The following is a 572,920-nucleotide window of genomic DNA, read 5'->3' as shown; positions in this document are numbered from 1 at the left end:
CATAGTAAAAATCAGCAGACTGCCAGCCACCATGAGAGCCTAACAGGGTTGGTGTTCCTTCAAAGCTTCATTTCCAGAAAACTGTCATCCTATGACAAGTCTAACAGTTGTCTGGAAGCCCTCACTTTAAAGAACTGTCTTTATTTGACCTGACTCAAGGGTCACACAGAACAAAAAGCTTTTTCCCTTGGGGTGTTTGTTAAAAACAATTGGAGGCAATTGATTACATTTGTAGCTTCCAAAGGCAGTTAGATAATTGGGGTAAACAATAGGTTAAACAAAAAGCTTAAAAGAAAAAGCTGAGGCATGAGATGTTCATAGGGGCTTTAAAAAGTTTTCACATGTTCCTGGCACTGTAGAAGGCCACACACATGCAAAGGTCTATACACATGCCTGGGGCTGTGTACAGACTGAGGAAAAACCTGAGAAGGTGCTAAGCTCCCACCTTGGGTTGACCTTGAGATCTTGCACAAATAAAAAGTGAAGGGTTAGACAGAGTTGCTAACAGCCTGGCTGAGTTTGGAAATCATGCATCAACACACACACACACACACACACACACACACACACACACACACACACTACAGTCCTTTGACAAAGAGAGGGAGATTTACTGATTACAAGAGTTTTAAGGAAATCTCTATCCAATCATTTGCTCATCACTAAGGTAAGAGACTTAGATGGCTAAACACAACTAGTAACACAGACTCTACAGAGTTAGTTCAGAAAAGTTACTGAAGAAATGAACAAAAGCAACAAAGAGTAACAACAAATCCTGGAGAATCTGATTTCCAGAGTTGCCAAATTTATAATTTCCAATTTTCCACAAATTATTAAGAGATATTTAAAGAAACAAGAAAGTATTTTATTTGCAAGGGGACTTAAGAAAATTAATCAATTAATAATAAGAAAGTATGACTCATTTACAGGAAAAAGATCAATCAATAGAAACTGTTTCTGAGGAACACCATACACTGGTCTTACTAGACAGAGACTTCATTTTTCTCATTTATTTATTTATTCTTCTTTTGTGTGTGAGACAGGGTCTCACTCTGTTGTGCTGGCTGGAGTGCAGTGGCACAAACATGACTCACTGCAGCCTTAACCTCCCAGACCCAAACAATCCTTCTGCTTCAATCTCCTGAGTAACTAGAACCACAAGCGCAAACCACTATGCCTGGCTAGTTTTTGGTTGGTTTTTTGTTTGTTTTTGTTTTTCATAGAGACAGGATCTTGCCATGTTGCCCAGGCTGGTCTCAAACTCCTTAGGCTCAAGCAATCCTCCTGCCGTGGGCTCCAATAGACAAAGACTTTAAATCATTTATTTAAATTATGTTCAATGAGCTAAGGAAACCATCTCCAAAGAAGACAGCATGAGAATGATGGCTCACCAAATAGAGACTATCAATAAAAATGTAGAAAATTATAAAAAGGAACCAATTAGATATTCTGGAATAGAAAAATACAATAACTGAAATAAAAATTTTACTTCCAGATATGGCTTTAATGCAATATTTTAGCAGGCAGAACAAACATATATCCATGCAAAAATTTGTACACAATTTTCATAGCAGCTTTCACAATATCCCAAAAGTAGAAACAACCCAAATGCCCATCAATTAATTGATGAATGGTTAAATAACATGTGTTTGTCCATACAAAGGAATATTATTCAGCCCTAAAGAGGATGAAGTAACTGATTCATTCTATAAGATGAAACATTATGCTAGGTGAATTATAAGATGAAACATTATATTAGGTGAAAAGCCCAGAGACAAAAGGCCACATATCATATGATTCTACTTATATAAAATGTTCAGAATAGGCAAATCTGTAGAGATTAAAGGTAGATAAGTGGTTTCCAGGGGTAAAATAAAGTGGGAAATAGGAAGTGACTACTAATGAATATGAGGTTTCTTTGGGGGAGGTGATGAAAGTGTTTTTAATTAAGTAGTGGTAATAGTTGCACAATCTTGTGAGTTTATTTAAAATCAGTTAATTATATTCTTTAAAGGGGTGAATTTTATGGTTTGTGATTTATATCTCAACAACAATAAAAAAACACATACGAAATAAACTAATCCTAAGTCAACAAAATTAATAATTGGATGTATTAATTGCAATCAAAATTGATAAAATGAGCCAGTCTGGAAAAGACTTTACAAGTGTTCAAGGTAAACAGTGCTGCAATGAACATTCGTGTGCATGTGTCTTTATAGTAGAATGATTTATAATCCTTTGGATATATACCCAGTAATGGGATTGCTGGGTCAAATGGAATTTCTATTTCTAGGTCCTTGAGGAATCGCCACACTGTCTTCCACAATGGTTGAACTAATTTACACTCCCACCAACAGTGTAAAAGTGTTCCTATTTCTCCACATCCTCTCCAGCATCTGTTGTCTCCTGATTTTTTAATGATTGCCATTCTAACTGGCGTGAGATGGTATCTCAATGTAGTTTGATTTGCATTTATAGACTGGACAGGGAAAATGTGGCACATATACACCATGGACTATTATGCAGCCATCAAAAATGATAAGTTCATGTCCTTTGCAGGGACATGGATGAACTTGAAACCATCATTCTCAGCAAACTGACACAAGACCAGAAAATCAAACACCTCATGTTCTCACTCATAGGTGGGTGTTGAACAATGAGAACACATGGACACAGGGAGGGGAGCATTACACACTGAGGTCTGCCAGGGGGAAATAGGGGGGTGGGGAGTTGGGGAGAGATAGCATGGGGAGAAATGCCAGATATAGGTGATGGGGAGGAAGGCAGCAAATCACACTGCCATGTGTGTACCTATGCAACAATCTTGCATGTTCTTCACATGTACCCTAAAACCTAAAATGCAATTTAAAAAAAAGAATGTTTATGGTTCTCAATGAGATAATGAAAGCTGTCGTCTGTCAAAAAAGAACAAGAATTTATGAAACAAATACTGACATAAATAAAACAAGAGCAGGTGAATATAAAAAAGAACCAAGTATAAATCTTAGAAATAAAAATCTTACCATTTTAATTATAAACACTGGACATGGTGGCTCACACCTGTAATCCCAATGCCTTCAGAGGCCACAGTGGGAGGATCACTCAAGCCTGTAAGTTTGAGACCAGTCTATGTAATATAATGAGACCCTGTCTCTACAAAAAGGCAAAAAAAAGACTAGCTGGGCATGCTGGCATGTACCGGCAGTCCCAGCTACTTGGGGAGCTAAAGTGGGAGGATCACTTGAGCCTGGGAAGTCAACACCGCAATGAGCCATAATCATACTATTGCGCACCAGTCTGGGCAACAGAGCAAAACTCTGTCTCAAAAATAAAATAAGAGTAAATATAAATTATAATCACAATGAAGAAAATAAATTCTACAGTGATACAGTAGGAGAAAGAATTAATAAATGGAAGACAGTATTGAGGAATTCATCTAGAATAAAGCACAAGGTAGATACATATATATATACACATATACACACATGTGCACACACACATATATGTATACACACACACACACACACACACACACACAGAAGAATGAAGAGTTAAGGGAGAAAGGATAGTTTAGGAAATTCAACACACTTTTTTTTTTTTTTTTTTTTTGAGACAGAGTCTTGCTCTGTCACCCTGGCTGAAGTGCAGTGGCATGATCTTGACTCACTACAACCTCTGCCTCCTGGGTTCAAGCAATTCTTGTGCCTCAGCCTCCCAAATAGCTGGGACTACAAGCATGTACCACCATACCTGGCTAATTTTTGTATTCTTAGTAGAGATGGGGTTTTTCCATTTTGCCCAAACTGGTCTCCAACTCCTGGCCTCAAACAATTCATCCACCTCAGTCTCCCAAAGTGCTAGGATTACAAGCATGAGCCACTGTGCCTGGCCTAGAGGATTCAGCATACTTCTAAGAGAATAGCCAAAATAGGAAAAAAGAAAGAATAGTGAAGAAACAATATTTAGTGAGAAAATGACTGAGAAGTTTCACTATTAAAGAAAGATATAAGTCCTAACCTTGAAAGTATATAATACTGGACAGGAGAAATAAATCCACACCTAGATGCATTTTAAAGAAATGTCAGTAAATGAAGGATATAGAGAAAACCTTAAAAGCTGCCAGAAAACAAATGATGCTAAAAGCCAGCCCTCACTGGCCAAATTAAAAGCTAAAAGAAAATTAAAGAATTAACTTGAAAGTGCAAAGGAAAAGTGCTACCAACCTAGACTTTCATATTTTACCTAAATATAAAAGTCAACTATCATTCCAGAGGTAAAATAAAGATTCCCTCACCCCGCCAGATAGACCATTTATTACTCAATGGCTTTTCATCAAGAAGAAGTTTGAAATCAAAGAGGACAGAATACAAAGAAAATGATGGTTAAGGTCTGAATTTTTGTGTGCCTGCTGTCCCCTACCAAGTTCACATATTGTAATTCTAAACCCCATGGTGACGGTATCAGGAGGCGGAGCCTTGGGATGTAATTGGATCATGAAGGTAGAGCCCTCATGATTGAAATTAGTGCCCTAGAGAGTAAGCTAGCCCCTGCCACCATGAAAGGACACAGCTAGAAAGTGCCATCTGTGAAACTAGAAATGGGCTCAAATCTGTTGGTGTCTTGATCTCGAATTTACCCTTATCCAGAGCAATGAGAAATTTCTGTTGTTTGTAAGCTACTAAGTCTATAGTATTTTGTTACAGCAGCCTGAATGAACTAAGAAAAATGGAAGTTGATGAAATTGATAAAATTTAATTAACTGTTGACTACATGTAATAATCACACCATCTTTTATAATTTAAACAGAAATAATACTAAATACCTAGACTGCAGGAACAAGGATGATTGATTATGAAATGCGAAAAAAGTATGTCAAGTTGCACAAAAGATGACTGGAAATATTGAATAACTTTAGACTGTATTTGAGAAACTAATCAGTAAATATACATATATGTTAAAATTTTAATTGTAACCACTAAAGAAATATAAATAAAATCTAAGCTTCCTAATAAGGAGGAACAAAAAGGGGGAATATATATAGAAAACTTTATTAATGCAACAGAAGGCAGGAAAGTAAATAAAAGGATAATTTAATTTGAAAATAAGTCCAAACATCAGGGATCAAACAAATGTAAATAGATTAAACTGGCATTAGCAGTAGGGACTATCAGATTTAATTGAAAGAAAATAACAATGGTTCTGACCAATTAAAGTTTTTCATATTTCTTCCTTTAACTTTAAAGGGGTCTTAACCACCAATTTCACTTGTTGGAAGAAACATTTATCTGAAGTTTCATTCCATTTTTATTTTTTGGTTGCTAAATTTAAATGTAACTAAATCTAATAATTTCAATTTTAAACTAGGAAGGATAGGCTGTTCTTATAAAATGTTTTATTTCTATCTTTTCTCCCTTTCTTCCTCTATTTTTTGGTATATTCACATGCAGATGCTGAAATAGGAAGCTGCAACCAAAGCCTTGATTTCTGCACTGGGCCGATTTTGGAGTAGGACCTAAAAGTGCTTCAGGTTCATCATTAAGAATCCCACTTATGGCCAGGCGTGTTGACTCACACCTGCAATCCCAGCACTTTGGGAGGCCAAGGTGGGCAGATTTCTTGAGCCCAGGAGTTCCAGACCAGGCTGGGCAACATAGCAAAACCCCATAGTAAATATACAAAAATTAGCTGGGCATTGGGGCATGCAACTATTGTTTCAGCTACTTGGGAGGCTGAGGTGGGAGGATCATTTGAGCCCAGGAGGAGGTCAAAGCTGTAGTGAGTTGTGATTGCACCGCTGCACTCCAGCCTGGCAGACAGAGCAAGATCCTGTCTCACAAAAAAAAAAAAAAAAAAAAAAAAAAAGGAGAGAGAGAGATTTAGTATTTCTAACAAACTTTTCAATGATGCCCAAGATACTAAGGACAATCAATTGTAAAGCTTCCTTCTGTCCTGATCCTTGCTTTTTTTTTTTTTCTTTTCTTTTTTTTTTAATAAGAAACTAGGTCTCACTATGTTGCCCAGGCTGGTTTCAAACTTCTGGGCTGAAGTGATCCACCCACCTCAGCCACCCAAAGTGCTGGAATTATGGGCTTGAGCCACCATGACTAGCAAAACACTAAATCTTAAAGAAAGGATTTTTAGCAAACAAGCTCACAAGTTATTAAATTATTCCAAAGTAGATTAAAAAGGAACAATTACACACAAAAGGATAAAAACAATCCTATAATAAAAAGATGGTACCCATGTTTAAAATAACTCTCAGAAATATAAAACCAGGCCCAGGCACGGTGGCTCACACCTGTAATCCCAGCACTTTGGGAGGCTCAGGCAGGCGAATCACCTGAGGTAGAAAGTTCAAGACCAGCCAGACCAACATGGAAAAAGCCCGTCTCTACTAAAAATACAAAATTAGCCAGGTGTGGTGGCACAAGCCTGTAATTCCAGCTACTCGGGAGGCTAAAGCAGTAGAATCTCCTGAACCCAGGAGGCAGAGGTTGTGATAAGTCAAGATCATGCCATTGCACTCCAGCCTGGGCAATAAGAGTGAAACTCCATCTCAAAAAAAAAAAGGAAATATAAAATCAGAAGTACCCTTAGACAATTTATTAAAAACACTTAACATGTCAAAAGATGGCAAAATGAAAAAAAGAATATGATAACTGAATAGACACAAAAACACCTATAGGCAGAGTGGTAAATTTTTAGAGAATTGGTTATTAGATGGATTGATAATTAGCAAAGTGATTTTTCAGGGATTTGGTCTGTTACCATTTCAACCTTGTTGGAATCTGAGTATTCATTTTATCTTCTATATCCTTTTCATTTCACATTATAACTTAACTATTTTCTTCTTCATCACATACTTTGTATAAATTTAATTGCTACTTCAATGATGGTAGTTTTTTCTGGTTATAAAAGTCATATGTGTTCATCATAGAACATTTGAAATATACATAAAAGCCTAAAGAAAACAAAAATTAACCATAATTCCATCATCTAGAAATAACCATTGTTTTGTTTTAATGAGAATTAAAACGAAAAGCAACCTAGTCTTGTTGGTGTTAAGAGAGAAGTAATATATATATATGGCAATTACTATTTTTAATGTCAATTTATTATTCTGTCACAAGTTTTTCTATAATTCTATCATCTATTTTCAATTCATGGGATATTTTTGTTGCTTCTGCTTTTTTTGTCTTTATAGATAACTTTGCATTGAACAGTTTTAAACATATAACTTCCTGCTTTTGTTGATTTTTTTCCTTTGGGAACATTTTCTAAGCATGGAATTGCAGGATCAAAAGTTTTTACATAAAATGCAACCCCTAGGCTGTTCAAAAGAGAAAATTGAGGCTTAGAGGAGAAAAGAGACATCTAGCCTTTGAGTAGCCTAGGACCCAGGTCTCCCAACTCCCAGCTACCACCATAGTCTTGTACCATCCAGCCTATTTAGGACAGCAAGACATTCCAGATATGGGGAGTCCATTGTTGTTGGAAGCCCTTCAATTTGTTGTCCTTCCCTGATTAAATTAAAGAGACTATAAAAGTTTTCTAATAACCAAATCCTTCAAAATGAACTGTTGGAAGGTTCTAAAGTCTTACCCTAGAGCAAGATATTTACTAGGCTAAAATAAATCTCTGCAATGCCTTTATAGGACCCTTAAAACCCAATTTCACAACAAAATGCTTGTTTTTACTATAAATTGAGTTTTTATTATCAGCATGGACGCAAACAGTGCTGCTGAGACATGGTAAACACAAAGCATGTGTGAAGTCATAAATATTCACATACCTTTGGCAGAAGTAATTGCGACCTAGAGCAACAGTTCTAGCCAGATTCTGATGGGCAATCCCAGTGAAATGGAGGATTTAAAATGTGAGACAATTCTCATCCCCTTCAGAAAAGGACAGAGATGAGCAAGATCACAGTGGCCCTGCCTCTGAAGGCCCAGGTGGCTGGTCTTTGGAAATCATGAGAGGCAGGGACAGAGGGGTATCTGTCTATATACAACACATGTGCCACTGCAAAGCAGGATGGGAAGACTGGAATAATTGAACAGCACAGGCTGATCCACTTTTTGTTTGTTTATTTTAAGACAGGGTCTATCTCTGTCAGGCAGGCTGAGTACAATGATGCAACCTTGGCTCACCACAGCCTCTGCCTCCCAGGCCCAAGCAATCCTCCCACCTCAGCCTCCCAAGTAGCTGGGACTACAGGCATGCACTACCACACCTGGCTAATTTTTGTATTTTTTGTAGAAATGGGGTTTTGGCATGTAGCCCAGGCTGGTCTTGAACTCTTGGACTCAGGCAATCTGCCCTCCTCAGCCTCCCAAAGTGCTGGGATTGCAGATGTGAGCCACCGAGTCTGACATTTTTTGTTTTTATTGGGGTAAAACTCATGTAACATAAAATTCAGCATTTCAAAGTGTACAGTTCAGTTGCAGTAATACATTAACAATTTTGCACAGCCATCAGCTCTATCTAGTTCAAAAATATTTTCTTCACCCCAAAGGGAAACCCTGAACCCATTAAGCAGTCACTCCCAATCCTCCCTCTCCCAATCTGTTTTCTGACACTTTGGGCTCACCTGTTCTGGATAGTTTATATAAAGGAAATCATACAATATGTGACCTTTTGTGTCTGGCTTGGTTCACTTAGGACAATGTTTTCATGGTTCATGAAAGTCATAGCATGTATCAGAACTTCATTCCATTCAATGGCTGAATAATATTTCACTGTGGGGATAGACTACATGTTGCTTATCTATTCATTCAGTGATGGACATTTGAGTTGTTTCCACCTTTTGGCAATTGTGGCTAGTGCTGCTATCAACATATGTACAAGTTTTTGTTTAAATTTTTCAATTCTTTTGGGTGTATGTCTAGGAGTGGAATTGCTGGGTCATATGGTAATTTTGTGTTTCACTTTTTAAAAAACAGCCAAACATTTCCACAGAGGCTGCATGATTTTACACTTCAATAAGCAATGTACAAGGATTCCAATCTGTTTACATCTTTCCCAATGCTTGTTATTTCCCATTAATTATTATTATTATTACAGCCATCCTAGTGGGTGTATAGTGGTATCTCATTGTTTTGATTTGCATGCTCTGATGACTATGATACTGAAAATCTTTTCAAATCCCTTGCCCATTTTTAAATTGGATTGTCTTCTTGTTAAGTTTTAGGAGTTCTTTACATATTCTGGATAGAATTTCCTTGTCAGATATACAACTTGTAAATATTTTCTCCCATTATGTATGTTGTCTTTTCATTTTTTTGAAATTGTCCTTTGGTATACAAAAGTTTTTAATTTTGATGAAGTCCAATTCATCTATTTTTTTCCTGGCTTCTGCTTTTAATGTTATATCTAAGAATTTATTACCAAATCCAAGCTCATGAAGATGTACTCCTGTTTTCTTCTAACAGTTATAGTTTTAGCTCTTTTAGGTCTTTGACCCACTGTGAGTTAATTTTCATATATAATGTGAGAAAGCGTTATCTTTTTTTTTTTATCCTTATGGGAAATTGATAGTAATATGGATTTCTTTGTCGCCTCTCAATTATTCTATTGATCCACATATCTATCTTTCTGTTGGTAATACACTATTTGGGTTACTGTAGGTTTGTAGTAAGTTTTCAAATTAGGAATCATGAGTTCTCCAATTTTGTTCCTCTTTCACAAAATTGTTTTGGGTATCCAGGATCCTGTGCAATTTCATATGAATCTGGGGATCAGCTTTTCCATTTATGCAAAAAGGCCATTGGGATTTTGATAGAAATTGCATTGAATCTGTAGATTGCTTTGCAGAGTACTGACATCTTACCAAGATTAAATCTTCTGATCCATGAACATGGGATGTCTTTCCTTGATTTCGATTTTAATTATTTTCAGTAATATTTTGTAGTTTTCAGTGTATAAATCTTGTACCTCTTTGGTTAAATTTGTTCTTATGTATTTTATTCTTTTTGATAGTATTTTAAATGGAATTATTGCCTTCATTTCCTTTTTGGATTATTCATTGCTAGTATATAGAAATGTAACTGATTTTTGTAGGTTTATCTTTTATCCCATAACTTTTATCCCATAAATGTCTTAGCTTGAATGTCTTTTTTGATTCTTTAGGATTTCCTATCTATCAGGCTATGTCAACTTTGAATACAAACAATTTTACTTCTTCCTTTCCAATTTGGATGCCTTTAATTTCATTTAAGAAATTGTCCAAAATTAGTCAGGTATGGTGGTGCATGACTGTAGTCCCAGCTACTCAGCAGGCTGAGATGGGAATATTGCTTGAGCCCAGGAGTTCACAGTTACAATGAGCCATGATGGTGCCATGGCAACTCCATCCTGGGCAACAGAAAGAAACCTTGTTCCTACAAAATTAGTTAACTAATTTAAAAAATAAAATAAAATAAATTACCCTTTCAAAAGATCTATCACACAACACGGTGACTATAGTTAATAACAATGTATTTTATGCTTGCAAATTGCTAAGAGTAGATTTTAAGTGCTCTCACCACAAATAAATGTGAGGTGACACATATGGTAATTTGATTTAGCCATTCCACAATGTATACTTCTTTCAAAACATGTTGTATAAGTGTATAATTTTTGTCAATTTAAGAAATAAAAAAAATCAATCCTTTTCATACTGACAAAAAAAAAATTATCCTGATTGCCCTAGAAAGAATTCCCAGTACAATGTGTTTTATTTTGTTCTGTTTTGTTTGAGATGGAGTCTCACTCTGTTGCCCAGGCTGCAGTGCAGTGGTGTGATCTCAACTCACTGTAACCTCGATCTCCAGAGTTCAAGTGATTCTTGTGCCTCAGTCCCCTGAGTAGCTGTGATTACAGGTGTGCACCACCATGCCTAATTTTTGTATTTTTAGTAGAGACAGGTTTCACCATGTTGGCCAGGCTGGTCTCAAACTCTTGACCTCAGGTGATCCACTCACTTCAGCCTCCCAACGTGCTGGGATTACAGGTGTGAGCCACTATGCCCGGCTCCCAGAAAAATGCTGAATAGAAGTGGCAAGAGTAAGCATTCTTGTCCTGCTCCTGATCTTAGGGGGGAAGCTTTCAGTTATTTAGCACTGAGCATGATTGAGTATGGGTTTTTAACAAATGTCCTTTATCATGTTGAGGAAGTTCTCTGCTGTTCCCAGTGCATCGTTTTTGTCATGTACACCCTACTTCTCATCCAGTCATTCCACAACATCTGCTGAGGTTTCTGCTGCATGCCACATCCTGTGCTATGTGCTAAGAATAGGACAGCCAGGTCCCTTCTCTTTTCTAGCTCACACTGAAGTCAGGGAGGGGGCACCTAGGCAGATAAATAGTACACAGAATTGTACATGGCTTAAGGAGGGATAATAGAAGGGCACCTACTCCTGTTTAGATGAGAGAAGAGGTATCTTGATTTGCAAAGCAAAGCCTGAGACAAGGACATGTGAGCAGGGCGTTTATTTGGGCAGTGATCTCCAGACACAGAGCTGAGGAATGCAGAGCAGAAGGGAAAGGGAGAGCAAATGCAGGTGTGGAACTGAGCTGGGTATACTTAGGGCTACCCAGGGCTCAATTCAAGGAGACTGAAGAATTGTTCAGAATATGCCTGGAATTGGCACTCCAAAGGAAGGAAGGGTGGAGCCAAAAGCTTGAGTGGGCACTTGGGGTAGAAGCCTGGTGATAGGAACAGGTGATGTGCATGAGAACCGCCTGTTCCAGCTCCAGCTGCAGGGGGAGGTGGGAGTGCCAGGAGGTGGCACAGACACGAATAGCATCTCCTAGAAGAGGTCAGGGAAGCTTTCCAGGAAGAACAGCTCTGTGATAGCCTCAAAATGGGGAGAAATGAGCTGGATAGAGTAGGCAGGGGATAGACCCTGCAGGGTGTATTAGTTGGCTCAGCCACACTAACAAAATGTCTCAAATTGGGAAGTTTAAACACCAGAAATGCATTTTCTCACAGTTCTGGAGACTGGGAAGTCTAGGATCAAGGTTCCAATCAATTCCGTTTTTAGTGAGGACTCTCTTCCTGGCTCACACATGGCTGCCTTCTCACTGTGTCCTCACATGGCAGAGAGTGAGCTCTCTGGTGTCTCCTCCTCCTCTTCTAAGGACACTGATCCCATCAGATCAGGACTCCATCCTTGTAAGCTCATTAAACCCTTATTACCTCTTAACGACCCTATCTCCAAATAGTCACATTGGGGTTTTGGCTTCAGCATATGAATTTTGGGGATAGACACAATTCAGTCCATAGTACAGGACTTTGGACACTGTCCTTGAGGCAATAGGGGAAACAGGGAAGGATTTTAAACCCAGAAGCACCACTATGAAACCTGCTTTCAGTCGATGTCTCTGGTCATGGTGCAGAGAATGTTCAGGAGGGAGGTGAGAGTGAAAGCACCTCTCCTAGAAATTCCACAGAGGTCCAGGCCAGAGCTGATGGGCCCACAGTTGAGTCAGCGGAGTGGAGAAGAACAGTCAGATTTGAGAGCCATCAGAGGGCAGCTCAATGGGAGGGGTCAATGACTGAATGTGGGCTGAGAAGGAAAGAGAAATCAGAGATATTGCCCAGTTTTCTAGCTTGAGCAGTTGGGTTTCTGATGGAGACAGGGAATCTAAAAGAAAGAGGAGATGAACAACATGAGGTCGGTTTTGGACACGTGGACTCATGGTATCTGGGGAACAGAGGTCCTGCAAGATAGCTCTAACATTATCTTGCCACCCCTTGGAGCCAAGCTGACATGCTTTCATTCCTGTAAAATTGCCTGGCCTCAGTAGGTACTCAGTAAGTGTTTGTTGATTGAATAAATGACTGACTGTTGGCCCACATAGATCCATTGCTCACTTTGCTCTCTGTTTTTATTTCTTCTCTTTATCAATTTAAATCTTGCCCTTCCCATGAAGAGCCTCCTTCTCTAGGAGCCACCAACTCTACGGCCAGTCTGTAGACCCCGGGACAGGGACCATGAGAAGCCTTGGGGAGGGGCTCAGGGTAACACACATTTGGCTGTATCATCTGGATACAGCCCCCAGGGTCCAGAACAGTTGTATCCTCCCTCTGTCCTGACATAGATACAGGGACATTGGAGGGCCTCCAGGGCAGGGCCCAGACTCAGAAGAAACCTTCATAGTGGAACAGGCCAGACACACTTGGTCAGTTGAGGAGCACAGAGCTCTCTGGCCCAGATTGTTACCTGTCTGCTCACCCAAGTGAACAACTCAGTGAAAGCAGCCATGGAGCACAAAGGCACTGCCAAGGAGCCTAGAATGGAGCTTGCAATTGCTTGTGATAGGGGTCAGTGTGGCAGATGCCAGTGCCTGGGAAGGAGCTGAGGAGGACAAAACATTCCTCCTCTCTTCCAAGGCTAAGGAACCAGCAGTGACGGACATGCTGGGAAGGGCAGCTCGGGTGCTTTTCCAAGTGCTTGGGTGCTTTGCCAGGTGCTTGGGACAGTCACGTGCCTTCTGCACCCACTGGCTGGTTTTTCTCATTGTACCCAATGCACTGCATATTTAAGCCTCACCTCCCTGCCTTTGCTTCTGCAGTATGATCATCCATAACACTCTCTCCAGTTCTCCCTGCCCATCATATCCTAGCCAACATAGAGCCTAAATCAAGCAGATGCTCAATCCTTCTTAATGGTTACTTTCTTTAAGTGACACTTCTTCGATTAAGTGACACTTTCCCCAGGAAAACTTCCCTGTGTCTTCCAGCCCCTTCCAATCTCTCCCCACTGAGTATCTATAATCCTTCATCTGAGGCAGCCAGTAGAGTTCACAGGTTCAACACCCAGAATCTGAATCCAGCTGGTCTAGATTCAAAGTCTGGTTCTACCACTTAAGAGCAGTAAGAGTCTGGGCAAATTATGTAATCTCTCTATGCTGCAGTTTTCTCACCTGTCAACTAGAGTCAATAATAGTTTCTACCCCACAGAGCCCTTGGTGGGACTAAGTGAAACAATAGCTGTGAAGTATTAGCTGTGTGTGTCCCTCAACCCAGATGTCAAACATGGCACCCCCTGTCCAAACAGTGAAAAGAACAGAAATCCACAGTCCACCACATGGGAATCTTTGTTACAGGTAAACCCAAAACAAAGATCCAAATCTTGGAGCTGAGTTACTGAACAGTTTAAACTAATTTGGAGCCCATCAGGCTTAGATGTGAATCCTGGTTCTGCCAGCCTTGTGAGCTTTTCCAAGTTATTCCATTGGTCTTAGCCTCAGTTTCTTCATCTGTAAAATGGGGATAATCATGCCCAATATATAGGAGGGATAAAATGAGATGATGTTTGCATAGCGGAACTGCAGTGCACCAACGATTGCCCTCCTTCACGTTGGAGGCGCTCGTGCTCCAGCGTACCGTGAGAATGGGTGACTGATGGCTCTCAAGCCAGACTGTCTGTCTTCATCCATCTGTGCTGCTATAACAAACTACCTTAGACTGGATAATCTATAAAGAACAGGGATTTATTTCTCACAATTCTGGAGACTGGGAAGTCCAAAATCAAGATGCCAGTGGATTCAATGTCTGGTGAGGACTGCTCTCTGCTTCCAAGACAGTGCTTTGTAACTGTCCTCACATGGCAGAATAGAAGTAAATGAACCCAATCCCTCAAGCCCTTTTATAAGGGCCCTAATCCCATTTATGAGGTGATTAGTGATAGTGTGTTATATCAAAACTTAATCACCAATGTGATAGCATTAAGAGGTGGAGCCTTTAGGCAGTGATTAAGTCCTGGTGACTTAATCTAGTGATTGGTCTATGCAAGGAGATAATGGCCCAGCCTCCCTGCCTTGCTTCAACTGGAGCAAGAACCAACCCAGCTTCCAAGCTCCCAGTGGAACCAGCTGAGCCCTCTGCTGCAACTGCAGTGCAGCCTGACTTTTCTCTGTGCCCTGGCCTGTTTCCCTACTCCTCTAAGATGCTGTTTCCCAGAACACTGGCCTGTACACCATCTGCATGCACCTGTCCAGCTCACAGTGGCAGTTCATTTTATATGTCAGTTTGGCCACATTACCCAGATATTTGGTCAAACTCCAATCTGAATGTTGCTATGAAAGTATTTGTCAGATGAAATTAACACTTAAGGCCAGGCATGGTGGTTCACGCTTGTACTCCCAGCACTTCGGGAGGCTGACATGGGCAGATCACAAGCGCTGGAGTTGGAGACCAGCCTGGCCAACATGGTGAAACCCCATCTCTATGAAAAATACAAAAATTAGCTGGGCGTGGTGGCATGCGTCTGTAATCCCAGCTACTAGGGAGTCTGAGGCAGTAGAATTACTTGGACCCAGGAGGCGGAGGTTGCAGTGAGCCGAGACCATGCCATTGCACTCCAGTCTGGGCAACAGAGCAAGACTCCATCTCAAAAAAAAAAAAAAGAAAGAAAGAAATTAACATTTAAATCAATAGACTTTTAGTAAAGCAGATTACCCTCTATAATAGGGGTGGGCCTTATTCAGTTAGTTGAAGGCCTTAAGGAAAAACAGACTGAGGGTCCCTGAGGAAGAAGGAATTCTGCCTTCACCCTGTCTTCAAACTAAGGTGCAACGTCATGACTTCCCTGGATCTCCAGTTTCCAGTCTAACCTGTAGGATTTGTACTTGCCAACTTCCATAATCATGTGAGCCGATTCCTTTAAAATATTTTTCTTTCACATACACACACACGCACGCATACCCCATTGGTTCTGTTTCTCTGGAGAACCCAGACTAATAAACCCACCACTCAACCTAAGACCTGCAAAGTCTCTGTGGGTCGGCGGTTTGTATTAATGCATTGAGAAGTTGAGTGGGTGTCTGTCTTCTGATCTATACATCACACATGTATCTTCAGAGTCTCTATCAGCTCCCACACCCTGTGGATCCATGCAGGTGCCCCTGGTTAGGTGGAAATGTGAGATTGGAAATAATACACAAGATTCTTAACTCAGATACTTTGGAATTAAAGGAGCTTTGGGGGAGGAGGTTAAACCTGACATCCTATGTTTCCCCTTTGATTTCCTTTCTGGTACTGTATGTTGAAATTAGTCTTTGTTAGTAAAAATGGTTTATGACATATTATTCTTTCTCTTCCAACAAGTACAGTGTGGTAGGCAGTAGTCTCCATACTTAGGTAACATCTGATCACCATCACTGGGTTTTGGTGTCTAGAATAGTTTCCTGTAAATAGACATTTTAAAAGACCTTCTAATGGCAACAAAAGCCAAAATAGACAAATGGGACCTAATCAAACTCCACAACTTCTGCATGGCAAAAGAAACAGTCAGTAGAGTGAATTGGCAACCAACAGAATGAGAAAAAATTTTTGCAGTCTACCCATCTGACAAGGGGCTGATATCCAGAATTTACAAAGAACTAAAACAGATCTACAAGAAAAAAACAAGCCCATTCAAAAATGGGCGAAGGATATGAACAGATACTTAACAAAAGAAGACATACAGGAGGCCAACAAACATATGAAAAAATGCTCATCATCACTGGTCATTAGAGAAATGCAAATCAAAACCACATTGAGATACCATCTCACACCAGTTAGAATGGCGATCATTAAAAAATCTGGAAACAACAGATGCTGGAGAGGATGTGGAGAAACAGGAACACTTTTACACTGTTGGTGGGAATGTAAATTAATTCAACCACTGTGGAAGACAGTGTGGCGATTCCTCAATGACCTAAAAATAGAAATCCCATTTGAACCAGCAATCCCATTACTGGGTATATATCCAAAGGATTATAAATCATTCTATTATAAGGACACATGCACACGAATGTTCATTGCAGCACTGTTTACAATAGCAAAGACCTGGAACCAACCCAAATGCCCAACGATGATAGACTGGATAGGGAAAATGTGGTACATATATATCATGGAATATTACGCAGCCATCAAAAACGATGAGTTCATGTCCTTTGTAGGGACATGGATGAACCTGGAAACCATCATTCTCAGCAAACTGACACAAGAGCAGAAAATCAAACACCGCATGTTCTCACTCATAGGCGGGTGTTGAACAATGAGAACACATGGACACAGGGAGGGGAGCAGAACACACTGGGGTCCGTTGGGGAAAAATGGGGGAGGGGCGGGGGGGTGGGGAGGTGGGAAGAGATAGCATGGGGAGAAATGACAGATACAGGCGAGGGGACAGAAGGCAGAAAACCACACTGCCATGTGTGTACCTATGCAACAATCTTACATGTACCCCAAAACCTAAAATGCAATAAAAAAAGACCTTATTTAAGACTTACTCTGCAGTTATGATTATTAACATCTGTTCATGTTTACAGAGAGATTAAGTTAGAAAATCAAAGAATGTACAAGGAAGCACCCACAGCTTTCAGGTTTCACTTTTATCCACAAACATGACAAGGTACTCAGGGCTCAGATTCATGGCCATCAAAGCATGAAGCCCACATATCCAAGGAGCCCATTCTACCAGGATCCTCAAGGCAGGATCCATGAGATGCAGGTGCGGTTTTAAAGGCTGGCACTTGACCAGAAGTTTGATGTTCCCGCACACACAAGCTTCACCTCAAAGCACACTCCAAGGTGTGAGGCCTCACCAAGCAAAAGAGGCCACGCATGACCTAAGAGGCCCCACAGAAATGGTTCAGTCGGTCTGTGGCTTGGAAGAAAATCACAGGTTTTGTCCAATGATGTCATCTCGCCCAGCAGCCCTGACGTGCCTTAAGAACAATTGGAAGCCAATCTTGACGTGGATCCGCTGGCAGAGGTTTCCCTTGCTATTTATTTCATTCATTTTTATTTTGTCATGAAGAAGGAAGGCTGACTCTCAGAATACTTTGATAGGAAGGACATCCTTCTGCCCGGGGTCCCTTGGTGGCTGACTTTTGTCATACAAAGAATTGTATATTTTGAGGCCTGTGGTAGTTTATAGATTCATTGAAAATTACCCATTTAGATTGAGGTGTTTCTGATGTATACCATGAAACTGTGCATTGGTGTGTCCTTATCTGAGTTAATCTCTTTCGTATTGGTAGTTAGGCCCCGATTCTCATTCATGAGTTCTTTTCTCCCCTGTGGTTGGATTTGCCAGAAGTTTGTATATTTCATTAGTCCTTTAAAGAGCTAGCTCTTGGTTTCATTTATAAATGCCTCTGAGTTCTTTTGTTTTCGTTGTCCTCTAATTTCTTTGCTTCAGCTTTTATCTTTATTATTACAGTATTCTTACCATTTTCCTTCGCCTTTGTTCCTTTCCTAGTACATAAAGTTGTTTGGCTCCTCTTTTTGAGGATAACATTGCATAAAGTTGTGACTTTCCTTGTAAGTACTGCTATGTCTGCATCCTGCAAAAATCACTCTATTATTTTGATTGCTCTATACATGTTTTTTATGGACAAATTAGAGGTTTCAGAGAAAAATTAAACAAAAACAAAAGCAAAAATAAAATCACCAGAAATTCGACTTCCCAGTTATATTGATATTTTAATATATATCTTCTAGATTTTCTTTCTTTGCAAATTTGTATGTATTTTTACATATTTTGTACAAAATGAGGTCACACTTTACACTATTTTGTAATGTGCTTTATTTATCTAAAGAATAAAATTAGAACATATTTTCTTGTTATTAAGACTGACTCTACATTGTCAAATTTAGTGGTTGTTGGGGATTTATTCTGTTGTGCGGATCGCCTATAATGTACCAATACTTAATATTAAACATTTAGGTTGTTTTCAATTTATTTTGTTACTTAAAAAAAGAAAAAAAAAAAAAAAGATTCAGGCTGGATACAGTGGCTCACGCCTGTAATCCCAGCACTTTGGGAGGCCAAGGTGGGCAGATCACAAAGTCAGGAGTTCGAGACTGGCCTAACCAACATGGTGAATTCTCGCCTCTACTAAAAATACAAAAATTAGCCAGGCATGGTGGCATGCGCCTGTAATCCCAGCTACTCAGGAGGCTGAGGCAGGAGAATCACTTGAACCTCGGAGGCAGAGGTTGCAGTAAGTGGAGATTGTGCCACTGCACTCCCGCCTGGGCGACAGAGCAAGACTTCATCTCAAACGAACAAACACACAAAAACACTGCAATGTATATTCTGGTTGCTAAATAGTTGCATACGTCCATGATTACTTTCTCAGGATAAAATTGTAGAATTGCCAGCAGAAGGAGGTGTCGTTTTAAGACTTTTGATACATCATATTTTTATTTTTTTTGTTTTGTTTTGTTGTTTTTTTCCTGAAACAGAGTCTTGCTCTGTTGTTCAGCCTGGAGTGCAGTGGCATGATCTTGGCTCACAGCAACTTCTGCCTCCCAAGTTCAAGTCATTCTCCTGCCTCAGCCTCCTGGGTAGCTGGAATTACAGATGTGCACCACCATGCCTGGCTAATTTTGGTATCTTTAGTAGAGATGGGGGTTTTTCTATGTTGTCCAGGCTGTTCTCAAACTCCTGGCCTCATGTGATCCACCTGCCTTAACCTCCCAAAGTGCTAGGGTTACTGGCATGAGCCACTGTTCCCGGCCACGTTGTTTTACTTACCCACAGAGTAGTTGTACCAGTGATTTTCCCTTAGCCTAAAAGCTCCCATTTCTATCTATGCTCACCAATACGGAGTATTTCCAGTGTTGGACTATTGGTGAGTGCTATGGTTTGAATGCATCTCCAAGTTAGTGTGTTGGAAGGCTAATCCCAATGCAACTATCGATGCAACAGTGTTGGGAGGGGGTTAGGCCACGAGGGCTCTGTCCTCATAAATGGATTGGTGCTGTTATTCTGGGAGTAGGAATGGATTTGTGATGGTGGGAGCGACTTTCTTAGAAAAGCATGAGTTTGGCCCCCTTTTCTCTCTTAGGAGCATTCTCTTGTCCTTTTGCCATAGATGAAGCTGGCACCTTGATACTACACTTTCCAGCCTCCAGAACCATGAGAAATACATTTCTGTTCTTTATAACTTAGTCTGTGGCGTTTTGTTAAAGCAGTACCAAACAGACTGTCAGTGAGAGAAGAAATGATTCTTCCAACTCTAACTTACTTTATCATTGGCAAAGGTGAATACTTTTATACATTTATTAGTCACATATTTTGGGGCTGCCTTTTCATATCCCTTACCCTTTCATCTTTATTCTTGTTACTTTGCAAGAGCTCTTGGCCCTTTGCCATCGATGTTCCAAATATTTTGACAGTTGTATTACGAGACTTTCAAATTTGTGTAAGTATTCTTGCCTTATGGAATTTTCAAACCTTTATTCAGTTAAATACATCAATCTTTTTTCTTCCATGGTTTTTGTCTTTATGCATATGTTTAGAATGCTCTTACAGAGTGAAGATCAAATATTTTGGGGGGGGGCGGGTAGAGGTGTCCGTCACCCAGGCTGGAGTGCACTGGTGCCATCTCGGCTCTTCAAGTGATTCTCATGCCTCAGCCTCCCGAGTAGCTGGGAATACAGGCACACGTCACCACGCCTGATTAACTTTTCATATTTTTAGTAGAGATGGGTTTTCACCATGTTGCCAGGTTGATCTTGAACTCCTGGGCTCAAGCAATTTGTCCGCCTTGGCCTTCCACAGTGCTCGGATTACAGGCGTGAGCCACTGCGTCCAGCCAAAGATTAAATTATTCTACATTTATTATTATCTGTTTATATATAAATCTTATAAGTATGTGGGATTTATTTTGGCATGTGATATAAACTGATCTGATTTTTCCAGTAGCCTGCCGATTTCAGCAATATCCCATCCTTTGAAATGGTAGTTATTATATACAAATTGTATATAGATATCTATAAAATCATACCTTCACACCTGTTTCTGGCTTTCTGTTATTATCACATTGACTATCTAATCATGCACAGACCTGGCTCAACTTAACTGTAGTGGCTGAGAGGGCCAGCTCTGATGTCACTCTGGCAACACATGAACCTGCTCTCTCTACTGACCTCCCTAGAGAACAGGAGAGATGGTTAACCAGAAGCACATTCCCAGAGCCTCTCCTAAGCCTGGTGCCCTCCCCATCCATGCACATCCTTACAGTAAATCTTCCTTTCTCAAGATGGCACAGGGGACATCCAGTCTTTGCAACTGAGATTCCAATGCACCTCCATTTTATAGATGGGGGGATGCAAGCTCTGGGAGGCTTCAGAACAGGGTCACACATTTCAAAAGTGGCAGAACTGGCGGGGCACGGTAACTCACAGCTATAATCCCAGCACTTTGGGAGGCTGAGGCAGGTGGGTCACAAGGTCAGGAGTTCAAGAACAGCCTGGCCAATATGGTGAAACACCATCTCTACTAAAAATACAAAAATTAGCCAGGTGTGGTAGCCCACGCCTGTAGTCCTAGCTATACTACTTGGGAGGCTGAGGCAGGAGAATCACTTGAACCCAGGAGGCAGCGGCGCAGTGAGCCAAGATCACAAGACTGCACTCCAGCCTAGATGACAGAGCAAGACTCTGTCTCAAAAAAAAAAAAAAAAAAAAAAAAAAAAAAAAAAAAGTGGCAGAAAGGAGACACAATTCCAAACCAGAACTCTGATTCCAGAAGGACTGATCTTTCCAGAGCTCAACACACAGGGTTTATCAGCTACCCAAACGTGCCACTGCCAACCGGGAGACAGCAGCTCCTCCTCTCGTGTGTCACCTAGTCTCCCGGACCAGGCCACCATCCTTAGCTAGCCTTCATGGAGTAAAACCCGCACGTATTCAGGCCTTTACCTACTGCACAGATCTTACCTTCACAACCCTTTAAGGTACATATTACTCCAATTTTACAAGTGAACAAACCAGAGTTCAGAGAAGTGGAGTCACTCGTCCATAGTCACAGAACAAGAAGCGATGGCACCAGGACTTGAAAGCCACCAGAGTCTCTGCTCTTAACTCCTATGGTCCATTTCAGCAGTAGAGGCAGGGTAGCACTGCTGCTCCTCCTCCAGAGCAGCCAGGCCAGTCTCCTTGCTGCTCCTTGTGCACATGATGTGCTGTCAACACATTTTCTCACGCTCTTCTGTTTTCCTGTGAACATTCTACCCACCCCTACAACTACATCTCCTCCAGGAAGTCCTCCCCGATTCCCCTGTTGACAGTTCTCTCTCCCTCCACCATTCCACAGCTGTCACTCTACCTTGAGTGGCGGGTCATCTCATTATTTAGTTAGCTCCCTAGCAACGAGAGGCCAGGATCTCTGGTGTGTTCACCTCTGCGTATCTGGCACCTAGTACTTCAGAGTTTACAAAGTGTCCTTAAGTCCATTCTCTTTCTATCTACCTCTAACATTGACCAAGAGTCAGAGGGACAGAGACAATGATTTCACTTCAAAAATGAGGAAAGTGATTTCCTCTGGCCTGATCAAAAAGTTTTGTTCTCTGAACTTGGCTTTGTGACACAGATTTCACAGAAAAGACTGGGCAGTGGTGACTCCAAATGCATATTTACGGGTTTGTCAAGTGTTGCAAGAGCCTGCAGATCCCTAGCTTCTGCATAAAGAGGCCTCATGAAAGTCAATGAAGTCACACCCCCACACCCAGAGCTCTGCCTGCTGGCACAGTGCCGTCCCTCTCTGGGTGAGATCCCACTGAATACATTCACATCACCTGAGGGCCGGCAGCAGGCTGGGGACACCTGCGCATGCTCCTAGGAAACAGCCAGTGGACCCCCACGTGGCCATTGGGGAAGCTGAGGAAGAGGGGCCAGAATGTTCCCGGGTCTTGAAGCAAGTTCGTGGCAGAGCCTTTCTCTCTAACGGGGGAGAATGGAATTGAGATATGAGCAGGTGGCAACTGCAGGCCCTCCAGACATCTTTCCCTCACTCTGTACTTTGGTCACAATGATGTGGCTGATTCAGGAACAAATAATCCCCAGATCTCTGTGCCTTACCACTAGAAAATTAATTTCTTTCTCATGAAAATCCACAGTGGTCCCAGGAAGTGACTCATGATACAGGCTGCTTTGATTCTGCGGCTCCCATCTCCACAACCACTGTGGCAGGGGAAGAGAGAAACTGTAGGACACTGGAATGCCACTGCCGTGGCCTGAGAGCAGAGTACCACCTCGCATTTCTGATTTTTTTTTTTGGAGATGAAGTCTCACTCTGTCACCCAGACTGGAGTGCAGTGGTGCGATCTTGGCTCACTGCAACCTCCGCCTCCCAGGTTCAAGCAATTCTGTCTCAGCCTCCTGAGTAGCTGGGACTACAGGTACACACCGCTATGCCCGGCTAATTTTGGTATTTTAGTAGAGAGGGGTTTCACCATGTTGGCCAGGATGGTCTTGATCTCCTGACCTCATGATCTGCCCTTCTCGGCCTCCCAAAGTGCTGGGATTACAGGCATGAGCCACCACTCCTGGCCTCGGAGCATATTTCACAAGCCAGAAATATGTATGTGGCCCTAACTAACTTGAAGAGGGCTGTGAAGTTTCCCATATGCTGAGGGAAAAAGGAGACCTGGGGATCAGTAATGTCTATTGCGTGCTTTCCAGAGACTCAAACATCATAGTTTTCTCCATGTCCCTCCTGAGCTGTGTTAAAAGATACCCTTTTAGGGAAGCGTATTGGTCAGCAATTGCTGCACCAAGGCTGTGTAACAAACCACTCCAACACTCAGTGGCTTCCAATGATAGGCATTTATTTTTCCTCCTCGTGAGTCTGTAGATTGAGTGGCTTGGCTGTGTTCCAGGCTGCAGGTTGGCCTGGGTTGACTGTAGGCTTTGACATAGACTGAGTCTGCTCCTAAGACCAACAACTGTTCTGGGCACATGTTTTCATGGCAGATCAGAGGGCACAAAAGGCCAAGTCAAACCATGCCACACATTTAAGACCTCCCTCTGCACACATCACATGTGCTCACATTCCTTTAGTCAAAGCAAGTCACACAGCCAAGCCCAAAGTCAAAGGATGGGGAGGTAACCTCTGCCCACCATGAAGCCACAGCAAGTGTGAGGATGCACCATTCTACTAAGGGAGGAGGTAAAGATTTGGGGGCAACAAGCCGATCAGCCATGAGTGGTTGTGTTAGTCTGTTTTCACGCTGCTGATAAAGACATACCCAAGACTGGGTAAATTATAAAGAAAAAGAGGATTAATGGACTCACAGTTTCCCATGGCTGGGAGGCCTCATAACCGTGGTAGAAGGTGAAAGGCATGTCTCATATGGCGGCAGACAAGAGAGTAAGAGCCAAGCCAAAGGGATTTCCCCTTATAAAACTATCAAAACTCATCAGACTTGATCACTACCATGAGAATAGTATGGGGGAACCACCTCAATGATTCAATTATCTCCCACTGGGTCCCTCCCACAACACAAGGGAATTATGGGAGCTACAATTCAAGATGAGATTTGGATGGGGACACAACCAAACCATATCAGAGGTCTTCAGGAAAGGCATGAGATTTGGAATCCCACAGATAAGTGGTTTGAATCCCAGCTCCACCACTTATGAGCTGTGTACCCCTGGGTAACCTCTCTACCTCTCTGAGCTTCAACAACCACTTCTATAAAATGAGACTAATACCTTTCCCTTGGGATTCCTGTGCTACTCAAAAATCACAAATAACAGTTACTGAGTTCCCACCACATGTTAAGAACCAGGAGAATGTTTTACAGCATCATTAATTAGCTCTTCCTCCCCTAAAGTTACTTGTTCTCTCATTATACCCACATTAGTGTGGATTCGCAGATTTGGGAGTTAGGAGCCAAAAGTCCCACCAGGGCAAAGGAAAGGATACTGAAGGGAAAGCAAAAACAAAGAAAGGCCCAATGTTAATGTCACCAAAATCACAGTGCCTGGCACTAGGAAGCATCCTCCAGAGAAAGAGACCCAAAAGAATATATATATGCATATAGACATGCATGTATATGTATAAACACATTATATATAAACACATTGTGTGTGTGTGTGTGTGTGTGTGTGTGTATAGATTATTATAAAGAATTGGCTCACAAAATTATGGAGGTTGACAAGTACTAAGATCTGCAGCCAGCAAGCTGGGGACCCAGGAGAGCTAATGGTGTAGCTCCAGTCCGGGTCCAAAGGCCTGAAAGTCAGGAAGCCAGTGGTATAAGTTCCTGTCTGAAGGCTGGCAGGGTTGAGAACCTTTCAGTTCAAGTCTAAAGGCAGGAAAAGACTGAAGCCCCAGCTCAAGGCAGTCAGGCAGGAAGAGTGTCCTGTTACCAGTGGGAGGGTCAGCCTTTTTTTGTTGTTGTTCTTTTTGGGCCTATCAACTATTGAGTGAGGCTCACCCACATTGGGTAGGGCCATTGGCTTTACTCTGTCTACCATTCAGATCTGAATGGCAAAGGCCAGCTTGGAAGCCAGGCAGCCTGATCCCCAGGGTGTATGCTCTCACACCAACCTGGCATCTCGCTTGGTTTCATCCAATCAGAATGTCAATATTTGTTTCTAAACAGCCTGCCAGTTAACCTGTATCCTCCAGAGGATTCATTTTTGCAGGACCTTCTGAAACCAATTGAGTAAATTATGTAACAATCTAAATCATTCAGCCATCCCTTCCCTTATGTGGTCAGCCCAGTGCTAAACACACAAACACGTGACAGAGGTCTCTGCCTTCAAGGACTCCCCAGATTCCTGAAATTCCACCCTTCCAGGATTTTTCCTTTGGCTGAATGGTTCCTTCCTGTGAAAAGTCCGCTTTAAATGGAAGGTGTTCATTTGCCTAACTAGCTACAGGAAGATGACCCCAAATCAGAGGCTTAGCCACTGCTCCATTTTGCATCTGAGCACCTACTGCAGTTTTACTGCAACAAAAATGGGCCCAAGGTCATCTTGGTTGCAGGTAAACCAATATTTGCTCTTGATTTTGATAAAGGGAGGGGATTAAATCAGCCTGTCCCAGCCACGCCTGGCAGAGCTTATGAGAAGGTGACTTTTCCATTAAAAGCCCAGCTTATGTTTTATGTATTTCTAAAGTGCCACAATTTGAACTTAATTCCTCCTTTAAGACAAGAGCCCCAAAGTTAGTATTTAAAATGTCACACACACAGCCAGAGGCTTCCAGTGGGTCATGGAGGGCGGGACAATGTATACTGAGAAGTAATAAAATTGACACCGAATGACTTCAAGACTCAGAGAGTTGCCCTAGGAGTTCAAGAATAGAACATTTGAAGCCAAACCATGAATAAATCTTAGGAAAGTTGATAGCAGAGCTTTAAAAAAAAAAAAAAGAAACTGGTAAATAAGCTGAGCTTAAGCTTTGAATTCGCATGATGAGGGTTAAAGAAAGTGACCTCCTAGGGTGGCAGTAAACTGTGGAGAGTTGTGTGCAGGGAGCGGGCACCTCGCCAAGGTCACCTCCTTTCAACAGTCTCCTTATTCACCAAGGGACACTCCGAGAAGTGGGGGAGTGTCCTCCCTGGAGACCCAGAGCTAGTAAGTGGCAAAACCGGGATCCGAACCCAAGTCTGCCTGGATTCACATATGTGAAGGACTCAGAAACAGTGCCGGGCACACAGAAAGCACCATATCTCCATTGATCGTTATTGTTATTGTATTTCGAAGCCTAAAGACAAGTCCAGGTTTTTTTTAGACAGTCTCGCCCTGTCACCCAGGCTGGAATGCAGTGGTGCAATCTCGGCTCACTGCAGCCTTGACCTTCGGGGCTGAAGGGATCCTCCCACCTCAGTTTACCAAGTAGCTGGGACTACAGGCACAGGCCACCACACCTAGCTAATTTTTTTTTTTCTTTTTCTTTTTAGTAGAGATGGGGTTTCACCATGTTGGTCAGGCTGGTCTTGAACTCTTGACCACAAGTGATCCACTCACCTCGACCTCCCAAAGTGCTGGGATTATAAGCGTGAGCTACAGTATCCATCCAGCAAGTTCAGCTTTCTTCATCACAAGTCTCATAGTGTAATCCCTTCAAAGACCCTTTATGGTGTCAGCTAAAAGTTACCTCAGTTGTTCTGGAAACTCAAATGTGTTGCCAAACCTGGATCATGTCAGAAACTGTTAGCCATGATGACTAAACCCTGCCCACTGCTGCCCCAAAACACTATGTGTAGTGACAGCTTTTATCATCCACCCTATCTTGCAATTTGCTTTCTTCGTTATACTAACGGATGTGCACGTCTCTCCACCTGGGTACACAGAGCTGCCACACTGTTTGCAATGGTTGTTTAGCCATCCATAACACGGCTGTACGACCTTTCATGTAACCATTCCCTCCTACTAGTGGGTCGCTTTGGTTCTTTTCAGTTTTTCACAATTAAAACAATACTGTGCTGAGCACCTGGTATAGTAATCTTGTGTATTCATGTTAGTATCTCTGCAGAACAGATTCCTATAGGTAGAATTACTAGGTCAAGGATGGGTGCATTTACAATTTTGATAATTAACGCACAGTGGCCCTCCCCAAAAGTCCTATTTACGCTTTCCCTAACAACACTGAAGATTTCTCATTTCCCCCCACCCCCACAATAGAGATCATATCACTGTTTTTAACCAGATGGGTAAAAATAGCTGTATTCGTCCATTTTCATGTTATAAGGAACTGCCTGAGACTGGGTAATTTATAAAGGAAAGAGAATTAATTGACTCACAGTTCAGCGTGACTGGGGAGGCCTCAAGAAGCTTACAAGCATAGCAGAAGGCCAAAAGGATGGAAGGCACCTTCTTCTCAAGGCAGCAGAAAGGAGGAGTGAGAGAAGGGGAAAGAGCCCCTTATGAAACCATCAGATCTCGTGAGAACTCACTCCCCATCACAAGAGCAGCCTGGGAGAAATGGCCCCCATGATTCAATTACCTCCACCTGGTCTCTCCCTTAACAAGCGGGGAGTACAGAGATTACAATTCAAGATGAGATTCAGGTGCGGACACAAAGCCTAACCATATTAATAGCTATATCTAATTTATATTTATATGATTATTAATGAAGTTGAACATCTTTTATATATTTACTGTCATATAAACCTATATTTTTCTGTATGATTTTTTCTTCTGATAATTACCTCTTTTGTCATTTGCCCACTTGTAATAGGTTATTGTCTTTGTCTTATTAATTTGTAAGCACAGTTAATACCTTCTGGACACTAACCCTTGGTTTGTTATATAGGTTGCAGATATTTGCTCCTAGCATATCACACATCTTTTTGTTTATTGCTTATTTTACAAAATAGAGTTTTAAATCTGGGGGGCAGCCAGTTTGTCAATCTTTTCCTTGTGGCTTCTGCAATTTATGTTTTGAAAGGACTTCCTCACTCCAAAATTATGAAAATATTTCTCTACAAGGAATTTTATTCTTTGAATATATATTTTTAATCTATATGGAATTTATTATTGTTTGCAACATGAAGAAAGATCTAGTTGAATTTATTAGATGCATAGTCAGTTGACCCAGCCTCATTACTGAAAATTTACCTTTTCTCTCCAGTCCTAAAATTTCAGTTTTATCACATACTAAATTCCCACATACACCTGAGTCTGTTTCTAAATTCCCTAATCCAGTGGTTCTCAAAGTCTGTTGCACATTGGACTCACCTGGGAAGTTTTTTTAAATTCCCCATACCTGGTTCATACCCCCAACTAATTAAATCTCCCCGACTAATTAATCTCTGGGAGTGCAACCAAGATGACAATGTTTTTTAACTCCTCAAGTTTGAGAATACTATAATGCACTAGTTCTTCAACTTTGGTTAACATACAGAGGCTCAGGTTCTGAGGTTCTGTTCTTTTTTTTTTTTTTTTTTTTTTTTTTTTTTTTTTTTTTTGAGACAGGGTCTCTCTCTGTCCCCCAGGCTGGAGTACAGTAGTACATGGCTGGTGCAAACACGGCTCGCTACAGCCTTGAACCCCTGGACTCAAGCAATCCTCCAACCTCAGCCTCTTTTGTAGCTGGTACCACAGGTACACACTTTATTTTTTGTAGAGACAAGGGTCTTGCCGTGTTGCTCAGGCTGGTCTCCAACTCCTGGGCTTGAGCAATCCTCTTGCCTCAACCTTCCATAGTGCTGGGATTACAGGTATGAGCTGCACCTGGCCTTGTTCTCTTTCAGCAAGCCCTTGTCTTAACTCATTGCGTTCCAGGTGATTGTGACACACCAGTGTCTGATAGCCACAGCCTCCTCCTCGGAGGCTTCTAGAGAAGCACAATTCAACAAAGAATCCCACTGCTCCACCAGCAACCAAAGGCATCTGAATCGTGAATTCCAAATCCCAGGTGTTGGGTGTGAGAGGGTGCGGGATGTTGAGATCTGTTCTCAGAGCTCCCCCTGGGGTTTGAAGGTACAGCCTGGCTTGAAGGCTTAAGAACCACTGGGCTTGGTCACACAGTGCACAGCCTGCATAGGACCTTCCTTCCCTGAAAACCCAGGGGAAGTCTCTGGGGTCACCAATTGTTGCACCTGCTTCATGAGGAAGCCCAGATAGGTCCAGCAGCCTATGGCTGGCTGGCTCAGGTTGGGCATTCCAGCAAAGCTCAGGAGTAGGAAAGGCTGTGTTCCTGTGCAGAGAGGGATTTTGCATGGCATAGCAGTTCTCCCTGTAACCAAATCTAATTATTACCATCCCTCAAATGACACTGAGCAACCTGGCCTCGAGAGCTGAGCATTTCTGTGAACTGACTCCATGAGCACACCAGGGCTCAGAAGGCAGGGCCACCGCTTTTTGTTTTGTTCTGTTTTGTTTTGCTTAGTTTAAGCATGTACACCCCCAAAGCAATTCTTTTTCATGTTTTTCCATACAAATCGTCCACTTCACCCCTGCTTTGCCTCACGCTGCTCCCGAGCACAGCCCACTTGTCTCTCCAGCCTTCCACTGCCAGAGGATCCTGGTCCCCCATCAAGCCCTGGCTCTCCACCTTAGCTGCGCATTTGAACCACCTAGGGGGCTTTTTAAAAAATCCTGAAGCCCAAGCCCTGCCCCAGGCCAATTAAAACAGCACCTCTGGGCGGAACCCAGGCATCGGGACTTCTAAAGCTCTGCAGGTGATTCCAGAGTATGGCCAGGGGTGGGAACCACCGAATTCTAAGCAAAGCCCAAATGCTGCTGTTCTGTGAAGCAGCCTCTAATTTCTCCACTTCCAGCCTGACCTACACACATACCACAATTATTTTCTTGTAAATAAGAACATTACCTTTATTTGTTCATTTTGGAACAGGGAATAGATTCAAAACAGAAGGTACAAAAGAATGCAGAGAAATCTTCCACTATTTCCTGCTTAGACGCCCTCTCCAGAGCAAGGGGCTCAGCAGAATCAAAAGCTCCACTGCCCTGTGACAGTACCATGACTGAGGGAACTGGCAAAGTCTTGGGGTCACACAGGCCTGAGTTTGATTTTTTTTTTTCAATAGAGACAGGCCTTGCCATGTTGCCCAGGCTGGTCTCGAACTCGTGGGCTCAGGTGAGCCTTCTGCCTTGGGCTCCCAAAGTGCTGGGATTACAGGCATGAGCCACCGCACCCAGCCAGAGGCTTGGGTTTCAATCCACTTCAGCCATCAACTTCCCATAGGATGCTGAACTAGCCGTGTCACCTATCCAATCCTGTTTCCTTATCTGTAGAGATAACAGCACCTGCCTCTCAAGGTTATGCAGGAGAATTAAAGAGGTGTTTTGGTTCTCTATTGGAGCCTAGCAAACTGCCCCAACACTTATTGGCTTATAAAAATAACTATGTGCTTATAATTCTGTGAGTTTGGGATTCAGGCCTCGGTGATTCTGGTAGTCAAGGTGTCTCCTGGGGTCACTCTCCTGGCTGGTAGATGGTCCAACCAAGACAGCTTCACTCACAAAACTGATGTATTAGGGCTCTACTACATGGCCTCTGGCCTCATGATAGCTTGGGCTTCCTCACAGCATGGTCGCTGTTAGTCAGCCATAGATGACCCTCAAGAGAGAGTACTTACAGCAAGAAAGTAGACATGCTATCAATCTCTTAAGACCCAGTCTTAGAATTACACAATCAATCCAGATTTAAGGGGAGGAGAAATATACACCAACTCTTGATGGGAAAGTGGTATGGTCACATGGCAAAAGAGCATATAGGATGCGAGAGTATTGCAGGCACCTTTGGAAACACAATCCACCACAAGAGAAACGAATGTAAAGTGTCCAGCACACAGTATGTGTCCAACAAATGTTAGCTCCCATCTTTCTCCCTGGCACACAGTTCTTTTGCCTTTTATTGTAGTTCAATGTTTATAATGCCATTGATGTTCCTTCCTAGTGCCTGGCCAAGAGCCTGGCACAGAATAGATGACCAGTGAATGTTTATATAAAATCTCAGAGGTGGCCATGAAGCCAGCATTCACTGAGTCCTGTGCTGAATTGTGTCCAATGTGCTGAATTCCTAAAATGACAAGCCATGTGATGCTCCCTCCCTGATCTCCACCCTCACTATCCCCTCTTGCATGCTGTTACTCTGGCCTGCTATGTCCATAACCTGAAATACCCTCCTTCTCCCTTGTTATCACCTGGCTCCCACCTGGTTGGCCACAAAGTGAGTGAGAAGGGGAGGTTTGGCAACCAGATTAAGCAAGATCTCAAATGCTCTATAATGAGCACAAGGGAGCCACTGCAGGCACTTTTAGGGAAGGTGAGACATAATTAGACACACAGGCAGTTGTGCAGGCATAAGATGCACAGAGAGCGAAGAAATGACATTTCCTCATGTACCATCTTAGTACTCAAGAGTTCTGAAACCTGGACAGTCTGAGCAAGGCTATCCACTGCAAATTCCTCTCCCTATTGAAGGCAGAAAGACTGAGGTCTGGCGGAGGAAGGGGATTACCCATGGTGCGAGCCATGGGCCTTTGGCCATGCAGCTGGATTCCAGAGACTATGTCTGCGAAGCATGTGTCTGCCATTGAGCAATGTCTCAGCAGCATAGGGAGTAATGATTGATGGGTCTGATGAATGCAACCCCATTATTACTGAAATTTATACACGTACCACTGATGGAAGAATCTCAGTGCATGTGCCTCATTTAATATTCACAGCTGTTGTTTTTCAACTAGGAACCCGAGAGTCAGGCCCTAGGATTGACAAAGATGAAATCTGGGGGCACTTTCCAGAAAGCCAATTCTGGACACAAAGCCCTCAGGTGGAAACTACCCTTTGCCACTCACTTGCTTGTGACCTGGGCAAGGTGTCTACTGACACAGAGCCATGCTCTGGGCGGATGCGCCAGGTCACTCAGATCCTCTCAAGCTGGAAGCCTCCAGTCCCCTTTGAGTATTCACTTGGCCATTCTCCTGCAGCTTACTGTCATGTGGCGTAGACAGACTAGAAAGCAAAAAAATTAAAAAGCAGACTAAAAGCCTATACAGTTTGTGAGAAGGGCCATGCCTTCAGACAAACAAGGTGCTGTGACAGGCACCTGGCAGGAAGTGATTTGGTTAGGTGCCGTCACCTGACGAAAGCTCCTGAGCCCTAAGACATGTTGGCCACCAGACTAGGCCCTTATGGTCCATTAGATAGAGTTGGTCCAAAATCACAAAGGGAGAAGTGACCCACGGAACCAGGCATGGCATGCAGGCAGGCATCAGCATCAGCCACTCTGCACACACCGGGGTCTTGTCTTCATAAACTCAGATGTTGCCTCTGCCATGTTTCAACTCCATTCATTTCCTTTTTCTTTCTTTCTTTCTTTTGTTTCTTTTGTTGAAGACAGAATCTTTGTCTGTCACCCAGGCTGGAGTGCAGTGGCATGATCTCGGCTCACTGCAACCTCCATCTTCCAGGTTCAAGCGATCCTCCTGCCTCAGCCTCCCACGTAGCTGGGACTACAGGTACATACCACCACACCCAGCTATTTTGTGTGTGTGTGTATTTTTACTAGAGACAGGGTTTCACCATGTTGGCCAGGCTGGTCTCGAGCTCTTGAGCTCAGGTGATCTGCCCACCTCAGCCTCCCAAAGTGCTGGGATGACAGGCATGAGCCACCATGCCCAGCCCAACTCCATTACTTTCTGTCAGACCTAAGACAAGGTGCTTAGCCCTTCTATGCCTCAGTTTCCTTATCTGTACCATCACAGACTCTCTGAGGAAGGTCCATCTAATCTACGAGGCTTGGGTGATTTAGTACATGTGAAATGCTTAGAATGTGTCTGGTGCTGAGTCTTCACTAGTATTATGCCCCATATCCTCAGATAAGGTTCCCATGGAAGTTGGGTTTGAGAGTTTGTTATGCAAAGCTGGCTAAGAGAAAAGGTTCCAGGAGGGACCTGTCTTGGTTTGAGTTCCCCCAGAAGCTCCCCCTGAGGCAAAGATTTGCAGGCGAGTTATTTATTTTGGGAGGCGAAGAGACACCTTAAGAAGTGAGGAAGCGAGAGAGAGAAGAGTGTGTTCCTAAGCCCACTAGTGCCTGGAGCTTCATCTCAGTATTAGTCCATTCTCACACTGCTATAAAGAACTACCTGATACTGGGTAATTATAAAGAAAAGAGGTTTAATTCACTCACAGTTCCACAGGCTTCGCAGGAAGCATGGCTAGGAGGCCTCAGGAAACTTACGATCATAGTGGAAGGCAAAGGGGAAAGCAGACAGCTTACTTACAAGGCTGCAGGAGGGAGCATGTGTGAGAATGAGGAAGTGCCACACTTTAAAACCATCAGCTCTCACAAGAATTCACACACTATCTCGAGAACAGCATGGGGGAAACCGCCCCCCATGATCCAATCACCTCCCACCTGGTCCCTCCCCTGACACATGGGGATTACAATCTGAGATGAGATTTGGGTGGGGACACAGAGCCAAACCATATCAATCTCCCTGGAGAACTCTGGAGCCAGTGTGGTGCACAGCATCAGATTTATCTCATGAAAGGGCGAACGAACTAGGGTATTTACCACCAACTCTCCTCAGTTATTAATTGAGGGTTATGGTGGTGGTAGAGAGGCATGCTCATTTTCTCAAGCCTGGCAGGCAACAGGGGCCCTGGCAACCTCAGAAAGCCCTCAGGCCAGCAGCACAGGCTCCAGGAGGCAGCGCACTGCAGGGGTCCAGGTGAGTAAAATGGGCTCAGCAGGACTGGGAACAGCCCCAGGGTGAGCAGAGAGCAGTGAGGCAAGTAGGGCAGCAGGTCTTTAACCTCCAGGGACTGAGGAGGATCAGGAGGAGACTGCTGTCATGCTGATCCCAGGTTAGAAGGGCCTGGAAAGCTAAGGGACTAGGACTTTATTCTGTGGGTGGTAGGCAGCTGCCAGAGGTGTCTGAGGAGGGGGAGGATGCAGAAAAGAAACAATTACCTCAGTAAGGTGTGGACTTACCTCAACACCAAGCATCTAGCTCTGTTCCCGCTAATACCACTCCACAGCCTGAACCTGATTAACAGGCAGGCCAGCCAGGAAGTTTCCTAAAGACACAAACTCTAAGGGAAGTATGTTAGTCTGTTCTCTCATTACTATAAAGAATTACCTGAGACTGGGTAATTTATCATGAAAAAAGGTTTAAAGGCTGGGCACAGTGGCTCACACCTGTAATCCCAGCACTTTGGGAGACCAAGGTGGGTGGACCACTTGAGGCCAGGAGTTTGAGGCCAGCCTGGCTAACATTCATGTAGAAACCCATCTATACAAAAAATATAAAAATTAGCCAGGCACGGTAACACATGCCTGTAATCCCAGCGACTCAGGAGGCCGAGGCATGAGAATCATTTGAACTTGAGAGGCAAAGACTGCAGTGAGGTAAAGAATGATACCCCAGGGATCTTCTCAAATAACAGCTTGGTCTTTCACCACCTCCCTAGATTGGTAATGGCTAACAAAGAGTCAGATATGCAAGTCTGGGGCAGAGCTGAATTACTCAGCATGGTAGTCCAAGGGCTTCTAGTAGAGCATCTTCTCCATCCCTCACCCCAATGCCTTCTCTGAACAAATGTCAAAGAAACATTAAAGACTGTCATTTGCAAGGAGAGCCATACTGCTAGCATTCACATGGTGTGTATGTGTCTCAGTCCTGTCTTAGCATCCAAAGCAGGGACAGATGGGGGAAGAGAACTACAGTCCCTTTGAGCGACTGCAGGCACTATACTTACATGCTCACTGTACCAGATCCTGTCTAATTCTCTCAATGACCCTCTCCATCATCCAGAGGTGAAAACTCAGACTACGAGAGGTTAGACATTTGAGTGTTTCCTCTCCATCATCCAGAGGTGAAAACTCAGACTACGAGAGGTTAGACATTTGTCCCAATAGCAGAGCTGGGATTATAACTGGAAGACTCTGAATACTTCAGATTAGGGAGTTCAGACTTACCAAAGGCTTGTGGTCAAATGTCAAGATGATTCCATCAGAGCTGGGAACCCCCGAAGAAGGAGGTGCTGCCATCAGATGGGTCTTGAGGTGAAAGAAGGAAAGGAAATAAGCCCAGAAATTAAACAACACCTGAGTATTTGTGTCACCACAATTTATAGATAAGACACCAAATTGGGAGAAAAGAAGCAAGAAACAAACCACATTAGAAGAAAATGTAATGCACATGAATCAGCCGCCAGTTTGCAGTAATAACCAGAAGAAAATGCAGAATGCCAGTGCTATCATTCAAAGCAATATTGTGCTGACATGAGTAAATCAGAGCTGGGAAAGAGTGACAGAAGGAAAGCCAGTGGATAAGGAGTGGGCTTGTTACTCTGGAAGCTGCAGGTTCCCAGGCATCCTTGCAGAGCTCCCAGAGGCAGAGAAAGGGAGCCTGTACTATATTCTGGAGGTCTGCGTATGTGCATGAGTGTGTCTGCCTGCACGTGTGTGCATGTGGATGCCTGTGTGTCTGTGCATGTACATGTGTGCATGTGAAAGCATGGTGCTTATGTGCATTTACATGTCCATGTGTACGTGTGCACACATGCATATGAATTTGTGCATGCATTTGTGCTTATATTTCATGAATTGTGCATTATGCATGCATGAGTGCATCTGTGCAATTGTTTGCATGTCTGTGGGTGCTCATTGTGTGTATGTTAGTGAGCACATGCTCATATGCATGCATGTACATGCGTGTGTACGTGTGTGTATGTGTATGTTTGGGAAGTCTTGCTGTCACATTGGTTATCCCTGCCCCTGCCAATGTCAGTGGCAAATCAGGTTCCAGGAGCAGGACACCACTTGAAATTTGGGCCACTTACATCACTTAGGTTAATACTTAACTAGTCAAGCCTACCGAACTTGGGTTCTTGCCCAGGTACTCACTGTCTGATTCCCCTCAAAAAGGAAGAGTTTAGGACAAGGGATTGAAAGTGGGGTTCCATTTTTCACCAGTAGAACAGGAATTTCTTTCCTTTCTTTGTTTGTCTTCCCTGCCCATGATTCTTCTCCCTCCTCATTCCCAACTCCGTTACTTCATTCCAGCCACACTGCCCTTCCTTCAGCTCCGAGAGTCATTTGCCCTCCATCGGACCTTTGCCCAGGCATTCTTCCATGATGGAGCACTCGCTTTCCAAACCTCTTCCTATGTGCCTCCTACAATCAAATCATCACCTCACTCTGCTCACACCATGGGTCTCTGCTTAGACATCATCTGCTGGAAACCTTCCCTGATCACTCAGAGCTTTTAATTGTTAACAGCTTTATTGAGATATAATTCACATATGATACAATTTGCCCACTTAAAATATACAATTCAATGATTTTCACATGGTTGTGCTACCATCACCACAATCTAATTTTAGAATATTTTCACTCTCCATAAAGAAACCCCATAATCATTAACAGTCATTCCCTTTTCCTCCCTCCTTCAGCCACTCATCTATTTTCTGTCTCCACAGATTTGCCTATTCTATTCTATGGAATTATATAGGAGGTGCTCTTTTGCAATTGGCTTCTTTCATTTAGAATAACTTTTTCAAAGTTCATGCATCTTGTAGCATACATCAGTACTCTACTTCTTTTTATTGTTAAATCACATTCCATTGAATCAATATACTGCATTTGATTTCTCCATTCATCACCTGGTGGCCATTGGGGCTGTTTGCACCAAATTTTTTGGCTGTTATGAAAAAGGCTGCTATAAACATTTGTTTACAGGTTCTACTGTGGAGATATGTTTTTCTTTCTTGTGGGTTTGGACCTAGGCATGGAATTTCTGGGTCATATGTGACTGTTTAACCCTTTGAGGAATGGTCAAACTGTTTTCCAAAGTGGTTGTACCACTTTACACTCCCATCAGCAAATTATCGAGTTCCAATTTCTCTACGTTCTTGGTTCTTTTACTAAAATCATCCTAATGGGTGTGAAGTAGTGATTTAGATTTGCAGTTCTCCAACGACACATGCTTATGTGTATCTCTTTAGAGAAACATTTATTCAAATATTTGCCAATTTTTTATAATTCCCTTTTTGTTGTTGAGTTTCAGGAATTCTTTTTCTATTTCTGGGTACTAGACCTGTACAAGACATATGATGTGAAACTATTTTCTCCTATAACTTGTCTTTTCATTTTCTTGGCAGTGGTCTTTGAAGCTTAAAATTTTTAATTGGATAAAGTTCAATTTATCTATTTTTTCTTTTGTCATTTGTGCTTTTGGTGTCATATTTAAGAAATCATTACCTAACTCAAATTCACAAAAATGTATTTCTATTGTTTCTTCTAAAACCTTTATAGCTGTAGCCCTTATATTAGGTCTATGATCCATTTTGAGCCATTCAACAACTATTTATTGGGCAGTTACCGTGCTGGTCATCAATTTAGGAGTGGGTATACATACTTCAATACACCAGTAAGCAAAATGAACAACCTTGAAGAGCTAACATTTCAGTGAAAGAAACAGATAATAACCAAAAAAACAAACACACAGGATAAGGACAGTTTGAGCTGGTGTTGGTGCCCTGGGGAATGAAACCACGTGGAACATTCAGGAAATGGGGTAGTTTCTGTACTGTACTGGAGCTCTGGAGCAAGTGTTAGGGGTGGCAGTGAGAGACAGGTCACAGGAGCTGGCTAAAGGAGACTTCTAAATCTACCCAGTTTATTTACTGCAATTTATTATTATAAAATTTAATTTAATGTTTAATTATTGTAATTTTGATCTTTTGTCATTTCTCTTATTACTTATATCATCAGTACTATTTATCTCATTTTACTGTGGGATGCTCCCCCTTCCCACTCCTGGAACCCTGACTGACATGAATAATCAATCCAGGGTTCTCGTCCACTAAGCCTCTTGGTGTTCCGGGCTAGCAACTTTCCTAACAGCAATACAGTCTTATTAAATTAAATGGAAAGGCTCAAGGAAGAAGCACTGAAACAAAGCATCTGGGTTACCAGACTTCAACTTCTCCTACCCCTCCCCTGAGGTTGGCAGCCAGGCTATTGCTGGAGGGATGCCATACATTTTCTGCACAATTAGGTTTGTGACCGGTAGGAAGCAGCAGAAAGTGCTCTGACAGTACCTGAGCACTGCCTCGTGTTACATACTACAACCCTCTTAGATTAGATAATCCCCATGATTTTTATGGGCAGTCCCCTCACTGTCTTGGTGAATGGCTCTGCTCTTAGATAGCTATTTCTGCCTTCTGCTCTTAGATAGCTGTTTCTGTTTGGATAAGATAACATCTCAGTTAATCCATTTCTCTGTTTGCCTTTGCTAAAACTTCTCCCTTAATCTTCATTATCTCCTATCATGTGCTTTTGTTGGGACTTTACTGAACCAGATTCACCCCAAGGGCCTCCACACTCTGAGAAGAGGAGATAAAATTCAGAGCATCTTGGAGCTTTGCTGGCTTGGGAACTAGGTTGGCTGTCACTTACCTGAAGTTTTATCAACTGGACTCTCAGGTTCCCAGGTCATAGGAAATCCCTCAGCCTGACACATCTTCCCTTTGGGGGGTCTCTGACTACTTTGTGGGATTCTCCTGGCAATAGAAAAGGACAAAAATCCAACTTTCAGCTCCCATAAGGGGTCCTGTGTCAGGAATCAGCATTTCCGAATTTTAGCAGTGATGAGAGCCATCTTCACCTGAGATAGCACATGGGGTTTATCTTGCAGGTTATCACCGACTCTGTCCCTGAGAAGGAGGAGAAGCCATTCGCCTACCTTGGCTAAGGATGGAAGAGGGGCCTCTCTGCTGGTGAAGACAGCACTCCACCAGGAATCAGGAAACCTGGGTCATGTACCACTGGGCAAGTCTCTGGGTCTCAGTTTCTTCCAGGTAAAAAATGGCAGATTTGGCTTGAACAGTCTCTAAGCCTCCTGGAGAACTAAGCTGGCTTCCGAACACATGCACATGAGCCACCGTGCTGGGTGACAACATGTTCACTTTGGTAGGGGTGAAGAAGAGGTTCACTTTCTAAAGAGACCACTGCTGTAGGTTTAGCTCTGCTAAGCCCACCCGTGGCCACTTGCCGCGTGTACCTATTGAAATTTCAGTTGGTTTAAACTAAATACAATGTAAAAGACAGTACTTCAATGCATTAGCCACGTTTCAGGTGTTCAAACAGCCACATGTGGCTAGTAGCAACTCTATTGGACAGTGCAGATAGAAAACATTTTCATCCTCCAAGAAAGTTCTGACGGCGCTGATATAGACAGCGTTTTCTTATCACTCTCTTATAACTTTGTGTTATAATTCAGGTTGATGAGGGGAAGGGGGCTAAGACTAAGAGATTTCATTCCTACTCTGCTTTCTCGGGATTGCTTTCACATACCCGTCGAGCACAATCCACTCAACATCTTGTCCAAGAAAACATCATTATTTCCTTTTCCTAGGTAGAAATATTGTGACCGGTGAAGCACAGGAATTCGCCCAGAGTTACTCGGCTGGTAACTAACCCCTCTGTGTGGCACAGCCACAGCAGAGCAGGCCCAGGCATTTGATTTTTGCAAATGAGGAGACGGAGGCTCAGGAAGTCACGTGGCTCCAGCCAGGCATCCCTGCCCTGCAGTGGCTCAGCAAGGCCTCTCACCACTCCAGGCAGCAGGGACCCATGAAATAGAGGCTTTCAGGGGCTTCCTGCAGCTGGCCTTGTCCTCCAGGAGGAACATTTTTCTGTCTGGAAAGTGACAAATTAACAGAAAATTCATTATTTTGCAGTGATGAAAATGTCTAATTTGCTAGTCAAAAGCATCTCCCTGTTTAGAGATAAGAGTAAATTTGAGTCTTTGTTATCAGTGATGAATACGGCACCCTGTAGAGCTTCCTGAGGCTCTCTGGCTCCATTCTGTGGTCCGGGAATGGTGTACCTGGCGTGGTGTACCTGGCGGTCGCAACGGGCCAGTCCCCAAATTTAGGCTTGCCTGATCTCGTTGCCAACACTGCTGGGTAATTTTTTCTTTTTTGAAGGAAAGTCTGCCATGGAGGAAGGATTTATGTGCATTTGTGTGCATGTTTCACAGTGTCTGGAACTATCTCATTAGGTCAGAGAAATGGGAGGACCTTTGAAGGAAGGAGCCTTCTAAGTGATATTTGCATGCAGAGCACGGGATTGGGTGGGTTATCAGGAAATCCAGGCCCTGAGCCTAGCTTGCCTCTTCGTCCTTGAGTCTTTCAAGTTAATTTAATAAGAATTTATTGCCTTTAGGATAGTTGTTAGCCAGGGAAGCAAAACGGGTCTCAGCTCTCATGACAACTTCAATTGATTGGTGGTGACTACCTAGAGTGTTTGCTGGAGAAGCATTCTGAAGACCTGAAGAAACAAAAACTTCTGATTGATTGCTCATGTCTCGGGGGAGGGCCAGGAATAGGAAGTGGCAGCATCCCATAGTAAAATGAGATAAATAGTAATGATATAAATAATAATAACAGTAATTAGAATAAGGCTTTCCTGGTCAAGTTGTATGGGGGTGGGGGGCGGGAGCAGACACTTTCAGTTTCCCTGATACGATATCCCCAGGTCCTTGGCCTCTCTTGCCCCAGGAATGGGGGAAGAGGCCCTGGAGGCACGGTGAGCTTACTGTTCGAATAAATATCATAGACCCAAAGACTTTAGCAGAGAGCGATTTATTAGGCAGAGAGAGAGAGAGAGAGAGAGAGGAAAGAGAGAGAAAGAGGAGAGAGAGAGCTCCCATGCTGCCGACGAAGGGGAATGCGGAGGGAATATCCCTCTAGGTAAGGAGCAGTGGGTTTTTAACCTTGGAGTTATTCCCGCCCCATTCATGTTCTTGTCCAATGAGAGGAGTTCTTTTAAAGTTCCGCTGGAGTGATTGATCTTTAACTTCAATACTAGATTGGCTGCTAGGTCCGCAACAGAGGCCCTTCCTCCCAGAGCTTTTCTTGGGCTCTTTGAACAGAGAAGCACACCTGGAATTTCTACCTAGCTGGAGTACAGGAAAGTCAGCAAAGAACTTTACATTCCCAGGTGGGGGTGTAGGTGGAGGCGTGGCGCTGGGGAGCTCCTGCCTCTGAAACCACGCCTCTCCTGGACCCACACAGTCCCTTAAAGTCATTGGTCAACTCATCAAGTAAAATCATGGATGTGAAGGTGCTTTGGGAACTAGGTATATAGACTCATGATGTCTAGACTCAATTATTAAGTGCTTTGGTTGTGAATCATGAGCTCCTTGTTCATGCTACTTGAACCTTTTCCCCGGAGTATTGCCCAGCCTTGTCATGAGCCCGGAGGCAGCAGCGACTTGGAAGAAGACTCGTGGGTGGATGCACATTCACGCATTCATTCCTGCACTCGCCCTTCACATCTCTGTTCATGTATTCAAGACACATGTCAAAGGGTCTTTAAAGGTCCAGGTAACTGGCACCAAGACAGGCCTTCCTGACCCCTCCCTCCTCAGAGCTCCTGGAATAGGAGCAAGTTTGGGCAAGTTTTGATCAGTTGCAGCACTTGAAAGTTCATTGGCTTAGCCATTTTATTACCAGGATGGGGAAAATGAGAGACGGGAAGAGACATGTGCAGGTTCACACAGCAAGTTCCTAGCAATGGTACTCTGACCCAGTGACCACTACCTGGGAGTGACTTTGCATAATTATCTCTAAGCCTTGCCATCACCCCACCAGGCAGAGGTTACTGTTCCATTTTATGGTTTGAAAAAACTGGGCTCTGGGAGGCGAGGCATTGACCCAAAAGCATAAACAGCAGAGGCAGATTTCAAATTAGATCTGCCTGACTCCATAACCTCGGGTCTTTTCACTGTTGTACAGAGCCAGCAGGAGCTTCCAGCAAAGGCTGGGAGGCTCAGAGCCTGGGGTTCTACCCAATGCCTCCCACGGTCAAGGCAGGGTCAAGGCCCTCAACCTGGCAGACTGTTTTAAACTCCTTCAAGAGCTCAGAGCTAGTCCACTGCTGGGTATCTCTGTACTAAGGGTGACACCTCATCCTCACAGGAACAGCCTTAAAAGGAGATGGGAGAGAGCTGGGAGCCAATACCCTTCAGAGAGGTCAATGGGGACATCCCCTCTTCATGACACCATGAAGGAGCTGTGGAGGGAGCCTGCAAACCTGGACTTTCCTGCTTATCAGTTGTGCACCCTAAAGAAAAGCACCCAGAGCCCAGAGCCTCAGTATCCCCACCTGCAACATGGGGCAATTATAACAACAGCCAGCACTTACTGCAGAACACATTGAATTCTCAAACTAACCATGGAAACTAATACCATCCCTACTTATAAAAGTAAGAATGATCTACTTTTCAAAAATTCTATTTGTAAAGTAGAATTTTTGAGGCCGCAAAAGAAGCAGCACTCGAATATAAATGTCATCAGCAAGGCAACTTACTTCTATAGAAGGATGCGGCTCACAGATGGAACAATGGCGAGTGCACACCTGGACAAGGAGGGGAGGGGTACTTATGCCTGACTGAGGTCGCCCCTACTGCTGTGTCGTTCCCCTATTGGCTACAGTTACCAAGCACAGTCTAGTCTAATTCCGATTGGCTGTCTCAAAGGCAGCAGAGGTAGAGCCGGAGTGGCGGGGTGGGTAGTCTGGCGGGAAGGACAGTTACGGGCAGGTCAGAGCAGGTAAGCAGGGATCAAAGCAGGTGATGGAAGCAGGTGACCGGGATGAGTCAGGACGGGGCAGGGGACCAGGGGAACAGATGTGAACTACTGATGAGAACTGGTGGAAAAGGTTGTTCACTGAAACTACAAGTAAGTTACACTTTAAAATAGAGAATTAAAGAATAAGAGAATTGAACATACTGACATACTGACTCTTTGAAGAGAAACTTGGGGTTCACTAAGTCTAACACAACTGAGGCACAGAAATGCTGCATGACTCTCTCAAGGTCATTCAGCACCGAGGTTAGAACCTGGGCAGCTGGATTCCAAAGCCTCACCCTTCCAGCACCTGGAAAGCCTATGTGATGAGCCTCCCCCACCCACACAGCAAGCACACAACCCTTGCTTACAAAGCGGTTTTGACAAACATGCATGTATTCTCTGGGGCAGTATGCATCTCCGCGGTGTTCTAATGAGGAAACAGATCCGAGAGGGTCCAAAGTCAAGGCAGCACCAAAGCTGGGTGCAAACTCCCCTGCGGCTGGGGGGAGGACAGTAAGTAGTGTTTGGACTCCACGATGGGGTCAGTAGGCCTTAGCATGTGGGCTGCAGGGTGGGATTCCCGCTCCTTCCCCTGACCCCCAGCCCCACCCACTCGGTCCTCAGGGGCCCCTCTCGGAGCTCAGCAGAAGAGCTGACTCTGCAGTTTCCAACGCTCCATACCCTGCAGCGCAGCCTGGAAACGTCCCCAGTGACTCTTGCCTAAGGCAGCGACGCCAGGCACCTCTGGGAGCATTTATGGAGAGCCCCGGGCAGGAGAGATTGCAGCGGAGGGGAGGAAGGGGGAAGAGGGCCGAAGACAGGGCACAGAATTACTAGAAACTTAGACGGTGACAATGATCCACCTTGTGTGGGTGGCTGCTGAACAGAGCAGCTGACTCCCAAACCACCCTCTGCCTACCCAGCCCTCAGCACACACGGAGTGAGAAATTCCGCAGATGGGAAGGGGGTAGGCAGAAAGCCACTAGAAAGGGCACCTAGACACCTCCTGCTCAGAAGGAGAAACTAAGGCCCCAGGAATAAGAGATCCAGGAGTCCTCATTCCCTGCCGAGGGTGGATTCCTTCCTTTCAAAGGTGATGCAAGGTCGATATCCCCATACCCTCTTCCTTCCACCCCACTTCCTCCTCCACCCTCCTCCCTTCTCTCTGCCTCCCTCCTCCCTCCTTTCCCCACCTTCCTCTCTTCCCCACCATCCTCTCTACTCCCTTCTTCTTTCCTCCCTCTTTCCTTCTCCCTCCCTTCTCCACCCTCCTCCCTCCTCTCTGCCTCCCTCTTCCCTCCTCTCTGCCTCCCTCCCTGTTCCCTCCTCTCTGCCTCCCTCCCTCCTCCCTCCTCTCTGCCTCCCTCCCTCCTCCCTCCTCTCTGCCTCCCTCCCTCCTCCCTCCTCTCTGCCTTCCTCCCTCCTCCCTCCTCTCTGCCTTCCTCCCTCCTCCCTCCTCTCTGCCTTCCTCCCTGTTCCCTCCTCTCTGCCTTCCTCCCTCCTCCCTCCTCTCTGCCTTCCTCCCTCCTCCCTCCTCTCTGCCTTCCTCCCTCCTCCCTCCTCTCTGCCTTCCTCCCTCCTCCCTCCTCTCTGCCTTCCTCCCTGTTCCCTCCTCTCTGCCTTCCTCCCTCCTCCCTCCTCTCTGCCTTCCTCCCTCCTCCCTCCTCTCTGCCTTCCTCCCTGTTCCCTCCTCTCTGCCTTCCTCCCTCCTCCCTCCTCTCTGCCTTCCTCCCTCCTCCCTCCTCTCTGCCTCCCTCCCTCTTCCCTCCTCTCTGCCTCCCTCCTCCCTCCTCTCTGCCTCCCTCCCTCTTCCCTCCTCTCTGCCTCCCTCCCTCCTCCCTCCTCTCTGCCTTCCTCCCTCCTCCCTCCTCTCTGCCTCCCTCCTCCCTCCTCTCTGCCTCCCTCCCTCTTCCCTCCTCTCTGCCTTCCTCCCTCCTCCCTCCTCTCTGCCTCCCTCCTCCCTCCTCTCTGCCTCCCTCCCTCTTCCCTCCTCTCTGCCTTCCTCCCTCCTCCCTCCTCTCTGCCTCCCTCCCTCCTCCCTCCTCTCTGCCTTCCTCCCTCCTCCCTCCTCTCTGCCTTCCTCCCTCCTCCCTCCTCTCTGCCTTCCTCCCTCCTCCCTCCTCTCTGCCTTCCTCCCTGTTCCCTCCTCTCTGCCTTCCTCCCTCCTCCCTCCTCTCTGCCTTCCTCCCTCCTCCCTCCTCTCTACCTTCCTCCCTCCTCCCTCCTCTCTGCCTTCCTCCCTGTTCCCTCCTCTCTGCCTTCCTCCCTCCTCCCTCCTCTCTGCCTTCCTCCCTCCTCCCTCCTCTCTGCCTCCCTCCCTCTTCCCTCCTCTCTGCCTCCCTCCTCCCTCCTCTCTGCCTCCCTCCCTCTTCCCTCCTCTCTGCCTCCCTCCCTCCTCCCTCCTCTCTGCCTTCCTCCCTCCTCCCTCCTCTCTGCCTTCCTCCCTCCTCCCTCCTCTCTGCCTCCCTCCTCCCTCCTCTCTGCCTCCCACCCTCTTCCCTCCTCTCTGCCTTCCTCCCTCCTCCCTCCTCTCTGCCTCCCTCCCTCCTCCCTCCTCTCTGCCTTCCTCCCTCCTCCCTCCTCTCTGCCTCCCTCCCTCCTTCCTCCTCTCTGCCTCCCTCCCTCCTTCCTCCTCTCTGCCTCCCTCCTCTCCCTCCTCCCTCCTCTCTGCCTTCCTCCTCTCCCTCCTCCCTCCTCTCTGCCTTCCTCCCTCCTCTCTGCCTCCCACCTCTCCCTCCTCCCTCCTCTCTGCCTCCCTCCCTCCTCCCTCCTCTCTGCCTCCCTCCCTGTTCCCTCCTCTCTGCCTTCCTCCCTCCTCCCTCCTCTCTGCCTCCCTCCCTCCTTCCTCCTCTCTGCCTCCCTCCCTCCTTCCTCCTCTCTGCCTCCCTCCTCTCCCTCCTCCCTCCTCTCTGCCTTCCTCCCTCCTCTCTGCCTCCCACCTCTCCCTCCTCCCTCCTCTCTGCCTCCCTCCCTGTTCCCTCCTCTCTGCCTCCCTCCCTCCTCCCTCCTCTCTGCCTCCCTCCCTCCTCCCTCCTCTCTGCCTCCCTCCTCTCCCTCCTCCCTCCTCTCTGCCTCCCGCCTCCCTCCTCTCTGCCTCCCTCCTCTCTCCCTCCTCCCTCCTCTCTGCCTGCCTCCTTCCTCCCTTCCCCACCCTTTTCCCTCCTCTCTGCCTCCCCTCTTCCTCCTCCCTCCCTCCTGCCTTCCTCCTCCCTCCCCCTCCCTCCTCTCTGCTTTCCTCTTCCTTCTTCTTCCCTCTTCTCCCCACCCTCCTCCTCCCTCCTTTCCCTACCCTTCTCTCTGCCTTCCTCCTCTCTTCCTTCTCCACCCCACTCCCTCCTGTCTTCCTCCTCCTTCTTCCCTCCTCCCTCCTCTCTTCCTTCCTCTTCCCTCCTCCCTACTTTCCCCTTCTCCTCTGCAGCATTTGCAGAGGCTCCAAGAGGAATTATTCCAGTGTCTGCCTTTGAAGCAGTCCCAGTTTTCCCAACAGCCTTGAGAACTGCTCCTGTGTCAAATCCTGGCCTCGTCCTTTGCAGAGAGGGGTGGCCCTGTGGCTTCACACGGCTTGAAGGGAGCAGGACAGAAGGGAAAGAGCCTGAGCAGGGTCTACACTGGGCCCCCCTTCCCTCAGAGCCTGTGCCTCCCCAGCCCACTGGGAGACCTGGTTTCCAGCTCCAGCCCTACAAGGCAAGTCACTGCGACACAGGACGCTTCGTCCCCTCCTCCGTATAGGGGAAAAACAATAACAACCACCCCCACTTCTCGAAGGGAGTCGGGGGTCCCCAGAAGAGCCTGCGGGATCTAGCTCCTGTCTCCCTCAGTGCACGTGTCCTGCCCCTCATAGCCATCACTCCCACCAACACCCCTTCTCTGTAGGTACCGTCATCCCCACGCTGTCTACTGACTGCCGGCACCACACCTGCTCGCGCCCTCCTCCTGGAGCGTCCTCAGTGCAATTACAAATTGAAGAAAAGACGTTCAAGGACCCCTCCTGGTTGAGGGCAGAGTGGGGACTTGTCCAAGTCTGGTCATTTACCATGGGGCCCTTCAAACCAGGCCCCAGAATTCTGTGCAGCAGGAGAGCTCCGTGGAGTCAGGGTGGCCTTTTTTTCTCCTGAACAACCCAGTTCCAGGCCCATATGGATGGAACTTTGGGCTCCTTTGCAAGAATGGGGAGGGAAAGAGGAAAGAGACAGGAAAATAAATAATCCATATTTAATCTAGAAGGAGGAAACAGGAAAAGAACAAAAGCGAGAGAAAAACATCGCCCTCCACCCTCAGCACCCAGAGATAAAGAACCTTAGGTTGTGAGTGGAGCCTTCCAGAGTGTTTTATGCATATATATGCATATGGCCGGTTTATTAGTCCATTCTAAAGCTGCTAATAAAGACATACCCAAGACTGGGTAATTTATAAAGGAAAGATAGAGGTTTAATTGACTCACAGTTCAGCCTGGCTGTGGGGGCCTCAGGAAACGTACAATCGTGGCAGAAGGTGAAGCAAACACATCCTCCTTCACATGGCAGCAGGAAGGAGAAAAATGAGTGCCCAGTGAAGGGGAAAGCTCCTCATAAAGCCATCAGATCTCATAGGAGCTAACTTATTATCAGTAGAACAGGATGGGGGAAATGCCCCCATGATTCAATTCTCTCCACCTGGTCCCTCCCTCAACATGTGGGGATTATGGAAACAACAAGATGAGATTTGGGTGGGGACACAGCCAAACCATATCAGTGGGTGTGACCTTTACTCCAGAAACTCCAGATACAAGAAATATCACTGCATGACTATTTTTCTAGAATCGAAACAAAAGATGACTCCAGCCGGTCCCACTTGGAGCTGGGCACCCATGAGATCTGCAGACCCAGGCTCCCACCTTTGTCTTGGGGAATCTGTCTGCCCTCACTCTGGTTTGTTGCTCAAAATGTCAATCAAATTTTGAGTTCCTAATCTTTTCTCCAAAATCCCGAGTCTTCCTTTTCTCAGTAAATGGTTTCCCAACTGCTCAGTTGCTCAAGCAAGAAATAGAGGACTCACTCTCTACCCCTCCCTGCTCCCTCTTTTCTCCTTATCCTCCTGACAGCCAAACCATCACCAAATCCTGTTTGTGAACCCCCAAGCCTATCTCTAGGCTGTCGCCTTCTCTCTATTGCAATAGTCATCTCCAATCCAGTCTCCACCCAGCAACCAGAGGGATCTGAGACGCAGGAAATTGGTGCAGAATGCTCCTGTTCGACCCCTGTGAGATGCTTCCACTGCTGAGAAGGAATCTGAGCCTTCTGTGCCCACGTGGAACAGCCTCAGCCTCCTTTGCAGGTCACAACGCTCACCCCCACTACTACAGCCTCCCTTCAAACACCAGTGCTAGCAGTCTGCTACATGGGGCACATGCCTGTAATACCTTGAGACCAGGAGTTCGAGTTCAGCCTGGGCAACATGGCAAGAACCACCATCTCTGAAAAATAATGCTTTTAAGAAAAAGAAATTAGCCAGGCACAGTGGTGCATGCCTGTAGTCCCAGCTACTCAGGAGGGTGAAGTGGGAGGATTGCTTTAACCCAGGAGTTCCAGGTTACAGTGAACCCTGATGGTGCCACGGCACGCCAGCCTGAGTGACAGAGTGGGACCCTGTCTCTAGAAAAAAAAAAAATAACAGAAAATAACAAAAACACCCATGCCTTCTATGGTCATCACAACACCTCCATGAACACCCTTTCCCTTTCTCCCACCCATCATTCAGATCTCAGGGGGGCTGAGGAGCTGTCAGTTCCTCAGGGAAGCCTCCCTGCCCACCAACCCCACCCTAGCAGCTTTGAGATCCTGAATCTTTACCCTCCCTCACCCCAGTGTGCCACTTCATTCCTGCCATGTCTGGTGCTCTGTATGTGGCATCTGAGGGCAGGGGCCACGCTGACTGTTGCTCACTGATCTATCCCCAGTGGTTCACACAGGGCCTGGCATGCAGCAGGCTTCAGTCTTTGCTGAATAAGTGAATGAATGAATGAATGAATGAATGAATGAATCAGTGCATTTCCAGATGACTGTGACTCACAGCTATAGCACACTCACACCTTGACCAAATGTCCCTTCATTTGTGTTTCCCACCTCCATGAATCCCATGGACTTTAACTCCAAAATGTGTACCAAATTCATCCTCCCCACTTCTACCATGCCCACTCCAACTGGTCTCCCAGCTTCCTCTTTTGTCTTCCCCCATACAGATTATTCACACGGATGTAAAGGGCAGCCCCAATCTCTTTTGAAAGAGGCAAAATCAGATTCTGTCATGACCCTGCTTCATGCCCTCTGACGGGTGTCCCACTGTATTCCAGTTACATCCAGATGCTTTCTGGTGGCTTCCAAAGCCCTCCAAGGTCTTTGTCCACCCCTTCCCTGACCCCTCTCCCACCTCACTAACCATATACTCTGCTTCAGTCACAGTGGCCTCTGGAGCTTCTCAAAACATGATTAAGCCATTCCTACCCCAGGGCCTTGGCACCTGCCCTTCCTCCTGCCGAAGACTCCATCTTCACGGCCAGCAGAGGCTGTGCTTCCCGACGCAGTGAGGGACTCCTGCGTTCAGCAGGCTGGGGCATAGCAGGTGCTCCATCCAGATTTGCCAAATAAGTGAAAGGACCTCTGCATGCCTTTGCATCTTGTACATCTGTTTGGAGCCGAAGTATAGACCCAGATGTGTTATTTTCCCTTGTTAATTACTGCACAGTAATTATAATAAGAAGTGTAAGTACAGCAAGCATTAATGGGGAAAAGAACAGCTTTCACACACTAGCTCGCAGAACATGTGAACCAGAGATGGGCCTCCCCGCAGCCTGCGAGAATTCTGGAGGAGGTAATTTGGCCCTGAGTCACAGCCTGTGCCCCAGCCCACCTCAGTTTTTCATGGCTTCTGTGGAAAATCACCTCCAAGCAGGTCTCCTCCTCAGTAAAAGCTGTATTGAGGCTGGGGGAGCCTGGGCCTTTCTGGGGTTAAAAATCTGGATTCTGTGTGTTTCTAAAAAGCTGGGTAGCATCGGGCAGATGACTGGACGTCTCTGAGCCTCCGTTTTCCCACCTGTAAAATGAGGAGAGTTGACATTTCCCTCCCACGTTGTTGTGGGCCCTAAAAGTGACAACAGGTGCAAAGTGCCCATTGTGGATTTCAGCCAAGGTGCCTCCCTTCCCTCCCTTCCCAGTGTGGTAGAGAAAAGACGTGCTCCCTACCTGCCCACTGCAGGCCCTCCTGTGACTCTTCCCAGGAGAAATGGTTCAAGGATTGATGTGCTTCCTCTGTTTTGAAAAACCAGATTGATTTCAACAAGATTGGTGAAAAATGTCTTCCATATGATTGCTTCAGGCCAAGAGTTTCAAAAAGGAGTTGCTATTGGCAAAGAGGGGGTGCCCCATCTTGACGAGAGGACTATACAGCTTTCGCCGGGCTGTTGGCCTCTCTGCCCTCTCTGGCCACACCCACACATGGACAAACACTAAATGCCAGTTGCACCCCACTAGGCAGAGAGAACCACAAACATCTCCAGGGCTGGAAACCACTGGGAGAACTGGCCTTGTCAGGTGCAAATAACGTGGGGGAGGAGAGTCTAATGTAAACTATAAAGTGCTGGAGAGGCGGGGTCATTGCTGATATTCCAGAACCTACTCATTGGTCATTGCCAGCTGCTGGGAAGCAGATCTTCTTGGACTTGAGTTTCGCCTTCCGGATGACCCTGAGACGCCCTCTTGTGGGCGTCCGTGGTAGTGAGTGGCACGTTTTCCGTCTTGCTCTCTCATTTGCCCGTGGAACCTTGCTTTTCTTTTCGTCTTTTCTTTTCCTTTATTTTCTTTATGTTTCTTTTCTCTTCCAGTACTCATTTATTCAGTGCCACAATTCTTATGCAGATGATATCCCCAAATACCACTTTTCTGTTCTCCAAAGTGAAGAAAGATGAAGACCCAATCTCATAGGGAGCCCACCTTTAAAAAAGTAATGTGGTTTTTTGTTTTGTTTTGTTTTTGTTTTGTTTTGTTTTTTTTTGAGACGGAGTTTCGCTCTTGTTAGCCAGGCTGGAGTGCAATGGCGTGATCTTGGCTCACTGCAACCTCCGCCTCCTGGGTTCAGGCAATTCTCCTGCCTCAGCCTCCTGAGTAGCTGGGATTACAGGCACGTGCCACCATGCCCAGCTAATTTTTTGTATTTTTAGTAGAGACGGGGTTTCACCATGTTGACCAGGATGGTCTCGATCTCTTGACCTAGTGATCCACCTGCCTCGGCCTCCCAAAGTGCTGGGATTACAAGACGTGAGCCACCACGCCCGGCAAAAAAGTAATGTATTTTTGCCTTTTGAAAATCATTAGACAAAATTTTGAAAATGCCAGAAAGCACAAGCAAGCCAGGAAATCTCAAGAGTAAGCGTTCTAACTCAACCGTGCAGGCAGCAGGAGAAAGGAAGGCGGGTGCAGTCTTCCTCGTTCACCAAGTGTTGATAGGAGCATTTCTGCAAAGCATGTTGCCGATTTGAGTTCAATTCTGAGCTCATAAAGGAGGGTGGGTATCTGGGCTCAGGAACTGAATGAGACAAAGCTCTTAGTCATGTAACTGAGGATTCTTTCTGAGTCTCTCTCCTCACATCCCTCTTTTTCTTCCTGCAGAGACTGTCCTGAGCAGTTAGTGCAGGGGATGGAATGAGCTCTGGAATGTTCTGTTCATTCATCCATTCATTCATGCGTTCATTCAACAATGCTCAATGATCATCTCTTGTGGGCCAGACCCTGTGCTGGCACCTGGAGACACAAAGCCTAAAACACGGTCCTTGCTACTCGGAACTCGTGGTCTAGACTGGACGCAATTAGATAAACAGGTGATTACCGAGCCTGCTTTGATGGGGGAAGCACAGGGTACTATGGGAAGTGGAGGCTAATCCTGGCTCCACCTCTCCTCAGGTATGTGGACAAGCCACATCCCCCCTCTGAACTTCAGTTTACCCATCTGTAAAATGGGGATAATGGGACCAGCCTCATCAAATTATGGCAGCAATTGAAGGAACATGAAGTACATCATGAAACATGTAGCCCACGATGCAGGCACCTACTAAATACCCCTCTCCATCCATACTAAATTCACTTTCTTCAGACTCTGAAGGTCAAATCTGAACAGGATCACCTATGAAAGTCTGGATCCCTTTGGACTTTTAGGAACATCACAAAATTTTGTATGTAGTCAGTGCCAGAAAGGGAATCCAAGAATCACCAGCCAAATCTCCTTATTTTAGAGGAGAGAAAACAGGGCCCAGAGAGGAGAGGAGGTTGAGCCAAGGACACACAGAAGATCTGGAGAGCCTCTAGGCTGGGTCGTTAAGGCCCCAATCTCTGCAGAGAGATGGCAGACCCGCTGCACTTGAATCCAAGGCTCCATGACTTACTAGGTTGGGCAAGTTAGTTAACTAACTCTCCATGTCTTGGCCCTCCATCTGTAAAATGGGCCTGAGAACCACCTCCTTAGGGTGTGTGGGAGGGTTACGTCAACCAACTCCCACCTAGAATTTATGCAGCTCAGAGTTTTAGGAAAGCAATTCTTGATTCTGAATCTGTACATTTTGTATCCAGAATCCATGGGTCGGGACTTGGCTCAGGTTCGTCCCTAAATGTAAAGGCCTCTTGGTAGAAGCCTTGGGCAAGAGGAAACATGTTTCTATTCCAAGCAGCAGAGGAGTAAATTATGATCAAAGAGTTAAGATCAAAGCAGGGCCACCACCTCTCCCTCAGATTAACCTTGCTCTACATCAATGCAGTGAACATGGCTGGGTCATATTTTAAGAAAACAGGCTGCTTCTTGGTCACTAATAGTCAGTTGCCTCTCTTGGCATGCCCAAGATGAATTATAATGGTTTAAGGTCAAAAACAAAATACGAACAATTGCATCAAAACATCAGATTAAATAAAAATAAAAATAAGCAAGCATCAGAATCGGTTAGCATCTGGGTGAACTCTTGCTAATGCTGGCCACCCCTCAGCCTTTTCCTCTTTTCCTTCAAAAATAGCTATACGCTCAGAAGCATTTCAGGGGTCACCCAAATAGAAAAGCAATCCCTTGAGATTGGTTGCAAACTCCAGTTTATCCATTTCCCTTTCAATATCACAATGGAAAATCACCAAGGCCACATGGAGATCTGTAATGATTTTCTGTACACTCGTGTAAACAAAAGAACATACAATTTCCCTTCTCTCCCCAGTGGACTGTTTTATTTTTTATTTTTTCAGTTTAGGGGAAATGTTAAGATCATTTAGGGGGTTGCTGAAATGTCGAAAAATCAGATACAATAGGAAAGAAAGAAGCCAGTTGAAGGGGTTGTGTTTGTGGTGGAGCTGCTTGTTTTATTTCACTATAAAGTTTCTACATTTTCAGGAAGCAAGAGCAAGGGGGAAGGGAAAAGTGGAAAATTCCAGGAGGTGATGGATGTCAGGCTCTCATAGAGGTTGGGAGCACCCATTTCAGGCTGATAAGGCAGTCCATATGCTCAAATGACCCACTTACAGACTATTTTATTTTCTTTTCTTTTCTTTTTGAGAGGCAGTTGCACACTCTGTCACTCAGGCTGGAGCGCAGTGGCACCATCTCGGCTCACTGCAACCTCCGCCTCCCAGGTTCAAGCGATTTTCCTGCCTCAGCCTCCCGAGTAGCTGGGACTACAGGTGTGTTCCACCATGCCCAGCTAATGTTTGTATTTTTAGTAGAAATGGGGTTTCACAATATTAGACAGGCTGTTCTTGAACTCCTGACCTCGTGATCTGCCTGCCTTGGACTCCCAAAGTGCTGGGATTACATGCATGAGCCACAGTGCCTGGCCTATTTTTTTTTTTTTTTTTTTTTTTTTTTTTTTTTTTTTTTTTTTGAGAAGAGTTTCACTCTGTCTTGTCCAGGCTGGAGTGCAGTGGCGCGATCTTGGCTCACTGAAGCCTCCACCTCCTGGGTTCAAGCAATTCTCCTATCTTGGCCTCCCAAGTAGCTGGGACTTCAGGCGTGTGCCACCAAACCCATTAATTTTTGTTTGTATTTTTAGTAGAGATGGGATTTCACCATGTTGGCCAGGCTGGTCTTGGAACTCCTGACCTCAGGTAATCCACCCACCTCCACCTCCGCTTCCCAAAGCGCTGGGACTACAGGTATGGACCACCGTGCCCGGCCTGACTTACAGACTCTTTTCAAGAACAGCAGTTGCTCACAACTTGACTGTCCTGTGCTGCATGGTAGGCCGCGTGGGGCAGTAGAAAGAACGCAGCTCTTAGCCCAGACCAAGGAGGTCTCACTCTGACCCTAGCCAGAGTCCTTTGCCAGGTGAGTGGTTTCACCTCCCGGAGCCTCAGTTTCCTTATCAGCAAAACATAAGGTTTGAAAAGCACCCAGAATCGAACCCTCGGCTTTACTGCCGACACTGTCTCTCCTCATCGCACTGTCACAAACAGTATTTTATTTCATACCCCGCCCCCCCGCAAAACCTTCTGAGGTTCTTGGAACTGGAATTTTTGTTCTTACTTCAATGATCAAGAGTTTCTAGCCCCCTAAAGACAATTCACTTCCTAGTGAAGAACACAGGTGTTTTGGGGGGGACAGTGAGACCTGGGTTTCAAGTCCCAGCTCCACCAAGTGATGTCACCAACTGAGGACACGGTGCAGGTGATTTCCCTCCTTACACTCCAGTCCCCTGCTGTGTGTTGACACCTCTCCCGCTGGTCTGGTTACCGCATGAGCAACACCCCTGGAGACCGCAAGCTCTTTGCAGATTCCAGACACCAAACACAGTCCCCACACTGTGAACTGAGGATGAACTGAGGGCCATCAGAGCGCTCAAGGCTGTCCACAGAGGGGACAAGCCCCTTCGTATGTCTAATCAAGAAAGCAGACAACTTCCCCAAGCACCGAGACGTCGGCTGGACTTCCCTAAACACGCTTTCCCCTCATGGTCTCACTTTGCTTCGCATGTTCCAGTCTGCCTCCTTTCTCAAGGGATGAGCCTGGCCGTTCATGCCCGCAGTGAGGGGCCTGGGGAGAGGTCACGAGACATGGTTCATGTGGTCAGAGGTGTAGTGCCTCAGCAGGATGCCAGCTGGGGGGCCCATGGCCAGGATGGGGCTCCCAGCCATTGATCTCAGGTGTCAGGTTCATTACAGCGTCCCATAGTTTAAAGGCAGGGAAAGAAATGAGAAAAGAGAAAGAAGAGAGAGAGAGGAGGGAAAGAGCGGGAAGAGAGAGACAGAGAAAGAAAGAGAGAGAAAGGAAGGAAGGACAGAAGGAGAGAGAAGGAGGGAAAGGGGGAAGAGAGAGGAAGGAAGGATGGATAGAAGGAAGGAAGAAAAAAGAAAGGAAGAAAGAAAGAGAAAAGGAAGGAAGGAGAGACAGACGGAAAGAGGGGGGAGAGAGAGAAGGAAAAGGAAGGAAGGAAGGGGAGAGAAAGAGGGAAAGGGGAAGAGAGAGAGAAAGAGAGAAAGAAAGAAAGAGAGGGAGGGAGGGAGGGAGGGAAGGGAAGGGAAGGGAAGGGGGAGGAGGAGGAGGAGGAGGGTGGGAGGAGGAGGAGGGGGAGGAGGAGGGGGAGGAGGAGGGGGAGGAGGAGGAGGAGGAGGAGGAGGTGGCGGCGACGGAAGGGAAAAATGAAGGGAAAGGATGTGGGAGAGCCTCGTGCAGGGAGTCAGGAGACCTTGACTCCAGCGCCAGTCCTGCCCAATGACTTTGACTCTGGTCTTCATTTCCCCATCTGTACAACAGGAGGTTGGATGATGTTCGTGTTTCTCAAAATTTATTTCATAGAACAACAATTCTATAAATGCACCCTCAGAACAAGAGTTTCTGGAGTCCAACAACTCTAGGAAACACAGCCGTCTTACCCCCTTTTGGTGATGCCCATTTGTATATTAAAGGCTCTGAGAAGTCCTGCAGAAGAGAAAACTCTTCAACCTTCTTACTAGACTATAAATCCCAAGCAAAGACTTCTATTCATTCCCTTGCATGCTCACAGCCCTTGGTGAACTGGAGTATAATAAATAATTGTCATCTGTTGGATGAATTAATAAGTGAACTTTCTTCAACCCAATATCCCCCAAACTTCTATCACAGAACCTTTTTCTATTTATCGGAGCAGCCCTAGGCATCCCTGAAACGTGACCCTCTGGGGAACTCGCCAACTGGAACTCTTGGCTCTGTATGACCTTCTGTACCAGGGGCCTGTCTGTGGCCCTTCGAGCCCACGCAGCAGGTCTGGAGTCTGGACACGCTCACAGGGCACACAGCTGCACTGCAGTGGAAATGGTGTCCGTCCTCTCTTGGGGCACTCACGGTTTTCGACACCCACCTTTAAGTGCTTTTGTGGTTCTGAAGATGGAGGGGTAGATGCCTCAAACAAGGGGCACCAGGCCCTCCAGGAGAGCTCTCCAGCCCCTCCCCAGGATGCAGGATTCCAGCCACCACCCTGCTCACATCAGAGCACGTGGGACATTGTGCAACACCAACCAGCCCCCAGGTGCCAGCTTTCACTCCTCCCTCTCTCCCAAGGCTTCTCTTCAAAAGCACCACTCCCAGCCGCCCGTCTACTCAACCCCCATGCAGGCTAAGGATCGTGGGCTTTGTGAGCCCAGCATTCTTCTTTCTCACTTGTTCTGGTCCCTTCAGGCTACTCCAGCTGTCTCTCTGGCCTAGACAGAGGTCTATCAACATCCCCACTTCCACCTGCCCCCACCCCTGGGAGCCAGAGGGGACAGAGGATGGCCCAGGCTGGACATTAGGGCACCCGTTGCCCTTGACACCACAGATGTTTTTAGGGACAGGGTGCCTGACCAAGCAAAAGCAGTCAGAGGTTTCCCTGGAATCAATGGTGGGAAATAGGGAAAAAGAAATTCTCTTTCCTCCGGATTTATGGCGCCAGGAGGAGGTAGGTCTGGGGCTGCCAGTGGCTCACTCAGCTAACGCTTTAGCTTCACAGAGCTGAGCAGAGCCAAGTGATAGAGGGAGACACCCAAGTGGCCCTGTTTGAGCCTCTGCTGTCGGCTAGTTCCACCTGTCTCCCAGGTCGGTGACTATGCCAGGCTGGTGACCAGCTGGCCCAGCCTCTTTTCTGATCCCCTCTCCTCTGACTTCTCTTAGAGACAGAAACTGCTCACAGCTCGGTCTGCCTAGCCTTGATGAACCTAAGGGTGCCCCTGGGAACCAGCACTGTGTCACATGGCCGCCACACTCCACTCACACCTATCCACACCACCCAGTGCCTGGCACCTTTGTGGCTCCTCCCAGTAAGAGGTAGAGTCTATTTCTCCACCTGTTTTGTTGTTGTTGTTATTGTTGTTGTTGTTGTTGTTGTTGTTGTTGTTTCTGAGACAGAGTCTCACTCTGTTGCCCAGGCTGGAGTGCAGTGGCATGATCTTGACCCACTGCAACCTCTGCTTCCGGGGTTCAAGCAATTCTCCTGCCTAAGTCTCCCGAGTAGCTGGGATTACAGGCACATACCACCCAGCCCAGCTAATTTTTATATCTTTAGTAGAGACAGAGTTTCACCCTGTTGGCAAGGCTGGTCTCAACTCCTGACCTCAAATGATCTGCCCACCTCTGCCTCCCAAATTGCTGCCATTACAGGCGTGAGCCACCGCACCCAGCCTCTTTGATTTCTCCACCTTTAATCTCAGCTGAACTCACAACTTTGGGGCAATAGAAGGTGGGAGGAGTGACACTGTTCCAGGCCTGAACCGAGGTCTCAAGAGTTTTGGGTAACTCTCCTCCCTCTGTTGAACGCCAGCCCAGTCACCATGTGAGCAATCGCAGGCTAGCCTGCTGGAGGAAGGAAGACATCCCAGCAGCTGACAACCCGCCAAGCCAGTCACGTGAGAGGGCCATCCTAGATCAGCCGTTCCCAATGGCCCACCAGCCTTTCATAGACACATGACTGAGCCCAGCTGAGATCATCCAAGCCAGCCTCAAAACAGCAAAACTTCCAAGTCGACCCACAGACTCATCAGCGACAATGTGTGGTGGTGGTTTTCAACAGTTAGGTTTCGGGATGATTAGTCACACAGAAACAGATCACTGATACAGAAACATCATCAGAACTGCCGGTGGTACCTCCTTGCATTTTGCTATTTTTGTTTTTTCCTTCCTCTGGGTAAGGGCTAGGAATTTGCAGCCGCCTCACGACCAGAAGACAGCAGGCTGGGGATGACGTGCCAGAGAGGACAGGTTGCTGAGTGCTCTCTCCTGCCCTGGACTGCCTGCCTCTGAACTTCTTTTTTTTTTTTTCTTTGAGATGGAGTCTTACTCTGCAGCCCAGGCTAGAGTGTGGTGGCACAACCTAGGCTCACCATAGTCTCTGCCTCCTGGGTTCAAATGATTATCCAGCCTCATTATTAATCCCCCTCCTGAGTAGCGGGGATTACAGGGACACCATGCCTGCTGATATTTCTATTTTTAGTAGAGATGGGGTTTCACCATATTGGTCAGGCTGGTCTCGAACCCCTGACCTCAAGTGATCCACCCACCTTAGCCACCCAAAGTGCTGGGATTACAGGTGTGAGCCACCATGCCTGGCTGTGCCACTGAACATTATGTGAGATAAAGAAAACCTTTATTTATGCCCACCGTAGTCAAGAGTTTTTATTTGTAGCCAAACACATTTCTGATACAATTGATAAATTACCTTGTTTGCTTAAGCTAGTTATGAGTTGGATTTATGATCCTAACCAAAACATCCCCTCTGTGTGCTCCTGTTCATCAGTTCATTTTCGGGGGGTGGGGGGAGTAGCTCTATAACATGTAGTTTTTATAAAACAGCAGGTTTATAATATGTCATTTTTCATGGCTCTTCTGATTTCTCTTTAGGCCACAGATGAGGGACCACATTGGTTTGGAGTCACAGAGAGAAAACTCAGAATCAGTCCTATGGTGTTTGCAGTATGAGGGCTAGACATGCTGGAATATTCCCAGGTGAGAAAGTGACAGGCATTCTCATAGAGGCCTCCAAGGGGTCAGGAGACGACCCCAGGGACCCTATTTCTCAGGTCTTTGGTTGTGCCTCATGCTGAGGAAGCAGTGCCTGGCCATGCCCCCAAGAGTGAGTAATTAAGATACTCACCAGAACGATGTCGCTTTGTGAATACCCCACTATATCTTCCAAAAGTCCAGGTGACATTATTTATTTTATGTTATGTTATGTTATCTTTGAGACAAGAGTTTTCACTCTTGTCGTCCAGGCTGGAGTGTAATGGCACAATCTTGGCTCACTGCTACCTCTGCTTCCCGGGTTCAAGCGATTCTCCTGCCTCAGCCTCCCAAGTAGCTGGGATTACAGGTGCCCACCACTATATCCAGATAAATTTTTTTGTATTTTTAGTAAAGATAGGTTACACCATGTTGGCCAGGCTCACTTCAAACTCCCGGCCTCAGGTGATCAACCCACCTCAGCCTTCCAAAGAGCTGGATTACAGGCGTGAACCACCGCACCTAGCCTGAGAGTTTTATTTTAATCATCTACTCCATAGTTTATCTCTGCGAAACTTTCTCTGGTCCACAGTAGGAAGGAGCGCAGAAAATGTCTGTCCGGTGAGGGAAGGAACAGAGTTGAGTTGAAACGGGTAATATTTCTCTCTCTTTCTCCGCTGTTTTCTGACACATGCTCTCTCTCCACTCTCATTTTCTCCTTCTCTCTCGGGAGCACTGAGAAGCAGATGATCTCCCCATGCTCCTGGGAGCTAAAAAATGACTCACTCACCACACAAAGATTGCAAGCTAAACGCGGGAGGATGCGCAGACTCTGCCTTAGGGAATCCCACAGCCTGCGGGAGCACAGGTGTGGAGACATGATTGCAAGGCAGCTCTGAGTTCCTCAGAGAAAAACACACAAGCGTGAGTCCAGAGGAGCAGCCCCAAGCTGAGCCCACGGCAGGGTGGGGGCAGGGATGCGCTCCAAGAATAAGCAATGCCTATTGAGTCTTGGAAGTTAAGTAAGACTTCGTGAGAAAGAGGCACTGGTAGGAGAAAGAAACACTGTATGCAAAAATGAGTGCCCAGGAAGCAGCTCAGTGATTCTGGAGGCCCCACATGATCCAGAATAGCGGGAAGAGGATCGAGGACAGGAGCAACCTTGCAGGGGCTGGCTGCGGGGCTGAGGGTGGCAGGCTGACATCAGTCCCCTCACAGCCTTTAAAGACAGACTATCTTCTCTCTACAGCAAACATCCCAGGGAAGGGTTCTGATGGGTCCATTTTGGTTTTCAGGCCCATTTCTGGGCCAGGGGAAGAAACAGCAGTTTTCAAAACTTGGCTACACTTTATTTATTTATTTATTTATTTAGAGATGGATTCTCACTCTGTCACCCAGGCTGGAGTGCAGTGGCACAATCTTGGCTCACTGTAACCTCCACCTCCCAGGTTCCAGTGATTCTCATGCCACAGCCTCCCAAGTAGCTGAGACTACAGGCACCTGCCACCACGGCCAGCTAATTTCTGTATTTTAGTAGAGACCATGCCGGCTCAAAACTCCTGACCTCATGTGATCTGCCTGCCTCAGCCTCCCAAAGTGCTGAAATTACAGGCATGAGCCACTGCATCAGGCCAAAAATTGGCAACATTTTAGAATCACCTGGGAATTATTAAAAATCTTGATGCTCAAATCATATCCCAGGCCGATTAGATCAGAATGTCTGGGGCTGCCCCCATCTGAACTGCTTGAAGTGAGGAAGCGGTAGTCCCCTTAGGAAGAGTTAAGAGGCCAAGCACGGTGGCTCATGCCTGTAATCCCAACACTTTGGAAGGCCAAGGCAGGTGGATCATGGGGTCAGGAGTTCCTGACCAGCCTGGCCAAGATGGTGAAACCCCTTCTATACTAAAAATACAAAAATTAGCCGAACACAGTGGCAGGCACCTGTAACCCCAGCTACTCAGGAGGCTGAGGCAGGAAAATGGCTTGAACCTAGGAGGCAGAGGTTGCAGTGAGCCAAGATTGCGCCACTCCCCTCTAGCCCAGGTGACAGAGCAGGACTCTGTCTCCAAAAAAAAGAAAAGAAAAGAAAAGAAAAGAGTTAAGGGCTGCTCTAATCAGGGGAAGGAAGGCTGGGCAAATGGAAACCAGCAACAACAGAAGACCTTCTTCACCTGGAGCTTGTGCTGGCACCGGCCAGTTGAGGGCACTGCGGGCATGGAGCCAAGAAGACCGATAGGACGACAAGGGGTCTGGCCTAGGTTTCTGATTCCTGGCTCTAGATTGAGTTCCTGACAGGAGGGTCTTTGCAAAGCTCTGAACTTAGATCACTCAAGAGGGGGCCTCTTCCTGCCCAAAGGGATAGCTGGGGTGCTGTGTGGAGCACTGGAGCAGGAGGAAGCCACTGTAAGCCCAAACCCAGCTCCGCCTGTGCTGCTCCTCTCCTGGCCTCAGTCCTCCTGCCCATAAATAAAGCTCTTCCAGCAGCAACAGCCTCCGACTTTTACGAGGTCTAGCCCGGCCCAGCCCCATCCATCCACCCGGGTCAGATCCATAGCCAGCCCTGGGAAGAAGTGGAGCACACCTCACTCCCACTCTGCTGGGGAGTGGCCTGGATGAAATCTCAGGTGAGGGCAAAGGGACGATTTGGAAAGACAAGAGAGTGAAGTAACCAAATGAATGTTTTGAGCAAAAATTCAAAATCTGTGGAGCTGGAAGGCAATATTTATACCAACCATGAACACAACAGCAAGGATAAGTGAAGGAGCCCAGGCTTCCTTAATAGGGGTCAAAAACGACACAGCTGACAAACTGGCAGGCCTTACAGTTTGGCCACAAGGGTCTGGCAGTGCAGCTGTCACAAACCTAAGTCTCAGCATCACCATGAAGGCCCAGTCCCTACTGTGCGGGGCATTGGTGTGTGTTCTGGGGTCCTGGGGTCTCCTGGCCTGGGCTTTTATGATCTTGCTGGGCCTAGAGAACAGACTCTCCTGCTGATGGCACTGGCGCTCAGGCTGGGGCCAGCCATTGGCAGATGGCCAAGCTGACATTATTTGTTATTTAAATTAATCATCAAGCCTCTCGTTTTAATCCACCTGAAGGGACCTTGCCTTGCAAGTTGTAATTAGCCAGAGAGAGCGAGGGCACAAGAGCCCAGTACAATCTTCCATCTATCTAACAAGACCTAACAAGGTCATCCGCCTGTGGGGACCCAGAGATGCCAGTGGCTGCTTGGAGGGAACTTACGGAGAAAACAATTGCCTTGGAGATTAGTTTGTGTGTCCAAGAGGGTGTGCGTTGCAGGAGGAGATCTCCACTCCTGGCCTGTCCACACTGTGAATGCTCAACACGCCTTCCTGCCTGGGCCTTTGACTTTCCTTTTGTGTATTAATAAGTCTCGGGTTCAAAGGGAGATCCAGAAGTCAGTGGCCCACACTGGTGACCAGCATGGGATGTCTCTCTGTGGGCGCTGAGCCTTGGCTTTGCAGATTCGCTCTGGGAAGTCCCAGACCTGATGCTCTCCCCCGTGGAGACCTAGTACATCCATCCAAGGGTGGCCGTTTTGTTCCTTTGAGAGGCACTATGCCTGCCAAGAAATCCGTATGTCCCCACAGATGACACAGGATAGGACCCTCCCCCAGGAATGAAACCCACTTGTTCCCTCGGTATTTGGCTATTTATTGATGTCCCTGTTCAACAACTACAGTCAAGTGCCACGCGACATTTCAGTCAATGACAGAATGCATGTATGATGATGCTCCCATAAGATGCTAATACTGTATTTTTACTGTCCTTTTTTTATGTTTAGATATACAAATACTTACCACTGTGCTACAGTCACCAGTACCACAAGCACAGGTTAGTAGCCTAGGACCCATAGGCTGGACCATGTAGCCTAAGTGTGTAGTAGGCTCCATCATCTACAGTTGTGTAAGTATACCGTTTTTTTGGTGGTTTTTTTTTTTTTTTTTTTTTTTTTTGAGACAGAGTCTCGCACAGCCACCCAGGCTGCAGTGCAATGGCATGATCTCGGCTCACTGCAACCTCTGCCTCCTGGGTTGACCAGATTCTCCCGCCTCAGCCTCCTGAGTAGCTGGGACTACAGGTACACACCATCAAACCTGGCTAATTTTTTTGAATTTTTAGTAGAGACAGGGTTTCACTTTGTTGGCCAGACTGGTCTCGAACTCCTGACCTTGTGATCTGCCCGCCTTGGCCTCCCAAAGTGCTGGGATTACAGGCGTGAGCCACTGTGCCCAGCCTGTGTGAATACACTTTTATGACGATTGCACAAAATTGCCTAACACCACACTTCTCAGAATGCAATGGGGCATTGTTAAGCGACACATGACTGTACTGGTGAGCACTGATAACAAGCCAGCGCCTGGGCTGGGTGTGGGGATTCAGCGAGAAGCAAGATTGACTTGGTCCTGCCTTCAGGACACTGACAGTTCAGGGACAAGTAATTACAACTGCAATGAATGTTGTGAGTGACAAGCACATCAGTGGGGCAAGAACATGGACCACAGTGAGTGATCGGGGGCCCAGACCCCCTAAAGAAAAGTGACTTGTAAGCCACATCCCCAAGATGAGAAGGAGTGGATGGAAGAGACTCCCTGGCTCAGGTAGCAGTGCACACAGCATTACCCTGAAGACCCAGTCCTTAGGGGTATTGGACACTGGGATTGGCGTGTTATAGGAACTGCTTTTCGAAGCTGAACCATGGACTCAATGGGGAAAAGGAAGTAGAAGAAACAGACAGAGCCAGTCTTGGTAGGGCCTTGTAGGCATGAGCTTTGGCTTCATCCTGAGGATTACGGGAGACCATGAACGTATTTTGGAGGAACTGCCTTTTCCTTTTGTTTCTAGAGAGATCCTTTTGGTTCCATGATAGCGGATGGATTGTAGACAGTGGATGCAGGGGGAACTCCAGCATGGAGATGGGATCTTTTTGGATACTCAATTGCTATTTCAGATTATTCAGCTACTTTTGAGTAGAATAAAAGAAGTGGGTCACAAAATATCAGTTGTAAAAAGTGGAGAAGATTACACAAATTAAAGAATTCTTAGGTGAAATCTGGCTTGGCCAAAGGGAAACAGATTAATCAGGAGGGCACCTGGTGTAACAACCAACCTCAAAATTTTCAAAGGCAAAACACGGTAAGTTTCGTTTTTTCATACAACCATCCCCCGTGGGTGTTTCTGGTTATAAAGCTCTCTTGGATGGCTCTCCTCCAGAGGGTGACTCAGGGATCCAAGTTCCTTCTAGCATGTGGTACTATGGGATTCTCTGCATCTGGTCAGCAGATGATGTAAGAATGTGGAGATTCACACGAGGAGGTTTTCACAGATCAGGCCGAAAGCAGAGTATATCATTTCCATCCACATTCTATTGACCAGAACTCGATGACAGGGCAGCACCTCACTGCAAGGAGGCAAAGCAGGCTACTTGTGAGCGCAAGAGGAAAAGGGAAATGGTTTGGGGAAAACCAGCCTATCTCTGCCACAGAGGAGCTGCCACTGGGAAACTCAGACCCAGACAGGAAAAGTCACTTGCCTGTGGGGTTACCCTTTAGGTTGATGACAGCAAAGAGACCAGAATCTTACAATCTTGATTCTCAGATCCATCACTTTCCCCTTTTCTGTAGTGGGCAATGTGTGGTGAAGTCATGCTGCTATGAAGTGTGAGGAGATAGAAAATCAGTTCAGCAAGCTTTTATGAGGGCCTGCTATTGCAATTGGTAGAAAGACAACAAATATATGATTTTCTGCCTTCAAGTAGCTCGCTGTTTCCCAGGCAAAGGGGAACATGTGCCAGGGGCATTCAGAGTAGAAAAGAAATGGTCTCCTTTCCCCTTAGGGGAAAGCTGTGAGCTGAGCCTCAAAGGGCAGGCAGGATTTTTGTGTTTGTTTCCATTTTGTTGTCTTTCTGGCTTTTGTTGTTGTTGTTGTTGTTGTTGTTGTTGTTGTTGTTGTTCTTTTGGGATTTTTTGTGCTTTTTCTAGTTTTCATGGAGATGCCATTTGGGCTACAGGGCCCTGGCACAGTTAAGGACATTAAACATTTATCCAGGACCCAATGTGATCTCTCCTGGATGTCTATCTCAGAAACATCTCCTCTTGCACCCTGCAACTTGCATCTCATGGGACAAAAAGAAGCCCCCACCACCACCCCTGGAGGCTACTCCAGCAGTGTAGTTTGGAGGTTCAGGGACTTTGAGACCACCAGGGTGTCCATTGCTGAAGAAATGCATGAGAAGAATGTGCCGAATTCTCACCATGCAAAAACATTGTGCATGGCTATAAGCAACTATCACAGACCACTGAATACACCTTGGTGCTATAAGAGAAAAGAAAACAAAAAACAGACAGAGCTACAGCACAGAATTAGTCATGTTAGTTAAAAGCATATATACACAGAATAGCACAACATTTTTTATAAGGATTCATGCATATTTAAGTACATATATCCAATACATTACTGAAATTGCCCATGGGGGAAAGAGAATGGTAGTGGGAATCAGGGATAAAGGAGAAAAAGTTAAAAAAAAAAAAAAAAAAAAAAGGCCAAACCCACAAAAAAGGCTGTGTGCAGTTCAACAGTGAGAACTTTTGCTCTCTATAACTGAGTCTGATAAAAACAGAAAGACGGCCAGGTACGGTGACTCACACCTGTAATTGGGAAACTGAGGCAGATGGATCCCCTGAAGTCAAGAGTTCAAGACCAGCCTGGCCAACATGGCGAAACTCCTTCTCTACTAAAAATACAAAAATTAGCCGGTGCAGTGGTGTGTACCTGTAATCCCAGCTACTTGGGAGGCTGAGGCAGGAGAGTAGCTTGGACTCGAGAGGTGGAGGTTGCAGTGAGCTGAGATCATGCCACTACACTCCAAACTGGGCAACGCAGCGAGACTTCTGTCTCAAAAAAAAAAAAAAAAAAAAAAGTGGTGGTTTTTATGTGTTGTTTAAGTTTGCATATCTTGGATTTCAGCTGCACCTGCATGTCTTCAAGTACTTGTCTCCATTTTATCTTCTCCCTCTGCGAAATCCCTAGTGATATTCTTTGACCACTTGTATTGAATCTCCTGGGGTTGTATTGAATCTCCTGGAACTCCTATTGATTTGAAGGAGTTCTTTGTCTATTATAGACAATAAGCTTTTTCTGATTTAGATATTAAAAGTCTTCTCCCAGCTTGACATCTGTTTGCCTACTTGTCTCTGCTTTCCTCTGAACAGAAATCCTACATTTTGACATAGTTGAATCTAATCATTTTTCACCTTATTGTTTGTGCCTTTTCAGTCTTAGGAAGTCTTTTCCAACTCCCCAACTCAAAAACCTGTTATTCACAATCTTCCTTCATTCTCTTTAGAGTTTTAACTTTTTAAAAAGCTTTTTATTCATTAATTAATGTTTTTTTGAGACAGAGTTTTACTCTTGTTGCCCAGGCTGGCGTGCAATGGCGCTATCTTGGCTCATTGCAACCTCCGCCTTCTGGGTTCAATTAATTCTCCCGCCTCAGCCTCCTAAGTGGCTGGGATTACAGGCATGCACCACCAAGCCCGGCAACTTTTTATATTTTTAGTAGAGACGGGGTTTCTCCATGATGGTCAGGCTGGTCTCAAACTCCCAGCCTCAGGTGATCTACCCGCCTCAGCCTCCCAAAGTGCTGGGATTACAGGTGTGAACCATGGTGCCAGGCAGAGTTTTAACTTTATCTCTTTAATCTGTCTGGATTATGGGATGTAAGGCAGGCTTTAGTTGCATTTTTTTCCTACTTCAGGCTGGTTTTCCAGACACTAAGAGATCTCTCCTTTCCTCACTGTCCTGTGGCAGCCCCTTTTCCATAGGCTGTTAGCAAGCTCCCAAGCATGTGGGAGCCTCACTCCGGGTGCTGTGCTCCATACTACTGTCTGTTGGCTTTTTCCTTGCCCTTTACCACAATGTTTTTCTCTGTGGCTCTGCAGTGTGTCTTAATATGACACACCTATGCTTTAAAAAATCTAAACAGGGGGCTGGGGAGGTTGGCTCACACCTGTAATCCTAAGCACTTTGGGAGGCTGAGGCAGGTGGATCACCTGAGGTTGGAAGTTTGAGACCGGGCTGACCAATATGGAGAAACCCCATCTCTACTAAAAATACAAAATTAACTGGGCATGGTGGCACATGCCTGTAATCCCAGCTACTTGAGGGGCTGAGGCAGGAGAATCGCCTGAATCTGGGAAGTGGAGGTCACCGTGAGCAGAGGTCTTGCCATTGCACTCCAGCCTGGGCAACAAGCATGAAACTCTGTCTTAAAAACAGAAAAAAAAAAAACTCTGAACAGGGAAAGGGCAACCCAGGTAGAAGAGTACCGCACATATGCCAGACCTGGAAGCTTCTGCCCCCAGCTCTTCACTTAACCAGCTCCTTCTTACCTTCAGTACTTGAGCTGAATGTCCCCTCCCAAGAGAAGCTGGACCTGCTTGCCTTATATAAGATGCCCTCATCAGATCACAAGGTCAGGAATTTGAGACCAGCCTGGCCAGCTAACATGGTGCAACCCGTCTCTACTAAAAACACAAAAATTAGCTGGGCGTGGTGGTGGGCGCCTATAATCCCAGCTACTAGGGAGGCTGAGGCAGGAGAAGCATTTGAACCCGGGAGGCAGAGGTTGCAATGAGCCAATATTGCGCCATTGCAGTCCATCCTGGGAGACAGGGTGAGACTCCATCTCAAAAAACAATTTTTGTAATTGAAAAAATAAAATGCCCTCATCACTCCCTATCATCGTCCTGTACTCTCTTGCATATGCAACACACACAGTTTGTAATTTAAAATGCGGCTGCTAATTTACAGTCCGTTTTCCTCACCAATCAGCAAACTCTCCAAAGGCAGAAACTCATTTTGTCTTACCAGCACAACGCCAGGACCATACCTAGAGTCAGTTTAGGCTTATTAATGCCCTAACCAGCTCTATGAGATGGGTCCTATTATTCTCTCCATTTTATAAGATGGGGAAACTGAGGCACAGAGAAGTTTAGCAAATTGCCTAACACCACACAGCTGGAAAGTAGATGAGCTAGGATTTGACCCCCAAACAGCCTGGCTGTGGAGTTCATGTTCATATCCGCTTGCTATACCACCTCTCCAGGCCACATGCTCAGGGTGTACAGTGACTGAATGAAAGGATGCATAAATGCAGGTGAGAAAGGGAAGGTGGATTTGATGATTACAACCAGCTTTAACAAACACACGGGCACAGCTTCCTTTTCTAAGTTGTTATGTTCTAATAAGAGTTATGTTTCCTCTAAGATGATGATTTTAATAAATTATAGAAAATGCTTTTTATGTTATGGCCTGGGGTGGAGCACAGAAGAGTGATGAATGACTTTTTAATTTCTTCACATTGGGTTAAAGAACTCTCCAAGACAAGACCGCATGTAGAATCTATAATTAATTATTATTCACACTTAATACAGTTAGATAATGTGAACACATACTTTCCATTAATTTATGTGGCTGATTCTTCATCATTTTCCCATAGGTACAGTTCACTGATTTCTCAAGTTATTAAAAATTAAAATTCATATTAGGGACTTGGAGAAGCCTAGTGTCCCTATACCTATATTTAGTCTAAAGTCACAAACTGGGTGGGAGCCGAATGCCACTGCTTCCTTTGGACAATTCTCTTGTTGTTGTTGTTGTTGTTGAGATGGGGTCTTACTATGTTGCCCAGGCTGGTCTCAAAGTCCTGGATTCAAGCAATTCCCCTGCCTTGGCTTCCCAAAGCCCTGGGATTACAGGTGCCAAACACCATGCCTGGCCTTTTTTTTTTTTTTTTTTTTTGGACAACTCTGAATTAAAATGGGTGGGTGCATTTGTCTTTTATTTATTAATTCCTTAAAGATTGACCAGTGACAGCTGATTGGTGACAATCCTGGGCCCACATGCTTGGGGGTCTACAAGGAAGACCAGCAGGTGTCTGTCACCAGTGAGCCCACCACCTGGTGGGGAAGGTGGACGAGTGCTACCCAGGAGGCTGGGGACAAAGGGTGCCTGGCCTAGCCTGAGGAGGGGGCAGGAGAAGCCAATATCCAAGCTGACCCTTGGAAGGAGAGTGGCAATTAGACAGATGAAGAGAGGGAAACGCATTCCGGGAGCAGAAACGGTATGTGCAAAGCATAGGAGGCAAGAAAGGCATGGAAGCATCCAGAAGGCCAAATACTTCATGGGGGAAGCACACACATGGGGCAGCAGTAGTGAATGCTGGAGACAGGGAGGGGGGCATCATAAGAAAGCACTGAAGAAAAAGAGAGAGGACGGTACTTTCCAGAAACCTCCATACAGGAATCTAAACACATAGGGTGATCACAAATCCTTGAAGCTCATAGAGACCAACTCACCCATTACAAAGGTGAGAAAACTGAGGCCCACTTGTTTTAAAAACAAAAACCAAAAACCTTCAGCTCAGATGAATTCATCCCTGCCAAGGTATGTGGGCCAATACTTTCCATATGGCAGGGGCATTTACATTTTGGTTCCTGGGCACTACTCAGAAGGGACTTGCAAGAGGCATGACACTGCAGACAGAAGCCCAACACTCCCCATTGCCCGTGCCACCAGAAAGCTCTGAAGGTGGCATTTTTCAGATCAGAGAATCACAGGTGCCCTCCTGGTTACAACACAACCAGAGCCACTCCTGATCTGCATATTCTGCATAACTTTGCATAAAGCATTGACAAGTCTCAGAGCCTCTAAAAATAAAACTAATTGGCCAGGCTTGGTGGCTCACGCCTATAATCCCAGCACTTTGGGAGGCCAAGGCGGGCAGATCATGAGGTCAGGAGATCAAGACCATCCTGGCTAACATGGTGAAACTCTGTCTTTACTAAAAATCCAAAAAATTAGCCATGCATGGTGGCACATGCCTGTAGTCCCAGCTACTTGGGAGGCTGAGGCAGGAGAATCACTTGAACCTGGGAGGTGGAGGTTGCAGTGAGCCGAGATCACACCACTGCACTCCAGCTTGGGCAACAGAACAAGATTCTTGTCTCAAAAAATAAATATGAATAACTAAATAAAATAAAATGAATTAGAGTAGTATCTTGCCCTGTTTTCCAGACTTTGCATCTAAGAGGAGGGGAAGGGTCATCTTTGTCCTCTCTACTGCCCACTTGAGTACAGCTATTGGGGCTAGTCAGGGAGAGAAAGAGCCAACGACAGTACTGACTTGGAGTCAGGCTGGGTTCTAATCGCAGCTCTTCTGCTTCCTATCTGTGCAAACTTGAGCAAACCATGTCACTCATGAAACGCAGTAAGGGGCCACCAACCCTATATACACAAAGGAGTAGAGTCATACACGCTAGTATGTCCAGTATGCCTGCCACAATGTTCAACACTCAGCAAATATTTAGCTATGTGGATCTGATCCAGGTGCAGCAAAATTTCCCACCTAATAATCAATGTCGGAAAATTTTGATCTCATTTCTGAACGAATTTATTGCCTACGCCTCCCAGAAAGGAAATGACCAACATCCCTAAAACAGAAGGGAAATCCCAGGTCCCCAGAAAATCACCTTTGAGGAATTCATGAAATCAGAATATAAAATCCAACCTAATGAGAAAACTGAAGCCCAGAACAGGGAAGTAAAAATCAAGGGCTGGAACCCAGGTTTCTCAACTTCCTGCTGGAGTTCCCACAACTGCCCGCTGTAGACCTAGATTGAGGACATTTTTTTCCTGTTTTGGTAGTCCTTGGGATTCCAACCCTGCACGGATAAATCTAGCTAGAGATTCCAAAGATCAATGCTGCTTTCGATACTCTCTCCCTGCGGCAAGCTCACGACATATTTTTTCACAAGTAATAATTAGCGACAGAAATATCTGACCTACTTACAACTCCACAAATACACACACTTGGCTGCCTGCACATCAGCTCCAAGGCCGTCAGAAGGAGCCTGTTTGGGAACAGCTTTTTTTAACCTGGCTGGATGATACTTCTGCAGTGGACAGTTTGGGATGGTAATTTCTGCCCACCTTACCTTTCAAGACTGGCATGCCCCTCTGTGCCCTGCCTCCTCCCCATTGAGACGGCTTTTCAAGCCCTGAAGCTGGTGATTATTTTTATATTCAGTTCCCACAAGCAGAGGGGGGACTGAGTCGTTGTTGGAAAGATAGATTATGCATAGATCTTTTCAGATTCCTCAAAGCAACTTAGACAACATTGTGTGTGTGTGTGTGTGTGTGTGTGTGTGTGTGTTTAATGGTAAACAAAAAAGGGATAGTTTGGTGAATGTCCAGTTGTATAGTGTTAGTTCTGCCCTTGCATTCCGTAAGCCCAGCCCTTCAAGGTTCGGTCAGTTTCCTAGTCATCTCCCCTGCGCACCTGTACCTTGTCTCGGGAGAACACCCCTCCCTTTCCCTTGCCCTCAAAGGCTTTCCTAGATTTGAAGATGTCCTTAACAAAATTAAACTATGCAGGATATGTGGTCCTGGGACAGGGCAGGGACGGGCCAGAGCTGACAGACCTGGATCAAATGGCCAGAGCATTCTGGAGCTTCCCTGTGGGAGGCTGTGGTCCCTTCCAACAGCCTCTCCCAGAACCCCAGCAGCACCAACTGCTGGGACTCAGCTTTCAAGTGACAGCTGCTGTACCGCTACCTGCTAGTGAATGCGGTGCAAGTCGGTGACGGTAGTGAGGGCACCTCTGTTGAATTCCGTGTTTATGGGGTACCTGCTACTGAGCCTGGAGACGCAATGAACAAGACATGTCCTGTCCAGTGCAGTTTAAGGCTTTGGGCTGCCTTAAGCTGCCAGTGAAAGAAACCCAAGCCACCAGGGCTTTAAACGACCCTGAAACTAAATAGGATTTAGGAAATGTGTAGTGAATGGCCAGATGGAAGAATGTGGCATAGGATGGGAGATGGGAGGGGACGTTCTCCAGCCAGAGGACATCAGAGAAGGGTTCATGGGAGACACACACCTGCGCCTTATCTTATTAGTGTTTTCCAGGTGGGGATGAGGTGGGAGGGAAAGGCCACTGCAGGCCAAGGAAGCAGCTTGTGTACAGGCAGACAGGTCAGTGGAGAACGCAGAGCATTTGGGAAGTTGCATAAAGGTCAAAGGTAGTGTGGAAACTGAGGCTGGAGAGGGAGGTATGATAAGATTACTCATTACCCACAGTACCTAGCAAAGCCATCCACTTGTTCTAGGGCAGGCACGAGCCTCGGGGATGACTACGTGTTTCCCAGGAACCCTGTGGCTTGGGGCTGGGAGCTTAGCCGGGACAAGAACAGGGAAAGGCTTTAGCCACTGACTAGTGCTATCTGAGAAGTGGCCACAAGGTGGTAGCAGAGGATTGGTGGCGTCACCAGGCTACAACCCCGGAGCTCTGGTGAGCTGGCTGTGGCCGTGGACATTGATAATTGAGCCAGTCCCTGTGCCAGATCCTGGAGCCACGTGGTCACCACCCTGATGAATGGAGAGAGTTAAAGTGTCAGAAACGCATGCGTGTGCATGTATGTGGGCACATGTGTATGCATATGTATGTACATGCATGTGTGGTGTATGCATGTGCACACCTGTATATGTATTGTGTGTGCATGTGCAATGTGTGCATCTGCATGCATACATGTGTGGGCATGATATACACATGTATATTTGCTGACATGGGTATACTCACACGTGCACATCTATATACATACATGCATGCATGTGTGCACACGTGTTGTGCATGTGTGAGCATTTGTGTATGTGTTGTGCATAGGCATGTGTGCATGGATTTGTGTATGTGTGTGCATATGATCATGTCCATGTGTAGGGGTGTGGGTGTGTGCGTGCACAACACAGGTGCATGTGTGTATCTGCATTGCTGGCTCTTGGGCCTCCCCATCCCATCTTCCAAGGGTCTATCTCAGGGATGAGATGACTGAGCTTCCAAGGAAGCCAGGATGACAGACACTGGAGCTGCAACTGAAGATTGTTCAGGACTCAGCCAAGCAGCTGGCCGCAGCCGAAAACTGTGCCTGGCAGGCCTGCCAAGCACCAAGCCACCTGTGCGCTGAGCCGAGTGCAGGGAAAGGTACAGCATGCAGAAGGTGATGTAACCACCGGCAGGTACTGCTGATGGTCAGGGAAGACCTCCGTGTGAAGTGACCTTTGAGCATAGCCAGGAAGGAAGTCTGGGTTCAAGGCAGGTGGATGTGGAAGGGGAGGGTCCAGACACTCCTGGGGGCGGGCTGTGTTTGGGGCTATCAAGAAGCAGCAAGGGGTGGGTGGGTGAGGGGGTAGTTAGGGGTGGGGGCATGTGATTCTGAAGCCCACCTGGGCCCCTGCCACCTTTGGCTCCTTCTCCGCCCCCTTTCTGCCCCCGCTCCCACCACTCACCTAGATGCCTGCAACAGCTCCCCAGCCTGGGAAAGAAGCTCTGAAGCTTCAGGTCCTGATGCAGCTTCATTTTCCCTCCTTCTGAGGCTTGGCACTCACCTCCCTGCCCCTGCCACTGCCATTCCCTTGGCTTCTGCTCCCCCCACTGAATTGTACATCTGAATCCCACTCAATCTTCCAGGCCCACCTCACCCCTCACCTCCTCCAAGAAGCCTTTCCTGCCTTCTGAGCCTCCCACCTCACAGACCAGCATGGGTTAGTTTTGTCCCCATGGCCAGCCCATCAGGATTCCTGAGGCTAGGGGCCCTCCACAGCATCTTCTTCTCCCCATCCTTACCAGCTCATGGGACAGGAGGCTACACAGCCATCTTGGATGGTCTGAGGATGGGGGACTGTCCAGGATGGTCTACTTGGGTGGGCTGGGAGGAAAGTAGCACAATGGGTTTGTGGCCACCATCCCCAAGTCCCCAGATGTCGAAACTTTTAAATTTTGTCTTACAATGTTAAAGGGCAGGCTCTGGAACCACATTGCCTGGATTGAGTCCTTGCTCCACCACTGAGCAGCTGAGTGACCTTGGGCAAGTTATGTAGACTCTCTGTGCTCCCCATGTGCAAAACGGGGATAATAGTAGGGCTGCTGTGGCATCTATGTGAAAAGCACTGTGCTCAGCAGCACGTGGCATAGCTAGGGCTAACAGTTATTAGTTACGATTGCTACTACCAGGTTCAAATCTAGCTGCATCTCTGTGATCTTGGACAAGTCAGTTAACATCTGGACCACCAAAGCCCAGCCCCTATCCCCTGGCATCTTGAGTGTTCTTGTGCACAGGCATGCACGCGCGGGCGCGCGCGCACACACACACACACACACACACACAGGCAAAATGGATTGTTCTGCTTTTGTTTTTTTGAGACAGGGTCTCGCTCTGTCACCCAGGCTGAAGTGTAGTGGTGCCATCTTGGCTCACTGCAACCTCCACCTCCTGGGTTCACATGATTCTCATAACTCAACCTCCCAAGTAGCTGGGATTACAGGCATGCGCCACCATACCTGGCTAATTTTTGTGCTTTTAGTAGAGATGGGGTGTCGCCATGTTGGCCAGGCTGGTCTCAGACTCCTGACCTCAAGTGATCCGCCCACCTCGGCCTCCCAAAGTGCTGGGATTACAGGCATGAAGCACCACACCCGGCCCATAGAAAATGTTTGTTCACTTGTTTACTGTCTTCCTTCCCTATTGCAGACCTGAACATAAGCTCCATGGAGCAGAACATTGGTTCTGTTCACCAGGGAAGCACCAGCTCCCAACAAACTGTCTGGCAAATAATAGGTGCTCAATTATTACTTGACAAACAAATGAACAAACGAGGACTTTCATTATTTGTTAAACAGGGGATGATCATTCCTGTCTCACAAGGCTACTGTTGGAAATAAGCGAGACCACAACACACGGAAGCCCCCCAGTTTTCCTCCACCGAGTGGGAGGAGCGTCTCGGGACTGCTATCTTGGAGGTGGACGCAAGGAGGCAGCAAAGGGCCAAGTCACTCAGGACATGCTTATTCATGCCAAGCGTTTCCAATCTGCCAGCAAGCAGGCAGGGGGAGCAGAAAGAGAAGAGGGGCCCCTCTTGCAGCTCTTGCCAGGTGCCAGGGAGCTGTAGGCTCTCGCGGAGCGTATTGATGCACCTCACTCATTCCTTCACCAAGCCTTAATTGGGTCACAGAGAGGGAGACACAGATTCCCACTCTTGCGGAGCTCTGAGCTTAGCAGGGAGAATCTCTGGACACAGTCAAAGGAAGGTGTCTGTGCTAAAGGCATTTCATGAACACAATGACTCTGTATTTTAGGCTGAGATGTGGTGGCGGAGCCAGAGTTAACCAGGTGAAGAGGAAGGGAGACAGGCAGAGGGAGGAGACTGTGCAAAGACCCCAAGACAGGAAAAGACAAATCCATTTCATCTTTGGCATAGGTACAAAAAGGGACTCTCCAAAATCACACAGTGAGAAGCGGAGCCCAGCTTTCTGGCTCCCTGTCCAGGCTCCGACCCTCATCCCTAGTCTCCCTTCCAACAAGCTCCATCTCTGCTGTAGCAGCAGCTGGGCCGGAGGCAGAGGAATTTTGGCCCTGACACAGACTGACCCAACTTCCCCAGAATATGAGCTCATAAGAGATTTTAATTTTGATGTCTAGTCTAAGACAATGACCAAATGTCCTGCAGTGAGTGAGGCTGATAAGAGCTTGTATTTGGGGAAACAAGACAGCCCTCTCTGTTATAATGCTTCAGTGGCCCCTGGCCAGGACAAAGGGGCTGCGGAGGCTGGCAGAGCTGAGCACAGAGGTTTCTAACAGAGTGAAGCCATTGGCTGGGACTCAGAGATACTCGGAAAGTTGCAGTTAAGACTGACCCTCATCTAGATGAGCATTCCAGGGAAACTTAGCTTGGGACAGGGTAACCGTGTTTTATCAGTGGGAATAGATAAGGTTATAGTAGAAACAAAACAACTGCTAAATCTAAGAGGCTTCAAATCATAAAGATGTATTTCCAACTCATGCAGAGTCAACTCCATGCTGACCAGGTGTGGCCCCTGGGTATCAGCCTAGGAGGCGAGCAAGAGAGAAACTGGGGCATCTGCAATTGAATGCTTCCACCCAGCGGCCACAGCCAGCTGTGTCCATGCCCAAGGTCAAGGTAGTGGCCTGGTGCTGTCATCTGTGTCCTGGAGGGCGAAGAGGCCCAGGAACACAAAGCAGGCAGCACTGGCGTCCATCTCCCCACTGAGGCACAAACAGAGATGCCTGGGGAGCCACAATGGGGGCCAAATCTCATGTAGTCAGGTGTCCCGAAAAGACGAGGCCTGGGGCTGGGCAACCTACCTTGGACAGTTGTGTCATTCATGAGCAATTACCCTCTGCCCTGTGCTCTGGGGTTGTTAGGACATTTAATCCTTCCAATGACACTGTTATGTAGGTACTGATGTTCTCCCCCATTTTACAGATGCGAAAACTGAGGCATAGAAAGGTTAGATAATCTGGCTGAGTCTACCCAGCATGTAAATGCCAGAGTGAGACATCATACCAGGTGTCCCATCTGTGAACCTGCATCCCTAGCCACCAAACCGGTGTTGAAAAAGATTGGGATACCCCACAGAGAAAGGCCTGGGGGCCAAGGCAGGGGTAGGATGCAGAGGGCTGCTGACACAAGTACTTGCAGCTTTGCAGAGAGGGAGAGAGAAAGAGAGAGAGAGAGAGAAAAGAGGGGTTTTATGAGGAGCAGCTTCTGTAGTAAGTGAAGCTTTGAGTGGAGGTTGGGGTAAGAGGATTGTTAGGACATTTTGTTGCCACAGGATACAAGTCCTGCCTTTGTATCGTAGATTTCAGCAAAGATTTATGGCTTTTATCTTTTTCTTTTACAATTATTTACTTTTTCTTTCTGAGACAGAGTCTTGCTCTGTCACCCATGCTGGGGTGCAATGGTGCAATCTCAACTCACAGCAACCTCCGCCTCCAAGGTTCAAGCAGTTCTCCTGCCTCAGCCTCCTGAGTAGCTGGGATTACAGCCATGCACCACCATGCCCAGCTAATTTTTTTTTCTTTTTTTTAGTTTTGTATTTTTAGTACAGATGGGGTTTCTCCATGTTGGCCAGGCTGGTCTCAAACTCCTGACTTCATGATCCACCAATCACGGCCTCCCAAAGTGCTGGGATTACAGACATGAGTCACCACGCCCAGCCTATTTGCTTTTTTTTTTTTTTTTTTTTTTTTTCTAATTTGGAAGTTTTTTAACACATAGAATAGTTGAAAGAATACTCCTCTCTGAGACCCACCATTAACATCTCATCCCCTCCACCGAACTCTATTTCTCTTCCTCCTCCCCTTCTTTTGCCAAACCATCCAGTATTAAGCTGCAGACATCATGATACTTCACCCCCCAGTATGTCTACACCTCTCAGGACCAAGGTCGTTCTCCTACGCAATCTCACACCGGTGCCACACCAGGGATAATCAGCATTAGGCAACATCACCCAACACAAAGTCCACGCTCGCATTCCACCAGCTGCTCCAAAACATGCTGCTGTTGATTTTTCCAATCCAGGATCCTGTCAAGTGTCACGTGTGGCGTTTGGCAGTTGTCTGGTATATACCCCCACTCTGCTCCTCCTGACACTAAATCTTTTCAACAATCCAGGCCACACGTCCTGCAGAATGTCTCATGATCCCAGGTGAGCTTCAGGCCAAACTTTTCCAGCAAGGATAGCACATCCTGTCAGCTCACATTGCATGGACAAGGCCCAGCCTGACTGCTCTGGGGAGGTGCTGGCTGCCGCGCCCTGCCATCCTCAAAGCACACCCCCTACCCCTGCAGTGAATACAAAATCTCTGGAATGACACTTCAAAATTGTGAATATCCTGTTCCCCAACCACTTGCATCCCATGGTCTCTTCACATGCACTGATTCTCACCTGAATCACTTATCACATCGGAGGTTATAAAATGTTGATTTTACATGCACCAATGATTCTCACCAGAATCACTTATTACATCAGAGGTTACAAAATGTTGATTTTCTAATTTTTTTAAGACAGTGCCTGGCTCTGTTGTCCAGGCTGGAGTGCAGTGGCACAATCGTAAGCTCACTGCAGCCTCTAATTCCTAGGCTCAAGTCACCCTCTCCTGCCTCAGCCTCCTGAGCAGCTGGGACTACAGGTGTAAGCCATCACACCCAGCTAGTTTTCAAAATGTTTTGTAGAGATGGGGTCTTGCTATATATTGCCCAGGCTAGTCTCCAACTCCTGGCCTCCAGTGATCCTCCCACCTTGGCCTCCCAATAATTCTTTAGACAGATAGTGAGGGGAGGCCTGGTTCTTTTGATGCAGAGCTATCTGAGACTTGTCCCTGGCCCCTCAGTGCCTTCCAGGTCACCCTGATGGCAGATGGTAGGAGGGTAGGCAGGCTATCATGGCAGAGGAGGCTGGCACCAGGCCCGGCTCCAACACCACTGCCTGTGGGGCCCAAGGGTGGTCTCAGAAGCAGCAGCACTGACTCAGCTGAGACATGGCTGGAAACCCAGGGCTCTGAGTGGGAATCTGCATTCCAACGACTCCAGGGGATATATGTGCAAGTGAATAGAATCTGGCAAGAGATGGCCCGAGGAACCCCATGAGCCTCTCTGAGCTTGAGCTTTTCAAGGCTAAGACCATGAGTCAAACAGGTTCAGGCCCGTGTTTTTCAGAAAAGCAGATTCTAATGCCCGCCTATGCGAGGAGGTGATGAAGGTTATGATGACAACAGCAACAACAACTGCCATTTCTAAGGAAGGAAAATGAGCTTGGACATTTCACCAAGGTTTCCGAATAGTATGTTTGTAATCAATAAGAAGGGTGGAATTTGTAGAAGAGGGGGCCTGGGAGTCATGAATCAGGAACGTGATGGATTGGGTTGACCTGTTCCATCACAGGGCCACACAGACAGTCTTCCTAAAGTTTCTGTGATGCAAAAAGAGAATAGCCCACACCAGGAGGTGGGTGGGTGGAAGCAGAGAGGATGAAGGGGGCAGGAGGCAGGGTTGGGGGCAGAGCCTAGTGAGGCAAAAGCCTGCCAATGCCTTGAGTCTCCTCAGCCTCATGTGTTAGCTTCCAAATTCATGTCAAATTCTCCTTCTGTTTCATGATAATAACAAATCTGGCCGGCCGCAGTGGCTCATGCCTATAATCCCAGCTCTTTGGGGGTCCGTGGCAGGTAGATCACAAGGTCAAGAGATTGAAACCACCCTGGCCAACATGGTGAAACCCCATCTCTACTAAAAATACAAAAAATTAGCTGGGCATGGTGGCATGTGCCTGTAGTCCCAGCTACTTGGGAGGCTGAGGCAGGAGAATTGCTTGAATCCTGGAGGCAGAGGTTGCAGTGAGCCAAAATGGCGCCACTGCATTCCAGCCTGAAGACAGAGCAAGACTCTGTCTCAAAAAATAAAAATAAATCCATGTTTGTTTTAAACTGCTATCAGGAGAGCATCAATTTCCTACCTTATTCATCCCACGGCTTTGTCCCTTCCTGAAGCAGCCCCTGGATGCAGGAATCTGTGAAGTTTCTAGCAGAGAGGGACCCTGGCAGAGAAGGACCTGTTCACAGCTGCAGGAGGCCTTTGCCAGTAGACAGGAGTTCACGGCTACAGAGAGACAGGGAGGCTCAGATTTGTCCAGTATCTCAACTAGGTGAGATGTTTCTGCTCCACACAATTCTCACCTGTGTCCAGTGCTTTTGTCCAAAAGGCTTTCACTCCAACCTCCCCTCCCATCAGGTTTTATGCCAGCCTCATGGGCCCTGCTGGCCAGGCATCATGACCATCCAATTCTACAGATGAAAGCTGCTGAGGCCCAGAGCAACACAGCAGCTCATCTGAGAGTGTACGTCAAGTGGCTCAGGTGTTCTGACTTCTGGACCAGCAAGTCTTCGTGCTGGCCTGGCCCGGAAGTCTCAACCCTTCTCCCATGCAGAGGGAGGCATCTTCCCCAGTAGGATGAGCAGTGTTGCCAGGGGTGAAGGAGAAAGGTTCCGCCTGCATACTCCAGGGTAATCAGAGCCTCAAGAAACAAGGCTGTTCCGCATTAGGAGTCAGGTGAGAGGAAGGGGTGACTGGAATACCTGTAAGTACTCAAATCCAGGCAGCCCCAGGCTCACCTACTTTCAGGGTCTGTGGGCCACCACGGGCTGGGGAGCAGAATGTGCACAGTTTGTGAGTCGGGGAACAGGAGTGACCTTGAAGAGAAGTCAGGTCTCAGCCCGGGCTGAGGATGCTTTCTCCCAGTCACTGCCAACCTGGGATGAGACAGGCTGCCTGAGAAAGTAGTAAGCTTCCCATCCAAGAGCTGTGCAAGCAGAGGCTGCTGACCTCACCCTCCAACTGGCATGCTGCAGGCAACTGGCAGGCCACATGCCATGTCGATCCTCAGGACCCCATTCCAATAGGTGAAGCAAGTCTCAATGCTTTGGCCCTTGCCCTCATTTTCGGCTTTGCCATGAGGGGTGGTGGAGGACCCCACTGAAGGCCATGTCTTCTGTCCCCATGTGGTCTGGCAGAGGACATCAGGTCTCCTGGGGAGGAGATGACCACAGAACTAGGAATCAGGAAACCCCCTTCCAAACCCACAGCATCGATCCACGGATGCTGCGTGTCTTTGAGCAAGTCACTTCACCTCTCTGAGTTGTCCATTGCCTTCCAAGCAGTGAGAATATTGCTCCTCCTACCTCAAATGGCTAATTTTGGACATTCTCAAGAAATGGATGAGGGACGAGATTTTCAAAATGTACTCTTGCTATCCCAGAAGATGTTAAGATACTATTATCCCCATTTTGCAGATGGAAAAACGGAAGCCCAGAGAGGAAAAGCAGCTTGCTGAATGTCGCAAAGCATGTCAGAGGTAGATTCCAGACTTGAACTCAGGGCTCCCAATCTCAGTTCAGAGCTGTCTCTCTCGAGACCCCCACGAGCAGGATCACTAGAGAGAGGCAGGGTCCCCTCTCCCCTGAAGACGTCAGTTTTGACAGTGACTGGTGAAGGAGCCCCTTGGCTCTGTGGTGGGACTTAGCCTGACTGAACAGGGGGACCCTGGCTATCTCTCCCCTTCCTGGAGTGCCAGGGGATTCCCTTCCAGAAAACCTCATGGCTCTGCAACCTACACTCAGGCTAGACAGGAAAGAGACCCACGAGTTCCTTGCCCTAGGAAGGCTGGGGGTCCCACCCAAGTCTGCCCCCATCATCACTCTAATTGGTATAGCATGTCCAAGTTCACAAAATGCTAGGTGACATTATACAAGTCCTTTCCCTTCCCTGGGCCTCAGTTTCCCCATCCATAAGCTGTATCAGAGGTTGGGTGTCAATCTCTCACCACCATTGCCTCAGCTCTGGCATATGCAACAAAAATGGAGGCTTTGTTTCTTTCTTAACCCAAACAGATTAAAATATTCTGGTCCAAGGCAGCCTCATTAGAGTCCAGTTCCCATGCGGCTCTCACAATCAGAGCATCCTCCCCAAGCCCGAGGGCTCCAGATGGAGAGGCTCCTCTGGGCAGCAAGCCAGAGGCAGCCCAGGCACATCTGCTTCCACTCCACACCCTCAGCTGGCCGCTCTGCCAAGGCCTTGGCCCACAGCCTCGCAGGCTCTTGGGGGCCTGGAGAGAGCACCAGGTCCCATTATGGGGAGACAAAGTCCCCTGGCAGTACAGCACTTGTAGCTTGCACATGCTTTCCCGGCCCTGTACCAGCAGCCAGTCCTGCTCCCGGCCCAGACAGCAGAAGGCCAGCCAGGGCAGACATGCAGTGACTCCAGGGGAACAAAGAGAGGCCGTGAGTGGTTTACACAGATGCAGGTCTTACAGGGCTGAGTGGCAGGGACGGAAGGGCAGCCATCCGGAGGTGTGGCTGCTGGAGGGGAGGCTGAGGGGCAGCCTGGGCCTGGGGGTGGAGGAAGGTGTTGGCTTTAGCGTCAGACCTGAGTTCGAATCCTCAAGGCACACCCTTTGCCCTGTCTGGTTTCTCATCTAAAATGGGCTGGTGATGTTACCAAGTCTCACAATCACCGTGAGAACTGCATAAGCCCAGGCAAGCAACATGTCTTCCATGTAGTGACACCAAGCCGATAGTGGTTGCTATTATAATTATTATTACTTCCATAGACATTAGTGTTGGGTAGAATGAAGGAGGTCCCTCCCAGTTTGATATCCTGTGCCCAATACATTGCCCCAAACAGCAAGCAGACAGGTTTCTAGATGCCACTACAGCCACAACACAGAGGGACAGAGAAGTCTTATGGGGACTGGGTAGGTGGAAACAGAACTGAAAGGCAGAGGCCAGGCCCCAAGGCCTGTCCATACCTCACTGTGTAGCCCCCACCTACCTAGACCCCACAGGGGTTCAGGACCTGCAGGTTCTGACCTGAGTTCTGAGACTAGAGGTCTTCACTCAGTATCATGGCCATAGAATCTATTTTGAGAGTGAAGGACCAATGGAGCAAGCCCTGTGGGTCTCTTGGGGCAGAATGGCCTGACCCTCTCTCCGAGGCAGTGTGATTTCCCAGCAAGGGCATGGCCACTAGGTCAACAAGCTTTCAGCCAGTCTCGGGAACCTCATTTCTAATGGCAAGGGCAGCCTCAGGGTCTAGGGTGCCTCCAGGGACAGGGGACAGGCTGATGTGGTAGCTACTTTCTATAAGGCCCCACTTCTGGGATGTGGAGACTTAAGGAGAGGGGACTGCCTATGCACAGGCAGTGTCGTTCTTTCTCCAGGAATTCAGCCATGATGGTTTATTAGTTGATGCACAGATATTTGCCAATACTTTGCTTCCTGGGATAAAGGTGGTACAAGGAAGCAAAGCAGAACTGTGGTTAAGAAAAACCAGGGAACCGTTACCCTCAGAATGGTCAGGGAAGGCTCCTCCAAGGAGGTGTCAGTGCATGAGAAGGCTGCAGGTAGAAAGGAGGGGGCAGAGATAAATATACCCCAATTTTTCCCCTTTCTCTGTGTCCAGACCTTTAGCCCAGTGATCATATAGCTGGTTCTTATCTCTAAAGAGGCAGAACCTAGCTCCAGGTGCAGTGGCTCATGCCTGAAATCCCAGTAATTTGGGAGGCTGAGACAGGAGAATCACTTGAGCCCAGGAGTTCAAGACCAGCCTGGGCAATATACAGAGATTCCTCCATCTCTATACAAAATTTAAAAATTAGTCAGGCATGGTGGCAAATGCCTGTAGTCCCAGCTACCCAGGAGGCGGAGAGAGGAGGATCGCTTGAGCCCAGGAGGGCAAGGATGCAGTAAGCCGTGATTGCACCACTGCACTCCAGCCTGGGTGACAGACCAAGACCCTGTCTCAGAAAAAAAGAGGCAGAGTCTATTTCCCCACCCTTGACTCTGGCCTTGGCCGTGTGGTTTGCTTTGGTAATAGGATGTTAGGAAACTTGACCCACACAGAGGTGAAAACATACTTCAGGATTCTGCCTTTTCCCTTGGACTCCTGCCTTCACCTCAGCAGACCTGCTAGGGAGAAGGAAAGACACATGGAAGAAAAGCCTGGTTGTCTAAGCCACGCCAGCCAAGGCCAACCCAGATCAACTAACTGTCCATCAACCACCAACACATGAGGGAGCGCAGCAGAGCTCAAGATCCGTGGAACCACCTGCTTCACTCACAGCTGCCTGCAGAAGCTTGAGTGCACCAACCAAGACCAACCAGCACCACCAAATCTGTGGAGCTGCCCAGTTCACCCACTGCCTCCCAAGGAACCATGAATGATCATGGTTTCACATCACTAGGTTTGGGATGTTTTGTTATCCAGCAATTAACTGAGACTGATAACTGATACAGGTTAACTGGTACAGGGGGAGGGCATTCCAGGCCGTGGGAACAGCAATTACTCAGAGATAAGAAAGAGGGGTGAGCTGAGAGACACTGAAAAGGCGGCCAGCATAGCTGGAATGCAGTGAAGGACAAGGAGGGAGAGAGAAAATGAGATCCCAGAGGTGGATCGGAGCCAGATCACGCAGGGCCTTGCAGGCCATTGAAAGGGTGTGGACATTTTTTAAGTACAGTGAAAGCCAGCACTAGGTTTTAAGAACATAATGGAGCTGGGCAGCAGGAGGCGGGGGCCGGGCAGGGAAACCAGTGCAGGCATCTGATGCAATTCACTTTAAACCTCCCTCTGGCCACCCTGGAGGGATGGATTAGAAGGACCAGGAGTGGAAATGGAAAGACCATCTTTGGGGCTCTCCCCTTTGCAAAACAGGTCTCAGGCACTGTTCACATCAACCCTGCAAAGCGGACATATAGGGAAACTGAGGCTGGGGGAAAAGGGAGCAAATTGTCCATGGTCATACAGTGAATCCCATGGCAAGGGTAAGACTGGGATCCTGGGATCCTGATTTCAAGTCCAGAATTTTCTCTCCTGTTCCCCTTGGCTTTACCAAGGGGCCAGAGGAAAGAGATTCACCCCACCCACACCCCCCAATGCTGCCTGCCATCTCTCCATCCAGCCGCCTCTCTGCCCATTTATAACACTGAATGAAATTTCTTTTTCCCCACACTATCCTCAGTCTCCCAGACTTTCATGTCTGGTGCTCAGGAGTGACGGGTTTAACTGTGATTCCTTCTGTGTTGAACAGCTTCCTAACTAACCATTCACTGTACACCAACCTCCACCTAGCTGCCAGGGAGATTCTTCTGGCTCTACTCTAAACTTCTCCATGCCTGCCATTGCCTTCAGAATAAAGTCCAATCTCCCTTGTCCAGCATTCAAGTAACTCCATGACTGGGCCACCTCTCCAGCTGGAAGAGCATGAGCTCTGTAGTTGAGTGTCTGGGATTCAAACTCCATTTTAATTGTGGAACAGGAAGCAATCTCCTAGACTCTCTGAGCCTCCACTTCCTTGAAGCTAAAATGGGTACAGCAATAGGACTCATCTTGCCCAATTGCAGTAAGAACTGACTCACCTGCAGTACCTGGCTTGTAACAGGGCTCAGTGAATGGCTGCCCTCCCTGGCAGGGTGAGTTCTCATGAAACTGCACTCTGTGGAGGGTCCCTTCCATTCCCAGCATTTATGTTACGTTTCCATTTCCACCATCGTGAAAGTGAGGGTCAGGAACTTTGGTCCTATAGAACAGCAGTCCCCAATTTTTTGGCACCAGGGACCAGTTTTATGGAAGACAATTTTTCCACAGACAGGAGATGGGAATGGGGAGGGATGGTTTCAGGATGAAACTGTTCCACCTCAGATCACCAGGCATTCATTAGATTCCCATAAGGAGCATGAAGCCTAGATCCCTCACATGCACAGTTCACAACAGGGTTCGCAATCCTATGAGAATCTAACATCTCTGCTGATCTGACAGGAGGTGGGGCTCCGGCATAATGCTCACTCACCCGCAGCTCACTTCCTGCTATGCTGCTGGGCTCCTAACAGGCCAAGGACTGGTGCCAGGGGCTGGGGACCCCAGCTACAGAGAACAAGAAGTTCAGATTCCCGGGTATGTGAGTCTCAGAGTTTGTGAATTTATCTGTGCACACACATGGTAACCTCCTTGAGAACCAGACCCACATCTAGTGAGGATGTGACCTGTTCACTCACCCAAACATGGTCCTCAAATCCAGGCCTGCCTCCAAGCCCTCCCAGCTCACCTGTGTAGGCCACCTTCTCCTTAAGATCATTCCATGGATCTCATGGCCCTTTCCTTCCCTGGGGCCTCAGATGGAACCACTTTATCCACCCTGCAAATGAAGCAGATCCTGTATTTAATTGAGAAATCCTTTGGGTGACCTTAATCAGGCAGAGTACTACACTATCTTCTAAAGGCTTTTTACACAAATCGTTCTCCCTGCTCTGTACCTACTCAGTTTGCAAGAGATCTAAGGGAGTCGCTGTCTACACGGGAACCCCAAAGATTGAAGCCCTCTGGCTCTACCTTCCAATTAACAGCCTGATTAAGAGGCCATTCAAAGTATTCTCAGCTAACTAAGGGATCTGCTTCAAGATGATTTTATGATCCTGCTTCTCTTGATTAAAAAAAAAAACCCTAATGAATCTCTGCCTTCTCAAGTACCCTATTACTTCTGAATCATCGGATTTTTCTTGTAATATACACAATCCCATTTGTGTAAGAGGAACATATCATAAAATCATAAAAGTAATTTAAACAATCAGTAATGATATCATCAACGTTATCAACCAACTAAACTTAACTGACATTTAATTAACGCTCCACGCAACTACAGCAGAATACACATTATCCAAGCACACATGGAGCATTCACTAAGACAGGTCATATGCTCGGCCATAAAAAAAGTCTCAACACATTTTAAAAGACTGAAATCTTGCCAAGTATGACCTCTGGTCACAATAGAATTAAACCGAAAATCAGTAACAGAAAGATATTTTGAAAATTTCTAAATATTTGGAAATTAAAGTTATTATAAATAACACACGGGTCCAAGAAGAAATTACAAGGCGAATGAGAAACATCTGGAACCAAACAGAAATGAAAGCACGGCATATTAAAATGAGTGGGATGTAGCTAAAGAGTGCCTAAACGGAAGTTTATAAATGCTTTAAATATTAATATTAGAGAAAAGATAGGGTTAAAATCAATAATGTAAGCTTCCACCTGAAGAAGTCTAAAAAAGAAGAGTAAATAAACCCAAAAGAAGGAGAAGGGGCGATTTATTAGTGAATAGGAATCAATTAACTAAAAGAGAGAAAACAAATGGAGTGAATCAATAAAAGCAAAACATGGAAAAAAATAAATCTCTAACCAGACTGATCAAGGAAAAAGAAATGTAGACACATTTACCAATATCGGGAAGGCACAGGTGCATCAACATAGATCCTAGCAGGATAATAAGGGGATTTTATAAACAGCTTTTTCCCCAAAAATTTGACAACTCAGGTAAAAAGAAAAAATTTCTTAAAAGATAGAAATTACCAAAACTTAACTTGAAACGAAATAGAAAATCTGAATACCTCTATATCTATTAAGGAATTGAATTTGTAATTAAAAGTTGCAAACAAACGCCGGGCGCGGTGGCTCAAGCCTGTAATCCCAGCACTTTGGGAGGCCGAGGCGGGTGGATCCCGAGGTCAGGAGATCGAGACCATCCTGGTCAACATGGTGAAACCCCGTCTCTACCAAAAATACAAAATATTAGCTGGGCATGGTGGTGCGTGCCTGTAATCCCAGCTACTCAGGAGGCTGAGGCAGGAGAATTGCCTGACCCCAGGAGGCAGAGGTTGCGGTGAGCCGAGATCGCGCCATTGCACTCCAGCCTGGGTAACAAGGGCGAAACTCCGTCTCAAAAAAAAAAAAAAAAAAAAGTTGCAAACAAAACAAATTCCAGAATTTAATGATAAATTCTATCCGACATTTAAGGAAAAATAACACAAATATTACACAAACTCTTTGAAACAATACAGGAGAATTTTCCGACTCATTCTGTGAGGCCAGCATTCCCATGACACCAAAACTAGACAAAGACAATGCAAGAGAAAGAAGGAAAGAAGGGAGGGGGAGAAGTGGGAACTACAAAACAATGTTCCTCATAACCAGAGAGGCAAAAATCTTCGTATTTTAGCAAACTGAATCCAGCAATGTATAAAATGACTGACTACATTTATCCCAGGAACACAAAATTAGTTTAACATTTGAAAATTAATTAATATTTATCACAATATTGGATAGGATGAGAAAAAGCCATGTAATTATTTCACTAAATTAGGGGGGTAAATGACAGAATTCAACCATCATGTATGATTAAAAACCCCAGCAAGCTTGAAATAGAAGAAAATTCTTCAATTTGACAAAAAATATCTATTAAAAACCCCAGGGTAAAATTATATTTAATGGTGAAGATTTCTTTCTCACTAAAACTGGGAACAAGTTAAAATATCCATTCTCACCACTTAGATTCTGCACTGTACAGGAGACACTAACCAATGCAATAAAGCATGAAACAGAAATAAAATACAAAATCCTAATAAAATACATACATATGGGAAGAGATGGAGTAAAACAGTATTTTAAAATGAAAACACAGGCCCCATAATTATACACATAGAAAATCCCAAGGAATCTAATAAAAAGCAACTAGAACTAATAAATGAGTTTAGCATAGTCACAAGATATAAAGTCAATGTTTAAAAATGAATTGTATTTCTATGTACTAACAATGAACACTTAAATATTGAATTTACAAAAATACCATTTACAGATGTGTCCAAAAAACATGACACATATAATGATATATTTAACAAAATATATGTAATACCTCTAGGAGAAAAAGTATAAAACATTACTGAGTGATATTAAGGAACTCCCAAAGAAATGGAGAGATAATATATTCTTTGACTGAAAGCCTCAATATTGCTAAAATTGATTTATATATTCTCCCCCATATTAATCTACAGATTCTATGCAATCCTAATTAACACCTAGCAGGCTTTTTTTTTTTTTGGTAGAAATTGGCCAGATGATTATAAAATGTATATGGAAAACCAAAAGACCTAGAATAAAATAAATTGAAGAACTAATTTAAAGGACTTAAACTACCTGATTTCAAGTCAATTATAAATCTATAGTACTTAATGCAGTGTGCTACTGGCAAAAGGATTGACATGAAGATCGATGAAACAGAATAGAGAGCCCCAAAATAGAAATAGACCCAAGCATATACAGTCAATTGATTTTGACAAAAGTGCCAAGATAATTCAGTGGGAGAAAGATTATGAACTTGAGGTAGGAAAGGATTTCTTATAAAGCACTAAGCATAAAGGAAAAATTTGATACATTTATTACATTAAATCTGTATATGTCTGATCACCAAAAGGTGCAATTAAGAAAGTGAAAAGGCAGTTGGGCATGGTGGCTCACATCTATAATACCAGCGCTTTGGGAGGCCGAAGCAGGCAGGTCACAAGGTTAGGAGATGGAGACCATCTTACTAACACAGTGAAACCTATCTCTACTAAAAATACAAAAAATTAGCCAGGCATGGTGGCATGTGCCTTTAGTCCCAGATACTCGAGAGGCTGAGGCAGGAGAATTATTTGAACTCAGGCGGCAGAGGTAGCAGTAAGCCAAGATCATGCCACTACACTCCAGACTGGGTGACAGAGCGAGACTCTATCTTAAAAAAAAAAATAAAGTGAAAAGGTATTATCGGGTGCAGTGGCTCACACCTGTAATCCCAATATACTTTGGGAGGCCAAGGTGGAAGGATCGCTTGAGCCCAGGAGTTTGAGACCAACCCAGGCAACATAGGGCAACCCCATCTCTACAAATAATAAGAAAACGTATCTGGTATGGTGGCATGTGCTATAATCCCAGCTACTTGGGAGGCTGATGGAGGGGGATCACTTGAACCTGGGAGTCTGAGTCCACCAGTCTGGGCAACATAGCAAGATCCCATCTCTAAAAAATGTAATACAAATATACTCGGGGTGGTGGCAGCGGGCAGGGCAACACTGTCAGCTGCTTCCAGAAGCAGATGGCTTGTCTCTTGGAGTTGTCCTTTCCAGGTGCCACCTCCCTCTGTATTTACTATAAGTAAATAAAAAGGATTTTTTTAGTAGGTAACATTAAACTCTGTGGTTTAGGAATGCCTATGTAGATGTAAACCTATAAAATAAAGCAAAAAATGATCAAAAATCACAATCATAACTAACTAATAGAGAGAAAGGTGCCCTGGGGGTTCTAGTTGCTGTTAAGGTTCTATATCTTGACCTGGGTGTGTGTTAGGTGGATGTTTGCCTTAAAATTATTTGTTAAACTACACATATATGTTTATACCCTTTTCTCTCTATATGAAGTATTTCAAAATAAAAATATCATAAAATATAACAAGAAAGAAAATGCTGGGAGATGTGCAGTTGAGAGAGAAACTAAATGTGCCTGAGGAAATCAAGGAAGACTTCACAGAAGAGGGAGTTGCTTCCTGTATCCTGAGAGTCCTCCACATGCCATACCCTGGAATGACAAAAGTAACCAAACACATGCTCCCTACCCCAATGGAATTTACATTCCAGGAAGGGAGACGGGCAGGAATCAAATAAACATGCTGTAAATGCTTAAATTGCAGATGGAAATAATGGCTGTGTCTGTCTGTTCTTACACTGCTATAAAGAAATACCTGAGACTGGGTAATTTATTAAGAAAAGAGGTTTAACCAGCTCACCATTCCACAGACTGTGTAGGAAGCATAATAGTATCTGCTTCAGGGGAGGCCTCAGGAAACTTACAATCATGGCGGAAGGCGAAGGGGAGCCAGCACTTCACAGGGCCAGGGCAGGAGGAAGAGGGAGGGGGAGGTGCCTCACACTTTTAAATGACCATATCTCAGAGAACTCACTCACTATTCACACAAACAGCACCAGCGGGGAATTCTGCCTTCATGAGCCAATTACCTCCCACCAGCCCTACCTCCAACATTGGGGATTATAATTCAACACGAGATATGGGTTGGAGACACAGACCTAAACCATATCAACGACCCTGCAGGTAAAGTCCATGGGCCCTCTGTATATGTTGGAGATGCCGTCTGAGCTGAGATTTGAGGGGTGGGCATGGGTTGCTTGGAATGGTGAGTGGGAGGGGGCAGCACCCAGTGGAGGTCCTCAGGAGGGCAGAGGCTTGACTGTGTCCCATCAACCCACAACTGCTGAAAGGTCACTGGCCATGTGCAGAGAACCAGTGAGGGAGTAGCATGAGATAAGCAGCATGGAGAGGTGGGAGAGGATATTTCAACTGGGTTTTGAAGGGTGGAGAGGAGTTCACCAGATAGAAATTATGAAATCCTTGAGGGCTTCGAATTCTGTGTCTTGCTCACCTACATCTCCTACATAGTTGTGCTCAGTAAATATTGTTTCTCCTGCAAAGTAAAAAGCCAGAGAATAGAAAAATGTAGAGGTTATAAAACTGAGGCCACTGGTCTTGACCTCAGGGAAATGGAGTGCAACTGGGGGAGAGAGCTTCCTTAGCGCCCTGGGCTCTGTCTCATCTGTCAGCAGCTTTAGTGGTCCAGTGAAGTCACCAACAGACGGAGGTGGCAGCTGGAAAAGACAACTCCAAGAGACAAGCCATCTGCTTCTGGAAGCAGCTGACAGTGTTGCCCTGCCCGCTGCACCACCAGGAGCCTGGATTGCACCATCTCTGTCACACCCCCAACCCAAACCCCAGGGTCTCATGAGGGTGACAGCAGCAGGGCTGGGGATGCTGGAGCCAGATGCAATCAGAGTGGGCAGCCGCGGCTGCGGTGGCTTTGGAATCTGGTTGTTAGTGGGCGGCTGAGGGAGCCGTGCTGTCTCCCCTGTGTTTACTTGGCTCCACTGAGGGACTGGAAATTCGATCTCCGTGGGGACCGGGACTGGGTTAGCCCCTGCCTGGAGTCCAGTGGAGCCTTAGCCTCTCAGGGCTGCTCAGAGGCCATCCTGTTATCTGGGGAAACTGAGGCCAGGGATCAAGTGGAGAAGGGACTCTCCCAATCATAAACTGAATAATAACAGCCACTGTTTAGGGGGTGCTTCTGATGTGCCAAATGCTTTCTATATAACATCCCTGTAAGGAAAGTATTCTTCTTCTTGTTTAACAGTCGGGGAAACTGATGCTCAGAGAGAGCAAGTAATTTGCTCAAAGTCATGCTGAGTGGGAGTCAGGTTGGCATTCAGAGCTGCCCAATTGCCCGTGTCTCTCAGCAGCCTGCAATCCTGCCTGCAAGGGTAGTGCTCAGCATGTGGCTGGGGCACCTCAAAGAGCTCCATCCACGGTAAACCAGCCCTCTGTGGCTAATCCTGGAGTTGCAGATGTCTGCTGTCACCTGGCCTGTTCACCTTCTCACAAGGAGCCTTCACACCTAGCACCTCCCTGAGCCTACCTTTCTTGAGTCTCTGCAGCTCTGCCCGGCGCTCCCACTGTCTTTCTTTTTTTTAAAGCATGGATTCAAACTCATGTTTCCAGAGCAGACTGCATCCACTGCCTTTATGTTCCTGGAATGAGTCTGGGACTTTGAGCTCCCAATGGCAGGAATTCCTTCTCTAAACTGGCCATAGAAAGTATATAACTATGGCCGGGCGCGGTGGCTCACACCTGTAATCCCAGCACTTTGGGAGGCTAAGGCAGGTGGATCATGAAGTCAAGAGATCAAGATCATCCTGACCAACATGGTAAAACCCCGTCTCTACTAAAAATACAAAAAATTAGCTGGGCATGGTGGCGCATGCCTGTAATCCCAGCTACTCAGGAGGCTGAGGCAGGAGAATTGCCTGGACCCAGGAGGCGGAGATTGCGGTGAGCCGAGATCATGCCATTACACTCCAGCCTGGGTAACAAGAGCAAAACTCTGTCTCAAAAAAAAAAAAAAGAAAGAAAGTATATAACTATGAGGCTAGGTGCAGTGGCTCACTCTTGTATTCCCAGCACTTTGGGAGGCCGAGGCAGGCGGATCACCTGAGGTCAGGAGTTTGAAACCAGCCTGGCTATTAAGGTGAAACCCCATCTCTACTAAAAATATAAAAATTAGCTGGGTATGGTGGCATGCACTTGTAATTCCAGCTGTTTGGGAAGCTGAGGCAGGAGAATCTCTTGAACCGGGAGGCAGAGGTTGCAGTGAACCGAGATTGCACCACTGGACTCCAGCCTGGGCTACAGAGTAAGACTCTGTCTCAAAAAAAAATTATATAACTATGAGAATGGGGTCTGTCCTGTTCCACAGCCCCCCACCAGCACCACACAACACAGCTCCTGACACAGAGAAGGAATGAGAAAGGCCCCCAGCTTGGGCACCTGGCATGGGTGTCTGTGGCACAGCAGGGAAAGCTAGATCTGCTGCTAATGGCTGTGTGACCCTGGGCAAGGGAGGCAAACTCTCTGAGCCCATAGTCTCTCTGCTGATACTGACTTTTCACCATGCCCTCCACGATCTCATGCAGGAAAAGGACTTGGCACTCAGCACGTGCTCAAGGTTAGTTTCCTGGATTTGGACTTTGCCTTTTTTTCCCTTTGTTTTGGATTTATACTCTCTAGTTTTCAGATTCTTCCAGCAATGTACTACAAATTTCTGGAAAAAAAGAATCATGTGCCCCTGCCAAGATGCCCAGTGCAGTACCAGGAATAGCCAAATGCCACCACATAGAGTTCCTTTGTTGATCTGAAACCTCCACTTTTCCTTACTTCTCCATTTTCGTTAAGAGTCTGTAGACTTCTCTAAGCCTTGTTAAACCTGTTTAAAACTTCAGGCCAAATCCCTCTCAGAGCAAAGGGATCCAAGTGACTCCTTTATCTGGTTGAACTAAGTGTCTAACCGTAATCCCTCTGTCATTACAGCCCACTTTCTCACATTCAGTCAGAGGTATGGGAACAGCTGTTCTTCCTCCTCTGGAATCTGTGTCCTAATCAGGAAGAAAGCACCCACGCCCAGCAACCCAGGAACCTCCCTCGTACCTTTCCTACAGGAAATTTCTGCACTGTGTTGCTTTCCTCTCTTTGATGCAGCAGTGCCTCTTTGGGCCAGTCCCTCACCCACCAGGCCTTTTAGGGAAATGCTCTGAGCTTTCCCAGGTTGGGGAATTCCAAGGAACTCAAATCAGACTTCCACGACCATCCCCACTGCACAGGAAGGGGCCTAGCCAAGGCCCCTTCTTGGATAGATGGGGAGCTAGAAGGTCACCCAGTGCGTTGGTGGCACAGCAGGTTTCTGACTCACTGTCTGCTGCTTCCAGACAGCTGGGTCCACCTGCAGGGCCCTCACTCCCCCCGTCTCCTAAGGCAGGGTCCCCTCTAGCCAGTCTGAGAGAACAGAGGGTCAGGCTTTCTTGCATAAAGTCAGTCAGGGTTCCAGGGGTCTCCAAGCTTCCAGCCCTCCTGTTACTGACCTCCTGGAAGTTCGTGCCTATGTCCTGTGTCAATATTTGTGACCTCGAGTGCAGACTGTTCCTCATGGGGTGGTAAAGGAAAGAAAGCAGTGTTGACCCAGCACATCTAAACACACCTATGGATGTGTGCAGACACACACACACACGCGCGTGCACACACACACCCCTCCACATATGTTGGACGGCAGCAAGAGGGCCTCATGAATCTGCCAGATTTCTTAGCAATGCCTGGTTTCAAACTCTGTGACCTAGTCCTGGAAGCTCACCAGTAATCCCCACAACCCTTCCCAAAGGCCAAAACTGCATCACAGAGCTGAACCCTAGAGCTAGGGACCATCCATGCTCCTGCCCAGAGCAGAGTCCTCTTCTAGTCATCCTAGTGACAGAGACCTCATTACCTCCCAAGGTATCTTACTCCACTGTTGGATGACTCAGGAGGCTGGCTGGAGGAGCAGAAGTAGGGCTATGCAGTCAGAGAGACCTGAGTTCAAGCCCTGGCTCCAGTGCTTCGTAGCTGTGTGACCTCAGGCAAGCCATTTTCCCTCTCTGAACTTCTGATTCTTTATCTGTGCTATGAGGATTCAATATGTGCCTTGTGGACCTGGTGTGAGCATTAGATGAGAGAGCATACATGAAACCCAAATGTCAGCTGCTGCCTCCCTGCCCCCCTGAGACAATGGAGCATAGGAACCATTCTCTATGATCAATATCAACTAAAATCAATGGAGAAGCGTGTCAGAGGCTGGGCTCAGTGCTCTTCATGGGTCCTGCTATTTCATCTTCACAATGACATCTAAGGAAGCACTAATGTTACCCCCATTTCACAGATGAGGAAACTGACACTTAGAGAAATGTGTGTGACTCGCCAAGGTCACACGGGTAGAAAGGGAAGGACCTGGATTTGGGCCTGGGTACCCGGAACTGGCAGCTTGCTTGTTTAACCACTGTACCTCACTCCAGGCCCGTGGCAGCTGAAAGCCCTCCCTGAGATTTTGTTGTGGGGACTCTTGCCTCCTCATGGTCTCTCTGCTCCTCCCCGCTGCCTCCCCGAGTCAGACCAGCTGTGGTTCATCTCAGTGGCCCCTTGATCTCCAACTCAGCTCCTCAGTGTGTCTCCTAAGATAAACCATTCGGCCCCTTCCTCAGTTACCAGGAAAATCCCATATTCCCAAGATCTGTGTTGGCGGGTGTAGACTGAACTGATGATGGAATGTGAAGGCATGTTTACACTGCAGAACATTACTTTGCACTGAACAACTGACAGCCCTGGTTTCAATATCCTTTTCTGCCCAACTCCACACCTCCAAGAACCTTCCTCTGCTCATTTTGCCTCTTAGGGCCCCCACCTTCCAGGGACCCAGTGTTCTACCCAGCCCCTCTCCTCCCATGCCTCCTCCCCCTTCACCCATTCAGGCTTGCTCTCTCCATCTGTTAAGGCTAGGAATTCCGATCCCTCCACCCCTTAATCCTAAACCTTCCCACAGTCACACCCATCAAGGGGACTTCCAGTGAGCCAGATCCACCCTCTTACAGGGCAGTCTTTGAGGGGCTTCTTCCTTCCTTGGCACTGTCCCTGCTGACTCAAGTGGCAATAGTTACATTAGCATAGAAAAATTCCTCCTCAGACTAAGTAGCAATGAGATCTTTTCCAATAACAATCTTAAAATATCAAAAGCCACAGACCTCGGAAATGATCCTACCCAGAATTTCTCAATGAGGCACAAGTGGCCTTCATGATGTGAGACTATCCTATGCATCGCAGGACACTTAGAATCCCTGGCTTCTCGGCACTAAATGCCGTCCACACCCTGCCTTCATCCTTGTGACAACCAAAAATGCCTCATTTCCAAATTCCCCCATCTCTCACACAAGCACACTCAGGCACAGCCCATGAACACACACACACACACAGACACACAATGGATTAAGAATCAAGCATCTCTTTGTACATGCAGGTTCATGAGACCTAGAGAGGCAAAGGTCTCTGCCTAAGATCATACAGCAGGTGAGGAAGGAACACAGGACTGACAGACTGGGGAAGAGCCTCTCTCCCAATACCCAGGCTGAGGCTGCCCTGCCACTACGCTGGGAACCAGGGGACAAGGGCCTTGTCTTGCACCCCACTCCAGATTTCTGCAAACCCAATTCCCTCGATCCCTTGGTAAGGACCAGCAGGATGCCAGACAGACACCAGCAGAGAAAACCTCAGCCTCTCATATTTTGAGGACTCGGCAGATTCTGCCTGGTTCCCAGTAAACCAGAAACATTGTCGCAAAGTGAGGTTAACGCGGAGCGCTGCCCAAGAAGGCTGAGCCAGCCAGACCTCTCTGGGGAGGCAGAAATTCTTCCCAGAGCCTGGGACCCCTCCAGCCTGGCTGTGGGGAGTCAGCTGCTGTCAGCTGCCCAGAGATGGAGGTCAGGGGACAGGAAAGGGGATTTCCAAAACCCAAAAGCCAAGTGTCAGCAAGCCCATGCCTTCCAGATGTGAGGACCTACCAGGCCAAACACAGCTCCAGCCTCATTCAGAGAGACAGCGCCAGGAGACAGGGCGGCAGGCTCAGGGAGGAGGGTGTGCTCCTTGACTGCACCCACTAGAGAGCACAGAGCACCCCCATTCGCCTCTGTGAATCCTTATAGTGACCCTGCAAGGTAACCAACTACAGCATCCGCATTTCACAGATGAGGAGACAGAAGCTCAGGAAGGCAGAATTGCCACCTACTAGCTGTGTGACCAAGGACATGTAATGTAACTACCCTGGGCTTCAGTTTCTCCTTCTGGATCATCTGGAGGGTATGGCCTGCCTCTGGGATGTTTTTTGAAGCTAAATGAGGCAAACCTTTTTTGTAGGAGCTGAATGCCTGGCTAGCAACAGGTACAGAAATGACGCTATTGGAACCAGCAGGTTCAACAAGCCAGACTGGTAATGTAATCAAAAGCACAACTTGATTTTTGTGTTCCATTATCTCTTTAAAATATAGTCAGTGGGACAACTCCAGGAAGGTGGTAGGGGGGACTTTTTTGCTGTCTTAGTAATAGCAATTCTTTTAAATTGCAAACACAATCCAAGGCAATCATGAGAATGCCCAGACCTGTGTGGAATTTTCTGATCCAGAAATAGAATGTCAGCTTCTTCTCATCTCCAAGCCCATTCTCCAGGCTGTAGTTTCAACCCCACCAAGGGTTGAGTAGTAAGGAAGAAAGAGGGTTAAAGCGAGTGCACAGAAGAGTCCTTTCTCACGTCATTTCAAAATTAAGACAAACAAGACATTTCTTACATGTCTGAGTTTGTGGTTGCATCTCTATCTGCTATGCATGCACACATACATACACACACACATTCTAATACTGTTACTTTTTAGGAATTCTAGTATGTATGAGTATGACAGATATTGCAGCTAAGTTATGTACCTTGTGCTTTCCCTTTAATAAACCATGACCACTGTCTTCTCTCATTGCACATACTTATAATTTATTTTTTGAGATTTAATTCACATAATATAAAACTCACTACTTTAAAGTGTACAATTTGGGCCAGGTGCAGTGGCTCATGCCTGTAATCCCAGCACTTTGGGAGGCCAAGGCAGGTAAATCACCTGAGGTCAGGAGTTCAAGAACAGCCTGGCCAACATGGTGAAATCCCATCTCTACTAAAAATACAAAAAGAGCCATTAGCCAGGCACGGTGGCAGGCACCTCTAATCCCAGCTATTTGGGAAGCTGAGGCAGGCGAATCACTTAAACCCAGGAGGCAGAGGTTGCAGTGAGCCAAAATAGTGCCACTGCACTCCAGTCTGGGCAATAGAGTGAGACTCTGTCTGAAAAAATAAATAAGTAAATAGCCAGGCATGGTGGCTCATGTCTGTAATCGCAGCACTTTGCAGGTCTGAGGCAGGCAGATCATGAGGTCTACAGATCGAGACCATCCTGGCCAATATGGTGAAACCTCGTCTCCACTAAAAATACAAAAATTAGCTGGGCATGGTGACACATGCCCGTAGTCCTAGCTACACAGAAGGCTGAGGCAGGATAATCACTTAAACCCGGGAGGCAGAGTTTGCAGTGAACCGAGATTGTGTCACTGCACTCTAGCCTGGGCAACAGAGTGAGACTCTGTCTAAAAAAAATAATAAAAATAAATAAAAATAAAGAAATTGTACAATTCAGTGGCTTATAGTATATTCACCATATTGTACAACTATCACCACTACCTAATTCTAGAACATTTCTATCATCCCCAAAAGAAACCTTATATCTATTATTAGGTTGGTGCACAAGTAATTGCAGTTTTTGACATTTTTATTTGAAGTGGCATAAACCACGATTACTTCTGCACTGACCTAATACTAACTAGCCAGTCACAACATCCCTTCCCCTCATCTCCTGGCAACTAATCTGCTTTCTATCTGTCTGGATTTGGCACCTGGATAGGTTATATAATTGGAATTCTACAACGTGACTATTTGTAACTGGCTTCTTTCATTTGGCATAATATTTTCAAGGTTAAACATTTCAAGCTGTAGCATAAATCAGTACTTCATTCTTTTTCATGGCTAATACTCCATTGTTTAGATAGGTCACATTTTGTGTATCTCTTTATCAACTGGTCAACATTTGAGTTTTTTCTACTCTTTGGAAAGTATTAACCATGTGCTATGAGCATTCATTTACAGGTTTTTACGTGAACATATTTCCACTTCTCTTGGATCTATACCTAGGAGTGAAACTGCCGAGTCCTATGGTAAATCTGTTTCGTTTTTTAAGCAACTGCTAGACTGTTTGTCACAGTGGTCGCACCATTTTATATTCCCACCTGCAATGTATAAGGATTCCAATTTCTCCACATCCTCACTAACAACAGTTTTTTTCCCTTTTTTTAAAGCTATAGTGACTATAAAGTGGCAATTCATCATGGTTTTTATTTGCATTTCCCTAACGACTAATGCTGTTAGTCATGAATATGGAAAAATATTCCATGCTCATGGATAAGAAGAATCATTATCATGAAAATGGCCATACTGCCCAAAGTAATTTATAAATTCAATGCTATATCCATCAAGCTACCATTGACTTTCTTCACAGAATTAGAAAAAACTACTTCAAATTTCATATGGATCCAAAAAAGAGCCCATATAGCCAAGACAATCCTAAGCAAAAAGAACAAGGCTGGAGGCATCACCCTACCAGACTTCAAACTGTACTACAAGTCAACAGTAATCAAAACAGCATGGAACTGATACCAAAACAGATATATAGACCAATGGAACAGAACAGAGGCCTCAGAAATAACGCCACACATCTACAACCATCTGATCTTTGACAAGCCTGACAAAAACAAGCAATGAAGAAAGGATTCCCTATTTAATAAATCATGTTGGGAAAACTAGCTAGCCACATGCAGAAAACTGACACTGGACCCCTTTCTTACACCTTATGCAAAAATTAACTCAAGATGAACTAAAGACTTAAACATAAGACCTAAAACCATAAAAACCCTAGAAGAAAACCTAGGTGATGCCATTCAGGACATAGGCATAGGCAAAGATTTCATGACTAAAACACCAAAAGCAATGGCAACAAAAGCCAAAATTGACAAATGGGATCTAATTAAACTAAAGAGCTTCTGCACGGCAAAAGAAACTATCGTCAGAGTAAACAGGCAACCTACAGAGTGGGAGAAAAATTTTGCAATCTATCCATCTGACAAAAGGCTAATATCCAGAATCTACAAGGAACTGAAACAAATTGATAAGAAAAAAAAAAACATCAAAAAGTGGGGCAAAGGATATGCACAGACACTTCTCAAAAGAAAGCATTTATGTAGCCAACAAACACATGAAAAAAAGCTTATCATCACTGGTCATTAGAGAAATGCACATCAAAACCACAACGAGATACCATCTCATGACAGTCAGAATGGCGATCACTAAAATGTCAGGAAACAACAGATGCTGGAGATGATGTGGAGAAATAGGAACGCTTTTACACTATTGGGAGTGTGTAAATTAGTTCAACCATTGTGGAAGACAGTGTGGCAATTCTTCAGGGATCTAGAACCAGAAATACCATTTGACCCAGCAATCCCATTACTGTGTACATAACCAAAGGATTATAAATCATTCTACTATAAAAACACATGCACACGTATGTTTATTACAGCACTATTCACAATAGCAAAGACTTGGAACCAACTCAAATGACCATCAGTGATAGATTGGATAAAGAAAACATGGCATATATACACCATGGAATACCATGCACCCATAAAAAAGGATGAGTTCATGTCCTTTGCAGGGGCGTGAAAGAAGCTGGAAACCATCACTCTCAGCAAACTAACACAAGAACAGAAAACCAAACACTGCATGTTCTCATTTGTAAGTGGGAGTTGAACAATGAGAACACATGGACATAGGGAGGGGAACATCACATACCGGGGACTGTCGGGGGGGTGGGGGTCTAGGGGAGGGATAGCATTAGGAGAAATGCCTAATGTAGATGATGGGTTGATAGGTGCAGCAAACCACCATGGTGCATGTATACCTTTGTAACAAACCTGCACGTTCTGCATACGTATCCCAGAACTTAAAGATAATTTTAAAAAAAAGAATATGCCTTTAAATTACAATTTTAATGTCCATGCAGATTGCATTGTAGATTACTATATTTTTAATTGGCTATTATTCAAGTTGTTTCTATTTTTTCAAATTCACACATATATATAAGCCTTGTGTCTCATAATCATCTCTGATTCAACAACATTCATCCATTCACGCATTTATTCAATAGCCATCTACCAAGCCAGGCCTGTTCTAGGTTCTGTTGTGCAATGCTGAACAAGGCAAAACAGATTCAACCTCTGCCCACCTAGAGCATACAGTTCAGTGATTTATTAAACAGTTGTGCAAATAAGTCTATCATTAGGCTGATGAGTATCAGTAAGGAAACACACAGAGCGCAGATGTAAGAGGAGCGAGTCATTCAGAGTGGGTGGCCAGGAAAAGCCAGCCAGGGGTGGGAGATGGGGAAGAGCATTTCAAACAGAGGGAACAGCATGTGCAAAGCCCTTGAGAAACTAACAGAGACCTGAGTGCCTGGGGGGTCTTGGCAAAGAAGGGATGAAGAGAAGCAAGAAGTGGGGAAGAGGGGATTTCTGAAGACTGAACACTTAAAGGAATGGGGTCCTGCCCTGTCTGTGCCTACACTGTCCAAGTTGAGCATCTATCTGTCAGTTGTTCAGCCCATCAGTCACCTGCCAGCATCCACACCCAATCTCAACAGCTTACACCACACATGATACTAAGTGATCTCTACCCCTGGTTAAGTGGGTATTCTGACCTAAGAGCAGCCAATCTTGAAGTTGGTCAGTGGGGTGAGAAGTGGTCTGGTACGGTATAAAATATAAATATTTGGTCTTGGTCTCTAATTCCTGGCACAGAGCTCCTAAAACCCTTGAATGTATTGTCTTTCGTATGCTAATGAGATTACTTATGGAGGAGCCCCAGAGATCTTCTTGATGAGGGCTGCCTACCCCCACACCCCCAGCCTCCATGGGGACAAGATGGGCTGGAGATTGAATTCAATTGCCAATGGCCAGTGATTTAATCAACCATAATGAAACTGCAATGAAAACGCCTAAACGACAGGGTCTGGGAGCCTCTGGGCTGGTGAACACATGGACTTGCTGGAGGACTTGGAAGCTTCGTGCAAATCCCCCATGTTTTGTCCCCTGCATCTCTTCTGTGAGTCTGTTCTTGAGTAGCACCCTTCTCATCCACTGGTAATAGTCAGTAAAGCACTTTCCTGAGTTTTGTGAGTTGTTCTAGTGAATTATCTAACGAGAAGAGGAGGTTATAGGAACCCTGAAATTCAGAGTCAGATGGTCCCTGGACTTGTGATTTGTAGCTGAAGGGCAGCAGCCCTGTCGGCCTGAGCCCTAAACCTTGGGGGTCTCCACTAACTCCCGGAGTAAGTGTCAGAATTGAACTGAATAATTCAACACCTAGCTGGAGCTAGGGAATCAGAGGCCTTGTATAAGAACTTGCTTAATCCACGGCCTGTCCTGGTGGGGGTCTTCCAAACTAGTCAAGTCCTCCCTCTGGAGGCACTGAGTGTAAGTTAAGAAGTTGGGAGTGACAGCCAAAGCGGGAAAGATTCATAGAGGGAAGCAAAGAGAAACTGGGGCTGCAGAAGCCCTGAGCTCACCAGAACTGGACAGCAAGAGAAACCCACAAGGAGGCAGAGGCTGCAGGAAGCGGAAGGCATGTGACAGAAAGGGGAGAAGATGCAGAAGCCTACAGGGGCAGTAGAGGAAGAGGTGAGCTGAGCACCAGAGAAGGGCTGGAGCTGACAACTTAGCCTGGATCTGAACAACTCTCCATTTCTCCAAAGAGCATTCTAGGTTCTGAGAGCCCTGGCTAGGTGACAGCAGAGGTTCTGTTTTCCGCGTTTCCTCATGGAGGCTGCGGCAAGTGACCTGGCAGCATCTCTGCTCCTTACGCTGTCTCTGGTTCCAGGCATGTGGGCCTGGGCTTGGCTCAGGAATCCCCAGCCTCGCTTTGCAGAAAAGGGATCTAGGAGAAGGAGAAAGCTCTGTAGAAAGGTATAGGAAAGCCTCAGGGCGGGGCTGCCAGGGAGGACAAGGGAGTGGGGGTGGGAATAGGGGCCTAGGGGTGCAGCTCAGAGATCCAGGAGTCAAGAAGCACAGATCTGACTCTGAGTCACTAGAGGCCCCCTGAGAAAAGGCTGTGCCCCCTCTGGGTCTCAGTTTCCCCATCTCTGAAAGTAGATGCCTTCTGCATCCCATTCTAGCATGACTATTTGTTGAAGCTGGCATGAGAGAAAAAATCATTTACAAAAGAAAAAGCCAGAAACTTAGAAACCCAGTAGGCTGACAGATGTTTGAGAAACACAGCATCAAACATTTAAGATAACCAACACAATTTTTTATTTCCAAAATCTGAAGTTTGAAACTTTTAAAGTTGAGATATTTTCAATACTGGGCTCTGAAGGCTGCTGGGAGGAGAGGGGTCAGGTCTGCTGTTGAATTTTCTCCTCTACACCGAGAGGACACCATCCACTCTAAACCCAACAAAGCCCCAAAATGAAATCCCTCAAATTCCACAACATCAAAAGAGTTCAAGATTGTTAAAGTTCTCCAGGTTTAAAGATTCTCCAGATTCTAAAATGTCCAAGATTTCAAAGATCCTGAAAGCTGTGAAGTTTCCCGGGTTCTCAAACTTTCATAGGCCTCAACTTTCCAAATTCCAAAAGTCCCAAATACACACTGTGAGCCTAGCAGGGATACGGCTTGAGAAGCTTGAAAGTATAGGGCCACCATCTTTACCATTTGCTTTGTCTCCGGCTGGGGCCCTCCCTTTGGGCATAGCTGTCCCCGAGAGTGAGGGAAGGGGCAGTGTTTTCTGTGATCAGGGTGGTTCCCAAGTAGATTAAGTTGGGCCTTAATTTTTCTCCATGCCTCTAGGGGCCCTAACCCTTCTCTCAGTAAGGACAGCTGCTTTTGGGGTCCTAGGCCCCAAGACTCACCTTGTATTTAATTCCCAATGGCTCTGTCCTCGAGAGCTTACAGTCTAGTGGAGGCCATAAACAAGCAAGCAGAAAAGAACCCTGGAAAGGGTGTTCATAGGTTAGTGGTCCAGCCAGGTGTGACTCCCTCTGGGGGGCCTGAGCTCCTGCCCTGCATGGCATCCCCACCTGACAGCTGCACCCAGGTTACATCCCAAGGATGCCAGTCATCAGCTCTAGCCTCAGGAGGAAGCATCTTAGAGGCCTCAGTCCATGGCAGGTCAGAGGACATCTCCCAGACTACTGCCTGCCTTGGCTTCTGCTGTTGTGGACCTGCTGGTCTGACTGCCCACACCAGGCCTAGGCCTCCACCTTGTGACCCTTCCGGGTAACTCCAGCTCAGCCTCCGCTCTGGTTCTGCTGCTCCCTAAACTGGGCCCCTACTTTCCGGCTCTAATCCTCCATGGGATGACTGTGCCTCAAGTCTCAGGAGAGATGAAAGATGCCTGAGGTCAGCTACCACCCCGCAAGTAAGGACCTCCCCGCCAAAGGGCTGTTGGGTGGCATCAGGTGGAGGAAGAAGAGACTTTGGAGGGGGCACTGGCCCAGAACCCAAACTTAACTATATACCCCTAGGCTGCAAGCTCTGGAAACGTCCACCGTAAAGGGGGATTTTAATTCCTACCCCACTCAGTAGTAGGGGAATTGGGTGACCAGCTGCCTCCCTACTTGTTAAAGAACCCATCAAGTGTGCTCCCCCTTCCTTTCCATTCCCAACCCTCCAACCCTGAATGAGTCTCCCCGGAATCAGCAGCACTGAAGGGGTGGTGCTAAGGCTCACCCGGGTTGGAGAGTCAGAGAATGGGTTTTAACACAAACACTAATTGTGGATCCCAGAATGGCCTCCTTGGCTCCATTCATGAAACTAGTATTTTTAGCCCAGGATCGGCTGCCTGTGGCCCCAGTGGGGACGGCCAGGCCATGTGTCATGTCTGAGTGATGATGGACTCACTCTGCCCAGGAAACAAGCCCACAGGGGCCTGCTGCCAGATCCTAGGGCTACCATTGCATCCGGGAAGAGCCAGATGTTCAGTTAAACCTTCTCAACTCCAAGGGGTACATCACAGGGTGTCAGGAATGATAGTAATAATACGCATTAAGCATTTCCTATGTAGCAGGCACTGTCCTGGCTTTACAGGCATTAACTTATTTAATCATTACCATGAGGTAGATTTATTATTATCCCCATTTTATAGATGAGAAAACTGAACCTGGAGCAGTTAATTCACCTACTTGAGTTAAGCCAGGCAGTCAAACTCCAAACTCCATGCTTTTTTTTTTTTTTTTTTTTTTTTTTTTTTCGCTTTTTTGAGATGGAGTCTCACTCTTGTTGCCCAAGCTGGAGTGCATGGCACAATCTCTACTCACTGCAACCTCCGCCTCCCAAGTTCAAGCAATTCTCCTGCCTCAGCCTTCCCAGTAGCTGGGATTACAGGCACACACCACCCCATCTGGCTAATTTTTATATTTTAAGTAGAGACAGGGTTTTGTCATATTGGCCAGGCTGGTCTCAAACTCCTGACCTCAGGTGATCCACCCACCTCGGCCTCCCAAAGTTCTGGGATTACAGGTGTGAGCCACTGTGCCCAACCAGTTCATGCTCTTTCTGCCTGGTCACTTGGAATCTGGACCAGGGTGGACAGTCTCCAACGGCCAGTAGGTCCTCCTGGCTCAGCCCATTGATTGCAGAGGACCATCCAGTCCTACCCTCCTTCAGAGGTGAGGAAATTGAGGCCCACCATGATGTCCAAGGTTAAGGAGCCCTTTGGTCCTAATTCCCAAGCCACAACTTTTCCCACTGAATGGCTCCATGGGCAAGTTGATCTTGTTACCTGCTCACCTCCTCAGCCTATCCCCAGCTCCCAGGTCAGATGAGCTGGCTTTAGAGAAAAGAGTCTAGACTCTGGATGCAGATGTGAGCCCCACTCCTGACTTGCAATGTGACCTTGGGGGCATGTCAGCTCACCTCTCAGAACTTCAGTTTTCCCCTCTGTAAAATGGGTGTGATTGAGCTATCTCCATTAAGACTGTGTGGTGGGTATAAATGGCCTGGAGATTCATTAAACATGAGTTTCTTTATCTTGGGCTCCTTGAACTATTAATTAATCCCCACTCTCAACAAGACACGTGGTATACACCTGCCCAGGGCTACTCTTGGAGATGGAAGGTCTGCTGGTAGAATTGTAGGCGCTGTGATCAGCTGTTGGGGAGATATTTGGAGCAAATCATGCCATGAGCCATGACGCATCTACCCAGTCTTCAGATTCCCAACAGAAAAGAATTTAGCAGAAAGAGAGAGAAGAGAGACAAGGCCTGTCCATGCTCCAAGCCAGCTGTCGGGGTAGGAAACAAGAGCATGCATGGCAGAGCTCAGGACCAGTTTAACCATGTCCCCGCCAGATGCTTATGGGTCAGTCTCTCCTTCCCCCAGGGCCTGAATCTCCCAAATGCAGAGAGAGGGGAACAGGACTCTTTCATCCTCTCCCTGCCCTGATTTCTGTGACTTGATTAGAAGCCCCCCCGTCATGGGCTTGGGACCCTGTGTCCTCACCCATCCTCCAGCACATGTACACACACACACAGACACACACACACACACACACACACACACACACACACGGACTCTGCTCAGGGAGCCCCCACAGGCTGGCTTCCACAATCACTCTAGGCCACATTCACCCCAGGGCTCATAGGGCCTCGGCCTCTGAATCACATGGTCTGCAAGCGCAGCTCCCCTTAGAGCAAGTGACTCTTTCCAGCTCTGAATCCCAATTGCAAATTTCCTGACCGGAAAATGTGACTGGCTCAGGTGGCATCAGGGGGCCAGTGAGCTGGGTTATGCGTCATGGCCTAGGAGTGGAGCAGCTTCTCTAAGAACAGGCTGCAGATGAGGAGGAAATGAAGGCACCTCTAAGTCAGAAGCAAAACGAGTTCACCCAGAATGTAAATTAGTTACATGGAAAAATCTATCTACACTCATTTCTCATTTATCTAGAAAGCTCTCAGAAAGCAGCTGTTATTGGGCTGAAAATTAGAAAAAAAAAATCTACCCCTTATTCTCAGCTGCCAAAATAAACGTCAAAAATCCATGCCCCTAATTCATCAAAGAATTGTCTCATTCATTGTTTATGAACTCTTATACTACATACATTTCTGATACACATGGGTTGTTGGTTTTTCATTTGAAGGAGTCATGGTAACATGGTGAAAAGTAACTGCTGATATTTCATGAGGAAGAAATCTTTACAAATATAGAAGCAGTCTGGGTGCGGTGGTTCACGCCTGTAATCCCAACACTTTGGGAGGCCAACGTGGGCAGATCACCTGAGGTCTGGAGTTCGAGACCAGCCTGACCAACATGGAGAAACTCTGTCTCTACTGAAAATACAAAATTAGCTGGGCCCACGTGGTGGCACATGCCTGTAATCCCAGCTACTCGGGAGGCTGAGGCAGGAAAATCGCTTGAACCTGGGAGATGGAGGTTGTGATGAGCCAAGATCACACCATTGCACTCCAGCCTGGGCAACAAGAACGAAACTCCATCTCAAAAAAAAAAAATTATACATACATATATATGCAAAGCAGAACTTTTAAAAGGAGACACAAAGATTAAGCTGCTTGGGGAACATTTGTAGTTTAAGCATGGTGACTTTGGGAGTCCCTAAAATTTACATTGATGCATATGGTAGTTAAAACTCACAATGACAACCCCGGAGCATTGAGAATGAGTAAAATTACATTTCCTGACCTTCATTTAAGGTGGTAAAAATAGGTAACACATGGTAAAAGACTTCCATTTAAAAAAAGAGAACAGTTTTAAGTTTTTAACAGAAAAAATAAATCTCATCTGGAAAATGCATTCTTGTGGAATAATGCACTATAAATGATGTATGACTATACAAGGGTTTATAAACCAATCCAACAAAAATAATAAATGGCACAATTTTGAAACCAAACTCTGTAACTAGCAGCTCAGATTTCATCACTGGAGGAATAAAGTTCTTTAACAGTGATTTCAGTTGGACTGAGGACCCCAGAGACCCTGCCAAAAGCTTGAAAGCAGATAATTGTTAGGAGCAATGCACAGTTTCAGCCCACTCCATAATTTTACCCTCTAGTTTTATTACCCTATGCTTAGTTATGAGGGGGGAAAGAAGAGTATGTTCAGACTTGAGATTGGGTGGAAAATTCAAAGTCCTTGGTGTCATGGGTTCCAAAACTTATATACATCAAAATCACTTAGAAGTGCAAAAAAAACTTTAGGAGGTCTGGAAGAGGAATCAGAAATACCAGGAATATGCATAAACATATTCCCTAAATAGTTCTCATGCAGGTGGTCCATGGACCCCTTGTTGAACATGGCTCCCCTCATTCTGCAGATGGAGAAATCAGGGCCCAGAGAGGAACAGAAAAGTAGCTAAAAGTCACACAGCAAGTCAGAAGCTGGGCTGGCCTCTGGCCCATCCAGGGCTTCCTGCCACCAAATTCCGCCTGCACATGGACTACCCCCTGGTGCTAACATTCCAAAGAGCCATGTAACGGGAAAGGAAATGTCAGCCGTGCCTGCTCCGATGTTCGAAGGTCCCATTGTAACTGCAGGTTCCACCAGAAACAGCCCTCAGAGCTCAGGCAGCCAAGATTCATGAGCTTGCTTTTTCCAGATGGGATCTGGGATGGGATTACAACAGCCAGCATTTATTTTTATTTCCCCAGGAAAATAAATCGGCAGTTTTGCTCCGAGAAAAGTGATCAGAGGAAGCAGTGTTCCTGACCAGAAGGAGGGCCTGGACCACTTCCAGCCCCTCACATCCCCCTCCAGGCCTGCCTCCCATCCTGATGGTGCCTGACATGAAGTCAGAGCCTCAGACAAAGCACCCTTTGGGCTTTGGATTCAAGAACCCTCTCCTGCCTACAGCAATGGATAAAGGTCTTAGGAGCTGGAGGGTTACTTTCTCCCACCCCAACTTAGGTGAAAGACCCTGGCAATGTCTGGATTTGAGAACTGGAGAGAGGTACTACTGGTCTCTAGGAGGTCGAGGCCGGGGATGCTGCCAAACATCCCACCATGCAAAGGACAGCCCCCACAACAAAACTCCTTGGCCCAAAATGTCAACAGTGTTGAGGGTGAAAAACCCCCAACCATGGGCAAGTGGCTACAGATGTTAGGAGTAAGAGTGTGGGTCCAAGTTTTTCCTGTAGATGCTGTGTGAGCTTGGGCAAGGCTCTGCCCTTTCTGGGCCTCAGATTCCCAACTGCATGAGGAGGAGGCAGGAGAGGCTTGTCTCTGGGGCCCCTGCCATTTTGACCATTCCAGGCTCCGGAGTCCAGGAAGCCTGAGACAGTGCCTTGCCTTACAACTCAGATATGGTTGTCAGATGGGAGGGGTCCACCCGGCCCCCCTTGCCTGAGGGGTACACGATCAGCTCTCTTGAGCCTCTCCCCCAAAGCACTGTATCTGGAACTCCTGCTCCACCAGGAACGGAAAAACTATTATCTGCAGATGACATCACTTTGCAAAAATGTAGACGGGTGGTTGCCAAACAGAACTCCAGGGAAACGGGAGGAAGGAAGGGCTCAGAGCATGCCAGTCACTGGCGCACCAGTATCCAGCACCTTCACAAATCTCAGCACAACCCTGGACAAGTTACTACACTTCTCTGGACTTCAGTCTTCTCATCCATACACGAAGAGAATGCATCTGGGTTTTGCTAGGAGCCCTTCCATTGGAACAGTCCGAGATCCTGCGACTCTCTCAGGTCAAGCCTTGGAGGGCTTCTGGGCTGCAGGAGCACAAAGGGAGACCCTCCAAGTACAACAGTACAGAGTCAGGGCTAAGAGGAGGGTAAATTGGCTGCCCTGCTTGACTGATCACACAGAGGCTGCTGATGCCACCAAACTATTGAGAACAGCTCTCCTCCCGGAGTGCTGGTCATGTGTCCTGTACACCGACCCGATCTTTTTGTCTAGCATTTGGAGCACATTGTGAACCAGCAGAGCACTGGCTAATCAGTAGCCAGGGAACCTGTTTCACTGGGGAAACCACAATGATTTGCAATGCCCATCTTTCCACCTGTGGGCTCCCAGAATACGAAGGGTGGTAAAAATCAGCTCTGATGAGCAGAGCAGGCTCAGGTCACACTGCGTGGAGCCCTGAGGCCTGGGTTCTAGCCACAGACATAAATCTGGGCCTCAGTTTCTCCTTTTGGACAGTTAGTAGTTTGATCCAGAGTCTACGGGGTCTCTTTCCACTGTAGCAGGTGGTGGCTCCAGGATCAGATAAGACCAAGTTAAACATAGGGGCAGAGCTTGGAAGAGCTGCATGTCTTTAGCAGGGTGACAATTCCCTCTCCTGCCTGTGCCCTCATCAAAAACACAATTGCCTTTCAGACACGTTGCTTTCTAAATAGAAGAGGAAGGAAGGAGAAGGCAGATGAGCCACGGCCAAACTCAAGGGAGGGATGGCATCTGGCTGGAAGGGCACCACTGCCTCCACCACCCTTCCTCACTGGGTGCTGCCCACTGCCAGGAGGCAGTGTAGCTTATGGGTTAGAATAATCGGGCTGGCATCACCTGGACCAGAGGCCACATCTTGCTCCAATTCCCTCTAAACTGTCAAACATGACTCTCAGTTTCCTCAACTGTAAATGAAGTCAGAAACATATACCTCTTTTTTGGGTGACTCTATTTGCCCCCTGCCCCCACCATCATCAGATTCTCACCCCTCCTTGCCCTGCTCTGATCCCCAGGAGGTTGACCTCACCCAGGCAGGATACTGGAAGGCAGCAAGAAGACAGGGAGGTTGAGGATTCTTCCCACTCCCTCTGCTGTGGCTGCATCCCTCTCCCAGAGCACCCCCCATCCCATTGGGCAGCCCCTTCTGCAGCTCCTGCTCTGCGATTCTGGTACCCAATGCCCTCCTCTGGTCCTCAGGCCTAGAGGTGGTTACAACATGCTGCTTTCTCTAGTCTCTGGTGCATCCCCTACCAGGTCCTTTAACCCTGGCACACCACAGTAAAAAGTCCCTTAATTACCTCTCCAAAGATGATTTACAAACAGCCAACAAGCACATGAAAAGATGCTTAGCACCATTCATCATTAGAGAAATGCAAATCAAATTCATAATGAGCTAGTACTTCACACCCAGGAAGATGGTTACTCTCCAAGAAACAAAATAACAAGTGTTGGAGAGGATGTGGGGAAATTGGAACCCCATCACACTGTTGGTATGATTATAAAATGGTGTGGCTGATATGGAAAACAATAGGGTGGTTTCTCAAAAAACTAAAAAAAGAATTACCATACAATCCAGCAATCCCAATTCTGGACTTATACATCCAAAACAATGGAAAGCAGGGTCTCAAAGAGACGTCTGCAACCTCATTTTCACAGCAGCGTTATTCACCATAGAGGTCACCTAAATGCTCACGGACAGATGAACAGATAAAGAAAATGTGGTACATACATACAGCAGAATATTATTCAGCCTTAAGGGAGGAAATCCTGCCATATGTGACAAGGATGAACCTTGAGGACCTTATGCTAGTGAAATCAGTCAGTCACAAAAAGACACTCTGTGTAATTCCACTTCCTTTTTTTGTTGTTGTTTTTTGAGACAGTGTGTGGCTCTATCACCGAGGCTGGAGTGCAGTGGCATGATCTTGGCTCACTGCAACCTCCGCCTCCTAGGATCATGCAATTCTATGCCCCAGCCACCCGAGTAACTGGGATTATAGGTGTGTGCCACCATGCCCAGCTATTATTATTATTATTATTATTATTGGTCTTTTTAGTAGAGATGGGGTTTCGCCATGTTGGCCAGGCTGGTCTCGAACTCCTAAACTCAGGTGATCCACCTACCTCAGCCTCCCCAAAGTGCTGGGATTACAGCACTTTGGTCACTGTGCCCGGCCTGTGTGATTCCTCTTACATTAGGTACCTAGAGTCATCAGAGACAGAAAGTAGAATGGAGGTTGCCAGGGCCTGGGGGAGGGGAAGCGAGGAGTTGTTTGAAGAGGACAGTCCCCTTGCACAATATGAACATACTTACATACTTCAACATACACTGCTGAACGATACACTTAAAATGGTTCAGGTGGTTTTTAAAAACGTATCAAATTGTATGTTTGGAATAGGTGCGGCTTATTGCGTGTCGATTATACCTCAATAAAACTTTTTTTAATTAAAAAAAAATTTTTTACACATTTTATTTTTAAAGACGGGGTTTCACCATGTTGGTCAGGCTGATCTTGAACTCCCGACCTCAGGTGATCTGCCCGCCTTGGCCTCCAAAGTGCTTGGATTAGAGGCGTGAACCACTATGCCCGGCCAATAAAACGTTTTTAAAGTCCCTTCATTAAACTCTGTTCAGGAACACTGGTGGTTCCCAAACCTGTATGTATATTAGGATGTTCTGGGATCTTTTAAAAATTCCCAATCCCATGCCACTCCCCAGAGCCATTAAACCACAACCCCTGGGAGTGAGATACAGGCAGCAGGAGTATTTGATACGCCCCAGGTAATTCCAGCACACAATCACACCCACAGAATTGCGTCCTTCAACTGAGCCATGTGTTTTTTGTCAGCAATCCGTCTAATTAGCTACTTCTTAGGCTTATCGTGAGGATTAAAGGGGATAGCGGGTGCAAAGCATTTCACACAGCTGCTGGCACCGACGGTGCTTAATACAACGTACTGAAAACATCATTGGGGGTGTTGCTATCGTTATTAGTCTTATTTCTCCACCATCCCACGTTGTTGTGGGTCTCAAGATACTACAGAGGAAGGTAGAGGGCTATCAGGACCAAAGGCAAGGTGTGACGGGAAAGCAAGCAGGGCAGGAAGGCGGGGTGCACTCAGAGGCAGAGAAAGAGGGAAATTCCGTGCTGGCTGGAGACCCCGGGTTGCAAAACTATGAAGAGCCTAGGGCGAGAGGGCGGCAGCTCTGCCACCATGCCAGGAAGTGCCTCCCTCCATGGGCTGCTGCCAGGCACTGCTGCAGCGGGCACCACTCAGAGGCTTCAGAAACACTGGGTGGCACCCAGGGTCATGGAAGAGTTGGTCCAGGAAGCAGCAGGCCTGCAATGTCCATGTGCTTACCGCTTAAGGACTTTTAGCTGGTCTGCCCTTGTGGGGCCCCTTCTAATTTTCAGAGGTTCCCAACAACCCTTGGCCGCGGCAGGCCCTCTCTCAGCCTCTCCTCTGGGCTCCCTGGTCTGAGGCAACTATGGACGGCCACCTCTGTTCACCTCCAAGTGTCTGCCCCGGGGCCCTTCACCTTGCTGGGCTGGCCGTCGCAGATCCAAGTCTCCATTATCAGTTCGAACCCCGACAGCGCGCCAACAAGCAACAGGAGGCGGCGTGAAGCAACGCGCTAGTCTAACGAGCGCCTGACAGCAGAGGAGATACGGCCTAAAAGGGCGTCAGTCCCACGTGAGGGCGAGGCAGGGATTTATAGTCTCCCGGAAACCGGAAGTGTCCCACTCCGACGTAACCGTTACGTGATACCCGGATGGCCTCTCTCTTGATCTTCAGGGGGTGCTTGTGTTCCGGCCTCCCCTCTTCCGGCTTCTGCTTTCAAACCTCTGGGGTCCTGTTTGCCACCACTTGAGTTCCTCTCCCAGGAGGGGAGAGCAGGCGCCTCCACCGGGGTTCCAATACAGGCTGCTTCTTGCAAGGCTGATGGGCGAGGCAGCTCTCTGGGGTCAGAGCTGTAACCAGAAGCCAGCCCCTGGGGCTCCAAGAACCACAAATCCACAGCAGGAAACCCTCCTCTAGAGCCTGGAGCCTGGGTGCCCATGGCCCCGTCCTGCTGGCTGCTGATAGCGCTGGGTGAATGTGGGCAGTCCCTTTCCCAGTCTGGAGTCCACTTTCTCCCTCTGTCCAGCAGAGCTCAGGCTGGACACCAGTGAACCCTCCAACACTGACATTCCGGAAGAAGGGAAAGCCTTCGTGATTCCTTCTTGCAGGTGGCAAGTTAGAGGCCTAGGAAGGACAGTCTGCTCAAGGGCACACAAGTTCATACAGCAGTCAGAAGTAGAAGCCAGATCTCCTGACTCCAAACCCATAGCACCTGCCCACACTAGTGCCTCTCCAAAGGCTTGTGCCACAGTATGAGCCAGGGTACTGGGAATCCCAGTTAGAAGGTGTGGCTCCCTCTCTAAGGGACTCCTCGACAAAGCTCTCAGCTCCAATGAGGTAACCAGCCTCCCGCTCCAGATACCCTCCAAGATCTAGATAAGCCACCTCTTTGTTCAAGAACCTTCCACAGCTCTCAATCACCCAATGAACATCTCACCCAGCATCCGGGGTCCCAGCCTTCCTCCCCGGCAGCTCCCACTGGGCCCCCCACCATTCCCTTCCATCATGGTCACCGCACAGTAATGACTATCCCCGTCTCCTGGCCTTTCTGACTCTGGTTCCCCCATCCTAGAACACCCTTTCCTGCTCCTTACTTTAAGGCCTTCTGGGTTGGGCGTGGTGGCTTACGCCTGTAATCCCAGAACTTTTGGAGGCCGAGGCAGGTGGATTACCCGAGGCCAGAAGTTTGAGACCAGCCTGAACGACATGGAGAAACCTCGTCTTTACTAAAAATACAAAAAAATTAGAAGGGCATGGTGGTGCATTGCCTGTAATCCCAGCTACTTGGGAGGCTGAGGCAGGAGAATCACTTGAACCTGTGAGGCAAAGGTTACAGTGAGCCAAGATCGCGCCATTGCACTCCAGCCTGGGCAACAAGAGCGAAACTCCATCTCAAAAAATAATAATAATAAGGCCATCTGAAGGTCACCTGCTCCAGGAAGCCTTCCTGCTCCTCAGATTAAGCATGGCCTCTCCTTCCTCTAGAAGGAAGGCTGCCAGAGGAGGGAGCCTCAGGCTGTATCTAGGTACCTCGTGTGCCCATCTGTCTTCCCCCCACCAGACGGGGAAGTACCTGGGCACAGATTCCAAGAAACGCCCCCTTCTTGACATCTTCTCATCCTCTGCACCAAGAATTGAAAGTGGAAGAGCTAAGTGTCTCGGCCTTGGGCCCATATCACGACGAACAAATAGGGACTGTTTGGTGCCTATTTGGGACGCAATTCCAGGGCAGAGGTAGCTGGAGGCTGGGCCTGGCGCCTAAGCATAGGCGTTGATCCTGCCTCCAACAGCTGGTTTTTGTTTTCCTTTTCCCTGGGCAGAGGCTGCGGGGGCGGGGCGTTCTGGGCCACAGCTGGTTTCTATTGCATCAAGGCTCAAAAAAGCCCTGAGCATATTTTTAGAGAGAAGGGGGAAAAAAGAATCTTTTCTTCCCTGACCCAAGATGAGGGCTTGCTCCAATTTTCCATCTGCTCCCTCTTCTGGGTGGAGCTGGGCGGGAAGTTTCTCTGCAGGGGAGTCCTTTAGGACAGCGTGGTTTGTGAGCTCATAGTTAGGGTAGAGTGAGAGGCTGCCGGCACGATGCCCACCTCCCTCCCCGACACACATACAAACACAAATGTGCGCACACACACAGCCTCGGGCATGTGATATGGAGGGGGAGCCATATGCCTGAGTGAGAATAGTGGAGGAGCAAGAGGGACTTGGAGCCACTAGTGGCTCCAGCCCAGTCTCGCACTAGAGGCAAGTAACTGAATGATGGCCCTAACCAGGGCTTGCCACACTTGCACCCAGAAGCGTGGGATGTGCGGCATTTCCACTGAGGTGCCTGGATCCAGAAGACCTGGGCACATCTGGGACTGGAATACGAAATGTGTTCGACGCATCTTCGAATGGCTGGTTTTCAATTGTCTGCAGATGCTGTTGGGATGAAGGAAAGACCAAATCATTTAAGCCTCTCTGAACTCTCAGAGCTTTTGTTGAAATGCATTTTCTCAATCAAAAGATGCCAAATGCACCAGCACTCTGCTGATATGTGTGTGTTTGGTGTGTGTGTATGTGCTGTGGCATGTGTGTAAATCTGTGTGTGATGTGTGTGTATGTCCTCTTTGTATAACATATGGTGTATGTGTTGTGTTAGGTGGTTGTGTGTTGTGTTTCTATGTGTACTGTGTGTATTTGTAGTATAATTTGTGTTGTGTATGTGTGTGGTACATGTGTTTGACGTATGTCTCACATAAGATGGGGTGTATATGTGTGTCATATGTGTTTTATATGTGCTGTGTGTGTGTTGTGTCTGTATGATGCATGCTGTGTGTTTGTTACATGCTGTGTGTGTGCTTGATACGTGCTGTGCCTATGTGTGTTGTGTCAATTTATGCTGTGTGTTGTGTTTAGTGTATGCAGTATGTATAAGTATGTGTTGTGTCTGATGCGTGTTGTGTATCATGTGTGGCGTGTGTGCTGTGTGTCTCTAATGTGTGTTGTGTGTCTGATGTGGGTGTACGTGGATGCTGTAATAAGAGGCCATTCTTGGTATCAGCCAGAGGCACGTCTGGAACTAGGGTTGGGAAGAGTATCCCTGCCTCCCCCAAGCACACTCTCCAAAGTGACACCTTTTAGAGATTTTCCAGGTCAATCTGTTGAGTAAAGCACCATGGGGAGGGAAGGTAGTTGGAGGGAAAGGGCCCTTTTCTTTTTCTTTCTTTCTTTTTTTTTTTTTTTTGGAGACGGTTCTGTTGCCCAAGCTGGAGTGCAATGGCACCATCTCAGCTCACAGCAACCTCCGTCTCCCGGGTTCAGGCGAGTCTCCTGCCTCAGCCTCCAAGTAGCTGGGATTACTGGCATGTGCCACCATGCTTGGCTACTACCATTTAAGGAACTTGCTGCCCACCAGCCTCTGCCCTGATGTCAGACCAGTCTTTGCCTCTGGTGGCACCCAGTTTTAAAATCCTCCAGCCCAAACAGCTGCAGGCCACGAAGCCAAAGCACAAAGAAGCACATGGCCCAGGATTACCGACAGGACAGGAGTCAGAGCCCAGACCTTCCTCCTCCTCATGGTGCCCCTGGCCTTGAAGACCCTTCAGTGCCAATGACCAGCCAGCAGGGAAGTGGAGGCTGCGACAACAAAACCACAGCCCGCCCAGAGACATCATTACAGCGCAGCAACTGCACCTGGAGCTGGCTCTCGGGACCTAAGCTCTCTGCAAACACAGCCTATTTCCCTCCTGCACTCACCCATCAGGGGAGTATCAAAGGAAACAGGCTCAGAGGGGAAGCCGTCCCTAATGCCCACCTCTCCAGGCCAGTATAGGTACCTTATTCCCAGGCGGAGCTGCTGGGTACTCCCACATCCTCCTGTCACTGCTGTCCTATCAGGATGAGATAGCGCTAGTCCCCATCCACCATCCTGGTGTGTCCTCTCCCTATAAACTTGGGTGTCCCTCTGCCAGTCCTCCTTGCTCTCAGCACCTGCAGCTGTCCTCTGCCCCAGCAGCCTGCTGGGCTCCATTCTGGAGACACCCCAACCCCCGCCTTATCCCAAGGGCCTTGCGATGCTGAGTTAACTTGGATGCCAGCAGTTCCCATGCTGGCCACAAAACAACTTGACCTTCAGGGTCAGACATGGTGCTTCTTAGGAATTTGTCAACCATCCTTCCCCCCGGAGAATCTCTTACCAGCTGGGAGTCAGGGTACCTGACCTCTCAGAGTGTTCTGGAAACTGCTTCTCCCCTCTTGGGTCCCCTCACCCTTCTCATTTATAATGCCAGTGCTATTCAGGACTTCCACTCCTTGGGCATCCCAGGAGGGGCCTCACCTGACAGGGTTTACTATCTGCCAGTGTGCAAAAGTGGCTGCTGTCAGTCATTTTAAATCGCCATTGTTATGGAACGAAATGTGTCTCCCCAAATTTCCAGTGTCGAAGTCCTAATTCCCAGTCCTAGAGAATGTCACTGTATTTAGAGACAGGGTCTTCACAGAGGTGATTAAGTTACAGTGAGGTCATTAGAGTGGGAATGACTGTCTTTCTAAGCTGGTGTGACTGATGTCCTTACAAGAAGAGACAAGGACAGAAGGGTGCAAAGGGAAGACCCATGAAGTCGTAGGGAGAAGATGGCTGTGAAGTGCAGGGAGAGAAGAAGGCCCATGAAGTCGTAGGGAGAAGATGGCCAACTACAAGCCAGAGAGAACAGCCTCAGAAGAAGCCAACCCTGCCACACGTGGATCCTGGACTTCCAGCCTCCAGAACTGTGAGAAAACAAGTTTCTGTTGCTTAAGGCACCAGCAGGATGTGGGACTGTGTCTGGACCTCGAGCAGACTAATGGAGATGTTTCTCATGCATCTCGTTCGTGGGGCTGTCCTCACCGTCAGTGAGCCTGTCTCCTCTCTCCTCTTCCAGACAGGAGTTCCTGAATTCCCCAAAGGTACTGGGTAGATCAGACCTGTCCCTCCCTTGGAGCCTAGAAGCCACCACACCCAGAATGGAATTCCTGGGTGAAGACCTTCAGCAATGAACAGAACTGTGCTTCGTGGGCGACATGGGAAAGTGGAGGCCAGACAATGCTGGTCCCTTCCCCATCTGTGAAGCACAGTCCCGTACTGCCCTGAATGAAAGGGTCCCCCCCCATTATACCGATGAGTAAACCAAGGCCAAGGAAGACAAGTGACTTGCCTGAGGTCATTCCTGGAGCCCCGTGAGTGGGAGGGCCCTGAGCAGGGGGCAGACAGGAGTTGGGTGACTCTGCAGCGTCCACATTCTGGACGGAGACAGAGAGGGCCTGGGTTTGAATCCCGACTCCTCCTCGTATTTGCTGTGTGTGAGCAGGTTCCTGGTCTCTTTGAACTGGGCCTCAGTTTCCTCATGTGAACAATGAGGCTGATAAGTACGAGAGGACACTCAGTTCTCATCGCTGTGTCTGGCCCATGGAACGGGCTCAAGAAATGTTGGAAACGCTGCTGCTGGCGCTAACAAACACAGCCTTCCCAAAATACTTGCTGGCTCCGCACCTGGCCCCACAGGAAGTCTAACAAAGAGCTTGGGTAGAAGCTTTTCCTGCCGGTCGGCATGGGGGAGGCAGCCAGGCAACCTCTGTCCACCTCTGAGTACTGCCCCCACCCGCTCTATCATTTACCCTTCTCCTGGCCTTCCAGGGCACAGGGCCTCCGTAAGGTTCAATGGCTCATTGTTCTCCATCCAGGCCCAAACCAGGCCAAGCCTGCCAGGAACCAGCAACTAAAAATAGCCTCACCGGGTGTTTGGGTCCAGCTGCTTCTCTCAGTCTGGGGGTCAAGAGGTGCCCACGCTCTTCCTGGTCACTATTTTGGATGAACGCCAGCTTGGCCAACTGCCAGATCACCCTGACTGGAGAGCACACACTCATACCCACAAAATATTTAGTGGAAAATTCAAGAGCTTCTACGATTCCCCGAGGGACAGAGCCTTGGTGCAGACTTTCAGAGCTGTGGAATTCAGAGTTCAGAGGTGGGGCGGGGCTCAGCCTGCCAAGGATTGGGAGGAAGGGCCTGGACGAACAGTCCAGAATTGGCTGAGGCAAAGAGACCCAGGGAAGGCATCCCAGGTGGCAGGGACAGCAGAAGCAAGAGATGAGGGGGAGGCTAGGTGTGACAGTGAGAGGCTACAGGAGGGCTATCGGGGAGAGCAGGAGGGGCGTCTTCTAGGGGAGGCCCAGGCTCACTGCAGAAGGGCCCTGAATGCCTGGCAAGACTTAAAAAAAAAAAAAAAAAAAGAATAAAATGGGAAGACTCACTCTACCTGAATTGTTTATTATTTATTTTATTTTATTCATTTGTCTATTATTGAGACAAAGTCTCACTCTGTTGCCCAGGCTGCAGGGTAGTGGCGTGATCTCAGCCTTCGCCTTCTGGGTTTAAGTGATTCTCCTGCCTCAACCTCAAGTGACCCACCCGCCTCAGCCTCCCAAAGTGTAGGGATTACAAGCATGAGCCACCACGCCCAGCCCACTCTACCTGATTTTAAGACATCATATAGTACAGTAACCAAGACTGTGTAGCACTGGCAGAGAGATAGAAATAGACCATCAGAACAGAGAACCTAGGTATAGACCCACAGGGTGTGACCAGATGATTCTTGGCAAAGGTGCAAAAGCAATTCAATGATACCACTTCACACCCACTGGGATAATTGTAATAAAAAAGACATCATATGTCCGGGTGCTGTGGCTCACACCTGTAATCCCAGCACTTTGGGAGGCCGAGGTGGGCTGTTTGCTTGATCTCAGGAGTTCGAGACCAGCCTGGCCAACATGGTGAAACCCTGTCTCTACGAAATATACAAAAATTAGCGAGTGCAGTGGGTGGCATCTGTAATCCCTGCTACTCGGGAGGCTGAGGCAGGAGAATCACTTGAGCCAGGGAGGCAGAGGCTGCAGTGAGCGAAAATCACACCATTTGCACTCCAGCGTGGGCGACAGGAAACTCTGTCTCAAAAAAGATTAAAAATCCTAACAAATGTTGGTGAAGATGTGTAGAAATTGGATTCCTCACACACTGCTGGTAGAAATGTAAATGACAAAGTTTGGCATTTCCTCAAAAGGTTACACATAGAGCCTGTTTATGACTCAGCAATTGTACATCTATGTAAATATCCAAGAGAACTGGAAACAAAGAACTTTGTACATACCTATTCATAGCCGCATTATTCATAATCGACAAAAAGTAGAAACAACCCAAATGTCCATCAACTGACGAATGGATAAATAAAATGTGGTCTATTCTGCGGTATAGAAAATGTAATATACACAATGGAGTATTATTAGGTAATAAAAAGAAACTTAAGTACCGATACATGCCACAACATGGTGAACCTTGAAAACATTACGCTAAGTGAAAGAAGCCAGTTGCAAAGGACCATGGTTGCATTTACATGAAATGTCTATAGTAGGCAAATCTGTAGAGGCAGGAAGTAGATTAGTGGTTGTCCAGGGCTGGGAGGGTGAGGTATATGGGAGGGAGTGACTGCTAATGGGTATCAAGTTGTTTCAGGGGCTGACGAAAATGTTCTAAAATTGATTGTGATGATGTACAACTGATTGTACAACTCTGCAAAATCACACCATTTGCACTCCAGCGTGGGCAACAGAAAACTCTGTCTCAAAAAAAATAAAAAATTCTAACAAATGTTGGTGAAGATGTGTAGAAATTGGACTCCTCACACGCTGCTGGTAGAAATGTAAATTTCAATCTGTAAAATTGATTGTGCAACTCTGTGAATATGCTAAAAAAACCGCTGTAACTTTGTAACCTTGAAATAGGTGAATTGTACCATATGTGGTTATACCTCAGTAAAGCTGTTCTTTAACAAAAGCAATTCAGAAGGATAGTCTTTTCGGCAAATAGTGCTAGAGCAATTAGCTATCTTTTTGTATTTATTTATTTATTTTTGAGACGGAGTTTCACTCCTGTTGTCCAGGCTGGAGTGCAATGGCACAATCTCAGCTCACTGCAACCTCTGCCTCCTGGGTTCAAGCTGTTCTCCTGCCTCATCCTCCCAAGTAGCTGGGATTAAAGGCACCCACCATCATGCCCAGCTAATTTTGGTATTTTTAGTAGAAACAGGGTTTCACCATATTGGCCAGGCTGGTCTCGAACTCCTGATGTCATGTGATCCACCTGCCTCGGCCTCCTAAAGTGCTGGAATTACAGACATATGCTACCGTGCCTGGCACATGTCTGTAATTGACTATCCTTATGCAAAATAAATAAATAAATAACCTCAACCTAAACTTCACATCATACAAGAATTAGCTTAAACTAGATCACAGATTTAAATGTAAAACAATACAACTTTCAGAAGAAAACGTAGGAGAAAATCTTTAAGATTTCCTGTACAACCCAGCAATTGCACTCCTGGTTATTTATCCCAGAGAAATGAAAAGTTTCATCCCATAAAACCTACTCTACAATAGTTCATAGAGGCTTTCTATGTTATGGCCCCACTGCCTGTATGTACCGCTCCTACGGTTTAGTGAAAAGCTCTTAGACGACAGCAAAAGCATGATCCATTTTTTAAAAAGTACTTCATCTACAGTAAAAACTTTTGCTTTGCAAAAGATACTGTTAGAAGGATGAGAAGACAAGCTACAGACTGAGAACATTATTCACAAATCATATATCTGACAAGGATTCATACATAGACTATATAAACTCTCAAAACTCACCAGTAAAAAAAGCAAACAATCTAATTAGAAAATAAGCAAAAGACACGGAAAGACATTTCACCAATGAGGATATACAGATGGCAAATAGTACATGAAAAGTTGTTCAATATAACCAGCCATTAGAGAAATGCAAATTAAGACCTGGATGAAAAGCACCACGTATCCATTAGAAGAGCTAAAATAAAACATTGGGACAACATTCAATGCTGGCAAGGATGCAGAGACATTGGATCTCCCGTGGTACAGCTACTCTGGAAGATAGTTGGCAGTTTCTTAAAAACTAAACCTATACTTACTGTACAACCCAGCAATTGCACTCCTGGTCATTTATCCCAGAAAAATGAGAAGTTACATTCACACAAAACTCTCCCCACAACAGTTCATAGCAACTTTATATGTAATAGCCCCAAACTGGAAATGAACAGAATGTCCCTCAATAGGCAAATGGCTAAACAAACTGTTGTACATCCATCCCACAGAATGTTACTCAGCAATAAATAGGACTGAACGCAACATAAATAGGATACCCACAACATCTTGGACGAAGCTCAAGGACATTATACTGAGTAAAAAAGACAATCTTAAAAGGTCACATAGTGTACAATTCCATTTATATAACATTCTTGAAATGACAAAATTATATAGATAGAGTACAGATTAGTGGTTGCGAGAGGTTAGGAATGGGGAATGGGTGGGGCTATAGGAGGGTATCGAGGGAGATCTTTGTGGTGATGGAATAGTTCCATATCTTGATTGCGGTGGTGTTTATACAAATCTGCATGTGATAAAATGACATAGAACTGTACATAAGTATTGTACCAATGTCAATTTAAAGTTTTGATATTGCACTATAATTATATAAGATGTGCTCATTGGGGCACACTAGGTGAAGGGTACATGAGACCTCTCTGTACTGTCTTTGCAATTTCCTGTGAATATATAATTATTTCAAAATTTAAAAGTTTGAAAAATACACACACATACTTTCACTGCAGTGAGAACTTTCCCCAGGTAGACACTGACCCTTCTGCCTGGGAGAAGAGTTACAGCAAGCAGATCTGAGCCCAGCCCACAGGGAGGGGCCAAGTCCAGCCCAGCTCTTCTTAGATCAGTTAACTCCAAAAGCATAAGAAAGAATAAGTGATTGTTATTTGAGGCCATTGTGCTTTGGAGTGGGATTGATTGATTGATTGATTGATTCTGAGATGAAGTCTCGCTCTGTCACCCAGGCTGGAGTGCAGCGGCACAATCTTGGCTCACTGCAACCTCCACCTCCCAGGTTCAAGCGATTCTCCTGCCTCAGCCTCCCAAGTAGCTGGGATTACAGGTGTGTGCCACCACACCTGGCTAATTTTTTGTTTTTGGTAGAGATGAGGTTTCACCCTGTTGGCCAAGCTGGTCTCAAACTCCTGATCTCAAGTGATCTGCCCACCGAGGCCTCCCGAAGTGCTGAGATTATAGGCGTGAGCCACCACGCCCAGCCTGGGGTGTGGTTTGTTATGCAGCACTATTTATCAATAGCTAACTGACACGTCCACTTGCCCCACTTCCTCTCCATAGCCCTATGAGGATGGATGTCTGTCACTGATGACAGTAGCAGAGACAGATAGTTGTCCCCAACATCTGCTCTGCCTTTGTGTTACCCCAGAATAACAGAACCTCTGAATTTTATCTGGTCACGTGGCTATCTAGGTTAGCACTACATTTCCCAGCCTTCCTTTTTCTCATTTATTTACTTATTTATTTTCAAAGACAGGGTCTCACTATGTCATCCAGGCTTGAGTGCAGTGGCACCATCACAGCTCACTGCAGTCTTGAAATCCTGGACTCAAGGGTTTCTCCCATCTCAACCTCCTGAATAGCTGGGACTACAGACATTCATCACCATTCCTGGCTATTTTTTTTTATTTATTGTAGAGACAGGGTATCATTACGTTATCCATAGTGAGGCTCGTAGTAAGGCTGGTCTCAAACTCCTGGCCTCAGGTGATCCTCCCACCTTGGCCTCCCCAAGTATTGGGATTACAGGTGTGAGCCACTGTTCCCAGCCTCCTTCTAAACAGGTGTGGCCATGCGCTCAGTTCTGGCCAAGGAGTGTAAGGGAAAGTGTCCTATGACAGTTTCTGAGCATGGTCTCTAAGACAACTGATGTTTGCCTTTCACCCCCTCTTTCTTGGCCCTTTTAGCTTTGTGTGATGGCTGGAGCTCAAGCAGCCGTCTTGGACGGGAAGTGGAAGCTATATTTTGAGCGCAGCAAAGCAACAGAAGAGATGAAATCAGGGTTCCTGATGATCACGAAAAGGCCACGTCAGCACTTGGCTGCTTCTACTGGACTTCCTTTCTGGAGGAGATAGAAATTTCTACCTTGTGTTATTGTCACTCACAACAGAACTCAATCTTTACTCATACAGTGGCTTCTTATCCAGACTTTGTGTTCGGGGTTTCACCATGTTGGCCAAGCTGGTCTCAAACTCCCGACCTCAAGTGGGCTTGTCCTGTACAACCCACCATGCTAAGCAATATATGGCCTTTTAGCCAATCAAGAAGCATTTATTAAGCACCTACCATGCACCAGGCACTGTGATAAGGCTGGGGAGACAGTGAGAAGTAAGACAGACAGGGTTCCTGCCCCGAGGGGCTTATGATTGAGAGGAAGATAGCAATGAGTGAACACATGCCTGTGTGTAATTACAACCTGTGACAAACGCCAGAAAACAGGAGCACAGGGCTTTGGGGGCAGTTAGCAGGGCCCTCTTAGAGTCAAAATTATGGGAAAGGCTTCCCTGAGACAGTGACATCTAACTAAGCTCCGGAGAAGAGGGGAGGGGATACATCCTAGTACTCAAGAGCACAGGCTTCAGAGCCAGCCCAGCCCGAGTTCAAATCCCATTTTCTCTTGCTGCTATGGAACCTTGGACAAGGCGCAGTCTCTCTGCATCTTGGTTGTTTTACCTGAGAAATAGAGATTTAGTTAATAAAACATTGATACCGCATTTACAATGTGCCAGGCCTGGTTCTAAGCACTTTACAGGTGGTAACTCTGGAGTCTTATTATAGCTACCTTCTGGTACAGGCACTATTCCCATCTTCCATGTACAGATGGGTAAACTGAGGCACAGAACGTGAAGTAAGTTCCCGGAGTTTACGCAGCTAAGTGGAAGAGCTGGGAGTTCCCCTAAGCAATCTGTCCCCAGGCCTGGCCTCGGGGCACTATGCTGTAGTGATTAATAATAACAGCTCTTCCCTCCCAGGATGTTTATGAGCCTGAAGAAAGAAAACGTCGGTCAAGTACTTAGCACAGTGCCTGGAAAATATTAAATGTTAGCTATCATCTTCATCATCATCATCACCATTATTAAATAAGGGAGCAGGGAAAAGCGTGTTCCAGGAGGGAGAACTGCACTTGCGAAGTCCCAGATGGAAGGCAGCATGGCGCATTTGAGGACCAGAAGGCAGACCACAGAAGGCAGACCAGCGGGGCTGAAGGCAGACAGCTCACCCCTGCTTTTGTTTGATCACAACTATACTAGGTAAGAACTGTTATTACCCCCTCTTTATAAATGTGGAAACAGTGGCCTAGAGAAGTTAAGTGACTTGCCCAAGGTCACGCAGTAAAGAATCATCTGAACCTGGACTCAAGCCCAGGTCTGTCCACCTCCAAAGCCCATGCCCCCAGTCACCACCCTCCTTTGCCTTGAAATGGACAGAACTCGAGAGCAAGCCAGTTCCTGCTACAATAGCACCTCAGAAGGAAAAGCTATACAGCCTGAGGCGTCAGAGTTGGAGGGCTGCTGGAGAGCGCTTTGACTATGCCCCGCCCGTTTTAATCACTTTAAACACACCCCACCCATTTTTAAATCACTTTGAACATGCTTCACCCATTTTTAAGATGCGGAAAGTGAGGTCCAGCAAGGAAAGGGACTTGCCACAGACAGAAGGGCAGCAGAACGGGCCTAAAGACTATATTCCCCTCCAGTTCAGGGGCCAGCAGCTTTGCCTTTGTTCAGGCCCTTCTTTTTTATCTCCCCGGGGATGGCAAACTGCACTGACACCCCTGAGGGGCAGCTCTGGCCCCTGGGTGCTGTTTGTGTGCAGTGGGGGTAACGTGGGGATGGACTCTGTCTCAAGAGCAGGAACTTGTCAAAAAAAAGAAAGCAGATCAGAGCCCCATCCTGGCTGGAGGACACAGAGGGCAGTGTCCTCAGGGCTGTGAACCCTGCAGACTCTGGGGCTCGTTGGTAAACAGACTGCTCCATCCAAGTAGGCCTTCCAGTCCCCTGGGGAAGCAGCTAAACAGAGCCCTAGCAACTCGCATACACAGCTTGCATACACACGCACGTGCACACCCTCGAACAGAGGCAGTGTGGCCTGGATCCCAGCCTCCCACACCCCACAGAGCACCATCTGCCCCTTCCAAAGGTCCTCACACAGGAGGGAAACCTGGATTCTCCTTGTGTGTCAAGAGAAGAAGCTAAGGACCGGAGCAGAGAGGGGCCTCATCCAAAGTGGCACAGAGGTTTGGGACAGATCTGAGCGCAGAGACCAGAACTCCCGAGTGTCAGGCGGGCTACCTGATGGGGCAGATGCTATTTGGTTGCCCTTGAAACAGCAGGTTTGCAAATCCTCGCTGAGCCCATGTGGAACCTAGCGCCCAACCCCAACCTCTTGGGGCCCTGCCTGTGTCATTGTGTCACAGGCCTGTGTCATTGAGTCACAGCAAGGCTCGGCCTGACTGCGCCTCCTCCTGTACCAGCCTCCCTCCCTCTGCCCCACAGGGCCTGCTCCCTCTGTGCCTGGCCCGGTGCTGAGGGTTCGCACATATTCATGAACCTGCCGAGACCACGCAAGTCCCAGGAGGTGGAATTATTATTCCCATTTCATAGCTGAAACAACTAAGGTTTAGAGACGTAAAGCAACTTGTCACACATTTTTACCAGGAACTGAGACTCCTTGCAGGACCCGTTATCTGCACACTCATAAGCTCACCTATTCCTCGGACTTCATTAGAAAAATTCTGCCCACAAGCCAAGGAGGACCAGCATCAAAAGCCCCCACCTGCAACTCCAGCTGAGCCACTAAGTCTTGCAGACTGGCTAGGGGTGTAGATTCTTTTGCAAAGGTCTGGCTGAGGCTACCTGGAAGTCAGAGAAAGAGGTTCCAGTCCCTGTTCAGCCATCATGGGCTGTCCACTTTCTCTGAACCCTCATTTTCTCATTTGTAAACTGGAAATAATACTCAGCCCTTCTTCCCAGAGCTTTGTGGGTGGGACTCGATGGCGATGAGGCACGGAACCCCTGTCATGTGCCTCTGCTTGGTCCTGGCTCCTATTTCTACCTGCCGCCTGGCATCATCCTCCCCACCCCCAGCCAAGCCTCCACTCTCTTCTGTACCCAGCAGATGGGATCAGTCCCACAGCTGTTCCTCAATCCCCCACTGCCTTCTCCCATCCAAGGAAGGGGCTGCCACTGCAGCAGGGGGCCCAGGGTACCCCTTTCCATCTGCCTTCCCCAGCTAGGGAGAGGAGAGGCAAAGCCAGATGTTCCACAAATGTGGCCAGTTGTTCGCAAAACAACAAACAAGCAGTTTTTTTGAGACCCCTGTCAGGTCCATTGCTTGAGGGCCTGAGAGCTCTGAGGGAGAGGTGGGGCTGTGGGGGAGTCGCCAGGAGCCTGAGGTCCGGCAGGAAGGGAGGTGAAGCAGAGAGGCCTTCTGGAGTGTGACGTCAGTGGGAGGAGTACGGGCAGGGGACGGTAGGCTAAGGGATGGGGGGTGCAGAGGCAGGGAGAGGGCGGGGAGCTGAGAGTTTGGTGCAAGCCAGAGGAGCAGGGAGGAGTGAAGCGGAAGATCTGGTGGGTCCAGAGCTGGCTGCCTGGGCAGGAGGCCTCTGCAGGGGAGCACTAACCTGCCCCTCCTTCCCAACCATGCCTTCCCCACCCTGCCCCAGGACCTAACTTCAGATGGAGAGACCTTTGGAACCCCCAAGGGGCTCCCAGGCCCTCCTTAGCTCCATCATGGAAGGAATGCCGAAGAAACACAAGGTCCTAAGCGCTGGGCAGCAGTTTGGACTCAGTGGTCTCCTCCAGGCTGGAGAGTCTAGGAGGTCATAGCTGGCCCAAGCCAGGCCAAGAGAGCACATCACTCACATGGCAGAGGCTGAGAGCATGAGGGACTTGACTCTCCCACAAGGAGCGTGGCTACACTTGGCACCTCTGCAGCTATCATCCAATGGAGCGGCACCCCCTCCCGCTGGCATCCAACTGAGTGGCACTGCTCTGCCCTCTTGCCTCTCCACCCACCAAAACCTATTTGCCAGCTGACCCCAACTGCTCCCATCAGGGCCAAGACTGGGCAGCAGTAGGAGAGCAGGCTGTTTCTGACTTATTTCCTGGAACTGGCTGGCTCTGCCCTCCAGCAAAACTGTTCCTGGAAGGACAAGGATCCTGGGTCTGAAACAAAAGCCCCCTCCCCGCATCTTCTGTGGCCTGGGGAAGTGGAGAATGACTTTTGCCACTCACCCTGTAACCCTGAATAATGAGATCGTGAACAGCAGCTCACGTTTCTGAAGCACATACCCCATGCCATGCGCTGAACTAGACTTGCCTCGTACACGGCCTGACTTAAGTCATTGCAACTCTGGGGTAAATGCCAATGCGCACAATATATAGATAAGAAAACTAAGGGGAAAAGAGGCGGTTGCATGACTTCTTCAAAGATTCGCAGCTAGTAGTAAATAGTGGAGCCAGAGACCGCACCCCAGAGCCTGCCTCCAAGGCCCTTCACCTCTACACGGCTGCTGCCCTTCCCTCCCCTCAGTCTTCCCATCTGTGGGTTGGGGAGGAGCTGGACGTCATGACCTCACAGCTCTGTGATCACTCGTCGACCAGCCTGGAATTGCCGAGACTAGCAAGCACTGGTCCTTCCTCTCATGTGAAAGAAAAGGGCAATCAGCCCAAAGACACTGTACAGATGAGGCAACTGAGGCCTGAGCAGGGGATGCACCCAAGGTCCTCCGGGGAGCCCAGGCGGGGCCCAGGGCAGGGGGACCAGGCACCTTTCCAGTCTGCCCTCCAGCTGCTCTGCACAGCCAAAGCCGCTGCGAGGCCAAGGGAACCAGGGTGTGAGTAATGGAAACCAGGCAGTGGGGCCTTCCGAAATGGGAATTCCATCTGCCTGACTTTGTTCCCCGGGACTTTGGTTTCCATGGCAACTCTGGGAACCAGGAGGTGGGGAAGGTGGAAGAAGGTGGAAGGCCTGGCCCCAAACTGAATCCCTAGAATCTAAAGGACAGGAAAGGTGGGTCTCCTTGTGGACCCAGGGGCTCCTCCCGGCAGAAGATGTGAGTGACGCGAGGTCAGGCAGGGGAATCCTGGGCTCTGACCCAGGGCTGCCTCTAACATTTTGGGGGAGTAGGGAGTAGTATTATAGTCCTCCCTGGGCCCCAGTTTTTCCAGCTGTCAGATCCCCAAATCCCAGGCCTGGAAAAAAACCTGGTAGGTGCCTTTGTTCAGAATTAGGAGCATGACTCTGTTCCCAGGCCATTCCAGCCTCACTGAGGCCCCAGAGCTCTGTGTGGGAAAGCTCCTCACAGTTTACGATGCCCAGTGGCACTCATTGCCAGGTCCTGGAGAAAGACCCAGCACCATTCCTGCAGGGGCTCACACTCTGGTGCCAGCAGGTATCAAGCACCTAGGTATGCCTGGCCCCAGGTTAGAACCTTTCTACAGACTGGCTTACTGGCTCTGGATCTCAGCACTGAAACAATATCATCATCCCCACTTTTGCAGGCTTAGAGATGGGCAGGGACTCACTAAGGTTACAGAGCAAGTCAGTAGCAAAGTCAAAACTCAAACCCAGGACCGCCTGATTCTAAAGCCTGGCAGCCTTTGGAGACAGAAAAACCCACAGTAAGCCAAACAGCATGGTACTGGTATACCTGACTCAGTACGTGTGGTAAGGGCTAGTCAAGGAGGGGCCATGGCTGCCGGGGAGCAGAAGGAAGAGGGTTCTCCACTGACCCGGGCTACTGTTGTTGCACAGGAGATTCTTCTGAAACAGGCTTTCAGGGTGAACAGGCATGAGGGGTCCCATTTGCAACAGGGGCAGGAAAAGTCAGGCTCGGTCACAGCGGCAGACAGCCCACCTTTCCCTCCCGATAAGCCCCTACCCAGCATCTGCTCCACACCCAGGCCCCAGCCGGAGTCCTAACCCTGAGGAGGGCTCAGCCCAACTCCCTGAAGGCCTCCAGAGACCAACAGTTCTGATCGTGTCACTGTGCAGAGGGGCAGACAGGGCTGGCCTTGCCCAGAGAGGTAAGTGAGGGGAGGCAGGGAGGAGGGAGCATGCCCCATGTCCTCTGCAGCTCCTCAGGACCCCAGGCAGGGAACAATATTCAAGGAGATGGGGCCCAGCTCCTCCTGCATCAACTCCATCCAGCTTCATCTAAGACAGCCCTGCTGAGCCAGACTCCACCCCGGGCCATGCTCTGGCCCCTGGGAGGTTGTATGTGTAGGGTCAGCTTTGGCATCAGCTTGGCCTGGGCTCTGGGCCTCTTCTGTCCACTACTAGGCAAGCGGCCCAGCTCCTCCCTTGAAGGATGCCCTGGGCCCTTCCTAAATTTGCATCTTCTGTTAGGTAGGAGGGAAAACAAGGGCACAGTGCGGAAAGTCTTGCCCAGGGCCACAGAGAGACTCTGAGTCCTACCTCCTGTCACTTCCGCAGCTGTTCCTTCTGTCCAGAGGCCTTCGTAAGCCCACCACTGCCCTTCCTGAGATTCTGGCCCCATCCACCTTTACCAGCCATCCCTGCACCACATGAAAGTTCCATTCAAACCCCAGGGGATGGCAAGGCAGAGAAGTGAAGGAACTTGCTGAACCACGTGGTCAGCTGGTGGCAAGCAAGGACTCCATCCTGTAGCTGGCAGAGCGCAGACTTTGCAGCCAGTCAGACTTGGGCTGAACTCCAGCCACCTGCTGGCTACGTGACCTTGGACCAGTCACCTTCCCAGTCTGGGCTTCAATCTCCTCATCTGTAAAATGGGGATAAGCCCTACCTCCCAGGCTTGGGGAGAAGATGCATTGGCCGCTAGAATGAGTGTGGCATGGCGCCTGGCACAGAGGAAGGATGGGAGAGCAGCCCTCACTGGTGTATCTGCTCCAGGATGGGGGCAGGTGATGGCAAGAGAGGGGAAGTGGCTGAATCAACAGCACAAAGAGCAACACTCCCGGCCCTAGCCACCCTGGGAAGGCTTGAGACCAGGAACACACAGAAACGGTCAAGAACGAGAAATAACACAGGCCTTTTATTTGCTCCAGAACTCGGCTACTGTGTGGTCTGAGGGTGCCATGCTTTCCCAAAGCTCCTGAGGGACACCCCACCCAGGGGGTGCCAGATCTCTGTGTGCAGCCAGACTGCATCAGTCCAGAAGGCCAGCTGGCCATGACTGGTGCCCGGGACCAGCACATCCCCTGAAGCTGGAAAATGGTGTCCACCTTTGCATGGCGGCTTCTCACAAGGCATTGGCTAAAATATTGCACTTGTAAATCAGGAAAACTGATGAGGCAAGGGTTTCCTATGACAGGACAACGTGCCAAGCATCCGACTACTATTTAAATAAATAAAACTCCAGGTTGGGGTCTGAGCTGCAAGCCCCAGTGGCCCTCCAGGAGGGCCTGAGAGCCCAGGCCTGGACCTTCTGCCCCGTCAGCCAGTTCTTTAAGGAACTTGGTCAATGCAAAGCCTTTGCAGTCTCCGCAGCAGGGAGCAGCAGCTCCAGATCTGGCTCAGCTGGGGCCCCTGACCTGCCAGAGTCCTTGGGCCCCCTCGTACCAGGGCAGTGGGGACCTTACGGGGCCCGTCCTTCAACTCCTCCAGTATCCTGGGCCTCTCTTGGTCCAGGCCTCGCTTCCGTATGTCCATCCGTCTGTCCAGAGACACAGCCTCTGGGGGCTTGCTGGCCCCCTCCGTCACAGGGGGGAGGGAGGCAGGTGGGCAGGGGGCCCAGCCTGCCTGGTGTGAATCCTGAGCTCGACTCCAGTGGCCCCTAAAGCGGGGGACTCATCTTCTTCTGGTTAATAAGGTCCAGATAGAGGTCAGAACGCAGAAAGCGAGGGTACGAGTCCTTTTCCATGAGCCCAAAGATGCGCTTCTGCGCCAGGTCGAAGCAGCCCCGCGTGACGCTCTGCAGGTTGTCCTTGGTGTGCTCCCGTGTGTAGGAGTCCAGGTTGACCTGCGGAGGCAGAGGGTGACGTGGTCAGGGCTGCCTGCTGGGGGCCGACCCTAGCGCCCATGCGTCTGGAAGGGACCAGTCCAGCCTCTCACCTCCAAGCCCCTCTGCCTCACATGTTAAGGTTCATCCAGAGAGGAGACCCTCAGACCTGAGGATTCAAGTCCTAGCTCAGTCATTTCCTGTAGGGCTGACAGCATTTATAAGGCCTGAAAATACCTCCCCTAGGGTGAAGCTTCCTGGGTTCAAATCCTAGCAGTGCCACATGTGGGGTGTGACTTGAAGCAAATCACTTAACTGTGCTGAGCCTTCAGTTGTCTTATCTACCGGCTAGGAATAATAGAACATTCCTGAAAGCATAAAAACCAAGCAAGATCATCCAAATAATGCACTTTGCACACAGTGGCTGGCACAGTAGACACTCAGTAGATGTGAGCAATTATGATTTGTCCCTCTGAGGCTGCCTCCTCTTTTCCTTTTTTCAAGATAGGATCTTGCTCTGTTGCTCAGGCTGGAGTGCAATGGTGCCATCACGGCTCACTGTAAACTCTGCCTCCCGGGCTCAAGTGATTCTCCTGCCTCAGACTCATGAGTAGCTCCGACCACAGGTGCCCATCAGCACGCCTGGCTAATTTTGTAATTTTGGTAGAGACGGGGTTTCACCATGCTGACCAGGCTGGTCTTGAACTCCTGGCCTCAAGTGATCCGCCCACCTTGGCCTCCCAAAGTGCTGGGATTACAGGCATGAACCACTGTGCCCAGCCTGTCTTCTCATTTTTAAAATGAAGATAATAAAACCTGTTTCAGGCCGGGCGCGGTGGCTCAAGCCTGTAATTCCAGCACTTTGGGAGGCCGAGGCGGGTGGATCACGAGATCAAGAGATCGAGACCATCCTGGTCAACATGGTGAAACCCCATCTCTACTAAAAATACAAAACATTAGCTGGGCATGGTGGTGTGTGCCTGTAATCCCAGCTACTCAGGAGGCTGAGGCAGGAGAACTGCCTGAACCCAGGAAGCAGAGGTTGCGGTGAGCCGAGATCGCACCATTGCACTCCAGCCTGGGTAACAAGAGCGAAATTCCGTCTCAAAAAAAAAAAAAACAAAAACAAAAACCTGTTTCACAGGTTGTCATGAGGATTAAACATGAGAACACACACATAAAGGGCTTAGCGGTGCCTGGCAGGCGACAGTGCCTTGGCGGCGGCCACTGTTATTACTGACTGGGATTCTGTTCTTCTCTTGGCCCTAGCCTGCATCTTCCCCCCTGGGTACCTGGGCTCACGGAGCCACTCTGGCCTCTCCCCTTCCTGCACTGCCGGCTGCCACCTTGCAGCTGAAGGGCCACTGGGCCTTGGGGATCGCAGGGGCTGAAGGTCTGGCCTGAGATCCTACCTCCTTGCATGCCTGGATCGCGATGTATTCAGCAAAGATCTTCTTGGCCTTGGCTGCCATCTTGGACTGTGACTTGACCTTCTTGAAGTCCTCACAAGCCAACCAGAACTCCAGATTCTCCTCGCTGAACTCAGTGCGAAGGAAGGCTTGGAATACTGCTAACCCGTCTGTGAGGAGAAGCCACACCCACGGTAAGAGGTAGAGTCAACCTCTCCTGCCCTTAAGACCCCCAGCTTACTCCTACAGGACTTTGAAGATGGGTGTGCTGGGAGCTGAGTACAATCCCCAGCCCCTAGAGCCAGGCGCCCTGCCATTCTTCTTTCAGGATCTCAGCCAGGTCTCTCCCTCCCTATGCCTCAGTGTCTTTATCTGTGAAATAGGGACTATCAATTCTGTCTCCTGGAACCCTGGGAGGAGCCGATGGGACCCTGCCCATGAGATGGCAGATACATTTGGCCCCGTGAAAGCCCTCAGTGCGTGGAAATGTTTATTCTTGTTCTGGGAATATGTATCTGAACACACAAGTCCCACGAGCCTCTGGCAGGCAGTGCCAGCTCCCATGGACAGGGAGTGGCCAACAGAAGCCAGCTCCAAGGCCAGACCAAGGGCCTCGGCTAGGGCTCAGCCTCTCCCCAACAGCAAGGACATCCTGACGGCTCAGGAAAGGGAAGGCAGCCTCTCCAGCACCAGCCACACAGGGTCTGGATGGGGAGGAAAGGGAGAGGGAGGGAGAGCCCAGGAAGGGGGCAGGTGGGCCCAACTTACATTTGTGAAGCAGCAGCTTCTCCAAAGACTCACCCCACTTGAGGGCTTCCTCCGAGGTGGGCCTGAGGGGCGAGGGAGGAAACACAGTGATGGATCTGTGGGCTTGGGGACCTGGGGGGAGGCTGGGCCCGGCGGCCTTTGTTGAGTGCCCTGGGCCCAGACTGCAGCTGAGCACAGCTGGGGTGCCCAGAAAGCAGGCCCACCCTCTTTCTCAGGGCCAGGGTCCCTTCCAGTCCCCACCTCCACCCTACCTGGCCTTCCCCCCAGGGCAGCCACTACAGTGAGGTACCCGGCTCCCTCTGAGAGCATCCGTCTCCCCAGAGCTGGATCAAGCCGGCAACCCCCTTCCCCTCCACCCCATCACTCAGCCCTACTCCCCAGGGGGGCCAGTGAGTCCCCAAAGGGTCCCAGGGTGCCAGGGAGGACCTACTTGAATGACTTCATCATTTTGTCTGCCTTGCCCGCGGGAGGGGCTCCAGGGGACTCATTCCGCCGTCTGAAGAGCCCCAGCTTATTCTTCATATCCTTGGCTCTGGGGACAGAAGCAGAAAAGAGGGTTGCTCAGCCTGACTCGCCCGGCCCCTGCAAATCCCGGCCCCTGCAAATCCGGAGTTGGGAGAGCTGGGGCGAGGGGACCTACTCCTTCATCGTGTGCCGCCTCTGCAGGTTCCCGTTGCGAGTGAGGTACATGCCTCGGAGCATCTCTGTAGGGCCCCCCACCTTGGCGCCGTAGGATGGTCTGCTGAAAGCACCCCTCCGGCTCCTGCCCCCCACCTTGTGTCCCAGGTAGCAGGCAGCGACTGTACAAGCTGCAGCCACACGCGCTCGCTGGAATGCCAGCCTGATGACTGGACTCCCAGGCACAAGCCGGGGCTGGAACTCAGACAGGAGGAGCCAGGAAATGGGAGGGACCAGGAGGGGGAGCGGAAAAAAGAATTCCTCTCGGCCAACCATGAGAGGGAGCCGTGAAAGGGGCATGTGTCTGCAAGGGACAGCCTCTGGGGCCACCCCGGCAGGAAGCCAGCCCTAGCTATTTGTGACAGGCCTCCTCGTTACCACGGCAGCAGGGAGACAGCGGTGGGGGGTGGGGGACAAGTCAACAAATTGCTGAGAGGGAGGGAGGGGGCAGGGGAGGCTCTGCCCACCAGGGTGGCAGGACTGGCTATTTTTAGCCAAGAACCATTTTTAGCCTTGCTGGTCCCCCAGGAGGCAGCAGAAATCAGCACTGGGTGAAACTGCTGGCAAGAAAGGGGTTAAATGCCTCTTGTTCACATTCACCTCCCTTTTCCCTAGACCCCCAGCACGAGGCACCTCCCAGAGAACGGCTCCTGCCAGCCAGCCTAGTGGCCTCAGCCATCCGCCTCGGCGGCATCCAGTCACAAATATATAGCAGGTCCCCAACGTCTTAGTAGTTTGAAGCCTGAATAACTTCAGAAGGACAAGTCCTACAAACTCACAAAAACACCATTTTAAAGTTTCATTATTTAATATTGTATGCATAGCTTTTTTGTGATTTTTGAATAATCAATTTCTCATTTTAAGTTTCCGTCTCCACCCTCCCAAAGATGGAAAATACTGACTGAAACCAAAAGTGAAAATGAAAAACTGATTATTCAAAAATCACAGCGCTGAAGATGTGCAAAAGAAATTTAAATAATTAAACTTTCAAGGGGGTTTGGTAAGTTTGAAGCATTTATACTTCTGAAGCTATTCAAGCTTAAAACGGCATTAAGACCTAGGGGACACCCTATCTAATGACGAAAAGTCCTACGGGGGAGGCTGAACCCAGGCTGTGGAGCCAGACAGTCTTGGGTTCGAATCCCAGCTCCAGCAGTTACCAGCTGTGCAGCCTCCGACAAGCTTCCTGACCTCTCAAGTTTCCTATCCAGCTTTTTTCTCTGTCAAGCTGTTCCTGTCAAACGGAAGCCAGCAGGCCAGGGCTCCAGGTCCCAATTCCACCACTTTCTTGTCATGTAACTTAACGTCTTTGCACACTAGTTTATTTATTTGTAAAATAAGGGTAAGCTCAGTAAGAAAGAAAGGAATGCAAATTAAAGGTAGTGGTAAAGATTAAATTAGATCACATATGAAATATGCACAGGAGAGTGCCTGGCACAATAAACATTAATGATTATTTTTATGATTACTCTAGATGTTCTAAACTCTTCATCTAAGCTTTTAAAAGCATAAGCTTCAGAGGCCAGGCATGGTGGCTCATGCCTGTAATCCCAGCACTTTGGGAGGCTGAGGCGGGCAGATCACTTGAGGCCGGGAGTTTGAGACCAGCCTGACCAATATGGCAAACCCCTGTCTCTCCTAAAAATGCAAAAATTTTTGCTGGGTGTGATGGCACACACCTTTAATCCCAGCTACTTGGGAGGCTGAGGCATGAGAACTGCTTGAACCCGGGAGGCAGAGGTTACAGCAAGCTGAGATTGCACTCCAGCCTGGGTAACAGAAGGAGACTGTCTCAAAAAAAAAAAAAAATTGTGGGCTTCAGGCAATTCAAAAGGCAGCACCTACACTGAAAGGAGGCTAGATAGGGCAGCTCCAGCACCTGGGGTGCCTGCCTTCTGCTGCCACACACAACCCCGCATCTCCTGCTTCCAGCGCCACGTTTAACAGCCCTGGCACCGCCCACACCCTCTCATCCCAAAAACGGTTAAGTGAAGATGATTGGTGCAAAGGACTTTTTTGTTTGTGCATTTCACCTTGCCAAGAAGGTAAATTGGCTGTGGAGTGAGAGAAGCCGACAGTTGCTGCAGAAAACTGAAGCGGTCAGGGCAGCTGAGGTGACAAAGGCTTTCTAGGGCAGTGGTCCCCACCCAAGGTCAAGACCAGGGAAGAGGGTTGTAGGAGGCTCCTCCCCACAGCCCAAATCCTTCCTATTAGTGGGTGCTACAGGACCTGGAGGGGAGGGGCTTCCTCTGGGGGGATCACGGTGCATGTAGCCCATTGCCTCCTCTCTATACCTCCCCCCAGTCTCCAGAGCCTTAGGTGTGGGGGTACAAGGACACCTGAGATGAACCCACATACATATCTTTTTCATTGGTACCTCTAACAAACCCCAAAATGTACAAGAAGGCCTAAGTGAGGTCAGAAAAGGCTTGGGGAGTGTGGGATTCGACAGCTGGGCCAGCAGCGCCCCCTCCTGGCAATGCTGGAAACTGTCAGCATTCAGGAGCTCAGAAGGAGGAAGAGGAGCCCCATGACTGTCAGTTTCACCCTTTCTCAGGTCACTCGTGGGCCCAGAGGTTGCAAAGGATTTGTTGAAGCCGTTTGGCCCCTGCCTGGCTCAGAAGCTGGGCCAGAGCCAGAGCAACCGGCTGGATGCCTCTGGTTCACTGTGGCTTCCAGGTACTGAATCAGCACCTTGCCTCACTTGCAGAGAATGCTCCAAGATCCTGTTTTTCCTTGGTGTCTGTCTGGGGTTATAGGCAAGACCAAGTGCAGCCCTTCTCCCCACCTGGACCCCTAGAGGAGAGACAAGCCCTGGAGCAGGGGAGGAAGAGGAGCAAGGGCGCCAGGGACCTTCCCAACATACAGGTTTTTGCTCTTTCTCTTCCGAGAGGCTTCGTCATCATCCCCAGCGGTGTCGGCCCCACTTATCTGCGGAGAAAAGACAGACACAGTGCAGTCTGGGCACCCAGGAGCTCCTGCCTCAGCAAAGAGAGGCTCAGAGACCCAACAGTCCCTGCCATCAGCCCCTTCCACCTCCAAAGCCCAAACAACCCTCACCCCCGATACAGCAGGTGAGGGAGTGAAACCCCACTGCTGGGAACAGCCTGGCCATGAAGTGAGATCGCCTTGGCAGAGCCTCGGGCCACAGGGATCTCCTCCTGGGGCATTCAGGTCCCCAGCTCACTGGGGAGGAGCCAGACAGTTGGCACTCACGACAGAGGCTGCATTGCAGGCAGTGAGCTGGTGAGAGAGCAGGGGTTCTGCTGTGTCACCAGACCAATCCCTGCCCCTCTCTGAGCCTCTGTTCTTTAATTTCTAAAATCAGGTTCATAACGATTGACTCAAAGTTCGAAGGAGACCTGAGATGGTCAGCAGTGTATAAAATGAATCATTACACAGGCCTGAGCACACCTCTCTTGCCTTATACTTTTCCACGGCTCCCTAGTGCCCTCAGGATAACATCCAAACTCCATAACATGACTGGATCTACCATCTTAGGATTGGGGCAGGAAGTTCCATTTTATTAGCAACAATCACGCCTCAGATAAACCTCATTGACTACGATACTGCTACTGCGCAAAGCTGAAAGTTCCATTTTAACACCAGTTACAACTCCTTCAGTGCTGTCTCCAGCCTGGCCCCTATGTCAGCAACCTCCTCAACTCTTCCTTCCAACCAATCAGAAGGTCTTCATCTCCATGTGCAATTCCTTCCCCAAGGGATGCTTTTATGAGTCTCCTACCTCCATTCTCTCCTAAGACCCAGCTTCAGGTAAGACGAAAACCTCAAGTGAGCCCCTGAAATGCCTCCTCCCCTGGGAAGCCCCCTCCGACACCTGGAACAAGGTTGTGCCACCTTCACCTCTTTCAAAGTCCCCACCACACCCAAAATGACTTGTTCAAAATCTATCTCCTCTGCTCCGTTATGAGATCCCAAGAGCGAGGCTTCTGTCTGCCTGGACCACCTTCCCAGGGCCTGGCATGCATTAGGAGCTCAGCAGGTCAAATCTGTGGAATTAGTGAATGAATCTGAGCGGAGAAGCGGGCTGGGGAGGGTAAGTCTGGAGGCCCTCCCCGCCTGATCCAGGGCCTGCTGTTCATCCCCCACCCACCCCATTTCCTTGCCTTTGCCTGTGCAGTACCCACTTCCTGGAATGCCCTCTGTCTCCTCCTGTCCTCCAAACCACTCCAGATACCCACCATCTCTATTAGGGCCACCCTCTGTCTCCCCTGCGCTGGCTGGGTTTGCATGTCCCCCTCCGGGGGGACCAGGGCCCCAACAGTGCTAGCCCAGAGCAGGAGCCCAGGTAATGCTCAGAGACAGCAGAAAAGTCAAAGTTCAGAGTTGGATAGGCATGAACCTATGTCCGAAGACAGGACAGAGGGCCACCAGGGTGGATCTCGGCTCTGATTCCTCCTGAGGCCCGCCTTAGTTTGCTCATTTGTAAAATAAAGAAGATGGGCTAAGCCTTAAAATGCTGTGTTCTTACTTCTGGAAAGAAAAAACAGTGGCTCATGCCTGTAATCCCAGAATTTTGGGAGGCCGAGATGGGTGGATCACTTGAGTATAGGTGTTTAAGACCAGCCTGGGCAACAGGGTGAAACCCTATCTCTACAAAAAAATCCAAAAATTAGCCAGGCATGGTGGCATGCACCTGTGGTCCCAGGTACTCAGGAGGCTGAGGTGGGAGATCACCTGAGTCATGATCATACCACTGCACTCCATCCTGGACAACAAAGTGAGACTCTGTTGAAAAGAAAGAAAAGAATTAAAAAAAGAAAAGAAAAGAAAAGACGGGAGGGGAGGGGAGGGAAGGAAAGGAGAGGAGAGAAGAGGAGGGGAGGGGAGGGGAGAGGAAGAGAGGGGAGGGGAAGGGAAGGGAAGGAGGGGAGGGAGAGGAAGAGGAAGGGAAGAAGGCAACAAAAAGAGGAGAGGAGGGGAGGGGGGGAGAGGAGGGGAGGGGGGGAGGGGAGGGGAGGGGAGGACAGAAGAATGCACTTATTTCAGATAGAGCCGGCAAGAGAAGCCGCTGGCCTCAGTGGAGCACCCACCCAAGAATGGACGGATGGATGGATGAGTGGGTGCGTGGGCGGGTGGGGAGGTGGGTGGATGAGTGGGTGGGCGGGTGGGGGGTGGATGGATGGGTGGGTGGATAAATGCATGGGTTGGTGGATGGATGGATGGATGGATGGATGAATGGATGAATGTATCGGTGGGTGGATGAGTGGATGGATGGAAGAGTAGATGAGTGGATGGATGGATGAATTACACTTTCATTAGCTCGCACTATAGGCCAGACCCTGGATGGGGCATAATTCAGATACAGTCTCATTAAACCTCACAGTAAATCTATAAACAGTAAACAGAGGATGAGAGAATTTAAGTCACTTGCCCAAGGAGACCCAGCATTTAAGTGACAGAGCTGGAATCTACCTCAATTCAAAGCCCGGGTTTCTCCACCAGAGGATGCTGCTACTCAAAAATGCAAGGTCAGAACACATTTTAACGTTTCCAGTGAAAGACTCGGGAAGTGCTGCCTCCTTCCTGAGAATGCTGCTCCACCAGAGTTGTAAACACCCATGTGTGTACGTGCACACAGAGGCACACACCATATGGTGTGATTTCAGAGCAAGGGTTTGGAGCCAGACCTGGATATTAATCCTGCTTTCACCAACTTTGGATCAGTTTCCTAGCCTCTGATTCCGCTTTTTTAGCTACAGCTTAGGCATAGTGACATCCCCCTCACAGGGCTGCTAAAAGGTTCACCAGGATAAAGTCTGGGCCCCAAGGCCCAGTCCTGGCACTCATGCCACCCTCAGTAACCAGGGTTCATTGCTCAGTGAGTGTTACCACTGTCACCCCAGAGCACACACAGGCTGCAGTCACGATGGCCTGGCGAGGCCGTGCCGGAGGCCCCCACCCGTGGGAAAGAGCCCTGGGGCCCTGGGCTTCCTCCCATTCTAACCTCAGCTTCCGTACTTTATCGGCCCCACACAATGGGCCTGGGACCACTCCCACCCAGCCACCACCCCCAGCCTCTGCGCTGCTGGGAAATGGGCTATTCCTTCCACTGCGGGAGGAGAGCGTCTTCGGCAGGGACTGATCCAATCCAAGGCACCTGACAGAGGGGCTGGGTGGCTCTGGCCCTGGAAGTCAGCCCCCTGGGCTGCTGGGGAAACCCCAGCACCAAGAGCAGCCTGTGAGCCAAGGAGACACTGCGGTGGAAAACTGGGTTCTGGTTCCCAGCCCTAGGGACTCCCCATAGCTGCAGGGAGGCTTTGGGCTCTGGCCTTGGAAGGGGCCAGGGTGGCCCCCCAGGGTGCTGCCTCCCACAGCTGCAGCAAGGCCTGCCCAGGACCCAGCCTGTAAAAGCTCTGCGAAGGGATTCTCCTTTCCATCTTCACACTCACTCTGCCAGGCTGTCAGGCTGAAAAGCAAATGGAGGAGAGTCCAGGAGCACGCAGCCCTTCCCTCGCTCCGTGCAGAATCCCTGGGGCCTGCCCAGCCTCCTCTAGCCTCCTCCAGGGACTAGAAGCTTACCATCTCTTGGGACAATAATTATAAATCTTACTGTAATTATAACTGTCATTATAGTAATGCTTAAAAGTGTAGATTTTTAACTGCTTGGATTTGAACCTTAGCTCAATCATTTATTAGCTAATTGACCTTAGCTCAGTTACATTCCTTCTCTGTGCCTCAGTTTCCTTATTTGTAAAATGCAGGTAATAAGTTAATAAGTGGACCTCCCTCAAAGGGCTGTGGTGAGGATTATAGAACTTAACACAGCGGACATGCCCAGCACAGCGCCCGGCACACAGCAGTGAGCAAGTACTCTTAGCTAGTGTGGGTTGTGCCATTATTTACGGAGCGTTCACTACATGCCAGGCGCCGGGCCAACGTGCTTTAACATATTTTATCTCATTTAATCTTGGCAAGGATTCTAAGAGCCAGTTGCTGATACTCCCACTCAGTATGCAGCTGAGGAAACCAATGCCCACGGCAGTTTGGTAACTGGCATGGGCTCTCTGAACTGGCAAGTAGCAGAGAATTGTGGTCTGGGTCCAGAACCCACCGGTAACTAAGGACTCTTCCGTGAGCAGAGCTCAGCTGGTTTTCTCTATTGGTCCTGGTCAGACTTCTGGGGCTCCCTGGCCATCCATGGCTGCCCTCTCTGATCCAGCCCAGCCTGGCAGGTCCCATGAAACCATGTGGAAACAGTTGGATCTAAACTCTATACTTGTTTACACATTGGAAGTAATTCTTCAGCCTTTTTAAAAATAGAAGGCTTGAAGGTATTATCTTGTCTTGGAGCTGGAAGATATTTTTGAAGTCCCCTTGTCTGATCTCTGGCCTAGGTGGGAGCTTAACGAAACAGGGCCGGAACCCTCTGTGGACTTCCTCTGCCAGGCTAGTCCCCTGCAGGGGAGAAAGGAAGCAGGGCCAGGGAAGGGCTGCAGCCCGTGGTCTGTGGTCTCCTCACATGGGCTATTAAAGAATAGCCCATGACCCCTGTGCTGAGCCAGACAGGCTGGAATCGAATTCAATGGCAGCATCCTGGACCCAAACACAATGACTCTTCGGGCATCCTTGACTCCCCAGGAAAAAGGCCTGTGGGTCTGCTCTGCAGGCCCTTCAGGGAGCAGCCAGGAAGGCAGGGGTCTGGCGGCAGGGGGCACCATGAGACCACTCAACTCAGCACAGGGCGCCAGACCCAGTGGATGGCCAGCTGGAGAACAGTCGGGGGTGGGGTGGCGGGGGGGCTCTCCCTTTCTGGACTCAGCCTGCTTATCTGTGAGATCACCATGGCCCAGCAGACCATCTCTGACGTCTGTCTGTTCTGACATTCCTACTAGCAGTAGAAATTGCTCAGCACACAAGAGGACAGGATAACAGGGACATGGAGAGGGGACAATGTCGAGACTGAGTGGCAGGCACCCTGTGGCAGGCAGCCTGCGCTCTGGGCAGCCTCAGCTTATCCACACAGCAGCACAAATGACCAGCCTGAGGCTGCCGCACAGAGCTTTCTATGTACTGCTCTCCCTGGAACCCTTAGGACAACTCCAGGGGGACTCCGTGTTCCATTTATAAGAGAAAACTGAAGCTCAGAGAAAATAACAACTGGCCAAGGTCTCAGAGCCAGAGAGGAAGAGGCAGAGCTGAGACTTGAACCTGGGTCTGTCTGACTCCACAGCCTGAACACTTCTTCCCTCCCCTCTTCACCTCTTGCCTGGCATTGCCTGGGAATAGTGGCCCATCAGCATCAGGGGACACTCCCAGAAGAGCCAGGCCAAAGCCAGGAAGATAGAAGCCATGGGGGAACCTGCTGCTGTCCCTCTGCCAGCCCCTAACCCCTGGCCCCTCATCAGCATGAGTTGGCAGAACCTGGGCTAGAGCCACAGAGGACTGGACAAGGGTGAGGCCTTGCCCAGCGCCATCATTATTTGCTGTGTGGCTGGGGACAAAACATCTCTTGCTAGCCTGAGCCTCCCACTGTAAGACCACTGCTTGTCCACCTTGCAGTGATGTCAGGAAGGTGAGAAAAGGGGTCTGTTTGTACTTTGAATGGCGGCACAGCCGGTACTAGTCTGGTTAGTGCTCTTTTCCCCTCCCCCTCCTCGTCACGTGATTACTGTTTATGGAGCACCCACCAGTTACTGAACACCAGTTACTGCCCTAAATGCTTTACCCGTGTGTTAAGTTAGTTAATCTTCCCAGCAACCCTAGGAAGGAGGCATTATGACCACACCCATGTAACCAATGAGGAAACTGTGGCTCACAGAGGGGCGGGGCTTGCCCAAGGCCCAGTACCAGTAATATATGGCACTAGACCAGGGTGTTTGTCCCATCTGGGCTCCATCGCCTCTTGACAAGGGTGGCTTTCATACGGAAGCTGACTGACAGAAGGGGGCAGGATGTGAGGGGCAAAGGACTGAAGGACTGCTGTGTGGAAGCCACACAGAAGGGTGGCCACCACCAGGTGGGGGTAACCTCTGATGTCTCTGCCAGCTCAGCCACTCAAACCCAAGAAAGGAAAAGACCAGCTAAAAGTGGCTGGGACAAGGGAGGGTGCCAGTGAGAACCTTGGGTACCCAAAGGGGGAAGCTGAGACCGGAGAGAGCTAGTCCGGGCCTGCCGGACTCCCAGGCAGAAGTATCTGTCCCAAAATAGGAGCTGAGGCCAACTGAGCTGGGGAATTAGATAGATGCATACACATGAATATGTGCGAATTTATCTGTATATAAGTAAATTTACTGGAGCAAGTATGGTGGGAGGGAAGAGAACTGGGAAGGGTGTAGTGGGGGAATCAGGATTGGGATGCCCAAGGCAGGTAGGCCTCAGCTGCCCTCCAAAGAGGAGTGGCCAGGCCTGATCTGAGTGAGCCTGAGGCCTTGCCTTGGAAGGACAGCGTTCCAGACTCTCTCATCTAGAAACTGTCAAGAAATGAACTTTGGCAAGATCATGATCCCTCAGGGGCATGCACCACCCCTAGAGATTGATTCAAGTTCTGGGTATGGGGACTAGGAATTATATATTAATAACCTCCCCCGGGTGACTTCAGAGCACACCACAGTGTGAGAACCACACATACTTACAGATGAGGAAACGGAGACTCAGTTCCCAGGCCAAAGTTCAAGGCCCTTCCTGGACAGCCCCAGCCTGCCCTTTGAGAATGACTACTCTTCAGCAAAGGCATCTCCCTAAATACCAAGCCTGCCTTCTTGCTAGTGTCTAAGAAGCTAAGCAGGCTTCTGAGGACATGTCCCAACTTGGTGAGGAAGTATGCTGGAATCTATTAGTGATGTCTGCCACGGGTTGGAGGGAAGAATAGCAGCATGTGTGCCAGGCAGCTGCCCTTCAGGAATGCTCTGCTCTAGCCAGAGAATGCCTGCCTCTTTCTCTCTGTTTATTCTAATCCTGCTCAGCCTTCCAGGCCAAGCTGAGAGGTATCTTCCTCCAGAAGCTTTCCTGGATGGCCTTAGAGCCTGGGGTCTCTCCTCCTGAAGTTCTAGATCTCTGAGTCAGTTGTGCTCCGTGGGCACTGACCACCCCTACTCACCTGGCCTCATAATACTTGTCACACCAACACCTTGCACTAGCTGTTGCATTTCAAGAGAAGGCATGGGGCCCAGCATTCCCTGAGGGCCTCCGCTAACCATTCTGGGATATGAGTGCTATTAACCCCTACTATTCAGAGAAGAAAACAGGCTCCGAGGAGTTGAGTGACTCAACCAAAGTCACACAGTGAGAAACGGAGCCCAGACTCAGACTACTTGGTGGGCTTCAAGATCACGGTGCATCTGTTCACGGTTAAGGCTCACACAGATAACTGACTTCTCTCAGGCTGAGACCAGCCTCACATACTTCTGTGGTTCCTCTTATGCCGCAGAGCACAGGGCCTGGTACACAGCAGGAAATTGATAAATACTTATTTATCTATATATAAATATTCACGAGAGGCAAAGAGCGTGGTGGTTTGTTAAGAGCACTAGCCTTGGGCTGGGCGCGGTGGCTCACGTCTGTAATCCCGGGACTTAGGGAGGCCGAGGTGGGTGGATCACAAGTTCATGAGTTCAAGACCAGCCTGGCCAAGATGGTGAAACCCCGTCTCTAATGAAAATACAAAAATTAGCCAGGAGTGGTGGCAGGTGCCTGTCATCCCAGCTACTCAGGAGGCTGAGGCAAGAGAATCACTTGAATGCCAGAGGCAGAGGTTGCAATGAACAGAGATGGCACCACTGCACACCAGCCTGGGGGCCAGAGTGAGACTCTAACTCAAAAAATAAAAAAAAAAAAAGCACTAGTCCTGGAACCAGATTCTAATTCTGGTTCAGACATTGATACACTGTCACCTAGAGCATGTTAGATAACCTTTCTTTTTTTTTTTTTTTTTTTTTTTTTTGAGACGGAGTTTCGCTCTTGTTACCCAGGCTGGAGTGCAATGGCACGATCTCGGCTCACCGCAACCTCCGCCTCCTGGGTTCAGGCAATTCTCCTGCCTCAGCCTCCTGAGTAGCTGGGATTACAGGCACGCGCCACCATGCCCAGCTAATTTTTTGTATTTTTAGTAGAGACGGGGTTTCACCAGGTTGACCAGGTTGGTCTCGATCTCTCGACCTTGTGATCCACCCGCCTCGGCCTCCCAAAGTGCTGGGATTACAGGCTTGAGCCACCGCGCCCAGCCTAGATAACCTTTCTTTGCCTCAGTTTCCTCTGCTGTAAAATGGTCACAAAAATACTATCTACTTCATAGGGCTGTTGTGTGAGAATTAATGAGTTCACGTAAACTGCTTAGGATAATGCTGAACATGGAATCAATATGTGTTGTCACTGTGGCTGCCTGATGGATTTCTGGTCCGGCTAAGCTGTAACTCTATTTCTACAGCTACTGTCTCAGATCTTTTAAATCCAAACACACAACGGTCTGGGCTAAGCTACACCTGCTCTGTTTTCTGTGGGGACCATGCAGTGGTAAGAACGCAGCATCTGGAGTCCTAAAGTCAAGGGTTTCAGTCCAGGCTCTGCCTTCCAGGTCCCAATGGGCCTCAGTTTTATCTTCTGTCCAATGGGTGGAAGGTTCGCTGAGAGGCTTCCGGGACAGCAGGGGTGGAACGCGGTGACTGCTCACTCCCTGCAGCCCCTGGGCCAGCCCTCCCCGCATTGCATGTATCCTCCCTCCCCCTGTAGCTTTCTCACCTTCCTGTGTCCTGTGAAGAAGAGGGAAAGGTGGTGCATGGAGCCACCATTGCGGCCCAGCTCTTTCTTGAGGGTACTGGGCGAAGGCATGGCCCAGGTGGAGGCGGCGCCCTCACCGTCTGAGCAGTGCAAGGTGGTGTCGGAGGCGAAGCAGGTCCCCCGGGGCTCCTGCAGCAGGCTGCCCTCGCTGTGCGTCCGGCGCCGCAGCGAGTTCTGCACACGCAGTGAGAGGCCACCCTCAGCCCCCTGGCCCGTCTCGATCATGCTGCTGCGCTTCACCTCACTGCGCTCTCCATAGTTGTCATCGCTGGTGTCCTCATCCTCATCCTCCTCCCCTTCCTCCCCTTCCTCCCCCTCCTCTTCTGCATTCTCATCTCCTGAGCTGCCCTGCTCTGCCCCTGCCTCCTGGCTGTAGGTGCTATCCAGGCGGACCTCAGGGATCACGAAGGCTGGCCTGGAGGCCGCAGGCGATTCCCCGGTGGCTGCTAGCAGGTCCCCAGAGCTCGTGGTCTCCTCAATAAGGGCCTTGGCTGGCAGGGAGACCTGGCTAGGAGGCAGATCTTGGCAGGGTGGAAGGTCCTGGGTGGGGGGTTCCTGGGCGGCAGGGAGGTCTTTGGTGAGTAGAGGGTCCTGATGAGGCAGGGGTTCTTGACCAGCAGGCAGGTCCTGGCAAGGTGAGAGGTCTTGGGCTGGAGGGGGGTCCTGGCATGGTGGGGCATCCTTGCTTGGCAGGGCATCTGGGCCTGGAGGGGAGTCTTCACAGGTAGCTGAGTTGTTGCTGGACAGTGGTTCTTGGGCAGGAGTGGGTTCCTGCCCAGAAGAAGAGTCCTTTTTGGGTGGAAGGTCTTGTTCTGGAGGAAGCTCCTTCCCAGGAGAGGGCTCCTTGCTGGGTGGGGAAGCCTCAGCACCAGGCCCCTTCCCTTCCTCCAAGGACATCTCCCTCTTCTCATCTGCCTCTGTCTCAAACATCTGGGAAACAAAAAGAACACAAGAACGGTTCAGAAGAAGAGGCTCCGAGATGCCAGCATCAAAGGCTGACATGAAACCAGGAAGTGACCTGAACCCCGGCACCCCAGCCTGAAAGCTGAGGTGCCAGATGGAACCCTGAAAGCCCCTTTGACTTGGCTGTGTAACGATTCTCACCCTGTCTTCTGTCTTGAACTTTCTGCTCCATCAAAAACACAGCTGGTCACTTACAGGAGAAGAGGGAGTGGTAACCACTGTCTATCCAGCTCCTGCCGTGTCGGGACCAGGCCAGCTTGTCCCCACTCTCTTATATGGCCTTCCCAACAACCCTATAAAAGAAGACCACTGTCCCCATTTTACAGAAAAGGAAACAGGGTTGAAGTCGCCTCTGGGAATAAAGGAGAACCAGGCAGTCTCTGCTCATGGACCAGAACCAAGCCAAGCCCCAAAGCCAGGGCGGTCACTGAACCTAGCCCGGGATGTCTTCTACCTGAATTAAAGTTTAAAAAATCTGAATGAGTCATTCAAACAAGAATGTGCTCTGAACGTTTAAGTATCTTTTCGAAACTAGTGAACTGGAATGAAACTGGAACTGGAAAATACTGCCCACATCTGGACTCGCCAGATGTCACAGACATATGGAACCTCCCTGTGGGATCACTTACTCCGGGATTTCTAAACTGCTGGGAGGAACCTCAGGGATTCTTTAAAAACACAGCATCTCCTGCTCACACACAACCCTCAGGATCCTAGGGGGTTTTGTTGAGTTTTGACACATTTCATGCGCAAAGAGAAAAACAATTCTGTTGATCAAAGTCTGAAAAGCAGCTACGTCACCAGAAGACTGAGGCCCTGTGAAAGTCAGGAGTGTCCATGGTGCCACAGCCACACAGGGCAGCAGTTTTCAAGCCTGGGCTGGGCCCCTCACACTCAAGGACCAAGAATGCTGGAGCTGGAACTGTTTGTTTAGAGCCCAGCTTCTGTCCTTCAAAAAGCCATAGCTGCTGAGAACTAATGAAAGAGAAAGACCCCACTCATACTCGGGAACTGTATGGATGCTTGCGAATGTGTGCACATGCGGGCACACACACTGGCAGAAAACTTCACGGGTAAGTACTCCCAGAACATGGGGTAAGAGCTCTCATTGTAGAAATCATTCATGTCCATTTGATGGATGAGAAAACTGAACCCAAAGGCCAGTGGCTTACCCACTATTGCACAGCCGCCCTGACACCAAAAGGCCATGCCCAAAGCCGAGAAGTCTCTGAAGCCCCAGGGAGTCTGTAATGGCGGAGCCCCACAGCTGGGAGCCAGTGATCAGCCATGGCTTGGGGCAGCTGCAGGCGGCTGCACACACATGTCAGGGGTCACGCTGGCATCTGGGAGCACAGATGTGAGCGGATGTGAAAGCGCGGCGCAGGTAACAGCCTCAGCCTGGGAGCATGAAAGTGAAAGTGGAGCCTTGCAGAACAGAAAAGGTGGCTGGGCAAGGGAGGGGAAGCCTCGGAGGACTCCAGCAGGAGCTGGCCAGGGTCGGGCACACCTTAGGCTGTGGCTCACAGGCCAGAGACAGGTGCCTGCTGATGCTGTGGCCTTCTTGCCCTGGAAATCCTCCCTGTAGCTCAGAGGTGACTCCACCCAAGGGCCCTCTCAGACCTCATAGCCTCAGACTCTGAAACAACAGCAATCCGAAATCCCCACTGCATAGACAGGAAGGCTGAGGCCCACACGGGGGTGTCAGGTAGCGCCAGTCACCAACCTTTGTGCCTCAAGATGTCCACCTATGAAATGGGATAAGCAGCATGCCTGAGCAACATATCAGGAGGGTATGCTGCAGAAAGTGGAAAGCTCCTTAAAGGAGGTGGTGTTGGCAGTGGTAGTGATTTAAAAGGCATTGATCTAGAGGGAGACTCTGAAGTTAAAGACCTCAACCAGTGACATATGTTTCCCATGCACCCCACACTCTGCCAAACACCAGAGTCAATGTTGGCGATTGTAATGTCAGGGCCTCCAGTCCAGAATTCTCATCTGGAAACTAAGGGCTGTGCTTCGGTCCCTTCAGGCTGTTCCCAGGTGGACAGAAAGACCCTCCAGTGAGTGGACAGGAAGGCTGAGGGCCCAGTCTGGACAGTGACTTAGTGACTTGCTCAAAGCCACCCTGCACAATTCAGGGGCTAGGCTGGGGCCAGAACCCAGGCCCTCTGTCCCTGTTCTCCTCAAGCCCACTTCTGATCTCCATCTCCATGAGCAACCAAGTCCCCAGCCCATCGCCCCACCCACTGGGGAACATTCTCCATCAGGAGAACTGCCCCACAGCCAGCTTCTACCACCCTCCCACATGGCCCACCCCAACACCGGTCCCCCGGCCCAGCCACCTGCCTCTGAAAGTCCTTGGGGAAAGACAGAAGGAAGCAGCAACCGGGTGCCCTCAGGGCCTGGCATGGAGTGGCACTGAGAGGGGAGCAGGTCACATTTCCCCTTTCCTGAGTGGTGGGGGTGGGGACCAGGTCTCTCCCAGTGGTGACTGTCAGCCAGAGCCCGCCCACCCATTGGGGAAAGTGCAGCAACAAACGCAAAACCAGAAATGCAAGTCAGCCTGCCTCTGCCAACCCTATTCTAAACCGAGGCCAACCCAAACAAAGGCAGGAGGGGAAGTGCCGCTCAGGCAGGGGTGCTGTCCCCAGAGGGCCTCTACCCGGAGGGATCGGGGAGAAACTAACCAAGGCGGAAGGGTTCTCAGAGGGCCCAGTGGTTATGTGCTTGGATCCCCAAGTCAGACTGATTTTTATCCCAATGGGGCCACTTTTTAACTGTGTAACTCTGGCCAAGCCTCGCAATGCCTCAGACCCTCTGTTTTCTCATCGGGAATGGAGCCTGATGATATCACACTGGACTCACGGGACTATGTGAATCTCCTCATAGTGCCTGGCCCTGGAAAAGCTTTTGATCCAATGGGAGCTATCAGTAGTCTTATTCTAGAAATAAGAAACCTAGGGAGCCAGAGGGAAAGGGAATTACCTGAGAATGAGAGACTGATGCAGAATTAGAACTCACATCTTCTGCCCAGGGTCTCTCCCTGTTTCCTTGGAGCCTTACACACAAGTGTTTGGGGCCCTCAGAGGGCTACATAGGGAGCAGGAGCAGCCTGGAGTGCTGCCTAAGACCCCTCACCTGGGCGCATCCCACATGAGCAGATGCTGGCGAACAGGGCCCAGAGCGCATGGTTCTTTCTGTGCTCCCAGGCAGGCTTGTGTGAACAGGGACTGCGCGCAGGTTTGGTGAGGCCTGTGTTCTTGGAAGAGCTGGGGTGGGAAGTGGTTTGATGGAGTCTCTGGAGCAATTACAGGAAACCCAAGAACCCCAGGGGTAGGGGGTGGCCAGTGTAGCAGAAAATTAGGGCAGGAGAGGAAGCAAAGATGAGGCCAGGTTGCAGAATACACGGTGGGCATGGGATTGCCCTGTGAGCAACGAAACAACGCAGGCAGAGCTGCGCTGTGTCAAAGCTGCTCTGGGGAGCGTGGGCCGGATGTGTGGGTGGCAGGGAGGACTAAGGCATGCATGCATTCATGCATTCATTCATTCTCCACGCACTGAGGTAGGTACTGGGGGAACAGCAGGGAACAAGTCAGATACAATCTCCGCCCTCAGTTAAGCAGAAAAAACAGAGGTTGGACAACTACTTTCAAGGAGCATGGGGAGTGCTCTGACAGCGGAAGTACAGGCAGTTGGGGACCCAGTGAGGCAGCTGTTGCAACCAGCTGGGGTAACAAGAATCCAGCCAGCACGTCCCAGAGAGACCAGCCTGCTCACCCAGGGCCTTGGGTCCAGAGTGCTGGCAGCCACTGCCCTGCCCTCCCAAGGTGGGGGTCTGTGTCTTTCCCATCCATCATTTCTCTGGTTAATTCTGCCCATGTCTCGTCTGCTGTAAGCACACAGGAAATGAACCAGGCCCTCTACATGGAGCCACTGTTTAGGACCTAATCAAATCCTCTCCCAAATCCAATCCAGAGCTCGGAACAGGCCGGGGAGGGATGGCAGCTATGACGCCCAGAGTTCACACTCATACCAGCTATGGCTCCTAGGCCCCAGATGCCCACTGGCTGTTGGGTTGAGGGTAGTGGTGAGCTGCTGGAAGTGACTTGTCCAACATCACACAGCTACTCACCGAGCAGCCAGGTCTGCTGACCCAGGGGCAACCTGCAGCTCTCACTCCGATGATTCATCACAGCCGCCACAGATGCCGCGCTCCGCATCTGCCCTCAAAAACCACTTCCTGCACTGGGGAGTGCAAACTGGGGTTTGCCTCTGCCTCAGGGTGGCCCTTAACAGTCACGACTTGATAGACAGAGCACCGGACACAAAGCCAGAAGGCCTGGGCTGGAATCCTCACTCCATCATTTTCTAGCTGTGTAATCCCCAGCGACCCCCCTCCAAGCTGGGTCTCTCTGCCATGAAAGGGGGAGCGGATGCCCTGCTGCTTCCTATGCCAGAGACCCAAGGGGACCAAGTCTGAGAAAGGGCAGGAGGGTGCTCTGTGAACTGTAAAGCTGCTTGAGAAGGAGAGAGGCTGTTAGAATTCCTGCCCCACATTGGACCTCCAGGCTTTCAAGATGGGCTGTTCCTTCAGGCTTTGCATGCTCTGGCTCCCCAGCTTCAGGTCCCTGGCTCAACGCTAGCTTCCAGGAACCTTGACGGCTCAGCTGACACTTAGCTCTCCCAGCTCAGTGTCACCCCAGCTCCTCCAGGCCTGGCCTTCTAACCACCCAGAGGCTGGCACCCCCCATGCGTCCTCCACCACCAACTCAGAGACCCTCCACACTGTTCTCTCCCTTCGACCTCCACTCCCTCCAACACAGCAGGTTTGGCAAAATTCAGGAGGATGGAGGCGATACTTATATTAGGGAGAGTTCCAGATACTAACTTCACACTTATTTGCTGGGTGACCTTGGGGTTAACCTTTCTGTGCCTCAGTTTCCTTAGGAATACATAGGATTTCTAGAACCTTCTCACGATGTTGTTAGAGGAATAAATGAGCTAATGTGTATCCAGGGCTCAGCACCATGAGGGCACACATGAGCCCCCAATAAACAATAGCCTTGGTCACCCCAGCACAGTGTGGCTTTGACATCTCCCTCCCTGAATTTCCGCTGACCCCTTCTCCACCCTGTCATGGGCCTGTCTGCCTGTCCTTCAGGACCTGCTGCAGGGTCCCTCTCATCATCGGCCTGTCTGCTCCCTTGTGAACCCATCCACTCCCCCCGCTACAATCACTGTCTGCACCATCTGGCCGCTGGCGACTCGCTGTCCACACTGCCGGCTCAAACCCATCTCCTGAGTCGAGATGCCACAGGCAAGTATTCACCAAATCCTCATAGAATAGTTGTGCATCCAGACACTGTGCTAGGCTCTGTGCATAAAGGGCATAAAGGAAGGAATAAGAAACACTTGATCCCTGTCCTTGCGGAGCTTGCAGACAAGAGAGGAAGGAGGCGCATTGACCAAGTCGTCACTCACAGAAACAGGATAAATGGAAACCATGATCTGCGATGTGAAGGAAAACCCTCAGATACTGTGAGAGAGTACAGGGGAGTGTCAGGGAGGCCACCCTGCTGAACGGCTGGAGACTGAAATCTGCTTAAGGGACAGGGCAGGGCTCATTAGGGGAGGGAGCAGCATAGGCCAAGGCCTCGGGCCAGGAGGAGCCTTAGCATGCTGCTGAGACAGAGAGGACACCTGTGTGGCTGCAGCCCAGGGACAGGGATGGAGACCTCCTTCTGCATCACCCATCGGTGCTGCCAATTCAACAAGCCCTACTCTGAGTGCATGGTCACCCCCAAAGTCCATCATTCCTCCTCTCATGGTCCCTATATCAATGAAGCCACCACCAGTTGCCCAAACCAGGGACCTGGCTATCATTTTGTACTCATTTTCCTTCACAACACCCCCATGGTCAATCCTCAAATCCTCCTGATCATCACTTACACAGTTTCAAGGATCCTTCTCCTAGAGAGGCTAGCGATAAGGAGGACAGAGCATATGAGAGCTGTCTGTACTTCGTGCTAATTCCTAAAGCTACTCTAAAAAATAAAAGTTGAGGCCAGACGCCATGGCTCACGCCTGTAATCCAGCACTTTGGGAGGCCAAGGTGGGCAGATCACCTGAGGTCAGGAGTTCAAGCCAGTCTGGCCAATGTAGTGAAACCCTGTCTCTACTAAAAACACAAACATTAGCCAGGCGACATGGCATGTACCTGTAATCCCAGCTACTCAGGAGGCTGAGGTAGGAGAATCGCTTAAACCCAGGAAGCAGAGGTTACAGTGAGCCGAGATCGTGCCACTGCACTCCAGCCTGGGCCATAGAGTGAGACTCTGTCTCAAAAAATAAAAAATTGAAAAGTTGATTAATCTTTTTTAAAAAGAAAGTTTCTACTCTCTGCGTGTCTGCTGCCACCACTTCCCTCTAGACCACCACCATCTCCCATCAGGATGATGTGGTCATTGCACTGGCAATGCAGATCCCGCTGGCCATCCTCTGTGCTACATCAGCGGAGCCGCCTAAATGCAAACCTCAGCTTGTCACTCCTCTGCTTAAAACTTTGCTGTGGCTGGTGTTCCAACACCTCTCAGATAAAGTTCAAATTCTGTAGCCCTGGAAGACCCTGGGCTCTGTCTCCCTGTAGCCTCATGTCTGACCACTCCCCAGCTGCAATGTTTGATGCATGAATAAATGAGTGAAAGAACAACCCAATGAACTTCACAGGACCATCTAGACTCTTAGCCTCAAAGTGCAACCCATGAGCCAGCAGCAGCAGCACCCAGGAGTTTATATAAAATACACACTCCTAAACCTCAATCCATGCCCCCACCTCCCCACCCTCCCCTCCATCCACCTCCTCCCCTCCCCCCCCCCGCTTCAGAATCTTCGTTTTAACAGGATCCCAGGAGATTCATTTGCATATTAAAGTTTGAAAACCACAGACCTAAACTATTGGTTCTCAATGGAGAAGTACACTTTAGAATTACCTGTGGAGCATTTTAAAGATGCCTCTGTCTGAACCCGATCTAAGACCGACTGCATCACCTTCCCTACAAGTAAGACCCAGGCCTTTTTACTTCTTTCTGATGCCCGAGATGATCCTGGAGAGTGGCGTCAGGTAACAGACAAGGTGACTGTCTGTTGCGTGAGGCCCAGGCAAAAGAAGTGATAAGCCCAAGGTCATACAACAGAATCAGGACTAAAATCCAGCCCAGAACCTCACCTGGGACCAGTTCAAACACACAGCGCCCTCTCTATAAGGGGGAGCCCGTACAGAAGAGGCATGACCTCAGAGCAGGATGGGGGGCTGGCAAGTTCCCTGGAGGCAGCTGCCCATTCATGTTCCCTAAACAGAGGCCCAACGGCAGGAGGAGAGAGGGGCAAAGGAGGAATTCGACCACAGACTGAAGCTCCTCTGTCGGAGGCTCAGGAGGGTGGCACGCCACAGCAGGGAGCGCACCCACTCTACAGACCGCAATACTGAGGCACAGAAGAGGGGTAGCTCACCCCCTCGCAGAGACTCTCAGGACAAAGCCAACACTCATGGAAGGGGAATCCCTGAGGAAAGAGAAGACAGGAGGGCCCCCTCAGAAACCCTCCCTACTCTTGGCACTTTCACCTGACCAAGCCAGAAGGACACGCTATTTGCAACCTTCTGGAGACCCACCACTACCTGCCTGGATGCCCAGCTTCTCCCTGGGCAGGGAGGCAGCTCCCGGGGTTTCAGCACCGTTCTCCCGCCTTCGTTTCTGATACCACTGCTTCAACGCAGGGGGGACTTGCAGTCTCTGTCCCCACCTACCACCCCAAGGACCCCTTCTACTCCTCCAGCTCTCTTCTCTGAAAGGCAGGGAGTTGAGAGTTGAGAGCAGGGGGCTTCCCAGCTTCTTCCTAAGCTTGCGGTGACTGACGCCTCATGAGAAGGGGAACTCCAGGCCTCCTGGCCTCTCCTGCCCCAACCCTGGGGCTCTGCTCAGGAACCAGTTCACCTGTGGGCTCTATCCTCACTCCCCTTCCCAGCTGGCACCCTGCTCTTCTGCCTGCTCTGTGTGTGTGTGTGTGTGTGTGTGTGTGTGTGTGTGTGTGTGTGTGTGCTTGGGCAGTCTCCTTTCCCTAAGCTCTCTACCCCTCAAGTCCACTTCCTGCCCATCCCTGTGAGTGCTGGATCAATCGCCTCAGATGTTCTGGCTGGAAGGCTCTCTGCTCCCCTGCCAAGACCCAGCCTGCCCTGCTGTCATAGCCCTGGGCAAGTCCTATTTGGCTCATCAGGATCATGTCTGGCTTATTCACACCATTTCCCCCAAGACTTACTCAGCAAATACCTACAGAGCTGCAGCCATGTGCCAGGGCCTGTGCTGGCTGTTGCAGCCAAACAGCAGCAAGCCATGTTCTCTGCCTTGGAGGTGCTGGGTCAATCTCTCACCCACCTGCTACCACAATAGGAGGCTGTGGAAGCAGAGGCAGCAAGAACAACTAGGACTGCTCTGGGAGGAGGTAATGGGGGGAAAAGATGGGACAGGATATTCCAGGCTGAGCCAGAGCCAGCAGGGAACATTCAAGGAGGTGGAGGTGTTTGGATGGGGCAGGAGCATGGATATGTTAAGGAATTCCGACTTTACCCAGAAAGCAGTGTTTACTTAGTGCTGTAGAGGTAAGGAAGGTGAAGCTAGAGGTGTTCAAAACGGATAATGTTGACAAAGATAGGGGAGAGACAGCGATCATTAACTGAGCGTCTACTGTGCGCCATGCACTGTGACCGTTTATACTTTAGGCTCTAACTATGTTTTATACTTTGGGCTGTAACTTCCAACAACACTTTGAGATCAGTATCATTTGTAAATAACAAAATGAGGACTTAGAGACATTAAGTAAATTACACAAGATCAAACAGCAAGTCAGTGGAAGAGTCAGAGTTGAAACCGTGGTCTGCCTGACTCCAAAGCCCTGCTCATTCTACTCCTCTGATCTCTTTTCCTGCCCTCTTCACTTTCCCCTTCCCTTCCTTCCAAGGATGCTCCCTGAGGACCCACCTGGGCCGGGCTCTGTGCTAGGGAGTGGTGAGCAATATCAGATGCAGGGGCCCTGCTCAGACTCCACATGGTTGGAGATTGAGGGGCAGGAGACTGATACCTGGTGTTGGGAGGGGCGGTGCAGAATCCTGCACACCTAGTGACCCTCCCAAATCCTCTCCCTCCCAAGGGCCCCTTCCAGGTGGGGAAAGCTAGACGCCTGGGGCTTCTCTGTGATGTTTTACACTAGGTTAATCAAAGAAGCTCTGCCGTGCCAGGAAGACCTCAGGGAAGGAAACAAATAGCGCTGCAGTCATGAGGTCAGCATGTGGAAGCAGGAGGGCCTGAGGGTGAATCCCACTTCCTACCCATGTGCCACTTCCCTCACAGCCAGTGTGCTGCTTCCTCGCAGCGCTGCAATGGGCCATACAGAGGTAGTACCTGGCACACAGTAGCCCACAGTGGTGCCCTTCTGCTCCTTTACCTACCTCTCTACAGCTTGACTCTCTCATGAATGGGCATTAGGGACCAACCTAAAAACTAAGGCCACAGATCTGAGAATAGGGAGGACTGAGAGCCAGGGATGGTAGGAGGGAAGCCTGTTGCTGATGAAGAACTGGGACTTGGAGACAGGCAAATCTAGCTTGAAAGCCTGGCGCTGCCACCTCCTGGGTCCGTGAACCTGCACAGTCTGCTTAAAGTATTTACGCTCAACTTCCTCATCTGTAAAACGGCAATGTGAATACGGAGAACCTACATCACAGCTGAGGGGAGGGCTTAGCATAGGGCCTGGCACCCAGTAGGTGCTCAATAAGCATCTGCAATTTCTGTAATCATAATTGTTACTCTCAGCATGATCATCGACATCAGCTCCCTCTCCTGCATCTAATTCCAGGACAGGACACGAGACACATTTTGACCCTTACAGCCGCCTAGGACAGGATCCTATTAGCTGCAGGTTTCAGAGGAGGAAGTTGGGAAGCTGAGAAGGCAGACGAGTCTGTGCTCAGCCCACCCATAGGCTGGGTCAGTCTGGCTCACTGCGTGGCCTGGGCCAAATCACTCTCCTCTCTGGGTCTTGCTCTCTCCAGCGTGTCTGTCCAATTCTGAATCTCACCTAGAAAGGTCAGAGTTCAAGGCAAGGCATGGCCAGGTCTCCTTGTGGGGGCATCACGGGCAGGAGGAACAGAAAGATCCCCCTTTCCAGATACACCCCCTGCCTTATCTGTCTGCCCCAGCCTGTCCCACTACCCCTCGTCCTTCAGCGCCTGCAGCACTAGAGCCCCAACCCAGTGAAAGAGAGGCTCTTTCACTCGAGGACATGAGTGGACATGTAGACGTGTGACTCACCCACAACCCTGTGGCCGAAGGTTACCCTCCCAATCTTCAGGCACCCTCAGCCTCACCGCTGCCTCTTGAGGCAGGCGCACGCTATCTCTGCAGGGGGAAGAAGCGGGTGATGTCGGGGCTGGGTTTGGCTGGATTTACAGTCTTCTCCAAACCCACCCTCCTGTCTCTCTGCCATGAGACTTTCTTATCTCCCTTGGTCCTGCGCCAACTTGCCGGTATTGTTCTGCTCAAAATGTCTCCATCCCTCTAGGATAAAGTTCCATCCCCTGACCCCGTGTGTTCTGCCCCAGCCAGCTTCTCCACCACACTGTTTCTCCTCCTTTCCCTCCAGCCAGTCTGAACTATAGGTCGTTTCCCAAATACATTCTACTCTCAGGCCCCTCTAAACCTATGCTCATACTGTACAGCCTGCCTAGAGCATCCTCCCCTCCCCATCCACCTGCTGAAGCTCTTCTCACCCTTCAAAATTCAAGCACCCCATACACGTACTGCCCCTTAATTTCTGACAAAGGTGATACTGCCATATAGTGAGAAAGGATAGACTTTGAATACATTGAATATTTATCCAGAGAAAATGAATCTTAATGTCTACTTCATATAGTGCATAAAAATCTATTTCAAGTGGATTTTAGATCTAAATATGAAACCTAAAACATCTAAAAGAATACATAAGAGTATATGTCCATAACCTTGTCATTAGCCAAGAAACAGGACTCAACCAGCACTCTCCACAAAAGAAAAAAGATTAACAAATTGGACTGCATTAAAATTAAGAACTTGTGTTCTTTAAATATACCCTTAAGAGAGTGAAAGGGCAAATCCCAGAGTGGGATTTGGAATGTGCATGTCCAACAATAAACACATATCTACAACACTGTTTGAGTTCCTACAAATTAATCAGAAAAAAATAATCCAATAGTAAAATGGGGGAAAGACCAGTACAGGCACTTTTCAAAAGAGGTCATCCAAATGGCTAATCAACACATGAAAAAGGGACGCGACCTCGCCAGACATCAAGGAATTTCCCATTAAAGCCACAATGAGATATCACAATACCTAATACCAATAATGTTGGTAAGGACACGAAATAATAGGCTCTTCCATGTACAGCTTGAAGGGAGTGTATTCCTGTCACACTTTGGAAAACACTAAGATGGTATTTACTAAGGCTAACTATGTACAACTCTATGACTCAGCAATTGCAAAACTTAGGTATTTACGTCGCAGAAGCATACATAGTACATCAAAAGATATGTACAAGAATATTAATAGCAGCACTATTCATTATAGCCTCAAACTGGAAACAACACAAATGCTCATTCACAGAAGATAAACTGTGGCGGTATATTCACACAAGGAAATAGCATAGGGCAACAAGAATAAACAAAATAAAACTTGATGCAATATTATTGACGAATATTACCGTCAAAATGCTGACCAAAAGAAATCAGCATAAAAGAATATGTACTCAATGATTCCATTTACACAAAGTTCAAGGAGAGGCAACACTCATCGATAAGACAAAGCCAGACAAGTCGAGACAAGGGCCGGGTGTCGTGGCTCACACCTGTAAAATCCCAGCGCTTTGAGAGACCAAGGTGGGTGGATCACCTGAGGTCAGGAGTTCAGGACCAGCCTGGCCAACATGGCAAAATCGCATCTCTACTAAAAATACAAAAATTAGCCGGGCATGGTGGCACACACCTGTAATCCCAGCTACTTGGGGGCTGAGGCAGGAGAATCGCTTGAACCTGGGAGAAGGAGGTTGCAGTGTACTGCACTCCAGCCTGGGCAACAGAGCAAGACTCTGCCTCACAAACACACACAAATAAAAAAAGAAAGAAAGAAAAAGAAGAATTCAGGACAGTGGTTACCTTTGAGGCCACAGAAACTAAAAGAGGATTATTTGTGGGGATTCCTAGGGTACTGGAATGTTCTATTTCTTAACCTGAATAGGGGCTACACTTTATGAAAATTCATTGGCTGTATTCTTCTAATTTTTCTGTAAGTATGCTGCACTTCAATTTAAAAAGTTTATTTTAAAAACAAATAAAACCCCTCATCGCAGTGTCTCCTCGTCGGCTCCCTGGGCTGAGGCTGTGGCGCTTTCCTCAGTGAGCTCCTTGCTTTGTACACATCTCTGATTGCACATTCCAACTGTTTCCCTCTAGCAAAAAGCTGCCATGCTGCCTCCTGAATGCCTCCTGAGTGCCTGCTCAGTGCCACATCCACACCAAGCACCTCACCTACATCACTGCATTTAATAACAGCCCCCCATGAGATAAAGCGATAGTGGCACTCCCACTGCTAGCAGGACGCAGAGTCCATTCACATGAAACATGTCTAAGTGCTTTACAGCTATTATCTCATTTAACCTGATGAGGCTGGACCACCACTCGAGGACATGAAGGCAAGAGAAACTCCATTCTTGCCCAAGAGCACACAACTGTAAGGTAGGAGAGAGCCTTCCCTCAAGTCCAGAGCCCATATTCCTAGACAACCTCCCTAGATAAGGAGGAGCATGTGGCTGGACACACAAAAGCAATTTCCACGGCCAGGAAGGAATCACGTCTACACCTCAGAGGGGTGGATAGACTGGGATGGAGACGCTCTTCAATGGACAAGCATCTTTACAATCACATTCCGCTTCACCTCTTGTAGGAAGCTTTGCTGAGGCGCCCAGGCTGAACTGAGTGCTTCCCCAGGGGTTCCCACAGCCCCCATGCCTCTCCATTAAAGCTGTGTTGTTACTGTCCATTACCTGACCACACTGGCACGAGATTAAAGATGGCGCCTTTTAGATCTATGACTCCAGTAATTTGCAAGTGCATGGCACACAGTAGGTACTTAACACACATGGAAGGAAGCAAGGAAGCAAGCAAGGAAGGAAGGAGGCAGGAAAGGAGGAAGGGAGGAAGGGAAGGAGGGAGGGAGAGAGAGAGAGAGGGAGGGTACAAAGGAGGGAAGGAGGGAAGGAGGAAAAGAGGGAAAGAGGGAAGGAGGGAGAGAGGACAATACAGAGCTGCTGCTATTTGAAGCAACTGGGAAATCCAGGAAGTGAGGTCTGAGAAGTGAAGGTTTCATGTCCTGGCTGGACATTGCTTACAGCCCTTGACTTGAGGGGTGGCACAGCCATGCCACTCCCTTGTCCTGGCTGCCTCCAGCCTGCTGTCAAGGTTCCTGCCAGCCATTTGGTCCCCAGAGGCGCTGCCAAGGCCCTTCTCTGCCTCTCCCCTTGTTCCTTTACCTTCTGTCACCCTGCCCCCAGTGCCTGAGCTCTGCTATTTGCCCAGAGCTAACCCCAGTAAGAGGTAACTGAGGACACCACAGAGAACCCTGGCTATGTGGTAAAAAGCATGCCCAGTTCCAAATAACTTCCTGCACACCCCCCTTTCTAAGTTGGGAGCCGCTGACAGTTCTCCGGCAGCAGCCTGAGCCACAGTGCCAGGTGTGAGCTGGCTGGTCCATGGAGGGCAGGGAGAGGGGAGAAGCCCTGGGCCATCTGGAGCACAGGGCATACCTGGCAGCTATCCACACATCTTGAGTGATGATTTAGGCCCATTGCCAGAAGGAAGAGGCTATCCAGGGACCCCTCTTCCCTCTCATCTGTGCCTGGAAGCTCTGATATCCCAAGGGGCTTATGGCTTCAGCACCCCTCCTGCCATCCTGCCCCTATCCCCAAGCCAATCCTGGAAGCCAGGATACAGCTGGTTGTACAGGGGCAGGAGGCACTCCCTGGGGCTGAGCCTGGCTGGTCTGCTGTGAGTGGCTCCAGCTTCTCCGGGCTTAGGGGGCTGAGCCAAAAGCAGCCTTGTTTATTCCTGGGAGGAATGATGGTTTTCCCTAAGCAATGACATCTTGGCTCCACAAACAACAGCAAACCTCACAGCTTCGGCTTGGGCTGCAGCTTGCTTGAGAAGGCGCCTGCCCAGAGGTGCCTGGTGAACAGGCTGAAGGCTGCTTCCTTCTGTGCCAAGCCCTGGCCCTGACCATTGATTCTTGGAACCCAGGAAGAAGAGATGGGCTGCAGAGAATCAGAGACCTGGATATTTGGAAGGCACCTGGCAATACTTGATCCAGTCCCTGTTGCTACAAAGGGGAAACTGAGGTGGGAAACAAGGCATATTTACTGAGATCATTGGTAAGCAGGGACTAGACAGTGCCGCAGTATCCAGCCCACTGACCGAGGGCTCTCTGCTGCACATGCTGCTTTTCTCAGAGGATAGCAGGGCTCTAATCAGTAAGCCGAAGATCCAAAAGGGACATGTCACTGGTGAGTCCAGAAAAAGAGAGAGCCTCAAGATGAAACCTGAATACTCTGAGACATCCAGTTGGTGCAGTACAGACAGGCCTGGGCTGGGGAGCCTGCGTTCTTGTCCCTGCTTTCCTTCTGAGTCACATGTCACCTCAGGCAGGTCCTTCCTCTCCTGCCTCAGTTCTCTGTCTATCTATCTATCTATCTATCTATCTATCTATCTATCTATCTAATCAGGTTGGTGCAAAAGTAATTGCGGTTTTACATTACTCTTAATGCCAAAAACCACAATTGCTTTTGCACCAACCTAACAGAAGGCAAAGAGACTGCCATCTCCAGGCCTTAGGAGGCCAAATGGGAAGCAGATCTCAGAGCCCCTAGGGACGAAGCTGGGGATAGGCACTCTCTCCTCAGCTGTGCCTCTTCTGAGGGAGCCATGCAGACTGCTGGCTTGAGGGTCAATCTCCCCAGGTCTACTCTGGTTGGCACCATCCCAAGAGGGTCCAGGGAGCTGTGCTCCAAGCCCCTGCAGTCTGTGCAAAGGACTCTGAGCATTGCATTTCCACCCAGCCCAGCATGACCCCTGAGTGGGTTCTCCCTATGGCCCCTGCCAGGATGAAGCCAAAATTCTCCCTGCCTCACCACCTATCAAACCCAGCCCCCAACACTTGGCCCTATGGATGCAACTTTGACATGCAGAGACTAGGTCTCTCCTAAAGGGGCTCCCTACCAGGCCCTGTATGCCAGGCACAGCGCCAGGAGATGGGCAGACCCAGCTGCCTTGTATGTCAGCGTTTGTCCTCAAAGAAAACCTGCCTGGCTGGGCACAGTGGCTCACGTCTATAATCCTGGCACTCTGGGAGGCCAAAGTGGGCTGATCATCTGAGGTCAGGAGTTCGAGACCAGCCTTACCAACATGGAAAAACCCCGTCTCTACTAAAAATACAAAATTAGCTAGGCCTGGTGGCACATGCCTGTAATCCCATTACTCAGGAGACTGAGGCAGGAGAGTCGCTTGAACCCAGGAGGTTGCAGTGAGCCAAGATTGTGCCATTGCACTCCAGCCTGGGCAACAAGAGCAAAACTCCGTCAAAAAATAAATAAATAAATAAATAAAACCTTGAAACTAAGGGATAAATAAGGCCCAGATTCCACATAAATAGGACATAAAGCAATATCCGTGGGTGCCACCACCAATGGATAGACTTACTCCAGTTGGAGTATTTGCTCTAGCCGTGTCTAGAATAAAACATGGAGAGGAAAGCATAAGGAGGGGAGGGGAGGGCTTTCCAGTCAGCTGGAACATCATGTGCAAAGGCAAGGAAGCCTGGAAGTGCAATGATTTCATTGATACCACATACTTATAATCAGAAGCACCATCAACAATTTCTGGCTCAAAGCCCTGGAGACTTCTCACAAGGAGTGGTCACTTGCCTCAACTGCCTCATCCTCACCATCTGCCTGCTTCTCAGATGCCAGTCTGGGCTTGCAATGAGCCCTGTTGTGGAACTCGGCTCCCTGAAGGGCCTGCCCTAGACTAAACCACACCACGTGCTAGAGCTGGGGAAGAGGGGAGGTGCCCCTTGGCTGGATGCAGAGGACTCAAGGGGCCCTGTGGAAACTTTGACTCTGCCCGCAGTGCCCTGGCTGGGATCCCACAGGCACCAGGAGGGCAGCCTCTGCAGCTCCTTCCCTCCAGGAGATGTACCCACTCCGGCACTGGAAGAGGGAGCCAGATAGCCACCCAGCCAGAAGGCCCGAGGGCAGCAGGATGTGGAAAGTTTTCAAGCATCGCCAAGGGGCCTGGCAAACCAAGCTTCTCAGGTCAGGGGTGTGATTTGAAGCTGAATTATAATACTTAGCTCAGGCCAGCGAAATGGTTTCCCGCATGTCATGTTCTTGCTGTTCCAGGAGGCAGAAGTCCTCCATCCTGGTCCCTGCTCAGCCACAGACCTGCTGCTCAAACTTGGACAAGGCTCCTCCCCTTTCTGGGTCTGGGTTTATCCTCCTGCCCTGGGTCCTAGGATTCAAGGGTTCTTCCTTGGTCACCTTGGAACAAGAACAGAGATGTGGACCCTCCAGGCTGGGAAAAGAATTAGCCTCTCTGCTCACAGTGGCCAGCTCTGTGGGGTGAGCCTGTCTCTACCATCTACCCCGTCTGATGGGTCTCAGCTGGAGCCAAGGGAGCAGGTGCAGGCCCTCTCCCACAGGGCTGGAGCTCGGAGGCAGAGCATCCTTGCTGGGCTTCCCATGGACATTTCAGCAGAGGCCAAGTCTCTGGGATTAAAAGCTACCCCTGAGACTAGTCCCAGAGACCACCTCTTTCCCCCGCCAGTGGAACTAGACACGAGCTTCCATCCCTGGTGCCTGATGTGCAGCCAGCATCCCTGACACAATAGTCAACCCTACTGGCTGAGCACTCCCCTCCCATGCAGTGTCCCGACTTTTCGGCCACCAAACATTTCTTGTTTCTCCCAGAAAGAAAAGCTAGCTGGCCAGCCTATAAGTGGGGAGCAGCCAACAGAGGAAGCATGCCCCACAACCCTGCAGGGCTCCCAGCCCCCAAGACAGACAAATGGACGGACCCACACACACACACACACACACACACACACAGAGCTATCTCAGAACAGAGCACAAACGGTTTGGTTGCAACATGCCTGTCAATGGCTGCCCTGGGGAAGAAGCAATAGAAACAGGGGTACAGGGTGGCTTGGACATGAGCCGCCCGCCCACCACACACACAGCGCTGTCCCCAGGCACCTACCCAGCACACTCCGGCAGGGACCCAGGCGACTCCTGGCTGCCGCTCCTGCCAGCTCGCCCGCCCGGGTCTCCACCGGGCTCCTCCCGCAGGCGGGCGGCCGTGGCTGTGGCAGCTCCTGGCGGCCGTGTCAAGCGGCCGCCTTCCCCAGACAGAGCTCCTTTGTGTCAGCAGAGCTATTTATGGACTTACCCAAGTTCCCCAGGGGAGCGATACCTGCTAGGAAAAGCAGAACCAAATGACCAGGTTCCACCTCCCACATCTAGGTAGCGCTTTCAAAACCCTTGCATCACCCGTCTCTCCTCCTCTTCCTCCTCCTCCTACTTGTCCTCCTCCTCTTCCTCCTCCTCCTCCAGCGCCCTTCCCAAACACACACCCTGTCCAGCCGGCCACTGCCACTCCGGAGAGAGGCTGGATTTCTTTCTTCCATTAAACAGAAAACTCTGTGGTTTCCCAAAGCACTTTCATCTGAGAAGGAGTCTGGGATGTCTCAAGGAAGAGAGTCCTGGGCCAGCCCGTCCTTCTGCCCACTCCGTGAGGGGCCCAGCGGGCTCCTGGGTTACATGCTCACACGAGTGGGCTGTGGGTCCCCTGTGGCTGGTCCCCAGGGCCCAAGCGGTCCCCAAAGTGCTGCTCCAGGGGGAGAGGCATCCATCCCTCACGACGGCACCCCCAGCACCCCCGTGGCACTGGGATCCGTAGCAGGCTCCACCCCACACACATTCTGAGGGCTCCCAGGCTGGGGCAGCGCAAAGCTGCCTCCAGCCGGCCTGCCAGCAGCCGCTCCCTACAAGACCAAGCCAATCACCGAGGCTTCTCTGTCACACCCCCACCCCCACGCTGCTCCAGTCCCAATGGGAGACTGCAGCTGAACCCAGGGTCCTGCATACAGCACTCGCTGGCTTCCAGAATGTGACTGCCCCAGGGTGGGGGAGTGGCAGCTTCTGCCCCTTCCCAGCATCACCATCTCACACAGCTGGAACTTTGAGCACCAAGCTCTGGGGAATCCGAGGTGTAAAGAGAACTTGGGGCTTCCTCTCCCTGAGACAGCAGGCTGAGAGGGCAATTTCGACAGCCTGAGAGTTACAGCCGTGAATGACAGAGACGTCCCCAAGGAGGAACTGCAGGGGCAGTGGAACGAGCCCTGGACTGGGAGGAAAGGGTGCCCAGCTCCAACACTGGTTGATTGGGTGTCACTGAGCAAGTCCCTGCCCCTCTCTGAGCCTTGGTTTCTTCATCTGTTAAATGGGGCTGATAACCTTGACCTACCCACCTGTGGGATGAATAGAGGATTCTCTGAGCTGGCTCTTCACTACTCTTTCTTAAGCATGAACTTCGTGCCAAGCCCAGTTTCCAGAGCTCTGCCTGCATTAATTCACTGAACCCTCACCAGCAGCTTGTGAGAAGGTGAGGCCTGTGATTACCCCAGTTACCCACGAAGAGTCCAAGGTACAGAATGGCAAAGGAAGTTGCCCACAGTCACACAGCCAGTTGGTTGTGTAGCCAGGATTGAAAACTAGTTGCTTCTACTCGCCACGCCCACTCTTCACCACCACACAGCCAGACCACTGCAAGACGTGGCTGTGCCAGCACAGAGCTGTTCTCTGGCGCTGCAGCTTGTCATGATGTCAACAAATGCACCCTGGCCTGTCCCTGGGGTCGAAGTTGGGAGTGCTTAACTCATGGCTGGCTCCCACCAGAGCAGCAGGCATACTGGGATGATGGCACAGAAAAAATGGACGGAAGAAGCCTCTATTTTCCCATGCTCACCCCACCCCACCTTGGCCATCTAGGCTGAAGCACGGTCTCTCTGCCTTTTTATCTCCCTATGGTAGAGATCCCCTAGGGTCTCAGGATGTTTCTTTCTGTATCCCTGCCCCTGTTTATCTCTGTTTATCTCTGACTGTCTATTCCTGACTCTCTGACACATACACATACACATGCACGCTGCTACACAAGAACATTCTTTATCAGGTCAACTCAGAATGGCCCTTCTCTGAGTTGGCCACTTACAAATTCTAACCATCACTTCATCTTGTCCCTGGGGGCAGAGCCAAGGCAGTCCTTGCAGGGCCCAGGAACCTTCTAGATTGGAAGGCTGTCATGCTGCAGCGTCCTGGAAAGCAGGATTCACCCTGGGCCTGGGAAGCTAAGGAGATGAGTCCCAAGAGATGGCCAGTTCCAGTGGAGCTGACCAATTACCTATGAGGCTGGCTGGTTTCCAGGATGGAAGTTCTGCTGCATGGGATAAGATTTCTTAGGGTGGAGAGCCTGAATATAGGGTTCCTTCGCATCAGAGATGCCCTTGAGCTTCAGCTGAGTCGTCACCTTCTTTCAATCAACAGTTACAGAGCACAGACTGTGTGCCAGACTCTGTGCTGTGTCCCAGGGATACGGTGGAGAACAGATAGGCCGGGCCCTGCACTCACAAAGCCAACAGCCCAGTGAGGAAAGCAGACGTTAGCCACGGAGTGAGACTAATAACTCCAAAATTATACACTGTGCTGTGATGGGCAAAGCAGCTCTGCCAACCCAGGGCTCTGGGTCCAGAACAAGTCCAGAATATATTCATCAATGCTCTGGACCATAGCATGGTGAGGAGAGGGCAGAGCAGCTCAGTGCCCCAGGCCCAGAGCCTGCCAGGCCAGGATAGGAGAGCACCCTATGGTGGGAGGAGCCCGGGGCAGCCACTGCCCTCTGCCTCCCATAGCTCCGGACACAAATCAGCAGGGCTCGGGGGCAGGATGGATGAGTCACTGGCAGCCAGGCTATCTAACACAAAGGAGATCTTTCACTGTTGTTTCCCATTTATGGCCAGTGAAACTGAGGTCCAGAGAAGGAAAGTAACTTTCCCAAGGAAACGCAGCAACTGAGTGGCAGGGCTGGGATTGCTAACTCTCAGTTCAGTGCTCCTTCCACCACATCCCAACAACTGACGGTGCTGTTCAGTATGGGAGAGATTGGAATCCAGACAGTGGTAAGAGCTAGGTGGCCCACAGACCCAGGGCACTCAGGACCTGGGCCCCAGTCACTGATCCACATTTTTCATACCGCAAACACTTATTTGACACAGGATGGCACTGTGCTAAGCACTTTCTGACTACTGATTGATTGATCAAATCCTCATAACCCTATCAAATATTATTTCTTTGTTGTTGTTGTTTTGAGATAGAGTCTTACTCTGTCGCCCAGGCTGGGGTTCAGTGGCACGATCTGGGCTCACTGCAACCTCCGCCTCCTGGATTCAAGCAAGTCTCTTGCCTCAGCCTCCCGAGTAGCTGGAATTACAGGGACCACGTCTGGCTGATTTTTGCATTTTTGGTAGAGATGGGGTTTCGCCATGTTGGCCAGGCTAATCTCAAACTCCTGGCCTCAAGCAATCCATCTGTCTCAGCCTCCCAAACTGCGGGATTGCAGGTGTGAGCCACGGTGCCTGGCCTCAGTTTTACACTGGCTCATGCCTGTAATCTGAGCACTTTGGGAGGTACAAGCAGGTGGATCACGTGAGGCAGGAACAAGCTGGCCAACATAGTGAAACCCCATATTTACTAAAAATACAAAAATGTAGCTGGGCATGGTGACACATGCCGGTAATCCCAGCTACTTGGGAGGCTGAGGCACAAGAATTACTTGAACCTGGGAGGTGAAGGTTGCAGTGAGCTGAAATCACATCACTGCACTCAAGCCTGGCAACAGAGTGAGACTCCATTTCAAAAAGAAAGAAAGAGAAAGAGAGAGAGAGAAAGAGAGTAGCCAGGGAAAGGTGTGGTCCCAGGAATCCCAGAGCACTTCAGAGTAAGACAAGCCCCTTGCCCCTGCCAGCAGCTGCTTAGCTTTCATCACCCCCAGATGCTCCTCGACTGGGCTGGGGATACACTGACTTCACCTTCTGCAGAGCCATGGCACTGTCCCAACTCACTGTATAAGAAAGTGAACACCCCAAGGCTGCTCTTTGACATTCTGTGGAAGTGTCTGTATATGACTACCCCAGTCCAAGCTTTGAATCTGCTAACTCACTTAGAAAGTTCTGAGCTTTTACTCTCTGGGGCTCACAGCCCTGGTTTGGGGGTCTACAGACTCTAAGCAAAAAGGCCCTTCCCCCTGCAGAGTGGGCCAAGAAACGTTAATTCGTTCTTTCAATAACCGCTGAATCCCTGCTCTGTGCTGGAGGCTGTGCTAGGAACTAAGGATGCAGAGCTGGCCGGAGCAGCCTGGCCATGGGATGGAACCTGGGGGGTGGGCAGCATGGCAGATGAAGGCACTGATGCTGCGGGCAGAGACTGCCTTGCCATGTTTTGGCCTCTAGGACCCTAGCACCCAGGCAGAGGACACATTCTCCTATTGCTTGTTTGGTGTAGGTCTTGCACTTCCTAGTGGCATGGACCTTGTTCTGGGTCACCTGCCAAAAGTGGGGTGGGGTAAGACAGAGCAGGTAACCTCAGGTTCAAGTTCACAGGGAGCTGTGGTTTGTGGCCTGTGGAACCCATGGTAAGTCCCTTCCCATTCGTGACCTCAGTCCTCCATCTCTAAAATAAGACCAGGAAGTGGGTGTCCAGGGGCCCCAGCCCCACTTCTCCTCTCCTATGGCTATAGTCTCACGTCCCTCCAGGCCCCCTCACTAAAGGAATCAGCTAGTCAGTGGAATTTAGAAGCGCAGTCTTTGGACTCTGAAAAATCTGAGTGTGAACTATCCTGGGCAAGTCCCTTTAATATCTTTGAGTCTTGGTTTCCTCATCTGTAAAATAGGCCTCACTGTACCCTGAAAGGACTAGAGGATGTGGTGTATGTGGAATGCCTGGCATACAGTAAGTGCTCAATAAATAAGAGCCATCATTGGTATTGCTATGATGGCATTGTGGCAATCATCTGTGAGAAGACAGAATTCACCTTGAGCGGGTTCATGTAAATGGTCAAGTTAAATGTGATAATACCTGTTGAAGGGTTGACAGGTGAGGGCCCGGCGTGTACTAATAGCTGAGAATCACTATCACTTGTGGAGCAACAAGTTGTTCTCATCATGCCCAGCTTACAGATCAGGACACTGGGGTATAGAAAGATTACAAAGCGGAAGCCCAGCAGGCAGCATGGCTCCCAGGCCCATGCTCTTAACTCTATATTCTGCCCCAATCTCTTATTCCCCAGATGTCTCTCCCCTTGCTATCTGTCTCTTCCTCAGCAATTTGAGGCAGCCATGAACAATTCCCAAGCTGCTAATGGAAACCGTGGCTCCCAATCCAGCAAGGAGAAGTCCACATGTAGCAAAAGCTAGGAGACCAAATGTCCCCCTATAGAGCTGGCCCCGGGGCCTGCCGCTGGCTGGCTTCTGCCTCCATCCTGGGGCACGCTTTGCAGTCACCTCAGCAGTATCGGCCTGACCTTGGGCAGCTGCAGCAGCTCAGGATGGCTGGGAGCCATGACTGTCTCCCTTCCTGGCTCTGGTCCAACCAGCCACATGCTGGCCGGAGGTTTCGGACTTTTGGGAGCAATCCTCGACCCACTGTGCTTGTGCCAGCTCCAAGGCCAGGCTGTGTCCTGTCAAGCCTGTGTTCCTGGGAAGTGTTCAGCACAGAGCCACTGACTCAGCCACGGGGAGGCCAGACTTGTGACCTTGGCTGCTGGAAACAGTTCTCCACACACTCCCCTGGGTCCACCCAACGCTTGAGCCCAAGCCATCAAAACAAAGGGTCAGTGGGGGAAAGACTGAAATGCTAAGTTTGCTGCTGCCTTCTGCAAATCCTGGCGCAAGGCCAATCCCCACCACCACCTCCAAGCTTCAGTTTCCCTGTGTCTAAAATGTACTGGGGTTGAACTAGATTGGTCCACTCAAAATGTGGTCTGCAGCACCATATGGGTTCACAGACCGCTTGCTGACAGTCTGTAGTGAGATAGGTAGCAAGACTGAGTGTGTTTAAAGACCTTCAACTTGACATTGCCATATCCAAGCATGAGATCAGTGGACTGGTCTCTGAATAGGGCACAGGCTGGCTCAGGTGTTCTCAAACTGGCATAATAAATCACATGCAGTATAATGCTACAAAATTTCAGAGTCCTTCACCACAGGTAGCTTAAGGAGCCCTGATTTAAATGGCTTTGTTTCATGAGGACTCACTCACTGGGATCCTATCATGAACTTACACATACAGTGGGACTCGATCCTGGCACCCAAACCACTCTTCCTCCACTGCTCCCAGCTCAGAGACTGGTGCCATCTGTTTGCCTGAGCTAGACTTTTTTTTCTTTTTGAGATGGAGTTTTACTCCTGTTGCTCAGGCTGGAATGCAATGGTGTAATCTCGGCTCACTGCAACCTCTGCCTCCTGGGTTCAAGCAATTTTCTTGCCTCAGCCTCCTGAGTAGCTGGGATTACCGGTGCCTGTCATTATGCCTGGCTAATTTTTTTGTATTCTTAGTAGAGATGGGGTTTCACCATGTTGGCCAGGCTGGCCTCGAACTCCTTACTTCAAGTGATCCACCCACAGGTTGTATTCCCAGCACTTTGGGAGGCCTAGGTGGTAGACCTAGACTTCTGAGCACCATTCTTCTCCCAAACACTCCCTGTGCAATTAATCTGGAATTTCGCAGACCCCTCCTGCTATACATCATGTGGATCTCTTGCCTCTCTTAATTCCTGATACCTCAGCCCTACTCCAAGCCAACATCAGCTCTCCCTGGCCGAGAACAATAGCTCCACACTGCTCCCCTGCCTCTTACCTCGGCTTCCTCCTCATCATTCTCCTCCATGAGGCCAGTGTCAGCTTTCTACCACACTCATCAACCCCTGCACCCAGGATAAAGTCACACTCCTTCCCACAGCTTCTCAAGACCAGCGCTGTCTGGTCCTGAACACACCTCCTGCCTCATCTCATGCTCTGTTCCCCTTCCTTGTCTTCCCACCCACACGGGCCTGCCTTAGGGTCCTCACCTAGAACAATCCTTCTATCTCAAGCCCCTCCCCTGCCTCAGAAACTTTCCCCAGGTCCCCCCAGTAGGCGCTCTCATTAGGCCCTTTGTCACAGGTGTCATCGGTTTATTATACGCCGTTCATGATTGGCGTCCCTGCCCACACTAGACTGTCAGCTCTGTGCGGTGAGGACCACACTGGTTGATGAGTGGAGAAGTAGAGCACATCTGAGATCTGCCTGACTAGACTCCGTTCACCCTTCTTTACCATCTGAGGAATTAACCTTCCCTCTCTCATCCTCAAGGCAGGTGATTCACAAGGAACAGACCCATCTCCCTCTCCAGCAGGCCTCTGTCAATTAGTTTCACCCATCCAACTGTCCTCAGTGGCTGGGATGGACATGTGATCCTACTTGGGCCAATGAGACTTAGCCCAGGGACTACTGTTGAAATGATGGAGGGAGTCTAACCCCACGGCCATGGCCATAACCCTGGCCCTTCTGGCAGTAGCACTTAGTGATAGCACTGCTGCCACCAAGAGAGAGGGCCAACACCTAAGTAGATAGAACCAAGAGATGAAGAGGGTGAGGCCAGTTCTCAGTGACATTGCTCAAGGTGCTCAATCCAACCATGCCTGAAGGCGACCCTCCCTACTCCAGTAAATTCCATTTACTTCTGGAAGCTACCTATTGACACTCAACATTGTCATAGGAGAGTATTAAGGGGAAAGGGCAGGGTGCGCTCTGGGGTTGGGACCCGACAGGCAGGGAGTATAGTGTAGCAGCTAAGGACACGGGCTCTGGAGCTTGGGATTGAAACCTGACCTGCACCTCCTGGCTGTGAGGCCTTGTATAATCTGCTCAACCTCTTTTCCTTTGTTTTCTCATCTATAAAATGGGGATAATAATAATGCTGGGAAGATTACATATTATAGCAGAAAGAAAGCATGCTTTAATGGTAGGTGCCATTATTATTATTAATTTGTAGTAGGAAGTCCAGAAAAAGGAGACTGAACACAGAACAGAAACCATTCCTAAATGAATAGAATTTCCCTGAACTAAAGGAAGACTTGGGTCTTCAGACTGACACCTTACCCACTTAGGACCAGGAAAAATTACCAAAAGAGAACAAACAACTAGAAATAATCCAGGGAAGTGTCTGAATTCCAAAGATCAGAAAGAGGAATCCTGCTTGTTTCCATAAATAAATTTTAGAGAAACAAGGAAAAACCGCTCTTAAAACACTAAATACTGGGCAAACCATAGAACACTGCTCTCAGGCTTCTGGGAGAGAAGGACAATTTGCTTAGAATTTTCTATTCAAGTAAACTATGACTCAAACGTGAGGGCAAATATTTTCAGTCTTCCAAGGATAAGAAAGGATACCGCCCACAGACCCTTTCTGGAAAAATTACTCAAGAAAGCTCTACAGACGAGAGTGAATTAAAATCGAGAGGTCAAGAATGAGATGATGTGCTGTGTGAGAGAGACGCAAGCCATGGAGACAGAAACACTGAGAGCCTTTACTGACAACTAAAACTTAAGTGCAATTTTAAGTAAATGATTCTTAAAACAGAATAGCACTAGTGTTTAAAAATAGTCACAATCGGCCGGGCGTGGTGGCTCATGCCTGTAATCTCAACACTTTGGGAGGCCAAGGCAGGCAGATCATGAGGTCAGGAGTTCGAGACCAGCCTGACCAACATGGTGAAACCTCGTCTCTACTAAAGATACAAAAATTAACCGTGCGTGGTGGGACGTGCCTGTAATTCCAGCTACTTGGGAGGCTGAGGCAGGAGAATTGCTTTGAACGCAGGAGGCAGAGGTTGCAGTGAGCTGAGATCACGTCACTGCACTCCCGCTTGGAAACTGGCAACAGAGCAAGACTGTCTAAAAAAAAAAAATTAGTCATAACCGGAAACTGAAATTCCAGATGATTACTACAATACCTAGGAGGTATGGAGGAAAGCAGAGAAGTATAGGCCAGCCGACAGGATCATTAGGGGTTAGAGGCCATGAGGACAGGCTACCATGGATCTGGTGCCATTCCTGAGGGTAAAATATGTTTGTGGCAAAGGTAAAGGTAAAGCCACTAGCAGACTAGAATTAGGGTGTGTAACTCCAAAGGAAATTTTGCAGAAAAATAATAGGGGTTGGCCCTGGAATGTTTACTACTGCTAAAATATAGTATGAAGCTAAGGCCATTAAGCCTAACCTGATGTAGGAATAGACAGATCAACGAGGAACACAAGAGAACGTAAAAACAAAACCACCATATGTGGAAGTTTGGTCTATACGTGAAGAAAGGAAGGACCATTGAAAAAAACAGGGTTGAAAAAACTGGTCAACCATTTGGGAGAAAAAATAAGAGTTCCATCTGACACCAGGCACTAAATTAATTACAGGTGAATTTAAAATATAAATATAAAAAATAAAAGAATAAAAGTACCTGAATAAAATTTAGTCAGATGAATGTTTCTCATAATCTTGGGGTAGGAAAGACCTTAGAAAATACAGGTGCTCCCGACCCCAAAAAAAGACTTGATTACAAAAAAAGTTAACTTGTAAATGATAAAAGATGCTCTAAAGTTAGAAGGCAAATGACAAACTAGAAAAAATAGTTATAACCCATATAATAACAAAATGGTTAATATTCGAATCACATAAAGCGCTCTTACAATTTGCCCAGTCAAAAACTGGGCAAATGACATGAACTGAAAAGCCAAAGCAGCAATATAGATAACTGATAAACATAAAAAGGAGCCGGGTGTGGTGGCTCACGCCTGTAATCCCAGCACTCTGGGAGGCCGAGGTGGGTGGATCACTTGAGGTCAGGAGTTTGAGACCAGCCTGGCCAACATGGTGAAACCCCATCTCTACTAAAAATACAAAAAGGTAGCAGAGCATGGTGGCGTGCACCTGTAATGCCAGTTACTCAGGAGGCTGAGGCAGGAGAATCCCTTGAACCCAGAAGAGGGAGGTTGCAGTGAGCCAAGATGGCACCACTGCACTCCAGCCTGTGTAACAGAGCAAGACTCCATCTCAAAAAATAAAAATAAGATAATAAAATAAATCTCAACCTCACTAATAACGAAATAAATGTAAATGAAGATTAAATATAATTTTTTACTTTTTGTACCAACAAAGAATTAAAAGGAATAACATTTAATCTGATGTAGGGTGTAGGGAAGCAGGCACTCTCATTCACTGTGAGTAGGAATGCAAATTGTACATGTACTTAACCTCTGTTCCTTTGGTTTCTCAACTGTAAAATGGGATAAGAACAATACTGTTGGAGAGATGACGTGTACACAGAAGGAAAGCATTTTTAGAGCACTTTAGTAGTGTGTGCCACACTCTTTCCTTACAGAAAAGTGCAGCAAGATGTTTATTGCAGCACTGCTCAGAATATCAAAACATTAGAAACCATCTAATCATGCATCAATCAATTAAATACATTATGGTCCACTGGCTACTAAAAATAGAGAGGGAGAACTTTAGGTGCTGATGGAAAATCAACCTTTCTTTCTTTCTTTCTTTTTCTTTCCTTTCCTTTTTTTTTTTTTTTTTTTTTTTTTTTTTTTTTTTTTGAGATGGAGTTTCACACTTGTCACCCAGGCTGGAGTGCAATGGCGCAATCTCAGCTCACTGCAACCTCTGCCTCCCAGGTTCAAGTGACTCTCCTGCCTCAGCCTCCCCAGTAGCTGGGATTACAGGGGCCTGCTACCACACCTGGCTAATATTTGTATTTTTTAGTAGAGATTGGGTTTCGCCATGTTGACCAGGCTGGTCTTGAACTCCTGACCTCCGATGATCTGCCCACCTTGGCCTCCCAAAGTGCTGGGATTACAGGAGAGTCACGACGCCCAGCCCCAAAAATATTTCTATAAATTATTTTATATATATATATATATTTTATATATATATATATATATTATATATATATATATATATATTTTTTTTTTTTTTTAACATAGGGTCTCCCTCTGTTGCCCAGGCTGGAGCATAGTGGTATGATCACAGCTCACTGCAGCCTTGACCTTTCAGGCTCAAGCGATCCTTCCATCTTAGCCTCCCTACAGGCACATGCCACCATGTCTGGATAATTTTTTTTATCTTTTGTAGAGATGGAGTCTCACTATGTTGCCTAGGCTGGTCTTCAACTCCTGGGCTCAAGTGATTATCCTACCTCAGCCCCCCAAAGTGCTGGGATTACAGCTGTGAGCCACCATTCCTGGCCTATAATATATCTTATGGATGAGTTACAAAAATTTATGTGTAATATGATATTACTAGCGAAATAAAACATAGTATATGTTTACATATGTGCATGGGGGAAAATTAGGAGGAACCACATCAAACATGTATTAGTAATTATTGATGGGAAATGGGCTTGGGGAATGGGGGTTTGATTTATTTTATTCAGTTTAGTCATGTTTAGAACTTTTTGGTACAGGTTTGATGCCTTTATATTACCAGTTAAAAAACCATATATAATGCCAAATAAATAAGTATTTTCATCTGTAACATAAATTAAAACTTTAAATTCCCTCAAATAAATTTAACAAAAAATATGCAAGACCTATATAAAATTTTTTTCTAAACCTTTGGGAAATCTTAAAAGAAAATTTACATAAATGAAGAGACACAATCCTGTTCTCAGAGGAGAAGACTGTATTGTATAGATTTGAATACTCCCCTTTTAAATGTATAGTTTGAAATATAATTACAATAAAAGTCTCAATGATATTTTTGGGAGGGGTAGGGAGAAGGTAAGGACTGAATCATAAAGCTATAATTAAAAAGTAAACTGAATTTCATTTAAAAGAATGAGAAGGGGGAAAATAATTTTTAAAGAAAAGCAGTAGGAGGGTACTTGTCCTAATATAATGCATAAGAATTGGAGTGAATAACTATTTGGAAAAAATGAAAAGTATTCTGCCTCATACTATATGCCAAAGTGAATTCCCCATTGATTAAAATATTAAGAGTTAAAAAATAAAACCATAAAATTCAAGGGGGAAAAAGTGACTATTATATAATCCTAGAGTGAATATCATAATGTCAAAGGCAAATAATATTTTTCAAGATTTATAGATATATTGGTCATCAAGAAAATGCAATAAAAACTGCAATGAGATACTACTTCACACCCAGTAGAATGGCTATTATTTTTTTTAATGAAAAAATCGTGTTAGTGAGGATTTAGAGAAAGTGGAACCCTCATATGTTGACAATACGAAAGTAGAATGGTACAGCCCCTTTGTTTATTTATCTATTTATTTATTAATTTATTTTTATTTTTTGAGATGGAGTTTTGCTCTTGTTACCCAGGCTGGAGTGCAATGGCACAATCTCGGCTCACCGCAACCTCTGCCTCCTGGGTTCAGGCAATTCTCCTGCCTCAGCTTCCTGAGTAGCTGGGATTACAGGCACGCGCCACCATGCCCAGCTAATTTTTTGTATTTTTTGTAGAGACGGGGTTTCACCATGTCGACCAGGATGGTCTCGATCTCTTGACCTCATGATCCACCTGCCTCGGCCTCCCAAAGTGCTGGGATTACAGGCTTGGCCACCGCGCCTGGCTATTTATTTTATTTTTGAGACAGAGTCTCACTCTGTTGCTCAGGCTAGAATGCTGTGGTGCAATCTCAGCTCCCTGCAACCTCCACCTCCTGGGCTTAAGCGATTCTCCTATTTTGGCCTCCTGAGTAACTGGGAGGATAGGTGCCCTTCACTACACCCAGTTAACTTTTTTTTTTTTTTTCAGTAGAGATGGAGTTTCACCATGTTGCCCAGGCTAGTCTTGAACTCTGGACTCAAGCGATAGGCCCGCCCTGGCCTCCCAAAGTGCTGGGATTACAGACATGAGCCACTGTGCCCTGAAGTATAGCCATTTTGAAAAACAGTCTGGTAGTTTCCCAAAAAGTTAAATGTAAGTTACCATTTGACCCAGCAATTCCACTCCTAGTTATACACCCAAGAGAAATAAAAATACATGTCCATACAAAAAATCTTGCACACAGATCTGTATAGCAGCATTATACCTAATAACCAAAAGGTGTAAACAACCCAAATGTCCATTAACTGATGAATGGTTAAACAAAATGTGATATTCCATACAATACAATATTATTCAGCCATAAAAACAAATTAGGTACTGATACATGCTACAACATGCATGATCCTGAAAATACTACACTAAATAAAAGAAGCCAATCACAAAAGTCCAAATATTATATACTTCCCTTTATATGAAATGTCCAATATCGGCAAATCTACAGAGATGAAAAGTATGGACTAGTGGTTGCTTAGGGTTAGAGGAGATGGGGGAATTAATGGATGATACCTAAGTAGTATAATTTCTTTTTGAGATAATGAAAATGTTCTAAAATTGATTGTGGTGAATGATTGTAGTCTATAAATACACTAAAAATTATTGAATTGTGTACTATAAATAGGTGAATTATGTGGTATTTGAATTAAATCTCAACAAAACTACTCTAAAGCAAATTATAGATACAACTAAGTCAGAAACATCAATAGTTTAAAGAAATAATAAAAATAAAAGGCTAACATACATTTATGTAATAAGTATCCTTACTATAGAAAGAGCTCTTTCTGAATTAATAATTAAACTATAAAAAGACCAATAGAAAAATGAGCAAAACACTTGAACAGGCTATTCCCAAAAGGGGCAACACAAGTGACTAGAAGGCATATAAATAAATGTTCAACATCTCTAATAATGAAAGAAATGAACCTATTAAAAAATGTAACACTGTAATAATATATAGTGTTGGTAATGATGTGAGGAAATAAACATTTTCTTATCCAGACTACCTCAGTTTGCTTGATTGACAGACTGGTTTCCTTGAAAGCAAGATTGTCAGTGCTACAAAGGGAAAATCTCAGGCAAAGCAGGATGAGCTGGTCAATCTAAGACGGAATTACAAATCAGTACAACCATTCTGCAGGGTAATTTGGCAATAGGATAAATAATCCATTTTATAAATATATAACCTTTGGCCCAGAAACTCTACTAACAGGCATTCATTCTAACAAAACGTTCATTCATTCAACAAATTTTTGTTTATTTCTTTTTTCAGATGAAGTCTCACTCCTGTCCAGGCTGGAGTGCACTGGCACAATCTTAGCTCACTGCAACCTCCACATCCCAGGTTCAAGCAATTCTCCACCTCAGCCTCCCTGGTAGCTAGGACTACAGGCATGTGCCACCATGCCTGGCTAATTTTTATATTTTTGGTAGAGACAGGGTTTCACTATGTTAGCCAGGCTGGTCTTAAACTCCTAACCTCAGTGATCTACCCACCCTGGCTATCCAAAGTGCTGGGATTACAGGCATGACCTACCACACCTGGCTGAACAAATATTTGTTTAGAGTCAAATGTTTACTAGGTGTTGAACTGGATGCTGGGGATGCCAAGTTACACTTAAAAGGATGCTTTTTTTTTCATTCAGAGACAGGGTCTCACTGCTGGAGTGCAGTGGCGCAATCACAGCTCACTGTAACCTTGAACTCAGGCTTAAGCCATCCTCCCACCTCAGCCTCCTGTACAAGGCCTTTTATCTGAAGTTTTTGTAACAAAGAAAAATTGCAAGCTACCTGAATGTTAAACAACTGAAGATTACTGAAATAAAGCATGTTTCATCTACACAATGAAATACTCCACAGGCACTAAAAACAGTGTTGTAGAAGAATATTTATTGAAATGGAAACATGGATACACTACGCTGTTAAATGGGGGAGAAAAAGCAGGTTAGAAATTGTACCAGTAACCCCAATTTGCAAATAAGATATATGTGTGTAAAAACAAATGCTTGACAGGACACATCCCAAAATGTTAACGGTGGTTTATCTCTGAGTGCTGGGATTAAGGATGAACTTCATTTCCTTCTCCTGGTTCATCTGTATTAAATGTTTTCCTCATAATAAACATTAATCACATGGATTACTTTTGCAACAACACAACAAAAAAGTCAACTGCATTTAAAACAAAAACAAAAACAAACAAACAAACAAAAAAACACCTTCCCATGCCCCATGAGTGGAAACCCCAAGGAAGATGGCTATAGAAAGTCAGATACATGTTCACTGCTTGATTTTGCAATTAGAGCTACCATTACCAAGTACCTACTGCATGCCAGGCATTACAACAGATCCCCTTTGAGCTTCACAAGACCCCAGTGAAATTGGCATTCTTGTCTCATTCTACAGATGCTCTGTGACCAACCAGTAATCCCATGACTAGTGAGAGGAAGAGCTAGGATTTAAACCCTGACCTGTCTGTCTCTAAATCTGCAGGAGCCTGCTACTACCTAGGCTGCCTCTGTTTGCGGGAAGGGAAAGGTCCTGAGCCACTAAGCCCTCTGTCCTGCAGGCCAGATCTAGGCTGGCCCTTGTCCTTCCTCCCTGCAGACAGTCCAAAGAAAAGAGGACGAGTCAGCAAGGGAGGGGACACCAGCAAGAGGAGGCGAGGCCCTAGACAGCCAGCTGGCTGAGGACAGGGCTCAGGGTGGACCAGCCGGGGACTCCTCGCCTGCCGGGCGACTCTCAGGAAGCCTGACCACATCCGGTCCCAGTAGTTCCCAGGCTCTGTGTGTCCAAAGGCAGTGACAGCAAACCTCACAAAGCCTGCAGCCACTGTGATCAAACAGCCAAGGAAAAATGGGCTGCCATCTGGGCCCTTCTTCCTTGGCTTGCTCACCACCAGCCAGTGCTTTCTGCCCTCTGGGCCTCCAGGACCTCCTCACCTGGATGAGGAGGAGGTGTGAGGGCTGATGGCTCCAGGAGCCTCCCAGCTGGAATCCTGTGACTCCATGGGACTTCCTCACATGGGGCCTGGCAGGAAGAGGAAGGGGGTGAGGTCTCCCCACCCAGCTCCAGAAGGAGCCCACTCCTCTTCCCCTCAGCTCCATTCCCACTGCTATTTTTAGAACAGACCGCAGGGAGCGTCTCCACCAGCCCCACCATGCTCCTCACCGCAGGTAAAACACAGCAGCCCCATTCATTCTGCTCCAGCAAGCATACGCCAGGAATTTACAGACAAGCCGGAGGACTAGACAACCTCTCCCCATGCCATTAGCTGAGCTGCTTTCTCACTATTTCCGTTACAGCCCAACACGGTGACTTAATTTCCTAAGGCCAACACAGTGAGTTGCAGAGTAAGACAACTCCAAGACCATCTGTGTACCCTCCCCCACCCCCAGCCCAACAGAACCGTCAAAAGTCACCAATTACTTGCCCTTGGCCAAGTTTTTGCCTCTTTCGGTGTTGGTTTCACAACCTAGCTTGTTAATTAATTGATCTCAGTGGGGAGGGAAGAGGCTTTCCAGCTTCACATTCAAAGTTTCTATGGTTCTACCAATATTCTAGTCACTCATAAAATAAATACTATGTTTCCAAAGTCCACCTGAGTATTGATTACAAGTCCCTGAATGCATTTTCCCACTCAAAAGTATGTTACGGTGGTCAGCTCCTAGGCTAGCCTACTTAACCCTTAATACAGTCTTCTATCAAGTAGAAATGGTAGAAAACTATATTGCAATAATAGACTGAAACCAAAACAGAAACCCACTAACACTTAGGACAATTTTTTGAAAATTTATCTTGGGTAGTGTAAACTGAGCAAAAGGGAATAGGTATCAAAGGTGACAAAAAAGTCAATGGCAGCTTTCGGGGAAGAGTCTAAAGGAGACTTCTGACCACACCAAAAACTAAAGGACCGTATACCAGTGACCACAAATTCCACTTGGAAATTGTCCTGGTGCCTTGGACTGGTTGTTGGAAAGGTTAAAGAACGTACTTAGGTTGACGCAAAAGTAATTGTGGCTTTCGTCATTACTTTTCATGGCAAAAACCACAATTACTTTTGTACCAATCTATACATTGGTGAAGTTCAAACAAGAGTCCAGTGTGCGTTCAGCCACCCGAACACAAAGGAAGGAGGGACGGGGAAGATATTGGGTTGGAGAGCCTGTCTTGTGCTGGCCTCCCACGGGGGAGGCTGGAAGAGGCACTTCTTGGGGTGAGGAGGCAACAATGTGCTCATAATTTGGGTGTCTGTGATGAGGATCCCTTCCTGTCTAAATATACCTATGTGTGATGAGTACATGATGAATATTCACCAGGAACAACATTTGCATGGAGCCATACACATATACTCTGTTTCAGTGTGAAAACTAAAATGTCTGTTCCCTTTCTTCTTTTTGTCTGCTATTAGAGGACCACAGCTTTGCAGTCTGCCCATTCTCCCCTTTGAAATCCCCCATGGAACTGTTTCAATGGAACACTATGCATCTCGAGACCATGACTGTGATGAAGAACCTAACCAATTCTCACCCTAGACGAGGGTTTCTACCTTTTCTGAGGGGAGTAACTACTTTATCCTCATCTTTATTGTTATATCCTGATATTCTGGAAAAAAATGACTCCTGGAGACCATCTGAATTCAACTCCCTCACTTTTCTTGGTAAAAGAACAGAGGATCAGAGATGTGAGGCGTTTTGTTCAAGGTCACACAGTGAGTACCAGCAAAATCAGGACTCGAGGTAAGATTTTCAGAATCCCTCTCTGGTCTTCTCTGCGAGCAAGGGGCTCGGTGAGAAGTAAGCCCCGCAATCCACAGCAGCAGCTCCAACAGGGCTCCCTTTCCCTCTGGGGATTCCCCAGTGTCAGCATGGGAACATGGCGGCATCCATGACTCTGAAGTGAACCTTCATTGACCAAGTGCAGAACCATGCTCTGGTCTCCACAAAGCTGAAGTACAACAGAAAAAGTTCTGAATCCAAAGAATCAGGAGCCCTGAGTTCTGGTCCTGGCTCTGACACTAACCCTGGCCAGGTCACCTCTCTTTTTGCACCTATTTCCTCATCTAGATTCTAGAATATAGAAGAGTTTAACTGGACAGCCTAATTCAATCCTACAACTTCTACTGAGGACCTACTATGGACCAGACAACAATAGAATCAAAGACAAATAAAATAAGATATAACATCCAATTGCACCCAAGAAGCTCACAGTCGTCCAAGTGCTAAGGATGAATTGTGCTCAGGGTGAAAAAAATACTCTGGGAACCATGAAGGTGGAAGTCAGAACTTCTGATGCATGCCTGAGAAAGGTATTCTCAGAGGAGCTACTAAGCCTTGAAGGTTGAGGATTGCATCCGGCAGGGACAGCCAAGGAGGGTAGGCAACGTCAGTCAGACGAAACAGCCTACCAGTGAATGTGCAAGGTGAGTTTAGAGAGGGGGAAATAGGGTGGTGTGGCCGGGCTCCAGGACAAAGCAGGAGTGTAGTGCTACTGAGGAGAGCCTGGAAAGCCAAGCTTTATTCTGAAGACAGTGGCCTCCCGCAATGGTCTTTAAGTAGGAGTGTGGGAGCTCAGCCTCCCTGGCCCTCCCAGCTTGGATAGTCTGCAGTTACAGGAAAGCTATACAGCAAAATAATCAAAAGCAGGTGCCCTGCAGCTGGGTTTCAATCCTAGCCATCCAATAGCTGTGTGACCTTGGGCACGTTTCTTAACTTCTCTGGCACTCAGCATCTTTATCTCTAAATTGGGCATAATGAGAGTAAATGTATAACAGGAATAACACACCTCATAAGTCTGCATGAGGATTAGATGAGACAGAGTAGCTGAAAAGCTTGGCTCTGTGCCTGGCTTATCTTGTAAATGCCCATGAGATTACCTTCTGTTATCATTCTACCTTTAAAACCGAGGACCTGGGAACAGTTTGGAGGATAGATGGCCCTATTCAGAGAAAGTCTTCAGGGAAGAGAAGGTGAAGACGGGGTAGAGGGTAAGGTTGCACTGTCTTCATCAGGAGCTAAAAAAAGAATAGCAAGACAGCGGGGAGGACAGCTGGAGGCTGCCTGGAAACAGCTAACCTTTTTAGGGAGAAGAGTCTACACCTCCGGGTGGGGGAGATGGCTAAAGTCAGATCCATTTGATTCCCACTTACTCAGGGCTGAGATTCTAAATCAGTCGATTAGCAAAATCTGGGCACAAAACCTGGCAGGTTCAGCATGGGCAGGCTCTCTCTGTGCCCTCAACTGGTCTCAGGTCAAAGGCCTCCTTCCAGTACTTACGCTGGGCACGAGCAGGCCTGAGCCTGAAGCTATCCCTCTCTGCCTTTGGCCAACATTCCATCACTGCCAAGCACTTCATGACTGTGTCTGTTGATCCTCTTGATGCCAAATTCGAAAGGGGAAGGGGTGTAACCTAACCATTCCAGAGCCCACTGAGAGCCTGTCTTAAGAAGCTTGATCTGATCTCTCATTTTAGACTTTTTTCAAATCTTGTGGGAAGCTATTGATTTTTTTCAGCCTATGCCACCCTCAGGAAAATGAATTCTGGAAGGTTATTCTCCACTGGGTGGAAAATAAGGCATCTCATTTTATTTATCCTAAAACACCCCCTCTACAGCTTGATGGGCCATGGCTTCTGACATGCTGGATTATCACTCTCTTGCCTCTTCCTGGAGATGATTGATTTCTCTTACTTCTATTCCTAAAAGGCAAACTTTTTTTTTTTAATCTGAAATGAGCGGTAGATTAGGTTCAAAGGCCTTGGCTTGAGAGCAAGCTTGGCCCTTACCATTGCATGACCTAGGATAAAACATTTAACTTCTCAGAGCCTTGGTTTCTTTCATCCATAAAACAAGGCTGCTGGGAGGCTGAGAGGGGATCGTGCCTGGGCACCCCAGTTGCCATCTCCAAAGCTCAGGCTCTCACCGTGGGGTGTTTGCTGCGGAGAGCCCTTCCATATTGCAAAATTGCCTGCATCTCCACTTTGCGAAACCCTCTTGGTGCCTTGGTGCCATGTGTGACAAATGAGGGCTTAGGCAGTATAATTTTTTGGGGAAAAAATGAAGAATAAAAATACAAGACATATATAAATAAATGTCATTATTTCCAAAAGGTCTGCAATGTCCCAACTCCCAAATGGCCAAAGACTCAGGCCAACAGAGATCCAGGCCTGACAGCTTACAGAATAGACCAAGAATTTTAAAAGACCCAAAGCCTGAGACATTAAAAAAGAAAGAAAGAAAGAAAGAAAGAGAGAGAGAAAGAAAGAAAGAAAGAAAGAAAATGGGATCAGAGGATCAGAGGGTGTGTGGGGAACTAAAAGGATCACTTTGTATTCCAGTTGAACAGATGGTCTTTCCAACAATACGTGGTTGTGCTCCCATCCTCCCAGCTCTTGGGCCTGAGACACCAAACCAAGACAATTGGCCCATCAGGAAAGAGGCCATTGTGTGCTTCTTAGCATGATTTATGTGGCAGGGAGGGGCTCGGCAATGCTTCCCGTGTTTATATCTCTCAAGTGTAATTTCGATAGCTTGTTCATCATCCTGAACAGCTAGGATGGACTGGGATGCTGGACAGCAGTGGCCATCAGGTCATATTTCATCTTTTCAAGCCTGTGGAGCCAAATTAATTGTTCTATCGATTTGAGAGGCAGAGTAGCAATGGTGCTGTGGCTCACCACAGTCAATGCCCAAGGCCCACCAGGATCTGATGTCTGCTTCCCTAACAGCCGGGCCTGGGACCCTGATGTGAGCATCTGCTTGACTCAGCAGCTTGTCAGGACAGGCTGGGTGAAAAGTCCTGTCTCCGGGGCTGCATGCTGCATTCAGATTGTCCGTTTCTTTGTGGCCAGAGCTCTTGTCCTCTGCACCTGTCTGGTAGGCAGAGGTAGGTCACCAGGTCCAGGATAGATGAGCTTGCTGCCTTCCCAGACAGGCGAGTCTCCTGTGCCTCACATTCCCCTTAATGTCATTTTGTGAGGGAATCAAATGAAATCAAAGTGCAGCTTGCTGTCTGTGCAGACCCAGCTGCTCATCCTCTCACAATTCCCCCCAAGGGCTGAGCCCTGGCAGACAGAGATGCTGTGTATCACCGGTCCCAGTCCAGGCAGCATCTACTCCTCTGCTGGGTGGGGGCACTGGTCTGGTCACAGGCAGATCCAGCCCATCCCCTGTTAGACTGTTGAGTCAATGTGTCTGATCTTTCCTACGTTGAGAGGAGGGTAAGTGGGAGGTAAGGGGCGTATTCTCTTCTAAGCCACTATTTTTGGGATTCAAGTGGCCACAGCAACTGAGCAAGCTCACAGGGCACAAGAACCTTTCTCTAAAGATCCTGAGGTCTTACACAGCACAAAGAATTTCCAATGTCAAGGAACCTCTCTTGCCTGAGCCAGCACTCAGCCTCTCTGACCCTCTTTTCCTATGCAAGTGACTCTAATCCTCCTGATACCCTTTTACCTATGAGCTGTGTCCCTCAGACCTGTGGCCTTAGGCTTCCTTCCCTCTGGGTCTGGCAATTAGAAAAGAATATAAGGGCTGCCCAACCTTGGGCTCCAGCTGGAGGTGCAGCAGGCAGTGAGTGGGCTGGGCTCGAACCACTGTTCTCTTGGTCGGTCTTCCCTCAGCCATGTGGCAGGACAGTCTCCACTAGAGCTGCTAGGCCACCCCCAGCCCAGTCCCTGGCCCTTGGGAGCCTCACAGAAAGCAAACCAAACCAGTCTCCAGAGCAGTGTGTGCCAGCTTCCCATCAGAATGCTCAACATGGGATAGAAAGACAGCACAACAGCCCTTGCTAAGGCCTGAGCAGCCGTGAACTCTCCCACCTTGGCCAGGCTGAGCACTCACTGCTCCCAGCTTCCAGGAACACTCCTAGAACTCAGCACTGCTTCCCCACCCCGCACAGGCCTGGCCAGAAGGGGGCTCTGTGAGAAAGGTCCTAATCCTCATCCACATCCACTGATCGAGCAGGACACTGAGAAGGTAGGCAGGCAGGGGGATGGAGCAGGGAGTCATCTCTTCTCCTCCAGAGCCTGGCATTCACAAATCCACCTCCCCAGCCACCATCCAGGACAAGCCACCAGGACAGTCCTCACCTGGAGGACTGAAGGGGCTCCTAACTGATCTCACATCTACTTGTACCCCTCATATATGAAAACTGATCTTGTAGAAATGTACCTGTGACTCCCTTCCTCAAAAGCCTTCAATGGCTCCCCACTGTATCTGGAATGAAATCAATAAGACATCAACCATCAAACCCTGCACAGTCTGGCCCTTACCCACTGTGTCTTGCCCCTCACTAAACTCCAGCCACACTGGCCTGCTCGCCAGTCAGCTTGCCGAGTTCCTTCCTGTCTCAAGGACTCTCCGCGTCCTATTCCATCTACTGGGAACACTCTTCTCCAAGTCCTAGACTGGCTCCTGCCTCTCCAGCCCATGGGTCTCTGTTTAAAAGTTACGTCCTTCCCCAGCCCCCCCGACACACACAGCAACCTAAGTACAATTCCCTCTTAAAGAAATCTGTTTTTTTTTCCTTCATAGATGATCAGAGCTTGCCATCATATGTATGCATGTGTGTATGTTGGTGATTTATTTAATGCTCACTCCCAGTCACACTGAAATCCTGATGAGAGCAAGACCATGTCTGTCTTTTTCTCCACAGTATCCCCAGCTCCTAGCACAGAGCCTGGCATAAAGTAGATGTGCCTGAAATATCCATCGAATGAATGAGCCAATGTGTACAGGTGAAAAATGAGTGAATGGGCGGAGATGTCCTCTGGCAGCAGCAGATCATGGCATTGTTCTCCATCAGGATGACCTCTCCCGACCTCTCCTGCTGCCCCCAAGGCAGGTGCAGGAGCCACCACTGGAAGCCCAGTTGCAGAGTGTCCTCCTCTTCCACCTCCTCCTTCTCCTCCTCCTTGGAAGGAAGAAGCCTCTGAGTCCTCTCCTCTTGGGGCTTTCTGCTGCCAGTCTGTGCATGCCCACAAGGCCTCTCACACCACTGTGGTCCTTCTGTTGACATCCACACGCACCCTTAGGACCACTCCCTTCAGATGACCCTAGGCCCACCATCTTGGTCCTCCGTTTCAGGTCCAGTTGAGGTGAGGTTACTGTGTGGTAGGGGATGCCCAAGAAAGGGTTAAGTTGCCAGAAGCAGAGTCCCGCCCTTGGGTTTGCTCAGCCAATCAGAGTCTGTCCTGATGAGGTAAAGCTTCTATCCTGGGTGGCATTGGTTGAGTTGACCGGCCCCATCTCCTGCTGGAGAGAGCCGAAAGGGTGGAGTTTCTGTGGAACCAGACAGAACTGGAATTAGCTCGCTGTCTACTCAGGCCGGGGGGGCTGCCTGACTGCAGGACCTGCCTCTGCTCCTTTCTAAGGCACTCACACACCCCGGCATCTCCAGGGCTGTCTTTAGTGGCCCCAGTGGAGATGACAAGGTGGCATGCACCTCAGTGTCAAATCTGGGAGAAGTCTTAGAGCCAGAGCAGACAAGGAAGCCTCAGTTTCCCTGCCTGGGCCCCTAGAATATGGCAGGTGTCTACCAGGAAGTGACATGGAGCAGTTGTCACATATGCTCCGAGCACCAGCAGCAGCTTCAATGAACAAGGCCCCCGATGAATCTTCCCATATGGACAGCACTTTAAAGCCATGGCAGTAAGAAGGATAGCAGCTAGTTCAGAGTTCGTCTTGAATGCCACTTTGCCAAGCACATCCTGAGTTTAATCCTCACAAGAAGCCTCTTAATCCATCCACTTTACTGGTGCAAAAACTGAGTCTCAGAGAGGCTAAGTGGCTCACCTGAGGTCACATCGCTTCCTGTATTATTTTGAACTACCTCTCATGTCTGTCTCTGCCAGCAGACTGTGAACTCCCGAGGAAAGGGGCTGACGGATTGCTCTGTGCGCCCCCTCCATGGAGCACAGGACCTGCCCTGAGGATGGGGCCAAGCCCCACTGCATTGTGTCTGCCCTTCTCATCCTAAGGGCTCGGTTTCCATGCTTCTCAGAAGGCTTCCCAGAGCCCAGCCCAGCATCAGGCACATGAAGGGTACCGAGCAGAAGCTCACGGCATGGATGATGCTTGGATAGCCAGGACCCCACTGGATCCTTTTTAGGACCCACAAGCATGGCCTTCATGCTTAGATCACCACCCCAGTGCCCTCCTCACCCCTCTCCTATTAGAAGGAGAATTCCATAAGGACAGGGACCAGGTCTCATTCATCTCTGCAACCCCAAAGGATCTAAACCAGTGTCTGGCACTGAGAAAGCACTGATTATGTGTATTTGGTTGAATAATCAAAAAAATATATAACTGCCTTTCCCTTTTAGCTTAGAACCTGAACAGCCACAGGTGGGACCAGCTCTGAGTTATTCTAGATTAGAAGCCTCACAGCAGTCCCCATGCAGAGGGTTTAGTACAAGGATTCCCGGGCAGAAGAAGAAAGGTAGGTGCCCTCCAGCTACAGATAATAAACAGAGGGGCAGGGCTCCGAAGAGGAAGGAGGAGGGTGATGAGCAGCAGTAGAAAGTTGAGACAAAGGAGAAAGTAGTTCATTTATTTCTACAAGAAATGGAGACTAGATGGCCCCAGGCCCTCAGCTTTCATGAAATTCACAAAGCCTGAAGAAACAGAAAGAGCCCTGGGCCCAGTGCCGAGATTGGACCACAGAGGCCACAGCAAGGGTATGATCTCCCAATTGTTCTTTAAGTCCATCTTCCTCTGACTCCCTCCACCTTCCCAACAAGCATATTATTTCATCTTCAAGGCAAATTGCACTTACTATGTTTTGTGAATTCAGGAAGAACTTTACATTCCTTAAGATATTTAAAGAATCCCCCATATCTGGGTGTCAGCAGACACTGCTGAAAGGAGCATGGGGGTTTGGGGAGTTGCCTTCCAAACCTCCTTTTCCCAGAGAGGCATTTTCCCAGAGAGGTGGGGGTGGGGAGCGGGTCTAGGCAGTGTTTTCCTTTGTTCAGCAGAAGGTAACAGCATCCACAGAAAGAACACAGAAAAGGCACTCAAAGATGTGCTACTCTTGAGGTCAGGAGTTCAAGACCAGCCTGGCTAACACGGTGAAGCCCCGCCTCTACTAAAAATACAAAAATCAGCTGGGCATGATGGCATGTGCCTGTGGTCCCAGCTACTCAGGAGGCTGAAGCACGAGAATCACTTGAACCCAGGAGGCAGAGGCTGCAGTGAGTGGAGATCGTGCCACTGCACTTCAGCTTGAGCGACAGAGCTACACCTCATCTCGGAGCAAATTGGTCCAGCAGGACGCTTATATCTGAAAAGCAAGCAGCCAGCTTCCGAGCTCTGTTTGGCCCTTCCTCTTCTGCCCTGGAGACGGCAATCTTAGTGGCCAGCCCTTGGGAAAGAGGTTCCTGGTCACTCGAGGCTGCCAGGACCTGACGGAACTTAGTGTAAGTGGACAATGCTGTGGAGCAGCTAGACAGCCAGCTGGGCCCTGTCAGGTTACTAAAGCATTCCTGGAACTCTTAGGGCTGGAGAGAATTGTATTTACTGGAATTCCTCTCAAGAAGCATTCTGTTAGTGTCTAGAAGGAGTAAGTCGCTAGGACTCTGCATGTGCATGGTGGCGGTAAGGGATGGGGAAGGTTGAGCAGTGAGACCTCTAGGGCCTGCCTGACAATAGACGGTTACATCATGGCCGTCTCAGGAGGGTGGCCCAAGTCGGGTGTGCTGGTGTGGCTCTAGCCCCAGTTCTTAGGCCCAGGAGGCTGTCCCAGCACTTGGGCCCCCTCCTTCATCCTTCTCCTATCCAGCACACAGCTTCTCCATGGAACACATATTTGAAGAGTTTGGGTTTGAAGAGTGCCCAAACTATTCTGCCCTGGATTCCCATACATCCTAGTGTGGCCCTGAAGCCAGGCCTCAAACCCTCAGGCCCCTCCAGGTTCAGCCAGCTAAGCCCAAAGCCTGCAGGAACCAGAGCCTGGCTCAGAAACAGCTTGCCTTCAGTCACCCTCTGTCCTGCTGAACCTGAACACAGAGAGATTCTCCAAGGTATAGAGAAGGCTGCTGCTAACACACTCCAGAGTCAGCAAACTTTCTGATGGTGACACACAAAGAGTTCTTTCCCCTAGAACAGAAGACACAAGCCCAAAGGAAAAAAAAAACTGGGGAGCATGGGTTCAGCCATTCGACATCCCAGGGGGCCACCCCAATGAAGAGGAAGTGACCTGCATTCTGACTGTGACTAACCCAGGATCATTAAGGCAGGGCACCCTATAGGCATGGTGACAGGTCTGCTCAGTAGAAGAACCTGACAGTGGCAGCCAGCCAGTGTTGCAACATACTACCTGGGGCTGGGCAGGGGCAATGCAGTCCCCATTGCTATGGCTGAGCAAGCGCCTACTGCATACCAGGCATCGTGCTATAGCCCGTATGTGCACCCTCTCATCTAATTCTCATGACAACCCTTTAGGGAAAGGACTACTGTCCCAGGTCACTGATGGGGACATCAAAGCACAGAGCAGCCAAGGGACTTGTCCAAGGTCCCACTACCAGTTAGTGGTAGAATGTAGCTCAGAAGTCCATGCTCTTCCCACTGTCTTCCCTCATCCCCGTTATTCTTGCCACTAGCTAGTGTAAAACAAGAGAACGTTCACAGCTAAGATGATGTAATTCTCAGATCCTCGCTCCTTTTCGGAATAGCTGGGGAGCTGCTGTCTACCACTGGCCCTCAGAAGAGGCTGCCAACCACCTCTTCCCACCTCCTGCCTCAGCAGACCTGCCCTCCACTGCCCCCTGCATAGGCCTGCTGCCCATGGCATGGGGGCCTGAACGCACCAGGGAGAAACACAAAGGCCAGTGAGTTCATAGGCTGCAGCCCTCTTTCATCTCTCCTCTTCCCCTACATCCAGCAGAGCAACCACCTCAGCCACTTTTGCAGCCAACCAGATCCAATTCCCAAATGGCCAGCCCTTGTAACAAGAGAAGGGACCCAAATGACTCACAAATGAAGAAATATAACTGTGCGTTGTAGCTGGCATCGGAGTGTCAAGGGGAAGGCTATGTGGTCCGGCTCCTATCCCATCCCCTCTTCCCAGGCACTGGATGGGCTGAGCAGTGCCCAACCCAGATCAGCCTCCCTTGGGAGTCTATAATCTTCCCTGAGGCTCCTGCCAGCCAGGCCCCAGCCCCCAGCAGTCCACACTCGGCTCGACTTGGCTCTGGCCCGCATGGAACTATATAGCATACAACAGCTTCTGCTGCAAACATCCCCTCCATCGCATCCGCCTGGAGCCAATGTTAAACACCAGTGTGCTGCCCCTGGCCACAGCCTACCCAATGGCAGAGATGAACGCATGCCAGGCAGCATCAGGGAGGCCAGCCCAAATTAAACCTTGCCATAGGCAAACCGAGGAACAGAGTGCAGAATGGACAGGCCACGCTCAGTTTGGCTGTGTCGCTCTACACGAGCACTGTTAGACCCACTCAGCAGACCCAGTGACACGCCAAGGAGAGAGACATTCGAGCACAGGCCCCCGCTTGCCAAGAGCTCGTTGCCCAGAGCCAAGTTGGAAGCTTAGGCTGGCCCCCAGCTCAATGCAGAGGCTCGAGGGTCCAGGCTGGCTGAGGGGAAATGAGGCAGCCAGCCCACAACCACGGTCAAGGCCCTTACCTTGCTGTCCGGGGGCGATGCTGCCAGCTGTTGCTGCTTGGCGATGTTCTCCGACAGGCACCAGCACACTCTCTTCTTCTGCTCATGCGAGTGCGCTTCCAAAGTGAATAAGCACTCTGCCTTCTGACGTCAGGGAAAATAGAGAAAGGGATGGTCAGGGCTGCTCCCTGGTTCAGGGGGCTCCCAGGCCCAAGCCCATCCCTGGGCTCCAGAGGGCAAGGCTGCAGCCGGGAGGGGAGTATCCGCCAAAAGCCGCAAATGCACACTAATCCCCAGTGACATTGAGGCAGCCAGAGGCGCAGGAAAGTGGGTTCAGGGGCCAGCTGCTGGCGAGCTGTGGACCCACAGGTTGGGGGAGGGGAGGGAGGCAGTGGCTCGCAACACAGCAGAGGCCTGTGGAGAGCTGGAGGACAGAGCCAATGAGGTCACCCCCAGGGGCAGGCAGCACAAAGCAGCAGCTGGAGGAGCACGTGGAGAACCCAGAGGGCCAGGCCTTGCCTAATGCTCTGTGGAGCCAGGAACCCTCCCACCTCTCCAGGCTCACAGAACCCATCTCCCTCACAGCATTCTCTGATCCCAAGGCCAAGGCTAAATGGGTGGCTGGATGGGCATCCCAACAGAACCGAAACAGCAATTCAGGGCCCTTTGGAAAGGCTTTGACAGGCAGTCATACGGCCCTCTGCAGCCCCGCTGCCCGGCCCATGATCTGGGTCTAACCAGTGACTGTTCAGCTCAGTCGAGGGCAGCAACATCCCAGGCACTCCTGACATTTAGGTCCTGCTTTGCTATTTAACCTTGTTAAGTACTACAGTCTCCTCTCCCCAACTAAACTAGAAACTCCTTCTAAAAAGGCTTTTCCATCTGGGCCTCGTATAGTGCTTAGCAAGCAATGGCTTTGGTAAGCTCTGGTTGCCAGGAGGGACTTCTGGGATGAGGTCAAATCCAGGTCAGCTTTGGCACAAGCACCAGGGAGCTTCGGGTCCGAGATAGCTGCCCCTAAAGCAGTCAGAATGTGCTAGGGGTGGGGCGGGGACTGTGGCACATGCCCAGGATTGCCATCCACAACTGGGTGCTCTCATCAGGGGATTACAAGCTCTGTCTGCCTCCGCTGGAATTTGATTATAACCCCAAAGGGCTGCGATTAGATGAATGCAGCCAGGGAGCTAAGAGCATCAGCTGATCCTTTGGAACAGAGAAAAAAAAAAAAAGACAGTGTTTCTATCCAGCCCTTTCTCATTTTGCAGTTGGACAGGCCTGGTTTGAAGTCCAGCTTTGCCATCCCAGCTGCCAACCTCAGGAAAGTCACAAGCTACCTGTGAATGGGGATGTAATGGCATCGCCTGGCTCTCAGAGCGACTAGGAGGGCAAGCAAGGAGGACAGCAATCAGGCCTCAACAAACAGTCACTAGTGTTACTATTCAGTAATTCATCTGTTTAATAACGATTTATTGACTGGACACCGTGGATCATGCCTGTAATCCCAGCACTTTGGGAGGCCGAGGTGGGCAGATCAGGAGCTCAAGAACAGCTGGCCGATATGGTGAAACCCCATCTCTAGTCAAAATACAAAAATTAGCCAGGTGTGGCAGCACCAGCCTGTAATCCCAGCTACTTGGGAAGCTCAGGAAGGAGAAGTGCTTGAACCGGGGAGACTCGGTTGCAGTGAGCCGAGATTGCACCATTGCACTCTAGCCTGGGTAACAGAGCAGGATTCAGCCTTGAAAGATAAAATAAAATAAAATAACTTTATTGACAGACTAAGCTCATGCTCTCAGATTAGGGGTAAAGGCAACAAACAAACCATTAAATAAATAATATACAGCCCTCCCTGTCTATGGGTTCTACATCCATGGATTCAACTAACAGAGGATGGAAAATACTTGGAAAAATCTGTTAGGCTGGTCACAGTGGCTCACATCTCTAATCCAGCATTTTGGGAGGCCAAGGCAGGAGGATTACTTGAGCCCAGGAGTTTCATACCAGCCTGGGCAATACTGTGAGACCCAGTCCCTACAAAAAGTTAAAAAAAAATTAGTTGGGTGTGGTGGTGTGGGCTTGTAGTCCCAGCAACTTGGGAGGCTAAGGTAGGAGGATTGCTCAAGCCCAGGAGATTGAGGCCAAGGTGAGCTATGACTGTACTCCAGCCTGGGTGACAGAGCAGACCCTGTTTCAAAAAAGAAAATTCATCTGTACTAAATATGTACAGATTTCTTTTCTTGCCATTATTCCCTAAACAATACAGTTTGACAACTATTTATATAGCACTTACATTGTATTAGGTATTATAAGTAATCTAAAGGTGATAACATGGAGGATATATGCAGGTTATATGCAAATACTACCCCATTTATATCAAAGACTTGAGCATCTTTGGACTTTGGTATATGTGGGATCCTTGAACAAATCCCTGGTAGAAACCAAGGGATGACTTTAATTACATCTCGTGAAAATGTCACCAAGGTCATAAAGGGAGAGGCCATATTTGAGGTGTTCAGAAAAGCCCCCTTAGAAAGGGCAACACACAAGTTAAAGTCTGAACGGTAAGAAGAGGCCAGCAAAAACAGTTTGGGAGAAGCTGTTCCAGAAACAGCGAATGCAGGCCCTGAGCTGGGGAGGACTATCGCATCAGCTGATAGCATCCAGGGACTTCTACCCTGCATCCAATCCAAACCTCAGGAATGCCACCCTTCAGAGCGGGGAACACATCCCATGCTGAGTGTCCCCATGGCACCAGCCATTCCTCTTGGGCCCAAAAGTGCTCAGAAGTTGCTCTTCCTAAAAGCATCTGGGGAGAGGGGGAAGAAAGCCCTGCCTGCTGGTTTCAGGGAATTGGGTGGGGTGCTGAGCACTCCTGGAGCTTCCAATTCACAGCAGGTTCCCTCCGCTTCCCGGAACCCTCTAGCCCATGGCAGGGGAAGGATATGGCCAGCCAAAGACCCCAAGACTTCCCAGGGAGAAGCTAGGTGGGGCAGATGCTAACCAGAAGGCCCTCTGCTCCCTTTCCCCAGTGTTCCCATACCAAGGTGGGGGATGAGGAGGAACTGTGGTCCCTTCCAGCTTAGAAAGGTCATCCTTCCAGGAAGCTTCCCTGGCTCGAGCCTCCCAGCCCTGCTTCTACCCAGCCAGGTGGGCTTCAGCAGATTCCTTCATCTCCCTGAGCCTCCATGTCCTCTTCTCTTTCTGTTCTGAAGCAGGAATTCTGCCTTACTAATAATTCCTTTTGTTTAATTACCAATTTTAAAAAGAACTTTCTAGCCGGGCACTGTGGCTCACCCCTATAATCCCAGTACTCTAGGAGTCCAAGGTGGGTGGATCAACTGAAGTTATGAGTTCGAGACCAGCCTGGCCAATACGGTGAAACCCCATCTCTACTAAAAATACAAAAATTAGCTGGGCATGGTGGCGTGCACTTGAAATCCCAGCTACTCAAGAGGCTGGGACAGGAGAATCTCTTGAACCTGGGAGGTGGAGGTTGCAGTGAGCCAAGATCCCACCATTGAACTCCAGCCTGGGTGACAGAGTAAGACTCTGTCTCAAAAAAAAAGAACTTTCCCACCCATGATCTCATGTTGATCTTGGCAATGCAATGAAGAGGCAGGGAAGGCATGAATTGTCTCCATTTTATGGAAAGGAATGGCCAAGGTTCAGAGCAGCTAAGGACCTCCCTGAGTCTCATCGCCAAGGGGCAGCAGAGCTCCAGCTCAAAGCCTTGGAGAACCACATGCTGAGATCTCATCTCCAGCACCTGGGGAGGTCTCATCACCTGGTAAGGCTGCCACACCTGTGACTGGCAGGAATGCTCCCCCTGCAAAGCCTCCAGGAAAAACTCTGTAGGTAGCTGGGTCTCAGAGCAGCTGCAGAGTTCACTGGCAGCTTTTTGTTCAACTGTTCACTGCTCTAAGCTCCAGGATGGTGTCCCCCTCCCTAAAAAAGTGTGAAAAAGCTCCCCCCATGCTGGGAGGACCTCTCACAGTGAAAGAGCCACCTACCCCCAATATTGAGGCAGCCCCTCAAATTCCATGCCCTGCACAGTGCTAAGCCCCTTACCAGTGATACCCTGGCATTTCTTTCAACAATGTTGCAAGGTAAAAGCCATGATTATGCCCATTTTACTGACACCACAAGAACCACCCTCCACTGCCCTGTCCTGCCCCATGGGAATCTCCTTTGGAAAGCCATATTTCTTCACCTGAGATGGTGACAATATTGCCTGTCTCAATAGCAGAGTGTAGGGCTGGGTCTCTGACTCTCAGAGCTTAAAGGTGTAACACCCAGAAGGATTCCAAAAGCGGGGGCAGAGCTGGCTGGTTTAGACAGGCAAATGTTTTTGGGAGACCTGAGCTCTGGAAACTGGGCAGGCCAAGACAGAGCACTAAGCCAGCTTTCTTTAGGGAGGCTGAATTCCCATCTGCCTAAATCTGTCTAAACGGGACACTCATTACCTTCCTGGCTGCCCCCAAAGGTAAACCATCTCTTTTAAATCCACGTTGTGATCCAACTGGTAGGTCTCAACACCGATGCCCACTATGCCCTCAATACCAGGCTCTGGGGTCAAGGCCATAAGCCGCCCTAAAAGCTTCCTCACGTAACACACTCAGGCGGTGTCTCCTGACTACGGGGTGGTCAGCCAAGCACCGACCTTTCAGATGCACCAGCCCTGACCCAGAGGCACTGGGCACAGACCTCTGCAATTAAACACGGACATCCTGAAATCCAACCAGACACCCAGCCCCTCTTGGCCTCTTTAAAATCCCCCCCTTCCCTTACCTCCTTGTGCCTGGATTAACTGTATCTTTGTAAAAACCAAAACTTCTTCAGCCATAAATTAAGTTGACTTATTCGCTTTGACAAAAATTCTGTCATTTAATTCAGCTCTCCTAATGACCCTGACATAGGTAGGAAGGAAGGCAGCTGTTACCATTTTTCAGATAAGAAAACTAAGGCTCAGGGAGGTTATGTCATTGGCCCCAGGAAGTCTCGGGAGAGGAGAGAGTCACCATTTGTCTTCCACCTCCTCCAGAGCCTGTGATCTTGCCATATTTGTATAACTTTATACGCACATTACAAAGAATACGAGCTATTCCTCTTAGCTTTCTTTTTGAAAGACCAATAAATCATTTGCGATTTCTCTAATGGAGAGTAAATGAATATGAAAAGCCCTTCCCCTTGTTCTTTAACTGACAATAACAATAGCTACCATTTATTGAGCACTCACTGTGTGCCAGGCTCTGTGCTAAGTGCTTTGGATGCAAGTCTTACTGAATCTCAATTAATCATTACCATAACTCTGCAGGGTAGGCCTCATCAGCCCTATTTCAGAGATTAGTTTGTAACTTGCCCCAGATCACTCAGAAAATGGCAGAGCCAAGATTCAAATCTAGGTCTACCTAACTCCAAGACTCTTAAATTAATGGAGCCAACATCAGATTCTAGGTTAGAGACTCATCCCCGACCAAGGTGCCCATTGACCCAGTTGACTTCAGAGACCCCTGTACTCTAAAGCCAAGGTGGGCTGCATCTGTCCAGCAGATTTGCAGAAACTGGGAAACACACCTGTCTAGGGCAATAGACACCCAGAGCCCAGGATTACTTTAGGACACCACCACCCAAGACCTTGCAGCTGGGGAACAATCAGAGTTGCCACCACCCAGACAATTGGGCCTTTCTCCAAACAACGTCTCCAAACCCTGACTCTCTTCCCCCTGCTTTCTTCTCTGGGTGCCACCTGCATGTCAGGCAATACACAGAAACCACGTGTCAGAAGTTCCAACTAAGATGTTGAGTTTCAGGCTCTTGACAGGACCCCAAACCACCCATTTTAAGAGTGGCCCAGGCTACGGAGCAAGAAGGCATCTTGTCTTCCCTGAAGTACAAATGTACTTCTCATAAATGGCAACCCATTAAGAGAAGAAAGAGGCTTCTAGCTGCCTGTGAGCTCGATCCCACAGCCCCTGGGGATCAGATCACCTGGCACTTTACTGAAACAAAAAGCCCCAAATCAATATCCCTTCACAATCTCTGGAAGCTGGGAGGTCACAGATCCCGGGGAACCAATGGGGCGGAAGTACTTTTCTCTGGGAGTAACTAACCCCACCTGGCAGGAAGCTCTATTGGCATTAAAGATCCTGGAGCCTCCCTTCAGGGACTGCCCCAGAGAATCAGAACCCAGTGTGCTGAGGCCAGAGGACGAGCCCAGCCTGGCCATGGCTTCTCCTCTCTGCTTGCTTGCCTCTGTGGAACTAAACACCCTCCAGCACTGAAGCGATTCCATCTGCCACTTCCTGTGCCCCAGGGGGAATGTGGCTGACACAGGGGAGGACATCTAATGCCCTCTTGGCCCTCAGGCCGGCATTTCAGGCAGCCCAGTTCCCCAGCTGAGCCCCGGCCATGTCCACTGCCTCTTCAGAACTCTCTGCCCTCTCCTAAAGCTAACTTCTCATCAACTGTCTTCTCCCCTTGGGAGCTGCTCAAAGACTATCTCTAGACCTTGTACTTCTTAGCCAGAAACTAAAGGAATGATTTTCAGTCACAAACTGTGTACAAATTCCTTCTCGAAGGGTTGTGTTCCTCTTGGCCAGCCAATACAGACTATGTCCCATCTCCCAAAAAACAGGTTCCCTGGACTGTTGTATGAGACAAGCTTAAATGGAGGCAGAGGGCAGGATGTGTCTAATGAATCCTTGCTTGGATTAGACACCGCCCTGCTCACATTAACAGAGTCACAAGGGTGGGAATAGAAAATTCACTGAAAATTGAAAAGCATTTGTATAGCTCAGTGGCTCTCAATTTCTTCGTCTTCAAGGATCTCTTGGGTTAACCCCCGGGTTTAATGATATTTTATCTACCAAACCATATTAAGTATTAAGTTACTTGCCAGATGTTGCTCAGTGAAAGGCACAGCATTGCCCATCTAAGCTTCTGATCAGACTGAGATAACCAGGAATCTCAACCACACTGAGTGGGTATCATTCCAGCCTGAAGCCCAGACACATGATGTTTGCTTTAGCCTATATTATCTGGCCCAGGTAAAGGTACAAATACTTTCAGGCCTTTTGAAACACTGACAAGACCCTGTAGGAGGGGTCCTGGGTGGTACTTCCAGGAAAACGTGGAAGCAAGAGGCAGGCACAGGAATCAGGGCGATCTCTAGAGGAAGGGCTATTAACCAGTAAACAGGTGACGCACAGCTGCCCGGCCACACCCCAACTGAGATTTCCACAGGAGTTCAGGAGGTCCTGCACGGAAGGTCGCAAGGGTCTGTTCTAAGCACTTGCCCATCCACTGATCTTTCACACGGAAGTGAGAGAGGCAGGGACAGGCACTGCCAGTACCATTCTACCTAGCAAAAAAAGCTGCCACTCTGGCTTTGCCCAGGACTTCGGCATGACTGAGTGTGGAGACTGGCATCAGAACCCTGGTCTAGATCCCATCCCAGCATCTCTCCTCAAGCACCAAGTCAAAGATCTCTCTCCTCAAATCCAGAGGAAAGGACTCACCTCTGCTAGATAGAGCACACAGAATTTCAGGTCTTCTGACGAACCTTTGAGGGAACAAAAAGTGAGATTTGCGTTAGAACTACCACAGTCAGCACAGTCAGCACCCAGCCCAGAAAGCTGTGTGTGGCACCTCCTGGGAAAAGAGAGAGGCAGGCATGGGAGGCAAGAAGTCTCTGGAGGAAAACTCGCTAAGGAACTATCAGGGTAATGTACAGCTGTAACGCATTTGCCTGCAGCTCAACCTGTCCCAAGGAATGCTGAAACCTCATCCCCAGGAGAGGTAGCCAGGAGCACCCTCTGAGCATCAGGTACAGGGAGGGAGCCCACATCCATCCCAGAGGACTCCTCCCTTCCATGATTTCTGCAGTGAGAGATCCGGAGGCAGCACACATTTGGATTTTCCTTTAAATGCTCCAACTGCCCTTGCCATTTTGAAATTCAATAGGGAACCTTGTTTCCCACCAAGGAATGGTGGGCTGTGCAGGTGGCTCCCCAGTCACAAACGGGCTAGGGTGCAGAGATGGCTTCCAGGCCCAGGCTTCACCTCTCTGTGTGTTTTCCTAGAGCCCCCTAACCCCTGGCTCAGTATCCCCATCACAACCATTCACTAAATCCTCTCCACCTGGGAGGCAGCTGGGAGGGATTCGGTTGTCAGCAGCTCCCTCCTCTAGCAGAGGAGCTAAGGTCCAGTGTCAACCCTGAGGGCAGGTGATTGCTCAGAGAGCTTCAGAAGCAGGAGGACCAAGAGATGACACCAGCTTCCGGGAAAAGCTTCCTGAAGGAGGGCCCTGTTGAGTTTGAACTCAAGGTGGGAAGAAAAGACATTCCAAGAGGAGACGCACAAGCTGTGCTCAAGGGAGAGCAAGTGCAGAGATGCCGCCCTGCCCCTTCCTCCAGGACAACCGTCCTGACCGCTGCAGCCACTCCTCAGGACCTGGCGGAACCCCCACTTAGGGCACTTGTCTGGGCACAGGCCCGGGATGGTTACTCCTTGTGACCATGCAATGGGCCTCACTAGGCAAGCTGTCATTGTTGACGGAAGCAACCACACAGCACATAAAGTAATAAATGCTTAAAGGGCCATGGGATCTTAGAGTGCCACCACACTCCGTGCCAACCACTGCTCCCATTGTTTCCCATGGAAACACTCCAACCTCACAACAACTCCTGGAAGGCAGGGCTCTTTTCATCTAAGACTCATGAGAAACTGAGGCACATATGAATTGAGTAACTTGCCCAGGAGTAAGGAAGAGAATCAAGACTTAGACCCAGGTGGCCTGGCTCCAGAGCCCACACTCCCATACTACACACCCCACCTCTCCAATGCCCACCACATAGGCCCTACCCAGCACCTCTGCCATCTCAAGGCACCAGGCCAGTGCTGGGCTCAAAGCAGAACCCCTAACACACACTTGAAGTAAAGAAATTGTCAAAGAAACCAAAATTAGTTGCAAAGAGAGGACAGCAAGATAAAAATGGAGATTGTGGGTCAAGCCAATTCCTACAAAAAGCAGTGAATGAGGGCCCTGGTATAGGTGAAGTCCAGGCCCCCTTGAAGCAAGGTATCTGGGCAGTTCTGAATCAAATCTGTCCCTAAGGCCAAGGGCTGCCAGCCAGAGCCAGATAAAAAATCTCCCATAAGTAAATGAGGGTTCACTTCCCACCTAGGGAGAATAAATCTTTCTACTTCTTCCCATCTAGTGATGGGCTGGGGAGGGAAGGAGGCCTGCCTAAGAAGTCCATCACGTTTAAGAAAACTGTAATTTCAATGCTTCTGCTGGTTCCTTGTGTTGCTGAGGGTGGAGACAAGAGGAGGTGGCTTCTTTTGTTTAAGAGAACACACTGGGACATTTCTTTGGCTTTCCAGAAGCAGACCCTAGTGCCAAGTGAGAGTCAAAAAGATCTATATAAAAAAATAACAGAAACTTGGGGGTTAGAAGCTGGCAGCAAGAAAACAGAAGGTTCTAGAAGGGAGAGGAAAGCCCCGGAGATGAAAGCCTCAGGGAAACAGGAGGCCGAGGCTGGGGAAATACACCCTAAGCCATATTCCCTACAGCAGGGAGTGGTGGATGGATTGCCTTGACAACTTTTCTGTGCTGTGACACCCCTGCCTCCTGCCCCAACCTCCCTGCATTACTGCAAACTTTCCCTGAAATCTGCTCCACGTCACCGCCTTGTGCCGGCAGCACTTTGAGAGGAGGATGGAATGGGGGCAGCGCTCAGCATGGTTCAGAGCCTCATAAAAGAACAACAAACTGAGGAAGCCAAGGGTGGCGGAGAGGAGCTGCAGCCGAGGAAAAGCAGGCTGCAAGGGGCTGATCTGGAAGAGAAACTTCTGCCCCTTCTAGAACATTAGAACCAGGGGCTAGGAGGGAGGAGAAGGGCAGGACACATCGGGGTTTTTCTTTAAACATTCCAACTACCTTGGTCATTTTGAAATTCAACAAGGAGCCACTGGGTTCCAGAGTGGGCCTTGCTTCCTACAAGGAATGCATGGACCATGCAGGGGGGATCCCTGACCATGGGCTGGGTGGAGCCCAGAGATTGCTTCGTGGCCATATCTGACCCCTCCATCATTTTCCCAGGGCCCTCCTTCATCTGGTCTGAGATTCAAAACTCAATCATTAAGCAAACCCCCTTCACTCTCTGAGGCAAGCAGGAGGGGTTGTTATCCCCATTCTCCAGACATAGAGACTGAGGCCCAGGGAGGGAGAACAACATGAATAGGGCATACAGGAAGTAAGTGGCAAAGCCGAGCGTTGAACCAAGGACCACCTGCCTCCAGAGCCCATGCTCTGATCACCATGTCACACTTCTACCCCTCCACCAGTTACTTGTCTGCATTCCACCAGGCTTTAAGCCCCAGAGGTGACAATGTGTCCCTTCCACTGCTACCACCCCACTGCTATCACTGATGTGGGCTCCAAGGACGTGCTCAGAAAATGCGGACTAACCAAGAGTTAACTCCAAACATTCCAGCAGCGGGAAGACTGCAACTGACTTTCTGCAACTGCGTACCTGGCTCCAAGGGGAATGGAGAGCCCAAGAATCAGCGGGACATTTTCAGGCCACTTCTGAGACACCAAAGCAGGCCAGAAAGACACACTGTGGGCGTGACACTGGCTGCCTGGGAGGCAGCAACACAAAGAGTAGCAACGCCAGCGGGCGGTAGAGGCAGGAAGAGACCACAATGGGCCCCGGCTGACCGGAGATGTACCAATTGTTAGCACCAGCTCTCCGCCTGTTCCCATTATACTGCCATTCGGCCCTGCCGAAGCCTGGGGGAAGCTGCCAGGACAGGGACAGACAGGATTCAAGTGACTACCAGCCAGGAGCCCTGCGGGAGAGGTGCACCCCTAGCTCCCGAACTGAGGCAACACTTCTGCTCTCCTTTTAGTCATTTATTCACCCAACAAACATTGATTGTGCACCCGCAGTGTTCCACGCCCCAGGCTGGGGCCTAGGAATGTGCTTGGCCAATGGAGCTAAGGACTCTTCAAGGTTAAACAGGGAGACCTTGGTCTGGGGCTGATTCTCCCCTGCCAGGGAGCAGTCCTTGTCAGCCCCAGCCAGCCAGAAAGGTTGGGTGTATTCCTTGTTTGCCATCTTCTTTGCCCTAAATTGAATTCTGCATACACAGTGATTTGAAAGAGACAAATAAGAAACCTAGGAGTCATGAGCAATATTAATCAGAGACCATTTTGCCAACAGAGGCTCCAGCTGAGGTCCCAAATGCATCCCTTAAAAGCCTCAGGCCCTGGCTGCTACAGTGGGTCTCCTGGGGCACAGGGGAGGCAGGCAGGAAATCGGGCGCCAGGACTCAGAACATTGGGTCCTGCAGCTCCAATGTGGACTGCAGGAGAAGGGGTCACTACACTTCCGTGAACCTCTGGACCCACAAGCCTGTCTCAGGGGAGTGGGGGCAGCTGGGGGAAGGCAAGGTCTCCATCGGTTCCTGGAAAGAAATCTAAGCGTTGGATTGTGCACCTAGAGATGGAGCCATTTCCATCCCTCCTAGCAGCTCTCAGGCTCCCTGGAGGTGAGCCCCAAACCATTTGTCCAAAACTTCCAGGGCAGGCAAAGGCAGATACACACACACACACACACACACACACACACACACACACACACGCCCCTTTCCCACGCCAACCCAAGGGGCTCTTCCGGCCACAGCGGTCTCTCCTGAGAAGTGCTGCCTTGGCCATCCTCAGCCCTTGTGCAGCGTGCCCTCCATCTACAGGAAGAGGAAGCCACGGTGCCAGGCTTGCGCAAGGCTGTGGCTCAAATGCAGCTCAGTACCTGGAGAGCCTCTCTGTGACACCTCAAGGCCCCACACCACCCACCTTGACCATCACCCCAGTGGAGGAGCATACCCCACCTCTAGCTTCAAGTCTTGGGCCTGGGGGCTCCAGAAGGGGATATTCCAACCAATTCCCCATCCAGGCCCCCAGAGGGGTAGAGGCAGGATAGTATAGGCATAGTCCAGCTGCTCACAGCAAGCTCTGGGGTTCTGTGGGGTGGGGGTGGGGGCGGTGTCAGAGCTGCGAAGGACATAAAGGGCTGGTCCCACCCTTACTTAGTTCCCAAAGAAACTGAAGCCCGGCAAAGGGTAAGGGCCAGCTAAAGCCACACAGCACAGCACACAGTGCCACGCCCAGACCCCAGACTCCCACTGCCCTCGGCTCCTCCACTGCCTTCTCCCCACAACCTCCACCTCCACCCAAATGGTGGCCAGTTTGAGCCCTGCTTCTTTTCCCTCCCTCCTTCTCACAGGAAGCTGAGCAATCCAGGGTCCTGGGTTATGGCCCCAGCCTCGTAACATGCACAACAGAGCGAGGGTTCCATTCTTCCACCAACGAGGGCCTATTACCAAGCCCTGACCCATCCAGTGCTCCTCAAATGTGACTGGGTCCTAGACTGTCTGGGCTGGGGGCAGGGAGTGGGGAGCAGAGAAGAAGGGACTCGGTGTGAGTGCATGTGTGAATATGCACACTGCAGCCAGGTGGGAGGGACAGGGAGAACGGGCATACGGGAGACTGAGTGTGAGGGAGCTAGGGAGGCCTGGGAGGTATGGAGAGGAGGAAGGGAAGCCCAGGACGGAGGCCACTGGAGCTCCCACCTGCTGCCCTCCAGCAGGCACGGGGAGCTCTGGGAACGCCAGTGCTGGACTGGAGTTGCTCAGGCTGGCTCCTTCCTGCTGCTGCCCTGTGGTCAGGCTGAGCCCGCCTGGAGGGAGGGGCTGACCCAGTGAGGTGACTCGCTTTTCCCTTCCACGGGTAGGAGAAAGGCCAGAGCCTGAGAAGGAGAAGTTGTCAGTGGCTTCCTGTGAGGAAGGGAGAGTGGAGGTTCTCACACTGAATGGGTTTCCAAGGAGGAACAGTCAGGCCCTGAGCACGCAGGGCGGTTTGCACACAGCCAGGAAGCTTTCCCAGAGCAAAACCCGCCAACACAGAACTCTTTCGCTGGATAATATTTTCCTCCCTGCCCGTCACCCATCCTTGAACAGGTCTGTTGTTGTTTTTACGATCTGGGAGAGGAAACTGAGCCCCTCTCAGTGGAGACCTCAGGTGCCAAAGCAAACCCGACGATACTCCCAGCTGGCTTCCCATCCCACGAGTGGAGGAGGGCATGGTGGAAAGTTTGGGTTAGAAATTCCCTCCACGCTCCCACACGTGCCTGAGCCCCGGCAGCTTGGGCTCTGCAGGGCTATGCGGCTGGGTAGAGCAGAGTTTCGGTCTCTGTCCCCAGATCTGTGGGGTGAGTGTGGTGGCAACAAGCACTTACTGAGCACCTGGTATGGTCCAGGCACTTTGCATTTATGACCTAGCTTAATCTTCACAGCAATCCTCTGAGATACTATTTTTATTCCTATTTACACAGGAGAACACAGGCTCAGAGAGGCTGAGTAAAGTGCCCACAGTCATCCCAGCACAGAGGGACAGGGTCAAGATTTGAACACAAGTCTATCTGAATCCAAAGCTCAGGTGTATCAGAAGGCTTACCAGCCTAGAAGGAATGCCAGTGTCTGAGACCCACGGGTCCATGGACAGAGCCCAGCAGCACACACTCCAATGACCTATGGACGGCTGGCCAGAGCCCAGAGGGCTGCCCAGAGCAGTGGGACTGGGGCCAGCTGAGAAGGGCTCTGGGGGCCTGGAGCATCTGCTTACCTTCCTGCAGCTTCACACTCTGGAGGTAGAGGGGATTCCTCAGGACGTTGCAGCGGCCAGGCTCGTCCTCCTTGGTGAAGAGCAGCAGGTCCGAATAGGCAAACAGTGTCACCTGGGTTGACAGAGAGCAGACAGACCTGGCTATTGTGGTGTCCTCTGGAGGCTGGGAGCCACAACCTCCCCAAGAAGGTGGGGAGCCACAACCTGCTCAGGTAATGCAGCCTCATCATCTCACTCAGAACCAGGAGCAGTGCTCAGCACAGCCTCAGCCAAGGGCAGACATGACCTGCGGTCAAGATGGCCCCATCGCCCTCCAGTTTTCTTCCACTCCTCAAAGTAGGAAATAGCAAACGGAAGGGGGAAAGTGGCCCTCACCCTCCATGGCAGCTGATCTCTGCAAGCCTCTCCACAGCCTGGTGCCCCAGCCCTACCTCTCTGATCAAATGCCCCTGGAGGCTCCAGCCCAGCACCAGGGGCTTGGAGCCAACCTTAAGCTGTAAGATTTTTGCATTTGCTTTTATTCTGCTGTAAGTATCTGGCTGAAAGGGCACTGGACTTGGGAATCAGAAGTCAGGAAGCTCCTATAAGAGCTCTGCCACTAACTAGCCATGAAAAAATTGGCTTAAACCCCACAACCCGTTCAGTTTTCTCACCAGTCCAAACAGGGAGAAAAGTCCCTGCCTGGCGTTCTTACAGGATCCTTCCACAAGCTCTTTGCAGACTGAGCAAAGCACCACACAATGTGAGCTAATATTACCAAATTCCTTGTGGATAAGTTTAACTGCATTAATGAGAAATCAGTTCAAGAAAAAGCCAGTTACTTACACTCTAGTACAGACATGGACATTGCTTTTATCTCTTTTATGCATTAGCTGCTCCAAAAATAAAGGCAAAGGCTATTCTTAGACGTTATAGGTAAACCAACAGGCATGCTCAGCATATTTTTATGCTAAGAAAATCCACTTGATCCTGTAATGCCACTAAAGATTACACTGTTCTTTGTTTTGCAAATCCTGCAGTGGCCTTTATTCAAAAGCAATAAAATCCAATTTTAGATTCACCAAAGAAAACAAAATGCTATGAATTATGTGAACTTCCCTTTGAGGTATCAAACACCTGACACCTTATCTCTTCTGAAGAAGAACCAGCCAGAAGGGCTTGGCATGCACTGAAGGGCACTGTGAGTGTGCATTGGACTGTTGGTGACATTTAAAAAGCCAACAAGTTGACATTCAGCTATCAACCTGTTAAAGATGACCCCACAGCCCCACTTCTGAGACTCTATGCTACAGAAATATTCACAAGGAGATACAAATATGAACATATGAGGATGTTCTCAGCAGTATTTTTGTAATTTAAGAAAAGAAAATAGGCCAGGTGCGGTGGCTCATGCCTACAATCCCAGCACTTTGGGAGGCCGAGGCGGGGGGTTCACGATGTCAGGAGTTCGAGACCAGCCTGACCAACATAGTGAAACCCCGTCTCTACTAAAAATACAAAAATTAGCTTGGCGTGGTGGTGCACACTTGTAATACCAGCTACTCAGCAGGCTGAGGCAGGAGAATCGCTTGAACCCGAGAGGCAGAGGTTGCAGTGAGTCAAGATGGCTCCACTGTACTCCAGCCTGATCAACAGAGCAAGACTCCTTCTCAAAAAAAAAAAAAGAAAAGAGAAGAAAATAACATAAACACTCATTGAGAGAAGATGAATAAAATAAATTATGCTACCTTCATATGGCAAAATTTTATGCAACTATTAAAAAATAAAGTAGAGCTATGTGGGCAGAAATAGAAATCTGTCTATCATAAATCAAAATAGTGCAATGTGCAAAAATACCTAGCATAGAATCCAACTTTGTAAAACAAAATGATACATTTCTCTATATTTATACATTTTAAAAATAGCTAAGATGAAAAAAAATAGCTAAGATGTCACACTCCTCACTCTGGGTAGCGGGATTTTAACTCATACATTTTAATTTAATGTGTATTATTTTACAATTACTGTTACTTTCGTAATTTAAAAATATAGAATATTTATCAAAGGACAACTTAGCTTCTTGAGTGTAGCACAGATACAGAGGCTTGAGGAAATCCGGGCTACAGAGACAACAGGGGGTCATCCTTGAAGGAGCTCTCAGGGGCATTGACTTCTCCAACGGGGCCCAAACATGAAGACTCCAGAACCCTGGGCTATAAAGCACCTTGGCGGTAACCTTATCCCTTCCCACCACAGCCCTGTCTCAATGCAGCCCAAGATAAGCCTCTATGTGTTGAACGCTTACTTTCTGCTCAGTGGATACTCACTTGTAAATAATACCATTACCCTCAATTACAGGTGAGGACCCTAGAGCTCAGAGAGGTTAAATGCCCTGCTCATGGCCGCAGAGCCAGGGACCATTACCCAGATCCAGCGCTCACTATACAGAGAGGTAGCAGCATGCCTATAGCTGTTCAGTTCCTGAATGTGAAAGAATCCAAAGACCAAAGAAGAGGAACAAATGAGGCAAAAATAATAATAATTAATAATAATAATAATAATAATAATGTTAAGAGAGGAGAGGAAGAAAATGATCCAAGAGCTCGGAAAGAGTCAAGGAGTTGGTTGTCTGAGAAGACCTCAAAGTTTGAGCAATGGAAAGAAGGCTGTAAACTAGCCAGAAACACAATGAAAACCCTCAGCGTTCCACAAAATGTGTCCTGACTCAAGGGAAATCTGGCAGTCACCTTCAGACCCAGAGGGAGGCTGGCAGCAGAAGGGCTAGAGCTGGCAATCTGTCAGGAGCCTAGAAAGTTAAAAACAACAACAATGACAACAACAACAACAAAAAAACAGCCCAAGCCCAGAGAGGGGTGGAAGTAGGGCAAGTGGGAGGAGCCACCAGCAACTGGAGAGGAACCATGAGCAAGGTGAGAAAAAGGCCCAGGCCACCACTCTGGCCCAGATTACCAGGGCTGAGAATATGGTCTAGACAGGAAGTGATTAAGGCATGAATGAAAAATTTCCCAAAGGTTGGGTCAGGGAAAGGCCAGAGCTGGCACACAGCGGGAGGCAGAGCAGAGGGGCATGTGTGCCAGGGAGGACAAATAGACTCCCCTATCTCACCAGCAGCACCAGAGGCCACGGCAGCCCATGAGAGAAGGATGCTCATCTCCATGGCCCAATCACCTGCTGCTTTCCACAGCAGGCCACGGGCGTCACCCGGTATCTTCCCCACACTTGCTCCAAGGACACATCTGATTTTCCAAAGGGTCAGTGTTGAGGGATCACTTAGTAAGGTGGTCCTTACCACTTGGAGGATTGCTTCTCCCAAGTGGCCCTGATCAAGCCTCTTCTTAGGAATCTGACCTAAGGGCAAGGTTTGCCGAAAAGACCTTGGTGCCTTAGTTAATGGTAAACTCCATGAGTCAGTGTGTACAGTGAGGGTGTGTCTGTCTTGTGCTTCATGGTATTCCCAGAACCTCCCACAGGGCCTGGCGACATTGTAGATGCTCAATCACTATTGTTACAATGTATAAATGACACTACTCCAAAATGTCCCATAGACCTCAGGGCACATTAATCAAGTCTATGACTTCTGGAAAGGGGTGTGATGAGGATACTTCATGGTGTGGGACTGGATCAGCTCAAAGATGTTAGCAAACTTGAGCATGCCCAGAGAAGTGATGGGACAAAGAACCAAGGAGGAACATTCCACAAATAAAGATTTCTGTTGAGCGTAAGGGAGAACTCTCTACAATTTAAGCCTCTCCAGTAACAAAACTACTGCTTTAAGGGGCTGCCCTAGAAGATTCAAGAACCAGTCAGAAAACCATTTAACTGGAAAGTTACAAGAAAGCAATTAGAATAGATGACTCCTGAATGCCTAACCAACACTGAGATTCTATGAATTTATTCAAATCCCTCTTGAATTGTTTGTTTGGTTGTTTGGTGTGAGTAACATGATAGGGTACCCAGATCTATATATTTGGTTGCTCTCATGCTTCAAGAAAAATGAATCTATTAATGTTTATTTTATTTGTCTTCAAATTGCTTCCTTTAATCTTCAAGACAAAGGGAAAGAAGTCTCTTGGTTATAAGGCTCCAGAGACCCATAGGCAGGGTTTCTGGACAAATTGCAACTGTCACAAGTCTATGGCTTCAGCTTGTGTTCCTTAGTTTGTCTTTATGCAGACATGCCAGAAGCAGTGTGGGGTGATGGAAAGCATCACTGAGCCAGAGACACCCAAGTGCTAATCCCGGCTCCATCCCTTGCCAGCCCGGAGACTCTTGGGTCCCACTGAATCTCACTGGAGCCTCAGTTGCCTCAACTACAGAGTGGGGACAATCGTGTGGGGGTGCTGGAAGAGCTAATTGGGATCAAGTATGTAAAATTCATACCGAATGAGGATGCACAATAATTGCTCAATGTTTGCAGATCCAAGGGTAAGTGGAAAAACAAGAGTGAATTTAGACTTATTTATATGTTTCAGGGTGGCTGCCATCTCTAACTGGCTTCTTATGAGTCTGGTAAATTTATGGCCACACCTCAATTTCTGACCCTTGAACACCTGACTTAGCTCCACCACACTCTTATTCACCAAACATAGCTCCAAGTGACTTCTCATCCCTAAAACTTAAATCTCTCCCAAGAGATGAAGTTTTACTCCCACTGAGACAATTCAGAAGACATGCAAAGATTTTTAAATTCCCAAAGTTTGCGAAGTTCCCAAGAAGAGGTTCAGGAAAGAGGAGGTCCAGAAATACAGAAGGCAAAATAGCATGCGGTGGAAGTGAGCATGCGGCGCCCCCAGGGCACACCCTTGAAAAAGGCAACGTGCATTTGCAATAGATGAGTTGCAGTCTCCTGGTTTAAAAAACAAAACCAGCCTCCTGCTTCAGCCACAGTCACACACAGTGTCCTAGAAGGCTGAGGTTTAAAGCGTCCTTAGAGTCCAATCTCTGACCCTGCCCTTACTGCCTCAAATACACACATACCTACTGCTCAAATGGGAAGACTGAGGAAGAAGGAAGAAGTCACACGTGAGCCAGCAGCAGAGCTGGGTCTTGATATAGACTCCCTGTCTCCAAGTTTCCTGATCTTTCCACTACCCCAAGCTCCCCCTTGACTCAGCCAAGGCAGCTCTGCCCTGAGGCCTGATCTGCAGAGAGCCTGCGCCCCTCACCTCCTGGCCCCAGGTAGCCAGGGCGGAGCCCAGGGCTCCAACTTCGGTACCCAAGTAGTTTTAAGCTCAGAGACTGAACTGACCAGCTTTGGGGATTGTGTGGATGAATGAAGTTCTCCCAGTTAGAGAAAAGCATCCCAGGCCAGCTCCCAGGAAGAGTGGCACAGCTCCCAGGTCAGCACCCTAGTGGCAGAGCTAGGACCCAGGCAAAATCATAGACTCATCTCTCAGAAGAGGATGTGGGATTTGGGTTAATACGGGCCCAGAAAACTCGGTAAACTGATGCTGGTCTAAAAATCCACTTTGGCTAATAGCTTTACTCTTCCCACCACTGAAGTCACTCCACACGGCCGGGGTAAACTGCCATCTCTTCTGCTCCCGAGAGGAAGGTGGGGTAAACAATGGGGTGTCTTTAGTGGCCGGGTAAACTTTCTAACAATCAAAGAAGGATTCAATAGCTTTGAAAGGATATGTACAAGAAAAAGCTTTGCTAGAGAGAGTGGAGGGGTCCTTTTCTGGTCTCCTCTACTCTGAGACTGCACAATTCTAAGACACTCAGGAAGAGACCAAAGTGAGGGGCCTAGAGGATGCCAATGAAGCCCACCCAGAAAGCCCCCTAAAAAACACAGGTGAAAGTCTTACCTGGGAAGCTTTGTTCCTCCCTTCATACAGCAGCAGCTCCTCTGACAGCAGGAGGGTTCGGGCAGGGTTACAGAGATCTAGAGGCTGGAGATAAAGCAGGCCGAGCGGGCAGTTCAGAGGCTGGGTGAGGACCAGGGGAGGAAGCAGCAGCTTGTCAAAGCCAGCGGCAGAGAACTCTCTGACCTGAGAGAAGACTATCAGCCCGCCGCCAACCCGAGAACCCACACACCCCCTCATACCCAAGATGGAAACAGAAAGACAGATGCTGCTGTCCTGTGGAACTGCTGCTGCCACCTTCCCCATCAACCCTCACGGTGACAGCTACATGCACTGACAGGAAGTCTAACCACAGGCTTAGGCCCTCGGCGGTCCTCAGCCCCAGTTTCCTCCCCCACTGCACTGGGCTCCTGGGCCCTCCCAGCCCCCACCATCCCACATCTATCCTGTTCATGCCTCACAGGACTAGGAGGCATCCTGAGAGCCACATGCCAAGAAATTCGGTCACTTGAGTCCCTTCAAGGCCAGGCCAGGCCCTGTTCTGCATTCATAGCACACTTGAATGGACTGTCTCCTTCTCAGCCAATCCCCCAAGGGTCAGTTCTCACCCAAACCTCTTACTCTACCCCATCACCTTACCGAGCCCAGCCCAGAGGAAGCTCCCTAAGCTCTGGATTACCCAGCCGGACTTGTCCTTATGACTGTGTATTTCTAACATGGCCTCTAAGTACATGAGATCAAGCAAGTTGCTTGAAGAAAGATCATGAAACAAACAGCAAGCCAGGCCTGAAATCCCAGCTACTTGGAAGGCTGAGGTGGAGGGATCATTTGAGGCTAGGAGCTCGAGGTTATAGTGAGCTATGATCATACCACTGTAGTCTAACCTGAGGAACAGAGTGAGAGACTATATCTTTTAAAAAAGTAGTTTCTTATACGAATATTAAAATAAACATGAAAATTAGACACAGGCCGGGTGCAGTGGCTCATGCCTGCAATCCCAGTACTTTGGGAGGCCGAGGTGGGTGGATCACCTGAGGTCAGGAGTTCAAGACCAGCTCAGCCAATATGGTGAAACCCCATCTGTACTAAAAATACAAAAAATTAGCCAGGCATGGTGGTGGGCACCTATAATCCCAGCTACTTGGGAGGCTGAGGCAGGAGAATCACTTGGACCCAGGAAGCGGAGGTTGCAGTTAGCCAAGATCGCACCATTACACTCTAGCCTGGGCAACAAGAGTAAAACTCCATCTCAAAAAAAGAAAGAAAATTAGACATTGTAGATGCCAAGAACTTTGTATCACATGCCGAGAAAGAGAAGAAACCAACAGAAAGGCCAAGGCCAGGCCCTGTCAACAGGGCTGTCTAAGGAGAGGCATGTGACCTCCCAGAGATGTGTGACATCCTAACTTAGTGTGCCTACTAAACAGTGACGGGTCCACACTGTGATGCCAGGGAGATGGAAGAGGCATAGGCAGAAATGAAGCCCTTGAGGCCAAGCCACATTTATGCTGCTGATGAGGCGATAAACGATTAGCATCTTCCTGCAAAGCAATTTGTCAATATGTGTAAAGAGCCTTTAAAATGTTTATGACCCATGACCCAGTCATTTCCCTCTCAGGCATCTCTCCCAAGGAAAATAGAGAGGCAATCCATGCGCAAGGATTTTCATCACAGGGTTATTTACAATAGCGAAAGAGTAGGCAGAAGTATCTGAATTCAGAACTGGTTAAATAGAGTATACTCACATAATAGAAGAGTATATAACCCCCATGAAACACAGAACATTTAATGGTATGGGAAGGGTTCATGCTATAATTTTCATTTTAAAAAGACAACATGATATAAAATATAGAATAAGATCTGGTTCTAATGTGGTTATACACACAGAAAAGATGCTGAAATGTTCACACTGTCATATCTGGGTGATGGAACAAATAAAGGTTATTTTTAAAGAGGACAGATAAATGGGGAGGAAAAGCGGGAAGAAGAAGAGGCTGGAGTGTGGTGTTATGATCATAGCTCACTGTAACCTCGAACTCCTGACCTCAAATGATCCTTCCACCTCAGCCTCCCAAGTAGCTGGGATTTCAGGCCCAGCTTGCTTTGTTTCATTATCTGTCTTCAAGCACCTTGCTTGACGTTGGAGAATAAGGAGATATAGTGAATTGCAGGCCACCAGTGAACACAGGCCAAACATGTTTGCAGAGACTGGGGAGACAAGATAAGGCACAGACCCCAAGGCTCTCTCTCCCTCAGCTGTTTCCAAATACAAAACCACTGGGTAAGCCAGGGAGCCTCGGCACACAGGCCCTGTGACATGGCAACCAGCAGCTGGAGTGCACCTGCCCTGTCCCCAAAGATAGGGGAGGTGAGGAGGGGGAAGGAGAGGATCCTCTCCTTGCTGGGCTCCCCTGCCCTCACTTTTTCCTGTATATCCTCCTGGAAATCTCCACTCCCTCACTATAAACCCCCAGGATTCCGTGCATATAAAGCTACTCATCTTTCCCAAAACAGGGCCTTCAGTCCTGGGATAAGGCATCATCCTTGAGTCCTGGGGCAAGGGTCCTCTTCTTTCTCACTTCTTCCTGAGGGAACCCTTAGGACCAGACACAGGCTCACCTGAACAAAGACGGGGAACACCAGGACTTTGGGGGCCAGGGTGACGTAGGTGCCATAGCTTGAGTGCGTGGCGTGCGGCCTCATGACCGGGCAGTTTTGATAGTTCCCGTGGCCCTTCATGGTCTGCACCGTCTTCATCAGCCGGGACTTCTTCCCTAGGCCCGTGTAGGACTTCCCTTTACTGGGACTCCCTGATTCTGTGAAATAGAGATGGGGGACGATGAGGCACTTCCATCACTATTGCAAAGGTGTTCCCTCTGTAGAAACAGGGGACATGGATTCATTCGGTCAACAACCACTTACTGAGCAGCTACTTCGTGCCAGGCCCTGTGCACGATGCTGAAACACAGGGAGGCCTCACGTGGTCTCGGGCCTCAAGGAATTCCCTCGCACTCTAGTGAGAGACATTGGCATGTAAGCAAGCAAGCCCAGGGCTAGCACAGCGCTGAGAACTACCAGCTATGACACAGACAGCGCTCTCCACCTGCTGACCCAGGCCCCAGATCAGACTTTCCAGTTTGGCCTCACATTTTAAAAAAGCAAGAAATCACCTGTAATCCCAGCACTTTGGGAGGCCAATGTGGGCAGATCATCTGAAGTCACGAGTTCAAGACTAGCCTGAACAACATGGTGAAACCCCATCTCTATTAAAAATACAAAAAATTAGCTAGGTGTGGCGGTGGACGCCTATAATCCCAGCTACTGGGGAGGCCAAGGCAGAAGAATCACTTGGACCTGGGAGGTAGAGGTTGCAGTGAGCTAAGATGGCACCATTGCACTCCAGCCTGGGCAACAAGAGCAAAACAACATCTCAAAAAAAAAAAAAAAAAAAAAAAGCAAGAAATCACTCGTATTTGAAAAATCAGAAGTCCTGAGCCCACAGTCCCACATAGAACAATCAGCTGGAGTAGAGTGGTCACCAATCTGTGTGGCAGGGCATGCGCTCTCCTCACCAGACCCCCACACCATTCCCACCACTCCCCACACAACCTCAGCCCAGCCCAACCTGCTTTCTCCCTCCCAGCCCCACAAAGATCCACTCTCTGCAGCGGCGGCAGCAGCAGCAGAGAGTAAAGGCTATCCCAGGATGTACTGGAGTCCTCCCTCTATAGCCAAGGAAGCTAGAGCAGCCTGGCCCACTCCAGTCAGTCTAGAACAAGGAGTAGCACTTGCTGCCCCAGGTCACAGTAAAACGCACAAGCTCCGACATCAGGTGGCCATGCTCAAATCCTACTCTCCCACTTACCAGCTTGGTGAGCTTGGACAACTTATTTCACCCTCAGAGTCTTGGTTTCCTCAACTGTAATAACAGTGCCAAGCTCACTGGGTTACAGTGAGGCTTAAAAGAAATACTCTAAGTGAAGTTTTTAGAACAGTGCCTGGTACCCAGTAAGTGTGTGATAAAAGTTAGCTGCTAACTTATTCTTGTTTCGTGATTGTGATTTCTCCACTTGGAAAAGCAAGTTTGGAAGTCAGGTGCCCCATAGGACTCTGGGAATCTCAGGCTCCACTGCATTCAGGAGGTACTCCGGCCTGGCCATCCCCAGGGAGGAGAGCAGAGGCTGCAATGGCAGGGGGTCCCTCTTTAAGGGGACACTGATGGACACACACCCTCACCCTGAACATCCCGTCCAGTGGGCAGAGGGACAAAACACATGCGCTAAAAAGTCAGGGGTTCCTGGACCAAGCAGGTAGGAGGGGAAGTCCAGAGCAGTCAGGCTCCACATACTCCTGGGCCCCTTCTAAGACATTCCTGCTACTGAATGGGCAACTACCAGGTCCTCATTGCCCTGGGTGCCCAGCCTGGGTCCTGGGTGCAGGCCTCCCTCTGCCACTAGCAGCCCTGCAGTGAGGGGGGAACAGGTGGCCTGACCCCAGCTATACCTCAGGGAAGCTCCCCACCAACATACACCCACGGCGTCAGAGGAAAAACTCAGCTCAGAAGGTTTCACACTTGTTTCCTCCTCCCACTCCTTGCCCCTTCTCACCGAGCAAGGTGAGAAAAACAAGTTGACTCCCCCCCATACCCCTGACAAGTGACCACTGATCACAGACAAATCTGGGGGCAGTGTTCTAACCATGATAACTCAAACCACTTCCTGCCTCTTCTGTGAGTCACGTAGAGAGGAGTAGAATGAGCATGAGCCCAACTCTGTTCCAACTGATCGTTCCACGTGGGACTGTGGGCTCAGTGAGGCCAGATCTTCTGATTTTTCAAATATGAGCGATTTCTTGCTTTTTAAAAGCATGAGGCCAAACTGGAAAGTCTGCTCTGGGGCCTGGGTCAGCAGGTGGATCATGCTGGCTCTGTCACAGCTGGTGGTTCCCAGTGCCGTGCTAGCCCCAGACTTGCTTGCTCACAGGTCTCTCACTAGAGTGCAAGAGAATTCCTTGAGGATGGGCACCAGAGAAGCAGACACAAGGAAGATGTCACATAGCTCCTTGTCTGATCTGGCTCCACACATCAGCCCTGGAGGGGTGTGTACTGCCAGACCCTGGACTCTTTGCTTAAAGCACCATCCTGAGTCTCAAGATCCTCACTGAATTTGAGTTGGATGAGACATCCAAGCTGGATCACTGATTTCCCAAGTCACAAACAGTCTGTGTGACCCTGAACAGCTTTCTTCCTCCTCTGAATCAAAGTTTTCTCCACTGGAAAGTGGAGATGATACTGATTGCTGCCTTACTTGCTCCAGGGCCAGTGGGAGGCTCACACAAGAGACCAGATGGGAAAGAGCTTGGTGGATTGTACCACAGTGTGAGTAGTCAGGGGATTATCACAAACCCTATGCCTCCAAGTAATCCACTTAACAGGGCTAGTAGATGATAGGCAGGGCTGCTGAGGCTCAAACTGTGCTGTGAGGGAAACCCCATAGCCAGCCTGGATCTAGACAGTCTAATTTAAAATGGCCAAGCCTAGAGCAGAAAGGCAAAACCACGCAGGACTGACAAGCAGGGGAGTGGAGCAAAACAGACCAAAATTAAAGATGGGTACCATTTGTGGATGCCAAAATCTGGGTCCTGGGCCCCCAGTCTCTGACTTCTTAAAAAATTGATTTCTTCCCTTCTCTAACCCAGGAGCCCAGGGCTGTCACAGAATCCTCACCTACGGCCTCACCTAAGGCATCCGACTTGTAAGTCGGCTCAGCTCCATTTTGTAGACAAGGAAACTGAGGCTTGGAATGGTAGGGTGCCTGATCATTTGGCCAGTAAATTATACAAGCCAGGATTAATCCAACCCATGCAGCAGTCATGCCCTCCTGCCCAGTCTCCACCCACCCCTGGATAATATGCGGCCAGTGGGAGGGGCTCTGCAAAACTGTTTTTTTGTTTTTGTTTTTTTCAGAACAGTCCAGCTTGCAACCCAGTTACTGAGCTCTGTGAAGGCAAACTCATTTACTTGCCACCTGCTACCAACGTCTGGTCCAAACCCCCACATCACCCTTTTTTCCTCTAATACCTGCTTCGTTGACCAAATACAGTAATTACACGGCTTTGCTCCCAGATTCTGAGGCGAGCCCTGGCAGCCACCCTGCCCTGGCAGTGGCAAATCTGAGGCTGGGACACCTTTACAGGGTAGGGACAATGCTAAGGGCACCAGCAGCCCTGGGGAACATGCCAACCACAGCCGGGCAGGCACTCCAGGCTCCGGAAGGGCACCAGACCCTATTCAACTCAGGATGGCCTAACTGTCCCTCCTATTCAACTCAGGATGGCCCAACACTCCTGAAAGGCCATCTCTTGGCAGCCCAGCCAGAGGAGGGGACTGAGAAGCTGGCACCCTGGTGACAGGCTTCCTTAACCTCTAGACAACCCCAAGTGTGTTTAAGGGAAATTGTGTGCCCTGAATTTCACCCTTTCCTCTGAACCCCAGAACTGTGAGCTACAAAGACTTGATCCCTGACAAAGAGCAAAGATTCGTTATTATGATGAATACGTAAAGAAAGGTCAAGATCTTAATACAGGGATTCAAAGAGCTACCATGGTTACTAATGTCATCATCGCTTCCTTACTTGTCCCTTTCCCCATGGCTTAGATGACTGTGCCCTTGCTGACTTACTATGTATTATACTCTCAGAGGGGACTGAAACATGGATACAGGCTGGGAACACAGCAGGGAGACACAAAGGTACCTCTCAAACCGAGAAGGAATCAACCCCAGACACTGGCCTGTGCGCATGGGCCCCACTGCAGGCCGCATACCTCTCCAGACCCCTCCTTCATGACCAGATTCCAAAGCCTTAGAGGCAACCCGAGTCATTCTCCTTCAGTCAGTCACATAACCAAAATTCTACTGAGTATCTACCATCTGCCCTGGATCCTGTACTGGACCTACAGAAATGAGCCAGGCCCAGGCCTGGACCCGCATGAAGTCCCTGCTCAGCAGCAGCATATCCACTCTAACCTATGTGTCAACAAAAGCTTTTTAAGAATTCATCGTTGATGGAATACTACTCAGACATAAAAAGAATGAATTAACAGCATTTGCAGCAACCTGGATGAGACTGGAGACTCTTTTTGTAAATGAAATACCTCAGGAATGAAAAACCAAAAATCATATCTTCTCACTGATACGTGGGAGTTAAGCTGTGAGGACGCAAAGGCCTAAGAATGATACAATGGACTATGGGGACTTGGGGGAAAGGGTGGGGGGAGGGAGAGGGATAAAAGACTAGACTACAAATGGAGTGAGTATATACTGCTCGGGTTATGGATGCACCAAAATCTCACAAATTATCTTACTCATGTCACCAGATACCACCTATATCCCAATAATCTATGGAAAAATAAAAAATTAAAAATAAAACTCATCATTGAATTACTGTCAGACTCATCCCCAGAAGGAACACAGGTTCATTTCCAACTGACCAGGCTCAACTGCCCTAATGCCCCAAACCTGAGAGAATGAAGGTGTCTTCCATCAGGGTCCCTGAGCCTGAAGAGAGCCCTTAAGATCACAAAAGGCACAAGCACTTTCCCAACTACCCTCTATAAGCATCACCTTCACAGAACTGAGGATGAGCAGCAAGGAGGCAAGTCCGCAAGTGGCCATGCAAGAGCCACTGTCAAGGAAGGAGGTCCAGACACCAGCTGGACTTCTGAGCCAAAGCTCTCTGGCAGGCACTCGAAGGGTCTCAAAGGACGCCCAGCCAGTTTCAGCCTCAAGACTGATACGTCAGCCTTCCTGGGAGAAGAAAGGGTTTTGAGCTCAGCTTCCATCCCTGGCCAGGATTTAAAAGCCAAAGAAGAATCCACCCAGCAGCAGACATCTGTGCACTTCAAAGACGGTGACCCTCTGTATAGCATCTCTCAGTATACAGGCAACTACTCATAATTAGTCTCTCATGGAATCCTCCCAACAACCCTCTGAGGTAGGAATTATTGACCCCATTTTATAAATGAAGAAACTGAGGCTCAGTGAGGGGACATGACTTGCTCAAAGTCACATAGCTAGAACTCCAACTTGAGACTGCTCAGCTCCAAGCTCCATGACTCCCTTCCATGCAAGCCCAACCACGTTGCCTCTGGCACCTACATATATTGGTTGCTCAGTAAAATTGGATGAATCTCAATTGAATGCCTGAGTCCTGGACACTCTGTCTCTTAAATTGCCCTGGTAAGACTTCCCTCTCTCCTTCTCATTTCTGGCCTCACGAAAGAAAGACAATGGTTCCATGAGGGAGAAAAGGTACCAAGTGGAAAGGGAGTCTGTGTCGATAGGCTGAGTGACCTTGACTCCACTGGAAAGGCCTCAGAACACAGAGGCAGAGGCTGGACCAGGCTTCAGCTGAGCCCTGCTGTCTCTCTGAGCTAGGAGAGCACAGCAGCAGTGGTAGACTCACCTTCGGGGATGGTATCCTCCTGGTACACAGGCCGGAGCAGCTGCAAGGGAAAGACAGGAGAACCACCTCAGCCCCAGGAGGAGGGCAGGACGGCCCAGGAGGCTGCTGGACACGGGGCCCCACGGGAGAGGAAGTGGGGCACCTCAGGGCACAAGAGAAAAACAGCAGTTCTGGTAACCAGCTGAGGGAGGAGGCTGGGAGGGAACACAAAATCCCAGACTATGAGTTGAAAGAGGCTTTATGGGTCATGAAGTCTAACTCCTTGGCAAGTCCCCAGCTTCCTCTCCAGCAGCTCGTTCCAAAGTGCATTCCGTGGAACACTGGAATGGTAGGTAAGACGGTACCAACCATACCCTAAAGGGTGCCCCCATCAGGCAAGTCTGGGAAATTCGGTGTTAAACCAGGTTACACCACCTGCCGTAGTACAGGATGCCAGCCCTGGGCACACTGTGAGCCTCTCATAGGCTACTTTGCCTTGGGAATTTCCTAGATGAGGAAGAGAGTACAGGATATGTCTCAAGACTATTTGAGGCAGAACATCTTTGTCCCAGAATATCTCAGGGGACTGTTTGAGGGAGTGTACTCCTTCATCCCACCATGCAATCAGGTGGCATCTGCCTTCACACTTCCTGTAATGGGGACTCACTACCAACCAAGGCAGCCCATTCCACTGGGAAAAAGCCAAGGCTGGTACAAAGTTCTTCCTTCTGCGAGTTGAAATCTTCTAGCCTGTGCATGCCCTGGTCTTGGATCTGTGCCCTGAGGCCACAGAGACCCATCTGTCCTCCCCACCATGAACAGCCTTACAGAAGCCAGAGGTAGCACATACCCCATCTCCTTGCCCAACATCACAGCCCCTCACGGGCTCCTCATCACACAACTTTGAGTCTTCAAGTCTTCCCGGCCTCCCACAGGGACCCAATGCCCTTCACCTTCCCCACACCAGCTGTCCATACCTGGCTCCCAGGGTTCAGCGGGGCCAGGATGATGTAGTTGGGGTCGGTGGGGGCAGTGGCACGGGACAGTGCAGGCAGGGTATGCTGGCCTCCGCGCTTGGCCACCTCGGTGTAGCGCTCCCAGCCGCCGAGCAGCAGCCCATCAGAGCTGTCACATACCAGGTGGCAACTGTGGCGCTGCTCGGGCCGTGCCTGGGCCCCATGGGTGCAGTTCTTCTCCCGTTTGTTGGGGGGTGAAAGGAGGTCATGTGTTGATTTGCAGGAAGCCCGCCGCAGGACCCCGCCATCTGGTCCCGGCTTGACCTGGGGGACCATGCGCCACACGAGCAGGATAATCTCACTGTGGCAGCTCCTGGAAGGAAGGTGGGGGATCACACAGAGAGGTTGAGCCTGGGGAAAACCAGTATCAGCCAGAATGAGGGCCCGCAGGGCAGAGACGATGATGGAGCAGTGGGGAAAGAGGAGAAGCCCCCAGTGTCAGGGCAGGAAGGGATGCAAGAGACCATTTAAAGAAGAGACAGCAAATAGGTCACCTAGGTCAATTCCTATTGACTGGCAGTGGCTGAGAAGGACCCTGAGGCCAAGGACAGGTTCAGCAGGAAAGAGTTCCATACTCAATCCATGATGCTTGTCATAAGCAAGATATAAGCAAGTAAAGCAAGCAGGTCACCTAAGGGCAAGCCCTCATCTAGTTATTCCAAAAGTAGACCTAAAATGGGGCCATGGGGGTTTTACACCAAGGGACCAATATTCGGGAGACTCCAACATTTTCAAGAATAATATTTTAATTGTGCAACTGAAACATTTGCAACATCTTCATGTTCTTAAATAACAAATGGACTTAGCTCTTAAGTAGCAGAAATAATTAGCTAAAGCAGAAAGCAATCCCCTGGTGCCCAGTCCTGAGCCAGAGAGTCTGAGAGCATCTTCCCTGCTGTTTGCTCTGGAATCCAAAAGTGCTCTGAACCTGAACCTTCCATTCTCAGGCCGAGAAACAGATTCCTTGGGCGGAAGGAATTGCCTGCTCGCAGCTGGGCAAAGGAGGGAGCAGCAAGAGCTGGGCCAGGGAAGGCAGTGTGCCCAGGGCTGGGGTGGAGAGGGTGTGCTGTCAGCCCAAGGCCCCAGGCCGCCCGCTGCCCCCTGTCACCGGATCTCGTGGGCCAGCTCCACACATTTCCAGTGCTCCACAGGCCTCTCGTTCAGCTGCAGCACCGTGTCCAGCTGCTGCAGCCCTGCCCGTTCTGCTGGGCCCCCTGCAGGGACAAAGAAAAGCCATTCAGGGGCCCCTGAAGCCCAAGACCCCTTCAAAGGACCTGGAGTCCCTTGCTGCCATGGTGACCTCAGACAGGGACCTCCCTTTTTCTTTAAGTTTCTTCATCTGTGAAATGAGGGTCTGAACTCGGTGTCTCTCAATAGCCTTGAAAGAAGGCACCCCTTTGCCTTTCCTCCTTCCTGCCTGCCTTGCCCTGGTGCTGGCTCACCTCTCTGCTGTCCACCCTTCCACCCAGGACCTTACCCATCCCCAGGGCCTCCTATCTCATTGAGAACCTTCCCTGGGGACAGGCTCCCACACTTCATTCATTCCTTCTCTGCCAATCGTTGTGCACCAACTTCATGCCCACCCCTGTGCAGGCACTGGAAACACCCTGACCACTGAGCCCTGGTTTCTGTCTTTGAGATGCTCACTCTGTGATGAAGAGAAATCCTTTGTGAAAAGTAGGGAAGGATGGCTATTTTTAAGTGCTGATCAGGCTCAGGATACAATATCAGCTTCAAACAGAGTTCACAAATGACTCTCATTTTCCCATGCAGCCATTGCTGAAAATATAGGTTTAGTTCCTGTTCAAACTGATTGGGAAACAAAATATAAAAACCTATTTTCATTTTGATAAAAACAACAAAAAAAGTGGGCATATTTTCATAAATGTCAGTTTCATCTATGGTCACTTAAAAATATTATTCTTTTCCTTTTGAAAAGCCAGGACACTGTACTTCAGTCTGCGGCTCCCCTTTTGGTTCCAGCGTCTGTTTGCAAAGCCCATGTGTGTGGTGGACAAGTAGGGCTGGCATCCCCCAGTCGCTCACTTACCGGAATCCACAGCCTGTACTCGGACCGGAGAGTCGCAGCAAATGGTGAAGCCAAAGCCGTCCTTCCCCCTCGGGATGGTGATCTAGGACACAGGTCACTGCCAGTCACTGCCAGAAGTTGGAGGCTGCTGCCTCTACCCCAAGATCGGGAAGCCCACAGACCACTCCTGACAAGAGCCACCAGCCTCTCCAAGGGAACTGGAGCCACAAAGGAGCTGGTCAGCGCCTCACTGTCCCTATCTCAGTCCAGACAACTTGAGCACTGGGTAGGCCAAGCAACCCAGAGCTCAGCAGGCAAACCCAGGCCGACGTGGGGAGGGCCTGGGATAGACAAGGTCTTAGAAAAGCAAACCTTGCCCTCCTGAGCCCCAGCAGCCCCAGCCCTTGACCCAAGGACCCACCAGCACTGCCTGGCTCAGCCTCACCTCTGATCTACTGTTTGCCTGGCTCCCTTCTTCCTTTCTCACAGAGGTTCACAAAGCATTAGCCTGGAGCTGGCCTTGTGCTAAGGGCCCAAAGACAAGACCAGCCTGGTCACTGGCCTCCCAGAGAACAGGGGAGGGAACACTGGGACAGACACACTTTCTATTATCTCAGGCCAAGGGTCAGAGGAAGAGAGCTGGGATTCTGGGGGCCAATCTGTGGCCAGGGCCTCAAGGCATCCAGTGAGGACTCCCAGGTAAGGGGCAGGTAAGGTCACACATAGGCCTCCTGGCTGAACCTGAACTAGCCACTGACTCATATGCCTGCTGAGGCCCATGTGCCTGACAGGTCCCCAGCTCCTACTTTCAGAAGTCCATGAGAGGGCCTTGCCATCTGGATGCTCTTTTCAAACCAGCACACAATTATTGAGCTCCTACTGCATGCCAGGCTCTGTGGACGTACAGAGGCATGCAGCCTTGGTCTCTGGCTCCCAGAGGAGCATGATGGTACACAAACCTCTCCAGAGCAAAGCAGGGCACAGCAGGCACTAGAGCAAAGCAGGAAGACTGGGCCATTCTCAGTCCTTTGTGCTCCAACTGTGGATGCCATGCTTGGTACAAGGTAGGAACTCAGCAGAAGCTAATGTAGGGAGGGCAGCCTGGCAGTGTCCCCCATGGGAGGATACAGGAGGGTCTGCCAGCTCATTCCAGCTGCTAAGGCAGCACAAATCAGAAAAAGGATTCGAGGGGTCCCAAGAGACCCCCTAGAAAAGGTGGGACTTGAAGTGGGCCGGGGTGAGGCACATGGAAGGGTGTCCCAGGCAAGTCGAGAAAGAGGCCAGCTCAGCAAGCCTGGAAAAGGTCAAGGGCACCAGCCTTGTCAGAAGACTTCTGTCTCCTTCCTTTAAGAGTTGTCTCCCCAAGACTGGGCACCTGCACCCATTCACCTGCCAACCATCCCAGGGCCAGGCATGAGGAAGGCAAGCGGAGGGGGCCCAGGGTGACCAAGGGCCTTGGAAGCTGCAGGGACCTCTGAGGCTCTGCTTCCCACCAGCCCCGGGCCTGGATTCAAAGCGAGTTTGTAAAACAGGAAATCTGACAGACAAGGGGAAGGGGGAGGGGGCAGGAAAATACCCTGTTCCCATAAGAATTCTGGGAAAACACGCAGCTAAGACAGGAAGAGAAAAAAATGGAAAGAAAGAAAGAAAAACAAATGCGGGTGCGAGTGTGGAAAGCTGGGAAAAAGGAGCAACACTAGTTCCAGGGCCTGCCTGAGGCCAGGGAAGGCGCCAGAGCCTGGCCCCTCCATGAAACCAGCGGTGAGTTTTAGGGGCCTCATAAGTCAACCCTCAACCCAAGCAGAGGCCAGGGTCCCAAAGCCTATCTAGCACTTCCCCACCCCTACCCAACCCCTACCCCACCCAGGGCCAAAGCCCCCTGCATAGAAGACCCATCCCAGCATGCTGGGCTCTGGATGGCCAGTTCTGGGGAAGCAGCTGGAGAGTGGGGTCTAGGGAGGAGCATGCTCCAGAAAAACAGCCTCCTCCTCCCACCCAGACCCTGCATCTAAGCAGGACTGTGGGCAGGGGCCCCTCACCCTCCTGGGCACCAGCCTAAGAAGCGCCAGCCCAGATCACAGTCCAAGCCAGCTGGGGGTGTGAAGGAGGGGAAGAGGAGAAGGTGCCAGGAGGCACGCTCACCTCCTAGCTCGGAGGAAGCAGAATTACGTTCTGTCCACCATGATCACTGACCACAGCGAGAGGGCAGTGTCCAAAGAACCTGACCATCCCTGCAGCCCTGAGAGGGATGAGTACACTCATTTTACAGACAAGGAGATAAGACGCGAATTAAGTGCCACCCCCTCCACCCTCCCTGCTCTCAGTCCTGCTGTGACGAGGAGGTGAAGGAGGCAGCCTGCCTTGACTCCTTGGCAGCTCCTGACAGCCTGTCCTTCCTGCGGGTGGTTCTTGCTCTTTCCTGTCCAGGACAGAAACAGCCACTGCTCCCAGGGCTCACCCATGCCAGCCCCTCACTTCTGCTCTCCTGCCTAGTTTCTGCTCCTCTGTCCTGCCTACGCTTTAATCCCCAAACACCGCTGTGTATTAAACACCTCCTAGCTGTGCACAGCAGACACTGAGCCAGGCTCTTCACACCCATCATCCTATTCACTCCTGTGGCGCCATCTCTGGATTTCATTATCCCTATTTTCCTGACTAGGAGATAGAGGCTCAGAGAGGGGCAGTGACTTGCTCAAACGCCACCGCTAAAGAGGAGCAGAGCTAGATTTGAGCTCAGACCTGACAAAAAGCTTGCTGCTCTCAATTCTGCACTGGTTTCCAGCATAGCAACCGTCTTGAACTCTGAGTCCCTGAGCCCCAGGTCCAGCCCACAATTGCTCCTGGCCCCATTCTGACTGCCAGCATGCCCCATCTTCTAGCCCATAGCCCCAGGGTGACCAAGGACTTCTAGATGTCCCAACTAGTCCTCTCTCTGTCTCACCACACTGCCATCCAGATGCTGGTGTTGCAGGGGCTGCTTTTCCCAGCTCTAGGAGGGCAGGGAATACAGAGTGGAGCCTGCAGGGCAGAACCTGAGAGCTGGGGAGGACTGCGGAGAGAACACTGGGTCCCCTAGCAGGCAGGTTAGGGGGGTGTAGGTGGCCCTTCTGAGGATCTCCCTGGGACCTAAGCACTGCCTGTCAGAGGAGTCAGGACCCACAGTCCAGTCTGGTCATTAAAACAAACAGAGGGGCTTCTCTGTGTGATTTTTTAAAATCAGAACAATTTCAGAACTCCCTTCCAGATCAGATATCACTTGCCTTCACCATCCCTGACCCCACTCCTATTTTATGAGAAAAAAAAATGCCCCATCACAGTTCCAGAAGAGGCTCAATGGGGGCCAATGGGATCATCATGGCCCACTCTGCCCCCCTTCCAAGACTGGAGGCTGAGAGGCCAAACCCTCGCTGTAAAGTTAGATTCCAAAGTCAAAGGAATCCTGAGCCACAATGAGGCATCAGTGGAAGTGGGCAGGAAGTTCATACGCATGTACATATATACAAAAACACCCCACCTTGCATACGAGCACAGGCCAGCACACAAGCACAGAGGGCAGAATGGGCACTGCTGTCCCGTTAGAAGTAGGAAAAGTTAGCAAAAATACAAACTCCCCTCCCAGCTGCTCAGCAACTACGGCATTTTCAATCTCACACCCACAGGCCCTCCCCAAATAACAAGAACAGAAAGCCAGCTGGATTATCTCATCAAAAACACCACCCAGCCAGTGGTTAGGACTCCACACACACCTGGGCCCTAAAGAGGCCTTGGGTCCAGCTCCTGGCTCTAAATCCTCCTCCCGATATCAAAGTGAGCCTGCAGGGAGCAGGAGGGGGTACAGGCGACTTTGTGGGGAGCAAGGTCCTTCTCAGGTGGTTCCTCCATCCCCATCCCAAACACCCCACAGCCTCCCTACAAGGGCCCAAGCACCCACCTGGCGGTAGCGGCGCTCCGAGCACACCTTGCAGAGCCCATTGAAGCGGTTCATGGCTGCGGGTCCTGCCTCAGCTGCTGCCCCATGAAAACCCAACTCTCCCCCAGCAGCGGGAGCCCGCACTGCACCCGTCAGCCTGGCATGAGCACCCTGGGAAGCCCGCCCCACAGAAGAATGGCAGGAAATCACCTCTCACCTCCCCAAGCCCTGTCTGTACTGTGTGCCTCTGCACGATAAGCCCGAAGGCTTCCTGAAACCTCAGAATGACAAAGAAGAGGGAGAGTTTTATATTAAAATTCCTGTCAACTAGTTAGTATTCCCCGGGCCCGGCGGGGAGAGGGCGCCTTTGTTCTGGCTGCATTCTCCGCCATGGGCCACTTTGTGATTCCAATGTTCTTACAAACACCCCTCACTGGAGGAGAACCCAGGCAGAAAACACAGCTGCTCTATAACAACGCCACCTCTCCCTGCAAGTCCCAGGGTCCCCGCTAGAAATCTAGGAGACTATCCCAGCCTAAAGAATCCAAGGACACCTTGTGAGGGGTTGCACTCACAGACATCCATCTCAAGACAGGGAACATAAAACATTTGGAGTCTGAAGACCTGCCTGCCACTTGGAAACTACTTAAAAGTCAGTTTCGGCCAGGCACAGTGGCTCACGCCTGTAATCCCAACACTTTGGGAGGCCGAGGCAGGTGGATCACTTAGAGTCAGAAGTTCGAGACCAGCCTGGTCAATATGGTAAAACCCTGTCTCTACTGAAAAAAATACAAAAATTAGCTCGGCGTGGTGGCAGATGCCCGTAGTCCCAGCTACTCGGGAGGCTAAGGCAGAAGAATCACTTGAACTGAGGAGGCAGAGGTTGCAGTGAACTGCGATCACGCCACTGCACTCCAGCCTGAGCAGTAGAGCAAGACTCTGTCTCAAAAAAAAAAAAAAAGTCAATTTCTTTGTCATTTGTCCATGGAAGTGGGTTGCTGTCAGGATCTGGTGATACACGGACCATAAAGTCAAATGTGAAAAAAATTTCCAGGTCAACAGACAATCCAGCCTCCTCATCTTACTGACGAAGAAACTGAGGCCTGGAGAGGTTATGGTCAAACAGCAGGGCAGTGTGGGGCTAGGACCAAAACCCAGGTCCTATTTCCTGCCTGGCAGTCCCAGGATGGCATCCTGCAGAGCGGCACATGGTGAGCCCAACTGCTTTTGCCCATCTCAGAGGGCCTGGGGAAGCCCAGTCACCCACTCAAGCCCTTGATGATAGAGGCCTCCTTAGTCCAGCCCAGCTTTGGTTGCTGTGTGACTGTGGGCAGATCACCTAGGTTTCTGGGCCTCCATCTCCCCAACTGCACAGTGCAGGAGCTGAAGAGATGGCCTCCAGGGGCTTTCCCCCAGCCCCAACCAAGCCTCTGAAAAGCACACCCTCTTTGCTGAGTCCCACAGACATCTCTGAGTATGCAAGCTCAGGAAAATCCAGTGTACCACAGAACAAGGCCCCCAGGGGCTTGAGGCCTATGTGCAGAATCCAGCATGCAGCAGGACTTTACAAGCCACCGAGAAACCTAGTGTGGGAGGAAGCAAACCTATGGTGTGGATGCCCATGTAATCTCCACAAATCCCTGGGGAGGCCCCCTGGTCACTACCCTCTCTGTGCTTGGCAAGTACAGAGAGGGGAAAAGGTCTTTGTAGTTCCCCACAGAAGCCAGAGGAAAGCTTTTCAACTCCTAATGAATCCACAGAAAACAAACCTGACAAGTTACTCCTGGCAAGTTTCTCTGCCTAACCCAGTCGCAACTAGACATATGTGCCAGATAAACTGAAATTACTTAAAACTGAAGTTGACACTCAGTTCCCCAGTCACACTAGCCACATTACAAGTGCCCAACAGGCACAGGTGGCAGGTGGTCACCACATTGGCCAGCACAGCTCTAGACTGCTCAATGGGCCAGGCCTTGGACAGGTCAACAGCTGTATCACAGCACCCAGCACAGGGCGGAGCCCACATAGGTGGAAATATTTAATGAAATGAATGAGTGAATGACTTGAATGAGTCCAAGTGAAAATGTTTGGTAGATTGTAATACACCGATATTGTGTAATATGTAACATACTGTTAGGAACTACAGCAATGTCATATATTCCCAGCTAGGCCACACATAGGAGGCAGTGTGCCACAGCACTCTGAAAAGGAGGCTGGCCCTCACTCAGAACCTGCCTTCACCACCTGCCAGCTATGTGGCTGCGGAGAAGGCCTAACGCTCTGAACTGCATGTGTCTCTCGCATCTGTGAGATTCAGAAGTGACAGCTGCCTCAGAAGGGGCTGTAAAGATTAGGTAACGGTACCTGGTACACAGGGGCTAATGAATTGCTGGGAGTTTATTTTTCCCTCTCTCTCTTTTTTTAATTTTTTATTTTTTTTATATATATTTTTTTTATTGACACAGAGTTTAGCTCTGTTGCCCAGGCTGGAGTGCTATGGCATGATCTTGGCTTACTGCAACCTCTGCCGCCCAGGTTCAAGTGATTCTCCTGCCTCAGCCTCCTGAGCAGCTGGGACTACAGGCATCTACCACCATGCCTGGCTAATTTTTTTGTATTTTTAGTACAGACGAGGCTTCACCATGTTGCCCAGGCTGGTCTTGAACTCCTGACCTCAGGTGATCCACCCGCCTCGGCCTCCCAAAGTGCTGGCATCATAGGTGTGAGCCACCACGCCTAGCCAAGTAATTCCCTCTCTTAATTGTTAAAGAAAACCATAGATCCCCTGCCATGCCCTGCAGAGATGGAATGAATTTTGAAGAATTCATGTGAAAAAGGCTCCTTTCCAGACTTGAAGCCCTAATGGAGAACCCATTGGTCTCAGGCTCAAAATCACAGCTGCCCCCTGATGTCAAACAGACCTAACCTGAAAGGGTGATTTGGCCTCAGTCGCAGGGGAAGCAGTAGGCTAAGACAGCCTGTGGGAAGGGGAGGACTGTTTCCAGAGGCCAAAAGCTAGTAAGATCCAGATGTTTGTATTTTCAGAGGTGGGGGCCTGGCTCTTTCCCCACCCCTGCCATGATCATGGATACCCTGAGAAGAGCATTTATTTCCTATAATACACCTCAGGAAAGTCAAGAAATCATCCCTGCTGAGTGCATGACTGGCCGAGTTTCAAGCACCAAATGCTGTCCCTTTAGGGGTTTCCTGGGCCCAGGGGCTGACAAGGAGCAGATGCAGCCCCTGGAGCAATGCCCTAGCTTGTCCCCACCTACCTTCAGTTTCTCCCCATTCTCAGTGTCCCCACCTCCTGGCATTCTCAGCAGCGGGTCTGGAAGGCAACAGAGCAGAATCAGAAAGCTACCTGTGGCACAAGAAGGCTCCCCTCCTTGGACCGCCCAGAGGACAGTGCTGGGCAACAGGTTCATGGGACTGCCCATGGCCACTCCGGGCCTCAGGATAGGAAGACACCTGAGGCTCAATCCAGACAGGGACTCAGGGGCCAGGGCTGCATGTGGGAAAGGCAGAACATGAAAAGGGCCATGAAATCCATGTTCTGAGCCTTGGAGATCATAGCAGGGCCTAAACACCCTGTCTGTAGAGGTGGGTACCCCAAGGTGAGCAAGGCAGCCTCGGGGATCCCTGAGACACGATGCTGGGAAGGAGCCATTGGGGAAGCATAAATTACCCCATAAGTGAGGGAGCTAAACCACATGGGGTCAGGCCACAGCCTCTCCAAGGAAACAAAGGAGGCATGGGCAAGAGGCTGCCTGCAGCCTGCACTCTAGTGGGTGCTCCTGAGAAGTCCCTGCACCTAGCAGCCTGGGTGGCAGGGGTCACCAAATACCAAGACTGATGCCACTGTGCAAGAAGGGAGGGAGGGGCAGGTGCTGGGAAGGGAGGCTGAGGTGGGTGTGCAGGCACCTCTCAGCAGCTGCAGTCGCCGCGTGGCCACCTTCAGGTGCTTGGTCCGGCCCAGGTGCTCCCCTAGGAGGTAGTACCAACCACTAATCTCCTGTCACAAGAGAAGGAATGGCACGCTCAGACACAGGAGGCAGAGGCACAGGTCAGGCAGCCACCGATCCCCTTCCCCTGACACCCTCCCACAGGAGAGAGAGACTCTCCAGCCTTCCTGTCCCTGAGCTGCCATGCCTGCACCTCCAGGAAGGCTTCCGTAGTGCTCGAGGCAGAACTGGCTCTCCCCTCTGCCACATTCCCGCAGCCTCTTATCCCTGGAGGACAATCATCTTCTTGCCTGTCTCCCCCACTGAGCTGTGCATAGGCTCTCGGATGTGCCCCACACTATGCCTGGTATACAGCAGGAGCCATATTTGTTGACAGAAGTGAGGGAGTGAAAGAGGGATGGAGAGGCCAAAAAGTCGGCATCCTGTGGCTCCTGAGCAGTCTCCACGGGGAACATCTCTTCCCAGGAGAACGAAGCCAAGGCTGCAGTCAAGAGAAGCTCTTTAGGACCCACGTGCAGGACAAGCGGTCCTCAGCCATCTACCCCAGGACACAAAGCTACGTGGCAGGCCATGCCACAGGCCATCAGGACATTTCCAGGGATGTACAAAAGGAAGTCTCCCCACCCTCCACCTTCCAGTTTGGGGGGTGCAGTACAGAGTAGAAATTGATAAGGGACCAGTGACCCAGAGGGAGGATTCTCAGGTCCCAGAGTCCTCCTGTAGCTGAAGGAAGGCTCCACAGAGGATGGTGCTGCTCACTCCATCCCTGAGCACCTGTCAGGCCCAGAAATATCAGGCCTGGTAGACATAAGAAGAGGACCCCTGGAACAGACCATGGAAGCACCTGGCCCTCCTCTTCTGGGGCTGGCCCAGGAGTGCTCTGGGCCCCAAGGGATCTGCCAGTGTCTTCAACAGCTGATGCCAGACTCAGCACCTCCTGGGAAGACCTAGGCTGCCTAACAATGGCTCTCTGGCAAGACAAACCAAGAAGGGGACCAAAACCTCAGCTAGGCAGGTGACAAACATAGGACTTCTATGCAGACAACACCAGCAGGCCCCTATCTCAGTGGGGGTTTCTTTCCCACAGAGAGAAACCCTGCCTGTACCAGCCCCGGCCCAGGTGGGATGATCCTGAGAGAGCATCCCTAGGACCCACCTTGTCCGGAGTCAGGAGAGACTTCACCCCAAAGCTCATGCAGCCAATGAGTCCACTCTGTCTGGGAGAACAATTGAGGCTGGAGTCAGCACTTTTTGTTGGGCTCTATCGGGAGGTCCATTATCAAGTATAGCATGGGTTTGCCTGTTGCACTGCCGTTTACAAAGCACTTTACCCACATCATCTCATTTGATCCTTCTGACTGTGTGAGGCAGGCTAGAGAGGAGCTATTATCTCCATTTTACAGAGGGAAAAATGGAGACTCAGAGTTGGTCCCTTTCCCAAGATCACAGGACAAGTTCAGCACTCCCTCCACCAAACACAAAAGCTCAGAAGTACTTCATGACTTTTAACTGCTCCAGTGCTGGGTAGATCTGAAGAGCTGGTCCCCATAGGGAACCTCCTTGTCCACATCAGTTAGTGATGCTCAGTGGAGAAGAATAGTTATGGGACTTCAAGCTCAAGGAGTTTTGTCTCAGGTCTAGGAAGGAGCTGAGCAGTTCTTAGATGGCTACAGATCAAGGTCCAAACCAACATGACACAAAAGTTGCTGAGACCAATCTGACCTGGCTGCCAGCAGGGCAGGTAGGCATGGGCCAGGGTCAGGCCCCATGGGGATGTCAGACTATGGCAAGGGACTAAGTTCAATCTGGTCCTTCTTGGTTAAAAAGAATTCACAGCTGGGCATGGTGGCTCACACCTGTAATGCCAGCACTTTGGGAGGCCTAGTCAGGTGGATCACTTGAGATCAGGAGTCGAGACCAGCCTGGCCAACATGGCGAAATCTTGTCTCTATTAAAAACACAAAAATTAGCCAAACATGGTGGTGCACGCCTGTCATCCTAGCTACTCAAGCTGAGGCAGGAGAATCACTTGAAACTGGGAGGTGGAGGTTGCAGTGAGCGGAGATTGCGCCTCTGCACTCCAGCCTGGGCGACAGAGCCAGACTCCACCTCAAAAAAAAAAAAAAAGAAGAAGAAAGAGAATTCAGAGTTCCTGAAGAATGTCCACCATTGAGCCTCAATGTCTAACAATCAGGGACTAAGAGTTGGCAGCTTTTAATAATGACGACATCAGCCAGGTGCAGTGGCTGACACCGGCATAGCTGTAATCCAGCACTTTGGGAGGCATCACTTGAGCCCAGAAGTTTGAGACCAGCCTGCACGACATAGGGAGACATCGTCTCTGCAAAAACATTTTAAACTAGCAGGGCGTGGTGGCATGAGCCTATGGCCCCATCGACTGAGGAGGCTGAGGTAGGAGGATCACTTGAGCCTAGGAGGTCAAGGCTGCAGTGAGCTGTGATTGTGTGTAACTGTTCCTCCCTCTTGGGAAGTGGCCAAGTCAGCACTAACAGGAGGCAGTTGCAGTGACAAAGCAAGACCCTGTCTCAGAAAAATAATAATGATAACATCGATTAATATTAATAAAGTCCAAAAATATCTTGCTATTGTTAGAGAAAAGGAAGTTTACAAAGCTGTAAATTTAATGAGTAATGTGAGTTTAATGAGAAAGACATCCACAAAAATACTAACAGTGGTTATATCTGGTAGATGGGATTACTAAGGGTTTAATTTTCTTTTATGGGTTTTCACTGTTTTCATAGGGAACAAGTACCCTTTTTGTAATCAGGAAAAAAAAAAGATAGTATCAATCTACTTTTAAGTACTTTTATTGTGCCACATCCTGCTCTATCCTGACACTAAGGGTTTTTTTTTTTTATGTTTATCTTTCTGTTCTCTCTTTTACCCCATCCTCAACTTGGACTCCTTCATAGGTTGGTTTAATAACTATTAATCAAGAAACATCATGTATATTTAGGCTGGAGCATAACCTTGGAGGCTGCCTTCAATATCTGAAGGATCCACAAAAATAAGAGATTTGGCATGTTCTGTGGAAGACACAATATCAATGCCAAGATGGAACAGGCTGCTGGATAGGTAGTAAACTCCCTGGTCTAAGGGAGTTTACTTTCCAGAACCTGGTCTAAGGGGTCCTGAGCTAGGGCAGTGGTTCTAACCAGAAGTGTGCCACAAAACCACCTGAACAGCCTGTCTGAGGTCTATGCTCCAGGACTTCTTCCTGAGGACCCAAAACTAGTTGGTCCAAGGTAGGGCTTGGACATGGGAGCCTGGAGAAAGCTCTCCAGGGGATCCTGCCAAGCACCCACTTATGCTTGCCCCCGTCAGTGATCTAGAAGGTCTCTATAAAGACATATTATTCAGATTCTCTGGAAAGGGTGGCAGCTTACCACCTGACAGTCCTAAGCAAAACAAAACTACCTTCTCACAGGCAGCTAAGTCAAGTGAGGGATCAGGAGGCAGGGCGCTGGGGGATTGCTCCTCAAATCTGGTCCACCTGCCTGCAAACCCATGCTCTGTCCCATGGCACAGGGTTGAAGCCCCTGCTTCTGGCTGTCTCTTGACAGCTGTTCTCAGCCCATCCACCACTCCTGCGCCTAGTTCCTCCAGCCTTGGCTCCATCTGCTCCCTTCTCCCTTGCCTCTCTCATCATCTAAGGCTCTATTAATAATCTATTCGAAAAGGACGATGCACTCACCCCATTAAAGTGACCCTTCCACATCCACCTCCCCAGCCCACCGCCAAAAACAAATACTCCTCCCCCTTGGGATGTAGCCAAATCAGCACCAACAGGAGACAGTTGCAGTGACCATCAGAAACAGCCAGCACTAATCTAAGCTGCCATTCCAGAAAAGCCTTGGCAAGACTCCACCAAAGTCCTTATACCAATTTCATTTTATTTGTCACACATTTGAGAGAAATCCAGCTGCTATTCAGGGGCCTATACTACACTCTGCTGTACACTTTCCTTTCATACTGGGTAGGGCTGAAACTTTCTAAATCTCCAAGCCAATGCATTAGCTGGGCAGCCTCTCTCTGCTCTTCAATAAGTGAAATTTTCATTCCTTGGTGCTTAGAGAATGTTAAATGGTTAATAGCCTCCCTTGAGTTTTACTTCCTGCTAAGGGGCCTTCCGTGATTTCACGATAACTCAAGCAGAGTAAATTGCCACAATTAAGGTCCATAAGCAGGAATCTCTAAGTGTTCTTCAATTAGCTATTCCTTATGCCTGCTTTTAAAAAATCTTTGGAGGAAGAAAGACTTATTTTAAAGCAAACTGAGTACATGACAATACAGCAGTCAGTTTATAAACTTGGGAACTACCGCTCATCCTGGGGAGTGCCTGAAATCTCACTAGCTGCAATGCCTCTGGCACCAAGCCTTGGTTAATTCTGACTGCCAATCCCTGAGCTCTGGGCTTGGTGCACTTAGTGAAGGCTTGACAAATGGATGAATCCATCACGACCATGATTGGCAGGCACTGGGCAAGGAGCCACAGCATTAAGGAAACAAGACAAACATCCAGGAATTTCAATAGCAGTTCAAGACAGCAATACAGGGGATGCCACAAGACAGGGTGAGATTGACAGATGAACAGTGCAGGCAACAAATTCTGAAGGCTCGGGGACACAAGGGGTAGTTTCGGGCTGAGAGGCTGGGAGAAGACCTGTGAATTGAGCGACAGAGAATGAAGAGCATTTGGGCAGAGGGAACAGCCAGTATAAAGACTTCATGCAGCGCATGTGGGGAATAGTATTTGGTTTACTTTTGAGCATAGGGTTGTAGACTCTTTACAAGATGAAAAAATATATTATTTTTGAGAAAATGCACTTTAGTTCTCCCTCTCAGGAGTCTTAAACTATTTCTGTTACAGGGTTACACCATTTAATCCTAATTTATTTTTAACTCGATGACTTGAACATAGATTTTTCCATTCCCTTTTTCTTTAAGCCCAGTACCCATCACTGGTCACAAGCTTTCTGACATTAGGCCACGTACTTGGCACTGAGATCTCGTTTATAAAACGGATTAAAAGACTGCATACACTTACAATGCCCAGGACAGTGCAGGGCAAATAACAAGCAGAATCTCCCTAAATGTAGCTACTATTAGCATAAAAGATTATGTCCTTGGCTGGGCGTGGTAGCTTATGCCTGTAATCCCAGCACTTTGGGAGGCCAAGGCGGGAGCATCACCTGAGGTCAGGAGTTCATGACCAGCCTGGCCAACATGGTTAAACACCATCTCTACTAAAAATAGCAAACTTAGTCAGGCATGGTAGCCCACGCCTGCAGTCCCAGCTTACTCAAGAGGCTGAGGCAGGAGAATCACTAGAACCCAGGAGGGGTAGGTTGCAGTGAGCTGAGATCACACACCAGAGCAAAACCCTGCCTCAAAAAAAAAAAAATTACCAAAAAAAGACTATGTCTTTTAATTACATGTATATATAATGTTCTTTAGTTACATATATAAATATATAATATATAAAGAACATATGTAACATATAATTATATATTATATATAATTTGTATATACCAATAATGTAAAATATATTATATAATATGTAATTATTATACGTATTATATATTATATAATTACATATTATATAATATAATTTATTATAGAATTATTAATTCTATATTACATATAATTTACATGTAATATATAATATATTGAACATAATCTTTGGAGATATAAATATAATACACACATACATATTTTACCTTGGTACCCAACATTATAATTCTCTCCAAGTCTGTTTCCTGGCCACAAGTTCTGAAAATGCTACGATGAATACTAGAAGCTTCAATTTGGTTTTTGCCATATTATCAAACAGAATTTTTAAATAGCTGAGTCCCATATTCACTAACATACTGAGGAATTACTATTAATTTTTAAGTGTGATAATGTCATCATGATTAATTTTTAAAGCCATCTTTTAGAAATATATACTGATGAGATGAGATGTCTGGGATTTGCTTTAAAATAATTCACTGGAGAAGGGGAGAGTGGATGGATGTAAATGAAATAAGATTGGCCATATACTGATAATTGATGAAACTGCCCTATGAGTAAACGAGGGTTTATTATGTGATACTTTCTACCTACGCATGCATTTGAAAATGCCTACAACTTTTTAAAACTCACAGAACCTTGAAGCTGAAAGAAACATTAGCGATCTCTGCATTTTACAGACAAGGAAACTGAGGCTCAGCATGGGGAAGGGACTGATCACCAGGGTGAACTGCAATCATCCAGCCCTTCCCCAGAGCTTCTTTGTATATCATCTTGTTTCTCTAATCCAAGTTCACAGCCATCCCTGGGAGGATTGTGAGAATTAGTGAAACAGATGCTTTCCTGTTATCTCCTATCAGTTTCAAATCATGACCTCCACACATCTGGCTGAATGATTTTATAAAACTCCACTGTCAATTCAGCAACAGCTCATGTCTGTATTCCCAGCACTTTGGGAGGCTGAGGCAGGAAGAGCACTTGCAGCCAGGAGTTGGAGAACAGCCTGGGTAACATGGCAAGGCACGGTCTCTACAAAAAAAATTTTTTTCTTAATTAGCTGGGTGTGGTAGTGTGCACCTGTAGTCTCAGCTACTCAGGTGGCTAGAGGATCAATTGAGCCCAGGCTGCAGTAAGCTCTGATCACACCAGTGTACTCTAGCCTGGGTGACAGAGTGAGATCCTGTTTCAATCAATCAAACAGCAATCAATGAACTACGCTATAAATGCACTGAGAAGCAGCCTGAGTCCCGAGGAGCAAGCATGCTGACACAGAAAGAGTATGCTTTGAAGTCATTTATCATCCATGTGAGATGGTCAAGTGTACTGTAACGTGTCTACAAGAACCTGGGCTTGGCACCAGCCTGCCTGCATTTATATCTTGTTTCACGGCACCCTATCTGTGTTACCTTAGGCAATTTATGTAATGTCTCTGTGCCTGTTTCCTCACCTGTAAAAGAGCAATAATAATAATAATAATAATACCTAACTCTTATGGTGTTGTGAGGGTTAAATTGGAAAACGCATGGCATGTGCTTAATGTCCACATACAGTAAGTGCTTAATAAATATGAGCTGTTATATAACCTCAAGCAAGTGCCACAGTTTTCATAAGCCTCAGTTTCCTCTTCTCTGAAGAGAGGGGGCAATAATAATTCCTACCTTTCAGGATCATGATGAGGATAAAATGAGATAATGTATGTAAAGTGCTTGGCACAGAGAATAATTCCGTAAATGTTTCCTTCCTTCCACAATTGTCTTTCATGTTGATAAGTTGAATGTCCGTCCTTCAGAGAGGCACAATTTGATTTGAGAGCATTCAGCAGAGCCGAAGTTTCCTGCAATCACTCTGTCTGCCTCCTCTAGCTCAGAGGCCATCTCATTCCAAAATGGATCGATAAAGGAGAGAAGACAAGGAGAGCACAGGAGGCCCACCCGCCTGTGTGCGGCTCACAGCTTCACAGGGCCCTCTACTCCGAAGGCTCTGATCCCCTTGAGCTTCAGGCTGGGACTGTGACCATGAGTTTGGCTGTATTTTGTTTATAAGGCATCTCACTTTCCCAAAATAGGCAACAAGTGGAGACACTGCCCCATGACGCTGACTCACTTTCCCTGGCCTCATTTTCTTTCCAAAAACCATGAATGGCATGACCGGCTCCTTCTCCAGCAGTTTGATGTCTGCCTCCACCCAGTGGGCTTGCTGGGTGTCCATATGCCTCTCTGACATTCTGCTGTCTTCTTCAGGACTTTCCCTTCATTTTCCTGTCCCTTCAAAGTCGGGGATCTGACTCTTGGTCCTTAGCATTCAATGTTCTTCCTTTACAGTCTCACTTGCTCAGAATTTCACTCACTGCCTTCATGCTGATAGCTCCCATCTCTGTCTTCCAAGTTCCAGGTAAGTAAAGGCAAGCCCTCCCACACAGCTCTGACCTGGCTCCCCTCCAAGCACCTGCATCTCACTGTATCCCAAGCTGACTCACCTGCCCCTCCAGTAACTCTGTCCTAGGTGGAGACACTGCCAGCCACCCAGGAGTTACCCTTGACTTCTCACACTGCTCTCACAGCCAAATCACCACTAAGCACTATTGATTTAATCTCCTAAATATGGCCTGAGTCTCTTTTCCCCTCCCTAGCCCCAAAGCCTCTCTCTCACCCCAACCTTCCAAAGACCTACCAAAGCAATAGATCTAGAATGTGCATGTCATTCCCTGGCTTGACACACTTCAGTATCTCCCAATGGCCAGATATTCCCAAACACCAACGTGGCTGCAAGAGGTTCACTCTGCAGACATGTTTAAATGCCAATTTTTCATCCCTGCCCATGAAGAGTTAGATGTAATTAATCTGATGTGGCACCTGAGAATCTGTTCCTCACAAGCATCCTAAGGGATTCTGATACACATCCAGGATCAAGAACCACTGGCCCTTAGCCCACACTCCAAAGAGAATCTACAGAATCATATGACCTGGCTTATACCAACCTCTTCAGCTAATCTTCAGCCAGTCCTACTTTGTACTTCACCTTCCAGCAACATCAATGAGTTTGCAGATCCCTCCCCATTCTACGCATGCCCTGCCCTGCCCTCTCTACTTCACTGGTCTTTCTTCTGTCCTTTCACCTGTGCACCCATGAGGCAGTACAGTGTTGAGGGAAAGGACCCTGGCGTCCAGCTGCCTGGATTCCATCCTGGCTATATTGTTAACTGGCTGTATGGCTTTAGGCAAATTCCTAACCTCTCCAAACTTCAGTTTCCTCTTCTGAAAACTTAGGATAAAACCACGCTCTTCTTAGAGTTGTTGTAAGAATTAAATGAGATAATGCACTGTTAACCTCTGGCCCCAGGTCAGCACCCACTCAGTGATTGCTCTTGTTATTAACATGATGTCCCCTCCTCACTCTCAGCTCCTCTAGAGAACAGGAAAGTCTTTGGCCCTATGCATCCCCAGCACGTTGTTGCCACATTGATGCCCAGGAAATGGCAGCTGAATGCATGAATGAATGAATGAATGAATGAGGTTTATTGTATTATACTACCCTATGATGAAAAGTAGCTACTCTATTAAAGGGGAAATCCTTAGTTTTGTAGGTTAAATACAGCCTGACTTCAAAACACGTATTAGCTAATAACATTTAGGGTGCTAAACAGTATTGAATCCAAAAATGTTTTCCAGGTCTCAGCTGGTGCATTGAGCTGATTTTTGTTCATGAAAGCCCCTTTTCAGTCACCATTCAGTGATATTATTGCTCCACAAATGATCCTGACCATGGGGTATCCCAGATTCCTTAGGCTGCACCAGCCAAATGAGCCACTGCTGCTGACAGAGAGCCCTGGCAGTCCATTGCTGTCACTTAGCTGCCAATTCTCATGCTCACCTGCCCGGCGCTCCTCCTCTGCTCTGCTCCAGCCGCCATCACTAATGGCCAGAGCTGCCCTCCTGTGTCCCACACTGCCTGCAAGATCAGCCTGTTTGGATTCTCCTACACAAAACTTCTACACTTCCTCACCTGGCCTCCTCAAAACAGCCTGAGCTCATAGTGAGTATTTCTGCCTCTTTGCCTTTACCCATGCTGTGCCCTGCCTGGAATGCCATTTCCAACCTTCTTCTTTAGTTGTCTTATTCTTCATCTGTGCCCAAGTTCAAAATTCCACTTTTTCTGTGAAGCCTTCCTTGATCATCTCAGACCACAGTGAACTCTCCCTCTTCCCATACTGATGGTCTTTATTATTCATGTTATTCCTTTGCATTACTTTGCAGCCAGTATCTAATAAACATCTATGTGCTAGGCACTAGGTACCATGATTACTAAAAAAGAAATAGGCCTGTTTTTCAAGGTACTTAGAGTCCTGTAGAACTGTGGCCGGGCGCGGTGGCTCACACCTATAATCCCAGCATTTTGGGAGGCCGAGGCAGGTGGATCACGAGGTCAAGAGATCGAGACCATCCTGGTCAACATGGTGAAACCCCACCTGTATTAAACATACAAAAAAATTAGCCGAGCACGGTGGTGCACAGCTGTAGTCCCAGCTACTCGGGAGGCTGAGGCAGGAGAATTGCTTGAACCCAGGAGGTGGAGGTTGCGGTAAGCCGAGATTGCGCCATTGCACTCCAGCCTGGGTAACAAGAGTGAAACTCCGTCTCAAAAAAAAAAAGAACTGAGCATGTACATGTTGTTAGGGTAATTTCTCTCACCTGAACAGTGGGTGGACAGCTTGAGAACAGAATCCACGTGTAGGCTGGTCAGCATTCCCAGTGGCCAGCACAGTGCCTTGTTTGATACCGAGTGCTCAGCAAATGCTCATTGATAACACAGGATAGTGTTATCATTGATAACACCTCAAGTGATGGAGACTCAGGGAGGGGCAGCCTCTGCATTTTAGTATTGCCACTACCACTCATTCCTCCAGCAGACACTAATCAAACGCCTCCTGTATGCTGGCCGCATGGCTGTCACCCACCAGCCCAGAGCAGAATCCCCCTCCAGCTCAGCAGCTCTCCTCACCTGGACTGGCTGGCCCTGTTCCACACAGTAACCAAGAGACGCTTCTGATCATCCTCCTCTTGGACAGGACTGCGAAGCCAATCAGACCATCGGAGTGTTAGTAAGGGCCAAGCTCCAGGCCATGACTGACTCACAGAGTCAGCAGCCTCAACAGCTGATTAAATAAACTGTATTACAAATAAAGTAAGAGATGAGTACCTCCATGCATAAAAGAGTTTATATTATGTTGTTACGGACAAAAAGGAGGATACAACACACGATCATAAAATAATTCCATTTTTGTAAACATACGCATACAGACATACACACACACATGCAAACATACACACACACACAAATTAAAAGGTCTGAAAAGAAATACAGTAAGGCATATCTGTGAGTAGGAGGGTTATAGGTGTTTTCTATTTTCTTCCTTTTACTCATCTATATTTTCTATTTTCCTATCATAAGCAAAATTATGTGGTGAGAAAAAAAACAAGATATTATTATTAATTTTCACTAATAGGAAAATATAAACTATCATTACCTTCCCACCAGCCCCAGAGTTCAGAGACTGGGGAAAGAAATAATAACAATAGCTGCCACTCTGCGTTGTGTTGCACTGTCCCATTTACACCCTACAGCTCTCTGAGGTTGCTACTATTATTAGCTCCATTTTACAAATAAGGAAGCCAAGGCTCAGAGAGGTTAGAAAGTTTAAGTAAAAAGGGGGGCAGGGAGGCAAAACATCCTTCAGCTTGGAAAATTCCTTCTGCTAAAGCAGAAAGCTTGGCCAGAGGCACAGTGGGAAATTGCCTACACTTTTCAGGGGCTGCCAGCCCCAGGCTGGGCATTTTAGCTATGAGAGCTAGCCAAGTGATACCTTATCACAGTGGACCTCACTGCTGGGCCTGGTGCCAGGGATGCAAGGACACAAGTGAGTGAGAAAACAAAGACATCCTTTAGAAGTCACTGGGTTGTTTTGTTTTTTTTTTTTTTTGCATAGATCTAGTTCTAGATTTGGCAAACAGAGCTGTTTCCAGATAAACACTCCTTCCCTCTCCTTTCTAGGGCCCAGCTGCACCAGACTCTTACAAGAAGAAGTGCTCGTGGAAAGCCGGGTCTCTGCAGTCTGGAACGGTCTGCGTCTTCTGGTGGCGTAGTCTATTATCTTCAGGGATCAAAGAAATCTTGAATTGGAAAAAGGAAGCATGATTAGTGGATCTCATGGCCCACCTAAGCCCAGCAGCTGACTGCACGTCTTCAAGTTAAAGGCTTCCCAAGGTCCTTCAAGTCAGCCACTGCAGAGGACAGAATAGAGTCCCCTGTCAGATGCTGGAAGGGAACAAAGAGCCCAGGGCAAGAGGCACTGGAAGCAGATGCCAGGACAAGGCCTCATGGTGGGTGGTACCAAAGAGGCAGCCCAAGGTGGGGTACAACTTCATCATCTTTGCTCTTCCCCCAAGCAGAGTGGTTTCCCCAGAAGCAAAAGGGCTCCTCTCTTCTAAGTTCCCTGCAGCTGCTGAGTGTTCCCTTCACAAAGGCTCCAGGTCAGCCTCCTGCCAAGGCCCCAAATCCATGCTCTCACCCCAGGGCTTTTCTAGCCCTGCTCCTGATCAAGTTCTTGCCAGCAGGGGCCTCTGATCAGCCTGAAGGCTTCAGGAAGAATGCTGACAGCCAGCACCTGGCACCCCTGCTGCCACATTCTAGGAAGCTCCTGGCCTTTGACTCTCACTGAAAGTAGAGCCCCACTCCTGCAGGGACCCTGTCTTTACAGCAAAGGCCCAACCCAGAAGGACCTTCCAGCCCTCAAAGATACTCCCTCCACTCTGCTGCCCAAATCTAGCCATCCTGCCCCTAGTTTGGGGTGAAAATGGTGCTTTTCACAAGAAGGCTTGGGATTACCTATGAATTTCAGCCATCCACGTACTCACTGTGCCCATTTATGGGGATGACCAAGATCACCCTTAAAATTCTGGCTGTTGCAGGAAGCCCCAGGGACCCAGCCGAGCTAAAGGAAGGAGTCTATCCCAGCACTGGACCCAATAAATGCCTACTGCCCAGATGAGTGAGATGGCAACCACCTCCTCAAAGGGCACCAGATCTGCTGGGACCTTGGGACTGAGCCCAGTAACATGGCCTCTCAATATCCCACTCTCCACCTCCGGCCCCACCACATACCTTCACATAGGGATCACAGGCCCCAGGCTCCTTGCTCATCAGGCCTTTGCCTTCTATAACTAAAAGAGAATTCAAACATTGGGGTGGATGAATGGAAACATACACACACAGGGAGAAAGAGAGACACACATAGACATGCACACCCACATGAATAGAAAGACCGAAAAAGAAAAGCGTATCTGTGAGCAGTAGGGCTGTGACTCCTACTACCAGGCCCTTAATCTGCATAATCACCTTTGGATATTAATCCACTCTGATCTAGGCCATTCCCACCATCTCCCCTGCTCTGACAGTACTCTCACCAAGGCGTTATGGAGTACATTCAATTCCCTGAATCTTACAGCTGGAAGAGAACTGCAGTTTATAGAATCCAACCCCTCATGTAATGGGGGAAATGAGGCTTCAAGGGGGGCCCAAAGACAGTAAGAAACTTGCCCACAGTCACAGAACAATGGGAATGACAGCTGGATTTGGAACCCATGTCTGTTGACTCCTGGTCCAGTGCTCCTTCAACCACACAAGACTGTCTTCTGGGAATGAAGGGGCCGAGCTTGAGAACGGGTCACTCGCCATGTGCTGTGAGCTGTGCTGTGGCTGGCAGACAGCACAGCACAGGAGTCACAGACTCGGGCCCCAGGGGTGGACAGACCCAGGCATGAATTCCAGCTGCACCACCTACTCACCATATGAGCTAAAGTGACTTGCTTTGCCTGGGACAGAATTTGCCATTTTTAATGAGTTAGTGATAATAACATGCACTTCACATGGTCATTGTGCCAATTAAATGTGGTCATGTGTCTAAAGTGCTCAGAAGAGTGCCTGGCAAATAAGTAATTGCTCAACAAGTGTTTGCTAAAGAGAAATAATAATAAATAAAGCCAAGAGGAGAGGTGTGGGGTGGGTGCAGGTACGGTCACGAGAGTAGGCGGTGTCATTTGCCTGAGGTCTATAGAAAGCAGACAATAGACCTAATAGAACCTGAGCCGCTGCTCGATTTTCTTTTACGTCTGGTTTTCATTGAGCCCTGAGGTTCAGCTCAGACAGTGCTCCCAGTAGTCTGAGGTGCAAGGCTTGGGAAGCCAAAGGCAGGAGTGGGGACTGGCGGGAAGGGATGAAGGGCCTGAGACTGGGGTGAAGCCAAAGCAAACTATGCAGGACAAATGGAGTGGTGGAGGCCAAGATGCATTCTGCAAAAACTGTTTGCACAGCTGGAGTCAGGCCCTGACAGGCAGAGAACACCCCTCTGTTAGTCCTTGGGAACTTCACCTTGGGCCCCCCATGGCCAGGACCAGAGGCCCCAGGCGCCTGCTAGTCTAGTCTGCCCAGTATCCTGGTTACTGTTCCTGTGTGTATCCCTTCCCTCAAGGATGTGGTTCTTGAGGGCAGAACCCAGGCCTGGTGACCTCCTGGGTCTCTCTGGCCAGCAGTGGTGACAAGGCAGACCCAGCCCCTGCCCTCATTGCATTCTAAGTCTCATGGAGAGGCCAGGCACAGGTGGCACAGTGTAATCAGGGCTGTGACAAAGACATGAAGGAGGAAACAATAAACCCAGCCCAGGCAGGTGGGTCGGGGGATGATTCCTGGAGGGGAAAATAATAAGGCAAAATGAGCCTTCCTTCCTGAGTCATAATGATGATGAAGGCACGCATATTTCTTGCAAAATCAGAGCAGGGGGAGAGTTATTTTTCAAAAGGAGTTCAAAAGAAGAAAGGTTATTCCAGGCACAGTGAACAGTGGGTGCAAAGGCACAGAGGCAGGAGCAAGCAAGATGCATTCATAGGCGTGCAAGTAACTGGATAGAGCTGGAGGTAGAGGATACCTTCAGCGGCAAAAGCCAGGGAGGCTGGAGAGATAGGCAGGGCCTTCTGGGCTAAACAGAAGAGTCCGGGCAGTGGGGGCCATGACAGCAACTCAGTAACTATGTGCTGGATGAAAAGATGGACACATGGAGGGACAAGCAGGTGGAATATGAACTCTTCCTGTGGAGTATGAACTCTTCCTGTGCCATGCTCCAGCCATGCAAGACAGCTCCTCAAATGCATCCTGCTCCCTCTGACCCCCAGGCCTTTGCACTTGCTGGTCCTATGCATGAAGTGCTAGCCACACACTCCCAGCTCCTCTCTGCCTGGCTCAGGCCCGTTCCTCCTTCACAAGAGGGCTTGTGACATCACCCCCTCTGCCAAGTCTTCCCTGGCATCCCATCAACACCACTTGGACAGGGGTGGGTGCTTCTCCTTGGTGTTCCCAGTCCCTAGCACAGAGCCAATCCTCAATCACTATTCTGGGAATGCACAGTTTTCTGTTTTATCTAACAAAAACTTATACAGGATTGACTACAAGCTCAGCACTATTCTAAGCACTTTACTAATATTAACTCATTTAATCTTTGTAACAACCTGTAAGATACATACTATGACCATCACCACTCGACATATGAGAAAACTCAGCTTGTTCAAGGTCACTCCACAAGTGTCAGAGCCAGGATTCAAATGACAGGGGTCTGGCCCCGAAGACTGTAGTCTATGATCATGATTCTATGCTGCCTGTCAACCAAGGAATAAATGAATGAATAAGAGAAAAAGAAGAGAAGAAAGGATGGAAAGAAGGGAGGGAAGACAGGAAAACTCTGCTGGGGCCCTGCTCTGCTGGGGCCAAGAAGGAAGCTGAGGTACCCAGGGGCAGCTCTAGCCTGTCAATGAGAAAGGTCCCCCATGTGGACTCCAGACACATCCCAGGCAGGACCAGGGCTGCTCTGTAGAAAGAGCCCCAGGTGAACACTGGTTTTTACCAATGGACACATGGCAGGACACTATACAAGGATGAGAAAAGAAGCCTTGGCCCATGGTGCCACCATCCCCCCACCCCAGCCCCAGGTAGGAGGCTAAGCAGCCCGCCCCCTTCCTTGGGGAGCCTGCACAAAGCTATACTCACTGTGAAGCAGCAGAACCCGGTCGTGGGCATCAATGGACAACCTCAGCTGACCTGAGGAAACAGCAACAGAAATAACCTGGCCTCAGCTCCCTGGTGGGTATGGTGGAAAAACTGGGGAAAGGTGACAGGAATGCTGTCTTGTTCATGTGAAGCCATTCAAAGACCCACACAGTCTCTGGCTGGAAGGGACCTCAGAAGCCACGGGGTTCAGCCACGGGGGTCACCACATTGGGAGTCCCTTTCAAATGCCTCCAGCAGTGGTTATCTAGCCTCGCTTGTGCCCCTCTGCTGGTGGGGAGCTCACTACTGTATGGGCAGCCAGGTGAATGCTGGGAGCTCTTACCGCTGGGCCATTGTCAAATGTCAGTGAAGGTGTAGGAAAACAAGTACTTTCATTCTCTGTTGGAGGGAGTGTAAATGGAGGGTAATTTAAATGTGCATATTTTTCCACCTAAAAATCTTCATTCCAGATCACTGTCATAGACAAACACACACACGTGCACACAAAGGCTGGCACTACAGCATTGTTTAAAGAAAAACTGGAAATACCTGAAATGTTCATCAGTATAGAAATAGTTAAGTAAACTATCTATAGCTATACGTGGAATAGTACAAGCTATTATAAAGAATGGAGGAGTTGGCCAGGCGTGGTGGCTCATGCGTGTAATTTAGCATTTTGGGAGGCCGAGGCGGGCAGATCATGAGGTCAGGAGTTCAAGACCAGCTTGACCAAGATAGTGAAATCCTGTCTCTACTAAAAATACAAAAAAAATTAGCTGGGCATGGTGGCATGTGCCTATAGTCCCAGCTACTCAGGAGGCTGAGGCAGAAGAATTGCCTGAGCCCAGAAGGTGGAGGTTGCAGTGAGCCGAGATTGCACCACTGCACTCCAGCCTGGGCGACAAAGTGAAACTTCATCTCAAAAAAAAAAAAGAATGGAGGAGCTCCATATGATCTGGCATTGGCATGGGAATATGGTTTTTGAGACAGGGTCTAGCTCTATCCCTCAGGCTGGAGTGTGGAGTGCAGTCCTGCAATCATAGCTCACTATAGCTTCGAACTCCTGGGCTTAAGCAATCCTTCTGCCTCAACCTCCCAAGTAGCTGAGACTCCAGGCACACACCACAGTGCCTGGCTATTTTTTAAATTAACTTTTTTCAGAAAAGGTGTCTTGCTATGTTGTCCAGCTTGGTCTCAAACTCCTGGGCTGAAGTGATCCTCCCACCTCAGCCTTCCACAGTGCTGGGATTACAGGTGTGAGCCACCATACCCCACAAAGACAAGTTTTTAAAGGAACAGCAAATGTCAGAATAATACATATGGTATGTATCTGGGGGGTGGGAGGGACTGTGAAAGGATACCAAATTAAAAACAATGATCCCTTCTAGAAAACAGACTAGAAATTGGAGGAGTGTAGTCAAGAGGAATTTCAAACTATCACTATTGTTGTTTTAACAATTGGAATATATCTATGAACTACAGTTCTATAATTTAAAAAAAGGAAAGAAGAAACAAAGGAAGAAGGAAAGAGTCAGGAGAAAGGAGGGGAGGAGGAGAGAGAGCAGGGAGGAAGGGAGGAGAGCAGGGATGGATGGGGACATGTAAAGAGAACAGAAGGACGGGCTGGTGGCAGGGCAAGAATGAGTGGCCAGGTGAGGCTTATCCCCTGGATTTTCCCATATTTGTTTAAATTAAAAAAAAAAAAAAAAAAAGACAAAACTTCAGGTCATCCTCACCCAATGGCCTCCAGCCAAGACAGAGACGTGAGAGAAGGCCATACTCCTCTTCCTCACTGACATAAAAAATGTTGCTCTCAATCCAGTAGACTTTCCCTGGGACCTCAAAAAGCTGCTGAACTCAGTCCACCCCATGGACAGGCACTGGAGATATCAGATAGCTGGACAGGGCATGTCTACCAGAAAGCCCAGGCATAGCTCCATCTGTGACAACCCTGGCTAGCACTGCCCTCCTTCTGCCTGTAGCCAGCGATGGGGAGCTTGCTTCCTCCAGTGGGAGCCCTTTCCCTTTTGAAAGAGCTCTGATTGTTCAATGCTGCATCTTATATTAAGCCAACAATGGCCTCTCAATAACTTTCATTGCCTGGATCTGGTTCTGCATTCTCTGGGCTCTTTCCTCTAGACCTGAACTCCAAAGTCCTCCCACAATCCCTCACGGCACAGTGACACATCCCCTCATCATCCCATCTGGTCACTTCTGGTTATGCCTCATGAAACTAGGCTGGTTAGAGGACAGGTTTGGAGAACGCTTCATATCTCCTAACTGCATAAGTCCCCCAATCACTGTGACCCAGTCATCACTTGACCCTCACACTTCTGGTATTTAAGCTTCAGTCCAAAGCAATTCAGGCTCCCACAAGCCCTGGTGCAGCCCTTCATCTATCAGAAATATCTGCTGCTGTCCTGCCCAGGACCCAGATCTCAGAAGCCCAGGAATCCTGTTTCAGTTCCAGTCCTAACTGCCCTCTTCTTTCAGAACCACAGTGGCCATGGATGTGGGGTGGAGCTAATAATAGGGGTATGGCACTCTCCAAGCTGTGATCAGATCACGCTGGTGGGTGAGGAGGTGTCCTTGAATGAAGGCGCCGGGAGAACCCACTGTATTATTACCTCAAGGTCTGAGCAATTACTTCACTGTGGCTCCCTAGAACTGAGAAACCTCCTATGAAAACTGTGCCTTATCTAGTGTGGGGTGGGAAAGGGAGGTTTGGAAACAGACAAATGAAGCCAGCAGTCATGGGTTGGATTTCACCAACTCAAAGACATCTATATTTAACATGAAACTTTTTTTTTCTGAAACTACTACCCGTGCAAAGCCAGCTCTGGCACAGACATGCTTGGATCCCAAAGCCGCACGACACCTATCACCTAACAGTGGCCCTTTACACAGAAGTCAGGGTCAAGAAATCTCCAGACACAAATGGTCACTAATTCCATTTAGCAAATATTTGCTGGGCATCTGCATGAGGCTGAGCAGGTGCCTGCCCTCACAGGGCTCACAGCCCAGTGGTTAGGACAGGGACTTGGGCAAGGCCAAGTGGGAAGCAGAGATGACAAAGGGCCAGGGGCAAAGGCTGATTTGGGATTGAGACGAGTCTGCACTGCACTGCACAGCTCCCGTTCCAGGCCCTGCCAACCAGGGGCTCCTCAGGAAGACCAGGGTGCTCTGTACCCTGTTACAGCAGAGAAACCAAATCCAGCAGACCAGACTCCAGGCTCCCCAAGCCAGGACACACCTGCCCCAATTCACAAGATCCCTCCCTCAGCCACACCTGTCCCCTCCATGCCCTCAACCAGGCTACTCTAGCAAATGTCTAACACAAAAGGCCCCTGAAGTCATTTTGTCCAGTCTCTTCATTTTGTAGCCAGAATAGTCATGCCTGAGATGGAAGGTGATTTGCTCTGGGCCTAGAGAATCCAGGGCTGGAGACTAGAACTCCACCCCTACTCCAGCCCTCTTTCTTGTGCTCAGTCTTCTGGAACCCCCACAGCCCTCCAGCGAGCACCTCCTCTACTGTGCCCGCTGCATCTACCAACACAACCCTCAGATTCAGAGGCAGAGAGAGCCAGCAGGGACAGCACAAGATGCCACAACTTTTCTCAAGAAGCCAAGAGGTTAGCTTGGCATAGTGGCACATCCTATAGTCCCAGATGCTTGGGAGGCTTAGGTGGGAGGAGCACTTGAATCCAGGAGGTTGAGCCCACAGTGAACCATGATCACAGCACTGCACTCCAGCCTGGACCCTGGGGAACAGAGTGAGACCTGTCTCAAAGAAAAAGAAAGAAAGAGAGGGCAGCCTCCTAGAAATGTTTCCAATCTAGAGAAAAAAACCTCCAGGTGAAGGGGAGGTCAGGCTGAATCCCTGGAGTCTTCAGCTCACCTAGGCGCCAGCTAATCTGGCATCCTTTCAAAATCCCCTACTCTCCACCTCCCTCCACAGATACACACCCTATGTATTGTTCTGAAATTTGCTTGTTCCTTTGAAAACTTATCTCTGTGGGGTGTGATGGCTCATACCTATAATCCCAGCACTTTGGGAGGCTGAGGTGGGAGGATCACTTGAGCCCAGGAGTTTGAGACCAACCTGGACAATATAGCAAGACCTCTTTTCTACAAAAAAATAATTTAAAAAATAGCTGGGCACTGTGGTGCATGCCTGGAGTCTCAGCTACTTGGGAGGTTGAGGCAGGAGGATTGCATAAGCCCAGGAGGTCAAAGCTGTAGTGAGCTATGATTGCAGGACTGCACTCCAGCCTGAGTGATAGAGCCAGACCCTGTCTCAAAAAACAAAAACATACAACTTTTCTCAATAATAGTCTCACCCCTACACCTCTGTTTTTTTTTTTCAACACTCGCAGTTCCTCCCTAGACTCGGGGAGCATTTGCGCTAAAAAACTTGAAGTTACCCTCATCAGGTGGTGCAGGGCCCTTGGACAGGGCATGTCCCCTGTTCCCATAAGGCTGCAGTTGGGCACCAACACTACAAGCAAAAGGTGGTAGTGATGGATGCCCAGAGAGGCTGGAAGCAGATACCAGGGCCCAGAGCCAAAGGGAGAAGAGAGGGCCTCACATGGCAAGAACAATACTGGATGGGAATGAGCTGCAGACAGCCTGGAGAAGGCAACAAACCCAAATTCTGGGCACAGAACTTGAAGGGTTCAGACCTACTGGGCACCATGGAAATGGATGTGGACACTGGCTAAAGAAATTCAGTCTGGCAGTAGATTGAATACTCAGTAGAGGACCACAGGACGATGGACTCTAACTCACACGTCACGGTTAGAGGGAGTCATACTCAGAAAATAAAGGAAGTCGATGAGGACTGCACACCTTTGCTAGACTCAGGGATCAGCCAGAATGTGTCCCAAAGGGAGCCCATGCCACCCTGAGATGTGCAGAGCATACATCTATGATGGACTTGCCCGGCTAGCATGAAGCAGTAGACATCCTAAAATCCAATTCGCCCCAGGAGCCACTGCCCATTTAAGAACTGTCACATGTTAAAAGCCACAGGAAGAGTGATGATATCCAGACAATTATATGAAGGCAGTTGGGTCTACACGGAGTCTAGTCAATCACTAACTCCATCTTAAAAAAAAAAAGAGGTAAATAGGTTGGCCAGGCATGGTGACTCACACCTGTAATCTCAACACTTTGGAGGCTGAGGCAGGATGATCACTTGAGGCCAGGAGTTTGAGACCAGCCTGGGCAACATAGCAAGACTCTGTCTCTCCAAAAACTTTTTTAAAAATTAGGTGGATGTGGTGGTGTGCACCTATAGTCCCAGCTGTTCAGGAGGCTGAGGTAGGAGGAACACTGGAGCACAAGAGGTTGAGGCTGCAGTGAGCCATGATCACACCACTGCACCCCAGCCTGGGCATCAATGTGAGACCCCAACTCGAAAAAAAAAAAAAAGTTAAAACAGGTTCATGCTAGACAGGCAGAGCTGGGGTTTGCATTTAGGCAGTCCAGGCCCCCACTATACCTATGCTGGGTTTTAAATTTGTCCACAAAGTCTTTGATACTCTTCCCTTCAAGAGGTGAAGCTTAGTTCCTCCCTTCATTCATGGGCTGGACTTAGTGACTTGCTTCTAACAAATAGAATGTGGTGGAAATGACAATGGATGACTTCCAACTTTAGGATATTAAAGGTATTATGAGATCCTTCTTTTTTTAACAGCTGTATTGGGATATAATTCACATATCATACACTTCATCAATTTTCATCTTTTTTGAGATAGAGTCTCACCCTGCTGCCCAGGCTGGAGTGCAATGATGTGATCTCTGCTCACTGCAACCTCTGTCTCCCAGGTTCAAGTTACTCTCCTGTCTCAGCCTCCCAAGTAGCTGGGATTACAGGTGCATGCCACCCACACCCAACCAATTTTTTGTATTTTTAGTAGAGACAGGGTTTCACCACGTTGGCCAGGCTGGTCTCGAACTCCTGACGTCAGATGATCCACCAACCTCGGCCTCCCAAAGTGCTGGGATTAAGCCACCGTGCCCAGCCACACTTCACCAATTTAAAGCATGTAATTTTCTTTTAGTATATTCACAGGATTCTGTAATCAATCACCTCTATCTAATTTTAGAACGTTTTCATCCTCCCCTAAAAGAAATTCCATACTCTTTTGCAGTCACACCCTAATTCCTTCTCCCCTAGCCACTGTCAACCACTCATCTGCTTTCTGTCTCTAAGGACTTGCCTATTCTGGATACTTATGTAAATAGAATCATACAACACATGGTCTTCTGTGATTGACTTCTTTCACTTAGCATAATGTTTTCAAGGTTCAACCATACTGTAGCACGTATCAGTATTTTATTCCTTTTGTGGCCAAATAATATTCCGTTGTATAAATATACTATATTTTGTTTATCCAGTCATCTGGTGATGGATATTTCAGGTTATTTCTACTTTTTGGCTATTATGAATAATGCTGCTATGAACAGGTATGTACATATGTTTGCGTGAGCATCTGTTTTCATTCCTTTTGGATTTATCCCTAGGAGTGGAATTGCTGGGTCAAATGGTAACTCTACATTTAACTGTTTGAGGAACTGCCAAACTTTTCCAAAGTGGTTGCACTATTTGACATTCTGGCCAGCAATGTACAAGGGTTCCAGTTTCCCCTCAACTTCTTCAGTACCTGCTATTGTCTCTTTTTTTATGATAGTCATTCTAGTATAATAGTATCTCATTGTGGTTTTGATTTGCATTTTCCTGATAACTAATGACATCGAGTATTTTTTCATGTGCTGTTGGCCATTTTCCTTCGGAAAAAAATGTGTATTCAAAACCTTCACCCATTTTTGAACTGGGTTATTCATCTTTTTTTTTTTAATTTATTTGTTTTACTTTAGGTGCATACTATATCTGGCATTTCTCCCCATGTTATCCCTCCCTGCCCCCTCTCTTTTTAAGGGAGTTCTTTCTTGCTTTCACTTTTCTATCACTTGCCTAAAAGGAAGCCAGCCGCCACATAATAAGAAAGCTCAAGCAATCCTACAAAGAGGCCCATGTAATGAGAAACAGAAGCCTCCTAACTACAGGTAGCAGGAACTGAGGTCTCCTGCCAAGAGCCATGTGAATGAGCAATCTTGGAAACGGACCCTCCAGCCCCAGTAATGCCTGCTCGGAGAACTGCAGGTAGGCAGGCAAGGAGAAAGAAAGGAAGGAGGGAGGGAGAGAGGGATGGAGGGAACAGGCAGGGAGGGAGGCAGAGAGGAAGGAAAAAGACAAACAAAAACCAACTCCAAAAGCTTAGAAAACATATGTCGGGGACTTCCATTTCTGGGATGACAGATCCACGGAGGAAAACTAGAAATGCTCAACAAAGTCTGTTAAAGCATCTTCTTAGATAAACAACAAGCTAGAGAGGAACTGCCAGGCAGGATCTAGGGGGATGGAGGACTGTGGAGGGAAGCCTAGTGTTTTTCTGGCCTAATTTTCTCCTGGGGTGTTTTCAAATTCCAGAGGGCTAACTGAGAGATCAAGAGGCTGAGTGAGTTCCTGCCTGCTTCTCAGGCCTAGAGGAATAGGAACTGGAGGCCAGGGCCCACGGAGAAGCAGGGTTCTTCTGAGCCAATTTTGCACAGGGACCCTGAAGGGTTGCTCCATAGGAATAGGGTGAACTGTAATCAGACAGAGCTCCTCCAGGTACTACAGCTTGATTCAAGTACTCTCAGTCCCTAACACGGAATTGAGATGATCCCAGTGACCCTGAGCACCTGACAAACAAACAAAGGTTTTTTGAAGAAAATATCATCTTAGGTCTTCACTGACAAGAAAATAACAACTCTGTGCCTGTACCATTTATTTGTTTGTTTGTTTGTTTGTTTGTTTTGAGTCAGGGTCTCTCGCTCTGTCACCCAGGCTAGGGTACAGTGTCACAACCATAGCTCATTGCAGTCTTGACCTCCCAGGCTCAAATGATCCTCCTGCCTCACCTTCCCATGTAGCTAGGACCACAGGTGCATGCCACCACGCCCAGCTAATTTTCTTACTTTTTGTAGAGATGAGATGTCACTATATTGCCCAGGCTGGTCTTGAACTTCTGGGTTCAAGCAATCCTCCCACCTTGGCCTCCTAAAGTTCTAGGAATACAAGCATGAGCCACCCACTGCTCGCAGCCACATGCCTGTTCTTTGCAATAGACACAGCACACATAAAATGTAGATCCAGAAAGGTTGAAAGAAAAAGGATGGAAAAAGATATGTCAGGCAAATATTAACTGAAAGAAGCATGGGTAGCTATGCTAATATCAGGAAAAGTAGACTTTATCCCTACTAGAAATAAAAAAGATTTCATAATAATAATAGACTTCATAATAAAAATTTCAGCTCACCAGAAAGACAATAATTCTAAATCTGTATGTTGTTAATATAACTTCAACATATGTAAAGAAAAACTGACAGAACTGCAATGGGAAACAGGCAAACTTACAATCACAGTGGGAATTCTAATATACCTCTCTTAGTAACTGACAGAGAAAACAGGAAAAATCAACAAGGTGAATAATGTAAGCGCAAACTTGACCTAAACTTGACATACACAAAGAACACTGCACCCAACTGCTGCAGAATTCTTTTCAAGTACACACAGAACATTTATAAAAACTGACTCTCTTTGGGAGGCCAAGGAGGGCGAATCACCTGCGGTCAGGAGTTTGAGGCCAGTGTGGCCAACATGGCAAAACCCCATCTCTACTAAAAATACAAAAATTAGCCAGGCGTGGTGGCAGGTGCCTGTAATCCCAGCTACTTGGGAGGCTGAGGCAGGAGAATCGCTTGAACCCAGGAAGGGGAGGCTGCAGTGAGCTTAGATTGTGCCACTGCACTCCAGACTGGTGACAGAGTGAGACTCAGTCTCAAAACAACAACCACCACCACAACAACACAAAACTAACTCTATGCTGAGCCATTAAGTAAACTTGATGAATTTCAAAGAATTTAAAGGATGGAGAGTATATTCTCTGACCAAAATGCAAAGTAAATATAAAAACAGTGCCAGAAAATCCCCAATATTTAGAAACTTAGAAACACTTCTAAATAACCCAAGGACTGAAAAAGAAATGACAATGAAAATTAGAAAATATTTTGAAGTAAATGATAAAGAAAAGAACTACATTATCAACATGAATCTTCAGAATACAAGAAATGTTCAATTTTTGACTCTGGTGAAAGTTACCAAGGTATTTTCTGTGTGATAAGTCGCTGGATTGCACATTATTGGGGGGACACTTTTCTGTCTACATAATATTTCAAAATTTTAAAAATGTTTAAAAATAATATATACAAAGCAGAATGGGAAAATAGGACAAAGGGCTATCAACCGGCCAGAAACTTTGAGGAATGGACTCAGAATGACAGAAAAGCCAGTAAATGCTGAGGAGTATGACCAGCAAATGGTGAGCTCCTGAGAAACAGTTGGACAGGTTTCCCCAGCCATGCCAGGGAATCTCCCAGGCTCAGAGCAGCAGGACTGGAAACACGTGCCAGCCAGGGGCAGCTGGCAGGGACATGTTGAAGGCCTCCAGCTCAGGGCCTGACCGTGCACTGCCCAATACACCATGCAGCTGGCTGACATCTGTTCCCAAGCTTCACTCTCACTACAGAAAATGAATTATTTATCTCTGTGGCTTCTAAAGAGAAGTAGAGAAAGGGGTAGAAGCGGCCCCAGCTAACATTGTGCTAACACAACAAACATGGGGAAAAATGAAAATGGCCAGCAAATCAATGACACTCCTAAGTCTACTCTGCCTCCAGAACCACATCTTCCCGAATTCCCTCTGGCAAGTCAGGGGCTCCAGCCACTCCTCTAGAGCCGGCATTTAGAGCTGCTCCCGACAGCTTTCATTTTGCAGGTTCATTGGGGGGCTGGCATTTCTAAAGAGAGGTGTGTTGTGTCACCCAATGTCCACAGCCACTGCAGACCTCAGAACATGTCCAGCTTGCCCATCCTCTCTGAACCCAGATGCCCGGCAGGAAAGGCAACCTGTTTTCTCTCCTGACCACTCACCACATCCAGGTGACTAAACATTCCAAGCAAGTTAAAAATTAGGTTCGGGGACCCCAGGTAAGTTAATAATTTGGTTCATCAGTCAAACTAATAAGTTGGTATCCCTTCAGAAGGTATTTTTAAACTATTTATCCGACACTTTTGTGAAGTTGTGTTGTGTTGTTTATTTATTTTTTTGAGATGTAGTCTTATTCTGTCGCCAAGCTGGAGTGCAGTGGCACAATCTCAGCTCACTGCAACCTCTGCCTCTTGGGTTCAAGCAATTCCCCTGCCTCAGCCTCCCGAGTAACTGTGACTACAGGCACGCACCACCATGTGCAGCTAATTTTTTTGTATTTTTAATAGGGACAGGTGCTTCATCATGTTAGTCAGGCTGGTCTTGAACTCCGACCTCAGGTGACCTGCCCACCTCAGCCTCCCAAAGTGCTGGGATCACAGGTATAAGCCTCCATGCCCAACCAGGTTTTTTTTTATTTTCTATATAAAGTATTATTCCTAAAATTCATATGGAAACTCAAGAGACCCAGTACAGACAAAATAATCTTGAAAGAGAAGAACAAAATTGAAGGATTTACACAGCCTGATTTCAAATTTTACTACAAAGCAACAGTAATCAAGACAGTATGGTACTGAAATGACAACAGACAGGTAGATCAATGGAATAGAATTGAGATTCTAGAAACAAGCCCGTGGGTCTCTGGGCAATTGATTTTCAATAAAGGTACCAAGATCATTCAATAGAGAAATAATGATATATTCAACAGGTGGTACTAGGACAACTAGATAGCTACGCAAAAGAATGAAGTTGAACTCTTACCTCATACCATACATAAAAATTAACTTAAAGTGGATCAAAGACCTAAACATAAGAGTCAAAACTATAAAACTCTTAGAAGAAAACATACAGGTGAATCTCTTGATAACTGATAGAACCTTAGATTTGGCAGTGGATTCTGAGATACGACACAAAGTACAAGTAACAACAACAACAAAAAAGTTGAACTTCATCAAAATTAAAAATGTTTGGGGTTCTGACTGGGCATAGTGGTTCATGCCTATAATCCCAGCACTTTGGGAGGCCAAGGCAGGAGATCACTTGAGTCCATGAGTTCAAGACTAGCCTGGACAACATACAGAGACCTCATCTCTATAAAAAGTTGTTTTACATAAGAAAAATTAGCCAGGCATGGTGGCACATGTCTGTAGTGCCAGCTCCTCAGGAGGCTGAGGTGGGAGGATCGCTTGAGCACAGGAGGTTGAGGCTGCATGGTCAAAGGGAAGCCATGATCATGCCACTGCACTCCAGCCTGGGCAAAAGAGCAAGACCCCATCCCCAAAAAAATGTTTGGAGTTCAATGAACACTATCAAGAAAGTGAAAAAAGCCCATAGATTGAGAGAAAATATTTTCAAATCATGTATCTGTTAAGGAACTTACATCTAGGATATATAAAGAACTCCTAAAACACAATAATAACAAGACAAATAGACCAATTTTAAAATGAACAAAAAATCTGAATAAATTTTTCTCCAAAGAACATATATAAATAATAAGCACATGAAAAAATGTTCAATATCATGCAGGTCAGCAGAGAAATGCAAATTGAAACTATAATAAGTATCACTTCACACTCACTAGGATGGCCAGAATTAAAAAGTCAGATAATAACAAGTGTTGGCGAGGATGTGGAAAACCAAAACCCTTGTACACTGTTGATGGGATACAGCCGCGTTGGAAAAGAGTTTGGTAGTTCCTTAAATAGTTAAACAAAAGTTACCATAGGACCCAGCAAATCTACTCCTAGATATATACTGTGTGTTTATTAAGAGAAATGAAAACATTTGTCCAGACAAAAACTTGTTCACAAGTGTTCATGGCAGTATTATTCATAATAGTTAAAGGGAGAAACCAAAATATTCATCACCAGATGAATAAATTTTTTAAATGTGGTATATCCATACAGTGACTACTATTCAGCCATAAAAATGAATGGAGTACTGATAGCTGCTACAACATGGGCTAAACTTAAAAACATTATGCCAAGTGAAAGAAGTCAGTCACCAAAAAATACATGATTCCATTTCTATGAAATGTCCAGAACAGGAAAATCTAGAGAGAGTGTATGTAGATTAGTTATTATTAGGGCTGAAGACAAGGGAAGACTGGGGTCACAAGCTAAAGAGCATCATGTCTCTTTTTGAGGGAATGAAAATGTTCTAAAACTGTGATAATAGTTACACAATTCTGTGAATACACTAAAAACCATTAATTGTATGGTTTAAATGAGTGAGTTGTATATATCTGAATTATATCTCAATAAAGCTGTTACCAAAAAAATTAGCAAATATCCTAATCAAAATAAAATATATAGGGCTGGGTGCAATGGCTCATGCCTGTAATCCCAGCACTTTAGGAGGCCAAGACAGGTGATCATGAGATCAGGAGTTCGAGACAAGCCTGGCCAACATGGTAAAATCCCATCTCTACTAAAAATACAAAAACTAGCCGGGTGCAGTGGTAGGCACCTATGATCCCAGGTACTCAGGAGGCTGAAGCAGGAGAATCACTTGAACCCAGGAGGTGGAGGTTGCAGTGAGCCAAGAGCATACCACTGCACTCCAGCCTGGGTGACATAGCAAGACTCTGTCTCAAAACTAAATAAATAAAATAAAATAAAATAAAATACATAATCCTGGAGAAAAATACTATATAAACCTATAATGACTTCAAATTACATCAGTTTGTACGATAAAGAAAAAACAAATCCCTCTGCAGTAGTTGGGTCCTAGCCTAGGCTTGCCTACTCCCTTCCCCTGCAGTAAGGCCACTTCCTCAGAAGGCAGTGTCTTCAATTAATGTCACTTGAACATACCCCTTTTGGGGGGACAAGGGGTTGCATTCATGTGTACACACAAACAATACATATATCATGCAGTTCTCTCCCCAAAGAGAATTCTGATCAAATCAGTTTTGTCTCTTTATATTTCCATAGCGATTATACTCACTTTACATGTCTGTGCTCAGAAAACTACCAGCTAAGTAACATCTTCATCTGGTTTTCCCAAGGCAAAGCCCATCTTCACATTATCAGGCTCCACTCCAGACCTGTTAAACCAGAGTCTCTGGAAGAAGATCTAGGAATCTCTGTATTTTTAACAGGCTCCCCAGATGCTTCTGATATTTGGCCAGGTTTGGAAAACACTGATAGGAATCTTTGTTCAGAAGCAGATCAGTGAAGATCACAGTGGATAAAGAAAATCAGCAGCCTGAAAGAGGGACACCTCGACAAATGGCATCCAGGGAGACAGAGCCAATGCAGGAAACAGGAGAGAATTTCTCAAATGTTCTCCGGAGTGTCCTCAGAGAGATGTGAGAGGAAGCTGCACAAATAAGAGCAGGTGGCTTCCCACCCCACCCGGGCTCCTGCCTGCCTCCTGCACATTCAGGTCACAGCCACTTATTCAAGCAGGAACCTTCCCTGATACCCATCAGACTGAGCCCTAAGGCCATGGCTGGGCAGGAAGATCCACTCTCTGCTGGGCCTGAACCCTCCCCAAATTCCCAGATCTGGCAGGGAGATTAATCCAGAAGAACATGGACTGATGCAAGGAAATATCACATCAGGCCACTAAGGAAAACATATGAGTTACAAAAGTGTCCATACAAACCTGATCACAATTTTGTTAAAATTAAATACATACACACACACACACACACACACACACACACAGAGAGAGAGAGAGAGAGAGAGAGAGAGAGAGAGAGAGAGAGACAGACAGACAGACAGACAGAGAGAGAAATAAGTATGGAAATAAGCATGAAAGGATATAAATCAGAAAGTTAACAGTGGCCTCTCTGGGAAGTTCAGATTACAAATGATTTTCACTTTCTTCTTTTCACTAAATATTCAGCAGTAAACACATCTTACCATGATCATAAGAAAAAAAGCAAACATTTTTACTTTTTAATCAGGACCCAGCTAAGGTAAGAGGGCCTGACAGCTCCCTGACACTCTTTCCTGACCACTCCTAGCCCAGCCAACACAGATCATCCTGGAAACCACCCTTGTCTCAGACTGGTTTAACCCCAATGGGGTTAGCAGGAATTGCCTCCTAGGCTGGGGCATTAAGTGAGATAATGCAAGTAAAACACTTGGCACAAGGAATAGCACATGGTAAGTGCTCAACAAATGATGGCTAGTTAATTGCCCTTAATCTTCCACCAACTGGACCAATGAATTCCTGCTACCAGACATCAGGCAATTTCGAAGGGCCAAGCCACTGCTCTTCCATCATTCCCTCCCCGCTAGAGAAAAAAAAAAAAACCGGTTGTGAAAAGCCAAGTGTATTGGATGAGAGTAAGCCTGAAAGCAGAAGAGCCAGGAACCCCAGGGAGGCACCAACTCCTTGGGCACTCTGTCTCTGAAAGCTGGGCAAAGTCCAGTTATGTCGCAGTAACAGCCCCAACCTTTATAAGGAAATTGTATGCAAGTTCAAACAAAAATGTGCTGGACAGGTCATCTCTGGAAGGCTTGAGTTCAGCTACCAACTCTGCCACTGGCTCATGGAAGATCTCTTGGTTTCAAGTCTTCACAGAGGATAAATAACCCCTCTCCACAGAGAGTTGCAGGACCAGTGAGCAAATGAAGGGCTACACTCTAGGGAAGCGTTGTTACCTTTACTATGGCTACCGGGAAGGCCAGGTTTGCCCAGGCCTTTGGGCAGCTGCCCACCTGTTATTTGAGGGAACTCAGTCTGCTACCTAGGGGCTTGGGAGTGAGGCCTACTGTTTGCTTCTTTACACCTCAAGCCCTGAGGAAGCCCTAGGACCCTCCTAAGGGATTGTTCTGTCTTGGAGGAGAGAATTCTCCCATCTCCGCTGTGGCTCTAATACCCAACAAAGTCAGATTTCAGCCTCCAAGGTGAGCCCGCGAAGCGGCAGAGCCAAAGGACCCAGCACCTGTCCGCTCCCTGAGCCAAAGGAAAGTGGGTGAATGAGATCTCCAGTTGCAATAACAAGACCTTGATTTAACCTGAGCTGCTTGCTAATAAGAAACTCGGTGGTGACAACCCGGGTCTCTAAAAGATTAACGAGAGTGTGATTATTCCAGCCAAGTGAGGCAGAACCAACCGCAGTTGGCACCCATGGCCGGGCAGCAGGTGGTGTCCAGAGAGTTGCTTGTCCTGAGCCTCTGCCCTCCTGAACAGTCTCAGGACAAAGGGGCCAGAGACGATGCCCCCATATAGAAAGAGCACTTTCTCCCAGCCTCATCTGTCACCACGAGGGGCGTTTCTGGCCGCTGCAAACAGGGTGAAGCAGCCCCTGCCGCCAGCCCCAGCGGGCACTTACCAAAGGTGGTGAGGTAGAAAGACAAGTCCGGGTGGGCACGCCGGCTCCCGAGGGAGACGCGGTGCAGGGAGCGCTCCATGGCGTCCCGCTGCGACCCGGACAGGAGCGCCTGCAACCCGAGGCGGCTGTGTTGCTCCCCAGTAACCGAGGCAGCAGGCTCACCGCCCCGGCGGCGGACTCTGCAGGGCGGGAGGAGCGCGAGCGAGCGAGCGGGAGGCCTGGCTGCACTGCGCGCTGGAACGGCCCGGGCGCGCCCGGCCCTGATTGGCCCGCGCGGGTTTGAATGAAGAGAGGTCCACCTGCTGGAGCAGCGCCCGCCCGGAGTCGGGGAGGCGGCGTCGGCGATCCGCACAGAGCGCGAGGGCACCACCCAAGGCGCCTGCGGAACCGGACGGCCACCCAGGGGCTCCGGGCCCCAGCACTGTACTCCTGGTTGGAAGGGCCAGCCCCACGAGTTCAGTCCGGGGTGCCCACAATGGGCAGGCTTGGCCTCCTCGCCCAGCTCTCCTAGACCAGCAATTAATCGGGTTTATAACCTGCTTTGAAGCTCAGACCTACAATCATTAGACCCAAACAAGGGCAAAGGAGCACTCGATGGCCCAGGGCAGTGGGGTTTGGAAAATGCTCTCTGCGCTTGGACAGGTCGCCTCCAAACTGCATCCCCCTCCCTAACTCTGCGTCCTAGATCACTCTTTTGAGCCTCCTCTTGAATGACACAGGTCCAGATGGGAGCAGCTTGCTCCAACCATCCCGATGGCCCCCCATCCCACAGCCTGATGCCACTGGACAGCAGGACAGGCCCACAGCCTCTGAGAAAGAGGAACCCACAGGAAACGGTGGGGATGGGTGAATCTCCCAGCCTGGTGCAGGGAGGCAGAGCTGGAAGGTCAACCCCTGCGCTGCTTTGTCGGCAAACATTTACAGGACACCTCCAGGGAGCAGTTTCACACCAAGACATCTGCTCTGCAAATCTCTGTTGCCACTGTGGGAAGGAAAGCTGTTAGTCTCGTGTAAATCTAAAACTGGGAAGTGTTGGTATTTGTCCCTGTTCCCCAGACTTCATTGCCAAGTGGATATTTGTGTTTCAGTGATCCACTCAAAAACAAAATGGGGAGACTCAAGAGAGAAAGCGGAGAGAAGAGTTATGAGTTGAGTATCAGATGCCGGAGGCTGAGCTGGACAATTTACATACATCATCTCAGTTAATCTTCAGAGTAAGTCTAATAAGTATTAGCCCAATTTACCAGAGAGAAATCTGAATCTCTGGCAGAGAAGACAGATGACATGTCCAAGGTTTGTAGAGCTAGGAAAAGACAGAGCTGAAATTTGAACCCAGGCCTGTCTGCCCCAAACACTATTGTCCTATTCTTCCTTGGCCTACACGTCTGTCCCATGGCCAACAGCAGGTGAAGGGAGCAGACACCACAGGGTCAGGTGGCCACTAGCAAGGAGCAGAAACTGATGGAGACTGGAATCAGCAAACTGGTGGTCCAATACAACTAAGTCACATAAATGCCAGAGGATTGCTTGAATCCTGGCACTTTGTGAAGTCCTGCCCTGTTCTTTACTGCCCCACCCCCTGCTCCCCTACCCTCCTTACACACATACCCAGTGAACACTGCCTTTAACAAGGGCAGCCACTCTCGTAGCCTCAAGCCAATGGCAGATGAACTTACCTGCACCCTGGACTTGGGCACACATGAACCTCCTCCTGGCTGGAGAAGTTTGAGTCCATGCATCTCTTCTGGGCAAAGAGATATCAGAGCTTAGCCACTCCATCCAGCCAGGGAATATGGGTGACCTCAGGCTGAAGCCACAGGATGGAGACAGGACACTGAACCCAGAGACATGGCAGATCTGCAGGAACAAGATGGAGTTCAAAAGCATGAGTTTTGCATGGTCTGAATACGCCCCATGCAAAGGGTGTTCACTCCCAGGAGGAACTAGAAAGCATGGTGTTCAGGAAACAGAGCAAAGGAAGGCCCACAGGGAAAGGGAAGGTGATGTGCCCAAGATGACAGTCACCTCTTCACAGCTTTGCCAGGGATCACTGTAGGGCCTCCTCCCGATGAGGAGACTACCTTGGACTCAGGAGGCCATGAGCAACCTGTAGGTGAAACACTCAGAAGGGTGAGATCCAGGAGAATTGGGCAGAAGTGTGCTGTCTGAAAGTGACCTAGGAGAGAAAAGACCGAGGCCCACACTGGGCACTTACACCTTTCACTGGTTATAGGAACAAAGATCCCACTGCTTTGTAGAGGGATCTCCTCCTGACTCCTGCCCCACTCAGCAGCTAACCTATTCGGTTTGAAGATTCCAAGGCCAGCCTGATCTTGATCTGGTGGTACCACCTTCACCACCACCAGTAAGGATCCTTTACTTAGTAGCATGCTGGAAGCTTCCTTTTCCTAAAAGGACAGATCGATCACCCTTTTCTCAAGAGACGGAAGAGAGAGGTGAGTGGGAGACTGGGCAGGGCACTTCAGGAGAGACTGGCCCTGTTAACCCACACTGCTGTCCACAAGCAACATCCATAAAGGGTCATGGTCATGGCCCTGCTTTCCCCAGGAAGGCAGGGGAGTTTGACCAAGCCTGGCTTTCTCACATGTCCTGAGCATTCTAGCACCCCCGGGGCCTTAGTATCTCTTCCACCTCACACAGGTCCATACACACTCCACACATACATCAATATCCCACACACGATAACAATCACACATTCTGTGCACATACATACACATACCTTAACATATCCCATGTACACACACAGGCACATACACACACACAGAAACACACTACATATACACCTCACATACATATACAAACACAGCCTACACATTATAGATGCCTCCTATGCATATATGTAAGCACACACATCACACAGACACACGCACACAAAACACATACGTTACATATATGCCACATTCATATACACAGATTGATTATAAGCACTTTTAGCATAATACAGCATCAAGCAATGATTTTAGGCATTTTTTTAAAGACTGACTATATCTGGAAGAATAAGGAATACTTGAGTTTTGAAAGGAAGGGACTAAATGGATTTATTTGGGTGAATTTTCATAATAATTCTCAAAGAATCTTAGCAACTTTAAGATATTATCTAGCCCAATAACCAAGAAAACTTAGAAAAATAATAATAAGGTCAGGTGTGGAGGCTCACGTCTGTAATCAAAGCACTTTGGAGGCCAAGGCAGGTGGATCACCTGAGGTCGGGAGTTCAAGACCAGCCTGACCAACATGGTCAAACCCTGTCTTAAAAAAAGAAAAATAATAATAATAATAATAAAGGGAATTGGACTGCCAGATATTAAATGGTATTAAATAATGTAAAACTAGAAAGAGCCAGATCAGGGCTGGGCGCGGTGGCTCAAGCCTGTAATCCCAGCACTTTGGGAGGCTGAGGTGGGTGGATCACAAGGTCAAGAGATCGAGACCATCCTGGTCAACATGGTGAAACCCCGTCTCTACTAAAAATACAAAAAATCAGCTGGGCATGGTGGTGCGTGCCTGTAATCCCAGCTACTCGGGAGGCTGAGGCAGGAGAATTGCCTGAACCCAGGAGGCGGAGGTTGCAGTGAGCCGAGATCGCGCCATTGCACTCCAGCTTGGGTAACAAGAGTGAAACTCCGTCTCAAAAAAAAAGAAAAAACAGATCAATGGAATAGAGTAGAACATTCAGTGGGATAATTTATTTAGAAAATAACCAAGATGTAAAGTGTTTTAACTAAAAATTCATTTCAAAAAGTTAGAAGAGAAATAAGCTAATTCAGAAGAATTTTTTTTAGGTTAAAGATAAAATTTATTCCAAAAAAATAGACTTCAACAGTAAGACCAAAGGCTTGTCTCTAAAATTCCAATAAAATAGACCTGCTGCAATTCTCCTGCTTCAGCCTCCCAAGTAGCTGGGACTTCAGGTGCATGCCACCATGCCCGGCTAATTTTTGTATTTTTAGTAGAGATGGGGTTTCACCATGTTGGCCAGGATGGCTTCAAACTCCTGACCTCAAGTGAACCATACACCTTGGCCTCCCAAAGTGCTGGGATTACAGGCATGAGCCACCATGCCCAGCTGATATTTTAAATTATAAGAGAAAACCAAAGCAACCTTATTATATAAATTTGAAAATCTGAGAGGAACTGGATTATTTTCTAGAAAGTATTAATTAGTAAAATCGATACAAGAGTTTGAAATTTTTAATAGATCACTAACCATAGATGAAATAGAAAAGAAAACTGAAACTCTATTTGACAAAATTATAGAAAATCTGGATAGTTTTAAGAGGCTATTCTATAAAATCTTCAAGAAACAGATGATGCTAATGTAATTTTAACTATTTCAGAATGTAGGAAAAAAAACAAAGATTTGTCAGTGCTAAGTAGGAAGCTAGATGAGGACAAAAATCAAATAAGGTTAGAAACGGAAAACTACAGACCGACTTCTGGAAGCATAGAATAACATTTCACTTAATCTGGGGAGCTAGGCAGACCAAGATGATAAAGGAAGTCAGGGAAGACTGCCCAAAGGAAGTCACCTACAGGATGATTTAGCCAAGTATAGAGAGAAAGGAAGGGTTACAGGCAGAAAGAACAAAACATGTAAAGGCCACAAAGTGAGAGAGAAGTGTTGTACATTTGAGGAACTGAACAATGGGAAATGTGGCAGGAAACTTAGAATGTGAGAGAAGGAGTAATACACAAGAAGGTAAACACGGGCCAAATCTTACAGGCCCTCGGCCGGGCGTGGTGGCTCAAACTTGTAATCCCAGCACTTTGGCCGGCCGAGATGGGTGGTTCACTTGAGGTCAGGAGTTCGAGACCAGCCTGGCCACTGTGATGAAACTCCATCTCTACTAAAAATACAAAATTAGCCAGGTGTGGTGGCACATGCCTGTAATCCCAGCTACTCAAGAGGCTGAGGCAGGAGAATCGCTTGAACCCAGGAGGCGGAGGTTGCAGTGAGCTGAGATCCCCACCATTGCATTCCAGCCTGAACAACCAAAGCAAAACTCTGTTTCTGGAGAAAAAAAAAGAAAGAAAAATCATACAGGGCCTCACATTTTATTATAAGAAGCTTGGACTTTATTTTAAGAGCACAGAGCAGTTGCAAAAGATTGTAAGCAAGATCCCAACAGCCTTTAATTCACATTTTAGAAAGATTGCTCTGGCTAGAATATGAAAAAATAAAAAAGGGATTGGTTAGGGGTAGGGGTGTTTGCATGACATGAGGGTTGGGAGCAAAAGTTGCTCTTAGAGTCTTTTCTAGTCATCCAGGTAAAAGATGACAATGACCAAGCTAGTGTAGTGGCAGTAGAGATGGAAAGAGATCGAATCAACGGGCCATGTTGATTGAGTAGAAGATGAGAAGAAAGAATGCACGGAATTCTGGCTTGAGAAATTGTTTAGAAGTTCCCTTTAGAGAGGCAGAGATCATGGGAGGCAGGGCTGAACTGACAGGAGAAGGGATGAGTTCAACTACAAGCCTGCTAAGGTTGAGTGACCCACGTGCCATGCAAGTGAAGATGTCAAGTGAACAACAGTTGAACATAATGGACTGAAGCTCAGCAAAAAATACTTAGGCTAGAAATACAGATTTAGGAATTCCTGGTGAGGCCATGGGCATGGGTAAGAGAGCCCAGAGGGAATGTTTAATGTGAGAAGGTTCAGGACAGAACAAAGAATAGTACCAACTGAAAAAACAGGCAGAAATTCATGCCACCGTGGACTTTCAAGATGGCCGCCTAAGAACAGCTCAGGACTTCAGCTCCCAGTGAAAGTGCAGAGGGTGAGTGGACGCCGCATTTCCAGACGAACTCTTATTGCCCACAGACCAGGAGATACCCAGGCAGAGGGGTCGCCAGCGTCGCAGTCCCAGCTGGTGCGGCTGTTTTGGCCCCCGCGGGGCTGATTCCGCCCGCGCGGCTGCTGTGACCACTCCCTGTTGCTGCCGTTCTCCGTAAAAAAGCCACTGGTCTGGGAGCCCTCTTAGCTGGCGAGCAGAGCCTTGAGATGGCAGAATAGCCCATTCATCTGAAATAGCGAGTCAGGCCAGGAGATTCCTAGGCAAAAAATCCGCCAGGAGCCGGCGCCGCGGTTCGAGCCGACTCCGTGAGTCGCAGCACGGGAGATCCCGGCGCCTTTTCAACAAGCGACCAGAACGCGGGGTCGTTCAACTTAAAAGAAAAGACTCTGAGTCAGGGAGCCAGGTGATCAGGCTCGGTTGGTCCCACCCCTCCACCCCCAACAACAAGGAAAACAAAAACAGTAATTGGAAAACCTCTGGGTTGAGCCTTTCAAACCAAGCACAGCTGAACCGGGACGGTCCGGCTCCGTGGGGGAGGGGCTTCCGCCATTACTGAGACTCTCCACCGCTACGGAGGCAGGCTGCCGTTGCCGAGGCAACCCGCCGTTGCCGAGGCAACCTGCCACAACAGAGAGAGTCCGCCATAACAGAGGCGGGGCCACCATTGCCCAGACAGTTCTAACTACGCCCATATAAAAAGGACTACAGGGAAGAGCTCAGGGCAGCTGGGCGGAGCCCACAGCAGCTCAGCAAAGCCCCTGCAGGCAGGCAGAGGCTAGGCGTGCTGCTAGCTGGGCGGGTCCGACCTGAAAAAAAAAAAAATCAAAAAAGGCAGTAGTGCAAGGGAAACTCATAAAGCTCCAACTCCCTGGGACAGAGACAGACAACAGGTGGATAAACCCACAAAAATGGGTAGAAACCAGCGTAAAAAGGATGAAAACTCCCGAAATCAGAACACCTCTCCTCCTAAAAGTGATCACAACTCCTCACCAGCAAGGGAACCAGACCGGATGGAGAAGGAGGGTGATGAAATGACAGAATCAGACTTCAGAAGATGGGTAGTAAGAAACTACAATGAGCTAAAAGAACATGTTCTAACCCATCGCAAAGAAAATAGGAACCTTGAAAAAAGATTGGACGAACTGCTGACGAGAATGGACAGCATAGAGAGGAGAATAAGTGAATTGATGGAGCTGAAAAACGCAACACGAGAACTTCGTGAAGCATGCACAAGCTTCAACAGCCGAATTGACCAAGCAGAAGAAAGGATATCAGAGGTCGAAGACCAACTCAATGAAATAAAAAGAGAAGGCAAGAACAGAGAAAAAAGCGCAAAAAGGAATGAACAAAATCTTCAAGAAATGTGGGACTATGTGAAAAGACCTAATCTACGTCTGATAGGTGTACCTGAATGTGATGAAGAGAATGAATCCAAGCTGGAAAATACTCTTCAGGATATTATCCAGGAAAACTTCCCCAACCTAGCAAGGCAGACCAATATTCAAATCCAGGAAATACAGAGAACACCACAGAGATATTCCTCAAGAAGAGCAACTCCAAGGCACATAATCGTCAGATTCACCAGGGTTGAAATGAAAGAGAAAATTCTAAGGGCAGCCAGAGAGAAAGGTCGGGTTACCCACAAAGGGAAGCCCATTAGACTCACAGCAGATCTCTCAGCAGAAACCCTACAAGCTAGAAGAGACTGGGGGCCAATATTCAACATCCTTAAAGAAAAGAACTTTCAACCCAGAATCTCCTATCCAGCCAAACTCAGCTTCATAAGTGAAGGAAAAATAAAATCCTTTGTGAACAAGCAAGCACTCAGAGATTTCATCACCACCAAACCTGCTCTACAAGAACTCCTGAAAGAGGCTCTACACATGTAAAGGAACAACCAGTACCAGCCACTCCAAAAACACACCAAATGGTAAAAAAGCAGCAACACAATCAAGAATCTGCATCAACTAACCAACAAAACAGCCAGGTAGCATCAAAATGACAGCATCAAATTCACACATAACAATACTATCCCTAAATGTCAATGGACTAAATGCCCCAGTCAAAAGACACAGACTGGCAAATTGGATAAAAAGCCAAAACCCATCAGTGTGCTGTATCCAGGAAACCCATCTTACATGCAAGGATACACAAAGGCTCAAAATAAAGGGATGGAGGAAGATCTACCAAGCAAATGGAGAGCAAAAAAAGGCAGGAGTTGCAATTCTCATCTCTGATAAAATAGACTTTAAAGCAACAAAGATCAAAAGAGACAAAGAAGGACATTACATAATGGTAAAAGGATCACTGCAACAAGAAGAGCTAACGATCCTAAATATATATGCACCCAATACAGGAGCACCCAGATACATAAGGCAAGTTCTTAATGACTTACAAAGAGACTTAGACTCCCACACAATAATAGTGGGAGACTTTAACACCCCATTGTCAATATTAGACAGATCAACCAGACAGAAAATCAACAAGGATATCCAGGACCTGAATACAGACCTGGAACGAGCAAACCTAATAGACATTTACAGAACTCTCCACCCCAAATCCACAGAATATACATTCTTCTCAGCACCACATCACACCTACTCTAAAATTGACCACATAATTGGCAATAAATCACTCCTCAGCAAATGCAAAAGAACAGAAATCATAACAAACAGTCTCTCAGACCACAGTGCAATCGAGTTAGAACTCAGAATGCAGAAACTAACTCAGAACCGCACAGCTTCATGGAAACTGAACAACTAGCTCTTGAATGTTGACTGGATAAACAATGAAATGAAGGCAGAAATAAAGATGTTCTTCGAAACCAATGAGAACGAAGACACAACATACCAGAATCTCTGGGACACATTTAAAGCAGTCTCTAGAGGAAAATATATAGCAATGAGTGCCCACATGAGAAGAAAGGAGAGATCTAAAATTGACACCCTATCATCAAAATTGAAAGAGCTAGAGGAGCAAGATCAAAAAAACTCAAAACCTAGCAGAAGACAGGAAATAACTAAGATCAGAGCAGAACTGAAGGAAATAGAGACACAAAAAACTCTTCAAAAAATCAATAAATCCAGGAGCTGGTTTTTTGAAAAGATCAACAAAATAGACAGACCACTAGCCAGATTAATAAAAAAGAAAAGAGAGAATAACCAAATTGATGCAATAAAAAACGATAAAGGGGATATCACCACAGATTCCACAGAAATCCAAACCATCATCAGAGATTATTACAAACAACTCTATGCACATAAACTAGTAAACCTGGAAGAAATGGATAAATTCCTGGACACCTGCAACCTCCCAAGCCTAAACCTGGAAGAAGCCGAAACCCTGAATAGACCAATAACATGGTCTGAAGTCGAGGCAGCAATAAAGAGCCTACCACCCAAAAAAAGCCCAGGTCCAGATGGGTTCACAGCTGAATTCTACCAGACATACAAGGAGGAGCTGATACCATTCCTTCTGAAACTATTCCAGACAATCCAAAAAGAGGGAATCCTTCCCAAATCATTTTACGAGACAAACATCATCCTGATACCAAAACCCGGCAGAGACTCAACAAGAAAAGAAAATTTCAGGCCAATATCCATGATGAACATAGATGCAAAAATCTTCAATAAAATACTGGCAAACCGATTGCAACAGCATATCAAAAAGCTCATCCACCATGATCAAGTAGGATTCATCCCGGGGATGCAAGGCTGGTTCAACATACGCAAGTCCATAAACGTAATTCACCACATAAACAGAACCAAAGACAAAAACCACATGATTATCTCGATTGATGCAGAGAAGGCTTTTGACAAAATTCAACAACCCTTTATGCTAAAAACCCTCAATAAACTAGGCATTGACGGAACGTATCTCAAAACAATAAAAGCTATTTACGACAAACCAACAGCCAATATCATACTGAATGGGCAAAAACTGGAAGCATTCCCTTTGAAATCTGGCACTAGACAAGGATGCCCTCTCTCACCACTCCTATTCAATATAGTACTGGAAGTTCTAGCCAGAGCAATCAGGCAAGAAAAAGAAATAAAGGGTATCCAAATTGGAAAGGAGGAAATCAAATTGTCTCTATTTGCAGATGACATGATTGTATATCTGGAAGACCCCATCATCTCAGCCCAAAATCTCCTGAAACTGATAAACAACTTCAGCAAAGTCTCAGGATACAAAATCAACGTGCAAAAATCACAAGCATTCCTATACACCAGTAATAGACTTCAAGAGAGCCAAATCAAGAACGAACTGCCATTCACAATTGCTACAAAGAGAATAAAGTACCTAGGAATACAACTAACAAGGAACGTAAAGGACCTCTTCAAGGAGAACTACAAGCCATTGCTCAACGAAATAAGAGAGGATACAAACAGATGGAGAAACATTCCATGTTCATGGTTAGGAAGAATCAACATCGTGAAAATGGCCATACTGCCCAAAGTAATTTACAGATTCAACGCTATTCCCATCAAGCTACCAATGACCTTCTTCACAGAACTGGAAAAAAACACCTTAAACTTCATATGGAACCAAAAGAGAGCCCGCATAGCCAAGTCAATTCTAAGCAAAAAGAACAAAGCGGGAGGCATCACACTACCGGACTTCAAACTATACTACAAGGCTACAGTAATCAAAACAGCATGGTACTGGTACCAAAACAGAGATATAGACCAATGGAACAGAACAGAGGCCTCACAGGAAATACAACATACCCACAACCATCTGATCTTCGACAAACCTGACAAAAACAAGCAATGGGGAAAGGACTCCCTGTTTAATAAATGGTGTTGGGAAAACTGGCTAGCCATGTGCAGAAAGCAGAAACAGGACCCCTTCCTGACACCTTACACCAAAATTAACTCCAGATGGATTAAAGACTTAAACATCAGACCTAATACCATAAAAACCTTAGAAGAAAATCTAGGTAAAACCATTCAGGACATAGGTGTAGGCAAGGACTTCATGACCAAAACGCCAAAAGCAATGGCAACAAAAGCCAAAATAGACAAATGGGACCTAATCAAACTCCACAGCTTCTGCACGGCAAAAGAAACAGTCAGTAGAGTGAATCGGCAACCAACAGAATGGGAAAAAATTTTTGCAGTCTACCCATCTGACAAGGGGCTGATATCCAGAATTTACAAAGAACTAAAGCAGATCTACAAGAAAAAAACAAACAAGCCCATTCAAAAATGGGCAAAGGATATGAACAGATACTTTACAAAAGAAGACATACAGGAGGCCAACAAACATATGAAAAAATGCTCATCATCACTGGTCATCAGAGAAATGCAAATCAAAACCACATTGAGATACCATCTCACACCAGTTAGAATGGCGATCATTAAAAAATCGGGAAACAACAGATGCTGGAGAGGATGTGGAGAAATAGGAACACTTTTACACTGTTGGTGGGAATGTAAATTAATTCAACCATTGTGGAAGACAGTGTGGCGATTCCTCAAGGACCTAAAAATAGAAATCCCATTTGACCCAGCAATCCCATTACTGGGTATATATCCAAAGGATTATAAATCATTCTACTACAAGGACACGTGCACACGAATGTTCATTGCAGCACTGTTTACAATAGCAAAGACCTGGAACCAACCCAAATGCCCAACGATGATAGACTGGATAGGGAAAATGTGGTACATATACACCATGGAATATTATGCAGCCATCAAAAACGATGAGTTCACGTCCTTTATAGGGACATGGATGAACCTGGAAACCATCATTCTCAGCAAACTGACACAAGAGCAGAAAATCAAACACCGTATATTCTCGCTCATAGGCGGGTGTTGAACAATGAGAACACATGGACACAGGGAGGGGAGCACTACACACTGGGGTCTGTTGGGGGGAAATGGGGGAGGAGCGGGGGGTGGGGAGGTGGGAAGAGATAGCATGGGGAGAAATGACAGATACAGGTGAGGGGACGGAAGGCAGCAAAGCACACTGCCATGTGTGTACCTATGCAACAATCTTGCATGTTCATCACATGTACCCCAAAACCTAAAATGCAATAAAAAAAAAAAAAAAGAAAAAGAAAAAGAAAAAACAGGCAGAGGAAGAAAGGCCAGAAAAGGAAAAGAAAAGCCAGGAGAAGTATTAAGAAGGAAATAATAGCCAACAGTGTCAAATATTAAGAGGTCAAGTAGGTTAATAACAGAGAATTGTCCATTTGATTTAGCAATGAAACACCCCCCGTTGACCTGTCATCCGGAATAAACTGCTGGGGGGCAACAACTTCACATGAATGAAAAGGTACCCAATTACTCTAAAAGGAAAAATACCCTGGGCTCAAAGACACACAATATTCTTGGGTCATGTTTTTTTCATGTCCTAAATTTAACCAGCTGGAATGCTTTGTTAAGTGGTATTTTATTCACCCTTGAAATGAAGGATTTGCCTTTTAAAAGTGTGTCTGCAATTCATCTTCAAGGTAGAACAAGGTAGTATCTTTGGGTTAATTGTTCTCTACAGGAACAGATGCTAGTTGCTGTAAATACCACTGAGGAACTTTAATTTGCCCCAGATGTAGAAGCCTCGAGTGACCTAAATACACAAACAGGGACTAAAGAGAACCAAGTAAACGATTCAAGATTTCAAGTGTAAGCAGCTAAAGGCTTGATAACAGCCAGAAAAGAAAAGCAGAGTGCCCCCTCTCTGCTGGAATGACTCCGTGTTCTTGCAGTTAGGTTGGAAGCCATTTTAGCCTCTTCAAGAACTGCTTTCCCTGGCCTGATAATGAGTAACTCGGCCTGGCATAATCCTGCATTCCAGAGGCCCTCAAACAGTTTTTCAAAATTAAAAAACAATATAGACTTCTGCTTCTAGCCAAGATGGAATAACAGGAACTGGATTTTCCCTTCACCTGAAACAACTAAAAGGCTGGACAAAATACATGAAACAATGGTTTTCAAGATATCAAGCAATGAAGGAGAGTGATCCCCAAGAAACAGAAAAAAGATAAGCTGAGCCCTGAGATCAGCCCAGTTTATTCCTGGGAGAGACTTTCCAAAAGGGAGAGGGAACTCAGGCCTACTCCAAATCCCTGAATTGAGAAGTTTGGGAGGCCAAGGCAGCTAGAGTTCCAAGGCAGAATACCAGAGAGGAGAGAGCCTTACAAAGAGAGGGCCCCAGAGATCTGCAGAGGGTGCCCACTCATGTCTTCAGCTAAGTGCTAATGAGCTCATGGGTTCGAGGAAAGTATTCCAAGGCTGGGGAAAGAACCACTAAAGAATTATAGGGAACAATCTTTGAAGCTCACACAGGGCCAGGAATAGTTCTTAAGCTCATCAACCAGAGTGGAAAGACCTCCTAATTCCATAGGAGACATTAGATAGAATACTTAGAAGGGTCTTGCCTCAGCTGTGGGGAATAATCAGCCCTAGATTAAATGCTGCTATTGTTCATCATTAAAATAAATAAATAAATAAATAAATGTTTTAAAGCGGCTTAAAAGCAAGATCCAAAAGGATAAAACTGTTTCTTTTTTTTTCTTCTTCTTCTTCTTTTGAGACATAGTCTTGCTTTGTCACCTAGGCTAGAGTGCAGTGGCATGATTTCAGCTCACTGCAACCTCCACCTCCCAGGTTCAAGTGATTCTTATGCCACACCTGGCTATGTTTTGTATTTTTCATAGAGATAGGGTTTCACCATGTTGGCCAGGCTGGTCTCAAACTCATGGCCTCAAGTGATCCAGCCACCTCAGCCTCCCAAAGTGCTGGGATTACAGGCATGAGCCACTGTGCCCAGCCAGGATCAAACTGTTTCTAAGCAACTTAACTGCATCCCAGAACAAGCTCAAGAATATTTGTTAGAATACAAAAATATCTAGAACCCAAAAAGGTTAAATTTGTAATGTCATGTATCTAATAAAAAGTAAACAGCTATGGCAAAAAAGCAGAAAAAAATATGACCATAATAAGGAGAAAAGTCAATCAATAGAAACCAACCCAGAAATGACATGTTAAGTAGGCCAGATGTGGTGGCTCACACCTGTAATCCCCATATATTCAGAGGCTGAGGCAGGAGGATGGTTTGAGGCCAGGAGTCTGAGACTAGCCTGAGCAACTTAATAAGACCCCATCTCTACAAAAAAAATTTTAAATTAGCTGGGCATGGTGGCACATGTCTGTGGTCCTAGCTACACAAGAGGATGGCTTGAACCCAGGAGTTCGAGGTTGCAGTGAACTATAATCACAGCCTGGGGGACAGAGCAAGACCCTGTTTAAAAATAAAAATTTTTCAAAGAGTATGTCAAGTAAAAACATGGAAGATATATATATATATATATATATATATATATATATATATATATATCCCAATTGAACAACTAGAGGTGAAAAATATAATGCCTGAGATAAAAAACACAAAAGGTGGAATTAACAGTGGGTTAGACATTGCAGAAAAAAAGCAGTGAACTTGAAGACAGCAGTAGAAGCCACCCAAAACTAAACACAAAGAAGACCAAAATAAATAAGTGGGTGATCAGTGAGCTGTGGGACAACCTGAAGCTGCCTAATAGATATGTATTATTAACTGGAACAGCTATGTATAATAACTGGAATCCCAGAAGAAAGTAGGGCACAGAAAATATATTTAAAGAAATAGTGGTTGGGCTTTTTCCAAATTTGATAAAAACTATAAACCCCACAAAACCAAGGTCAATGAGCTCTAAGCAGAAGAAACATGAAGACACCTAAAAGTACATCATGATCAAACTGCTAGATAGTGAAAAAGATAAAATCTTAAAAGCAGCCAGGAAAAAAAACTACACATTACATACAGAGGAGCAAAGATAAGAATGACATCAGACTTCTCATCAGAAACTGCATGCTAGAAGACAGGGAAGCAATATCTTTAAAGCATTGAAAGGAAAAAAAAAAAAAAAACAGGCTGAGTGCAGTGGCTCATGCCTGTAATCCCAGCACATTGGGAGGTCAAGGCGAGGGGATGGCTTGAGGATGGCTTGAGGCCAGCCTGGGTATACTAATAGAAAGACCCATCTCTACAAAAAAAATTTTAAAAGCAGCCAGATATGGTGGTGCATGCTAGCTACTCAAGTAGTCCTAGCTACTCAAGAGGCTGGGGTGGGAGGATTGCTTGAGCCCAGGAGTTTGAGGCTGCAGTGAGCTATGATCACACTATTGCACTCCAGCCTGGGCAACAGTGTGAGTCCCTGACTCTTAAGAAAAATAAAATACAAAGAAGAAAAAGAAAAAAAAAAACAATTATTTACTCAGCAAAAATATCTTCCAAAAATGAAGGCAAAATAAAGACTTTCTCAGATTTACAAAAGCTGACTGAGTTCATCATCTGCAAATACGCACTATAAGAAATGTTAAAGTCTTTCAAATTGAGAGAAAAATGATACCATATGGAAGTCTGGATCCACACAAAGAAATAAAGAGAACACTGGAAGTGCTAACTATGTGGATATATAGAAAAGAGTTTTTATTATTATTTAAATCTGATTAAAAGAACAATATAACTAGGATAGGAACCATTGACTAAAAAGAAAACACCCAGAGCTCTCTGCATCCTGTAATATATTGCATATGTTGCCTTCTGATGAGATAATTGCAAGAAGCAAACTCCAGGGAAGCTATTAGCAAGTTAGCAATTGCAGTCATGTGGGAATATGGATTCTACTTGTGGAAGAAAATAATATAGATACGTGTAGTCTAAAATGCAACAGCCATAGTTGAGATTCATCTGGATTGCACTCAGGTTTGAATATAAGGCTTATGTAGAGCAAAGTCTGTTTCTGGATCAGTGTCCTGTGATGGTGAAGTGCCCTTCCAGTGGACACAGCGCACCATACTGTACAGAAACACAGGGGCAGAGGTCATGGCATCCAGAGATCCCAAACGTTCTCCAGGGAAATTTGACTGGGAACTAGAGGACATTTCTAAGTTAGTTGTACTGGAGCTGGAACTTAGAAAAGTGGCATGTATTCCCTTTGCTTCCAAATTCTTTCCAATCACTTGGTACCCCTTTTTTTGCCCCCACTGCACTGCTGAAACTTCATTCACTCAGCAGGCACCATTGTCTTCCACGTTATGCAGACCATGTGCCTGTTCACAGTCCTCATTCCCTTGCCTGAGTTTTCCTGCTGCCTCTCTGACAGCTCCTCTATTTTCTGACTCTGCTTACCTTCTTATGTGTTCTCAGCTGTGCCCTTTAGTCCTCTTCCTTCCTCAATATTATCTCCCTCTGAGAGCTCATCTGTGCCTATTGCTACGCTTACCTGTTCTAATGGTGACTCCCAGATCTCTCTACATTTCCAGGGCCCAGCACCACCTCTGCCTCGACACACCAGCCACCAATCTTTCCCTCTGCCTCCACCCTCCTCTCTGACTGCTCACCTAGACTGTAGTGCTCACTGTCTGCTTCCATATCTTTCTGCCCAACTAGACTGTGAGCAGTTCCAATGCTGTGACTGAGATGTGTTTTCTTAGTATCTCCCTACTGCCCAGGCCTAGGGCCTGGCACACATTTTAAAAAGCAAAACCTGGCCAGACACATTGGCTTACACTTGCAATGCCAGCACTTTGGGAAGCGGAGACGGGCAGATCATCTGAGGTCAGGAGTTCCAGACCAGCCTGGTCAACGTGGTAAAACCCATCTCTACTAAAAATACAAACAAATTAGCTGGGCGTGGTGGCAGGCACTTGTAGTCCAAGCTACTCAGGAGGCTGAGGCAGGAGAATCACTTGAACTTGGGAGGCAGAGGTTGCAGTGAACAGAGATTGTGCCACTGCACTCCAGCCTGGGAAACAGAGCAAGACTCCGTCTCAAAAAAAAAAAAAAAAAGAAAGAAAGAAAGAAAAAATGATAAGTGAAATCTGGCTTGGGAATTTGGTTCTAAAATCAGCATATAAGACATAAATCATAAATAACCACAGTTATCCTTAAATAATCTCTATGTCAATCATAAAATACACATGGTTTTGTAAATAAAAATGATGAACAGCAAACTGGCCTTCCCCATCTCACACTTCCTCTGGGATGTAATTTCAGAGTAGAAGAGCTGAACAGCTCCCACTAGTTGTAGTACATCTTCTCCGTCACTCCCTCCTGCTTGGGGCTTTGTTTTAACCCCACACATTAATTGCATTTTCATATGTAAAATGCATATATAACCACAACTTCATTGTAAAGGTTTGATGAATAAACTCTATCTTTTCTTAAGTTGGTTCTTCCTCTTGACTTCACGTTTCCGATAATAAAGCACATCACTCCCCCATCTCCCTCACTCTTCCTTTCTGTTTTTCAGGTTCTGGTTCATTCTTCCTGTGCATAGTATCCCTTTGTCTCCATTCTTACTAACACCTACATAATTCAGGCCCTGATCTCTTCTGATCTTTATTTCTTTTTTTCTTTTTCTTTTTTTTTTTTTTTTTTTTTTTGAGACGGAGTTTTGCTCGTTACCCAGGCTGGAGTGCAATGGCTTGATCTCGGCTCACTGCAACCTCTGCCTCCTGGATTCAGGCAATTCTCCTGCCTTGGCCTCCTGAGTAGCTGGGATTACAGGCACGTGCCACCATGCCCAGCTAATTTCTTTTTGTATTTTTAGTAGAGACAGGGTTTCACCGTATTGACCAGGATGGTCTCAATCTCTTGACCTTGTGATCCACCCGCCTCGGCCTCCCAAAGTGCTGGGATTACAGGCTTGAGCCACCGCACCCAGTCCCTGATCTTTATTTCTATGATAGCCTCCTAACTGGTCTTGCTGGTCTCTTTCCCATTCATGTTTCTCTCTCCTATTAGGTTAGCATTTAGTGCTATCGCTCCCAATTCAAAAGCCATCAATGGCTATCAGAGTTGAGGCCCTGCACAATCTAGTCACAGGCTGTCTTCAGTCCCACTCCTACTCTTCCAAGATAGGAACACTATGCTCCTCGCCTGCTCCCCAAACTTTTCCCACCTCTATCACTTCCTACCACTTCAAATGCCACCTCCACAAACATCTTCACTTGCCAAAACCCAACCCGGCCTTAAATGGTAATATCCAAAGTGACCGCTCCTTCTTCTCATCATTATAGTTCTTTCTTTGTGCCATTTATCTCACACTGCTGGATTATAAGTACACTAAAGGAAGACATATTATATTTTTTTTCATTTATTCACTCATTCAACATATATTATTAAGCACTTACAGTGTGCCAGGCGCTCAGTGAGGTGCTAGATATTTATACAGTAAAGACAGAGAGAGCTCTGCCACTCACAGAACCCAGTCTGGCAGTAGAGGGCGGCAACAGACAAGCTGTGCACCCCAATAGAGGCTATGAGAGAAAAAGTGAAAGAGGGGACTCTCATCTTGACAGTGGTCAGAAAAAGTTTACTTCTAAATTAGCTAGGCGTGGTGGCGGGTGCCTGTAATCCCAGCTACTCGGGAGGCTGAGGTAGGAGAATCACTTGAACCCGGGAGGCAGAGGTTGCAGTGAACTGAGATCACACCACTGTACTCCAGCCTGGGTGACAGAGCAAGACTCCATCTCAGGAGAAAAAGAAAAAAGAAAAAAAGGAATGAATAGAAAGTAGCCAGGCAGAAGGGAGAAGAAAAAGTTGAAGAAAAAGTACCAAAAAAAAAAAAAAAAAAAAGTCAGAAGAGAGAGAGGATATGGTTCATTAGAAGAACCTAAAGAAAAAAGTCTTGGCTGGAGCACATAGAACAAGGTGAGAGTGAGGGGCACTGGGGCTGGGGGGAGACAAGCCAGCCACAGCCCTGCCTTGTGAGACACTTGTAAACCAAGTGAAAGAGGTTAGGCTTGATCCTAAGCGGAAAGGAGAGTTTAAAAAAAGATATATCATGATATTTGCCTGGTGGAAAGATGGAAGAATGGATGGCAGAGGTAAAGATCAGGGGTTAGGCTTGGCACAGTGGCTCATGGCTATAATCCCAGGACTTTGGGAGGTTGAGGCGGGAGGATGGCTTGAGCCTAGAAGTTTGAGATCAGACTGGGCAACATGGCAAAACCTCATCTCTACAAAAAATAGCTAGGCATGGTGGGACACACATGTAATACTAGCTACTCGGGAGGCTGAGATGGGAGGATAGCTTGAACCCAGGAGGTTGAGGCTGCAGTGAGCTGTGATCGTGCCACTGCATTCCAGGACAACAGAGAGGGACCCCCATCTAAAAAAAAAAAAATACTAGGGGTGAATGCAGTAACCCAGATGCAAGAAGACAGAGACCTGGACTAGGGTAATAGCACAAAAAACAGAGAGAAGTGGATAGATTTGGATGCTGCACCTAATATGACTCGGTGATTAACTATATTCAGATGGACCAAAAAAGAGACGATCCCACAAGCTTGACCAATGCTTTGTACATAATAGGTGCTCAACGTGGAATGAATGAATTTATAATAAATAAATGAATGAGCAAATGTTGACAATGAATGAGAGGCAGAGAAAAGTAAAAAAAAAAAAAAAAAAAAGATTTTTGAAGATTCCTTTCAAGGCAAAACCATCCCAAGAAGTAATATAGACCCAAAAAATATGTATGTATATAAATAAATATATCAGAATTTATTGGTTTACACCCTCCCTGTATTTTTTAACAGATGAAATCTGGCCAAGATAAGTTTAGGGGATACAAAGAACTATAAGTGCCTCAGATCACTTTTTATATTTGTGCTTCCAAATACTGCCTTCCTAAGTCTCTCGGCCCAACTGATGATCTGTCAGGATCATCAATAGCTCCTAACTTCCCAAAATCCTAGGCCTTTGGGGCATGTGCCACTATTTGCCACACTCTTGGAATGGTCCTTTCAATGATCATTGAAATTGTTCAGAGATGGATTCATTCATTTGTCAAGCATTGATCAAGGGCTTCCTACATGCCAGGGCTATCACCTGGGATTGTAACCATGAAAACAAAAGGCAAAGACTCCTCTCTCAAGGAAACACCAGTCCCCTGAAGCATTTAAATTTACATATGTAAATGGTGAAATATGCTTTTCTTCATTTACTCACTAAGGCGTTTCTTTGGTTGTGTAGACACTGGTCATAGATATTACCAGAGGCCTGCAGTTATTTGAAAGGTGTCAAGGAAAGCGTGTCATTTTCATAATGTAGTATCGCCACCTAGTGGTTCCAAAAAACTTTGCCAATTGAGCCAGGAAAAATTTCTTACAAAGCTATACTCCTGGGAATGACTCTCCACCATTTCTCCAGAACTTTTTCTTTCTCTATCAAGATAACCTAGGGGATAATTCTCTAATGCATAAAGGGTACACAATATCTGTTAAATAAATGCATATAGCGCTTACTCACTCTCTCTCTCTCTGCTCTCTCTTTTTTGGTTCCACCTTCAAATTGTCCTCTGTCTATACTTTTATATTAAATACACTCTGCAAAGTCTATCTAGTAAATATCTGGTTCCAAGTCTGTGTATACCATTCTTAAATATAAAACTTTTCAAATTAAAAAATGCATATATAGAAGGACAGATTAATTTAATATCCTAGAACCTTACGGCAATGGAAAGAGAAAATTTAGAAATTCCTTCCCAGATTCCTCTGGACTACAAAGGACTTTCCAATCACTTCTATCTAAGGACAAAGGTATTACTGTCCTTAATTAATCAAGCATTTCCTTTAGGTGCATTTGAATACACTGATTTTTTAAGTGTCACTGTATCATGAATCAAACTGTGACACCCTCCCACCAAACCCAAGGGGCTTTCTATAATTCAAAAACAGGCTGGACATGGTGGGTCATGCCTGTAATCCCAGTACTTTGGGAGGTCAAGGTGGGTGGATCACTTGAGCCAGGAGTTTGAGGCCAACCTGGCCAACATGGGGAAACCCCTTCTCTACTAAAAATACAAAAATTATTTGGGGACGGTGGTGTATGCCTGTAAGCCCAGCTACTCAGGAGGCTGAGGCACGAGAATCACTTGAACCCAGGCAGTGGAGGTTGCAGTGAGCAGAGACTGTGCCACCTCACTCCAGCCTGGGCAACAGAGAAGGACTCTGTCACAAAAGATACAAAAACGAAAACAAAAACCATGAAGAACAGCATTTGTCTTCCCAGAGGTCAGGATCAATAGCAAAACAAAGTTCAGCTGGCTCTGAAAGTGTGGGCCTAGAATGTCTGAAGATGTTTTCACTGACCCTTACTTCTACACACATGTCAAACTGGGCCAGGTGTCACCAGGAGGTGTGCTTAGAAAATTATGGTAACCCAAAGCAAGGGCCTGTCTCTAGCAGGGATCACAAACTAGCAAAGAACAAAAGAAACTAAGGGCTAGTTTCTTGGGAATATAAGCCTCTTAGAACCATATTCCAACAGGCTAAACCTTAAGTCCTCTTGTTGGTTTAAATAAGTAAAGTAAATCTCCAAGCAATCCTGGCAATTAATTAAGCCTTACTTCTGCTTCCTTAGGCCCAGATGGTGGAGAAATGGCAGTTAGCAGCAGTTACCTGACTCCTCCTCTCTCAGAACACTGGAGGCTGAAGTAAAGGGTTCAAGAGAGCTTCTCCCCTTCAGTCAATTCTTGTCTACATGGCCTCGTCCTTCCTTTCGATCTAAGCGTATCCCAGTCTCAGTCATATATTAAAGAGAGGGAGTCAGAGAGGTGTCAGGATATAGTGAATGAAGACAGGCTGAACCAAGATTCTAAACCCAGCCCCCTTGACTTGCTCGCCTTTGTCTTGGCCTCTCCAGCAGGGCCACCAGGTCTGTTGTGAAGGTTGTAGACCAACTTCAGGGGTGCTACTCGTATTATAACCATCTTAGAGTTGTATAGTCATTGAGTTAATTTTCAACAGATGGTAGTAAAGTGTTTTAAAGGGTGTATTTATCTAATTTACTCAAAGGCCCCAAATGGGGTCTCATCAGCACTGTATTCTGAACTACAGTCTAATTTATCAACTGGCTACAGTCCACATAGGTCTATGTAGTTAGCCAGAGAACCAACTGAAATAGTGAGTGTAAAGCACCTTGAAACTAACGTGGTTTGGAGATTATATTTCCCAGGGTTCTGTTTGTGATCATCTAACTTTGAGGCATTGGTATGTCAATGATAAAACAAGTTTCAGCCTGCAAGTGTTTTATCTCCCTTTGAAAACAGATGCAACGGCCGGCGTTCAGAGAGTGCATATATGCTCACACAAAGTCCATCAGGATTCAAAAAGTAACTGTGCTCATCAACAGGATTTTAAAGAATGTTCCAATTTCTGAGAGTTGCTTCACCAGTGAAGTAATTGAATTAGTTATAAAATAGTTATTATACCTTCTCTTCTCTGCCTGAATCTTTAGCTAAAATAAGCAAATGGAAGGCAAATGCTGCCTTGTCCTCATCCCTGCCATTGACCATTAGAAACTGGGTTTGCTCCAGTGGACAGGTCTGAGGATAGCCTAATAAGAAGTGAAGAAAATTGTAGGCCAGGTGCAGTGGCCATGCGTATAATCCCAGCACTCTGGGAGGCCAAAGCAAGCGCATCACCTGAGGTCAGGAGTTCAAGAACAGCCTGGCCAACATGGCGAAATCCTGCCTCTACTAAAAAGTACAAAAATTAGCCAGGCATGGTGGCAGGCATGGTCCCAGCTACTCAGGAGGCTGAGACAGGAGAATCACTTGAACCCAGGAGGTGGAGGTTGCAGTAAGCCAAGATGGCACCACTGCACTCCAGCCTGGGCAACAGAGCGACATTTAACCTCAAAAAAAAAAAAAAAAAAAAGGAAAGAAAATTGTAAATTTTTTAAAGCCAGCCCACATAAGTCATTCTGCAATGTAATGCATTCAAGAAATAATCATTTTCAGGAAAACAGCCCATGTAACACCTTGCTGATTTCTCTCTCTATGAAGATTCAGCTAACTATAGTTCAATCTAATAACACAAATAATGTCATAAACTTTTTGATTTGGCCTGAGTAGGCAGCAGATTTAGCTTTCTAATTTGGTCTGTTTTGAAAGTGTTTTGAAGGAGTCAAACATTTAATCTGCCTTTCCTATATGAATTGTACTTAGAGAATCAAATAATTAATGAGTGAGAAGTTTCTCTTTAAAAAAGATCTCAGGCCCAAGCCAGAGCTCCACTTTCAGCATGGCACTGAGAAGCCCCAAGGTCTGCTCTTTAGTAAAACTAGTGAGAATTGTTTAAAAAAAAAAAAAAAAATTAAGACTCTGGAAATGGCCCTAAGGGCATACCACAAATGAAGAAACATTTGTTCAAAAACATCTACAAAAACTCAGAATTCTAAGAATCCAAGGAATGTGAACCAAGACTCATGCTCTCTCTGTTCTTCCACCCTCAATTCAGTGAGACAAAAACTATACTTCAGGCTGCTTCAGCCTAGAACACAGGGCTGCCTCCTGCCTCACCTATCTTCCCAGGAGGGATGGGATGTCAGCATTTCTCATCCTTTTCCCCTACTTGTTGCTCCGGGCAAAGTTCCAGCTGAGTACAGCTGATATAAATGGGAGTTCCCTTCTTCCACTCAGCCTCCACTTGTGGAAACAGGCTCTACCTTGGGCATGGTACCACTGAAAACACTAGGGCCATGGCTGAGTTTGCCCCAGCTCATGGGCAGGTTCCACACTGAAAGGCAAGCCAAGGAGACCTGTGACTGCTGCCCCTCCCATCTACAAAGCACTCAGAACCTAACATGGAGTGTCACTCAAGAAGAAGCACATCATTGTTCCCACGCCCATCACCAGGACTTTGGCTCAGAGATTTCCTCTGATACAGATTAAGTCACAGAACAGAGAAATTTGGGAAAGTAGGTCATAGAACAGAGAAATCTGGGAAACTCCTAAGTATGTGGAAATTAAACAACATACTATTAAACAACCAATGGATAAAAAATTCAGCAAAAGAGAAAATACTTCAAGGCAAATGAAAATGAAGATATATCAAAACTTACAGGACACAGCTCAAACCGTGCGTACAGGGTACCTACAGCTGTAAATGACTACATTACAAAAGAAGAAAGACCCCAAATCAGCAACCTTATACCACCATAAGACATTAGAAAAAGAAGAGCAAACTACAAGTAAAGCAAGCAGAAGGAAGGTAATAAAGATCAGAGTGAAAATTAATAAAATCAAGAATTTTTGGTATATCGGAGAGAGATCCAAGATGGCTGATCACTAGCAGCTCAGGATTGTAGCTCCCAGTTAAAACACAAAGAACAAGAGGACGCCACACCTTCACATGAATTCTTGTTGCTCACGCACCAGGAGATTCCCAGCGGAGGAGCCCCACGGGTCGCCAGCACGACTCTTGTGACCAGCGAGGCGGTTTTGCCGGCGCCTCGGAGCGTCAGTTCTTGGTGCAGAGTCAGAAAAGCACCATCAATCTTAACGCCGCTGATTTAGTCGGCGCAGTGGGTTGCTCAGATTTCGGCGCTGAAAATCAATAAGTTGGACGTCCACTCAGAAACCCAATTACAAAGACGGTAATTATAAAGACCACAGACGGATAAATCTACAACGAAGGGAAGAAAAAACAGTCAAAAAAGACTGAGAATACCCAAGTTCAGAATGCCTCTCCCTCAGCAGGGGATCCCAGTTCCTCATCAGCAACGAAACAAGGCTTGATGGAGAACGAGTGTGTTCCAATTACAGAAGCAGGCTTCAAAATGTGGATAATAAGAAACTTCTGTGAATTAAAAGAACTTGTTCTAACACAATCTAAAGAAACTAAGAACTTTGAAAAAAGGTTTGATGAAATGTCAACAAGAATACAAAATTTAGAGAGGAAAATAAGTGAATTGATGGAGCTGCAAAACACAATACAAGAACTAAGTGAAGTATGCACAAGTTTTAACAGCCAAATTGATCAAGCGGAAGAAAGGATATCAGAGGTCGAAGACCAACTCAATGAAATAAAACTATAAGACAAGATTAGAGAAAAAAGGATAAAAAGGAATGAGCAAAGTCTCCAAGAAATATGGGATTATGTGAAAAGACCTAATCTACGCTTGATAGGTGTACCTGAATGTGACAAAGAGAATGAATCCAAGCTGGAAAATACACTTCAGGATATTATTCAGGAAAATTTTCCCAGTCTAGTAAGGCAGGGTAATATTCAACTCCAGGTAATACAGAGAACACCACAAAGATATTCCTCAAGAAGAGCAACTCCAAGGTACATAATCGTCAGATTCACCAGGGTTGAAATGAAGGAGAAAATACTAATGGCAGCCAGAGAGAAAGGTCAGGTTACCCACAAAGGGAAGCCTATCAGACTCACAGCAGATCTCTCAGCAGAAACCCTACAAGCCAGAAGAGAGTGGGGACCAATATTCAACATCCTTAAAGAAAAGAACTTTCAACCAAGAATTTCACATCCAGCCAAACTAAGCTTCATAAGTGAAGGAAAAATAAAGTTTTTTTGTGAACAAGCAAGCACTCAGAGATTTCATCACCACCAGGCCTGCTTTACAAGATCTTCTGAAAGAACCACTACACATAGAAAGGAACAAATAGTATCAGCCTTTCTAAAAAATACCAAAAAGTAAAGAACATCAATATAATGAAGAATTTACATCAACTAATGGGCAAAATAGCCAGCTAATATTAAATGGCAGTATTAAACTCACATATATCAATTCTAAATTTAAATTGACTAAATTCCCCAATTCAAAGACAGACAGGCAATTTGGACAAAAAACTAAAACCCATCGGTATGCTGCATCCAGACCCATCTCACATTCAAGGATACACAAAGACTCAAAACAAGGGATGGAGAAAGATTTACCAATCAAACAGAGAGCAAAAATAAATAAATAAAAAGCAGAAGTTACAATTTTTGCCTCTGATAAAATAGTCTTTAAAGCAACAAAGATCAAAAGAAGCAAAGAAGGACATTATATAATGATAAAAGAATCAACGCAACAAGAAGAAGAGTTAAAGATCCTAAATATATACGCACCCAATACAGGAATACCCAGACATACAAGACTTATAAAGAGACTTAGACTCCCACACAATAATATTGGGAGACATCAACATTAGCATTAGATCAATCAGACAGAAAATTAACAACGATATCCAGGACTTGAACTCAGATCTGGAACAAGTAAACGTAATTAACATTTATAGAACTCTCCACTTTACACAAAATATACACTCTTATCAGTACCACATCATATCAACTTAGAAGTTTAAACGAAATGCTGGTTGGCCCCTTGTTTGTTATTCTCTTCCCTCATTTTCTTTTATGTCTCCATTATTAAGGACAATTATAGGCATACCCATATCTAGACTGTATTCTAGCCTGGGCAACAAAGCAATACCCCCATTCTCTCTCCCTCTTCCTTTTTCTCTTTCTTCCTCTTCTTTGTTCTTTTTCTTATTATTCTTTTTTTCTTTCTAAAAAAAAAAAAAAAAGAATTTTTAAAGAACAGAAAAATCAATGAAAACAAAACTGGTTCTTTGAAAAGATTAACAAAACTGACAAACTACCCAACTGAACAAGAAATAAAGATAACTCACATTACTAGAATCAGATATAAAAGAGGAGACATTACTATCAACCTTTGAAGGATTAAAAGAAATACTACAAGTAGGCTGGGCGCAGTGGCTCATGCGTGTAATCCCAGCACTTTGCAAGGCCAAAGCTGGTGGATCACTTGAGGTCAGGAGTTCGAGGCCAACATACTACTAAACAACAACTTGGCCAACATGGTGAAACCCCTTCTCTATTAAAAATACAAAAAATTAGCCAGGCATGGTGGGACATGCCTGTAATCTCAGCTACTTGGGAGGTTGAGGCAGGAGAATCATTTGAACCTAGGAGGTGGAGCTTGCAGGAAGCCAAGATCATACCATTGCACTCCAGCCTGGGCAACAAGAATGAAACTTCATCTGAAAAAAAAAAAAATACTACAAGTAAATGCATGCTAATATATTTGACAATTAGATGAAATGGACAAATTCCTAGAAACACAAACTACAGAAACTAATTCAAGAAGAAATAGCCAGGTACAATGGCTTATCCCTGTAATCCCAGCACTTTGGGAGGCTGAGGCAGGTGGATCACCTGAATTCAGGAGTTCAAGACCAGCCTGGGCAACATGAAACCCTGTCTCTACCAAAAATACAAAAAATTAGCCAGGCATGGTGGCTCACGCCTATAGTCCCAGCTACTTAAGAGGCTGAGGTGGATCACTTTAGCCTAGGAGGCGAAAGTTGCAGTGAGCCAGGATCGTGCCACAGCACTTCAACCTGGGTGACAGAATGAGACCTTGTCTCAAAAAAAAAAAAAAAAAGAAGAAGGAGAAATAGGCAATCTGAATATGCTTATAACAATAAAGAGATTGAATTTGCACTCAAAAAACTACCCACAAAGAAAAGCTCAGCCCCAGATTGCCTTACTGATAGCTCCTACCTAACATTTAAAGAATTAATACAAGGCCAGGCATGGTGGCTCACGCCAGTAATCCCAACACTTGGGAAGCCGAGGCAGGTGGATCACTTAAGGAGTTCAAGACCAGCCTGGCCAACATGGGGAAACCCAGTCTCTACTAAAAATACAAAAATTAGCCAGGCATGGTGGCAGGCACCTGTAATCTTGGAGGTGCTACTTGGGAGGCTGAGGCAGGAGAATCACTTGAACCCAGGAGGCAGAGGTTGCAGTGAGCAGAGACCACACCATTGCACTCCAGCTTGGGCAACACAGTCTGTCAAAAAAGAAAGGGAAGGGAAAGGAAGGACAGGGGAGGGGAGGAGAGGGGAGAACTCAATATAATTAAGGGCTTCTATGAAAAACTCAAAGTGAACATCATACTGAATGGTGAAAGACCAAATGCTCTGCCCTAAGATCAAAAATAAAACAAGGATGTCTACTCACCATTTCTATTCAACATTGTACTAGAGGTTCTAGCGAGGACAGTTAAGCAAGAAAAAGAAATTAGAACCATGACAATTAAAAGACACAAAAAGTCTCGATTTGTAAATGATATAATCTTGTATACAGAACATCCTAAGAAGAGCTTCCAGATAGTTTAACACATGGAGATTCCTGGAGGGTAGTGCGCCCAGGGAAAGCATGGAAGCCTCTTCCCCATACCTGGATCTACATATCTCTTCATCTGTATCCTTTGTAGTATAATAAACCAGCAAGTGGGCAGGTGCAATCCTAGCTCCTGCTGGATGCAAGGAATAGTAAGCCAAAAACGAGCTGGGCTGCATGTCAGAAGGATATTTCCCCGCTTTGCCTGTGGGAGCATCACATTAGAAAACCACACTTCACTCCCTAAGGGTAAGCCTCAGGGCTATGTGACCATCTTGAAGTCACCTTGACATATTAGGGATGAACTTAGAAGAGGACAATGGCGAGGTTCAGGACATGCAACCCCAAAATATGGCACCTTGGTGTTTGAAAGCACAGCAGAAGCAGGAAAGTCACTCTCATCATTTCCTCTTCTCCCCGAAACAAGATATTCATTCTGAGAGGGACCTTCCCTATACCTAGAGGAAAGGAATATCCTTAGCTCTGAAGACACAAGGGACAAAAAGAAGAATCTGCACAAACAGGCCTTGCTAAGTTCCCCAGGTTTATTACCATTAGATCACACTCTTTTGTCCTCCAGTCATATTTCTCCACAACTGTCTACTCTTCATCAAACTTAGCATAAAATTACCTAGGTTTCCCTGTTTCTTTGTCTTCACTTCACAGGAATGAAGGCTCCCATGTCATGCAAAACTTACATTAAATAAATTTGTATGCTTTTCTCTTGCTAACCTGTCCTTTGCTATAGATGTCTCTGTCATGAACCCAGCAATAAGTGAGAAAAGAAATATTTCCTCTCCCTCCCCAACAACACTATCAATAAAGGTGATACACTCCAAAAAAGAAAAAGAAAATAATAAGAAATCCACTAAAAGACTATCAAAACTAAACAACAAGGTAAGTAAGGTTGCATTATGAGGCAAAGATCATTGTTGGCCACTAAGACCAGAGAAGAGACACCCAGCCATTACGGTCCCCCTGATGGAAGCACGTAATGCTATCTATGACATTTTCTTGCAAAAAAAAAAAAGAAGAAGAAGAAAAACCATGAAGCAGCCCAAGCCTCTGGATCTAAAAGTTTGCAGGAAATAAAGAGAATGAAGAAACAACACCATGGGGATACAACTGGCAAAATCAAGACTATAGGAATCTACAGGCCAAACCACCCAGTTTCTTCAGCAAATAAATTGCAAGAAAAGAAAAAGGAAAATGGAGAAAGTGGGATTTACAGGAAAAAAGAGAAAAAGGAAAAGGGAAAGCACCGGGATTACAGCTTGGAGCCACTTGATCTCTATAGAGTGAAGGATCTTAGAGGTCAAGTGGCTCCCACTTGTAATCCCAGCGCTTTGGGAGACCAAGATGGGAGGATCACTGGAGCCCAGGAGTTCGAGACTAGCCTGGGTAAGATAGCAAGACCCCATCTCTACAAATAATAATAAAAAATAATTAGTCAGGCATGGTGGCGTATGGCTGTGGTCCCAACAATTTGAGGGGCTAAGGCAAGAGGATCACCTTAGCCTTGGAGGTCGAGGCTTCAGTAAGCTGTGATCATGCCACTGCACCCCAACCTAGGCAACAGAGTGAGACCCTCTATCAAAAAAAAAAAAAAAAAAAAAAAGATTTTTGAGCATATAAACCAAACTCAATTTACAGGCCTTATTTGGATTCTAGTTTGAAGGAATCAACTGTGAAAAGAAATTAATTAATAATAGAGGGAAATTTGAATTTGCCTGGATATTTAATGATATTAAACAACTATGATTAATTTTTGTAGTTAATTTTAACACTTTTCTTTTAGAGGTATATGCTGAAGTATTTATGAATAAAATGACCTTTGCTTCAAATAACCTTGTTCAGAATGGGGGAATATGCATATGAAACAAGATTGGTCATAAATTGATAATTCTTACGTAATGGACAAATGGGAGCTCATTAACTTTTGTATATTTCCAATTTTCCTGATTAAAATAAAAATGGAGCCAGCATCCCTGGGACCCACATTAATCAATTATAGAAGACGACAGACAGTACTCCAGGAAGGAGAGGAAGTCAGACTCTGGTTAAATATGATGACGAATAACCTACACTGTTTCTGGAGAATGAAGTGAAAGAACAGCAGAGTGGAATAATGAAAAGAGCTCTGAGCTAGCACTAGGAGACCCAGATTCCAGCTCAGCTCCACTTCCAAGCTCATGATCTCAGTCAAGACAAATCCCCTCTCTGAGCTTCACTATCCTTACGTTTAAAATGGGCCTGCAAATAAATGATCTCTATGTTGTGGGGCTAAATTCTTCCTCCTTAAAATTTGTCCCAAATGAGGGCTATGTTCAGCCCTAATGTTTTGCAGGACTCAGGAAAAGTGTACAAAAACAGGTCTACTAACCATGTCTGAACATTTAAAAACTATAAATCAAGCTAACAAATTGTTAAATAAAACATGTTCTATCCTCCTACCTTGACCAGTATATCTTCATGATCTAGAAAGCCAAGTTCATTCAAAATCCACAGATTCCTTGAGATTCCACACAAACATGCAGTACTAGAAGAACCAGCCCTCACTTCTCATCCCCAGATCCCATTCTCACTGGGAAAGGCCACAAATGCAGATGCCTCAACCTATATGTCCAAGCTGTGGGCACATCCCTCTCCATATAACCTCCTCTTACCCCGCTTGAATCCAGCAGTGCACACACTGGTGGGATAGTCCACGCTTGGGAGGATGGACCCATGAAAGATGCCTGCACAAGCCATGGAAGTAGGTAAGAGGCCACTCAGCAGAAAATTCCAAGGAACCAAATACCAGGAACAAAGTCTCAAGGGGAGTCACAGACTCCAGCGAGGTATACATCCATTTGGCTCTGCAGATTTCCCTTCCATGAAGGGAAGCACAGCCAGAAGACCAGAGGACTTTCTAAAGCATGGGGTCAAGGCAAGGGCCTTCCTTGCCCAGATCTAATATACTGAATATATCAGTTTCATTATATTATTCCCTTTCCTTTTACATAATTTTGAAATCTTTACTACATTAAATCTTTTTAAGGACTAAAACTGAAAAAAAAAATCCCTCCAAAACCAAGTTAGAGGTTCCCTGAGACTTTGAAATTCTGTGTCTATGAGCAACGCTGAAACTTTCTTGCAGTCTCAGTTCCTCAGAAACTAGAGCTTTTTGGCTGAGTGCAGTGGCTCATGCCTGTAATCCCAGCACTTTGGGAGGCTGAGGAGGGAGGACTGCTTGAGCCTAGGGGCTCAAGATCAGCGATACAATGAACATTATTTGATAACAATGTAGAGCCCATCTCCAAAAGAAACCATTTCTAGGGAAATGAGAGAAAAATCTCGCAAGCACCATGGCAGCTCCCATGAGCCAAATTCAGCCTCCTACCACTGGAAACCTTTCAGAGCTTCAGAGATTAGATAAGAGTGACCCAGAAAACAGATACCAAGAAACATCTTTTCCTTCCTTCTAGAAAGAGAAAATGAGTCTTTTGATTGAGAAGCAGTTGTGTTTAATCACAAAATTATCCTGACCCTAATGGAAGAGAAATAATCTAAATGTAAAAGGAGTAGGGCTTTTTCTCCTACATTTATTTTAGAGGAAAGTAGAGGTGAACAAAGAAAACTGAATCCCTAAGCTCAGAGCTCAGGCCCTGGTAAAGGCTCCAGAGAGCAGAAGTCCTCTCTCCTCTCGCCCTTATCTGAAACGCTGCTGTCCTCAGGATACCAGCCGTCCCACTCTGGAACACAGCTGCCCGGGGGATGCCTTCAGTCTACTTCTCCAGAGGCTTCTCACTCTGTCCCAGAGGACTGGCTCTCCTCATCCTCATCATCAGTGTCCTGAAGAATCCTCAGTAGTTTGAGCTCAGAGTTCCAGCTTGTTCTAGCCATACTTTCTGAAAAGCTCAAGGAGACCTTCTTTTGGCTGACAGCCTGAGCTTCTGACACAGCTTCCACCAGCGCACTAATGTCCTTGTTAGTCGGTTCTGTTTCATACAATTCAGGACCTAAAAGAAGATGCAGTCATTAATTGCACCTGTAAACTTCTCTCAAATAACTATGACAAACGGAGGACAGAAAAGGAAAAGCTGGGGTGTTTTTTAGGATCTCTCTAAGACAGGAGGACTGTGCTTTCAGGGAAGTAAACTATCCTGGTCAACACAGGTTCAGTTCTCCCTAGCCTCAAGTCACTTACTAAGGCTCCTCTACTCTAGTAACTTACTTTTCACCCTGTGGTAGAGATCCACATGATCATAATAGTCCATCTTTGGTCTCTCTGTGGAATCCTGAAATTCATCAGGGAAAAATGTAAGGAATTTTGAATCAAGACTTTAGGGAACTAAAAGGATTTTTCTAAAAGATGTTTTCCTTGGAGAAATTAACATCTAAGATGAGCCAGAGACCCACCTCTTTGGACCGAAAAGAAGCTGGTATCACATGTTCTTTGCTCTCCGTGCTGTTGAAATGAAGCTAGAACCACTCCTTCCCATTCCCTACAGTCAACCAAGGGCAGACGCCTTCCAAGGATGGCTTCCAACAATTCCTCCCATTCCAGCACGTACATGCTGTTCCTCCCATCAAGAGACAGGGTCTATTTCTTCTCTTATTTACTCTCTGGGATGGACTTGCAACTTCTTCTGCCGATAAAATGTGGCAGAAGTAACACTGCTTTAATTCCAGGCCCATCCCTTAAGAAACTGCTTTCATGAGACTGCTATGCTGCCAAAAAGCCCAAACGAGCCACATGCAGAGGGCTCAGGAAGGAAAACCAGCAACTTGGGCAACAGTCTCAGCCCCGTTGCATTATGTGACCTCAAGCAAGAAGAGAATAACTGTCCAGTCAACCCACAGAATCATTAGAAATAACAAATCACTATGGTTATGCTTTGGAGTAACAGATAACTGAAACTGGGTCCTAGCAGAGGCCCTGGCACACTCTCACCTGTTTTGAGGTGGTTTCTTCTGTCTCCATCAGCTGCCGCTGCTTCATGTCACTGTTCCGACCTGGCAGAGTTCTGTAATCTAATAACTAAAAAGTCAACTCAATCTTCCTTGTATTGGCCCATCATACCCTATTTTGAGCTTCTAGGTGACCCTTAGTCTATAAGTGACTCCGCATCCAGGAAAAGATAAGATCTTGGTGGCAGGTAAAATGTAGCTAGACCTTCTGAGTTCTATTTGAGATTCTGCTCACTTGGGACTGTACTTTTATCTATTACAGAATTAGAGATTATGGTAAAGTATGTGAAAAGTCCCAGGATTCCTCCAAGAAACCCTAACTTGACCTTCTCACAACATATAAATATTCCTCTTACCAGAATGTGACTCATCATCTTGCGCCATCCCTCATGTACCCATAAACAGAGCAAAACAAAAACCTCTAGCTTCATGTTTCTTTCGCATCAGCTGCTTCCCCAACTAGTCCCTAAGTACATTCATTCATTCTTTTCTCAATCTCTCTTTCCCTAAACAAGTATCTTGCAAGCTGCCACCAGAGGCATTATGCTAAAATATGGCATTTCCATCGACACCCTTCCAACACTGGTTCTTACCTTAGCTGCACACTGGGAGAACCCAGGAGCTTAAAAAAAAAAAAAAAAAGAATACTGAGGCCTAGTTTCTACCACCAGAAATTCTAATTTAATAGCTGGCATACAGCCTGAGCATTAGAATTTTAAAAGCTTGTAAGATCATGTTCCCATGGAACAAAAAAAAAAAAAAGAAAAGAAAAGCTTGTTGGCCAGGTGCGGTGGCTCATACCTATAATCCCAGCACTTTGGGAGGCCGAGGTGGGCGGACCACCTGAAGTCGGGAGTTTGAGACCAGCCTGGCCAACATGGAAAAACTCCGTCTCTACTAAAAATACAAAAAATTTTCCAGGCGTGGTGGTGCATGCCTGTAATCCCGGCTACTCAGGAAGCTGAGGCAGGAGAATGGCTTGAACCCGGGAGGCAGAGGTTGCAGCGAGCAGAGATCACGCCATGGCACTCCGGCCTGAGCAAAAAGAGTGAAATTGTCTCAAAAAACTAAATAAATAAAAATAAAATAAATAATAAAGGCTTCTCAATTGCTCTTAGTGTACAGTCAAGGCAGAGCACCACCGGCTGGATGATAAAGGTCAAATGACTTAGCAGTCCATACAAACTCCTGCCTACCTCTGTGGCATGATAGACCACTCTTCCTCAAATACCCAACCTCACAACCACACTCAACTGCTCAGTGTTTCCTGAGCAGTTATGATCCTCCCATTCGCCTTTGCACAGGTTATTCCCTTTCAGAAGTTCTTTCCCATATCAGGAAAACTCCTACACATACTCAAGAACCAATGCAAAAATCATCTCTTCCGTAAAGCCTTTCTCAACTCAGTGAGGACAGGCCACCACTCTAAGAAAATGACTCAGGGGGCAACCCAGTCATCCAAACAAAACTGCTCCTATTGGAGGCATTGGGAAGGGGTACAAAAGGCACCAGAATGGAATTCAGGGGAGTGGCAGTGGTCACCTTAGATGGAGTGCTAACCATGGATACATCACTTCCTGCCCGGGACCAAGCCCTGATTCTGTCTACCTCCCATGAGAAGGGCAGGGACCTTCTTAGAATTTCAGGTTAAAGGATATCACTGGTATCAGACAATAAGTGAGATGGGAAGGAAAGCAAGAGGGAAACATCCTTCTCAGGAAACTTAGTCTCAGCCCTCCCAATACCCCAGGATGGAGAGTTCTTTCTGATGATTAAACAGTTGTTTTCTTATTAAAGTCAGCAATGTCCAGTCTGAGAAGGGAACAATGATCCTCCAAGGTTTTGGGGGATTCTTTCTCCCTCCTCCCATTCTGCAATCAAGTTGAAAAATGTCAGATAGGGGTAAATACATCCCTGAGCTCAGACATGATAAGGACTCCAAAATGGGGAGATATCCAGCACGTGCACTGGAACAAAAGAAGTGCCTGACAAGAATTGGCTCCCTGCCTCCTGGATGGGGCTAGACAATGTGCGGATTTTAACATGAGGCTCCACAGACTCTCTACCTTGTGGCAGGGAGGTTAGGGGGCCCTGGAGCTCTGCTTCCTTAGAACAATTTTGGGGTTCTAGTGAGGGGCCCCAGCTCTCCCTGCCTCATTGGACAACGGGCCCTCAGGGTTTTCTCTGCAAAAACCTGGGCTTGCTCCTCTCCTGATCCTCAAAGTGCTCTGCCTTTTCTTAGGCAGAACCTGAGGAAGAAGTGACTGTGATTCATGTTCACCATCATCTTTCAAGTCCCCACGTGAAGCATACATCTGGCCCAGTTTGTTTGCTTAGTAAATGTCTGAGGGAAGCATGGTGCAAGGTAAGACCAGAGAGCCTGAAACATTCCAAGAAATTGTGAGTGCCTAACAAAGGCAGGTCTCAAAATGACAAGAGCATGCTTAGCTTTTCCTGCCCTCAGACACCTACCCCTCAAGGATCCTATCACCCCCAACCAAGCATATATTACCCTTACCATAGAGACGGTCATGAACAGTGGTAACTGGATGTTTACGTGACGTGCTCTGGCTCCCTGGATCACCCTTGGCTTTCACTTTAGCCTCCTGAAACCCACATCAAGAGGAACTAATTAGGATATTTGGAAGTAAAGAAATTTTTTTCAAAAGGAAACTAAAAGAAGGAATTTAACATCTACAATCAGACAAGAACTTTATATCTATAACCAGATAGAAAACAAGGAGACTCCCACTTTTCATACACCCCTTCCATTGCAGGCTGTAGCTATTTCTCCCAGTCCCAGCAAGCCCCTCACTGCCACTCTACCTGTTTCTTAGTAGGTGTTTTCACCCTCCTCTGTTGCTGGTGCCGCCGCTGCCACTGCTGCTGTTTCCCGTAACCTGGTGACCAGAGAGCCAGATTGATCCTATTCTGGCTAACAGCCCCCTCTCTCCCACTGGAATGCCTGCTGTGCCCTCCTTCACAATGCTGACCCTCCCTGGTAAGGACCAATCCAGACAGGCTGCTTCCTGAAACTATTGTTTCCTGAGTTCTACATGTCATTCTGTATGATTAAGGCCACAAATATAACTGAATTGGACCATGTTAAAGTATGAGAAATGTGGGCTGACAGAAAATTGTGCTTAGAGATCCAGCAGCAACAGCAAATCTACCTTCTGTCTTCAGGTTATGTAATTTCTTCAGACGTTCAGGATATCGCAGTGCTGGTCTCTGGAAAAAGAAAAAAGAAGCAAAGCTCTACTGCAGATCTCTCCCTTTCTCCAAATGTGTCCCCCAGATGCGTTTATCATCCAGTCAACACCAGTGTTTTGCAGCATTGTACCAGAGGCTATGGAGGAAGGGAAAAGATGTGGGTAACAAAGTGCAGAAGAAACAGAGAACATGGCCAGGCACGCTGGCTCACGCCTGTAATCCCAGCACTTTGGGAGGCTGAGGTGGGTGGATCACTTGAGCTCGGGAGTTTAAAACCAGTCTAGGCAACATAGTGAAATCCTGTCTCTATAAAAAATTAAAAATTAGCCAGCCATGGTGGCACATGCCTATAGTCCCAAGTACCCTGGAGGCTGAGGTGGGAAAATGGCTTGATCCCAGAAGGTCAAGGCTGCAGTGAGCCATGATAACCACTGCACTCCAGCCTGGATGACAGAGTGAGACCCAGTCTCTCAAAAAAGAAAAAAAGAAAAGAAATAGAGAACATTACTCTCTCAACACTTCCCCATCGCTTGGCTTTCACCTACATAGAGCCCAGCCTTCTGTGGGGCTTGGGTTCAGCATGGAAAGGCAGAAGAGAGATAAGGAATAGAATGTGTAGATCTGACAAGAGAAGGGTTTGAATTTTCACATAGGCTTCTTCCCTGTTGCTCCTTAGCTCTTACTTCCAGGGTGAGGCGATGTATAGACAGAAACATCTTAGAAGAAATTGCACTGTCAGGTCGGTTCATTTTCAAGGGAAGATTCTTTCTCATCATGGCCAACTGTATCTTCATCTCTGGACAGGGCATGGTTTGCTTTCTACCTGGGAAAAGTCTGAAGGGGACAGTTCCAGTCAGCAAAAGCTCTTCCTGGAAAGCATGGCTGAGGAGAAAGAGATATAAAGGGCTCCAAGAAATCTCCACTCTGGTTCTGAAAAGGGCTGTACCAACAAGTGCTCATTTGGTAACACCTTTCTGATGCAACTAAAATCATCATAGCTGCACATGCTCAGTGCTGATTCTATGTCAGTCTCATGTGCTTTATAACACTGAATCCTTACAACACCCTGAGAACAGGTATTATTCATACTTTGAAATGAGGAAAATGAAGCTTTAAGAAGCTAAATATATTACCAAAATTCATATAGCCGGTTAAGTTTCAATGTAAAACTCAAAGGTCCTCTCACTGCAGACCATACATACTGCCTACCACTTACTCATAATTCACCTATAAAAAGAAAAGAGTGATAGTGCCTGCCTCCTAGTGGAAATTTAAATGAAAGTACCTGTGATGTGCTTAGCACAGGGCTGGGCACATGGTAAGCATAATAAATGGTGATGGTTATGATGGTCATCCCTGCCTGTTGGTAAGGCTAAGAGTTGCATAAACAACTGGGGTGATAGTTTTCTCCCAGCCCTACTCAGGAAGAGCACACTGTTTAGACCCATCTCAGCTTCAGATAAAAACAGATGCTCTGGCTCTCCCACAGACCTACATGATACTTACTCCTTCAGTAGATCCTGAGGTAATGCTTCAGATTGGGCCCAGAGAGGTAGGAAATCTGATCTGAAGTTTTCAGACAATTGCACTGGGGTCGGGGGAGGCACAATCATCTCTGGAGTTCCTACTCGTGATTCTGTGGACTGATTTCCAGAGAGACCCAGAAATGACTTGCTTTTCTGGAAGAGAAACAGTGGAAAGAATTCTCCAAAGCCCTCTTTCTGAGCCTATTCCTTCCCATCAACATTCTAGCCTCCCAGCACTACCCTGGCATGCACTTCAGCCATTCTCGCCTCCTCTGAATGATGAGGGCCACCACAATTCCTCTCAAGCTCCCAACTCTATTGTTGTATTCAGATCATACAGGGATTAGTTGTTTTGCTTCATTTTCCAGAAAAGGCATTCATTTATTCACTCAACAAACTGAACAAAAATTTATTGTCTAATTATGTGTCTGTAACAGGGCTAGGGATGGGGATTCAGCAATGAACAAAATGAACCAAGACACTACTCTCATGGACATAGCAGTCTTACAGTTCTGTGACTTATCCAAGGTCACATTTACCCCTAAATGGTAGAATTAGAATGAGAAGCCCAGGTCTTGTAACTCCTAGTCCATTGAAATTCTATCTCATCATATTGGGATTAGTTTTTAATTGACCAAAAATTCTCCCTGAATACCCAATAGTTCCTCCTATTATCTCAAGATGCTCTTCATCTTCCTACAGGGAGGAGACAGGGAAGAGGAGTCTCTGAAGAGAGAATGGTTTGGTTAATTATTCATAAAGAAGGGTTTTCTTTAGCAGATTCTGATAATTTAGGAAAAGAAAGGAGGTGAGGTGGAGGAGACCTGAAAGGAAAACAAAATAAAGTCTACATAGTGATATAAAGGTCTGCACAAAAACATCAAACTCACCACTGCCAAGTTCTTTTTCTTCTTCCCATGGTGGCTGGAGAAAACAAAACAAAACATGCTTCTCAGCTGGACTTGAAATAAGAATAAGCACAACTTATTCCCAGATCTTAAAGAGAAGTTCCAAGGTTGTGAATGATGACCACAAATATTCCTAGCTCTAATCAGTACTCAAATACAGCTGGTTGGGAGCCCAGCAGTACCTGTTGCCCAAGTACCTTCTGCTAGATTAGGCTTCTATCTAAATTAGGCTTCCCATCATTCTCTCAGCCAATCCAGTTATCTGCTTTCATAACATGAAACCAAATTAGAAATGATCAATGTAGCTGTGGTTTTGTCTGTAATGTTTCACTCCCCCTGACAAGGCTCCAACAGGACAGGGACCAAATCTATATGGTTCTCCACTAAATCCTCACTGCCTGAGACAGAGAGGTTGTGTAAGAAGTATTTTATGGCCGGGCATGGTGGCTCACGCCTGTAATCCCAGCACTTTGGGAGGCCAAGGCAGGCAGATCACAAGGTCAGGAGTTGGAAACCAGCCTAGCCAACATAGTGAAACCCCATCTCTACTAAAAAAATACAAAAATTAGCCAGGCATGGTAGTGTGGGTCTATAATCCCAGTTACTTGGGAGACTGAGACAGGAAAATTGCTTGGACCTGAGAGGCAGAGGTTACAGTGAGCCAAGATTATACCACTGCACTCCAGCCTGGGCGACAGAGCAAGACTCCATCTCAAAAAATAAGTATTTTATTGCTCTGTCCTCTTCCTCCTTGCCTGGGAGATGGATATGATAGCTGGAGTTCTAGTAGCCAACTTAGACATTAAAAGCACCCATGAGGTTGGGAGCAGTGGTTCATGCCTGTAATCCCAGCACTTTGGGAGGCTGAGGCGGGCAGATCATAAGGTCAGGAGATCAAGACCATTGTGGCTAACATGATGAAATCCCATTTATACTAAAAAAAAAAAAAAAAAATACAAAAAATTAGCCAGGCATGGTGGCATGCACTTGTAGTACCAGCTACTCAGGAGGCTGAGGCAGGAGAATCCACTTCACTCCAGCCTGAGCAACAGCACAAGACCCCATCTCAAAAAAAAAAAAAAAAAAAGCACCCATGAAATTCCTTAGAAGTTAGAATCCATGGGCTAAGGATGATGGCCCAGAAAGCCAGAAAGCTAGAAGGAGCTCTGGTTTCTAATTATCTCATGGAACTCACATGCCCTAGGCCTGCCTACTTCTGAGCTTCTTTCACATGAAAGGAAATAAACCCATAGGGTTTTCATTTGTTTATACCGTATCTACACAAACAAAAATGCATAAGTGTGTGTCTCTGTGTGTGTGTGTGTGTGTGTGTGTGTGTGTGGTGACAGAGAGAGAAGCATTCACAGGATCATTTTTTAAAAAGAAAAAATGAAATAAAAAGAAATTCTTAAGTTTCATCATCTCTAAATGTCACTTAAGAATCAGAGGCCTGTGCCCCATTCTGCCTGGCCCTGCCCCAAACAGCCTCAAGGATCAAGAAAGAAAAACCAAACACTTTCTCCATGCTTGTCAATATTAGCAAGCCTTTGGACCTTCAACAAATGATCTTTGTCACGCACTGTTTTGCATACAAGTCCTGTATGCTATTGCTTTTGTACACTGTACTAGGCCCTGGGGTTGAGATCAGAGATTCACATGCTTCACTGAGAACTTTTTCACTTGTTCCAAGTGACTAATAAGAAAAACTAAGAAAGAGCGTTTATTTCTTAGTCAAGCCTTATAAATAAGTTGGACCTTATCTTGTATGCTAGTTACTGCCATGTAAAATTTGATATGGTGAAGTCCCACAGCATGAATCTCAAAACACATTACATTAAAATTCCATTATAGCAAAAAGTAGATGCAAGTGACCACGACCTTCTCTGCTTGGCCTCCTGCTACTTGCAATGAGCTGGCTAAAAGGAAGATCACAAACAGGACGCCTGCAGAAGACAGCAGGTATTTACAGAATCAAAGGCCTTTGAGTTCCAGATATGATACTCACCTCACATCTATCTCTGTTTCTTCTGGGATCCACAGTACAACCATATTTCTTTCAGGACAGGGAAGCTGCGTCTCATTTAAATTCAACACTGGCAGCTAAGAGAAAGATATAAAGCCAATGTATGGCTTCAGGTGCTAGACTCCTATATCAGATTAAGGATATGCTAAGCAAAGAGTTTGGTGGCACAGAAGATGATTTTAAGTTTTCCATCTCCAAGACACCTTTATAATATTCCCCGCCCCCCCCCAAAAAAACAAGACTACTCCATCAAATATCAGTACAGGTATCTGTAAGAATGAGTATTAACAAGCCCCTGCTTCCCTGTGCCACTGGGTAGCATTTAGCAACTCCTAGTCAGATTCCATATGAGGGTGCCCTGGGGCTTACCTACAGGAACGTTACTTATCCTGCCCTCTCCACCCCAAAGACTTAGATCCTGCAGACATTACAATCTGCAGTTTGGGAGCAAGAAGAGTGCTGACAGAAACAGAAGAAAGGTGTTTTCTCTTACACTCTGACTACAATTACAGGCATCTCTATAAAAGTCAAAGTGCTAACTCTTCTCACATTTAGGTATTTAGGATTCTAGAACACTAGTGCTCAAGGAAACCTTATAAATCACCTAGTCCATACTACTAGGAAGATACACACACAAAAAATAACTATTAAAAATAAGGTTGTCCCTGTGAAGAGGAACTGACTGACTTGGAGGTAATAGGAGAGACTCCTTTTCAATATAAATCCTTTAATGCTTTTTGAACTTAAAAATCATGTTCAGACTGGCACAGTGGCTCATGCCTGTAATCCCAGCACTTTGGGAGGCTGAGGCAGACGGATCACAAGGTCAGGAGATATATATATATCATGTTCATACATTATCTATTCAAATAATTAAAATAATTTAATCTAGGCCAGGCATGACAGCTCATGCACTTTGGTAGACCAGGGAAAAGGAACTGCTTGAGCTGGGCATTTGAGACCAGCCTGGGCAACATAGTGAGACCCTGTTTCTTTCTTTTATTTTTTTGAGACAGAGTCTCACTCTGTCACCAGGCTGGAGTACAGTGGCACAATCTCAGCTCACTGCAATCTCTGCCTCCTGGGTTCAAGCGATTCCTGTGCCTCATCCTCCCGAATAGCTGGGACTACAGGTGTGTACCACCACACCCAGCTAATTTTTTTTTGTATTTTAGTAGAGACAGGGTTTCACCATGTTGGTCAGGATGGTCTCAATCTCCTGACCTCATGATCCGCCCACCTCGGCTTCCCAAAGTGCTGAGATTACAGGTGTGAGCCACCACGCCCAGCCTGTGAGACCCTATTTCTACAAAATTTTTTTAATTAGCCAAGTGTAGTGGTGTGTGCCTGTAGTCCCACCTACTCAGGGGTCTGAGTCAGGAGGATGGCTTGAATTCAGGCATCTGAAGCTATAGTGAGCCATGATCATACCACTGCACTCCAGCCTGGGTGACAGAGAAAGACTCTGTCTCTTAAAATAATAATAATTATTATTTAATCTAATCCTCTTGTTCTAAAGAAGACAAAGAAGTAAAGTGATTAGTTAATTCATCCATTCAAAACCATCTACCATCTCAGTTCCTTATACTCTCCATTCCACGTGATACTGAAAAGTGAAGCATCGCATGAAAAAAATAAAAGGCATCCAGTAGGACTGCAAAGAATAGTAAATCTCTCTTTACTGTAGGTAAGTAGGATTTTTTCTTCCCAAAGTTCTAATTTAGCTCTACCCCCAACTAGCTGTGTGCTTTGGCAAATCACTTCTCATCTCAGTTTCCTCCTCTGTAGGATATATAAAATAGACCACAGTAGTGTTCTTCAAATTGCAATTGCAACTTATTCTTAGGTCATAAAATCAAATTCTGTGAATCACAGACCACATTGTTTAAAAATGAAATAGAATAAAACAGAATAGGACAGAAAATATTAAGAGTACATCACTCATAGCTAGGGTAAGAATTGTTCCATGATATTCTTGTTGTAAAATCTTTTTCTTACTGTAGATCATAGCTAAAAGTTTGCAAGTCATCAGATGAGATGACCTTAAGGCCTATTTAGGTCTGACATTCCAGCATTCCATTTTCCCTGATTATTAGATGACAGTATTTAATGAGTAGCTGAACATGTTCTATGCAGAAAATTCTCAGCTACACCAAACCTATACAAATCAATCCCACTTGCTTCTAGGATTTCTGAAGACAATATGGCATGTAGATAGCACAGAGTCTAGCATAGAAGCCCAATATTAGACAGTTACTATCAACATTACTATTCAGATTATAGTCCTTCTGAGGAATAATTTCAATTAAAAGCAAAATAGTTTATTTCCACTAGCAAAGAAAAAATGTTGAGGAAGTACCTTTTAAACCTGTGACTTACTTTGAGAAGTCTATTAGCACAGCTGATCAAACTTTTGTCAGGTAAACCCCTCGGAGGCCTAAAAAATGAGTTCCACACATAAAACAGAAACACAAAAGACTTATTGGAATGATAAAGTTAGTGCTACAAGGAAACCCTTCTACTTATCTACAGAAAACCTTGGGCTTAATGCTTACCCAATGAATGTAGGGTCTCACCATAATTTTAAGTTTTGTTTGTTTGTTTGTTTTTCCTGAAACAGCAACTAAACAGACATTGCACACTGCAAATACTTCACAACTATTTGTTCCATCAAATGGAATTCATAGCCTGCTCTTCCCTCCAGCTAGAGACAGTTATATCACCATCAATAAAAGTTTATTAAGAACCTTTTATGAAGATGCTCAAAATATGTTAAATAAACAAAATGCATTATACACATACAATAGAGTATCATTCAGCTTTAAAAAGTCATGAAATTCTGATACAGTAGATCTTTATCCATGGTTCCGCTTACCCACAGTCAACTATGGTCTGAAAATAGGTGAGCACCTATAAGTAAGGTATTTTCAGAGAGAGAGAGACCACAAGAGACCACATTCACACCATGAGTTTTTATTACAGCATATTATAATTGTTCTATCTTATTGTTGTTAATCTCTTACTGTTCCTAACTTATAAATTAAACTTTACCATAGGTATGTATGTATATGTAAAAACATAGTAAATAAGGGTTTTGTACTATTCACAGTTTCAGGCATCCAGTGGGGGTCTTAGAATATATTTCCTGCAAATAAGGAGGGACTGTAACACTGGAAATATTATAGTAAGTGAAATAAGCCAGACACAAAAGGACAAATGTTGTGTGATTCCACTTATAAGAGGTACTTAAAACAGACAAGTTCATTAAGACAGAAAATAGAATAGAGATCACCCAGGGCTAGGAAGAGGAGGGAATGGGGAGTTGCTGTTAATGGATACAGTTTTTGTTTGGCATGATGAAAATGTTCTGGAAATGGATAGTGGTGATGGATGTACATTATGAATGTACTTAATGGTAATGAATTGTTCACTTAAAAATGGCTAAAATGTTCCATTTTTGTTATGTATGTATTTACCACAGTAAAAAAAAAAAGCCTCATATCCTTATATTTTCCTATCACTTGCTATTTTTCTTATTTTTTAAAAGACATGTTACATGCATGGATAAATGAATAATGTAAAAAGGTAAATGATAAAGACCTTTAGGAATGATAGTAAGAGGAGTTTAAAAAAAAAAAAAGATAAAGACCTAACACTCAGCCTGATTGCCTGATTTATGAAGTCCTACATAGGTTCCTGCTTCCTGTCTAGCTCCCCAGCCTTCTCTTTGATCACTCTTCCATTCCTGCTCTATGTTCTAAGCACAGTGAACTATTTTCCTGATACAGACAGAAGTTCCTCTTGCCTCTAAGCCTTTGCATATGCTATTCCTATGGTTTAGAACACTATTCCTGCCTACCCTCCACCTACAACCCCCACTTCACTAGATAGACAGCTCAGACTTCCGGTCTAGGCACAGACGCCACTTACACAGAAGACAGCGCCCTGGCTTGGGAACCCTTTCTGGTGTTTCCACAAACCCACGGGGCAGTCCTCTCATGACACTCATCATACGGCCTGCCTATTTCTTTGCCTCCCCAACTAGGCTGAAAGTCCCTTGAGGGCAAAGACTGTATGTTGTTTACTGTTGTATCCCCAGCATTCATCACAGTGGCCCCCACTAAAATACAGTTGTGAATTGAATGACTAAACAAATGTCATGGTCCCTGCCTTCAAAGGGCCTAAAATCCAGTTGGACAAACAGGACATAAACATAAAAATATCAATAAGCATGCCGGGGACTGTAAGTGCTGGGGTAGTTTGGAAGAGAGAACATCCAAGGCTAGTGGGAAATGAGGAAACTCGACCGTGACAGAAGAAAAGAACATATTCTCTAATTCGACAAATACTTACTGTGCTTCCACTGTTTGTCAAGCATTGGTGAAGAAATAGGAGACAGAGCAGCCAACAAAACAAACTCACTCTCTCCCTACGAGAAAGTCCCTGCTCTTGCAGGGACTGACATTCTCATGAGAAGTGGCAAATGAATCAACAAAAATCATCTGAGATCAGAAGAACTGAGGAAAAAAGATACTCGGTTAAATGATAATGAGGGTATAGGGAAATTTTAAACAGATTGGTCAAGGGAGACTTCTGTGAAAAAACAACATTTAAGCTTAAACTCGAATGACCAAAAGGAACTAGCTGGAAGGATCTAGGGCAGTATTTCCCAACCAGGGGGCAATTTTGCCCCCAGGGGACATCTGGTAATGTCTGAGGCATTTCTGGTTGCCATAACTAGAGGTAGGGTACTACTCGTATTCAATGCGTAGAAGTGAGGGAAGTAGCTAAAATCAGATAATGCACAAGATACCCCCAAAGGACAAAGAATTATCTTGGCCCAAATGTCAATAGCATTTTAAAAAATAGTAATAACTTAATTGAAGGGAAAACTGTTTCACTCAGAGGAAACAGTAGGTGTGTAAGCCCTGGGGTGGGAGGTGTGGAGTATATGAGGAATTGAGGGAACAGAGTGGCCCGAACCTATTAAACAAGACGGGAGAAATGCGAGGTGAGGGCCACTAGAAAAGCTGGATCTCATAGGGCCTTACAGGCCAGGTCAGGCACTTAATGAAGCAGACAGGAGGGAAGAAGGCATTAAGGGCAAGGAAACTGCACGAGCAAAGTGTCAGAGACAGAAAATCACAATCAGAAAACCAGTCTGGCATAGAGGAAAAGTTGGTGTTCAAGAAGAGAGGACTCTGATTAGATAAGCCAGACAGTAAAGAGCGAGGCCACCAGTTCAGAGTCGGGAGGTTTGGGTCTGTTCTCTAGTAAACAAAATGCTGATGAAGGGGCTTTTCAAGCAAGGAAATGAACAAAGCAGTATTTTTGGAAGATTAATCTGTTGGCCACAGCAAAACAGCTTCAAGGGGAAAAGGCAGGGAAGCCAATTCGGAAGCCACTGCAAACACCCAACATGTCATGAGGAACTGGTCTCCAATAGAGAATGTGAAGCACAAAGCAAGACACACCGAAGGAAGAAGACATGGGAACAGGGAACTGAGTAGAGGAGGCAGCTCTCTCACAGCTCTTCGCACGGCAGGCATGCAGGGGCGGAGTGTGTCTCTGGGTGTGAATGTGAAGCACATCATAGGTCCTGACTGAGAAACATCTCTGCTTATCCTGAAAATACTCATACTCCTTCCTATACTATTGTCAGCCTAAGATAAATCATCAGGGGCTACTTAAATAACAGGAGAAAAGAAACTACCACAAGAGCCACCACTAGTGCTTTGATTCCAGGTAACAAAGTATTTCAAGTTTTTAAGTCTAAGTTTTCCACAAATACCTGTCCCTTAGTTTCATGTATCAGCAAGCACTCATTGGGTACCTAGGAGACTCAAGGAAAAAAAAAAAAAGCTACTGCTTCTTCCTTTAGTAGCTTACAGTTTCATACCTAAAAATAAAATGTTATTATAGAAAGACGGGGGCCGGGCACAGTGTATCACACCTGTAATCCCAGCACTCTAGGAGGCTGAGGTGGGTGGAACACTTTGAGCTCAGGAGTTCGAGACCAGCCTAGGCAACATGGCAAAACCCTGTCTATATAAAAAAAAGAAAAATTAGCCAGGCATGGTGGTGCATGCCTGTGGTCCCAGCTACTCGGGAGGCTGGGACTGGGGAATCGCTTAAACTTGGGAGGTGGAGGTTGCAGTGAGCCAAGATCATGCCATTACACTCTAGCCTAGGTGACAGAGAAAGACCCTGTACCCCACCAAAAAAAAAGAAATAGAAAGACAGGGTTGGGCATGGTGGCTCACACCTGTAGTCCCAGCACTTTGGGAGGCCAAGGTGGGTGGATCGCTTGAGGTCAGGAGTTCAAGACCAGCGTGGCCAACACGGCGAAACTCCTTCTCTACTAAAAATATAAAACTCAGCCAGGTGTAGTGGCACATGCCTGTAATCCCAGCTACTCGGGAGGCTGAGGCACAAGAATTGCTTAACCTGGGAGGCAGAGGTCGCACCACTGGACTCCAGCCTGGATGACAGAGTGAGACTCTGTGTCAAAAAAAAAAAGAAAAGAAAACAGTATACATATAGGGACAGTTTTCTGATCTACAGACGCTGATAAGATGGGTTGAATTGTCTCCTCCCAAAATTCATCTGTTGGGGAAGTCCTAACTAGTACTTCAGAATTTGACGGTATTTGGAGATACGGTCTTTAGAAAAGTAATTAAAGTAAAAATGAAGTCACATGGGTGGGCCCTCACTCAGTAAGACTGGTGTCCTTGTAAGAAGAAATTAAGACACAGACACACAGAGGGAAGACCATGTTAAGACACAGGGAGAGAGGCCCGGTATGGTGTCTCATGTCTGTAATCCCAACAATTTGGGAGGCCAAGACAGGAGGATCACTTGAGGCCAGGAGTTCAAGACCAGCCCAGCCAACAAAGCAAGACCTCATCTCTAATAAAAGTAAAAAAAATCAGCCAGGCATGTTGGTGCACACTTGTAGTCCCAGCTATTTGGGAGGCTGGAGTGGGAAGATCACTTGAGCCTGGACAGTTGAGGCTGCACAGTTGAGGCTGCAGTGAGCTATGATCACACCATTGCACTCCAGTCCAGCCTGGGTAACAAGGTGGGACCCTGTCTCAAAAAAACAGGAAATAAATAAAAAAGACAGGGGGAAAAAAATTATCATCTACAAACCAAGAGTGGCCTCAAAAGAAAACAATCTTGGCCGGGCGCGGTGGCTCAAGCCTGTAATCCCAGCACTTTGGGAGGCCGAGGCAGGTGGATCACGAGGTCAAGAGATCAAGACCATCCTGGTCAACATGGTGAAACCCCGTCTCTACTAAAAATACAAAAAAAAATTAGCTGGGCATGGTGGCACGTGCCTGTAATTCCAGCTACTCAGGAGGCTGAGGCAGGAGAATTGCCTGAACACAGGAGGCGGAGGTTGTAGTGAGCCGAGATCGCGCCATTGCACTCCAGCCTGGGTAACAAAAGTGAAACTCCGTCTCAAAAAAAGAAAAAAAGAAAATTAATTTTGCTGTTTAAGCCACCCAGTCTATGGTATTCTGTTACGACAGCCCTAGCGAACCAATATACCTCCCAAATTAAGCAATTCCTAGAGCACAGAGTTTCTTTCTGTTTCCCACTGCCTATTCACCAGTTCTTTAACCAAAATTAGTATTTTTAATCTGGCTTTCTTAAAGTATACTATATGGATAAGGAAAATCATAACCCAGAATTTTAAGACAATCGGCTGTCAAATGAAGATTCTGTGATAATTTACCTGCCTTGAAATTTGGAGTAAAATTTTGAACTCTGAGACAATAAAGTACGGGTCTTAGTAAAGGTACATTCTGGCAAATGACGAGGTGCAAAGCAGGAATCTGGGATGTTTACCACGGTGAGCACTGGGAGTTTATCTGAAGAGGCAGACCAGAAGAAAGGGTGTTAACATGCTGCCTGGAGAAAGGAAGCCACATACATGAACAGATTAAGAACCTTGTAGGCCGGGCGCGGTGGCTCAAGCCTGTAATCCCAGCACTTTGGGAGGCCGAGGCGGGTGGATCACGAGGTCGAGAGATCGAGACCATCCTGGTCAACATGGTGAAACCCCGTCTCTACTAAAAATACAAAAAATTAGCTGGGCATGGTGGCTCGTGCCTGTAATCCCAGCTACTCAGGAGGCTGAGGCAGGGGAATTGCCTGAACCCAGGAGGCGGAGGCTGCGGTGAGCCGAGATGGCACCATTGCACTCCAGCCTGGGTAACAAGAGCGAAACTCCGTCTCAAAAAAAAAAAAAAACCTTGTAAGGGAGAAGACAGAAGCTGGTTAATTCACCTTCAGCATCCGGGGGAGTTTTGCAAGGTGAGCTGAGGATCCGAGGATGGCCCCTCTCGATGCGGCGGATAGTTGCCCAGCATTGTGGATGCTGACAAACAGCCGAGCCACAGGTGGTTTCATCCCACTGGCTCTCGTCTGGCAAGTCCATACCTAGAAACGGTTTAGGACAAAGGCCAACCCTGCAACATTCTAGTCCTCTGGAAAATCAACCACCACATAATTGAGGAGTATTATACATTAGCCATACAGTCCAGATCTTAATTTGAACTCAAAGTAGAAAATATTTCTATTGAACCTACACGGGTAAATGATGGCCACAAAACAATTAAAGACTGGGTGACAAGCAAGTATGGAAATATCTCAGCATGAGGTAGAATGGCAAGAGTTTGAGAGCAGAATGACTTCGAGTCTCCTAATTGGCTCTTTAACAACAGAGTGACCTGGGACTTAACCAGTCTGAGCCTCTTGCCTTAACTGTAAAATGAGGATAAGCTTATTTCACAGGGTCATTACAAAAATTAGTTAATGGATAGTAAAAGCCTGGCATATTGTTCCAAATAAATATTTGCATCCTTTCCTTTTCCCTTTCGTTATCAGGGAGAAGATGCCACCATCTCCAAAACACATTATCAAATTACGACCAAAGCAGTCACAGAGCATCTTAGAAGACCCGCACTCCTGAAAGATATGTTTCCTTTTCCAACGTGCTTCGGTTCTTATGAAGGCAGATCAAATACCCACCAGCAATGAATGCGTTTGCTCAAACAGCAAATCACTAGACACTCCCAGTTGCATCAGAGGCCATTAGTTTTCATTTATTGGCCATATGGCCTTGAACAAGTGACTTTACACCTCTCTCTAAAGTAGGAGGAGGGGTCCTGGCGTGGTGGCTCAGGTCAGTAATCACAGCACTTTGGTAGGCCAAGATGAGTTACCCCTCTCTACAAAAAATAATAAATAAAATAAGCAGAAGGAGGGGAATCCCTAAAGACTGCAGAAGCATTAAATGAGATAATGTACTTTTATAGATGGGAGGTGCTCAATAAATATATTCATCTTTTCCTAGAAAACACCTAGAGGTGTTTTAGGCAATCACTAACTACCACTTTATCCCTAAGAACTTTTAAAGGATGGTGTCCATTTCTTTCTTTCATTCAACACATTTATTACTAAATATGTGAGGAGACCTGCTTTGGACATGAACAGTAATAAACAAACTCCTTGTTCTAAACACTTTATAATTTAGATCAAAGATAAACTATCGGGCCGGGCCGGTGGCTCACGCCTGTAATCCCAGCACTTTGGGAGGCCGAGGTGGGTGGATTACGAGGTCAAGAGATCGAGACCATCCTGGTCAACATGGTGAAACCCCGTCTCTACTAAAAATACAAAAAATTAGCTGGGCATGGTGCTGCGTGCCTGTAATCCCAGCTACTCAGGAGGCTGAGGCAGGAGAATTGCCTGAACCCAGGAGGCGAAGGTTGCGGTGAGCCGAGATCGCGCCATTGCACTCCAGCCTGGGTAACAAGAGCGAAACTCTGTCTCAAAAAAAAGATAAACTATCAGCCTGGGATTGCACCTGGCCTATGACTTGTTTTGTTTGGCTGGCACTTTGAACCTATCTTAAAATTGAAATAGCCCAGTGTCCGAATTTCTGGCTCCTTTTAGGGACCAAAATACTTGGCAACACTGGGGCCAATTCCAGCTGAACAACAACTGACTAGCGCTGAGAAGCTCTGAAGTTTTCAGCCAGGTCTATTCTATCCAAAGGGAATTCCCCCACCAGACCTTAAGGTCTCTAATTGAAGTACTTTTAGTTGCCATTTATCACAGCATTTGCTCTTTTGTTTTTAAACATTTCTCTGTAAACAGGCCTCTACCGAAAGCAGGAAAACTAATGGGCAACTTGAGGCTGCATGCTTGAAGGGAAAAGAGCAGCATTAATTCTCTCTCTGAGGCCGGCGCGGTGGCTCACATCTGTAATCCCAACACTCTGGGAGGCCGAGGGTGAATCCCTTGAGCCCTAGAGTTCGAGTCCAGCAAGGGCAACATGGTGAAACCCTCTCTCTATGAAAAATACAAAAAATCAGCTGTGTGTGATGGAACGCACCTGTAGAAGAGCTACCTGGGGGCTGAGGTGGGAAGACCACATGAGCCAGGGAGGTCGAAGCTGAAGAGAGCCCAGACCGTGTGCTGCACTCCAGCCTGGGCCGGAGTGAGATCCCGCCAAAAAAAAAAAAAAAAAAAAAAAAATCAGTGGGACTGAGAATTTCTACGTACTTAATATGAAAATGACTTAAAAACAAAATGCCATTGCAAATCTTGAGAACTGTTTTAACTAGAAAAAAATGTATGATGAACAATTTAACTGAAAAATAAATACAATTTTAACAAGGTTTGTTTTTGAAAGCGAAAGTGACGTTGCATTCTTCCTGCAACAAAAAAGCTGCTTCTCGCCCTTTCGTTACCTGCCCAGCCCGAATTAAACCCCCGGGCCTAATCAGGTGCATCTCTATATAGCCAGCATTATCCCTGGGCTGCCTAAATAGTTCGCGTTAAAAACAAACAACAACCAAAAACACCTAAATAACACTCATTCTTAGTACCGTCGTTAAGGTGTGAGGGGCGAAAAGACTAGAAACGAACATCAACTTTGGTAGAGATGGAAAAAGACTTCCCGTTTCATTCCAGGAAAGAAAAAAAAAAATGGGAGAATCTAACCACGCGGGGCTGAGGTCCCGCAAGAGCAAAGCAGATTCGAAACCGCATAGGGTTGCGAAACCAAGCGGGAAACGCGGTCCCTAGCGGCGTGGAGAGTACGTTAACTGAGCGGGCCGCCCAGAGTCCGCCTCTGGGTCTAAGGGGACCCGCCCAGCTGAGTCAGCCACGCCTTCGTCTCCTGCGCGCTACGCCCCGCCCGCGCCGTCGCCAAGCAGCGGCGCAGAGCACCATGGGAAACAGACGGAAGCTCCATTGGGCCACATTAAGTTGGTGCGAAGGTTCCCGACGCGACGAAGGCAAGAAGCAGAGAAACTGACCTGGGGATGGACGTGCGGGGTGCGCTGGTGTTGGATGAAGCCTCGACGGGCCAAAACCACTGAGGCTTCAAAGTCTGGATGCGCCGGCATTTGAGGAGGAGGCGGGGCTGGGAAAGCAGGGAGGCCATGGCGCGCGGGGCACTGTGGGACACTGTGGGACACGTGGGGCGGGACGGAAGCCCGGGTGGGTCAGACCGTAGCGACGCGGGAAGTCCGGACGCAGTAGCTGCCCGAAACAGAGGCGAGGGGGAGGCTCAGCGCCGGCGGCGGCAATGGCGGAAAGGCCGGAGGACCTAAACCTGCCCAACGCTGTCATCACCAGGATCATCAAGGAGGCGGTGAGCAGCTCGGGGGGTCGGGGGGCGGACGAGCGGGCAAGAGGGAAGCAGGTCCTGGAGCGGCAGCTTTGCTTACCCTCGGTCTCCTCGCAGCTCCCGGACGGTGTCAACATCTCTAAGGAGGCCCGGAGCGCCATCTCTCGCGCCGCCAGCGTCTTCGTGCTGTACGCCACATCCTGGTGAGCCGGGCAGAGGCATAAGGGAGGTGCGGGGATACCTGGCTAGGAGTTCCTGACCGGGAGCCCACAAACCCCAACGATTGTGTCCTCCCTCGGTGGGGAGAGGTTCACAGTCCTCTGCCAATTCTTAAAAGTTCTGAAGCAAAAAAACAACAAAATGACTTTGCTTTAGCTTTTCTGTGCGGAGAAGGGAAGGACTTAACCCTGTGATACCAAAATCCATGCATGCTTTCCCGTCCCACCTCTGGGTGCTCCTTTTCCCACCCACCCCTCACGCGCAAGAGGGAGTCTGACAGCCTTTCTCTCCTCCCAGTGCCAACAACTTTGCAATGAAAGGAAAGCGCAAGACCCTGAATGCCAGTGATGTGCTGTCAGCCATGGAAGAGATGGAGTTCCAGCGGTTCGTTACCCCATTAAAAGAAGCTCTAGAAGGTAATAAGCCTCCTGTCTTCTAAACCACACAGAAGATGGTCCTTCTGTTTGGCCTGTTCATCCAGCCCTGAGCCTTTCAGAGCGTGGGTCCCTTTAAGTCCAGTAAGCCAGCACTTGATGTGACTCAACCCAGTTCAGTGGGCACCACAGAGTCTTGCCCTATCACCCAAGCTGGAGTGCAGTGGTGGGATCTCGGCTCACTCCAGTCTCCTCCTGAGTTCAAGCAATTCTCTTACCTCAGCCTCCTGAGTAGCTGGGACTACAGGTGCACACCACTGTGCCCGGCTAATTTTTGTAATTTTGTGGAGACAGGATTTCACCATGTTGGCCAAGCTGGTCTTGAACTTCTGACCTCAGGTGATCCACCCACCTTAGCCTCCCAAAGTGCTGGGATTACAGGCATGAGCCACTGGGCCCATCTGCCTCCATTTTTCCAATTGTACAATGCAGTTAGCTGCTGCAGTCTGTCGGACTCACTCTTTCAGCTCTTTCTCCTAACCCCTTCTTTCTTCCTTATAGCATATAGGCGGGAGCAGAAAGGCAAGAAGGAGGCCTCAGAGCAAAAGAAGAAAGACAAAGACAAAAAAACAGACTCTGAAGAACAAGACAAGAGCCGGGATGAGGACAATGATGAAGACGAAGAAAGACTGGAAGAAGAAGAACAGAATGAAGAGGAGGAAGTAGACAACTGAATAGGGCGGGAGACTGTGGCACCTCGGAAGGTACCACTTGAGATGTGATGTGCTACATGTTTCTATGAAGCTTTTCCATGTGAGGCAGAGCAGTCTCAGGCCGAAGGGCCTGAAAAGATTCAGAATAAAAACTGGCTAGAAATACCATAAAAACCAGCACTTCCCAAACTCAGAGCATCTGAGTAGCAGAGCCCTGTTTTGCTTTATCAATCTGAAGGTTATGACTTTTTGACAAGAGGGATTCTGAACAGCTAAATGAATCCGTTTGATCACTTTCGGTTACTTATATGTATGGTTAGGTGGTTTTTGATCCACAGTCTTCCTCATTGCCCCACGTAAGTTAATAACTTCCATGCTGCCTGCTGCATTTCAGATTACAGAGGCAGCCAAGGCTCAGGAAAAATTGGGGCTTTGCTTATGGTCAGCCTGTGTTTGATTGCACAGTCTTTGACAATAATAGCTTACTAAGACTGGTCAGAATTTGTAAGCTTTAGGAAACCACTAGAATGCTGTGGAAGAATAACAAAATCTGTTCTGTCTCTTCACTTGACTGAAGCATTAACTGAAGTTTGTTTTTCATAGACGCACTTGGCTCAAAACCTTTCTGTATTGCCTGTAGATGTTCGACCTGCTGGGTGGTGGTAATCTGGTCACAAATGTTCTTAACTTTGCACTATAGAATGGTATTAGTCAAGCCAGGGTGCCAGTGTCTTACTTTTACAAAAACAGATGGCGTAGTGTTAGATGTTCCTTCTATCGGCTACTGTACAGCTTTACGATTTGTCATCACCTCCTGGAAGGTGTAAAACCCCAGGCTTCCTCTTCTTGTAGTCCATCTCCCAGACTTGTGACTGTGGCTTTTCATTCTTCAATTCATGATGAGTTCCAAACTATTGCCTCTCGTCACAGCTTTCTCCCTCTGTGCCTCCTGTTTCCTTTCTGTCTTCTGCTTCTCCTCTGCTCCCCATCCCACTTTCTCCTTTCCCTCCTTTTCTCACTTCTGTCAGTCTAGGAGCTTTGATTACCTGCTTAATACTCCAAAGTGTGAGTTCCTCTGATCTTTTGATTACTTAGTTCTAATCTCATGGTTGTTTTGTTTTGTTTAAGAGATGGGGTCTCATTCTGTGGCCCAGGCTGGAGTGCAGTGGCATGATCATAGCTCACTGCATCCTTGAACTCCTGGGTTCGAGTGATCCTCCCCACTGAGCCTCCTGAGTATCTGGGCCTACAGATGTGTGCCACCAAGCCCGGCTAATTTCGTCTCATGTCTTCTAAAAATTACCTTGTGATTGTGAAGCCCCTCGAAACCTTAAGGGAAATCTAATGGTGCTCAGGAATCTAACTCTCCCTAAACCGCCCTCTTCAACTGCTTCCAGAATCTCTCTGTTTGTTGGCCTTTCTTAGCCTTTTTCTGTTTCCAGTCAGTGCTCCAAGCACTTTTCCTTTCTCTCTAAGTTGAGCGCTTGGGGTTTGACAGGTAGTGACGTGTAGTTTGACACTGTTAACTTGCTAAATAAATGCAGTGGAAAGTTTGTGAGTGAAGAATGCTGAGAAGATTGTAATGCTTTGTACAAATAAAGAACACTCTTGTTTAAAAAAAAATGATGCCTCCTGTTTCATCCTGCTTGTTCATAGTGTGTTTTTGGAGAGAATTCCTGATGATACTCTCCATACAGTTTTTGGGGTATGGACTTGGCAAGACCTTTGAAAACATGAGATCCTGCATCGCCTTGGATGACCAGTAGGTGCTGCTCATTCACAGGTAAGGGCTCTGAACTACAAAAGCGTTTTTTTGTTTTGGGGTTTTTTTTGTTTGTTTGTTTGTTTTGAGACAAGAGTCTCAATCTGTCGCCAGGGCTGGAGTGCAGTGGTGTGATCTCGGCTCACTGCAACCTCCACCTCCCAGGTTCAAGCGATTCTTCTGCCTCAACCTCCCAAATAGCTGAGATTACAGGTGTGTGTCACCATATCCAGCTAATTTTTATAATTTTAGTAGAGACAGTTTCAACATGTTGGCTAGGCTGGTCTCAAACTCCTGACCTCAGGTGATCCGCCTGCCTCGGCCTCCCGAAGTGCATGAGCCACCACACCTGCTGCAAGAGCTTTTGATGGATCTGCTGGGCACCTGTACATACTAGATTCTCAGCAACTTCATTTGTAAAGCCCCTACTGTGTTGCACTATCTAAATGCTTTCAAGTATTAACCCTTTTTTACTTTTTTTTTTTTTTTTTTTTTTCATTTGAGACAGGGTCTGGCTATGTTGTCCAGGCTGATCTCAAATTCCTGGGCTCAAGCAACTCCCCTGCCTCAGCCTCCCAAAATACTGGAATTATAGGCATGAGCCACTGCACCCAGCCTCAAGTATTAACTCTTAGACCCTATTAAGTAGCACTGCTGTTACCTCTATTATCTCTTAACCACAGTGCTATCTTACCTATCTAATTTACATAGGGTTTTTTTGTTTGTTTGTGTTTTGAGACAAGAGTTTTGCTCTGTCAACCAGGCTAGAGGGCAATGGTGCAATCTCTGCTCACTGCAACCTCTATCTCCTGAGTTCAAGCTATTCTCTTGCCTCAGCCTCCCAAGTAGCTACCATTACAGCCCTGCGCCACCACACCTGGCTGATTTTTCTATTTTTAGTAGGGACGGATTTCACCATGTTGTCCAGGCTAGTCGAGAACCCCTGTGATCTGCACACCTCGGACTCCCAAAGTGCTGGGGTTATAGGCATGAGTCACCATGCCCAGCCAAATCTACATAGCTTTTTCATATCATAAATTTATAAATAACATTTCACAAAGATACAACCATGGCCCTTCATGCCCAGAGATTCTGATTTGGATTTGGGAGGGGGGAGTGGGGAGGATGGTCTTGAACTCCTGACCTCAGGTGATCTGCCTGCCTCGGCCTCCCAAAGTGCTGGATTACTGGTGTGAGCCACCACACCTGGCCAAAAATGGTTAATTATATGTTCTTTAATTTCATCTCAATTTTTTTTTTTTTGAGACAGAGTTTCACTCTCGTTACCCAGGCTGGAGTGCAATGGCGCGATCTCGGCTCACCGCAACCTCCGCCTCCTAGGTTCAGGCAATTCTCTTGCCTCAGCCTCCTGAGTAGCTGGGATTACAGGTACACGCCACCATGCCCAGCTAATTTTTTGTATTTTTAGTAGAGACGGGGTTTCACCATGTTGACCAGGATGGTCTCGATCTCTTGACCTCGTGATTCACCCGCCTCGGCCTCCCAAAGTGCTGGGATTACAGGCTTGAGCCACCGCGCCTGGCTCATCTCAGTCTTAAAAAGTGAGTTCACTAGATGCAATGTGGTATTCTGGGTTGGCCCCTGTAATCGAAAAAGGACATAAGTAGAGAAACTGTTGAAATATAAAAAGCTTATTTGAAAAAATAGGAGCAAGGCCAAACATCAGTGGAACAGGATCCCAGCTTTCATAAATTAGTGATAAGATCTTGAGCAAGTCACTTCTCTCTGAAGAACCTCAATTTCCTATCAGTAAAAATAGGACGTAAGGCTGCAAAAGTAGCTTTGAATGGGTTGGGCCACGGTTAAAAAGTGAAACATTGTCCGGAGTGGTGGCTCAGGCCTGTAATCCCAGCACTTTGGCAGACTGAGGGAGGTGGATCATGAAGTCAGGAGATCGAGATCATTCTGGCCAACATGGTAAGACCCCATCTCTACTAAAAATACAAAAATTCCGGGCGTGGTAGTGCACACCTGTAATCCCAGCTACTCAGGAGGCTGAGGCAGGAGAACCACTTGAACCCGGGAGGCAGAGGTTGCAGCAAGCTGAGATCCTACCACTGCACTGCAGCCTGGGTGACAAAGGGAGACTCTGCCTAAAAAAAAAAAAAAAAAAAAAAATGGTGAGACATGACCTTAGCCTAGTAAAGAATTTGAAAAGTCCAGATACCACTCTAGTAATGATAAGAGGCGTGGTGGGGAAAAACTGGTGGATGATGTCAAAGATTTTTCCCAGTTGTTAAATTCTGCAGTTTTAAAGTCATAGTCCCTATTCTCAGGAAACAGTCCAAGTTTGGTGATGAATGGGGCAGAATTAACTAAAGCTGTTTGGAAGGAGAGTTCTTTTGCGGATTGTTAACTAGAGCACACAGCCTTGTTAAAGAGTGGCAGGTTAAAATAGGTAGCAGGGTAAGCCCTTCTCATGCAGGCTTTGAATAGTAGGTTTAAGTATAGATTTGATTTAATAGGAAACAGGAGAGTCTGTAACCCAGCAATGCTCCAGGAAGATCCACGTGCCAAGTAATCACACAGAGAAAACTAGGGGAAGCAGAGATGAGGCAGGGGACTGAGCTTAAGGAAGCCAGAGGAGCTGAGTAATGCTCACAGGAATTAAGAAAGGATGTCTCTACTGTGAAGGAAAAAGCTATTAGATCTAATGATGGTTTTAATTATTTTTAGTTATCAATAACCTTGGGGAGGGAACAGGTATCAGGAAAGAAATACTGGCCAGGGAATCTAGGAAAAAATAAATAATACTTGCCCCTATGGAGCGTGGTTATTAGCAGGCATTGCAGAGAGAGCCCAGTGTAACATGGAGCAAATTACTTAATCTAGCTTGCAATTGTTTTTCTAATCTGGAAAGTGAGAATAGTAACATTGCTACTGTCAAGATTAGACAAATGAATGTAAAATGCATGGTACTGTCCCTGACTCTTTGATACAAAGCAACATTAGTTCTTTTCTATCCCCTTCCTTGTTGAACACAGATCAGAACTCTAGTAGCTGGAAACTAAGCAATGTCATATTTCCCTAGCCTTAAGCTGCTGTGCCCTTTAAATTTAAAATATAAAGTATATGACAGGTTTGGGGTACAGATTTTGAGAAATAAAATGTTGTACGCCTGGTGCGGGAGCTCCGGGGCCCAGGGATTATGTTTGAAGTAGTGATTCTACCAACATGTCCCTTGGTTCCGGCACCAGTTTTGACCACCACATTACCATTTTTCACCTGAGGGTCGGCTCTACTAAGTAGAATATGCTTTTAAGGCTATTAAGACATCAGTAGCTGTCAGAAGGAAAGGCTGTGCAGTAATTGTCATGCAGAATAAAGTACCTGACAAATGGCTTCCAGCACAGTGACTCACTTATTCAAGATAACGGAAAACACTGGTTGTGTGATGACCGGAATGAGAGGGCGAGGCAGCTAACTGGAAATGCAAATATGGCTGTGAGATTCCTGTGGACACGCGGTGTAAACGAATTGCAGATATTTCTCAGGCCTACACACAGAATGCTGAAATGAGGCCTCTTGGTTGTTGTATGATTTTAATTGGTGTAGATCAAGAGCAAGGCTGTCAGGCATGTAAGTGTGATCCTGCAGATTACTACTGTGGGTTTAAAGCCACTGCAGCGGGAGTTAAAACAACTGAGTCAACCAGCTTCCTTGAAAAAAAGTGAAGAAATTTGATGGGACATTTGAACGGGCAGTGGAAACCGCAGTTACATGCCTGTCTACTGTTCTATCGATTTCAAACCTTCAGAAATAGAAGTCAGAGTAGTGACAGTTGAAAATTCTAAATTCAGGATTCTTACAGAAGCAGAGATTGACGCTCACTTTGTTGCTCTAGCAGAGAGAGACTAAACACTGTCGTTTACCAGATCCATGATGCCACTTAAACCTGTGTGTTTGGTAACAACAAACCAACATTATGGAGGTCCCTGTATTGAAAAAGGAGCCTCTCCTGCTCCTTTTGCTGAAGTGGTTAGGACTCTATGTAAATAAAAACTATGCTTTTGGAAAACAAAAGCAAAAATAAATATTTAAAAATCTTTTTGTTTGTTTTTAAGATAGAGTCTTCCTCTGTCACCCAGGCTGGAGTGTGGTGGCATGATCTCAGCCCATTACAACCTCCGCCTCCCGGGTTCAACGGATTCTCCTGCCTTAGCATCCAGAGTAGTGGGGGATTACAGGAGCCCACCACCACACCCAGCTAATTTTTTATATTTTCAGTAAAGACAGGGTTTCACCATGTTGGTCAGGCTGGTCTCGAACTCCTGACCTCAAGAGATCTGCCCACCTCTGCTTCCCAAAGTGCTGGTATTACAGGCATGAGCCACCACACCCGGCCGAGAAATAAAATCTGAGATTAAGTTCAATATAACCCACTAGTGTCCTCTACATTTCAAAGTCAATTTTTCAATAATCCCTGAAGAACCACGTCAAAGGCATTCCTTCACTAGGGCGATGATCCCTGATCGCTACTTTACCCATCCGATTCCTAGTTTACCCAGGCCCCATAAGCCTCACCAGATCCCTCCTGAGCCCGCACATACTCTGCTCCAACTCCCCTACAGACCTTTGGTCGGATCTTTCATTATACCCATCATAGGTCTGATGCCCCTATCAGACTTGGAGTTTTCCTAAACGCCCATGTCTTTCACATCACATCTCTCAACTCATACATAGCACTGTCGTCCCTGAGAAGTTAATTACGCTGGAACAAATTTTCTCTGAAAACTTAGAAGTCTGGCGCTGAACGCAATAACTTTAAAACGCTTAGTCTGCAAAAATGGACTTCGCTAATATTGTGTTAAGCATAATGGTGCTGTTCTAAGGGCTTTGACATCTAATTACTCTTTTACCAAACCATTAACCAGCGCCAAGTTTGCCCTAGGCTGGGAAGAGGAGGGCTGTGAAAGGAACCTCGGGTTGTAACCGCCTCCGAGGCCGGCTCACGTCCAGAGACCCTCCCACGCTGCTCCTGCGGCCCCGGTGGGATCCCTCCTGAGCACAAGCGCGGGCCCCCGGAGCGGGGATGGGCGGGCCTGCCAGGCCCTCGGCTCACCCGATTGGCCAGACCTCGGGGCGCGTGGGCGGGGCCGCGGCTGGAGTGGAGGAGCCCTCTGAAGCGGGCCTTCAGGGGGCGTGGCCTGCACGGTGGAGGGGGCGGGCGGTGGAGGAGCTGCTTCCGGGTGAGCTCCCCAGCCCCGACGTGGGCCCCGGAAGGCCAGAGCCGGAGACAGCAGTGGTGGGAGCAGCTGCCCGGAGCGCTTAGGGAGGCAGGTGAGCGAGGGCTGGACGCGGGGAGATAGCGGGCTTGGAGGGCGGCTCCAGGGCGAGGCGGGAACTGTGGCACCAGGAGGCCGGCGTCCCCAGATCGTGCAGTGCGCCCGAAGCCCTGGCGGTGCAGCCGTGCACAGAGTCTCGTGAAGCGTTTGTTTCGGCTTGATTGTCCCGCTCCAGCTGGGGTTGGGAGCCCGGGTTCGGGGCTCCGCACTTCTTCTCTGGAGTTCATCTTCTCAGATACCGCGGGGCAGACGCTATCGATGCAGAGCCCGAGGTGCGGGTGGTGGTTAGGTGGGTAGGGAGGTGAAAACAATAACAGCTGCTTTGTGCTAAGCCTTGCGTGCCTTGGCCCATTCATTCTAACCTTCACTCCTTTCATACAACACCGGCCCGTTCATTTCTTACAACAACCCATTTCGATCGGTTCAAGTCCCCATTTACTAAATGAAGACACTGAGGTCACACAACTAGCAAGCTATAGAACTAGGATTTGTACCCACATCTATCAGACTCCAGAGCCCACACATTTAACCATCCTGCTACCAACAGCAGCAAGGTCTAGAGTCACAGTTCACCCGGTGCTTTGCACAAGCCCAACCTGCTGGGAAGCAGATTTGATATCTGTCCTTAAAGTATGGAGGTGTCATTGTGGGCACTGAGGACTGGGCTGCTGGTTACCTTGCCCCATATCTGCCGCTGACGCACTGCGTGACCCTGGGCCTGTGTCTTCCCTTCTCTGAGCCCAGTTTCACTCTTGTTTCAGTGATACAACCAGCAAACTTTTAAAAGCCTCTTAGCCAAAATACAGGATTCTGGGAATGGCAGCTTCTCTTTCTATGTCCAAATGGCTAACCCCAGAGGAGATCAGGCTCTTCAAAGCCCCAGGACAAGGCTGGGGTCTCATTCTTCTCTTTAATTCCTGTGTCTAGCACTTTGGCAGGCCCAGAGTAGATATTCAAGAAATGTGGGTTGGCTGTATGAACACTCCGTCCCTTTTCAGAACTGACAGCCGCTCGCCTGGGCCTTTGTGGGCTTTGGATTTCTCAATTCTGGCCACCTTCTACCTAGCTGGCTCTCCTGACTGCCTCCTACTTGGCCAGTGGCAGAGCCTGCCAGGGCTGGCAGCAGGTCCTAACCCTTTGTGCCAAGACCACAGTCTCTGGAATCTTCCAACACAGTACAACATGGGACAGGAGTAGGGCATGAAGCTCTTTCTCAGCCCCTTCTAGTGGCAGCACTCAGGGCCCAACTTCAGTTACTCCCAGTTTGGGGATGTTGCCTTCCACGGGAGGAGATACTTTCACATTAAATCTGAAACACTACTTATCCTTCACTGTCCCCTCTTCTATGAAACCATCCTTGACTTCCAGAGACACAGTCCCTCTCAGAGCACCTGGTCCACCCCTCTACTCTGGCAGCTGGGTGGTGATTTTCTTTTTCCTCCACCACATAACCTGCTGGAAGGCAGAGACTCCACTTCAGAAATCTGGGAAAACCCTGTACCCCACAAGGGTTTGATCGCATATTCCTGTCTGGGTGAGGTGCAGAAGGCACAGAGCTGTGCCACAACATCTCGTTCCAGCCCAGCCCTACTCCTAATAGTAATACAATTAGCTACATGTTTACTGTGCAGCTCTTCGGTGCCAGACACCTGCCTCATCCCTATCTGTAATCTTCCCCACACCCTTGCAAGTTAGAGATATGATGCCTATTTTGTAGATTATGAAATGAACACTGAAAGGTCAATGACTTTGCCCAAAATTACACAGCAGAGCGTAGACCAAACCTCGGGCTGTCTGACCCTGAAACATGGTTCTTTCTGCTCTGCCCTATACTCTGCATCCCAGCAAAGCTAACCTGTTCAATGTGGGTGGGCAGAGGTGTCAGACCTCCTGGTAGCTTGTGCCTGTCTTCAGTATGGTGATGTCATAGGGATTTAAGTTGTGGTTTGCAAGCTCCCTTGATATGGGAGAAGTACCCTCCCAGTCTATGAATACCTCCCAAACTCTAAGGGCCTTTTTGCAAAGTAAAACCCATCCTGGATTTGGCTCTGCCAGATATGTGTTTCAGGGGTGTTTTCCCAGTCCACAGACACTTATTAAGCACCTCCTACAATGGAATGACTCTATGGCATAGGTATCAGGGCACTGAGCTAGAAGCCAGGAGCTGCCAGGGTCAGTTTCTAGCTCCGTATGTCACTCACTGTGTGATCTCAAACAAATCCTGTCGCCTCTCTATACCCCATTTTCCACATTAAAATGTAAGGGATCGAACAGCATTGGCCATTTTCAAGTTTTTAATATTTTCAGCACTGACACCCGTTTCTCAAATCAAATCTCCCTCTGAATCTTCGAATTCAAAAACAGATCCAAGTGGAACTGCTGTAGTGAGACTGCTCCCTTTAACCGTGCCCCGGTCCCGGGCTCCTAGGCAGCCTGCCCCAGTGTTTCTGCTAAGCAGGAGGCAGTTGTTCCCTCAGTCTCCTAAAGGCAATGGGGAACTGAGGCCAGTGGAATGCAGCTTTGGATTCCAGAAGCCAGCAAACAACGGAGGTTGTTTTATGGGAAGTGAATCAGAGAGATTAGACCTGTCTTCAACTTGGCAAGTCTGGCACTGAACTGACTAGACTCTAATGGCATTAAGCAAGTCACTGAACCGCTCAGAGCCTCTGTTTCCTTATCACTAAAAGTTCGGACAATTCTTGCAATGAAATGAAATGCTGCTGTAAAGTACCTAGTGCTGTGCCCAGCCCAGAATGAATACACTCAGTATGTTTTTCTTTTGTGCCTCTGTCTCTCCAGCACCCAAAGCAGAAACAGTATGGGCAGAGAGAAGCCTACTGAATTAGGTGTTTACTTGTATTGTGGAATACAGCATATAAAACCCAGCATTTGGAGTCTAGAACAAATTTAAATTCTAGCTCAGTCACTAAATAGCTATGTGGGCTTGGGCAGCTGGGTTACATTTTGGTAATTCTCTCAATATTAAAAAATATTCTCTCAGCAAGGTGTGGTGGCTCATGCCCTTAATCCCAGCACTTTGGGAGGCCGAGATGCGCTGCTCACTTGAAGTCAGGAGTTTGAGACCAGCCTGACCAACATGGAAAAACCCTGTCTCTACTAAAAACACACAAAAAATTAACTGGGCATGGTGGTACATGCGTGTAATCCAGCTACTCAGGAGACTGAGGCAGGAGAATCGCTTGAACCCGGGAGACAGAGGTTGCAGTGAGCTAAGACCGCACCATTGCACTCCAGCCTGGGCAACAAGAACAAAACTCCACCCCCCACCCCCAAAAAAGAAAAACTCCTGGCAGACATGAGAGCAAAATCAAGTACTAAATGGGTAGCCAGGGCCTCATATCTACTGAATGATTTTGCCTGTTTGGGTATTGAGACTTGTGGGGAGGTCTGGCCTGCCCGTGTCAGGTGATGAGGCTGGCCCACCCAGGGGTGTGGCAGCAAGGCTGGCCCAACTGTGACTTGTGATAACCCCACCCTGGCAAGGAGGAAGACTGGATAAAACAGGCCCCTGAGATGGCTGGGGCAGTGAAAGGGGCCTAAGAGACTATGAGGAGAACAGCAGCCAGGCTCCTTGGCAGCCCTGCCCCACTGTTTCTGATAAGCAGGAGGAGGAGTCAAGGCCCTGGGAATGCAGCTTTGAATTCCAGAAGCCAGAGGCCTGTTGCAAAGGTGGTTTTCTGGGAAGCAAGAATCAAAGAGATTAGACCAGCCTACTAAAGGATCTCCCAGTTCACCTGGCAGTTAGTCCTCTTACTCACTGTGTGGCTTTGGGTAAGTCCTTGCCGCTCTCTGGGCCTTGAGGTCCCATTCATACAAAGAGCAGTTGGACTCAGGCCTGCCAGTCCCCATTTTTGTGGCTCTTTTCCCCGACCCAGTATCTCCTTGGCTATGGGCTATTTCTTTCAGGCACCTCCAAAAGGAAATGTCTAAAACAGAGCTCTCTACCTCCTCTCCAAGCCCAGCTCCCCACCACCCTCTTCCTACCCTGTCCCTGTCGCTATCTCTGCCGCCCTCCAGGTCAGGCAGGCAGGCCTAGAGCATCCGCCCTGAGACACTATCTCTTGGCTGCCTCAAAACACCCCTTCCTTCTCTGCCCCCGGCCTCCATAGCCTCTGCACTCCTCTGCTTTCCCATCTGCTCTGCTCAGCCTGCAGGATTGATCTTCCTAAAGCCAGGCGTCAACCAGGCCACTCCTCCACCCACTGCTCAACAGTCTTCACACAGCCTCAGCCTGGCCCCCTCTCTTCCATCCCCTCCATACACACGTGCCTCGATTGCCTGCTCAGCTCCTCACAACAGCCCACAGCCATCCTCCTTCCCCATCTTTGCCCCTTTCTTCCCTTCCTAAGGAAATGTTGGCCCCCTTCCCTCTGCCAGGCTGAACCCACTCATCCTGCAAAACCAAGTTCAACCCCCTGCTTTTTTTTTGAGGCAGAATCTTACACTGTCGCCCAGGCTGGAGTGCAGTGGTGTACTCTCGGCTCACTGCAACTTCCGGCTCTCCTGGGTTCAAGCGATTCTCCTGCCTCAGCCTCCAGAGGAACTCTGATTACAGGCATACACCACCACACCCAGCTAATTTTTGTATTTTTATTTTTATTTCTTTTCTTTGTATGTGTGTGAGAGAGACAGAGTTTGACTCTTATTGCCCAGGCTGGAGTGCAATGGCGTGATCTTGGCTTACAGCAACCTCCGCCTCCCCGGTTCCAACGATCTCCTGCCTCAGCTTCCCGAGTAGCTGGGATTACAGACATGTGCCACCATGCCCAGCTAATTTTGTATTTTTAGCAGAGATGGAGTTTCTCCATGTTGGTCAGGCAGGTCTCAAAACTCCTGACCTCAGGTGATCTACCCACTTTGGCCTCCCTAAGTGCTGGGATTACAGGTGTGAGCCACCACACCCAGCCTGTTTTTATTTTTATATCTATTTATTTGTGTGTCAGGAGCCGGTCGGGACGGCATGTCTGCCAGGGATCTCTCGACCTGCAAGAGGGTCGCAATACCTGGAAGAGAGAGTACACATAAAGAAAAAAGGGGTCTGGAGGGCTGGATAGGCCGTGCCTAAAACAGCAAATTTATTTTTTCAAAGGCCAGGAATAAATACTCTTTCCCAGCTCTGGTTTACGTCATTGCAAGAGGAAATGCAAATCTATACCTTACATGGCCTATACAATAGAGAAGTCAGATACACAATCAGTGGTTGTAAAAAGTAATAGAATTTCCTGTGATCACAAAGCTTATTTACATACAGACATTATTCTTCATGGCTGCAGGTATTTTTGGTTTGATCTTGTTTTAGGACTCAACATGTGAAAAGGTTTTCTGGTTTTGCTCATCAGAATATCTTTTAACCAGATTCTCCTTTGTCTGCTCCTGACTCAATTTATCTCAACTCCCCCTATTCAGGAGTCTCTGAGTCTGGGATCAAAGCCATCCGTATAGTGGCATTTGCTTTGCAAATATCCACAGGGTAGGGTTCCCCACAGCTAAACCATTATCTAGGGTACAAGGCAGTCAGGCAAGTAAAGAAAAGGTTAAAGCTATTCTTAAAGAAAGAGTCGTAAAAGTTAAAAGCAGAAACTGGTTGCTGGCATGGAGTCACTCAGTCTAGCAGCACCACATAGTTTAGGCCCAAATGATATCATTGTTAATACTAGAAACTGATCAGTCATCTTTCAGTCCCTTCTTTCCAATAGCTTGACTGCCTCCAGCAGGAAACTGTGTTTGGGATCAAACTCACCGTATAGTGAGACCCACGCCTTTTGGGGGTCTCACGGGAATGTTCCCCACATTTGTGAGATGGAGTTTTGATCTTGTTGCCCAGGATGGAGGAGTGCATTGGTGCTATCTCAGCTCACTGCAACCTCTGCCTCCCAGGTTCAAGCGGTTCTCCTGCCTTCGCCTCCCAAGTAGCTGGGATTACAGGCATGCACCATCACACCCAGCTTTTTTTTTTTTTTTTTTTTTTTTTTTTAATTTTTAGTAGAGACAGGGTTTCATCAGGTTGGCCAGGCTGGTCTTGAACTCCTGACCTCAAGTGATCCACCCACCTCGGCCTCCCAAAGTGCTGGGATTACAGACATGAGCCACCACGCCCGGCCCCTGTCTTCTTCTAATAAGCCTTTCTGACCTCCTCACCCCCATTGGAGCCATGGCTTACTTTTGGTCAGGCTCCATGCACTCAGTCAGCCCTGCCTCCCACGACTGTAATGCCCACTGGATGAGAAATCACCTGTGAAAGTGCCAGGCATGGCCTGGCACACAGTAGGTGCTCAAGAAACAAATGTTAATGCCCCAGCTTCCTTCTGTCTTGTGTCCACTTATTTGCTGTTTAAGGCCTCTTTTTGTATCTCACATAATTAAAGATTTACTGTGTGCCAGGATCAGTTGGTGACAGAGCACTGCAGGGGAGACAATAATGAAGCAACTCCGGACCTTGCCCTGCAGAAGCCCTGTCTACTGGCACGAGATAAGACAGGTCCACAAATCACTTATGTAAGAGAGATTGCAATCTGGGCAAGAAAGCCTCAGTGGAAGAGAGGAGAACCCTGTAGATGTGGGTGTGGGGAGAGCACAGCCTTTCAGGTAAAGGGACAAGGTGAGCAAAGCAGAAGGTATAGCTTGTGCTCATGGAGCCCAGGAAATTCCTTGGGCTAGAAAAGAAGATTTGGTGGCACTTACAGAGTATGTGTGTGTGTGTCTGTCTATCTGACATGAATGGTACTATTTTATCCTATTGGTATGCATTGTACCTAACAGGAAGTCCATGTCCCAAGGTGTTAACAGTACTTTTTTCTTTCTTCCTTTCCTTGTTTTTTTTTTTGTTGTTGTTTGTTTTGTTTGTTTTTTTTTTTTTTTTTGAGACAAAGTCTTGCTCTGTTGCCCAGGCTGGAGTGCAGTAGTGACACAGTCTTGTCTCACTGCAACCTCCGCCTCCTGGGTGCAAATGATTCTTCTGCCTCAGCCTCCCCAGTAGGTGGGATTACAGGTGTGCACCCCCACGCCCAGCTAATTTTCTTCTGTATTTTCAGTAGAAATGGTGTTTCACCATGTTGGCCAGGCTGGTCTTTAATTCCTTACCTCAAGTGATCTGCCCACCTCAGCCTCCCAAAGTGCTGGGATTATGGGCATGAGCACCATGCCCAGCCAACAGTACTTTTCTCTAAGATAGAATCGCAGGGGATTTTTCTCTTTTTGCTTATCTGTACTTTTCCAAAAGTTCTGCCGTGAACATGGGCATTTTTTGTGGAATAAACAAAGTTTAAATGTTGGCTAGATCAGTGCTTCTCAAACTATGCATAGGAAAGGAAAGGATTCGGTCTTTTTTTTTTTTTCTTTGTATCTCCAATCTATTGATTCTTTGATAAAATGAAATAAAATAATTACTTTTCAGAGACAGGTCCCCCTCTGTTACCAGGCTGGAGTGCATTGGTGCAGTCACAGCTCACTGTAGCCTTGAGCTCCCGGGCTCAAGCCATCCTTTTGCTTTAGCCTCCTGAGTAGCTGGACTACAGGTGTGCACCACCACACTGGCTAATTTTTAAACTTTTTGTAGATACAGGGTCTCACCATGTTGCCCAGGCTGGCCTCAAACTCCTGGGCTCAAGCAATCCTGCCACCTCAGCCTCCCAAAGTGCTGGGATTACAGGCGTGGGCCACTGCGCCTGGCCCATGAAAGTTTCTAAAGACTTACTTTCATTTCTCTACTTACCTTCTTGGCCAGCAGGGATGGCTGAACCATGCTGTGAGTAGCATTGGGCTAGACAGAGGGGAGGCAGGAATCTGGAAAAGCTGTCTTCCAAATGTGACTATCTCCTGAGGTCAGGAACCATGTCTCATGTGCCACCCATCACCCCCCACAGACAGAGCCTGCAGCCAACACCCCAAGAGCCCTTGGTTCCAACCAACTGATGCCCCTGTGCCCACTGGCCCACGCCATGCAGCCCCAGTCCATTCTGCACAGTGGCTACTTCCACCCACTGCTTCGGGCCTGGCAGACAGCCACCACCACCCTCAATGCCTCCAACCTCATCTACCCCATCTTTGTCACGTGAGTCTCCAAGAATGGGCCAGGCCTCTGCTCTGGTGGTTGGGGTTGGGGAGGGAGTGTTGACTGGAGCAGGCATCAGTATTGCTAGGGGTGGCAAAGTGAGCTGTCAGCTTGCAATTCAAGGTATTGGAAGCAGCCAACTTGGATTAAGGACAGGAATCTTAGGAACAAAACAAACTTTGAAAGAGCTCAGTCATTCCATTTGGAAAATTAGAAGAATAACCTTGCCTGCTATCCTGAGCTCTTGCAATAAGACAGAATCTGAGAAGGTGCTCTGTAGGTTGTAAAGTGCTATGTACCTGTAAGGGATGGCAATCGTTATTGTTAATAATAACGAGCGGATGTGGTAGCTCATGCCTGTAATCCCAGCACTTTGGGAGACCAAGGTGGGTGGATCACCTGAGGTTGGGAGTTCAAGACCAGCCTGACCAACATGGAAAACCCCATCTCTACTAAAAATACAAAATTAGCTGGGTGTGATGGAGCATGCCTGTAATCCCAGCTATTTGGGAGGCTGAGGCAGGAGAATCACTTGAACCTGGGAGGCGGAGGTTGCAGTGAGCTAAGATCAAGACATTGTACTCCAGCCTGGGCAACAAGAGTGAAACTCTGTCTCAAAATAATAACAACAACAATAATAATGCAGACATTTACTGAGTATTTACTGTGTACCAGGTACTATTCTAAGCACCTACACACATTTTGTCATTCAATTCTGAGAGCATTTGTATGAAGAAGCAGTAGATACCCTCCAGGACATCAGCTCCATGCGGGTAGGGATGTTTGTCTATTTTGTTCACTGTTGTGTCATCAGGGCCTAGAACAGTACTTGGCACATAGAAGTACTCAATAAATATTTGTTGAGTGAATGAATTAACCACCCATGATACAGGTGAAGGCCTAAGGCTCAAAGAAATGATAGAACTTGGCCACGGTCACCCAGGCGGTAGACTGGGATAGGAAGCAAGGACCTGCTGACTTCAGAGTCCAAGTTGTTAACCATTAATTCCTTCCTGTAACTGCTGTTCTTTTAGTCCAGCTGCTACTGTTGTCACTGTTATTCTTGTTGTTCCTATTATTATTTCAGGCCCTGGGCTTGGCCAGGCAGGGAAGCCAGACACTGGATCTCACCCTCCTCCCACCGTCTCCACGCCCATATTTCTTCCCCGCTTCCCAACCATCCCTCTCAGGCACCCCCTCACCACTGGCCCTTCCCACAGCCACCAATCCATATCCCACCCCCCATTCTTGCAGGGATGTTCCTGATGACGTACAGCCTATCGCCAGCCTCCCAGGAGTGGCCAGGTAGGAGATGTGGAAGTGGGGGCAAGAGGGTGGTGGAGGGAGAGATTCCACAGGTGGAAGTGCCGGGAGGCAGAAGCGGACCCAGGAGGTTGAAGATGCGAACAGGCAGACATCAGCTCAGTAGAGGGAAAGGTTTTCTCAGGGCCAGAGCTGTTCTGCAGTGAAAGAGGCAGCCCCATAAAGTCATGAGCTGCCCATCACCCGAGGCGTCACGGCAGAGGCTGTTGGAGAAGGGAGCTGAACTGCAGATGGGAGTTTAATAAGAGGGTCTCGGGGGAACCTGCCATGGCTGAATTGCAGAGCTCTGCTACTCAGGCCCTCAGTCTTCCCTCCTATTTAGTGGATGCATCCCTGCCCCTTCCTCTCCTGGAGGCTTGAGCCCTCCTGGTGCCATATGTAACTTGGCTCCAAACAGAGGCACAGTGTGGGGGGTCCAGAGGACCCTTGCCTGGGACCTGCTTTCCTTCAGCCCATCTACCCCCGCCCACGCAGGTATGGTGTGAACCGGCTGGAAGAGATGATGAGGCCCTTGGTGGAAGAGGGCCTACGCTGTGTCCTGATCTTCGGTGTCCCCAGCAGAGTTCCCAAGGTGAAGAATTGAAGGAAGGGTTAAGAAGGAAGATTGTGCTCACGCCCATAATTCCAGCACTTTGGGAAGCCAAGGCGGGTGGATCACTTGAGCCCAGAATTTGGAGACCAGCCTGGGCAACATGGCAAAACCCCATCTCTACAAAAAAATACAAAAGTTAGCTGGGTGTGGTGGTGTGCATCTGTAGTCCCAGCTACTCTGGAGGCAGAGAGGTGGGAGGATCACTTGAGCTCAGAAAGTTGAGGCTGTAGTGAGCCAAGATCGTGCCAGTGCACTCCATCCTGGGCAAGACCCTGTCTCCAAAAAAAAAAATAAATAAATAATAAAAACCAGAAAAGGGAAGGGAGGTTGGGTGAGGGTGGACTGAGGGTCCACACTGACTGCATCCTCACTCCAACCTTGTGCTGGCCCTGGGGCCACAGGTGAAGGGACATGAGCTTTCTTATCTAGGGGCTGTGACAATAAAGGAAGGAGAGGGTCAGGGCTGTGCTCTGTGATGGCTGCTGTCCTGCCTCCTGAAGCTACATGTAACAGACACACTGCTTTGTCCCTCCCCTGCCCCTAGGACGAGCGGGGTTCTGCAGCTGACTCCGAGGAGTCCCCAGCTATTGAGGCAATCCGTCTTTTGAGGAAGACCTTCCCCAATCTCCTGGTGGCCTGTGATGTCTGCCTGTGTCCCTACACCTCCCATGGTCACTGTGGTGAGCTCCCTTCCTCCCAACCAGCCCTGCTGCCACCCACATTCCCACTGCCCACTTCTCACCAGGGTAGGGACAGGCCAGGGTCCAAGGTGCTCCCCCAAACCCAGCCTTCTGTCCTGCAGGGCTCCTGAGTGAAAATGGAGCATTCCGGGCTGAGGAGAGCCGCCAGCGGCTGGCTGAAGTGGCACTGGCATATGCCAAGGCAGGTGAGTGAACCACCAGCAGGGATGGGCACCTCTGGGTCAGGGAGGTGGCAGAGTGGCTGGGATGGTCCCAGAGTTCTAAAGGCCCCCCTCTGCCCTGCAGGATGTCAGGTGGTAGCCCCATCGGACATGATGGATGGACGAGTGGAAGCCATCAAGGAGGCCCTACTGGCACACGGATTCGGCAACAGGGTAAGGACGGGGAGTGCAGGGAGCGGCGTGGGGCCGGGAGGAGAGAGTCTGCACCAGCCCAGCCCCCGTGTGTGCTAAAAATCACAGAACTGCTGGGCGTGGTGGCTCACACCTGTAATCCCAGCACTTTGGGAGGCCAGAGCAGGTGGATCACTTGAGGTCAGGAGTTCAAGACCAGCCTGGCCAACATGGTGAAACGCCATCTCTACTAAAAACACAAAAATTAGCTGGGCATGGTGGTGGGTGCCTGTAATCCCAGCTACTCGGGAGGCTGAGGCAGGAGAATCCTCCACCAGGAGGTAGAGGTTGCAGTGAGCTGAGATCACGCCACTGCAGTTGATCCTGGGTCACAGAGCAGGACTCTATCTTGAAAGAAAAAAAGAATCACAGAGCTGAAGACAGTGCTGAATGAGGCTTTGAGGAACTGTGTCAACCTCTGGGTCTGTGACAGGGAAATCAATCCCAGTGCTCCAACAGGACCAGAACGAACACCCTCCTTCCCAGCCTAGGGCCTTTCTCTCCCTGCCACATCACCCTGGGACACCTGGCAAGGACCGACTGAGCCAGGACCCCATGATCTCCCCATAGGTATCCGTGATGAGCTACAGTGCCAAGTTTGCTTCCTGTTTCTATGGCCCTTTCCGGTGAGCAGGGGTGGGCAGAGGCCTGCTGTTAAATCCCTGGCCCAATGGCCCAAGCTGGATCCCACCCTGATGACTCTGCTTTGCAGGGATGCGGCTCAGTCAAGCCCAGCTTTTGGGGACCGCCGCTGCTACCAGCTGCCCCCTGGAGCACGAGGCCTGGCCCTCCGAGCTGTGGTGAGTGACTAGGGCTTGAGTGCCACCCTCGGCCCCTCCCAGGCACCGCCCATACTGTACCCCCATCCCTTAGGACCGGGATGTACGGGAAGGAGCTGACATGCTCATGGTGAAGCCAGGAATGCCCTACCTGGACATCGTACGGGAGGTAAAGGACAAGGTGAGCACAGGCCCGAGGTAAAGGGGGGTCAGGGGGATGGAATGGAGTTTTCCACAGACTCCGGAATCTCAGAGTTGGAAGCAGTCTGCCCTTGAGCAGGACTCCCCCATCCCTGCCCAGGAACCACATGGCCTTGTGTGCCAGGGCCTGCAGGAGCCTCAGACAGCCCTGCTCTAACTGTTAAAGAGTGGGCCAGGCTGCCAGCCGCAGTAACCCAGGGCACGGGGCTCAGATGGTCACACACTGAGCAGGGGGGAAGGGACACTCCCAGAGCCACATCCACCCTCCATTTCAGCCTGTCTGCCTGTCTGCTTCTCTGCAGCACCCTCACCTCCCTCTCGCTGTGTACCACGTTTCTGGAGAGTTTGCCATGCTGTGGCATGGAGCCCAGGCCGGGGCATTTGATCTCAAGGCTGCTGTACTGGAGGCCATGACTGCCTTCCGCAGAGCAGGTAAGCAGGCAGGGGTGGGGTGTTTTGACCTGCGCCTCAGGAACTGTAAGTACTCCGCCTAGATCGGGGAACGAAGTCCTGAGAGCTTGGAGGCTCATGCTGGGAACTGCTAGTGATCTAAACAGACACAAATTGAGGAAGAGATAGGGAACTGCAGCAGTAGAACACGGCACGGTGAGGAAAGCAGATTCCTCCGTTAATTTTTGTTTGTGAAAACGTGGACAAGCCACTTCTCCGAACCTCAGTGTCCTCACCCATAACTGGATAACCAGGGATAAGATACCTGGTGCACGGTTGTCCTGAGGATTCAATGAGGTAATACCTCTCCATAAAGGGGGCTTGTTTTGTTAGATTGCACACAAGCATGGGAAGAGAACTTGCATCTTACCTATTTCCTTCATGGTGCATTTTATACTTTGGCAAACTGAGCTTCCAAAATGACTTGCCTAAGAAATAGAGCTGCCCAAAGCCAGCCAAAGCCAGGCTCCATCTTTCTTTCTTTTTTTTTTTTTCTTTCTTGAGACGGAGTATTGCTCTGTCACCCAGGCTGGAATGCAGTGGCATGATCTCAGCTCACTGCCACCTCAGCCTCCTGAGTTCAAGTGATTCTCCTGCCTCAGCCTCCTGAGTAGCTGGGATTACAGGCACCCACCACCATACCTGGCTGATTTTTCGTATTTTTAGTGGAGACAGGGTTTCACCATATTGGCCAGGCTAATCTCAAACTGACCTTGTGATTCACCCGCCTCGGCCTCCCAAAGTGCTGGGATTACAGGCGTGAGCCACCGTGCCCAGCTACCAGGCTCCATCTTAATGTGGTGTGCCCACAGGCTGTGCCTTTTCATGGTAGCCTTCTTCCCCACCTGGCCCTCCCATCTCAGAAGGTGTGCTTAGAGCTGATCACCACCCCCACCACCCCCAACTATCTGCATCTCTCCCAACACAGGTGCTGACATCATCATCACCTACTACACACCCCAGCTGCTGCAGTGGCTGAAGGAGGAATGATGGAGAGAGTGCCAGATCCAAGAACTAGAACTTTAAAAAGTTCCCGGGGCCACAGAGAAGTCAAAACCAAAGTAAATGCTGCTTTTAGAACTGTGCCCTCGTGCCCTCTTCCTGCTTACATGCTAGTGGGCCCAGCAGCCCTGGGTGGGTTTGCCGGCATGCTAACTCTTACCACTCGCAGCTGCATCCTATGGGCTTTCCCAAGCTTCCCTGCCCCTCCCCGGGATCAGCTCTGAGCTGACCTCAGCTCACTCTCAGCTCTATCCTCTGGTGTGGCTTCAGCTTGAAAGCAACCTGGAGTTGGGGCACAGGCTTGGTGGGGCCCGGCTGGGAGAGGGTCTTGGAGCATTAGGGGAAGAGGAGAACAGTGGCATCTTGGGGCCTGAGAAGCCTTGGAAAGCTTCTGGCAGCAGAGGTGGGTGTGGAACTGAGGCCTAGATGGATATCCCTGGGTTAGAGTTGAAATGTGCTGCAATTCCACTGGAAGGCATTTCCCACACAGGCCAGAGGTTGCCAGGCTGCCTGAGGTCTCCTATTCTACTCTGAACCATAAACCCAGAGAAGAATGACTCATTAGCAGCAGAAATATTGCCTGAGGATCAAAACTTAGAGGCAAAGAGGGAGTTCCTGACTGCTGGAGTTGCTACCACCAGAAACACTTTTTATTCAAGAGATACTTTTTGAGAATCCCTGCCCTGCTCCTAGGTTCAGGGCTGGGTCCTGGGAATATAGCAAGACAGACCTCAGCTTGTCTCTTCGGGGAAATTATACAAAGAGAATAGGGGAGACAGCTAAGAAGAAAACAAAGAAATAAAGCAGTTACATGTTGTGATAAGTGCTTTGAAGGAAAGAAGGGGTTTGAGACAGAGAACAGCAGAGAAGGGGCCTCTCTTGAAACAGTGGTTGGGGCCAGGCACAGTGGCTTATGCCTATAATCCCAGCACACTTTGGGAGATGGAGGCGGGCAGATCACAAAGTCGGGAGTTTGAGACCAGCATGGCCAATACGGTGAAACCCCATCTCTACTGAAAATACAAAAGTTAGCTGGGTGTGGTGGTGGATGCCTATAGTCCTAGCTACTCAGGAGGCTGAGACAGGAGAATTGCTTGAACCTGAGAGGTGGAGATTGCATTGAGCTGAGATCATGCTGTTGCACTCCAGCCTGGGCAACAAAGCGAGACTCCATCTCAAAAAAAAAAAAGAAACAGTGGTTCGGAAGGAGGCAGATGATACGTACCAGTGACGTGGTGACAGGTGCTGTGAAGGAGGTCACCAGGCTCTGACCTGCTTTGAAGGATCAGAAAATACTTCCCTGAAGGGCTGACATTTGAGCCTAGACTTGAAGGGTGAGCCATCAAGCTAAGACATAATTGGGGAAGAGCATTCCAGGGAGAGGGAAGAGTTGTGCAAAGTCCATGGGGCTCCTAGCTGGAGGAACACAAGGCTGGGCTGTCCGGAGCACTGAGAGCATGGCCCGAACTGAGTGGAGAGAGACAGACCAGGACCAAACCATGCAGGGGTCAAGGGCCACATTCACCTTTTCAGAATGGCTCAATCAAATTTGCGGTTTGTAGAAGTGTTTTAACAGCTCTATGGCAAACTACAGATGAAAAGTCTTGACAGCCTGAACTGTAGGGGTGACAGTGGGGATGGAGAAAGGGGAACGGATTGTGGATGTGTTTAGAAGGTAGATTAGATCTGAGAGATGAGTCTGGCTTGAACTTCTGGGTGGCTGATGCGTCATTTACTGAGATAGGGAAGGCTGCATGGAGGAACAGAAGCAGAGTCAGGGTGGAAGGAGAATACTAAACTTAGCTTGAGACATTTTGCAATGAGGAAGCTACATCGAGAGCTTATGTGACTCACTTAAGGCCACTTAACAAGTTTGTGGCAGAACTGGTTTAGAACCACATGGGATACAGCCAAGCTGGGATTTGAACCCATAGTCCAACTCTAAGGCCTCTGCCCCTAATCACTGTGCCATACCACCTCCCAAAAATCAGCAGCAAATTTATAGGTCTAACAATGTTATACAGATACCCCTCCACTTATGTGATGGGTTTACATCGTGATAATAAGTTGAAAATATGATCATAAGTCAAAAATGCATTTAATATACCTAAACTACCAAACATCATAGCTTAGTCTAGCATTCCTTAAACATGCCAAGAACACTTACATTAGCCTACACTGGGCAAAACTACCAACACAAAAATCTATATGGTAATAAAGTTATAAATGTAAAGTCAAAAATGGTGAGTTGAATGATCATAGTTCGGGGGCCATCTGCAGTTACCTCCAGTAATGGGGGAGAGACCAAGGAGACAAGGCAACTTCTTGGTTGCAGGTGATGGAAATCCAGTTTGATAGAGAAGAAGGACATGACTGGTTTTCTTTTTTGTTTTTGTTTTTGAGTCAGAGTCTTGCTCTGTCGCCTAGGCTGAGTGCAATGGCATGATCTTGGCTCACTGCAACCTCTGCCTCAGCCTCCCGAGCAGCTGGGATTACAGGTACCCACCACCACACCCAGCTAATTTTTGTATTTTTAGTAGAGACAGCGTTTCACCATCGTGGCCAAGCTGGTCTTGAACTCCTGACCTCGTGATCTACCACCTTAGCCTCTAAAAATGCTGAGATTACAGGCAAGAGCCACCATACCTGGCCATGATTGGTTTTCATAACTGGATTGTGATAAGGACAGGTGTGGTTGGACCCAGGGTCAAAGGCTCTCATGGAGGACTGTGTCCCTTTCTAGCTCTCGTCTGTGTTTGCCTCAGGTTAGCTTTACACTCAGGTGGGTTTTTGCCACTTGCCAGCAACATGATCCTCAATAACTCTAGGCTTAAATAGTCTTTAAGATTTGTAATCCCAGAGGAAGATCCTTTCTGTCCCACCACTCACATACCAAATCTCCTCTTCAGGTCACATGGTCCACTCTTGGCTCAGTCCCTTTAAACAGTGGGATGGGAGATGGGGGCACCACAACTGATCAGGTAGGCCTCATTACACAGAATGTTGTCGAGGACTGAGCTTTAGCGCAAGTGGTCTCCTTGGCCTGGAATGCTTTTCCCCTAAATCTATATGAATGTCTCTCTTGTTAAGATCTCAGCTCAAAGTGTCCCTTCCTCTGAGAAAACTGACCCAATATCCAATCTGTCATTCTTGGAGCCAGGCACAGTGGTTCACACCTGTAATCCCAGCACTTTGGGAGTCCAAGGTGGGTGGATCACTTGAGGTCAGGGGTTTAAGACCAGCCTGGCCAACATGGCAAAAACCCGTCTCTCCTAAAATTACAAAAAATTAGCCAGGCGTGGTGGCAGACACTGGTAGTCCCATCTACTTGGGAGGCTGAGGCAGGAGAATCACTTGAACCTGGGAGGTGGAGGTTGCAGTGAGCTGAGATCACACCACTGCACTGGGCAACAGAGTCAGACTCTGTCAAAAAAACAAAACAAAAAAAGTCATTCTCTAGTCGGTCTGTATTAGTCAGGATTCTGGTTCAGTGGATATAGCAAAAGCCAAAATAATGATAGCTTGAGATGAAGATGTACTTCTCTCTAAGCAATCCAGAGCTGTTATGTCAGCAGTATGTTGTGAGGGGTCTCAGCTTCTGCCTTGTTCTGTCATCGTCAGCACATCTTGCCCTCCATCTCATGAACAAAGGTGGCTGGTGCTGGGCACAGTGGCTCACACCTGTAATCCCAACACTTTGGGAGGCTGAGACAGGTGAATCACTCTAGTCCAGGAGTTTGAGACTAGTCTAGGCAACATGGAGAAACCGTCTTTACAAAAAAATACAAAAATTAGCTGGGCATGGTGGCGCATTTCTGTAGTCCCAGCTACTCAGGAGGCTGAGGCAGGAGGGAGCCCAGGAGGCCAAGGTTGCAGTGGTTGTGATTGCACCCCTGCACTCCAGCATGGGCAACAGAGTGAGACCCTGTCTCAAAAAACAAAACAAAACAAATGGCTGGGCCAGTTCCCATCATCAGGTCCTCTTCTTCAGCCAGCAGGAAGAGAAGGGCAAGTGGAGAATGTGGCCCTTCTTTATGATGTCATGACCGAAAAGTTGCACACATTTCTGTCTACACACTCTTGTCTCAAATTAGTCACATGGTCATGCCCAGTTGTAAGGGAGGCTGGAGATAGTCTAGTGGGACAGCCATATGCTCAACTAAAATTCAGGAGTTCAATCACTAAGGAAGATGGAGAGAATGGATAATGGGGCAAATGGCCATTTCTACCTAATGGAGGTTCTTGGGATCACAGAAACAGTGGCCAGAATGTTAAAGAAAAAAGACCCTTAGAAACTATCTAGTTGGGAGGCTGAGGCAGGAGAATCTCTTGAACCTGGGAGGCAGAGGTTGCAGTCAGCCAAGATTGTACCACTGCACTCTCCATCCTGGGCAACAGAGACAGTCTCAAAAAAAAAAAAAAAAAAAAAAGTCATTCTTCAGTCACTGTGTGTTAATCAGGATTCTAGTTCAGTGGATATAACAAAAGCCAAAATAATGATATCTAGTTAAACACCCTGATTTTATAGATGGGGAGGCAGACCCAGAGAGGAGACTTGTCTGAAATTAGACAGCAAGCTAGTCAGTGGCAGACGAAGGCTGGAATTCAGATCTCTTAACTCCAAGCCCAGTGCTCAAAACTTGGGAAGGGGATGGAGATAGTGGCTCACACCTGTAATCCCAGCACTGTAGGAGGCCAAGGTGGCAGGATTGCTTGAGGTCAGGAGTTCGAGACCAGCCTGGGCAACATAGCAAGACCCCATTTCTACAAAACAAAATTTTTTTTCAATCGAAAATAAAACTAGTGAAGGGATTCATTTTAGAGGGACTTTACCTTTATATGTATGATTTCTATTCATGTATTATATGTAACAAGGATATATTCATGTGTGGCTATGTAAATAAAAAATGAAAACCTGACCAATACATATATGAAGAGATGTTATCTTCATTAATGGGGGAATTCAAGTTAAAGTCACATGAGATACCACAATACATCCATAAAAGTGCCTCATACTGGCTGGGCGCAGTGATTCATGCCTGTAATCCCAGAACTTCGGGAGGCCGAGGCGGGCAGATCACAAGGTCAGGAGTTCGAGACCAGCCTAGCCAGCATGGTGAAACTCCGTCTCTACTAAAAACACACACAAAAAAATTGGCCAGGTGTGGTGGCACACGCCTGTAATCCCAGCTACTTGGGAGACTGAGGCAGAGAATCACTTGATCCCAGGAGGCAGAGGTTGCAGTGAGCTGAGATGGTGCCACTGCATTCCAACCTGGGCAACAGAGTGAGACACTGTCTTGAAAATTTTAAAAAGTGCAATAAACAAAATTGGAGATAACCCAAATGTTCTTCAACAGTGTAATGGAATATTACAGGTGTGAGAATGGATTAACTACAACTACACATAGCAACACAGATGTATCAAATACAGTTTTGAGCAAAAGACGCAAGGCATAAAAGAGTGCAGGCTCTATTATTCTGTTTACATACAGTTCAAAAACAAGTAAAACTATTCAATTAGAAGTCAAGATAGTTACCCTTTTGGGTGGTAAGCGACTGCAGTGGACAGGCTGTGTAGGGTTCTGGAAATCGTTCTTTTTCTTGGCCTGGGTGCTGGTTGCATAGATATGTTCACTTTGTGCAAATTCACATTTTGCATATTGGGAGACTGAGGCCCAGAGAGAAAAATAATTGAATGGAGAGCTCACAGACAGACAGGTGGCAGAGCTGGGACCAGAACCTAAGGGGTTAGGTTTTAGGTGACCCTGAAAAGTGGACAATATCAGACATTCTTGGATTCTGTGAAATGCATTGGGACCTCTGGTGTCCCAATCACCCTTCCCACCCCCACTTCTGCTTCATGCTTACAACACAAAACCAGTTTTTCAAGTGAGTCCCCAAGTGAGTTGGGCTCTCTCTTGCAGGGCCAAAGTCTGTGACTCTGTACTTTGTGTTTCTTCCCAGGCCTGAACCCAGTGAACAGACCAACTTGAACACAGGAGAAAGTTTTGTTTTTTAAGAGTTGAAAGGAAGAAAATCAGGCCAGGCGCATTGGCTCATTCCTATAATCCCAGCACTTTGGGTGGGTCATTTGAGATCAGGCGTTCTAGACCAGCCTGGCTACATGGCGAAACCTCATCTCTACTAAAAATACAAAAAATTAGCCAGGCACAGTGGTACACACCTGTAATCCCAGCTACTCGGGAGGCTGAGACAGGAGAATCACCTGAACTTGGAAGGTGGAGGTTGCAGTGAGTGAGATCACACCACTGTGTTCCAGCCTGGGTGCCGGAGTAAGACTCTGACTCAAAAAAAAAAAAAAAAAGGTTGGGCACGGTGGCTCATGCCTGTAATCCTAGCCCTTTGGGAGGCCAAGATAGGCAGATCACCTGCGGTCAGGAGTTCGAAACCAGCCTGGCCAACATGGTGAAAGCCCACCTCTACTAAAAATACAAAACTAGCTGGGCATGATGGTGGGTGCCTGTAATCCCAGCTACTCTCGAGACTGAGGCAGGAGAATCACTTGAACCCTGGAGGCGGAGGTTGCAATGAGCCAAGATTGCGCCATTGTACTCCAGCCTGGGTAACAAGAGCGAAACTATGTCTCAAAAATGAAAGAATGAAAGAAAGAGACAGAGGGAAGGAGGGAAGGTGGGAGGGAGGAAAGGAAGGGAAGGAGGGAAGAAGGGAGAGAGGGAGGGAGGAATGGGGGGGGAAAGAAAGGAAGAAAATGGGACACATGTTTGTGTGCTCCTAGAAAACTGTCACCTCAGCAATCCCTGGGGAGTGAGATGGGTGGGGGAACCCTTCTCTCCCTGCCCCAAGGCTACTGCCCTTGCTCAGTAAGCAAGCTGGGGCCCCTCCTCCTCCTTGCCAGCTCTTCACCTGGAGAACTTGTTCCTTGATCTTAACCTGACAGCCTCACCATTCAGACCTTTGTTCCTCCCCGACCACCTCATCCAAAGAGATTCCCTGTCACTGTTCATAAAATGATTCTGTTTTACTGCTTCCATTTCTCTCTGATACCACCTTGTTCATCTACAAGATGGTCGTCTGCCCCTCCCATGTCCCATGCAGGCAGGAACCACCATGTTTCCCACTGAATCCTCAAAGAAGGATGGGGGACACAGAGCCCACAGATGCTAGCTGGTGAATGAATAAGGTTGCAGGGGGTGGCTTTTTACTTTGTACATGTTTGTATTTAGCATTATTATTATTATTATTATTTGAGACAGAGTCTTGCTTGGTCACCCAGGCTGCAGTGCAGTAGTACGATGTCGGCTCACTGCAACCTCCACCTCAGGTTCAAGCGATTCTTATGCCTCTGCCTCCTGAGTAGCTGGGATTACAGGCACCTGCCACCATGCCCAGCTAACTTTTGTATTTTCAGTAGAGATGCGGTTTTGCCGTGTTGGTCAGGCTGGTCTAAAAGTCCTGACCTCAGATGATCCACCCATCTCAGCCTCCCAAAGTGCTGGAATTACAGGCATGAGCCACCACCCTTGGCCTGTTATTATTTTTTAATGAGACAGGCTGCTCTCAAACCCCTGAGCTCAAGTGATCCTTCCACCTTAGCCTTCCAAAGTGCTAGGATTTCAGGCATGAGCCACTATGCCCAACCCTGAACATGTTTGTATTTTTTAAGTATTTTGAGATTCACATGCATTACTTTTTTTTTTTTTTTTTTTTTTTAAGATGGAGTTTTGCTCCTGTCGCCCAGGCTGGAGTGCAGTGGCCTGATCTCTGCTCACTGCAACCTCCACCTCCCCAGTTTGAGCGATTCTCCTGCCTTAGCCTCCGAGGTAGCTGGGATTACAGGCATGCACCACCACATCTGGCTAATTTTATATTTTTAGTACAGATGGGGTTTTACTATGTTGAAAAGTTGGTCTCGAACTCCTAAACTTAGGTGATTCACTCACCTCCTGATCCCAAGTGATCTGCGCACTTCGGCCTCCCAAAGTGCTGGGATTACAGGCCTGAGCGCCTGGCCAACATGCATTACTTTTGTAAAACAAAAACAGAAAATCATCTTTTTCTTCTTCAAAAGAATCGGAAAGCTTCCTGGTGATCTAGTGGTTAGAATTCCAGGCTGTCACCACAGAGTTTTTTAAAACAAAAATAATAGGCCGGTCCTGTGGCTCAGGCCTGTAATCCCAGCACTTTGGAGGCCAAAGTGGGCAGACCGCTTGAGATCAGGAGTTCCAAGCCAGCCTGTCCAATATGGTGAAGACCCGTCTCTACAAAAAATACAAAAATTAGCTGGTTGTGGTAGCACACGCCTGTAGTCCCAGCTACACTGCACTCCAGCCTGGGCCGCAGAGCAAGACTCCGTCTCAAAAAAAAAAAAGAAAAGAAAAAAGCAGGTCACTGCAGAGGACTCTACCCTCCCCAAACTGCCCTGGATTAAACAAGTGTCCAACTAAAAGCAATTCCCTCCAATACCAACTGGGGTACCTCTCGGGGTGTCCCGATTCAAAGGAGTCAAAGAGCCGGGGTGGGAAATGGGGAGCGGAGAGAGAGGCGGTGTGGAGGGCAGGGGGTGCGCAGAAAGGGCGGAGAGGGTGCTGGTAACGGGGGCTGGGGAGCAGAAGGGTGCGGGGTAACGAAAGCGCGCAGTGAAGGCGGGTGACAGAGGTGCACAATGCAACAAAGGAGGGAGAGGGGATGACGAGAGCGACAAGGGACGTTGTGGGAGAGGGCGAAGGTGAGGGGACAAGAGCGAGGACAGGGGCGGGGCGGGATGGGAGGGAGCGGCCCGCGCGAGCCCCGCCCCGCCGCCTACGTACCTCCGCCCGAGCCCGCGGGCCCTGAGGCTGCGCTCTCTACTGGCTTCCCTGCGACTCAGGTGGGTTCTAGGCCCCGGGAACCGGCGCCGATCTGTGGGCGCGCTACAGCTAAGAAGGGGACCCTGAGAAGGGGTTGGCCGCGGCCAAGGGCCCTAGAAACCCCCGCCCCAGCTCACGCTGCCGATGGCGGCTGTAGAGGATCTGCGTGAGGCCCGAGCTTCTGGACTTCGCCTTTCCCGAGCCCTGGAGGTGAGGAGGAAGGCCGGGCAGTTGGGTCCTGCAGCCCAGAACCCCCAAGCTGCGCTTCCAGAAATCGAAAAAGCCGTGAGTCTGGAGCCAGAGCCCTCTGCTCTAGTCTTAGCTGTGCCACTGTGACCCCTTGTTTGATTTGGGGGTAAATTACTGCGCCTCACCGGGTCTGTCTGCCCTCCTGCAAAATGAGAGGGTCTTTGGATGAGTCTTCTTAATTTATTTCCTGGACAAACTTCCTCCCAGCAACGACCCTCGCTAAATAACAACTTGACTGAACTTTGAACTCTGGCCCCTGGGGTTTCAAGGGGACAGCCTTATCTGGGATCAGCTGTCTGAGGAAAGAAGCTGCACCAGCCTCTGGACAGCAGGCCGAGTCATTTGTTTCTTGTGCCTTGAGTCAGTTATCTCTCATCGGCTCTCTTCTTAGGCCAGTGTTATTACCTCCAATAAAGATGGAAAATTGGGGTTCAGAGAGGGCTAGAGACAGTCAGCCTGCTCTGTCCTTTTCTCCTGTGCTGAACAGGTTCACCAATATATATATACATATATATTTAAAGACGGGGTTTCACCATGTTGGTCAGGCTGGTCTTGAACTCCCGACCTCGGGTGATCTGCCTGCCCGCCTTGGCCTCCAAAGTGCTTGGATTACAGGCGTGAGCCACCACGCCCGGCCACCAATTTTTTTAAATCCAAATATATCTCATGGTACAGTAAAAAAACTGGCCGGAGGGTCTGAAGTTTGGGTTCTGGTCCTGGCTATGCCACTGACTCACTTCGGCCTTAGGCAAGTACTTGCTCCTCTCTGGCTCAGTCTTCTCTGCCCAGCAGCCAGGGTATTGTTCAGATGGCCTGCAAGGCCCCTTCTGTCTTTGACATCCCTAATAATGATAACAGCAACCACAATAATTGTGTCCTGACATACAATAATTGTGTCCTAAGATGGCCTCTGTCTACCCAAAGCACCAGACTCCTTGCCCTGCCTCAGGGCCTTTGCACGTGCTGTTTCCACTGACAGGAGCACTCAACTACTTCTGCTTCTTGCACATTCATTCTGATCTCCATTGAAACTTCACTTGCAGGGCCAGGAGCGGTGGCTCACAACTGTAATCCCAGTACTTTGGGTGGCCAAGGTTGGGGGATCACTTGAATCTAGGAGTTGGAGAGCAGCCTGGGCAATATAGTGAGACCCTCCCCCTGCCAAATCTCTACAAAAAATTCAAAAATTAGCTGGGCATGGTGGCACACGCCTGTAGCCCCACCTACTAGGGAGGCTGAAGCGGGAGGATTGACTGAGCCTGGGAGATGGAGCCATGCACTCCAGCCTGGGAGACAGAGACCTTGTCTGAAAATAAATAAAGAAAAGAAAATTCACTTGTTTATGACATTCCCTGACTACATAGACTAGATGCAGTCCCTGGATTTGTATCCTTATGGTATATATTAACTTCATTGTATTTAAGTGTTTGTGTAGTTCTCCGCCTAATATCTGTATCCTTGTTCTTCAGTGCCTGTAAGTGCCATAAGGGCTGGAAATCTGTCCTATATGCTAGCAGCTAGCTCAAAAGGTGCTCAGAAATTTGTTGTGGATTCAGAGTGACTTTCCTAGGGTCACACCACTGGCAGCACCAGAATTTGAACCCAGTCTGTCCGATGTCATGGCCTGAGCTTCCACCTTACCTGCTGTTTTTTATTCTAGGACCTTGTGCTGTGAAGACATTTCCCAAGTGCTTCTTGTTAGCCAGCAAATCCGACCTGCAAGGCCTGGAAAGAGGTGGTTGTTAGGTTGTGGAAAGGTGGTCTTACCCAGCTCCACTTCCCTGGGACCCAGCGTGGGACCTGAGGCAGAACTGGGGTGGACTTGGCCTCCTCCATGGCACACCGGCTGCAGTTACGACTGCTGACGTGGGATGTGAAGGACACACTGCTCAGGCTCCGCCACCCCGTAGGGGAGGAGTATGCTGCCAAGGGCCGGGCCCACGGGCTGGAGGTGGAACCCTCAGTCCTGGAACAGGGCTTCAGGCAGGCGTACAAGGCTCATAGCCGCAGCTTCCCCAACTACGGCCTGAGCCACGGCCTCACCTCCCGCCAGTGGTGGCTGGACGTGGTCCTGCAGACCTTCCACCTGGCGGGTGTCCGGGATGCTCAGGCTGTGGCGCCCATTGCTGAACAGCTGTATGAAGACTTCAGCAGCCCCTGCACCTGGCAGGTGCTGGATGGGGCTGAGGACACCCTGAGGGGGTGCCGTACGCGGGGTCTGAGATTGGCAGTGGTCTCCAACTTTGACCGACGGCTAGAAGGCATCCTGGCAGGTCTTGGCCTGCGTGAATACTTTGACTTTGTGCTGACCTCTGAGGATGCTGGCTGGCCCAAGCCGGACCCTCGCATTTTCCAGGAGGCCTTGCGTCTTGCTCATATGGAACCGGCAGTGACCGCCCATGTTGGGGATAATTACCTCTGTGATTACCAGGGGCCTCGGGCTGTGGGCCTGCACAGCTTCCTGGTGGTTGGCCCACAGGCACTGGACCCCATGGTCAGGGATTCTGTACCTAAAGAACACATCCTCCCCACTCTGGCCCATCTCCTGCCTGCCCTTGACCGCCTAGGGGGCTCAACACCAGGGTTTTGAGGCTGGTGAGGGAAGTGGCTGGGCCCTAGGCCATGGAGAAAACCCTAAACAAACCCTGTAGACAGGGAGCCCCTTCTTTCTCCGAAGCTCTGGACTTTCCCCGTCTCCCTGCAGCCTTCATCACCTATTCTGATAATAAAGCAGTTTGAGTGCTGGGCTCTCAGCCTTGCCCCACTGATCAGCTCCTAGCCTCTGCCTTCGCTCATTCTTGTTCACACCTGTGTCCCTTTTCCACTAGGCGCCCTCTTCACATCCAACAGGACACACAGAGGGTCCAACCAGCTTCAAAACCAGGCACTTTCAAACTTGGTTTTAGCAGCAGAGGCTTTTTGTCATGGGAGATCTGAAACCCCATTATGCAAAACTAAAAACACTGAAAAACGGCTGGAGTAGAAGCAGAGGTCCTAAGGCCTCTCTTTCAGCTTCTGAAACACCCTCCCTCTGGAAGCCTGGGGTCAGCGCTTAGTTTGAAAAGCAGGATGCGAAGCTGTCCATAGAGACACTGTCCATTAGCACCACATAGTATGAAAGGGTGAATTTAAACAAGGAACCCCATGACAGTCATGAGAAGAAATCCTGTTGGCTTATGCCTGCCCTGTGTTAGGTAATGTGATAAGTTACTTATATGCACGTATAACCCTCAAAGCTACCTCATTGGATCTAGGTAGTTCGACCCCCTCCACAACTTTACAAATGAGGAAACTGAAATGCAGAGGTTAAGCCACCTGCATGAGGTCACAGCTAGCATGCAAAGAAGCCAGGATTCCAATTTAGGCACATCTGACTTCAAAGCCCATTGGTGTAACTGCTAGGTTGCAGGTAAATGGGGATCCTTGTCGTGTGAGACATGGTACGATCCTGGGCGAATAGGGGAGGTGTCCTAAAGAAAGTCAACCTTGAAGGGCACCCCAGTCACAGACTAGCATGGAGGTAGGAAAGTACTGGGAACAAGGACTGGACAGGAGTATAGGGAATAGGTTTGGGGGGAGGGGAGAACAACTGGAGATTGAAGAAGTAGGTTGGGTTTTCAATTTCTTTTCCCGCTTTAGGAGGCTGAGGCAGGAGTATCACTTAAGCCCAGGAGTTTAGTTACATGAGCTACAATCATGCCACTGGATTCCAGCCTGGGCAACAGTGAAACCCTGTCTCTAAAAAAGAAATCTCTTCCTGCCTCCCTACCTTCCCACACACCTTTCTAGTTGGTATTTGCTGGACATCTCTGTGCCTTGCCCATTGCCAGGGGATGCCACATGTTAAAAACACAGGCACACACCTGGCAGTGTGTTCTGGTGCCAGCAGCCAGGGAGGGCTCTGGAGTGGATGCTGAATTGAGGAGTGGCATTGGGGGGTGGCTTTAGATGAGCAGACCAATGAGGAGGGCATTCCTGCAGCAGGCCCATGAACTTGAATGAAGGCTGCTGTGAGAAGCTGAGTTGGTGGATTGGGGGAGACATGGCCTGGGGGGCCTCCCACGAGGTAGCTTTGAGGGTTATACGTGCATGTAGGTAACAGCACATTACCTAATACAAAGCAGGCATAGGTCAACAGGATTTCTTCTCATGACTGTCGTGGGGTTCCTTGTTTAAATTCTCCCCTTCATACTATGTGGTGCTAATGGACAGTGTCTCTACAGGACGGCTTAGCATCCTGCTTTTCAAACTAAGCGCTAATCCCAGGTTTCCAGAGGGAGGGTGTTTCAGGCCTTCAAGCTCTTCCGGCCGAGAAGAGCTTTGGCTTTGACCCAGATTTTTTAGCAGGGGCTGTGCCCAGGTAAAGGCAAGGAAGATCTCTTTGGGGCTTGACCAAAGTTTTCCTTGGGACTGGCACCAAGGCCAGGCTACAGTAATTTCCTCTTTTTTTCTGAGACCGAGTCTCGTTCTGTCGCCCAGGCTGGAGTGCAGTGGTGCGACCTCGGCTCATTGCAACCTCCACCTCCCAGGTCCAAGCAATTCTCCTGCCTCAGCCTCCTGATTAGCTGAGCTCACAGGTGTACACCACTATGCCTAGCTAATTTTTTGTATTTTTAGTAGAGATGGGATTTCACCATGTTGACCAGGCTGGTCTTGAATTCCTGACCTCAGGTGATGCACCCGCCTCGGCCTCCCTTTGAGACTGTCTCAAAAAATAAAAATAAAAAATAAACAGTGGTTTTCAAACTGCTCTATGGCTCCCAAACAAAGTGGGGAGGGCTTTGCCTCTCATCTTCTTTGGACCCAGAAGCCTAAAGTTGTAGGTAAGATTGCTTTAGAAGAGAGTTCCTGGACAAACGTTTGTAGACTGCTGTTCTAGGGTGAACTCCTCACAGAGGCAAACATAAAGGAACTTGCCTTGGGTCTTGGTAGCATCTCCAGGCTCTTTCTGCTACGCTGAGCTGCCACCCGATAAGGGTATGAAGACGGGCCAGCATACAGTATACACCTAATTACCAACAAAGAACACAGAATAAATCTTTAATGCTTTTAAGACCTTTAATAATGTCCATGTGCCCTAAGGCTGGCCCTCTTGCTCCCTCAGCAATTTCTGGCTTTAAGCCCTCACCCCAGGTGTGCAGTTTATGTCAGAAGGGGCCATTAGGTAGGGAAACTTATCAGCTGCTCTAAGGGCAAAGGCCGTCCCTGCTTTTACTGGTGGGCACAGGCTGGGGCTCAGTTGGCAGGTGTGAGACAGATGCTGATGATGTGGCTGCAGTCAGGTTGCCTGGAGACACAACCCCCTGGTCCTCTGAGGGCCTAGGCAGGACACTGGGGAGAACACAGTCCCCCAGGCCAGAGTCCTCTGGCCAGGAGGAGCCTTCAGTTTGCCCTTGTGTGCTAGAAAAAAATATTTTCTCTATGCGCCGTGACATGAAAAAGGCACAGGCACTGAATTAATGGGATGCAAAAACTTCGGCCACAGCCTTCTCTGCCTGTGAAGAGAAGCACTTCTTCATGTGCAAAGCTGGAGCAGGCAGCTGAATGGCAGGGCTTCTCCAGAGACCACCACATCCACCCAGTCACCTCTCCATCTATCCGTCCACTCACCTGCCAAATATTTATTGCATGCTCGCTATGTACCAGGCACCTGCTGGATGCCAGAGACAAAGTGAAGACACCCTCAGAGGGCAGATGCATGGTGGATTTGGGAGACTAAGGCCCAGGGAGTGGTACCAGGTTCCCCACACATACCCAGCATTCAAAGCAGCAATGTCCAACTCTTTGAATTCAAGGGCTTTTTTTGCTTATCTGTGGTGGCAGATATCACAAAAATTATACAGACTTTTTTTTTTTTTTTTTTTTTTTTAGCTTAGCTCATCAGCTATTGTTATTTTATGTGGCCCAAGAAAATTCTTCTTCTACTGTGGCTCAGGGCAGCCAAAAGTTTGGACACCTGTGATTTAGAGGTTGTGCCTAGATCTGAAACAGATCCCCATCCTTCCTAAAGCTGCCCACTGATTGTGGGCCTCGTTTCCCTTAACACCACATACATCATTTGGGAAAGGGACACTCAGTAAAAACATGGCCTGAAAGGGTGGTGGGAGGTGGACCTGGCTTCCTGTGGCCAGAGGTCAGCGAACGATGGAAATGGTCTGATCGGCCACAGCAAAGACTGGGAAGAGGGGCCCAGGGAAGGCCCCATGATGGGTATAGAGCACTGTGCCAGAGGCTGGCTCATAGAAGAGCAGCTCCCGAGCCTGCAAGTCCAGCAGCACACCCAGCTGGGCTGGGCCCCGAAGCAGCCCCAGGGGCTCATGCTGCCCATTGTGTGAGAAACGAAACTCCTGATCATAGCGAGAGAAGACCCAGGAGAAGGCATTGTGGCCCAGACGACAGTCACTGCCAGAACCCTTGCGGGGCAGGTGGCCTGAGGCCACGCCCACCTTATAGGCACAACTGTTCTGGACATTCACTATCCAGGCATGGAGCCCATCCTGGAAGGAGGTGGCAGCCAGGGCATTGGGCCAGTGGTCAAAGCGCTCCGGGCCATCTGCACAGGGCTTTGACTTCTTGGTGCTGAAGGTCAGGGTCTTTCGATCATCTGACAATTGCAGGAATGGGCTGACTGTCCTCTCATCGATCCGTACGTCCTCCATACCTGCCAGAAAGAATTATCAGAGTTGCCGAGGGCCCACCCCTGTCCTAACCTGGTCCTGCCAGGTAGCAAAAAGTTCCTCACCACTCGTTGGCATGGTGACCTCAGAAAAGCCATTTACTCTCTCTGAGGCTCATTTTCAAAATGGGGGTCAAAATAGGACTTCTCACTGAGTGATCATGAGAATTAAACAGAATCATACATGTAAAGTGCCCAGCATGTAAGTGCTCTATAAACTGTAGCCCTGATAACAATAGTTATTATTGGTCAAGACCCTCATCTGTAAACTCTGATAGAAATAAGGCCGAGAGAGGAGAAGTGAGTTGCCCAAGTTCACACACTGAGTCGGTGTCAGGGGCAAAATGAAGACAAAGCATTTTGTTCCTATACCTAGCACTGATTATACTGCTCTCTACCTGTTCATATCTGTGGCCTCCAGATTGGATTTGTCCTAGAAACACAGCCTATGGAAGCCAAGAAGCATGAGATATGCAATTTCCAGCAAATAACTAAACTGCTGGTAACTCAGGCATCGTTTGATACCAGAATCTACAGTACACAAGCTACAGTTTGTGCCAAAATCATAAGGATAATAAAAGGACGGATTAAAACTGAAAAAAAAAATCAGTCTATTGACCTAACTCTTCCATGAATTGTGCAAAAGCTACCATTGGGAGGATGGAAGCTTCCATGTAATTTGGAGGAGGCCTTCTCCGGAGAACCCCTGTGCTAAATGGGAATTCCTGGAGGCAGAAGACCATGTCATGTTTACCTCCATGGCCCCAGCATGTGGCACAGGGTGGGACCCACAGTTGGCCTGAGTCAGTGCGTGTAAAGTAAACAAGTGAGGCAAATTAGGCAGTTTGATTCTTGGTCCAGATGTTCTCCAGTTGGCCCTCATTTATATTTTCTTAAACCCCAGGTTTCCAATAAGTAACACTGAGCTGCCCTAGTAGGGCAGGATATAAGGAAGACATGATTTATAGAAATGAGATTTATCTCAGACCCAACCACAGAACATGATAGTCTGAAAATGGGAAGGACTTTGTCCAGCTGCCCCAGGCCTGCCTTGACCCTACTGACCAGCCTACATTCAGCATGCCTGGTTTAAGCTACCACCTCAGAAGCCCTGGTCCCCAGTGCGAACTAGGAGTGAACCCCAGACAGACAGACAGAAGCCCAGTTGTCCTAATGGTCCTGGGCTCTACTGCTCCTAACCTGAGAGGGACCCAAGAACTGCCGTTGCCCAGAGTCGGGTCAGTAGTGGGCTCCGAGTGCACTTCTCATTAAAGTTTAACATTTCCGACTCCTGGGGATCCAAAATGCCCTCTGCTTCTTCAGTCCTTATATGGGGAGAAACAGAAACAGAGATTCAGGATGATTCTGGAAATATATCTGGATCAATATGGGGTGAGGACAAGGACAGAAGTAAAATCTTTCTATCAGGGTGACACCAAAATTGGCAGCTAGGGCCAGATGCAGTGACTCACCTCTATGACCCCAGCACTTTGGGAGGCCTGAGGTGGGAGAAGATTGCTTGAGCCCAGGAGATTGAGACCAGCATGGACAACACAGTAAGACCCCGTCTCTATAAAAAATTTAAAATTAGCTGGGTATGGTGGCATGCACCTGTAGTCCCAGCTACTTGGGAGGCTGAGGTGGGAGGACTGTTTGAACCCAGGAGGTAGAGGCTTCAGTGAGCTGAAATCATGCTGCTGCACTCTAGCTTGGGTGACAGAGTGAGACCCTGTCTCAAGAAAAAAAAAAGAGTGGCATCCAGGCCCCACAAAGGGGCTTGGGCCAAAAGGGAAGGTGGGCATTTCCCCTGTGCCCCCAGAAACCTTAATATCAGCGAAGCTGGTAGACAGTTTACAGGGAGATGTGTTCTTGGTGTCAGTATTAGAAATTGAAAGCTGTGTGCTCTGCAGGGGAAGTAACTTGCCAGGGTCTCTCAGTAAGTTAATGGCAGAGCTAGGCCTGGGGTTCTGGAACCCCTGCACAGCAGTCTTTCTACTCCAGCATCTTGCCCTTACCCAGAAAATCTCTCACCTCCCTCCCAGACCTGTTGCGGCAGTCATGTTTCCCTGGGTTTTGTCAGAAGGTACAGCCACTACTCTAAAAATGCGAACACTAGAGGAGTCCACAGAGGAAAGGGCCATCAGTTACCACCCCAGCCACAAATGAGTCATGCCACTGTACTCCTAAGAACTCTCTCCTCAGCTCACAATGGGGCCTGGGTTTTGTTGGAGAGGCAATTTGGGACAATATAATGCCTAGAAGTTGAAAACTGCCAAGTGTATCAGCAGCAAGGCCCTGGGCTTGCTGTTTTCTCTATAGAATCGCACTTCAACTTTGCTATCACCTGGGAGGTAGTGGTTCTCTCATTTGACAGGAGAGAACATATTCAGAGCTAAAATGGGGAGCTGGATTCAAGTCCTATCTCCCTGCAACAATAGAAAAAAAAAAATGGGATGAAGCCCAGGCAGCATTCAACGTAATTTTTTCCTTGACCTGAAGTGAGATCTCAAAGGAATATAGGACAAAGTAGGGATTTACCATGGAGCTTTGCAGCCCTTTGCCCCAGGTGCTGATAAAGACCTTTCCTACTGCCTCCAATCCTGAAGATGGCTTTGAGACCTGGCAGTGGTTCTGAGTGCACATGCTCTCTCCCCATCTTATAGCTCTGCCCATAAATGGAGGGGGGCACAGAGGTGGGGCATGTGCCCTGATAGCTCTTTGGAAGACTGTCACTGACTGTTCTGGCTTGGGAGGCATGAGGTGAACAAAGCCTTAGAAATTCTGGAAGCAAGCTCTAGTAACAAAGGCGCTTTGTGGTCAGGACAGGAGAGGGTCTGTTGCCATCTTCTCAGAATGCAGAAGCTCTCGCCAACAGGTGGGGAAGAAAGAGGAGCCGATGTCAGCATCAGGGCAAATCTGAGACTGAATGTAGACAGTAAAGTCTACAGCGAACCACCTGACGTAGCTTCCCTATGGTACCGAAGACAAAACTCATAGCCCCAAAGGGGTGCAAATGAAACAAGGCCTGAAGACAGCAGGCCCCGGTCAGGATCAGAACACCCAGATGGTGCAGCAGCATCCGCTGCAGTATCCAGTCAGAGTTGAGCCCGGCCACCAGCGTGAAAACACCAGAGCCAGCAAGGCACTTCTCAGATAAGTGAGTTTTCAGCTAGATGAGGCTTGACAACTTTTGAACACAGTACTTTGAGAGTATATTCCTTCAGCCTAGGGGCATAAAGAACTACAGACAACTCTGGAACTCTATGAATAGGCCTGTCAATAGCAGTATGGGCTTAGCAATGCTCAGACAACTTTGTATGTATTGTAGGATTGAGCAAATATTGATGTTGTTGGGAGCTGGAGTCCTCTCTGTAAAATAACAAGAGGTACAAATGTAGAAAGGGAGAGGGCAAAGTAAAACCTTGAGGTGTTACATTGGAATTAGAAGTTGTGATATAGGCCGGGCGTGGTGGTTCATGCCTGTAATCCCAGCACTTTGCAAGACTGAGGCAGGCAGATCACTTGAGGTCAGGAGTTCAAGACCAGTCTGGCCAATATGGTGAAACCTTGTCTCCACTAAAATTATAAAAAATAGCTGGGCATGGTGGCACATGCTTGTAATCTCAGCTACTCAGGAAAAAAAAAAAAAAGAAAAAAGGGGAAAAAAAGTTGTGATACAAACTTATGCATCAAAAAGCTATGCATACTCTCTCGCTATCTCTTCCTAGTTCCATCTGTTGTACACTGAGACCTGGAAACAAAGTCACTGAGTATCCTTAATGCCCAGATCTTGGTTTCTAACTATTATTCTCCAATAAAAACAACCAGGACCCCCGGAGAAGCAGCTGATTCCAGGGCAGGAAAAGCACAAGTTAAGCCGGGGATATCTTCCTGTGCTTCCTGTGCCAGAGAGCAAGGCAGTGCTCAAAGAATGATGGGAACTTTTCAAAAGGACACAGGGTCCAGCTTGAAGAGGCTCCTACTGGCCAAATCTAGGACAGTCTGAATGACAAAATTAGTAACAGCAGTGACAGATTATAATGCATTGAATAAAATAAGAATCTGTGACTCTGTATTAATATTGAATAAGTAAACAAGCAAATAAATAAAGGAATAATTCAGGCAGGAATGACCAATGGATGCTAAAACTATGGGAGAAAGTCTGAAGGGACACAGGCTATATATACAGAAAGTGTCTCCTCACAGACTGCTTATTAATTATAAAAGGAAAAGTGTAACTTTATAATGGGGAAACCTGGTGGACATCACCTTAACCAAGTATTCAAAATTTACATCCTTGATAATGGACAAAGGGACATCATGGGCCCCCAGATATGATGAATTAAAGATACATCAGTTATGAGGTATTCCTAATGTGTAACTTGAATCTTATCATAAGGTAACATCAGATAACCCCAATTGAGGGATATCCTATAAAACTGGCCTTTACTCTTTAAAAATGTTTTTTAAAAAAGCTAAAGAACAATTCTAGACTTTAAAGGACCAGCTGAAGTAGGAAAACGAAATAAAACACTGTTAAGAACATTTGCACAATTGGCAATGGTTGGATATAGACTGTGTATTAGATTAGTATTATATCTGTTTTAAACTTCCTCAATTTTACACTGGGGTTATATAAGACAATGTCTTTGTTTCTAGAAGAAACATGCTGAAGTATTTTGAAAGAAAAGTTCATGTTTTCTGGAACTTACCCTCAAATAGACCATAAAAAAATAAGCTTTTGGCCAGGCACAGTGGCTCACGCCTGTAATAACACTTTGGGAGGCTGAGGTGGGTGGATCACCTGAGGTCAGGAGTTCAAGACCAGCCTGTCCATCATGGGGAAACCTTATCTTAGAAAAAAGTGGTGTTTTTTTTTTTGTAAATTATTTTTAAAAATTAAAAAAAAAAACAAGTTTTTAACATATATACTCGATAGATAAATAAGAAGACGGAGTGAGTGAGAGTGAATGCGGCAAAATGTGAACAACTGATATTTTCTAGGTGAAGCTCATTACCTTTGTAACTTTTTTGTAAGTTTGAAATCTTTTGAATAAAAAAATTAAAGATCAGCCAGGCGTGGTGGCTCACGCCTGTAATCCCAGCACTTTGGGAGGCCAAGGCGGGTGGATCACAAGGTCAAGAGATCGAGACCATCCTGGTCAACATGGTGAAACCCCATCTCTACTAAAAATACAAAAAATTAGCTGGGCATGGTGGCGCGTGCCTGTAGTCCCAGCTACTCAGGAGGCTGAGGCAGGAGAATTGCCTGAACCCAGGAGGCGGAGGTTGCGGTGAGCTGAGATCGCGCCATTGCACTCCAGCCTGGGCAACAAGAGCGAAACTCCGTCTAAAAAATAATAATAATAATTAAAGATCAATTTTTTTTTCAGATCAGCTTGATATTAAGGATACAATGTATTAAAGATGAAGACAAAGTAGATAGAGAAGACGGGCGGAAGTGTGACAAGATTGTACAAGTGGAGAAGTGGGAACAAGCCGAGCACGCATTAGGAGACAGTAAAATAAATGTGATCCATCTACACTGTGCAATTCTTCACAGACTTTCAAAGAAGTGAGGGGAATCTAAATATACGGACAGGGAAAGATGTCCCAGGTAGGCTAACAAGTTTCAGAATAACAGGTATAAAATGCTCCTACTTTTATTGAGACAGGATTTCACTCCCGTCACTCAGGCTAGAGTACACTGACATGCTCTCAGCTCACTATAACCTCTGCCTCCTGGGCTCAAGTGATCCTCCTGCCCCAGCTTCCCCAGTAACTGGGATTACAGGTGTGTGCCACCGCACCCAGCTAATTTTTGTATTTTTAGTAGCGATGGGATTTCACCATGTTGGCCAAGCTGGTTGTGAACTCCTGACCTCAAGTGATCTGCCTGCCTAGGCTTCCCTAAGTGATGGGATTACAGGTGTGAGTCAGCACACCCGGCCCCGGCTCTGTTGCCAGGCTGGAGTGCAGTGGCACAATCTCAGCTCACTGCAACCTCCACCTCCTGGGTTTAAGCAATTCTCCTGCCTCGGCCTCCCGAGTAGCTGGGACTACCGGTGGGCGCCACCACACCTGATTAATTTTTGAATTTTTAGTAGAGATGGGATTTTGCCATCTTGGCCCAGGCTGGTTTTGAACTCCTGACTTCAAGTGATCCACCCGCCTCAGCCTCCCAAAGCGCTGGAATTACAGGCATGAGCCATGGCGCCCAGCCTAAAAAATTTTTTTAAGACAACAACCAAAAAACCCCCACATACCCTCCGATGACTATACATAGCAAGTCCACAAATGCACATCTTTTCAAACCCATCACTGCCAGGGAATGGGATTGGGAAAGGGTGATGGAGATTTTTTTTTTTTTTTTAAATAGGGTCTCACTGTGTTGTCCAGGCAAGTGCAGTGGTGTGATCATGGCTCACTGCAGCCTCAACCACCCAGGTTCAAGTGATCCTCCTGTCTCAGTCTTCTGAGGAGCCAGGCTCTCAGCAGGAAGCATGGCTAATTTTTTATTTTATTTTATTTTTTTTGGTAGCAATCAGGTCTCACTGTATTGCACAGGCTGGTCTCAAACTGCTAGCTTCAAGTTATCCTCCTGACTTGGCCTCCCAAGGTGCTGGAATTACAGGTGTGAGATACCATGCCTAGCAAGATTTATTTTTCATTTTAAATGGCTTTATATTGGTGGAATTTTTTTCTCTCATGCACATGTATTGCTATTGAAACTTAAATATAAAAATAAATTATTTGTACTCACTGAAATATAGAAAAATAAATAAGTACATAAACAAGAAGAATGGACTGTGTTCCCTAAGTATAGCTCTGAAATTGCACATAGAACGTTTGTGAATTACTCTGCCTAGCAAATTATGTCCTCTTGGCCACTGGCTCAGACCCTTGGCTCTCAGTCTTTTAGAACTCACACAGGATCTGGTGAAATTCTTTTATTATTGAAGAGTTAAAATGCAAAATTTGAGTACTGATGCAGATTTAAGTTTCAAAGATTCCTCCATCAGAGAAAGGAGGAGTGAGGCAGAGATGACAGTAGTGGGGCAGGTGTTAGATGGGTCCAACCCCTGGTTCCAGGCTTAGGCAGGTCCTTTCCCCTTTTAGAGTCTCAACATTTTCATCTGCAGATGGAGGTGGTAAAACCTTCCAACAGGATGACTACCTTTTTACAGAGGAATTTTAAGAAAGCAGTGGTAAGTCTTGGATTACTAAGTATTCCACTGCCTTTCCATGTGTTTTGAGCAGTTCTGTAAGCCAAGGGCAGAGAGATACCCTGTCCACAGAGCTGGGCTCCAGGGAAACCACTCAGCTGCACACTCTGTGCATTCTCTCAAGAGCAGCAGGGCCTGAAGGCAGTGGAGTGTGTAGAGGCCTAAGGGTCTCCAAGACTACCCAGTCAAATCATGGGGTCTATACTCACCTCTCAAAAATTTCTTGCTCCTTCTGCTGTGAGAAAAGAAAACACAGTCAGGCTTGGCACCAGAAACTCAGCAGGTAGTCAATGCTAGGACATATTTACCATAAAAGGCTCCATGTGGACTCTAGAATAAAAACTTCTACTCTTTTAAGACCAGAATAAAGCTTTCTAAGCTGTTGTTCTACACACACACACACACACACCCATAACACACTCAGAATGAGTCACTCTACCCTATGTCCCAGGGAATCCTGGATTCCCCTCAACTCCACTCAGGATCATCACCTGTTCACCTGACAGCATCCCCCATGAAGACTGTCAGTTTATGGATAGCTGTGACTCTTTCTGAGTCTTCTATTGTTGACTGTCCCAGTGTCTGTGAAAGGGCATGCTCTGTCCATGGAAGCTGTGACTAAATGAATGCACTGTTGCGGGCAGTCACGGAAACTGCCCTACTTGCAGAGGCAGTGGGACAGCTCAGGTGTTCCACATTCTCCTTCCTCTGCTTGTAACTCAGATGCCACATTCTCTCCTCAAAACTGCAGGCAGCTGCCTATCCATATAAAATACTTTGAAAGGCTATGTACCAGATATGAATCATGGTGATTTCTGGGTGGTAGGATTAAGGATGAGCTCTGTATTTTTATATCAGAGCCCTCGTCAGCTCCCCAGAGCAGAGTGTTCTCTCTACATGCTTCTGAACTCTCTCCACCTCCTCACTTCCTTTGACACAGCTATTCTTCTTATCTTTCAGGCATCAGCTTCTAAGTCACTTCATCCTGGAACCTTCCCTGACCCCTCCTTCCCTTAGCCTGGACTGTCAGACCCTAGCATGGGTGATTTCCTCTACAGCAGTACATGTCCTTCCATACACTAATTGTCAGTTAGTGTATTCATCTCCTTTATAAGGCTGGGAGCAGCTGACAGGTGCATCCGGTTACTCTGCCCCATAGCACAGTGCTTCACATATAATAGGCACTCAGTACTCATTGACTATCAAAAGAAAACTATTATCAGTGCCCAAAAAACATATTTTTATTCCCTGTAATCCCTAAAGCACATTAAGGCAGAGTTTATTCAAGACCTCTTTAAAATGAGGTCTTGCAGTGGGAGAGAGATTGGGCTCAACTCTGAATACAGCATGGGCAGGTAGAAATGTATAGCTAAGGAGCAGGGTAGAGGGTTATTGGATGGAAAATCACGAAGAGGAAACATTGGGGGTAAGGGAGATTATGGCTAAACCTACCTAACAGGATTTTTGCTGCAGAGAGAACACAGTGATCAGACATCACCTGGGAGATGGTGGTGGATGAGGAACCTGATCAGATATCGAGGAAGATCAGATGTCAAGGATGGGGGTTTCTGGCTACATTGACTTTGCAAGATTCTTTTGCAAAAACTGGTTTTTATAATGAAGTGCACAGATGGGCCTGAGAAAGAGTTCAGAAGCCTGACTAAAGTTTGGCCAAGCAAAGAATCTTTGTCACTCATCCCTTCTACAAATTCTCCTTTCCACCCACCACATATGAACAAACATTCTCAATGTTTTCAGACTTTTGGGGAGCCTGGCCAACTGGTCATGCCCTCATCCTTGCCCGACTTACAATCAGCTGGAGGTCATCCAGGTGGGTAAGCATGCCCACCAGGCCAGTGCGGATGGTGTCAAGCTTCTGCAGCGCCTCAGCCCAGTGCACCCGCTGTGTCAGAATGCTCTGGTGGGCCCGCTCCTCTTCGCCATGCACCTGTTCCAGTAACCGCTGCTCCTCACTCTCGCAAAGACTTCTCACCAGACTCAGCCGCTGGATAACCAGTTCCCTTGCTGCACTGGCCATGCTCTGATGAGGGATAAAATGAGGAGTTGGGTGGTCCCTGCAAAGCCCCAGTCATTCAGGATTAAGTGGGTTTAGGCTCCGTGGAAAGAGTGCTGAGATTGATTAGCAATGTCTGCCACGACTTAGTGATGGAAATAATAGCATGTAAGCCCTTTGGCTTTGGCATGTCAGCCCTAAGACTTCCCAAATATGGTTTAGGGTAAAGACATTTGAGATACAGACACATCATCACAATTGGAAATACAAGATCAAAGGATCAAGGTCAGAGAATCACAGAATTGCAGGGCAGAGGGCCTAAAAAAGTCATCCCATCAGCAAGATCCATACCAGCGGTGGTCCAGTTGATATTTCACCATGTCTAAAGGAAAAAACTGATGACTTCCTAAAGCTGTCCATTTCAACTGGTTCTGTGGTAGAATTTTTATCTGCCACAGAAAAGGCCTGAAATCAATTCTCAGACAATGACATTAACAGGTGTCTCCTTATAATTATTAGTCCAGTGCCTGGCAGGTAGTAGGTACTCAAATATTGACTGAATGGGAAATGTTTTTCTTTTTTTCTTTTTAATTTCTTTTTTTAAAAATAGAGATGAAGTTTTCCATGTTGCCCAAGCCGGTCTCAAACTCCTAGGTTCAAGCAGTATGCCCAACTCAGTCCCTCAAAGTGCTGGAATTACAGGCATGAGCCACTGTGCCCATCCAGGAAATTTTATCAGACTTAGTAAAAAATCTCTTGGTAGTACTCACATGGCAATTCAGTGGCACAGCTGAGACTAGAATCCAATTCTTTTGACTCTCAGTCCCATCCCATTCCCTTACACCAGATGCCACCTGGCAACCAATCCTCCCCAAAGGCACCTGTTGGATAAAGCAGCTGCCCTTGCACTCTTGCCAGACAAGTGGAGATAGAAGTGCCTCCTTCACGTCAGAACATCAGGGACAGCCAGCCACTTTCCCTATAAAGACCTGCTCTGTACAGTGCACGGAGCAATCATTCCTGTTTTACAGAAAAGACTGAGACCCACTATTTGCCTTACAGGTAGGCGAGAGTAGCTAAGTGAATGGCAAGTGAATGCAGAAGGTAAGACTCCAAGTTTTTAGGGTTCTCTTGAGGCAATATTCCATAGTGGTTAGGAAATTAAGCCTTAGAGATTGTGTCTAGATTTAAATCTTAACTGCTCCACTCATTAGCTGTGGAACTTGGAGCATATTCCTAATTTTCCCTATGCCTCTATTTTCTAATCTGTAAAACGAGAATAATAGTACCTACCTCATAAGGCTATGGTGAGGGTTAAATGTGTTAATAGATATAAAGTAAGTAGAAAAAAGCCTGCCACATTATGTGTTCAATGACATTCATTCACTATTGCTCTTCTTTTTTGTTTTTGAGACAGAGTCTAGCTCTGTCACTAGGCTGGAGTGCAGTGGCATGATCTTAGCTCACTGCAACCTCCACCCACTGGGTTCAAGCAATTCTCCTGCCTCAGGCCTCCTGAGCAGCTGGGATTACAGACATGCGCTGTCACGCCCAGCTAGTTTTTGTATCTTTAGTAGAGATGGGGTTTCACCATGTTGGCCAGGCTGGTCTCAATCTTCTGACCTCGTGATCCACCCACCTCGGCCTCCCAAAGTGCTGGAATTACAAGCGTAAACCACCTCACCCAGCCTTTTTTTTTTTTTTTTTTTAAAGAGACAGAGTCTTGCTCCGATGCCTAGGCTGAAATGCAGTGGCACAATCATAGCTCACTGCAGCCTTGAACTCCTGGACTCAAGTGATCTTCCTGCCTCAGTCTTCCAAAGTGCTGGGATTATAATCATGAGCAACTGCATCCAGCCCACTATTACTCTCCTGTCTATCCTGAAGCCATGGTTGCACTGTGTGATCCTGGATTAAAACAGATTCTCACCCAAGATGAATCAGATTCTGATTTCTGCCTAAAAGACTAGTCAGTCTCAACAAGTTTGTTGAGTCATTCCCAGAAAAGGAGAGCAAAGAAAAGAAAAAACTTCCCTTTCCAAAGACATGACAGAGAATAGACAAACCAAAAACTCTCTCGGAATAAAGTAGAGAAATGCTAGAAAAATAGCCCAAGCATCCCTTTTAAAAGGGTAGTTGTGGCTGGGCACAGTGGCTCACACCTGTAATCCCAGCACTTTTGGAGGCCGAGGCAGGTGGATTATCCAAGGTCAGGAGTTTGAGACCAGCCTGGCCAACATGGTGAAACTCTGTCTCTACTAAAAATACAAAAATTAGTTGGGCATGGTGGTAGGCACCTGTAATCCCAGCTACTCAGGAGGCTGAGGCAGGAGAATTGCTTGAACCTGGGAGATGGAGGCTGCAGTGAGCTGAAATCACATCACTGTACCCCAGCCTGGGTGGCAGGGCAAGACACTATCTCAAAAAAGAAGAAATTATTAAGTAGAGAGCAGATTTGAACCAACTAGTAAGTTTTTTATTTTTTATTTTTTGAGACAGGGTCTTGCTCTGTAACCCAGGCTACAATCATAGCTCACTGCAGTCTCAAACTTCTAGGCTCAAGTGATCCTCTCACCTCACCCTCCCAAGTAGCTAGGACTATAGGTCCATGCCATCATGTCTGGCTAATTTTTTTTATTTTTTGTAGAGGAAAGGTCTTGCTATGTTGCCAAAAATAGTCTTGAACTCTTGGGTTCAAGTGATCCTCCTGCCTTGGCCTCCCAAAGTGCTGGGATTATAGGCATGATCCACCATGTTCAGCCCAATGGATAAGTTTCACACACACTCACACACACCCACACACACACACACACACACACGTATAAGCTAGGCACAGTGGGTCATGTTGATAATCCAAGTACTTTGGGAGGCCGAGGCAAGAGGATCACTTGAGCCCAGGAGTTCAAGGCTGCAGTGAGCCATGATAGTGCCATTGTGCGCCAACCTTGGTGACAGAGTGAGACTTTGTTTCAAAAAAAAAGAAGAAAGAATAATGAAATTAAGACAAAGATACAAAAGAGCAGATCGAAAATACTAGAAGCTAGTTCTAAAGACTAACAAAATAGTCAAACCTATGGCAACTTTGATCAAAACTAAGAACAACTTATCTTAAGTAAACCCTTAAGAAAAAAGAGTTCTGTTTCCCAATCCATTGAATAAGGCTTACATAACCTTGATATCAAATCTGATAAGGACGGTACAAGAAATGAAATTCATAGACTAATCTCACTCCTGAGCATACATGCAAAAATCCTAAAACAAAAATAAAAAACACTTTACTGAGATTAGCAATCCAAATTCAGAAATTTTGTATTAACAATAATACAAGGGGAGAGGAAAGGGTATGTGTGGCTATAAAAGGGTAGCACAAGGAGTCCTTGTGATGGAGCTGTTCTGTATTTTAATTGTGGCCGTAATCACATGAATCTATACTTGTGATAAAATAGTTGAATACAAATACACCATTGGAGAGCAGTGACCTCTCCCACCTCCCTGGAACCCATTCTGGGACACTCTGCTCTCTTAGTTTACTTCCATTTCATTAGCTGATTTCTTGGTCCCCTTTGCTGGTTCCTCCTGTCTTCTCAATAGGAGGTGAAGTGCCCCAGGGCTCAGTCTTTGAACCCCTGCTCTTTTGTGTCCACATTCATTCACTTAGTGATGTCATCCTCTCCCATGGCTTTCAATACTATTTAAACACTGATAAATTCCAAATTTGTATCTCCAACCCAGCCCTCTCCCAGCTCATAATATGCAGCTACCTACTCAGCATCTTCACTTGGATGTCAAATTGATATCTCAAACTTAACATGCCCACAGCTGAACTCCTGGTCTCCCCCACTCCCCTCCCCGCCTCCGCCAACCATCACTCCCCTCCCTGCCTCCACCAACCATGCAGTCCTTCCTCATCCAGTTAATGGCTGCTCCATCCTGCAAGTTGCTAAAATAATAAAACTTGGCTGGGCACGATGGCTCACACCTATAATCCCAGCACTTTGGGAGGCCGAGGCAAGTGGATCACCTGAGGTCAGGAATTCAAGACCAGCCTGACTGACCAACATGTTGAAACCCCATCTCTAGTAAAAATACAAAAAATTAGCTGGGCGTGGTGGTGGGCACCTGTTGTCCCAGCTACTCAGGGGGCTGAGGAAGGAGATTTGCTTGAACCTGGGAGGCCAATGCTGCAGTGAGCTGAGATCACACCGTTGCACTCCAGCCTGGGCAACAAGAGTGAAACTCCATCTCAAAAAAAAAAAAAAAAAAAAAAAAAAAAAGTATTTGCCACACTAGCTTCTATTCAACACAGTACTAAGGTCATAGCCAGTGCAGTAAGACAAGAAAATAAAAAGGATAAGGAAGCAGAGGGGAAGAGGGCAGAGGAAGGAGATGGAGACCATTATGCAAAGCAAAGCACAGATAGGCACTGAATAGCTGCCTGGACTCCTAGCAGCTTTCTGGTTCCTGGTCTAGCTCCCTTTAGGTCCTAAGAGGACCCCTAGTGTCCTGTCAAGAAACATCCCATTTTGCTTATGCTTGTTCATCTGGGTTCTGTTCCATGCAATTAAAAGAACCTTGACTAAAGCAGTGCCAAGTCTGCTCCATGTACTATAGGGAAAGGAGGGAGGGGATGTGCAGAATGATATTCATGGCCTCTGCCCCTGAGGGGCATACTTGAGAGTAAAGACACAGCAGCGGGAATGAGTCCACTGAATAAAGAATCTGCAGTAGACGCCAAGCATGGTGGCTCACACCTGTAATCCAAGCACTTTGGGAAGCCAAGGAGGGAGGATGGCTTGATCCCAGGAGTTCAAGACCAGCCTGGTCAACATGGTAAAACTCCTTCTCTACTAAAAATAAAAAAATTAGCTGGGCATGGTAGTGGGTGCCTGTAATCCCAGCTACTTGGTAGGCTGAGGCAGAAGAATTGCTTGAACCCAGGTGGCAGAGGTTGCATTGAGTTGAGATCGCACTACTGTACTCCAGCCTGAGTGATAGAGTGAGGCCCCATCTCAAAAAGACAAAAAAAAAAAAAAGAATTAGAATTAGCAGTGGGAGGTAGCAGAAGGAGCACCAGCCTGGGAGACAGAAGATCCAGGTCATAGAACCGACTGCCAGGAGGCTGTGCGGGCCTTGGGCAGGTCCGTTAACCTCTATAACCTCTAGAAGGACCCATTTTCGTATTTGTAAATGGGGATGTTACTGCCACCTACTTCAAAAGATTGTCACAGAGAATATTCAATGTAAAAGTCTCTAGGTTATTTTATAATTCTGGAGCTGAGTGGAAAATAACTAGGTGGTAGAAGAATACTACCCTTCTTGATCCCCTGTGCCAAGATACCCAAGAAAGTCATTTGCTAGCAGAGTCTTTGCACCAAGTATGGTACAAGAACAAGTCCACCCTGCCCAGATGGCAAAACCATGTCTCTGAGGGGTGGGAAGCCATCCTTCTTGGACATCCAGCTTTGTTAGTAGCACAATGAGCCTGTGAGGTTGGTAAGAGACCCTAGACTTGCCCAAGTCCCTAAGGCTAGGGTCTTATCCTGGGAGGGGGCCGAGTAGAGAAGAAAGAAGAGGAATTACCACTGCTCTCTGATTCTTCCCTGGCAGGACGTCTGCCACGTACTTGCTGATGCCAGCACTCTGTAACTGCAGCCTCTCACACTGGTCCACAATCTTGTTCTGCAACACAAACAACACTCGTGGCATCTTGGTCCATGTACATGAGCCATTCACTCCCCACCTCCCACCGTGATTTGCTTGTGTTACCACACCTCAGTCACCCACTCCCATGGTCATAGCCCAGATCTCATCATTCTCAAAAACTGCACCACCTCCAAAATCTCCATTTCAAGGATCCACGCCCTCCCCACCATGCCCTGTCCTTCTCCCTAACTCTAGGATCCCTATTCCAGCAACGGCTCAGCTGGGGCTGCCGACACATTAGTGATAACACCTTTTACTGTCCATCATCCCCTCTGTGACCTCACTTTTGTCTTTATGCCAGAACCCCACAGTCTATTATTATAATCACTTTAAAAAATTGTGCTTTATGAATATTCTCAGGCTATATTATTTAGAAACATTTAGATAAGAATCATTATATGCTTCTGGTGAACTGCACATTCTCTAAGTGACTTTATCTTTAGTAATATGTTTGCATATGTTTGCCTTAAAGTCCATTTTCTCTTGTGTTTATTTATTTTTTGAGACAGAGTCTCACTTTGCTGCCCAGGCTGCAGCGCAGTGGTACAATCTCAGCCTGCTGCAACCTCCACCTCCCAGGTTCAAGCAATTCTCCTGCCTCAGCCTCCCAAGTAGCTGGGACTACAGGTGTATGCCACCACATGCAGCTAATGTTTGTATTTTTAGTAGAGACATGGTTTCGCCATGTTGGCCAGGCTGGTCTCGAACTCCTGACCTCAGGTGATCTGCCCACTTTGGCCTCCCAAAGTGCTGGGATTACAGATGTGAGCACCTGGCCATTTGTTTCTTTTTAAACTTATTTATATATTTATTTTGAGATAGGGTCTTGCTTGTCACCCATGCTGAGTGCAGTGGCATGATCACGGCTCACTGCAACCTTGACCTCCAGGGCTCAAGCAATCCTCTCACATCCCTCCTAAGTAGCTGGAACTACAGGCACGTGCCGCTACACCTGGCTAATTTTTGCATTTTTTGTAGAGATGGACTTTTGCCATGTTGCCTAGGTTGGTCTCCAATTCCTGGGCTCAAGCAATCTTCCCGCCTCTGCCTCCCAAAGTGTTGGGATGTTACAGGTGGGAGCCACTATGCTCAGCCCATTATAATCACTTTCTGGCACACACTCTTGGTCCTCCAACATACCCAGCCCCCTGACTGTCCATACCTTTTGTTCTGTCCATGAACAGAACATGCTTCTCAAACTGCTCTCCCGCAAGTTATCCCCATTCATTAAGCGGCATCATCAATCAATCATTCACCTGTTACCCAGACCAAAAACCCAGGGGTTTGTCTCCAACCCTACATCAATTCCATGAGTGAGTCCTATCAGCCTCAACTCCAAAGTCTCTCTCTCTCCTCTGGTCACTTCTATTCCAGTTACTCTATCCAGATGGCCATGATCTCTCAGAGGAACCACTGTTAGAACCTCCTAACTGGGCACTCTGCACCCCCAACCCCCAGCAAGCCAGAGCCACCTTTTGTAAGGAAATCGGATCAGGTCATGCCCCTGCTCAAAACCTTCTAATGGCTTTCAGTACACTCACAATGACATCACACTTCTTAGCTTAGCCAACCTAGCCCTACCTGATGTGACTCAGCTTATTTCTCCAACATCACCTCTTACCACTCTCCACGCTGGCTTTCTTTCTGTTTCTTAAATGCACTAAACTTGTCCTGAGCTCAGCGCCTTTACACCTGTTGTTCCGTTTCCACCAGTCTGTGTGTGTGTGTGTGTGTGTGTGCGCGCTACTCCCCAACTCCACTCAGATGTCACCTCTTCAGAGAGGCCTTCCCTGATCATCTCCTGCCTCACCCAGTCTCTTACTTGGCTTTATTTTTCTCCCTTGCACTTACAACTCGCTGACTATATATTATGTGTTTACCTTTTTGGGTATTTGTCCCCCCACCACTGGAACAGAAGCATCATAAGTCTGATTTCTCTATGTCTCAATACCTCAAAGAGAGTTTCTGAACATAGAAGGCCCTGAATAAACATCTTTTGAATGAATGAACACCCACTGCCTTGACCAAAAGAGGTTCAGCAGTTCATAGCTCTCAAAACTGAGCATCATCCACGAGCTCAGTGGAGTTTTAGAAATGGGAAAACTGGCCGGGCTCGGTGGCTTTACGCCTGCAATCCCAACACTTTGGGAGGCTGAGGCAGGCAGACCACCTGAGGTCAGGAGTTCAAGACCAACCTGTCCAATATGGAGAAACCCCGTCTCTACCAAAAAATCAAAAAATTAGCCAGGCGTAGTATGCGCCTGGAGTCCCAGCTACCCGGGAGGCTGAGGTGAAAGAATCTCTTGAACCTAGAAGGCGGAGGTTGCAGTGAGCTGAGAGAGCGCCACTACACTCCAGCCTTGGCAAGACAGCAAGACTGTTTAAAAAAAAAAGAAAAAGAAAAGAAAAGGGAGAGCTGAGGCCTAAAGAGAAGTGACTTGCCTGAGGAGGTATGGGCGAGGGCCCTGCTTTTGCACTCCTTTTTTGGAGGTGATACCTAGAGCCTGTCCAAGCAGCAGTCCCTCCACTGTTTCCCCTAAGAATTCTGCCTCAGTTCCAACTGCCACAAGGCAACTCAGGGACCTCTTCCAGGAAGCCCTTGTGAATTTCTCCCCCAATAAGTAGAAATTAGTCTTACATGTCACACGTCTAAATACAAAGTTACAGAATTGAGTTGACTAGGAGGAAACTGTGATTACCATGCACCACTGATTGAGAGGACTGAGAAGCCTTCTGAAAAACCACAGGGTAGGAATCCAGAGGTAGGAGAGAGTAGAACTGGTGGGGTTTTGGTAACAATCTTGCCCTAGGCTAAGATTTATTTGCTGACTGGAGGGACAGAGGAAGGAAAGTACAAAAGACAGAAATCGACTCTAATTTGGAGGAAGACAGGGTAAAGACCCACCTCTCCTCAGGCAAAGTAGATAAATATGCATAGGGCCTCAGAGAGGTTCAAGGAAGACTCCCTGGGGTTAGAGCAGGGCCGAACCCACCAGGCCTGCCACCTGCCCCAGCCTCATCCTTTCCACCACTCAAATACAGTCCTGATAGCTATTTTTTAAGGTTTCCATGAAATTCTCACCCCCATTAGCATCACTTCCTCCCTCCAACCACAAAGCAAAGCAGCAGTTTCCTCTTGTCTAGTCAATGACTCCCTGGGTCCCACCTCTGAACTTTAGGAAGCTTGGAGGAATTACTGCTTTGTTCTGAGCCTCCAGTGCCTCTTCTATAAACTGTAGGTAGGACCACTTCAAAGGCAATGGTCAAGACAGAATGAGATGACAGATATTTAAGTACTTTGGACTTTGCAAAGTTTTTGTCTGTTATGCAAGTTGATTACACCGTGTTATCCGGGTTTATTTTCACCATCACTGCTGTTGATAGAGGTAACAGGTAGGACCAACCAGGAGCTTTTGGGTGTTGCTGAAAAACTGAACCCCTCCCGAGCCCGGCACCCTGTAAGGTGTGTTTATTATAGGCCAGTTTGAATAGGAGAAGTCCCCAGCAAGAGCCCTCAGGCCTCACAGCAGGGCTGAACTCCATAGTGGGGTTAGGAGAAGCAAGCTGTTGAATCAAATTGCAAGGAAATCCCCAGGGGTCACAGAGAAGCCCCAAGGTGACTCGGACTCTCCCAATCTCAGCAGCTCGGGAGAATGGTGATGACGAGAAGGTGGCCATCCTGGAGCCGAACTGAAAGTGGAGGTGGGGAGAAAGCCGGGGTGAAGGGGAACCTCCTGATATTATCCCCACCCCCTCCGTTTATCCAGGTGAAACCAGCTTGAAGTACAGTCAAGGCCAATCCCGAAAGTGAAAAAGAGATCACCGCACCTGAAGCCAGAGGGGGAAGGAGCAGGAGGAAGAGAAGAAAGGAGAAGGGGGGTTTTGGGTCCAGGGATTGAGGGATAAGGAGGCACTGGATTTTCTCAGTGTCAGCTTCCACAGGGGCGGGAGCTGGCGCACACCTTCCACTGAAAACCGGAGCGGCTGAGTCTTTCATCGCCCCACGCCAGCCCCAGCTCCCCCCAGCAGAGCAATGGAAGGGGGCTGGGGAGTCTGGATCCCCTAATCGCTAAGCATTTTACCGACTATCTTATTTATATCTCACAACTCTAATAAACACGCGCCATTATTATTGTTGCTGTCCCCAACTACAGATGAAGACACTGAGGCTCAGAGAGTTACATGACTCACAGGGAGTGGGTTCGAACTCAGGCCAGCCTGACTTCAGAGGCCACACCCTTAACCGCCTAGTCCTATAGCCAAAGCCACCGAGAAGCCTAGGCTCCAGGACCCGCTGCCGAGTCCGCCCGGCCCCAGGCTCCCCAGTCCCTGCCCGGTCCTGCCAGGCGCGCCCGGTCCCTCCGGAGCCCTCGCCTTCCGGCGCCCACGCCCGCTCACCCGCAGCTCCTCGGCGCGCTCCTCCGCCCGGCGGATGCGGTGCCCCCGGCAGCGGCCGCCCAGACCCGTGCAGGCGGCGCAAACGGGACGTCGCTCGGAGCGACAGAACCAGCTCAAAGCCTGGCCGTGATCGGGACAAAGTGGTCCCGGCTCAGGCCCCGGTCCGGGCCCGGACCCCGGCCCCGGCTCCGTGCCCTCGGCGGACATGGCCGTGCGCCCGCGCCGCGCGCTCCACCTGTCGCAGGTGGCGGTGGGCGGGGCCTGGCTGACCCCGCCCCCGGCCCTCCCGGTGCGCCCGCGCGTCCCGCCGCTGCGCCTCCTCCCACCCTGGCCGCGCTCCCACCCGGCCCGGGGCAGCGGGTCTCTTTAAATTCCTTGCTGAATGAAATCACGATTGTATGCGATTTCATTCTATAACAAACATAAAACTCCAAATATTACTGTGACTGTAGGAAACTTTATTGAGCACTTAAGTGTCAGGCTTCTGCCGAGCGCTTTTTCAAGCGTTCTGTTATGAAATCCTGACTACTGCCCTTTTTGAGAGGCAGCTTTAGATGTGTAGCTTAAAGCAAGCCTTTGGTGACAAACTGCCTGGGCTCACATCCCATTTGGCTGCTCACTGGGTGGGAACCCCAGCTGTAAAATGAGTTTAGAGTACCTGCCTCCCAGACGGCCGAAGAGTAATGCACTAAAGGGCCGGGCGCGTGGCTCACGCCTGTAATCCCAGCACTTTGGGGGGCTGAGGCGGGTGGATCACGAGGTCAAGAGATCAAGACTATCCTGGTCAACATGGTGAAACCCCGTCTCTACTAAAAATACAGAAAATTAGCTGGCCATGGTGGCGCGTGCCTGTAAACCCAGCTACTCAGGAGGCTGAGGCAGGAGAATTGCTTGAACCCAGGAGGCGGAGGTTGCGGTGAGCCGAGATCGCGTCATTGTACTCCAGCCTGGGTAAGCAGAGCGAAACTCCGTCTCAAAAAAAAAAAAAAAGAGTAATGCACTAAATATATAAAACAATACCTGGAACAAAGCAGCTGCAATCACTAAGTGTCCACTAACAGTGCGAGGAAAGTACTATTAGGTCCCATTTTTATGAAAGTTAAGTGGCTTGCCAAGAGTCGCAGTTACTAATTGGTAGCCATCAGATTGGAACCTAGGCAGTGTGACTTAAGGTTCCTATAATAATTTTTTTTTTTTAATTGAACATCGAGGCCCAGTGAAAAACATCTGTGTTAGGCTGATTTTCCCAAAGTATTTACATCCAAACTTTTTGAATTTGAATATTTGAGTTTTCTTTTTAAATTAGCAGTGAAAAAAGTAATGCATTTTTATTTTGAAGAAAACAAAATATCCAAATAATCATGTGGAAGAAAAATCCACCTGCCCCCACCCCAGAAAGAAAAACTGATAACACTTACCTGAGCTGTTTAGGGCTTTTCCCCCCAGGATCTGATATAATAGTCTGAGCCCAGATTGAGCCTTCTCCTGGGCATCTAGTCGAATCTCTCTGGGCATACAAGAACACTGCTCTCCAACTCCAAATTCTTTTTTTTTTTTTTTTTTTTTTCTGTTTGTTTTTTTTGAGATAAGGTCTCACTGTGTCACCCTGGCTGGAGTGCAGTGGTGCAATCATAGCTCATTGCAGCCCCGACCTGCCTAGCTCCAGTGATTCTCCCACCTCAGCCTCTTGAGTAGCTGAGACTACAGCACGTGCCACCTAGCTAAATTTTGTAATTTTTGTAAAAACAGGGTTTTGCCCTGGCTGATCTCGAACTCCTGGGCTCAAGCCATCCTCCCTCCTCAGCCTTCCAAAGTGCTGGGATTACAGATGTGAGCTTCTGCACCTGGCTATCAACCTCAAATTTTTTCTTAGGGGTCTTGGCAGAAAGCTGGGCACTCTCTCAAAGGGGGAAGGGCCCAGGCCTTCAGGTGTCAGAGAGTACTCTGAGGGCATCAGAACGGAACACAGGCAGTAGCTAAACTGAAATAGAAACATTACATCCCATGGCTCACAGGGGCTCTAGCATCTCTACTCTGAAGCTTCTCTAAGCAGTGGCTACACACAGGAGATAGAACCCTTTCCTTCTCAGCTGCTACTGCTTTAGCCCCTGAGCGGTAAGGGCAGCTAACAGCCCCAGAGCTACCCAGAGCAGTACAGAGTAGTGTCATCATCCAGTGGGAACACACTGTCACCCCAGATAGACAAATATTACACCATATGACTAGAGAGGACACAGAGTGAAATACAGTCATTGGTTTCATCCCAGCTATGCAGCTTACAGCTATGGGATCTTGGTCAGCTTACTTACATCTTCTGTGTCTGTTTTCTTATCTCTACAATAGAGGTGATAATCATATATCTACCTTAGAGGGCTACTTCAAAAATGAAATGAGATCTTGTCTGCAAAGTGTTTAGTTTGGGAGTCTGATATACACTAGGGGATAATAAGTGTTATTATATGTGTGAGGATCTGTAAATACACTTGTAGCAGGTTTCAGAATGTAAACTGTGTGAGGTTTTTTGGTGATGGGGGTGCTGCTTTCCTGGCATCAAAAGAAGTTTCCAGTGCATCCCAATGAGAGGGTGACAGCCTCATAACAGCATCTACCCACCCCTGGGGGTGGGGAGGGAAATAGGCCACGGTAATTAGAGATTGTGGTTAGAATTTGTTCCTTCTAAGGACTGGGGGTGGGGAACTATTAAACCTTACAGTGAAAACAAAGAAAACAGGAGGTGCTTTTTGTGTGAAGGCTAACAAGTAAAGAGGTTACATGGCCGGGAGTGGTGGCTCAGGCCTGTAAGCCCAGCACTTTGGAAGGCCAAGGCAGGAGGATCACTTGAGGAGTTCAAGACCAGCCTGGCCAACATGGTAAAACCCCATCACCCCATCTCTACTAAAAACACAAAAATTCGCTGGGCGTGGTGGCATACGCCTATAACCCTAGCTGCCAGGGAGGCTGAGGCACGAAAATCGCTTAAACTCAAGAGGCAGAGGTTGCAGTGAACTGAGATTACACCACTGCACTCCAGCCTGGGCAACAGAGGGAGACTCTGCCTCAAAAAAAAAAAAAAAAAAAGAAAAGAAAGAAAGAAAGAAAAAGAAAAACAACAAACAAAGAAAAGAGACTATGCAGGGCAGGGGGAGGAACAAGGGTTAAAATCCTTAGGGAAAGGTGGGGCTGGGGCAGGGTTGGGGGGGCTTCACTGGGTGTGGCCCTAGAGAAGTCATTGGCCCTACCAGGTCCATGATCTGGAAAACCCCCTACATCACCCGGGTTGCTTTCCGGCAGAGGCATCAGCAAATGCAAAGGGCTAAGGTGGGAGTGGATTTACTTTTATTCAGGTTCATCCGTTTCACCGTTTATGAGCCAAGTTGGACTGGAACTGGAGAAGTGCCCTTTCCCTATCTGTTCATCCAGCCTGCAGTACACATGTCTGGGATACACAAACTCCCCTGCTGTGGCTCTTCATCTTTATCAGACTTCAGAATCATTGGAAGACAGGGGATGGTCGAGCGGGGAAAGAGGAGGAGTTGTAAAACAGGCGCACTTTTCGGTAAGATTTTCAACCATTAAGTCTGGGGTGAAGCCAAGAAGCTGCATTTATGGCAGTCACCCCTTGACTCGTATGCAAAGGAGCCCCTTGACTGCCTCTAGAAACACTGCCCCGAGGCAGTGGCAGCCCTTTATTAGGTGGCATGTCAACAAATTCAAGGTGTGGAGATCAGCATCTTTTAAAAAAAGAAAGAAAAGGCTGGGCACAGTGGCTCATGCCTGTAATCTCAGCATTTTGGGAGGCTGAGGCGGGTGGAGCACCTGAGGTTAGGAGTTTGAGACCAGCCTGGCCAACATGGTGAAACTCAATCTCTACTATAAATATAAAAATTAGCCAGACGTGATATCATGCACCTGTAGTCCCAGCTACTTGGGAGGCTGAGGCAGGAGAATCACTTGAACCCATGAGGTGGAGGTTGCAGTGAGCCAAGGCTGTACCACTGCACTCCAGCCTGGGCGGTGGGCGACAGAGTGAGACAAGAAGGAAAGGAAGGAAGAAGGAAGGAAGGAAACAGAAAACATCCTCTTAGTAAGGTTTTTGTTATGTTTCAGTTACATATATATAGTTAAACAAAATGAATGGGAGGCCATTGTTTTGAACTGGGCTCCATACTAGGCCCCACCAGACCAGACCAAAACAAAATGGAGTCACTCATGCTAAATTTCCACTTCACCAAACCAAAACTAAGTTGTTTATCTGAACTTCCAAGAAATCAGAAGAGAAAAAGAGAGCATATTAAAAGTCCCAAACTATACAGATTTAGCTGGCATGATAAGGAAGTCCTCTCTGTTTTAACCCTAAAAAGAAAGTAACTTTGAAATGAGCAATCCTCTTTTTGTTCCTTATTTCTGTTTTTCTCAGTTCTTTTCTACCTACAATGCCCATCTCCTCTGCTCAGCTTATTGGAACATTGTTTTACAGAAGGAGACGTTGCCTGATTCTAGAAGTGCTAATAAAAGCCAATAAGATCATTTAACTACATTTGTTGTAATTTTGTCTTTGGCCTAAATATACATATATATATACACCCTGGAGAATGAATGTATTTCTTTATGAGGTCAAAAAAGTTTGAAAGCTGCTTAGAGCTCTTAGGGGACCTCTGGAGGCTTCATGGGCTTGGGCAGGGCTTGTACTTAAACTTCAGGCACTCAGAGCTAGGGAGAGAAGAATGGGCACCTTTGTTACATTTTAGTCATTCAACAGATTTATTGAGCCCCTACCTGTGTGCCAGGCCTTAGACACTGGGGACACAACAGTCAAGAAGAACAAAGGTCTACTTTTATGAACAAATAAAATACAACAAATGGATATGCAATATGTCAGTAGTGATAAGGGCTATGCAAAAGGTTCAAGTATTACAGGAAAGAGAGCATGATGGCGGTATGGAGGTGCTGGTATAGAAAGGATGGTGTAGAGGGCCTCTTGGACACGTGGCACTGGAAAAAGCAAGGCACAAAGACATCTGGGGAGGACCTTTCCAGACAGAGGACTAGCAAGTGCAAGACGTCTTTCTGTGCCATGAACTCTGCTCCTCCAATTTGCAAAGAACTTCACACGATTTACATTGTGTGAAAACCTGCTACAAATACACTTACAGGTCCTCACACATAGGATAAAGCATTCATTAGCTCCCACTGTATGACACAAGCTGGAATTTTATTTTATTTTATAAAATTGGGATTATGTGTACAACCTGCTCTCTAACCTGCCCTTTCACTTGCTGATTTAAACATTTGGTTTGGATCTTTTTTTAAAAAAAAAAATTTCTGTAGAGACCAGGGTCTTGCTGTGTTGCCTAGGCTGGTCTCAAACTTCTAGCCTCAAGTGATCCTCCTTCCTCAGTCTGCCAAACTGTTGAGATTACAGGTGTGAGCCACCGGGCCTGGCCTAACCTTTTCTATTTTAATGAACATTTTGAAAAGTCTTTTGGAAAGGACTATTCTTTCCCAGCCTTTACTTTTCCTCAGGCCTGCTCCTCGGTGGCAGGCCCAGCCTTTTCGGCCTGCCCGATGGGGCCCTGGCCTGGCCCTGCCCAGCCCCTTTCTGCCTGTGTCCGTTCTTCCTTCCTTCTCAGACTCTGATCCAACATCTCTGGTGTTGGGGCTGGAAGTCATCTGACTGGGGTTTGCATGGTTTCCAGGAATAGCAATAAGACTACCAACACTGAGGCTTCTTTTCCTCCTGGGGTGTTTTCACTGTACAACCAGCTTTAACCGTCGCTTTTAAGAGGGACTTGGCGGCCTGCCAGTGCAGACAAATTCAGATCACATGGGTCCTCTGTGATGAAGTCCAAGTCTCCCAGTGACAGAGTCCTCTCTGCTCAGGCCAGATTAGACTAGACGAGACCGGCTCTCTTTTCCAGAGGGCTCTTCAGCTCAGCCACTATGCAGGAGGGATGTTAGCAATCTGGGCAAGTCCAGGAGAGAACAACCAACTCAGACCATAAAGAGCCCAAATCTAGAATTATATGTAAATAAGGCGGGGCCGCAGGCTGCTGTGGTTTGAATGAGTCCCCCAAAGTTCACATGTTGAAAGCTGAATTCCCACTGTAACAGTGTTGATACGTAGGAGCTTTTTTTTTTTTTTTTAAATTATGCTTTAAGTTCTGGGGTACACGTGGAGAACGTGCAGGTTTGTTACATAGGTGTACATGTGCCATGGTGGTTTGCTGCCTCCATCCCCCCATCATCTACATTAGGTATTTCTCCTAATGTTAGCCCTCCCCAATACTCCCCCACCCCCTTGCTATCCCTCCCCTAACCCCTCATCCCCTAACAGGCGCTGGTGTGTGATGTTCCCCTCCCTGTGTCCATGTGTTCTCATTGTTCTCACCCACTTATGAGTGAGAACATGTGGTGTTTGGCTTTCTGTTCTTGTGTCAGTTTGCTGAGAATGATGGTTTCCAGCTTCATCCATGTCGCTGCAAAGAACCTGAACTCATCCTTTTTCATGGCTGCATAGTATTTCATGGTGCATATATGCCACATTTTCTTTATCCCATCTATCATTGATGGGCATTTGGGTTGGTTCCAAGTCTTTGCTATTGTGAACAGTGCCACAATTAACATAGGTGTACATATGTCTTTACAGTTGAATGTTTTATAATCCTTTGGGTATATACCCACTAATGGGATTTCTGGGTCAAATGATATTTCTAGTTCTAGATCCTTGAGGAATCTCCATTCTGTCTTCCACAATGGTTGAACTAATTTACACTGATAGGTGGGAGCTGTAAGAGGTGATTAGGTCATGAGGACTCTGCCCTCATGCATGGATTAATGATGTTATTGTGGGAGTGGGTTCCTGATAGAAGGATAAGTTTGTCCCCTTTCCCTCTCTAGCTCCTGCTCTCTCACCATGTGATGTCTTCCACCATGCCATAATGCAGCAAGAAGACCCTCACCAGTTGCAGACTCTCAATCTTGGACTTCCCAGTCTCCAACCATCAGCCAAATACATGTCTGTTCATAATAAATTACCCAGTCCATAGTATTCTGTTATAGCAGCACAAAATGGACTAAGACAAAGGCACTGGTAGTGTAAAGTTGAGGGAATGTGAAGTGAGGGGCCAGGAGAGGTCGATATGAAATCATGCTGCTTATACCCGTAACATTCTGTCTTGTGTCCTGTCTGTCACATTGTCTTTCCCTTTTAATGTTTACAAATATTCAGTGACCACCTACTATATGCTAGCTCTACACTGTTCAATACCATAGTCACTAGCCCCATGTGGCTATTTAAATTTAATTTTTTTTTTTTTTTTAAGAGATGGAGTTTCGCTCTTGTTACCCAGGCTGGAGTGCCATGGCGCGATCTCAGCTCACCGCAACCTCCGCCTCCTGGGTTCAGGCAATTCTCCTGCCTCAGCCTCCTGAGTAGCTGGGATTACAGGCACGCGCCACCATGCCCAGCTAATTTTTTGTATTTTTAGTAGAGACAGGGTTTCACCATGTTGACCGGGATGGTCTCGATCTCTTGACCTCGTGATCCACCCGCCTCGGCCTCCCAAAGTGCTGGGATTACAGGCTTGAGCCACCGCGCCTGGCCTAAATTTAAATTAATTAAAATACATAACATTTAAAATTGAGTTCTTCAGTTGGACTAACTATATTTCGTGCCCAATAGCTAGTAGGACTAGTGGCTAGTATATTGGACAATGCAGATATAGAACATTTCCATAATTGTAGAAAGTTCTATTGCAGTGCTGTGGCAGACCCTGGGTTAGACAGCAGCAATACAAGTGTAAATGAGACTTAGTCACTGCCTCTGTTGCTTGCAGTTGAGTGAGAGAGAGAAGTAAATGAAAAATTATACTATGTGGTAGAAAGTGTGAGGGCTTTAGAAGCACAGAAGAATAGTTAACCCAGTCTGGAGAAGGGGAGGAATGGTTAGATAAGACTTGGGGGGCAGAGAGGGAGATGGCCCCTAAGCTGAGGATAAATAAAGTCATATGCTGCACAACAACATTTTGATCAATGATGGACTGCATGTACCTGGTGGTCCCATAAGATTATGACACTGGCCAGGTGTGGTGGCCCACGCCTGTGACCTCCCAACACTTTGGGAGGCCGAGGCTGGCGGATTGGCTGAGCTCAGGAGTTCAAAACTACTCCGGGCAACATTGTGAAACCCGTCTCTACTAAAATACAAAAAAATTAGCCGGGTATAGTGGCACACACCTGTGATCTCGGCTACTCAGGAGGCTGAGGCAGGAGAATCACTTGAGTCTGGGAGGCAGAAGTTGCACTGAGCCAAGATCGTGCCACTGCACTCCAGCTTGGGCGACCGACTGAGACTCCATCTCAAAAAACAAAAGGATTATAACACTATTTTTACTGCATCTTTTCAATGTTTAGATGTACAAATACCATCGTGTTACAATTGCCTACAGCATTACGGTATAATGAGTACAGTAACATGCCGTACAGGTTTGTAGCCTAGGAGCAACAGGCTCACCATAAAGCCTAGGTGTATAGTAGTCATTACCATCGAGATTTGTGTAAGCACATCTATGATGCTCACACAAAGATGAAATTGCCTAACAATGCATTTCTCAGAACATATCCCCATTGTTTAGCAATGCATGATTGTGTTTAGCCAGACAAAGATGGGAAAGGAGATATAAGGGAAATGCTCTGGGCAGAGGGAACACCATGTGCACAGATTCAAAGGTGACAGCTAACACAAGGCAGGAAGCTGCAAGTAGTTTAGACCATTGAAACATATAGTGTGAGTGGCAGAGGTGGAAAATGAGGCTAAAGAAGTATACCAGGCTTTTTAGACCGAATGAAGGAATTTGAAATTCACCTTGGATATCAGTTATCTACTGCATCTAAAAAGCCATCCCGAAGCTTAGTGGCTTAAAATGACAACTTAAAAAAAACTCAGCTGGCTTGTTCTGATGGTTACTTACATGGTTGCAGTCATATGATAGTTCACCTTGGGCTGGATAGTCTAAAATAGTTTCACTCACATGTCTGGCATTTGGTGCTGGCTACTGGATGGGCCACGTCTCTTAAACAGACTAGGCTGGTCCTCTTCCCATGGTGGCAGTGTTTCAAAAGGATGGGAGCAGAAACTGCGAGGCCTTTTGAAGCTTAAACTCAGAAGTCCCATAATGTCACTTCTGTTGCATTCTGTCAGTCAAAACAAGTTTCAAAGCCAACCTTGATGGGAAAAGCTACAAAGAATTTGTGGTCATTTCTAATCCATCATTCTCTGATGTTGGCCTGAATCCAGGTGGTAGGTGGAGAGAAGTGAACAGATTTATAGTTTTATAATGTTGGGGAGGTGGAATTGAGAAGTCTCGGGGATTGTTCTTGAACAAGGAAGAGAGGGTAAAGTTACAAACGACTCCTACGTCCTTGGCGTGCGTGATTAGTGAATGGTAGTGCCCAGCACTTACAGGGAAAAGAAGGGGAACAGGTTTGGGGGGAAGATGATGTTTCCAGTATGAGTCATGTCAAGAAAGATGTTTTTTAAACAGCTGGTTGGAGATGGGCAGATGGCAGGTGGATATACAGGTGTGGCTCAGGGAGAGGCTACAGGTACAGGATTGGCTACAGGTACCAGTTTGGAAGTCTTTTGTGCCTTAAGCCTAAAGCATCTCCCCAGAGCAGGATCATCTTGGGGGGCAAAGATCTAGTAACTCAACTCTGCAGCTGCACTGAGCCTAACCCAGTGTCCCAGGACAAAGCAGTAAGTTTATCCAGGTTGCGGCTTGCCAGGCTGTTGTGGGGAAAAGGGACTAAGTTTGTAATGAGAGCCCTCAGCTCTAAACAAAAATCAGAGTTTCAAGTAGCATAGGGGTAGATACTTTCTCCTGCCAGAACGAAATCTCCCAACAATAGGTCACTAACTTTGAAAGTAATGAGTGCATCATCACAGATCAAGCAACAACTAGGGCTACAGATACCCCATCAAGGATGCAATGGAGGGGATGCCCTCCCTGGGTTGGAAAACAGACCCAATAGCCAGTCCATGGAGGCAAACGTCTCTCATCACTCCCACCCCCTCAAAGGCACCCAACTTTCAGAAAAGCCACAAATCTTCATCGAAGGCTCTTTTGCTAGGATATCAGCACTGCAGAGGCACCTACTAGGGTTCAAAATAAATGTTGGGGCCGGGCACGGAGGTTCATGCCTGTAATCCTAGTACTTTGGGGGGCCGTGGCAAGTGGATCACCTGAGGTCAGGAGTTTGAGACCAGCCTGGCCAACATGATGAAACCCCATCTCTACTAAAAATACAAATCCATCAGCCCGGTGTGGAGGCGTGCACCTGTAATCCCAGCTACTGGGAAGCTGAGGCAGGAGAATCGCTTGAACCCGAGAGGCGGAGGTTGCAGTGAGCCAAGATCGCACCAGTGCACTTCAGCCTGGGCAACAGAGCGAGACCCCGTTTCAAAAATAAATAAATAAATAAATAAATATTGGCTAGGGTCTCTGCCATTCATTCATTCATTCATTCAACAAACATTAAATAAGCCCCTACTATCTACCAAGCCCCACACTCTGCACCAGGAATACAGAGATGAATAGACTCTAGTCTGGAAGCAACGCGACTGCAGCTATAAAAACTGTTTGTTTCTACAACTGTCTTCCCATTTGGATCTCAAGAAGATACTGAGGGGTCTCTTCTTGCTATGGTACTAGGCTGTAACGGTTCGATGAAAAAAATAATGAAAGGAATACGGGAGTAAGTGGGGACCTGGGGAAGTGTCCGAAGGAGGAATTTCTAGTTGGAATCAGGGAAACGCCAAAGAAATACGGCAACACGTCTATCTGAGCAACTGATAATTTAAAAGATGATGTTTATTAAGTGCTTTCTCCGTAGCGACTACAAAGCTATTACCCGCTTTCCTTGGCCTGTTTAGATTCTCTGGCGGCGTGGTCTTGGGCACCAGCGTCCTCTCCTCTGGACCTCATCAGCGCATTGTTTGTTACACTGAGATAGTAGGACCCGGCGCTCAGTTCCGTCCCAGCTTTAGGCAAGCGGAACTGCGGTTCCGCTGCCGGCGAGGGTGCCCGGAGGCTTTTCGCCCGGACTCCCGCCCTAGCGACGTGCGCCTGTTGCTAGGGGCGGAGACGCGGGAGGTCGTAGGGTTCGGAGGCTGCTCATGCCCCCGAGCTCCCGGTTCCCGCCGGCCCCAGCTCCAGCTCCCCCTCCCCAGTCCATCGGTGGGTACTGAGCCTGAGGTGGGAGAAAGGGGTGCGGCAGCATACTGGGAGCGGGGAACCCTCGCCCTTTGGCCGAAGCGAAGAGCGGTTATGAAGGCCAACTTTGGGCTGGGTGGCGCTAGGTTCATATCTTGGGGGACTTCTCTCCCCGCTTTCCACATACACATCAAAAATAAGCTTTAGGCTGGGCGCGGTGGCTCATGCCTGTAATCCTAGCTTTTTGGGAGGCCGAGGCGGTTGGATTACCTGACCTCAGGAGTTCGAGACTAGCTTGGGCAACACGGTAAAACCCCGTCTCTACTAAAATCCAAAAAATTAGTCGAGCGTGATGGCACGCGCCTGTAGTCCCAGCTACTCGGGAGGCTGAGACAGGAGAATCGCTAGAAGCCGAGATGCAGAGGTTGCAGTGAGCCGAGATCGTGCCACTACATTCCAGCCTGGGCGACAGAGTGAGACTCCACCTCAAAAAAAAAAAAAAAAAAAAAAAAAAAGCTTTAGTCGTTCCCATAATGGGCGGGGAGAGGAGCATTTGCAACCTGAAGCGACAGAAAGGAAAACTGCACACAAGTCGTCCCCAATATTTGAGGCAACCTTAAGAGTGCTGGCCTAGAACTGACTCCCTATGTGACTGTGGGCAAGACTCTCTTATTCTCTGGGCCTCAGTTTCCCCTATCTGTACCACTAGAGGGTCGGACCAGGCCAGCTTCCAGGTGTTTCTACTCATACTTTTCTTTCTTTGAGCATTGTTTTGGCAGCTAAAGATGCCTTGGTCTTCCAGGGTGTTAAGACAGAAGTGTGCAGAGGGAGATTTGGGGAGAGGGAGGGAGATAGGGTATCAGCATTTGCATAAACAGGGGACCAGGGAAATAGGGTCCAATCCACCCAGCTCTGTCCCTGTGACCTTGACCTTGAGCACATCACAGCCCTCTGAGCCCCAGTTCCTTCATGGAATAGAACAGTTGGATAGGTACTGGTGTAGATCAAGGAATGTTGCACTGGAGAGTTAAAAGATAATTCTCTGCTTTATGTTTAGGGTGGTTTAGAGTGATGACTGGATATATCCCCAAGGCCTTTGGAAAGCAGATTGGAATAGAAATAAGTGCTGGGATTCAGACTGAGACCTGGTTCCAACTAGAACCAACAGGGACATTCAGAGCCATCAGAGAGTCTATAGATTTTCCCATGTCCTCTCCAGCCTTTCTGGGTCTGTAGTCTGGGATGAAACAGGGTGACTGTTTTCTAAAGGATATGTTGTTGGCAGGTTTAAAGGACCCTTCTGTTGTTGGGTCCTTAAAAAGCGTACTACCAAGCCGATGCTTCATCTTACTATTCCATTCGTTCATTCAACAGGTATTCATTTGCCTTGCGTTCATTCTCCCAGGCTAAGGTCAAAGCAGAGATAGAAAAATGAACCGGACATTATACCTCCTCTCAAGTATATTACATGTTCATAATAAAAATAGTGGAAGATAACTTTGTAGTATTTTTATTTCTTAGTCAACTCATAAGTTACAACAACATAGACATAACCCAAATTTATATACTTTGTTTTTGAGACTTTTTAATTACCTTGCTATATAATATACCATAATGAATTCTTAGCCTCATTGGGATTAATCACTCTGATCAGAGGCCATAACTGGCTTCAGCTTTAATATCCTTTAGATTCATATATCCATTTGTATATGTTCTCTGTGTATATTTGGTATATGTGTTTAATATTCATGCATTATGAACAGTATTAATGGTGAAATTACTGTTGCCAGTATTATCACTGTTAATCTTGCAATCATGTTAGTAACCATAATTTATTTTTAACAGCTTGGCAGATTGAACCGAAGACTTTATATGCATTAGCTTTTATGGAGATGCAGTATAATATGCTGGTCAAGAACAGGGCCTCTGGAGTTGGACTGCCTGGATTCAACTTTTGGCTCTGTCACTTATTTGCAGTATAAACTTGGGCAAGCTATTTGATAGCTCTGTGCCTCACTTTTCTCATCTGCGAAATGGTCATACAGGATGAGTATCCTTTATCTGAAATGCTGGGGACCAGAAGTGTTTCAAATTTCAGATTTTAGAATATTTGCATTATATACATAGGAGTTGAGCATCCCTAATTGAAAACCTGAAATCCAAAATGCTCCAATGTGGCCAGGCACGGTGGCTCTTGCCTGTGATCCCAGCACTTTGGGAAGCCTAGGCGGGCAGATCACTTGAGGTCAGGAGTTCAAGACCAGCATGAACACATGAACAAACCTCGTCTCTACTAAAAATACAAAACTTAGCCGGGTGTGGTGGCACACACCTGTAATCACAGCTACTCAGGAGGCTGAGGCAAGATAATGACTTGAATCCAGGAAGTGGAGGTTACAGTGAGCCGAGGTTGCACCACTGCACTCCAGCCTGGGCAATTGAGCAAGATTCTGTCTTTAAAAAAAAAAAATCTAAAATGTTCCAATGAGTATTTCCTTTGAATGTTATGTCAGTGTTCAAAAAGTTTTAGATTTTGGAGGATTTTGGATTTTAGATTTTTAGATTAGATGCTCAACCTGTAGTAACAATATGTATCCTAGAGTATTGTAGAATAGATTAAATGAGTTAATAAATAGGAAACACATAGAGCAGTTCCTGGTACATTTTAAGTGCTATTTTTATCTTCACTGAAGTCAATGATAGAGTTATTATGCTATTTTACACATAGGCAAGTGAGACTTAGAGAGGTTCCAAAACTTGTCCGAGGCCACAGTAGAGCTACAATTCAGAACTAGCTCCGTCTAGTGCAGACACTAATGCATTGAATCCAATGTTGTTCTGACTATTCTGTGCTGCCTTTAATTCTCAGAATAAGCTGTACTGTCAATCAATATTTAGAATTTATTTGAATTCTTAAAATTGAGTTATTAAAATGGAAGAAACTGTTTATTCTTTGTAGACATTTATAATGGGAATTCTAGACTAGAAGTCAAGAGATTTTACTTAGTTATAATTTTGAGCAAATAATATTTCTATTCTTATTCGTTAGGTCTTTAAATAAATGGTCTTAATTATAATTTTGAGCAAATAATATTTCTACCCTTATTCTGCAGATCTTGAAATAAATAAATGGTTTATATATGGTGATTTTGAAAAGCTCTTCCATCTTGAATTCTAGTATAATTATTTAAAACAGGAGAAATTACCTTTTTCACAAAAGTGGTAAACTTTGAAGTAAGCAGTCAACTCAAGATTTTCGATGAGGCCAGGCGCGGTGGCTCAAGCCTGTAATCCCAGCACTTTGGGAGGCTGAGGCGGGTGGATCACAAGGTCAAGAGATCGAGACCATCCTGGTCAACATGGTGAAACCCCGTCTCTACTAAAAATACAAAAAATTAGCTGGACATGGTGGCGCGTGCCTGTAATCTCAGCTACTCAGGAGGCTGAGGCAGGAGAATTGCCTGAACCCAGGAGGCGGAGGCTGCGGTGAGCCGAGATCGTGCCATGGCACTCCAGCCTGGGTAACAAGAGCGAAACTCCGTCTCAAAAAAAAAAAAAAGAAAAAAGAAAAAAAGAAAAAGATTTCGATGAACAGAAGTACTGTGTTATGAGCAAAATAAAAATATTAAATGATGTATTTAAATATATTTTGCATATTTAAAATAGATATATAATTAATATTATAGTATACTTTCCTGATTTGTGGAAATGTGAGAGAGGTAATCTTGGAATTTTGTAAAATATTTCTTTGTGAGGGAAAACTATACCTAACCATCTCTTTAATAAACCAGGTCTTTATTTACCTTGCAAATCTCTTTTCAGGGCAAACATGCTTAGACAGAGAAGAGATTAACTTGAGTGGCTTTCCACTAATTACAGAGATTAACAAGTGGCTGCTTGAACTATTTTCCAAAGGATACATGTTACAAATTATTGAATAGGGCAGTTCACCAAGAAGATCGTATTGGTTTGGGGGTAAGTAACTCTAAAAGTTATCTTTTCCTTAGAATGTTCCATGAATATGCTTTACTTGAGAAGTATGGCTCTCTGACTATACCAATCAGTTTTGAGCAGAGCCAGTCCATTTATAGTACCTGCAATTTCCAGTGACCTAGATCTATGGATGGCATCTGTCATTAGTTTGATGACAATGTTGAAAAATAGGTTAGACTGGCAGATAAGAAGCCCTGCACCCTCTGTCTATCTATAAACAATATCACATCCCAAGCTTTTTGAAAACTATCCTGAATTTTGCCTCTCAGTGCATCTTGTGATCTCTTATAGAAAATTCTGGAATATTTGAAGTAGGAGGGATCTCAGATTCACCACTTCACAAGTATTGTTGTCCAGTGCTATGCAAGCCACTCGGGGTACAAAGATGAATAATGAAAGTCCTTCTCTCATTGTACACACAGTCTACTAAAAATCATTTCATCTAGTGTCCTAATTTTCTAGATCGGGAGGCTGAGGCCAGAGTGGGGAATGGAGCTGCTCAAGGACACATGGTGGGATGAGACAGGGCTCGCGGAGAGCCTAGGCCTCGTGATGCCACTCATGTTGTTTCCAATGCATTATGCTTTTCTGCATTGGTTACCTATTCTTGTCAAGAGGTCAATTCTAGCAACTTCTCAAAATGCAGGCTGAAATCCTTCTGGAAAGCTCTAGTTTTCAATGCTAATGGTATGAATGAGAATATGAAGTTGGTGCGTTTTAGCTGCTGTTCTCTCCTGTAAGCAGTTCTTCCTGTAGACAGTTCTTCCTAGAAGTAGGCTGGTCATGCCCATAAGAAACTCATCTCCTAGAACTTTTAAGCAGAACCCCAGAAGAAATGGGGACTGGGTACTCCCAGTGCCCCACATACTTCCCTCAGCTCTTTGATATCGCAGCCAGTTGCAGAGGACACTGGAGTGGTTGAGACTGTTCCCTAGTTAGGTTCCTTCAGTCCCAGTAAATGTTCATGCTGGTCACATCTTCAGGTTTCTCCTTTTTTCTGTTTCACCAGCAACTGGTATAGGAGCTATACAGATAAGGTGCTTAGGAGGCGTTTCCTGAATGAGTGGAGGAACATCTTTGAATGCATAATTCATTCTCTTTCTTTTCAGTTCCAGCCTTATTCGTTGAGGGGAATGATACAAGTAAATCTGGAAAATGTTTCATTATTCTTTTTATTCTAATATATTATATAATCCAATATTAACGTTATTTAAATTCTAAGTCACTGGCTCTCAAACATTTTGGCCTCAGAACTTCTTTTCACTCTTAAAAATTAAGGACCCCCAAAGAGGTTTTGCTTTTGTACGTTGTAGATTGGATTTGAATCCTGCTCTGCTACCATCGTTTGACATTAAAACTGAGATTGAATGCCACATGCAGGCTTTGTTAAATTTGAAAATAAATAAATGAGGCCGGGCGCTGTTGTTCACGCCTATAATCCCAGCACTTTGGGAGGCTGAGGCAGGTGGATCAGCTGAGGTCAGGAGTTTGAGACTAGCCTTGCCAAAAAATGGTGAAACCCCGTCTCTACTAAAAATAATAATAAAAAAAAAACCCACAGAGAATTAGCTGGATGTAGTGGTACATGCCTGTAGTCCCAATTACTCAGGAGGCTGAGACAGGAGAATTGCTTGAACCTAGGAGGCGGAGGTTGCAGTGAGTCAAGATCATGCCATTGCACTCCAGTCTGGGTGACAAGAGTGAAACTCCAACTCAAAAAAAAAATAAACAAAATAATTAAGTGAATTAATTAATTTTAAAAAATCAGAAATTTTAAAGACATTTGCTTGTTAATTTCAAAATAACAATTAAACCTATTGCATATTAACATAAAACATCATTTTATTAAAAATAAATATACTTTCCAAAACCAAAATATTTAGTTAGAAAAAGTGATATTGCTTTATGTTTTTGCAAATTTCTAGTGTTTGCCTTAAGCAGAAGACAATTGGACTCTGATATCTGCTTCTGAACACAGTCTATTGCAGTATATTGTTTATGTTGAGGTATAAAAAGAAAAGAAGGCCTCCACTTTGGGAGGCCAAGGCATGTATGTGGATTGCTTGAGCCCAGGAGTTGGAGATCAGCATGGGCACCATGGCAAAACCCCATCTCTACCAAAAACACAAAAAAATTAGCAGGGCATGATGGTGCAAGCCTGTAGTCCCAGCTCCCTGGGAAGCTGGGGTAGGAGTATCACCAAAGCCTGGGAGGTTGAGGGTATAGTGAGACCACACCACTGCACTCCAGCCTGAGTGATAGAGTGAGATCCTGTCTAGAAAGAAAGAAAGAAGGAAAGAGGAAAGAAAGAAAAAAGAAAGAAAGAGAGGGAGACAGAAAGAAAGAAAGAGGGAGGGAGGGAAGGAAGGAAGGAGAAGAAAGAAGGAGGAGAAAGAAGGAAAGAAAGAAAGACAGAAAGGAAGAAAGAAAGAAAGAAAGAAAGGAAAGGGAGGGAAGGAAGGAAGGAGAAGGAAGAAGAAAGTGAAAGAAGGAAAGAAAGGGAGTGAAGGAATGAGAGAAGGGTCTTACTGAGAGATGTAGATGGCAAAGGGAAGTCCTCCCAGACTCCCTGAAAGGCTCTCATGATCCATGATCCATGGATCACACTTTGAGATGTGATGGGGAATCCCCCATGATCCATGGATCACACTTCGAGAACTGCTAGTCTAAGTCATTACCTATATTGTCTCATTTAGTGCCATTATTTCTAGCATCTCATTCTTAGAACATCTATTTCATGATTCTGGCACACTGAGAGGTGCCATAGTGAAATTATTTTTTTAGAAAAACTATCCAGCAACCAAGGAAGGTTATAACCTTTGGAATAACTAAGGCTTTTATTTTTCAAGAAGCTTCAGTAGTATAAATTATTTTTTATTTTTAATTACATCCTCTTAAGATTTATTTGATTGTGACAGAGTGCACATAACATAAAATTTATGATTAGTAGCATTTAGTATATAGAGACAATGTTGTGCAACTATCATCACTGTGTAGTTCTAGAATATTTTCATCACCTCAAAAGGAAGTTCTGCCTCTTTGTTTGTGCTGCTATAAAAAAATAACTGAGAGCTGGGCCCAGTGGCTCACGCCTATAATCCCAACGCTTTGGGAGGCTGATGTGGGAGGATCACCTGAGGTTGGGAGTTCAAGAGCAGCCTGACCAACATGAAGAAACCCCGTCTCTACTAAAACTACAAAAATTAGCTGGGTGTGGTGGCTCATGCCTGTAATCCCAGCTACTCAGAAGGCTGAGGCAGGAGAACTGCTTGAACCTGGGAGGTGGAGGTTGCAGTGAGCCGAGATCAGGCCATTGCACTCCAGCCTGAGCAACAAGAACAAAACTCCGTCTCAAAAATAAAATAAAATCAATAACTGAGACTGAATAATTTACAAAGAAAAGCTGTTTATTTGGCTCACGGTTCTGCAGGCTGTAGAAAAAGCATGATGTGGGCATCTGTTTCTGGGGCGGCCTCAGGAAGCTTCCGCCATGGAAGTAGGCAGAGGAGAGCAGGCATCCCATGGCAAGAGAGGAAGGAACCAGGTGAGGGGGGAGGTGCCAGGCATTTTTAAAACAACGAGTTCTTGGCCGGGCGCGGTGGCTCAAGCCTGTAATCCCAGCACTTTGGGAGGCCAAGGCGGATGGATCACGAGGTCAAGAGATCAAGACCGTCATGGTCAACATGGTGAAACCCCGTCTCTACTAAAAATACAAAAAATTAGCTGGGCATGGTGGCGCGTGCCTGTAATCCCAGCTACTCAGGAGGCTGAGGCAGGAGAATTGCCTGAATCTAAGAGGCGGAGGCTGCGGTGAGCCGAGATCGCGCCATTGCACTTCAACCTGGGTAACAAGAGCGAAACTCCGTCTCAAAAAATAATAATAATAAAAAAAAAATAACAAAAAAATAAAACAACTAGTTCTTGTGGGAAGTAATAGAGTGAGAACTCACTGATTACCAGGGGGATGTCACCAAATCATTCATGAGGGATCTGCCCACATGACAGAAACGCCTCCAACTAAGCCCTGCCTCCAGCAGTGGGGACCTAATTTCAACATGAGATTCAGAGGGGACACATACCTAAACTATATCTGGACCATGAAGATATTCTGTATTACATTCTATCTGTACCTATTAAGTAGTCACTCTCCAATCTCTTATCCCAGCTCTTGGCAACTGCTAATCTGCTTTTTGTCTCTATAGATTTGCCACCAATGGAAATTTCATATACATAGAATATAAAATATGTAGCCTTTTGTGTCCAGCTTCTTTTGCTTAGCATGATGTTCTCAAGATTCACCCATGTTGTAGTATGTACAAGTACTTCATTCCTTTTAATGGACGAGTAATATTCTATTGTGTGGATTGACCACATGATGTTTATTCACTCATCTGTGAATATTTGAGTTGTTTTCACTTTTTGGCCACTGTGAACAGTGCTGCTGTGAACATTCGTGCACAACTTTTTGTTTGAACATCTGTTTCAGTACTTTTGGCTGTAAACCCAGGAGTAGAAGTGCTGGACCATATGGCAGTTCTGTGTTTTACTTATTAAAGGACTTCTTAGTCTTTTTTAAAATCAGTTTTGTTTTTGTGTATCTGCAACCTTAATGCCATAAGGGTGAAGTAGGGTGAGGAGGAAAATTAAAAGCATACAATTAATTCGTCTAAAAAAAGGATTTATTTTTAACATCATACTACCATTACTGTGCCTAACAAAATTAACAGTATGTATTCTTCTTTTTATTAAACAGGGAACACAACTTCCAGCAGCCAAAAGGGATGCTGCTACTCAGGTGCCAGCTGAAACCAGCTCCTCCACAGAAGGTTTCGTGTAGGTTTTGTTCCGTGATGGGGAAACTGCAAAGCAAACTCAAACACAGCACTTATAAACACAGGTACAGCAAGCCTCCCCTGGGATCCCAGGTTTTATCATGCCTCATTAAAACTCCGAGCTAAAGAAAGAGAAGGGCAAATGTTGATGACCTTCCCTGAATAGTTTAGTGTGTTTTCTTTTGGATAAGAAACAGCCAGAGCCAGGTGTGCTGTCTCACGCCTGTAATCCCAGCACTTTGGGAGCCCGATGTAGACAGATTGCTTGAGCTCAGTAGTTGGAGACCAGCCTTGGCAACACAGCAAAACCCCATCTCCACAAACAATACAAAAGTTAGCTGGGCGTAATGGCTTAAGCCTACAGTCCCAGCTACTTGGGGGACTGAGGTGGGAGAACTGCTTGCCCAGGAAGTCGAGGCTGCAGTGAGCCACGTGCGCTCCTGCACTCCAGCCTGGGAAACAGAGACTCCGTCTCAAAAGAAAGAAACAGTATTAGCTAGTGTCTGCACCCATACACAGAAGGGCCCTAAATCTTTAAGATTAATCACTAGTGTGAGCAAAGAAAGACTCCTGGCTTCTTGGCTTCAGGATTCCCCTTTATCAGATTCCAACACTTCAGTCATTCTGCACATTTTCAGAGTAAATAATACCATTGCTGACAATGTCAGTGAGTCTCCCTTCTCTTCTCCTTTTTAAATATTTCTCCTTAGTCTGGCCTGAATTGCCTTCTTAGCCCACATTCTGCTCCCCACCCCACCTCACCCCACCCCCATCCACTCCCATGCCACTGGGTCTCTCATTTTCCATACTCTTTTTAGCAGGCCTGATGAAATTATAGAAGAGAGAATTCAAACTAAAGCTTTTCAAGAGTATAGCCCAGCTCACATGGATACCGTCTTTGTCGTTGCTGCTTTGAACTCAGACCTTTGTGTCTCTGGAGGGAAAGATAAGGTGGGGTTTGCCATGTTTCCTGGGAAACGAACTTTATTACAGGGAAATGAAGATATTTTGAAAGGAAGTATAAGATTTGCATTTCTTGCAGCAGGGTTGATGAGTGTAAAAGTATGTGCTTTAGAGTTAGAAAGACTGGGTTTAAATCCCTGCTTGGCCGCTTCCCATTAGTTTGGACAAGCCTTTACATTTTTTGAGCTTCAGTCTTATCTGTCAAGTGGGAATAATAATGCTACCTCATAGGTGGTTGTACAGATTAAATCAAAGAATGGAGGTGAGATCCTTAACGCTATGCCTGGCCACCCACATGCTTTCTATAAATGGAAAAGATTATACTTCCCACTAATGCCTTCTTACACCTACGTGGAGACAGAGGAGTTAATTGTCAGCAAAAGGAACTTTCTAATCTCTTCTTTTATGCTCTCTACACTGGTATGCATCATGATTCCCCTATGGTTTTGTCCTCCTGCCTCCCATTCTCACATTTCTCTTTCGTATTTGGATCTATCATAGCACTCACAGCTGGGATACTGGTAGCACGACTGCTAATTCTTTTTGTAGTTAATAATACTAATAATTGGCCAGGGCGGTGTCTCACACCTGTAATCTCAGCACTTTGGGAGGCCAAGGCAGGTGGATCACTTGAGAACAGGAGTTAAAGACCAGCCTGGCCAATGTGGCGAAACCCCATCTCTACTAAAAATATAAAAATTAGCCGGGCATGGTGGCGCATGCCTATAATTTCAGCTACTTGGGAGGCTAAGACACAAGAATTGCTTGAACCTGGGGGGTGGAGGCTCAGGCTGGTCTCGAACTCCCAAGCTCAGTTGATCCGCCCACCTTGCCTTCCCAAAGTGCTGGGATTACAGGCATAAGGCACCGCGCCCAGCCTAAAATGGTAAAATTAAAACAAACAAACAAACAAACAAACAAACAAAAAAACACACACACACACACAACAAAAAAATATAGTACAATAGAGGAGACAAATCTAACCCTATGTGGAATTCTCCGTCAGCATCTACAACCAGAACCTCCAGTGGAATCAGTTCTTGGGGAATGTTGCCCAAACCCCAGTAAGGTTACAGCAGTGGTCCAGTGTCTGAGGGAGAGACAGAGAACAACCAGGAGGAAAGAAAAGAAACTCAAAGGAGGGGCATGTGAGGAGGGGCGGACACAACAGTAAAGGCCTAGTGCTTCAAGCATGTTCCTGAACAGAGAGGGAGTAAGTGAGAGGAGGGAAAGTAAGCTGGGTAATGAGGTGGAGGCTAGTTTCAGTTTAACAAGAATTGAGTAATGAAACTAAAATCTTGACTCTCTTCAGACAGTTGTGGCCTATAATTGGAAAACTGGAAATGTGGTGAAAAGGTTCAAAGGACATGAACATGAGATCACCAAGGTAATTGTCAAATGATTATTATGAAGGCAACTTGGAACTGAATAAAGGATAACTAATAGTTTTAGATATTAAGGGTGATTGAATTTTCGGTCTTACGGAAAAATGCAAAGGCTTCATTTGATGCTGCAAAATCCTACTCCAGGAGAAACAGAGCAAACCATTCACTTAGTTATTGTTGCAGGCCTCTCGAACACAATTTTTCTTTTGTTATTAAGCCTGTAATAGCACAGCAGTAAATAGGACACAGCTGATAACAATTCTCCCTGACCTATCCTGACTCAGTAGGGACAGTACTGAAGGCTTCACCTGTACTTACCATAGCTATAGCTAGGAAAATGACAAAATCCCTGTGCTCGGCAACCTTCTAATCTAGTTGGGGACATTTAATAAAAATTCAATAAAAGCAAAATAAAAATTAATTTGTTAAATAGCATTGCAGACTAGAGTAAGTTTCCAGCAAAAATGATAGAGAAGCCAATTTATATAATTCCTCTCTGTGAAGTCCACCTAATATATGCAAAAGTCATTTGCATACAAATGAATCAAAAATTAAGACGCACACTTCATTTATAATGAAACTAGGCATCAGCCACCATCCCATAGCATAGAATAGGATATTTGCTTGCCAGATACATTGTGTTTTGAACTATTCTGATAGAGACCACCATGCTCTAATACACTTATTCCCAGATATTTAGCAGAGTGCAGATTTCACTAAAAGGGCTGGTCCTGAATGGTCCTCCCAACAGCCTTTGTTTAGAAAGATGAGGACTAAAGACATAGATTGCTTACCAGTAAAACGAGACAGTGTAACAAAGTTGAGTTTGCTGCCATCTTGCTTCTGCTGCTTCTGGTCATCCTAAAATGCTGAAGGACTGGCCAGGCATGGTGGTTCACGCCTGTAATCCCAGTGCTTTGGGAGGCTGAGGCAGGAGGATCATCTGGGGTTGGGAATTTTTTGTTTTGTTTTTTGAGATGGAGTATCACTCTCTCTATCGTGTGATCTTGACTCACTGCAACCTCTATCTCATGGGTTCAAGCTATTCTCCAGCCTTGGCCTCCCAAGTAGCTGAGATTACAGGTGTGTGCCATGATACCCAGCTAATTTTTGTATTTTTAGTAGAGATGGGGTTTTGCTGTGTTGGCCAGGCTGGTCTCCAACCCCTGTCCTCAAGCAATCCACCCTAGGCCGGGAGTTTAAAACCAGCCTGGGACATAGCAAGACCCCATCTTGACAAAAAAATAAAAAAAAATTAGCCAGGCGTGGTGGCGCACATCTGTAGTCTCAGCTATTTGAGAGGCTGAGGTGGGAGGATTGCTTGCATCTAGGAGTTTGAGGTTTCAGTGACTATAATCACTCCACTGAGCTCCAGCCTGGGTGACAGAGTGGAAATTGTGTCTCAAAACAAACAAACAAACAAATACCACACACAAAAGAGCTGAAGGACTGAGTACTGAACAGACAAGACATAGTCAACCATCGATATTCAGGATGACAAATCAAGTTATAGTAGACCTTGGACTAAAAGGAAAGAAAATGAGACAGAATTGACTGTGTAAGTGTGTGTGCGTGTGCGCATGTGTATGTGTGTGCGTGTAATACTTGAGCCTGTATGAAGCCTTATTGGACATACTACCAAAGATTGGACTTGCCCTCATTCAAAGATGAAAAGATTAACAAGCAGAAAGGATCTAAAGTGAGGCCTATATGCCTAGATTGGCTCATGCCTGTAATCCTAGCACTTTGGGAGGCCGAGGTGGGCAGATCATGAGGTCAGGAGTTTAAGACCAGATTGGCCAACATGGTAAAACCCCATCTCTACTAAAAAATACAAAAATTAGCTGGGCATGGTGGCTTGTGCCTGTAATCCCAGGTACTTGGGACGCTGAGGTAGGAAAACTGCTTGAACCAGGACCTGGGAGGTGGAGTTCGCAATGCGCCGAGATCTTGCCAGTGCACTCCAACCTGGGCTACAGAGTGAGACTTCATCTCAAAAAAAAAAAAAAAGATATACATATAACAAGCTAATGTCAGATGAATATACACTTGAAGGAAGAACTACTCAAGAAGGAGAGACAAAATTTGATTAATACTTTTTATTCTTTATAAATTAAGAGAACATGTACTCTGTGAAACAAGAAATTGAAAAAATAAGGCAAGCCAGGTGCAGTGACTCATGCCGGTAATGCTAGCACTTTGGCAAGGCAAGGTGGGAGGATTGCTTGAGCCCAAGAGTTTGAGACCAGCCTGGGCAATATAACAAGACCCTATCTCCTCAAAAAATTTAAAAATTAGTTGGATGTCGTGGTGCACGCCTATAGTCCCAGCTACTCAGGAAGCTGATATGGGAAGATCACTTGAGCCCAGGAAGTTGAGGCCACAGTGAGGTGTGATCATTTCACTGTACTCCAGCCTTGGTGACAGAGCAAGATCTTGTCTCAAAAAAAAGTAAGACAGTAGAAGAATTATCTGGGAGAGAAAAGATTTGAGGAAAAATATTATTAAAAAGTAAAAATTGGCCATGCAGGGTAGCTCATTCCTATAATCCCAGCACTTTGGGAGGCTGAGGCAGGAGGATTGCTGAGTGACATAGCGAGGCCCAGTCAGAAAGAAAGAGAGAGGGGGGAGAGAGAGAGAAAGAAGAGAAAGAGAGAAAGAAAAGAAAGGAAGGAAGGAAGGAGAAAGACAATAAAGACAGACATAAAGAAAAAGAGAAAGAAGAGAGGAAGGAAGGAAGGAAGGAAGGAGGGAAGGAAGGACAGAAGGAGGGAAGGAAGGAAGGAGGGAAGGAAAGAAAGATCTTTATGTGGGGAGAATGCTGTTCATATGTAAAGTCAATGGAAGAACATTCTTTGTCTTTTTGTTTGTTTTTGAGATGAAGTCTTGCTTTGTCACCAGGCTGGAGTGCAGTGATGGATGCGATCTTGGCTCACTGCAGCCTCTGTCTCCCGAGTTCAAGCAATTTCCTGCCTCAGCCTCCCAAGTAGCTGGGACTACAGGCGTGCACCACCATACCCAGCTAATTTTTGTATTTTTAGTAGAGACAGGGTTTCACGATGTTGGCCAGGATGTTCTTGATCTCTTGACCTCCCAAAGTGCTGGGATTACAGACATAAGCCACAGTGCCCAGCCTAGAAAGGCATTCTTAAATTTGTAAAATCTTGCCATATGTAAAGCATTCCTCAATAATGTAATTGAAGGTATATTATTAAAGAATGTGAATGAATGATGAATAATAAAGCCAAAGAATATTAAAGAAGTTGCAAACGGAATTCACTGTATGAGGCTTCAATCCAATTAAACACGGAATTATGTCTAAAGAATTGCCAAAACTAGGGTTATGAAATGAAATGTAATTGTTTTAATTATTTAAAAAAATTATATGCATAAAATGCAAAATAATAATATGATAATAGACTGGATAAAAATCCAAGAGAGTACCTACAAATGTGGGAATGAGCCAGAAGTAATATAATTGTGCTAATTAAAGAAAAAAATTTTTTTTCTGTTTTCTTTCTGAAGTTAATAAATTGAGAATATAATTTTAAGGTTATTAATACATATATAGAGGTGCAATGAGAAGAATTTAAATTATGTATTCTTTACATTAAAAATATAAAGAGAGAGAAAAATAAATCAAAAATATACAGTTTGGCTGGGTGCAGTGGCTCACGCCTGTAATTCTAGCACTTTGGGAGGCCGAGGTGGGTGGATCACCTGAGGTCAGGAGTTCAAGACCAGCCTGGCCATGATGGTGAAACCCCATCTTTTTTTCAAAAAAAAAAAAAAAAAATATATATATATATATATATATATATATATATATATACAGTTTTATAGAAAGAGAAGACAATGAAAATGACAAAGTGTTTTTCAAAAACTAACAGAAAAGATGGAAGAAACAAGACAAACTTATATATGATAGCAATAAATATAATCGGGATAAATTTTTTTTTTTTTTTAAGAGATGGGGTTGCTCCGTGTTGGCCAGGCTGGTCTCAAACTCCTGATCTCAGGTGATCCGCCCACCTCGGCCTCCCAAAGTGCTGAGATTACAGGCATGAGCCACCACACCTGGCCTAAATTTACTTATTGAAAAGTACTCTTACTGAGTTAAAAACTAAAGCCACCTGTACATTGTTTAAAAGAGACATACCTAGATGGGGCATGGTGGCTCACACCTGTAATCCCAGCACTTTGGGAGGCCAAGGTGGGCAGATCACTTGAGGTCAGGAGTTCAAGACCAGCCTGGCCAACATGGCGAAACCCCAGCTCTACTAAAAATAAAAAAAAAAGAATTAGCCAAGCAGAGTGGCACGTGCCTGTAATCCCAGCTACTAGGGAGGCTGAGGCAGGATAACTGCTTGAACCTGGGAGGCAGAGGTTGCAGTGAGCAGAGATCATGCCATTGCACTCCAGCCTGGGCCACAGAGTGAGACTGTGTCTCAGTAAATAAATAAATAAGTAAATGACACATATCTAATGCAAAGCAGCTTAAAGATTGAAAGTAAAACAGTAAGTAAAGATAGAACAGATATTTGTACACCCATATTAATAGCAGCATTGGTTACAATAGCCAAAAGCTGGAAACAACCCAAATGTCCTTTGACAGATTCATGGATAAACAAAATGTGGTAATATACATACAATGGGCTATTTTCAGCCTTAAAAAGGAATGAAATAGGCCAGGCACAGTGGCTCATGCTTGTAATCCCAGCATTGTGGGAGGCCGAGGCAGGCAAATCACTTGAGCCCAGCAGTTCGAGGCCAGCCTGAGCAACATGGCAAAACCCTGTCTCTACAGAAAATACAAAAATTAGCCAGGCATGGTGGCGCATGCTTATAATCCCAGCTATTCAGGAGGCCGAGGCAAGTGGATTGCTGGAGCCCGTGAACTGGAAGATTCAGTGAACTGAGACCAGGTCACTGCACTCCAGTCTGAGTGACAGAGCAAGAACCTGTCTCAAAAAAAAAAAAAAAAAAAAAAAAAAAGGAATGAAATTCTGATACGTGTTACAAGATGGATGAACCTTGAAAATGAAAACATTATGCTAAGTAAGAGGCAGACACAAAAGGACAAATATCATATGATTCCACTTATATGAGGTACCTAGAATAGTCAAGTCCATAGAAACAGAAAGCAGAATAATGGTGGGTGCAGTGGCTGCGGGGAGAGGGAAATGGGGAGTAATCGTTTAAAGGGTATAGAGTTTCAGTGTGGAATGATGAAAAAGTTCTAGAGGTGATGGTGGTGATGGTTGCACAACAATGAATGTACTTGTTGCCACTGAGCTATACACTTAAAAATGGTTAAAATGGCAAGTTTTATGTATATTTTACCACAATTTAAAAAAAGAAACACAAGGGAAGAGATCAGAACAGGAAAAACAGGTGAGCAAAGATGTATCAGGCAAATGTAAACAAATAGAGCAGGCGTTGGGATGATAACAATATCAAGCAAAGTTGTATTCAAGGTAAAAAGCATGAAATGGAACAGGTTCACTTCAAATTCATCATAAGCACAACAGCATCACCTGTCATAACAGTACAGTACCCGTTTTTAGGGTGTGGTGATGATCAAGTGCAAAAGGAATCCCACAGGAGGAAGTTCTATACGAAGCCCAAGAGGAGGACATCCCCACTAAGGTGACATGATCTGAGGAGGCAAGATTTTTTTTTTTTTTTTTTTTTTGAGACCAAGTCTCACTCTGTCACCCAGGCTGTAGTGTAGGGGTGTGATCTCAGCTCACTACCACCTCTGCCTCCTGTATTCAAGCAATTATTCTGCCTCAGTCTCCTGAGTAGCTGGGACTACAGGTGCATGCCACCACACTCAGCAAAATTTTGTATTTTTTGTAGAGATGGGGTTTCAGAGGAGGCAAGATTTTTAACCTTACCCCAAAGGACAGGAGGAATACTGCTACATAAAGTAAAAGGTAGCACAACATTGAAAAAGGTGGAAATTCAGACTGGCCCATGCTTTACATTCATAGATTTCAAGCTTATGTATTACCCTTTTAAGAAGTGTGGGGGGGGGCGCTGGGCGCAGTGGCTCATGCCTGCAATCCCAGGACTTTGGGAAGCCAAGGTGGGTGGATCACCTGAGGTCAGGAGTTCAAGACCAGCCTGGCCAACATGGTGAAACTCCATCTCTACTGAAAATATAAAAATTAGCCAGGCGTGGTGGTGCATGCCTGTAATCCTAGCTACCTGGGAGGCTGAGGCAGGAGAATTGCTTGAACCTGGGAGGCAGAGGCTGCAGTGAGCCAAGATCGTGCCACTGTACTCCAGCCTGGGTGACAGAGCGAGACCCTGTCTCAAATAAATGAAGTGTGTGTGGGGAGGGAGTTATGCAGACCCATCTTTCCCCCAATTTAAAGTCCAGTCCAATTAGCACACTAGAGCTATTTCAGTTTTGTTGTTTTTTCCCTGAGTAGGTGTCCTGTATTCCCAAATCCAGCCAGTTCTTCAGCGCCTCTCGTGACAGGATGGTCATGATGTGGGACTTGCACGGTGCCTCGCAACCAAGGCAGCAACTCTGTGGTCATTCCATGGTGGTCACTGGATTGGCTGTGAGTCCAGGTAAAACAAAGTGGAGCTCTTCCCAACACCTTTGTACTTTCTGAAAAGCCCTGTTCAGGTCCCTACTCACAGGCTGTCTTCTCACCATTGTTTCCAAAGACTCATCACAGCTGTGCACTGGCTCCCGGGACAACACCCTGCTTCTGTGGGATGTGGTGACAGGACAGACTGTGGAAAGAGCATCTGTCTCCAGGAACGTGGTATGAACTCAAACTTGGTACAGAACAGGGCAGCAGGAAGGAGCATGGGGTAAAGGAAAGGCCCCGGTGGAGGTGGGGGGAAGAGATCAGGAGGCCCACGGGCAGGAATTAGAGCATGGGTCCCGATTGCTGTCCCCTAACCTGATTCGAGACCCCGGCCTCTCGGGGTTATTAGATTAGATGGCCCCTTGAGTCTTCTGCTCCAGACAATGATTTTGCTCACTTATATTGGAATTTAAGAAGGTGTCATTATTTCTTTTGTTATTCCATTTCTTCTGTGGGCCAGACAGTGTGCTAGGAACAGGTTTAGTGACCAAGGACATAGTTCCTGTCTTCTAGGAGCTCACAGCTTATGCTTATTGTATGTTCATATGTATAGCATCATGAAGTAAGCATTACCTTTTGCTTTATGTAGAATTTGCATTGCTTTTGAAGGACCCATTGTTTTCTAGTAGCAGACTGGTATAAACTGCAGAACCTTTGGAGTCAGTCATACCCAGGTTGAAATCATGGATCTATTACTTATGAGCTATGTTATCTCAAGGAAGTTACTTAATCTCTTAAAGTGTCTGTGTCTTCCTTTATAAAATGGGGAGTGTTCTATTACCTCCTAAGGTTCTTCAGAGGCTGAATTGAGATAATAGATGTGAAATACCTGTCAATGTACCTGACCCATAGTAAATGTTCTTTAGTGGTCATCAAATTTCAGTCCCAGACATTCTTTCTAATTTTGAAGACCACTGCCAATGGTCAGATCTGCTTGCCCCATACCCTCTATATTAGTGGAGGTTACTGGAAGAAAAGAGAATCCTGTTATTTTGGAAACTTTTATGCCTGTCCAGAAGGGGCCTGCAGGGTAAAGGGAAACATGAATGCTCTTCCTGATCCCCATGAGGTGTTGGGGCTAGAGTTTCAGTGAGCCCACCTTACAACAGGGGCTGGTTAGCTGCCACACAGCTGGGGTTTCAGGCACTCTAAGGGTGTCCGTATGTATTTTGGTGCATACAACTGGCCCAGCTGCTACCTTGCTGCTGATAACCTAAGAGATGCAGGTAGAGCATGACTGATAGGTATCTGCAAAATGTAAGATCCCTGTAAATGAATTTGCTAGTTCAGAATCCTTGAGAAGAGGCACAGTGATGCTAGTTAGCACATTTGACAGGAATTACAGCAGAGGAATGACTTGGTGTGGAGAAGCTCTGAACATTTTGCTTTTTCTAGGTCACTCACCTGTGCTGGGTCCCCAGAGAACCATACATACTACAGACCTCTGAAGATAAAACCCTCAGGTGGGCTTACTGAGCAGCAGTGAAAGTGTTTCTGGTGAGGTTTGTGGCTCCCATGTATACATGGCTCCGTTCCCACGCTGCTTCTCCACATGACTGCCCTTCCCAGAGCCTTCTTTTTCTCTGAACTTCACTGGTGCTCAGGCCTCTCTGCTCTGGCCCCATGGATCATTAAGGTAGAGATTAGATGCCACGAGATCAGGCCAGGTAAAAGCCTCTGTTCTGGATGGTTTCAAAGCATCTGATTCGGCCAGCTCCTGCTGTGTGAACGTGTTCAGATTAACCCCAGAATCAGTCACTTGCTTGTTACACCCTGTCGGGCTGCCTGGCTCTCCTTGCTTCTTCTGCATGGCTCCTGGTGTTCTCAGTCACCCAGCCCTCAGCTGAAGCCCTCCCTGGGGAAGCCGGATTGAAATCAGCATCAGGGGAGTCAGTAAAGTCAACAGTTCTTAGACCAGAGAGCACAACGAGAAACTTTGGTTATCAGAAGAGATTCTCCTTAGAGAATGGTAGGAATGGGATAAAGAGGGAAAAATGAAATAAGAAGCGAAACAAAACCCTCCCCAGTGGACCCCATAGCCAAGGTTGGCCATGACCCGTATGTAAATCTTTTGTAACTGATTCTGAATGATGACTGATCTTCCATATCATAATAAATGTCTTTTTAAAAATTTAAGTCACAGACACAGAAATATCCTTTTGTCCATGGAAAGCAGTGTCTCAAAGGACCAAATTAACAAACTGACTTGTACAATTAAGATGCTTGGTCTCAATTTCTATTAACTGATCTCAAAATAGAACTCAGATGTCATTCAATTTGGTTACTTCCTGCCAGCTTTAGAATCTCAGAGACTGATCTGGTTCATGCTGCTGTTTTTAGGCAAATCATGCCATTCCAATCTGACTGGCTTACGCAGCAAAGAGCCAAGACTTTTATGGTAGTGGGACAGTACAGATGTATTTCAGCCACATTTACTACAAGCTAATTTCCTGCCTTAATCTCTTTCAGATTATGGGACAGTCGGGGGCTGCAGGTAGCTCATATGTTTCCTGCAAAGCAGCACATTCAAACCTACTGTGAAGTCAGCTTGGATGGACACAAGTGTATCTCCTGCAGCAATGGCTTTGGAGGAGAAGGCTGTGAAGCCACGGTAGGAGACTGTGTGGGGTCCAGGTATCTGGTTGCTGATGAATAGGTCGCTTACTGTGTCGCTGCGCTATACAGGCAGGCTCTACTAATGGCTCAGGCCTCTTTCAAAGGCATACTCTGAGTGATCCTTTACATTCCATGTGCTTCATTTAAGAAACATTCTGGCCAGGCACGGTGGCTCACACCTGTAATCCCAGCACTTTGGGAGATCAAGGTGGGTGGATCATGAGGTCAGGAGATTAAGACCAGCCTGACCAATATGATGAAACCCAGTCTCTACTAAAAATACAAAATTAGCCAGGCATTGTGGCACGTGCCTGTAATGCTAGCTACTTGGGAGGCTAAGATAGGAAAATTGCTTGAACCAGTGAGTCGGAGGCTGCAGTGGGCTGAGATCGTGCCATTACACTCCAGCCTGGGTGACAGAGCGAAACTCCATCTCAAAAAGAAAAAAAAAAAATCATACAGGAGGCCAAGGCGGAGGATTACTTGAGCCTAGGAGTTTGAGACCAGCTTGGGAAGCAGAGCAAGAACCTGTCTCTATAAAAATAAAATAAAAAGTTAGCTGGGCATGGTGGCATGCGCCTTTAGTCCAAGCTATTCAGAGGCTGAGGTGGGAGGATCCATTGAGCCAAAGAGTTTGAGGCCAGACTGGGCAACAAGAGAGATCCCATCTCTTTTAAAAAAAAAAAAAAAGAAAGAAAGGAAGAAAGAAACATTCATCAAACTGGGCCCTCTGAATTGGTAGTAGGAAAGAAGGAATGGGATGAGAGTCAAGATAGAGAAGAGCTAAACACAGAACGAGCCTGCTGATGTCTCTACTCCAGAGACATCAGCAGAGCTTGCAGAGGGGAGGGACTGTTTGAAGAACCAAATTTATTCCCATTATACACATGGCCACAGTAAAGGAAGCTCAAGGTTTTTAGGAAATTTGGAGCTCCAGTGTTGGTCCAGGGCCATCCCTCACTCATATGCCTTCCTTGCAGTTAATTTTGGGGTAGATTGCCTAGGCTCCTCCAATGTACCTTAGATTCATAATTGTAGAATATCCATTAAAAGGCTTATCTAGTATTCAAATAGAACAATTATAGCTCCTTTTTTTTTTTTGAGTCGAAGTCTCGCTCTGTTGCCAGGCTGGAGGGCAGTGGTGCGATCTTGGCTTACTACAACCCCCATCTCCGGGTTCAAGTGATTCTCCTGCCTCAGCCTCCTAAGTAGCTGATATTACAGGTACACACCACCACACCTGGCTAATTTTTGTATTTTTAGTAGAGACAAGGTTTCACCATGTTGGCCAGAATGGTTTCGATCTCTTGACCTCATGATCTGCCCACCTCAGCCTCCCTAAGTGCTGGGATTACAGGTGTGAGCCACCTCTCATGGCCTATGGCTCCCATTTTATCGAACATTTCTTGTGTGTTGGGCACCAGGCCGAGCACATTACATGTATTATCTCATTTAATCCTTAAAAACAACCCCATGAGTTAGGTACTACTATAATTCCCATTTTACAGACAAGGAAATAGAGGCATGGCAAGTTGACATCTCTCACACAAGACCGCATCCCTAGTAAATGGTAGATTGGGGTGTCGCAGCCTTTGAATGTAGCATCTCTTTCATAAGTGAAACATTTCCAGCTCCTACAGCTATTCCCTGGATAACATGCTGTCCAGTAACTTCATTATCTTTTTGGACAGAATTCAATTTGCTCTCCTCCCTGAACATTATTCTCCAGCTGTGGTCTGATCTGTGTCAATGAGAGTGGGACTGGCAGCACTGGCTGGCACTTCCCTCTTGTAGACACTAGTCTTCACACACCAAGGGTCAGCATCTAGGCATTAAATCAGAATGTCTCCACCTAGATGTACTTATACCTATGGGGTACCTTTAACCACGGGGTCCCCACAGGAAACACAGATGTCAAGAGGTTGAAATAAGGCAGCTGTTGAATTTCCATGAAAGCAAACAACCCCATACTGTTCCATCATGCTGTAGGACTGGGAGCTTTGAATTTTCGAACCATTAAAGAGGCAAAAATTCTTCTGACACATTCTTAACCAGGGTCGTTTGAGACATAGTTGAGGCTTAAAATAATCACTGGATGGATGGGTTGTTGGGTCTGTGGATGGATGAAGATAAGGGGTAGCTACATGAGCAGGTAAGTGGAGGGAAGAGGTGCATTGTGGGAGTGGGGGTAGATGGATATTCATGGATGAAGCTAGACAAGTAAGTATGAGCTGGGCCATGTCATTACTTTGCAGTTGTGGGACCTGCGACAGACTCGAAACAGAATATGTGAGTATAGGGGGCATTTCCAGACTGTTTCATCCTGTGTCTTTCTACCAAGAGCATCGGCCTTGATGCCTTTAATTGCTACCTCATCGCATGATTGCAAGGTGAAGATATGGAACCAAGATACTGGAGGTAAGAAGCCTGCTGTCAGTTATCCTCAAAAGATACATGAAGTCCTGAAGCCTTCTTTAAAACTCCTTCTTCCCGTTGCTCAGCATTACAAAGCCACCCATCTTTTGCCACTGTCCAGGCCCATTGTTAAGAGGTGATGTCAAGATGCTATCCCCATGTATCCCCTGGTACCATGTCGTATAGACTCATTCCTGAGAACTCAAGTAGATTTGGCTCTTACATTCTTTCTAACTGAAGTTCCTCATGACATTTTAATTTGTGACACTCAGAATATCTGGAAAAGAGAACAAGAATTGCCACTTTTGAAGTCTTCTTTTAAGGACTAAAATGAAAGCCTCAGCTCTTGGTGGGGGTAAGGACAGTTTCAGAAAGTCTCTGCCCTGTTTTGATTCTGTAGCTGAAGTTTAAGAACTCGGGGGCCGGGCGCAGTGGCTCACGCCTGTAATCCCAGCACTTTGGGAGGCCAAGGCAGGTGGATCACAAGGTCAAGAGATCGAGACCATTCTGGTCAACATGGTGAAACCCCGTCTCCACAAAAAAATACAAAAAATTAGCTGGGCATGGTGGCGCGTGCCTGTAATCCCAGCTACTCAGGAGGCTGAGGCAGGAGAATTGCCTGAACCCAGGAGGTGGAGGTTGCGGTGAGCCGAGATCACGCCATTGCACTCCAGCCTGGGTAACGAGCGAAACTCCATCTAAAAAAAAAAAAAAAAAAAGAACTTGGTAAGCTCATAACATTTCAAAACATCAGAGAAAAAGATGTCTTATGCAACTGAACTCCCCAGAGTCCTGGATCTGCTGGAGCCAGCTCTTGCTGGCCGATTGTTAAATATTCAGGATTTTTATGAGCTGACTTTTAAACCTTTGGTAGCCTGAAATTTTATCATGGTGGAGGTATTTATACCATTAAAATTGACAAGTGCTGTGAATCAGTAGTGGTGGTGATTTTTCTTCCTGGAATCTGGTTTACCAGCACCCCACTGCCTCCATCTATTCTGTCCTGGACACTGGGTTCTGCCACAGACAGAAATAGCTTGACTTAAAGAACTTTAAACCAAATCTCTCCTACAGCAGTCTTCTAGAACTCAGCTCCTCTCAGGGGAGACAGGGTAGTTCCCTCAGAGAAAAGAGGCGGGACCATGTCTTGTGGCCAATCTGCAAACAGCTGTGGCCACAAGTCGAACTTCCATAGTCAGGACAGCCTGCTGTACCCTTACCTGGAGTGGCTTCTCCAGGCACCCAGGTGTAACAGTTGCATGAGGAGAAAAAGCAGATGTTTTAGACTTAATGATCATAAACCTGACGAAGCAGAATGAGGTCTGAAAGTGTTGACCTGGCCAAGTGGCTCAGCTTCTCTGCCCACGAGGCATGTGCCTGTAGTTCTTAGAGGAGTGGCCTCCAAGATGCAGATGGAGGGAGACTGGGTCAGCTGAAACCCCCAAAGACTGCCTCTCAGGCTCCCCCATTACCCTTCATCTCCAAGACATCAAGACCCCAGGAAGCCAGCAGCTAAAGATCAGTATCCTTGTATTTCTTTCCCTGCCTGGGCCCTGCTTGGTTCTCTGGCAGGGAACTGAGGGCATCTTTGTAACATGTCCTTAGCCATGAGACCCCGATTGTCTGAACATACTTTTTGGTGATGATATGCATCCTGTTTGGTCCATGTGCCATTTTCTACCATTGAAGTCATGGGGTTGGCCCAAGTTCTGACCTCCCTGGTATGCTTTCCTCAGAAGAAGTGGGGCCTCTCTCATACAGGTTAGATATGTACAGAAAATGCTTCATTTCCTCGCACTTCTCATGAAGACATCACATTTCATGATGCTACACTCTTGGCCTACACTTGATCTTAGCCAAAAGGCCGAGAAGCGATCACTCTTGGCCTAATCTGCCGGTTCCGCTTTTCCCCCCAGCCTGCCTTTTCACCTTGTCTCTGGATGGATCCGGACCCTTGACTTCTCTGGCTGTTGGTGATGCCATCTCCTTACTATGTGCAAGTTTTAACAGAGGAATTCACTTACTTGGAGTGGACCACAGCCAAGGGCTGGAACTGCAGGAAGTGGCAGCTTTCTGAGGCCAAGAGACACTCCCTGGACAATATCAAACCATGGCCCCTCCTCAGCGTGGCTTTGTGTCTTTCCCTGTTATCTTGCGGGGAGCGTGATATAGGGCTGGTATTCTTGGCTTAGGTTCATTTAGAAGATATATCAGTGTTGTAAGTCAAATAATTTAAGTCCGGTAATTCAAAATCAGGTATAGAGTCCAGAAATATGGACTAAAGTTCTCTAAGTTAAGTACAAATGCAACTTTGTAGTGAACTTTCAGGACTACTCTTCAGAAAAAGTTTATTGCTCAGAATGATGACCTGTAAGTGTAAAGAGTGGCAGGCCTCTGTGAAAGTCAGAAAAGGGCTCGAGCCTCCGGAACTGATCCTTTCTGAGTCTTTATGAAAGAAAAAAGGCAGCGAGGAGACAGACTGTTTTGGTTACCTAAAAAATAAAGGAGATGGGAAAGAACAGTTTAGCTCCATAGAGGAGACAGATTATAGACAATGAGATTAAGCTCCAGTCACTGCTCCTCAGCAATGTGAAGAATCAAAGTAAGAGCAAGAAAGTGAAAGCTTTGACTTCTATTCAAAGTGGCAGCGGAGTTGAGGGGGGAGAGGGGGACGGTACGCTTCTAGCCCAAAGCTACTGAGCGTGTGTGAAAATCAGACCTGAGATGGCTTGAAGCAGCCAAGAACCACATGGGCATTGGCCAGAGTTATAGGAGTTAGCACACCTGTTCTACAGATGAGAAAACATTGAGATTCAAAGATCAAGGCCAAAAATATCTCACTTGCAATTTTAATATTTTTATTTGGATTTATATAAATGAAACATATAATATATATATATATTTGGAATGGCCAGAGTGAGGCAAAGGGGATCTCTGAAATAACATTAGAACATATAGGAAAAACGAGGTGGGCAGATCACTTGAGGTCAGGAGTTTTTTGAAACCAGCCTGGCTAACATGGTGAAACACCATTTCTACTAAAAAATACAAAAATTAGCCGGTGTAGTGGTATGTGCCTGTAGTCCCAGCTACTGAGGTCGTGCCACCGCACTCCAGCCTGTGTGATAGAGTGAAACCTTGTCTTGGGGCGGGGGTGGGGGGTGGCAGGGAGGAAACATACAGGAAAAAGGAAAGGGATGGAGTTAACTCTGCCCCAGATATTAAGCCCCCTTCAGTGAGGAGGGACAAGGTGCTCAGGCCTGCCTGTGTGGCCCCCAGGAGTCAGTCCTCAGCCTCGTGCTCACAGGCCCATTTTCCTCCAGGGAAAATGAAGTCCTTCCTGCCTTCAGAGATTCCCACACATAAGGCACATGAGGTCTGGAGATCCCCTTTCTGACAAGTCCCAGCCAAAGAAAGATTTTGCATTTGTCTTCTCTGGCCTCTGCATGTCTCTGATACCAGTGGCTGACAGCCCCCTTCCTTGTTCCCTCTCTTGGTGTGATCATGGCTAACTGCAGCCTTGGTCACCAGGGCTTAATCAATCCTTCCTTCTTAGCCTCCCAAGTAGCTGGGACTGCAGGCATGCGCCACCATACCTGGCTAATTTGTGTGTGTGTGTGTTTTTGTAGAGGTGGGTTTTTGCCATGTTCGGGCCGATCTCAAACTCTTGGGCTCAGGTGATCCATCTGTCTTGGAGCCCCCTTAAGTGTTGAGATTACAGGCATGAGCCACCGCATCCAACTGAGAGTCTGTTCTTAAGCTAGTACAAAGAGTCATATCGGACTGAGAATCTCCACTTCTCCATTTAGCTGGATGATCTTGGGCAAGTTATAAAATCTTTTTTCTCTTCACTTTATAACATGGGGCTCATGATCATACCTTGCCACGGTGCTGTTCCGAAGATGGACATAGCTACTTTAAATGCCAGGAAAGGTGGTAGGCACTGACAAATGGTAGCCATAGTTATTTATTGTCCTCCCTGTCCAAACTGAACGTTCCCTTTTCCTTGTGAAACATGGACTATTCCTTCGTCCATTCTTCGATCTTCTCCTCTAACACTTTACTCATTGTTTCACGCTCCTTTGATTCCTTGTTATGGATCTTTCAACTCTGGAAAGGCAAAGGGGTAGTGGGAGAGGAAGGTATGTCGCTGAGCATCTACAGAGGGCTGAATACATTTATTCTCATTTGTTATTCCCAGTATTCCTGTATTATTTCCATTTCACAGATGAGGAAGCCGACTCTAGAGACATGCAGTACTTTGCCCAAAGTTACACACATATTAAGTGTAACACCATAGAGTGTGGTGGCGCATGCCTATAGTCCCAGCTACTCGGTATGAATCTGAGTCTGCCTGACTCAAAGCCCAAACACTTTCCTTTGTAGCCTTTTGTGAAGTTTGCATGATGTCACAAAGTCATAGACCATGACATTGTTTGTATCTTCAAGACCAGTTTTTAACTTTCCAGCTCCAAGTAGATCCCCTGCCCAAGTGCCTAGGGGCAGTAGACAGCTGTCTCAGGGACGGTCCTAGCATGTGCTGGATTATTAGTGCTGCAGCTGACCCTTTTTCCCAGAGGGGAGAGAGGCAAGTCAGAAAGTCCACGGGAATGAGTTGGGAGGGGGTCCCAGGGAAGGGGGACAGGCTGCCAGGAGAAGGAAAGTACATGTGAGAAAATAGTAGGGCTCTGATGAGTTAGTAGGGTCCTGTTACCAATAAAGTTATTTCCACAAACTGTACGTGTGCTTCATGTCAAATTATCTATTCATTTTAAGCAGAAAATAGATTAGTAAATGCCAGTGTTTGTAGAGGACGTTTTTAGTCTGATACGCCCTGATGCTGCATGTAGTTGAATGCCATGTAATTGAGATACTCTCAGCGCCTAAGATACAGGCTGCTAAAATTCATTCATTCCTGGAACATCCATTGAACACTTCATTTTAGAGGCTACCCCTCTAAAATCTTATCAAGGAATTTTCTAAAGATAGATGACTTTTTTCCCCCAGGAAGTTATATAAACCCTTGGAATCTGGCCAATTGCATATTTTAAATGGAAACGAGTGTGTATATTTACTTACATATTTATGATTTAAATATATATACTTACGGAAAAACGGATGTTTATTATTAACATTCTTCATTTTGGCACAGAAAAGTATAGAACTCAGGTCACTTGGTGTTTTTACAGTCTAACAGAAAAAAACTATTTCCAAATAGCCTTCTGAAATGTAATTATTAAAGAGCAGCTTTATCATTAGAAATGTAGTAGACAGGCCAGGGGCAGTGGTCACACCTTTAATCCCAGTACTTTGGGAGGCTGAGGCAGGCGGACCACTGAAGGCCAGGAGTCTGAGACCAGCAAGGCCAAAATGGTGAAACCCTATCTCTACTAAAAATCCAAAAATTAGCTGGGCATGGTGGCGTGCACCTGTGGTCCCAGCTATTCAGGAGGCTGAGGCAGGAGAATCATTGAATCTGGGAGGCAGAGGCTGCAGTGAGCAGAGATTGTGCCACTGCACTCCAACCTGGGCAACAGAGTGAGACTCCATCTCAAAACCAAACCAAACCAAACAAAACAAAGAAAAAAGAAATGTAGTAGACTGCTACTTGTTTTCCTGAAATTGGCACATCTCCTTGGCACAGGCTGCCCAGCTAAGAGACTACATTCCCAGCTAGGCAGGCCATGAGAATCAGTGCTTGCCAGTGGATTGTGAGTAGAAGTAATGTGTGTAACGTCTACCTTATTAGCTTGCAAGGAATGTGCTTGTCCGGGGCTACCCCTCTGATCCCTCTCCGTTAGCTGGAATGCAGACTGCCAGCAACAGCTTCAACTCTCAATGAGGACAAGGTGATGGCACAGCAAGAGAGAAGAAAGCGAGGGCCCCGAGTAACATTGAGGAGATGAGCTCCTCCACCAGCCTGATGGATGGGACTGTAACTGGAAGGGGAAATGAACTGCATTCTTTTAATACCACTATGTAACCTCTAAACTTTCAATTCAAGTATAAAGTTTCAGATATCTTAAATTCATAGCTTGCTGGATTTCATAAACGGAACATTCTGGTAATCAGTACCTAGATGAAGCCGCAGAACACATCAGGAACCCAGACGGTCTCTCATACACCTCTCCAGGCCCATTTGTCAAGGAATTTGTAACAGCATAAATGGATTTTACCCGTTTTTCTACTTTGTGTAAATGGAATCACAGTGTATTATGGTAGATGGACCACAGATTTCTCTATTCCTGTATGTGTGACTCCCCCTTTGCAATGTGACTTCTACTCGTGGAGAGGTAGGGTCTATTTTCACACCCTTGAATCTGGGCTGGCCTTCTGACTTGTGGTGTGATTAACAGAATGCAGAGGAACGGACACGATACAGCTCCTGAGGCTGGGCCCTTAGAACCCTTGCCTGTTATAACCTTTAGCTTTAAGGCTCTGCAGCTTCTTTCACTCTCTTGGAATGCTGCCCTCAGACTGCCGTGTAAGAAAAGTGGTCTAGGCCACCTGGGAAAGAACGGAGCACTGCCAGAACGAGATCACGTGAAGGTACCTCAGACTTTCCCACTGAGCCAAATCTGTAGCTGAGTGCAGCCTTATGAGTCAACTGAGGAGAAATTACACAGCTCTTCCATCTTCTCATGAGAAGTAACCAAGCTGTTGTTTTAAGACATTAAGCTTTGGGTTCTAACCTTATTATGCAGCGAAACAAGTGCAGATTAGTGAAATGGGCATGCACTCTTATTTTCGGTCAGTCTCCTCTTGCTCAGCATGTTTATAAGATTGTTCCAGGCCGGGCGCGGTGGCTCAAGCCTGTAATCCCAGCACTTTGGGAGGCCGAGGCGGGTGGATCACGAGGTCAAGAGATCGAGACCATCCTGGTCAACACGGTGAAACCCCATCTCTACTAAAAATACAAAAAATTAGCTGGGCATGGTGGTGCATGCCTGTAACCCCAGCTTCTCAGGAGGCTGAGGCAGGAGATTTGCCTGAACCCAGGAGGGGGAGGTTGCAGTGAGCTGAGATCGCGCCATTGCACTCCAGCCTGGGTAACAAGAGCGAAACTCCGTCTCAAAAAAAAAAAAAAAAAAAAAAATTGTTCCATATTGCTGCATGTAGTTCAATACCATTAACTCTTATGCTGTATCCTATTCCATTGCACGAAAATATTGTAATTTATCCATTTAACTACTGCTGGACATTTAGGGGCAGTTTCTAGTTTGAGATTCTTACAAATAGTGCTGCTGTGAACATCGTAATATAACGTGTTTTGGTGAACATCTGCAATACCTGTGTTTATTACATAACTAGCAGAGGACTTGCTGGGCTGTAGGTAGGGGAATTCACATGATCAGTTTTAGTAGATATTGTCAATTTTCCAAAGAGGTTGTACCAATTTATGTCCCACACGCTGTGCAGAAGCGTTAGTGGAGTGTCAGCTGTTCCATGCCATTGGCAACACTTGGTGCCCTTGACCTTTACAACCCTCTATGTTAAAAATGAGTTTGTAGATGTTGAAGAGTGCACCAGGGGAATGTTTGCTCCAGAGCCAATCACAGAAGGAAGCTGGGCCAGTTAGTTTTGGCGTCTGCCTTCTCCCTGACAGCTCCAGTAAAGAGGCCAGACTTTAACAATAAAACCTTACATGTGTACAGTGCCCTATATTTTACATACTACTTTCACAAACATAACCTCATCTGATTCTTCCAGTAAAACAACACTCTAATAAAAGCAGCATGGAGATTATTACCTGTGTTCTACAGAGAAGAAAAAGTGACTTGCCCAGGATCACAGCGTGTGCAGAGCTCAGATGGAAGCTCAGGTCTTAGATGTGCAGATTGGCTCTGGCCACCAAGGCCCCCTCTGGCATTGTCCTGGTGGTAGTGGGCACGAAGGCTGAGGGGAGGTGAGCAGGTAGAAGTTGTTTGCATCTATGGAATAATAAACATGGGTTTAAACATCATGGAAGGAAGGAACATCCAGCCCATTTCCCGATGTTATCTCTCCAGGGTCTAGAACATAGCATCCTGCCATTCAAGATCCTATAGACAGCAGATTGAAAATCCCAGCTTTGGGCAGGGCATCGTGGCTCACACCTGTAATACCAGCACTTTGGGAGGCCAAGGTGGGAGGATCACATGAGGTCAGGAGTTCAAGACCAGTATGACCAACATGATGAAACCCCGTATCTACTAAAAATACAAAAATTCGCTGGGTGCGGTGGTGTGTGCCTATAATCCTAGCTACTTGGGAGGCTGAGGCAGGGGAATTGCTTGAACCCGGGAGGCAGAGGTTGCTGTGAGCTGAGATCACACCACTGCACTCCAACCTGGGCCACAGAGTGAGACTCCATCTCAAAAAAAAAAAAAAAAAAAAAAGGAAAAGAAAACCCCAGCTTTGGGTCAAGGGGTTGTTGTTAGCTCACACTGCATGTTCAGATGCTGGACTCAGTTTGCCTGGATTAATTTTTTGGTAACTGGCTACCTTCACATAGTAACAATGCAGATGTTTAAAATGAGGCTGCATGGAAGCTGCCTGTGATTCAACCTACATGAAAAACACAGGTAACAAAAACCACAGTACAGCATCATCCTGTTTTGGTAAAAATATGTCCATATACATGTCTGTACATTCATAGATACAGGCTTGGAAGAAATATGGAAAAAATATTAATAGCATTGTATCTGGGTATTGAGTTTGAGTTTAAAGATTAATTTACTTTCTACTTTGTGCCTTTCTATATTGCTTGATTTTTTTTTTTTTTTTTTTTTTTTGGCAGTGAGAATGTATCCATTTTTTTTTTAATTGTTTTTTAATAGGGAATACCTTCACAAAGTCATAATCAAGAGTCCAAAAGATTGTACACTAAAAATTCCTTCTCTTGGCCGGGCATAGTGGCTCACACCTGTAATCCCAGCACTTTGGGAGGCCAAGGCAGGTGAATCACCTGAGGTCGGGAGTTCGAGACCAGCCTGACCAACATGAAGAAACACCATTTCTACTAAAAATACAAAAATTAGCCAGGCGTGGTGGTATATACTGTAATCCCAACTACTCGGGAGGCTGAGGCAGAGGAATTGCTTGAACAGGGTAGGTGGAGGTTGCGGTGAGCCAAGATCATGCCATTGCACTCCAGCCTGGGCAACAGGAGCGAAACTCCATCTCAAAAAACAAAAAACAACAACAAAAAATTCCTTCTCTCATCCCTGTCTGCCTTCCATCTGGCTCCCTCAAGAGGTAAACAGTGTGACCAGCAACTAGTGTATCCTTTTAGAGACTGCACATACAAGCAAATGTTGCTTTTTTCCTATTATCACTTTTACAACCAAAATACAATAAAACTAACTTCGTTTTGAAGAAAAGGCTGTAGAAGACTCTCTGATGATATAAAATGACGATAAGTGAAAAACAGGCTAGAAAACTATATACAGTGTAACATTTTGTATGAAATTATTATATATATAATTTAAAAATATATAAAGAATAGGTTTAAAATAAAAAGAGAGAGAAAAGCTGTAATCCAAATGTGTGGGCAATTATCTATGTGTCTAGGGTTTTGGGTGAGTTTATTCTCTCTCTCTCTCTCTCTTTTTTTTTTTTTTTCCAAGAGTGTGACCCTGTTCTTAGGCTGGAGTGCAGTGGCACGATCTCAGCTCACTGCAACCTCTGCCTCCCAGGTGCAGGCAGTTCTCCCACCTCAGCCTCCCAGGTAGCTGGGATTACAGGTGTGTGTCACCATGCCTGGCCAAATTTTGCGTTTCTAACCATATCTAAGTGTTGCCTGTGTTGCTGGAACTGTCCTAAATGCTAGACAAGCCTCAGGCAAGGTTCTGAGTGATGAAGACATGGTGGCCTCCTAGGGAGTGTTGCCCTCTGCCCTTGACTGGTGCTCGCTAAACACTAACCATCTTGGATTCTAAACTTGCTGCAGTCATCACCTTTTCTCCATCCCACCACCTCTTCCTTCCCAGATGGGTTAAAACCACCCCACGCCTCTGCTCCAGACTTTGGCTGGGCTCCACAGAGTCTCATGACTCTTCACTCACCCGGGTCTAAGGTACTGCTTAGGTGAGGTGCTTTTCTGGCTGGCTGACCTTGCCCCTACAAGCTTGAACTTAATAAATTAGTTTAACTTTCAAATTCCTGAGATGCCTCACTATCTCTCCTGGGTATCTACCTGGAAAAGTTTTCCCCTGCTGGGAAAGCACTCCTTAGCCTGACCACCCACAGACATTATGATAATGCATTGACTCACTAGACAATTAGTGACCCTGAAAAAGGCCATGACTTGTTTTACTTTTATTTCAATGCTTACAATGTCATGACTGACTTCTTACCTGCCCTACCTGCTTATCTTTTTAAGTTCTGGATATCCTGGTTGCAGAAAACTCAGACTTTACTTACTTTCTAAGTGAACTTTCTCACTGCAAAGGTAATACATATTTGTTTGAGAACTTAGAAAATACAAGCAAGAAGAAAGTGAAAACGTGAGTGGCTATCACCCAGAGATAAACATTGTAACATTTTGCCTCAAGGCCTTGCAGTCTTTATACATAAATTATGCTTTATAAAATCTGGCTTATGCTACATATTCTCTTTCCTTTTCCCTTCTCTTCCCTCTCCTTCCCCTTTCCCTCCCTCCCTCCCTTCCTTCCTTTTCTCTCTCCTTTTCTTCTTTTCTTTCTTTTATAGGGTCTTGCTTTGTTGCCTAGGCTACAATGTAGTGGTGCGATCTGGGCTCACTGTAGCCTTGACCTCCTGGGCGCAAGTAATCCTCCCACCTCAGCCTCCTAAGATAACAGGCATGTGCCACCATGCCCAGCTAATTTTTTTTTTTTTTTTAAGCAGTGGTGTGGCTGGTCTTGAACTCCTAGGCTCAAGCAAGCCTCTCACCTTGGCCTCCCAACGTACTGGGATTTATGGGTGTGAGCCACGCCTACAGGCACCATTTTTAAACTCCTTTTCCCTTCATTTACAGTATACTGTGACCATTTTTACAAGTCAATGAAAATCTTTCTACATCATCATTTTAAATGATTACATAGTTTTCCACTTAATTGATGGGGTTTTGGAGTGTTTTCAATCATTTGTGATTAAAATGAAACTACAGTGAATAGCCTCACTCAACCAAAATATATCTTTTTATTGCTTCTGGGGAATTATATTATTAGGTCAAAGTAAATGAACTTTTTTATGTTTTCTCATGTTGCCAAGCCAGAAAGCATGACTTCCAAACGCTCAAATACCAAACCAGGTTCTTTGGACTAAATCAGTGTCTCAAAACCCCACTAACCTCAGTTAACCAGTAGTGACACCAAAAAGCAGGGAATTCAAGAGCTGAGAGGAACTTTGAGGTCATCAGCGATCATATGCCTCTTGTCTCTAGCTCAGAAGTAAGTAAAACGTCTATTACTTAGACATTTTCTTTAGAGATCTAAAACTTCCCAAAGTCCACAGTTTTATTTTCACACCATTCTAGACTAACTTAAAATCAGCAATCATTTTTGCATTTATTCTTCCATTCAATATTTATATATTTAAAATGAGGGGATTAGATCAATAGGGGATTGGTGAAGTGATTTATGGTATAGCCATTTGGTGAAATCGGATACAACCATTCAAAAATCGAAGAAGGTCTTGTTTTTTTTTTTTTTTTTCCTTTTTGACAGAGTCTCACTCTATTGCCCACGCTGAAGTGCAATGCAGTGACACAGTCTCAGCTTACTGCAACCTCCACCTCCTGGGTTCAAGCAATTCTCCTGCCTCAGCATCCCGAGTAGCTGGGACTATAGGTATGTGCCATGACACTGGCTGTTTTTTTTTTTTTTTTTTAGAGACAGGGTTTCACCATGTTGGCTAAGCTGGTCAAAAACTCCTGACCTCAGATGATCCACCCACCTCGGCCTCCCAAAGTGCAGGAATTATGGGCGTGACCCACTGTGCCCAGACTTTTTTTTTTTTTTTTTTTGAGAAGGAATCTCACGCTGTCACCGGGGCTGGAGTGCAATGGTGTGATCTCGGCTCACTGCAATCTCCACCTCCTGGTTTCAAGCGATTAGTTAAATCCATGCCCAGTTAAATTTTGTATTTTTAGTGGAGACGGAGTTTCACCATGTTGGCCAGGCTGGTCTCCAACTTCTGACCTCAGGTGATCCACCAACTTCAGCCTCCCAAAGTGCTCAGATTACAGGTGCGAGCCACCATGCCCGGCCAAAAACCGAAGAAGGTCTTTATGTACTAATACAGAATTATATCTCAAACACATCATCAAATGAAAAAAAGAAAAATGCAGAAAAGTGTATATAACACACACATTTGTGTAAAAAGGAGGAAAAGGAATACATAGATGTTTTGCCATGGAAATGCTGTTTGTGTATGCATAAAACATCTCTGGAAAGATAACAAACTGATGGTATAATACTCAGATTTCCAGGGAAACCAGGTGGCTGGGAAGATAAAGTTTTCACTATGAAATAAAACCATTCACATGCTCAACCATGTAAATATATTACCTATTTAAAAATCAAATTTGGGCGTGGTGGCTCAAGTGTAATCCTAGCACTTTCGGTAGGTGGATTGCTGAAGCCCAGGAGTTTGAGACCAGCCTAGGCCATGTGGAGAAACCCCATCTCTACAAGAAATATAAAAATTAGCCAGCCACAGTGGCATGCACCTGTAGTCTCAGGTACTCAGGAGGCGGAGGTGGGAGAATTGCTTAAGCCCAGGAGGTTGAGGCTGCAGTGAGCTGTGATCATGCCACTGCACTCCGGCCTGGATGACAGAGTGAGACTGTCTCAAAATAAATAAATACATAAAAATTAGTGTAAAAAAGACACAAAATGAGGGGACTGGGGCTTTTGATTACATCACCAAGCAGATACGTTTATTTACTTGCTTATTTCTCAAGCACTGATGAATATGTTAGTAAAGAAATAAGGGACCAGGCACGGTGGCTCACGCCTGTAATCCCAGCACTTCTGGGAGGTCAAGGTGGGCAAATCACCTAAGGTCAGGAGTTCGAGACCGTTCTGGCCAACATGGTGAAACCCCATCTCTACTAAAAATATGAGCATGGTGTTGGGTGCCTGTAGTCCCAGCTACTCCAGAGGCTGAGGCAGGAGAATCGCTGGAACTTGGGAGGCGGAGGTTGCAGTGTATCAATATCGCTCCGCTGCACTCCAGCCTTGGTAACAGAGCAAGACCATGTCAAAGAAAGAAAGAGAGAAAGAAAGAGAGGAGAGGAGAGGAGAGGGGAGGAGAAGAGAGAAAAGAAGAGGACCATAGATTCAAAAAGAATTTGAGTGGGAACAAAAGATGGGCCACGTGAACAGATTGGTCGTGCAACAATAATAGTTCTGGTTAACGTTTACTGTATTACTGTGTGCCAGGCACTGTGTTATTATATGATCCCGATATGTATCACCTTGTTAATCTGCAGATTGAGTAGGTAGGTTATTATGACCATTTTCAGGTGAGGAAACTGAGGCTGGCAGAAGTTAACTGATTTCCTCAAGTCTCCATTGCTAGTTAAGCGGAGTTTGGACTCTCAGTGAAGACTGAACTCTGACCTAGAAGTATGCCTGGCTTGAGAACCCTGGCTCTTCGGGAGGATGCTTAACTGCCTCTCTCCGACTATTTTTTTCTGCTGTATTAATGGCCACTGTTGTTAGAGCCGTTTGTATTTTGGTTGCAGGGCCTCAGCGGGGGGAAAGATCCATCTGGGCAGAAGCCAGGAGTCGAGGCGGGTCAGCCACAGAGGGCAAGTGGAACCGGAGGGGATGGCAGGGGACCAACCCATCCAGAACAGAGGCCTGCAAGGATGAGTGCACTTCGACCCCCCTCGGAGCAAAAGCCAGAGTGACTCACAGGAGGAAGACAAAGCAACCAAAGCCTCCAGGGTGTGCAGGGAGTCCAAAGTCACCAGAAGGAAGAAGAAAACCTGAAACAGCCAGAGCTGGCCAAGCCTGCTAGGACCTATGCAAATGAGACCCACCCATGCTGCCTGGAAATCAGGCCTGGGAAGTCAGAAAACAAAGCTCATGTGTGCAGGGCTGCACGGACGGGTGGAGGAGGCTGCAGCTCTGAGGGGGCAGGTAAGGAGCCAGAGAGGGTCGCAGAGGGCCAGGTCACCAGGCCCCAGAGTCCTGAGAGGCAGCAGTGTGCGGCAGGTGAACTCTGGCCTGGGATGGCAGGCTCCTGGGTTCATCTTTCAACTCAGCCACTCTAGCTGGGAAGCCTTTGGCAAGTCGCCTCAGCCTCTGAGCCTTGGCTTCCCCATCTAGAAAATGGATCTAACAATAATCATGTAGGTCTGTATTGAGCGCCTTCTGTATTCTCCTGGGCACCTTATAGACTATTCCATCCACAGAGCAACCCTGGAGGAGTGGGATTATTAGCCTTTTTTACAGAGGAAAATGAAATTCAGAGAGGTTAAGACATTTGTCGAAGACAAATGGTTCCAAATCTTGTTCCAAAGCCGGCCTGCTTTCTACTCCCCACTCAGCCTCTCTCACAGGGTGGTTTTAGAGTATCAAATGGCCTTCTGCAAACACAACAAAAAAATCCTAAAAAGCAAGTCACCTATCAAATGGATCATCACGCTTAGATTTTAGCAAGGGCTAAACTGTGAAGTGCTATGAAAATGCCAATTTTTGGCTGAAAACATTGGAGTGATGCTAGGGACAGTTGATATTTGGTGATGACTTGTTCTTAGACCAAGGAGATGACTTTGGGGCAGTGTTTAGGGTTTACTGTAGCTGAGATGTCCTGGCGTGGGGTGGGGTTGGTGCGTGGCCAGAGCCTCTCCGCAGCTGATCCCGAAACAACAGTGGACCCCCGGGGGAGCAGCACAGATAAAGGCCCGGGGAATAATGATCCTTCCTCCTCTTGGACAGCCCTTTACAGCTCTGGCTGTGGAACTTCAGACAATGTAGATCTGATGTTGGGGGAAACAGGAGATCTTTACTTGTAGTAATACAAGCTTACCGGAGTAAAGCTAGAATTTCCAGGTAAAAGAACTAAAAATAAAAAACCAACGTCTAATCTTGCCCCCAGAGATAACCACTGCTAATATTTGGTTGTTTATCTTTCCAGACATTTTTCCCATGGTGCACACGGTTTTGAAAATTGGATTACATTGTAATATGGTTTTGTTGCTGGTTCTTTTTGCTTAATGACGTTATATCCTAGGCGTATATCCATATTAATAGTTTTATCACATCATTTTAAAGGGTGCATAATGTCTCTGGCTATGGATGGAGCAGAATCTACTTAATCGATGTCCTATTACTGGACGATGAAGCCGTTCTCCATAGGTCACTGTTAAATTCCCATCCCTCGATGGGAATCTCTGTAATCACATCTTTGCAGAAGTCCTTGATGATTTCCGTGGAATCCGTTCCCAGTGAGGGAATAGATGAGTTGGGGCAATATATAGTTCAAGGCTTCCGATAAGTATTAAAGGTCTGTTTCTGCCACGATCTGGAATTCAGGGGCTCCTCAAAACTTGATGCAGAAAACTTTGTCATGGCTTTGAAGTCAACCTTGACCCTTCCTCTCTCTCAAATCTATTTACATTAATAATCCCAGCTGCCTCATATATCCATAACAATGTTTTGGTCAACCACGGACTACATATATGATGATGGCCACGTAAGATTATAATACCATATATTTACTGTGCCTTTTCTAAGTTTATGTTGAAATACACAAATACTTTCCATTGTGTTGCAATTGCCTACAGTATTCAGAACATAATATGCTGTATGGGTTTGTAGCATAGAAGCAATAGGCTAGACCATATTGCCTAGGTAGATGCTACCATCTAGGTTTGTGTAAATATGCTCTGTGATGTTCATACAACAATGCATTTCTCAGAACATATTCCCATTGTTAGGTGATGCATTGCTGGCTTTTTTTTTTTTTTTTTTTTTTTTTGAGATGGAATTTTGCTTTTGTTGCCCAGGCTGAGGTGAAATGGCACCTCCCAGGTTCAAGTCATTCCCCTGCCTCAGCCTCCCAAGTAGCTGGGATTACAGGCACCCGCCAGCACGCCTGGCTAATTTTTCGTATTTTTAGCAGGGACAGGGTTTCTCCATGTTGTCCAGGCTGGTCTCGAACTCCCAAACTTGGGGGCAATGTGCCTGCCTCAGCCTCCTAAAGTGCTGAGCCACTGTGCCCAGCCAATGCATAACTTTGTAGTCTTTACTGGGTGCTGGGCTCTAACTAAAAGCTTTACTACTTTTGGCTTCCTTTCCATATGGAAAAAATAGAGGCACAGAGAGGTCAAGCAATTCAACTGGAATCACAGCCCTAAAAAGCCATGGATCTGTTGTCATGAACCTTGACAACCTGGTTCTAGAAACTACAGTCTCGATCCTAAGAACTCCACTGCTTTGATTCTGTCCCCAAAGATATCACTTACCTCATCCCCTTCTATCTTCTCCACCACCACCTGACCTGCACCGGCACTGCCATCGCACAGCCGACAGAGCCCGAGTGGGTCTTCCCTTCCCAAGCTTGTCCCTCAGTCTGTCCTCTGCTCTGTATAGAATGGTGTTTTAAAAATGAAAATAGGGGCCAGGTGCAGTGGCTCACGCCTGTAATCCCAGCACTTTGGGAGGCTGAGGTGGGCAGATCACGAGGTCAGGAGTTTGAGACCAGCCTGACCAACATGGTGAAACCCCATCTCTACTAAAAATACAAAAATTAGCCGGGTGTGGTGGTGGGCACCTGTAATCCCAGCTACTCAGGAGGCTGAGGCAGGAGAATTGCTTGAACCCGGGAGGTGGAGGTTGCAGTGAGCCGAGATTGTGCCATTGCATTCCAGCCTAGGCGACAGAGCAAGACTCCCTCTCAAAAAAAAAAAAAAAAAGAAAATGGAACTAGGATCAGGTACCTTACCCTACCGCTCACCTCTGGAATAAAATCCAGATGAGCTCCTGAGCCCACAGGTCCCACATCCTACCCCTCCCCACCTTGCCTACCCCGGCTCCAGCCACCACACTTTGGTCACCTGGTCTCCTTTCACTTTCTCAAATTGGCACAGCTTTTCTCACCCCGGGGCCACACCTGCTGTTCCCCAGGCCTACAACGCTCTTCCTCCACTCTGCCTGGCTAGATTCTTTTATACTTTGGTCTCAGCTCTGCTGTCACCTCTTTGCAGAAACCTTCCCTGGTTGTCTCATCGGGAGCAGCCACCAAACACCTCAAGCCCATTTTCCTTTGTGCCCTTTATTAACAATCATTAAAACTGTATATTTGGTGAAAGCCCATCTCTACTAAAAACACGAAAAATTAGCCGGACGTGGTGGCGGGTGCCTGTAGTCCTAGCTACCTGGGAGGCTGAGGCAGGAGAATTGCTTGAACCCGGGAGGCAGAGGTTGCAATGAATCGAGATCACTGCAGCCTGGATGACAGAGTGAGACTCCATCTCAAAAAAAAAAAAAAAAAAATGTATTTATTTATTGTCCATTATTCATTAAATGTCTCTGCCTCACTACACTCTAAATGTCATGAGGTCAAAGACAATGTCTATTTTGTTCACCATGATAACCAATAATACCTTGCACAGCACCTGGGCTAGAGTAAGCACTCAGCAATGATCGAGTGGATGAATGGACCATAGAATAAAGCCCTAGTGCAGAGCCTGGCAAACTACCCTAGTTTCACTTAGGGCTCCATCTCCCTCCACCTCTCTTCATTTCCTCCTTCCCTGAGGTCTAGAAGAAAACCAGGAAGCCACTCAGTCAGGGTAGATGATGTCATATCAGGGGCTCCAGGGAGACTCCCTTTTTCCAGATCCCCTCTTGCATAGTTCCTGGATTTCTACCACGAGTCTCTTGGCCATGAGGGATTCCTGATAACATGCAAACACTTGTTATCTAGCTGGACCGCACGGATGCAGCCTTCATCTTTATGAAGACTGAGTCTGAAGACATGGGTTCCATGTCACCATTAACTAGCTGGGTGACTTTGTGTGAGTCACTTCTTGTTTCTCATCTGCAAAGCAAGTAGTTCAGATGGAGAATTGGTTTTTAAACATTTTCTTTTCCCTAGCAGCTCAACTCTTCAAATTATTCAAATGACCCGTAGAGAAACAGAGAAAAGCCAGGTGTTTCTGTTTGAAGTGGAGAAGCAAGGCTGGAGTGCGCCTCCCTCCAACTCCCCGCTTGAACTCCCTAACGTTGAAGGGATGGCCAACTCTAAGATCTCAGCAGGCTGATTGGCTGTGTGCTAAGAACAAAGCAGACGGCAGCAAGGTTTGTACACGCTGCTTGCAGTTACTTAGGCACATTAAAAGATCAGCAGGTGACTGGACTGAATCTGATAGTCAGAGCTGTTAAGCTCTGAAGTAGGTAACTTCCACAGCAACCAAAGTGCTGAGTGGGCAGCCCCTTTGTGCAAGGAGGAGATGCCAGCCACTTTCCAAGAGAAATGAGGGCCTCAGAGAGAGGAAGCCCAGAAGACTCACCCTTTTCACATCTAGAAAGAGGAAATTGCCACCCTACCTTTCCAGACCAGGGAGTCCAGGTCTTGAAGGGACGGCCTACAATCTTGCAGGTGCTTGGCTTCCAGGTTCAATTAGTTGCCATGCCCTGGAGGGAACTGAGGTCGCCATCTCCCTCCCCACCCCGCCCCCCAGGAAGCTCTTGGGCCTTGGCTCCACGCAGGTGTGCTCAAGAGGCTGCAGACTGGGCCACCTGGCAGCCCCAGGTGCTGCGTGTGTGCTGCCATGGAGACAGGCTCCTGGCTTGGTGGCAAGAAGGCAGTCTCCCAAAGCTTTGCTTATTCAGGGGAGAGAGTGTCTGGAGCCTCAAGCCCTCCAGAGTAGTCTGCGTGCCATCCTGGAGTCCACGGAAGCCCAGGTGGGTGCCCTGAAGGGCTCCCAGGACAAAGGGAGGGAGGAGGAGCCAGGGGAGGCAGAGGATGGGAAGAGGCTCTGGAAGACTGGGGACTGGGGCAGGGGAGCTTCTGCAAGGCTTCCAGGTGAGGAGAAAGGCCTTACCAGGGGCCTCCTTGCCAGGCCATGGATTGGGTGAGTAGACTCTGGAGGGTTGGCCCTCTAACTCAAGGGGAGGAGGGAAAGAGGGCCTGGCATTTGTCCCCATAGGAGGGACAGACCAGGGAATTCACAAAACCCATCTCTGTGCTAGTCAGGGATTTGAGGTAGCAGGGAAGGAAACATTTGTTTCGTTTCTCTAGCAAAATTCACAGACTGCAGCTTATCCCCAGTTCCCTGGATTCAGGGCAGCCAAGGGCACACACACCCACCATAAGGAGCACTTGTGTTCAGCTCCAAAGTCTGAAGCTGGGGGCACTGTTTCCTTCAATGCCGGCTCACTTGGGGGCTCTTAGTAGGGTTGGCCCAGGCTTTCCCCTTGATAGAGGGAAGGCTGCAGAGCATTTGAGTCAACTTGATGGCTTAGGAACTGGTGATCAAGAACAAAACGCTTTTGAACCTAAGTAAAACCTGAATGATTACAACTTTCAACACCCACAAAACACTTCGCTTCAGGCCAAGCACAGGGATGGGGTTTCATGGCTGTTCCTTTGTTCCCTTCCCGCTTCTGCCAGGACGACTCCCACGAGGCCTCCCCGTGTGTTGCTGAAGATGGCTGAGCAGCAGGGCCGGGAGCTCGAGGCTGAGTGCCCCGTCTGCTGGAACCCCTTCAACAACACGTTCCATACCCCCAAAATGCTGGATTGCTGCCACTCCTTCTGCGTGGAATGCCTGGCCCACCTCAGCCTGGTGACCCCGGCCCGGCGCCGCCTGCTGTGCCCGCTCTGTCGCCAGCCCACGGTGCTGGCCTCAGGGCAGCCCGTCACTGACTTGCCCACGGACACTGCCATGCTCACACTGCTCCGCCTGGAGCCCCACCATGTCATCCTGGAAGGCCGTCAGCTCTGCCTCAAGGACCAGCCCAAGAGCCGCTACTTCCTGCGCCAGCCTCGAGTCTACACACTGGACCTTGGCCCCCAGTCTGGGGGCCAGACTGGGCCACCCCCAGACACGGCCTCTGCCACCGTGCCTACGGCCATCCCCATCCCCAGCCACTACTCTGCGAGGGAGTGTTTCCGCAACCCTCAGTTCCGCATCTTTGCCTACCTGATGGCCGTCATCCTCAGCGTCACTCTGCTGCTCATCTTCTCCATCTTTTGGACCAAGCAGTTCCTTTGGGGTGTGGGGTGAGCGCTGTTCCCAGACAAGAAACCAAGCGTTTCTCGGTTACTGCTGGGCATGGTGACTGCGGAGCCTCATTTGGTATTGTCTTCCTTTGTAGTTTATTTTACAATCCAGGGGTTGGTTAGGCTATGTGTTTGGTTCTGGGAACAATTAAAAAAAAAACAAAACAAAACAAACAAAAAAAACTAACTAAAAGCTTGAAGGACTAGGAGATGTGGTACGACCTCGGCCTCCGGGTGTGAGTGTGGCGTCATGGAAGGGCAGAGAAGCAGTTCTGACCACAGAGCTACACACCGAGCTGTGCCAAAGGGTGGTACAATGGCGTCCAGGAACCTGACTGGCTCAAATAGCAAGTTTTGTTTCCCACTGGAGCTGCTTCAAACTCAGTGCATATTTTTTTTGAGTTGCTCTTCCTACTATGGATTGCTAAAAAAAAAAAAAAAAAATTGGGAAGTGAGCTTCAATTCTGTGGGTAAATGTGTTTGTTTCTTTTCAGATTTCTTTTTGGATGTCTTGCCACCAGTTGCAGTAAAACTGTGCTGCATTCATTAATTCATTCACTTATTCATTCTATGACCATTAGCTGGGCTGGTACTGAGTGCCAGAACTAAGGGAAGAGAAGAGTAGGATTATCCAGGGGTGGCAGACAGCCCTTACTAGCAGGAAGGGGTGTGCTCATTCAGCTGCTGCGTCTAGGAGACCACCTCTTGCCAGCACACAGTTCGTGGAGTGTTAGGTGTATACAAATCTAAAGGTGAAAGACACCGTATCAGTGGACTAGGGGAAGTCTGGGATTTGGAGGAATAGGTCTTTCTTCCTCCGGGCAGGTGTATACAAATCTAAAGGTGAAAGACGCCATATCAGTGGACTAGTGGAAGTCTGGGATTTGGAGGAATAGGTCTTTCTTCCTCCAGGCAGGTACAGTAAGCCCTGATTAGAATGGACAAAGGGTAGAGCTCTGACTCCCCTCCCCCAGGCTCCATAATTCTGACCTCAAGAAGATAGAAACCCTGGACAGAGGCAAAGCCTTAGCTCCCATCCCAGGCCATAGGAGGCCGCAGGGGGAACCTTGGCTTTCACTTTACGTGATAGAATCCAGGAACCCATCAGACAGAACTTGGGGGCTCATGCTGTTCCTTGATAAGTTGCAACCTTGCAGTGTCTAAAACCCTGATTTCTGTTTCCCCAGTTTTAACCTTGGCTGGTGGCTCAAGGCTCTGAAACAATTTTAAAGTGGTTAAGATACTACCACAGGCTGGGCGCAGTGGCTCAGGCCTGTAATGCCAGCATTTTGGGAGGCCAAGGTGGGCAGATCATTTGAGGTCAGGAGTTCGAGACCAGCCTGGCCAACGTGGTGAAACCCCGTTTCTACTAAAAATACAAAAAAATTACCTAGGCATGGTGGCACTTATCTGTAATCCCAGCTACTGGGGAGGCTGAGGCAGGAGAATTCCTTGAACCCAGGAGATGGAGGTTGCAGCACCACTGCACTAAAAAAAAAAAAAATCACACAAAAAAGATAACATCATAAATATATAAGGATAACTTTTGAAGTTTGGGATTTTTTTTTTGTATATGTGGAATAAGCTTTGAGAGGCCAGAACTTGAGTTGGTTGATTTGCTCCAAATAATGTCAGATTCTCTTCAGGAGGTTTAATGTACAAAATACTCCAAAATATTCAGGACGTATATTTCACATTTAGAAAAAAACAAATGGGTTTAAGCTCCAATATGAAGAAAAATTATCCATTACAAAGTTGGAAAACTGCCTACTCAGGGGATTAGAAACTGTCTCTCCATTTGTGCCATCAAAGATAATGACACTTAAGCTGGGACTCCACCACCATTTCCCACTGACTTCATTTCTTTACACAGCTTTGCTCCTTAAACTTGTGGCAGGTAAGTTAGGCCATCATCTCACCATGTCCTCTGAGCTAAGTGGACTGGTGAGGGCAGCTCCGGACAGGAGATGCTAAGGAAAGCCCAGGAAGGAACACTTGCCTCCGCACTAGGGCCTACCGATCTCACCAAGCTTAATTCCCATTGTTGGATGAAACTGAGGCTCCATGAGTTTAGCTACCTTGTTCAAGGTCACCCAGCTAGTAGGTAGTAGAGTCTTTTCAGTCAAAAAGGAACTTATATCCTTGGAGTGGTTCATACACCACCCAAATGAGACAAGATTTAAGTTTGACCATTATTTTTTTTGATAGGTGAGGATATACAGTCGTCCCTTGATATTCAGGGGAAAATGGTTCCAGAACCTCCTAAAGATAACTAAATCTGAGGATGCTTAAGTCCCTGACACAAAATGATGTAGTGTTTGCATATAACCTACACACACACCCTCCTGTATACTTTAATTCATCTGTTGATTACTTAACAATACCTAATACAATGTAAATGCTGTGTAGCTATGCTGTATTGTTTAGGGGATAAGAAGAAAAAAAAGTCTCTGTTCAGTAGTGTATTTCTGACCCATGGTTGGTTGAATCCCTGATGTGGAACCTGCTGATACAGATGGAGGGCAGGCTGAACGTTATAGTGTCTCCTATTTTCAGATTCAGTAGCTGTAGCCTTGGGGCAGCCCCATCCTCCTGGAATGTATCTGGAAATGCACAAGACCATCTTTTGCACTCAGCAGAGGGGGTGAATTGCGCTGCTGACATTTTAGGGCTCAGAGGTCTGGGATATTAACACCTGCTGCAATGCTTATGTGGCCACAGTTCCACAGGATGAAAGATCATCTATCCACAAATGCAAATATCTATCTTGTTGATAACAATAGGCTCCTCATCCATTTGGGAAGACATGGGGAAGTTGCTTTAACTCCATTGGGCATGAGCTCAGAGATGGTGACTTGTCAAAACGGCAGTATACAAGCTGGGCACAGTGGCCCATGCCTGTAGTCTCAGCTACTCAGGAGGCTGAGGCAGGATAATTGTTTGAACCGAGGAGTTTGAGATCCCATCTCTTAAAAAATAAAAAGGTGGGTGGGCATTATACAAAGTGGAGAGTCCTGAAAAAGCTGACTTGGCATAGGAAACAGGCCATGCTGGCTGCACTGGTCCTTTTGTCTGGCCAGTGTGGGGAACCAGTGAAACTTTTATAGCATCCCCAATGGTCAGATGACAGTTCAAATTCAGGCTCCATCACTTGCTGGCTGGGTAAACTTGAGCAAGTGTTTCTTGGAGCCTCAGTTTTGTCTGTAAAAGGGGAGTAATAAACTCAAAAGACTGTAGGTATTAAATATATGAATGTGCTTAGTACACAGTATAGGTAGGGACTAAGTGTCCTGTGAAATGGTGACTATTATGTTTATCTTGCCATTTTCACAAATACCATGCCTGGCTTTGTGCTTCTTAACCACTTTCTTTTTCTTTCTTTTTTTTTTTTGAGACGGAGTTTCGCTCTTGTTACCCAGGCTGGAGTGCAATGGCTTGATCTCGGCTCACCGCAACCTCCGCCTCCTGGATTCAAGCAGTTCTCCTGCCTCAGCCTCCTGAGTAGCTGGGATTACAGGCACGCGCCACCATGCCCGGCTAATTTTTTGTATTTTTAGTAGAGACGGGGTTCCACCATGTTGACCAGGATGGTCTCGATCTCTTGACCTCGTGATCCACCCGCCGCGGCCTCCCAAAGTGCTGGGATTACAGGCTTGAGCCACCGCGCCCGGCCCCTTAACCACTTTCTTACAAAGATGTTTTAATTCCTGTGAAGAAATGGATATTCCACAAGGTATTTGTTCTGTCAAAGGCTTAGATGAAATGTTTCACTCAACTGCTACCTCTTAGAACAACCAAAAAACAAAGAAAAACAAGTCAAAGGGAACTAATAGTAACATTTAAACCCGAGAAACTAAAAATCTTTGTTAGCACATTATATCCAAATTGCATGCTAATACACCAGTGTTCTTCATTGTTTTACATATACTACAAAGAAGGTAAAAAAATTTCTCCTCATGGAAATCTATGAAATAGAATTCATTAATACTTAAACAATAAAGTTAACCAACATAGTGTAGATCTGAGAATTTGGAAGCTTGACAACTACATAGGAAATACAACTATTTGGTTATAATTGAAATCAGATTAAAAACAGTATGTTTAGGTCAGGCGCAGCGGCTCATGCCTGTAATCCCAGCACTTTGGGAGGCCAAGGCAGAAGGATCGCGTAAGGCCAGGAATTTGAGACCAGCCTGGACAACAAAGTGAAATACTGTCTCTACAAAAAATCAAAAAAGTTAGCCAGACATGATGGCAGCCTCCTGTGATCTCAGTTACACAGGAAGAGGGGATGAGGCAGGAGAATCACTTAAGCACAGGTCAAGCCTGTGGTGAGTTGTGTTCATATTACTGCTCTCCAGCCTGGGCGACGGAGCAAGACCCTGTCTCAAAACGAAACAAAACAAACCAGTTGTTTTGGCTATATATCACATTTATAGTCTACAGAATAGAGCTGACCAAAGCCATTCTCAACCTCTCTGCAATGGCAAATGAAAAGGGATTTTTTGAGATGGGAGTCTCGCTCTGTCACCCAGGCTGGAGTGCAGTGGCATGATCTTGATTCACTGCAACCTCTGCCTCCCAGGTTTAAGCAATTCTCCTGCCTCAGGCTCCCGAGTAGCTGGGGTTACAGGTACCCACCATATGCCTGGCTAACTTTTGTAGAGACAGGGTTTCACCGTGTTGGCCAGGCTGGTCTCAAACTCCTGACCTTAGGTGATCCACACACCTTGGCCTCTCAAAGTGCTGGGATTATAGGTGTGAGCCACCATACCCGGCCTGAAAAGGGTCTTAAACATTCAAGGAAAAGAGCAAAGAAGCTCTTTTTTGTATGTCCAAGATGGAGTTTCACTCTCGTTGCCCAAGCTGCAGTATAATGGTGCCGTCTCAGCTCACCACAAACTCCATCTCCCAGAGTTTAAGCAATTCTCCTGCTTCAGCCTCCCAAGTAGCTGGGATTACAGGCGCATGCCACCATGCCCTATTTTTTTTGTATTTCTAGTCGAATCGGGGTTTCACCATGTTAGCCAGGCTGGTGTCAAACTCCTGCCCTCAGGTGATCCGCCTGCCTCGGCCTCCCAGTGTTGGGATTGATTACAAGCATGAGCCACCAGGCCTGGCCGAGAAGCCCTTTAACTCTCCTCCATAGACAACTCTTTCTTCTTCCAAATTCCTGTATTTTTTGTGAATTTACTGTGTAATTTGAGAGTTCAGAGGTTGTACAGAGAGTTCAGTTGAGGTGAAAAGAGGTGCATGACAAATTAGAATCATAATTGAGTCCAGACCTGGCTGATAGTCTGGCCCACAATGTAAACAGCCCTCTATTTTAAAAAAATTGTTAACAAGGTGCTTATTAAGGAGACAGAAATCGAAGTAATCCATATTTGAGATCCATTACATCCCAAATCAGAAAAAGTAGACCTCTATAGACCAATGGTTAGGATTCAGAAAATGCTTTAACTATAGAAAATAATTATTTATAGGGTAGTTTTTGTAACAGGATTTTACTGTAGCAAATACGGAAGTACATCCTTTAAATAACCAACAGAAAGGAGCTTGTAGAGACATCATGTTTGCTTTCTAAACGTTTGTTTGAATCCTGACACATTGTTTTGCTTTAAGGTAACATGAAGGTTGCCAAACTTCAAAGTAAAGTAAAAGATATTTTCTGACGAAGCAAATGTTCCGTTCAGTTTCCTGATGCAGTCAGCATTCCAAGCAAACACAACAGGAAGAGGTCAGTCTTCTTCGCTGCATAGCCGTCGGGGTAGCTGCAGTCTACTGCTTCACTTCCCATTCTCCAAGGAAAAGAAAAGTGCTCGCTGTTACGCACTGTTTAACCAAGGAGTGGTGAGAGGTGCCTCTTTACCGAGGGCTTCTAGACTCTATCTAGTTCAGCCACCTTGTTCTCTGGGTCACATGCAGTCCTGAAGCACGTACCATGCTATGGAAAACCAAGTTTCAAGAATTAAAAATGCAGAGTCAGTCACAATCCTGAGTGCTGTGAGGAAGGCTATAGGGCATTCAAACAAAGTATTTTTTTTTTTTTTTTAAGAGACAGGGTCTTACTCTGTCACGCAGGCTATAGTGCAATGGCGTGATCTCACCTCACTGCAACCTCTGTCTCCCAGCCTTAAGTGATCCTCCCACCTCAGTCTCCCGAGTAGCTGGGACCACAGGCACAAGCTACCGCGCCCGGCTAATTTTTAAATTTTTTTGTAGAGATGGCATTTTGCTATGTTGCCCAGGCTAGTCTTGAACTCCTGACCTCAAGTAGTCTGCCTGCCTTGGCCTCCCAAAGTACTAGGATTGCAGGCATGAGCCACCACGCCCAGCCAAACAAAAGATAAATGAAAACAATGTCTACACAGTTTGTGGCAGGGCGTAAAAAGGAGAAATAAATTTTCAACCATGAGAGGGGTTCACCATCACCTAGGGACTGGGCTGCCTGCCTGGAGTGGGGGCTGACATGGAAATCCAATTCTACAGAGGGTCTACACATGGTAATTGGCAGAAAACATGATATAACTAAACACTTCAATTCATCTCTTTTGAGGAAATAGCTCCTTAGAGAGAGCTTGAGGTTCAAGTCCTTTTTCCATTGTCTTGTCTATTCAGCCATCCACAGCTTGAAGGTCCTGTCATATGAGCAAGTGGCTATGAGCTGCCCATCAGAAGAAATATCTAGGCCCATCACTTTGCCTTCGTGGCCAGCCAGAGTCTTCAGCGGGGACCAGCCTGGGTGCGTCCAGATCTTGGCTGTGTTGTCATAGGCACCGGTGAGCAAGAAGTTCCCATGGATAGCTACAGAAGAAAGGGGGAATTGTTTGAGGACTTTATTCAAAAGAGCAGAAGACGACAAAATCACAAATGTCTGCAAAAACATACTATTTAAAAAAAACTTATTTCTACATTCAGAAAAAATTCAACACTGATGTTATCTTCCTACGAGGCCTCCGGGTAAAGCGGATAACCCCAGGTGCACTTAAGGGACCAAATAACAGTAAGGTCTTTTGGCACATTCCCTGACAGAGAATCTGTTCAGAATAATATTAAGGACTCAGTGCTCAGAACATCCATAGAAGAAAGAATGAAACGAAGCGCTCATGGCATGCATGCTTCCCCACAGATCTAAGCCATGGCAGGGGGAAGGAAATTAGAATTTGTTCCTTTAACAGTGGTCAAATTCTCTCCTGTTCTAGTTCTCAGTTAAGCTAAAGCTTGGCCTGTATTCCAGACAAACACATCCTGTTTGTCTGTGTCATTTAGATCTAAACCAGGAGGAAAGCTTACGCTCAAACTTGACACCAGTCACTAAGTTCTGATGAGCAGGGATGGTGTAGACGCAACGCCGCTGTCGAAGGTCCCACACTTTGCAGGTGTTGTCACCACTGCCGGTTGCGATGTGATAGCTGTGGATCGGATGCAGTATTGAAGTTAGAAGTAGAGGACTTTCTGACCAAGAACCCTTTTTCACCCCTCATTCACTGTGTTTATTTTACCCATTGGGGGAGAAATTTATTCCATAGATTTCTTTCAGGTGGCCTTCTAAGAACATGATGCAACGTCCTGTGCGTAGGTCCCAAACTCGACCAAATGCATCCAGTCCCCTGATAAAACAATTTATAAATGAACACTGTGAATCCAGTTCTCTGCAGAAGCAGGCATACACAAGAGGTGAGAGTACTGAGCTGCCCCTGGCTATATGGGAGAAGCCTTACCCAGTGCCAGCCAAAGAGCCATCTTGATGGAAGGCAATGTCATACACACCCATGCTGTGGCCCTCCTGATGCAGGATCTCCTCTTGAGCCTCCAAATCCCATAAGCGCCATGAACGGTCATAGCTAAAATGAAATCACACTAACAATCAACCAGCTGGTATTTATTCAGTTTCTACAACACGTAAGGTATTATAAGTCATCATAGCTTAAGTTATTAATGCTTCTGAAACTATTCATATAAACATATTAACGGGAAGCTCCTTTCTGACATAAACGATAACTCAACAACTAAGCTTATCTGTCTTAGGTGCTGAGAACCGTGGAGTAGCTGTAAACTTCTAATGCCTATTTTTTTTTGAGACAGTCTCACTCTGTTGCCCAGGCTGGAGTGCAGTGGTGCAGTCTCGGCTCACTGCAACCTCCACTTCCCAGGTTCAAGCCATTCTCCTGCCTCAGCCTCCTGAGTAGCTGGGACTATATGCGTGCACCATCATGCCTGGCTAATTTTTGTGTTTTTTGTAGAAATGGACTTTCATCATGTTGGCCAGGGTGGTCTCGAACTCCTGAGCTCAGGTGATCTGTCCACCTTGGCCTTCCAAAGTGCTGGGATTAAAGGTATGAGCCACCACGCACAACCTAGTGGCTATTTTAATAACAGGATTCCCCAAGAACGGCCCAGAAAAGACTCTGTTGCCTTCTTTCTTCCTCCACTATTTTTTTTTTGAGGCGGAGTTTCGCTCGTTACCCAGGCTGGAGAGCAATGGCGCGACCTCGGCTCACTGCAACCTCCGCCTCCTGGATTCAAGCAATTCTCCTGCCTCAGCCTCCTGAGTAGCTGGGATTACAGGCATGCGCCGCCATGGCCAGCTAATTTTTTGTATTTTTAGTAGAGACGGGGTTTCACCATGTTGACCAGGATGGTCTCGATCTCTTGACCTCGTGATCCACCCGCCTCGGCCTCCCAAAGTGCTGGGATTACAGGCTTGAGCCACCGCGCCCGACCTCCACTATTAAGTTCTTTCATTCATCAAGCATTTATACATTTACTAGGCCCTAAATTGGATGCTGGGGATACACAAATCGCTCATAACCCACACATGTATGGTCAGATGATTTTCAATAAGGGTATTAAAACAACTCCAACAGACAAAGGAAAGTCTCTTCAATACACAGTGGTAGAATTGACTATGCACATGGAGATAAAGACAAAAGAGACAAACTCAATTAAAAAAACCAGGCAAAGCATATGCCAAAGTACTCAACAGCAATAGTGATCAGGGTCATAAGAATGAAAACCATGGGATATCACTACACACCTGCTAGATTGGGCAAAATGGTAAGACTGACAACACCAAATGTTAACAGGGATGTGAAATAACCAGAATTCTGGGAATGTAAAATGGTGTAACTGGTTTGGAAAACTGGTGGGGAGTTTAGAAAAAGTTAAATATACACCTAACACCTCTACCTTGTGACCCAGCAATTGTTCTCATGTCCGCAAAAAACCTGGTACAAGAATATTTATAGCAGCTGCATTCTGACTGGCCCAAACCTGGAAACAGCCCAAGTGTCCATCGACAGGAGAATGGATAAACTATGGTACCTTCACACAAATAATAACCCCCAGCAATAAAAGGGAATTACTGATACATGCAACACGAATGCCTCTTAAAAATGTTATTCTGAGTAAAAGCCTGCCAAGATGAATTCAGGCAGGATGAATAGACATCATTAATTTATGGTGATAGAAATCAGATCAGCGGTTGCTTTGGAAGTGGGAGTTGGCTGGAAAAGGGCATGAGGGACCTTTCTGGGGCAATGGAACCGTTCACTACATTGACAGGGGTGTGGGTCACAGGAACGGTATGCATTTGTAAAGACTGATAACGCTGTACACTTAAAATAAATCCATTCCACTGTACATAAATTATAGCTTAATGGAAAAGTTTCCTAACAGATTCTAGCCTCCTTGAATTTACAGAACCAGGAAGGGAGACTTGTATACCTGCAGCATTGGTCAAGAGTGAAAAACCTTGTTTTCTGGCAATTTGTAACTCTGAACTTTCGGATTAATTGTAATTTAAAGGCAAATACAGCCAGGCGTGGTGGCTCACACCTGTAATCCCAGCACTTTGGGAGGCTGAGGTGGGCAGATCACCTGAGGTCAGGAGTTCGAGACCAGCCTAGGCAACATGGTGAAACCCCATCTCTACTAAAAATAAAAAATTAGCCGGATGTGGTGTCACATCCCTGTAGTTCCAGCTACTTGGGAGGCTGAGGCAGAAGAATCACTTGACCCTGGGAAGAGGAGGTTACAGTGAGCTGACATCATGCTATTGCACTCCATCCTGGGTGACAGAGTGAGACTCTGTCTTAAAAAAAAAAAAAAAGGCAAATATACTTATCTCTCACTATATTAAACATTCTCTGATTCTGGTTCCCTGCAGCCCAAGAAAATTCTACTTGAAAATCTCTGCTCTAAACATTTACCTGGCAGATAGCCATAAAGGGTTAACAAGATGCCACAGGCCTGTACGGATAAAAGAACAGGATGGCTCACCAGGTGGTACCCAGGAAACGTCCTGATGGATGCCACATTACCCTGGCCACACGCACTGTATGACCTTCGATATCTGCCACTGGTTCATCACTGAAAAGAAATCAAACATATAAACAATTTTACAGACATAAAATATTCATGGAATGATTAGCTTCTGTGCAGATATACCCATTTTGTACAACATGAGAGGCGAAATTGTAACTATACTTGTAAAATACTTTGACCCAATAAGCAAAATAGTCACTCTGCACCCAAAGGAGTACCTGGATTCTAGAAAGAAAACATGCTTTGGAAGAGATACAAGGACATAGAAATCACATAGTTTTGGTACAAATGGATTACATATAAAACTTTTTCAAATTTAGGCCTGTTCCAAGATCCAAATGGAAAAAGGAACTCCTAAATAGAGAGGAGGCTTAGTCTCCTTTTGGTGGCCATTAAATTCTGCTACCTAGCAACCACAAAAAGATCTGAAACATCAACAAAAGGAAATGAACATGAACTCTAAGGAGGGCAATTAAAAAGGGAACTCTGTCAATGTGCATACACAGAACAAGTCAAGGCCCTAGGGGAATAATATTGCTAAGTATTACACCAAAGCCAATTAAAACTCGACGTGCTCATAAGTGAGACCCTGTCTGGCAAAGAGTGAAGACAATACTTAGTTCTTATAAAAATCCTAGAGTAAAAACCTTCATATGTTTTCCCAAAGAAAGAAAACTAAGCAATTAAATTCAGATGTCTTTTGGTCAACAGGGTGCTTCCAAAGTTTTTTTGGGAAAAAATCATATAAACACATTTTAAAAACCTGTTGTAGTTGGAAAATATACTCTAGGTCAGGGGTCTCCAAACTTTTTACACAGGGGACCAGTTCACTGTCCCTCAGACCGTTGGAGGGCCGCCACATACTGTGCTCCTCTCACTGACCACCAATGAAAGAGGTACCCCTTCCTGAAATGCGGCAGGGGGCCGGATAAATGGCCTCAGGGGGCCGCATGCGGCCCATGGGCCGTAGTTTGGGGACGCCTGCTCTAGGTAAAGGATGATGCTATTGTGAGGAGACATCATTTCCTTGGCACCACTGCTACACAGAACCCCACTTTCCTCTCCCCTATGGCTGTTTGCTAAGAACCAATGAACTGCCAACAATATCATCTTTAGTTCATTGTTCATCTATCATGTAGGAAGTGGCTTGGGTCTTTCCGGAGTAAATGGAGCTAGGAAATAGTGGTCACTAGGCTATAGGGCAAAAATTAAGATCCAAAGTTAATAGGTAAGAAAAAACTGACATAACTCCTCTAGTAAGAAAAGACCCTAAGAATGAAATCTTCCACTTATTTCATTTACACACTAAGTTACCTTGACTCTTAGACCATCTTGGGGGTTAAATGCCAGATGTTTTTTCTTTCAAGACGGAGTCTTGCTCTGTCGCCCAGGCTGGAGTGCAGTGATACAATCTTGGCTCACTGCAACCTCCGCCTCTTGGGTTTAAGCAATTCTCCTGCCTCAGCCTTACAGGTGTGCCCACCCTGCCTGGCCTAAATGCCAGATTTTTAACCTGAGGTCCTGAGGGCCAACCAATTAAATATCTACTTTAGTGAAGGCAGTATGTACCACAGAACAGTGATATTCACCTGTCGAGACTCCAAAGCTTCACAGAGCCATCAGCTGCACAGGAGGCCAGGTTGACATCTTTTTGGTCCAAGGAAACAGTAGATTTGGGATGGAATACAATTGCTCCTACATTTGTGTTATGTCCTAAAGGAGTGTTAAGAGATGAAAGTTACAAGGTTCCTGCCTCTTTATAACCTATGTACAAATACAGACTACAATGAACATCACAGCTAAGTATATACTAGGGAACATGTGGACATACAGAGTATTAAAGTGACTATTCAACTACTAAAACATGAACTATTTTAAGTTCAGCTAATAAAGTATTTTTTTAAAAAAGAAAAACCCATTGTGTTTTTTGGTTGAGAGATGATAAAATGCCAGAGTGTGACTGGACACAAGAGAAAAGTGAATGTGTATAAAGTTGTGATAGTCCAGTCTTGCGGCCAGGGAAAACCAAGCCAAATTAAATCAAGAATTAATGCTGTGTGTACAGGGTCTAAGAGTCAAGCAGAGTTTATGGCTTAATTGAGTTCACACTGGGAAAAAGACTGAGATTTAGATAAGACTCGAACTTACCTCGAAGAGTGTGAAGGAGGTTGCAGTCAGGAACAGACCAGAGCTTGCAAAGCCCACTCCTATCAAATACAAAGGAAAGCATCTCAGCCAGGGTTGGTCTGGGAAGGAAAAGGTACCTTGGTAACATTACTAAAGGACAATCTCTTCTCACCCACAATAAACTTTACAATGGCTGACCAAAAAATAAAAGCCTTATAGTTGGAAGGTTATAGAACAAAAAGCCACCTCCAGCCCGCATGCAACCAGAGGCTTTTACTGGACTATAATTAACCCTGCATAGGTTGTCACTCTCGTTAACTTTTGGATACATTTTTGAGGGAAGGTGGGTAAATTAAACGATCTAATAATATTAATAGTGATACCATCCTTAAATACAAATAGTATTTTGCTAATTACAAAGTACTTAAATTTTTTTTTTTGAGAAAGGGTGTCACTCTGTCACCTAGGCTGGGGTGCAGTGGTGTGATCACAGCTCACTGCAGCCTCAACCTCCCAGGCTCAAGTAATTCTATCACCCCAGCCTCCTGAGTGGCTAATATTTTTAAAATTAAATAAATTTAAAAAAATTTTTTGTAGAGACAGGGTCTCACTATGTTGCCCAGGCTGGTCTCAAACTCCTGGGCTCAAGTGATCCTCCGCTTTGGCCTTCCAAAGTGCTGGGACTACAAGTGTGAGTCACTGTGTCTGGCTGGCCTTAAACTTTTTAGAGACTTCTTATTTTGGAAATTTTTCAACAAATTACTTTTATATCTATTAACTCAAATGATCTTTCTAACAGATCTGTGAAGCAGATACGGCAGGAAGGATCGTTTACCCTTTATAGTTAAGGTGATAAGGGTGGTGAGTGGACTGGTTTGTGCAGTCCCTTGGTTTTCTCCTGACCCACTCTCAAGGTCTGCCTAGTTGAGTAGCTCCTGTGCATTCAATGCTCAAAGTTTGCATTCAAAGTTTCTTTTCTCATTAGATAGCTATATCCCACAAAAAAAAACAAACTCAAACACAACAACAAGTCACCATATCCTAAGAGTTTTCTGCATATGTGGTGATAATAAAAAATTAAAACAAAGATAAACCAATAATTAATGTTTAATGAGTACTTACTACATGCCAGGCACTGTCAAGGCAAAATGCTTTACAAACACTACCTCGTCCCACTTTACAGATAAGGACACTGAAGCTTACAGGGATTAAATATCTTAGTGAGGTCAAATAACTGAAAAAGAAAACCTAGACTGAGTTATGGATACTAGGTGGTCCATAAACTCACTACTTGACATGCTCCAAAACACTAGTGTCAAGAATGTGACAGAGTGCTCTGTGTAATGGATCTCTGGGGTCACTGGTGAATAGTGAGAATAGCTAAACGAAGGCTATATTGTATTATGCAACAGGTGGAGCGCTGGCATCTGTAGTTTGGTGTGATCATGAGAAGGAAAGAAAGAGAACGCAGAAATAGATGTCTAAGACAAACACTGATTTTTTTCCTGAGCCTGTTCCCCATTTAGGAAAAAAATGTCACTGCAAAATGAAACTCACCAACAAGCTGTGGCCAGCATCTTGGAATTGGGACTAAAGTGACAGTAGGAGATAGGGCGATCATCCCCAATCTGACTGCAAAAATTATTCAAAGACTTAAAAAGAAAGAAAGAAAAAAAAAAAAAACACATATGGTGATCATTAATAGGTTAATCTATGAGTTCCTTAGCTTTTCCACCATAAATAGAACAACAAAGCAACTTTTTGGTTTTAACCCATCCCAAGATTCTTCTATGGTTTTGTGTTGTTGCTGTTAGAAGACACGTACATTGATAAATGAAGTTATCTGAAACTCCAGCACACTATTTTCTACAGTCCTTTTTTTTTCCTAGACAGAGTCTTGCTCTGTCGCCCAGGGTAGAGTATAGTGGCACGATCTTGGCTCACTGTAACCTGCACCTCCTGGGTTCAAGTGATCCTCCTGTCTCAGCCTCCCAAGTACCTGGGATTATAAGTACATGCCACAGCTGGCAAATTTTTGTACTTTTAGTAGAGACAGGGTTTCACCATGTTCACCAGGCTGTTCTCAAACTCCTGAGCTCAAGTCATCTGCCCGCCTCTGACTCCCAAAGTGCTGGGATTACAGGCATAAGCCACTGTGTCCAGCTGTTTTCTACAGTCACAACTTCTGAGTCAGTTAAATATAAACAGAAAACGCCAGAGAAATCTAAAACTTTGACATATTAACGGGGAGAATTAAGGAACAGAACCAATGGCCTCTGCTGAGTACAAAGCGCAGTAAGCTCCTGCCATGTTAACTGATGACTCCTTCCATGTCGCAACAGCTCAACTCAAGCAGGGAGGAATCACTCTGGCCGCCTCTACCTTCCCAGAGGTGGGCCAAAGTAGAAAAGTCAAACATTAAGAACCTTTAAGACGTAGGACAATCGCTGGGAGCATCTTACCCGGAGAGACTTGTGCAACTCCTGCATCTGGGAGGTCCTTGTTGTCTCAGGAATCTCCTTATGGAGTCGGGCCTCTTCCAAGCGTTTCATTGCCCTGTGACACAGAAAAATCAACACCAGGAGCAACAGGGTCGTAAACAAGGGCCCACATGTATCTCTACCCCTCAATTTCACTTAACAACCACAGTCACCATCAAGCACTCAGTTCCTGAGAGGAAACACACACCAAAAATACGCTTCCTTCTTCTACTGGAGGCTCTCCTTACCTGGGCAGTGAATAATTGGCAATCCATAGTCTCGCCACCTTCAAGCTGTTTGGTCCTTCATGATACCAGGTTTGCTGATACTGAAAGCAAATTAAGAGCAGAAAGGTCAAGTCTGAAGCATTCTACTCCTTTCATAACTGTCATTTCTCTATTTTAACTGCCCAGAAAGGAGGTGAATTTGTTAAGTAATAGGATGAACTCAGGCATATAGCTTTCTACTATATATTTTTCTATGATATGTAATTAGATGGTTATACCAGGAATACTACAAATCTTTCCTGACTGGACAACTCCCTTAGCTCCATTCATACTTACAAAGGAACCAAAACTACTCAGCAAATATTCTTGAATGGTACAGCGTTCAAAGACATTTTCCCCCATCATCTTAGCAAACCAAACCACTGAAAGAAGAAAATAAGAAACCTATCCCCTCATTTTCTTTACGTTTACACTGTGAAGTTAAAGACATGTTCTACCTCTTCTTTGGACTTCTTAGATTTCTCATCATCCTTTTTGGTCTTTTTTAAGGCATCAGTACCAACGACTGAGAGGATATTTCTTAACCTGTTAAAGAAAAAGAAAGATCAGAATTTAAACATGGTTGAGATAAGACTGTAAAAACGCACATCTAAGACGGGAACAAGCCTCTTCTATTCTCTCACCATTCAAATCACCTAGGAATCTTTTTTTTTTCTTCTTAAGAGATGGGGTCTTGTTGCCCAAGCTAGAGTGCAGTGGCACGATCATGGCTCACTGCAGCCTTGACCTCCTGGGCTTAAGTGATTCTCCTGTCCCAGCCTCCCGAGTGGCTGAGAGTACAGGTACACTGCTATACCTGACTAATTTTTAAATTTTTCTATAGAGACAAGGTCTTGCTATGTTATCCAGGCAAGTCTTGAACTTCTGGGCTCAAGCGATCCTCCTGCCTCAGCCTCCCAAGTGTTGGGATTATGTGCACAAGCCACTATGCCAGGCCCTCCAGAAACCTTCTTTAAGAGTCAAGTGGGGACACCTGAACTCCCAGTGAGATTTCTTTCAGTGGTCTCTATTTGGAAATTCCCAAAATCTAACTATAAGCAATTACTCTAGTCAGTTTAGAGTCAACCAGCCCCTACACTGCTACCACTTGGTCTGTGAAGACTGCCAACTTTCACTCTGTGCCACAAATGTACTGGATATTGACTCAGGTGCTAACTATACAATGATGACTAAGAATCAGTTCTGGATTTCAAGTAGCTTAGTCCTAGAGAAAAGACAGAGAGTACTGGCAAACTACAGTGCATTATATTAACTATCAGGACAGCAGTAAGCACAGTGCGCTAGAGGGGACTATAGAAGGGGCATCTGGCCGGGCGCGGTGGCTCAAGCCTGTAATCCCAGCACTTTGGGAGGCCGAGGCGGGTGGATCACGAGGTCAAGAGATAGAGACCATCCTGGTCAACATGGTGAAACCCCGTCTCTACTAAAAATACAAAACATTAGCTGGGCATGGTGGCACGTGCCTGTAATCCCAGCTACTCAGGAGGCTGAGGCAGGAGAATTGCTTGAACCCAGGAGGCGGAGGTTGCAGTGAGCCGAGATCGTGCCATTGCACTCCAGCCTGGGTAACAAGAGCGAAACTCCGTCACAAAAAAAAAAAAAAAAAAAAGAAGGGGCATCTAACTAGGCTTAGAGGATCAGGGAAGGCTTCATTAAAAAAAGATAATATCTAAATTAAGTCCTCAATTAATCAGGTCAAGAACGAGAAAAAGTCAGATGATTATACCAGGAATGCTATGATTCTTTAATCAAGTAAGGTCTGGAGGTAAGTAAAACATGTTGGGCTTGCAGTCACAAATAATTCAGTTTGGCTGGAGTGTGGAACATAGAAGAGGGCAGGTGAAGAATAGGGCTGCAAATGTGAGGAGGAGCCAGGTCACAAAGAATTGCTAATGCCCCTGTAATCCTGGCACTTTGGGAGGCAGAGGCAGGTGGATCATGAGGTCAAGAGATCGACCATCCTGGGCAACATGGTGAAACTCCACCTCTACTGAAAATACGAAAACTAGCTGGGTGTGGTGGCACACACCTTAGTCCCAGTTACTCGGGAGGCTGAGGCAGGAAAATTGCTTGAATTTGGGAGATGAAGGTTGCAGTGAGCCGAGATTGCACTACTGCACTCCAGCCTGGTGACAGAGCAAGACTCCATCTCAAAAAAAAAAAATTGCTAATGCCATGCTCAGGAGCATTTACTGGTGAGAAAGATCCCTGAAAACGTACAGAGAATGAATTAAAAGGGAAGAATAAGGGCAGAAAAATCAGACAGTACTGTTGTAGCAACTCTGTACGTCACAATAGTGGACTGAAATTCAGACAGTAGCAGTAGTGACGCAAAGGATCCATTTAAGGAACATAATAATGAATAAGATAGACTTTGCTGGTGGAAAAAAACAGCCTCTTATTTACTCTCAATTATTAGACAATAAAAAACCATACCTTTTGAAAAGGCTAATAAAATAACATATTATGACAGAGAATTGAGGGGGTTAGGTGTGACAAAAGGCTTCTTTGAATAGGTGGCATTTATGCTGAAACAAAAGAATAAAGTTTGACAGGGATCTAGGTTAAAAAAAGAAGAAAGGCCAGGTGCGGTGGCTCATGCCTGTAATCCCAGCACTCTGGGAGGCCGAGGTGGTCAGATCACCTGTGGTCAGGAGTTCGAGACCAGCCTGGCCAATATAGCGAAACCCCATGCCTGTAGTCCCAGCTACTTGGGAGGCTGAGGCTGGAGAATGGTTTGTATCTGGGAGGCAGAAGTTGCAGTGAGTCGAGATCAGGCTACTCCAGGCATGGGTGAGACTCTGTCACAGAAAAAAAAAGGGGGGGGGAGGGGGGCTCTAAAAGGCAAGAGAGAGCAACAAAGAGAGACCAATTATGTGGAAAGACATAAAAAGAGCTAGCATATTCTGGAAGGACCAATGTGGCTATTCCAGTAAACTGGGGAAGGGTGGTACAGGTAAGGCTGAGACCTTACAGACCATGATAAGAGTTTTTACTACAAGGATGAGAAGACAATCTAGGAGTTTAAGCAAGCAATTAACACAACGTCTGGGGCTATCACAGATTTGAAAGCAGTAAAGATATTGCAAAGAGGATAGACTGGAGGTGTATCTTGCAAGTAGAATAGACTAGATTTTGCTGATGTATTAAAAAGGAGGCTAGGTAGATTTTTAACTAAGAACTGTATGAGAATAGGAGAGAGGTGGGGAAATATTTCAATTCACATGTCTCAAGTTTGAAGTACCTGTGGGATACCTGAGCTACAATGATAGATTTGGGAATCATCAGAACACAAACAGTGAATGATGCCAAGGAAATAGATCTGATCACCAAGGGCAAGGCAAGTAGAAGGCAGACTGTAAAGGGTAGGCAGAGAAAAAGAGATTTAGAAGGTAAGTGAGAAAAATTAGCTAGTGAGAGAAGAAGAAAATCAAGAGGATTTGGTCTTAGGAGAGTGAAAGAAAGGGAGTATTTCAAGGAGGGACTGGCTGGCAGTATACTAGGGCTAGTCTTAGTAAAGGTGGGTTGGTGATATTAACAAAGAGCAATTTTAATGTGGTAGGGGTCTGTCAGTTTGCAGCAGGTTGAAGAGTAAATAATGGTAAGGACCTCAAGAGAGTAATACAAAAAACCCTTCTAACAAGCTGGATGATGAAGGAGAGATGAGGCAGTAGACAGAGATATCAGATGGGCTCCTCATAATTGTGTATGACTAGACCACAACTAAATGACTTTGCAACCTTCAGATCCCAAGAGGGCATTATCTGAGGAAGGTATCCCGATTCAATAAAATCCAAAAAACATTTATCATTGTTTTATGTCACTGATATGAATATATTTGATGTCTAAACTTTCAAAGCTCAACAACAAATGTTTATCCAATTCAAAACTCACACTGGGGAGGGGAGGCAAGGAAGCATGTTAGCATGCTCTTCACAGTCTATAAAGAAAAACTGGCCAAGTGTGGTGACTTATACTTGTAATCCCAGCACTCTGGGAAGCCAAGTTGGGTGAATCATTTGAGGTTAGGAGTTTAAAATGAGCCTGGCCAACATGGTGATACCCTGTCTCTATTAAAAATACAAAAATCAGCCAGGCGAGGTGGTGGGTGCCTGTAATCCCAGCCACTCTGGAGGCTGAGGCAGGAGAATTGCTTGAACCTGGGATGTGGAGGCTGCAGTGAGCTGAGATCATGCCATTGCACTCCAGCCTGGGTGACAGAGCAAGACTCCGTCTCAAAAAAAAAAAAAAAAGAAAAAAAGAAACATTAATAGTAGAGTAAAAATTGGCCCAAGACAGATTATGGGCTAACTCATATAAACACAGTAAGATATTGTTAACATGACTTGAGACATTCTATTAAAGTTTCAACTAAAAGATCAACTGAAATATGTACTAGAACCCTGTGATTATAATAAAGAAAAAAGTAAGTATTTAGGAAGGGTACCTTTCTCTTCTTTCAGCAGGGCCCTCTCCAAAGAGTGTGATAGGTTCCCCCAAGGCTCTAAGGCATGCCTTGACCTCCGAGTCATCTGTGGAGACATTGATCTGCCGGGCTCGCTTCCTTCTCTCAAACTCAGCCAATACTTCTGCCTGTCGCTCACTGATGTGCTCTTCAATCTCAAACACTTCTCCTATTAAAAAGAAAACAGGCAACATCAGCAGATCTTCTGATAGAGAAAGAAAGAATTTTTAGTAACCGCAGTCTGGGTATGGTAATTGTCTAATATATTACACATTTTATACTTTACTGTTTTTGAGTTTATTAAATTATGCCAAACACCTAAATCTAAATGACACAGCTTCAAAAGGGAGGAAAATGGTTCAAGCCACCTCTTGTTTCATTTATTAACTTTACACCTATATAAACACACACTTTGGCTGAGACCAGAAAGAGTACAGAACATTTTTTGCAAATGAGTTAACTAGGTTGTCTATCCAAAAGATGTAACAGAAACATTATTGTAACAGTGGCCAAAAATATTTATTCTCTAAAGCAGTCCCGGTATAGAAATACTTAATAAATAATTAACTAGTAAACTGGAAATAATTACACTGAAAATGAGAGTTTCACAACAATAAGGATTTCTGGATAATCTAGCAATAGTTTTGAAACCCACACCAAAATACAAGTGTGATTAAAAAATGAGAGGTACAGTAGTGATGTTCTGTTTAAAAACAACATAAAAAGTTAAAAAAGTTGGCCAGGTGTGGTGGCTCATGCCTGTAATCCCAGCAATTTGGAAAGCTAAGGCGGGCAGATCATGAGGTCCAGAGATAGAGATCCTGGCTAACACGGTGAAACCTCCTCTCTACTAAAAATACAAAAAGTTAGCTGGGCATGGTGGCACGTGCCTGTAGTCCCAGCTACCGGGGAGGCTGAGACAGGAGAATCGCTTGAACCCGGGAGATGGAGGTTGCAGTGAGCTGAGATTGTACCACTGCACTCCAGCCTGGGTGACGGAGCAAGACTCCACCTCAAAAAAAAAAAAAAAAAAAAAAAGTGTAAAAAGTCACTAGGCTATACTGCATGTGTTTAGAAAAGAAAACGTGTAAGAGGATCACTGAGAAACTTGACTGATGCCCTACTGCACAGGAGTCTTCACTTTATGCACTTTGGTGTTGTCTGAATTTCTTATGACAAATACGCATCATTTTATTTAAAAAATATAATGGACCTCACATTACTGGCATGGAAAGATATCCTCAATGGTATATAAAATGAAAAAGGCAGGTTATTCAACAATTTATAGATATCATGTCTTCATTTAGAGAAAAAATTACCTATTTTTATATCTGTATTAAAATTCTCAGAAAGATATACAACCAATTAATCAAAAAATACAAGATTTTCTACTTCATACCCTCATACATTGTTTGACCTATTAAAAGAAAAATAACGATTACTTTTTTTGAGATAGGGTCTTGCTGTGTTGTCCAGGCTGGAGTGCAGTGGCACAATCATGACTCACTGTATAAGCAACCTCCCACCTTAGAACCCCAATTAGCTGGGAATACATGCAACTGTCATGCCTGGCTAATTTTCTACTTTTTGTAGAGATGGGGTATCACTATTTGCCCATGCTGGTCTCGAATTCCTGGGCTCAAGCCATCCTCCCACCTCTCAGCCTCCCAAAGTGCTGGGATTACAGGTGAGCCACTGGGCTTGGCCACTATTACTTTAATAACAAAAAAAGAGATCTCAGCCAGGTGTGACTGCTCGCATCTGTAATCCCAGCACTTTGGGAGGCCGAGGTGGGCAGATCATGAGGTCAGGAGTTGAAGACCAGCCTGGGCAACATGATGAAACCCCATCTCTACTAAAAATACAAAAATTAGCTGGGTATGGTCATGCACGCCTGTAATCCCAGCTACTCAGGAGGCTGAGGCAGGAGAACTGCTTGAACCTGGGAGGTGGAGGTTGCAGTGAGCCGAGATCACGCCACTGTACTCCAGCCTAGGTGACAGGGCGAGACTCTATCTCAAAACAAAACAAAACAAACAAACAAACAAAAACAAAAAAAAATTGAAATTTTTTGACATTATAAAACTGGTGATATTTAAGTTTAGGAAGGTATTCATTACATCAAGAGGTAAAGATGGAGAATTTGCATCTTACCAGAGGTTATATTAATATTTCCAGCTTCGATTCCTGCTTTAAGTCCTTCTTTCCCCAAAATCCCAGACTCTCCTTTGGCCAGACGTTCCCTCTCCTTCTCTTCCAAACTTCCATAATAGATGTGTGGCTTCTTCACAACCGGAGCAACTAAGTCATCAGGCGCTTTAGTTTTGGTTGCCTGCTAAATCAAAGATCTGAATCAAACTAAGACTTAACCTTAACAATTTACCGGACTTCCCCAGAGGATGAAGCTCACCCTGAGTTTCACAGTCCTACTTCCTCCGTAATTGAAAGGACAAACTGGACACTGCTTAAGATGTTCTTCATTGATTTGAGGAGATGAGGGTAGGGGGAGGGTATTTCAGTCCCTCACTTTGGTTGACAGGATTGATAAAACTAGTGAGGTTCTCTTGGGTATTTTTCTATCAAAGGTTTGCCCTGGAATCTGTTTACCTCATTCTGTTGGAAGTGTGCAATGTCGTGTTTTACAATGCTTCCAGGGTTACTGCTCATCACTGGGGAAATACCAAGAATAGATGAAATAACCAAAGCGGTGCTAAAGAAGAACAAGTTACAAGATTACTAGTGTATATATTTCAAACGTTTCTAGACGTGAGGCAGTAGGAGTTAGTAGGTCTCATTAAAATTCTGAGATCTGCCAAAGGCGTTTTAAACCTTGGCCAAGACACTTCCCTATTTCAGAGCACCGTTACTGGATCAGTCGGAAGAGATGTATGCCCTCCGGGGATGTAGTGGGAGAGGTGCAAATAAGCTATAGTCCACGAAAGCGCTTAAGGATCAGGAAAACGGTGCTCCGCTGTCTAGGACACGACTGAGTCCCACAGCCTTCCTCCTCAGCCCTCCACCGCCTTCTCCCGTTCCCTAACGGCCCCTTCCCGCAAGGACCCCCTTCCCGCTTCGCGCTTTCTGCCAGTTAGCTGAGATCCCGGGCTCTGTACCGTGGAGGATGCTCGCGAGGAAGCCATGCTGGGCTCTGGAGAAAAGCTCCAGCGAAACCCTAGCTCTCCGATTCAGACCGTCCACCGCGCGCCCAGCAGAGCGGATGGGCATCACCGACCGGAAGTGCGTCACCGACCGGACGTGTGCCGAGAGCCGTCGCCGCGCCCGGAGCGGCGCGGAGCATGATGGAAGTCGTAGTAGGAAGCGGTGTGATCATGTTGAGGGACATGCCTCCTAGAACCTCTGAGAAAGCTCGCGCAAGACGAGGTTCTGCTGAGAGAGACTCCAAGTAGTCTGGGAAGTGTAGTCCAGTTGGCTTACCAGTAGTTTCGTTGGGGGAGCGGAGGTTCCGGGAAGGGGCTGAACAGGCTTGAAAAGAGGTAGGTGCGTCGCGTCGCGCGGTTCGGGGCTGAACTCTGGAGCGAGTCGAGGGCTTTCGGGGTCCGCCGTGCCCCCCCGGGCCTACCGGAGCGTTTAAGTCTTCCTGGAGCCGAAGACCATGTTACCATGGAAACCCTCGCCAGGGATCCGAGGTACAGGCCTGGAGCTAGGGGACAAGGGCTGTTTTCCTCCACGGTCCGGAAGTCTTCTTCGGGGTCCCCTCTGAGCCTAATGGCTCCGCGGTGGATTTAGGCTGCGGCGAGAGTTTAGACTAGAAGAGCCCTCTAGTGCCGAAGTCAAATAAAGACCCGGCGGAGGAGCTTCGGCCTGATTTTGTTGATTTATCTTCAGCCGGTAGTTGCATCAGATTGAGAGTAAGATGATGGATAGGAAGGTGTCAGGTAGCTCTCTGTACGTCCCTGTGCCCTGCTGGATGCTGGGGCATTAGAGACAAACAAGGTAAGTTTTTTTTTTTCTTTTGAGACGGAGTCTCGCTGTCGCTCAGTCGCTCAGGCGGGGAGTGCAGTGGCGCGATCTCGACTCACTGCCCCCCACCACCCCGGGTCAAGCGATTCTCCTGCCTCAGCCTCCCGATTAGGTGGGATTACCACCACCTGCCACTGCGCCCGGCTAATTTTTGTATTTTTAGTAGAGACGGAGTTTCACCATCTTGGCCAGAGTGATCTTAAACTCCTGACCTCGTGATCCACCCGCCTCGGCTTCCCAAAGTGCTGGGATTACAGGAGCGAGCCACCGCACCCGGCCGGGATAAGGCTTTTATCCCTCCGTGGGCGGTGGAAGATTCTCAAAATATTGACGTTTCCCTAGCTGGCCAGATCCCCATCCAACCCCCTAGAAAAATTACAGTAATAATAGATGTTATTTATTGAATATTTCTTAAATGCAAAGTTATATTCCAAGAGCTTACTCTTCATTATGTTATTTACCTACAATAGCAGAGTAGGATACAGATGAGGAAACTAAGGTCTAGTGAGAGATGAAACTAATTGTTCAAGATCAGTAGTGTAGTGGGATTAATCCCTACAGCCACACTTTTAACTGTTACTCTATACTGCTTCCTAGTGGAGAGTTTTTCGCAGTTTGCAGAAAAGGTAAAATGTATAGCGGATTTTTTTTTTTTTTTTTTTTTTTTTGAGACAGACTCTGGCTCTGTCACCCAGGCTGGAGTGCAGTGGCATGATCTTGGCTCACTGCAACCTCCGCCTCCCGGGTTCAAGCGATTCTCCTGCCTCAGCCTCCTGAGTAGCTGGGATTACAGGCGCCCGCCACCACACCTGGCTAATTTTTGTATTTTTAGTAGAGACGGGGTTTCACCATGTTAGTCAGGCTGGTCTCAAACTCCTGACCTCCTGATCTGCCCTCCTCGGCCTTCCAAAGTGCTGAGATTACAGGTGTGAGCCACCGTGCCTGGCCCTTACTGTTTTTATAGATACACTCTAGGGGATTTTAGGGAATGCTGTGGAGAGTATACAAGTGATGCCATCAACAAATATTAAACTCAATTGGGGGAATTGTGTTTTCTCAAAAAACAAACAAAACACAAACAGCTTTTGTTAACATTTACTTTGGGATTTCAGGCTGTGGAATGCTCTCTTGAGCCTGTTTTCTTCTTTTTTTTTTTTTTTTTTTTTTGTGTTGGGGGTCTCATGGTGAGATCGTGGCTTATTGTAGCAACCTCAAACTCCTGGGCTCAAGTGGATCCTTCCACTTCAGCCTCCTGAGTAGCTAAGACTACAGGCACACACTACCAGCCCAGCTAATTTTTGTACTTTTTTGTAGAGACAGGGTCTTGCTATGTTTCCAAAGCTGGCCTTGAGCCTCCTTTGTGCACTCCTCTTTCTGCCTGCCCTTCAGAGTCAACTAAGACATCATTTTCTCCGGGAAGGCTTGCCTGACATCCTTGTCCACCCCACACTCAGCCCAGACTGGATTAGGTGCCCGGGTGATGTCAGTGCCTTACCCTCATCAGAGTTTTCATTATGCAATATCACAGCTTTCTCTTTGTCTTCTCCACAGATTATGACTGTACCTTTTAACTTTGTAGCTGGAACACAAGAAGTATTTGTTTAATGAATAACGGACACATTTAGGATCTGTTTAAACGCTGAGAATAATCCTGTGAATTGGTGAGTTGGCGTTTTCATTGAGATTTAGCAAATTGATTCTAGCATTCAGGAGTGATCACAAATCTCTGACAGTCCTCATGTAGATTAAATTCAGCGGTTTGTCTACTTTCCCCTCTATACTAAGTTAAGATGTGGCAGTTTATTCTTTCAGCTAGAATATTTCTTTGAATGTGACTGGAACATGAAATTAAAGTGATGGTTGCCTGGAATTTCTCTCTTACAGGCAGTTTTGCTATTTTAAATTCTTACAGAAAGAGTTTTTTGATTTTCAGAGTTGTGGATCTCCATCATGTATTAAAAATGTAGTAATAACATACCTAAAGACTTAAGAAGTCACTGGGTGCAGTGGCTCTCGGCTGTAATGCCAGCACTTTGGGAGGATGAGGTGGGATGAACACCTGAGCCCAAGAGTTTGAGACTAGCCTGGGCATCAGAGAGAAATCCCATTTCTACAAAAAACTACAAAAATTAGCTAAGTGTGATGGTGTACACCTGAGTTCGAGCTACTCAGGGGGCTGACGCAGTAAGATTGCTTGAATGCAGTAAGTTGAAGCTGCAGTGAGCTAAGGTTATGCCACTGCACACCAGCCTGGGCAAAGAGCAGACCCTATCTCTTTAAAAAAAAAAGGACTGGCCGGGCGTGGTGGCTCAAGCCTGTAATCCCAGCACTTTGGGAGGCCGAGGCGGATGGATCATAAGGTCAAGAGATCGAGACCAACCTGGTCAACATGGTGAAACCCCGTCTCTACTAAAAATACAAAAAATTAGCTGGGCATAGTGGCACGTGCCTATAATCCCAGCTACTCAGGAGGCTGAGGCAGGAGAATTGCCTGAACCCGGGAGGCGGAGGTTGCGGTAAGCCGAGATTGCGCCATTGCACTCCAGCCTGGGTAACAAAAGTGAAACTCCGTCTCAAAAAAAAAAAAAAAAGGACTTTAGGAGTCTATGTGTAAATTCAAATGAATTTTTAATACTTCACTTTAATATACATGCTTGCAAATTGATTTTCTGTTTATACCTGAAACTTTATCACCTTCAGTTTTTCCTCCTCTGCCATTTTTAACAGCTAATAGTTCACTGGGTTTGGCCCTTAGTGCTGACTTCAGTATGCTGAGACGAAAACCAACACGCCTAGAGCTAAAGCTCGATGACATTGATGAGTTTGAGAGCATTCGAAAGGACCTGGAGGTATGAATACAACTTTGTTTTTTTTTTTTTGAGACAAAGTCTTGCTCTGTCACACAGGCTGGAGAGCAGTGGCATGATCTTGGCTCACTGCAACCTCTGCTTCCTCTGTCTCAGCCTCCCGAGTAGCTGGGACTATAGGCGCGTGCCACCATGCCTGGCTAATTTTTGTATTCTTAGTAGAGACGGGGTTTTGCCATGTTGGCCAGGCTGGTCTCTAACTCCTGACCTCGAGTGATCCATCCGCCTCAGCCTCCCAAAGTGCTGGAATTACACACGTGAGCCACTGTGCCCAGCCACAGATTTTTTTTTTTTTTTTTTTTAGAGATGAGTCTCGATTTCTGAAACGGAGTCTTGCTCATCGCCCAGGCTGGAGTGCAGTGGTGTGATCTCAGCTCACTGCAACCTCCGCTTCCTGTGTTCAAGCTATTCTCCTGCCTTAGCCCCCCGAGTAACTGGGATTACAGGCACCTGTCACCACACCTGGCTAATTTTTGTACTTGTAGTAGAGACGGGGTTTCATCATGTTGGCCAGGCTGGTTTCGAACTCCTGACCTCAGGTGATCCGCCTGCCTCAGCCTCCCAAAGTGCTAGGATTATACTCTGGTTTCTCTTCATAACCAATAAATCTTTTGCCTTTTACCAAAGTGCTAGTATTACAGATGTTAACTACCACGCCTAGCCGGATACAACTTTCAAAGCTTTAGGAATATTTAAGACAGTAACTCTTGGGTGGGTACGGTGGCTAACATCTGTAATGCCAGCACTTTCTGGCCAGGAGTTTGAGACCAGCCTAGGCACATAGTGAGACCTTGTCTCTATAAAATATTAAAACAATTTGTTTTAAAGCTGGACAGGGTGGCACATGCCTGTAGTCTTAGCTACTCAAGAGGCTGAGGCAGGAGGATTGCTGAGCCCACGAGTTTGAGGTTATAGTGTGCCATTATTGTACTGTGCTCCAGACTGAGCAACAGAATGAGACTCTGTGTCATACATAAATATGTACATAAATTAATACACATACATACACAATAACTTGAACTTCTGAACATACACATTAACTTCTGAACTTCAGACTCTTAAACCAACAGCTTATTCGAAATCTCTGTTGGGATGCTTTACAGGCATCTCAAACTTGATGTATGTTTCCTGTGGCTGCTGTGACAAGCTACTACAAACTTTCTGTTTTAAGACAACAGAAATTTATTCTTTCCCAGTTTTATAGGCCAGAAATTAGTATTGCCAGGCTGAAATCAAGGTGTTGGGGGGCCACATTCCCTATGGTGGATCTAGGGAAGAATCCATTCCTTGGCTCTTCTAGCTTTTGGTGGCTGCTGGCATTCCTTGACTTGTGACCGCATCATCACTCCAGTCTCTGCCTCCAGAGTCATACTGCCTTCTCTTCTGTCTGTGAAAACTTCCTCTGCCTCCTTCTTATAAGGATATATGTGATTGTGTTTAGGGCCCACCTGGCTCACCCGGGATAATCTTACCCAGCCTCCCCACCCCCCTCCTCCGCAGTCCCAAGATCCTTAATTTAGTTGCACCTGCAAAGGCCCTTTTTCCATATAAGGCAATATTTATAGGTTTCAGAATTAGGACCTGCTAGCTTTGGGAGCCATTTTTCAGCCTGCTATACTTAACATGTTAACAAAAGAAAAGAAGAAAACTCTCGATTTCTCCTTCGAACCAGTCATCCCCTCCATTCTTCCCCATGTTTCCCATCTCGGTATCTATTCAATTCCTCAGGCCAGAAACCTAGCACTCATTCCTGAGCCCTCCCTTTCTCTTACCCTTTACGTTAGATCTGTCTGTAAACCCTTTGATTCTACCTCCAGAATATGTCTAGAATCTACCCATACCTTTTCATCTCCACTGTTACAGTCCTACTGTAAGTAATCGTCTTTCCCTGTATAATTTTAGAAGCATCCTAACTGGTCTTCTACTTCCATTTTTGTCTCTTCAGTGCGTTCTGCATCCGGTGTCAAAGATCTTCAAAAATTTTCAAATCCTGTCATTCCCATTTCAAACTCCTCAGTAGTGTCCTGCATTTAGAATGAAATCTGAATTCCTTACCATGGCCTGCAAGATTTTATATGTTCTAGCGCCTTTCAGGATTCATTTTGTGCCATTCTTTGCCTTGCCCTTTATACCCTAGCCACACTGGCTCTCTTTCGTTTCCTTGGCCATGCCAAACTATTGATCACTTCCATGGACTTTCCACATACTATTTTCCCCTGCCTGGAGTGCTCCCTTTCTTCCAGTCTTCGTTTAAATGTCAGCTCTTCAATTTAAGGGGCCTCTTCTGACCGTATCCAGGTTAGATGTGTCATTCCCATCTCCATGCTGCCTCCATCTCTGTAGGCTCTCACAAAGGACCATATTTTTTTCATAGCATTTATTATAATTTACAATTATTTATTTATTGTAAAATCATTTACATCAGGAAGATTGATTGCAGAAATCATGTCTGTTTACTTCACCATTGAGTTCCTAGCCTCTAGCACGTAGTAAGAGCTTCACACATACTTTTAAGTGTGGCCTTACTACACAGTATTAGATGTCCATTAATAAGACTTAAAATCTTCAGTGGCCTACAGAATAAATTTCAAATTCCCTAGCATGGCATATGATGTCCTTTGTGACCTGGTCCTTGCTTATCTCTCCACTTTACACTGCTGGGTTATCTTTAATCTCGATGCTTATACACAGTGTTCCCTTTGCCAGAAAAGTCCTTCTTTTTTCTTTGCCAGGCTAACTATTACTCCTTCCAGCCCCCAGCTGGGTTAGGTTCAACCTCATCCTCCTGTCCTAACCTCTCTCTTAGACACTATCACTGTCTGTTGTAATTGTCTGTTTGATTTTGTTTTCCCTCCCCGGGCCATAAGCTCCTTGAAGTCAGGGATTAGTATGTTTCTTTCTGCACTTGTTCCCTGCAATACCAGGCCCAAAGGAGGGCTCAATGCAAGTCTGTTTTCATTTGCTGTCCTAGTAGATATGTTTTACCCATGTTAGAGAACAGGACATTTTGCATGCATTCACCAACAGCCTTATTATGTATTGTATATTCTTTTTTTTTTTTTTTTTTTTTTTTTTTTTTTGAGACGGAGTTTCGCTCTTGTTACCCAGGCTGGAGTGCAATGGCGCGATCTCGGCTCACCGCAACCTCCGCCTCCTGGGTTCAGGCAATTCTCCTGCCTCAGCCTCCTGAGTAGCTGGGATTACAGGCACGCGCCACCATGTCCAGCTAATTTTTTGTATTTTTAGTAGAGACGGGGGTTTCACCATGTTGACCAGGATGGTCTCGATCTCTCGACCTCGTGATCCACCCGCCTCGGCCTCCCAAAGTGCTGGGATTACAGGCTTGAGCCACCGCGCCCGGCCAGTATTGTATATTCTTCATATTAAGACTAATAACTTTGATTTCTTTCCTCCTGCTTCATCCCAGGAGACTTTAGTGTTCTAGAAACTCATAATTTTTGCTTTTTAAAAACTCATATTAAGGATAAGCTTTAAAATATGGCTTACACATCCGTTGTAATGAATCTCATAAAATGCTAACATGCTGAACTTTGACTCTACAGAGTCAGCTCACTATTGAGTTGATATTGCCTTTCCACTAAAGACAATTATCTCGTGGGTTTGCCCTGTTTTAGAGTAACTTAGAAAGCAGGGACAGTCATGCCCTAAACTATGATGAAACCAATACAAAACTGGCCTGTTTCATATATTACCAACATGAGTCTGATTATACCACCGTGACTGTAGCTTCTGAAACAGCAGTTGCTCAAAGTGGGAAGCCAGTGATTTCATTCTGCTTGGATAGTCTCAGAATGGTAAGAGTCTTTTGCCTTTTAGAACTTGTTTTCACAAAGGTATTTAGGTAGAACTTTCTAACATCACTTACTAGTAGTGTAGATTAACTAGAGAGTAATCAGGAAGGTCATTTTCCACATAAAAGGCAATACCTTATTTCATTCACTGTAATACTTTGAATGTTGGCATTTATTATATTTTTTATTTTTGTTTTTGAGACAGGGTCTTGCTCTGTTGCCCTGGCTGGAGTACAGTGGCATGATCACAGCTCACTGCAGCCTTGACCTGCCGGGCTGAAGTGATCTTACCACCTCAGGCCCCCTGAATAATTGGGAATACAGGCATGCGCCACTATGTCTGGCTAATTTTTAAATTTTTTGTGGAGACAGATGGAGTCTCACTATGTTGCCTATGCTAGTGTCAAAATCCTGGGCTCAAGTGATTCTCCCACCTTGGCCTCCCCAAAGCACTGGGATTTACAGGCATGAGCCACTGTGCTCAGCCTGATTTTGGCATTTAAATGCCCACAGTTCTGCAGCAAGTGGTAAAGAATGGTGATAATTCCAGTGATTTGAGTAGCTGAGCTATTCTTCTATGAATACGAAGGAACTTTGGATAAAACATCATTTTACTCTCTTAGAGAAAGTTATCATGTGTTATCCTTACAGTCAGGTAGTGGTAGTTACGGGCTAAGTGTCTCTTGAAAATGATCAAACTAAGTCATACTTTGTGGATTTTGCAGTCACATGTGATTTAAGAGCCAAACCTTTTATTTGAAAACAAAATGAAGGCCCAAAACTCAGACCTTTTGATACGTTAGCATAAAACCTTCTCATGTATCTCATGGAATCAGTCAGGCTATAGGTTTTTGGTGGTTATTTCTTTACCACCAACAATCTTTACCACTTTATTTTTCTGTCTATTCTCTAGAATAATACATTTGTTGAATTTGCTTCCCCTTGTCTGTTAACTCTTACATCTTTCCAATTGGAGGTTCCTGTTGTACCACACCCCCAACTCCTCACCTCTTGTCTCTTTGGCAGTGTGGACTTCCTGTGTCGTAGGTTATAGCCCTTATCACCCTATAATTGTCTATTTGCCTGTTTCCCTGTTAGACTGTGACATCCTGGAGGGTAAGGGTTACATCTTGTATCACCGTATCCTCACTGTGCCCCTAACTATTCTGAACCTAGGATTTCAGTTTGTTGTTCTTTACACCTTAACTCTGTCATTTACTCCATGCCTAGTACATGGTAGGTGCTCTAAATATACATTTACTAATTGAAAGAATGTTACCTTAATCCTAAAACTTGTATACTTTCAGACCCGTAAGAAACAGAAGGAAGATGTGGAAGTCATAGGAGGCAATGATGGAGAAGGAGCCATTGGGCTCAGCAGTGATCCCAAGAGCCGGGAACAAATGATCAATGATCGGATTGGTTATAAACCCCAACCCAAGCCCAGTAATCGTTCATCTCAATTTGGAAGTCTTGAATTTTAGAGATGGATTATCTTGCATGCCAGAGCCATGGAATGGAATAAAATGATGGCAGAAGTACAAACCAGATTTAGAGAATTGAGTGCTTGCAGTCAAGCAGAATGTCAGAGAGAAATGCTTCTGCATTAGATTACTGATGCTTAACTTGCACTCTAAGCTGGAATCCAAACTCTGGTTTGTCTCTGGAAACTTTGATTCTATAAAACTGATCTGATTTTTTGCTTTTAAAAATAAATATATTTTTGGAAAAATGTAAGGCATCCTTAATGAAGTATAACAGTGCTGTTAACCTCCAGATTTTAAAAGGTAATTGCTATAAGATGTAACATCATTCTTTCCATCTTTATTAAAAGACCCTAAGCACAGGACACTAGTTGATCCCTGACACTTGCATTTAACTCATCTGTTCAGCACGTATTTATTGAGTTCCTACTATGTGCTACTCAAAGGTCTCTGCCCTTGTAGAAATTAAATTCTAGTGATATTGTGTAAATCTGAAGTAATCCTAGGTACCAGATCTCTTTACAGAATGGCTTCGTAACTAGTTTGGGTACAACACTGGGAGGACAGGCAATGGAGGGAATATGAGGGATGCTCCTAACAGTTTAACATTATTCCAACTTTCCTTCCTTTCTCAACTTGCCTAAGAATTTTTTCCAGAAAGAACCAATCTGAGAGGCAGCTCAGAGGATAATTTTGAATCATGCTCTATTGTTTTGAAGTTAAAAAAAATTTTTAAATAGCTTTTATTGTTTTATGCGGAGACAAGGATCTATGTTGCCCAAGCTGGGCTTGAGCTCCTGGCATCAAGCAGTCCTTCCAAATTGCTGGGATTACTGTGCCTGGCCTGTTTTCACTAATTCAACATGGAATCACCAGCTGTGATAGTAAGAGCCTGTTAAATCATCAGTTCTACAGAGACTCTTAGTGGGACTTTAGCCTTTTTGGGGTAGTTTAAATCTGAGTAATATGAATGGGAGAGGGCCAGGTGTGGTGGCTCATGCTTGTAATCCCAGCACTTCGGGAGGCTGAGGCAGTATTGCTTGAATTTAGGAGTTAGAGACCAGCCTGGGCAACATAGGGAGACCTTGGCTTTACAAAATTAAAAAAGAAAAATTGTAACCTTATCAAGAAGAGTGTATTTTTCATTCTCCTGAAAGCTGGAGTAACAACAATTGTAGATAATAAAAAAATATACTTACTAAGGTACTAAGGCTTCAATGCCTATTTTATGCTGGGTGCCTAATTCAAATAGGTGTTAAAGCTGGGCACAGTGGCTCATGCTTGTAATCCCAGCACTCTGAGAGGCCAAGGCAGGTGGATCACTTAGCTCAGGAGTTCAAGACCAGCCTGGCCAACGTGGCAAAAACTGCATCTCTACTAACAATAGAAAAATTAGCCAGGCACGATGGTGTGTGCCTGTAGTCTCAGCTACTTGGGAGACTGAGGCAAGAGAATCAGTTGAACCTGGGAGGTGAAGGTTGTAGTGAGCCGAGATTGCACTCCAGTCTGGGTGATGGAGCGAGACTCCACCTCTAAATAAATAAATGAGAAAACTAAGGTTTAGGAATTGTTAGACTAACTTCCTAAGGTCATACTGCTAGTAAGCGGTGGAGCCAGGATCCAAATCCATTGACTCCAAAGTCCATGCTCATCATATTACACTAAGGAAGGCACTAGAATGGTGCTGATGGCAAGAGGCTCACTGGGGGTCAGTGGGAAGAGCAAGTAATGTCAGCATTTTGGCATTACCAAAGGGACTAGCAGGGTCACTGTACATCTCAAGCTATGGCAGTGAACTTCCTACAGGCCCATCTCAGAACCTCTTGCCTGACAGCAAAAACAGGGAATGGATTATGATGTGACAAAAGTTGGCTTTTAAATTGAGGAATCCTCAATATACTGAAATACTTGTGGCTTTGTGAAGATCCTGTCTCCTGTGCAGAAGGTCATGTCAATCTTCTGGCATGTACTAAGCATGTCATTTTAAGTAAAGTAGCAGGAGAGTGAGATGAAAATCTAAAAGGATAATACCACCTAAAATACTGACACTTTAAAAACTGATGGTAATGGCCAGACTTTATGCAGACAATGAAGAGACTAGCTTATTGTGTTATCACTCTGGGTAGAAAGACTTGCATAGAATCACAAAATCAAAATATTTATTTTGTTCTTTTGCATATGACACTGTTAAAACATTCCTACTACAGCAATACTGCTCTCCAGGAGCTTACAATCTAAAACAGTCAATATTAATTGTAGACCCAGTAATTAAGGCATTATATCAAATGCAGACTTTGTATTTTTTTTTTTTTTTTAGACAGTTTTGCTCTTGTCGCCCAGGCTGGAGTGCAATGGTGCAATCTCGGCTCACTGCAACCTCCGCCACCCGGGTTCAAGCAATTCTCATGCCTCAGCCTCCCGAGTAGCTGGGATTACAGGTGCGCACCACCACACCCAACCAATTTTTGTATTTTTAGTAGAGATGGGGTTTCACTGCATTGGCCAGGCTGGTCTCGAACTCCTGACCTCTGGTGATCTGCCCACCTCAGCCTCCCAAAGTGCTGGGATTACAGGTGTGAGCTACTGCACCCGGCCCAGACTTTGTATCTTTTGATGTATCTTCTGAAGAAGCAGCTGGAGAGGGCAGGATTAAAATTAAATGACATGAAAGTGTACTCCCCTCTGCCTGCGCCTTATAAAGAACCCCTTGTAACTAGAACTCAAGACCAGTACCCGCAGCCTGAAAGGGAATTTCAGACAACCCTACCATAGAAGTAGTGAAGAAACCTTAATTTCTAATCTGGTGGATACAGTGAGGATTCCATATGTGAGCAATGGGGATGCTGGGTGTTCCTCCATCACAGACTAGAGACAGCACCTAAGATTCTGTAACTCTGGGGAGGGTACCAGTCTTATAGAAATTCCAGTAGGGCATCTGCCTCTTGAAGCAGACTTAAAGTGTCTAACAGGTTTATAAATACCAATTTCTGGTTGGTATTTATATCCACAGCACAGCATTGTTTACTGCATGAGGGCTAGGGAGATTTAATACACAAGACATAATGAGATTAAAAACTGAAAGAAAAGGGAAAGGACAGCAGAGTAAGGGGCCAAAGAAATGGTGATGCAGTCTTCTAATAGATGTGAATGGAGAAGGAGGAAGAGAAAAGTTTAGATCCAAAATGAACAAAGAAGTGAAGCATTAAATTCCAAATGCAGGTATACAGAAATGAAAAGTCAAAGAAACCATTGTATTATCGCAATCCAAGAGTTCAAGATGAAATTTAAGCTTTGAGCTTTGTGTTTTTCCTTCAGTAGCTTCATCCTTTGGCAGCTAGTCTAAGAATCTCTGAAATTCAGGTTTTTCAGATTATCCCAAAGACCTAATCCAAACTGTTATTTCTTTCTGTGAATTTCAAAGTCATAGTATTTTGTCTTAACTGGCCTTGAATTTTCTTTTTTTGCTGAGACAGGATCTTGCTTTGTCATCTGGGCTGAGTGCAGTGGTGTAATCATGGCTCACTGCAGCTTCAACCTCCTGGGCTAAAGCAATCCTCCTCAGCCTCCCAAGTAGCCAGGACTACAGGTGTGCACCACCACACCCTGCTAATTTTTTTTTTTTTTTATAGAGATGGGATCTCACTATGTTGCCCAGGCTGGTCTCAAACTTCAGGACACGGGCCATCCTCCCACCTTGGCCTCCCAGTGTTGGGATGACAGGCATGAGCCATTGTGTCTGGCTGGCCTTGCTTTTACCTTACGGTAAGGTTGTTGCTGGAAGGGTATTCTATAGCAGTTCATGCTGAGATTTCTAGCGAGCACCAGAGTCACTACTGTTGATTCCTATTTATTTCTCATGGTTTTATGATTTCTTGGCTTGAGACAACAGGCTGTATTATACCTTTGTATTGGACTTTGTCAGTACCTGTTATTCACTCTGCTCATGCCAAGTATCATTACAAGGGGATGGAATGAGAGAAAAGTACAAGGCTCTAAATGTTGGTTCTTGGATTTTAACCTCAATCCAGAGGCTCATAACCCTCTCTTGGTTCAAAGCCATACAAGTACACATTCCTTGCTCTCCAATATTTATCTGGCACCCATGGAGAAAGTACAAACTTCAAAACCACAACACAGGCCAACAGAGTATCTGTTTTGTTTCCTCTGCCCTGAGGCACAACTGGATCTAGCACCAAGGAGGGCAGGGTTTAACAACCAGCACAAGACAAATCAATTTATAGAGGTAGTCTGGACTGGGAATAATAGACTGCAGTGTAGACTACAACTGAACAGAATAAAAATCCAATGTGATTCTTCATTGAGAACGGGGGTTCTGGCCACTTGTAATTAACCCCCCACGAATAACAAACATGGTTATATGGAAAATGAGGATCTGCTTGGTATGAGCACAGCTGTTGGAGCCTGAGGAAAATCTGACCATCAGCAAACCAGGTCTTTCCAAAGACAAAGCTGGGCTTTTGCCCTTTTGGCCCATGACTGGTAGATTTACACTGCAGATCAAAGGTCTTTCTCAACAAACTACTTCCAAGAAACCACAGACCTTTAAAAATAAGGTCTAGTGACCTCACATAGGCTAGTAAGAATACTTTGGCTAAAGTCCTTCACGCATGTGTGCTTGGATACACATACACACAGGTGGAGGTGAAAAAAAGAATGATTACGTATTGGTCAGCAGTATTTACTATGGGAGTTAAGTCCAGACACACCATCTACCAATCAGCAATTCAAATTTCCATGCTCAATACCAAGCAGCCCAACCCACGAGGAAATTTTTCCTTAGCTTAACACAGAGATTCTCAAAGTGTGGTCCCCTGTAACATCAGCAAGAACTCAGAAGCGCCAATTTGGGGGTTTTTTGGTTGAGGCTCAGCAACCAGTGGTTTAACAAGCCCTACAGGTGATTCTGATGCACACTAAAGCTTGAAAATCACTATTTTAGAGGCAGATATGGGAAAACAAAAATGGGAAAAATAATTCAAACTCTTTTGCTTCACTTCAGCTGGGAAAAACCAACGTTATCAAGTCAAAGCAAACTGCGAATGGTTTTATTTTAAAATATCTATTTGTTTTCTCAAATTGATTGTCATTTTTTGATTGGCAAGTTCATGCTAATCAAAGTGTTAAGTGGGAATGCAAGTGGATGAGTCAGCCATCCGAGAATACACACTCTGCAAGCTTTCAGTCTGTATTTAGTGTCAAACCACCCCTCTGCACACTACAAAGATTTTGGTGTAATGCATCATATCTAGAGAAAGGCACAGTGTATTTCCTACTCACTGAATCCAAAACTGGACTTCTTTTTTTTGTTTTTGAGATGGAGGCAGTTTTACTTTTATTGCCTAAATTGGAGTACAATGGTGCCATCTCGGCTCACTGCAACCTCCACTTCCCAGGTTCAAGCAATTCTCCTGCCTCAGCCTCCCAAGTAGCTGGGATTACAGGCTCCCACCACTATGCCCAGCTAATTTTGCATTTTTAGTAGAGAGAGTTTGATCATGTTGACCAGGCTGGTCTTGAACTCCTGTCCTCAGGTGATCCAGCCTGCCTCGGCCTCCCAGAGTGCTGGGATTACAGGCATGATCCACTGCGCCTGGCCCTGGACCTTATTTTCTAATGTTATGTTTGACTTCTGGGTTTAGTTGGGCAAGAATTTCCCTCAGCTGCAGTTAATCCTGGCTGAAGTTCACCCCTTTCCATCACTGACCCAGGGGAAAAAACCACAAAATTTACTATCTGTTAAAAATTAAAAAAGGAAGCAGATGATCAAGTCACTGAAAGCTACATGGACTAGACAAGAACATATAATTTGGCTCTAAGATTATAGAGGAGGAAATGACATCTCATAGGTGGCTTCTTCTTACAAGAAATGGAAATCTCAGCTTATCAGAAAAAACAATTTGGGAGGTTACTACTTTAGTAACTAGCTCAGAGACCGTAAACTAAACCTCTGTTGAGCAGGGGTGTTTGTGTGTGTGTGTGTTTGTGTGTGCACATGTGTGCACACAAAGAGGAGCAAGAAGGGATGATTGCAGCAGGAATCACATCTTCAAGTCTTGAACAGCTTCCCACTGCAATTGATAAGGCCACGCCATAGAGTTTGACGTCAATGGCAATGCTCTGTAATGTCCACTACCACTGCCTTCTTCCAGCTGAAGAGGAAGTATCCTGTACCGGCCCCTGCAGCTACTGCAATGCAGAGGTACCCGTTGTAGGTCATGAAGATGAGCATGAGGAAGTAGCTTATGACCACCTGGATGATGTGCAGCACTGTTTGCAGGAGGTGAGGGAAGCTCAGCATCTGCTGCCTGGAGAGTAAACAGGAACACAACAGTCAGGGACTCCTAGGAGTTCTGCAGATCAGGAGAAAGAGGGAAGGGTTCTTGCTATGAGCTCAGCTGGAACTGGACAGCCACTCTGGCAACTCATGGGTACTTGAATGTTCTTTGATTGGTCCCTGGAAATGAAACAGCATAGGGCTGTCAGGCTTATAAGCATTGGCCAGATATGGTTGTGGTTCCTCCAGCAGGAGGAACTCTTTTCGGGAGGAGGAGAAAGGAACAAGGACAAATCCTGACTTATCTCCACCTTAGATCCTGAAAGGGAGGCCATAAACCCTCTCAGGCTTATCTGCCTAAAAATATTTTTAGGCTTCCCACCTTTGCAAAGTTTATATACTACAAAAATGGAAACAGAAGCTGGGGGTGGTGGCTAATGCCTTTAAACTCAGCATTTTGGCAGGCTAAGGTGGGCTGATTGCTTGAGTTCAGGAGTTTTAGACCAACCCGGGCAACATGGCAAAATACCATCTCTACAAAAAATTAAAAAATTAGCTGGGCTTGATGGCTCATGCCTGTAGTTCCAGCTACTTGGGAGACTGAGGTGGGAGGAATGCTTTAGCCTGGAAGGTGGAGGTTGCAGTGAGCCAAGATCGTGGCACTATACTTCAGCCTGGGCAATAGAGGGAGAACTTGTCTCTAGGAAAAAAAAAAAAAAAAATAGAATTGAGGGTTGGGTAGCGTAGTAGAAATCACTTAAATAGGGATAAGGAGACCTGGCTATTCATCCCCTGTATCACTTTAGATAGGTCACAATCCTTCTGGGCCTCAATAAGCTCATCAGTACAATGGGAATAAACACTGCTTGCTTGAAAGCAGGATGTCAGTCTATAGGATTTCTTAAGGTCCAATTTGGTTTTAAGATTTACGTTTTATTAAAACAATCTCAAAAAGCATTTGCCAATCTATGGGAAAAACCAAGAATCATCGAAATACTTTCTTAGACAGAATGCAGAAATCAATACAGTCTTACATTGTAAACAAAAAGAGGACAGAGTTGACTAGGTATAACTTTTTACAGAATCAACTGCCATCTGCCATTCTTTTATATCTTGACCTGAATTTCTTAACTTGTTATTATTTTGGTAAACATCATAAAATACGGATTCCTCACATCCCTTCTTCCAAAGTGACCAATATGTACAACTCAGAAGAAACATTCATATTTGCAGAAGACTTCCTCTCATGCCTCCTTTGGGCTGCTTATGACCTACAAACCCAGACCTCCAAGGACAGTTTTGATCAAGGTCATACAGAACTACTAACTCAAGAAGAGGGCTGCTGCTGATCAGACAGCTGCTTTCCTTTCTAGGCAGAAAATAGGAACCATCGTTACCATGTTGCTTAACTGATCGAGCTCTTTAGGACTTCATCTGGATCTGTTCAGTTCTTACCCAACAGTTTTATGTGTCTCCATAAGGATGGTTCCATTTGGTCCTGGGACAGGCATGGAATTGTAGCGAATGCTGACTTGTGACTTACGCAGCAGGCTCTCTCGGGCTATCTTGAGTCCTTCATAGAACATTGCTAGCAAAAACACTGCCACAAAGGCTCCAGCCATTTCTAAGTATGGAAGGAAAATATGGTAGTACTGTCAAATGTGCAAAATCATTAGCCAATGTGCTGTCCAACTAGAAAGACACATAGAAAAAATGCTACTCTCAATTTTTGAAGACATTATATTATTACCTCTTCTCTTACCCAGCTAGGAGAACAGCTAAGATGGTGTAACTGAAAACCACTGCCTCTGCCAAGAACATATTTACTCTCTGATTAAGATAAGAAAAATAATCAGAACAATAATAACCTTTTGGTCAGACTGCTTGATGTCATCAAATTAGGTTACACTGAAACACACAGTGTAGAATATGGAAACAGGGAATAAAACAATTTAGTTTCATAAATGACTGACTACATTTCCTGAATAGGGATTTCAATTCTAAGTCACACTGTGACAAGTTGGTAATGATATAAATGTATTCAAACTGCTAATTTAACACATTACGTGAACTAAATGCTCTCCCACTTCCCAAAACAAATTGATTTTGTGGCTCCAAAGAGACATCTGTTACCTAAGACAGTCCAACTGACTACTGAGTTTGCACAAGTTAAATTTAAAGTATACCACACAACACAGTAGACACAAAGAGATGGGTAATCATCTATTCCCAAACTAGGCATGACTAAGAGGGCCATGCCAAGAATTGGGAAGGATGTGGGCCATAGTTTGGTAGACTAGAAGAACACTGGTCTAGGCAGCTCTAGAAGGTCTGGGTCCTTGCCCTAGTTCTGACATATTAACTCTATGATTGAGGGCAAGTCATTTCACTCTTTGTGTCACTTAATTTATCGTAAAATAGAAGTATTATATTAGAGCAATAGTTTTTTAACTTATTTTGTGGTGTTTGAACTTGACTTAGTCTTATGTTCAGGACTAATAAGTTAACACTCTGAGGCTGGGCACAGTGGCTTCCTGTAATTCCAGCACTTTGGGAGGCTGAGGCGGGCGGATCACTTGAAGTCAGGAGTTTGAGACCAGCCTAGCAAACGTGGCGAAACCCCGTCTCTACGAAAAATAATAAAAATTTGGCTGGGCGTGGTGGCTCACGCCTGTAAGCCCAGCACTTTGGGAGGCTGAGGCGGGCAGATCACCTGAGATCAGAAGTTTGAGACCAGCCTGGCCAACACGGTGAAACCTTGTCTCTATTAAAAATATAAAAATTAGCCAGGCGTGGTGGCAGGTGCCTGTAATCCCAGCTACTCAGGAGGCTGAGGCAGGAGAATTGATTGAACCCAGGAGGCAGAGGTTGCAGTGAGCCGAGATCACACCATTGCACTCCAGCCTGGATGACAAGAGTGAGACTTCATCTCAAAACAAACAAAATACAAAAATTAGCTGGGCGTGGTAGTAAGGTGTCTGTAATTTCAGCTACTCGGGAGGCTAAAGCAGCAGAATGCAATGAGCCAAGATTGCAGCCTGGGAGGTGGAGATTGCAATGGGCCAAGATTGCTGCCACTGTACTCCAGCCTGGGTGACAAGAGTGAAACTCCATCTCAAAAAATAAAAATAAATAAACACTCTGGAAAAGAATGAAAGAAAATGGATTGCAAATGACTTCAATCTGGTATCTAAATTATTTTTTAAAGCTCCAAAACATACATGTTAGTTAAGGGAGGTTTACCAGAGGACCAAAAAGTACTGTGTTTCCTACCTTCTAGGTAGGAAAATAGGAACCAAGATGGTTATGCATCATTACCATGTTGACTCAGTAATCAGGAAAGAAAGAGGTACTGCACTTCCAAATTATTTGTCACTGTCTCTCATGTGACTATCCCCTTCCAACAGTACCTGATGGCTTACTTACCTCCAGCTGTATTGATCACCAAACCGGAAAACAGTAGCTGCACATTCTCAAAGCCAAAGTAGAAGGTCATAGGCTGCCAGAAAACCAAAACAAGTCAGTTAGAGAGGAATGACAATTCTAAATGAGAATTATGGGCAAAGAAGCTTAGAAGATTGAAAAGTAGACGATCTGGATAATAAGAAGAGACATTCATGTGAGTGGGAGGCTTTTGCCATTACTTGAACATTACTACCACAGGTACCAACCATGAGTACTCTCCCAGGCCCCCACCATCAACTTTTGTCTTTTTCTCTTTTCCACACAAAGCGTAAGAACCAGAACTTAATTCGGAAAATAGTCAATTTTAGAAGGGATTACCGAAGAAAGAAGCCTAAAATCTTGGTTCTGGTGTGACTCTGTAAGTAACTTGCTATATAATCTTGAGCAAATCAGTTGACTTGCTTGGGTCTGCTTTAGTTTTCCTCACTGGTAAACTGACCATTAAAGATAATACACTTCCAGTACTACAATTCCATTATTTCTATTACCCAAGTGGATGGGAAAGGGCCCACATTGCCCCTCCTATGGCACTCACCATCATCATCATCATGTTGCTGTCTCCTCCACCATGGGAGTGTGAGGCTGAAGTGGTTGGGTGATGGTGAGAAGGTGGCATGGTACTGTTGGGGTCCGTATAGCTCATCTCCATATGGTGGGAATGATCCATTTTTTCCGGGAAAAGTTGAGAGTCAGCAGAAGATTCTTTTAAGAGAAAGAGAAAGATTCTTTTTTTTTTCTTTCTTCTCTTTTCTCTTTTTTTTTTTTTTTGAGACAGAGTTTCACTCTTGTTACCCAGGCTGGAGTGCAATGGCACGATCTCGGCTCACCGCAACCTCTGCCTCCTGGGTTCAGGCAATTCTCCTGCCTCAGCCTCCTGAGTAGCTGGGATTACAGGCACGTGCCACCATGCCCAGCTAATTTTTTGTATTTTTAGTAGAGACGGGGGTTTCACCATGTTGACCAGGATGGTCTCGATCTCTTGACCTCGTGATCCACCCGCCTCGGCCTCCCAAAGTGCTGGGATTACAGGCGTGAGCCACCGCGCCCAGCAAGATTCTTATTATATATAATTAAGGATATAATTATATCCTTAATTATAATTATAATTATATATAATAATTAAGGATATAAAAATCTTATTTCTTCTTAAAAATCTTTTTAGAGATGGAATCTTGCTATTTGGTCAGGCTGGAATGCAATGGCTATTCACAGGCATGATCCCACTCCTGATTAGCATAAGAGTTTTGACCTGCTCCATTTCTGACCCAAGCCAGTTCACCAAGCAACCTGGTGGTCTCCTGCTCGTGGGCTTGTTTCTTGGTAAATACTTTGTCTATATGGAATTCATCTAACAGATGAATGTTCTCCTAGCATCTTTACTCAGAATTTTTTTTTCATAATCTACAGATGGAGAGAGAAGGGACTTGTGCTAATAGAGATCACTTTTGGAGACCGTAGCAGGAAAAGGGTTTACACCTAGGTCTACAGATGCCTAACCCTTATTCTGCAGATTGTTCCTTTTTTTTTTTTTGAGACAGGGTCTGCTTTGTCACCGAGGCTGGAGTGCAACTCACTGCAGCCTCAACCTCGGCCTCCTGAGTACGTGGAATCACAGGCCTGGACCACTACCACACTCAGCTAATTTTTTGTTTTATTGTACAGATGAGGTCTTGTTATGTTGCCCAGGCAGGTCTGAAACTCCTGAGCTCAAGCAATCCTCTTGCCTTGACCTCCCAAAGTGTTGGGATTACATGTGTAAGCCACTGCGCCCAGCCAGTATAGTTCCTTTAACAGGTATGTTTAATCTATGTTCAAACTTAAATATTAGATACGGAGAAGAAAAGCAGCTTCTTTGGGTTGCAGGAAACAGACATTCTGTAATAAGATACAAATGGATGCCATTAATGAAATTTAACTGCTTTAAAGCTTTCTAATCATAAATGTCAGCAGATAAAAAACAAGGACTTCAGATAATTCACCTAATTGCTGTGCCCTGTGCCTAATCAGGATAGTTTGATTACATTTTCACATACAGGACAACCAGCCTTCAGCTAATTTAAATTTGAAGAAAGGTCTACTGTAGCCTTAGGCAAGCAGTGTGCTCAGACTTTAGATACAATTTCAATCCTACCAGGACATTAGAGTGAAGAGCATGAAAAACAAGGTATAAATTGGATACTCTATATTAAATTAAGTCTAGACAACTACAAATTCAGCCTTGTATCTTTACTACCATGTCACTATATTGCTGCAAAAGTCCATCTGGGACCTCACGGGAGGTACAAGAGAAATGGTATTGAAATTAAGGAGGTAATGATCCCACTCCAACACATCTTATATGGGTCAAAAAGTCCAGTTGTACTAGCATTTGAAAAATCTGTGGCATATACAGAACCTTTTATGAGCTTGTATAACAGCCAGTATCAATAGTTTCAAAGCAACAATTTTCTTCTTCAGCTGCCTTTTGCTCCGGTTCTGTAAAATGCAGACCAATCTCAAAGAAGTCTGCTGGGTTGTGAAAGTGAACAAACTGGCTGCAAAAACTCATTTACTTCTGAAAAAGCGAAGCACTTGGCAAGAACTGTGAAATAGTTTCAGTAGAAGAGAATTATTCCAAGATTTTACAAGTTCAACAGCTCTTAAGTCTTGCCAACTTACACAGTTGTGAAAATGATTTCCCATATTCTGGTTCCACATAATAAAAGTTGCTCTCTGTGTTGAAATGTCAAGACCAACAATCTGATTCATCTGTATTCCTGCAGCTTTGACTGCTTCTTTTAATATGGCAACAAATTGAATCCAAAGAATATCAGGATCAATTTCTACACAGCTAATTTGAGGATAAAGACTTTCTACCTTTGCTGGAGCCGCAAACTCGTGCAGCCTGGTCACAGACGTGGCAGCGGATCACAGAACTGCCCACGTCCAGCCCCAGGACAAAGCCAGTGTACCATGGCTCCTGCACGCTCTGCTCTGGGTCCGTGGGCAGCCCTGACATCCCAACCCCACAGGCTTCTCGACTACGGCCACCTCCCCAGCAGGCACGCTATAAATCCCAGTGCTCCAGGGCCCTGTGCTGTGCCACCTGTGGATTCTCTTATGTGTCCCTCAACTCCAGTCTGTGGAAGAAAAAGTGGTTTTTAAAAATTCCAAGGTATTCATGTTCATGAAACGAAGTATGCTTCTCATTATTCAATAAATAAATATTTATCAAGCTCCTATTACACACCAAACTCTGAACTAAGTGCCAATAATTCAACAGTGAATAAGACAAAGTTCTGGATAGGGAGAGAAACAATAAACACAATTTCATGCTGTGAAGGAAGTAAGCTGGGAAATAGGACATAATTACTAAGTGATAAAGAAGAAATTGGCTAGGCATGGTGGCTCATGCCTGTAATCCCAGCACTTTGGGAGGCTGAGGTGGGCGAATCACTTGAGGCCAAGAGTTCGAGACCAGCCTGGCCAACATGGTAAAACCCCATCTCTACTAAAAAATACAAAAAAATTAGCTGGGTGTGGTGGTATGCACCTGTAATCCCAGTTACTTGAGTGGCTGAGTCATGAGAATCACGTGAACCTGGAAGGCAGAGGTTACAGTGAGCCAAGATTGCACCACTGCATTCCAGCCTGGGTGATAGAGGAAGACTGTCTCAAAAAAAAAAAAAAAAAAAAGACTGTGTGTAGGAAATTTATATAGATTAAAGGAGCCATCTATTTATCTATTTTTTCCTTGTTAACTCCTACCCCACGGTTCTATGACAGATGGCTTAAGAAATAGGTTCTTATTCCTAGGGAAGGATAAGGCAAAGCGTCAGGTAGGCATAATTAGAGATCCACTTTCATGCCAGACACTACATCATTTTATAATTATAGAGCTTGACGATCTGGTATTATTAATGTCATTACCATAAAGAGATTAGATAAGAGGCATAAAGAGATATAGAACAGGGTCTTTGTCTACATTGTTTTTAGAGTAAACACTAAAAAATACAATATACAATCAAATGGAGACCATGTGCAAAGGGTCAGTGATGAGACAAATGGTAGGTGGACAGCTGTTTCCAGATAAAGAGGCAATCATGGTAGGATGGAGAAGTCACTGGTATCTAAGTGATCATAACCAAACAAATGCAGTAAGAATGAAAAGATTTTCCCTAGCCAGGAAAACTATTAACATGTCCTCATAAAGAGACAGAGGCAGAAGACACAAATATTGTTCTCTTCTAATAAGTCTGAAAATTGATTATAGCATAAGAAAACCATAAAGGATTATTTCATTCCATATTATCCATACGAATCGTGGTCAGGGAGAGGCAAGAGTGCCTTCTGTTCTGAGAGACCAAAGGAGATAAAGAAATGAGCACCACACAGTCTTTCCTCAGGGAGGTTTAAGGCAAAAAGCTAGAAAGAGAAACTGAATAGTCATCATTTTCATTTTGGGACATAAGGTAACATGTAAAGGACTGTTAAAAAAGCAAGACTATAGAACCACAAACTACCTAAAAGTTGTAACCTTGATTTCCTTGATGAACTTTTATAATATTAATTATTACCATTAACTAATTTTGAAGAGCCACATGTTCTTAATTATTCAGGCCCCTCATTATCAATTAGAGAAATCTACTCAATGATGGCACATTATCAAATCTCTTCAGATCCAGGACACGGTATATACAAATCTCAAGAAAACCTTTCAAAGTATGCACCTGTTTTGAAGTATCATCTGTAAAGGATATATTTCACATCCAAATATACTACAAGATAGAACAAGAGCAGAATCTAGTTGCTCTCATTGTCAGTGTACAATGGATGTATTGTAATAGAATTCTATGCAAGGCTTACCCAATGGTATGTGAATAGGAAGGTACAAAGCTGGTAGAGATTAATATATAAACATACACTCTGTAGGCTCAAACACAAACCAATCCTGGTAAGTCCTTATGCTCACTAAAAGCCTTATTCTAGGAAAAATCCCACAAGAATATGCCAAACCTAAATGATATCAAAAAAAAGAAAAACTTAGAAATTAATTATTAAAACATAATAACAGTGATTATATTTTTTTCTCTTCCCACTTATCAGTGATGTGCCATATGTATTTTGGATAACTCATCTTCTAAAGCAATCAAACACACCTAACCCATTCTCTCTAGAATAGAAATTCAACTTACATGAGGTAAACTAGCATTGGTTCATTTTAGCCTGTTTCCTTTGGTAGCTTTAATCTAAGATGACCCAAGCCCAGCTACTTCCAAAATAAAAATGGGTACTGATATAAGAATAAGTCAAAATCCAGGGTCACAGCAATCTTTGCTCTATTTTTTTTTTTTTTTGAGATGGAGTCTCACTCTGTCACCCAGGCTGGAGTGCAATGGTGCGATCTTGGCTCACTGCAACCTCCACCTCTTGGGTTCAAGCATTCTCCTGCTTCAGCCTCCTGGGTAGCTAGGGTTACAGGTGCATGCCGCCATGTCCAGCTAATTTTTGTATTTTTAGTGGAGAGAGGTTTCACCATGTTGGCCAGGCTGGTCTTGAACCCCTGGGCTCAAGCGATCCATCCACCTCAGCCTCCCCAAGTGCTGGGTTTATAGGCATGAACCACCGTGCCAGCCTTTGCTCTATTTGTCATGAGAATAGTTTAGCCTCATGGTAATTATGAGCTGCACTGCTTTGTCTTTGGTTTATTCAAGCTTCTCTACACTTCACAGCTAACTTTAACTACTTCCGCTCTAAGAACTGTTTGTTTTAATTTGGTTCAAGGTTCATATGTAGCTGGACTATACTTTTATGGAATCAAGAGTCTTGATTTGTAAAGTAATTACGATTAATGAAACTTGTGGATGAGAGAGTAATGAGGAGTGACAGGTGGAAAGTTAGCAAAATCTTTGTAAAGTGGTATTTATGGATTCACTGGGTTTCTGGTTTTAGGACAATCTATATGCATGCATGTTAATTCTAGGCCAAAACTCCTGTTCTTGTTTTAAACTTCTGCTGTTCACTGTTCTTATCCTTATTCTGTCATTTCATCAAATTTACAAATTATTTGTTTGTTTTTTAAGATGGAGTCTCACTGTCACCCATGCTGGAGTGCAGTGGCATGATCTCAGTTCACTGCAACCTCTGTCTCCTGGGTTCAAGTGATTCTCTGGCTTCAGCCTCCCTACTAGCTGGGATTACAGGCATGTGCCACCATGCCCAGCTAATTTTGTGTTTTTAGTGGAGATGAGATTTCACCATGTTGGCAAGGCTGCTCTTGAACTCCTGATCTCAAATGATCCACCCACCTTGGCCTCCCAAAGTTCTGGGATAACAGGTGTGAACCACCATGCCAGGCCAAATTTACAAATTATTTGTAAAGAAGAATACTGTCTAAGTCTGTTTTGTGTGGCTATAAGAGAATACCTGAGGCTAGGTAATTTATAAGAAAAGAGGTTTATTTGCCTCATGATTCTGGTGACTGGAGAATCCAAGAGCATGGTGCCAGCATCTGCTGGGCTTCTGGCAGAGAAGCAGAAAGGCAAGTGGGCATGTGGAGACGTGGGCTCACTTTATAACGACCCAGCCTTGCAGGAACAAATCCATTCATGTGAGGACAAAAACTCACTCCTGAGAGTGAACATTAATTTACTCATGGGGGTGGATCCCTCATGATTCAGATGCCTCTCTATAGGTCCTACCAGCTCTTACCACTGTTACAAATACTAACCGAAAACAATCTGAATGTGTAACTCAGGGACGGAACTGAAAAACGATAAACCCCTTAGGATTCCTAACTTTTAATTTATGATAAAATCCACCTACAATATTTTATTTACCAAGCTGAGTTTACAACTAGGGTAGAAAGATTATGATTACTGAGGCCAGGTATGGTGGCTCACACCTATAATCTCAGCACTTTGGGAGGCTGGGGTGGGTGGATCACTTGGGGTCAGGAGTTTGAGACCAGGCTGGCCAACATGGTGAAACCCTGTTTCTATTAAAAATACAAAAATTAGCCGGGCGTGGTGGTGGGCACCTGTAATCCCAGCTACTTGGGAGGCTGAGGCAGAAGAATCGCTTGAACCTGGGAGGCCAACATTGCAGTAAGCAGAGACTGTGTCATTGCACTCCAGCCTGGGCAACAAGAGTGAAACTCTGTCTCAAAACAAAAACAAAAACAAAAACAGAAAACACTACTCTCAAGTCCCTTTCTGCCTGTACTGATTTCTGAAGTGGCTATGAACACCCATGTGAATAGTTCATAAGAGCTCTTCCTTCTAGCACAGAAAAGCACAGAAACCTTCTTGGATATTTTTTTTCTTTTTTTTTTGTTTTGAGACAGAGTCTCTTTTTGTCACCCAGGTTGGAGTGCAGTGGTGCGATCTTGGCTCACTGCAACCTCTGCCGCCTCAGTTCAAGCGATTCTCCTGCCTCAGCCTGCCAAGTAGCCAGGACTACAGGTGTGCGCCATCATACCCAGCTAATTCTTTTGTATTTTTAGTAGAGACAGGGTTTCACCATGTTGACCAGGCTTGTCTTGAATTCCTGACCTCAGGTGATCTGCCTGCCTTGTTTTCCCAAGGTACTGGGATTACAGGCATGAGCCACTGTACCCGGCCCCCACATAGACTTCTGGATTTTTTTTTTTTTTTTTTTCCCCGAGACGGAGTTTTGCTCTTGTTACCCAGGTTGGAGTGCAATGGCGCGATCTCGGCTCACCGCAACCTCCACCTCCTGAGTTCAGGCAATTCTCCTGCCTCAGCCTCCTGAGTAGCTGGGATTAGAGGCACACGCCTCCATGCCCAGCTAATTTTTTGTAGACTTCTGGATCTTTAAGGAAGATGAGAAATGGTCTAGGAATTGACTATTTTAAAAAATTAAGTATGAGTTTATGTGGAATTTAGTTTATATAAAATAAGAAAAGGAGTTTCTTTCTCAGGAAGGCTATACACTATTGTTTCTAGGGAACATTTATCTTCAGTTAGGTGCCTGAAGTTGGCTACATGCCAACTTGTTTCTATTGCTCTGAATGCCATTAAATATAGGACACAGCACATGCTATATTGACTATTGAAGAGCTCTGCCCTTCTGTTGCTTTCCCGTCTCCCCCATTTAATAAATATGGTATGATATTTATACAAACAGCTTTCAAACTTTCCTTTTAGTCAAGGGTCTTTCAGAGTCAACCTCTGGAGACTATGAAAAGTTTTCCCTGTATCTGCCCCATCACCTCCCACACAGACATAATCTGTAAAATCTAATATCTTTAACAAATATACATATGAATTTAAGGTCAGAAGTTAGGAAACTAGCAAGATGGCTAAATTCTGATGCCTATTCTGAGTCTTAGCATTGAACATTGACCTTATTTCTATTGTGCAATAAGAGTAAGATACAATAATCCATAGGGACTGTGGAGATTAGATTGTACTAAAAGACTACACAGAAGTAGTCATACATCTGCCACATGGCTCTCTTCTCTAGCTCAGACAGAAATAATCTGGAGCCTTGAACAATTCTTTTGGAGACTGCCTAAAGTCTTTCCTGGCTTCCAGGATAAGCAAGAAAGTCTTTATTCTTTTTTTTTTTTTTTTTTTGAGACGGAGTTTCGCTCTTGTTACCCAGGCTGGAGTACAATGGCGCGATCTCGGCTCACCGCAACCTCCGCCTCCTGGGTTCAGGCAATTCTCCTGCCTCAGCCTCCTGAGTAGCTGGGATTACAGGCACACGCTACCATGCCCAGCTAATTTTTTTGTATTTTTAGTAGAGACGGGGTTTCACCATGTTGACTAGGATGGTCTCGATCTCTTGACCTCGTGATCCACCCGCCTCAGCCTCCCAAAGTGCTGGGATTACAGGCTTGAGCCACCGCGCCCGGCTGAAAGTCTTTATTCTTAAAACGATTAGGGTCATATTCCTTTTTAGATTTGTAAAAACATTAAACAAAGAGAAATCTGTCTGGTTTATCTTCTGCTTTGTGTAGTCATTACTTATGCTTGGTGACTTCTAAGTTTTCGGCAAACACTTACACAGAAAATTCAAGGTCAAAGACAGTACACTACCACAAACAGGGATGCTTATGGACTATGTCCACATGATCAAACAACCAGTTTAACTGGGCGAATCCTGGCTTTTGATGACCTGTAGAGAGTTAGTAGATATTCTGAGAAATTGGCTCTGGCTTTGTTTTGATTGCTTCTATAGGTGAATTTTTAAATTATCTTTGTTGGGTATGGTGGCTCATGCCTGTAATCTCAGCACTTTGGGAGGCCCAGATGGGTGAATTGCTTGAGACCAGAAGTTTCAGACCTGACCAACATGGCAAAACCCCATCTCTACTAAAAATTACTTAGGCGTGGTGGTGCGTGTCTGTAGTTCTAGCTACTAGGGAGGCTGAGGCATGATTATCGCTTGAACACGGGAGGCACAGGTTGCAGAGTGAGCTGAGATCATGCCACTGCACTCCAGCTTAAGTGACAGAGTAAGACTCTTTCTCAATAAATAAAACATTAAATTAAATTTAAATTAAAATTATCTTAATTGCCGGGCATGGTGGCTCACGCATGTAATCCCAAGCACTTTAGGAAGCCAAGGCAGGCAGATTGCTTGAACCCGGGAGTTTGAAACCAGGCTGAGCAACACGGTGAAACCTCACCTGTACTAAAAATACAAAAATTAGCCAGGCATGCTGGTGTGCACCTGTGGTTCCAGCTACTTGAGAGGCTGAGGTGGGAAGCTCTCCTGTGCCTGGGAAGTCACGGCTGAAGTGAGTAGTGATTGTGCCACTGTACTCCAATGCGGGGTCCTGTCTCAAAAAAAAAAAAAATTATCTTGATGGCTCAATGAATTCCACACTTTGGCTTTTTGGGGAGGAGTGGTGGTGAAGCAGATGTAGGCAAATAAAAGGGGAGACCTTAATATAATACAGCAATAAATAGAACTTAGATCTGGTTGCAGTGGTTCACACCTGTAATCCTAGCACTTTGGGAGGCCGAGGCAGGCTGATTACTTCAGCCCAGGAGTTTGAGACCAGCCTGGGCAACACGAGGAAACCCCATCTCTACTAAAAATACAAAAAAGCTAGCCAGGTATGGTGATGTGCACTTGTAGTCCCAACTACTGGAGAGGCTCAGGTGAGAGAATCACCTGATCCTGGGAGGTCATAGCTGCAGTGAGCCAGGAACGCACCATGCACTCCAGCTTGGAGAACAGGAGTGATACCTTGTCTTTAAAAAAGAAAAAGAAAAAGAACTTAGTAGCATTCCAGGCCAATATATTGAAGTTGCATGGAAAAAACATAGTAGCTCCCAGTAAGTGGGAGGGAAAATACAATCTGATAAATATTTATGGAGAAGACTTTTCCTTTTGAAGGCTATCATGTTTCCTACTCATTCCCTGGGTTCTGGCTTCATATTCCTCTTCCAAATTAACTGACAGAGGCTGGGTGCAGTGACTCACATTTGTAATCCCAGCACTTTGGGAGGCCAAGGTGGGTGGATCACTTCAGGTCAGGAGTTTGAGACCAGCTTGGCCAAGATGGTGAAACCTTGTCTCTACTAAAAAAAAGAAAAACAAAACAAAAAAAACAAAAAATAAAACAAAACCCAAATTAACTGAGAGAAATGTGACCATAATTGGATTAATATAACCATATAATCCTTTTTGATACTCTAGCTGCCTTTCCCTTGCCTATGTCTTTCTTGAAGTGCAGTGATCATAGGTATACTTAATTTGATCAATTTCTCTTATAAAGGGTAGACCTGAGTAAACTATGGGTCTCAGCAGAACTGGCAAAAACTTAAATACTCCTAAAGTTGTGCCATACCAACGCATTAAAAATGGTAAGTAAAACGATCGTTGGTGGTACTAAGAGAATAGGTCAGGTCAACAAGAAAAAAAAGAAATGTAAAATACCTTATAATTATATCTATTCAAACACATATTGTTCTCCCCAGATTAAACTTGCTACAACAGTAGCCTTACAAGGACAGTCTGCACTCAGGAAAGTAATTATCCCAAACCCACCACTACAATTACCTTTACCTCACACACCCACACACAAATCTTAGATTTTATCTTTTTAAAACTTCTCCAAGAAAACCTGGCTACTGTTTTCCCTTTTGTCTTTGTTGATAATAACCCCAAGGAATCATCTATAATAAATTCTCACTTGTTTTTCTTCATAGCAATGTTGGGGCTAAGAAAGATAGTAACAGAATTGGGCAAGAATTAATTTAGTGATTATCTGCAGATTTCAATAATCCTTATCATTATATTATTCTCTCTCTTGTTTTTTTCTGACCCTGACAGATGGAGGTATTTTCTCTTTCTTCACCACATGCCCCCTTTCCTGAAGTACTTTTCATGTAAAAAAGCCAAACTATTCCATACTCAAGTAATAGCAGAATTTATGAGGATGAATTACTCATACATCAGACTAATAAGCTGCATCAAAAGTAACCAACTGTCAGAGACATAAAGGAGAAAACTACTTCAAACAATTACCCTTAAAACTTTAAGTGCCTTCATTTATGAGGGGGCCAGCGATCTAGACAAACAAGAAATGCTGCACGGAGTGACAAGTTTTTAAAAGAATGAAACAGAAGCTATGAATTAGTAGGGATAGCTTCTTTACTCACAAGCTCTTGGCTGAAAATACCCATTTCAGCAAAAAAGGATGGTATCTCGGGAGCTGCCCTGAGAATCTTATTTTAACTGTACTTATGGAAAGAAAAAACAAAAACAAAAAACCTGTGATTTCACTCTAATCGGAACAAGACAGAAAAAAGCTGGGGACAGTGATGGGTGCCTGCAGTCCCAGCTACTCAGAGGATCATTGGAGCCTGGGAGTTTGAATCTAGCCTGGGCAACATAGTGAGACTCCCCTCCACCCCCTGCATCATCTCTTAAAACGAAGGAATAAGACAAAGAAACACTTTATCTCCAGATCATCCCCTTACATCATAAATTTCATCTTCCTGCATCACTCCAGCTTATTAAGCTGTTCCAACTGAGCAAAGGAGATGAGAAACCTGTTGGAACAAGACAGATCCTGGAGAAACTGATTATACGATGAATTATAGAGCCACTGAGGGCTGTTATTTACATGAGAAAATACACTGAAGTCAAACTTAATTTTTAAAATGCCCATTGTCCAATCCCTAGGTCACCTATGTCTTCTGGGTAAACATGAATGGACCATGTAATTACCATACAAACAACAAAATATAAAGGCAAAGAACTAGTTTAAATGTGAGAGAGGACACAGGTGGATATACTACATTGGGTAAGTTATTTTATATTTTAGAGCTTCATTTTCCTTAACTGTAAGAATACTGAATTATATAATCCATGAAGTTCCACCTAGAGTATAAAAACACAAAGCTCTTGGGAGGCTTAGAAGCTTAGCATATAAAACGTAAAGCTCTTGGGAGATCTGAATATTTACATTTTCTGGCCAAATTTACCTTCACAGATACTTTTGGAAAATATGTGTTTTGTGGCAAATACGAAGAGAGAGACTGTAAACAAAACTCATACCTGTTTTTCAAAGTAGAAGAAGGAAAGAGATAGCTGGCTGCTATTAACCTTTAAGTGGTCTTAAATGCTAAAGCAAATCTTTTATGTGAATTAAGTCTCTAAGGCATGAAACCTTGGCAAGTGCCACATAAAAGGACATCAGGGGAAATGGAACAAACTGTAAGATACGATCAACTTAAAAGTGATTTTAGGCCTGGCACGGTGGCTAATGCCTGTAATCCCAGTGCTTTGGGAGGCTGAGGTGGGAGGATCACTGGAGCCCAGGAGTTTGAGACCAGCCTGGGAAATATAGTGAGACCCCCATCTCTACAAAAAAGCAAAAAATTAGCCTGGTGTGGTGTCATGCACTTGTAGTGCCAGCTACTGAGGGAGGCCCTGAAGTAGGAGGATTGCTTTGAGCCTGGGAGGTTGAGGCCACAGTGTGTCATGATCATGCCACTGTACTCAAGCCTGGGCAAGAGTGGGACTCTGTCTCAAACAAAACAAAACAAAAAGAACCCAACCTACCTTCCTTTTCTGCCTATTGAACTTTGTATTCCAGCCAAACAAGTCCAATGGCCAAAGTTGACAGCGCTCCTAGAAACATCCCACACTTGTCTGGTATCTTTGCCTACATTGTTTCTTCAGTCTGAAACGTCCATCCTTAACAATCTCTAGTGCAACAAACCCACCTCATCCTCCAAGGTCTAGTTTTAAGATCTCTGAACATCCATAGTATATTGTGCCTTTCCTAATAACTCTACTGAAACTAGGTCTCACAAAATACTCTAAAAAAATTTTTATGGTATTTTCAATCAGTGCCCATTTCTATCATCACACTGACAGAACGGTATTGAGAAATAGTAGGAGAAACAATTGAAGGAAAGTATTCTAAAATTCTTTGTCATCTTTATCAATTGCAGACGCTTAACGAGCCCCTCTTGGATGCCACTCTTTCTTGACTCAGCTAAGGAGAGAAGTCTGGCTCCAAACAATTTGGTCTGGAAAGAGATGGATGAGCCATTTCTTCATCTATATGTAGATTGCCTGAAATTGAAACCTGAGTATCCTGTCTCTTAATTTGTGTGTCACAGAATCCCACTAAGAATTGGAAGGATCTTAGCAGTCATTGCATGGTGCTCCTCAATAATACACAAATTCTAAAATAACTATTCAAATACCTCTGGGGACTTGTCAGGCAAGTGTGTTGTTCCTTCCAGAAATAGAAGGAAGCAAAATTCTCTTTCCAGCCAAGACAAATATGGAAGATGCCCCATAGGAATCTGAATCCTGCTTGTTGTCAGTGATGATGCTGATGAACCAGTACTCCAAGCTAAACCAGTATTTGTACTGCAGATACTATTTGCATGTACTTCTCACGCTGTGATTTGCTTCTTAGGCTGCACTCCCAAGAACTACCTTCTGCCTGCAAAAAGAAACCTAAGTATCTTTACCCCCAACTTCTGATGTTGATACACTGATTTTTAAGCTCACTATGTGGCATGTAAATCTATTACAGACTTATCTTTCCAGCCTATCTCAATCTACTCCCCTTTACATTCGTATGTTCCACTGAAACTCACTTTCCTCAATAATTTTTTTTTTTTGAGACAGTCTCCCTCTGTCACCCAGGTTGCAGTGCAGCGGCATGATCTCAGCTCACTGTAACTTCTACCTCCTGGAGTTAAGCAATTCTCCTGCCTTAGTCTCCCAAATAGCTGGCATAAACCACCATGACTGGCTAATTTTTATATTTTTCTAGAGACAGGTTTCACCACGTTGGCCAGGCTGGTCTCAAATTCCTGACCTCAACTGATCTGCCTGCCTCGGCCTCCCAAAGTGCTAGGATTACAGGCATGAGCCACTGCACCTGGCCCCCCAATAAATTGGGCCCTTTAATATTTGTATGTGTTTTCTGGCTTATATAATTCCTTGGAATTCCTTTTATTTTTCCCCCTCATTTTCTATATATGTACAAATCCTACCATTATTTATTCAATATTTATCATGCACTAAAATGTGCCAGAATTAAGGATAAAGCTAAAACATGGCCCCTGATCTTTTTAATTTATAATCTAGCTCATTCTTTAAGGCTTAGCCAGAACACCCACCTTTTCCAGGAAGTTTTTTTTTAATTCCTAAGAAATCTCCTTTTTGAATTTCCCTAGCAATATTCTCTTTCAGAAATTTTGACAGACAGTTTTCAAAATACAAGATAAAAAAATGGCATATGGCCGGGCGCGGTGGCTCAAGCCTGTAATCCCAGCACTTTGGGAGGACGAGGTGGGCGGATCACGACGTCAAGAGATCGAGACCATCCTGGTCAACATGGTGAAACCCCGTCTCTACTAAAAATACAAAACATTAGCTGGGCATGGTGGCACGTGCCTGTAATCTCAGCTACTCAGGAGGCTGAGGCAGGAGAATTACCTGAACCCAGGAGGCGGAGGTTGCAGTGAGCCGAGATCGTGCCATTGCACTCCAGCCTGGGTAACAAGAGCGAAACTCCGTCTCAAAAAAAAAAAAAAGGCATATGTTCACAGCAAGCTTCGTGAGGGCAAGAAACTTTCTAATTTCTACTTCCTTACAGCATCTGGAAGAGTACTCACCAAATATTCATTCATTCAAAAAGTATTTATTAATTCTTACAAAATCCATGTAGGTTTCAGTATCAACCTATAAGGGATTAAATGCAAAAAGACTAGGTACTTGCCTTTGTGGGCCTACTCAAGACGATGAAGGCTCTCAGTAAAAATGTAAGCAAATAAATATATATAGGTAGGTATAATTACAATTTATGTAAGTGGTATGAAGGAAGTATAATGAACTGTGGCAGAGAATAACAGTGAAAGAACTAATTTAGATGGAGGACAGGTGAGAAGACAAAGAGAAGAGCTTTCTTGAAGGAGATGACTTAGACTGATAAATTATTGGAGTTTGGTAGAAAGAAAAGGAAGATTCTTCTTGAGGGGAGAGAAGAAATAAGGGATCAAGGTCAACATGAAGAGAACACACTGAGTGAGCAGAGGAGAAGCCAATGAGGTTGAAGAGGGAGGCATAAGGGATACTCAGTTAAGAATGTCTGGGTGTGGTGTGTAATCCCAGTACTTTGGGATGCCGAGGCGGTTGGATCACCTGAGGTCAGGAGTTCGAGACCAGCCTAGCCAACATGGTGAAACCCTGTCTTTACTAAAAATACAAAGATAAGTTGGGCATGGTGTCGGGTATCTGTAATCCCAGCTACTCGGGAAGTTGAGGCAGGAGAATCACTTGAACCTGTAAAGGTGGAGGTTGCAGTGAGCTGAGGTTGCACCATTGCACTCCAGCCTGGGCAACAAGAGTGAAACTTCATCTCAAAAAAATAAAAAGAAGAAGGTCTTAGGCTGGGTTCGGTGGCTCACTCCTGCAATCCTAGCACTTTGGGAGGCTGATGCAGGTGGATCATGAAGTCAGGAGTTTGAGACCTGACTTCAGGTCAGGAGAATCACTTGAACCTGGGAGGCAGAGGTTGCAGTGAGCCAAGATTGGGCGACAAAGCGAGACTCCGTCTCAAAAAAAAAAAAAAAAAAAAAGGTCATTTTAAGAATTCTAAATTTTATTTCCACAGCAATTGGAAGCTATTTAAAGGTAATATGCAGGGACTTATATTTCCTGTTTAAGTTCTTCTTTGAGGCAGATTTACAGAGGAAAAAAAAAAAACTTTATAGATTAAATTCTTACAGCTACAGCTGTTTAATTTGCCAGGATCCAGAATGTCATCTGTTAAAACTTTAAAAGGATGAGAAGAATCATCTAATTTCCGGGCATAAAATGATTGAGGGGCACAACTTAAGAATATTCTATAAGAACTAGTGAGAAGAATTTATTTCTGGATTTTAAGAGCTTCTTAAAAGTTACATGCCACTCTTTGCAGGTGAGATTTGATCTTACAGACTATTTTTGGGGTAGGAATTAAAAAAAAAAGTCTGGGGTCAGAAGGTATTCAAATCCTGGCTCTACTAATTTCTAGCTCAGTCTCCTGGTGACATTTCCTATAAAAGTCCCATGGGTTTTTAGTTTGGCAACATATACTACACATAGAGATTCCTACAGGGATTGTGTCCAGATTTCAACAGCATTTCGGTAAAATGACTCAAATTTGGTACTTGCTCAATAAATAAATCAATAAATATGATGAAGGCAGACTAGCCTCTGGGAGGGACATGGGCAGCAGACTGTGAGACACACAGCAGGTGTTTAATAAACTACATAATCTATGTAATACACCTTCAACAGTGATCTAAACAAACTCCCTTTGTCACTCATACCTCTTCAAAACATTGGTGATTAAGATTTGTGAACCCCAGACTTTATTTATTTTTTAATTAAAAAAAAAAAATTTGAGACAGAGTTGCACTCTGTCGCCCAGGCTTGAGTGCAGTGACACGGTCTCTGCAACCTCTGCCTCTGGGGTTCAAGCGATTCTTGTGCCTTAGCCTCCCAAGTAGGTGGGACTACAGGTGTGTGCCACCAAACCTGACTAATTTTTGTATTTTTAATAGAGACAGGGTTTCATTATGTCAGCCAGGCTGGTCTTCAACTCCTGACCTCAGGTGATCCACCCGCCTCAGCCTCCCAAAGTGCTGGGATTACAGGTGTAAGCCACTGTACCTGGTCTGTGCATTCCAGATTTTAATTCCCTGCTTTAGAGATAGTGAAAACACACTAGAGTGAGTCAAAGATCTGGATTCTGGTCTCAACTCTATGACTTTTGAGTTCTTTTGGGGAAACAGCTATGACAGGGTTTAACCTCAGCTTTACTGACATTTTCGACTGGATAATTCTTTGTTGTCTGAGCTGTCTTGTGTGTTGCTGGATGTTTAACAGTATTCCTGACCTCTACCGACTTAGTGCCAGTATCATTGCCCCAGCTGTGACAAACAAAAACGTCTTCAGACATTTCTCAATTTGTCCTACCCCTTTGAGAAGCACTTTCATGCTCTGAGTTTCAATGTCTCATCTGAGACTCATGGAAACATGGAGATAACATCTATTTTGTCCCCTTCAGGGTTACTATATGATTCAAATAAGATGATGAATGGGAAAAATGAGGGCAGAAAAGACCACAGATGTAAAAGCCTTATTATTACTCTGTGACAGTATTAATGTTATTATTATGCTCTGTGAGAGCTCAACAAACCATTCATATCTTGTTTACAGAATTCACTACAAGGCTTAGGTCAAGGCTATATGCAATCTAATATACCCTTTAGGTGGCTATTCAATAAGTACTTGTTGAGTAGTTGATTCTAAGTCTGGGTCCAACAGTAACATCATTTACTTTTGTGGCATGTTCTCATGCACACCTTTTCTGAGAACTGCTGAGCCACAACACTGTAGTATGTTTCCAAACTTAACTCCACTTAAAAGAATAGGCCTAGATTAAACAAGAATAACTATTCATTTTTCAGATGGAAAACTGAGGTATAAAGGTTAAAGGACTAGCCGAGGTCACAGGGCAGTTAGTCTAGTGGTTGTCAGTTATTAGAAGCCTGATTCTCACCTCAAGCCCAGTTCTTTTTTATTATTTGGAGCATGGTCTTTCCATCCAATTATCTCCTGTATCCATGTTCCTAGTCTCTTAATACAAAGTTAGTTTTTGTTTGTGTTCTAACGGCAGCTCAGAAAAATGGAAGCAAGGAAACAGCTGTAGTTTTGAGAGAGGTTTGGGAAAAAAATGTAGACTATTCCTGTTGAGGCAAGACTGAATATTCTTTACATTCGGGGTAAACCAATGTCAAGTTAGCCTAGTGCTCTGATAAGTCTATGAAATCCTTGCCCATTAAGTTGTCCAGGAGGAGCGAAATCTAATCATTACCTCCCTCCAGGGCAGTTGTGTCTTGCAATGCTTTATACCATGCTTCTGGCATACAGTGTGCCACAACTGTCATCTGCAGTATTCTTGGTTCTCTACCTCTAAGTGGCTCTAAGTGGGTGAAAATGGACTTCCATACAGCCCCAAGCTCTAGGCCACATTTTGGCATTCTGTGAATAATGCACAGGCTAGACGTGGTGGCTCATGCCTATAATCCCAGCACTTTGGGAGGCCAAGGCAGGCAGATCACAAAGTCAGCAGTTCGAGATCAGCCTGGCCAACATGGTGAAACCCCATCTCTACTAAAAATACAAAAATTAGCCAGACATGGTGGCAGGCACCTGTAATCCCAGTTACTTGGGAGGCTGAGGCAGGAGAATTGCTTAAAATCGGAAGGTGGAGGTTGCAGTGAGCTGAGATCAAGCCACTGCATTCCAGCCTGGGCAACAAAGTGAAACTCCATCTCAAAATAAATAAATCAAAAAAATATATTAAAATAATATATGAAAGCCCCAAATGCCTTTCTACTATATGTATTTTCAGGGTCAGAAACAGAACTTTTGAGAATAATTCATAAAAATGTCACCATGTATTCTACTCCCTTAAAATATCAGATCATCTCTGATTATTATGGCTTTGTGTGAAATTTCAAATGCTAAATGTTGTCACAGAGTTGTCACTCTCAACTACTGACTCAGCCATGTTCTGGATACTTCCCAGGCAAGGGGAACTGGTGGGCTGGAGCCCACTTTAATCTTTACAATGATTACGATATGAAAAAACATAAGACTAGAAACTTTTGTTCTAGACCTGGTTTTCTATTACGTTACCTTATTTAGCCTTTCCCTGAGTCAAGAAACAGACTAACTCGTCTTTAGAGCCTATTTCAGTCTGAAAAGTTTAGGTGCATTTAAGAATAGTTTCAGTGAGAAGCAAATGCATACTTGACTTTTCGAAATGCACTCTGAATAATAGGGCTGGGCGCGGTGGCTCACACCTGTAATCCCAGCACTTTGGGAGGACAAGACGGGCAGATCACTTGAGGCTAGGAGTTTCAGACCAGACTGGCTAACATGGCAAAACCCTGTCTCTACGAAAAGTACAAAAACTAGTCAGGTTTGGTGGGATGCACCTGTAATTCCACCGACTCAGGAAGCTGAGGCACGGGAACTGCTTAAACCTGGGAGGCAGAGGTTGCAGTGAGCTGAGATTGCACTACTGCACGCCAGCCTGGGCGACACAGCAGGACTGTCTCAAAACAAAACAAAAAAATGAAATGCACTCTGAATAATCATTGATATACTTTAGCCATTCCAACATTTCAGTGGTTTTAACAGTGATTAAACACATTCCAGAATATACTCTTCATATTACTTTCTAGAATTTTCCAATTCACCAATCTTAATCATCTCTTCTGAGAGGCACCTTGCCAAAGCAGAAACAGCAAGAGCCCACTCTGTTCTCGGAGTCAGGCTGCTCACTGTTGCAAGGCACTGCCATCTTTTTTTTTTTTTTTTTTTTTTTCCCCCAATAAACTAAGTATATTTTATTTGTTACCCCTAACAGTAACTATTGCCAGTACTCCAGGAGCTGGCCTTGTGCCTCTCCCAGTCATGCTTCCTCCTCCTCTCTGGATGGAACTTCTCTGCTGACTTCTAAAATCATACACAGTCTTCTGTGATTTTGAAATTTGGGAAGCAGACAGAATGTACTATTGTGTCTGGGTTCTTCGTTCAACATAATTTTTGTGAGGTTCATCCGTATTGTGTGTAGCAGCAGTTTGTCATTTTTCACTGTTCTATAGTTTCCTTTCAATGAATAAGCAACTTAACTTTTCATTTCTGCTCTTGGTACCCAAACTGTCTTCAGGTTTTTTGTTTGTTTTTAACGCTGCTGTGAACATTTGCAAATACTTCCCCTCCCCAAGATTGGTCATATTCTTCTCAGCACTTATTATTAACAGTCTACTTAATCTTAGCAGTTCTGGTGGGTATAAATTTAACTTTAATTTGCATCTTCCTCATGACTATTTAAGTGGAAACTTTTTCATACATGTATTGGCTTTTGGATATCTTTTCTTTGTTAAGTATTTGTTCCAGTTTGTGGCTTATTTTTCTGTAAGGTCTTTTTCTTATTGACTTGTAATGTTTCTTTATATATTCTGGATGAGTCTTCTATCATCACATACATTGCAAATATCTTCTCCCAGTCTGTGGCTTCCCTTTTCATTTCTTTTATTGTGTCTTTTGATGAACAGAAGTTCTTACTGTTAATGTAGTCTATTTATCATGCTTTATTTTTTTATCCTAAGGGGCAATGCCATCCTTAAAACTTGTAACAAGTTACAAAAACTTGGTGAGGATAATAAGTACATGTAAAACTGGGATAAAATCTTACAACAGTATGAATATCAAGTGTAAAAATACATATTAAAGATACTGCCATATTAATAACATACATAGTAAATAATAAATGTTAATTACTTTCCTCCTACTCAAGTGCTTCTCAAAGTGTGATCCAAGGACCGCCTGGATCAGAATCATCAGGGAAGTTTGGCTAAAAATGAAAATTATGGACCCTGTGCCACACCACTGAATCACCTCTCAGGGAGCAGGGCCTCAAAATGTAGGTGCTTATCAAGTTCCATGGACAATTCTTGTGTACTCTAAAACTTGAGAACCACAATTCTGAATTACAGAGATATACAACATAGATACATAGCACACAGGATGTAAGAACTGGACGTTCAACAAGTAAGAGCTAAAAAAAAAAAAAAAAAAGAAGAACAAGAAAGGTGGCTAGAACTTTGGGAGGTCGAGGCGGGTGAATTGCTTGAGGTCAGGAGTTCAAGACCAGCCTGGCCAATGTGGTGAAACGCTGTCTCCACTAAAAATACAAAAATTAGCTGGGCATGGTGGCAGGCACCTGTAATCCTGGCTACTTGGGAGCCTGAGAGGCAGGAGAATCGCTTGAACCCAGTGATGGAGGTTGCAGTGAGCCGAGATTGCGCCACTGTACTCCAGCCTGGGTGATAGAGCAAGACTCAGTCTCAAAAAGAAAAAAGAAAAAGGTCAAACAAAAAGATAAATGTTCTTAGTCATATGTGGGAGCCAAAAAAAGTTGATCCCATGGAGGTAGAGAGTAGAATAATAGTCACCAGAGGCTGGGAAGGGTGTTATGTGTGTGTACTTGAGGTAGGATGAGGGTGGGATGAAGACATACGGGTTACAAATAGACGCTTAGATAGAACGAATAAGTTCTAGTGTTTGATAGCACAGAAGGGTGACTACAGTCAACAACAATACCTTGTATATTTCAAAATAATTAGAAGATTTGAAAGGTTCCCAATACAAAGAAATGATAAATATTCAAGGTGATTGATATCCTAAATACCCTAATTTGGTCATTATATATTGTATAATTATTAATTATTGTACCCATAAATATGTGCAATTATTATGTATCAGTAATTGAAAAAAAAAAGAAAAGAAAGCCAAGATTCAACCAGGAACTAAAATAACATATTTGTTTATTTTGAAATTCCAAAAAGGTCACAGAGTTAGCCCAGTCGCACATAAAATTTATACAGGCCACCACCTAATAATCAAAGAATCTTGGGGGCTAACACTGAATTTAATACCAAATCACTCATCTTTGAAATTTGAGAGAGGTTTCCTAATGTACTGTGTAAGTAAAATCTCTAAATCCCAGATGAAGGGGAAATTATATATTTTTGTGGTTTCATTTTTCTAGACCAGTTGCGAAATACAGGGATTGAACTACCAGAAAGACAGACCTCAAACAGGAAGTACACCATTTTGCTAAAACTTACATTGCTTGTATTTGAACAGCTGACCTCTCCAGGGTTTGTCACCTGTCCTTCTGAGGCTGGGATTTGATCTGAGATCCTGAATAGCCCACCAAAAACAAAAAAACATAAGGAGGAAGCTGTGGGAAGAAAAGATATTTCCCCTTGCTTTATTATGGCAGCTGTTCAAATATGCAAGGAGATCTCATTCTCTAACCGGTAAAACTGTACCTACTGGTTGTGGGCCTTTGGGCAAATTACTTAATAACTTTGTGCCTCAGCTCTAAAATTGGGATAATAAAAGTAACCTACTTCATAGGATTGTTTTAAAGAATTATTAGCAGGAGTTCACTGAGGCAACAGCACAGTGGTTAAGAGGGAAAGTTAGTTTCTTCTAAACAAAGGATGTTAATAGCAACTACCTCTTGATGGCATACACTTAAACACTTACTTAAGCACAGTGTCTAAACACAGGAAGTTCTTGATAAATACTCGTAATTTTTACTTCTCAGTCTACTGTTCTCTCTACATTTGATTAAGTACAATTCCCTAAATCTTTGTTTTGTCCACCAACTACCCCATAGGTAACCCGTCTTCCTAATCTCTGCTGTTCTTTTTTGTTCCAGACAGAGTTTTGCTGTTGTCACCAGGCTGCAGTGCAGTGGCACAATCTCAGCTCACTGTGACCTCTGCCTCCTGGGTTCAATGATTCTCCTGCCTCAGCCTCCCAAGTAGCTGGGATTACGGGCACCCGCCACCACACCTGGCTAGTTTTGTTTTTGTATTTTTAGTAGAGATGGGGTTTCACCATGTTGGCTAGGCTGGTCCTGAACTCCTGACCTTGGGTGATCCACCTGCCTTGGCCTCCCAAAGTTCTCGGATTACAGGCATGAGCCACTGTGTCCGGCCATCTCTGTTGTTTTTGATTTAGGAATTTGCAACGGTGTGCAAATGAATCCAACTCATTTAAATTTACTGACAGAGGGTGGCCTTTACCTATGTTGAATCAGGTGGTCGGTCATTTTTCCCAATTTCATTCCCATCTGTATCACATTTTCTTTGAAATGTTTCAGTTTCTGGCTTTTGTCTCCCTGTTTTCTGACTATAAATAATGCTTCTTTATATTTCTATGATAATTTCACTAGGATTTTGGGAAAGAGATGAGTTCAAAACACCCATCTTGACATGGAAATAATGATACATTATAATAGGTTTTTATCCATCTTTCTATATTCTAATTTTTTAACAGTAATAACAATTGTAAGCTATAACATAGAGCCATGTATTCTGCGGTATTGCTAAAAACATAACAAAGGAACCATTTTCAGTGCCACTTTCTAGAAAGTTTGTAAGCTTTCACGAGTTGCCCAAATAATAGACAGGAAGAAATCCAGTGAGGCAGCTAGTTTCAACTAACCTGCAGGAATTTTCCCTGGGAATCTGGCATTGAAGAAAACATATTTGGAAAGGTAGGACTGCCTAAGTGAGCTGCATGTTAGACCACAGCGTTCTGTAACCTGTCACTTTATAGGAGTTATAGTCCACATGTGGGCCTGGCTATCTCCTATCCCAGAGTTTATCAGAGAGCTCTTCCATAGAGATATTATGAGTACCTAATGTATGACCCATAAACAAGTTTTTAAAACCTAAAATCAGAAAAACAAACACTAATCAAACTCTACCTTCTAAATGTCCAAAAAGCTAGAGTTTATATTCATCTAATACTCATTTTGATCTTGATGATTTCATATACATAAAATGAAATTCATGTGAATAAAAAGATACATGTGTATTTTGAATTATTTATTCCAATGCTGTTCCTACCAAGTGTCCCTAACTCCATAGCTATCACTAATGCATAACTAAATAAATAATTTCCTCGTTTTTTTTTTTTTTTTTTTTTTTAGAGACAAGGTCATACTCTGTTGCCCCAGCAGCTAGAGTATAGTAGCATGATTACAGCTCACTGCAGCCTAGACCTCCTGGGCTCAAGTGATCCTCCCACCTCAGCCTCTAGAGTAGCTGGGACCATAGGTGTGTACCACTATACTCAGCTAATTTTAAAATTTTTTGTACAGCTGAGGAGGGGGGGCGGTCTTCCTATGTTGCCTAGGCTGGTCTTGAACTCCAGGCCTCAAGCAATTCTTCTCTCTCAGTCTCCCAAAGTGCTAGGATTACAGGTGTAAGTCACCATACCCAGCCCCCAATTTTTAAGTGCAACACTAAGAACCGCAGTGGGAGCCAGAGATAGGTGTGTGCACATTTACTGAAACATAGGCAGACACAGACTCCTCTTCAAGATCATTTATGTGGTCTCTTGTCCTTTCCTGAACCAAATTAAGAGTGCAAAAAAATGGCTTGATAGTTGTATCAAGGCTCAGCAGGAAAAAGGAAGGATATGCCACTTAAGAGGGGAGCAAAGTAGAGGTTAGATCACTTTGACATCTACCTCAATTCAACTCAACCAGTATTATGAAGTACCCTCTGCCCCAGAGGCGGTAGGGAATTTAGAGATGGATGGGATGGAGGCTCTGGCTTAAACCTGCTATTGAACAGAGCAAATTTCGCAAATGGCTTATTGTACCTAGAAAGAGAATGAGGGAGGTGATGTGGGGATAAAAGAAAAGTTAATAGGTTATAGTTAAGAAAGCATGAGGGGCTGATGCAATTCTGACCTGCTTTATGGTCTCTAGCTTCCCAAAAAGACTAGTGACTATAGTAAACTTTTATTTATTGTGCATATTTCAAAATATGTAGAAGGGAGAATTCTGAAAGTTCTTACCACAAAGAAATGATAAATGTTTGAGGTGATGTGTATGCTAAATACCATTGTAATGTGTGTTAAATACCATTTATATACATACTGAAACATCACACTGTACCCCATAAATATGTATAATTATTATGTATTAATTAAAAATAAAACAGACTGGGTGCAGTGTCTCATGCCTATAATCCCAGAACTTTGGGAGGCTGAGGTGGGAGGATCTTTTGAGTCCAGGAGTTCAAGACCAGCCTGGGCAACATAGTGAGATCTTGTCTTGACAAAAAAATCAAGAAATGTAGCCAGGCATGGACGTGCATACCTGTACTCCGAGTTACAGGCTGAGGCCATAGGATCTACTTTTGCACTAGTTTGGTAGGCTGAGGTGGGAGGATTGCTTGAGTCCAGGAGATTGAGGCTATAGCGAGCTGAGATTGTGCCACTGTACTCCAGCCAGGGCGATACCAAGACTCTGTCTCTCAAACAAATGAACAAACAAAGAAATCCCCAAAAGCTTAGTAATTGTTATGGTATCAAACAGTTTGTAAAGTTATCACACACCTCATAAACATTCAAAACTTTGGGAAGACAGTAAAAAACATACATAAACAGACGGATATTAGTTAGGCTCTCCTTTGTTTTATCTTTCCATTTTCATCCGCTACATAAACTGCAATAAAGAGCAAATCTTCTGAATCCTCTACTTGGTAATACTAGTAAACATAGTTGGGAGACAGTCTCCTTTTGTTCTGAGTTTATAATATTTACCTTGCAAATCAGCTTGATTAGTATTATACTGAAAAGCACTAAAAAAATCTGTAAGACCATGATGCAGGTGACTTTAGTGAAGTGTGCAATTCAACATAATTTTGGTGAGGTTACCTATACTTGGCTCTTACTTAAGACTTAGTTCTGAATAATAAGAGATAAAAATTAAAATATTTCCAAGAAAATGATACTTTTTCTTTTCCACTAATCATTTTCAATTAAAGTCTCATAGAAGATCAAAACTAGAACAGTCTGATGCCCACACTCTTTAACACAGTAATCCCACTTCTAAATTTTCATTCTACAGATAAACTGGAACATATGTGAAATGTATATGTAAAAAGCTATTTACAATAGGGTTGTCTGTAATAGCAAAACATTTAAAATACAACCTAAATGTTCATTGATAGGGCACTGATTAAATGAGTTATATTTTCATACATTGGAATGCTGTGCAAAATAAGCACGAGGATGCTCTTATATACTGATATAGAATGATCTCCAAGACATATTATAAAATGAAATAAAGGCAGATTATACTATATGCTGTAATTTGTAAAAAACTTAAAAATGGAAAAGAGTATGTACATATTATTTTATCTCCAAGGGAATGTGTGCAGGGGGCGGACAACAAAGTTGTTGGTTGAGCCTGGGAGGCAAAACAAACACTGTGGTCCCTAAGGGGAACTGGTCAGGTGTGGGTAGGAGTAAATTAAATACTTTTCACTGAATAACCCTGTGTACTTTTTGAATGACAAGCCATGTGAATATATTTCTTATTTAAAAAGTTAAATTATCATCAAATTCAACTCCTTTATTTTACAGATGTAGAAACTGAGGTCCATGTTATTAAATAACACTAATACTCATTAGTTAGGCGAACCCGTAACATCTGCTTCTGATAGAAGGCTCCATAACACTAGACCAGGCGTCCCCAAACTATGGCCCGTGGGCCACATGTGGCCCCCTGAGGCCATTTATCTGGACCCCCGCCGCACTTCAGGAAGAGGCACCTCTTTCATTGGTGGTCAGTGAGAGGAGCACAGTATGTGGTGGCCCTCCAATGGTCTGAGGGACAGTGAACTGGCCCCCTGTGTAAAAAGTCTGGGGACGCCTGCACTAGACTAACCACTTTATCCAGCCCCATTTCTCCAGATGGCTTGCTGGGAAGCAGCTAAGCAGGAGGGGTTTCTGAGCTTTACGTACCCTGTTCTGGTGGCAAATAACACCAAAGCTCCTATTTCTCTTGCCCACTCCCACCCTTCTGTACAAAGAAGATCAGGTGTACAACTATACTCTTCCAAAGGCCTTAGAAAAGCTTTTATTTGCCTGGTTTTAACAGGACAACTCAAATTGATAGGTCAAACAAACAAACTGAAAAGGTCTTTTAGTTGTGTAATGATAGCAGGGCCTAAGTCCAATGGGGAGTGGATCTCCCAGCAACTTTACTCCATTTCTGATACCTTTTGTTGTTGGCTAAGCCACATCCTGGAATAATATAATCACAAGAGGTACCCTTTCATGCTTCTCTTAACTGATCCTTTTGTAGCCTCAACACACTTCCAGACTGTGCTTTAGTATGATTTATGTGAAGATTTCAGTGTTTTCTAGATAATATCTTAGAGTGGAGAAAGGATGCAGCACTAGGCATCAAAGGCTCTGAGCTCTGGACCCACGTTTGCCATATACTAGCTATGTGACATTAAGCAGATCACTAAAACCCAGTGAGAACTATTTTCTTCATTTGCAAAACAGATATTAAACTACTTACACTGCCAATCTCATAGGATTGTAAGGGTCAAATAAAATACGTTAAATACTTTCAAATTTTAAGGTACAATAAATACGAAATATAATTAAAAGCTTGCTTGCTCATTAGATGACAAAATTATTCTCTGAAAGGAGCTAAGTCACACATAAGGCTCACTTTCATGTCTCTTGAAGTATAGAATCTCTTTTACAGTTTTATTTAAGTAAAACTGGCTAGTCAGACACATATACATTGGCAAAGCATTGCTTTAACTGCTTTCTTGTTATAATTAAAGGTAGACAATGGTCCTCCTTGTCTAAACTGCTTTAGTTACATAGCATTTCAACTGTCTGGATAATAATCTTGGTTTGCCTGTGAATAATATTGGGAATTAACATGGTAAATAAGACGGAAACTAAGAAACATCTGAACTGTTTTTTTAATTTATTTAACTTTTTTTATTCAGTAGGAAAATGCAATTAAATGTTATATAAGTTAATAGGAACTTATGTCCCAGCAAAACATTAATTAGTAAAGAATGATTTAATGAAAATGCAGTAAGAGAATGAAAATGAGGCTGGGCATGGTGGTTCATGCCTGTAATCCCAGCATTCTAGGAGGCCAAGGCTGGCAGGTTGCTTAAGCTTCAGAGTTTGAGACCAGCCTGGACAACATGGCAAAGTCCTAACTCTATCAAAAATACAAAAAATTAGCTGGGAGTGGTGGTGCATGCCTGTAGTCCCAGCTACTTGGAAGGCTGAGATGGGAGGACTGCTTGAGCCAGGGAGACAGAAGTTGCAGTGAGCCAAGATTGTGCCACTGCATTCCAGCCTGCGCAATGGAGCAAGACCCTGCCCTAAGAAAAAAATAAAAAAGAAAATGAAAAAGAAAAATTGTTCAGCATCTCAGATAGAGGCTGAGATATTGAGATAAAAATTGTTCAATATCTCAGTATGGTGTGGTAGTAAAAGTACAGGGCTAGGAATTGAAAGAGGTTCTTGATCTGCATTCTAGATCTGGCTCTTAGGTCTCATTTGCTGTGTAACTCCGACGAACTAAGCCTATTCTTTTGCTATTTATTGCATACCTATTGAATGAAGGTATCTTGATGAAACCCTAACCTTAAGAAACCCACTTTGGTGAAAGAGGGACACATGTAAATAATTAAAAGATAATGTAAAATGTACTAAGGTATAGATTATGCATAGGGTTGTGTGAGAGCTCATAGAAAGCCATCAGAAAAGGTGGGAGAGAGGATGCGGGTGTATAAGTTACAGGATTCCTCCGTCTTTCATCTCATAAATTAAATGACTATATTCTAGATGTTCTAAACGACTTCAAAATTATATAAACACTCATCATAGTTCTACAATAACTCTTCTATCTAGGGAAATATGTCACGTGTTGCTACAATTTTGCTCTTTTTATGTGTTGCCTCCAAAACATTTCTCATATTAACTTTTGAGATTCAGGCTTCCATCTTATGCTGTATTTCATAATGTCCTTAGCCTACAAAAGCAGGTTGCATACAAAAGTCTAGGGCCATTGTGTAAAGGAAAAGAGGTAGGGTGGACCCTTCTCAACCCTTTCCTTCTCTGCAGGGCTTTGCATTCCTAAGGATGGGCCCCTCCTCTGCTTGGGGATGTTACCTAAATTATAATATGATACTACTCAAAGCAGTGGAACTTCAAAAGCATTTCCTTCCCAGGCCCTACTGTAAGATTTCTTTTGGCATAAACTGTTCATTGTAATGTATTAAGTGTCAGACTTTTGATGACTTGTCATACTTAAGTCACAAAACTATAGAAAACGTTTGAGTTTTTTAAACAGCTTTGTTTTAAGAGCTGCATGTGGGAGCGCAGGCAGCAGCAATCCCCTACCCATTCTCTCCCTTTGCCCCAGTCAGGTCTGTCCTGTCAACTTTCAAATGTAGTTATTTGGGTGATGCCTTATTACTAACTTATCTGACAACTGCTAGTTGAAATCAGTTTGTCACTGTAAACGCTTTGCTCTTCTTTTTTTTTTTTTTGAGATGGAGTATCACTGTCGCCCAGGTACAGGCGCCCACCACCATGCCCAGCTAATTTTTGTATTTTCAGTAGAGACAGGGTTTCACTATGTTGGCCAGGCTAGTCTTGAACTCCTGACCTCAGGTGATCCACCTTTGCTGGGATTACAGGTGTGAGCCACCATGCCTGGCCAAACACTTTGCTTTTCTATGATAATTATATCATCTTTTTCTCTTGTAGCACTTCTGGTGGGAAAGGTGCAAAAAGGAATTAACAGTGGAAATGAGTCTCTGATTCCTAAGTCCTTTTTTTCCAAACTGGAAACAAGAGGTAGAGAAAGACTTAGGAATCAAAGACTCTTCCAAGCATGGTATTTATTTTCAAAGCAGTAATTTCACTTTATCCACATTCAGTATGGAAACTTTTTCTCCATTCAAAATTGAGATTGTAATCCAAAAGAAAGCTGAATTGAATTTTTTTAAAAATACCAGTGCCCCAAGTAGTGTTTACCATGCCTTACCTCATTCAGTTCACACAACCACCCCATGTTCTAGGGACCATTAGAAAATGAAGTGGCTACTGACAAGGAAGGGAGCTGGGGAAATTTAACTTTTTACTTCATGTACTCCTAAGCCATTTGAACTTTTTTACATCAATCATGCCGTTTAGAGTAAAATATTCCGCTTCCTACTGAGCTAAGTATAAACTTGTCACCTTCACCTTCAAGGTATTTGACAAATACGGTCCCGTATTCCTTTTCAATTTTAATCCACTACTACCTTGTATGAACTGTTGTTGCCTTACACTCTTAGCAAACTATCCCACAGAACTCTCTTATCTAATTTAACTGACATCACACCGGCTAGGCTATTCTCCAACGTGATGAGAACAACACTTCTGGTTCCCCTTCAGTGAAGCGTGCTTATCAATGGTGTCAGTGTGTTTGTTCACAAACCAATTCATGCCAGTTGTGCTTATTATTGAAAATATGTAAATACTATGTAAAGCAATGAAGCATAAATGAGAAGAGAAAAATGACAGCAGCAATTAACATTGAGTACCTACTACCTGCCAGGCACTGTTCTACATGCTTTACACGAATTAACTCCTATAATTTTCCCAAGAAACCTAGAAATGGATACTACCATTATCCCTATTTTACAAAGGCAGAAACTGAGTAACTTGCCTAAGGTCTACTATACAACTAATAAGGGGCAAAGCAATTTGGCTCCAGAGCTCAAGTATTTAATGACTGTACTACATAGCCTCTCTAGTAGTTGTTTCTATAGAAAACACATTGAATGCTTTGGAAGACTAGATAAAAGTGAGTATACAGGTAACACATAAACTTGTTGTTAGGTGAGAGAGACAACACAAAAGGCTGGGAGGACTTTTCATAAACACCTAGAAAGATTCTGCCCTGAGAATGCTTTGCAAGTGACTTAAAAGCTTTCATTCCATGTTAAAAATCCCATAGATAATGTAGGCCAGAGGCTAGCAAGCTGTTTCTGTAAAGGGCCAAAAGTAAACAGTTTAGGTGTCGTGGGCCATGTGGTTTTCTGCTGGAACTACTCAACTCTGCTTTGTAAGGTGAGAGTAGTCCTAGACAATTCATAACAAATAGGCAAGGCTATGTTCCAATAAAGCTTTACTTATAAAAACAGGCAATAGGTTCCTACACTCCAAGAAAAGGCTGAGGCCTTGTGTTACAAGAATGGCAAAAGAATGTTTATGTGTTCATTAAAATGTTTATGATATGCATGCAACTATTATGATTCCTACTTTAACTTACTTCTTCAGTTAACCAACTAATGGCCCTAAAAGTCTGCTTTCAGTGACTGAGTAAATAGAATGTTATCGATCCCCAAGAACCTGCACTTAATTCGTATCCCTATCACTATACCTGATATAACTTGGTTATATCTTTAAACTATTAATTTTAAAATGCATTCATCAGTACAGATTAGTAAGGGTATACTTGTACATAAAGACTGTCATCTCCATTGCAAAACTGCGTATAATTTGAAAAGAATTATTAAATTTGCTGCTTCCCTGAGGGAGGAAGGTGGGTGGAGGGTGGAGAAAAATAATTGCTGCTTCCTAGCCAATCTTCAAGGGATCAACAATACATTTTATGAATATTCTAAAAGTTGTATATTTAAGCAAAACAAATAAACAAAAATGCTTAATTTAAACTTGAGATCAAGGTTGTGCCTTACTTACCTTTGTATCTCCACCTCTTACTCAGTAGAAGTCTAGGTCTAATCCACTCCTTTTACAGTGTTTAGGGAGCCTGGCCCAAACTCAGAGTGAGTTGGAAGGGCTGGGACAGGAGTTCAGATTTCCTGATTCCGAGTCCAATATTACCAATCTGAAGATACATGAATTTAGGAAGACAGTGGCTTTTTTTTTTTACACTCAGTCCTGCAGTTCAAAGCCTGGGGAAGTCTCACTGTCATCTTCCTCTGCATACTGCCAACCAGAATCAGCAGCTGTGTTTCCACAGTGATAACTGGGGTATGCATGTTTGATGTTCTAATCACCAATAAGGCTACTGACTTTAGGATTTCTGAGTACCTACAAAAGCCACTTTACTTAAATATCCAGGATAAAAACAGTTCCACCCAAGAATACAAGATAAGAGTTCGAATGTTCCCTTGGGCATTTTTTAAATAAAAGCACCACTTAGATGTTTCAGTACTGCAATCACAGCCAGTATTGGGGAGGGGGGTTAGAAAGTGCCATGGTCCTTAATCCAGTTATTCCCTCAACACCTCCAAGAGGCAGGCAAGTTCACACACTAAACAGAGCTATTGCAACAGTTTTAGCGCTCGTGCTTATTAGATTCTAGTTTCAGTTCCAATTGTAGCACTTAGATTCCAGTTGCATTATTGCAACTGTGAACCTTCACTGCTTTAATATCTTAATCTGCAAAATAAACATGAGAAGCAGACTAACAGCTCTATCCTCAAACAGAGGAATAATTTCCTTACAAAAATCATAGTTACATATATTTCTGAAAGCTTTCTTATTCCCTTGTTCCCCCTCCCCTGGAGCTTTAGACAATAGTACAATCACCTTCAATTAACAAAAGAGATTAAGCAACCCAGATAGCTCACAGCCAGTACAGCATTTTTATCTTTCTGAGAGCTACCTATGAAAGGCAAGAACTAAGGCTAGGCTGGGTCAGACGGGAAAAAGAAATCTTAAGATTGTAAATTAAGGAACAAGGGAACAAGGATGAATTTCACTATTCAGTCTAATAAAAATTAATAAGAACCTATTATAGGCAAGAAGGTTTACAATTCAGTAGTATGCGAACTATAATAAAAAGCAGAACAGGGCAAGTGCCAGGAGGTGCAAAGTTCTCAAGGTTGTGCCTTACTTACCTTTGTATCTCCAGCTCAAAGGGAGGGAACTACCAATCACTTCGCTTCAATTTCATACTGACAGATTGAAACATTCAGGTAAGGGACACCTGTAGTACCAACCCGACTGGGGAGGGAAGCCCAAGAACTCCACTGACTCTGTGGAAATGGATGCTACACTGGGACACTATCTCCTTAGCCACACCTTGGCTAAGCCAGGACTATCCCAGGATTGTTTTGAGATAAGAGGTTAACCAAAGAAATATTTATGTGAGCTACAGACAAGGTGGAAACTGGAGGTAGAGGAGTCCGCCGCAACTGATGTTGATAGTCCTTATCGCAGGAAGACCCAGCGAAATCTACGCCAAGGTTGGGCTGGGGATGTGTCTGCCTCCAAAGTATCTTCCTTTCCATCACCCACCCCCAGAATATCCTAGCTCTTCTGCACCTCACCTGAGTAGAATACAGGTGGACTCTAGAAGGGGAACTTTCCTCGAGGTGTATGCTACAGTCTTTCAGTAGCCATTCTGAAAGGGCACACAGTGCTTAAGGGCTGGCAAGGGTCTTGTTCACTCACTAGCTCACTACATCCTGAATCAAAGAACGAGAAATCCAATCTCAGTCTGCCCTTTACTCTTTGTGACCTCGGACTAGTCACCCGGGAGCTTAGTTCCTTCGTTTCCCTATCTGTAAATTCTGAGATTACAAGGAGACCGGGATTGAATTCGATGGCCTCTGAGCTCGAAAAGCTTCTGGACCAGCCGGCACATGGAAGCACTCGACAAATGGCCAGTTGCATAGACGGGGAAACTGAGGCACCGGGCACCCCGGACCAAGGCCACTCTAGCTATGCCACTGCAGGGGCCGGGCCGAAGCCTAGGTCTTCAGCCCTCCAAACCCGAGCTCTTTCTCCTTCCGCCGAGCTGAGGAGAGCGGCGAGAAGGGTCCTTGTCCCGCTGGGGAAAGGAGGGTACCCATGCACAGGGGTGCGAGAGAGGGGCCGAGAGAAGCCTTACCTTTCCAAGTCGAGTCCAGCCACTAGCGCCTCTCACTCCGAATCTTAACCCGTCACCCCTTCGCGACTCCTCGACTGGCCCCTCCACTTCTGCCCGGCTCGACGTGTCCACGACCGCCACCGAGGCCGAGGATTCCCGCCCTCGCCCCGCCCCCTTACCTTACCGACCAATCCCTCCACGGGGCTATGAAGCTCCGCCCCGCTGCGGGCTGGGGAGGCCTGACGTCACGCGGCGCGCGTGCCCGCGCGAGCCTCTCATTTGCCTTTTTGCTCCCCCTTCTCCGGAGCCTCGTCGGCTTTCTGCCCAGAGACCCTGCGGGAGTTCATCCTGCCGGAAAGCAGCACGCTACGCGGCATTTTACAACGTCGGCGGTGACAGCCTTGGGATGCTGGGAACCCGCGGCTTCCTCCGTGCTATTTGGTGAAATCCTACGCAATGTTCGGTTCAGGTGACGAGGACGACACCGATTTTCTCTCGCCTAGCGGCGGGTGAGTGACTGAGAAGTATGCGCTGGAGCGCGTGGCTGAGAGATACCAGCAGATTGTTGGGGGGGGGGTCGATCTCTTCTCGGGCCTTTTCCCAACTTCCGGGTGCAGACCTTTGCTACATTCTGGTGCTCTACACCTCTCAGAATATGGGCAGAGCTTGCAACTGTGCTGACTCTGCCGATCTCAGGTTCGGGACCCGGCATCTCTCCCGGCGCGAAGATAACCCTGGGGTTTGCCTTTTGCTTTCTGGGTCACAATTTCTCTGGTGAGATGGAAATGATTGCTGATGAAACTTCCTGCCTCAGAGTTTTTGTACGAGTTACCTGGGACTGAAATGAGACTTTCTCTTCTCGGTGGAAAAGCCGATGACACTTTAGAACCAGGCCCTGGTGGGGTCAGCTCTAGCATTCTTCAAGGCCCAGCTCGGATGTCACGTTTTGGGTGCTTTTCCTTCTGCAGCCTCAGGCAGAATAAATTGCTTTCCCTTCCTTATTCCTACAGCTAAGTGTGTTTGCCTCTGTTCGTGCACCCCGAACCTATTGGATTATGATTCCTCACAGGACAGGGACTGCTTATGTTGTTCATCTTTGTCTGGCACTCAGCATGGTACCTGGCACATAGTGAGTGCTCAAGAAGTGCCTGTTGAATGAATGATAGCTGCGAAATTGCACTTTGTAAAATTTAAAGCTTGAAACCAACGTAACAGACTTCGTCATTCTCCAGTTTTCTAAGCATTGTATTAATATATACCAGCTCAGGTTAGAAATCTTTAAAGAGAGGCAGGGTTTTGTCAGTGTAGCCTTCTCTATTGTGTTGTGCCAGTGGACAGCTTGGCTTCCTCCAAACTCGTGAGAGCTACCAAGCTGTGATAATTGCAAGCTTTGAACATCTGCTTAACAAATTTTGTGCATGCTGAAGAATGTACTGGAAAAATGACAAATACACCACATATGTTCCTTATTCTGCTAAATGCTAAGAGGTTACAAAAATGGTTAAGCTGCTGGGCCTGCTGTTAAGTTGCTTCCAGATTTGTTGGAGAGGTCAATACATGAATGATCATAAAAACGACACTGGCCTTTTTTTGTCCTTAAATAGAATCTTTTGATTTACACTGACTAGCTCTGTATTACGTATCCTGAAGTCTTTTCACTCTTGCTGCTCTTCCGCAACTACCGCCTCTTTAGATGGCCTGCATTCACTTAGTTCCACTTTGAGTTCCACTTTGAGTTCTTTCGTTTTCTCAGTTATTTTAGAGTTAAGCTGTCCTTTGCTTCCTTTTTTTCCATATTCCACCCAAAACATTAACAAATCTCCACACATTCTAGCCTACTTGCTGCTGTTGACTCCTGTTTGTAGCCAGCCTTTTGAAGTAATGTTCCTTCCAACAAACCCGTTTTGTGTATAGCTGTATATTAGACTGCTTGAAAATTTCAAAGGTATACTTTAAATTCCCATTCTTCACTATGTGAAAGTATTTGAGAGAAGTCTGTAATGTTAAGGCTCCCAACTTTCATGCAGCAAGCAGTCCAAGCTGACTGAAAATGTTAAGATAGGTAATATCAGTCATGTGCTCTTTTCCAGATTCCTGGCCAGAGATAAGTTCTTGGTGGCTCAATTATTCTTTTTTCCTGAGCAGGCTTCTCAAAGATCTGAGACACTTGAATTCTAGGCATGTAACTGTGCTCCTGGACATAGACAACACAATTTGATGATAAAAGACTTATTGAGGAAAGTTATAGTTTATTTTTATTCCCCATGGTAATCAGGAAAACTAAATCAAATTTAACACTGAGAATTTAGAAAGTTTCACCAACATTATCTGATTTAGCTATTCCTTTTTTAGTTTTCTCTAAGGAAGTAGAACATATGACAGTGAGTACGGCAGTTGCTTTTCACTTCCTCTTTTATAACCATATATCACTGTAAGTGTACTTGCTTAAGTTTCAAGTCTCTTGATTTGAACACATGACTTGCTTGATTCCGTTATGGATATATTCGAGCCTAATAGAAGTGGGAGCATCTAATAATCTCCCTTCTGAGTTTCTAGGCCTCTTAGAGTTTACTATTAATCTAGAAGTAGTAATCAGGAGGCAAAACTAACAAAATTTTGTTTGTTAGTTTGTTTTAGCCCATTCCTCACCATTGTAGGAAGTAATAGTAACGAAGTAATAGTACTTGGCTTCAGCTAATCCAGAAAGGAGTAAGTCACAGTTTCTGTCCCTAAGAAACTTTTATTTTAGTAGTAGAATGAGATCAATCCAGGAAGAATAATCACAAAGCATTTTTAAGGGGCCAGTCATGTATACATTTGTTTTAGATTATAAAGATATGTGCAGGCAAATCTGATAAGCATAGTAATGATAAGTCAGTAGTGTAAAGATGGTAAAGCCATAACTTAACTGATCATCAGAAAGCATTTTAAGTTCTGTGAAAGATAGGGAAAAGCCTAAATTCTAATTTGGTTCTATCCCCAGTTAGGAATGTGACTTTATACAGATCATCTCCCATCCTTGCCCCTCCATACCCCAGCCTGTTAAATAATGAAGTTTGCCCTAGATAATCTTTGAGACCTTTCCCAGTTCCATAGTTTTAATGTTAATGCTAATACCAGTTTATGGTTCTAGGTCAACTTGTACATCAATCAGCATGCTTCCACCCTTGCAGGGGTATCTGAGTTGAGCCACATTTTGAGATAATAAGATGTGTTCCCAAGTGTATAAATACATACTGTGTGCTTACTCCATGCCCCCCCCCCCCCGCTGTATTAAGGAATACATAGACATTATTGAATTTATTTCTCCCTTCCAGTCTATGAAGTAATTTTACCTACTATACCCATTTTACAAATGAGAAATGTGTATATACATTATTGTATTTACTCCTCTCTATGAGGTTACTATTAACTATTATATCCATTATACCATTTTTCAAATGGGAAAGGTTCAGAGAGGTAAGTTGCTCAAGATCACACAGCTAGAAAGTAATAGAGCCTGGATCTGAAATCAGGTAGGCAGATTCTACCAGACCTGCCTATGTGCTATTATTGTTATGACACTGAAATAGATGTTTGACGTCAGTGTATTTAAAAAGTATTAATACTTCATCAACAAGAAGAATCCCTATTTATTAAAATATGTTGATACAGTATAAATGCATGTGTTTTTGTTTTTGATGGGAAAGAAAAATAATATTAAACTGAGATGAGGTGAGGTCCTTGGCAACTAAATGCATTGTCTGACATTTATTTTTTAAATTTAGTTAATGCTGTCATGACTTTTCCTATGAATTATTAACATAGACTCAAGTCCAGAGTTAGCAAGCTCATTCTTGCCAACATAGAGAGATTGTGTATATTTGAGAGCACCTTAGTAGTGGAAAAATCTAATAATTAATTAATTAATTTTTGGTTTTTTTGAGACAGGGTTTTGCTCTGTTGCTCAGGCTGGAGTGCAGTGGTGCAGTCATGGCTCACTGCAGCTTCGAACTCCTGGGTTCAAGCAATCCGTTTGCCTCAGCCTCCCCAGTAGCTGGGACTACAGGTGCACGCCACCACACCTGGCTAATTTTTAACTTTTTGTAAAGGTGGGGTCTTGCTATGTTGTTCTGGCTGGTCTTAAAACTCTTGACCTCAAGCAGTCCTTCTGTCTCAGCCTCTGAGAGTGAGCCACCATGCCCTGCTAATAATTTACAAGTAACTTATCTCCCAAGTTGATGTAGAGTCCATTAAAGATATTAATATAAAATGGAATTAATCTGAAAACTAAGTAGGTTGACCTGGCTTTTGGATTGACTTTGTAGTCTTCAGCTGGCTGCTCTTTAGGACATCTGTGGAAACACAGTTCACTTATGACACTCTTGTCTTTCCTTTTACAAAGGCTACATCTGCAAAATTAAAACAGCAAGCCCAATACCCATGGTTTACTGAAGCTAACAAGGAAATTCTTTTCTTATCAGTAATTGGTGCTGTATCAACATATTTTAATAAAGACATTCTTTTTTTATCAGTAATTGGTGTATAAGCTGTTTTATCTTAACTAGATACTGAGCTTTGTACATTTTTTACTGTGTTTAGAGACAGTGAAACCCAGCTCTTCCAGAATCTTACCCCTTTAGGGAATTTTCCTACCTGAAAGGAAAAATCTTGCTCTCTTCTAAATTCCGAAAGCATTTGTTGATGTCTTTTTAGGCCAGTGCTGCTCTCACTCAAGCATTGCATTTACAATCTCACTTAAACCTCTTAGTCCTTTAAAGTAGGCATTTCTGGCCTATTTACAGGAAACTTATAGTAGACTACTTTGAGAAAACAAGGCAACAGTTTCAAGTCATGCTAAATTTATTTTGTAAAATGTTAGTACGCATTTCTTTATATATAAAATTTGTTTTTAAAAACCCCGAAAAGCCAAAATAACTTGTTGGGAAGTTTCAATGTTTACTTCATCTAAACTAAGGATGTCTTTGGAGAAGAGGCGCTCAGAGCCAGACTAGATTTTGAATTCATTTAGTGAGCCTATTACATACCAGACCCTGGGCATACTTCATTTTTTTTTTCTTGCGGTTTGCTTTATTGTGTGTTGCAGACTTTTTTTTTTTTTTTTTTTTTAAACAAATTAAAGGTTGTGGCCAACCCTGTGTTGAGCAAGTCTATTGGCATCATTTTGCCAATAGTAAAATTAGTCCCTTCGTGTCTGTGTCCAATTTTGGTAATTCTCTCAATATTGAAAAATATTATCTCAGTCAGGTGCGGTGCCTCACGCCTATCATCCCAGCACTTTGGGAGGCTGAGGCAGGTGGATCACTTGAGGCCAGAAGTTTAAGACCAGCCTGGCCAACATAGTGAAATGCTGCCTCTACTAAAAAATACAAAAATTAGCAGGGTGTGGTGGTGCACACCTGTAATCCTAGCTATTGGGGTGGCTGAGGCAGGAGAATTGCTTGAACCAAGGACCCAGGAGGCAGAGGTTGCAGTGAGCCGAGATTGTGCCACTGCACTCCAGCCTGGGCAACAGAGTGAGACTCTGTTTCCAAAACATATGTATATATTTATAAATATATATATATATATATATATATATTTTTTCTCTCCGTATTTCAAACTTTTTCAATAGTATTATATCTGTTATGGTGATCTGTGATCTTCGGTGTTATTATTGTAATTGTTGTTGCCCCAAACCACACCCACAAAAAATAGTGGACTTAATTGATAAATGTTGTATATGTTCTGACTCTTCCGCAGCCTAGCAGCTCTCTATGATTTTTCCTCTTCTCAGGTCTTCCTCTATATACTCCATGACTCAACAATATTGGCATTAGGCCAATTAATAACCCTACAGTGACCTCAAGTGTTTAAGTGAAAGGAAGAGTCATGCATCTCTCACTTTTAAAAAGGTAGAAATGATTAAGCTTTGTAAGGAAGGCGTGTAAAAACAAAGACAGACCAAAAGCTAGGCCTCTTGTACCAGTTAGCCATATTGTGAATGCAAAGGAAGCATTCTTAAAGGAAATTAAAAGTGCTACTCCAGTGAACATACAAATGATGAGAAAGCAAAACAGCCTTATTGCTGACATGGAAAAAGTTTGAGGGATCTGATAGAACATCAAACCAGTCACAAATTTCCTTACCAAAGCCTAATGCAGTGCAAGGCCCTAACTTTTTTCAATTCTGTGAAGGCTGAGAGAGGTAAGGAGGCTGCAGAAGAAAGACTGGAAGTGAGCAGAGGTTGGTTCATGAGGTTGAGGGAAATAAATCATCTTCATAGCATAAAAATGCTATATGTAGCAAGTGGTTGCAAACTGCAAGTTATCTGGAAGTTCTAGCAAAGAGAACTGGTGATGGTGGCTACAGTAAACAACGGATTTTCAATGTAGACGAAACAGCTTTCTATTGGAAGAAGGTGCCATATAGGACTTTTATGGCTAGAGAGGAAAAGTCAATGCTTGACTTCAAAACTTCAAAGGACAGGCTTACTCTTATTAGGGTATAATGCACCTAGTGACTTTAAGTTGAAGCCATTGCTCATTTACCACTCCAAAAATCCTAGGGCCCTTAGGCATTATGCTAAATATATTTTGCCTATGCTCTGTAAATGCAACAAAGCCTGGATGACAACACATCTGTTTATAGCATAGTTTACTGAATATTTTAAGTGCACTGTTGAGACCCACTGCTCAGAAAAAAAACTTTCTTTCGAATTATTACTGCTCATTGACAATGTACCTGGTCACTCACAAGCTCTGATGGAGATGTATAAGGGGATTAATGTTGTTTTTGTACCCGTTAACACAACATCCATTCTGCACCTGAGATCAGGTCTTACCATTTAAGAAATACATTTCATGGCTGGGCACACTGGCCATCTATAATCCCAGAACTTTGAGAGGCCAAGGTGGGTGGATCACTTGAGCTCAGGAGTTCAAGATCAGTCTGGGCAACATGGTGAAACCCCATCTCTAGAAAAAAATACAAAAATTAGCCAGGTTTGGTGGTACCTGCCAGTAGTCCCAGCTACTTAGGAGGCTGAGGTGGGAAAAATCCATAGAGCATGGTGGTGCATGTCTGTAGCCTCAGCTGTTTTGGAGGCTGAAGTGGGAGGACTGGTTGAGCCCTGGAGGTAGAAGCTGCAGTGAGCCATGAATGCCCCACTGTACTCTAGCCTGGGTGACAGATTGAGACCCTGTCTCTAAAAAAAAAAAAAAGATGTTTTGAAGAGTTAACACAGCAAGCCTGAGACTATTCTTCCTAAAAAGTTCTGCTTACAAGGTTGGCTCTTGGCTGATATCTTAGTCTGTTTTCTGTTGCTTATAACAAAATACCTAAAGCGCAATAAAGAGAAGGAATTTATTTTACAGTTATGGAGCCTGAGAAGCTCAGGGTCAGAAGGGTTATATATGGTGAGGGTCTTTTTGTTGGTAGGAACTCTCTGCAGGGTCCTGAGATGTCACAGGGCATCACATGGCAAGCAGGCTGGTTATACTAGCTCAGATCTTTCTTCCTCTTCTTATAAAAGCCACCAATCCAGTCCCATTCCCATGATATTCCATGATAATCTAGTAATCCTTTTTTTTTTTTTTTTTTTTTTTTTTTTTTTTTTTTTGGTGCAGAGTAGACACGGTCTTGCCCTGTTGCCTAGGTTATAATGTGGTGGCATGATCATAGCTCACTCTAGTCTCAAACTTCTGGGCTCAATTGAGCCTCCTGCTTCAGCCTCTCAAGTAGCTAGGATTCCAGGCATTTACCACCAAGACTGGATAATTAAAAAAAAAAAAAAATGGATAGAGATGGAGTCTCTCTATGTTGCCCAGGCTAGTCTCAAACTCCTGGCCTCAAGTGATCCTCCTGGCTCCCAAAGTTCTGGGATTACATATAAGAGCCACTGCACCTGGTCTAACCTAGAAATCCATCTATGATTGAAATAACCCATTTATGAGGGTAGAGCCATCATGACCCAATCACCTCTTGAATACTGCCACTTTGGGAATTATATGTCTACATCAGTTTTAGAGGGGTTGAATAAACCATAGAAGCTGGCATTTGGGCACATGATTGGTAAACAGTTCCCCACCCTGGTACAAAGCTTTTTCTAAATCATGAGTGGCTCACTATGCCTAAGTCATTTGTAAAATGATGTGGTTCATACTGAACACCTACTTTTTTTCTGGGTGTCTTTAATTTTGGTACATGCTTGGCAGAGGGTGTCTGTGTGACCAGGCACTATTGAATACCTTTGGCACTGAGTCTGAAATTGGCTTCCCTGATAGACCACACTTCGTGTGTATTGTGTCGTAACTCACTGCTGGAGGAATTAAGAATGTCCTGTGTCACACCACTGGGAGAGGATTCTTGGAAGCTTGTGCCTGGTTTCCTCTGGATTTTGAGCCATGCACTTTTTTTTTTTTTTTTTTTGAGACAGAGTCTTGCTCTGTAGCCCAGGCTAGAGTTCAGTGGTGTGATCTCAGCTGACTGCAGCCTCCACCTCCCAGGTTCAGGTGTTTCTCCTGCCTCAGCCTCCTGAGTAATTGGGACTACAGGTGTGTGCCACCACACCCAGCTAATTTTTGTATTTTTAGTAGAGACAGGGTTTTGCTATGTTGGTCAGGCTTGTCTCGAACTCCTGACTCCAAGTGATCCACCTGTCTTAGCCTCCCAAAGTGCTGGGATTACAGGCATGAGCCACCATGCCCGGCCCACCCATGCACTTTTTACTTTGGCTGATTTTGCTGTATATCCTTTTGTAATAGATCTTAGCCCTAAGTACCACTATATGCTGAGACCATTGAGTCCTTCTGTGGAGTCATTGAACCTGATGGTGGTCTTGCAGCATAAGAGGAAGAACAGGTTTTGCTGGGGCAGTGGACATTGGAGGATATGAGTTCTGGTTTGGACGTGTTACATTTGTATTGCCTGAGGGATATCTACGTTTTCTGGCACTAAAGAGCAAGTTCAGGGCTGGGAATACAGATTTGAGCATCATCAGCATTTGGATAGCATTTGATACAAATGTAAATAAGTAGAGAGAGACAGTATGAAACTCTACCAAGGGAGAGAAAATATGGAACCCTGGAGACATGGACATTTAAAGATTAGACAAGGAGAGTCCAAGGAGTTAAAGACAAGCCAGAGAAACGCACACAGAAAAAAAAAAAGAAGAAGAAGAAGAAGAAAAAAGACAAGCCAGAGAAATTGGGCAAAACAAGCAAGGGATTATATTAGTATTTATTGATACCTTATTTGGACCTGTTCCTTGCATGACCCCTGCAGAAGTCAAGAGTTTGAAGAAGAACAAATTAATTGACAGTATAAAACGGTGGTGTGAGGTCAAATAAGGTAAGGACTGGTAAACTGGGTTTAGTAACAAAGGAGTTGTTGGCGATCTTAGCAAGATCAGTTTCAGTGGAATGGTGGGGGCATAAGATTCCTTGCAAGGGATGATGAAAGAATGGTTCTGTTAGCTGAAAGGATGGCAAGGACCATGTTTGATGGGTAATTTTGTATCATAGTTTCATTTCAATGGAATAAACTAGTAAAAAGCAGGAGGAGGAGTAATTAATAGAGGGAACTAGAAACTATGATTTACTAAAAGCAAAAATTTACAGTTTGAAGATACCATGGAGAGCACCTGGACAAATTGCTTCAATTTACAGGTGGAAAAACTGAGGTCCAGAAAAAAGAAATGCCTTGACCAAAGTCCTGAGGATGAGCAGGGTCAGCTGATGATGTTCACATCAAATATACAGTCTTGATTCCAAAGACACTTAGCCGCTGTGTCCAGTATTTTTATTTCTTTTCTTTTTTTTTTTTTTTTTTTTTAATTTTTAATCAGCTTTCCTAGCTTGAAGTGCTTCTAGTGTTGAATGGTGGGATATAGTCAAGGAAGTATTTGTTCAAGGTTGGAGATGAGCAGCTTTTGTAATGATTCCAGGTTTGGGATAGATCAATGAAATTTCACTTTCATTTTCTACTAACAGTGCCAGATTGGCCTCCCTTTTTGGACTGGATCAGGCAGCTGCTGGCCATGGAAATGAATTTTTCCAGTACACAGCCCCAAAACAGCCTAAGAAAGGCCAGGGAACGGGAGCAACAGGTAAGTTAAGAGTGTATTAGGGTTCTCTAGAGGTACAGAACTAATACGATATATGTATACAGCATATGAAAGGGCATTTATTGAGGAGAATGGACTCACATGATCACAAGGTAAAGTCCCATGATAGGCCATCTGCAAGTTGAAGAACAAGGAAGCCAGTAGTGGATCAGTCTGAGTCCTAAAACCTCAAAAGTAGAGAAGCCAACAGTGCAGCCTTCAGTCTGTGGCTGCAGGCCCCAGAGCCTCTGGCCGACCACTAGTATAAGTCCAAGAGTCCAAAAGCCAAAGAACTTGGAGTGTGATGTTCAAGGACAGGAAGCATCCCGCACAGGAGACAGATGAAAGAAGACTCGGCAAGTCAGCTCCTTCTACCTTGTTCTGCCTGCCTTATTCTAGTCACGCTGGCAGTCGATTAGATGGTGCCCACCCGGATTGAGGGTGGGTCTGCCTCTCCCAGTCCATGGACTCAGATGTTACTCTCCTTTGGAAACACCCCCACAGACATACCCAGGAACAATACTTTGCATCCTTCAATCCAATCAAGTTGACAGTATTAGCCATCACAACTGGCACTAGGATTGTACCTTAACAGGTTAGATGGAAGGGTTAGCAGCCTTCCAAAAGTGATGTGCCAGGCTGTTTATCTTCGACCAGTCTGGCTAAGCTCACCCCTGGTGGTGGGTGCTTCTCTAAGACCTGGGATCCTGATTTCTAGCAGCTAGATAGTGTGTGCTTTGTTGGGAACTCATGGAGAGGTTTGAAAGCAAGGTCTTCTGCTCCATGTGTTCGCTGCTCCCCCAGACTCTGCCCAAGGCACTCTAAGTAGGCACTGTCCAGTGTTTTGGCAAGAAGAAAGACCTACTTTTCACTTCCTTTATCTGAACAAGTTAGCTGTAGGCTGACTGAATTTTTCCCAACTAGATGGTAACACGCATTGCTGTATCCCCTGTATCTTTCATCATGATGGACATGATGGCCATTTATTGAATGAACATTTGTTGAATGAAAGGAGAGACAGGGGGGCTAATATTTCTTTCCTTTTTTTTTTTTTTTTTTGAGATGGAGTTTTGCTCTGTTGCCCAGGCTGGAATGCAGTGACGTGATCTCAGCTCACTGCAACCTCTACCTCCCAGGTTCAGGCGATTATCCTGCCTTGGCCTCCCTGGTAGCTGGGACTACAGGCATATACTACCATGCCTGGCTAATTTGTGTATTTTTAGTAGAGATGCAGTTTCACTGTGTTGGCCAGGATGGTCTCAATCTCCTGACCTTGTGATTTGCCTGCCTTGGCCTCCCAAAGTGTTGGGATTACAGGTGTGAGCCCCTGCAGGTGGCCAAACGAGGCTAATATTTCTAAAATGCTTGCCGTGTGTCTTGTCGCAGGTGGTTTACATAGGTTATCTTAGTCCATTCTCACAATTCTTTGAAATAGGTGAGGCTACAGTCATTTTATATTTTTATTTTAAAAAAATTATTTATTGATTTGTTTTTATAGGCAGGGTCTCACTCTATTGCCCAGGCTGGAGTGTAGTGGCTTGAGCAGAGTTCACTTGAACTCCTAGGCTCAAACGATCCTCCCACCACAGGTATGTGCCACCATACCTGGCTAATTTTTAAATTTTTTGTAGCCGGACGCAGTGGCTCAAGCCTGTAATCCCAGCACTTTGGGAGGCCGAGGCGGGTGGATCACGAGGTCAAGAGATCGAGGCCATCCTGGTCAACATGGTGAAACCCCGTCTCTACTAAAGGTGCAAAAAATTAGCTGGGCATGGTGGCGCGTGCCTGTAATCCCAGCTACTCCAGAGGCTGAGGCAGGAGAATTACCTGAACCCAGGAGGCGGAGGTTGTGGTGAGCCATGATCGCGCCATTGCACTCCAGCCTGGGTAACAAGAGTGAAACTCCATCTCAAAAAAAAAAGAAAAAAAAAATTTTGTAGAGAGAGACAGGGTCTCACTGTGTTGCCCAGGCTGATCTCAAAACCATGGCCTCAAGTGATCCTCCTGCCTCAGCCTCCTAAAGTGCTGGGATTATAGGCGTAAGCCACCATACCTGGCTACCGCCATTTTAGGAGCTCAGAGAGATTTAGGGAATTGATCAAGATCATACAGTAGTAAGTGACAGAGTTGAAATTTGAACCCTGATAGAACTGACTCCAAAACTTTTCTTCCTTTCTCTACACTTTGCCGTCTTTGAGTCAGAACCTGAAGAGAAGCAAGGGGCAGACAGTGATAGTCCTGAGCAGTACAGGTGGTTAGGGGTATTAAATTAAATATTTGTTGAGTGAAGATAAAAGTATTGAGTGCCTTTTACATGGTAGACACAGTGCTGGAACTGTGGATGTTTGTCAGGATATTTAGAGTGGAGTAGTTGCAACAGATGCCATATGGCCCAAGGAAGAGGGGAAACAATTCTTCCCCTCTAATTCTCTACTTTCTTTTTTTTTTTTTTTTTTGAGATGGAATTTTTGCTCTTGTTGCTCGGGCTGGGCTGAGTGCAATGGCACAATCTTGGCTCACTGCAACCTCCACCTCCTGGGTTCAAGCGATTCTCCCGCCTCAGTCTCCCAAGTAGCTGGCATTACAGGCGAGCACCACCACACCGGGGCTAATTTTTTGTGTTTAGTAGAGACAGGGTTTCACCATGTTGGTCAGGCTGGTCTTGAACTCCTGACCTCAGGAGATCCACCCGCCTCAGCTTCCCAGAATGTTGGGATTACAGGCATGAGCCACTGTGCCGGGCCTCTAATTCTCTACTGTCTACTCACTCTCAGCACACTTCTGTCATCCTAATGTGATGGAGTGGGAGGGTAGGTCTCCACACACCAAGGGAATTCTCCAGTGGACACCAATTGGGTATCCTATAATTCCGTTTAATTCTGATGCTGTCTACCTGGAGATTTCAGATATCCCATTTTAGATACCAAGTACAAGTCCAGCCAGTTAAACTTTTGATGGGGGTTCCTACGACCCCCTTCTTGGGTTCAGTTAATTTGCTAGGATGGCTTACAGAACTCAGGGAAACATTTTCTTATATTTGCTGATTTATTATCAAGAATACAGATGAGCAGCCAGATGAAGAGACAGACAGGCTGAGGAATTGAGGGAAGTATGAAGGTTCCATGCCTCTCCAGGTGCAGCACCTTCATGTTCGGCAACCCAGAAGCTCATCAAATCTCATTTCCAAGTGTTTTTATATAGCTGGATATTCAGCTTTCCCCACCCACTTTGCTGGAGATTAGTGGATGGGGCTGAAAGTTCTAGTCTTATCACTTGGTCTTTCTGGTGACTGGCTCCATCCTGAGGCTCCACCCCTGTAGATCGCCACTCTAAGTCACCTGATTAGCATTGTCAAAAGATATAGTTATAACATACAGTTTTAAGATCTTAATTGGCTTTCATCTGAGATTCTAGAATTGGATCATACTTCATTCTATAAAATGGAATGTTGTGATGAGCTGAGCGAAGGAGGTTGGCTTTATTAAGGCAGAAAAGGGCTGAAGAAAGCAGAAACAGAACAAAAAGCAATTGGTCATTTTGGAGTTACTCTTCTTGTATAGGTTAAAGCAAAGGGGACTTCCTTCCTTATCATGCTGGCTAAAATTGGATCACACAAAAGATGTTCCTACCGTTCTTATCACTCAGGAAATTACAAGAGATTTGGGAGCACTGTGTCAGAAACTGAGGACAAAGAGCAAACATATTTCATATTATACCATAGCCTATAGGCCCTTTACAGAAAATGTTTGCTGCCCCCTGCTTTAAATATTACCTATGACTTTAGGCAGTTTTGTTATAGGTGCTTCTCTTGTTCTCCAGGCCACAACCTGGCCAGATTTCTGGTAGGCTATGCTTTTATATTTCCCTTGGCACGTCTCTTCATCAGCATTTTGCTTCAGAGTTAAAGTGGTTGAGTTAATGGGAGAAAAAGAAACAACCGTAGTCCCCACCCAATGAAAGCACTTGATTTTTATTTTTATTTTTTATTTTACTTAATTTTAGAAACAGAGTGTTGGCTTTGCTGCCCAGGCTGGGATGTAGTGGCTATTCACAGGTGCCATCATAGTGCACTATGGCCTTGAACTTCTGGCCAACTTGATTATTTAAATCAGAAGACAGCAATTATGAGTTTGTTATGCTTTTAGCAGGGTGCTCTAGCGGCAAAATTGCCTGTACAGTTTTCTTTAGGCATTTGCAAATAAACAAAATAGCAGCACAGAAGACCCTCTCTGTTCAAGGGAATTTTTTTTTGTATTTGAGATGGAGTCTCACTCTGTTGCCCAGGCTGGAGTATAGTTTACAGTCTCCACTCACTGCAACCTCTGCTTCCTGGGTTCAAGCAATTTTTTTTACCTCAGCCTCCTGAGTAGCTGCGACTACTGTTCAAGGGAAATTTATATAAGAAGTTCTTGTGGGGAAGATGGCTACAGCATAGTTCTTGAATCTCTTCAAATCTCAACATAAAAACAGACAGAGCAATGCATACTACTGGTAGGAGTGTACACTGGTATGGCTTTTTTTTTCTTTTTTTTTGAGATGGAGTCTCGCTGTGTCACCCAGGCTGGAGTGAAGTGGTGTGATCTCGGCTCACTGCAACCTCGGCCTCTTGTGTTTCAAGCAATTCTTGTGCCTCAGCCTCCCGAGTACCTGGGTCTCCTGGTGCCTGCCACCATGCCTGGCTAATTTTTGTATTTTTAGTAGAGATGAGATTTCACCATGTTGGCCAGGCTGGTCTTGAACTCCTGACTGCAAGTGATCTGCCCACCTCTGCTTCTCAAAGTGCTGGGATTACCAGTGTGAGCCACCATGTCAGGCCTGAGGAACAGTTGGGCAGGATTTAACCAAACCTCAGATTTTCTTGTACTCCTTTACCCCGTAATTCCATTTTAAGTAATTCATTCTAAGAAGATAACTAGAAGCACACACAAAAATGTGTCATTTTAATTTATGTGTTTCTGTATTTGCTGAGTTCCCTACAATGTATTTGTACTCTATCAGAAAAATATGTTAATAGAGAAAAAAATCAAGTGAGTTCTTTCGAAAAATAAGTTCTTCCATGTCATGTCTGCGTCAGTATTATCTTACCACTCTTTTATCACATTCACGTAGTGAACATAAATGTGTGAGTTACTCTTTTTATTTTTATTTTTTGAGACTGTCTTACTCTGTCACCCAGGCTGGAGTGCAGTGGCATAATCTCGGCTCACTGCAATCTCTACCTCCTAGGTTGAAGTGATTCTTATGCCTCAGCCTCCCAGTATCTGGGATTACAGGCACACGCCACCACGTGCAGCTAATTTTTGTATTTTTAGTAGAGATGGGGTTTCACCATATTGGCCAGGCTGGCCTCGAACTCCTGACCTTGTGATCCACCTGCCTCAGCCTCCCAAAGTGCTGAGATTACAGTCATGAGCCACCATGCCTGGCCTACTCTGTAGTACTTTGTGAAGTTAAGTAATACATGTGACTTAAATATCTTCCTGAATTTCCCACCCTGGAAGTCAGGGAAGGGGAAATAACTTTATTTTCATATATTATAGTGGTCAAAATATTGGAAGGAGAAAATAAAGTAGATGGAATATGACCTCACTTGCTAGACAGTACTCCTTATCTAGCCAAAGACTTACTTGGGGTGTTTGGTTTGGGAGTTGGAGTCATGAGTTTCATACCTAGGCTTGTGTAATTGTGTGAGGCACTTGGGTGCTTCGAGCATCAGTTTCTTCATCCCCAGACTAAGTTATAGGGCTGCTTTGTGGATCAAGTAAGGATAATGATCATGAAAGCATTACACCACTAACTGTAAAGTATAAAGAACAATTTTGAAGGTAGTTCAGTGGTTAAAAATTAGTTTCAGACAAGAAGTGAATGACAACTTTGTTTTCTTGTTCATCTTCAGGAAATCAGGCAGCACCAAAAACAGCACCAACCACCACAAGCACTTCCACAATACTGGTTGCAACAGCAGTCCATGCATATCGATAGTAAGTACCTGAGAAGGAATACTCTCTGAAGTGTGGTGGAAGGACGTGCAGTTAAGCTCCTACTTTTTCTCATAAAACCTCTAGGTTTTTTGCAAAACGGTTATTCAGCCCTTCCACAGACAAAATATCAGTAGTATTTTTAACATCTGAATTGGAGATTTCTGTGGTATAACTTGAAGAGCCATTATCTTGTCTACTCTCTTTAGGAAGTGTTTGTACCCTTGACAGCCTGTCAAATGCTCAAAGAAAGCCACTTCACTGAGATACATGAATGATAGATATTTATATTTACAGAGTAAAGAAGTAGTATACGAGCTTTAAATTATAAACTGCCTATCTGTGTCCCTGTCTAGAGGCTGAATGACTATTGTTCCCACTTCCCTATGGCAGAAAAGAAAGCTGGTTCTGCATAGTTTAGGGAAGTATTAATACCTGTTGTTTCTCTTCCTTCTATAGCACAAATGGTCAATATGTAAAGCAGGGGAAATTTGGTGCTGCAGTCCTGGGGAACCACTCAGCCAGAGAGGTGAGAGTGTCCCCACATGTCACATATATTCATTTGTCCCAAATAATACCAATGAGCTGGCTTATCTGGGTTTGACCAGTGTTTTATCAGAAGATTAGAATGATGGTTTGTACTGAATGTTAACTTATAATATCAAGTATATAGTAAGTGATCACATTTTTCTTAACTATTGTGCATGAAAACAAATCCAACCATTCAAAATTGTTAAATTTGACCTTTGTGATATAATCCTAGCTTAAGAATTTGGGCATTTGTTTTTGCTTGTTGTTTAATTGTGGGGTGCATGTGTACACACACACACACACACACACACACACACACACACACATACGTACATACATACATATGTATACATAAGATAAAATTTGCTATTTAACATTTTTTTTTGAGACAGAGTCTTGCTCTGTTGCCCTGTGCTATGGTGTGGTCTAAGCTCACTGCAACCTCTGCCTCCTGGGTTCAAGTGATTCTCCTACTTCAGCCTCCCAAGTAGCTGAGATTACAGGTGTCTGCCACCACGCCTGTCTAATTTTTTGTATTTTTAGTAGAGAAGGGGTTTCACCATGTTGGCCAGGCTGGTCTCGAACTCCTGACCTCGTGATCTGCCCGCCTTGGCCTCCCAAAGCACTGGGATTACAGGCATGAGCCACTGTGCCTGCCTTAACCATTTTTAAGTGCATAATCCAGTGGCATTAATTGCACTCACAGTATTGATTGAGCAACCCTCACTACTATCCATTTCCCAAACAGAAACTGTAACCATTAAGCAATAACTACTTCTTCCTTTTTCCCAGCTCCCCATAAGCTCTAATCGGCTTCTTGTTTTTATGAATTTGCCTTTTCTAGGTACCTCATATAAGTGGAATCATAACAGTATTTGTCTTTGGTGACTGATATATCTCATTTAGCTTAATGTCCTGAAGGTTCACCCATGTTTTAGTATATATCAGTGCTTCATTCCTTTGCATGGCTGAATAATATTTCATTATAGGCATATACCACATTTTGTTTATTCATTCATCCATTGATGGACACTTGGCTTGTTTCTACCTTTTGTCTATTGTGAATAGACATAAGAAAATACATACTATGAAGATTGTCATAAAAGTATATGATCAAGTTCCTATTTTTGGTTCTTTTGGCTGTATACTAAAGTGGTGACTAATATGGTAATTTTATGTATTGCTTTTTGAGACTCTGCCAAACTGTTTTCCACAGCAGCCATACCATTTTACATTCCCACAAGCAATGTATGAGGGTTTCAGTTTCTTCACATCCTTGCCAGCATTTTGTTATTATTATTATTTTTTAACTCTTGCCTTTTTTGTAGGTGTGGAATGGTACTTTATTGTGGTTTTAACATGCATTTTACCTAACATCTAATGTTGAGTATCTTTTCATTTCCTTATTAACCATTCGTCTATTTTCTTTGGAGAGATGTCTATTCAAGCCCTTTGCTCAGTTTAAAAATTGGATTGTTTGTCTCTTTGTTGTGGAGTTGTAGTAGTCTTTTAATATCTTCTGAGCATTAAATCCTTATTTGCAGATATTTTCTCCCATTTTATAGATTATCTTTTTGCTTTCTTGATAATGTACAAAAGTTTTTAATTTTGGTGAAGTTCATATTATCGACTTTTTTCTTTTGTTATATGTGCTTTTGGTGTTTTATCTGAGAATCCATTACCAAAACCAAGGTCATAAAGATTTACTTCTGTGTTTTCTTCTAAGAGTTTTATGATTTTATCCCACATGTTGTTTTATATACAAGTCGGGCCTACAATCAAAAATTACTTGACATGTGAAGAAGTGGGAAAATGTAACTGATAGTCAAGGGAACAGATAAATTAGTATTGGGCTCACAATCTAGATATTGAAGTTAACATACAAAGCACTTAAAACAACTAGGAATAATAAAGAAAATAGAGAAGTATAAAGGGGATGAAAAGATGGAGAATTAAAAAAATAGAATCTATGAGAATAATCACATGGCATTCTAGATTTGAAAAATACAATTTCTGAAAGAATATATTGGTTAGGTTTAACAGAATAAGAATACAGCCGGAGAGAGAATTAGTGACTTCAAAGGCAGTTCTGTAGAAAATACCCAGACTGAAGCATGGGGAGAAGAAATAATGGAAAGAGACGAGGGCAAAGATTGACATGGGACATGGTCTAACATCCGTGTAATTGGAATCCAAAGACAGTAGAATTACATCTTTAAAGTGCTGAAAGGAAAACAAAACCCTGCCTATTATATAATTCTATAGCAACAAAAATGAAAGCAAAATAAATTTTCAGCCAAACAAAAGTGAGAGAATTCATTGCAGTAGATTTGCACTACAGGGAATATTAAAGGACATTCTTTAGGTTGAAGGAAATGAATGTCTGTGTCCTTCAAAAGACATGAAGAATGTTCATAGAAGTATCATTCATAATAGCCTCTAGCTGGAACAACTCAAATGTCCATAAATAGGAGAATGAATGAAGAGTTTATGTGTATTTAAATAGTAGAATACTACATGACAATAAAAGAGAACAAAATACCAGAACATGAAGTAACAAGGCTTACTCTTACAGATATGGTGAGTGAAAGAAACAAGACAAAAGAGTATACACTGTACAATCCCATTTAAGAAGAGCTAAATTGGCTGGGCATCGTGGCTCACACCTTTAATCCCAGCACTTTGGGAGGCTGAGGTGGGTGGATCACCTGGGGTTAGGAGTTCAAGACTAGCCTGGCCAACATGGTGAAACCCCATCTCTACTAAAAATACAAAATTAGCCAGGTGTGGTGGTGTGCACCTGTCATCTCAGCTACTTGGGAGGCTGAGGCAGGAGAATCACTTGAACCTGGGGAGGTAGAGGTTGCAGTGAGTTGAGATCGTGCCACCGAACTCTAGTGATAGAGGGAGACTCCATTAAAAAAAAAATAGCAAAATTAATCAGCAATAGAAGTCAGAATATTGGTTATGTCAGGGTGGGGATTATTGACTAGGAAGGGCATGAAGGAGCTTCTGTGGTGTGGGAAATGTTCTGCTGTTTTTTTAATGTGGTTGATGGTCACGTGGGCATGTATATGTATAATGTACATGTATTTTATGTTTTTCATCAATTTAAAAACCATTTGTATTTTCATTTACATAACCAGCCACTCTCTCTTAGTCACCCCTTGTATAAATAAAAACACCAACAAAATGAAGACATTGCCAATTACAGTTAAACAGTCAGGCCAAAATTAGAAGAGTAACGTGGATAGTGAGAAGATAAAATTTGAAGTTGAAACCTTCAAGAATGAATAGATTTTGAGATTAATAGCTGGATGAAGCACAACTCCTGATACTTATTGCTGATTTTGTATTGCCTTTTAACTTCTGTTCTTTTTTTTCTTTTTCTGTCTGTCTTTGCTTTACTACAGTATAGAATTCTTCTTTACATCAGTCAGCAACAGCCAGTTACCGTTGCTAGGATTCATGTGAACTTTGAGCTAACGGTAAGACTTCATCATATTGCAATCATTAGCTCCTTCGGGGTAGGTTTACAGGAGAGATTGATCTGATTGTACCTAGTAGAAATTAGATCCACTGCTTCAGCCCTGGGTGTCCTTGTGAGTATCTAACAGAATCTTTCAGAAAGGCCTCTTGGCTCCTTCTGGGAATGTGGACTAAGGGGCGAATGGTCGAGGGTGAGAGGGAAGAAGAATGATCTCTGATGCTTCTCTTTGGGTCCACCTGAGTCACAGCCCTACTCTATGAGCTTAGGCAGTCATGTTTATCTGGTATCATACTGCTTGTGGATGAATTATCTTAACATTTCTCCTTTCTCCAGGTCCGGCCCAATAACTATAGCACCTTTTATGATGACCAGAGACAGAACTGGTCCATTATGTTTGAGTCGGAAAAGGCTGCTGTGGAGTTCAATAAGCAGGTGATAACATCTTATTCTCCCTGTGAAAAGCCAGAATATTGTCTGGATTTCCCTTAATTTTAGGGAAACATAGAAAACCCGTAATCTGCTGTGTTTTGTTAGTGACAAACATAAAAACCCACTAAATTTGCCACTCCAGCCTATTGTATGATTTCAGGAAAATAATATGAATACTTACCGAAACTGCTTGACAATTTAGCCTTTTTCTTTTTTAACAGGGAAAGACTAAATGTAAACTTACTATATTAAAAAATTTTCTACTGCATACATTATTTTAAGGAATAAATAAAACTATCTTAAAAAATGGTGTTTTCAAAGGATCTTTTAGGCTAGGTGTGGTGGTTCACACCATGCCTGTAATCCCAGCATTTTGGGAGACTGAGACACATGGATCACTTGAGCCCAGGAGTTCAAGACCAGCCTAGGCAACATAGTGAAACCCCATCCATACAAGAAAAGAAAGAGAGAGAGAGAGAGAGAGAGAGAGAGAGAGAGAGAGAGTTAAGTTACCACATACTCATTGTAGAAAATTTAGAAAAGCATTACAAAAAACACTCATAATCTTACTACTCAAAGTAACCACTGTTAACGTTGTGTTTCCTTTTTCCTATGCATAATGTACATAAGTAGTACAGTCCTTTAATAGTTCTTTATCTGGCTTATTTTCATTTAAAAATGTACAATTCATCTTTTTCTATCTCATGAAAAACTATTTGGAAACATTTTTGAAGGCAGCATAATATGCATATTGTCAGTTCAAGCTACCGTAACAAATTACCATAGACTGGTTAAACAACAGAAATTTATTTCTCATGGTTCTGGAGGCTGAAAATCTGAGATTGAGGTGCTAGGATAGTTGGGTTCTAGTGAGACCCTCTTCTGAGTTGCAGACTATCTTCTTGTGTCCTCATATAGTAGAAGGAGGGTGAGAGAGTTCTCTGGGATCTCTTTAATAAGGGCTCTAATCCCACTTATGAGGGCTTCACCCTCGTGGCTTACTTACCTCCCAGAGGCCCCACCTCCTAATACTATCACACTGGGAATTAGGATTTCAGTGTAAGAATTTTGAGGGGACACAAACATTGAGTCCATAACATTTGTTCCTTAATTTATGTAATCATTATCTTATGTTGTGCATTTAGATTGCTTTCTGTCTCTGCAATAAATGATACCATGGTGAGCATTTTTTATATAAGTCTGTTCTTTTTTCCCCCCTACATATTTCCATAAGATTTATTTCAATAAGTGAGTGATTGGGTTAAAAGGCCCAGATAGTTTTAGGTTCTGAATATGCTTTAGAACACTACTTTTCAGAAAGATTGTACTATTTCACATTCATATCAATTTTCTCATCGGACCCTTGCCAGCATTTAGAATGATCCTTTTCTTCTTTTGGTCTTATCCACTTGGTTTAAAAAAAAAAAAAAAAAAAAAAAAAAAAGGATGCCTTATTGTTTTACCATTTATTTGATTGTAATAATGAAATTTGTAAAAAGAAAATGAGCAACAGGTTTCTAATGGATACTATGTTAAAACATTGATAAAATTGGGTCTTGAGTCCACATTTTTCTAAACTCATAGTCTAAACATCTTTCATACTATATTGCTTTTGAGGGCTTAATGATATTAAAACACAAGCCCAAGAATAAATATTCATAAATAGAATAGAATAATTATTCACAAAGATGCCTCTGACTCCTTTGTCCCAGATTTGTGCTAAGATAATATGACCAAATCTGTAGGTGGAAGTGATGTAAATTCTGGGAATGCAACATGATTTTGTAAATGCCTTCTTTCTACTGCAGTCTTTAGAAATGCCTTTTGACATTTTTTTAGAAGCATCCCTTTCTTGCCTAGGTTCCCAAACACTGAAACAGTAAATCAGTATCATAATCAATAGCTAATGTTTATTGAATACTTACTATTATTTACCAGGTACCTTGTCAAGTACTTTACTTACATTAGCTCATTTAATTTTCATAACCACCCTATGAGATGTGTGAAGCATTATCTCCATTTTACAAATGGGGACTCTTGGGTACATAGAGATTATTTGGCCAAGGTCACAGAGTTAATAAGTGGCAATGTCTGGATCTGTACCCAGATATTCTGACTACAAAGCCATACTCCTAGGCACTTTGATTCCTGGCAAGATGACTGACTTTGGTTTCGTTTACTTCTAAACGTGTCCTCTGTTTTGTTAGTGGATGAAGCTGTTTGAGAAAGAGCAGTAGCAATAAAGGAATGAGTACTTACTGAGTTTAAACTACATTTATGCTGCCTTGATTTTTGTCTCGCAGGTGTGCATTGCTAAGTGCAACAGTACCTCTTCCCTGGATGCAGTGCTCTCCCAGGACCTCATTGTGACAGAAGGCCCTGCTGTAGAAGTTGGAGATTCTTTGGAAGTGGCCTATACCGGCTGGCTCTTTCAGAATCACGTGCTGGGCCAGGTAAGAAAATGCACCCTGCAAGTTCTTTTGTAAACTTATATAGCATGAGGCCTATTCCCAGGGAAGACACTATTACTGTGAATTGCTGCTGTTGTCAAATGGAAATTCGTAGGAGGACCGCTTTAGACACTAACTGCTTTGGGGGCATATTATGAAATGTGAGTGTGTAAAATATCCTCAGCGCCACTCTATCACTTCTACTTAGGGAAAGTGGAAACCAATTTCCAAGTACTATTATTTTTGCTAGTTGTTCGTGTGTACGTCTTGTCCTCCTATACCAGTTTTACACTTGAATATATTCTTATGGGATTAAGTCTTAAAATTTCTTTTTAGACCCTCCTTACAGTTTTTCTTATAGTAGATACTGTAAATATGTTAAGCTTATGTTTTAAAATTATTAAACCTTTAAAAGCAATATATTATATGAGACAAAGACTTTTAGACTGTAAGTTTAGAAAAGTCTGGATTCAAGACCCAATTATATACTAATTTGACGTCGATCAAGTCGTTTATACTCTGAATTATTTTCTTCCGTTTGCGAATAGAGGTTAATGATTTTGCTCTTCTTACTCAGCAAGGTTAGTGTCAGCATCAAAATGAGATAATTTTTGAAAGTGCATTGTGGATGAAAAATACTTAAATACATAGTTGTAAGAATGTGTGTTTTTTTTTTTTTTTTCTAAACCTGGAAAATCATTGTTTCAAGGATAATCATTATGATAACACCCTTTAGCTATGATGTGGTCCAATATTTCAGGCCCTTTGGAAACTATCTTCCCAGTATATTTGACATTCCCTATTCCAGAAGTACTGTGCTGGTATGTAGTTAGTTGAATATCATAAGAGTTACTGTTTTTGAAATTGGCTGGCCTCATTTCCTTTGATCAAATTGCAGGTTTTCGACTCCACTGCTAACAAAGATAAGTTGCTTCGTTTGAAATTAGGATCAGGAAAAGTCATCAAGGTAAAGGCTTAACTGTGTGTTTGTATGGTTTTATCAGTTGCAGTGGGTTTAACTTAGATTAAATTTTGTGGATTTTTTTTGTGTGTGTATCGAAGTTTCGCTCTTCTTGTGCCCAGGCTGGAGTCTGGAGTGCAGTGGCATGATCTGGGTTCACCACAACCTCCACCTCCTGGGTTCAAGTGATTCTCCTGCCTCAGCTTCCCAAGTAGCTGGGATTACAGGTGCCCACTACCACGCCCAGCTAAGTTTTATATTTTTAGTAGAGACGGAGTTTCTCCATGTTGGTCATGCTGGTCTCAGACTCACGACCTCAGGTGATCCCGCCTGCCTTGGCCTCCCAAAGCGCTGGGATTACAGGTGTGAGCCCCATGCCCGGCCTGAAAATGTGCTTTTTAATGATAGCTTTTCTTTCTCTTTTATTGCTGTTCTTTTATTCCTCTCATTTTCTCTTATCATCTAACATAAGTATATTTCATCCAACCCCAGATATGCCTGCTTTTACAAGGAGGTTTGGAGGGTGTATTCTAGATAGTCTTATACCAATGTGGGACAGTAGTCAGTCCTGTCCTCTGGAGGCATTGAGTAAACCTCAAAGTGTGGATGAGTGAAACCTGTTGCTCCTGTATTTCACTTTGTCTTCTGAGGAGTTTCTTGTTTAATGAGCTTTTCCTATCTGTTTTTTAAAGGGCTGGGAGGATGGAATGCTGGGCATGAAGAAAGGAGGAAAGCGGTTGCTTATTGTCCCTCCAGCCTGTGCTGTTGGCTCCGAAGGGGTAATAGGCTGGACTCAAGCAATGGACTCGATCCTGGTGTTCGAGGTGGAGGTTAGGCGGGTGAGTGAAACTTAACTGTGTTTTGTTTGATAAGTTCTCTGAATGTCTCTTTGCTAGTTAAGTAAAATAAATGAAGATATTTGAAAACCAGGTTCTGAAGACATAGATTTCTTTGAAAAAGTAGAAATGGAGTAGACAGGAAGAGCAAAGATTCCAACAGCTTTGAAATCTAAGGACCAAAGTATTATATCCTTCTTGGCTCTCTTTTCAGAGTCTAGAAGTGGTTGTGACTTTAAGAAAGTCACATCTTTGGCTGGGCATGGTGGCTCACGCCTGTAATCCCAGCACTTTGGGAGGCCAAGGCAAGCAGATCATGAGGTCAGGAGATCGAGACCATCCTGGCTAACATGGTGAAACCCCATCTCTACTAAAAATACAAAAAAATTTGGTCGTGGTGGTGTGTGCCTGTAGTCCCAGCTACTCAGGAGGCTGAGGCACGGGAATCGCTTGAACCCGGGAGGTGGAGGTTTCAGTGACCTGAGACCGCACCACTGCACTCCAGCCTGAGCAACAGAGCAAGACTGTCTCAAAGAAAAAAAAAAAGTCACATCTTCCCACTAAGCTTTTTATTTTGTCTATAAAATAGTGACTCCTGCTCAATGTATATACTTTTTACTTAGTGATTCTAGGGCTACAAACTTACTCTATTGCTGTCTTTACATAAGTGTGCAATGATGTGTGTGTGTGTGTATGTTTTCCTATCTCTGCCACGTTGTAATAGCAAAAAACTGGCAACAACCTAAATGTCCATCATTAAGATACTGGCTAAATTATGTGTTTTTCATAGAGTAGACTTTTATGTAGCTCTTAAAGAATGTGAAAAATCTATTACTAGGGAAGCGAGTTGCAGAACATTGTGGATAGTATGGTCTCTTACATGTGTGTGTGTATACACATATACATGTCCGTATATACAGTCATATGTATATATGTGTATGTACACATGTAAAACGTATGCTCATATATTCATAGAAAGTTTCTGGAAACTTTAAAAGAAATCATTAAAAGTAGGCCGGGTGCAGTGGCTCAAGCCTGTAATTACAGCACTTTGGGAGGCCAAGGCGGGTGGATCACGAGGTTAAGAGATCGAGACCATCCTGGTCAACATGGTGAAACCCCGTCTCTACTAAAAATACAAAAAAATTAGCTGGGCATGGTGGCGCGTGCCTGTAATCCCAGCTACTCAGGGGGCTGAGGCAGGAGAATTGCTTGAACCCAGGAGGCGGAGGTTGCGGTGAGCCGAGATCGCACCATTGCGCTCCAGCCTGGGTAACAAGAGTGAAACTCCGTCTCAAAAAAAAAAAAAAAAAAAAGAAAAGTGATTTTTTTTTTTTTCTGTAGAATGCAGTTCAGAAAGTTTTACTTTTTGTCACTGTACCTTTGTACCATGTACAAATTTAACATGAATATATGTAGTTTCTATAATTGCAACAAATTGTGCTTAGTCAACTTAATACTACCTGTTCCCTACCCAGAATGATCCTTTTTGCTTTATACTGTTTGTTAGGTTCAAATGTGATAGAGTTTGTTACTATAAACTACAAAATACAATGCAAATAGGGAATATTATGGTCATCTTCATTGTGGCTGTTACGCCTGCCATGGAGAAAGGACTACCTGTTCCCTGCCCAGAATGATCCTTTTTGCTTTATACTGTTTGTTAGGTTCAAATGTGATAGAGGTTGTTACTATAAAGTACAAAATACAATGCAAATAGGGAATATTATGGTCATCTTCATTGTGGCTGTTACGCCTGCCATGGAGAAAGGATGTGCTTTTCTTCTCAGTGACACTTTCCTAACTCTTCCTAACTGGACACTGTCATCATGCTGGCCCACTCCAGCCCTCTTATAATGACATGTGCCCTGCTGCCTTTTCTTTTTTATATCTTTTATATGCTCTGTCAATTTTCCTTTGAGTTTGAAGAAATCATGGCTGATGATAGATAACAAACCAGTTTGAGTTTATCATGACTGACACATGAAGCATAAAAAAATTTCTGTTTTACCAATAATTGAAGAATGACAAATTGATATGCATATGAAATTCACAAAGCTGGTAGAGAATGATGATACCCAGTGTGGCAAAAGTGTTCAGAAAGGTTTCTATACTACTGTGGTAAATAAACTAGTTCACTCTTTCTGGTGGGAAATTTAATGGTATATATTAACCCATTTATGTTGGAGGTTGCAAATTTTTTTGTGAAAAATCAGACCTTGGTGATGATCTTGAGCAGTAGGATATAAATAACTCCCACAAACTTAGCATTCCAAGAATGGAACACTAGACGTAAATGGGTTTAAAGCATTCAAAATGAGCATCCCTTTTATCTAACAAATTTAACTTCTGGTAATTTATAGTTTAGATATATTTAAGATTATGTACAAAAATACAGATACAAAGTTATTCATGGAAGCATTGTTTATGATGGAAATAAGCTGTCTGACAATGAGGAATTGGTGAAATATACTTTGTAATAGCATAGATTATGACTTTAGTTCATAAAATCCTCTGGAGACTTTTTCCTATAGCTCATAGCAGTGAAAAGCTGACCCTTGAAATTGAGTATACTCTTCAGTAATTAAAAATAATGTTGCAAATTAATATTTAGTGATATGGAAATACATTAATATGTCAGTGAGTGAGAAAAACAGTTTACACAACAGCATGGCCCATTTTTGTAAAAGGTATATGTAGACACAGATAATATAATGGTAGTTGGATTGCAGATGATTATCATCTTTGTCTTTTTGGCTGAGCTACATTTTCAGATTTGCCTACAATAAATAGGTAATGGCTTGTGTAATGAAGAATAAGTAAAATGAAAGGAGGGTGGAGGGGGGGAAGGTTATGTGTAGCCTATTCCACCTGACTCTTTCCCTAGGTGAAGTTTGCCAGAGATTCTGGCTCTGATGGGCACAGTGTTAGTTCCCGGGATTCTGCAGCTCCTTCCCCCGTCCCTGGTGCTGATAACCTGTCTGCTGATCCTGTTGTGTCACCACCCACGTCGATGCCTTTCAAACCAGGGTAAGTTACTGCAGTTGTATCAAGTTCTTTCATGGCTCATAAAAATGATTCTTAGAGGGGTTCAGAAATAGAGATATAGTTAAAAACTAAAATAATTCTAAATAACTGGAAAAAATGGGATCAGGGAAATGGGGAAAATACTTGCGTCAGATTTTCTGACAAAGGTTTAATATTCATAGGCTACAAAAGCACTAACTCAGAAGAATACTTATAAAATTCTGGAAGAAAACTTAGCAAAGGGCATAAATACAAAATTATATACTCATGGAAACAATGTAAATAATAAGCATTTGGATGGAAAGTTGTTCACCTTTAATAGCATTAAAAGATTATGCAAATTAAAGAAGAGTTAAAATTCTCTTTTACAGCCATTAAATTGACACATATTTAAAACAATTTATCCAGTATAATTTGGACTTGTGATTCTGGATTTTGTTTTCAGTCTTGGAATATGGTTTATTTGCTTTCAGGGAGCCAGCTCTTCGTACCAAATCTAACTCCCTGAGTGAACAACTTACAGTAAACACAGTAAGTATAAGAATCTTGGCCAGTCATGGTGGTTCATGCTTGTAATCCTAACACTTTGCAAAGCAAAGGTGGGAGGATTGCTTCAGCACAGGAGTTCAAGACCAGCCTAGGCAACATAGTGAGACCTTGTCTCTCCTTTAAAAAAAAAAAAAAAAGTTTTTCTCCCTTACCTCTAGTGTGCTGAGGTTTTAAGTGCTTAGGATATGGTAGGTTAGAGAAAAAAAAAGTTAAGAACCATTGATTTAGCCTAGAAATCAAGGGTTATTTTGTTCATTTCCCCTTACCTGGGAGTCAGTGTTAGTTAGCCTCAGCTTCTACATAGGGATTCAAATCTTGATTCTTATAAGCATGTGACCTTGAGAAAGTTATCTAACTTCTGTGATCCTCAGCTTCTTCATTTGTAAAAAGGAACTCAGTCTCATAGCCCCTTTTTACAGTTTTTGTGAGGATTAGAGATAAGTTGTAAAGTGCTGAGCTCAGAGCCTTCATTTAGTGTGCCTTTAATAAGTGGTCACTGTGATTATTATTAGGAGACTGGTGTTCAATCGGGGGAGGAGCCTGTCTCAAAGTACACTTCAACTTTAGAAATATTGTTTATCCAGAAGATTATATTAGTGGTTAATCCTAGGCCCTCTCTTCTACTTGCTTTCTGTGACCTTGAACAATTTAGCTTCATGTTTATTTCCTCATCTGTAAAATGGAGATACTGCCTATCTCAAAGAGATTTTTATGACTTTTCAATAAAATAATGCTTATGGAGTTTTTAGTATTGTGTCTGGCATATTGTAAGAGCTCAATAAACATTAGCTCTTGTTATTATCATAAGTATTGCTAACATTACGTATGTTTATACTTTCATTCTCACAGAGGAATTCTGTACTAATTCACCAATTGATTGACTTTGAGCAGGTCACTGAGCCTCTGTTTTTCCCCCAATTGTAAGATGAGAGTGCCAGCATGCTGTTTTAGTAAAATCTGGATTTGAATGCCTTTAGAAAGGATACATGTAGTAGTTTGCTGCTGGCCTGCCTGGTCTGTGAAGGTTTCTTAGTTTGCTGCCTGAGGACCAGACAGTGGCTTAAGCACTTCAGGTTCTAAAGCCTTGTGACCTTTACCTACTACACTGGGAAACAGAATAGGTGCATGTGGTGAAATTGGTGCTAACAGCTCTCCAACCCTAGTTTACTTGTTTATATTCAGTCCAACAGGAATTATTAAGCAAATAATTGTTTCGAAGTGATCTCTTAAACCCAGAAGTTAAATCAAAGAATTAGAAGAAAATTATTATCTCAGATCTTTGACCAGCCACAAAAACGGTCTACTATTGGTTCCATTGTACTCTGTAGTCCTAACTCTTGCTACCTATTTCTAAGCTATAGTGACTTCTAGCAGACTAATGGTCTCCAACTATTTTTCTTTTTCTTTTTTTTAAAACAATTTTATTTAATGGAGGCAAAACTCACATAACATGAAATTAACCACCTTTTTTTTTCTTTTTCATTTAACTTTTTATCTTTTATTTTGAAGAGGTAATTACATTTATTTTTATTTTTATTTTTATTTATTTATTTATTTTTGAGACGGAGTTTCGCTCTTGTTACCCAGGCTGGAGTGCAATGGCGCGATCTCGGCTCACCGCAACCTCTGCCTCCTGGGTTCAGGCAATTCTCCTGCCTCAGCCTCCTGAGTAGCTGGGATTACAGGCACGCGCCACCATGCCCAGCTAATTTTTTGTATTTTTAGTAGAGACGGGGTTTCACCATGTTGACCAGGATGGTCTCGATCTCTTGACCTCGTGATCCACCCGCCTCGGCCTCCCAAAGTGCTGGGATTACAGGCTTGAGCCACCGTGCCCGGCGTAATTACATTTATATGGCATAGTTATCAAAACAATATAACAAGGTCTACATTGTGAGGACTCACTCCTATTCCTGTCCCCATCTACCCTATTCCATCTCATACCCCTTAGGTAACTGCTTTCATTAGGTTCTTATATATTCTTTCAATGTTTCTTTATGCAGGTGCACACAAGTAGGAATGTGTATTTTATTTCTCCCTCCTTTCACACATACAAAGTATCATACTCTGTGTATAATGCACCTTGCCTTTTCCACATAACTGTATATATATAAAATGCAGAATCTTCATATTGGTGTATAGAGAACTTCCTCATTTTGATCTGTAGGTCATGATATTCCATTGTGTGCATATGATTTATATAACTAGTCCTTTCCTGATGTATCCAACTTTTTTTAGATACATCTAGATACAAGAGATGTATCCAAAAAAAATTCATCAGTTAAGAGAAAATAAGCACATACTCCTAGTATGTTTATTGACAAATTATGTACATAAAGTACCACCAATCTCTGCAAGCAAACTCAGTGTCTTATGTTTGTAGCTGAAAAATAATAAAAATGCAGCCTGGGCAGCATGGAGAAACCCTGTCTCGACGAAAAATACAAAAAATTAGCGCCTGTGGTCCCAGCTACTTGGGAGGCTGGGGTGGGAGGACCGCTTAAATCTGCGAAATGAAAGTTGCAGTGAGCTCCTGAGATCCTGCCACTCTCTTCCAACCTGGGTGTGATAGAGACCCCATCTCAAAAAATAAAAATAAAAAAGCCGGGTGCGGTGGCTCAAGCCTGTAATCCCAGCACTTTGGGAGGCCGAGGCGGGTGGATCACGAGGTCAGGAGATCGAGACCATCCTGGTCAACACGGTGAAACCCCGTCTCTACTAAAAATATAAAAAATTAGCTGGGCATGGTGGCGCGTGCCTGTAATCCCAGCTACTCAGGAGGCTGAGGCGGGAGAATTGCCTGAACCCAGGAGGCGGGGGTTGCGGTGGGCCAAGATCACGCCATTGCACTCCAGCTTGCGTAACAAGAGCGAAACTCCGTCTCAAAAAAAAAAAAAAAAAAAGAAAGAAAGAAAGATGGTAATAATAATAATAAAAATTGGAGGTTATGGTCATTTCCTTCTACACCCAATAGATCATCTTGTGCACCTTTGTACTTCTTGCCATTCTGAAATTTTGGACCAGTTAATGGAAGCTTCTAGCACAGAGTCTAGTGTGTAGTTAATGCCAAGTCATATTTTAATGAACAAGAAGTTAAAACAAAGAGCTCCTGTTTCCTTTTCTCCACAGATCTCTTCTGAATATCTATCCACTGAATTGCTTCAGGCTTTTGAGTGAGGGTACTGTCATCTAAAATGCCTCCCTCTCTTAACATCTCCACTTTAGTTTTTCATCTGTAAAATGAGACTAATTATGCCTGCTGGGGAGACTTGATTGAAATGAGGTAATACATGTGAAACCACTTTGTCCATTCCAATGAAACAGGGAACCATTTTTACTGCTATTAATTATGATCCATGTATGCTTCTATGCAAGAAATCTTTGATTCTCATTTTCTAGAGGAAATGTTCTTAAATAGATATGGTAGGGGGATTTGTTGAAGGATTTGGTACAAGAGCCAAAGGGATAGAGCTGCCTGAAGGTGATGAGCCTTCATCATGGTGATTTTTGTGACTTTTCTCTCTTTTTAGAGTCCCGATGCAGTCAAGGCCAAGTTGATCTCTCGGATGGCTAAAATGGGCCAGCCCATGCTGCCCATTCTTCCGCCACAGCTGGATTCCAATGATTCAGAAATCGAAGTATGTCCCCCTGGCTGTATTGGAATGAATAGTACAAATGTCACCATCATCTTTCTTTTCATTTGGTTGAAATGATGTTTTTCTGCCTCTAAGGCAGAATCATTATTTAGAGGGCAAATATGCAAAATGATACAGATTGGTATTGGTACATGTGTTTCTATAGTGGTTAGTACTTCCCTGAGAGATGGAAGCAATTTTGTGGATCTTTTACAAGAACCAAATAAACAGTTTTCAGTAGTTGATTTGGCCTTCTTTACTAGAATCTCTGTTATTACTAAAGATCACCTCTGGGCTGCATGATGCCCAATCCTTAGCACATACTCAATTCATACTTATTGATCGAATGTTTAGATTCTTTTGGGAAATGTTGGTCTTCTCACTGATAGTGCCTATCACTAAAGCTCAAACTAATGTGTCTTTTGACCTTGTATGTGGTATTTTTGTGTTTGTTTTCTATTTAGAAGTTCAGTAATTTTACTGAAATCAAATCTGTAAGTTTTCTCCCTTTGTTATGTGCTTTTGACATTATGCTTACAAAGCCTCCCCACTTTCAGATTATAAATATCACATGTATTTTTAAAGATATTTATCAATATTTTATACTTAGATCTAAATTTTTAATCCATTTGGAATTTGGTGTATGCTACGAAGTAGCTTAATTTTAACTTCATTCTTTTCCAGTGGTTCTTTATTGAATAAAATCGTCCTTTCTCAATTGAAGTGAAATATATAACTTAGATTGATTTTTATTGTTCTTTTACTTTGATAGAAAATAAGGAAAGGGTGATGGTCTTCAAAAATTTTTTTCTGGATTATACTTTATATTTTACATTTTTGTTTTATTTCTTCTTGGAAAAGCTCTACGTAGATTTAACATCTTAAAGAAAGATAGGGTTTCTGGTGCCTATTCTTTTAGGATTAATTTTTTTATGGTCTAGAAATGCAGTTCAAATAAGAATGTTTTTATTAAAAATTTTATTTGCTACTTGTTCATATTAGAATAATTTATAATTGTAGAAAATAAACATTGAACAAAAAAGGGCATTAATCTTTATATATTGCTTTATAACTTGATTTTTAAACTTAATGTTAGATCATAAACATTTACATTAACATAAATGATTTAAGTAAATAAAGCGGTTTAAAGGAAACTCAGTGTTCTGTCACTTTATTATAATTCCTTTCCCTCTACTGTTAGATGTTTAGGTTGGTTAAGAGCTGTAGAAATCTAAAACTGGGATGTTTTTCTAGAAGAGACTCTCAGGGGACAAGGGGAATTTCTAAAGTAAAAGAATGTCTGAAACGTCAGTCCTTGAACTATAGCATAGCAGATTACAGTCACTATATATTGTGCCTCAAGACTTTCTGTTTCTTACATGAAGCAAAAAGATATAGAATAACTTTGTTTGGAGTTACAGCTTTGATTTTATGAAAAGCTTTGGTTTAATGAAACGAATGTTGGAAAAACATTCTAAAGCTGTATTATCCCAAAACAGCATGTTAATGAGGTGCAATGAATCCTACGTTATCTTATTTTCATTGAGTACCTTGAGGCCTATGGAGATGATTTGTCAGAAGTGAAGAGGCTGGATTATTCCTTGCAGAAGACCACTTTTTTTTTTTTGGTGGGAATAGATTAGATTTGTCTTAAGGTAGCTACTGGTTTGGAAAATGATATATTCTGAAGAGTGGTTAGTTTAGCTGCTTCAGACAATAGAACATCAACCTCTTAGAATATTTGTGGAAATTAACTATATTTACTTATTCAATATTATTTACAGGGAGAACGATTCTTACTTTATTGCGTAGCAGAGTGCTTTTTCTCTGCAACTCACACCCTCAACTCGTAGCCTTCTACTTACCTTTCCTTCCTCCCCTTTGCCTAGAAATCCTGTGTTGGAAGCAGGTTTACGGCAGACAGTCAGCCTCAGTCTTCAACAGAGAGTAACCCAAATGCTCGTTCCTGTTTCAGGATGTGAATGCTCTGCGAGGAGGTGGGCAGCCCGTGGTGACTCCGTCTGTGCAGCCCTCTCTTCAGCCAGCCCATCCAGCATTACCACAGATGACCTCACAGGGTAAGGAACCTCTCTGAGGCTCTGTGGCCTTGAACTGGGTCAGCACGAAAATTACCACTGTTCCTTAAACTGTTAGGCTTCATTGTTTCAGTACTGATAACACTTGTCAGTTTGTCCCTGGGTAGGGCATTTTCAGACCCAGAGATGGATTTGGCTGCTTTGTTGTGATTTCTGCTGTGTTGCACTGTCAGTGTTGGAAGTCTGCACTCAGCTATTGAGACATCTCCCTGGGTGTGCTCTGCACTTCCTGTCAGCAGATGGGACCCTAGGGCTGAGTCAGAAGCACATGAGAGCACCCAGTTTCCTTCTACTGGCTCATTCCTGAGATTCCAGTAGAGCTGAGTGTAGGGACACTAGGCAAGGAAAATAGTGGAGTCTGAAGCATGGTGGTGTGAAAGGTGCTAGTCCAGACTCACACCAAGAAGCATGGGATAACAGTGAAAATGTCTCCCTTTATCTTAGCACCTCAGCCATCTGCTTCTGGGCTCCAGGCACCTTCTGCTGCCTTAATGCAAGTTGCATCTCTCGATTCCCACTCAGCTGTATCTGGAAATGCCCAGTCCTTTCAGGTAACGCTTTATAACCATATTAACTATATCCTATAATTTACTGTGGTTCTAGTCAGTCTCTTTTCTTCTTCCTGTACAATTCATACAGTAGCAGTTCCCAAAATGAGAGTTTGTAATTTTTTTCCCTTCCTTTGTCACCACTTTAGCATCTCTAAACAGGCAAAGGATTGCCCACGTTAGAGGGTCGTAGAGATTAAATGCAAGAACAGATAGAACTCCTAGTACAACGTAGTAAAGGTCCAATCAATGTTTGTTTCCTTTTCTTTTCACACATATCTAGTTGAAGGCTGTATATTCACATTCCTCTGTATTCTTTTCTACCAGAAGTTGGCAGGCTAACATTCTGCAGAATGTATTCAGCAGATTGGTATGGTTTAAAAGTGGAACCATGTGGAAAATGTAGCTGGACTCTGCTATCTAGTAAACTTTTCTTAAAGAAGGCTTTTTTCCTGTTACCGCAGAAGACAATGGCAGCAGCCTGTTTGCCAGGGGTAGTAGACTCTTTCTTCTGCCTCAGCAGACTTGGTGGATAAGACATATTGTCACTGATAGCAGGGGCTCACTTCTTGGTGATGCTTAATGGAGCTGCGGGAGTGATGGTAGGTAGGCCTTGCCTCATTAAGACGGGGAGTCTCAAAACTGGAAAAAGTCCCACTGTTGCCCTCTTTTTACCCACCCCTCCTCTCCTCCATGGAGAATTACTATCCTATAGACTAAGAATTTTTTTTAAATGGATGAATAGTTGTATCTATACCTGGAAATGAGCTAGACTTCCTTATTTCAAGGAAGAGTAACCATCCTCATTAAAATAAAAGCTGCTGTTTATTGAGCGCTTACCATCTCTCAGGCATATAACTTATCAGCTTTTCAGAGCTTTACCTATCTCACTTCATTTGGTCCACACAACAGCCCTATTATTACTATCTTCCTCTTACGGTTGACGTGGCCGAGGCTCAGAGGAACATGAGAGCTCTTGGTCTTGTGGATTAGCATCGGAATCTAGCAGGGAAGAGGCATCCTTGGAATCTGGCAGATATTTTTTGGAATCTCAGTGAGCATTTCTTTGAACTCAGTGCATACTAAGCAGAGTTTTATTAATCTAAAAACTTCTTAGACAATAGACCTGATAGTGGGGAATGAATCACCACTTAATTAAATCATCTCACCAAATGACTGGGTAGTGACCCAAGATATACTTTCTTCAGTTTCTGGGTAGGATCTTAGTGGCCAGTTTCTACTGGGTTACGTAGATAACTCTCCTGCTGCAGTCCTTACCCACTGCCAAACCCCGGTCTTATCCATCTCTAGCTTCAGTAAGTTTGAGTCTTCTCCCAGCTCATCCACTTTATTCCACCAAAGAAAAATGTGACCAAAAAAGAGAGACATGAATGTTTTATCAACCAGTGGTAATTCGTTTGTCAGCCCTATGCAGGTATGCAAGCCTACGCGTATCCGCAGGCATCTGCCGTCACCTCCCAGCTGCAGCCAGTTCGGCCTTTGTACCCAGCACCGCTCTCTCAGCCTCCTCATTTCCAAGGTAGGGAGTGATTCCCTCGGTTTCTCATCTCCCGCTCTTGATGCGCTTTCCCTCTTCTTGCTCCTCTTTCATTTTCACTCCAACAGCTCTCATTGTTTCTTCTCTTTTTTAACAGCTTTGTCGAGATATAATATGTGTTCCATACATTCATTCATTTTAAATGTACGATTCAAACGTTTTTGAGTAAATTTGCGGAGTTGTGCGTTTATCACTCCAATCCTATTTTAGAGCATTTCCATCATCCCCCAATATTTCCTTGTGTCCACATTCTGCGTTTTGTTCCTTGGATATTCTCCCCTGGCCCTTTTAATTCTTCTGTTAGGGTAGCTAGAGTTTAGAGAAAACAGTAAAAGAGCAAATCATTGGAAGAAATTGGGAGAAAGTTGAACACTATAGGTGTTTAATATCTGTAATGAAAGCTACTTTGTTATAATTTTTAAATTATGAAAATAAGAGACTTTTATAAAAATGTCAAGCAGTACAAAAAGGTATAAAGTGAAAAGTTACTGTTTTTCCCATCCAGTAAACACCTTGACCTTGGGAAACCATTGTTAACTGTTACTTTGGTAACTTTTCAGATACTTTGTACGTGTGTACAAGTGTGAGTGTCTAATGTGAAAAACCAAACCAGGATAGAGTGTAAACTGCGATGATGGAATCCTGCCTTGTTCTGCTGTTTGTCTTCTGCTTAGTAGTCAGCTTTGGTATTAGGACAGTGGTAGGAAGAAGCCAATATGTCCTGCAACACAATTTGTGGTTTTGAACTGGTCAGGATTTTCTGGATGCAGCCTTTGTTTCTCTGTCCTTCTCCATCTGGGAAGTGCTTTTTCATCCATCAAAATTATCATCTCCCTCTGTGAAGCCTTCCCTGACTATTCTCTGTCCCTCTTTCCCCTCTTCCCACAAACACAACTGTGTATGTGTGTCACCAAAGAGTTAATCATGTTTTTCTCTGTGCTACTTTTATACCTAGCGTATGGTCCATGTTTTTGCACTTAATACACTCTCTTGTAATGATTTGTTTACATGTCAGTCTCCCAACCAGACTGAGAGCTCACCAAGGGCAGAAGCCATGTTTTGTTTACTGCTGTATTCCTGGTACCTGGTACTTGGTACAATGCCTGGCATGCAGCTGGATGAACGGGAAGGCAATCTGAGCTGCACGTGCTGTCAGTGCAAAGTGGACATACTTGTGCCCTTGGACCAGATGTAGCTCTTGATGTGTTTTGCAGGAACACAGCTTAGTTGTTTAATTTGAAGCCCTTTTGCCTCTACTCTCCCCCATACATCTTCTCCTGACAGGGTGAAGTCTCCTGTAGTATTTCCTAGTGTATAGAAGTATGAATTTCTTTCTTTACTGGAAGAGCTACTGGCTTTTCTTCATACAGTTTCCTCTGCTCCAGTTTGATAAGTTTCTTTTTGGCTTATGTCTATTTAGGATCAGGTGATATGGCTTCATTTCTCATGACTGAAGCCCGGCAACATAACACTGAAATTCGAATGGCAGTCAGCAAAGTGGCTGATAAAATGGATCATCTCATGACTAAGGTGACTGAGTCAGGGCTGGGGCCATGTTGAAAGTGGGAATGTAAACAGGGAGCAGCCAGAGCTATAGGCAAACTCTTCTTTGGTTTCCTGTATTGGTAGTAGTTACAGGTTATTACCCTACAAGGTTAGTTATAATTATGTTGGGATCCAGTTAGTAGGAGAGAACTCTAACTTACAGTTATAGATTATCCCAGGAACTCATTAACCCCCTTAACAAAGGGGTCAAATCTTGGGTAAATTGTATTTCTTCATTTTATAATTTCTCACAAGGTCTTTCCGGTATCCCTTTTGTAGGTTGAAGAGTTGCAGAAACATAGTGCTGGTAATTCCATGCTTATTCCTAGCATGTCTGTTACAATGGAAACAAGCATGATTATGAGCAACATCCAGCGAATCATTCAGGTGAGAGTGATTGAGAACAGACCACTCAGGCTGAAGGTCTTAGCCATGTTGTCTTCCCAGAGGTACTGCCCTTTAACACCTCTACCCCAGAAATAGAGAGCCTCTGATAAATGCTACACTTGGGTTAGACAGTTCTGGAAAATCCATTATGGCTTAATTCCGTTCAAGTGACTTATCACTATACATTCTGAAGGAAACTTTGCTTTTTTGACCATACCTCAGAATTTCACTTCATTTTATAGCTATTTATATACTCAATCCATTGGACCTAGTGATTTGTATCCATGGTATAATCTGATGTGTTATTTTAACATATATGTAGACATAAATTCTAGTGTTTTGTCTCAAAATATGTTAACACAGTCACCTGTCAGTTCAAGTTGATTCTCTTCTATCTGTTGCTTTTCCCTCAAGACACTTAAATTGTACATCATATATTTTGAATTTAGGAAAATGAAAGATTGAAGCAAGAGCTCCTTGAAAAGAGCAATCGGATAGAAGAACAGAATGACAAGATTAGTGAATTAATTGAACGAAATCAGAGGTAATGACAGGTACGGGGCCTGGCTAGGATGGACCAAAGGGTTTATTGTGTGTATACCCAGCTTAAGTACACGTATTTGTTTAGGGCAGTATGTATGTATCTCTGCCATTTCTGTTTCCTGCCTGTCGTGTGAATTATTGCCTGTTTTCTGAGAGGCATTGTAGCAAAAGAAGCTCAGTAGGCTGTGATATAGGGCAGACGTGTGTTTGATACCTGCTCTGCCCCTCATTCATTTTGTGGCTCTGAGCATTTATTCCTGCTGGCCCTAGTTTCTTTATCTTTAAAACTGGTATTATTACTTACAGAACTCTGGTGTCAACTCTTCTCTCTTCTGTGTGAGCTAACTCTATTTTATTCACAGGAGCTCAGCCAAAACTTCACTGATCCCATATAAAACCTAAGCATTTTGTACTTTTTGTAGATACTTCTGAAGATTTGGTGGGGTGAGCAGGGAGAGTGAGTGGAACACATCACAACACAGCATTGCACTTAAAAAATCATTGTCCCGTATTTCTCTTCTCCACTGTCTCTTGTCTCCCACATGGCAGAGGTGGGGGATTGGCTTTCTCTTCTTCCCTCTTTCTTATAGCCTCCTTACTCCTGTCTCTTTCCTCCTCATTCTCATTATCACACACCCTTCATGTTCCTGTCCTCTCCATTATTCAGGGCAGTTCACCGCTGGCCCAGGTTCCTGCTACCAGCCCAATTTCCTTAGACCTCCATACTTGAGATCTAAGGAAAAGAAAATGCTTTCAGATTGCTTTTGATGAAGGTATAGAGTAGCAATGTTGTGAGGACAGAATGGGCATCGGATTGTGCCTGCCATATACTCTGTGCTTGATAAATAGTTTCTTTTTCCCTCTTTCTTTCACAGGTATGTTGAGCAGAGTAACCTGATGATGGAGAAGAGGAACAACTCACTTCAGACAGCCACAGAAAACACACAGGCAAGAGTATTGCATGCTGAACAAGAGAAGGTAAAGCAACCGGGGAGAGAAAAGCCCAGGTCAGGATGGGTAGAGCTAAGGAATGGTCCTGTGTACATATTCACCAGTCAACTTTCCAGCAGAATTTTTGCCATCACTGCAAAAGGAACTAGAAATCTCTCAACAAGTTTTCACGTATCTATCATCTACATTTCTGTTTTATAATACGCTTCACAGTAAGGTGACTCAAAATAATCACTGATCTCGGTAATTTGATTGGGTAAAAATTACACAGCTTATTAGAAGTGAAGTTTATTCTGTTGACAAAATTAACAGAAAATTTCCATTATGGCAGGTAACAGATACGTAGTTTCTTTTTAGTGGAATTTAAGATTGTTTAGTTTGCTCCTTCATCTGTGTCTGCCAAAGCATTTTAAAGTACTACTGTTTGACCTCAGTCCTTTCGAAATCAGGAATTTTGACCTGTTCCTGCAGTAGCAGTAAGGAAGACTCCAGTGGGTCTTGGGTTGGGATCTGCTGATTCTGAAGCTCGCTTCTCCTCCCCTTGCTCCAGTGATGCTGTTTATCCCAAATGGATTCCTTCTTGTTAGGGCTACCACTCCTCAGCTAGGAGATCCTGACTTTTTCATCTGCTGTCTTTCTTCCCAGAGGTTTAGAAATCGTTTACATTTTGTATTTGTATTTTCTTGAAAACATGAAAAGTTAAATACACTTTATAACTTGGGCATTTACTCACTTTCTCATATTCTGGTAATGAGGATTCCTTACTACGTCTTTTGCTAATCTTTGTTTTCTCTTAGCCATAGAATCCAAGCAAGTAATGTTTGACCTCTTATCCTCAGACGCCTTGTCCTGCACAGCCCTTTCCAATCCTGACCCTGTTCTGTTCCCATTACTTTATACATCTGTTGTTGATGCAGCTGACTTCTAATGCCTACATCAAGATCAGCAGTCTGTGACGTTGTTATCATTAGGTCAATGACAAGTACTGAAGTCACTTCACCACCCCCCAGCCACCAAATGCAGTTTTTACTATTTCTACTTTTATTTTTTCTCTTCCCTTTTCCTTTATTCCTTTTGTTTGTTTTTTCTTAAGGCCTATAAGGGGCTTCTAAATAGATTATTTGGCTTCACTGTTACTATTCAAGGCTAAAATGATTACTGTAACTTGTTCTAGATCAGTGGTCCCCAAACACTGGCTGCCTCAGACTCACTTGGGGAACTTGATTAAAACTAGATATTCTTAAATCCTGAATCTCCAAAGATTCTAATTTAGTATATCTAGCTGGGGCCTGAATCTGAACTTTTAAAAAGATCCTATAGATTCCAGATGTAGGAATTACTGCTCTTGTTGGGGATTTCTTTTGTCATAATCTCTGGAGGTGGCAGCAGTTTTTTTTTTTTTTTAATTTTAAATTTTAAGTTTTTTGAGATGGTGTCTCGGTCTGTTGCCCATGCTGGAGTGCAATAGGGCAAGCTCAGCTCACTGCAACCTCTGCCTCCCAGGTTCAGGCAATTCTCCTGCCTCAACCTCCCGAGTAGCTGGGATTACAGGTGCATGCCACCACGCCCGGCTAATTTTTGTATTTTTAGTAGAGACAGGGTTTCACCACATTGATCAGGCTGGTCTTGAACTCCTGACCTCGTGATCTGCCTGCCTTGGCCAGTGGCAGCATTTTTAAGATATTCAGCATGTGATTCTCATGTTGAGAAGCACTGTTTTATGTGTGTGTGTTCCAATAAAACTTTATTTACAAAAATAATAGGTCAGTTTGGCTTATAGGTCATAGTTTGCCAGCCCCTGAATTAGCCCATTAATCTACCCAAATGCTTTCATGTTGATAAACCCTAGAGATGTCTGATGCCATGCATTGATCCCAGTCGATGCTCTATTTATAATAGCAAAAACAGAAGTAATAACAACAATAGTAATCACAGCTAATATCTGCCACAATCCACTGTGTTATAGTTACCATGCTTCACACAAATTTTTGAGGAAATCTCTTGATGCATATGCCTGGGATACCCAGTACCATATGCTTCACTGATCATCTTTATTTCAGTGAAACTTTTTGAGCCTTGACTCTCCCTTCCTTTTCTTTTCTTTTTGATCCATTTCTCACATAACAGTTTTCCTGGTGATCTCTCCTTTTAAAGGGATATGGGCAAGGCCCTTTCATCCCTGGAAGCAATTTTCTGCCTTTAGGCACAGCTCAGAAGGGTATGGTTAACTGTTCAATGAATATTTGGTAAATGAAATTGTTTTTCTCTATGATATAATAGTACCACAAAAAGTCATGGAATAATGGCTAAAAAGGGAAGATCTATTAGAGGACACCTTTTTAGTTTAACTTTTTATTTTACAGAGACAAAGTGAGGGTCAGAGAATGAAAGGGTAAAAGACCTCCCTAGGACTCCCACTTTCATTCAGCTATATTCCTTTTCCTACGTAAAATTACCATCTCTCTTGAGTAGTATTTTCTTGCTCTTACCTTGCATGCTTTTTTACTGGTTTTCTGAACTCTTGGTTCTTCCTATCATTGCTTTCTTTTTCTCACTCTCCATGTCAACAGTAGAATTTGATCCAGGGTAGGAATCAGGAAGCCATCCCATCTAGTGTGTAGATTTTTGTGTGTGTTTTCCCTTCTCACTTGATTATACCATGATCTTTAAAAAAATTATAAATACACACACACACACACACACACACAAATATATGTGTGTGTGTATATATATATATATATATATATACATATATATATATACACACACTTTTTCTTTCAGATTACAAAAGTTGCATCTGTTCATTCTGGAAAATTTAGAAATATAGATAAGCAAACATAAAATATAAATCCTTCCACTCAAAAATAATGATTGTTAATGTCTTATTCATTCACTTACTGTTTTCTGTGTACATGTGCATTTGGGTGACAGCATTAATTTTTATGCTTCTGATAGGCCTTTCTAGCTAGGGCCTGAAATAAAAAGAGCTTTGGGGTGATTTTCTACTCTGTTTAGCCTTTAGTAAGAGAGTGACCCTCCATTTCGTTGGCACGACTTTGGAATTTGTCCCTTCCAGTGTTTTAGCTGCTGCAAGTCCTTTTGAGAGAGGTGCTTGTTCTGGTATTAGTGAACTCTCTGAGCTACAAATAGAAGCAAAGCTGTCTGAGCTCTGAGTTTTTTGTTTTCATTAGGACATTGGAAGCAGGACAATGAGTAGATGAAAGCCGCTCCTATATCTGGAAGTTCTAGATTTCATTGACATCTGTGTTTAACAGGTGAAAACCTAAGGCTACTGAGTAGCAAAAATAAATATCTTAAAGCTTAGTCTCGGCCGGGCGTGGTGGCTCACCCCTGTAATCCCAGCACTTTGGAAGGCCGAGGCAGGCAGATCACAAGGTCAAGAGATCAAGACCATCCTGGTTAACATGGTGAAACCCCATCTCTACTAAAAATACGAAAATTAGCTGGGCGTGGTGGTGTGTGCCTGTAATCGCAGCTATTCAGGATGCCGAGGCAGGAGAATCGCTTGAACCTGGGAGGCAGAGGTTGCAGTGACCCGAGATTGCACTACTGCACTCTACCCTGGGCGACAGAGTGAGACTCACTCTGGAAAAAAAAAAAAAAGCTTAGATTAAAGAACACATATACTTTCAGATACTCATTTATAGCCTATTTATTTATTTTTTAAAGTGAAAGCAAGCTTATTAAGTAAAGGAATAAAAGAATGGCTACTCCATAGGCAGAGCAGCAGCATGTTATTTTTATTTTATGTATAAATTTATTTTCTTTTATTTTTCTTCTTTTGAGATGGAGTCTTGCTCTGTTGCCCAAGCTGGAGTACAGTGGTGCAATCTTGGCTCACTGCAACCTCTGCCTCCTGGGTTCAAGTGATTCGCCTGCCTCAGCCTCCCGAGTAGCTGGGGTTACAGGTTCCTGCCACCACACCTAGCTAATTTTTGTATTTTTAGTAGAGACGGGATTTCACCGTGTTGGCCAGGCTGGTATCGAACTCCTGACCTGTGATCTGCCTGCCTCAGCCTCCCAAAGTGCTGGGATTACAGGGGTGAGCCAACATGCCCAGCCTTTATTTTCTTCTTTAGGAGAAGATTTTAAATGCAATCTATTAAACAAATGACTTTGGAATAAGTCAAGGAATACATATATTTGAAACAAGTAGGCACAGTGAACACAATAAGAAGAGACAAATGATAATAAGGAAATAGACAGCTGTAAAAATGTATGTAAAGAATAATAGAGCCGGGCATAGTAGCTTGCACCTGTAGTCCCAGCTACTCCAGAGGCTGGGGTGGGAGCATTGCTTGAGCCCAGGAGTTCAAGGCTGTAATGAGCTATGAGTCATCCAGCCTAGATGACTGAGCGAGACCCCCATCTCTAAAAAAAGAAAAAAAAAAATTTAAGTGTACTAGTATAGGTATAATAGCATAGGAGTTGTAATAGTAGTAGCAGTTTAATAGCGTAAGAGCGATGTCCCACTCCCTTAATTTGAATTTGGTTTAATGCAGGTTGAAGGCAGCCATAACTCCCTGTTTACTAGTTCAGTCTGCAGAGAGTTATGTGAGGTTGGTTCATCACTTGCATGGAGAGCACCTGTGTTTAAAGTGATGTCATACTTTGTTATTATTCAGGCCAAGGTGACAGAGGAGTTAGCAGCGGCCACTGCACAGGTCTCTCATCTGCAGCTGAAAATGACTGCTCACCAAAAAAAGGAAACAGAGCTGCAGATGCAGCTGACGGAAAACTGGAAGGAAACGGATCTTCTCAGGGGCCAGCTCACCAAAGTGCAGGCAAAGCTCTCAGGTATGTGCTAGGTGGGGGATGCTGGGATTGTTGTTGCCATTTAAACTCAAGGAATTAAGCTGTTTTCTTCCTCTAGATCTTTTTGGCACAATGCTCATGAAGTTTTTGGAGGACTGAGCCAAAAATTAAAGGAGACTGGTATAAAACCTACGTGATTGTTTTACAGAAGGGACAACAAAAGAACTGACTAATTATTTGGAATGGATCAGTGCCACAGTTCCCTTCTGTTTGGGGAGGCATTGGCTTCAAAATCTTTGGTACTTATGATTGGCTTTAAATGCCCGGAAGAGTTAATGTGTTGTTCTAACTCATGACTCAGTGGAAGTTTAAAAAACAGATGCTTCCTAGTGTGGTTTCTTCTTTCCTAGAGGATGGATTGCAACTCTTCAGCCTGGCACTCAAGGCTCTTCCTGCTTGGCTTGTCTCCCATTATATTGTCCAGTTCATCCTGGCTCTGACCATACCAGCAAGCCTGCTGGCTGCTCTTCAGCTCATTCTGTAGTTCTTGTCTTGCTTCTTATCCGTGCTATCCTCTGGATTTGACATGTCCACCATTACCAATATTTGCCTTCAATCCTCTTCAAAATCTGCTTCTTTCAGAAGCTTTCCTAGTTTTCTCTAGGGCATTTTATCTCTTAAAAAAAAAAATCCTTTATCTGTTAGTGCATTGTTATAACCCTTATCACTCTTTGATAAGCATGGTGTTTTGCTCATCTTTGCAAAGTCCTCTCCTTCATGTTAGTGTTAGTTCAGTGTCTGGCAAGACACGGTGATTGGATAAAAGATTTGTGAAGACCACACATTGATGTATAGAAACAAATATGGAGGGCAGAGATGGGATCAGTGGGCAAGGAGTAGCCGGAGCAACAGCAGAGTTGGGTGGAAGCAAAGTTCATTTGCCTAATAGAGAACTGAAAAATGGTATCAGTTGGTAAGGTGCTACCTTGAAGATACATCCCTTCCCTTTTATTTTTAAAAAAACTTTTTATATTTTTTAGAGACAGGAGTCTCACTATATTGACCAGGCTGGTCATGAATTCTTGATCTCAAGCCATCCTCCCTCCCTTATCTCCCAAAGTGTCGGGATTACAGGCATGAGCCACTGCTCCTAGCCCATCCCTTCCCTTTTAGAGCATGACTGGTCCCACATGAGGCAAACATGTTAGACAGTCTTAGATTTGAATGTTGTACAGATGTCTCATTTCTGCTTTTGTGGTACCTTATGACAATTACCTCAAGAGCTGTGAGAGTCTCAAAAGTTTCTCAAACAAATAAATTGTATTTATTTCAAAGAGCTTTATTTGAGAAGGGATGTTTTGAAAGCAAATTCTTGGTAGAATGTCCCAGCTACCAAGAAAGTTGAGAATATCTTACTCAAACAGTGGGAAAGAACCTGAACTAACACTAAGCAATGATCAGTCCAATGTGTTAAGACAGGGACCACAATGGAATTGTGGGAGTGTTCTGTTTCAAAGGTCATTTCTGACTGCTGGGAACATTTCTTTTCAATTTTGTATGTGGAGGAGGTGACATGTACACAGAGATTATTTTCTATGCGATAAATATGGGTTGATGGGGGAGTCAGCTGACAACTTGATAAACTTTATTGCTGGTTAGTGAGGTGATGTTGAAAGTGGGTAGAGGCTACTTGTGTGGTAGGATTGGGAAGTCAAAGTGTGCAGCTTTTAAAGAGCCAGTGGGGCCAGGCGCAGGGGCTCACGCCTATAATCCTGTCACTCTGGGAGGCTGAGGCAGGAGGACTGCTTGAGCCAAGGAGGTGGAGGCTATAGTGAGCTATGAGCATACCACTGCACTCCAGCCTGTGATGGAGCAAGACTCCATCTCCAAAAAATAATTTTAAAAAAGAACTGCTGGGATAACACATAGCCCACTGTGGCTCTGATTCTGTAGCCAAGTCTCTGCTCCTGTATCCCAGAGCTCCAAGAAACCTCTGAGCAAGCACAGTCCAAATTCAGAAGTGAAAAGCAGAGCCGGAAACAACTGGAATTAAAGGTGACATCCCTGGAGGAGGAACTGACCGACCTTCGAGCTGAGAAGGAGTCCTTGGAAAAGGTAAGTTCTACAACCCATTTGGCCAGAATTAGCTGTTTAGTAAACATTTTTATTTTTCTTTTAAAAATTGCAATAAGTATATGCTTATTGTAACAAATATAAATAATACAGAGAACTGTAAAATTAAGTTTTTCCCCTCTTTAATCTCATACACTGGAGATGACAATTATGAAGTATATGATCCTTCCAGATTGTTTTCTGTATGTATAAAACATACATGCACACTCCTTCACACATACATGTATGTATACTAACATTTTTTTATAATAATGGCATCGCATTTAATGCTTTCTAGAAAAATATTGTGGACTCATACTACATAAGAAGATCTTTCTCACTCATATTTAACTGCTGCATAATAGCCCACTGTGAGGCTGTACCATAATCTATTTAATTATTCACCTATCAATGGATATTGATGTTTTTAATTTTTCATTATTTCAAGCATTGCAGCTATAGACATCCTCATATTATATAATTCTCAAATGCTCAAATTTGTTTGAGCATTCCTATATGATGGATTGCATGATCATGGGATCAGAGGGAAGGCTACACGTTTGAATTTTTATAAATATTATCAGATTGTCCTCAAAGATAATTTTTGTCAATATTACCAGATTATCCTCAAAGAATAGCACTTACACTTTCAGCACTATGTGAGTGAGCCCGTTTGCCACATTCTTCCCCACTCTACATGCATCACTTTTTCTGATCTTTATTAGTCTGACAGGTAAAATATGTTATCTTGTTTTAACATGTCTTTTTATGAGTAGTAAAGCTTTCATATATTTAATACCTGTTTGTATTTCTTATGTAAATCTCTTTTTAGTGTCATTTATCCTCTTTCCTATTATTAGTTTGATTTGTAAACCCTATTAAGGCCGTCAGTCCTTTGTCAGTTATAGATGTTGCAAGTATTTTTCTAGTTTGCTCTCTTTTAACATTATTTGTAGTATCTTTTGTTGGTTAAAATTTTGATATCAGGAAATACTAAGTGAACAAAGTGAGAACATTTCTGTCTTTTCGTGTGTTTTAGAATAGTTTAAATGTGAAAAGAATAAACTGCTCCTGAGGCGTCAGTGAATTTCATTAGTACGGCTGTTTTGGCCAAGTGCCTTTTAAGAGGGTAAATCTTGGTCTGCAATTACATTTTTTTTCTAGGATTTTTTTCCACTTTATTTATTTAATAGTTTTCATTTTTAAAATTTTTTTCATTAAAATTTTTTTTTTTTTTTTTTTTTTTTTTTAGTAGAGATGGTGTTTCACCATGTTGACCAGGCTGGTCTTGGAACTCCTGATCTCAGGTGATCCACCCACCTCGGTCTACCAAAATGCTGGGATTACGGACATGAGACACTGTGCCTGACCTATTTATTTATTTTTAACCAATTTCTTCTAACCTCTTAGCTGTTTTCAGTTTTTCATTATGATAGATACTACTACAGTGACTATTCTTGTAACATATTCTTTATGACTATGACTTATTGAATCCTTAATTACAGGGGTTTTTGAATATGTATGGTTTTTTTTTTTTGAGACGGAGTTTCACTCTTGTTACCCAGGCTGGAGAGCAATGGCGTGATCTCGGCTCACCGCAACCTCTACCTCCTGGGTTCAGCCTCCTGAGTAGCTGGGATTACAGGCATGCGCCACCATGCCCAGCTAATTTTTTTGTATTTTTAGTAGAGACGGGGTTTCACCATGTTGACCAGGATGGTCTCGATCTCCTGACGTCGTGATCCACCCGCCTTGTCCTCCCAAAGTGCTGGGATTACAGGCTTGAGCCACCGTGCCTGGCCATTGAATATGTATGTTTTTAAAGGTTTTTCATGGGATTACTATCCAAAGAGGGTATATCCATTTATTTTCTTACTATCAGGGTATGAGAATGTCTGATTTCCTGTACCCTCATTAAAGTTAGGATGTTCCCTATCTTTTTTTTTTTTTTTTTTTTTTGAGACAGAGTTTTGCTTTGTCGCCAGGTGCCAGACTGGAGTGCAGTGGCACAATCTCAGCTCACTGCAATCTCTGCCTCCTGGGTTCAAGCAATTCTCCTGCCTCAGCCTCCTGAGTAGCTGGGACTGCAGGCACACGCCACCACAACCAGCTAATTTTTGTATTTTTTAGTAGAGATGGGGTTTCACCATGTTGGCCAGGATGCAGGATGGTCTTGATCCCTTGACCTCGTAATCCACACTTCTTGGCCTCCCAAAGTGCTGGGATTACAGGTGTGAGCCACCGTGCCTGGCCGATGTTCCCTGTTTCTTAATAGAGGAGTAGATAAAGCTCTTCTTGTTTTCCTTCTGCTGTCACCATTTTCCTAGTCTAGTAGCCAAGAATGTTAAATATTTAGGGAAAAATTAAACTAAAAAATGAGTTTCCAGAAATGGAGTAAGGACCCCACAAGGTAAACTGCCACTGCCATCATCCCTTTTTATTCTCTGTTAACAAGCTAGAGCTGATGATGGTTCTCTTGTTCCTAAGAACCTCTCAGAAAGGAAAAAGAAGTCAGCTCAAGAACGTTGTCAGGCTGAGGAGGAGATAGATGAGATTCGCAAGTCATACCAGGAGGAATTGGACAAACTTCGACAGCTCTTGAAAAAGACTCGAGTGTCCACAGACCAAGCAGCTGCAGAGCAGGTAATGGGAAACTGAAGCACTTTGGAAATATAGGGAAGGTATGAAGAACTCAGAGAGAAAAGCTTCTAGTTCTTCCTTACTCTTCCGATGACATTTTTCATAGTTGATACTCTCACTTTGGAGAAAGGTAGAAAAAGTAATTAGATATATGCAGGAGAGCCAGGAATCAAATGGAGAATCTTCTTTCCTTTTTTTAAAAGCTTAGTTAATGTTTAATTACCTAAGTAAAAATGAAAAATAGTTTCCTTATAAAAAATTTGAAACAGGATAAGGCCAAAGCTATTAACCGTCAAACATCATCCTTCAGGCACATTATCATCCTTGAAAAGAAGGGGTTTATTTAGGTCATCAGGAAGGGAACAGGGATAATGGCAGAACGTAGCTGGATTTCTAGTCTGTGCAACAGCAACCTTGCTCATTTTAAGTTTAAAATTAATATGTATATATTTGTTTAATTAGCGTGCATTGGTGCCGTCAATTTGACCACCTCTGGGAATTTTGGTGAAAAAAAGTTTCTGAACCTATAAGGTTTAGGGTTCAGACCCTGAAAAGCTATGATCACATGGCCTTGCCCTCCAGGGACCTATCTAGATAGGTACACCTTTGTCTGCTGGGAGTACCTTTTGGAGTCCTGACAACCAGTGACATCTTAAGAAGTACATTTACTTTAAAAGTCATGAGAGTCTTTTAAACAGTTTCCCAGTTAACTCTGGGCTGTTAGCTTATTCTTTAGCTTTTTGAAAGATGGGCTTCCTTAGGTGCCAATGGAATACTACTCCCCTGCCCCCAAAGATGATATGGTCATTACTTTCTCTTGGCAGCTGTCTTTAGTACAGGCTGAACTACAGACACAGTGGGCAGCAAAATGTGAACAGCTGTTGGCCTCCGCCAAGGATGAGCACCTGCAGCAGTACCAGGAGGTGTGCGCGCAGAGAGATGCCCAGCAGCAGAAGCTGCTACAACTTCAGGAAAAGGTACGTGTTTTTCCTGAGCCAGACAGTTGAGGCAGCTCAGTGCATTTGAGGCAAGCAGGCTGTTTGAGTCCTGCCGATCCTTCTGAGCCTGAGAGTTATTAATGGCTGGAAGACAAAACCACACTTACTGCACTTGTTGAGTTTGTCAGTTATCTTTCTGATACTTATTTGGGGTGATACGTCAGTGACTGGAAAAAGAGAAGAAACAGCACTGGTGTTCTGGAACACGTTTCCTATTATTATTGGATCCTTCATTTGTTAAGCAAATACTGATTGAGTGTCAGTTGTGTTCCATCTACTGTGTTAAAGTGCATACAAGGAACTGTTCCCTCACATATCTCATAGTTAAGAAAGGGAGACAAACAAAGATAGGCATTAAGTGCTGTGGGGTCCAGAAGAGGAAGTACCCAGGAGAGCTGGGAAGGTTTCCCACAGGAGGTGACATTTGAGCAGAGCCAAGAAGGACAAATAGCTTTGGTAAGGCAGCAAAGGAGGCAGAACATCCTGGGCAAAGGCCCTGAGATAGGATGGAGGCTGGGGTGTGGTGGGATCATCAGGCCTAAAAAAGAAAGATGGGACATGGCTTAGGGTCATGGTATGAAAGTCCCGTATTTGTGGTCAGTTTCTTTCCTTAAGGTGTCCAGTTGAAAACTTTTGGCTCAGAGATCTTGGAGCAAATCTTGCAGATGAATGGGTTACTATTAATGCTGAATGTTTATGTTTAAATGACTGGAGTTATTACCTACCTTCCTGCCCCTTTTACATTATATTTTTGACCTGATTAGGAACAAGGCAAGCGACCTTGGGAAAGAGAAAGTGAAGTTTTGAGTTGAATTCGAGTGATAAGGAGTTAGGATTCTCTGAGGCAGAGACTCTTAGGTGGGGGCGCTGAGGCAGTGGACAACAGCAGACCTAGGTGAAGTTAAGACTTGATGCTTAGGGTGCTTCTGCTCCCCATTGGGTTTTCTGATCTTCACCTGGTAATCCAGGTTCCTGAGGCCACAGCCACGGTCTGTTTGTTTTGCAGTGTTTAGCCCTCCAGGCCCAAATCACAGCTCTCACTGAGCAAAATGAACAGCACATCAAGAAACTAGAGAAGAACAAGTCACAGATGCCTGGGGTTGAAGCTGCTGCATCTGACCCCTCAGAGAAGGTGAGCTGGTATTTCAAAGGAGAAGGAAGCCATACCATAGCAAGCATTCAGAAAGAATGTGGCCAGTATGTTGTGTTAGTAGCTCTAACTTTAGTCATGTTTTACTTGTCTGATGACTTTAAAATGAACCAGATTTTCTTCTTGAGTTTAAGGAGCTTACAGTCTAGTGGGGAAAACAAACAAAATACTTACATGTTATATATTAAGTTGCAGACCCAAAAGAACCTATCTTTCGGAGGTTTTGGCAGGTATAGGAAGGGTCTCCAAACCACAGGAGAGGAACGGGGCTTGGGGAGTGTGCCCAGCATTCACTGGCCTCTGACCCTTAGAGCCTATGGCAGCTCCTAGTGGTGCTCACAGTGGGAGGGGGACTTCAAGAAATGGGCTTTAAGCAGTCTTGGGCACACAGAGCACAGCTTGCCTGCCATTGATAGGTAACTCTTATGGCTAGCCCTTCTGTCAAAGTGCCGCTCATTATTTAATATTCTCTCCACAGTGACAACCTTCAGTGTCTCTGCTTATGACCAGCGGTATTCTAGTGTAGCGATCTAAGATGGCTTCATTTTGGCCTTCTCTGGAATTTAATGCATCCTTTAGTGACTTGATTTTGGCAGCATGTGTTTTGATGCTCACACAGGTCAAGAAGATCATGAACCAGGTGTTCCAGTCCTTACGGACAGAGTTTGAGCTGGAGGAATCTTACAATGGCAGGACCATTCTGGGAACCATCATGAATACTATCAAGGTACAGCCAGCCAGCTGTCAATTGTTTCATCAGAATGAGCATTATGTTGCTTAAGTGTCTTCTAACGGATCACTAATAAAAAATTGTTCAAGGATGGCACAGTGGCTCATGCTTGTAATCCCAGCACTTTGGGAGGCTAAGGTGGGAGGACTGCTTGAGACCAGGAGTTCAAGACCAGCTTGAGCAACATAATGAGACTTTGTCTCGACTAAAAATAAAAATTTAAAAATTAGCTGGGTTGGCATGTGCTTGCAGTCCCAGCTCACTTAGGAGGCTGAGGCAGGAGGATCACTTGAACCCATGAGTTCAAGACTGCAGTGAGCCATGATTGCCCCCGACTGCCCTCCAGGCCGGAGCGAGAGCCTGTCTCCAAAGGCAAAAAAAATTATTCAGGACTGTTCTTCAGTAATTAGGATGCCTGGAGTGACTTGACAGATATGGTCAGCCTCTTTTAACAGGAAAGAAGCAAAAGTCATTTATACAGTAGCGTTAAAAGAATTAGGAGTGGGTACTGTGTTCCTTTTAGTGACCGTCTCCTCTTTGGCTTCTGAACAGATGGTGACTCTTCAGCTGTTAAACCAACAGGAGCGAGAGAAGGAAGAGAGCAGCAGTGAAGAAGAAGAAAAAGCAGAAGAGCAGCCACGGAGACCTTCCCAGCAGCAGTCAGCCTCAGCCAGTTCTAGGCAGCCTGGAGCACCCCTGAACAGGGAGAGGCCAGAGTCCCCCATGGTGCCTTTAGAGCAGGTGGTGGAGGAAGCTGTCGCGTTGTCTCCTCAGGCCCTCACCACTTCCCAGGATGATGTACACAGAAGGAAAGGGGACTCAGAAGCAGAGGCACTCTCAGAGATAAAAGATGGTTCCCTTCCACCGGAATGGCCTTGCATCCCATCCCACAGAGTTCCAGGGCCCCCAACGTCAATTCCACCTGAGCCCCCAGGCCCTGTAACCATGGACTTTGAGTGTGAGGAGACACTTGCTGCCAGCCCGATGGCAGCTAAGCCCGACAGCCCATCCGGAAAGGTCTGTGTCAGGGAAGTAGCACCAGAGGGCCCACTACAAGAAAGCTCCACAAGACTGTCCTTGACTTCAGACCCCAAGAAGGGGGACCCACTGGCCCTAGGGTCTGAAAGCCTAGGAGACCCTCAGCCTCCAGAGCTCAAGAAAGATGATGGTGTCACTAGCTCCGCCGGTCCCCCTGAGGAGCTGTCAAGCACAGAGGCAGGTTCCACAGTTGCAGGAGCAGCCCTCAGACCCAGCCATCATTCCCAGCGTTCCAGGTATGTTCCTCTGAGCACTGCTTCAGGGACAGGGTGACTATCGGTGGTGAGTGTCTCTGTTTTTTCCAGAGTCTCTGTTCATCCCTCAGAGACTAATTTACTCATGTATTCATTTATTCGTTGATGTATTAATTCAACAACACCTACCATGTACAAGGCTCTGTGGTAGGCACTGGATAGTGTGGTAGGCAAGGCAGGTTTGGTTCTTGAGTTTAAGGAGCTGACAGTCAGGTGGAGAAAACAAATACTTATATATTGTAAAAATATGGTAAGTGCTTTTAAAAAAGAAACAGGGTGTTATTCTAAAGGAGTTGTTCCACTTTTGATAGGGTGGCTCGGGAAGGATTCTGAGAAGGTAAAATTGAAAAGATCGCTCTGGCTGTAGGTTCTGGAGGGGGCCCAACCACACTAGGAGGCCACTGTAGGGTGTGGGAAGAGATAGTGGCAGCGGAGGTGGGAGGAATTCCTGAGCAGCCACCAACACTGTTGAATTCTTACCCAAGGGCCTGTGACCCTTATAGGTGGTGGGTACTGCGACCTGGAGCAGGAACAACAACATTGTCTATGATTTGATTTTCCTTCAGTCTCTCTGGGGATGAAGAGGATGAACTTTTTAAAGGGGCAACTCTGAAAGCTGTAAGGCCCAAAGCACAGCCTGAGGAGGAGGATGAAGACGAGGTGGTAAGGAAATCCCAGGCACTGCCAAGTCCTCACACAGCCTCCTGGGGGCTCTTCCCCACGGGCTCTGAGAAGAGGAATGGAGTCTGTTGGTGGCCCACTCCCTGGACTCTGTGTGCAGGGCCCTGTGGGAGCAGGCTTAGGGCTGGGCTGGGAGGGCACAGCTCTGTAAGCAGAGTGGGGACGGTCACATACTGCTTTACTTTTGAGAAAGAATCATAGTCTCTGTCCATGCAGGAATTTTTCCTGAGAGGAGGAAAGTTGGGCTGCCTAGTCCTGCATTGGAATGCTGAAGCCTTAGGCTTCCCCAAATCTGTTAGGATATTGTTTATATTTTAGAATTGGAAAGGACTTTGAAGATCATCTTGGCTGGCATCCTTATTCATAGATAAAGAACCTGAGGCTCAAAAGGATGATTTACCCAAAGCTATGGAGTGAGTTAGCGGCAAAGCTAGGACTAACCCCCAGGCTCCTATAAAGACCACCTGTTCCTGAGCATTTTCCACTTACTCAGCCTGCTTTCCTGCTGCCTGTTTTGTCATCACAATATCGCTGGGCACAAAATGGGTTCAGTACTAACAGCATAGCTTCATTAAACAGAGAACAAGAGTGAAGGCCAGGAAAGGAGGGTGTCCACAGGGACTGAAATAGAACCCTGGTTCTCGAACCTGCTGTTCCCCGTTGTGCTAGGTTACAGCCGTTCTGGCTGTCACTAGGCCATTTTGGCTGCTCTGAAATGCAGCAGAGAGCTGTGACGGATCTGCAATCCAGCTTGCTTGTGCCAGAGTCCTTCCCTCTTGCCTGTGTTTCTTTGAGGGAATGTACCAGTTCCTTCCATTAGCCTTTCTTCCCAAGAATCAAATTTCCGTTTTGAGAATCCAGAATACCAATTCTGCCCTAAAAAAAGGAAAAAAAGGGGGGGAAATACCAATTGAGGATATTCTAAGTGACTGGCCTAAAAGTTGTTGGAAATTTTTAATTAGTGAGTATGTTCTTGGATTAGCACTAATACCATCAAGTTAACAAGTATTTCTTGGGTACTCTGAAAATGACTTCACAAACGGTCTCATTTTATCTTCTACTAATCCAATGAGGTAGATACTTTGTCCCATTTTATAGATCAGAGGGCTGAGGCTCAGGAAGATTAATAATTTAACTAAACTTATATAGCCAGTAAATGTAGGGCCAGAACTTTAACCAGGACAAAACAGAAGTTGTGAGCCCCACTTGAAAATCCTGTACTGTCTATACTGTCGGAGTTAGAGATCACTTCGTTGATGTCTGAAGTATGAGGTCTGGTTAATTGGTAGTGACATGGGATTAGCCCAGAGACCTGTGTACACACCATGCTGCCTTCCCTTTTGCCTGGCCCTGCGAAGGTGGATCCTGGTTGGCAGTGGCTCACCAGAGCAGAGAATGACTTAGTGGAGACTATTCAGTTCGTGCCTGTCTCAAGCATCAGTCCCTGCTACCCGTGTAGGTCCTGTTCCCTTGCCAGGAGAAAAGAAAGTCCAGGAGCTCAAGTTGTGAAAAGAGTGGGTCTCTCATGGCCCATCAATCCCTTTCACCCCCTCAGTACCTAGCTGGAAGGAGCTAGAGGTGTGGGAGGCTGTGGTTCTGTGTTCTTCACCTCTTGGGATTCTCCACTTGGCCAAACCTCCAAATTAAACACTATTTCAAATGATGGGATCACACCCAGAGCCAGTCAGGCCACCTTAGGCCACAACAACAGTGTTTTTTCATATGTGGTTGTCTTCTTTTCGGCCTCTCTTCTTCCCACATCCTCTTGCTCTCTCAGGGCTGCTCAGCTTCTGGTTCTTTCTCCCACTCCAGTGTTTCCTCTTTGACCCTTCTTTCTCCACACAAAATGTGTTAAGTTACCGCATGAGAGGGGAACCTGTCAGATCAATACATGTGCTTCACAAATAAATGATGAGATTAGCCAAACAAAGTTGGTCTTTTGTCTCTGTTGGAAGATTGCCTCCCTTCTCTGCCTGCTTGTCTCAGTTATCTGGAAGCCTAGGTTTGCTGCCCTCAGAGTTGGCCCTGTCAGTACAACCTCCTTTCCATCCTAGAGCTGGGAACAGAAATTGGATTGCTTCCACTCACAGGTGGAAAGTCCAGTGATGCAGGGACAAGTGAGGACTGACTACTGTTTCCTGTTTCATCAGAGCATGAAGGGACGCCCGCCCCCAACACCCCTTTTTGGAGATGATGATGATGACGATGACATTGACTGGCTGGGATGAAGACCCAGGAAACTGGTGCAAAGGTTTCTCTGCAATCCTTCCCTAAGCATGATTTTGCACAGCCAACCCTGGGTCTAGGCAAGCCCAGGGTGAGGTCAAGGTGAGCATTCTGGGAACAATAGTTCAGGCTCAGAAGGTGACTTAGCCATCTTCTGAGCCCCACCCCTGCCTGGCCTGGTGAAGAGGATCATAACCCTGTCTTCAAAAACACTGGGTTTTCAGCAGCAGGTTGGAAGAAGGACTGGTATGTTCCCCTCCAGCCAGTCAGTCACCTGCAAGAGTCCTGTCCTCTGCCAAACTTTTTAACGCCTTCATTAACTCTCAGACTGACCTGGGAGCCCTCCTCTGCCTAAATCCAGTGCTCAACTCTGCCCCAGCAACAAGACAAGTCACTTGGGCTGAGGTCTCCCTGGTAGAAGAACTAAGGGAGATGATACCATCTAAATCCCAGTGCAGTTAACAGTCTGGCCTGTAGTCCTGCGACATGTATCTTTTTCTCTGCCTTAAATCTGATACAGGAGGTCAAAGACTATTTGAAAATAAAACTAAAATAAATGTCTATAATGAAATTTGGCTCAAGCCCTTGGAGAGAAATTGAGTTTGGTTCCAAGGGCTGTCTACCCCTTTATGGGAATCGAAGGGTAGGAGTCATAACAGATCTGGGTCAGTTAACAGGCACAGAACATTGTGACATATGACTCCCTTTGGTACCTAACCCTGGAACTTTTCGGCTTTCAAAGAAAGTCACCACTCTGTAGTCCTAGCCCATCCCTGGGGCATGATGGTTCTCTGAGGACCAGTCCAGTCATCCTGTTGCTCCCACAGGCTTAGTCCTGCTGTCTAGGAAGCCATGCAGAGAAGGTGGGAGGGTCCCTTCTTTCCATTGTTCATGGCACCTGAGGGATTCTTTACTATGAGAGCAGCTTCCATTCCCTTAGAACTCAGGGGACCAGGTCTAATGCAGAGAACGGTTGTGAGAAAATATTTGTGGTCATTTTCTTGATTCCAGGATCTTCCAAAGACCATGCAACCAGTTTTCAAAAAAAAAAAAAAATAGAATAATTTTAATAAAAATATTCCCTGATTTTAAATGTTTATGAGCTAGGACTCAAATTCCATTTCATCTGGCCTGGCATCATCCTTGCAGGCTTTGGGTGTCTCCCATGTGTGGGCCTGGGAGGCAGTGAGAACTAATTATTTATTTGTTGCTTAACAAAAGGCAGTGCTATGTGGCACTTTACACAGACTGGCTTATCTCCAGCAACCATTGCAGAAGACAGTGTTATCCCCATTTTATAGAGGAGAAAACTGAGACTTAGAGAGGTAAAGTAACTTGTCCAAAGTTACATAGCTAGGAAGCCTAAGAACAAGAATTCAAATCCTGGCCATCTGATTCCAGAGCCTGTGCTCTTGGCCAGCACAGCAGCGTTCCCTGCCTGACCATCACTGTTTTGGGGAAGGGCATCATGTTGGCCAGGCTGGTCTCAAACTCCTGGCCTCAAGTGATCCTCCTGCCTCGGCCTCCCAAAGTGCCAGGATTACAGGCATGATCTGGCTCTAAAGCATAGATTCTTTAAAAAAAAAAAATTAAGTCCTCTATACTATAAAAACCACAAGTGTCTAACCGCATTTAAAGAGACTGTCAAACTGAAGAGGTTGCCAATCATCCATGGAGATGCCAATCTCCACAGTACCACAGCGGAAGGAGTATTAGCTTAAGAAATGGACTGTTGACGCTTCATCAGTGAGAACACATCTGCTGTACAAAATCTTCAACCTACTGAGACTCCAGGCAGCTTCCCAATTCCCTGCAAACATGGGGGATGCCCTGATGAATCCTAAGGGTGTGACATACTCTACTCTCTAGGGCAGTTATTTCTTATTGTAAATTAACTAGTGGCTATTTTCTTCTGCCCTCAGGGAGAGAAGATGCTAAACAGTTGTGCTAACACAGGTGTTTATAGTCTATGTGACAGCTACTTTTCTTACAGCAGGTACCCAATTAATGCTTATTATATGAATGAAGAATGACTTGCCCAAGTTGGCATTCTGGGGCGTCAACCTGGGTGCAGCATTTCAGGGCTGGGTTTCCCTGAGCAGAGCTGTCTTTGGAGCAGATGGATGGACCCTGTCCTCAGACAGCCTTATAAAGAGCACTACCAGCTCCACTCAGCTTAGCCCCGCTCGGCTCCTGCAGTTGTTATAAGGGTTCATGTGCTTTCTGATGGAATGAGGAGAACAGAAGAACAGTCAGTCATAGACTATTTAAAAATATATATTTACTAAAATGTATTTGTTTTTAATTCCCAAAGCTTACAACCATCTTTTCATCTAGTCTGTGAGGTATAGTATACAGCAGTGATTTTCTCTCTTTTTTATAAAGTGAAGAGGTTCAACTATGCAGAGAGTCCCATCTAACTTGAAAACTCTAATGGCTTTGGTTGGATTGCATCTTCAGTCAGTACCCTGCCATGGCTTAATCAGTATTTTAAGTGAATGAATCATGTTTCCCTACCAGATCATTACGAGTAAGCAGTAAGGGATAAATAGAGAACATTAAGTACTGAACATTACTAAATGCAGTTTTTTGTTCTGCATAGAAGAAACATGAGGATAAAGGAGGGCATTAAGGCCATGAAGATTTTTCCAGACAGCCAAGACCATCAGATAATTCTTCCTGCAGGCAGTGCCTTCTGGTAGAAGGAGCTCAGTCTATCAGAGAATTAACCAGGAGCCTGAAAGCAGTCCTGTGTTTCTGCCTTTAATCAGCTGTCACTTATTCTCCCCCCAAGAAAGGGAAATAGGTCCCAGCAGTTGCTGCCATCCATCATAAATAAAATCATTTCATTAAAATTTTTTTATATGAATGTGCAAAATTGCCAACTAGGAGTTTAATGGGAAAAATAAAAAATCCTAGTTTGTCATCATGATCCACAGAAGAGATGAGCTTCATGTATTCCAAAGGCAGAAAGGTGAGAAAAAGGATCTAGCTTGGTCTCTGTCCCTCAAAGACAGAAGAGGTCGGGGAGTCCAGTGGATGACGCTCCTGTAGATAAGGCACAAGGCAGGAGAGCTGAAGGTGTCCAGGTTCCACAGCCTACATCACCAAGAACCCTTCTCCCTGCCTTGAAATCTTTGGAAATTCCTGGTTTGAGTCACAGAAATGCGTTGTCCTGGGCTCAGCAACCCTGCCACCTCAGTACTCGTCATTCTCCCTTTGGTCACAGCAGCCGTCTTAAGACACAAGACCAGGCCTGGGCCCTATGCAGACTGGCTGAGAAGAAGGTTGCTGCAATGGCGTCCGAACTCCAGGGAGCAAGTGCTGGCTTCAGCTCAACATTCCCAGGGGCTGCGAACAAGGGGGAAGAACAGCCATCAGAAGAAAGGGCCACCGGAAGTACAATGTCTGGAAGAGGGAGCCCCACGTCCCTCCAGCCTCAATGCCTACACATTCCTCACCAGCTAAGCCATGCTGAGAAGTGGGTAAGCTAGGTAGTAGCCCACAGCAGAGCCCAGGACCACACCAAGGAAAATCCAGGTGTTGTAGGACATCACGGCCAGCATGATGAAGTAGCCGATGACCACCTGGATGACATGGATTAGAGACTGGCCAAAGTGACACAAATACCACCTAGATAAAAAGGAGAATCAAGTTAATGCTGGTAATGAGCTAGAAGCTGGGAGTTGATATCAGGGAGTAGAAAGCTGTTGAGTTACGTGACCACATTATTTATAACTTGTATGCTTAACCTAGGAGAGATTTCTTTCTGCCCCCAACCCCCACCGCCAGAAAGAACTCAAGAGATTTCTTTTTAAAGAGACATATCTTCACTACATTTGGTTCTGAGCTTCCTGGCGTCCTAGGCGAAGGGGAAAATGATGGGATATATAATCTATCTTTCTGACAAGGAACGAGATAATCATCAGTAAGGCATATTTTCCCCCTGAATTTACTTTGGGAGGCAATATGACAATGGAAAGAAAAAGCATGGACAATTGGGCACAGTGGCTCACACCTGTAATCCCAGCACTTTGGGAGGAGGCCAAGGTGGGCAGATTACGAGGTCAGGAAGTCAAGACCATCCTAGCCAACATGGTGAAAACCTGTCTCTACTAAAAGTACAAAAAAAAATTAGCTGAGCCTGGTTTTGTGTGCCTGTAATCCCAGCTACTTGGGAGGCTGAGGCAGGAGAATCGCTTGAACCCAGGAGGCAGAGGTTGCAGTGAGCTGAGATTGCGCCACTGCACTCCAGCCTGGCGACAGAGCTAGACTCTCTGAAAAAAAAGGAAGAAAAAGCATGGACTTAGGTGACATATCAGTTCCTGCCTCTGCCGCATATTGAAAGTGGCCTACACAAATGTCTTAACTTCTCTGAACTTAAGATTCCTTATCAGTAAAACAGGAAGAATACCTCCCTTGCAGTGCAGTTGTGAGGATCTGAGGTGCTCATGTAGGGTGGCTAGTGATGGAGCAGGCAGGCTGATTAAGCACAGGCGAGGTTGTGGCTGGACAGAGGCCGAACAGGGACCCTAAATGGTTGCCTGATTCTAGTGGGAAGGGAGGAGAGGCGAGCTTGTCTTCCTCCTCCCACCAAGTGAAATATATTGCTTCAGGACAGCTGCAGATCCCTTCTGGATATGGAAGCCTAGCTGCCCATGGAACTGGTGAGATTTGAGGGTGGGTGGGTGGCCACCCCTGTTGCTAGATAGGGGCCCGCATCTGAAGATCACAGTTCCCTAAAGAAAGCCTCTGAGAGACGGTTCACAGAGAGAGCTTTCACCTGGGTATCAGGAGACATGAGCTCTAGTTCACTTGACTATGTGTAGTCCCTTTGGCGAGTCATGGTCCTTCCCTGGGCCTCGCTGTCTTCTCTCTGAAGTGGGGCTAATGCTGTCTGGGCCAGCCTGTCTCTCAGGGTGAATGTAAGGCCTCTAACCCTTTCCCATACCCACTGCCCATACCTGTGGTGGGTTCTGCTGATAGGGGATGAATCTGAGCCTGCAGACTCCCCATCTGTCTCTGCGATAGCCTGCTGGCTGATGGAGGTGGGCAGGTTCATCAGCACCTGGTCGAGCAGCTTGGCTTTGCCAACCTTGATGCCTTCATATAGTACAGCCAGAAGCAGGACCACTAACACCGAAAGAGCCATGCCTGTCAAAGGAGGCAGAGTTGCGGAGACCTGGCCAGGCCGGCACTGTTTCCCTTCCAGCACCTCTACCCAGTCCGTGGAATCCCCTCCATCCACCTTTCTCTTGCATATTCTTCCCCACCCTTGCTGAGCTCCAAACTTCTTCACTATCTTCATCTTCACCAGACCTTTCTTAGTAGGATTGGCCTATTGGAGTGTGGCTCTGAGATCAGGAAGAGAAGCTGCCTGAAAAAGCCAGGGGCTGAGGGGGAAGAAGCCATGTGCCATCACCCCAGCCACTCCCCCTGCAGGCTGCACAAATCTGTCGTGACTTCTTGTTAAGGGCAGAGTACTGCAAGGTCCTATTTATATGTAAGTATGCAAAAAAAAGTCTGGAAGGAAAGATAAATAGCAGAAGAGTAATAGTTATCTCAGCAAAGTAGGATACAGGTGGTTTCTATGTCCTTGCCTAACCTTCTAAGGTTTCTTTTATACATATTACCTTTATAATAGGGAAAAACCCAGTAAGTTATTTTACAGAAAATATCAAGTGCTTATTAGAGCTGCTATGTAAAATTAACTGCCAATTACTACTTCCATTTCACTAAGAGGGATAATAAGTGGTCCAGCTAAAGTATTTTATTGGACTCTGTGACATAATGAGAAATATATAACCTGTTTCTGCTCTGGTTTCCAGACACACGAATTCTAGAACCCTTGGAAACTCTGAATTGTTGTCTTTTTATATGCTAAAGAGATGACTGATGGCTGGGGCTCCTGGATGGGATCTGGATGGGGCTGGTTGCCAGGGGAGCCAGCCTTGTGCTTGGAGGTTGGCACTTTCAGCCCCACTCCCTACCTCTGGGAGGAGAGAGTGACTGAGGCTGAATTCATCACCAGTGGCCAATGATGTAAAAAATCATGCCTCTATATGAAGAAGACTCCATAAAAACCCAAAAGGATGCAGTTAGATAGAAGGAATAAGTTATTGCAGTTAGATAGAAGGAATAAGTTAGACAGAAGGAAATTATAATTAACTGTAATTTATTATGTATTTCAAAGCAGAATTATAATATTCCCAACACAAAGATAAATGTTTGAGGTGACAGACACCCCAGTTACCCTGATTTGATTATATATTATATATAGGTATCAAAATATCACATGTACCCCCAAAACATGTACAAATATTATATATGAATAATTTCTTTAAAAGGACAGGATTTGAAAAGCTTCTAGTTGCTGAACACATGAGGGTACCTGGAAGGTGGCAAGCCCAGAGAGGGCCTGGAGGCTCTGAACTCCTTCCTACATGCCTCGCCCCATGCATCTTTTCCACTCAGCTATTCATTGTACTTTTTTATTTTTTTGCGATGGAGTCTCGCTCTGTTGCCCAGGCTGGAGTGCAGAAGCATGATCTCTGCTCACTGCAACCCCTGCCTCCTGGGTTCAAGTGATTCTCTTGCCTCAGCCTCCCAAGTAGCTGGGATTACAGGCACCCACCACCACATCTGCCAAATTTTTTTTTTTTTTTTTTGTAATTTTAGTAGAGATGGGGTTTTACCATGTTGGTCAGGCTGGTCTTGAACTCCTAACCTCAGGTGATCCACTTGCCTCGGCCTCCCAAAGTGCTGGGATTACAGGTGTGAGCCACCACACCCGGCCCATTTGTACTCTTTTTAACAAATGGGAAAACACAAGTAAAGTGTTTCCCTGAGTTTTATGAACCATTCTAGCAAATAATTGGCCCCAATGAAGGTGTTATGGGAACTCCGATATACAGCTGGTTGCCCAGAAGTACGGGAGAAAACCTGGGACTTGCGATTGGTGTCTGAAGTAGGGGGCAGTCTTGTGGTACTGTGCCCTTAACTTGTGGGATCTGCACTAACTCTGGTCAGCGTCAGATTTGAATTGAGTTGTAGGACACCTAGCTGGTATTAGAAAATTGGTCACTGGGGAAAGCCTACACATCTGGTCACAGAAGTGTGTTGAATGTAAGAGAAGGAAAAACAGTAATTAGCTGGGCATTGTGGTGCACGCCTGTAATCCCAGCTACTCGGGAGACTGAAGCAAGAGGATTGCTTGAACCTGGGAGGTGGAGATTGCAGTGAGCCAAGATCACGCCACTGCACTCCAGCCTGGGTGACAGAGACTCCATCTCAAAACTAAAAAATAGAAAAAGAAAAATCAAGTTTTATTCCCACCCCAGTCTCCCTACACCCTAATTCTCTTCCTCAGAGCAACCTCTTTTATTCCATGTGTATATCAGCTTCTGCTTGTCCAAATGACAGCATCCTACTACACAGACTCTTCTGCATTTGACTTCATCATCCAGTTGTACCTCAGTTCACTTCCCCAGTGGCTTCATCATATCTGTGATAGATTATATTTTCCAAAGACAGCCATTCCAATATACCCCACCCCACATGTGAGGAACTCTTCAAAATGACCCTACTTCCAGCTGCTGTCTGACTATACTGCATGAAAGACCTTCAGTGAGGACCACTCAGCTGGGTCCAGTCAACTCACAGAACCTTGAGAGAGAATGATAAAATGACATTTCAAGCACTGTTTATCAGCAATAGATAACAAGAAAGAGTAACCCATTGTAAGGATGACCATAATTTATTTAATCTGCACCTGCAATAATGAGCATTTGGGCTATTTCCAGTCTGTTTTTAAGATGCAGTTATTTAAGTTGAAAAATAACTTCTTCATGAATTAGTGCCAGACTCTGCCTTTTCAAGTCAAAGGAGTCCCTTTCAAACTGGTGTTTCATCTCTAGCATCTGCTGTGGGCTTCTGAAGTGGTGCAGAAAAATGAACGCAGGATATGAGAGGTGCCAGGTGGCACCAGGAGGCCTTGATCTAATTGTGGCTCTGATGCGTACTTACTGTGTGACCCTGCATGAGTCTCTTCCTGTCTCTGGGCTTTAGTTTCTTCCCCTGTAACAGAGGGAAAAGCTGCTTCCCTGCCTCTCTCGGCCTTTGTGAGGATCAGTAGGATAACGGAGCCCTTTGTGACCTGAAGGGGAGTCGTTGCAAATAGAATTATAAAAGCAAAGTTCCTGCTCAGTGTTTATGCCAGAGGAGTCAGCCTCACTGAAATGCTCACAGAGAATCAAGAGAACCCAGATTCTCCATTGCCTAGTGCTACAGAGCTTTCCAGGCTACAAGTTTGAGCTCCCCAATTCTTACCAGCAGGACTGTGGACACTCCAGAAATCAAACAGAAGCACCACTGTATCTGAGAAGATGAAATGCATCTGAAAAAGAAGGGAATCTGCATCATAGGGGTTCAGGACAGGGGAAGTCACGGTCTCTAATGCTCTCCAGCAGCCTCCTCTGGGAGCACAGAAAAATGGAGTCACTAGAAGTGCTAGAGGGTCATCAAAAGTCATCAGGACCAGCTGAGGCCATAAGGAGCTGAGACTTGTCCAGGAGGGTCAGCAGCAGAGCTGTAATTGAGCTGGGCCTTCTCCATATGAAAGTAGAGGTGTAGGCCAGGCGCAGTGGCTCATGCCTATAATTGCAGCACTTTGGAAGGCTGTGGAGGGTGGATTGTCTGAGGTCAGGAGTTCGAGATCAGCCTGGGCAACACAGTGAAACCCCATCTCTACTAAAATACAAAAATTAGCCGGGCGTGACGGCATGTACCTGTAATCCCAGCTACTTGGGAGGCTGAGCCAGGAGAATCGCTTGAACCTGGGAGGCAGAGGTTGCAGTGAGCCAAGATTGCACCACTGCACTCTAGCCTGGGTAACAGAGCAAGACTCTATCTTAAAAAAAAAAAAAAAAAGAAAGAAAAAAGAAAAGAAAATAGAGGTATGGGAGTGCCCATCCTCACTGGGCCACTGGCTTGGGATGTGACAGTGTCCTTAGACTATGTGATAATGTCCCCTCCATGTGTTCCAAGAGCAGCTGCCTCTTCTTACTCCCTGGGGCCCTAACCATTCTGCTCTGGCTCCCATGTGATGGGAGCCTGGAGTCCTCTTTGTCCTGCCGAATCCAGGTAGATCCCATGGTGTTTATCGTGGAAGGTTCCAGAGGCAGCTGTCTTCAGTCTGTACTCCACATCTGTCCACTCATTCACTAAACATTTGCCCCATTCCCCGTTCATGTGCCCAGCGTTATGGAGGTATGTTAATGTCTCTGACCTTGGTGAGTTCACAGCCTTACAGGAAAGCCTGCAGGTAAAGCAGTGGCCATGCAGTGCCCGTCAGATGCCTTTTCAAAGGGTGCTTGCTCCACCCCATGTTCAGGATGGCATCATGGCCTTTTTCTACATCATCTCATTTCAATGTCATAACACTCCTCTGTGTGACAGGGACAGTTAGGTCCATTTTACAGGAAGGAAAACTATGGAAACCAGCCTTAAAGAAGTAATTTGCTGGTGGTTGCAAAGCTAGTAAGTTGGCAGAGCTGGGATTCAAACCTGAGTCTAGCTGGATTCCACAGCCCTGGACATTCCAGGACACCGTAATGTCGAGTTTAAGCACCCACACCAGGCTTAATGACTGGAAAGACGAGGGCCCAACAAATCTATCGTCAGTTCACCCTCTCAGGGAATGGAAGGCTCCCTCTGGTCCCCAGGTAAGCCCTCCTTAGCCAGCACAAGCAGTTCTGCAAACACTGTCAGTGCTTACCCAGCTAAGGAGAGCCTGGCTGAGTTGTATTCAGCTAGCAGAAGCCTTTGCCTTCTAAGACAATAGCCAAATATTAGGATCCTTGAATGTCAGCACTAGAGGTATCCTCAGAGTTTTTAGTCCCATGGCTTTCAACTTTTTTCACCAGGGAACACTAGCCAATTTGAATCTTTCTTGTAATTCCATTATATAAAACACGGGGCTTAGTGAAGATGGGAGAGAAATCTGAGCCCTGCTGAAACTCAGTTTGAAAAATGCTGATCTGGCCCCACTTCAGTCCCTTTCCACCCCTTCTCATTTCCAGATGAGGAAAATGAGTACAAAGAAGGAAAGTGATTTGCCCGACTTCCTTAGAAGCATGGTTACTGGCTGGGCGAGGTGGCTCATGCCTGTAATCCCAGCACTTTGGGAGGCCGAGGTTAGCAGATTATTTGAGGACAGGAGTTCAAGACCAGCATAGCCAACATGGTAAAACCCTGCCTCTACTAAAAACACAAAATTTAGCTGGGCGTGGTAATCCCAGCTACTCAGGAGGCTGAGGCAGGAGAATTACTTTACGGTGAGCAGAGATTGTACCACTGCCCTCCAGCTGGAGTGACAGAGAGAGACTCTGTCTCAGAAAAAAAAAAAAAAAAAAAAAAATCATGGTTACTCTCTATGTTCAAGGGAGATAAGGAGACTATGGGTTTTCGTGAAGGCTGTGGGACTATCAGTTCTTAGAGAAAAGGAGTTCAGGCAGAGGCAAATGTCAGTGCGGGGGTGGAAGGATGGGCAGATTTGATTAGCTGCCATTTTGACAGGAAGCTGTGCCATGTGGGTGTCCCGTGGCCTCCCGGAAACCAGAGCCACAAACTTCTGCTTGCAGCTGACAGCCCTAAATCACAGGCCTTGCGTGTTCTCGCCGCCTCCAGTCCTCCCCTTCTCGATATTTAGGACCAAAGGAGATGGTAAAAAATAGTGAACTGAGTCTAGGATTTGGAACAAAACAGATTGGTTAACCAGGGCCTCTCTCTGGCCTCAGTTTCCTCCAAGGGGAGCTGGGAGAAAACCCTGCAAAGGCATCCATACAACACTGACACACAGACAGGGCTCATCCCAATGCCTTTCCCCCATACATGTTAAAGCTGGAGGGGTGTTTCTCAGAAGTGTTCCATGAGAGAAGCACAGGATGCTAGGAGGTACTGGGAAAAATGGATACTATGGTCAAGGGAGTTTGGGAGAGACTGGAATTGGTCAAAATAAGATTCAGCAGCTTTCGGCACTGCCAGAAGCCTGTACCTAGAACTCTCTTCTCCCCTTTTTTTCCTTGCTGAGTGCCCCGTGGGAGAGAATCTCATAGACTCTCCTCTAGGAAGTGCTAATCTAGAACAACCCTCTTTTTTCATACTTGGGAGGGAAATGACACTTACTGATTATTCTGTGCCAGGCACTCTTCTAAAATATTACATGTCTTAACTCACTTAATTTCAAGGGGGGATTATTCTTAGCTCCATTTCATAGATGAGACTACAAGGCAGACAGAATTTAAGTAACTTACCAAGTTGCTAGCTAGAATTTTGCCTGGGTGAGCTGGCTTCAGATTCTGTGCTCCTAACTGCTCTCAATGCAGCCTCTCAGGGCACCACAGGAAGTCCAAGGGCAGTTGTGACATGCCCAGGGTCACACTGTCAGTTGGTGGCAGCATCATGACTGGATCCTGGGTCTTCTTACCAGGCCCTCATTTGGCAAGAGGAAAACAGATGCTACAACGCAAAGAAGAGCCCACTTTCTTGTGTAATACTGGACAGAGATGAGGGCTGCACTGTCTTTCGGTTGTTTTAACATTTCAGGAAGATATGCAAAGAGGAGAAGAAGCAGATATGGCTCCTTTGGGACAAAATATGGGAAGAAATTGGGGAGAGGATGGAATGTATGAGAAAAGCCTCTGTGCAATTGGGATAGTCATGCTTAGCCCCCCCAAGGATGTTCGGCCAGTAGCTGGCCCATATTTCCTGAGAAAGACAAAGAGTACACATGAAGGAAAGGAAACAAACAAGGACCAGTCTGGGGATGGGAGAGTAAGGCTAGAGCCCAGGAACGACACAGGGATAACAGGATGAAAAGGCAAAGAGGAAGGGGTGGGAGGGAGGACACTGGAGCGGATCACAGGTGTGGATGACGATCCTGTTATTGCCGAATCCGCAGAGGCAGAGTCAGCCCCAGGTGAGTCACTGGGAAACCACAGGCCAGTCATGAGCCCCACACTGGCAAGTGGCGTAGTGTGGAGGGACAGCAGCAGCTGCTTAGACTCCAGGGCCTTATTAAAAGTACAGATTCCTGGGCCTCCTCAGGCCCCTAAATCAGAGTCCAGGGGCAGAGCCACAGGAGACAGGGAAGACATAGATTTTAACCAGCACCCTTCAGGAGACTCTGAGGCTCAGTGCACTTTGTTACAGCTTGAACAGAGTCAGCAAGGCTAGTGGGTAGGGACACAGTTTATAAAGCTGCACTGCCTGGATCTGCCTCCCAGCTCTGCCAGGAACCAGCTGCATGGCCTTAAGTTGCTGACACACAGAATGCCCCCATGGACCTCGGTCTCCTCATCTGTAAAATGAGGATAGGCCTCTAGCAACCCTTTCCCTTGGTTTAGCCTCACTTTCTCAGGCTCCTGTTAACTTGGGGGCACACAAGCTCCCAACCTGAGCTCTATCTACTCTTTTCTCAAAACCTTGTAAAAGAAAAAAGTGGTAGCCTGGGCAGCATGGCAAAACCCTGTCTCTACAAAAAAATGCAAAAATTAGCCAGGTGTGGTGGCATATGTCTGTAGTCCCAGCTACTTGGGAGGTGCTGAGGTGGGAGGATCACTTGAGTCCAGGAGGTGGAGGCTGCAGTTATCCCAGATCATGCTACCGCACTTCAGCCTGGGTAACAGAAAAAGACTGTCTCAAAAACGAAAACAAAAACAATCAGTGAGTGTGCCTGTGTTTCCGGTTTGGATAGGGCACCCCATCTATGCATCTCCTCTCAGACTTGGACACTGCAACTTTGGGTTTGGTAGAGGCCTGGGAGTAACCTGGCTGTTCTACTCCCTGCACTCAGCCAGCATGCCTTTCAGTGCCAAAAGGGGTCTGACTTGTGTCACCAACCCCTGCTTGCGCCTCCCAAGGGACTGAGCTAACTGGGGACCGTGGACAGAGAAAGAAATGTGAAAGCTTCTTATTGGAAAGAACAGCCATGCAGCTCCATGTCTTCTGGAGCCTGCATGTGCCTGCACCGTGTTCACCTTCTATTTATTATGCATCACTCCCATGACGTCTCTGCAAGTGTCTGCTATTACTAACCCCTTTCAATTAACATGGAAGACACAGAAAGGCCCACTTATCTCCCCACGGTCACTCAGCAGTCAGGTACCCAGAGCCAGAGATCTTTCTGGAAAGCCTGTGCTGGTTCTCAAACCTTAATGTACAGCAAGTACTCTGGGTGTTTCTGGGATGGATGTTTGTGGGGGTCACACCTTGAGAAATCATCAGAACTGTGATGGTCTCCTGTCAACCAGTGAAGACTGGTCAAGTAAATTATATGACAGCCTCAAAATGGAAATCTAGGCAGTCATATCACAACATGATAAAAATCATGTTGAAGAGTTTAAAAATAAGAATAGCTTCACACACCCCCAGCTCCCGGCAATGGCACTAGCTTAGTGTGAAAAGCTGACACAGTACCGAAAAGAAAGTAAAAATTCATTTTGAGTCCTACTATTCAAAGATCTCTCCTGGTTTTTGTTTTGTTTTGTTTTGTTTTTTTGAGACAGAGTTTTGCTCTTCTTGCCCAGGCTGGAGTGCAATGGTGCAATCTCGGTTCACCACAACCTCTGCCTCCCGGGTTCAAGCAATTCTCCTGCCTCAGCCTCCTGAGTAAGCTACAGGCATGAGCCACCATGCCTAGCTAATTTTTGTATTTTTAGTAGAGACGGGATTTCACCATGTTGCCCAGGTTGATCTTGAACTCCTGACCCCGTGATTTGCCTGCTTTGGCCTCCCAAAGTGTTGGGATTACAGGCGTGAGCCACCGGGCCCGGCTGGATCTCTCCTGTTAGGCTTTCAAAAAGAACATTTGTTGATACAGCAAAATGTTCACACAAGATTGATATGAAAAACCAAACAGGTAAAAACAATACTGTAAAACTCCATTTACACTGGAGATGCCCTCATTCATCCTCAGCAGAAACCTCCAACACCATCTCTGCCAGGTGGTGGTAGGGGTGGCACCCATCATCCCTTCTGTGAGTCCATTTGGTAAAGCAGATGGCACGAATGGAATGTCTCTAGTAGCTAATTAGTCAGGGAATTTCCATAACTGGTTTCCTTCTATCATCCTTGGGCCTGTGCCAGTTATCTTAGGAGCCCAAAACAGCCCAGACATGTTTTGCCATAGACCTGAACACCCACAGAACAGTAAGAATAATCAGAAAGGCTTACTTTTGTTGTGCTAAGTCTGTGCAGACTCTGGAGATGCAGAGATGAATGGGACAAGTCTTTGGCCCTTAGGGGGCTACCTGTCTATAAGGGGAGACAGATAAGTGAGCAGATCATTACAGAGGGGTGTAGGTCAGAGAAAGGGAGGCACAGTGGAGGCCCCCTGGGGGTGCTGGGGACCAGGCCACCTGAGAGACATCTGCCCTGGCAAGATGTAAGAACAATACTATAAAACTCCTTCTCTGAAGCCAGAGAAGGAGGAGGCAGCTGGGAAGATGAACTGTATGGTGTGTTCAGAGCTGGAAGTACCCACAGAGTCTGAAGCCCCAGGGGGACCAAGACTCATCTGTCACTCAACTCTTTCTACTCTTGCCTTCTTGCTAGAGGAAACGATTGAAATCAGCATACCCTGACTTGAGAGAAGCCACCTGGCTACGGTTTTCGATTAAAGGGCTTTGTGGTCAGATACGCAAGGGGCAGGGCCCCAATCTTGTTTTCCTACTTGGGATGAATCTTGGCCTCTGACAGTTTAGCTGATTTGTGCTTTTTTTCAGGGTGGGGCTGTGGTGAAGGAGGGAGCAATCCCTGCAACTTGTTTTCTTCTTTATTTTTTTCATCTGGGGTTACTTACACTTTGAGAAAAGCTTCCTTATTTGTAAACAAGGATTCAGAAGGAGATGAAGGTCCCAGTGCTAGGCTGACTGGCTGGGGGAATTTGCAAGTGCTCCCAATCTATTTCCCTTTTTCGAGGACGGCTGATTATTTGACTAAACAGCCTATATAGACTTCCTATTTCTTTTTTCTTTTTCCTTTTTTTTTGAGATGGAGTCTCGTTCTGTCACCTAAGCTGGAGTGCAGTGGTGTGATCTCGGCTCACTGCAACCTCCACCTCCTGGGTTCAAGCGATTCTCCTTCCAAGTAGCTGAGCCTACAGGCGCACACCACACGACCGGCTAATTTTTTGTATTTTTAGTAGAGATGGGGGTTTCACCATATTAGTCAGGCTGGTCTCGAACTCCTGACCTCAGGTGATCCACCAGCCTTGGCCTCCCTAAGAGCTGGGATTACAAGTGTGAGCCACTGCCCCGGCATCTCTTTTGGTTTTTGTTTCGTTTGTTTGAGACAGCGTCTGCTTTGTTGCCTGGGCTCAAGTGCATGGCTCACTGCAGCCTGGAGCTTCTGGGCTCAAGCAATCCTCCTCATTCTCGCGTCTCAGTCTCCCGAGTAGCTAGGATTACAGGCGCCTGCCACCACTTGTGGCTAATTTTTGTAGAGACAGGGTCTAGCAACATTGCCGAGGCTGGGCTTCCTGGACCTTAAATTCTATGACATTCCTCATGGGATGAAGAAAATGATATGACTTCTTCAAAGACGAAAGAATCTTGCAAACTATCATTCTCTCCAGCCCAGGTGAACCCTACCAAGAAAAACAGCTTGTCCGAAACACTATTTTCTGACTCAAAGTGTAGGGAAGCTGGAAAGTAGTTGGGTCCGTTTTATTCCCTAAAGAATCAGGCTGCAACTTGACAAGGGCAGGGCCGGGGCCGGGGGTGTGCGCTCGGTGTGCGCTCGGTTTGCACGCGGGGCTGGGGGCTGAACTGCGCTGGGGCTTTCCCCTTCGTGGAACCCTTACCCGGCTGTCTTCAGCCACCGCGCCCCCATTGTCAAGCCGCGCCACCGCGGGCGCTCGGTAACTGCTCGCCTAGCCGGACTGGCTCCCAGCAGGAGGGACAAATAAAGAGGAAAACCCCCAAGGCCGGCCCCCTGTACCTGCCGCATTCCCCTCAACCTTGTTCCGGCTGTTGGCAATGCTGCCAACACACCCCTCACCAGCCCCGGGCCAGCGGCCGCGAGGATTCGGGGTGCCCAGGTGGCAGCTCCAGAAGACCCCGTCCCAACCGCCCACCCGCGTCCCCTCCTCTCCGCAGCGCCCGGCACTTACCTCCATGGTGAGCGCGCGGGGCCGGCGCCAGGGCCGTGTCTGCTTCCTCGGGTCTACTCGCTCCGAGTCAGTTCAGCTGCCTCAGCTGCTGCAGCCGCCGCCGCGATCGCGACCCGGACTGCGCGGATCACATGGTCCGGGAGAGGCGACGCGCGGGCGCCTGGGAGTTGTGGTTCCCACGCGCGCCCCACCCCGGCGGCCTCGGGCGCGCCCCCTGGGCGGGACCCACGCACCGCGCCCCAGGTTCCCGAGGGCTGAGGCTTGACGTTCCCGGAGTCGCAAGCGAGCAGGGCCACCTGCTGCCTTCTGTCTTCGCCCTGGCTGTTTGTCTT

General features: G+C 45.9%; 13 protein-coding genes, 1 non-coding gene and 2 pseudogenes across 54 annotated transcripts; 8 read left to right on the top strand and 8 right to left on the bottom strand.

The window, feature by feature from the left end:
* Positions 1-130,449: 130,449 nt before the first annotated feature.
* Positions 130,450-288,975, bottom strand: RGS3 (regulator of G protein signaling 3). Of its 21 annotated transcripts, XM_074395200.1 has the most exons (28): positions 288,893-288,975; positions 288,156-288,194; positions 287,582-287,699; positions 263,818-263,927; positions 263,545-263,695; positions 263,196-263,376; positions 246,133-246,183; positions 243,202-243,260; positions 242,116-242,210; positions 241,042-241,110; positions 231,668-231,728; positions 230,471-230,561; positions 229,822-229,877; positions 222,658-222,739; positions 221,716-221,821; positions 220,569-220,920; positions 219,613-219,652; positions 213,770-213,966; positions 211,154-211,237; positions 205,347-205,458; positions 199,177-199,220; positions 191,681-191,803; positions 145,930-146,898; positions 137,099-137,163; positions 133,985-134,086; positions 133,555-133,616; positions 132,790-132,956; positions 130,450-131,398 (listed from the first exon to the last, which is right to left on the bottom strand). In XM_074395200.1, the coding sequence occupies exons 6-28, from the start codon at positions 263,296-263,298 to the stop codon at positions 131,213-131,215; spliced, it is 3,276 nt and encodes a 1,091-aa protein (XP_074251301.1). In that variant the 5' UTR covers positions 263,299-263,376; positions 263,545-263,695; positions 263,818-263,927; positions 287,582-287,699; positions 288,156-288,194; positions 288,893-288,975; the 3' UTR covers positions 130,450-131,212. The 21 variants fall into 21 exon arrangements, with proteins under 21 accessions (XP_074251301.1, XP_074251299.1, XP_074251300.1 ...); XM_074395198.1 differs by having other exon boundaries at positions 287,582-288,194; XM_074395199.1 differs by lacking the exon at positions 288,893-288,975 and having other exon boundaries at positions 288,156-288,218.
* On the bottom strand, positions 137,683-137,819 carry LOC120366536 (U4 spliceosomal RNA). The gene has a single exon (XR_005581173.1). It is a non-coding gene; the product is annotated as a U4 spliceosomal RNA (small nuclear RNA).
* On the bottom strand, positions 288,156-313,507 carry C2H9orf43 (chromosome 2 C9orf43 homolog). 3 transcript variants are annotated; one of them, XM_010335941.3, is made up of 13 exons: positions 310,260-313,123; positions 309,706-309,841; positions 304,344-304,401; positions 301,947-302,041; positions 299,924-299,957; positions 299,014-299,186; positions 298,191-298,341; positions 297,468-297,525; positions 297,121-297,194; positions 296,813-296,900; positions 294,278-294,357; positions 293,558-293,621; positions 288,156-293,342 (listed from the first exon to the last, which is right to left on the bottom strand). In XM_010335941.3, the coding sequence occupies exons 1-13, from the start codon at positions 310,408-310,410 to the stop codon at positions 293,128-293,130; spliced, it is 1,377 nt and encodes a 458-aa protein (XP_010334243.1). In that variant the 5' UTR covers positions 310,411-313,123; the 3' UTR covers positions 288,156-293,127. The 3 variants fall into 3 exon arrangements, with proteins under 3 accessions (XP_010334243.1, XP_074251309.1, XP_010334245.1); XM_074395208.1 differs by lacking the exons at positions 309,706-309,841; positions 310,260-313,123 and adding an exon at positions 313,301-313,507; XM_010335943.3 differs by lacking the exon at positions 293,558-293,621 and having other exon boundaries at positions 293,150-293,342.
* A 44-nt stretch (positions 313,508-313,551) lies between these two features.
* POLE3 (DNA polymerase epsilon 3, accessory subunit) lies at positions 313,552-316,543 on the top strand. The gene is made up of 4 exons (XM_003925211.4): positions 313,552-313,638; positions 313,732-313,817; positions 314,131-314,249; positions 314,769-316,543. The coding sequence occupies exons 1-4, from the start codon at positions 313,573-313,575 to the stop codon at positions 314,939-314,941; spliced, it is 444 nt and encodes a 147-aa protein (XP_003925260.1). The 5' UTR covers positions 313,552-313,572; the 3' UTR covers positions 314,942-316,543.
* A 3,334-nt stretch (positions 316,544-319,877) lies between these two features.
* LOC101053816 (proteasome subunit alpha type-6 pseudogene) lies at positions 319,878-320,633 on the top strand (annotated as a pseudogene).
* Positions 320,634-321,902: 1,269 nt separating this feature from the next.
* Positions 321,903-340,424, top strand: ALAD (aminolevulinate dehydratase). 2 transcript variants are annotated; one of them, XM_010335946.3, is made up of 12 exons: positions 321,903-321,983; positions 329,872-330,059; positions 331,314-331,364; positions 331,857-331,953; positions 332,519-332,654; positions 332,777-332,860; positions 332,961-333,049; positions 333,638-333,693; positions 333,780-333,867; positions 333,941-334,027; positions 334,350-334,479; positions 335,426-340,424. In XM_010335946.3, the coding sequence occupies exons 2-12, from the start codon at positions 329,920-329,922 to the stop codon at positions 335,485-335,487; spliced, it is 1,020 nt and encodes a 339-aa protein (XP_010334248.1). In that variant the 5' UTR covers positions 321,903-321,983; positions 329,872-329,919; the 3' UTR covers positions 335,488-340,424. The 2 variants fall into 2 exon arrangements, with proteins under 2 accessions (XP_010334248.1, XP_074251298.1); XM_074395197.1 differs by lacking the exon at positions 321,903-321,983 and adding an exon at positions 322,058-325,780.
* Positions 340,425-344,048: 3,624 nt separating this feature from the next.
* Positions 344,049-347,350, top strand: HDHD3 (haloacid dehalogenase like hydrolase domain containing 3). The gene is made up of 2 exons (XM_010335944.3): positions 344,049-344,540; positions 346,240-347,350. The coding sequence occupies exon 2, from the start codon at positions 346,414-346,416 to the stop codon at positions 347,167-347,169; it is 756 nt and encodes a 251-aa protein (XP_010334246.1). The 5' UTR covers positions 344,049-344,540; positions 346,240-346,413; the 3' UTR covers positions 347,170-347,350.
* Positions 347,351-349,618: 2,268 nt separating this feature from the next.
* BSPRY (B-box and SPRY domain containing) lies at positions 349,619-370,846 on the bottom strand. Of its 2 annotated transcripts, none has more exons than XM_003925213.4 (6): positions 370,597-370,846; positions 366,076-366,174; positions 360,292-360,522; positions 358,691-358,716; positions 352,456-352,580; positions 349,619-351,240 (listed from the first exon to the last, which is right to left on the bottom strand). In XM_003925213.4, the coding sequence occupies exons 1-6, from the start codon at positions 370,801-370,803 to the stop codon at positions 350,714-350,716; spliced, it is 1,215 nt and encodes a 404-aa protein (XP_003925262.3). In that variant the 5' UTR covers positions 370,804-370,846; the 3' UTR covers positions 349,619-350,713. The 2 variants fall into 2 exon arrangements, with proteins under 2 accessions (XP_003925262.3, XP_039331211.2); XM_039475277.2 differs by having other exon boundaries at positions 358,691-358,713.
* Positions 370,847-381,720: 10,874 nt separating this feature from the next.
* Positions 381,721-409,361, top strand: WDR31 (WD repeat domain 31). 3 transcript variants are annotated; one of them, XM_074395195.1, is made up of 12 exons: positions 381,721-381,830; positions 383,652-383,842; positions 385,629-385,781; positions 390,553-390,696; positions 391,450-391,582; positions 392,907-392,981; positions 399,420-399,564; positions 399,664-399,764; positions 400,986-401,053; positions 402,060-402,201; positions 404,462-404,624; positions 406,538-409,361. In XM_074395195.1, exons 4-12 carry the CDS (start codon positions 390,581-390,583, stop codon positions 406,696-406,698), a joined length of 1,104 nt encoding a protein of 367 aa, XP_074251296.1. In that variant the 5' UTR covers positions 381,721-381,830; positions 383,652-383,842; positions 385,629-385,781; positions 390,553-390,580; the 3' UTR covers positions 406,699-409,361. The 3 variants fall into 3 exon arrangements, with proteins under 3 accessions (XP_074251296.1, XP_003925263.1, XP_074251297.1); XM_003925214.3 differs by lacking the exon at positions 383,652-383,842; XM_074395196.1 differs by having other exon boundaries at positions 383,652-385,781; positions 391,453-391,582.
* Positions 409,362-416,345: 6,984 nt separating this feature from the next.
* Positions 416,346-428,536, top strand: RNF183 (ring finger protein 183). Of its 4 annotated transcripts, none has more exons than XM_039474709.2 (4): positions 416,346-416,413; positions 418,315-418,714; positions 422,682-422,881; positions 424,197-428,536. In XM_039474709.2, the coding sequence occupies exon 4, from the start codon at positions 424,234-424,236 to the stop codon at positions 424,810-424,812; it is 579 nt and encodes a 192-aa protein (XP_039330643.1). In that variant the 5' UTR covers positions 416,346-416,413; positions 418,315-418,714; positions 422,682-422,881; positions 424,197-424,233; the 3' UTR covers positions 424,813-428,536. The 4 variants fall into 4 exon arrangements, with proteins under 4 accessions (XP_039330643.1, XP_010334252.1, XP_010334251.1 ...); XM_010335950.2 differs by having other exon boundaries at positions 422,679-422,881; XM_010335949.2 differs by lacking the exon at positions 422,682-422,881 and having other exon boundaries at positions 416,347-416,413.
* Positions 428,537-428,624: 88 nt separating this feature from the next.
* PRPF4 (pre-mRNA splicing tri-snRNP complex factor PRPF4) lies at positions 428,625-447,749 on the bottom strand. Of its 2 annotated transcripts, none has more exons than XM_039474710.2 (14): positions 447,607-447,749; positions 446,648-446,828; positions 444,476-444,662; positions 440,466-440,553; positions 439,990-440,069; positions 439,724-439,817; positions 438,819-438,913; positions 437,283-437,341; positions 436,724-436,847; positions 435,090-435,179; positions 432,530-432,652; positions 432,311-432,418; positions 432,102-432,220; positions 428,625-431,612 (listed from the first exon to the last, which is right to left on the bottom strand). In XM_039474710.2, exons 1-14 carry the CDS (start codon positions 447,631-447,633, stop codon positions 431,419-431,421), a joined length of 1,569 nt encoding a protein of 522 aa, XP_039330644.1. In that variant the 5' UTR covers positions 447,634-447,749; the 3' UTR covers positions 428,625-431,418. The 2 variants fall into 2 exon arrangements, with proteins under 2 accessions (XP_039330644.1, XP_039330645.1); XM_039474711.2 differs by having other exon boundaries at positions 446,648-446,825; positions 447,607-447,748.
* Positions 447,750-447,790: 41 nt separating this feature from the next.
* On the top strand, positions 447,791-456,885 carry CDC26 (cell division cycle 26). Of its 4 annotated transcripts, none has more exons than XM_039474714.2 (4): positions 447,791-447,987; positions 450,026-450,135; positions 451,230-451,323; positions 456,461-456,885. In XM_039474714.2, the coding sequence occupies exons 3-4, from the start codon at positions 451,243-451,245 to the stop codon at positions 456,635-456,637; spliced, it is 258 nt and encodes an 85-aa protein (XP_039330648.1). In that variant the 5' UTR covers positions 447,791-447,987; positions 450,026-450,135; positions 451,230-451,242; the 3' UTR covers positions 456,638-456,885. The 4 variants fall into 4 exon arrangements, with proteins under 4 accessions (XP_039330648.1, XP_039330646.1, XP_039330647.1 ...); XM_039474712.2 differs by having other exon boundaries at positions 447,793-447,987; positions 451,202-451,323; XM_039474713.1 differs by lacking the exon at positions 447,791-447,987 and adding an exon at positions 447,994-448,140 and having other exon boundaries at positions 451,202-451,323.
* A 1,889-nt stretch (positions 456,886-458,774) lies between these two features.
* Positions 458,775-500,379, bottom strand: SLC31A1 (solute carrier family 31 member 1). Of its 3 annotated transcripts, none has more exons than XM_003925217.3 (5): positions 500,236-500,379; positions 466,933-467,099; positions 466,359-466,431; positions 464,388-464,556; positions 458,775-462,963 (listed from the first exon to the last, which is right to left on the bottom strand). In XM_003925217.3, exons 2-5 carry the CDS (start codon positions 467,062-467,064, stop codon positions 462,762-462,764), a joined length of 576 nt encoding a protein of 191 aa, XP_003925266.1. In that variant the 5' UTR covers positions 467,065-467,099; positions 500,236-500,379; the 3' UTR covers positions 458,775-462,761. The 3 variants fall into 3 exon arrangements, with proteins under 3 accessions (XP_003925266.1, XP_074251293.1, XP_074251294.1); XM_074395192.1 differs by lacking the exon at positions 500,236-500,379 and adding an exon at positions 476,838-481,312; XM_074395193.1 differs by having other exon boundaries at positions 462,870-463,112.
* Positions 467,107-476,827, bottom strand: LOC141583774 (glycerol kinase 5 pseudogene; annotated as a pseudogene).
* Positions 500,380-500,504: 125 nt separating the features above from the next.
* On the top strand, positions 500,505-557,510 carry FKBP15 (FKBP prolyl isomerase family member 15). Of its 2 annotated transcripts, none has more exons than XM_074395187.1 (28): positions 500,505-500,723; positions 510,186-510,301; positions 516,195-516,279; positions 516,736-516,805; positions 520,221-520,295; positions 520,631-520,729; positions 523,030-523,179; positions 524,075-524,143; positions 524,830-524,976; positions 527,861-528,003; positions 528,474-528,531; positions 532,080-532,187; positions 534,160-534,262; positions 534,725-534,831; positions 536,254-536,368; positions 537,807-537,916; positions 538,211-538,318; positions 538,768-538,862; positions 539,737-539,809; positions 544,459-544,630; positions 546,567-546,703; positions 549,188-549,343; positions 550,165-550,317; positions 551,345-551,470; positions 552,108-552,215; positions 552,771-553,492; positions 554,077-554,173; positions 556,342-557,510. In XM_074395187.1, the coding sequence occupies exons 1-28, from the start codon at positions 500,671-500,673 to the stop codon at positions 556,417-556,419; spliced, it is 3,633 nt and encodes a 1,210-aa protein (XP_074251288.1). In that variant the 5' UTR covers positions 500,505-500,670; the 3' UTR covers positions 556,420-557,510. The 2 variants fall into 2 exon arrangements, with proteins under 2 accessions (XP_074251288.1, XP_003925267.2); XM_003925218.4 differs by having other exon boundaries at positions 539,737-539,839.
* Positions 557,511-558,678: 1,168 nt separating this feature from the next.
* On the bottom strand, positions 558,679-572,714 carry SLC31A2 (solute carrier family 31 member 2). 5 transcript variants are annotated; one of them, XM_074395189.1, is made up of 5 exons: positions 572,589-572,714; positions 564,746-570,730; positions 561,382-561,571; positions 559,879-560,050; positions 558,679-559,768 (listed from the first exon to the last, which is right to left on the bottom strand). In XM_074395189.1, exons 2-4 carry the CDS (start codon positions 564,945-564,947, stop codon positions 559,882-559,884), a joined length of 561 nt encoding a protein of 186 aa, XP_074251290.1. In that variant the 5' UTR covers positions 564,948-570,730; positions 572,589-572,714; the 3' UTR covers positions 558,679-559,768; positions 559,879-559,881. The 5 variants fall into 5 exon arrangements, with proteins under 5 accessions (XP_074251290.1, XP_010334256.1, XP_074251291.1 ...); XM_010335954.2 differs by having other exon boundaries at positions 564,746-564,812; XM_074395190.1 differs by having other exon boundaries at positions 561,382-564,812.
* Positions 572,715-572,920: the final 206 nt, after the last annotated feature.

The sequence above is a fragment of the Saimiri boliviensis genome, chromosome 2 (genome assembly GCF_048565385.1).
Source record: "Saimiri boliviensis isolate mSaiBol1 chromosome 2, mSaiBol1.pri, whole genome shotgun sequence".
Taxonomy (NCBI): Eukaryota; Metazoa; Chordata; class Mammalia; order Primates; family Cebidae; genus Saimiri; species Saimiri boliviensis.
Note: the sequence above shows the minus strand (reverse complement) of the source record. Positions and strands in the feature narration are given on the sequence as shown.

Bases quoted from the DNA above. Each gene is read 5' to 3' on its own strand.
- RGS3 (XM_074395201.1), bottom strand. From the start codon at position 263,406: ATGCTTTTGAACTCCATCTTGTTCCTGCAGATCTGCCATGTCTCTGGG. The intron at 242,211-243,201 runs GTATGTGGTGGG...TTCCAATTCAAG, and splicing joins CCTGTGATCCCTATGTGAAG to ATTTCTTTGATCCCTGAAGA. The intron at 131,399-132,789 runs GTAGGATCTCAG...CTGCCTCCGCAG, and splicing joins CGATCCAGGCATGCAAGGAG to GTCAACCTGGACTCCTACAC.
- C2H9orf43 (XM_010335941.3), bottom strand. From the start codon at position 310,410: ATGGACTTGCCAGACGAGAGCCAGTGGGATGAAACCACCTGTGGCTCG. The intron at 299,187-299,923 runs GTGAGTTTGATG...TTTCTCTTCCAG, and splicing joins AGAAAAAGAACTTGGCAGTG to AAAAGCAAGTCATTTCTGGG. The intron at 293,343-293,557 runs GTAAGTTACTAG...ATCTTCTTTTAG, and splicing joins TCTCTACCACAGGGTGAAAA to GTCCTGAATTGTATGAAACA.
- POLE3 (XM_003925211.4), top strand. From the start codon at position 313,573: ATGGCGGAAAGGCCGGAGGACCTAAACCTGCCCAACGCTGTCATCACC. The intron at 313,639-313,731 runs GTGAGCAGCTCG...GTCTCCTCGCAG, and splicing joins CCAGGATCATCAAGGAGGCG to CTCCCGGACGGTGTCAACAT. The intron at 313,818-314,130 runs GTGAGCCGGGCA...CTCTCCTCCCAG, and splicing joins GTGCTGTACGCCACATCCTG to TGCCAACAACTTTGCAATGA.
- ALAD (XM_010335946.3), top strand. From the start codon at position 329,920: ATGCCCCTGTGCCCACTGGCCCACGCCATGCAGCCCCAGTCCATTCTG. The intron at 332,861-332,960 runs GTGAGTGAACCA...TCTGCCCTGCAG, and splicing joins ACTGGCATATGCCAAGGCAG to GATGTCAGGTGGTAGCCCCA. The intron at 333,868-333,940 runs GTGAGTGACTAG...CCCATCCCTTAG, and splicing joins GCCTGGCCCTCCGAGCTGTG to GACCGGGATGTACGGGAAGG.
- HDHD3 (XM_010335944.3), top strand. From the start codon at position 346,414: ATGGCACACCGGCTGCAGTTACGACTGCTGACGTGGGATGTGAAGGAC.
- BSPRY (XM_003925213.4), bottom strand. From the start codon at position 370,803: ATGTCCGCCGAGGGCACGGAGCCGGGGCCGGGGTCCGGGCCCGGACCG. The intron at 358,717-360,291 runs GTAAGTCGGGCA...CTTTTCTCACAG, and splicing joins TGGATGACCTCCAGCTGATT to CAGAAGGAGCAAGAAATTTT. The intron at 351,241-352,455 runs GTTAGGAGCAGT...TCTTTCTGGCAG, and splicing joins AGTTCTTGGGTCCCTCTCAG to GTATGGAGGACGTACGGATC.
- WDR31 (XM_003925214.3), top strand. From the start codon at position 390,581: ATGCTGCTACTCAGGTGCCAGCTGAAACCAGCTCCTCCACAGAAGGTT. The intron at 399,565-399,663 runs GTAAAACAAAGT...TTGTTTCCAAAG, and splicing joins TGGATTGGCTGTGAGTCCAG to ACTCATCACAGCTGTGCACT. The intron at 401,054-402,059 runs GTGGGCTTACTG...AATCTCTTTCAG, and splicing joins TCTGAAGATAAAACCCTCAG to ATTATGGGACAGTCGGGGGC.
- RNF183 (XM_074395191.1), top strand. From the start codon at position 423,057: ATGAGGGCCTCAGAGAGAGGAAGCCCAGAAGACTCACCCTTTTCACAT. The intron at 423,488-424,196 runs GTGGGTGCCCTG...CGCTTCTGCCAG, and splicing joins TGGAGTCCACGGAAGCCCAG to GACGACTCCCACGAGGCCTC.
- PRPF4 (XM_039474710.2), bottom strand. From the start codon at position 447,633: ATGGCTTCCTCGCGAGCATCCTCCACG. The intron at 440,070-440,465 runs GTAGAACATGTC...ATTTGCTTTCAG, and splicing joins CTAAGAAGTCCAAAGAAGAG to TATCAGCAAACCTGGTATCA. The intron at 432,653-435,089 runs GTGAGCCATCCT...ATTTCATTTTAG, and splicing joins CGTTTCCTGGGTACCACCTG to CTATGACCGTTCATGGCGCT.
- CDC26 (XM_039474714.2), top strand. From the start codon at position 451,243: ATGCTGAGACGAAAACCAACACGCCTAGAGCTAAAGCTCGATGACATT. The intron at 451,324-456,460 runs GTATGAATACAA...GTATACTTTCAG, and splicing joins GCATTCGAAAGGACCTGGAG to ACCCGTAAGAAACAGAAGGA.
- SLC31A1 (XM_003925217.3), bottom strand. From the start codon at position 467,064: ATGGATCATTCCCACCATATGGAGATGAGCTATACGGACCCCAACAGT. The intron at 466,432-466,932 runs GTGAGTGCCATA...GTTTTCTGGCAG, and splicing joins GCAACATGATGATGATGATG to CCTATGACCTTCTACTTTGG. The intron at 464,557-466,358 runs GTAAGTAAGCCA...TTCCATACTTAG, and splicing joins GGTGATCAATACAGCTGGAG to AAATGGCTGGAGCCTTTGTG.
- FKBP15 (XM_003925218.4), top strand. From the start codon at position 500,671: ATGTTCGGTTCAGGTGACGAGGACGACACCGATTTTCTCTCGCCTAGC. The intron at 539,840-544,458 runs GTAAAGCAACCG...GTTATTATTCAG, and splicing joins TGCATGCTGAACAAGAGAAG to GCCAAGGTGACAGAGGAGTT. The intron at 553,493-554,076 runs GTATGTTCCTCT...ATTTTCCTTCAG, and splicing joins CATCATTCCCAGCGTTCCAG to TCTCTCTGGGGATGAAGAGG.
- SLC31A2 (XM_074395189.1), bottom strand. From the start codon at position 564,947: ATGACTTTTGATGACCCTCTAGCACTTCTAGTGACTCCATTTTTCTGT. The intron at 561,572-564,745 runs GTAAGAATTGGG...CTCCTTTGACAG, and splicing joins GAGTGTCCACAGTCCTGCTG to GCATGGCTCTTTCGGTGTTA. The intron at 560,051-561,381 runs GTATGGGCAGTG...CTTTTTATCTAG, and splicing joins ATCAGCAGAACCCACCACAG to GTGGTATTTGTGTCACTTTG.